The sequence below is a fragment of the Rutilus rutilus genome, assembly GCF_951802725.1.
Source record: "Rutilus rutilus genome assembly, chromosome: 20".
Lineage (NCBI taxonomy): Eukaryota > Metazoa > Chordata > Actinopteri > Cypriniformes > Leuciscidae > Rutilus > Rutilus rutilus.
In genome coordinates, this window is record NC_140225.1 from 11,320,068 (window position 1) to 11,896,783 (window position 576,716).

At 37.8% G+C, this 576,716-nt stretch overlaps 1 protein-coding gene and 1 long non-coding RNA gene across 4 annotated transcripts; one reads left to right on the forward strand and one right to left on the reverse strand.

The window, feature by feature from the left end:
* The first annotated feature begins 6,202 nt into the window (after positions 1 to 6,202).
* nrg3a (neuregulin 3a) lies at positions 6,203 to 334,083 on the forward strand. 2 transcript variants are annotated; one of them, XM_084391956.1, is made up of 9 exons: positions 6,203 to 8,034; positions 214,429 to 214,558; positions 280,556 to 280,629; positions 304,534 to 304,560; positions 313,969 to 314,071; positions 315,373 to 315,499; positions 321,740 to 321,858; positions 324,882 to 325,061; positions 330,880 to 334,083. In XM_084391956.1, exons 1-9 carry the CDS (start codon positions 7,338 to 7,340, stop codon positions 331,445 to 331,447), a joined length of 2,025 nt encoding a protein of 674 aa, XP_084248082.1. In that variant the 5' UTR covers positions 6,203 to 7,337; the 3' UTR covers positions 331,448 to 334,083. The 2 variants fall into 2 exon arrangements, with proteins under 2 accessions (XP_084248082.1, XP_084248083.1); XM_084391957.1 differs by lacking the exon at positions 324,882 to 325,061.
* LOC311280067 lies at positions 294,554 to 295,161 on the reverse strand. 2 transcript variants are annotated; one of them, XR_014625627.1, is made up of 4 exons: positions 295,122 to 295,161; positions 294,867 to 294,931; positions 294,718 to 294,766; positions 294,554 to 294,634 (listed from the first exon to the last, which is right to left on the reverse strand). It is a non-coding gene; the product is annotated as an uncharacterized lncRNA (long non-coding RNA). The 2 variants fall into 2 exon arrangements; XR_014625628.1 differs by having other exon boundaries at positions 294,867 to 295,133.
* Positions 334,084 to 576,716: the final 242,633 nt, after the last annotated feature.

The window sequence follows — 576,716 nt, forward strand, 5'->3', positions numbered from 1 at the left end:
ACCCCCTTCAAATTTTGCTTTTGTGGCACTCCAGTTTACGCCACATAGTTTAATGCGAATATACCACGATTTTGGCTTAATCGCATTAATTTGATAGTAATGCATTTACATGAGGTAAAGTTTAATCGCAATATTGCCAAAATCCCATTATGATCGCATTATGAGGGTGCATGTAAACACACTGAATGATTCGAATTTCATATGTTTTGTTGTTTTTATAAGTTTTTATTGGAAGAAACTTTCAATATATGCAGAAAGTCAATATTTACAGGGTTGACCCTTCTTCATAACTTCCTCAATTTGCTGTGGTATGCTGGATATCAGCTTCTGGACCAAATCCTGACAGATGGCGATTCATTCTTGCCTGATTTAGTGCTTATTTGATGACTTCTGCTTGTCCAGTCGCCGTTTGAGGATTGACCACAGGTTCTCTATGGGATTAAGATCTGAAATTTTAGATCCATGTTGAAGGCAACTCCCCATTGTAATGATCTCCAAGCCACTTCATTATCACTCTTTCCTTGTGACGTGGTGCTCCATCATGCTGGAAAATGCACGGATCATCACCAAATTGCTTCTTGGTAATCGGGAGAAGTTGCTCTTGCTGGGCCTTTTGACACCATTGTTTATTCCTGGAAGTGTTTTTGGGAAGAATTGTAAGAGAGCCCACTCCCTTGGATGAAAAGGGAGGTTCGCAGGGAGTTTGATTGACAGGCGATCTGACCAATCATAATCCGCCATCCGCCGAATCCGCCATTTTTGTCCGACAAAGTATTCAGGAGAGTTAATAGAATAACGTTGGAGGATTTGAACGTGAAAAACAGTGTGTTCTGATGTCTTTCCACGATTAAAACAACATTCCTTCTTATGTTCATTTATGTTTTTTTTATGCTATAAATGAACCAGAAGGAAGAGATGATCAGTTCATGAGCAGCTTTAACTGAGGCTCTACAGCGATCTATCAGACACATTAAAGAGCCTCAAAACGGTATTTATTGTTTAAATTTCGTTAAAAATATTACCAAATTTGTCCTGTCTATCAGCGCGTTGTCAGTATCCTTTCTGCACCGCAATGTATTTTTCACTGCATGAGATCATGGTGGGGCGTGAGAGCGGCGTGGCTTGTCGGACATAGCAACAGTAACTAAAGGGGCGGGTCTTTGCGAACGGTCAATTCCATAGCTGACTTCTCAGGAGGAGACAGTCCTGGCACTCCATGGACACTCTGGGACGTCCTGAAGCCTTCTTGCAGTTGAAAGTTACTTTCTCCCTGAAGGTCTTGATGATCCAGTAAATGGTTCTTTCAGGTGCAATATTCTCTGCAGCAATGTCCTTGCATGTGACGCCATTTTGATACAATGCAATGATGGCTGCATGTCTTTTCTTTGGAGGTAACCATAGCTAACACAAGTACACAATGATTGGATGCGCCTCTTCTGGTCATTTTGTTCCAGGGCCAAAAAACAAAAAGTGTTTTTTGTTTGTTTTAGTTTTTTTATTAAAATGTATATGACCTCTCTGCACAGTAAGCTAGAAACAATGTGTATGAACACCATGACAACTGAAGCAGCAAACTTTGCGAAACACAAAATGTATGGAATTGTAAACACACCCACGCACAAAAAATAAATAAAATAATAATAATAATAAAATGTTATTAAGTGACTTTCAACTGCAGTGTGTGTGTATATATATATATATATATTTACTACCGTTCAAAAGTTTGGGGTCAGTAAGATTTTTTTATGTTTTTAAAAGAAGTAGGCTATCTTCTGCTCACCAAGGCGGCATTTATTTGATAAAAAAACAGTAATATTGTGAAATATTATGACAATTTAAAATAACTGTTTTCTATTTTAATATATTTTAAACTGTCATTTATTCCTGTGATCAAAGCTGAATTTTCAGCATCATTACTCCAGTCTTCAGTGTCACATGATCCTTCAGAAATCATTCTAATATGATGATTTGATGCTCAAGAAACATTTATGATTATTATCAATGTTGAAAACAGTTATTTACATTTTTATTTCATGATGCTATGATGAATAGAAAGTTCAAAAGAACAGCATTTATCTGAAATCTAAAGCTTTTGTAACATTAAACACTACCGTTCAAAAGTTTGGGGTAAGTAAGAATTTTTATTTTATTTTTTGGGGAAAGAAATTAAATCAATACTTTTATTCATCAAGGATGAGTTAAACTGATCAAAAGTTACAGTAAAGACATTTATAATGTTAGAAAATATTCTATTTTAAATAAATGCTGTTCTTTTGAACTTTCTATTCATCATAGCATCATGAAATAAAAATGTAAATAACTGTTTTCAACATTGATAATAATCATAAATGTTTCTTGAGCATCAAATCATCATATTAGAATGATTTCTGAAGGATCATGTGACACTGAAGACTGGAGTAATGATGCTGAAAATTCAGCTTTGATCACAGGAATAAAGTACAGTTTAAATTTTATTAAAATAGAAAAAAGTCATTTTAAATTGTCATAATATTTCACAATATTACTGTGTTTTTTATTTTTTTATTGTTTTTTATCAAATAAATGCAGCCTTGGTGAGCAGAAGATACTTCTTTTAAAAACATAAAAAAATCGTACTGACCCCAAACTTTTTAACGGTAGTGTGTGTGTATATATATATATATATATATATATATATATATATATATTAATAGTTCTTTGAATAGTTCTTTGAATTGTGGGAATTTTTCATATTCTTAATTTTAGTGCTTTCTGCTCGGATGGCACGCATATGTGTTTGTGTTTCTTCGTATTTCCTTCGGACAGGGAGGCATTGGCTTTTAAAGACTCTCAGGAGTGCCTGACAGACAAAGTGCTTTCTCCTCAGTCTTAGGAACAGGACTATGTAGGCGTACGGCTTTGGGTTTTATAACATGGAACAAGAAAGGCTGGAAATGGGGTTTAGTGGAAGGATAAAGTGTAGATGTGTGACATAGTAAGCGAGGGAGATGTAGAGTGTTTGTGTATGTGTGGGCGCACATACTCATATGCATGGAGATGCATGTGGCCCTCGGCAGGAGTGGTCTAATCATTGATTTGATGTGAACTGGCAGTTTGATGCATCCTAAATCAGACAGGTAGAAACACACACATCTCTGTCAGTCATTTAATGAGTAGCATTAGCTTAGAGATACATGCTGGTTGAGAAAACATTCATTTGGAGCTACGCTCACCAGTCAAGCGTGGACTACAGAATAAAGCGTCTTTACTGAGCAGAAGCAAAGCCTTTAGCAGGATAATCTTAAGTGAATATAGTATGTTAGAGCAAGGATGGATAAATAAAATTAGTAAGCTGCTGTCCTGCTTTGATGTTATGTGATCACATTGTACCACACACAGGGTCCAAAATGAACACCCACTAACCGCCCCAAGAAATTTCAATGACAGAGTTTAAATGACAGCTGGCTGAAGGAGGAGAAATATAAAATATAACAAGAAGCACTGCATAATTCTTAGTATGCAAAAAATACACCAATGTTTGTGCTAATTAGCCTTCAGCAGACATTCTAAAGGTCACCTGAGACAAATATTTCGTTAACTTGAAATTACTTCAGAATTTCAAGGTAAGATTTAGATTTACTTTTCACATAAACTTTTCGTCAGTGCGACATTGTGGTTTGAGCTGCATTTTTGTGGTCTGGGTTTAATCATCCAGCTGTGTTAATTGCACAGAAATGTAATATCTGTGTTGCTCAGACCATTCCACACAGATTGTATAGTCATGATGTAAAGTTGTGTAAGTTTCTGTACAGTGTATGTGACAGTTTTGTCACTGTAAGGCAAACACGGAGAACTACAACAGAAAAAGCTAACAGAAAGGGGTAATGATTCTTTCTCGAGGTTGTGAAAGGCGGTCATTATCTTATGCTGTCAGGTTGTACCTAGTGTAATGGATGTATGTATAGTGAAGTCTGATCTCTCTGCAGCTTGTACTGAGTTTATGGCAGTGGTACAAAAATAAATAGTTAAATTATTAAGGGCATCTCATTTCACACCACTTGCAAATGTCATTTAAATATAGATATGTGTAAATGTGTTCACTAAATGGACAAAGGTGTTCTCTCTTTCTTAATTTGCTCAGAACAATGTCAATTCAGTCTGGCATTATTTTCTTTCTTACAAGAAACACAAAAGATGCTAAGCAGAACGCAAAAGCAATTTATTAAGCAAGGAAAATTAAAACCCAGGACTGTGATTAAGGTAGGATGATTAACACTGGAAAGCTTAAAAAAAGTGCAAAATGCACAATACATTTATTATAAAATTAATCTTGTGCTATATTATAATAATCAAACTGGCCGTGTTCGTTTGTCTGCTTAAAATATCCTTTTGTATTTCACAAAAGAAAGAAAATAATATAGGGCTCTGATAATTACTTCTTTTTTTTTTTTTTTTTTGCATTTTTAGTACCTTTAATTTGTAATGCATTTTTGGGATTATTTGCTGGAGGACTTTTTTTCTGTCTCAGATGGATTGGATTTATTGGATGTTAGATCCAGGTCATCTGTGTTGCAACAGTACAATCAGGTGCTTTTTAAAAGTGCACTCTGTGATTTCTACTTAACACACATACTGTAAAGCAATATGTGAGTAGACTTGAAATACTTAAGGTCAAGTTTACTCAGATGAGCTGAAGACTCCTTATAAAATCACTTGAACACCAGAATGCTACATGTTCCAGATGAAGTTGTATATAGGAATACAGGAGTTGAAAATTTCCACTTCCAACCTCAGCAGATTACAGTCAATCACAATTGTATACATTGTGTTGACAAATCATAATGGCCAAGACCATTTCGTTTTTAACTGCCAAGGTAAGATTATATATTAGTTTATAATTATTATATAAGCTATATACGTTACAGTATATAAATATATGTAAGTAATATTTTATGTCTTCTCAGAAATAGGCTTTTACACATTTTCTGGGTTCTGCTGTCAGTATTGCATTTTTTTGGTCATATGTGACTAACATTTGTCTATAGTAGTAGTAGTAGTAGTAGTAGTAGTAGTAGTAATAATAATAATAATAATAATAATAAATGGAATGATGCGTCTCACTCAAGTTGTTGTTGATCGATTTCAGTAACCTGACTGTAAATTGAGACTTTCACTTGTGGAATTAATTATGGCTCATGGGAAATGGCATATTTGTACAGTTGTGTTGGTAACTTAAAAACTTTTGCTTTTGCGGGATGATACATCTGCACCCGCTAGGTGTCAGTATAAGTCCAAGAGGGCTGCCATATCAGCCAGCACAACTTAAACAAGAAAATATGGAGTACACCTTTAAAATGAGTTTGAACCAGCAGAAAACAACCCAGAATCTCTGTTGTCTTTAAATATTAAAGTGTTATCCACTCCATTTAATTACTACGCTTTATTGTTGCACTACAGTCTATTTTAAAAATACCACCCATTAGACACTGCACACAACTCATAATTCTTACCATCCATTAATTGAACTCGTTTTCTCTCCCTCTTCCAGTTCTCACAGTATCTTAGACATGAGGAGGGGCTGGTTGCATGATTGACAGTCCTGAAAGAGAGATGCTGAGACTCACTTTGTTTACAGCAGTCAGTAATCTCTTTTCTGCTAATACTGCAGAGCACTGACACGGATCTCTTTATTTCTTTCCCGTATCTTGTCTTTCTCTCTCTTGCCCTCTGCTTCTCTCATTTTCTATCTCATCCTGCTGTGAATGCTTTCTCAACTCTTGTACTTATCTCTCCTTGTTTCTCCCCTCCCTCTCTCTCTCTGTCTCTCTCTCTCTCTCTCTCTCTCTCTCTCTCTAAAGGGGTGGGGAATGTTCTTGTGAAGAGAGCAGGTGCAGTGCCTCCCCTCTCTCTCTCTCTCTCATCGTGCATCTCTCTCTCTCTCTCTCTCTCCCTTCCTCTTTCCTGGCATCAGCAGTAGGGTAGTGTAGAAGGCTGTCTGTGTATGTGTCTGGCTGCAGTGTCGTAGGCTTGAGCCATGTTAAAATCCCACAGGAGATTAGAGCGGGAACACGCGCTAGTCCGGACTCTTTAGACATGGGAGCCCTAGGAGGGAACAACAGACATGCAAAACAAATACAACCGTAATGAGGAAAGGATGAATGTTGTCTTATGGAAAACCTGCATACTGTCTTTTTTTAACCCTTCTCTTTTTCTTTTTCTGTCCGTCTTCGAACAAGCTCACTCCTCCCTCCCTCCCTCCCTCACTCCCTCCCCTCATCGCGCTGCTCCTCTCTCTCACTCTCTCTCTCTCATTCTCTCTTGCGCGCTCTCAGTGGAGGAATGTAGATAGAGGCTGAGCGTATGCCCACTGCTTTGCACGATATCAGCGGCTCACTCTACGGCAGTGGGTCGCTCATCAGGCACTGTTCAGAACGGATTTGCACTGCTAACGGATTTAATCATCCACCATCTCCTCCAGGACAACTCTGCACATGCCACTGCCTCCTCGACCGGGTTTATTGCTCAGCTTGCACGTACTGGGTTCGTGCTGCAGGTCCCTTGCTCCCTTAAGGATGCTATAATTCATCAGGAGCTTTGCTTGTGGAAAAGGGGACATTATTGCTTCATGGTCAACGGTGAGTCCTCCTGCGTGAGGGAACCAGCTTCCTGGGATATGTATAGCTGACTCAGCGCTCAAATACAAGTCCGATCGAGACCTTGAAAAAGGAATTGGTGTGAATGAAACAGGGAAAATATGAGTCAGTGTTTAACTTTTACTGAACTCCACCTTTAAATATTGCAATGCATGGAGTGATAAGATCAGAGGATAAATCTTACCGTGGTGTCATCTGCAAAAAGAGGGATTTGATAATCTGACGACAGAGAGTGCTGCTGCAACGGCTGGTGCTCGGAGACATGCAGATGATTTCACTCCTCCCTTTCCTTCCACCTTCTTTGCTCGGCACCTTTATTTAACATTTGTACTGTTTTGGTGATCTTGTGGCGAGCTGGAAGTCGTCTGGTCGTTATGGTGGAACTTGACTAAAGGACTGTCTTTTTGCTGGATTCTGCAACCGCTGATATTTCCACCTCCGGAATTCTATTGGGTGTATGTGTTTGTCTGATTGTGAGTGCGTGTATGTGTATTAGTGTGTGGCAGTGTGTGGTTGTGATTTGTCTGCCTTGATGTGTTCATAATTATTTCTGTTCTTTTCTGTTCATAATTATTTGTTCTTGCGGTTGTCTTACTTTCCGTTTTTTTCCAATGTCTGGCACTTCTGGCCAGAATTTCACCTTGTGCTATCCATGTCTGCCGTGCTCTTGGCCTTGGGGTTAACCCTTAGTGTGCCACAGGCGAGATGAGTGACAGCTCGGGAACCGTGAACAACTCGGGGGCTATGGTACTGGAGGAGCCTGATGGGAGAGGCGGCTCCGGTGGACGTGAACAAGCCCAGGCCCCTGTGCGTGGTGGCATTTTAAGGTGTGGGACCTGTGCCCTTTGGCCCCGCCAACAGACCTGGCTCTGTGTGGTTCCGCTTCTCATTGGCTTCATAGGCCTGGGGCTCAGTCTCATGCTGCTGAAATGGATCGTAGTGGGTTCTGTGCGGGACTATGTGCCCACAGACTTGGTGGACGCCAAGGGTATTGGCCAGGACCCCATCTTTCTGTCCAAGCCTAGCACTTTTCCTAAGGGATCTGACACCACCACCACTACAACCACTATTGGTGGTGTCAGCTCGGTCAGTGCCACCGTCACCTCAGTGGTGCAGAGCAGGACTCGAACGGGAACTCCTCCAAACATTCCTCCTAGAGGTAGTGGGGCATCCGGCAGTCAGGTGACACAGAAGAGCCCCTCTACTCGCTTTGTCCCACGTAATCCCACCTTTACGACCACCGTGGTCTCTACCACCACGTCTACTGTCCATACGTCCACATCCAGCCCCTCTCCCTCCAACCCAGCAGTCCTAAACGACTCCACCCAAATGTGGACCAGAGAGCAGTCATCCGAGAGGCATGTGACCACACCTGGTCGAACCCATGTCAGCCGCAAGACACGTAAGTTTGATACTTTATTATCAGTTCTTGCTGGTTTTGCTAGTGCAAGAGCTGTGCAGTTCTACTGCTGTTGGGGAATATTGGTGATCAGACAGTCTTTGTTGACTTGCTTTGCAGATTGCAGTTTTGCATGGTAATGTTAGCACATGTATATTGTGTTAATGACATCCCAGAAGCGAAGCATGACAGACTCGTGGCCGCATACAGTCCTGTCTATCATGTCGCCAGGGAGCGGCAGAAACACTAATGACAAGCAGCGACTCTGGCCACTCCCTGTGTTTCAAAATGTCATATATTGAATCAAGAAATATGAAGAGAATTTCATTGGTATAATAGTGTGAAAAAGGTTTGTTTCTTATTTTATCATTTTTCACTGGCCGCAGCACGTGAAAAAGCTTGTATCAGGATGTCAGTTACTGTAGGGAACCTCAGAATATGGTTTCTTTAGCTCTGCGTTTGCTGATTCTATCTTTATATTTGGTTACTTGAAGAGCTGCGAGCAATGGGTCTAATGATGGAGCTATACATTGCTTAAATTTATAGAATTGACACATTTTAAACAGCACATTTTGTTGTTCATTTGAAAACTAAAGGAGCCTCTGAAAATAAGAAAACTGGATTGTGTGCTGGATTGTGAATGTTACGTCTCAGTGTAATATCAGTGAAATAAAAATTTAATATCGCAGAAATTGATTGCATCATCATGCCTGATTGCTCGCACCTGCTAACAGTATATTTATTACCTGACATCAAGATATGCTATCCATATGTGATTGCACTGTGGGATTATAGTGGCTAAACTGTAGTCATCAGAATGCCCAGATACAGATGCATTCACAATTAATGATCACATTAATTTGCATGCAGTGGACAGCCTGTTCACAGTGACATTTAGGTAGTTTGAATACTTGTCATAAGGATTACAACAACTCTTTTTCCACTGTCAGGCCAAACCATTTTCTTTGCTTAAACCGTTCCATTCTTTGCTGATCCGGGCCAGCCAGCATGGATTTGATTTAATTTTCCACTGTGGTGCTGATAACGGAGCTCTTTAGGATGTAATATAAATGTGCCAGTTGTTGCCTTTGTAACGCAAAAGTTTACAGACAATATAAGATGTAAATTGCAACTGTGTTAATAGAAGATGATTGGATATTTCTTGTAATTTTTTCGTTAATTTGTGTTTATGTCGCTCAAATTGTGCGCTTATCCAGCTACAGAGAAACTGGTAGCCAGGCAAAAGGGAAGTGACAAATCCTTAACTGCGACATCACTATACCCGCTGAACCTTCTACTAGCAAGGTTCAGGGCGGTTAGCCAACTGAGCCGAGAAGTGGTTCATATATAAGTGCTAATAAGACCACCACCCAATGTAAGATTTGTGCCACAGCTACCCTGAACTAAAAGTATTGGTGATCACCAAAATAATTTAATGGTTAATCCACCAGTATGTGTAAGCTCTTTAGTCACAGTTGGCCAAGTCAAAGTTTAGACTTAAATCCTATTGAACAAATTTGAGATTTAGTGGATTAAAAGATAGATCGCACTAAAGTTTCATCAAAAGCAAGTCTCTGGGAACAACTAGAAACTATTTGGAAGTCAATAACAGCACAGATTTATGGCCCTATGATTTCCGCGGTGCGAAACAATTTTTTTTTGTTGATGAATAAATAAAAAGCAGGTAAGTACACTTAAAGTAACTTGTAACGTATTCTTGGACACGTTATTGAAACACAAAATAACCAATAAAGTCTCAAGCATTAAAAAGCAGCCCATACTAATCCTCTTAAGTTCTCTTTATCTGAAAAAATATGCATTTTCATTTATTCATACATGGTTGCAACAACATTTAGGCCAAGTTCAAATAAGTGCCATTGTCTAAATGCTTTTTTGGATGAAATTTCAAAGATGTTCAGTTATTGTGCTTTTAAATAATATGTAGCCTATCTTCCTGACAAAAAAAAAAAAAAAAAAAAAAAAAACCTTTTAAGTTTATTGTTTTGAATAGAGGTTGATGATATCTACAATAATATCCGTTGGTGTAGCTATATTGAAAATGGGTAAAATTCAGTAATTTTAGACATAATATACATAATTCAATAATTTAACCATATAGGGCCTTTAAAATGAAGATTACAAAATAAATATTACGAATTAATTTATTAAGATTGAGAATATAGATGTTGAGATTTTTACAAGAGATGCTTTTACAGTTACAGGCACACAAACTTTGGAAAAATAATGTTTATTATGGGACTCAGGAATGTTTAATTGTGTGTATATTTCTAGTTTCAACATTATTTGTTCTTCTTAAAATGTGCAACCATTGAAAATGTATACCAATTTACTCTTGGGCCTTTAAAATGAAGAAACCAAAAGAAAAGTTTGTTAAGAGTTAGAATCTAAAAGGATATTAAGATTTCTTTGATATGAGTTACAGGTATATCCTACAAACTTTGGTCAACATTTATTTTATTTTTTTTCTGTAATCTGACTCCAAATCTCAGGTGGAGTAAATTACTCAGTAAATATACACCCATCACATTTAATATTATGGCTTTCTACTTCATTGATGTTTGTCTTTCTTCAGAAAAATATAAAATAATAATTGATCTGGGAAAGTTTCTGAAATTTGGTGGATTTTTACACGAAATGACTCAACTGTGTTTATGTCTGAGAACATTTTATACATCTTTTATACATACTTAACTACAGACACTGCAATGACATTGGGGAAAAAATAAAACGGAATTTGGGAAAAACATTAAACTGATTTCATAGTTCCCTAGAGACTGTGGAAAAGTCTGCAACAATGCCAGCAAGATTGCAAGCTGTTGTCAAGGCCAAAGGACACCATACAAAATATATAAAACATATATTTTTGGTTATTATGTGTGAATAAATACTATTTAGTTGTGTGTGTATGTGTGTATATTTCTTTGTAAAAATTCTGGAGAAAAATATTTGTAGATATATATTTTTTTTTTAAGTATAAATGTCAGAAGTAAAAAGTAATGGAGAAATTAATATTTTCTTGTAAATATACAAATATATGCTTAAACAACTTACTGTTGACCCATGCTTTTTCTAGTAATGTAGACCCCCCTCTATTCACAGTAATCAAAAAGAACCTGTGGATTTTAGGAGGTGTCATAAGTCTTTGAACAAGTCCTTATCGTATACTTGGGTTATGCAGTAATTCATTACCATTTCAGTTGTCTGACAGAGGATATCTTAATCCTTTGTGTCCCCTAGCAAGACTTGCCTATACCTTTATCTATAGCACAGAGAAAAAGATAACTAAAACTTTTGTGATCCAAATGCGTTTGAGAGCTCACAGCTGTGGCTTATCTTAAAACTCATTACTGCTCGCCATACTTGATATTACAGCTAGATAAGAACAGATATTTCAGTGATTTTCCAGATGAAGAGACCAATTTGTTTTCCTAGAATAACTGTCCACAAGATTGGCTGATGTGAATTGAGTGGCCTGTGATTTAGTTTAATGAATCTGTTAGTTATGTTTGGTTGAGGACATGGAACTTCTGTTGCTGCTGCCATGGATCTGTTAGCAGCTAATACAATGAGCATAGGTAGTTAGAGATTAATGCAAATTTGCAATGAGTGCTGGAGGCACTTTACGATGAACTAACCATATAAAAGCCATATCTCAATGTGATCGATTATGAAGCCGAATCAATTGTAACATTAAATGAAAACAGCTTTGGTTGAAACTGGCTGACATGATTCCTGGTTCCAACTGAATGCCATTTAATGACCATTGATTCTTCCTTTGTTTTGTAACATCAAGCTGATTGCGAGGATTAGTTCATGTCACCTAGCACACTGTATTGGGCATTTACTCCACTGTCACACATTTGGTCTCAAAATACAAATGAGAGTGGAATCATTTGATGATTCTGACATTAAATCAATGCTGTCTTAAATGACAAAATCATTCAGAATTTATGTTTGAAGATGAGGTGATTTATTTGCCTTGTCTGTCTATTTCCTATTTTAATAGAAAGCCATAAAAGCGCTCCCTTCTAGTACCATTAGAGCTTAATTTCACTGAGACTATTTAAAAAAAAAATGTCACTTTGATTTATCTTTTTACAATTTCCTAAAGGAGGGATGAAGCTTTAAATATTAATGCTTAGAAAGGGAAACATGTTCAATATGTAGAAGAGCATGTGAATAATTGACAAGGGTATGCTGAGAAATTATCAGGGAAAGGGATGAGAAATGTGCAGGGTTTTATAAATAGAGGTGGAGGAGAGGACTATAAAAACAGGCAGTGGTGACTGCTCCGCCCTGTTATGAATGTCTGTGTGGCCGTGCACATTTTACTTTCACTTTCAAATGAGCCTGCAATTGCTTAAAATGGTGTGTTCATTATTATTATTACTAATAAATAAAAAAACACAACAACTAGAAAAACACAACTAACCTTTTGCAGGTTCCCTATTAGCATGGGTTTAAATCCAAAATATTGCAAAATGGGTGCTTTTACATTTCTCTTTGAAACCAAATCTTCCGCCATTGTCTTGTCAGTCAGCTCTGTGATGCCTAAGATTAACTACTCTGACAACATCAGGTAAACCCAGATGCCTAAGACTAGAAATACTAGTATTCAGACCGCATAAGATGCTTAAGAATAATAGCTTCTCTGACTACATCGGTAACCCCAGATGCCTATGCATCATTAGTTATGATTAATTAAAAATCTCATTCCCAGGGTGAACTGTCCATTTATGTTGGTCAATGGCTACGTTTACATGCAACCAAATAACCCGTTAGTAATCGGATTGATGACTCAATCGGACTGAAAAGCCTTCATGTAAGCACCTTAATCGATCTGATTGAGCTCGATCTGAATGAAATTTCTGATCGAGAGAACATGTAAACACTTGATCGATTGAAAACCGAAACTGAAAGGACTGGGCATATGTGCAATGACGTTAAATTGGGTAATGACCCATGACGCACGGAACGAGCTTTTCTTCCTGTTGAATAGTGTCATATAAATGAGTGTCCCGTCATTCTAAAATTCTCCTTTCACTCAGTGTCTGTGAAGTGGAGCAGGACAACTCTTATCCACAGACGGCATTTTTACTGCGTGATAAATATAAGCAGCACGGCACAACAGTTCATATGCTCATTTATTAAAACAAATAAAGGGGAATAGTTAGTATGCGCAAATAGCGGGAAACTCTGTATATTCGTGCAGTGTGCGCATGTCAAAAAACTTATTCCGATTTGAAGCTTGTGGCATATAAACGCAATTAACCCGATCACATGTTTAGCGTTCATGTAAACTACATTCAGATTCATCAATCGGAATCAATTCAGTCTGATTGAAACAAAAGTTGCGCATGTAAACATAGCCATTGATGTTAATGAGCTTGAACCCTTGATCTTTTATTTAGGTGATTTAATAGTGCCATAATTCGATCAAATAGTCTGTTTAACAACCTTCTATTTTTCAAGCTTGCAATGTAACCTTATTTCTTCCAATGATTAAGAGTCTTAATGTTCTAGATATATGGAAATGAATGTCATTAACAGCCATTTGACCACTTTGTTCAAAACTTTTTTCCTTTTTGCAGTTTTAAGTTGAAATTAGCATAAAAAATGTTGACAGCTGACATTTCTGAATGAGGGATGCCTTTTAGAAAATAACAGTAGCGATTATAAACTCCTGAATGCCTAGCAGGATATTTGTGAAGTGCTGAACTCTGGTTCAAATGCAAATCATTTCTGCATTTTCCATTTAGTTACACGCCAAGGAGTGCAAAATTCTTGAATCGTGTGCGGATTAGCACTTTTTTTACCCCAACCCCACCCCACCCCCCCACCCTAGCTCCTTGTTTCTGGAGGTAACAAATACTTATCGCAGGAGAATGGCTTAAATCGTTGGTGATAAAAGATGCATGGGATGTTTATAAGAAAACAATAAGCTGTTCATCAGCTATGCTGGAGGCAAATGTTAAAGGAGGAAGCTTTGTCTTCATTACCACAGGTTTAGTTTCTGTCACAGGGATTGGGCGTCTAGATCAGTCATATAGAGTATCATTACAAGCACGGTTTGGAAATAGATCTTTCATTGATTCCATGAAGATAGAGATACTTGTTTATGACATTGAATTCACAGAGCTCTCAATTAACTAATAGCTGCATTAAGTCTTAATGATGCTTTCTGACACAGACTAATGCTTTTTTTGTGTGCATTCTTCTTATTGCAAAAGTACTTACTCTTGTACTCATCATCTGAATCAGTTTATAATATTAATATTATGCATGCTCTGAAAACAATTATATCATAATTTTGCTTGTCAAGTTATTCCATCTTGCATTTAAGGATGTTTAGATTTTTTTTTTTACATGGAAAAAAAGACAAAACACTTAAAGATTTTTCTTTTCTTTTCTTTTCAGTGTAGCGTTAATTATGTGTGATGTCATTAGCTTTATTCACTGCTTTTTGTTTCTCCCACTTCCCTTTCATTTCTTCTCTTTTGTCTTGTGGTATCCTATGCTTTTGCAGGCCTACTTCGAACCCTTTAAAATCTGTGGACAAATGAATATCAAGTTGCTTTGGCGGGTTGCCTTGGTCACTTGATGGTGTTCAGGCTTTTCAGCCTAATACCACATTGTGACTTTAAAAAGAGCTGACCGGCATGACAAATGAGGACCATAACCCTCAACAAACATTGTACTGAAGCCCAGCCAATCAGAGATCAGGGATAATGTTTTCTCTCAGCCCAAAAATGCAGGCCAGTATAAAGGAGCACAGCCCCACTATCAATCCTGCTTGTTACTGTTGCAGCTTAAAGCCTATTGAATATCCAAGCCAATACAATAGAATGCTGTAGAAAGATCTACCTACCTTACAACCACAATAGTATCATTCTTATTATACTAATACATTAGAAATCAAGAAGTCATGAAGTAGTAGTTGTAGTAGTAGTGAAATACAGAAGTATTATGAGAAGCAAAGGTCCAGGGAGCAGTGTTGGGGGTAACTCATTACAAGTAACGAGTTAAGTAATCAGATTACTTTTTCAATTTACAACAAAATATCTAAGTTACTTTTTCAAATAAGTAACACTACTGTAGTTACTTTTTCACATTTATTGACGGACATCTCTTCTGTCCCCATGTTGAGAGAAATAAAGTGAGGAGGTGTTGTGTGTGCTTTGTAAACATGATGGTTATTTTAGTTCTAGACTAAATGTGAACATGCATTTACTCATCTCACTTGCACGAAACATCCAGTATTCCTCAAAATGAATAAAAACAGTAAAATGCAATCTCAGAATTGTACGCAAAACTTTTATTTTAACTATATTAAATTACACAAATATACTTTATTTATTTAATCTCATTTTATTAACCAATGTCTTTGCTGCTGACCTTCAATTATCTAAGTCAACCATACTAATAAGCAAAAATGACTTAAAATTAGATTTAGAAATAAGAGAGTTGAACTTCCTTCTCCTGTATCCCATTGTTCTTCACTCCAGAACAGCAGAAGCTGAAAGGTTTGTTTGTTTGAGCGGTGCCCTCTACGGTACAGGAGTAAATATGCATTTCCCTCAGCCTGAGGCTTATTCACTTCACTTTTGGTGTGAAAGGGCCTTAACATTTACCAATAATACAACTTTTTTTGTTGTTATTAAAAAAACAAACAAGCAAGACCAGCCCAGGTAAGAAAAAGTTTACGCAAAAGTATTGTAACTCATTACTTTTCATAAAAAGTAACACAATTAGTTACTTTTTTTGTGAGTAATGCAATATTATAATGCATTACTTTTAAAAGTAACTTTCCCCAACACTGCCAGGGAGTACACGCATTTACTAGAAACCGAAAGTCTTGCGGTCATGGAATGACATGGGTGAGCAATTAATGACAGAATTTTTAGTTCAGGGTGAACTAACCTTTTAACATCAATGGAATCTTTCCATTGCACAAAAGGTTCTTTATAGTGGAAAAAGGCTCTTTAGATTATTAAAATGTTCTTTTTCATTAAAATAAGAAAAAAAAAATTTAACGACCTTTCACTGAAAGGTTTTTTGGGGAACTCAAAATGGTGGTTCTATGGCACCAAAAAAAAAAAAAAGATGCTCTGTTGGCATAGTACATTGGCATATATCTGTAATAATTAATTCAAACCATCATGTCCACAAATTAAATAGCTCTTGGGATTAACTTAAAAGAAGGTGATTTACACAATTAGCAAGCCTTTTCTTCTGCAGTGGCTCATAGAATAATTCCTCTGCATATCCATTTCAGTTATTTGCTGTATATGTTTGTGTATGTTTGTGGCTGATTTGCGTTGTCCCCTTTCAGCGCTACCTAAGGGATAAAAGAGTACATCGCACTCCCAGAGTCTGTTATGAGATATTGATTCACATGCGATTGTCTACGAGACTTGTGCCTCTCAGCACTTTGACTGGGATCAGTTTTAGTGTCACAGGTTTGATTGCTCATGCACAGCACTTTTCTCTGTTCCTGGGCTTGTTTTGAGGAGCCACACAGCCCCGTCCTTTGTAAGTGCACTAGATATCACAAGCAATTTCATAATAATTCAATTTCACCCCTGAATTTGGTAGAAAAGCGGCATGAAATTGGATAGGCTTTGTTTTAGGCATTTTCATTTCAAAACGGCCACATTAGCCTATTCAAGCCTTTTCCTAAACTTGCTCGTCCACACTGAAACGTCAAAAAAAAGCTTAAATAATCTTACTGCGCATGTGTAAAAGATGATAAAAACTTACATAGATAATACTGAGAGACTTGACATAATAAAGTTTTCATGCTATCATGTTATTAGCAAAATATTCCACTACTTACTGGTGCGTTATTTACACTCAAAATTATTCCACTGCCCTCAAGTTTTGCCGCAGAACAAAATGTAGTTGTCTTTGCAGATTGTCATCTCCTCTGAATTAATTTTCCATCATCTTTGCAGATTGTACAAAGCAACATTTATTTTTAAAGGTGCTAAATATGTTTCTAGCAGCTAGCGATCAATCTCTATTGTAAATGATCAAGCAAATTCACAGTAGGGCGACAATTTGTGTGAATGATTGTTTTCACCCACGGTTTGTTATGAATTTGAATGTTCATTTATATGCTATTGACAACTTTGACTAAATTTGTTTACGACGCCGACGTTGTTTATGCTCACTGGGAAATGCGAAGCTAACGTTATCTTGCTATTATTGCGTCCTTGTATGGGAGCTATAGTTATAACATCAGGTGGTGAAACGATTTTAAGATAATGTTTCTTTTTTTCTGCATTCTGTTCTGCAATATATAAAACCCTTTATCTAACTTGGCGACATTGCACATTGAATGAAGTATCAGTAAAACTTAACTTTGTTTGTAGTGACTACTTTGACTTTCCTTTATGCCGGAAGGGAGGGGAGGAGGTGGGATGAGGAGGAGGGAGGGTCTAGCTAGCCTCCATTTTGTTTGACAACAGTTCGAATGTCAACAAGAAGTAACGTCTCGCGGAATCGCTTAGAGCACCTTTAAGAACTATGAAAATAACCAGATAACGACATCTATAAGTAGAATATGTGTCACATAACTAAACATGCGTCATCGTTTTTGAATGCTTCTGTTTTCACATTTCAAACTACAATGGCATTTTCAAATGTATCCTTTTGGGAGAGCGTCTTCAAAAAGCTCAGTTTGTACAGGACAAAAATGCAGTCTCCGTTTGGACTGAAGAGAACGTAGAAAAAAAAGAGGCATTTTCAAATCTGGATTAATGAAGACGTAGCCTTAGGATGTTTTCTCGTCATCTCTATTTTGAGTCTCTATTTTCCTCTTTTTCAATGAAGTAGTGTCAACATTCATACTTGGAATATCTCAATGCCTGCTGTACATGATTTGCTCTCCCACACTAGTCTGACAGATGTAGTTTGACTAAATCTGTCAAAGTACAGATTTAGATTCTCCCATTCTAGTTTGACTAAACAAGAATAAAGACTGTGCGAGTTTTAGAGCTGTCTGAATGGTGCAGCTGTAGCAGGGGTAAGTCCTTCTCATAGCCCCGAGGGAATGATCCTACAGCCATGACATGATCCCTTATGCCTGAACTCATTTAGACTGCTAAGAGCATTTTCTTTTTGCTTACCCTCCCTCTCTCCCTTTCTATCTCTCCCCCAAAATGCTGGTTGGTGGCTAATGTGCTCCATGTGCTCTCCATTTAGGTCTCTCTCCCTCACTTTTTCTCTTTTGCCTTCTCCTCATTCTCTCGTGGTTATTGAGGCAGATCTGTCACAGGGACACTGCACCTCAGGACATGGCTTCACATACCGTGACAGCATCCAGCCAACACACTCTCAGCTCAGATGGCAGATTAAAGACATGCACCCACAAACACACACACACACACACACACACACACACACACACACACACACACACACACACACACACACGGATGTCTTACCAAGGTTGATGAATGGTGGAAATGAAGCGAGTGTTTTGCACGGATGTGTGGTCCGAGCTCTCCCACGGTGAGTGTCTGAGTGCGTACGGGGGAGCGGTCAGCGTGGATGCGGACGGTTAGAGGCCATATGCGGCGTCTTCCTTCTCATATCCGTTTGGCATCAGCAGGAGTGAACACATCAGCTCTAGTGCTGCCGTTCTCCCGTTTCAGCCACCTTTCAAACGTTTACTGATGGTTTCCCACTGAGCCTCATGCCTCTGACTCCTCACATACTGTAGATGTGAGTCAGAATCATAAATGACTGCTGTAGGGATCTAATATGCATAATGAAACCAAACAAATTTTTTTTTTTTTTTTATGAACTAAATGCTGATTCCTTCCACAGAGAGTGAAGAATGAAATATATATATATATATATATATATATATATATAGCTTCTCAATTCTGAATCACAGTTTCCGTGTTGGCCTGGAAATGAGAGTTGATGAAATGGTGCCATTGACTGGAAAATGTTCTTAGTGCCATGCGCTCTCTTTAACTGACCTTGTCCGATTTCTTTAGTGGAATGCTTTAGGGATCATCAGCCTAACAGTAATACCGTATTATAAAACCATAAAACTAGATCCCACTGTCTCACTACATTAGCACAAAGTAGGTCTGTCCACCCACTCTGCTACTTTCTTATGGTGACGGGTGAATAGTTTGCCAACGATGAGCCCCATAAGATTCTCTCACTGCCCCATACAATCTCCTCTCCCTCCATGTAGGACACCATTTTAAATTATGCATGTAATATTCTACAGCTTTAAGCTCAGAAACTTTTTTTTTTCTATAGGCGGTGTAAATAATTAATAGTGCAACCACCGAAAGTATCATTCTATCGGTCATTCAAGCCCTATGCAGCAGCTGTTTCACTTGCCAATTGATAACATGTAGAGGACAGCAAAGAGGGGTAATGATAACGGTCATGTTAGGGATAAACTGCAATTTCTGCTCCATTTAGAATGATCAGGTATTCACAATATCGTCAGTGAAAGCTCATGCTTAGGCAGGACTCCTCAGTTCTGACACAAAATGGAGGCAGTGCAGATGAGATGATTGACAGTAGTAGTCGAGGAGCCTTAAGAGAGTCACTGGTTCAGAATGAAGTTCTTTTGTGTCTTACTTTCTGTCAATTTAGAGTAACAGAGATGGTGGTGATAGATCAAAATGACCGTTTGCCTTTGTGTTAAATGAGTAATTCAGAGGTGTGACAGTCTGACATGTCAAAATTCAGTGCTTAGTTCTGAAGAATTTGTGTGTGAATGATCAAAGTTTAGATAATACCATAGTAATACGGTAAACATTTCTGTTGTTTTAAAATGTGATACATAGATCTCCCTTTTTCCAAGATATATATATATATAGAAATGCTATATATATATATATAATATATATATATATATATATATATATATATATATATATATATATATATATATATATATATATATATATATATATATATATATATATATATATATCTTGGAAAAAGGAAGTTGCAAAAAGTATTTAATAAAAGGGGGCAAATAATTGTTCCCAATGTGTTTTGGCGCAAAACACTTATTTTAGTCTTGGAAAGGTTGTCTTTTGCTCTTTCTCCACAGAAAAGTAGTTCACTACATTTTTGGCTGTTGGATCAGTGGTGTATGTACTGACTGAAATCAAAAAGTGATGGAAAAGGAGCATTTATGTGTCTGGTAAATCTATCTCAGTGACAGCGAGGAGACCTGGGACATTTCGCTGAAGTGAGAGAGAGAGAGTGATAGAAATACATATGAAGAGAGAGTTATTACAGATTACAGACTTAATCTTTTATTTATGGAGACAAATTCCAGCAAGCTGTGCAGTGAGTTCTTATGGCACATGCCAATGTGCAAGCATCTGATGAGGACCAGCACCCACCTGACTGGAGATAGATGCTGTCTCGCTCCATTTTTCATTCTGAGACAAGACCTAGATTTTGAAACATCTCTTTTTCACTGCTTTTCCTGCATCTCATCAATTATAATGCATTTCTTAACCCAGATGGTCTGTTCGGAGTCCCAATGGCATTTTAATATCGCAAAAAATGCACTTAAAGTGTTAGTTCACCCCAAAAATGAAATGCATGTCATAATTTATTCACCTTTCATTGTATGGGCAAAAAAAGTTGAAACATTCTTCAATATATCCAAGGTATAACTATCCAAAATAAAAGAGGTTTGGAGCAACATTTGGGTGACCGTTTTCATTTTTGGGGTGAACTATCCCTTTAAAATTGAAGAATTAAGTTGATACTTCATATGTTATTGTTTTAAAATGAATTTCTAAAATCTAAATGTACATTAATACATTATACATTATTGCCCTGGTAAGTCTTACAATGGTAAGTCTTACAAAACATGACTTCATACGAGTTGACCATACCTAACCATAGAGCCCCATCCTAAACCCAACCTCTAAACCTAACCATTATTATAATGGACAAAAACAACAACAATAATAATAATAATAATTATTATTATTATTCTATAGAAAATACAGTTGAGCAGCTTAATATTTTTTTGGGAGAGAGTTATTAATATTTTTATATAGGAAAGTATCACATATTTTATTTATTAATATTCATGATTATTTAATGAGTAGAAAATGCCTTTACTGTCACTTTTGATCAAATGAATGCATTCTTGCTGAATAAAAGTATAATTTTCACACACATAATCCATATATACATATGTATGTATATATGTACCGTTTGCGATGGTAAAAGTTTCACATTTTCATACATTCCAAGTTGTACATCATCTTATGTTTTCACCATCTCCTACAAATTAATTATGAATTGTCACTTTTAGTATGAATGGATCTGTGCTCTGATCTTTCACTGTCTAAGAGCCAAATGATATTAGTTATTACTAGTAAATGGGTCCCTGCTACCTGTGATGTAAAACTGCAGCTGATTTATGATTTTCTATCCTTCTTTTGTTTAACTTCTAGTAACTTCCCTGAGCGCTTTGCACCTTTTTCACCCTCATTAGCGTTAGAGACCCTCAGGCATCCAGTTCCAAACAATTATTAACCTTTAAGGAGAGGCAGGCGCTCAGACCGATGCACAGTGCTCGGATGTGTGAATCACATTATTTTGGGGTTAGTGAGAGGGTGATATACGGCCCTCTATGCAGGCAGCATGCGGCCAGTTATTGGTCTCCCTTGACAGGAGTCAGAAAAGTGTGTGCGAAAGGCATTAAAACACATCAATGGACATTTCTTACCCATATACATGTAGACAATTCAGAATGTCCAATATATTTCTTGTGTAACCCTCTTCAAAGTCCACTGAGTGTGTGTGTGTGTGATGTGTCCATCACATGTGTACCTTTTATCTCAGCAGGGTATTCGGGTGCAGCATCTTGTGCGCGCAAGGCATCATATGATGAAAACGCCTTGTCTAAGTGCTTTTACGACATCAAACATGACAGCCTTTGGTCTGTGTGTGCTTTAATGTGGTATATTTTAGTGACACTTCAAATGTATTCTCATCTGGGATGTATTATAAATATTTTCAAGTTTTTACCATACTTCCCCAAGCATCTTGATGGACGTTAATCCTTTTGCAGCGAGATACTCAGCTAGACGCCGTTGAACATATCCCTGCTCAGGCAACAACTGCTCAATGATGGCCTCAGTCAGAGAGATGAACCTGTCTGTCACAATATACTAGACAGTCATAGATAGACAGCTTTAAGCAGGTTGTAGAAAGTTGTTTGTGTATCAGATATTTCGGCCTTGTCTTGGCCAGCCTTGCCTTCACAGTTTGCTCAGTCTATCTGCGTGTGTGTGTGAGTTTGTTTTTCTTGTGATGGAGTGTACAACCAGGGGCCACAGAGTGATGGATGGTGGAAGAGGACGACAGATCTCTCAGATGGCCGTCCTTTGCCGGTAATGGTGGTGAAATGCGATACCAGGGCAGGAAATGGGGGAATAAGCAGGCTCCAGCCTTAATGCTGACAGAATCAAATGGGCATCGCTTTCACTGAACTCCTCCAAAGGCGTTTTCTGCAGGGTTTCCGCGGAATAGTCTAGCGCTACCTGTTGTGTAATCTATAAATTTTAGCCGTCGGCAGAGCCACTCACCTTTTTCCAGTTTGGCTGCGTGTGGATATCAGTATTTGTTTTAGATGGCCACCCCAAACACCAGCTGTTTGGTGACCCCTCCCCCTGACCTTTATCCAAGCCTGTGATTAGCTGAAGCAGAGGAGATGTTATAAATATGTATGAGGCCAAAACCACTGTGGATTTGCATAATGCCATATCTGCCTGACATTTAGCTTGTTACATAATCGCTAAATGAGTTTTAAAAAATCTCCCCGTTTAGGACTAATAAATCATAATGCAGTGAGTTTTGTGTGTGAATGCTGTTAGTGAAGGGCAGTGTCTGTTTATCTTGCTCTCTATGGCCACGTGGCCTTTGTGGGGTGGCAGATGGGGATGTGGAGTGGAAGGATAGATGAAAAAAGTTTTTCTCTGTGAATTGTTGATAATCTCTATACAGAGAAAGAGAGACCCAGAGAGATGCTAGTGGTGTGTTGTGTAAAGTTGTGTGTGTACTGTGTACATAAGCAAACACTTATGAAGGATTAATGAATGCATTAGTCTCTTTGCCAGACAGACAGCGAAACATGCAAAATGTCCATATGCGTTTGTGTCTGTGTGTGTGTGTGTGTGTGGAGTGTAAAGCTCATGAAAACCACACTAAATGGGAGCAATAAGCTCATGAGATGAGTTGATAAGTGCTTTGAGTACCTACAGCGTTCAGATCCCTGTGCTTGTGTGTGTGTGTGTGTGTGTGTGTGTGTGTGTGTGTGAAGATAAACAAGAAAAATGACACATTAGAAGCTCCCTTTACTGGAGCCTTGTAGTGGTGAATGACTCAATCAGTCATTATTGCTCCGGTTTCATACACGTTTGGTTTGATTGAACGCTCTTTACAAAACAACAGCACATCTTACGGTGGCATAATGCACATATAATTTTAAAGGGATGAGTAGGATAAAAGTTTTTCTTGATCTTTTGAGATTTATTCATTGATTATTGTACTATGAAAATGTTATTTTCAGAACTCAAAACTAATATAATAATAAAATACAATAAAAACATTTATTGATAGTAATATATATTACAGTAATATTACAATTCAATATAACCGTTTTCTATTTTAATATATTTTAATATTCCTTAATATACTCCAGTCTTCAGTGTCAAATGATCATTCAGAAATCATTCAGTCATCAAGAAACATTTCTTGAGCACTAAGAAAAAGTAGCGCTGCTTAATAATTTTGTGGTAACCATGATACATTTATTTTTTCTATTTATTTCAGGATTCGATTTATTTTTTCAGTAAATCTGACCCCAAACATTTGAATGGTTGTATGTGTACATGATCTAATTTAAAATGAGTTTATATACACACATACTGTATGTGTTGTGTTTTTTCCAGTTAAATGGATCATATTATAGGTTTGTGATGCATGTACAAAGCCATTGCAATAAGAAAAACTATAAAAAAAAGAGATCAAGTAAAAAAAAAAAAATCACTTTTTTAAAAATATTATATTATATCCACAACTCAATTTGAAATTGACACCTCCAGCCTCCCACCTCCTCTCTAGTTGTTCAGCCACAAGGCCGGGACTGTTAAATTGCATGGGAAAAACAGTAAATGGCAGCAACTCTCTCTGGCCCAAATCATGCTTTCATGTTCAAAGCGGAGCTGCATATAACTGTGTAAACCATGGGAGGCGAAACAAGACCATTTTCGTACATGGATACATAGACACTCGTATGCCACACACTGATTCTAGTGCTACTGAGCACATTAGCATAGATTTGTCAGTCACAAGCTCTGGGAAAATAAACAATCAAAGCTAATTAATAATTGGTGCAGCAGGTGTGAATTCATGTTTGTGTCATGATGTAATACATCACTTGAGCCACTTGAGCCATTATTAAAATAAACGAATGTCATTGCATTGAATTGATCAACATGTAACAATAACAACATTTGCCTTGACATAAATTTATTGGCTAAAAAATATAATTTGCATTTATTGAAGAAATAAATTCAAATCAACACAACAAAGCATTTTTAATAAAGACAATTAATTAGATGACTGAATTTTTGTTTTGTGTAGAAATGCAAAAAATTGCTATGCAAATACTTTTCTAGCCCAGTGTATCATATGTTTCCAAAATCAGGACCCCCCTGTGTTTTGTCTGAGCCCCTTAAATAATCTGATAGTAACTCAGCTGTCATCACGCAAGTCTGTGACCACATCAGCCCCCTTATAATCTCTGATTATGAATTTTTCTCCATGTTTACTGAAAACAGCATCTGGATGAAGCTACCTTATGTAATTTTAGTCTGAATCCTCCTCTTCACAGTTTATTACATTAAATATTATCTGTCCTTCTTGCCAGTGCACAGTGGCATCGTTACAGCTCTGTTATGGATTTCACTTTTACTTTCGATTTTAATGAACAACACACAAAATAAAATACAAGCAAATGTGGCCCAGTTCCTGATATGGATCCACTGACAAAGTTGATATTTTGATTACATCGGTTTAGATTAACCCCTTCACTGTAAACCTTATGCAGCTCTCTAATGGCCACAATTGTTAATCATTGCTGTGTACAAGTGGTGCTTAACTTACAAATGTGAGAATGAGACAAGGGATGAAAGAGAAAAGGAAACATTTCTGCTAGTCCTTTATCCCCAGTCGTCCTTGAACTACACAAATGTTTTGGGCTTTTGCTTTCCTTTTTTAGGGGGCATCTGCTTTCCAGATTTTCTCAATCATTTTAGCATAGGCATTATTTTGTAATATGCCAAGCATAGATTTTTATTGGATATATTTGTTTGTTTTATTTATTTCTGCTTTTTCCATACAGTATATTTAACTACGCTAACTTCACCTTAAATAGACACATTTAAATAGCAAATACTGCTGTTGCTTTTCCTGGGGTTGTTTGTTGTGCCATAGTTTATAGTACTATAGTTTTATTTTACTGTCTGCCTCCATTTAAACTGAATCACAGGGAACAATAAATACGTAGTTCTTTTGAATACAATCACAAGCAGCATAGATTGGACACTAAAAATAAAGCAGAGGCAAACATTCTGGTTTTACTCTCAATCTCTCCTTTGCATGCGATCAGGAAGAGGTTTCCATCGCCTGCCATTTGACCTCGCGCTGCCTTGTTCTATTATGAGTACCTGAGGAGAGGTCATGGGTCAGGAGCTGCCGGTTATCAGCAGATGTAGCGTGTGAGAAAAATGTCACATCTCTCTCTAGAAAAGGCTCCACCGCATGACAGGAATGGCAGGTTCTGTCTGTCTCTGTTGCCCTTTAAACAAATAACAAAACCATTATCAGTATCCTCTTGTTGTAGAATCAATGTGTGTTATTTACAGTGACTGGTTGATTGAAATCTGATTTAACAAATGCTACAGAAAAGGATTGGCACGTGCAGCCAGTGTGATAAGTCTCTACATCCTTTCTTTTCACACACAGTAAAGCTACTGTATGCTGTAAGTTGTAACCACTTCTTTGGCTTGATTTTCTTACCTAAAGCCTGTGCTACTGATATCTCGTTCTCTGGTTCCACACTTATCATAGGTATTGTTATCTAATTCCAGCCTTATCTTCCTCAACGGAGCACGGCAGGGTACCAGGGAGGTGGGCATATGTTCACAGGGCCACGCGGAAAGACATGTAAATCTAGGCTAAGAGGCTTAGCGCCTGTTCTCTCTCTCGGTTACCATGGAGTTCCCCACAGATAGGTGCCATCATGACTGGCCAAATGCCAAGCATCCTTTTCCATGCTTACTTACCCTTTTAGCCTATCTGTAGTTTCATCAGGCCTAAGGATCTATCTTGTGCAGTGCCAAAGGGTGGTGTATAAGGCATCTAATCATCCCTGATCAGCTTAGTCCCACAACATTAAGAATGAAAACATGAGATTTCACTACATTTTGTGACATTTTTTGCCCTGAATTGTGTGTGTTGCAATTGAGCAATCATAATTATGTCGCACGCAATGTGAGGGCACCTCTGAGTGGCGTTGTGGCACAGAGTGGGCAAGATCTCATTTGCATGTTGTACTCATTTTGTTGAGTAGCATATCTGATGTTTTTGGTTGCTTATTATATATATATATATATATATATATATATATATATATATATATATATATATATATATACTGTATATATGTGTATATATTATATATATATACTGTATATATATATATATACTGTATATATATATATAATTTATTTATTTACAGTTTTCAGTTTTTTTGTTTTTTTGTTTAATTTAGTTCAATTCAAAAAGTAAAGTTTTCATTTTGAAATAAATCAACATTTTATTCATTACATTATAAAAAATTAAAAAATTAAAAATGCTGTTTTTTGATAAGAAATAAGAAATATTTCTTGAGCAGCAAGTTAGCATAGAATGATTTCTGAATAATCATGTGACTTAAGACTGGAGTAATGGCGGATAAAAATTGCTTTACCAGAAATATAAAAATGTATTAAAATGGAATGTTGAATTGTAATATTACTGTAATATAGCAATATTAGTGTTTTTCCATTACTGAAAAAAAAAGTCATTTTAAAATATTTAAATTTAAATATTACAATTAACTTTTTTTCTCTCTCAGTATTGGCTACTCTTTTTACTGTATTTTGATAACAGCTTTGGTGAACATAAGATACTTTTCAGAAATATAAAAATAAACGTATAATAAAATAAACTCTCCCCAAACTTTTGAACTGTGGTATACATTTTTGTGTGTTTTTTTTTTTTTTTTTTGCTATGTTTGTTGTTATGCAATTCTGTGATTCTTGTAAAACTCCTAAACTACAGACGTTGTGTAAATGTGGAGAGTATTTCCATATGCTCTTGGGTACTGCAGGGTTTTGATAAATTTTAAGGCTCTGTGATATTTTTTTGCTGATATTCATCATTTCCTGTCCCACTCTCTGCTGGGAACCACAGCTCACAAATCTCCCAGCGTTCACAGTGGGCAGCCAGGGGGAACATGCCCAAATGTAGAGATTCATGAGGCATAAAACACTTTTCGTGTCACTGCATTACGTTTGGACTGGTCAGGTGAGCAAGTGGGAATGGAGTGCATGACAGCTTATGTTCACTTCAGCATACTGATGCTCTCTACATGAGATTGTACATGCTCTTGTGGAAGGTTTAAATCTGTACCTATACTTTAAACATACATTTGAAGGCCCATCCCTACATATTGTACATTTTTAAACAAGTACTCATAGGCTTAATGTTGGCTCATTGATCGTGATGTTGCTGCGTCATCTACTCATTATGTCTAATGGTGGTTTAAACAATTGATCTGTATGGACCAGGCCCCACGGTTCGGCATGCATGTGATTCGCGGATTAATTGCAAAGTTTAACTACTGTATGTCTGTATATCTGATGTGTATCATTATATTGGATCTGGCCATATTGTCCTCCTCAACCCTGTAAAGTTTGCATGCATTTGCATTTCTGTATCAGTCTATTTGCCAACTATTCCATGTGCTTCGCTTCTGCTACAATCTATTCATCCTGTGTTTGACCTCATAGAGACTCACCAATCAACACTAGTCATTTTCATGCATCTGTCTTGTCCATAAGTAGTTATTAAACTAAAATGCTGTCAGGGAGAGGCAGCATGATTTATATTACTACTTTCTAACACCTCATGCTATAATTATTGGCTGTGCTGACAGTAATAACTTTTCCTGGCTCTCAAAATTCTGAGTAGAACCAAAAAAAAAAAAAAAAAAAAAAAACATTAAGTCCCAGGGTAGGGTTGCACTAGCCATTCGTAGGTTTTTATTTAAATTGGAACATAAAGTCTAGACTAGAGGCTTAGGGCGTTTTCACACCTGAAAGTCCACACCAAGGTTCATGTTTTGATACATTTTATACATTCGGTTAATTTTGGTTTGGTTTCACATTGCAATTATGCGAGCGCACTAAAGAACTTTACATGACATACTTGCGTCCTGTCTTAATCATTTATGTGGGCTACATCTTGACATTGATTGGTTTGTAAACGGACATGCGTCTGACATCAGCATGTTGTCAATTCGGTGGGTAACTTTGACAACAATGAATGAACAGATGCATATCGTTGCAACTATATTGTTATTATTATGGCATTATTACCTGCAGCACCAACTATACACGAGGCTAGTTCAAATTCGCCAAATGAACGTCCTCGTCGTGCGAACATTTTATCGTCGCCGGCAGGAAAGGAGGAGAAGACTGCAAGCAATCCTGTGAGCCCTGGCACCTCTTGGGGAGAGACCAAGGTGAGTGGCAATTTGTTTCCATACTGGCCGTCTGTTTCAAAAGATGAGTTGTCACGGGTGATTTATAATTGTGTCCTTATTTCAATGCATTTCTCCGTGCATAAAAATAGAACAACAACATTTAAAATTTAAAATTAAATATTCATGACAGCCTAGACAGCTGTAGGCCTGCATAATGTCAACATATAGCCTAACAGTTCATTGCAGATTAAATAAATAAAGACATTTGCTTGCTTATTTTGCACAACCTTCTTGCATGTGTTATATATAGCATGAGTTCATCGTTTTTTAATGATTTAATAGGGCCTAAAAATTGGTGAATATTATGGCATTTGTGCTTAGTTTAAAAAAAATCTTTTACAGGAACATCTGGGTCCAGCCACGATGTAATGCTTGGTGGCAGCATGTATGTGACAACTGGAAAGAGAGATTGGCTGCTCAACTTCCGAATGAGAAGAACCACCTTCCATCATCTCTGTGAGAGTCTTCATCAAAGGCTGACTCGACAGGATACAAGATACCGCCAGGCAGTGCCGGTGGAGTTGCGTGTGGGGATATGCTTTGTGGAGGCTGGCCACCAATCTTGAGCTCCGATCTATCTCTCACCTCTTTGGTGTGGCAATACCTACACATACCATCAGCTGCAGAAGTCAGAGAAATAGTCAGAGGATTCAGTGACAGGTGGGCGTTCCCACAGTGTGCAGGAGCTGTGGATGGCACTCCTATTTGCATCATGGCACCACCTCACTACCCAGCTGACCACAACCGCAAAGGCTTCTATTCGGTAATCCTGCAAGGTGTTGTGGACCACAATATGAAGTTTTGGGATGTCAACATCGGCTGGTCTGGGAGGGTTCATGATGCCCACGTGTTTTCAAACTCGTCCCTTTATGAACGAGGGCAGAATGGAACACTATTGCCAGGATTACAAAAAAACATTCAGGGTGTGGAGGTACCTCTTGTGATACTAGGAGATGCCGCGTATCCACTGCTACCATGGCTAATGAAGCCATACCCGGAGGGCAGAGGGATAACACCGGAACAATCTGTTTTCAATCACCGCTTGAGTCAAGCCAGAATGACTGTGGAGAGGGCTTTTGGACGCTTGAAAGGAAGATGGTGCTTACTGAAGCGATGTGATTGTCACGTCACCTTAATCAGTGACATCATCTCCGCCTGCTGTGTCCTTCACAATTTTTGTAAGAGTCACAATGAAGAATACATGAAAAATGCTGCAAGACCAGACCCTGCAGACCGTGTCATTGGTGGTGACAGTGGGGCAAATATTAGGAATGCATTATGTGCTCATTTTTCAAATCTGTAGGGATGGACATTGTTTTGGCACTTTGGCACATTGTTTTGGCACTTGCAGCCTTCTCATTGCATTATTGCTTGTTCTGTCAAGAAACACAATCATTACTGCCTGTTATGTTCTGCAACCGACTACAGTAAATGTATCATTATTTTACTAAAGTTTATTGGTGAAATAGTTGTGTTGATCTTGTTCTGTTCATAATTACATCACACTTCAGTATGTAAGGGAGGGATGACACACTGTTACATTTGGTCAACATTATTATAGAAAAATATATAATACACTTTAAGGAATAAACTTTAGCACCAAAGATATATTGCAGACTCAAACAACAGAGCTGAATAGACAGTAACTCATTAACTAGGAGAATATGGCTCTTTTGCAACACACTTTCTGCATAAATGTTTTTCTTTTTCAGCTCCAAACAGACTTGGCCATATCAAATATAACTCAAGACAGCTATACCGTATAGGTCAAATGAAAAGTAAAACCACAGCATCATAAATACAGCATACAAATTAAAAGTGCTGGATGCTGTTCAGTAAAACAAATTAGACCTGCATAACTGAAAATAAAAAAACGTACAACTTAAAAAAGATCTGCTTCTCCTTACTTGGTTCACCACTATCATTTTGATACAGGACATGTGAGGTCAGATCAAAGGGGTTTGTGGGTTGGGCCTGCAACCCAGTCACCGGGTGCTGGAGGTGGTGGATGATTTTGAGGATTTTGGGGAGCCCAGGATGCTGAATGGTGTAGAGCTTGGTTTTGGTAAGACATGCTTTGTATTAAGGTCTGCATCAAATTCATGAACACAGTATTTGTGGCTGCATGCTCCTCCTGCAGCATCCTGAAGCACCTCTCCTCAGTCTCCTCCTGCATTTTCATTCACTTTTCCAGAGTGGCATTCTCCCTCTCCTGTCTTCTGCGTTGTTGAACTCATCCTGCAGCCTCTTGTACTTCTTCCAGCATCATTGGCCCTCCTCTTTCTGCTACGGTAAGGAGTTGCAGTGTTTGGGCCAGCTTCCTCTTCGTGTCTGGTATTTCCTCCTGTAAAATGAAATCAAATTATGTCGAATTAAAAATGTGTGCACACGTATGATAGCCAGTAGCCTACTACTGGTCTGGCACTAATCTAACGGTACAATAGAATACAAGCCATCATGATGAATAGTTCATTCATTGTTTTCAACGTTTTTATTAGTGTTTTTTTAGCTAGTGTTTTTGAGAGCATATGTTGTAGACTAGGCATGCTGAAAAAAAATATTTGCAGTATGACCGTAGAAATGATAAGCACATGGAAAAACACATGGCTATGCTCAAGTAGGCTAGTTACCAACGTTACACCGTGTCCTAACCAGACGTCATGCGATAATATTCCATCGACGAGTAATTTGTTTATCCAGACTAGACGCGACTGCGAGATGCGTCAAAATCAATCAAAACCCACAGCCAATCAGAACAGCGTGTGGGCGAGCAAGTGCACAGCACCAGACAGTAATCTTGACAGCACTCGCAAGAAAATGTATAAGTAGGCTACATAATCAAATTCACAAATATTTCACCATTTAGACATTATTAAAAATACATAGGCTAAGGCTACTGAGTTACTAAAACAATCTTTGTCAAAGAATACACTTGTTTGTTCACATTTGAACGTTTGTTTAATTTCAAGATCCATGAATTATCCATAGCTGCTTTTACAGCTACAAAGCTGGGAGCACTAACCGATATTCAAAGTCACATTACACACTTTTAACATTAAATAAAGCACATAAAACAGTAGCCTACCTGAGATTATCATTGCCACCCTTTGTGTTTGTTGTTCCAGCCGCGACGTCGCAGAAAAATAGAAACCGTTTCTAAAATAGAATGGTCGCATGTTGCCGTCGCGGGTGGTTAGGTCACAACCGCTGATTAATGTGTAAAAGATACCTTTTATTGTGGGTCGTGTCGCGTGTAGTTAGGACACGGTGTTAGGCTACTCACCAATTTTGGAAGTGTTTCCTGTAGTACTGGACTCACTTGAAGTTGAAGCTGATGGGGAAGACTCCACCGCTTGTTGGACGAGTGCCCAGAATGCTATCCAGGTCGTCATAAAAAGGGCACGTGTCCTTCGCATTTGTCGATGCACCACTTTTTCTCATGGCATCGCGCACCTTTGTATATTGCTGCCACAGTTTCGTTATCTTCAGGTGGCATTGCTCTCCCGTCCTCTCTCTCATCCTCTCCGAAAATACTTGGAAAGTGTCTGCATTTTTGTGCGTTTTTTTCCAGTTGACTTATGTCGTCAGACCATATTTCAATTAAAAACCTTGTCTCCTCCACTCCCCATGTGCTACCACGGCTCATTTTTCCTGTAATCTTCTGTCGTCTTCGGCTACGCGGGAACCACCGGAACTTCCTGTAAATGGTCTGAAAGTCCGAACCATACAGAAAATGCTTTCACACTAGAAATGAATCAAACCTTTGTTCAGTTTGATCTGGACCAAGACTACCTCTTTTCATCAGACCAAATTTCGTCTATTTGGTCCGGGCCGTGGTCCGGGGGAGGTTTCACACCTGTAATTTTGATTCGGATCAAACTGAAAAGTCTGAAAATCCGGACCAAACATGGTAGGTGTGAAAGGGCCCTTAGTAACTACTAGCTAGTTTGTAACTAACTCTGTACATTATTCGGTTGCACCATGTAGCTAGTTGGTCGTAAGCTCTACATAAAGATGACATTTAACATTAATTATCCAATAGCAGCCTTCAAATATGTTAACAGAAGTTGTTTAAATGCTCTGAATTTCAGTTTAGGCCATCCTTAAAAATATTTTGGTTTGCAGTAACAGCAAAAAAAAAGAAAAAAAGGGTCGGTAGGTCGGTCTATATTTTTTTATATATAAAACAAATAATATAAAAAAGTATATATTTTTTCATTTAAAAAAAAAAAATCAGTGTCGGGTGACATTAGGTGACATTTTTCACATTTTTCTAAGGGCTGTTTACACCAGGCCACTTCATGCGTTTTCTCAGATCGGATTGCAATCTGATTTATCAAAACGATTCCATTTACACCTGGTTACATAAGCTAAATGTGTGTTGTTTTTTTGCGGATATAAATCCGATCTTCAATTACCGCTATATGTAGATTTAATGGAGTGCACGTCACCGAAAGCAACAGTTATGACTACATTATTTATCATCAGCTAAAATTTCTGAATCAAAGCCCGCAATAAGAGAAAGCGGAAACAGCCCTGGTAAGATCATTTCGTTTCTTTACATTTAATGATGATGATTGTGTGTTAAGCGTCAGCGACTTACTTTCACTTTGATTTGCGATAGTTTGCACGTTGATGCTCAGCTTCTCATCTGCGGCAATGCGTGTTGCAGTAGCGTCGTCATATCTGACTAAAACATGACATAGGCTATAGCCTATAACACGCTCTCGCATGTTTATTTTTTAATAAACTATATTCAACAACATATAAAAATGAAATAATCTTTAGAGTAAAGCCGCAGCCATCATTACCAAGCGCGAACCATTGACAGTGAATGAAACGAAGCAAACTTAGCTTGCAGCCAGTAGTGTGACATGCGTTAACGGTTAACCAATGGTGTAAACATAATCATAGATGATGCGCCACGGGTTTTTATTTAAAAGAAAGAACGTAGCTTATGTTTGTATGTAGGTCTAGGCAATTTATATTCACAATACTTAATAACTAATATTATTTTATTGCATAAGTATTAGTTGTTTGAAGAGTTAAAAAAAAATCTGTCGGTCTTAACGCAAGTTTACAACCGGCAAGTCGGTCGGACTGAAAGGGAAAAAAAATAAATAATTGGGTCGGTACTAAATTGACAGGGACGGTCGGGTTACGGCAAACAAGAATATTTTTAAGGATGGCCTTATCCTTCATTCTAACTTATTTTGCCTAACGCTAAAAATACTTTTCCATTAAATACAATACTACTTAATCATGGATAACTTAATTGGTATTTTTATATGTAAATAACATTCAGAAACTGTATTTGAAATTTATTTAGGATCAATAACTACTGAAACTAAGACAAATTTTATATGACACGCACTGTTTAGGATGGGTTCATGTTGAAGAGCCACGAACAATGTCATCTTTTTAGATAATGTTCTCTCTTAAAATGTAAGTAAGTGTAAATGTCAGTAAAACAAGAGCTTTCTGCTATTTTATTCTAACCGTTACTCCTGATCGGATAAATATTTAGTTTAGTTGTGCTTCAACTAAGTTTAATGGTGTAACGCAAAAATATTTAGTAGTGCGTAGGTTGTAACTTAGTGCCCATTTATGTCAAAACTAGACTAAGCTGTAACTTGCGCACAGCTGGTGCAACTGGCCCCAGGAGGGCAAACAGCATGCTGCTTTCATTCATGAATTTGGTGAACTTTTCAGAATTGTGATCAATGATGAATTCAGCTTACAAAGGTCTTTGCATTTTATAAATGTACCTGAAACCACACTGTGGAAAGATGTTTGGCCAGTATTGAGTGCTTTATTCAAAGTTCTGTAAAGTCCTCTGGAGGGAGGGTGCATTTGTTCTTAGAAAGCTGAAGCTGTGTCTTTTCCATGAATAGTGAGAGATTAAGAATATGGACTATTTTTCTTCCACATTGTTTGATTATGGTTAATTATACCAAGCCAGACTGTGAGACACAATCTTATTTCAATTTTCATCATAATATTAAAATAAAAGTTAAATTGTGGCATGACTTAGTATGATTATCAAATCGCAAAGGCTGTATAAAAATATGTGCTGCATGCTTCAGAGAGAAGCATGGCACTGCGTTCTGTTATACGTAAGCAGCTCATGATCCGGTATTTTCAGAATGGCTCAGAATCGTTTGGTACGCATTATGCTACTCCACACAATCTCTATCTTTGTATCTACTCTGAGTTCGGGAGTTTATAACGTGCATTTGGGAACGCAACTTGCACAACCATATTCCCAAATGGCAATCATAACAACTAAACAGTTACAATTCAATTATTATAAAAAAAAAGTTTATCTAATTTGATATTCTTTTAGTAATATTTCTTATTTTGTTTGTTTTTATTGTTTTGACTACTACTACTACCAGTACTACTACTACTAATACTAATTATATATATATATATATTATATATATATAGGAAAATTGTGCTGCCCTAAAAACAGGCACATTAAATCTGGTGTTTTTTTGGGGGGGCATTTTAAATTCATATCACAATTTGTTCCCCCTAGATAGTACATCCGATCACCTAATTCAGTGATATTTGTGTGCTGAACTTTAGTTTTTTATTTATGTATTTTTTGACTTGAATAATGCACCTAAAATTACTTGGACATTTTAATGTTACCTGTGGGTGTAGAATTAGGGGAAAATGGAGAATTTTCAAAGTGAACCGTCTTCCTCCAGACACTGTGACTACAATTTCTAGAGGGAAAATAGGACACAGTAAATTTATAATAATGTCTGCAAGGCCAGGCGCTCTCAGACAGAGGTAGCTGTGGGGTGTTTTATTATATGCTTAGGTGTGTGTGTTTATATGAAGGAGATACAAGACTTTCTGTCCTTCTACAAGTACGCTTCAATGGCTGTATGTTTAGTAAGTGTGCTAGTAAGTGTGAGAGAGTGTTTGACAGTGGCCCTCCCTATTAGAGCCACACTGAATCATTCATAAATGTTGCAGTGAATCACTACAGACATCCACCCCCATCTCTTTCTTCCTTTCTCTTTCTTTGTGTCTCTCTGTCAGTCAAGGGAGAGGAACTGGTGTCTGAAGATGTGTCTTGGTCTGCTAGTGCCTCACACCTATTGAAGTATTCATATCATCCTCTGTACAACAACAGCCACCTCCAACCAGTCACAGGGCCTCACAAACCCACAGTAACCAATTAGGGTTCACATCACTCTAGCAGTGCTGTTGGCCAATGGTCCTACGATATCTTGTTCACTCTGACCAATCAGAGGTGTCTGCTCAGCATGGCAACTAATCACACTGCCTGTGTAATGCATGCGGTAACCATGGGATCCATATGACAGTCAGCAATGGTGCAAGAGGTGTCACAAAAGGGCATCATGAGGTTGGTGGGCGGCCCTCATGCCCTAACAAGCGTGAAACATTGTCAATCCTTACCCCAAATATGAAAATCATTCTTAATATTTCCATAGGCTATTGTGACTCATATGTATGTATGTATTCATATCTGTCATGAAGTAGATTTTACAGATTTACAGTAAAGTATCTAAATCAAATGATTTATTTGTTATATATATATATTTTGATTTTATCAGTTTATTATTCTTTTTTTTATATGTATTTGTGATCTGAGTTAAAAAGGAGGTTCTGCTTTCTGAAAATGTAATTAAGTTGTTGCCTGTCTGAACTTGTTTTTGAGAAAATCGAAATATTCTAAACAATTTTGAGACAAAAAAAAAAAAAAAAAATGGTAGATTTATTCAAACATGCACTACCGTTTAAAAGATTCAAGGGTCTGTGATTTTGTAAAATGTTTTTGAAAGTAGTCTGCTCTTTAAAGCTGCATTTAATCAATACAGTAAAAACAGTTGTATTTTAAAATAGTTTTACATTTAAATAACTGTTTAACTTAATTTTAAAGTATTTTCAAATATAAATTATTGTAATGGCAAAGCTGAATTTTCAGCAGCTATTACTCCAGTCTTCAGTGTCACATGATTCTTCAGAATGACTGATTTGGTGTTTAAGAAACGTTATTATTATTATTATTATTATTATTATTATTATTATTATTATTATTATTATCAATAATAATGCTGCTGAATATTTTTGTGGAAACCATGGTCTTTTTTTTTTTCTGGATTCCTTGATGAATAGAAAGTAAAATATATTGTTTTGTTGTAACTTTATACATGTTTTTGTCACATTTAACCAATTTAATGTGTCCTTGCTGAATAAATGTAAAAAAAACCCAAAAAACTTAGACTCCAAACTTTTGAAGGGTTGTTTTAAACAATCAGTTAAGGCATCAATAACTGGTTAAGTAAAAAATACAATTAATTTATAATACATCACATATATTTAATGCTATATTTACTGTTCTCTAAAGTGTTTTCTTCTTCTAGCTAACCAATGAGCTTTGCACATAGAATGATTTTCATGAGGTAAATGTAACATCGAGTGTTCACAAGCTTTTTTATTGACATCTTTTCATGGTTCGAACACTATTTGTGCGATTTAGATGAGAGATGATTGTTTAGGCCAGTGGCATTGAGTCCCATCTGATGTTCATTTATGTTTTTCGTGTTGTAATTTTTTAGTAAAGAGGTGCTCTGATCTGAGGAGAGACATCATGCAGTGCTCTTGTCTGAATGGACAGCTACATGATTCAACACATCACTTTTTTCCCTTATAAATGGGCCTTTGCAACTTACGATTCAGTTTGATGGAGCATGCCACTTTTCTCTCTTGACAGTTTTGTGACACAACAAAACGCCTGTGCTAATGGTGACATCTGACATGATGCTTTAATGAGCTCTTAACTTGAGAACGATTCCTTTTTCATTTGGTCTTGCCCCTTCAGGTGACTTTTACTTCAGGAGGTCATGCATTGATGTCATATATTAAGACACTTGAATTGCTGAAAATCAATGGCATTGGATGGAAATTTTAATGAGGCTAAATTCATCATGCCTTCAGTGTGTGTTGATTTCTAATATGTGATGTTATGTGTGTTTGTTGGTTGCATGTGAAGTTTATAGCAGGACAAACAGGTCAAACAGGAATCGATCTGTACACAAAATTCTCTGTATCATTGTACCGGCTCAACAAAGCAGCAGATGACACATCCCCCATCCACAGATTTTTAATTAGACTCTCTGAAGCATCCAGTCTGGTGTTTTCATGTCCTCTTTTTCTTTTTTCTTCTACTCGCTTCAAATATTGGTATTTCTTATTCTTTCTCTCTCACTCTCATTAGACAGGCGCTAAGTTTACTTACCATCTTTCATAGGTTTGGTTTGTGTTCATATCTTTTCAAATATCCTTTAATTACCAGTGACAGCTTGAAAGTTGTGTTGTGTGTAGAATCTCTTTGCTATGATGTTTTCTCTGAAGCTGCTGCTGTTGGTATATTCATTGATTTTCTTGGGTATTCATGCAACTTTTTTACAGTTTGTTTAAAAGAAGCTTGAAACTCAGCCTTGATTAGACTATAGAAAATGGCCCCTTAAACGCATGATCAAAGTAAAGGTGGAATAAGTGATGGACATCATTATAATCAAAGACTCACTCCACAGAATTCTATTTTAGAGCGTGCACATTTCCTTGAAGTTGAAAATTATGGTTAGTTGTCTTTTATATCTACTTTCCTTTATAACCCTATAATCTAACAGCTTGTGTGCCTCATTTTCTAGGATGACTCATCTAAATCATTAGTGTCAATCAGATTTTTCCATCATTGTCCTTGTTTTTCCATGTGGTTACTGGAGGTCAACATCTCTATAACGTTATACATTAATACAATTGTAATATTAATGGAATCGTATAATTGAATGTTTAATGTTAGTTAAGATTTTTCTGACTTTGAATAGAAATAAATATATTGTTTTAATAAATTGTTAATATTGTCAAATTTAATTTGGCTTTGCTATTTTTGTTAATCTTCCATCGAGCACTGTTAGGGAAAATCTAGTTGGGAAACCCTGCATTTGTGAGCTCCTTGAATCAATTAATAAATACTGTTGATGTTCATGGAATTAGTTTTAAGCCATATACCCTTTCATCTTTTTAATCTCTGGCTAATTATGGCAGCTTCAGCCTTTATCAGCCTTAAGAATTCTTTAAAACTCTAAACCACACAATCCCCTGATGCAGGTGGGGTCTTCTTTATTTCATTATTTTATTAGATTGTTAATGCTATTTTGCTTGCATAAATAGATTCTCTGATTGTTGTGCTCAACATTATAGTTCAGTAGCTTTGCCTTTTTTTTGCAATATTTTAAGCACAGTGTATATGTTGTACATTGTAACACTCAGTTGTGATGTGACTAATTATGTGTCAGACAGTGGCTAAAGGATTAACTGAAATGTGCTGACATGTTCAGGAACTGAATCAAGGAAAATAAATCATGTTAAAGTCCTCATGAATTCAAAATTGATTTTATTTTGGCTTTTAGGATGAATATGTTAGCCATACTGTTATATATAAGCTAGTGTGCTGCAAAAGTATAACTACATTCACATTTAGAAGATATAAGCATTCAAAACTTAATCTCTCACTTCCGCAAATATGGATCAATGATTTTGATGACATCACTCTGCACTTCAGCTTCTCATAAAATTTTCTGTCCAATCAAATGCTCTATGGAATCTAAAGCGCCCCACCCAGTACATCATAAATAGACGTTGAAGCTGCGGCTAAAATCTGTCACTTTTTCACACATTTACTATTTTCTACATGGGCGACGATTCAGACAGTGTAAATATGCTTTCCATTGGGGCAAATGAAGTCTGGTTTCATGTTAGTGTCACGTGAACCGCTGCAGCACACACACAGTCAGCTTAGGTCCAGAGACACGATAGCACAGAGCGGATCATATGCACGAGTCGGCGCATGCCAGAAATATGGGACCCATTTGAATTCTGCACAGAATGCTATAGGCTATTTTAAAGCGATGTGGAGATGATTAGGAGGATTAGAGATTTGAAGGAAACTGGCTTTACCAACCTCAATGGCTCTGGCTGAGCTGTGATATAAGCTAAATATTGGCTATTTTAAAAAAGGGGAGGAGCTGTTCGATATGTCCCACCCTGTCTTCCTGTTTCAGTGGAAATTACGTCAACACACTGAATAATGCATCACATTATAAGGCACTTCAGAGGGGCTTTAAGATGGAAAAAAATAAAGAAGTGAGAGGTTTATAGATATATCAAAACAGGCATGGAAAGACAGTCAAAGGTTAAGGCGATTGAAATAAAAAGGATGACGTTTTTTACTTTTTAATATGATGTTGCATCTATTCTATCGCAGTTTCAGTTTAAGTGTACTTTATAGTCCTCCTCCACCTTATTTTTTAGATTAAAATTATTTTGATTAATTCTAGGGCGACAAAAGTGCCAGGATGTTTTTTTCTCCGTCGCATTTGTGGAGCAGGCTAACCTTCATGAAGAGAGAGTGCAATCTTAGTAAAATGGAAATGTTCATTGAAGGACGTTTTAGCATTCTGCACACTGTTTGCTCTGGAGTCTAGATGAATGAGAGAGGAGAGCAGATGAAATAATAAAAAAGGGTCCACTCTCCAGAAGCGAACACAATGCAATGAATGTGCAATCAGAAGATGGTCAGTATGAAATGGCATTGTCCTTGCAAGATTGCTCTCATTGGGCAAAGTATTGCAATCAATGTCTATCTCTTTGTACCACGCACCACCCTCACGTCTTCCTGAATGAGTCATAAATTCACAAGAGAATGACTTGGCGTTTATCAGGCGGCAACATTACAAATCCTGCTTTTAGTCTGGTTGATCGTGATTATTGCCACGTGCCATCTGCAGAGCATGTAGGCAGGAACATGAGTGATATGGTCCCGCTTGAAGAAAACTTAATGGCATTGAGTGAAATCACCATTTATAGCTGTGCCTTATTAATGTCTAGTGTGAGAATATGATCATCCATAACATTGTTTTATGTTTTATGAACTGTTTTATGAAGTCGATATTCCTGCCAAGTCTTTTGTTGAAAGGGAATATGGCTTGAGTATACAGTCTACGGCCACCTGCACACCTGAGAAGTAAAAAAATTATAGCAACGGCTCCTTTAAGCGTGATACTGGAGACTATTTTTTTTGTCTTCACAATTGGTGTGGGTTCTGGGTGCAGAATAGGATATATGGAATGCATGAGAACTACAGGGAGCACATTGAGAGGTGTAGACACTTGAAGGATTGAGGAATGAATTGAAAATGACAGATTGAACTGAACAAGAATAGGGCAGGCCTCTGCTCCAGTCGGAAGAGACCTGTCCATGGTCTAGGATTGATGCTGGGAATTTCAGATGGGAGAGCTTAGCATGCACAGATGTTCTTGAACGTTCTGGACAAAGAGTGGGAGGTAGAGGTAGGAGGGGTCAGATGACAAAGAGAGAGGCCTTCTGTTGCATTAAAGTGCCAAGAATGTACCAGACACAAGTGATAAACAGATTCCCATGTCCTCTGAAACTTTTCCACTGCTTCCTAGAGGTCTTTGGCCCATTTCCCTCCTTAATCCTTTTCTTTTTGCCCTCCTAAGATAACCCCTTTTTCCTGTATAGTCCAGTTTTCCTTCTCCATGAGTGATTTTCACTGCTGGAGATTCTGATCTCCAGCCCTCTAATATTTTGGAGGCTGCTGGAGGATTGAGTGTGTGTCTCTTGTTGCCTTTAAGTCATGTCAGAATTGCGGTATTTATGAGATGAGCACGCACCAACACCAGCACGTGTCGTAAACACCAGTGGGGATTCTTAGGATTTTCTGTGAGCCTCGACATGACAAATTGGTATTGATCATAAAAAATAGTGAATGCTGACTGTACGGTTGTTTATTCACATTTCATGTTCGCATAAATGAAGAATAGTGAAACTATTTCCTCTCCTCTCCTCTCCTCTCCTCTCCTCTCCTCTCCTCTCCTCTCCTCTCCTCTCCTCTCCTCTCCTCTCCTCTCCTCTCCTCTCCTCTCCTCTCCTCTCCCTTCCCTTTTGGTTTTCCCTTTCCCGTCCCCTTTGCTTTTCTTTCCATCTCCCTTCGCTTTTGCTTTTCCCTTTCCCATCCCCTTTGCTTTTCTTTCCATCTCCCTTCCCTTTTGCTTTTCCCTTTCCCGTCCACTTTGCTTTTCCCTTCCCCTTCCCCTTTGCTTTACCCTCTGTTGAATATGCACACAAAACGTAAATCTGTCTCTCTTCATCCTGTTTTTCCACATGCACTATAATCCTGAGAGTCCTGGCTGCTGTTTGTAATTTGCTATGTATCCACAAGCCTCAGAAAGACATGCTTTGCTCACCCACTGAGAGAAATCTCTTATCTGTTTGCTCTGCATGCTAATCTCTGGCTCCAGAGCTGCGTTTGTGGAAGAGTTTGGCCTTGTCTCTAAATCCTTGCTCCCTCTGTGTCATTCGATCCATTTAAAGAGCACCCCTTGGTAGACTTAAGCAGACGAGACCAGTTCAAAGTATATCAGTCACTCTCAAACCCTGGATTTATACATTTTAGCAAATAGTGATCAACTTCTTGACAACTTAAATGCATGTGAAAGAAGTCTCATAGGGTTAAACTGAGATGTGTCCCCATCTTGGGGAGAATAATAACTCAGCTGGGAGGACATCCACTAGGAGCTGCCCTGTGCTGTTAGAGCTCAGAGTCAAGATCTGTCTGCAGGCTGTGGTGCTGAAACAGTAGGAGGCCTGGAGCTGTCACAGCCCTCCAGTGCTGAAAAGAGCGCTGCAATAGGGAGCTGTCTTCTTCTCTGGTGCTGAAAGAGTGTTGTGATGCTGTCCACATCCTGGGGTGCTGAACCATTGTGACTTACTCTGGGCTACAAAAGAAATGTTTATTTTTATTTTTATTTTATAATGTAATACTACTACTACTACTACTACTACTACTACTACTACTAATAATAATAATAATAATTAGTATTATTATAAATACACATTTTTCTCAATAAATATATGTCTTTCTTTATTGAGAATATAGTTATCTATATGTGAACTAAATATATTTTTTATTAATTTAATTTCGTCACAAGATTAGTTTTCAGGTAACATTTTGATTATGGAGCTGTTTTCTATCAACTTTTCTAATGTTTTGGCAAGGATTGCATTTGGTTACGTGACATTTAAGAGTTTTGTGTTGTTAAGTTAGGTCATATCATTATGTTGTTTGCTTTACACTATGATGAGCAAAATGTATTTTGTGCATGTTGTACATATATGCGTACATGTATGTTTAGCAAATGTACAGGTGCAGCTATGTGCACATTTGTTTGTGCTTGTATGTTTGTATACCCATGACATGATTAAAGAAAGGATTTGCCTGCTCAGTGGGCTGAACTGTGCTCTAAAAGCCAATTACAGTTTAATTTACCCACTGTCACATGTAGTTTTTTCCTCTATATTCTGGGCTGCACTGTTTGGAAAATAGCTGCAGGCATATTGATTGAGAAAAAGAATAAAATAAGTCCCAGAATATTTCATTTGTGGCCCAGGAGGGAATGTGGAGAAAGAGGGGATGCAATGCAGACTTAAATGAGTCCACCCATTGTATATTTATGGCTATACCTTACAATTTCTGGAGATCATTATAACTTCTCTCTCCTCTCTTTTTTTTTATTTAGTTCTGACAGTAACTATGGTTTAATTGCCCCCGGTGACATCTCAATTCTAACATAGCCTCATGCAGTCAGTTCCCATTACTATTGCCCATCCATCAACCCCTATAGAATTGTAATAATGCACTGCTTGTACACCACACTTCCTTCCATTTCTTCCCCATCCATGACTTTTGTTTCTATTGTATCTAGGGCTTTAAAGAGGTCATACCATACATTTGTCATTTGATCTTTTAAAATATATCAATATGACATATCAAAGAAATGTTATTGTTTCTGAGATGACCCTTTTAAATTAAAGTTTTTATAGGATTATATCTGTATAAATCTGATAGCACATTCTAAATCTGCTTTGTGCATTCCATGATTGCGAGATTTAAGTACAGGCGTTGTGAGTTTCAGCTCGAGTCTGACCTCACACTCTGGTGTATCTGTCACTTGATGCTGATGTAAAACTGGATGAGACAGACGCACTCCACAGTTCTTCCAGGAAAACAGATATGACTTGAGACACAGCAAGGCATTTGGAACAGTGGTTAAAAGGAGAAGGGCATCTCCCTGGCCCCACAGAGGCCTGTAATGGTCCATAACTCAGAGTTCTGAGAAGTTTCTCCTCTATAATGAAAAAAACATGTTGGGCAGAGGGTTTCTCTTTAATACAGCCCATTAGTTAGAGCTGGATAGAGGAGAGAGGGAGGGGGGAAAAAAGAAAGAACCCGAGTGCAAGAGAAAGAGGCTGAAACACAGCACAGCCCTCTGAGGGGAAACCACATGGCCTAAAAGTGCATGCGGAGATGTGCTCAGCTCTTGTATAGAGACTATGCTTGTCTAGTAAAAGGTCTGGATAAGTTTCTGTTGTGTACCCTGATATGAAATTCACTGGTGCTGTTAGGCATGTCTCCCACAATTAGGCTACTATCCAGTCGTACTTCACTAGGATCTGCTGCAGTCCCAGTTCTGGTTAATTTAGCATTTCTATGATGATGAATGTAATTAATTTGGGATATTTATCATTTATCACTCAGTGATCATCTTTTTCATGTTCATGTCCATAGAGTGGCTTAAATACATCTCTTCTATGATGATATGATTAACATGTTTTAAATTTATTTCTTAAAAGAGTATACACTGCCATTCAAATATTTGGCCTCGGTAAGAAATAGCCTACTACATAACATTAATATTGTGAAATATTATTACAGTTTTCTATTTTAATATATTTAAAAATGTCATGGGGGAATGATAAACTATGATTAAGGGGTCATTCACACCTGCATTTTCAACTAAAAACGTAACTCTTTTTATAAGTTTTGACCATTCATTTACTTGACAATGGCGTTTTGGGGGCCTGAAAACGCACAATTTAAAAAACGGGTTTCAAAGTGCAAGTTTTTGGAAACAATACCGTTATCGTCTCCGTGTAAACTACAAAAATGTGCATTTGTGAAAACGGTGATGTCATGTGCATGCGTATTATGTGTTCAGTCTATATTCATGTAATGTTTCTTTACAAAGTGACATCGCCAACTACTGGCCTGGCTTGCATAATACATCATTTTTGTCGGTTTCACGGATCCGTGTGAACAGGGATCGTTTTGACAGTGTTGCTGTCTGTATGCGAAAAACGCAAAGGAAAACTTTTCCATTTTTAGTACATTGTTCCGATGAAACTTACCCTTAGGCCCCGTCCACACTACTGCGTTTTCGTTTAAAAACGGAGACCTTTTGCTACGTTTGCACCTACCGTCCACACTAAACGGAGAAGTTTAGAAACGCTGCCGACCCGTTTTTCGTTTTGAATCTCCGGAGGGCGTTTTAGTGTGGACGGGTCAAAACGGAGGACTTTAGAAACGATGACGTAGTAGAGGCTCACGCTCGGATCTGATTGGGTGTCATCAGTCATGGCGTAGGCTATATCTTTTCTAGCAGCTGTTGTGCAAGTAAATTCTGCATTTTACAATGCTAACTGCCTACATGCGCCGGAGGCAAGCTATTATTCGAGCGATCTGTGACAATTCCCGGTAAAATAGTGACAATGTTACAATTCCCGTGTGCAACTGACAATTCCCGATAAAATAGTTTACGTTTGACAATTACCTGTATCGACCGTGTACATGGAGCGTCGGTTTTGGGTAAACCCGGGAAGAACCAGCGCACGGTGGGATAATTTTATCAATGAAGTTGTGTTTACACCGGCTCGCGCATGCCCAGTGTTGGTGAATGGTCACGTGATCCGCATTTCAGTCGTTTTAATGTGGACGGAGATCAATTCTAATACGCAGCTAAAACGCTGGTGTGGACGGAGATCGTATTCGTTTTAATTCTTTTTCGTTTCTAAACGAAAACGCAGTAGTGTGGACGGGGCCTTAGACAAGGGTGTGTTGTTGCTGTTTTTACACTACATGACAGTTTTAGAGATATTAAATCAACTTTATCCTGGGAAACTCTTATTTGTCATTGTTCGAGTACATCCCATTCCCCTTTTCTGACCCAAATCTCTTGTGTGCTGTGCAGGACACCCTGCGTTTCCGTTCAATCTGGAACACAGTGGTTGCGTAGAGTTGGTTATATGATGTGTGTGTTGCGACATTGTGCATTTATTTATCTTTATCCCCATGGGATCCTGAGTCGGTCCATGTGGTTTCTCACAGGGGGCCGTGCTTTGAATGTAACACTCTGGTATTTCTATGTAGGTCAGGCATAGTGTTGTCTACGTGCGTTGTAATTTTTACACTCTCTTGTTAAGTCTAATGTGTGTTTGTGTGAGTCTGATGGTATGCTTTATCTGCTGCTCTCGAAGATGCTAATGAGTGCCCATGAAACTTTAAATACCCTTGACTGATTCAATAATTTAATAATGATCTCTCGGAAGATTCCTCCTACGCACGGCCCATTTGTTTTCTCATTCCAGAGGTGGATAGAAAAAGTGGCCATTTGGAGAGGCTCTGGTCTCTTTGCTGGCACCGTGCTTAAGCAGTTAGTGCTGATGTAGGAAAGCAAACATATTAAAGAGTAAACGTTGTTTTAAACATGTATAGCAGAGCTTCTGAGAACACTTTCCATGGTTTTAATGTCTTACTAATGCATGAATAAATGATTGAATGAAGTGAAAAGTTGAAAGAATAGCTTCTGTTTCACATTCTCCTTGCTTATAGGCAACAGCTATCAGACTCACCATCAATTACTGTCTGTTTTACTTTACTCGTTTCAACTTTCATAAGATTCACAGCAGTTCCCATTGGTTTCAAGGATATTTGGCATAATACGAACACATTTGTTCTACTTTTTCTTCCATTTGTTCATTCATTGGACACATGCACTATGCATACGCATAGCAGTGGGATAGCAATCCAGATTCATGATAGCAAATTACTGCTTTTACATTTTCTTATGCACGCTGACATTTTATCTTATTTCTCAAGTGCAAATGTACTTCACATTCTTTTAGTTCCAATGCTTTGCTCTGTGAACGCATGTGTGGATGCACTGCAGGCTCTCTTCTCTCAAGATTCTTATTCTGCAGATGGCAGTGGTCCAGTCCCTCCTCTTTTTCCACTGGGATGAATGGCCTGCAGCTACCACTCTTAATTAATGATGTGTGAGCCTGAACTACCTGTTCTTGTCTCTCCAGAAGGATCCTAGATAAAAGTATTCAACGTCTAGACTCTATGATGAAAACAATGGCTGCGGTATCTTAGATTGTTTCACTCTGAATCCTCACCCTAACTGTCTTTAAAAAGATTACATTTTATGAATTTCCTCCAGTGATGTTTCCATATAATGATATCAAATCATTACTCCAGTCTCCAGTGTCACATGATCCATCAGATTGATCCATTATTCTAATATGCTGATTTGGTACTCAAGAAACATCTTTTAACATTAATGTTGAAAATAGTTGTCCTGCAATAGGCCTAATTTTGGTAACACTTAGGGTCCAATTCTCACTATTAACTAGTTGCTTATTAACATGCATATTTTAGGATATTGGCTGTTTATTACTACTTATAAATCACATATTAATACCTTATTCTGCATGACCATATTATACATCCCTGAATCTAAACTTAACAACTACCTTACGAACTATTAATAAGCAGTAATTAGGAGTTTATTCAGGCAAAAGTCCTAGTTAATAGTTAGTTAGTGAGAATTGAACCCTAATCTAAAGTGCGACCATTTCATCGTGGAAAACAAAATCCATAGAATTAGTGAATAGAACATATGTATCCCAGCACATGCCAGCTTAGAGACTTAGTCTATTTATTTCTCTGCTTCAAATACTAAGTGATGTTATTTCAAACAAACTATTTTGCACAAACACATCTGTCTCTGATTGTTTCAGTTCAAGCCTATTTTAAATAATGAAAAACCTCCAGGTGTTCCTGGAGCTGATGTCTCTTTCATGGACAGCTGAGGAATCAAATGTTGCGTCCTGTCTGACCTGTATGTGAAAATTGTCTTTTCTTAGGTGTGCTACTTCAGAAAGCATCAGTATTGATGGAATCAGGCTGGAAGGAGATTCAGGTTGTTCGGCATTGATTTTGTCTGATACCGTTCACGCCCGGAGCTTTGCTATACATTTCTACCCTGCATGAGCACTCTTTCTATCTCTCTCTGTCTCTCTCTCTCTCTCTCTCTCTTTTAACAGTTGTATTAAAATAAAACATCTGTGCCTCTTGCTTTTTTTCTTGTCTTTTTCTCACTTTTTACCTTTATTCAATCCTGTTCTTTCTCGGGCTCATCTACGATTTCCTTGTTACCCCCTTCACAATATCTCCAAAATCACCTCTTCCATTCCTCCCTTTATTTGGACCTTGCTTTCTTGTGTTGAGTATTGCTGCTGATTGGTATGCTAAACATTCAGCACTGCAGACTTTGAGAGTCTGTCGCTGGCTGAGGGAACGAAGGTCTGCAATTTGATTGACAGGGTGAGTGGTAATAAATGATGCCGGTACTGGATGGCGAATGAAGCACTGTAAATAAGAAGTGCAACACACAGACACACACACACACACACACACACAGGATCATGGTGGAAGGCAGGTACGAGAGTAGGTAGACAGTACTTGCATTAATGGAGAAGGTTAATAGTACAGAGACTTGGGATGCGTATAGTCAATGAAGTCTCAGGAACCAGACATGGAAATACACTTGCATTAATGCAGGTATTCAATATTAAGCTGTTTTACAGACACACAATCAGCAAATGCTTGCATCATTATTAATCTGCTTGAATTGAAGCCTAACTTCATCTGGATTCAATCAATTTTACTAAATATTCTCTCAATATACAAGGCAAGTATATCTATACTATCATGAATATTAATTGATATATATTATATTATATTATAGCTAGTATTTTCACTATTGGCCGATTGTTTAAAAACAGCCGATGATCAGGGCCGATTATACCGTCAATCAAAAGGGTGTGGAAAAACGTTTCAGGCTGCAACTCGCACTGTGTAAAGAAAATCTCTCGTGTTGAATTTAGAGCAAGAACAACGCATTAACAGCTAAAAACAGCTACATAAAAGCAGGCTCTATTTGACCCTATGAATCACCCGTAGTTCTGCAGTTTTTCCCTGTACTAAACATTATTTGTAGCGCGCCTCTCATCCAATAATCGCGAATAGCTCTGTGCTTTGTTACTTCTAAAAATAATCAAAGTGTCCTTTCAAATTCTGTCAATTTTATCACGAAATTCAAACAATAAATGGTGTTTTGATGCTCTTAAATGTGACGTGACAGATCGCTGTAGTGCCTCAGTTCATGCCCCAGTGCAGAGCACGAGTCTTTTCTTCCACTTTAACACAAATTATATCTAGAAAACCATGCATGAATATCAGAAGGTATGTTGAAAGATACAGTACAACTTACTGAAATCTGTATCATGTCTCGTAATCTCTCAATCAGTGTTTCAACCTTGGAAAGATGTTAATTAAAAAGCTTGTGAACAACGTCACTTAACGTTGTAGTTACCTCAGGAAAGTCGTCCGTTTGTTAGTAAGCTATAAAAAAAGAGAGAGAGGAGCTTATTTACTATTAGTTATATACGTATTTTTGAATACATTTGCCATGAAGACAAGTGCTTATGTAAACTACCTTATATGTGCAACTGAGTTGTATACAAACATTTCAGTTTTTTATTTGGGTGTAATTATTAGATTGCAACCAATATTATAGTGCACCAAATAAGAGGGTTCTCTGTATAGTTTGCAGCATTATTTGGCAGAGATGCCCCATAAGAAAAACCAAACTATTGGTCCATCTCAGTATATATCCCAATATTCAAGCATGCATTGTGATTTATTAGTATTTAATTTTTTTAATTGCACATTTTTACACCATTTTGAGAGGTTTACTCCATTTTTCGATGCGTCAGTCTATGTAGCAAATATTCTGTTGATAAATGTTTATAATGCATTTTAGTTGCAAAAAGTACTGTAGCCTCAGTGCTGAAGCTGCTGTGCAACACTTTGATGTTTATGCATGGAGTGCGAATTCTGTTTTCTTTGAATATGAAATACAGCTTTGGCATGTGGCAATCATTAATCATTAGTTCATATGATGGTGTTCATATTTAGATTCCTAGGTTTTAATGCAAGTGAGCAGGCAATGATTTAGCAGCGCAGTGTTAGTGGGTATGAAGATTTAGTTAGAAATGAACATTTAGGCCTAGTGTCTTGTGCTTAATTCTTAAGAATTCTTAAGGGCATGTTTATATGTTTAGATGTTGTTGGAGGCATTTTTTTCCAATATTTAAAATACCTTTTTGGAGTTCACTGTTAAAATATGATCACACAAATGGAGTACAAATATGTAATGTTTCAATTAATATGAGGTCATAAACAACATACTTTATCAGTTTTAAAGAATCAAAATTATGTTTAAAATAATTTAGAGTGTAGCATTTTGATTACAATTCATGTTGGGTGTGGGTTGAAAGTGAGTGCACTTTGTGGATTGATCTCCCCATCGCTGAACTTGGAGAATGGAGCCCACCTCACATTGATCTAATTGGACAGTGGATGTTAAAAACCATTTGAAGGTTTTTGAGTACCTTACAAATAGCATAAGTGTGTGTTCATTTGCCTGGGGAGCATGTTCACTTCTCTTTTGTATGGCAGCCCTCCAAATCGCCACTCTAATGTCAACCATAATGAGCTCTAAAATCCTGTGGCACCTCCTCAGGTCTGTGTCTGTTTGCATGTGCAGTCGATGTATAGAATTTCCGGCGGTTCTTTATACTTGTTTCTGCTTCCATTTGCCATGAGTATAAATGCTTTGCTCATTCACATATAAAATTACTGATAGTCAGAGCTCTTATAAAGACAAACACATACTGCTAATTAGCAGTCAGCCAAATGTAATTCATCTTTCCTGCTGCATGTGTAATTGTGATTTAACCTTCAGTCTTTAATATAGGCTTCAAAGTTAAAGATTATTTGTCCACACTTTCAGTTTTATTTGTAGTATACGCTTAAGCAATGAGATTCATGATCTTTTATTTCACAAACTCTTAGTCAAATGGTTTGCAAGTGTGTATTATGTGAACTTATGTACAGTACTTGTGGGTGTGTTTGTGTGAATGGTTGATTAATGCTTTTTGATCCTGAGGACATTATTCACAGCTGGAATACTGTCGGGCCAGCCAGGGCTATAAGGGAATGTATGCCAAGGCGTATCTATGTATGTGTGTGAGCAAAAACGCATGTGCCACCCCTACTATTTTTTTTAGGGGTGCTAGCAGAATGTACTGGGAACCTGTTTATTTTAGTCAAGATTGTTGTTATACTAAACTGTAGAAACAATCCATTTTGTCAGAAATATGTGCAGCTACATATGTGATTGCATGAATTTGAATGTTTTAATTTATTTATTCATTCATTTTTTGTTTGTTTGTTTGTTTGATGATTGGTATATCTTCCTCAAAATATAAGTAGCCATTTATGTGGTTATCAAAGTGCCCACAATTCCATCAGTCCAATGGCTTAGAAAGCATATCCTTTTTCCAAAGCCTTTAGGGCTTTTCACCTTTTTGCGTTCTGTTAAGTCCTTCGCTATTTCCTTTAGATTCATCTGCCGCCCACAGGTTTTTCATTGCCATGGGAACTACTGCAACGACCAAAATGAGGCTGACCCTGATTGGTTCATACATCCTCCCAAAACACCCAGTATAAGTCTGGTATTTTATGGATTTGAACTGTTGATCTTAGCGACTAGACAAACATTGTCGTGCCAATCACATGTCCAGAAATCAAAGAAACAGAGGGCAGCCACCCATCTCTGGCTCCATGGCTTTACTCTGTCTCTTTGTGCTACTCTGCTTCCTCCATGCACTCCCTGCATGGATATATCTATCCAGAGTGCTCTTGTGAAAATGTGAAGGTCTGTGGTAGGAAATCGGATCCGCAAATCATCGGACCGAGACTATGAGCTCCATTAGAGGGGAAGAGCTGGTCGTGATTCACTTTGTAAACTCATTAGGGATGTGAACATGGCATACTTTCAATGTTCCTCCGCTCTCTACAAAGATCTTGTATTGTCTATCTAGATGTAATGACAAACCAGGGAGTTGCCACATACCTACCTGTTTATACATCCTTAAAGAGAGCATTTCACTGGCTCGTTTAAGTGGCGATGTTCGTAGGCCTGTGAGTAAAGGCAGGAAAAGCACTTTGCCAAGTGCAAATTGAGGAAACCATCCATTTACCTGCGTGGAATACAAACACAGGTTTCATTGTTTTCTCTGAATGTCTGGTCGACCTCTGACACATACAAGCGCACATGCATGCATAAGCCATCATTTTCCTTTTTTTCCTCTCTCTCTCACTTTGTCTTCTTTTTTTTTGCATAGAATGACCTGCTGTTTCATGCATTAACGCACCACTAAGCTGGCAGTGAGCATGTTAAGCTGCTTTCAGGCAATGCTTAGAGGGACACAGTGCCTTTAACATGGGTGCCATAGAAGTTGGTGCCAAACATCAGGGAGAGGGACAGATAAAGACGCCACAGCTTTGGTGTGATATCTGGATGAGGCTTGTAATGTAGGGGAGAACGGGGCTAGTTGTCACAATGCTTTATCTCAGTAACTAAGGTTCTTAGTCAAAAGTCCTATTACATGAAAGTGTTTTCTCTAGAGGTGGTTTTGTATGTTGGGTTTTAAACATCTATTTCGAAATTAGATCTTAAATTAGAAGCAATTTGTGTGAATTCTGTGTGCAGTGGTCTCCTAGACTCAGTGGCAGGATGAGATAGCTAATTAATTTTTCCCCTATCAAAGTTTGTGCATGCTTTGGTGTGTGTGTGTGCATGTTATATCAGCATAAACATCCTGTTTTAAAGTATTCATAGTGCATGAAGCATGTGCTTGAAAGAGCAGCTTTTTATATTCTCATTATAATTTAAATAGTTTGGCACATATGCAAGCTTTGACTTTACTAGGGTTGGGTATCGTTTGAATTTTAACGATTGCGATTAAGATCTTGCTTATCGATTCCGATTCTTATCAATTCCAATCGATTAAATTCCAATCAGGTAAAGTGTACAAAAATAATAATAAATTGAATAGTGTACTATTCAGTATGAGAGGTCGGTTTTGTGTGCACACGTTCTGGATGTGTGCGCACTACAGAAAACCGCGTGAGCCGCCTTGTGCTTGAATGGTTTAAAATAACTTTTTTCTGTCACGCTTTGGATGTGTGTGCAACGCAGCACTTGAATGGTTTAAAGTCATATTAAAATGCACACAAAGCAATCGGTAAGAGGTATCGAAATTTTAATTCTCAACCATAAACTTTTCTGTGTCGTTTTGCTGGAGATGCTTTGCTGAAGTGCTTTAAGCCGGGGACACACTTAACAACTGTAAGACCAATTATGAATGTAATTTGATACTTACGACCAATGATACCTGCCCAAGCTAAGCTGCCAATGTAATTTCACATGCTATTGGAATTATCGTAAATGCGAGTTTCCTAGTTAAAAATTGGACATGAAAGCCCTCTCAAATCATATTTATGACTGAAAAGCTTGGGGATAATTTTGATACGTTCCTGAGTTGGGTGTGCCATAAACTTTAAACATGATAGAGGGGAGAACGATTGCTTCTGTGATTGGTAGTTTTTTCCATAACAGCTACATCGTCTTGTCATTAAAATAGTGCATATTTACATGAATAATAATTTGAAGGGTATTGTATGTTTTATACACAACAAAAAATAACCTGTGTTTGATGGAAATTCCAGAATAGATAGCTGGTGAATGTTACCAATGAATGGGACCCTAAACTTTGTTTTGACTTTAAAGGTGCATTGCGCAACTTTTCATGTTAAAAATACCCGTTTTCTAACCCATACATGCTTAAACAATTGCCTGATGGGCTGACTGAGCCCTTCTCTGATCACTGCGATTGCCTCTATAATCCTGTACAGTAAAATAAATAAGAGGGATTCGGGTCGGAATCTGAGACTGGGCGTGACGTCATGCGCGTTCACGGCACGCTCATATGTCTGGCAGGTTTGTGATTGTGTATGCGCCGACGCCGCCATTCTCCGTAGAAAATGGATTCTAAGAGACCGGCTTGTAGTTCATTTCAAACACCAACGCAAACTCCACGTAAGATAAAAAAAAAAAGAGAACTTTTGTCTAGTGCAACCAAAAGGTCCAAATTGGAGTCAGACAGGCGTCGGGGTAAGACGAGAGTAAACATAGGGAAGGCTTTCAACAAATGGAGAGATCTCCGGTCTGCTCTAGGGCTCAAACGGGATCCTCAGTTGGCTTTTTTCTTGATAAAAAGGTAAGATATATCCCATTCTCTAATGTCTGATACGGCCAATAATGACAATAAATGACGATCCATAAAATGTGTAATGCTTTAGCGTAAGCTAGATAAATGTACAATCGGAATAGGTTTTACTAACTTACCATTGTCAGTGATCAGGTTCAGAATGATTGTGATATAAAATGCTGATATATAAGTTAGATACTTAGACACAAATTTTGAGCAAATTACTGCTTAATTACGATGTATTGCTATTGGAATATGCTACTTAGCTGATCAATAAAACAGGCTAAACCCCCGCAAATCTTCGGCGGATTAGCCTGTTTGGCTTTTATGGTAACGTCATAGTGCCACTTGATTGTTTATTACCTTGAGACATTTGGGTGTACTTTGTTGACCGACTGTGTATGGTATGGTATCATGATTACAATTTTGAGCTTTTACAAAGTTATAACTTATATTGTTCATGAACGTGTTTCCATAATAATAGTCATAAGTGGATACAGTAAACACATAACACAGTTCAACATGGAGATAGATGGGAATAAAAAACGAAGTTTTCTACTACCCCCATTTTTTCCGTCACACATAAGTGTGTTATTTACTCAATTGCCTTTCCTTTCACATATTTTAAATTACTTGCAGATTTAAAACTTTATTACCTCTGAAGACATTATGATTGTAAACAAAAGATTTGTGCGGCTGATGCTCCTTGGGTTATGACCAGCTTGAGCTCGTGCAAGCGTGCGTGTGCGTGTGGTCCGTGAGCGTGCACACCTCTGGTTGCAGTTTCGCTTGCCGCCAGAGGGGGCGTAGTTCTGCGAAAACTCAGACTCTCGCGCAATGCACCTTTAATATGATTTATCCAATAAATAGGCAAGAATAAACCTAGTGTTCTTAATCTGTTAAACTTAAATTAAACTTGCAATTCTTGTTCTTTCCGACAACAAAGGACTTGAATGCAACAAGCTCGTAATCAAGACTTCAGAAGTGGGAAGTAGGAAATTTCCGATAGCATGTGAAGGCAGCGTTATTATATAAACATATGTTGTTAGTATGGTGCTTTGTTTTGCTTAGATGTTTGCATACGCTGGCTGGAACATGGAGATGTGTCAGTATTGTACTGCAATATTATATTGCAAAGATGCTGTAGACCTCAAAAACATTTTCACTTTGTCTTTGACAGTCAGATACCTCAAAATTATAATTTATCTTATCTACCTGAACGTATTTGCATATTGCCATCCTTTCATCCAGTCAATTTAATTATTTATAGTTATCTATTATCTTTGAGGGTTTCAACGAGTATGAGTGCATCAAATTTTATGTTCCAGACAGTAACTTATGTGACAGTGACATATTTAGGTACCACCAATATGTAGAGCTTGAATAATGCATGATTTTTTCCTGTGAGTAATAGATAAAGGAAGGAAGAGAGAGTAAAAAAAGTGCATTCAGAACAGATTTTAAAGCAAAGCAAACATTTATTTATTTATAATACAACAATAAAATAAATACAATAATGCGACAGAGAATATTGCTCTTCTACCACCAAATAATTATTCATTGTGTCCTTTACATGCTTGATACTCACAAAATAAAATAAAAATTCGACATCTTCAAGGTTTAGTTGTAGAGAAGAGCAGATGGTGGGTCGGGAGCATGAGCGAATCAGAAGAATTTTGTCTGAGCTCCAGTTTAGTGTAGTATGGAAAAGTGAAAAGTGTTCTAGGTGTAGGCCTGTATGAGGACTTTTTTTTTTTTTTTTTGTGGACCCTGCTTTTTGATTCCCCTTGTCTCTGCAATATGCCGATTTATTTTTTGCATTTACTGATTGATGTGTGTGTTTGGGGTGCTAAGTGTTTCTTCATGATGCTGCATAATCAAGGCAGTTTCAAGGAAAGCAAAGCTCATCAGCCTCCTAACGTAACTCTAATATTAACAAGACAGGCTATCAATCATTTTTATCTAGTGCTTCCTGGCTCAGAGGAGACAAAGAGAAGATGATATGGCAGACACATAGATGTCTGAGTAATGGTGTGAAGTATTAATACAATTTAAAATAACTGTTTTCTATTTAAATATATTTTAAAATGTAATTTATCCCTGTGATGGCAAAGCTGAAATTTCAGCATCCATTAATCTGTCACATGATCCCTCAGAATTCATACTAATGTGCTGATTTGGAAACATTTTTAACTATTATCAATGTTGAAAACGGCTATGCTGTTTAGTAATTTCTGGAAACCGTGATTCTTTTCAGGATTCTTTTATGAATAGCTGAAAGCTGAAAAGAAAAGCATTTATTTGAAATAGAAATCTTCTGTAACATTATAGATGTATTTACTGTGTTACTTTACTTTTTAGCAATTTAATGCATCCTTGCTGAATAAAATACTTAATTTCAAAATAAATATTACTGACCCCAAAATTTCTAACTGTAGTGTATACAGTGTGTGTGTGGTCCTGGTAAACACTACTTTGCATTTTTTGGTGTCCTGAAACAGGTTTTTGAAAGTGTAGAAATGCAGAAAGTTTTCTGTGATTAGTAGGTTTAGAGGTAGGGCTAGAGTTAGGAAATATAAGATACAATTTGTACAGTAACGAAATCATGCCTATGAAAAGTGTGTGTTAACCAATGTGCTAACCAAATGTGTGTGTGTGTGTGTGTGTGTGTGTGTGTGTGTGTGTGTGTGTGTGTGTGTGTGTGTGTGTGTGTGTGTGTTTCCATGCAAAATCCATTTGGCTGATAGTGGCCCCTGACGCTTGATGCTGTTCTTAGCAATGTCCATCTGGTTTTGACCGAGAAGTGAGGGAACCATGTTGTTTGAGACCCAACATCCATGCTTCTCAATGGCTGCCAGGCTTTTTGGTCTTGGCTTCCTGGCACACTCCGCCTCAATTGCTGTCCTCTTACATTTGGTCTTGTGGGCCTTGAGAGACACAAAGCAAACTGATGCCCAGGCCTCACATTAGCCGACATTTGAATACTTGGAGGGATGAAAGAGGAGTTTGGCATGTTGTAAAAAGGGAGAAAAAGAATAGGTAAAAGAAAAGTACAGTGAGAAAAATGAGGAAAACAAAAGCTGCTTCTTCTGAGTCATACTGTACCATTCCTAGTGAAGGCCACCTTATTTTCAAGAGATATCTGTGATTAGAGGCCATTTCTTCTGAAAGATAGATGACCCAGCTCTTTTCCCCTCGGCAGTAGCCAGAATGGGCCTCCATTAGAGATGAAATCAATAACATGTATAAATACCGATCTCCTGCTTGTCTGCATGGTTCACATAGACCACCATATGTACACTGCCTGTCTGAGTGAGCTGTGGGAGAATGGCAGCCGGACACTGGCCCATCAGTCAACAGCTACATCAGCAAGTTGACCTTTCCCTTATACCCACTCTCCAATTCCAGCTGCTTTTCACTAATGGAGAGATAGGAGGATGAAGGTGAAAGCGATGTCTCTGTTAAGCATGTCAGAAAACAAATCCCTTTGGTTTTTGGGACCATCATACTGTATAGAAAGATGTTCTGTTTAAAGTTCAACATCTTAACAACATGTCAATGTCTTTGTGTTATTTTTATATCTGTTTTATATATTTATTTCTTTAGATTAATTTACTTTTACATAAACTATTGGTCCAAGTGGAAGAAATATTGCACTAACACAATTTAAGCGGAACATTTTACAATCATTAATATCTGTCATTATTTGCTCGTGGTTACAATCCAATTAGATGTAGGCCTACACATTTTAAGTGTGACATAAGTATTCCATTATTATTATTAATTACATTTTGATGTTTGTTATTTAATTTATGATTCTGTTCTAGAATTAGGAGTTGAATATGTACTGTATTATTGTGAACAGGCCACTCTTTTGTCCACAATAATACTGTTTTTACAATGTAAAACAACTATGGCATATTAAGGTACAGTGAAAATCATTCTATATTAACTAGATACTAGTTTATATTTTTATATGCACATGTGATGCACATAGTGGGTAACTTTGCAATGGTTTTTGAAGTTTTGTAGTCTTAGGATATCCTTTAAAACAGTAGTTCTCAATCAGGGGGCCGGAACCCACTGGGGGACTCTGCAAACTTCCGCAGGAAGACCTACAATTATTTAAAATAATATATTATTTTTGTTAATATATTAAATATATCTAATTTAATTCAAATAATCACACAATTAATTATCTTACCTATATCAACACTCTTAATTTCTGTTAATAATATATCATTAATAAATATTATAGTTATAGTTCTGTTAATATTATTTTGGATAGGGGCCTTCAAATATGGTGCTGGACAGCGAGGGACCTTTGAGTCAAAAAGGTTAAGAGCTACTGGTTTAAATTGTTGAGCATTTAGGTGTCTTTTAGACCTACATTGAGTCCCACCGCTGCAGATAAATCAGACATGTTGTCGGGTCTAAGTGATTAGAAGAGGCGTTGAAGTGCCGGGCTCAGATTTAGCCAATCAAGTGGGTGGTGAAGAGAGGCACAAGCTTATCCGTGTAACGACATCTTGTCTCTGAAAACCACATTCTGACTTTCTGCCAGGTATTTCATGGCTCTCTTCACCGATGAATATCTGTGGTCGCTACGGTGATTCTAGAGACAAAGACGCCTCCGTCCCTCTCCTTAAACATGGTATCTATGGTAACTGCTGGGATCTCACAGCTGTAACAGTGTCACTATTTTCAGAGTTGGTTAATCCGAACAAATGAAAGCATGCTTTGTTTTTTTCTCACTCTCTCTCAGGTAGCGTGTGACTTCAAAATGCATTATGTACCTTTCTGACTAATCGTGGTCCGCTTGTGTCAGCTTCATCTTGTCTAGAGGCTCCGAGGCTGAGAAATGAATGACATTAGCAAAGAAATGGCAGGCCGTGTGTAATGGATAGGTGAGATGTAGATTACAGAGGCCTAATACAATGTCAAGTGCTTGAAAGTGAGACGCAATCGACAAGGTAAGATTTCTTTATAGCATTTCTTTGCCATGGATACAATAAAAAGACCTCAAGAATGAGAATGTATTCCTGCTCTGTTAGTGGGGTAAAGTGGAAATCCCTTGCTTGGGTGCATGTACCTGCATTTGATGAAGCCTGTATCAAAAAGATTGCCTTGAATTGTTCATTACATATTTATCTAAAGATTTTATTTTATTTGATTTCTTTGCTTGCTTGTATGTATTTCGCAGCTTTGTTTACCTGGCCATGGTGCACGGCATCCATGGAACCAGCTAATTCTCTTTTGTAGCTTTACATGAATACTTTCACCCTCTGACCCATCTTCACAAGAAATCAAATTTCAGCATACATCATTATTCATGGTCCGACCTTTGGTTTAATTTTAACACAGCTCTGAAGGGCCTTCTGACACCTCCCGCTGAAGTTTCATCAAATTTGTAAAAGAAAGACATTGATTTTCCAAACACACTCTGAAAGACTGTCTGGAATTGAAAGTCAGTGTTTTCTGTCAACATCTCACAAAACAAAGCCTGCCTCCCTTTTCATTTAACACAAATGTATTGGTTGAAAATCTCTTTACATGAGTTAATTGCGGTGTTGGCGCACATTGAGCGGATGTATTGAGCCAGAAATCACTTGGTGTGTTTCTCTCTCTCTCTCTCTCTCTCTCTCTCTCTCTCTCTCTCTCTCTCTCTCTCTCTCTCTCTCTCTCTCTCTTCCCCTTTTTCGTTCCCTTGATCTTCAGCGTTCGGATTGCTCAGCTGACATGAAACAAATGACTGTGCGTTGAGATCTGGGAGCACAGCTGAGCCACTGTAGATTGATTTAAAGTGAATTGCTTTCATTTCTACACTGACGATACGTCGCTCTTCGTAAACAAACTTCTCTAGAGAGGAAATGAGAAAATTGTAATCAATGCTGGAGTACCCGCAAGCAGACATTCATTCCTTAGGATTAGGGCAGTTAGAAGAAATTAGACCCAGGACAGACATCAGGAGAAATATTTCAGTGGGAAGCAGTTTAGCGGGTCTGCGCTAACGTTTTATTGAATGCCGCTTATTGCCCCTGACTTGAGGTGACGGACACTCCTCGCATGTCTGGCTGAAAGGCCGTTTTTATGTTCGATAAACGTTGGTGCATTCACCCCTGTGGGAGGAAAAGCAGAGCCACACTTGTCTTCCAGAGACAGACCATTACTTCCTCATTGTTTGCTGAGGTTGTGTGTTGTAAATAATGCACACCAGCTTCACTGTTTTACACCAGGTCACCACCACCAACGAGAGCAGAACATCAGCTGTGATAAACCAATGAACCGAGACCAGCTGAAAGTTTTATCTGTGCTGGCATGAACTTGGACATCTTGCCTAAAGTTTGATGGTCAATAAAAACAACAATCTGTTTGACTCAGTTTGACTGTTTTGCCTTGTGCAGGTTGTCAGTCTGAGAGACCAGGTTAAATAATTTAAGACCAGCAAACTATTTTTGGTGGTTTAAGATTTTATTAAATTTTTCCTGCAGGATTCTAAACTATTCTGAGCGTTATACCTCAAATCTAAAACATTGACATTCTGTCCCAAAATTGAGTTTTCTTACTCCACCTTCTCATCGTAATGTTTTGTCTGGCATGGTGGCCTAAACTAACCTCTGAACAGCCCTCTGTCCATAAGGAATGTTATGTCTTCCCATGCCGTAATTTTACCTCCGAGTTTATCACCGGTGACCCCAGCTCAGACGTTACCTAAGGATTCATCTGCTGGCTGCCCGTAAATCAGAAGAGTGCTGGTGTCTACATCCTTATCTCTTGCAACAGTCCTCAGGGGAGGGTCCAAAGGCCGAGAAATAGATTAGCAAGCTGTTCTAAAAGCAATCTCTCCCCACTTCTCGCGATAGTGTCGCCAGCTTCGGTTTGTCTTGGACTCTGGAATGCAATTACAGCAAATTTGGCATTATGTACCTTCTTTATGGTGATAAATACCCAAGATGCTACATGTTAGCTCTAAACAGCCCTTGTGTGCAATAAGTGCTGTCTGGGTTTTATTTTCCTTTGTCTTTTTAGCAGCAGAATTGCACCCCAGCTTCCAATTTACATTTCAATTGCGTTCCATTTGAATGTTTCACAATTGAGCAAATCTGTCATACGCTGCAGAAATAACTAAAGTGGCACCATGAGTATTTAACAGGCAGTATGGCACTTCTCAACAAGTACAGTATAGCCCAGGTCTAGCAGAGCAAGTAATGCGTAGAACTTAGTCAGGGTAGCGCCATGTTTAATTTCTGACAGGAATGAAAACGAGGCTGTGAAGGATAGAAGTAGAATGTGTTCAATGGATTGTACTGTTGTTTAACAACATAGCAATTGTTGGTGGGGTGGAGCTTTCAGTAGACAACCCCCCCCCCCCCCCCCCCCCCACAAAACAGTTTTGAAAAAAGGTGAGTTGTGAAAACCATTGTAAACATTAGGTCCTTCTGACTGAAGTCTATAGTTAATATTTAACGTTGCACTGACCATTGATTTACCATTTGTCTGGTATTTTACTTAATCACATTGAGGCAGAATGAAAATCATTGTACTGAAAGTAATTAATGTATTGTTATAAAATAAAAGGTCAAAAAAGTCAAAGGTGTCACAATCAATAGCCAGATATTCACTGTTTACCTCATACCCTATATATTGTTTTCCTAACTTAGTTACAATTATAGATTCTGATACATACATAAAATAATAAACTTAATGGCCTTGCAAAAGGATGTTTTTGGGCCATAGTGAAGTAGCATTAGCATCATCCAGGACGAATCCATTCCCCTCCAGGTGGACATGTGTCTTTCTGACAAAGCAAGATGCACCAGCAGTGCAGAGCAGTTTGATTAGGAGATAACTTGCTCTGCAATTCAAATCATCTTCCTTCTGGGAAGCAGCAGAAGCATTAATTCAATTCTCTCACCTTTACTTATTAATTCACGTTCAATTTTTGAGCATCTAATGTTTATTGATGCCACATTTTGTGAATCATCACAGAGTAGGAGAATTAAAAAGGGCAAAATTGTAAGACTCATTAAGCACTGATGAAAAATAAAATAAATTGTTTTAAAACAGTACCTTATTTTGCTGTATGGGAATGCAAACAGAGTTAACTTTCTCACTTTGTGCTTTGCAGTATATGCAGATTTATGTTTGCATGTGGCACTGTTGTAGAACATGTTTCCAAAGTTTTGTTTGGCTGAGACAAAAAAAATGATCTCGCAGATACACATATTTTGACCTCATCTTGCCGAGTCTCACCCTCAAATGCCCCGGCAGTCTGGGCTCAAATGAGATTAATACACACAACTAGTTGACATGAGTGGCAGAGGTGAAATGTGAGGCTGTGGATTCACCATTAGGAGTAATTTGTTCAACATTACAGCCATAGGAAGCCGTGGTGCAGATGGGCTTTTAATGGTCATGTGTCAGTCATTATAGAAATGACAGCCCAAAAGTAGGAGTGACTGCTAATTCACATTCTCAATCAAAATGGTTGTATAGACAACAATTAATACTGTTGTGAGCCACTAATGGGCACTTGTCAAACATGAAATGCATAAACTTAGCCCAGTGGCCATCCATCATACAAATGGGATGCGTTTGGGGATTTTTGGGCCTCACTTTGTGTTGTAGACAACTAACATTATTTCAGTAACATGGTTAAAGTGTAAGTTGCAGGTTAACCACCACAGCCAATTAATGTGTACTGTAAATTAAAGTGCTCTATATGTATATATTTAATTATTTCTGTCTTAAAATGCGTTAAAATAACATTTATTGGGGTTTCTTCAAAGGTAGCGTGTTTTTTCAGTTACTGGGTGATGACGTCACAAGAGGAACTCGCAACCCATACTCTGCTAGATTCTTACTGTATTAAGGCTATTTGGAGAACGACTGAGGATGTGGGAAACCATCAAATTCGTTATGGACCACAGCCCTACAATTTTTAACCGGTCAGGCGTGAGAGAGGGGAGCCATGGCACTCAAAGAGTTATTAATGCTTGGTATGAGGAGAATTAGTGGAGGGCTATCCAGGTGTCCTGGTGAGTAACGTTAGCTACGTTAGAGCTAGTCTAGCCTGGTGCAAACTTAACCCGGATAATATAACGGAGCAAGCAAGTCTTTTCAAAATATTGCCGTCATGTAGAATAGCAAGGAGGGACAACGACTGAAGACATTATATACTTACAGTAAGTCAGTCCAAATCAGAGCTGTAGAGATGCACACACTGCACAGGCACCAATCGCTAGTCTCATCGACGCCTCAAACGTCATGTAATACCCTTCCTCAATCCACGCGTTATCAATTTCTCACGATTTAATTAGCGATGTTTATTGTCAGAAAAGAAAAAGAGAGATCGATGTCCCCATCACTGTGTTTGTGTGGGCTATGCCACCCAGTTGAATCAGCAGTGGAGAGTATGTGCAGCCGTGAGGTGAACGCGTTTTGGAGTTTAGTGGAACAGCTCGACCTGCGACCGGCTGATCTGACGTGCCTGACCCCGTTTGTTTCGCGAACAGCGTATTCTCATTTCAGGCAGGATCACGGTCCCCTTGAAGTCAGCACACACGAGTATGTTTACAATGGAGTTATTTTATCCATAATTTTTTTTATCAAATAAAACATACAACCAACTTTTCTGAAGTTATGTAAGGCGAATATAGCTGCTAACGTGCGGTAACTCTACTAGTGAGTTCCTCTTATGACGTCACGCCCCATCTAGTGGAAGGGAGCGGTTAAAACCACTGTTAAAAGTGCCAACTTTTCATATTATATCAGCATTTTGGTATAAAAAACAATGGTGGGCGGTTCTTATCTTTATGTTTAATAAACACATTGCATTACTTCGTGAAAAATTTAACCTGCAACTTACACTTTAACCAACTTGGAAAAATTATGATCAAGAAAGTGTGTTGAACATATTTTGGACAAATACATTTTTAAGAATTTCAAGAATTATATTTAGTTTGTACGATTGATTTGGCAAATAATTAATAACACCGCAGTTAGTATAGACTAGAGCAATATAGTTATTCACCTTCTGTATTTCTTAACTCAAATTTCTGATTGACTGGAAGGAAAAATATTTGAGGAAGATTGCATATTTAAATGTTGTGACCAAGGCAGTTTCAGTGGTTGCTTTCATGTTACAACATAATTTCTGCATGTTTGCAAACAAACCAGAGAACATGTCCACCTTCATCCCATTCACACATTTCCTGCCATAACGACACTGATTTCATGGTCAACAAGTGCTATTGAGGACATGAAAAATCTGCTATTGATTGATACATATTTTTCTCTCTGTGCACTTGAATTTTAGATTAAACAGCAAAGCCTCATTTAGATGGTAATTGTTTTGCATGGCGACATCATGCAATTTCAGCATTTACAGATGCTAGTCAGTGACTTTATTGCTGTCCAAATAGAAAATGTCTGTGTTTTTCTCTCATCACCCAGGAGAAAATTGCCTACTATTTTATGACAAGCGTGTGGTAATTTTGAATGCCTGTTCAAATAGTCATTTATTAGTTTATATGAGGAATGGATGACTTTATCATTTATAAACGACACTGTCCATCATGGCCTCCTAATCATCCCCATATACTGATTGGCTTCATCATTCTCCTCTCCACCAGTAAGCGGGTGTGTGGTGGGCGTTCTGGCGCAATATGGCTGCCGTCGCATCATCCAGGTGGATGCTGCACATTGGTGGTGGTTGAGGAGATTCCCCCTTTCATGTGAAGCGCTATATAAATGTAACAAATTATTATTATTATAAATCTGTTTTGAAAGCTGCTTGGCTGCTGTATTTGGACATTTGGCACAAAGGGCACTTATTTCAGAGAATTTTGAATTGAATATAACAATGCACTGTATGGAATTCAGAATTCTGATCCTGTGATGGTTGAAAGTGATAACTTTTTCAAATTGTGGTGTCTCGTAGCTGTTAACATGGATGCAAATAGTTTAAATTATAGGGTAGCTGTTGTGAAGTAGTATTAGCAAATGGAGACATATTTCGTTTCTGTAGACCACCTTAGTTTTCTGAAATTCTGTTGTTGCATGTGGTTTTCAGCCCCATAAAGAGCTTAACTAACAGTGCTAAATAAAAAAGTAGTTCATATTAAGTGACTTACATTTTAGAAACAATATTGACTCATTTTGCTGTATTTTGCCAAGGAAAATAGTTCCGAACAATGCCGCAGCAGAACACATGAGTTTTAGTGGCGCAATGTTTTACAGATGCTACCCTGGCCTGAATGTGCACTCACATTTACGTTTTCTCAGCCGAAATCCAGTCATTTCATTAGGAATCTACGCAATCTAGAATTTTGTGTGAGTGCGAAAGATTTCACCACACAGATTTCATATTTAAGTCTCGGTCATGTTGACCAACACACCATTATTGCCTGTGAAATTTCAGGAAAATGTTATGTGACACCTTGAGAAACAATTACAGGATTTACAGGCTCATGATATCATGTATCAAATCCCTCTGGCTGTAGCGAGTTCCATTAGATGTCTGCAATTGATAACTTTAAGAACACTGTTTTTCATTCCAACAATCATGGTATTTGACAACCCAAAGCCCACATATAACTGGCCAAGCTTATTGTGTTCCCTTATCAGCAGTAGATCGTGTTGTTGGGGGATTCAGGCAGATTGATTAGATATCTTCAAAACCCACCTGAGATTAGATGTAACAAGTTTCTCTTGGGTGATTTTTGAAGTCTCTGAGATACAGCAGAGACTTTATAAATCCCCAGAAAATTCTGGATTCACCTTGACAGGCAGTATCCAGTGACATTCAGATCTTGTAGAGTGTGCTTTAGTATGGCCCACCATGCCTTCTACAGAAGTGTCAGTAAGGAAGAGAGACCTGTCACACGTGTATGCATGCGCACGCACTCTCACACAATCACTCTCACTCTCACTCTCACTCAATCTCAGTATAGTCCCCCGGGCAGCGCTGCATAGAAATAAACTTCCTGTGCACCACTGCCGAGTAGGAGTGGGAAGTATGCTAGAATGATCACAACATTCCTTATTTCCCTCTTCTTTCAAAATCCTTCCTTCCATTAAATAACAATCTGTTATTGCAGTAGTTATTATTTTAAAAACTAGAATTGATTCAGTCTTTGGGCAACTCAAATAAGCCAACACAAACTAAGCCAGTCATGAGACCAGGGGCGTGGAACACATTTGGGGTAGGGGGGCACATTTGCCGGAATCTAAAATGGAAAAATCTATATTTATAATATATATATATATATAATTATATATATATATATAATAAATCTAAATTTATAATCTAAAATGGAAATAGATTCACATTTAACAGCTATAATAGAATAAAACTGATACAAGCATGGACCTATCATTAAAAAAAAAAAAAAAATCATTCTCGGTTTCAAGGAAATATTAAGGTAAACAGTGAGACAACACATATACACAGTGAGAAGACAGAGAAACTGGTTTAAAGACTAATTTGCTAGGAAGCTATAGTAGGAGTGTGTGCATTTAATGTTATAGAATCGGTCACACACTGGACGAGAAGCGCCAAGACGTGCTATGCCGTGTTGCACCTTGGACAACTCGCTTGTTTTATTTTATTTTATATAATTTTTTTCATTTTTAACTATCTTAACCAGGAAGACTTCCTTGGACTACCAGTTTGACCAGACAGACCATGTCAGTTTACCAGCTAAACCAGCTCCATCACTGACCTTTCCGCAGAGGTATGATGTAAATCAAGCTATAAAAGAAAAATTGTGTGCATATTAACAAGTCGCGTTCATCAAATAATGACTTGTGAATATTATCTATTAGTGCATTTTCTCGATCAAAAAACATCATCTTACTACCACACAATCTTGTGATAGTGAAGGAAGTACAGTGGCTTCCATGCAGGTCTATAGATCCAGCTGGTGCTGTACTCTGTCCTGAAAGCAGTGCTGCCTTTTCAAGAAATAGTCTTTTTGAACTATTTTAAGGCTCTATATGGTGTCTTCGTAAAAATAATATCAACATCACAAGGACTACTAAATAAATGGGCATTTGTAATGGGGTCAATGTTTTTCAACTTTGAAAGGTTGAGTTTTCAGCAGGAAAACACTTACTGAGAGGAAATGCTTTTGTTGCGGAAAGAAACATTTTGGAGAACTACATTTACAGCCATTTATTCTGTATTATTTATGAGTTTTCTTTCCGTTTTTTTATTTCTTTTTATAAGATGAGACAGAAAAAGGGCTATTTGTTCCACAAGATAAACAGGAAATGAAGGATTATCTATCCATCCATCCATCCATCCATCCTATCTATCTATGATAATCTACATAATCTACTTTTTTCCACAATCTGATGGTTTCAGATTATGTGCATAAAGCAGATGAGCAGAGAATGGTAATCTAATTTCAAATTAATTTCAGTTTTTCCTTTTTTTTTTCACAATTTGCTGGGTTACCTGGGGTCTATCAATTTCCTTGGTATTATTGAATTATTAGATGGCAAAATGATGTTATCTCTCCTCCCATGTCTCCCTCAACAAACATTTTAAATGCTTATTTCATCACTCAGGTATATTTAGTCTTGCTTTATACAGTCCAACACATCAAAAACCTTTATGCAAATTGTAGCTCCAAGCTATTTTATTTTCTCCAGTGGATGGTTTGCTTAAATAACTAAATGCAGTAATTACCATATAATTGTTTTTCTACAGATATTTGTTCCCCACTATTAGATGTGTTAAATTGCATTGCTGTTTCAATACTACATTCCTGAATTTGATATTGGGTAAACAAAGAATTGCCTATGTCTGCTGTAATGGTTGTGCTCCAGTCTGTCACTAATGTTAACATTTCATACAGTTAGACATGATGAAGTCCAAACACTCTCAGAAAAAATGGTACAACAGCGGTCACTGGGGCAGTACTCTTCCAAAGTATGCATCCTTCATGAGTAAATAAGGTACAAAATGTGTAACGCCCAAGAGACGGCTGTTGTGCATGCTTTCAATTTGAGATAAAACACATAGAAATAAACAGAAATACCCTGCAAAGTTTGAAGTCATTTTCACGTCCTCCTCAAAGTCTTTGTCCATAAGCGGGCGTTTCTAGAGGATGTGTTCTTGCATTTCATCTGTGCTGTTTTTTAATGTTTTTGGGTGTTTAGGTCTACTAAGGTAGCAACTCTGCATAGCACACAAATAGTGCACCACACGGAAGATAATTGATCTTTTTTTTGAGAGAGTTTGCATGTTGCTAAACCAAATATGTGATACTCTAGTAAGAAAAACAATCGTACCACATACAAAATAGTGCAATGCAAAGGAGACGTTATAATTGATTCCAGTAGAGTTCGTTGTTAGCATGTTGCTAAGCTAAGGATGTGTTTATCTAAAGACATTTACACCAAGACTGATAACGATAACTATATTAGCATCCAAACCAATATAATCGCATACTGCAGTCATCTGCTGCTTTAAATGCTCAAGCTCTTTAAAGTCAGTGGATTTTCATTGTCATTTTTTTTCTTTTATCATTGAGCAGCTGGAGAAATCATTCTGTCGTTCCTCTGTATCATTAGCGTTTACTTATGATGTGGACTTTGCTACTTGTGGTGTGGACTTCGCTATTATCTCGATCATTCAAACTTTATAGTTATTGTTAATTACCGTCATTGATGTCAATGCGACTTAAAACAATCATAGCACACAATTCTTGGGAAAAATTCTACTTTTATTAATTGAACTTTGCCTGTCATCTGTCATCTTGAATTTTTTTTTTTCACTGAGCTCATTGCAGTACATTCAAGCCTTTTCAATAAAGGATACATGCAAACGATGCTAAAATGTGGCTACAATGAGATATAAGGTAGCATAATGAATTCTCTGTTTTGGAACTTTTTGCACTTTGAATGCACATGAGTGCTAACTTTTTGGACAGAGAACAACATAGTTCAACTCAGATTAATCTGGAGGCACTAGCAGGATTAGTATATTTAAATTTGGAGCATATTTAGTGTTTATTAACAATGGTGATTTTTAGATTTAGATTTAGATTGTGTCCTGTGTAAATAGTCTTGGTTCTCAGTCTACATTTAGTATTGTAGATCAGTAGGGTTGAGTTAATAGTTAAACCGCTCCAGTGCCACTCATACACTTAATGGCACATTTATTCTGTACAGTAATCTGAATCCATCTTCAGACTCTGATTAAATATAATTTTCTAGTCAGTACATGGAAACGTCTGCTTTATTCAGGCCTATTCGGTTTAAGATGGCTCCCTGGTAGGGTCTCTGGCTCACCCCCAAATCCATTGCCTTGACAACAGTAACTCGCACCAGTCACATATTGTCTGCCAAAGTAAACTCAAATAAATAAAAGCTACTAGCAGGGACACACCACAGGAGTGTTCCATCTGTGTTTTGTTAATTGATACTCTCAGTTAGTGAGGATTAACAATAGGATGACCACATCCTCTCCACCTTGAGGATGGTCTTGGACCAGTTTCAATAACTCAACTAAATAGTCAGGTTTAGTGTCTGTATGTCTCGCCTGTCTCAGGGCTACTTTGAGTCTCTCTCATAAAGACCCATTTTTATTTCATATAATCTTTGGCACCTCATTACCTCAAAAAGTGTTAACAGTAATGTTCCCTGCGCCTCAATTGAAAGAATCTCATTTCACGCAAGTTTTGTGACTTCCTCTCATTAATGGAGTAGTCTTGAGTACATCCTGGGGGTTTTGTTGTACAATGAAACATGGCCTTTATATTGAAGTGCTGATTGGTTTGTAGGGGATGCTTGTACCTGTCACTCAGACAAATGACTTGTCTCCTCCGAATCAGCCTGATGCGCATTATAGCCCATTCACTGCATCTGATAATGCCCTTGAAACTGCCAGCCATCAGCTTTAATGCGGCGTGCGAAAAACTAGCATGCATTTGAGTGTGTTTGTACGTGTTTGTGTATTATTGTAAATGTTTTTTGGAGGAGTGTGTAGATCTGAACGCTCTTCCAAGTGGGAAGGCTCTGTAGAAAAATATGTTGTGACAAAAACTTTCATGCAGAACCGGTTATCCTGTGCGTGAATCACACCGATGTGACAGATTATGTGAGCTGTAGGTCATGATTAGGCCAACAATCTAATAAACTGTAATCACATGCGAGGAGCTGAAAGAGTCACAGAATCCGTACTGCTGTCATTTATAGACGGGTTTGAGGTCACTGACTGACACGGGGGCTGTTCACCAGTGGGAGATTATGGGAGTCATTTACCTTGAGCTTGACGGTGCCAGTGGTTTAACCTAAAGCCTCCAATCCAATTAGACCCGGATGCTCAGCCTAGATCTGCCACACACAGACCTCTCTGTGACCTACATATAATGGGCTGTGCAGGGTTATGTTCATTTTAAATCTAATGTGATTAAATGCATCTACGGCATACAGGACTGACTGCAGGTGTGTTTGAGCAGTTACCTGCCGTTCTGCATAAGAGAGCATTTACTGGCAGTTACACAGCAGCAGAATGCAGTTGTCAGTCTTTAATAGTTGCTTTCACATACAGTTCGGTTTTAAACAGGGGTAACATTGTTCTGTGGCCTTCTAATATGATGTTCTTTAACTCCGTTAAAGATTGAGGACTTAACACCCGCATTTGTACTTGAGTCGCTCCTGTAAAGCTGACGTTTGAATAGGACAATTAAACATAACACCTATTAGTAAATACAGCTGTCATTCGCAAACATTGTTTCTTGCAACGTTTCAAGGAGTTGTTTTTTATTTAAACTTTTCGATTATTTTTTTGTTTGTTTGTTGTTGTTTTTTTGTTGTTGTTGAAGGTCACATTAAAATTGACTTGGAAACATTTTACAACGCCTTCATATTTTTTTGTGTTACTTTTTAAATAGGCTTTGTTTTACCCTTGTCCCAAAGCCAGACTTAATAATGGAAACTTCCATCATATAAATGTGAATTTTAAAACTGATAATTTTATAACTTTTTTTTTGGTGGGAAAATGATTTATATCAATTTTTTGTAAAATTATGACTGACTCGTCATTCGCTTCACACCAAAAGTGATGCAAAAAAAAAGTTTTCCGTACTTGTTTACAAAAGATACAACCGTTTCAGTGAAAAGAGTTTGATTAAAATAAGCATTTTATGCATAAAAACACCAAGAAAAATCAGCCTATCGCTTTTTTTCTCATTTACAATCAACCTGTAAATATGTCAAATTATGTTAAAAGTTTAAAGTGCATAGAAATTTGAGATGTGGTAGAAATTACTCCAATTGTCATTACTTTCTGTGGGGGAATGTATGTATACAATATACTGTAATATATCTATCTGAAAATAGAGTATATTTTCTGCAAATCCAAAGGGTCAAAAACACAAACAATGGGTCTTTGGATTCACTTTCAAGATCTGTAGGTGATTTACACATTTGTAAATCAAAATGCAAATTGTACTAATTTCGAGTCTTCAAAGTCAGTGCATCTACATAGTCTAAAATGATACATTATATGCAGAGACATTTGTTGTCATGTGTTGTGATGTTCAACATTTTGTGCTATGTGCCTGTAACCCCGCTAACCTTACACCCTGCCTCTTATTTCTTTATTTGTACCTTTTAGACTTTGTTGACCTTTTAAAGAGTGTCTGAAATGTCAGCAGTACATAGACTGTCTGCAATCTCAATGGTGGCATTTCCACAGTTAGATGGTATTGGGGACTGTGCTGTTGCTGGCTATTTCAATTTTAACTGTGTGATTGAGTTTAAGAAAGCTTTTTTCACTCCTTTCTTTTCTCCCCCTCTCCGTCCAACACTCTCCCTATCTTTTCAGATTTTTGGGGAGAAATTAAAAAAGTCCTTTCAATATTTTAGTCCTTGCGTGCAACAATGGATCTAAGCTGTTCATATGGATGAGTAGACCTGAACCCTTCAACCCATGGCTCTAATTTCTCTGAAACTGGACAATTTCTTTGGAAGCAGTAAATGTGAAGGATAGCAGTGTCCATCTGGCGGATATCTGTCAGAGCTTGACATGTTTACATCGAGAGATGATTTTGAGAATCCTGAGTTTGTTTGTCTTTGGACAGTGAAATGTTTGCTTTGGGTAATAAATGATGGAACATTCTAATGGGAGCAGCTGTCAGATAGGATCTTAATGTTGTCAAATACACAGAATTACAAAAGAATCGGATATCAGAATGGTGAATGGAAGCAGCTGTGCGTGAGATGGTTTGGTTGGGGAAAAAGATTTTAGTCAAAGATAAGGCTGGTCCCAAATGTCTGGAGACTGTATTTATGTAGTTTATTTTTCCTTTGGCAACAGGCATACAGTTTATAAAAAAAATGCCTGTAGTAAAGCAACAAAATAAATCCATCTGAAAGAACCTCATGGCTTTTATTTTATTATTTAACAAACCTAATGAGGACAAAATAGTAGTTTATTTATTTGTTGTTTTGTTTACAGAGCCTCTTGTTGTCACAGAGACAGTTGTGATATTTCAGAACAACTAATCCAATAGTTAGTGTCAGGTAAGGGAGATATTTTAGTGTCATTCCATAAAAAAATAGCGTACAACTCTTTTAATTAGAATACTTTAGTCATTAGGTTCTTTAATTATTTTGTCATTTCTGAGCACAGCATGTCTTTTGTCTTTTTTTTGTAAACAGCAAATTATCATATAATATTTAGTACATTACAATATGTGTAAAGTCTGGTTAATATTTGCCATCATTTCAGCCTGTGACAGTGCACTCATTTCTAATGACAGCTCAGAGTCTGTATCATGCAACACCTGTCACAAACCTGCAAGACTTGCTATCTGTAGACCCTGCTAGTGAACTCAACACCTCCTCACTGCTTTTGACAAGTTCCAACTCCCCAATTTATTCCTTCACAAAACCTTCAGCTTGAATAATCTTGTGATATTTCTTAATATAAATAGTCTTGTGAGAAGTGTTTTCTGTGCCACTAGTGGTAACAGGTGAATATGTTTCAATAGTTATGTATATTATTGTTTCATTCAAATATACTTGAGGTAGTATTTTATTTTATTTAATCATTTTAGAAATTGTCAAAATAGCTGAATGAAAAGTGGGAATTTTTAGTGGAATGCCCAGTGAACAAACACACATTTTAATGCATGATGTCCACTAGTTTATTTTTTCACACTTCTTTTTTACACAATTTTCAATTTCACACTTTCACTCTAGTGTGCATTCTAGTAACTAAGTAACTTTGCAACTACAACTTTGTTACACAATTCATTTTCAACTAACTCTCATTAGAGTATAATAGACTGTTAGGGTTAGTAGAATAGTAGAACTTTGTCAGTAGAATGTCAAAATTGGACAATCCCAAAAAAATTACAAAAAAAAAAAAAAAAAAACCTGAATAAATGTATTCCTACATCTTACTGAAAAATAGAAGTAGATATAGAGTTACCTGGTGCTTCACTAATTTTGTCAGCCATGTTGAATTTATGTTGTCATAAAAAAAATACACACATATAAAAATAATATGGTCATATAGAATATTGGCTAAGGGTCACAGATGACTGACCATGTTTTTTTAATTTATTTAACATCGCACACATTCAGATATTTCAATGCATTAATGATGTAGCAGGCAACATGCATTTAGAGTTAAACTGCTGTGAGAGTAATTACTTTGAAATACACCTTTGCATTTAAAGAATAATAATATAATGTTCAATATTGACATGCTTTTGGACTGTTTTGTACAAAATTCACATTTCTATACGAATAACTAGTATACAAGATATAATTTAATCAGTACACCGTACACAGTACACATTGATCTAGAATACATCTTATTTGTGCATGAATTGTTAACAACTGAAAAGGACTATTTTACCATATTTTAAATTGGTTAATGGGGACGATACAGCATAATTCAGTATACCATGAAGCTCTGCTCCCTGTATCCTTTGCTGCTGTTTCTTCCTGCCTTTAAACTTTGATGATTGTTCATACCCAACTGAAGAGACTTTCGCCCCACACACTCATCCCCTGAGATCTGCAAGTCTGTACCACTACTGCTGGTTAAGCTTTTACACCACTTAATGAGATGGAAAGGGGTTGAGAGGGAAAGAGAGAGCCCGGAGACATCGGCTTTCATCAATGGCTTGTTTTACATTTGGAACTATGATGAGCACAGAAAGGCAGGATATAAAATAGTTTGTACATGAATGTAATATTTAGAAAATGGTGGCTATTCTTAGCCCACCAAGACAAGCAGGATTAATATTATTGTAAATAACATTACATTTGCCACGGGCACAAATTTCAGTCACTAATGAGTAGGGGTGTAATGATACATTGTTGTATCGAGATGTCGTAATATCCAAAACTTAGCTTACTGTATTTATAAGACATAATTAACCCAAAAATGTAAATTGTCATCATGTACTCACCCTCATGCCATTTCAAACCTATATGATTTTCATTCAATTTCCAAATACAAATGAAGATTTTTTTTTTTAAGCAACCTGAGAGATTTCTGTCCCTCCATTTAAAAAATCATTCCTTTAAAACTTAAAAGATCCAAAAAATGTCATAAAGGCATCGTAAAAATAATCAGTCTAGTGGTCTAATCCAAATCAAAGTCTTCTGAAGAGACACTATGGCTTTATATGATGAAAAGACTTACAACGACATGCATGCTGTAGTAAACACGGATATTCAGATGCTTGCGTGACGCGTGAAAACAACATGAGTGAGTAAATGGCAATTTAAGCTTTTAGATGAACTAATCATTTACAGATTGGGAATAGTAATTTTGACAAGCTTTCTTGCGATTAGAACTTAGATTGATTGTATTGATCATTTGAAGCGCATATATGCACTGGAACGGCACTCCTAAAAGTGAAAGCACAAACATTGTTTAAATCACCATATCACCAATACATTTAGTATTATGGTTATTCAAAGAGTTTTAGATTATTTATTCGTATATGTATAGTGCATTATAGCGGGAGAGGCGGGACAAAGCGAGCACTGGGAGTCTGTACGTGTGCGTAAATTAAGTTGGCTTGCTTAGTTGGAGACACTTAATATTTTGCAATATTATTGAGAATGAGAACTGAACTAAGCTGGACGATGACATCACTGTTTTCTACAGATCTGCTTTATAACTGAATTGAACTTGTTTCATATTTTATGATCTTCTTTACATAGTTATTGAACAGAACTGAATCAACACTGAACAAACCTCAGTTGAACAAGTGCTATTTTCTTTTTAGAGCTGCTTTAAAGCAGAATTGAACTCCGTTTGCATCATTGGAATCATTATTTTCCTGTTTATCCCTGTGAAGCTGCTTTGACAATCTCTATTGTATAAAACGCTGAAGGTGACTTGACTTGATAGTTTTAAGTGTGGCGTAAGTGTCTAAATACTTTTTGGAGCCACTATAACCAACCTTTTGGTTTCCTTTGACTACCTGATGGTAAAAGCTGATGTTGGATGTGTTGGCATTCAGGTAGTCTCTCGCACACTCATGAATATTCCTGAGGGAGTGACTGGAGGGACTGCTTGTCCAAGGTAAGAGTGACAGGGAGAGGGATTTAGTGCTGACAGGGGCTATTTCGCTGCCACAAACCAGATCAATAAGGATTCAGCTGTCTGCTGTTACTTGTTGGCCATCACACACACTCATGCAAAGAGAGAGTGGAAGAGAGAGATAAAAAAAAAATATATATATATATATTTTTTTTTTTTCTGTTTTGTATTTCTGAGGGTTTTATTCTCCATTGACATTCAACAAGGGTATCTGAACTCTTAGCAAGGCTATCAGAGACTTCCAGAACATACCTGTCAGTGCATGTGTTGCAACTGTATACGTGCCGTCCTGAACCGGAACCCAGCCTGACAAGGTCGCTTGGGTCCATCTGTCATCTAACTATAATTACCAAGTTGCAACCAAAGTATGTTCACTCTCTCATTGTGCCCTTGTCTCTGAAGCAGGTAATAGGTGAGGAAAGAACAGAACAAATGTTCCTCTAATAGATATAGTTTAATAGGCATAGTACCTATAAAACAAATTAAAAAAAATAATTCGGTCATTATTTACTCACTATTTTGTTTCAAATCTGGACTGTTAAGCTAAAAAATAAAATAAAATAAAAACACTGTAAATGTTGTCTATGCGATACATGTGCTGTATTCCAAGGACTCTGAAACCATGCAATATTTAAACATGGAATGTACAAAAAAATTTAATAAAAGTTATTTTATTGGCATCTATGCTTCCATGAACCTTTAACGTTAATAGAACTTTTCCATTTCACAAAAGGTTCTTTGGGTTATATCTTTTTAGTTCTTTTTCAGATTATTTAACATGTTTCTATTAAGAACTGTTCACTGTTCTTTGGGGAACTCAAAATTGTTATTCTATTGCATTTCTAAAACCTTTATTTTTAATGTCAAATGTAATTGATTCTTGTATGATTTGTAACTAGTTACACCAAAAAAAAAAAAAGGCAATAAATGTAATAAATTAATAAAAGGTAATGTATCCACATGCAATTTCCGTAAAGCTGCTTTGAAACGATATGTATTGTATAAAAGCGCTACACAAATAAATGTGAATTGATTAATCATATAATTTTACAAATAAGCTTTCTCTGTTTAAACTAGTCTTTCTAACTTTGCAGTGAAGTTAGTTAGGGCACATATCTTCACCTTGCAGAAAATAGATGCTCACAAACAGAAATAGTGTTTGCTTGTCTTAGGACGTAGCCATAGCAACAATAGGCCGCATGAGCACTTTTCATTAGGTTCATTAATGGATGGTACATAATTATTGCTATTATTTTATACTTTATGGTAGATATCAGTGTCACAAATATATCATAGCCACTTTGTTTATGAAATAAAATGTAATAAACAAAATCTTTTTTATCTTCTTGGAAGTATACTTTGCATACTCATGATATGAATTACTGTTAATGTTACAGTTAGGGTGTTTTTTGAAGTTTAACAGTTCCTGGCCATCTGTTCAGTTTCATTATATAACAAAGAGGAGGTCTCTCTTTGTCGTCTACAGAAGACAGAGCATCTTACAAGTTAATATAATGACACGATAAGTAACTGAAGAATGTTTCGCTGAACTATTACTTCAAATATAAGAGAGACCAGACAGAGTAACTCATCTCTTCATCACTAAAAGGCTAAACATTGACTCGCCCAAATTGTTCAAAGCAAACAACACAAAAGGACAATCTAACCTTCAGCATCTCTTATGATGCAACATTTGAGTTAAATAATGTTCCATGATACAGCTTGGGGTGTCAGATCTCTCATTCAGAGCTCTAAGAGGGAATAGTTAATGACACTGGTTTAACTCTTTCATTACTAGGATAAGCTGTCAATGTGCCCATACAAAAATGATGTCCCGTAATGAGTGTTTCATCATGAATAAATCGTCCTTTTGCATTTATTTCAAAAGAATCTGAGTTCAGTTGATGATTTAATGGATATTACAGATTCCTCTTATGGCAAATACGCTTACACAAAACAAGAGTGGAAGCCAGCAGCTCAGGGAAGATGTTTCAGAAAGGCTTAGGGTTAATGTTTTAGAACTATGGAAAGCCTGTGTATGTGCATGCGTTTGCATCTTTGAACAGATGTGTAATTGAAAGACAGCAGTGAACGTAGTCAGTCCCTCAGACCATTGATCACAGTATGCAAGGTCAATACTATACGCTGTTTGGAGAGAAGCAAAACCAAACCCTATGCTTCACCAGCCCAACGCTGACATATCGATTTGCTCATATAAGACCTGTCCTTTAGTGAGAAGTGTGCTGCTAAGTGTTTGCTGTTACTTCTCTTGAAGGGTGAGCCTAGGATCTGTTGGTAAGAGGCATCACTGTCAGTATAGAGGAGGAAAATAAGCTCTGTTGTGGAAGGATGGTCCCATTTCCCCGTGTTTGCTGAAAATACACACTCCCAGTGCCCTTTGAGCACATGGCTGTGTGTACAAACACATTGTAATCATCTGAAATCTTAAAACCTTGTTTGTACGTTATGGTTTGTACGTTATGTACCTTGTTTGTACGTTATGAAAGCCTGGCTTAGCACTGATTCAAATGTTCAAACTTTCTAAACCTACAAAATTTGTCCCCTAGAAACACTATGGCACTGTATGTACTGTAGATCACAATTATAAAAGAAACACTTTTGCTGGTGTCACTTTTTATATCCTTGCTTTTATTTGACACAGATTAAATGGCGAGAAAAGTCGCAGGTTTTCTGGCAGGTTTTTAGTCTGTTGTTCTTCCCCTCAGCAGTCGCACTTTTCCTTTTCATCTCTTCATAATTCACTTGTTTATATTGCTGTCTGTCTCACCCTGAGCTACTGGCAACCGAGCACATCATATTTCACTCATTACGATATTCCCGCTTTCCCCTCCAAAGGTTATTTTGCTCTTCCCGCAATCACTTCCTCCTCCCACATATTATCTCATTAGCTACATAGAAAAGGGCAAAGGTCATGTGCACCATAACACTTGATTACACCAACTCGGCAAAGTGCTTCATATCTTACTGTCTGTTAGTCTATATGTCTATCTCTCTGTAAGATTAACTACAGTATTTTTCTGTCTGTCTCTGTCTACAGTTTTATACAGGTATTTCAAGTACATTAGGCCTGTATAACCGTTGAACTTAAAAACATATCTAGGGTTTTTAGGCAAGGCAAGGCAAGTTTATTTATATAGCACATTTCATACACAATGGCAATTCAAAGTGCTTTACATAGAAGAAATTAAAATAATAAAAAGAAGTAAGGATAATAAAAAATATATATATTTTATAAAAAAATAAAATACAGTACAGTACAAACAGAGAAGAAAGTCTGTCTAGCTTTGCCTAGTTCCATATTGAAAGCGTGAAGGCTGTCTTTGTAGATGTTATAATGGACTACAAGTTTTGTCCTCCGCCACATGCGCTCTGCTTTTCTGCATTGTCTTTTCATATTTTGCACTGCTGTTGAGTTTCTCCGAGGTGCTTTTTGTCTGCCACTCTTCTTCCTGACTTTAACAGGAGCAATATCGTCAATTACACTTAACTTTTGAGTTAAAAGAATCAAGGAGAAAATCAACAGAGTCTGCAGATATGCTTGGTGTTAAGGATATAGCCTTCATAAATAGTACACTAGTGTTCTCATTTAAGCATCTCTTCTTGACAGACACAGATCAATATATCAAATACATTTTTTTTACACTTTTTTTCTTTCCATTACTGTTTTAAAAATGTAGTCTTGACAGTATTTTTCAGTAACATTTTATACTACAGTATTCACAGCATATTTACATATGTACTGGGACAAATGCTAATGAGCTACATGCACTTACTGTATAATAATTTTTTGGAGCTTGTGTTGGAGGTTTTATAGAACTTTGAAACAGCTCATCAGTTAATTGGTATGCGTAATTAGAATGACACAAGACATTCTTCTGCAGAATACACACATGGCAAGGACATTTGAAGGACTTTTGGCCTGTTTACAAAAAAACATGTTTTTGGGTACCACTACACTGCTTTTTAATGATATTTTTGTGTGCAAACATGTGCAATGTTATATTATTATGCTGCATCTTTTTGCTTTTTCAGCATCTTGTGTTTGTAAGCATAAGAACCTTTTAAGTGTGAACGCCCCTTAAAGTACAATAACTTGATACAAGAGCGTAAGTGATCCAGACCGCAGTGGTGTGTTTGGTCATCAGTAAACCCGAGAGAGTCCGCATTACACCTTTCTTCGTCTCACTCCACCGACTGGTAATAGCTGCCAGCATCAAGTTTGAGACACTGATGCTTACGTATAGAACAGCGGTCAGATCAGCACCCTTACACTCACTGTAAATCTCTTTCCTGAAAAAAATATTTTTTATTTAGTAAATGGCACCACTCCAAATTTTCATGTTTAGTATTGCAGAATTCCTCATTTGCAAGTCGTTTTGGATAAAAGCATTTACAAATGAATAATCATAATTTTAAAAAGGCAAACATAACATTAAAGGCATTGAGAGTTATATTATTGAGAGAATATTGGAAGATATGTTTTCATTAAATAATATTTTTTTTACTTTTATAAGTCTTCATCTCAAGACTCTCATCTCAAGGTTTATTATACTTGAAAAAATATTTTTTCATCCTATGCATTTTTTTTATTTTTGTTTGTTCATAAGAGGTCTTGGAAGCTCATGTACTGATACTAATTTCAGTGGTTTAGGACACATTTCTGTGAACCCACCCATCAGAAGTGGTGTTAAGTTTGTTGTAGGGGTGAAATTGCGGTTTTGATGGAATCTACAGTATTGTTTAAAAGTTTGGAGTCAGAAGGATTTTTTTTTTTTTAAAGCAATTGATTTATATTTCAAATAAATGCTGTTATTTTTAACTTTGTTAATCAAAGAATCCCTAAAACTATTTCCACCATAATATCAAGCAAATATATTTTTAACAAAAAAACATGAACTGTTTTAAACAGGGAAGATGATAATAAAAATGAAAAAAATCTCACCACATCATAGAATGATTTGTGAAGGATAATGTGACACTGAAGACTGGAGTAATGATGCTGAAAATTCAGCTTTGCCATCACACAAATAAATTACATTTTAAACTATATTAAAATGGAAAACACATTTTTAATTGTAAAACAATTTTTACTGTATTGTTGTTGAAATAATGGCAGCCTTAGTTCTAGTCCTTTAATTTATAAAGCACGTTTAAATCAGACGCAAGACTGACCAAAAAAATAAATAAAATTAAAACATTACAAAGAGTGGCATTATTACCATGGTAAAAGCAAATGAGTTTTCAAGAGAGATTCAGAATTATTAATCTTAACTTTATCAGATGACCCAAAAACTATGACCTCGGCCTTGGACTCGACTCTTTTAAACTTTTAATCGCAACTTTTTAGGTTCTGCTATCTGTGTGTAAGAATTAACATTTCAGTTTGCAAGCTTGTGATACATAATTTCTTGTGATTGTGATTTATAGATGCCTCTTAAGATGTTGCTTTTTTGCACTGTAAAGATGGCTCTAGAAAAGCAATTCTTAGCTGAATTTAATTTCCTCCCAACACCGCAGTGACTATGTGGGCGTCCCATGCGCCCATGACTTATATCTATGACTTTTTATTGTCTTCTCAAAACTCACAGAGAGCGTTTGTGACTCCTGTGGCTTGCCGTAACAGCAGAGCATATGTCATTAAAATGAGATTAGGAAAAGCTCTTTGCTTGTTGTGCATTTCGGCTCATTGTTTGAGTACGGCTCTGCCATTCTAATATAACACTGGATAATGCTTCTCCCATTGCTCTCTCGCATTCAGCTGACGGCACACTATTCTGAGGAGGGCATTCTTTTACAAAGAGCTGCTAGGGAAAATGTTGAATGGTGGATGAGATCCAAACACACTGCTGTATCTCATGCTATCCCATCAACGAAATACACACCCACACACCAAAACGACGGGTAAAATGCTTTTTAAGCACCTGGTGAATGAGATCCTACCACACAAAAAGCTCATCTCGCACAATATGCAAACACAACAAAACCTACTTAAGCTCAATCTGTCTGGTTCCAGATGTATGTATAAGCAAGGCTTATCAATCCTTTTTACATCTGGACTGCTCGTGTTCCTCTCACGGTTACACGTGTTCTCCTATGTTTCTTCTCCTTCAGAGGAGCAATTACTGTCAGTACGCCATGCTGGCTCTCTCTGCACCTGTCCTTGCTTCTCCGAAGATTCCCCTCTCCTGATACAAACTTGTGTAATTACCCAGCAAAGGATTCAGGCTCCAGCCTCCACACTGCCACCGCCGCTAGCCTCCTTGCCGCTTCAGTTTTAATTGAATCTCAAGTGCTGATCATGAAAGGTGACTAGTGTTGAAAGCATTAGTGGTCTTCCAGACATATTGTTTCTTTGGAGGGGTGGGGGAGAGAGTCTCTTATTTGGTTTGGTTTTGATGAAGCGTCTTCAATTGTGTAACTCTTAATAAAGATCACTGGGTTGTTAACCATTTTAATTAGTCATTTCAAGTGATTAATATTTGAATTGAACGATTTACCCCTAATAACATGTTTGTACTCTCTGTATGCAGTGAAAACAATGAATGCTTATTACCAGTTAAATGAAGTGTTATTAATTCAAGGTTTACCCTTAGGGCACTGTTTTACTTTATCAATTTAGATACGTTTGACTCGCTTCTTACTTCTCTCTTGATTTTACAATTCAATGTTTTTTTTTTTGTTTTGTTTTTTCAGAGCAGTTAGTTCTGGGTAATTTTTGCACATAAGTGTTATTCCAAAATTACATTTGTTTGTTTGTTTGGTGATAGGGTTAGTGTTTTTTAATAAAAATGTTCTTTCTTCCTTTTTTCTGTCTTTGTTTTTTTCTTACTTTTTATCTTTATTTATTTGATTGATTTAATATACAGTTAGTCAGCTCAATCACTTAGTCACTGAGGTTAAGATTGGGGCGAATTATAGGGTTAGGCTTTAGTATTTGTTGCAGTGTTGTATAGGCTGGCAGCACTGTGATTAAAATTACCAATGAAATATTTATAATTGGCAGCAGGGTGACTTTTGTTGTTTAAAAAAAGTTCACACCACATGCATTTAAATTGCTTGAGATTTAAATAACTAAGGTTTTGGAACACAATATGCATTGTGGTTACATTTATTAACAAATCCACTGACTATCTGAATTGCAGTATTAGTACTTCTCAGTACAACAAAGAGAGACATTACTGTCACGTGATACTGCTTGTACACAAATACACCTGCAAAAAAATCTGTTGACTCAGCACTATGGGGATTTTGTTGCATCAGTATTCAACAGCTTTACAGTGAAATTCCAGAAACCTTTTTGCTAGGCATCATGAGAGATAAAGACAAAGCAGTAAAACATGTCTTCAGTTTGACCTTTTACCTATGCAAACATGAATACATTTAAGCCATAATGATGCCCTCTGAATGAAAGAAACAGTCCAATGACATTCAGGCCTGTGTTTTTCTTGTGACCTTGATTTATGTGTGAAATTTTGTGGCCTTCACTTACCCCATTGACCTCTGGGAGCGTGTTTTCAGTGATTCCATAAGTAATGGCAAATTAAATCTCTTACACAACACTTTAGAATGTGTTGTTGTGTGAGACAGGTACACATAAGTTGCTGTGTGACTAATACACAACTCTGTTCTGCACTGTTGAGGAGAGTCATTCTTTTTGTCCCAGCAGCCATCAAAACATGATGGAATACAAGCAACATACGTTGTCGCAACTGCCGAGTACGTATTCTGCAGCGGGTCAGTATTGGTTTCTATTACAGTACAATCCCTCTCAGTTAATAGAATCATCAGGGTTTCCGCCCAGCTGGACAGAGCTAGTTCATTTCCGGATTGGACATCAGTGTTTGCAAAGTCATTTTATATTAGCTTTCCTCTGAGCGCTGTCGACAGGAAGATTGCAGGAGATTCCTTTCTCAATGTTTGGTTTAGAGGGCAAAACTCCAATGCTAGGTTGTTCCAGTGGATCTGATTTTGTCCTGTGGCACTGGCCTACAAGCTTTAATCTAGGTTTTCCATTACAGCATACAGAATGCCACAGGCTGGTCATATAGCCTGCTTAAAGGAAACCATTGATTTTTTTTTTCTTTTTTTTCTTAATTAAAGATCTGTCTTGATGATGTCTGACATCTTGTGTTGCAGTTCTGGAGCTGCCTGCAAAAATCAGTGTTTTACTACTTTATGAACAATTTAAGACCTCTTTAAAGCAGGCAAATGTGATGGTCATTTTGTTGGGTTGTTTGCTTCTTGCACTGCCCAAAATAATTTTTAGGTAACCTGTATGTAAACTAATGAGAGAAATTTTCATGTGTTTTTCTATTCTCCAACTTTGGCATCTCTTAACACTTTTAAAATATTTGTGTTTTGAACATATTGATCTCTTCATATTCACTGAGTAACTGAGTACTTTAGTAATCTGTTATGCTTTCAGTGTAAAAATTGTGAATCTCACATATTTGTACAGATATGCTTGAAGACAGTGAATCATCAGTGTGATTAGCAAAGATTGGTAACACTTTACAAGCATGTCCATGTTACTGTACATATGCAGTAATGCAAGGCAGAAAGGATAAATGTATACAAAGTTTAAAAAAGTTGCAATCATTTTTCAAATACTTGTAAGATGGATTTTACTGTGTATAGTTGTAGCACACATTATATGATGAGCTGTAGATTAGATTGATTTGTGCTCACCTGCAGTGAGGAACCTCTGTCACTGTCAGTAAACAATGATGAATAGCCTTCCATTTCCTCCTAAAGTGGTTATGATGTTCAAGTGAGTTATTAAGAATAATTTATAATGACTCTCTGGCTTGCTGATAAGTAATTCCTGGACACTAAATGACAGCTGTTAAGATGCCAAATGTGCTTATGGCGTGAAATAAACACATTGGCATTTATATGATACATTTACTGTTTCTTTTGTGAATTCATCTGCAATATATGACTTTCATACTCTCACTTATCCCATTATTGTGCATATAGGCAAAATCATGCAACTCCCCACTCCAAATGAGTGTGAATGAGACGGTTAAAGCCCACAGATGGTTCATGATCTGCACAATGCAACATGACCCCAACATCACAGTCAATCTTCCGAAACACATGAACTCACACACGCCATTGCATTGCCTTTCAGAGTGGAGCCAGTGAACAGATGCTCACTCAGCTGGAATTATGGCTCTTATTGCGGTGAGCTCAGTATTTAACACTGTGGATGATGTCATTGTTGACTCGTTTGACTATACACTGTTCACCAATTACATGTTGCAGATGGGGGATTTCAGACATTTGCAATTGTAGAATTCAATTTGTCAACCTGTCAGTTTATACGTATGTGGGTGGAGAGTCAAAACACGTCTTGGAGAGAGTTTTATTTTATGTAGAAAACTTATACAAAATTAATAATGTGGAGCATGAAACAATAGGGGTGTGATGTCCTTATCATGCCAAGTGATGAGCGGAAGCTGAAAATGAGCTGTTCAGAAGGGTGCTAGGTCCACAGGCACAGAGGCATCATCTTAATGGTGGCCTGGATACGTCAAGCCGTACCTTTGTGGGACTTGTGCAAAGAGATGGGGATCCTAGTTTAGTAAAATGGGATTTAGTACTGCAGTAACATTTTTCCACAAATGATTATGATGAATGAATAGTGTCGACGTATACATGTATACTGCATGAATGTGGATAAAGTTGGACATACTTATACATTCAACTGAAAAAAATATATAAATCTAAAATATAGCCTAAACCATGTTATATAAAAAAAATCTATTTTCTAAAATATACTGTAATAAATGATACAGTATAATATTGTATTATATATGTATTATGCACTTGCTTCTTTGCGAATATTAATTTTGACCATGGTTACTGTGGCATTATTTTTGTCCTTGACTGTAAATAAACTTAAAACTCCTGAATATGTAATTTGGCAAGCCACAGAGCACCTGCATATGTGAGATGACCTCTATCTGAATGCATTTAAGAGCATTTTTATTTATCTCTATATTTATACAAATATTTGTCCATTTCAGTAACCCTTTTGACTCCTCTTACATCTTTTTGTCTATCACACTTTTTCATGTTGGTGGGCCCTGTTGAATCAAACCTTCGGTGTACATTACTGTTGTGTGACCTTGACTGAGCTAACCCAGCTTTATCAGCCTCAGTTAAAAAGAAACAAGAGCACTTTGGATATATCGTGTTCTCTTTCTTTCCTGAGGTGCAGGTGTCTTCCAAGAAATATTCAGCACTTATTGAACGGAAGGATTCCAACTAATGGATATTGCATAGAATCTCTTTCAAGTTAGCTTTTGATGGTCATATCTTGGAGGTATTTTGTAACCTTTTGTGATGGGATGTTTTTTAAAACATATTCTTTAAATACCAGGTCAATCCAAGCCGTTTTGTGGAATTTTTTCTTCTTCTTTCATGTAATCACTATCAGACGGGGGGCCATGTGCATGCATGCAAGACTTTGCATTAATTTTTTTAACCCTTACCGCCACAGAACTAGTATAGTCATTATTCATATGCTCAAAGAGAGGGGAAAATGCAGAAACACATCCACATGTATCAAAGATCCCCCCCCCCCGAATCTTTGACTTACCCTGCATTGCTTTTCTTGCAATACATTCCTTGGCGGCTCATTTAGCATATGGGTTTAGCTTTTCAGTTTTTGCCTCATGTAGTGACAGAGGATCTTGTTTATCTAGTGATAGCCTCACTATTAATGTCTAAAAGGCCATTTCTTCACGAGTCATTTGCCGCTAATGTAGACTAGCAGTAATAAGCTATCTTGGAAGCACCCTTTAATGCGACTTTTTACTGGTCATTCCTGATCCAGATCTGAAGGTACCTGTGGTGACATAGAAGGGATGAGCTCAAAGCCACAAGGTCATATCTATCTATCTATCTATCTATCTATCTATCTATCTATCTATCTATCTATCTATCTATCTATCTATCTATCTATCTATCTATCTATCTATCTATCTATCTATCTATCTATCTATCTATCTATCTATCTATCTATCTATCTATCTATATACAGTACTGTGCACTTAGGGAGTATTTTCACACCAAAAAAAAAAAAAAAGGTTTTAAGCCAGTTATTTATGTCTGTAGTGTGTCAGTAGGGAATATCATTTTACATTTCCAAACATTCCTTTTGCTATTATTTGTAATAATCCCGTGAGATTTTTGTATGCACAAAGGAGCCTGACAACAGCCGGTATGCTCCACACGGAGTTGTGATCTCACCATCATCGAGTCTATCTGTGACAGAAAAATGTAAAATATATACACTCACCTAAAGGATTATTAGGAACACCTGTTCAATTTCTCATTAATGCAATTATCTAATCAACCAATCACATGGCAGTTGCTTCAATGCATTTAGGGGTGTAGTCCTGGTCAAGACAATCTCCTGAACTCCAACCTGAATGTCAGAATGGGAAAGAAAGGTGATTTAAGCAATTTTGAGCGTGGCATGGTTGTTGGTGCCAGACGGGCCGGTCTGAGTATTTCACAATCTGCTCAGTTACTGGGATTTTCACGCACAACCATTTCTAGGGTTTACAAAGAATGGTGTGAAAAGGGAAAAACATCCAGTAAGCGGCAGTCCTGTGGGCGAAAATGCCTTGTTGATGCTAGAGGTCAGAGGAGAATGGGCCGACTGATTCAAGCTGATAGAAGAGCAACTTTGACTGAAATAACCACTCGTTACAACCGAGGTATGCAGCAAAGCATTTGTGAAGCCACAACACGCACAACCTTGAGGCGGATGGGCTACAACAGCAGAAGACCCCACCGGGTACCACTCATCTCCACTACAAATAGGAAAAAGAGGCTACAATTTGCACGAGCTCACCAAAATTGGACAGTTGAAGACTGGAAAAATGTTGCCTGGTCTGATGAGTCTCGATTTCTGTTGAGACATTCAGATGGTGGAGTCAGAATTTGGCGTAAACAGAATGAGAACATGGATCCATCATGCCTTGTTACCACTGTGCAGGCTGGTGGTGGTGGTGTAATGGTGTGGGGGATGTTTTCTTGGCACACTTTAGGCCCCTTAGTGCCAATTGGTCATCGTTTAAATGCCACGGCCTACCTGAGCATTGTTTCTGACCATGTCCATCCCTTTATGACCACCATGTACCCATCCTCTGATGGCTACTTCCAGCAGGATAATGCACCATGTCACAAAGCTCGAATCATTTCAAATTGGTTTCTTGAACATGACAATGAGTTCACTGTACTAAAATGGCCCCCACAGTCACCAGATCTCAACCCAATAGAGCATCTTTGGGATGTGGTGGAACGGGAGCTTCGTGCCCTGGATGTGCATCCCACAAATCTCCATCAACTGCAAGATGCTATCCTATCAATATGGGCCAACATTTCTAAAGAATTATGCTTTGTTGAATCAATGCCACGTAGAATTAAGGCAGTTCTGAAGGCGAAAGGGGGTCAAACACAGTATTAGTATGGTGTTCCTAATAATCCTTTAGGTGAGTGTATATGTGTGTATATATATATATATATATATATATTAGTGATGTATGTTTCGAGACTGGTCTTGGTCTCGAGACCACTTTTACTTTTTCTTGTCACGGCCTTGACGGTCTTTGGTCTTGGTCTTGTCTTGGTCTCGGACCTCTCGGTCTTGTCTAGGTCTCGCTGTCTCAGACCGACATAGTGGTCGGGGATTTAGCAATACAATAGGCTACTACAATATCCACGACGACACAACGTTCGATAATGCAACATTATTATCCGCAACGGAACGGATTGAAGCGCGCGTCCGAGTGAAGACAGTGCGGCGTGTGCGCCCAATACACGAGAAAACACTTTATCCGTGCCACTGATCGCAGCGGCAACGAGCACTTTGATCACTTGATTTAAAAAACACATATCAGTGACATGATGGGTTTTAACTTCATTCAGGAGATTTTGGGTAACTGCACAACTGCACAACTGCACAACTGACAGATGACTTTGAGCGCACCGCCAACGGTGCAAAATGACCAACTTTCGGATCCTGCACAGTGCACTTAAGCCTATAATTTCGTTTTTAAACATTTTATTATGTATTTAAAAGTTGCAGAATGGATTCATTTGGAGACTCCGAAATCGGCAGAGATAGGCAGGCATTTGCTTAGATGAATTTGTGTCTTTGATATCTCTCTCTGTGTGTGTGTGTGTGTTGTTTGATTACAGTATTGTATTTAAGATGGTGTTAGACTAAATAAATGGTCTTTTAAATATCATCTGCATATCTCCGTTTTGTTGACTAAACATTAGGCCTAATCCAAGTTTATAATTGTGTATCTTTAATTTTATGTTACGATTTCATCTACACATTAAGTATAATTTCAATTGGTTACATATTTCTCATTCTTTAGACAGTTGTTGGAGGAGCAAGATGGTGTTGGAGGTGTTAGATGTTTTGTCAGATGAACCAGTCAGTACCAGTCATGTCAGTCCTCAACAGTACACAAAAGTTAAGGGAGTCTCAATCCTCTAATAGTGCAGTAACAGCCGTCATGCAATTGCTACACATAGTTGATCTCACCCTGCAAAAGTAGTTGAAGTAATACCTAATATGTATTGAATGTAAACTGCGGCTGAACCCTAGTATGCTGCTGTTCTTGAATTCATATTGCTTAGCTTCAACACTAGTCTATTTTTTTTTCCTCCGGTCTCGACTTGGTCTCGGTCTTGGTCTCGACTTGGTCTTGGTCTTGACTTGGTCTGTCTTGGTCTTGGTCTTGGTCTTGTCTTGGTCTCGATACCCTCTGGTCTTGGTAGTGTCTTGGTCTCGGTTTAGGCGGTCTTGACTACAAGTCTAATATATATAATATATATATACAGTGAGGAAAATAAGTATTTGAACACCCTGCTATTTTGCAAGTTCTCCCACTTAGAAATCATGGAGGGGTCTGAAATTGTCATTGTAGGTGCATGTCCACTGTGAGAGACATAATCAAAAAAAAAAAAAAATCCAGAAATCACAATGTATGATTTTTTAACTATTTATTTGTATGATACAGCTGCAAATAAGTATTTGAACACCTGAGAAAATCAATGTTAATATTTGGTACAGTAGCCTTTGTTTGCAATTACAGAGGTCAAACGTTTCCTGTAGTTTTTCACCAGGTTTGCACACACTGCAGGAGGGATTTTGGCCCACTCCTCCACACAGATCTTCTCTAAATCAGTCAGGTTTCTGGGCTGTTGCTGAGAAACACGGAGTTTGAGCTCCCTCCAAGGATTCTCTATTGGGTTTAGGTCTGGAGACTGGCTAGGCCACGCCAGAACCTTTATATGCTTCTTACAGAGCCACTCCTTGGTTATCCTGGCTGTGTGCTTCGGGTCATTGTCATGTTGGAAGACCCAGCCTCGACCCATTTTCAATGCTCTAACTGAGGGAAGGAGGTTGTTCCCCAAAATCTCGCAATACATGGCCCCGGTCATCCTCTCCTTAATACAGTGCAGTCGCCCTGTCCCATGTGCAGAAAAACACCCCCAAAGCATGATGCTACCACCCCCATGCTTCACAGTAGGGATGGTGTTCTTGGGATGGTACTCATCATTCTTCTTCCTCCAAACACGTTTAGTGGAATTATGACCAAAAAGTTCTATTTTGGTCTCATCTGACCACATGACTTTCTCCCATGACTCCTCTGGATCATCCAAATGGTCATTGGCAAACTTAAGACGGCCTTGACATGTGCTGGTTTAAGCAGGGGAACCTTCCGTGCCATGCATGATTTCAAACCATGACGTCTTACCAACAGTAACCTTGGAAACGGTGGTCCCAGCTCTTTTCAGGTCATTGACCAGCTCCTCCCGTGTAGTTCTGGGCTGATTTCTCACCTTTCTTAGGATCATTGAGACCCCACGAGATGAGATCTTGCATCAAATTTGTACAATTTTGTCTCTAGTGTCTTTGGACAGCTCTTTGGTCTTGGCCATAGTAGTTGAATTCTTACTGATTGTATGAGGTGGACAGGTGTCTTTATGCAGCTAACGACCTCAAACAGGTGCATCTAATTTAGGATAATAAATGGAGTGGAGGTGGACATTTTAAAGGCAGAATTCTAGCTGATAGACAGGTGTTCAAATACTTATTTGCAGCAGTATCATACAAATAAATAGTTAAAAAATCATATATTGTGATTTCTGGATTTTTTTTTTAGATTATGTCTCTCACAGTGGACATGCACCTACGATGACAATTTCAGACCCCTCCATGATTTCCAAGTGGGAGAACTTGCAAAATAGCAGGGTGTTCAAATACTTATTTTCTTATACAACTATATATATATATATATATATATATATATATATATATATATATATATATATATATATATATATATATATATATATATAGGAAAAAAGGTTGCATGTACTAACTAGTTGTATGTACTAACTACAGTGTACATACTTAAGAAACTAGGTTAGGTTTAGGGATAGGTTCAGGGTTAGTACCTAGTTATTACCCAGTTATTGTAATAACTATAATAAGTGCATGGGGCACATGCACATGGGGAACAGGACTGTAAATTAAAGTGCTACCAATAATAATAATAATAATGGTTTAGTGATTATTCCAACAAGCACAAGGATAAATCACCACTTTTAATGAACAAATCTAAAATTACAGTGCCATGTGAGTCTGTGATGCCAATATGGCTAAAATAAAAATGTGTGAATTAAACATTTTATCTTTATTTTAATTACATCAAGGTTGTAATAAAAAATGTCTGAACAACACAAGGGTCATTTTATTTTCCTTTTATATTCACAGTTTTTTTGTTTTGCATTTATTTTATATTTAGGTTATAATAAAAATATTGTCATGAATTACGAGGCTTTTTGATTTATTTTACTTGAAAATAGAAAATGGTTTTATAAATTATACAAGGCATTTTTACAATAGAAATTATACATTGAATAGTTACATCTAAAAATTGTGTTTTCCTTTGTAATGGCATGCTTCTGGTTCAAGACCCACCCACTTGTTTCTATCCAAATATAGTTACAGAAACTGATAAATTTTTCATTGCAACAGATACATTTACAGATAATGGCTTTGCTGCTCACCCCTAATGTATTGGGCTTCTAAGTATTGAGATGGATGGAGAAATTCGTATTCATTTCCTCAGTGTTCGTTGCTTGTTGTTCAGAAAAAAGATTGCTCAGATGTGACTGTGACAAGTCTACCTGGTCTGCTTGACACCCCATTTGACATGTTCCAGATTGAATCTCACTCCGTGCAGCACTGCCTTTTGCGATTGATTAACATCCCGGCAGCCACACTGCAGTGCTTGCAAAACACTGGAAGCTTGCACCAATATTTGGCCAAATGAATAGGAGTGGGGGGGAGGGGGAGGGGATGATAAAGCATCTATGTAGAGGCTAAAAATAGCACGGTAATAGTTTCCTCATCTATAGTGAGTCATTGTGTGGTGCCTGGGCCTGCCTGACTTCACACGCATAAACTTGCACGCATAGGCTGCACACAAACACCCAAGTTAACTGACTCAGCAAAAACCTGCCATTGTGCTCCTCCACAGTGCAGCTGCCATAAGGCCACTGTTATAAGAGAATGCAGGAGTAATGAAAAGCCGGAATGAAAGAGAGAGAGTACAGTGAAAAAAAAAGAAAAAAAGCCCTTATAGACTGCAAGAAAAGAGTGGCTGTGCAATGACTTTTTAAATTGTTCAACAGCAACATTAGTGGGCCGGTTTACATCAGTCACAATCTGCGTGTTAGAAAGCAGAACAAAAGGTAAAAAACACATTTGGTTTAGCGGTTTAACTGAAATCACACGCCCTAATTGTGCATTTGTTCCCTGATAAGGCCATCTGGGTAATTGCCAGTCCTGCCGGTTATCAAACTCTGTCAATAGCTGATTAACAACTGTAACAAGCCTCTGTTACAAGTTCAAGAGGTTTGCGTGTATGCAGATTTGGCAGCTTTGAGGAGTCCAAAATCCTCTTTGGCCAGTGGCGATACACTAGTCTTTTGCTTTCAAAGGGCAAAGGCCTGATTTCATCAGTGGCTTATCACTATTAGCATTGGAATGAAACTGCATATGTGCCAGTGTGGCTCATATTCAGGGCTGATATAGTCAGTGCTAGCACATCACACTGGATTTTATTACAGTTTATGCGGTGAAAACAAAATGTCTACATGTTTTATACATTTTAAAAACATATTGATGTTTGTTGTAGTGTCATAGTTTTGCGTCATTATCTCTCCAGTGCAATGACTGATGTATAACACTATTTCTAGATTCACAGAGGGACAGTAGATGCTATTAAAATTATCTCAATGCAGGTCATACTTGCATGTATGTTTTACTTGCATGTGTGTTCTTGCACTAACTTAGTGATAGTTCACCCAAAAATGAAAATTACAAAAATGTTTACTAACTTTCATGTTCAAACTCGTATTACTTTTTTTGGTATAACACAAAAAATGTATATGAATGAAGTCAATGGGATCCACAACATTATTTTAAAGGGTTTTGTGTTGCACTGAAGAAAAGATTTGAAAGGACATAAAAGTAAGTGATTTTGGGTGAACTATACCTTTAAATGCCATCATTGGTAGTCATTATACTTGTTTCCAGAATCGTTTCTAGGAACCAGCTGGAGGGGGTGCAAATGTGTGCCCGAACGACCCATTATCACATTAACTAGACAACACTTCATTTTTTTCAAACAATTCACATGTTAAGTACATTTAAGTGACTAGTGTTAGCTTAAGAAAGATGCAGTATACTAATGTTATCAACACTATGGTGATCAGAAATGGGGATCTCCTCTAGTGTCTTATTTTACTGGCAATGTAGAGAAACTAGCAGAATATGCTGGTGTATAAATTATTTAAATTCAAGGGGTTCATGACAACGTTTTAATGAACAGGTTATACCACACATAGTGGCCCTTGTTAGAGGAATGTAAACGCTCTGCTCTTCTGACATTGCAGTCCTCTCCATCTCCTGGAAATTTGCCTGGCCAAAGAGTAACATATTCATATACACAAAGCTTCTGATATAAACATTATGGTTAAGAGAATAAAAACTCTTTTCCAGTTTAAATAAATATTTCTACATTTAGTGTTCTGGAATTTGATTCTAAAACCACAAAGATGGACGAGAAGCTTGCAGAGTGGCAGATAATCTTGAAATTTATCTCCATCACCATTAGCTGTTTCTTAAGCATTCACATGGGCCAATCCGCAGTCTCTATTGAAGGTAGTGGTTATAACAGTGGAATTTGCGTGTGAGCGTTAGGGCTGTGACGTATGGGATTTTTTCTTACCGCGGTGAAGAAGCAACAAATATCGCGGTTTGGCGGTTAACCGACATCCCCCCCCCCCACCAAAAATAATAATAATCACCCGCGGCCGCATCACACACTGCAGACGCGATCAAGACCGCATGTAGCTTGTAAATGACAATGGAAATGAATAATCATAAAGCAGTATTCTTTATTAAAAAAATAAACAAATTAACATTTATATTAAATTGTAAATATTAACAATTAACTATTAATTAGGTAGTCTTAAGGCCAGCGACACACTGGCTGTGTGGTGTGAGTGTGGCGTTTCTGTTGCGTGTCAGTTGCGTGTCTTTTTCTACGTCTTTGCACACCAGAAACAGCGCTGCTGCTGCTAGGTGACATATACGCCTCATTGGTGATATATTCGACATATGGGGAGAGAGTTGTGGAAGGCCTAGGCTACTTAATGTTAAACATAAATATATAGCAGCAAAGACCGCGTCGGCACTCTGCAGTATTGACGGCAAAATAGGCTACAGAATATTTCGTTCTGTATTGACAGGTGCAATATTTGAAAATCGATAATATTTTTTTAATTACATTTATATCTACATTTATGTCAAAACCTTAACTTTCAAACATCAAAATGTAATTTATTAATATGTATTCATGTAAAAATGACATACAAACATCTTTTCCTATTATATTTTGCCAGGAAACGCTTCCAACAGGCTTGCGTGTCGCGTAAAAAATAGGCGTTGGTTCTATTTCTGGCATGCACGCGTTTTCAGCGCGGCTCGTGCCGCAACTGAGAAGCGCGTCTCACGCTCTCAAGCTCTAACCCAGGGGTGTCAAACCGGTTCCACGGAGGGCCTAGTGTATGCAGGTTTTTGGTCTTTCCCTTCAATTAGTGCCCAATTAAGACCTAGACTACCAGGTGAGGGGAGATCTTAGCCAATTAGTGACCTACTCAATCAGTTTGGTTCAAGGTAAAAGAGAAAACCTGCATACACTAGGCCCTCCGTGGAACCGGTTTGACACCCCTGCTCTAACCTGTTAACATGGGAGCCGAAATAAAAACGGACACGCCACGCAGCCAGTGTGTCGCCGACCTAAGGTAGGTGTGCTGCACTTAAGTCCTGCAAACGCCACAGGACGGTTAATTTTTCTAAGATGTGGTCTAGTTATTGGTTAGTGATATTTCCTCACGAGACGGATACTTTTGTGCGCCTTGTCCAAATTCACCGGCTTCCCCTTAATTGTCACCTGCCTCAAAGGCGACACAGTATTTGGCTTAGACACTAGATTCGTGGCTATTTTTTTAATCATTCGGCTAGCGCCGTTAACTGTTATTTCCTATAGCCTACCATATAAGAGAGATCGCTACTTGCAATTAAAATCTAACTCCAACTGTTTACGTTATGCTTGTCTTTTATTCCTGTGTTTGTTTGTATTTAATTGAACATTATCTGTAAACATCACAAAACCTAGAAGTTAATTAATAATAATCAGACACACACAAAAAAATAAATCCCCCATAGGCTATGTTTAACGGACTGTCCCTCGACTCCCTCCCTTGCACAGGAAGCGTTTTTTTTCTGTGATGACCTCACACCGCGGTAGGCATCTCATCAACGCGATATTGCGGTGATGCGGTTATCGTCACACCCCTAGTGAGCGTGTGTTAAATTGTTCACTTTCATTGTAACTTTTATTTGAAATACCCATTTAGCCTACTGTCTAGTCTAAACGGTAGCGGATTCTGATTACAAAGTTTTCATCTCCTTTTAATTTTCAGTATTAAGTAATTAAGTGCAGATTTTTTAGTAATCTCCTGAAGGCCTGCACTCAACTCGCAAATAACTGATTAAAAGTGTAAGTGACATCATCCTCAGTGGTACGGGAGGAAAAAAAATGTACAGAGAAATGTTTATCTCTTAATATTCTTTGACCACGAGAGAACACGCACGGCTTTTCGGATTAAACCTCCTCAATGACGCACATAAATAAACAAAAGGATAAATGCACTTAGAGATATACGCAGATACACACATATATATTTAAAAGGAACAATCTTTCATCAACATGAAATCAATTCATCCAGCTCGGACAAAGGCGTATGCAGAAGACCTTGATTTCAACTTCAAAGATAGTGTAAAAAAATTAAATTGCCCACAGAAGAGGAATTTAAAGGAGAATAAACGAAAGCGAGAGAGAGAGAGAGAGAGAGCAATGCTCTTGCTTAGATGCTGTGCTTGCCAACTCCAACAAATCCTGCTTCCATTATTGTGTCTGTCAAACAGATAAGGACATTTTCAGCTTTCTATGCTTGAGGAACTTGATAAATAAAGAAATATCCCTGAACATGGACATCGGCTTGTTCAAACAGTACTTTATACAGTAGCGTCTCTGTTCAAATGCTAATGCATGCTGGATTCAAAAATAGTCATTCTTGTATATTGGGGAAAAGGCTTGTTGGTGACTGCAGTTTCATTTGCTATTTAGAGACCGTGTTTGCATCAAAATGGCTACTTTGTGGGATTATTGCATTGCTTTTTGATGAAAACGTTTGCATTATTTAGATATGAGGAGCTGAAAATGAAATCGCTTTAGCTAAGCGTTTGCTTGCATAAACATGAAGCCTAGTTTCCCTATAAGGGACTCTTCCCATATTCCCTTTTCGGTAATTCAAACTTTACAACTTTGTCTTGGAAACCAGGATAAATACTGACGAAAACTGCAAGCGCCAGTGTATGCATTTAGATGCTCCCAGAAGTTTATGCCAGGTTTTTGTGAATACGCTGTGATTTAAGACACTTCAACTTTATTTATTATAACTTTTTAAAATTTTAAATAAAGCATGTTAGATGCATGTTAAATGAGAGTTAGATTAGTTAGAGTTTAAACTTAATTATATGTATGCATCATCTTTTGTGTCAATTTCATAAATTTAATCAAATTCAATTATAGAAAATAAGACACAATAGGGCTGTTACCAATCAAATGAAATCAGTATCAACAATATTCATCTTACAAAATATTAAATATTGATATTTAAAATGATTTAAAACAAGAAAAGATACTTTATGTGAAATAATATGTCCGCCAGTAGGTGACTATTAATAAGTGAATCATTCAACCGATTCATTCAAACGGCTGATTCATTCAAGGAAAGAAGCATTTGACTATCTTAATCTATCCTAGTCAACTGATTCGTTCAAAAAGCTGATTCACTCAGTAAGGAAACACCGCCGTGTGTGGCTTTGTTTTGAACTATTTTCGTTGGCGAAATAGAGCAAAACCAGGCAATATGGTGTCTAAAATGTAAGTCACTTAATATTAACTTCTTGTTTATTAAACTTGTATAAAATCAATATCACATTTGTTGTCATGCTGATATTTGGAGAAAAACTGCACTCTTGTGATATTTATTACTAAATGATATAAATAAAGACTAAATCACGCAGTAAAAGCGTGCCCTCTAAATGCGCACCCGCACTAGTTTAAATCTACAAGACTACATCACGTAGAGTATGCATGCACTCTCTGGGTGTGTGTGAGGGATGGGCTATACTCGATAATTTCAAATCGCACATCGTTAAAACAACAATTATGATATTATAGCTGACGATATATATCGCACACCCCTAGCAGAGACTTAAAATATATATAAAATGGTTATCAATTTAAAATATTATTAGGAAAACATATATTAGAGAAAATACATTTTAAATAAAAAAAAAACATACAAAAACATCTGGAATGTTACATAATACATTTCTAAATAAATTTCTAAATACCTCAAGTTTTTAAGTTCAAAGTTAGCGTAGCACCAGGGGACATGGCAAAAAAACATCTGTTCAAACAAAGTAATGCAGTTAATTAATAATGAATTACTTAAAATATGTTGTGTTTAATATTTTATTCAAGAAATTAAGACTGGGTTTATTTTGTGATACTGATTGGCTTACTGTGTTATCCTCTAAATGACGAGGACATGAAAATGCACTGCATTGTAAGATTGAGCATGAAGACAATACTTGAACATGCCATCCCAGAATCCTGCAGTGAGTCAACCTGCTCAAACCCTCTGCTAAGACCAAACCATACTTCAGTTTGTATTCTCACCTCCCTCAGCAAACAGCTTGCTCCATCTCCCTTCTTTCTCACACAAATCCTCTCAAACTGTCCAAACTACAGGAAGCAGATGGTGTTCTCGGTTTTTAGTGGGTGCTTTTCTCTGTCATGTCTCTGCTTCCTCATTAAAGCGATGTGGTTTGATTTATGGTATCGCTGACTGTAAGACTGTCGAGTTTAAGAAAGGATTTTGGGTGATATGTCATGTTGTAAAAGAGGCAGGGCGCCATTTTGTTGCCCCTGTCTGGCATGTTTGGTGCTACAGGGTGGCTTTAGGTATATTGGGATGTCAAGATCGTAAATCACATGCAGTGTGCTTTGGTGGGGTGTAGGAGTTGTCTTAAGTAGCTGAGTGTGAACCATCCCAGCTATCTCCTCACATGCTGATAAGTCTTTATATATATGCACAGTTCTGCCAAGAAAGCATAATTGGAAATTGTGAGCATGCTGGTGTGCATGTTTAAAGGCACACATTCAGACACGCTCTCTCTCCCTGTCTCTCATATAAACTGTAAATTATGCACAGGGATGTTAGTATGCACATGCTGAATGCCAGTTGCCCTTCTTGATAAGAGTGTTTTCACTTACATATTTCTTTTCCTTCAGGTTGATTTATCATCTGTTAACGATTCACATATTGTACATCATGTTCTTGCATAGCCTGGACTTGCGGTATAAGGTCTGGTCCGTATTGCATAGTGTTAGTTCTCCCAAATTTTTAAATTCTGTCATAATTTACTCACCCTCATGTCATTCCAAACCTGTATAATATTCTTCCTTCTGTGAAACACACACGAAGATATTTTGAATAATGTGCACAGACAAACCATTTTGGTTACAATTGACTTGCATTGTATGGAAAAAACGACATAAAGGTGAGAAAATGAAGTCAGAATTAAAGCTTTTAGGCTAACTAAATCCTTTAATCACAGCCTGTTTAACAAACTGCCATCAGGCGGTACAAGAGCATTCAATCCAGAAGAAGCAGATTGAAGAACAGCTTCTACCTGCAGGCCATCAGAACTATTAACACACTTTAATGCAGATTTTACTCCTGTTCATGTACTATGACAGCAATTTTTCTACTGTTTACTCCAGGTTTTTGCACTGCATACTTTGCACACAGACCTTAGGTATCAATTACAGATACTTCATGATCATTTTCCTCTGTTTACAAAGAACATTTGCCCTTTAGAAATGCTCTTCACATACTACACGTACTATTATTTAACACACAAAGCAAACATACATACATACATACAGTACATACATTTTTATTGTGTACAAATTGTCACTGACCTTTCTACTGTATATGTCAAACTTAATCTTAACTTAATTTAACTTAATCTGGCTGGCTGCAAACCACCTTGCTAGACAGGAAGGGGCAATTTGATTGACACCTAAAGCTACCTCAACCACAGTTTTTGTTCTCACATGTGGTTTATTGATAACACAATTATAGACTGCCATGGAAAAAGAGTTTATTTGTTTAAACATGTTGTTCCACTTATGTGGCAAACATTGGAAAACCCAGTGAAAAATTCTTACAAAAGCTTGAACTGTGTCTTACTGCTGCATCCCGACTTTCAATCTCATTAGAACAGCATTTTTTTTTTTTTTTTTTTTTTTTGCCAGTTTTGTGAGCAGCATGCATCAGAAGGTCATCGAACAGACCGTGGGCGTGCCGTCTGAGACTATTTTCATCCTCAGACAACAGTTTTTCTACATTTTTTTTAGTTTTTTGCTTGTGATTTAAATATTTTAATACCGAGGAAAGAGATTTGGCTTAATTCGTTTAGCTTTTTTGGGGGGGTTTGTAAATTTAATGAAGATTAACAGACTGAGGGGTTGAGACGCCCTGCTTTCCTCAAACTCAAATGTGAGTCTGCTTTCAAACATTAGGAGATCTGAAGGATGAAGAAAGGAGGGAGAAAGATCAGAGAGTCTGGTTTGTCTAGTCTAGTTTGAATCTCCTGTGCTATAGTCACATCCCTATCTTTGCTTTTTTTTCTTCTTTTTTTTTTGGTTCTGGTTTTCTCCATCTGTCAAGTTGTGCCCAAGTGTGCAATGTGCACAGAGAAACGTCTGGAGCAATAGTCCATGTGGCTTTAGTTTACGGAAAAAAAAAGAAAAAAAAAGAATTTCCTTAGAGCTGGTAAATAAATGGCCAATTTCTGCCTTCTAATTACCTTTAATGTAAAGTTGCTTATCAGTTATCTATTGGTACTGATAGTTTTAGTGCTCTGACAAAAAAATCTTTGTGTTTGCCAGACTTCTTAATTTTCTATTCATTGGTGTGCAGGTCATAGGAGGCACCCAGCGGTGCATGTGTCTGCCTGGACCTATGGTTCTACAGGCTTTTTCTCTGGCTAGTCTCAGCCTCTGATGTCTGATCAAAGCCTTTTCCTGCTCTTCTCTCCTCTGACTGAATAGGAGCCCCAGGAGTACAAGGCCCACCTGCCTAACAGACTAGAACAGAGAGAGAAGGAGTGATGGATCAAGGAAAACAATGACCAAAAAAAAAAAAAAAAAAGCACACATTTGCGTAGTCACAGTAAAAAAAGAAATGAACAAGTTGGGAGGGAGGATAAAGACACTGCTTCTGTAACGGTTAGTGTAATTAGACTGGTCAGTCTACAGTGGCGCCAATGTCAATCTCACACTCACCCTCATTTCACTCAACCCATAAAATCAAATTATCAGAACTGCACTGTCTGAAATGACATTTACCACACACACTGATAGCCATTATCCTGTCTGTGTACTGCACCATATCACAATAAATGAGCAGGCCTTTTCCCGCTGAATGCTTAGACCAGCAAGAATTTCTAGGCCAGATGGTTAGTCTAGAAGGTTAATGAAAATGGCCATGCTGTTCAAAACATATGTGATGAACCTAGTAGACAATAGAACGGTCTTTTCTGGTTAAGCTGGTTGAAGAAGTTTTGGCACGCAATGCCTGGTGGGCACACCAGCATACAAAACATGCTGTGGCAAACTATGCTGTTTTTTTTTATTCCTTGAGGCATAAACATGAAAGGGGGAGCAAATTGACCACTTGTTTAAAATTTTACGGCATCTGTAAGAATGGATCTGAATATCAAAATCTGAATTTTGAACTTTCTTTTCATCAATGAATGTCCCGTTGTTAATAAATATTTCTTGAGCACCAAATCATGATATCAGAGTGATTTCTGAAGGGTCATGTGACACTGAAGACTGGTGTAATGAGGCTGAAAATTCAGCTTTGCCATCACAGAAATAAATACCATTTTTAAATATATTACAATATATAAGTTATTTTAAATTATAATATTTCACAATATTACTGTCTTTACTGTATTTTTGATCAAAATAAATGCAGCCTTGGTTAGCATAAGAGATTTATTTCAAAAACATAAAAAATCTTAATGTGCCCAAATGGTAGATTAACATTCATCTAGATTAATAAATGCTGTGAAACATTTGTTGTTTATTGTTAGTTCATGATATCAAATACATTAATGTTGAGTACAGAAAAGGGCTTCCTGCTCCAGGTTGTTTCCAAGATGTCCGCTGAGTGGAATAACTTGCTTTGAAGGGACTTTTTTTTTTCCATTGTAAAGTAATTGGATGTATTTTCTGTAAAAAAAAAAAAAAAATCAGCTGTTAGCTGAGAAGCTGCACACAAAACGCTCATGATGTGGAGTTTATAGGTTTATTTACCTGTGTGAAGTGCATCAGAGTGTGACTCGGTGAGTGTGCGTGTGTCAGCCGTACATTGGGGACACTATGTATGCTGGTAGGGTTCTCACACAGCTGCTGATCCATGAAAAGATTAAGTACCTTGGGACACCTGAGCACAGCCACTGCTCAGCATAAACAGGCTCGGATAAACTGAAACACACTCACCCTGTGCCTGTTCACACACATACGTAACACACACCATCTAAGTAAAGCTCTACTCTTATTTACTAATGCCCTTCTTCGCTCTGCTGCTCACAAAAACACACACACAGACTGTAGTTTTGTGTTCGGTATAGACTTTCTGCTTTGTGTTCTCTGCTTGTTTTTAGTGTAATGGTTTTGAGGTTTGTTTATCACTGGAGGTTGTTTCTGTTTGCTCCCTGGTGAGCAGTACTAATTCTCAAACAAACTCCTTTCCCAATTACTGCAGGATCAAGAGACGAGGCCTCACAGGCAGCTGCAACCGCTCTGATCCTGTTCACCAAACAGATTCACATTCACCCTCTTACTCCCAAGATACACAACCCAGGCCTGGACCTAGAAACAAAGCACTTTTACAGATTACTAAGACTCTGCACCCCCAGGAAGGATTTCCAATTGCAATTGCATGCTATTTAAAGTTGTTGTCAAATGTAGTTTTCCTAACCTGACTGCGTTGTTTTTGCGGTTTTGTCCCTGCTGAAAAGACCAGCGTGAACTGCTATGGTTCTATGGCTTGTTAGCTGATGGACCAGTACATACTTTTGACTTACAAAGCTTCAAGATGTTCATCTTTCTGTTGAAGGTGATTGAGCTGGTAAACCCTGCAATGATTTTGGAGTCAGTGGACCTGATTTCTAAGAAAAATACTGAAAAAGGGAAATCTTTAACATGTTTATGTAAAAGTAAACACTGTTCAAGGTGTTTTTGAGATATTTGCATATTGCTGCCCTTTGAAAGGTTAAAAAGCCTGCTGGAGACATTGGTGGATGAACAATTTTAGGATCCATTTTGTAATTCCTGATAAACCAACAATGTACCATAGAGTAACAATAAGGTTTCATTTGTTTAAAGTAGTTATTTAACATGAGCTAAACACATTGTACCACAAAGTACTTCATAATGTTCGGTAATGCTATTTGCAACATTTACAAAAAAAAAAAAAAAAAAAGTTGTAACACTTGCACTCTGAGCTAACACAATGAACATTTTTCTATGAAAATATATTGCTCATTTTGTTTTTGTTAGTTAATGCATTAATGTTAACAAAGGAGACCTTATTGTAAAATGTATGCTAAAAAAAAAAAAAAAAAAAAAACCTTAAACAGAATATGAAATATTTAATTTTACATTCTGTAGTTATATACATGCATATATAAAATTAAAAGACATTAACATACAGACATTTAGATGACATCATTTCTAATCAGGCACTGAATAGAGTACCCATACCAATACACTTTCTTTCAGCCAATAAAATTGCTTTAGGGCCCCTAGGCAGAACTGAATTGTTTGTAAAACCCTCACACTGTACTGGGCACCATCCAAAACTCATTCTGTCACTAATTTTCTATCAATTTAAAATTATAAAATGTGGTTAGGCTCATTTAAGTTTTTAAGTTTCCCCAGAGTACAAGCTGGAAATTGGAGTAGAATCAGCTGTCATCTTAGCTCCCAGTCTCTACATGACCATGTTTAACTCCCTTGCCAGTTCCTGGCATGGATTTGGATGGCTAGGCTGACACTATCTCTCCAAGTATCTGCCATCATTGCAGCCTCACATCAAAGGAGACTGGACTGCCCATGCGCTATCTGCTCCTGTGGGAAAAGAGAGCGATATGGAACCCCTTCTGAGCAAGTGAGAGATCGCTGCACAGCTGCTGTGGACACATCCTCTCTGCTGAGCTGCCCAGGAGCTTGGGACTCTGGACTCTGCTTGTATTTGATAGTGACTCACATGTAGATTAGCTCTGCTGAGGCATGCTGATGGGGGTCTGATGTAGTCTCAAACTCATCTTGTTGCCCTTTGTTACATGCTTAAAGATGTAAACGGGATCATTGCGCAACTTTTACGCGAGATACTGTTGCCATGTGTGCGAGTAGCAGAAACAACCAGGAAGACCAGAATTAACGTTGAAAACGTTTTAATTGAAGAGGTTATAAATGTTGTTACAAAACGCATTATAAATGAAAAGAAAACTAGATAATTCGTGAGCCAAGAAAACAAGAGTGTCGCCAAATAATAAAAACATAATTCCCATAACTATTTAACCCAAAACCTCTAAAACTACCTAGCAAAAGAAAAATGCAGAAACAAAACTGGAATCTTCAGCGTATGCACCGCCTTAAATAAACTATGCTGACTAAATAAAAAGAAATACAATGGGTGGCGATCACTCTCCAACTAACTAGTCAAGTCAATCAAGTCAAGTCAAGTAACCTTCACTTATATAGTGCTTTTAACAATATGGACTGTTTCAAAGCAGCTTTCCAGTGATAATAGGAAATTACTGTAACAGATTGTTTAGGCTTTACAACAGCTCTAGGATAAAGTTATTGTCCAGCTAAAGTTAGTTTTGATCAATTGATTGATTCACTTCTGTTGCGAAGATCATTAGTTATTCATTTAGGGGCCGTTAACACAACCCCGTTCTAACAGGAAAACCCTAACATGCTCCGGCCGCCCATCCACACAGAACAGTGCCTGGTGTCTCAAGAACACACTCCCTGAAATAGGTTCGAAGGCATCTCTGCGGAAACCTCAAAAACGCAAACCCGCGAAAACGCAGATGTCGCGCACATGCGCATTACGTGTTAAGTCCAAAGGTATGTGCGTTTGAATATATATGTGCACAGGCATTTTACAAATCAGAACGGAAACTAACAGAAAACAATGCTATCTACCGTGGTCGTCAAAGGTGGAATCCTATTTATAGAGGCCAACAATCAGTAGAAGACAAACTCAGGAAACACAAACGAAAATTAATCCTAAATGCTCTATGGTTTGGCTAATGCACACAACACACCGCGCTCGAATTAAATGAACTGCATTTAATCCAGCCATCCGTCACTGCACACAATGCATTTAATATGAGTTTCTAGTGATCTAGCTCTGAAACAATGCATTCCATCAGCAGCAACACAATAATAACAAAACCCGAAGGAGTGTTAATCTCTGAACCATCGAATAAGCATTAGCATTAGCATAAGCATAATCATAATCCTAATCATTAGCATTAGGATTAGCATTAACATTAACATTAACATTAACGTGATCTGGGTTTCGACAGACAGCTCAAGGCATGGGTGTTGGCTGAGATCTGGCGCTGAACTGCCTCGCTCCTTGTCAATGGGCCTTTTAAAGGTGATCTAAGTAACTTTTATACCTTAACTGAACAGCTTCGGAGTCATTGGAATGGTTATATTACTTATTTCGGGTTGAATGGTGGTCGTTTCGCACCCCCCTGGTGCCCGTGAGCGGAGAATCCACACTTGCAACTTTGAGCCGGCGGGCCGCTGGCCGCCGCGTCAGGAAGTATCGTGTGATATCAGGTCTCGCGATGTAAACAATTGCTTTACGGCCAAAAATAAATCTGCTAAAATGCTGTCATTATTGCACTCCCTCACGCTGTTCGAAACCGAATGAAGAAGACGTTTTAAAGAATGTCCCATCTGCTTTGATGTCGTTGATCTGCTAGCCTCTGGTGTCTGAGAATCGCCAACGAGTTTTTTCGACAGTGTTGTCAAATATCTATTCCGAAGCTGTGGGGGGAGCTCTAGAGAGAAACCTGCGAGCAAAAAGCGAGAATACAGCGAAGAAATCCCGAAACTACTGAGCCCCGCTTTACACAGAGTGGTGGAATGTCAGTTCTGATATGTAACGTTGTGACGTCACATATCTTATGGGCAGCCAATGATCACATCCTAAGAATAAAGAATAGAAACAAAAACACGAAAGAAAAAGAGAAAAATACACAAACACACGTGGAACGTAACACCCTTTTTCCAACAAAATGGTGCTGGTTGTTGTGCTGGAGCCAGTGTTGTTATCGTTAACAAACTAAAACTACACGTTTAAAAAAAAAAAATGTATTGCAATAAAATAAAACACAAATATTAGTTGAAAAACTTTAACTGAAAATTCTGAAATGTTGCCTTAGCAATTAACAGAAATATGTTTAGTTTGACTAAAATGACTAACTACAGGTGAAACTCGAAAAATTTGAATATCGTGCAAAAGTGATAATTTTGATGATTATGGCTTACAGCTTATGAAAACCCCAAATTCAAAATCTCAGAAAATTTGAATATTACATGAAATAAAAAAAAAATAAAAAAAAGGATTTTAAATACAGAAATGTCGGCCCTCTGAAAAGTATAATCATGCATATGTATATACACTCACCTAAAGGATTATTAGGAACACCTGTTCAATTTCTCATTAATGCAATTATCTAATCAACCAATCACATGGCAGTTGTTTCAGTGCATTTAGGGGTGTGGTCCTGGTCAAGACAATCTCCTGAACTCCAAACTGAATGTCAGAATGGGAAAGAAAGGTGATTTAAGCAATTTTGAGCGTGGCATGGTTGTTGGTGCCAGACGGGCCGGTCTGAGTATTTCACAATCTGCTCAGTTACAGGGATTTTCACGCACAACCATTTCTAGGGTTTACAAAGAATGGTGTGAAAAGGGAAAAACATCCAGTATGCGGCAGTCCTGTGGGCGAAAATGCCTTGTTGATGCTAGAGGTCAGAGGAGAATGGGCCGACTGATTCAAGCTGATAGAAGAGCAACTTTGACTGAAATAACCACTCGTTACAACCGAGGTATGCAGCAAAGCATTTGTGAAGCCACAACACGCACAACATTGAGGCAGATGGGCTACAACAGCAGAAGACCCCACCGGGTACCACTCATCTCCACTACAAATAGGAAAAAGAGGCTACAATTTGCACAAGCTCACCAAAATTGGACAGTTGAAGACTGGAAAAATGTTGCCTGGTCTGATGAGTCTCGATTTCTGTTGAGACATTCAGATGGTAGAGTCAGAATTTGGCGTAAACAGAATGAGAACATGGATCCATCATGCCTTGTTACCACTGTGCAGGCTGGTGGTGGTGGTGTAATGGTGTGGGGGATGTTTTCTTGACACACTTTAGGCCCCTTAGTGCCAATTGGGCATCGTTTAAATGCCACGGCCTACCTGAGCATTGTTTCTGACCATGTCCATCCCTTTATGACCACCATGTACCCATCCTCTGATGGCTACTTCCAGCAGGATAATGCACCATGTCACAAAGCTCGAATCATTTCAAATTGGATTCTTGAACATGACAATGAGTTCACTGTACTAAAATGGCCCCCACAGTCACCAGATCTCAACCCAATAGAGCATCTTTGGGATGTGGTGGAACGGGAGCTTCGTGCCCTGGATGTGCATCCCACAAATCTCCATCAACTGCAAGATGCTATCCTATCAATATGGGCCAACATTCTAAAGAATGCTTTCAGCACCTTGTTGAATCAATGCCACGTAGAATTAAGGCAGTTCTGAAGGCGAAAGGGGGTCAAACACAGTATTAGTATGGTGTTCCTAATAATCCTTTAGGTGAGTGTAGTTATATATACTAAATATATTAGTTTCACCTTTTAATTTGAATTACTGAAATACTCAAACCTTTTGCACGATATTCAAATTTTTCGAGTTTCACCTGTAAAATAAATGTTTGACATATATATAAATAAATGAAAATAATAAAAAGCTGCGCTATCAACATCAGAGCTTTTGTGAAAGCGATCATTAAATTGACCACTAAACTGAATTCCCATTCATATTCCATTCCCGAAGGCCTGACTGCTCCTTGCATCTCTCTCACCTCTCCTCCTCAACCCTGTGGGTAGTTTCACATGATTGCAGCATCTGCTCAAGACACTTGTGGGTTGTGGGGTGTATCTCTCATAGTGAACCAAAATGAGCTATGCCTTAATCATCATTTAAACATTGCTGTTGCAGACGATAGTTATCAGTTCTCTCTTCCTTTCTGATCCTCTGCCCCTTGCCCGCTTCTCGCTCATGCCATCACATTTATGTCACAGTGATTAGGGACAGATTAAAAAGTCATCAGAAAGCAGATGAGGGCTGTAACCAGTTCATCATGGAAGCTTCACCCACCCCATCTCCTGCTGGTGAATGAATGTGTGTTTATAGCTTCGCTGAGATTAACGCTGTAATTAGCATTCAATGCACTAACCAGGTTAAACCCTCTAACTGCCATGCTCACCGGCGCCTTGCTCACATCTGGAAGGCAAGAGAGCAGAAGATATAAGGGTGAGATACAGTAAAGAAGTAGCGGACAATGCATTACACCCACAAAGTGTGATGGTTCATCTCCCTCTAAAATAGTAATGTAAGAATCTTGTTTCACACAAATGAGACACATTTTCATTAGCAGCCTGTGTGCCCTGTCTCGTCTACATGACCAGACTGCAGGGGCGTAGCAACCATTGGAAATGAGGGGAGCAATTTTATAGATTACTAGGTCCCACTTTATATTAAGTGTCTTTAACATTTTATTAAATCATCTGATACAATGCACTTATTATGTACATATTGATTTGTACATTGTATTTAAATCTTAAAAATTATTCTTCACAGGGTAATCTGTGTCTTTGACCACGTCACAGCTGGCGCAGTTGAGCTGAGCCAAAGATGTGAGCAACAGAAAAAAATATATATTTTTTTAGTTTCTTTCCAAATATCTCTTTAGCCCATGAGTGTCTCTGTGAAAATAGGCATTTAAAACTGTATCATGTTTTCGATGTGAGGCTGATGAGATTTGAGTGTGAGCTTTAGAACATTTGGATTGTTCTTTTGCCCAGCCAGGTTGAACGATTCATGTGATTTGTGCATCATGCAGCTTGAATACACTTTATATTTTACTGATATTTTAGAAACATTCAGAAGCCCATCTTTTTGTCTTTCTGTACTATTTTCTCTTCTCTCTTGTTATTGAGAGAGTGGAGAGTAGATTGCTTCTCTTGTGTAAAGACAAATCTGATTATAATTTTCTGAAAATCTTTAATCCAGGGGTTATGCAATTATAATTCTAAGAGGTCTGGTCCCTAAATGATGTCTGAACAATGATAACTTGCACTGTTTCAGGATACAGCATGTTGTATTGATATGAAATAAAATAAGACATGTGCATTTGAGGAATATTAATTGCAGGAACATATAGCATTCCTTGATTCCCGTTCATTGCAGGAGTGATTTCAGCCGTAGGGAATATAAAGAAATGTTCTTGGTTTGGTGTGATGTCACAGGTTCAAATCTGGCTTGAATGCTTTTTAAATCTGTTATTTGCAGCTGAATGTCAATGCATGTATGTGAGCAACAGGGGCACGTTTGATGACATTTTATTTAGTTAATTCATTTGAATGGAGAATGGTCCACAGACGAGTGAATTGTATGTCTAAGGCATCTAAATAGAGTCTAGAATCAGCCAAGGATCATTGTGAATTGATTGGCAGCCACCTTAAAAGTAAGAAATCCTAAATGTTGATTCTCATTTTATTGCGAGCTCTGTCACATTCTCTTTTTGCCAGCAGACTCTCCTCTGTTAGCCGTTTGTTTTAGTTTTTTTACGGGTGATTGCCCAGGGGTTCGAGATTTATCGTGCTCCATGTCAAAATTTCTTGCTTATTGTGACAACTAACCTATGCTACTCCCAAACCATACACACATCACAGTAGCCTGACCAATGTTTCTCTATTTACGGATATGAGGAGACGAGTGGCGTATTTTCGCAATTTCAATATCCATACTTGCCCGATCTAAAATATAAATGCTATAATAGGACAACCATAATGAGTCAGGGTAATACAAAAAAAGTAGGATTGATGATGTATTGACTCATTATTTAGATTTAAAAAAAAGTGTACCTTTAAATTATGGGAATGATTTGTAGACCAATGGAACCGTGGATCACTAATTAGTGGCCTGTGCATTGAACATATAAAAAAATATTTGGCATGCCCCCACAAAAAAAATAAAAAAATAATAATAATTAACCCCTGAAATGATGACTTCTGGTGAATATTGTGGAAACTAATTGATACATTTAAGTATATTTCATACATTATAGCATATTATAATACTTATACAACTTATTAGGCCTATATATTTATAGAATACCAAAGTAGGCCTAATCAATATACAAGACTGAACCACATAGATGTGAAATATAAAGGCTATAATGATCATTTTGCCAACAATGAACCATGGATTTGTTTACTTTATAATACGTTTTATTTTTAACTTAAACAAATACAACATATAACATTCAAAACTCATCGGCTTAGACTGCATTTGAAGAAAAATAAACACAACAGTATTCATTGTCCCTCACGCATTCCAGCCATGGGTAGTCATTTTCCCATTCAATTCTATATTTTTGTGCTCTTTTCTTTTTCGCCGGCTGCTCGGAGGTAGTCATTTTTACATTTCCCGCTGTTGTCACTTGTCGTCATCGTTGCTGCGATACGTGACTCACAATGACTGAAATGACCAATTAAAAGGGCATTCTCTGATGATGTTCCAAGATGTTAAAAACGCTACGCTGATGATGATCATAGACAAACGGGGAGAAATTAGTATCTACCGCAACGTCGGGTTTTTTTTCTTGTCTTCGTTCATAGTCTGACATATATTAGAAGCTAATGTGTCTGTCATGGATTTGCACTGAATTGATTCTCAAAAATACGGAACAAAGTGCGTTCCGTATCAGTTCAATACGGAACAAGACTTTTATGTGTCAAATACGGGACGATTCCGTATTATACGGAACGGTTGGCAACCCTAGTCATAAGGGGCTTTCGTACCAGGAAGTTCTAGGAACTAGCCGCCAGGGTGGTTCCCAAAGAAATAATCGAAACCACACAGCGCTTGCATTCTCTCATTATTTTACGATCTGTCTAACAGTCCTGTCTAATACATTATTAGATAGAATTGTTATACATAGGAAAGTAGACAGTAATGAAAAGTTATTAGCGTATGCCGTGTGGTTGATGTCCAGTGTTGCTAGTTGAGCAGAAATACATAATCATGTTTCGCTTGGTCCCTTCAAAGTTGCTATGGATTTTCTCCTGAGTGTAAAGGTTAAGAGGCCCATCTATCACAGTTTTCCACGTTCGTAGAGTTAAGTTTCTGGAGTCTATTAAATATATAGGCTAGGCTAGGCTATAATCTTTTTTTTTTTTACACTGTCACTGGTAGTTCCTATAGTGCTGGTTTAGACCCTACTCTGAAGTAGGAGCTAAATTCGTTCCTCCAAAAATAGTTCCTAGAACTAAATTCGTTCCTAGTTCCTGCGGTGCGAACACGCCAAAATCCGGGTACTTCCGCCAATAGTTCTAGGAACTACGAAAATGTATGGTCTTCTCTCGCTCTCCCTGCCTCTCTTTTTCCTTGCATTCTCTGTCCATATCTGTCAGTCTGTTCCTCTCTGCCTTTTTTCTTCGGACGCACATCTTCATCATATTCAGTCTCATTTTCATCTTTTGTCTGGCTGTCCTCACAAAATCACTTCTGACCTGCCTCTTCAGCCACAGTGCATGTGTGTGTTAGTGTTTATGTGTGAGCAGTGAGTACTTTGCATTTGTTGTCTTTTTCGATTCCCTCACTTAGGGCTTATTCCGTGGTGTCTTTATATTTGCGGGAATCTGCGGGAATATCTTTAGTTCTCAGAGATTATGCTTTCAGAGCTCAGAAGACATGATATTTCAGATGTTTCTCCTAAAATTCCTTAGTTGAAAAGACACAAATGAGACAATTGTTGTATGATGATGACACAGTTTTGGAAATGAGAACGTAATCATTGCAGACGTTTGGACAGTGATAAATCTGAGAACAGTCTGAATCTTTTCTGAAACTTGAAGAGACGTGAGATGGGTCCATCAAGCAAGACGTCAAGCAAAAGTTGCCATGGGTTATTCGTTTAATCACGTTGCTGTTTGGGAGGAACAGTTCCGATAATAAAGAGATCTCATTTGTGATTTTTCTTAGATCTTTTCAAGCTGAACCTCTTTCCTGCAACATTTCCATACTGAACCCATGTTCAAAAGCAATGTTTGTTTTACATGTACTCAGATCAAACCATTTTAAGCCTACCGTTGATACCAGCAGGCAACACTTTAACATTTTAGTTTAACCCAGTGGTTCAGTAAACCTTTGATTAGTGTGTGTATCTGTAAATGAGGGACAGCTTAGCCGCTTCAATGGATGATTTAATTTACTGCCTAAATTTTGGGTTTGATGCCAAATTTGGTTTTCAGAGGAGCTTAAAGTTTGAATAATATTAACATTAATTATAATCAATAATAATGGCTGTGATTCACAGCTTAATCAAGAACCATTTGACCCCATTAATATAACATTTATATTTAATTTTCCTTCTTTAGGCCCAGATGTTTGAAACTTTTTCTAATATGTCCACCTGATCTAAAAATAAATTGAACCACACAATGTCATACTGTATAACTGAACTTTTAATTCTTTCTTAAACACGATACATGCATGTTTTGCGCATTTTAATGTGATAAATGTAATAATTCTAATGATTTCTTTTCTTTTTCTTTCTTTTTTTTTTGCACTTTCCTCATTGACCACCACTGGACTACTGCTGCTCTTCATAAATGCAGGTAAGTCTCCCTGATTTAATTTACTGTAAAGCACAGTGCCACCTATTTAATAATGTATATCTTGAGCAAAAAGATTTGACTTAAGATTTGTTTTGGGCCTTGTGTGCAGTCCGAGCACGGAGCTGCTGGTAGAGATACAGATACAGTCTTTGCCTTGAGATTAGTTGCTTCAGGTTGTTTTTGTGGGAAATGTGGTTTTCATAGTAACTTGTTTGAAAGAAACTTGTTTTCTGCCAGCATAGAACGTTGAAATGTTAAATATGTTCTTTCCCCTTTCTGCATTTTTCCTCAGCTGCCCTCTTAATGTGTTCGGGCTGCACAGCTGAGATGTTGGCTGACTTTAAAAAATATATATATTCTGCTATAATTAGTTTTTATCACCTAACAAAATGGTAGCTATAGGGTCCTCGTGAATTCAGTGCTGTTGCAAGAAAATACAGGACATATTTTGTTGGCATAATACTAATAGCTTGGCAAAGTCTGTTTTAGGGTGCACAGAGCATTTCAAACTAAAATGTTATGCGTCAAGTTGCATTTGTGCCCAAAACTCCACAGTTATAGCCCCATCCATTTGTTTGGGAATACTGTCTGTTCTCTGCTCAGATTGGCTTTTTTTTCCAGTTTGATCATCTCTGCACTGTATCACTTTGCTAACTTTGGCCTGAGGCTCTGCCATACGCCAACTCCGCAGAGAGAGATATAGAGAGGGAATTGATACATGTCATTTTCAATGACCTTTATTATTCTGGCTAGTGTCATAGTGCTTATTTTCTGTTAATGACAGTTTGGCTGTGGAGCAGGCACTTGGACAAGTGTGCACACTTAGCTACATATGATTGTATAAGTCTGTGTGGGTTACATTTGAATTAATGGCAGTTAGTGTGTGTGTGTGTGTGTGTGTGGTTCAGTTATACCCTACATTATAGGGACAACATATCCCCACAATGATGCCAATATTTTTTGTGTTACCCATGAGGAAATAAGTGATGTTTTTTGAAAATGTGAAAATGCAGAAAGTTTTCTCTGATGGGTAGGTTTAGGTTTAGGGGATAGAATATACAGTTTGTACAGTAGAAAATCCACATGTCTATGGAAAGTCCCCATAACACATGAAAACACAACGGGATTCTTAGGACTCTGATTAATTGAATGTTCAAAAGAACAACATTTAAGAATAAAAAAATTACTGCAATTACTGTTATTTTTGATCAATTTAATTCACCATTGCTGAGTAAAAGGATTACATATATTATTGTCATTATTATTTTTGTAACAGTGCAGTGCATGAACATTAACCCATAATAGTTATTTCTATTATTTACAGCTTATTACCAGCTTGTGTAAATGACAAGATGCACGGCATAATCAAAGGCCAGTTAGTGTTTATCCAAAGACACCAGAAGGGAGGATAATAAACAACACATTTATAATATGTTACACTAATGGCAATATACTTGTGATGTAATGATTCTGAGGTGATGTTTGTCATTATTTTACAATAGTGGCAAGTATGAGCTGATGTGTCAAGAAATGGGAGCTGCAATAAGAACAAATATTGTTTGACTTGCTCTCTGTTTGTTTTGAGAGAGAGAGAGAGAGAGAGAGAGAGAGAGAGAGAGTTGGTACTTTAAAGACATTGTTGAATTTTCTGTCAGTGTCCATTAAAAACACAGTTATTAATCAAGTCAGCATTTCTCTGTACTGTACATTAATCAACTTAGTTCTTCAAGGATCTCAGAACCCAATGGAAAAGTATATGTATATCACCATCATATATCTTTGTGAAATTTCTGCTGCGTTTGTAAGGTAATATCAAAGCAGAAATTGATGGTTTAACAAGGTCTTTGCAGCTAGTCTAACGCTGGAGTCCATCTTTTGGAGCTGTGTCATCCATCTCGGTATAGTGGACCATAGTGGCAGATTCTGGGGGTTTTCGGACAGTATTTTACCGCTTTCAGAATAATTACAGATTAGGACAGACACATATACACAGTCACACAAGGATTGTGACAAGCATGGCCCACCATATACCTGTGGTGATGGATAACTTGTGAGAGAACGTTTTAACAATGCCAATTTTGGTGCAGATTTCTGGAAACCCTCTCTCTCTCTCTCTCTCTCTCTCTCTCTCTCTCTCTCTCTCTCTCTCTCTCTCTCTCTCTCTCTCTCTCTCTCTCTCTCTCTCTCTCTCTCTCTCTCTCTCTCTCTCTCTCTCTCTCTCTGGCTGTAGTGTCAAAGGAGCAGAGAAGCACAGCAGTCAGAAACTTTGTGAGGAGTTTAGACTTACCTTTAACTTTTCCTTGAATGTGAGCTTATCTTCATCTGCATTGACTGCACTGACTTTGAACATATAAGTAGTTCCGTGTGTGATAGTTTGAATCAGATGTTTAAAAGCAATGAACCCGTTCTAGTTAAACAAAGACTAGAACACACAAAAGGCTAAAAAAAACTTTTTAAACACCAAGGAGTTGGATGTATTTGTATATATTGTCATCTGAACCTACATGTTCAGGAACAAGATTTATAAGTCACAAAGAGTGTTGGTGGAAATGTAGGGATCTCTTGTATTTTGAAGAAACCAGAACGGTGTGTTCTACTAAAGTAATCTTTTCTTTTGGGGTTTGCATTGAAAGAACATAGTCACAGGGGATATCCAGAGCATGAGATGAACAGAATGTAAGACATACAGCAAGACAATGATCATGAATACACAAAGGTTCAGGCTGTGTCAGCAAAGTCTATTGTTCTCATTTGGATAAAAGCGTCTGCTAAATGAATAAATGTAAATGTAAATGAAAAACTACTCTGAGACACGGCTTGTAAACTAGTTCAAGCAAGAAATCTCAAAACATTTCAATGACTGGTAGCTGTGTTATGATATATATATATCATAACACAGCTACCAGTCATTGAAATGTTTTGAGATTTTAGACAATCTATGTATACATAGGATGCATTTATTTGATGAAGAAACATTTCTTCTTATCGCAGTTGGACCCGGCAAGACACACCGGGTGAGTAGGGTAAAAAAATAATAGATATCACCAATACACCATACCATACTTATATATATATATATATTACAAGTTTTCTGAATTATGTTTAAAAGGTTAAATGAGGCATTATTTAATTAAAAATAAACTAATTTGCATACATGTTTAGAGCAAAAATCTGAACATTGAATGAAGTCAGGTTCAAAATTCTTATTTTTTGAAAATGTTTTATACATATTAGAGTCAAAGGTTTTAAGGATATTTTGGATATCTCTCTTTATCACTCCAAAAATAAGAAATACTGTCAAAAACAGCCAGAAAAAGTATTCGTCAGAATATAGATAGGAATAAAACTGTAAAGACTGGTTTATGTAAGCGCTGCTAAAGTGGAGATTACTGGCTCAGTGTAGGAGAAAAAACTAATTTTGAGAAACCGGCCTTTAAAGATATATACTGTAATTGAAATCTTAAGACGCAAGTAGATAAAGTGCTGTAAAAGATACTCAAAAGTGTATTTTCGATGTTTTCTTTCCACTAGGCTGAGAATAACACTTAATGGAAAGCCCAAAATCTCTAAATTGACAGATGCATGATGCATTCCTGTTGTGTCTCACCTTAATACTTTTGGTGATATTTTCAGGATTCTTTGATGAATAGAATTTATTTTTTTAGCATTTATTTAAATTTGAAATCTTTTGTAACATTACTGTCACTTTTATTCTATTTAATGCATACTAACTGACCCAAAACATGGTAGAGTATACACTACAGGAAAAACAGTAATACTGTAAAATATTATTGCAATTTCAACTGTTTTCTATTTTAATATATTTTAAAATGTAATTTATTCCTGTGATTGCAAAGCAGTCATTACTTCAGTCTTCAGTGTCACATGATCCTGCAGGAATAATTTTAATATGCTGATTTGGTGCTCAAGAAACATTTATTATTATTATCAATGTTGAAAACTGTTTTTGCTGCTTAATATTTTTGTGGAAACTGTGACACACTTCCATTCAGATGTTTGGGACGAGTAAGATAAAAAAAAAAAAAGTAAATTAAAATAAAACAATAATACTTTATTCAACACGCATTACAATTATCAAAAGTGACAGTAAAGGCGTAATGGGCCTCATTCACCAATATCTTCCTAAGAATTTTCTTAACTTTGTACTTAATAAACTTCCTAAGAAAAGTCTACATCGGATTCATGACGTTCTTAAACAACAGAATTGTTCGCACCTGTGTTCTTAGGATTGATGAATCCCACGTCTTCGTACAAAAGTACAAAAGCCAGTTGTTCCTAATTAGCATAAGAAAACGGCACGCTAATTTCCATATAAGGACATGACACTTCAGGGCCGTGTGCAAGAAAAGTTGGAGAAAGTCCAAAAGACGCACAGACGGTGGTGGTCCACCGATCACCAAACGAAAAAAGAACTTCAGTGAATGTCAGAATCTTCGTAAAAAGTGCGTAAGTGGGTTCAAGAACACATTTCTTCGTAAGAATGGTTGGTGATGGTTTGTAGCATTGATAATAATAATAACCATTATTAATAATTTATTAACAATAATAATTTATTATAATTGAGCACCAAATCAGCATATTAAAATGATTACTGAAGGGTCATGGGACAATGGGACTGAAGCAATGGCCACTGAAAATTCAGCTTTGCCATCACAGGAATAAATTACATTATAAAATAGGTCTTAAAATAAAATGGTTTGATCAAAATAATTGCAGCCTTGCCACCTTTCATTCTTAACAAGCTAATCAAGCCCTGTTTTTTTTTATTTTTCGAAAATTCACTACACTCGGATGTACGTCACAATATGGAAGAAAAGATCTCTCACTGCTTCTGACTTTTAAACATATTCATAATGCATGAACATACCTAAGGTTTTCTGACAGTGCAGTACAGGTTTGATAAGGCTCCCAGGGTCATTCTTACGGTTGAGCCCTGAAAGATATGAATATATTTTTTTTTATCTGCATATGTTTAACCTGACAATCCTTAGTAAAATATAAAGATCAGCCCATAGTACGAGTCAGATTAATGCAGGGCTACTGATGTTTCCCAGTCTTTTGAAGTGCATTAGGACAGGGAAAATAAAGCCCTTTAAGTGTGAACTGAATCAGCAGCATGATCTTTCATGCAGCCCGATCCCCAGTGCGTACGATGGGCAGAGGTTGCAGGAAGGTTTGCAGAGTGCTTTGATGAAAATGTATTACAAAGGCCGTAATCCACAACTGGGTCAAAACTCCTCATTCCGTCTGGCGTCTGCATTATAAATGTTGATCTGCGGCTAGGGTAATCTCTCTCCTAGGTGCCAGGGCTAAATGGCTGCTCAGAGGATATCAGGGCTTAACTTGTCATGGTAGGGGGTGATTGCTATGTTATGGTAAAAGGTGAAAAGGAGGGTAAGGAGGCATTTTGTGTGGTGACTGATTGGTGCTGATGAGCCGCGAGACTCTATGCATGAAGTTATCTGTTGAAGGGGAAGCGAGAGTGTGTTTGGATTTAAAATAAGAAGTGATGAAAGAGGTGTTTGTCAAGGCGCCACATCGTGACTGGAATCCACTCGTGAACTTGTTAGCACTGAACGTTCTGTGTTTGAGGGCATCAGAGGAAGGGGGAAGATCATCTTTGGGTGTGTTAAAATGCAATAACGTCGGGGAACTGCCACCGTGGATTGACAGAATGGCAAGATTGCAGTATAAATAGAGGGTTTTCTCATCCCACTCTCCTATTTTCTGCCTTTGCAGTGACTTCTCTTTATCTTTCCATCTTTTTTCCTCATATCACGTCACATGCCTTTTAAGATTTGTCATCAGTGGCAGATGGAGAAAAGAAGAGGATCTAAAAAAAAGCCGGCATTGGCAAGATAAAGTGACATGCTTTCAAGAAACTTTTGCTATGCCATTCACTCCTTCTCCACTCCATGTGACTGTAACCTTTTAGATTCCTGGGAAGGGAAAAAACGTACTGTATAGAAGGGTATACAAGACGAGAGTGTGTCAGTTTACAGAGACTTTCCAGAAGACTCTCCTCCACCTGTCAAAACCAGAGAAATCTAGTGAAGCTTTTTTTCAGTTTGAGGGAAGGAGATGAGTGTCAGACGAGAGAGAAATCCTGTCGTCCTATTGATCTTGTTCTGTCACGAAACAGCCATCGTCTGAGCGTGGCCATCCTCCCACTCCTTTATCAGAGGTTATAGATATCAGAGAATTAAGCAGCTTAAAAGGCTATAAAAAGTTGTTTATTCTCCAATGCAGCGAGGACGTCAGCCTGCAGGCTAGGAAAAGGAAATGTGGTAAAGGAAGCCATGGAGTGAGTAGGTATACAGTATGTGCACGCCTCTATGATTCCTTCTGTGACTGGATGCAGCTTTCTAAACGTCTCTGGGCTGTTGTGAGTTCCTGGTCTGTTGGACTTCAACTCCACACCGCCAACCTCTCATTCGTCTCGCTGCCGTTCCTGACGGAACCAATTTTGCTCGGCTCACTGGTTCCAGAGCGTGAAAGTGGTTTGGAGGTGGCTCGTGTGCATGAAGGCCCCGGCCGAGCCCCCGAGCTTGAAGTCTCTTCCCTGCAGTTATGACCTCCTTGGTTATAATGGGCCAACTCACTGGCTAACTGGGACGGTTCCTTGTACCTCAGAGTGGCCAGATACTGACTCCACAACTGTAGGAATGTTCAAGCTTCATAATATGGGTGATGTAGAGTTACTCCCCGCCAACAGGATTGTGTGGATTACGGTGCTTAATTGATTCTTGGGACATTTAACTTTCCTGAGTTGCCAAATCCTCCATTCCTGGGTGTAAAATCAACAAACCGGCAGTGTTGGGCAAGCTACTCAGATTGAATTTAGGCAGCCAAGCCAACAACTCTTCTGAAAAAATAAGATGGAAGCTAGTTAGACTACAAGCTGAACGTCAAACATACCTGGATGCATTTATGCTGCTTTTTTAGAAATATGAAATGAATTAAAAATAATTTGCAGTAATTTGATGCTAGGTACTGTATGCGAGAAATGTTGCTGTTTCTATTTACTTAATTACAATAAACTTGAAAAAAAAAAATTCTGTCACAACATTCTATCCATTTAAATTTGTTATATGGAAGTTAATTTCATTATTTTATGTTGTGACTGCATGAGTAATCTTTGTTGACATAACTATCTGGAAAATGGATTTTTAGCTCCCAGCATGCTTTGCATGAGATTGCATTAGTAAAGGCTAAAATTAGGTGTTATTGTATCAGACCTGGTAATGTTTGATGAAGAGTAACTAAAAATAATTAAGTTTAAGTTTAAAACTATAAAAAAACAACAACAACAAAACATACTGAGTCACTGATACAATCTTTTTAATAGAATACACTTCATGTTCTGGTTTCCTTTATTTTCAAGGTCTGAGGTAAAAAAAAAAAAAAAAAAAAAAATTTTTGTTTTTACTATGGCAATAAAGGTCTTGCAAACTGATATTCAAACTCACAATAAACCTTTTTAACAATAAATAAAGCACATACAGTAATTAGTACCTGACATTATCCCGTTTGTTTGTTCTTGTTCCAGATGTGACATTACAGAAATAGAACCCATTTCTAAAATGGACAAAAACTGATATGGAAAAGGATTTTTATCGCATGGATTGGTTAAAACATAGTTTAATTTGTGAACTTCAAACCATTGTAGCATTTACTGAATACATGGTACATAACTTGACAATTCTTCTTTTTAAGTGAGAAATGTCCATTTGCAAAGGTTAGAAAACCATATGTAAAAATAAAGAAGTTAAGGCTCATGTCTCATATATGCTTCTTTTAAATTTGACTTCTCACCCACAGGCCCTTTTTAATGCGTTTTTTTAAGTTTTCAATTGTCTCACCTTATGCAACCTCTAATTGCCTTAAACATAATAATCAGCCATTAAACCTCCAGTGAAATTCATAATCAGTTGAGCTATTGAATCACAATCAAAGTCATTTATCTGAGCAAATCGTCATGTCTGTGAATGCATTCTGAGTATCTGAGTACTATTTATGAGATGGCAAGTTGCGGCAAGATTTATGAATTCATACAGCTTGAACAACTACATTTTGAGCACAAATGTGTTGAATGGCGGTGAACGGTTAATGACATGTTGGTTGGCTCTGTAAACTCCTGAAAATACACAAAATAGTTGATGAGAAATGTTTTGAGCACCAAATCAGCATAAAATAACATTTAAAATATATCACAATAGAAAACAGATATTTTGTTTTTTATATAGAATATTTTATACAGAAATATTTCAGAATATTACTGTTTTTACTGTATTTGAATGGTTGTGTGTGTGTGTGTGTGTGTGCAGGGGCGCTGCTAAGGATTTTGGGCCCCATGAAAAGAATCTTGACAGGGCCCCCAACACAGCTGAGACTTTTTTCATATTAATTTACATAAAATCATGGTTTATGGTATTTTGACTATCATTCTCATATATTTAAGTCAATCAGACATTTGAACTCCATCCCATGTCCACACCCGTAATTTGTCCTCTGTAATACTGCACTACTTCAGTACTGTATAATGTATATACTGTGCATAGCTGTACATGTGTCATATAGTGTATTCACATATATTTATATTTGTATGTATGTACTGTACATATTTGTCAAAAAATGCAACCGTAGAGACCTGGGGCCTCATGTACAAAGCGTGCGTACGCACAGAAAAGTGCCGAAGGCTACGATCATTGTCACGGGCGGTCCACTAACAATTTAGGCCTACTTACAAACCCACCTTTTCTTGTGAAATATTGGGTAACATACTGTCGACCCTTTGCCTCTTTCCAGGGTTTCCCCAGGTTTGATCACCCCAAATTTAAGACTTTTTTAAGACCTTTTTAAGACCACTTTAATGAAAATTAAGACCTACATCGCACCCATTATGCAGTCGTAAAACACCAGATCAAATCCCAATAATGACTATTACTAACAAATGTTTTAATTAAAAATACATTTATTATTAAAAAAACTCATTCAACAACACACTGCAAAGTGATGTTTTTGGTAAATATCAAACATTCATAACAATAAACAGATAAACTAACTTTTCAAATCGTCTTAGTAAAGTTTCTCAGCATTCAAATTGCTTCAACCATTGCTTCAGAGGGCTAGACAGATAGGTAAGAGAGATATAGATAGTAGGGGTGTAACCATAGGCGTCGATTTCGGGGGGGACGGGGGGGACGCGTACGTACCCCCCAGATTTCGTCATGAGTCATTTTGTACCCACCACTTTTAACTTCCGTCCATATTAATTTGACTTTTGGTTCGATTTTTTTGACCGTTTTCAGTGGTTGTGAGGAGCAATATGAGAGAGAAATTTGGTAATCATTGTCTGACCCAACAAAAAAAAACATTATAATATTCATTTTATTTTATTTTCCGTGTTCGCATTTATGAGGGAAAAAACAACGTGTCAGTTCTCGGTTACGGACGTGAATCATACGGTGACGCATTGCTGCCACATACATATTATTTTTTCACCTCAATTATGTCTACTAACGAGATCTTATGTCGTTTTAAAATAACGATGCATTTTAATTGTTTATTAATGATCTAGTCTTTTCTAAATCAGTAGGCTGCCTGCATACTTATCTCCACATCTCCGCTGTAATGTAGCCTAGATGCGCCTTTCATACGGACAGGATCACATAATCAGATGGTAGCTACCGTATTTGCTTTCGATTGGATTTTTTTTCGTTGGTGGACATTTATTTTAGTAACTTTATAGTTATATTTCTCATGTCTGTGAGGCTTGTCTATACACTGTTTGTCAGTTCATTTTTGAGGCGCGCTCCAATTCACAGAGATAATGAAAGCGCGCCCTGTTCGTTTTATTTTATTTTACAAAGGCACACCGTTTTCTTGTTGTTGTGAGTTTACACAAATAAAAGTAGTTGCGACTGATGTATTATTATATTCTGTATGACCAGAAATGGAGTATTTTAAGTTGTTTCCACTGTTGATAGGAAAATGCGAGTGATGGCACCGGCGCCTCCATCCATGTCATAGTGCGCACTCCACACTCCGCACAAACACTTGGATATGCGCTTCATAATAGCAAACATTTATCTAGGTTAACGTTAGAGCGAGCGGCCATGCCAGACGGATAATCCTCTTCATGTTTAACTAATCAAATTCTGTTGCATTTTATTGCGGCAGTTTGAAAAGGGCGGCTGAAACACTTAGCCTATTCAGATAAACGCCCAACGCTGGTGTTTTTCTTTAAACAAATTCGTTTAGGCTTTAAAATAAATATTGTTTATGGGCTAATTAATGCCACAATAATTTATTTATTTTATTTGTTTTGCATTGAATACCATTGAATATTTTCATTGAATGCATTGAATATTTGCACCGCTATGCCATCCTCCCATAGAAAGACACGTTAAGAGCCACCTATTTTCCTTATAATAAAGGGTTTCTATGAAAGGAAAATGCTTAATGTATAATTAAATGCATTGCGTTCATATTCTTTATCACTGAAGCTTTTTCTTTATTATAAGGGTGTATTATTCCATTAAAAGGGACTGTTTATAAGGTGACAATCCGTTATACATCTTGAAGATTTTTGTATTGTATTGTATCTTCTGTTATAAACACGAAGATTGACATTTCGTTAATAAAACAAAATAAAAACACAAGGTGTAAAAAATAAACAACTTAGGCTATGTTCTGTTAGATGTGTTTTGACTACTTTTTGTTTAATTATATCTCTAGTTAATGAAGATATAGCCTATTAACAATCATTCATAATCATGACGAGCGGAGCGGAAAATTCAGAAATGCGCTCTCCACTCACGAGCTCTGATCGGAACAAACCCGAACCTCACTGTCTGCTGAACTTGCGCAGAAACATCAAAATATAACCAGCTTTTTAAAATGGTTTTTAAAACTAAACACTATTTTAGCACAAATTATGAGCTTATTGGCGATTTTTTTATAATTATTGACAAAATTAGAATATAGTAAAAGTTTTTTTTTTTTTTTTTTTACTTTTGGGTGGGCCTGTTGAAAAGTGGGGCCGTGCCTGAGCTACAGGACATCGTCTTCCAAAACATAACCTGCGCGAAAGAGAGAAAAAAATGAATGCGTCATTGTACCCAGCACTTCTGAAAATGCACTTCCGAATGCGTCTCTGTCCCCAGCACATTTCAAACCAAACTGACGCCCATGGGTGTAACGGTTCACAAAATTCACAGTTCGGTTCAATACGATACACAATTGTGTCACGGTTTGGTACGTTTTCGATACAGCAAAAAGAAATAAATGCCAGAGAATTTTTTTTTATTATTATTTTATTTATTAAAACTAACACACTTTGGCCAATGATGGAGCTATAATAGACTCTTCTTAGGAGCATAAACAAAACAGCTCCTTGGAAAAAAATGAAATGTAACCTAATATTGTAGTAGTTATAAAGAAATGTCTATTTTTAGTTCATATTAACATTTGTCAAACAATTGTCATAATGTCAAAATAAAACCAACGTAACGTTACTTGAAAGCCAAACTTCTATGGTTGCAGTTAGTGTTACTACAGTAAATAGTTGGACAGTTGCACTGGATAGTTCATTCATGGCACAATGTTTCTTCCTGGCTTCCATGCGCTGTTTGATCCGATAAAAACGGATAAATGTGAATGTTTCTCACTAGATCTCACAGCGATGTTATTACTTCTGTGACGAATTCAAGTGATTTATTTACTGGATCTCTTAGCGCTGTGTAATAACAGTGTCGCTTCATCATGATCGGCTCGCGCTGCACTGGTCCAAACTGATAAGCGGTCCTTCAACCACACAATAACGAGTAGCCCAGTTTCGTTCCGCTTACATTACGTTTGCACATTTGATGTTGGACAATGTTGTGGTCGCGCCGGCGTCTCTTACATTATGAGCGCGCTTGCCACGCTTTATTTTTTTCTCTTTCCGTTTTTGACTTCCAGATTTTTGAGGCATTTTCACGTCCTCTTCCGTCAAGTTGATATTCTGCGGGTGAAGTCAAGCTGTTTGTGTTGCCTGGATACAATTTGGGCGGACTGAACCATTTTATGATAATCGAGAGGGGGAGAGGGGCCCACGGACGTTTGTGTTTCCTAAACAAATAAAAAAATTTGACACCAGGAAACAGCAAATAGAATAATTTAAAGTTAATAATTTTTACTATCAAATATTTTTTTTTAGCACCACAATTTTATTGGGGGCTTCTCTAGGCCCCCTCTTAGTCATGGGCCCCGAGAATCGTCATCGTTTACCCCCCCTTTACAGCGCCCCAGTGTGTGTGTGTGTGTGTATTTTCAGTATTTTGCTTTTCAACTACACTTATCTTTTCTTGTAAGTATATTTAGAATTTTTCTGGAAACTTAGCTAGAAATACCAACACAATCTCATGGCAATTCGTAACTATTTTGCGTTTTAGTGAATTGGTGGCTAATTCAAATGAATTTGAACAGTCTTCTTACTCCCCAGTGATGGGTATGTTTATGGGTATGTGAGGTTTGGAGGTGGACCATTCACATTGTACAAATTCATATTAAACCGTACAAATTCATATTAAACCGCCACCTCATAATATAGTAACATTTTCCAGTGAGATCAGAAAATAGCCTACTGTCTATGAGATGTTTATCACAGGAGGCGAATCATTTTGTACAGCAGGTGCACATAAGCACATTAGGACTGTAATGAAAATGAGTTTGTTGTGAATTTAGAGTGTTACATATCTTTCTGCCAAAGGCACAGTTGAGCTACAGTATATTGAATGGCAATACCTCAGTGACAGAGGAAGCACTTCTTAGCTGACAAATTAGTCGGCATCAAAGTCTTAATGCATAATATGAGCCGTTTCACATGAAGACAACAAGAAAATGACAATTTTCCCTTAATTCAACAATTGATAGACCAGTACCAAATGCATTAGTCTGCCATACACTAACTGACAGCTGTGTCTTTTTCATCTTATATCAGGGCTTCCTTTGATTGAACACGGCTGAGCTGTTTCACAGTTTGAGATCTCAGCAAAGAGAGAATATTGCTCTGAGGATAGCGCATCCCCTGAAGAGTCCTGTGATGGCGTGCTTATGAGCAGGAGAGTTTGTATGCGTGCGTGTGTTTTTGGGGGGTGAGTTTTAGCATTGCCTTTTATGGTCAGAGATTGAGGCACATCCCCTCACAGGTGTGTATTTACACTTGTGTGTTTACACGTATTTCTGTGAGGAAGAGGAAGAGGAGAGAAAGAAAGGAGATAGAATGAACTATGCAAGTCATGTACAAATAGCTGATCCCTCAAGGTTCGTCCTATTGTCAATGCTTTACAAAAAACTGAATGCATCTTGAGTTTGTGTGTGTGTTCACTGTAGGTTAGTTCTCCGCTACTTTTATGCTTAGAAATGCTACATCAAACATCTCCAAAATAACTCATAGGATGACACAGTCATGCTGGAACAACCATGAGATAAAGGGCATTTATTGTAGAACTGTTTTGTGATTCACCCAGTAACAGGAAGCAAATTAATTCAGAATGGTGACACTGATGTTCTACGCTTTCCTGTAATGCGATAAATTTTTGCACCCCATGTGGCCGCCTGCGCTGGATTTTATGAGCTCTGCTCCAGCATGAGAAGGATTGGGGGGGGGGGGGAATGAAAGAGAAAAAGCTGTGTGTTTGGAGACAGAAAGGTCTCTTGCTGCATCTCATTTGCATATGAAAGTCTCTGGTCTCTGGCAATGCCTTTCCCTGGAGCCCCAGCTGGCAGAAGGGCAGGAGGGGAGCACCTGTGGGGTGGTCTGTTGGATTCCCTCTCCCCTTTTCTCACCTAGTGGTACTAGAAAGCAGCCGTTGAGGGAGGGACTCAAGCTGGGCTTCGAGCCCTCTGAGGTCCACAATGACAGAGTCTAGCTGTCTCTGTTAGCATGAGGGCCAGGGCATGCTGACCTGGGTGGAGTTCATACAGAACTTCTTGTGTACATGTGGCTGTAGTGTACTGTAATTGTGGCTTTCTCACTCACTGAGACCATCTCCATAATAAATACATTTCTGTATTCATGTATGTTGTATCTTTTAAAAAAATATATATAGATATTTTCATTCTTGCCACCCCTGGATGTTAAAGTCTTTCTTTCTTTCTTTCTTTCTTTCTTTCTTTCTTTCTTTCTTTCTTTCTTTCTTTCTTTCTTTCTTTCTTTCTTTCTTTCTTTCTTTCTTTCTTTCTTTCTTTCTTTCTTTCTTTCTTTCGATAATCTATCAGTATCACCACGGGAACCGTTTCACCGTTTGACAAATACTACTGTTGTTTTCACGGAATGTAGTTTTAAGAGGTTTTGTTTTTTTTGTTTTTGTTTTTGGCGCAAATTTAGTTATTTAGACCACAAATAGGCGACATATATATAAACATAATGCATATTTGACAGTTTGCTTAGACGTTTTCGGAGATATCCGCGTTCATGTTGGCCGTTCAGCGCTCGTACCCGCGAGAACAGCTTTATCTCGGCTATACGTTATTAGATATGCTGTCTACTTTCTTTGTATAACAGTTCTGTGAAAAAAAAAGTTTTTTTTAATACAGGAAAGCCTTTAAATGAATTTGCTCTTGAAAAGTTTATGTCCCAAAAACAAATACAGAAATGAGCATGGCATTAGGACGATAAGAGGGATTAAACTACTATCCTTTTAAAAAAAAAAACTTTCTCTGATTTGGGCCTCAGCATAGAGACAGACATATATGTAATTGTATATGTGGTCTACATTTAGGTGCGAGCGATAGCTATCCTTGTTTGACCACCCCCTGTCAAAACATACTAAATAATCTCCTGCCATTTCAACAACTGTTTTGACACAATATACAAATAATGTCACTTCCTAATCTTCTTAGCATCCAGCGCTAACATCATCTCTGCACCCTTTTCTGAGAACCAGTGCCTTTTTCAATGTAAGTCTTTTCTAATCCCATCATCCCTCATACGAAGCATCACATCATTTGACCCTGTGTCATGCCCAGACATGCTCAGCAAACAATAGATAGGAAGCGAGTCATCACTGAAGGCGTTGATATAATGACATCCATATCAGAGACTAATCTGCTTTCGTCCTTGTCCTTATTTAACATGTGCATTGAAGCTCCCACCCTTATTTTATAGGGTACTAATGGCGGGAGCAATAAAGCTAGATTGCACTCATTGTTAGACAGCCTGATAAAGGGGGAAACACACTGATTGCAAGATTATGTGCTTGAATGATGCTTTTCCATCACTGCAAACCAATTTGAAATGATACAAAATGTCTTGGTGAGTTATATAAATGAATAAAGACATCATTGTAATTCTTACAGAGGTCTGACAGGGCATTTGAGGGAATGCATAAGCTCCAAGAAATGTGTGATTTGAAATCAAGTTGGAATACAGCAAATTGGATTTATGTCAGCTCAACTGGACCTGCCTCTCTGAGATTCTCATTGGCATATGCTAAATTTACATTCACGTTACATTTGCAAACCCTGTTTCTTTTCCTCTCTGTCCTTCAGACACACCATCCTCTTTGAAGTCATTATAGGCACCATTTATTCCTTCTGGAGAAAAGGGTTTGCTTTGGGATTAGGCCGGAAATACAAGAGCTCTCAAAATTGCAAGAGGTTGCAGAACAGTAATATTGATTTTAAAAGTATTACTTCCTGTTCTGAGTAGTTAGCAGAGACTAATTGAATCTAGGAAAAGAGGCCAAAATGGCATCTGAAGCACTAGTGTGAGTGTTCCAGAGAGAATCTCTTCAGCTCCACAATTGTGTGCTGACTAAACACTTCAAAACACCACCACTGCGCACTTGTCTTTATATTGCCGTCTGAGACAAATTTTGGAAATTGTAAGATTCATTTTGTCATGGGGCGAAATTGCTAGACTTGGATTGCTTGATGTAACATGCTCAGCTACTTCAGATTAATTGATTTTCCAATAAATCTGCCAGAAATTTTGGGCCGCAATTTTGGCCAGCATGACTGCTGCCCTGACATCTAATGAAGAACCAATAGGAGTGCAGATTACACAGTGTTATAATGTGTGATATGAAATATAAATGACTCAGAACGATAATAAGGTAAAAATACTAAATATAAAAAAATAAAACAAATCAGTTCCATGACCTCTTTTGGATGTGTAGGCATTTATTATGCATATATATATATATGCATTTTGCATATAAGCACTCAGTTGCTCAGCCAACACTGTCAGCTGTGACCAAAGTCTTAGTTAGGATGTGTAATGCACAGTCTGGCATGAAAGAATGTTGATGTACACAGTCTGCTATGGCTTTTTCCCAAGATTTCATTGGGATCAAATCAGACGGTCTGACCAGCAACAAACCCGTCACAGTCAACACCCAAATTTAGTCAGTGGCTCTGAAACAAATGTCCGTCCACTGCTCGCATGCTAGGCTAATTGCAAGTTTGGTTTGTGTCCACTTGTCCATTTGGTTTTTGCTGCAGATAGACACAACACTGGAGCTAAATGAAAGCTGAATACTGGTGCCACAGGTCTGCTGGTAAAACAAACCAGCGGGCTCAAGACTCACAACTCCAGGGCTCCAAACCCATCCATGCATTAGAAAGCCATCTGCCCGCACCATAAACAGATATCACGGGTGCTGCTTATCCCCTCTCTCTTCTCAGCACGTTTCGGTTAGACTCCCCTTAGAGTTCCACGGACTACAGGATGAGTAATATGAAGTGGCAAGCATGTATTCTCTGAATATTGATGTTTCTTGTCCTGGCAATTGTTTATTCCCAGGTGCTGGTCATTTGGAGAGTACTGTCCTTGCTTTGAACTGAGTCGCTCATGTTTCGGCTTCCTGCAGCTCCCCTTTTCATTGCTTGGAGGGCTGATGATGTCTGTTTATTTGGCAGCCCAGGGCCAGGATTATGTTTCAACAGTACACAATGCTGTAATTTCGTTATTGACCGTAAACTGACCTATTCCTTGCTGCCTGTCACTGCGCCCTTTCTCTAATCTCCCATTTCTCTCTACATACTTGATCTCATTCACTAATAATTGCATAATGCTTTTCTCAGAGGTTCTTTGATCATTTTAAATAATAATAATACTTCTAAAATGTATTGTATTATATATCAATATAAATTAAATGTATACATAATAAAAAAAAATAGCTTGATGTTTAAATACTTAATTTGTAATTGTATTATACATATAAGTAATATAAATATATATTTATATAATACATTTTATTTTGTTTTGAATTGAGTTGGTTCTAAATTTAGAGACAATTTAAGTGCAAACTTATTGATGAATCATAATTTCTGCCAAAATGTTTGCATGAATACAAATTGCATGCACAAAGGTTAGTGAACTCTGCTTTCTTTTTTTCCCATGTTTTATCACCCTGTTCTTTATCTCTAGTTCTGATTCTTCTTGTCCTTCTCTAGGCCGCGTGTATTATTCAGTATTTAGATTTTAGTTGATAGCATCAGTGACTTGGGTAGACATGGGTCATTGAGAGTCATCCACATCCCAAGTGCCAAAATATCACAGCAACCCAAGCAAAATGGAGCTGAAAACAAGCCCTGCAGGCAGGCCACGTGATGCTTCAAAAGCAACAGATAAGACCTTTTCATCTTCCCCAGATATTATTGATGGAGAATGAGGGCTCCACCTCACTTTTCAGAAAAAAAGAAAGAAAAAAACATATATATATTGAGACAAAGCTGTGTGATGGTTTGAAGTCATTTGTGCAGAGTCCTTCTGAACTAGAGGGGTTTCCAAATGAGAAAATCGGATGATTGGGCCAAATTTGACTTGCAGCCTCAAGAATAAATCATTCATTTCTAATGGAAGTCAGAGAGTGGTCATGAATATATAAAGAATAGGGCAGAAATCAAATCTCTTTATGAGCACAAAAAACGGTGAATTTCACTCACTGTAATCAAAAGGACTGACAGCGGCCTATTATTTTTAAGATCCAGAGAGATCAGTTTCTAATGAAAAAGCAGTATTAAACACCACAGGGAAAATTAACCTCAGCTTGTTTCATTTTTTGCCCCTCTTATGGGCACTGTGCTGCTGTCACCAGTTTTTAGAGTTCTGCCAATGAGATGAGGAGGCCATGATTCACATGAGGCTTCTACATGCCACAAAGGTATTGTTATGCAGCACTGTCAACAAAGCCTGTTCCATATAGAGGTGTCCACTGTCGATTCTGTATTTTGATCATGCCATTTGTGAATCATGGTTTACCCCATCTGTCCACATACTTTGATGCACTGATAGTTTGTGAACGTGAAAATGAATGCAATCTGTTTTGTACAAAACTGTAGATGGGATCTGTTGATTACATAGAAATTTGCTGACTGGCATGTTGTCAAAATGGCTGCTACGTAAAAAAATAAAAAAATAATAGGAAAATAACTTTCATTTAATTCGAACTTTAACAGAGCATTACAGACAAACATGAAAATCCTTACAGTCTAAATTACAATAATGAATAATGCTATGACAGAGAAACAAAATGCAAAGCAAGAGAATGAATGAATAAATACATAAATAAATACATACAGTACATACAAACATAAATAGGGGTTTAAACAGAAATATAATGATTAAAAATAATCATATACCATCATTTCCTGGCTTTATCCACCTTATTTTATAAAGCGGGAAGCTATTTGTCTTGTCTTAAAGGCATTTTCCTTAAATTAAGAAATAGGACATTTTATATATATATATATTTGTGTCCTGTTTGAATAGTAAATACTCTATGCCTCAAATCATCAGTTCTGCTGTATTGCAGCACCAAAGATGCAGTCATGTGGCAAAATGCAAGTATCTGTACTTATATTGGGTCTGTAAAATATGGTATCAGTGCATCATTGCAAACTACATTGCCCTTTCTCTTTCTGACAGTGTTGAGAGGAGAGATGTCACAGTGTGCATGTGGTTCAGCTGGGTAGTTAAACTGTGCATCACCTGCATTGCAGGGTGAGCTAAAATTAGAATAGTCTTAGGGATGGAGTCGAGAGTGCCTCTTTCATCCCTCACACCTGTCCCAATAACTGCTGTAACTAACCCTCTATCCCTCTATCCCTCTCTCACACACACACAGTCATGAGAGATGAGTGGATGAAAGCGGAAGAGTAAAGGAAACAAATGAATGATATATGAAGCATTCCCTTAATAAGGAGAATGGATGCATGGATGGATAGATGAACGTATGGATGGATGAGCAGATGGATGTGCACGCAGGCCCATGCACATGTAGATAGACAGATACACACAGTTTATACATGGATACAGAACATTGGGTGGACAGATGGTCAAGAAGGAGTTAGACAGAAACAGTTGGTGATTCTGGGATGATTCTGCTTGGGTTCAGTCTGGTTGAAGACTATGTTTGTGTACCTACGTGCATGAAGCTGATCTGTTGTACTGTATCTGTCTGGTTCGTTTCTAATGAGCAATTCTAATATGAGCTCCACCTGCAACATTCTGGAACGCAGATGCATGAAATGGATTGAAAATTGACAGTGGCGCCTAGATATATATGAGAAAATATGCATTGAGTGCATGGAAACACACACACACGTGCACACACATATCTATAGGCCTCAGCTTAGCAATAACTAGCACTTTCCCCAGCAGCCTGCACAAGCTGATAAAACACAACAGCGCCTGCAAGCATATTTTTAGCTGGCTTTATACTCGCAGCCTTCTGTATGTGATGATGACTTTGCTCCAGCAAATGTATCCTGTCATTAATCTCTGTGTTTTGATGCCGCTCAGAAGTTAAAATGGAGTCTCTGCTGTGTGTAAGCATTAGAGGTTCATAAACACCAATGAAGACTGACAGGGTTTTCCATGCATTACAGATGGGGGAGTATTTGGCAACGGTAATATCTTTATCCAAAGAAACAAAGACACAGGCACATCTCACGCCTCATTAACCGTGCAGGTAATGGTGCTCATCATATCCTTCTATGGGAGTTTGGCACTGTAGATCTGAGGAGAATTTAGAGTCCGTCCACATCTTGCTTTCCTTTTATTTTATGCTATTTAGCTGTTCACTCACTTGCCTACTTGATTCCCATAGTATCTTGGTTCACAAATTTGCATAGTTTCTAGAAACTCCTGCTGCTTTTTAATGCTTATGCATTATACATTTGCCTTTGTAATTTTGATGTGCATGTAATCATGAATCTCTAGTAATAATACAGTTTTTCTCGGTTGCTTAAACACGTTTCTTGAAACTATGCCTCGTATTCTCAAAACAGTAAACACAAATCCATAACGTCTCACCCAGTTCCCCAAACATCCTATTTTCAGGTCAAAATGAAGCTCTACACTCAAAACCATTCACTCTTGCTGGAAAAAACAAACTTTGCCCTCAGACAGGACACACAAGCCCTCAAAATCATACACACTACAACAGTGTGGTGCAATAAATTCAAAACAACATTTCCAAAACTGGTAAGTTATGGTGCTTGTGGTTCCCCCCTCACAACGTGATGAACACAAAAGACACAACCAATGGATACATTGGCACATTTGTATTCATTCATGTACTACACAGTACAACACACACACCTGTTTTACTCTTCTTCTTTTTTTACTCTCTCCTCTAAACATTTATTTTATATTTACTTACAGGAAGATGTGTCATCATATGACAGTAAAAGAGCACACACAAACCTTATTCTAATATGGAATTGTATTGGAATGGTAAAGAATGTTGGTACGTGACAGGAGGGCCTCCACTCAAGGAGACAATATGATGAACAAGTCTAAGAATGTTCCACATATGGTTGAAATACCATCATTGGCCTAGAAAGATAACATTCTGGGAGTCAAGACTATAAAGGATGAAGGATGCCCTCCCTTCACTGTCACACTCTGCAACCACTCTGTGTGACTGTACGACTGCTGGCCTTTTCTTACAAGAAAATAAACCTCATCAGACTATTGGAAATGTTTGTCTCTTATTCAGTGATATAATTTTGTTTGCCACCACACCTCCATGAAGGTTCTCGAGGCGACGGTAAAGCGACTCAAATTTGGCCTTACTCGTAGCCCAGCTTCCCTCATAGTCATACCATTGACTAAGAAATGGGCAACTAGAGTGACTTGAATTTCATCTGAGACTGCTTGTCTTCTTGCCCTTGCTCCTCCTCCTTCTTATCCCTCTTCCATCTCTTCCTTCATGTCTTTCTGGATCCATTGTTCCAAAACTCAATAAACTGATTTGGGCCCTTTTATCTATCTATCTATTGAAGGATCTGATTGATGTGTGTTAAATTTTGACTCTTAGTGTTTCCACTTGGGTAATTGTGTGCTAACTGAGCTGAAGCTGTGCTGACTTGAGTGAACAATATTGAACGCTAGTGCTTTCTAAATGACAACACGGTCTAGGCAATGAGAAATGAAGGGATTTGTGTGTAGAGTTTTGCAGTGAAAGTTCAACAAATATGACTCATGTGTCAAAACAGGGAATAGTGTTTATAGTTTAGGGAAATGGGTGTGCTTTTTGATAAATGGCATTATGGTTTTGAAATTTTAGTTCAAAAGCCTGGTTATAGTGTTTAAGCAATTGAGAAAAACTGTAATGGTATCTGTGGCAAGGAAATGAATCCTGCACCCAGTGTTGCCAGATCCCTCTATATAGCTTATTTATGATGTGTTTAAAAACTTTCGCAAGGTGTTTCTTCAGCAATTTATTTTCAATGAACTCTTCTCCAACCAAATGACGTTAATCATTTAGCCTTTGAGTCAGTAGAAGTTAACATAAATTACCTAATTGTCGCCAGAACCCTCTATAAAGCTTATTTATGAGGTATTTAAAAACTTTCGCAAGGTGTTTCTTCAGCAATTTATTTTCAGTAAACTCTTCTCCAACCAAATGACGTTAATCATTTAGCCTTTGAGTCAGTAGAAGTTAACATCAATTAATTATCTTGTAATTAGTGCATTGTCAGTGTCACTCTGCAGTGTTTTTCTTTAATCCAAATCATCTGGACTCTCTCTCTCTCTCACTTTGCTTTTTCTCTGCCACTTCTGTGCTGTATGACAAATGACAGAGTGATACCTGCAGAAATTATCTTTCGGAAAACACTCCCTCAACAGATGAAAAGCTGAATAGTGGGTAGGAGAGGCATGTTTGCAACCTGGAAGTGTTAGAAGCCTCTGAAATGTACAACTCCAATGAGACAAAGGTCTGAATGTTTACAGCGTGTTTTTTTTTTCTTTTAGCCGACACTCATCCATCAGGAAAAGCTGTGTGCTTGGCCATGTAATCTGTGGATTGCACATGTAGATCCAGCCGTGCATGTCTAAGTATGTGTGCGTACATGTGAGTCGCATGATAATGTCTTCAGTGCATGCTGCAGAAACAGTACATGCTCGATTTGGCTCGCTGCTCCATTGCCCAGTAGCCGGTCCTTCTGGTCTAGCTTTTATATAACTAATCATCATTATAAACACTAGCATAAACAGAGACATAAAAACAGCCACGATACTCTACTGCAAAAGTCCAGCTACCTCAATTGCTCACAATGAGTCATCGTGAATTGCAGACACCACAGCGAACAGGAGTGTCTTGAGAGGCGGTGGCACTGACTTTCTTGTTTCCAGAACCTGGGATAGTGTAAGATAAATGGCTCCCTGGTGTCTTTTTGACAGGAAGTTCTCTGTCCTTATCAAAAGCTGTTACCACACCGCTGCCCCATGTCCACACACACGCACACATATACCTGCAAGGGGCAGTGTGCCTGCGGCTTAGTTGTCCTGATTTTGCAGAACAAATGCATTGCGCTGGCAGATTTTGTGCGTTTTAATAACTTGCTGTAAAAGTGACATCTTACTTTTGCTGCACAGAACTGTAGTCACTCTTTATCTCGCTCCTTGTTGGTGTTTATAAAGCATAAAAGCAAAGAGCTGGTAAATGCCAGGCTCTGAGACAGATGGAAGGTCAAGTCTGGCAGGAAATTTGAAAATAGTAAAGGTGAGGAGATTACGGGAATTAATAACAGAGGAGACGTGGTTGGAATTTGTCAACTGTGTTGTTATGTGCGTGACTCCATTAAAGGGAGAATAAACATACAATTGACAATTCATTGACAATTCATGCCATTCATTTACTCACTCTTTCATTTCTTATTTGGAACAGAAAATGAGTTAGTTTGAAGACTCTTCACACTTATCTTTTCCCAGACTGGTCTCATTGTTAATACGTAGGTAGTAATACAAACATGTGCAATATGGACGTATTGACAACATTTAAACGTAAACATTCTGTTTTTACTTTTAAATCAGATCTTTTATATCATAAATATATTTGAATAATTGCCCTTATACCATTTTATAGATACATTTTAGATTCCTTAATCCTACCCCCAAACCCAAATGTAACCATTTTATAGAGGATATAAAAATAATATATAAAACCTAATGTACAGAAATGTGTAGGAAAATGACCATTTTAGTAACAATATAACATTAAAAATGTATTTTGAGCTGCTAATCCCACTCCTACCACGAAACCTACCCATAATAATTTCTTAAAATGATGTACTCTAATAAAGAAAACATAATAGACAAGTGTAATCACAATAATTTATTTATTGCAAAAATGTCAAAAGCAGTAGTAGCCCAAATGATGATGTGTTGCAGTCACAGACAGTCCTCTCTGGTAGTTTTGTATGAGGTGCAGAGCATAATTTAAGTTATTAATAGCTGAAAATGGTATCCCGATCCACTCCGTGAAGGCGCGCACTTCTCATTCAAACGCAAATCAACCGCACGGCATGTCGTCATCTGTGATGAACACTTTTTGTCACTGCCGTAAAACGTGTCGTAAAGCTTCTAGAGGAGTTAATGTTTTAATTTAAAACAAGTGCAGGGTTTGGCATTTACGGTCGCTGCTGAGAATGAAGATGGCACTTCTTTTCCATACAAAATAAGTTAAGATGGCTGTCCAAACCATTATAAGTGTACTCTATAAAACTTTTGTATTGTCTTCCAAAGCAAAAAAAAAATCAACAATAGTGTCCCTCCAGTGAGGTGTTAGCTGGAACCACTGTGACCAGATCTCTGAGTCTGTACTTGATCAGTCCAATCATGAAAAAAAAAAAAAATAATAATCTGAATATTGTATGGAAAAGAAATTTAAGAATCTTCCCATGGATCTACTCAATGTGAGGGTGAGTAAATGATGACAGAATATACATTTTTGGTTGAACTGTCCCCTTAAAACCCACTTTTTAGAACATCAAAAGAGGGAGAAGTGCTGTATGAAAGAATTCCCGCTACCAAATTTCACTATCTTCATCACTGATGAAACTCCCTGTTGTCTAAAACAAGTCATGATGGTTTCGAACTGTGAATAATGGAATGAACTTGCTGGCTCCCTGGTGGAGCCCCCGTCCCAGCATCTGCTGCAGAGACAGTCCTGTCAGGGACACTGTGAGAGCGAGTCAGAGGCAGACGAGAGGGCAGGCCGAGAGAACGACACTTTCATTCCTCTGAGGTTTTGTTAGTGCCTGATGAGAAATTGCACTGGGTGACATTTGAGGGACATGAGGCAATCTGGGACGAGAGAGGGCTCACGCAGGAAGGAGGAGCACACCTTCAGAGGAGATAGGTGTCCACTGAAAGCTAGAATAGGCGGAGAAATGGGCAGAGACACAAAAACCACTGCCCATCCTGCAGAGCAGCTTTTCAGAAGGTTTAAAATGACATGAAGGTGAGTAAATGATGACATCATTTTCATTTTGGGGTGAACTATCCCTTTACACTTTGATACATTCATTAATATTCACATTAAGAGACTAGGAGTAGAATTTGGGTGCTATTAAAACCAGCATTTATGTCATGAAATCGAGCATTTAAATGAACGAAAGATCCTTAACCTCTCTCTTTCTCTCTGTTATTCATTGTTTTAACTTCTCTTGTTCTACACATATTGGGCTTCTTAGGGCACCTGAACAGCGGCCTGAATAAATCATGACAGCACAGTTAAGTACAGAATGATCTCATTAGTCAGTGGGTCATGGCGGTGATAGTGTTCCTGCTGTAATGGGTCAGTGCTTCCCTCAAAGTTATCCATAGCACTTGTTTTTGTCATTGACATGAGCTCTTTGATCCCTCAGTCAGAATCGAGAGCTCAATAGAGCTGTACTCAGTACATTGAGATGAGACATCTAGTGGATCAATGAATGAGTGTTTTTTTTTTTTTAATAAATCTAAATTGTTCAAATCTGAATTCCATAATAGTATCAACATTCATATAATGTGTTAAAGGGATAGTTACCCCCAGAAATAAAATTATTTAATCTTTTACTCACCCATCCAAGCATCCAAAGGCAGTGACATGAAATGACCGAAATACTTGCACTGAACGCTTGCATGAGCAGTAATAGTGTGTTTATTTATGCCAGGCAAAAAACGCTGACTTCTGTGAATGGGGCACAACCTATAGCATGTAAGCCAGTCAATTTTACCACATTAATTTAGTGCCGTTAATTGTATATTTAAAAAAAGTGTTAAATAGTTAACACACATAATCACTCCTGCTGACCCGTATAAGCTACAACAGGGCACACACCTCCCAAACCACACTTACTGTACCTAGAGCTCAGAATGAACAGAATAGAGCAACAGGATGCATTTATTAAAGCTGAGCTATTTTTTAATTGACTTAGCATATCGTTCATATTGTGAAATGTTGATAAAATGTGAGACTTGACCCAACTATAGTATGTATCTTGACATAGAGCAACTATTAAAAAACAGCTCAGCTGTACCTCATGATCATGCACTGTATGTCCTGTAATGACCCATAAATCTCCTTAGAGATTGACAGACTCATTTGTAAAATGGATTGTTGTGGACTATAGACCAGGGATAGATTTATGTTCAATCATATGGGAGTAAAACAGCAGAGCTACTGACGTGTAAATCCACTTTTTGTAATGTCTGTTTAGTGCTTTCCTCTGCCACAATAAATGTAATGTCTTTGAATTATCTTCATTTTGGGGTTTAGAAAATATTGATATCGATTGACAGCCCTAATAATAAGCCTAATTTAAATGAAAAGAATGTACACTAAATCAGCACAGATTATGTGGTTAAACTGTATTCCAGGTGGTTAGTGCATAAGATCCTGGCGCAACTTTTTAATGGATTTACCCTGAAAACTTTTTGTGATTGTGAGGTCTTAAAGGGATAGTTCACCCAAAAAATGAAAATGCTGTCCTCATTTACTCACCCTCATGTTGTTCCAAACCTGTATGATTTCCTTTCTTCTGCTGAACACAAAAGAAGATATTTTAAAGAAGGTTGGTAATTAAACAGTTGCTGGTCCCCATTGACTTCCATAGTATTTTTTTTTTCCTACTATGGAAGTCAATGGGGTCCATCAGTCGTTTGGTTACCGACTTTCTTCAAAATATCTTCTTTTGTGTTCAGCAGAAGAAAGAAAGTCATACAGGTTTGGAACAACATGAGGGTGAGTAAATGAGGACAGCATTTTCATTTTTGGGTGAACTATCTCTTTAATGATCGGCACAGTTACCTCTTCAGATACCTTTGTGACATCCTAACTTCCAAAAACTGTAGTTAAGCAAAAATGTCAACAACACATCCTATATACATATTTCTAGTCAAATTGTCTAAAAAATAACCTAAATGCTCCTCATAAATTATCCACATGGACATTCACTTAAATAATGTATTGTCTACCTGCTTCTCACCAAACCCTGCCTCCTTTGAGTAGATTTGACAATCTACCCATCACCTTTCTGTTGACCCTGATCCATCTATTCCTCTAGATAGATCTCATCTCATTTGTCTGTGACCACTCACCGGACCCACACCCCACACCCCCCACATCTCAGAGACAGAGTAAATTACTCTACGGTGTCTCTACGGTGTCTCTCTGCCACTCAAGACAATTCTGAGAGAACAGTCACTCACCTGTTTCCACTTTAATCAGGAGTGAGCTTTTTCTGAAAGACATTTAACAAAGAAAAGGACAGAGAGAAAAAGAACACACCAGTGACAGTGAGCTGGTTTATCTCTCTTCACTTTTAGATTCAACATCTCTATTTTTAATTAAGATTAAGATTTAATTAAATCGGCTTTACTCTGGTTAATTAAATCTGGCATTTAATTAAAAGTATTATTATTATTATTATTATCATTAATTATTATTATTATTAATAAAGAAACCTGTATATCTGGTTTCCTAATGCTTTAAATGATTATTATTATTATTATTATTATACAAAATCATTTACTTTTTATCCCTTTTGTGAACACTCACCAAACTTTGCATGCATAAATGTTGCCTACAGGCAACATGGTTTGCTTTTGCTGTGAGAATGAGAATGTGAGTGTTATTCCATAAAATAAAAACATGAATTGTCCATTTTGATTTCATGCTGGCTAATAATTTAGCCATTTCTAAAATGCTATTAAACTGTTCTATAAATGTTGTATGACTATCTGATTTGACTATAACAAAATATTTGTTAACTGAAATTGAACAACTGAAAGAGCAAGCGGGTCAGAAAAATATTTTCTTATAAGGGATATAATAGGGCCATTATATCCCTTGCTGAATTTAATTATTATTGTAAGAAACATTGTAAAATAGAAGCATTATAGAGATGAGCTCTCGTTACGCTCACTTAACCTTGTAGAGGTGTTCCAATTATAATGCTGGATTGTAGGTTAGAACCAGAGGCACAAGAGCTTGATGGGAATAAGTAGGCAGCTGGCCTGCATCCTCCAAAGTATCAGCCATCATTCAGACTTCTCAGCTCAAGCAACAGCCAAATGTACTGTGTGAGAACATATGAACGAAAAGTGAGTGACCGAGCCTCTGATGAGGAAGAATCTTGTGTGTGTGTGTGATAGTGTCTTCTACTGTTCCCACACATGTTCACTCTATACCCACTATATGCTCTTTAAGCAGCAGAGAGTTGAAAGAGTCATTACTCATGTTGGTTTAGCAGTATCTCAGGGGTGAAAAGGAGCGTGCACAGAGGAATACTGTGCAGGAAGAGCTTGTGAACCTTCACGCAAGGATGACACATGAGAGAGGGTGCAGTTGGACAAACTGTGGGAGCACATAACCTTAATGTGGGATTGTGTGTGTGTATGTTTGAGAGGGATGTGTAGGAGGCATCTGCAGTGTGTACAGTAGTCGTTCAATGTTTCTTCTGTGAGACTTTATATTGATCTGTGTGCTTCTATACCTATGAAGAGGATGGTTTTAGTCTTGTAGAGAATGGCAAAAGGAGTTCTCTCTCTCTCTCTCTCTCTCTCTCTCTCTCTCTCTCTCTGGTGCATGCTGTGAATTGACCCTTCGCAGGGAGTTTGATTGACAGGCGATCTGACCAATCATAATCCGCCATGCACCTAATCCACCATTTTTGTCAAAGCAGTCAGGAGAGTTAGTAGATTAACGTTGGAGGATTTGAACTTGAAAAACGGAGTGTACTGGCTTGCCCGACATAGCAACAGTTACTAAGTGACGAGTATGCAGGCGTCAGCACTGTCGCTCCGGCATGGGATAAGGTGTGTGACCCAAGCAGGTGTGCCTGTAGAAGACGTGTTACTGGATGTGGCAGAGCGCGTTGGGCATGAGAATATCACCTCACCGTCTCGGATGAACAAGGCCGTAGTGCCTTTCAAGGTTTCTTCAAGCATCTTGGAGACGTTCCCGCAGTTCTTCTGGATTTAGTCTGTGTCAGTTTTTTCTGTTTCTTCATGTAATCACAGACGGACTCGATGATGGTGTCAGACTCCTTGTGCATACACAAATCTCACTGGATTATTACAATTAATGGCAAAAAGAATGTTTGGAAATGTAAACTGATATTTCCTACTGACACACTACAGCAAAATATATAAATAACTGACTTAAAACCTTTTTTTTTGGGGGGGGGGGGGGGGGGGATGTTATATTCTCCTTATATTCTATGGAGATGATAAGGGTAGCCTCTTTAAATGTTAGCGGGGGAGAGACAGGAGCAAGAGAGCAATGGTGGCAGAATTAATTAATATTAAGAAACATACAGATTGTAAAAATGAAGTAGAGTGGTGTAGGTGGTGGGAGGGGAAGAGTGTCTTTAGTCATGGGTCAAATATGGAGTAGCTATTCTTTTTATTTTAATTTTTTTTATTCTAGAATTTGAACTTGAACATTTTGTCAACTGAAGAAATAGAAAAGGGTAGAGTTCTAAGGGTCAAAGGAGAAATAAATGAGTTAAAATTTATTTTCATAAATGTTTATGCTCCAAACAATGGATCAGATCGTGTGGAATTGTTTAGAAAGTTGCAGAGTGCAATACGAAAATGTGATAATGATTCTTGCATAATAATGGGTGGTGATTGGAATTGCACCACAAATTTTCTTTTAGATAGGAACAAAGAGGAGTCTCATTCACCGTCTAGTAATGCTCTTCTTAAAGGGATACTCCACTTTTTTCGGAAATAAGCTCATTTTACATCTCCCCCAGAGTTAAACAGTTGAGTTTTACCGTTTTAGAATCCATTCAGCCGAACTCCGGGTCTGACGGTACCACTTTTAGCATAGCTTAGCACAGATCATTGATTCTGATGAGTCCAGTAGCATTTCTTTCAAAATGACCAAAGAGTTTCAATATTTTTCCTATTTAAAACTTGACTCTTCTGTAGTTAAACCGTGTACTAAGATCGACGAAAAATGAAAAGTTGCGATTTTCTAAGCCTATATGGCTAGGAACTACTCTCATTCCAGCGTAATAATCAAGGAACTGTGCGGCTGTACCATGGGTGCAGCAGGCGTAATGATATGACGCAGCGCCTGAAAATAGTCCCCAGCTCGGTAACTTCTTCCAACGTGACCGGGACTAAGTTTGTCTAACCTATTAGACCTATTTTCAGGCGTTTTTCAAGTTTTTCAAGTTTTAAATAGGAAAAATATTGAAACTCTTTGGTCATTTTGAAAGAAATCCTACTGGACTCATCAGAATCAATGATCTGTGCTAAGCTATGCTAAAAGTGGTACCGTCAGACCCGGAGTTCGGCTGAATGGATTCTAAAACGGTAAAACTCAACTGTTTAACTCTGGGGGAGATGTAAAATGAGCATATTTCCGAAAAAAGTGGAGTATCCCTTTAATATTATTATAGAGTTTGAGTTAATGGATGTGTGAAGAAATATGAATCAGATAATTAGACAGTATACATGGGTTAAAATACTAGACTCTAATGTAACTGGAGCAAGACTAGATAGAATATATATAAGTAAAACAAATATGAATAGAGTATCCAATGCTTACATTGTTCCTAATGGTTTTTCTGATCATCATATTGCAACCATAGATTTTAACATTACTACTTTAGCACGTCCCGGGTTTTATTGCCATTTTAATACTACATTGCTGCAGGATAGGTCTTTTTGTGAAAAATTTGGTGATTTTTGGAAAATGTGGAAATTGAATAAAGGTAATTTTGAAAAAAAAAAAATAACACAATGGGAGGTGGGGAAAACACAGATAAAGTTTTGTTTGTCAGACATTTTCCAACAATACTACTGTGTGTGTTAAAAAGAACATTGAGCAGTTGAAGGATTATTGGTATGGAAAGTGTGATGGATGTAAATGTTTTTGGTGTATCCAATGCTTTAATGAGTAAGAAACTTGAATTAAGATCCATCTTAGAGGAAAGAGCGAAGGGTGCCTTAATTAGAGCAAGAATTTCTTCTATCAAGGATATTGATTCTCCCACTTCTTATTTTTTTAATCTGGAGCGGAAAGTTGCACAACAAAAGCGTATACTTTACCTGCGCAAGGAAAATGGAACACTAACATCAAATTCAACAGAAATGAAGAAAATGGCAATGGATTTTTATGCTGATTTGTGTGGACATATTGACTGTGATACTACGATTAATTTGAATGAACTTTCAGATGCAGTTCAGCAACTTTCCACAGGGCGTGCACCACAAATGGATGGTTTACCTGCTGAATTTTACAAGACTTTGGACTGTTTTAGGTGAAGATTTTTATGAAGTTTGTTGTGAATGTTTTGAAAAAGGCATGTTACCAACTAGATGTCAGAGGGCTGTGATCTCTCTTATACCAAAAAGTGGAGATCTATTTTTTATTTATTTTTTTTTATTGGTGCCCTGTTTCTTTGATGTGCTCGGACTATAAAATATTGGCAAAAGTTTTAGCCAATAGGTTAAAAAAAAATTACATATTGTTGTCAAAGGAGAGCAAACATATTGTATTTCGAGTCACACAATCATGGACAGTCTGTTTTTAATAAGAGATGTTACTGTTCTTTTTTTTATCAATAGATAAAAATCCCAAGTTGCAATTTGCATTAATAGACACATTAATGCAAATTGCAACGTGGGATTTTTATCTATTGATCAGGAGAAAGCTTTTGATCGAGTGGGTCATGAGTACATTTTTAAAGTCTTGGAATCATTTTAGTTCGGGGATTTTTTATTTTTTATTTCATGGATACGTTTGGCGGACAAAGGGGCTTCAATAATGCTTAAGATGGGGAATGGTTTGACTTATCCATTGCCTGTAAAAAGGGGTATTCGACAGGGGTGTCCTCTCTCAGAAATTAATTAAAGGGTTTTATGTTTTCCAGGTGACCCAAGGGAGTCGAGATGTTTTGTGTCAGCTTATGTTGATGATGTAACTATTTTTGTTACTGGGCAAGAAGATATGCAAATACTATGTGAGAGTTTGGATGTTTACGAGAAAGCGTCTTCGGCTAAAGTCAATTGGGAAAAAATAAATGGTTTTATTGTGGGCCAGTGGGAAAATGGTGGGCCACCTCCACTTCCTAGGGGATTGCATTGTGGAAAAGTTTTTTTAGGAGTAGAAAGCTATAGAAAAGGGAACTGGGAGGGTTTGCTGCAGAAGGTGGCTGCTAAGTTGTCTAAAAGGAAATGGCTATCCTACAGGGGTAGAGTTTTGGTTACAAATAACCTGGCTGCCTCCATTTTATGGCACAGACTCAACGTATTAGAGCCACCAGATGGCATTGTTAAAAGCATCCAGAGAAAATTGGAGTTCTTTTGGTCAGGACAGCATCGGAATCCTGTGTCAGCTCTGTATCTTCCATCTCAAAAGGGGAGACAAAGTCTGATTGACATAAGGAGCAGGATCCATACCTTTCGATTACAGGCAGCGCAGAGACTGTTGTACAAGGAGGACATGGAGTGGACAAATGTGGCATGCGCTCTGTTAAGGAGAACATCGAATCTGGGATATGACAACCAGCTGTTTTTACTGAAAGTTAATGAACTGGATTTGAATCATTTGACTTCATTCTACCAATCCATGTTAAAAGTGTGGAATATGACTTTTTGTGGCCAGAGAGATTTTGCGACCACAGGACTGGATAATGGGAGAACCATTGTTTCATAATTCTTTGATACAAACAAACATATTGATACTGTTGTCTTCAAGCAGTGTGAGGAATTGTTTGGTCAGAGCGGGATGTGCAAAGATCGAACATCTAAGGGATGGCAATGGGTGGAAGACGGCAGTTTCAATGTAGCATAAGACAGGAATACGTTCTTTAAGTCTCCTGGATCAGATGTTAGAGGAAGTACGCACAGCGCTGCCTGGAGCCTGCAGAGAAGCATTAGAAATTCCTTCGCAGGGGTGGAGCTACAGTTTTCCATCAAGACGTGTCTCTGCTGCACAGGAAAGTCAGGGTGAAGTCCAGAGTTGGGATCATTTCAAGACATTGGTAAAAAGGCACTATACATTGTGTGTGTTAATGTGTCTCATCAAACTGTTTTGAGAAGAGTTAAAACATGGAGGTGGGCAGAAGTGTTTGGGCCAGACTTGCTGGAGATCTCTGTACAAGCCCCCTATTGAGAAACGTACAGCAGATTTACAGTGGAGACTGATTTATGGTATAATAGCTACAAACAGACACGTGGTGCACCTGAATCCTGAAGTAGGGAGGGAATGTCCTTTTTGCGGGATGGAAGAAACGGTTGAACATTTGTTTATCCAGTGTGGGAGGTTAAGGCTATTTTTTAAGGGTTTGTTTCGAAAGCATTGGTGAGGAATTTTCCTATTAAGTTTTTATTAGTTGTCCAAAGTACACAGTCAGTGAACGAAGAAAAGTGGTTTTGCTAAATTACCTTTTGAAATCAGCCAAGATGGCAATTTGGAGGACACGGACAAATAAGATCTTGGGTACTGGTTCAGTCGATGCAGAAAGAGTTCTGAAAGGGATGGTGGCTGCTCGAATTAAAATTTAGTTTTTAGTGTGAGGTCAGGGAGGATGAAATGTTAGTTTTAAAGATGCAATGAAATGGCTGCAATCTGTATTGATTGAATCATTTTTTTGTTGTTGTTTTTTGGATGTTTTTGATGTTCTCTCTCTCTCTCTCTCTCTCTCACTGCATGGTGTCAAGACATGGCCTATCTGAGATTTTACACATTATTAGATCTGTGTCGCAGAGCAACGGCTCTGTCTAGAAACGTTTACCTTTTGAGCTGAATTGTATAGACAAATCAGTGCCATGGATATTGTATATAGTGTAACCCAGAGGTTTTCTACAGATAATCATCATCCGTCACTTTGACAGGCTGGGTTGTACATTTTCTGTCATGCTCTTATTTTTATCCATTGTTTTCCCCCTCAAAACTAATATAATATACACTACCATTCAAAGGTTTGGGGTCAATACGATTTGTTTGGTGTTTGAGTATTGTATGCTCACCAAGGCTGCATTTATTTTAATAAAAAATACAGTAAAAAACTGAAATATTGTGAAATAGTATTACAATTTAAAATAACTTGTTTGCTATTGTAATATATTTTAAAATGTAATTTATTCATGTGACGACAACTGAATTTTCAGCATCATTGCTCCAGTCTTCAGTGTCACATTATCCTTAAGAATTCATTTTAATACGCTGATTTGCTGCACAAGAAACTTCATCATTGAAATCATTTGATGCAGTGCACTTATAATGTACATACAGTACATGCTTTTAGATTGTACTTATTATAATTACCTGCATGTAATTATATCTGTAATTAATCTATGTGATTACAGCTATAATTGCACTGTTGACCCTTCCCTTCCCACCAACCCTTAAATCTACCCATACCACCAAACCTGTCTCTAAACTTACCCGTATCCCACCTCAATAGTATTTTGCAATACAACATCAACACAATAAGTGCATTGTACTTATTTTTTTATGTAAATACATATTAGATAAAGACACCTAATTTTTACATGTTGCCTTGTTTTTGTGGTTCTTGGGTTTGTTTTATGGACTTTTATTTTGTAGTGTTTTGTTCCCATTGTTCATGTATTCTGTCTTCCTGTGTTTAGTTCCTGTTTCCGGTTTCATTGGCTGCATCCAAATGCTTTAAAAATGCTGCCTTTGGAGGATGCATTCCAAAGTTGGAAGGCATCAAGGCCCGTCTGAATCCAATGTTAGCTTCAGTTCCTGTCTCCTGAGATGCTTCATTTGATTGATTTTTTTTAAAAGGCAGCATAGATGTATCCTTCACTGCCTTTAATACCCCACAATCCTGTGCTTTCCATTCTGGAAAGTTGATGCCGCCTGAAAGTTGTGGTTGGTGATCAATATGTGTGTAAATGTATGTTTTTGACAAATGTTTTTCACTTCTGATATCATTTCTTGAGAGAATTTACTATTGTAGTAAATCAAATATTTGCTATCACCAAAAGTTGCTGTAGATCATTAAACCGTGACGCTGCCTCAGTCAGAAGTCTGTCCAAAATCAGTTTTGTGAGGTAATTTTGTGCACAAACACTGCCTATAAAGGCATTGCCTGGTATAATCTTATGTTATGATTCAGCATATGATACAAACATAATTCAAATCAGAACAATACTGACAGCTGCTGTTTTAAAGTTGGCTTTTTTTGGTTTGGATTTTTGTGATGAGTGGTTGTTAGCCGAAGGACCATTTTATTTTCCAAACAGGTTTTGACTTATTTGGCGATTTGTCTCTAAGGTCTCCAACGATTTTACAGAATGAAAGAAAAGACACAATGAATCATATGAAATATAGTGGAATAGTGTACTGAGGACACAAAGGGAAAAGGGCCACAGCCAATATAACACTGACCAACCTGGCCCTGCAATAACCTGCAAATCTGTTGATGTAAGTACTGTACATCATACCCATCTGGAGTTGTTTTATAGGCAAACAGCAGTTCTTATATTAAGTTGCACAGAGCCTGTTGGGGCATCTTTACCTGCTCCAAGCATTCAGAAAAGTTTAATTAGCTTTCCACGGCAGGACTGCCTGCTGTGTGTATGTAGATACTTCTGCATTAAACTGTGCCCACAGAACCACACACTGAGGCGTCGTACTCTGTACAGAACTGCAAGCCCAGGACCCTGCTGAGAGTCTGGTGAAAAACGTTCGGTTTTCATTTTGCCTTCAAATATTTCATGTTGCTTTGAGAACAAGAATGATAGAGGCTACCTTGAAATAATGCCAAACTTAGCTGATATGGCTCCACAAAAAAAAAAAAAAAAAAAAAAAAGAGGACAAGAAACCATGTATTACATCTCACCCTGCATTAGCTAGTATCTATTAAATATTGTTATTACATTTTAATGATATACATTTATTGACAAAACACACACACTGCTGTTTATTTTTATAATTTTATTTAAATGTTGACAGTGGAGCAAGGGTAATATATGATAATTCATATTTGATAAATATCCCTTCTAAGACTGATCATTTTGTTGTTTTTCATAGAGAAATAAGTCTTGATTATCTGAATAATGGGCATGGCTGCTAAATTAGATAAGTTAATGGTCCTTTCTCTGAGTTTGGTGGAGCGCCTCAGGACAGTCCTTAAGGTCTTGAAAGCGAGAAAGGGAGAAATATGTGTGGCTATTGCCTTGTGATCAGGAGAGCTTCACATACTCTGGGATGTGTGGCTCCTGGCTAGGTGGTGGGATAATATTAATGATTTATGGGTAATTACATTAGGGCGAATGAAAAACAGAACAGACAGTTCAGTGGAGAAAATCACATCAACCCACTCCTCCCTCTCTTCTTATCTCTCTCGCTCTGCTGCTGATCTCTCTCCATGTCTCTATCACTTTTCTCCCTCACTATCTCTATCTCTCTGCTCTCATTCATTCTGCTATCTCTCTCTTTGATCCCGTATTTCCTTGTCTCTCTCTTTCTCTCTTTTTCCCTCTTTCCCTTCAATTCATATTTCTTTCCCTCTCTTTATATCTTTTTATCTTCAACAGATTTTTTCTGGTGTACTTGTAATTCAAATTTGCGTGAGTAAACAGAGGGCATGTGAGTTTCCCATACAGCAGGAGATCCTGTCCCTCATTGTGGATGATTATAAATCTGCCTGTTGTTGTCTTCAGCAATACAGTCTGTTTATATCGTGAGCCGTTTATATTGCAGAGTGGAGATTAGGCTATGCCTGAATTTTTCATCCCTGTCTCTTTTTCTCTCTCTCTGAATAGCGTTTTCTATTGGAATTGAGAGAAAAGATTAGAGTAAATTACACATAATGGGGAGGCCATCAGTAGAACATTTGTTCTGATTAATGACTAAAAAAAGCAAATGGGTGAGAAATATCTCCAAGTCATGCTGCCAGATCAAACTGCGGCACATCCATGTTTACCGCTGAAAAGCAGTCAATCTCTTTTCCCCCACACCAATAGCACTTTATGAATTATGGCAGAGGATATCTCATCACTGTGCAAATTTCGTTGCCTGGCTTCCCTCCAAGTCCTCAATTAGGCTGTGTTGTCCTGCAGCTAGCGGGCCGGCAATACTTAGTCATTGATCAGTGCTTGGATAGATGCCCAGCATGGTGCTATGGTGGAAGTCTGCGAGTGGAGCACGGCTCGATAACTTCCAGTTCCTTATTACTAGATGGACAAAGAGTGTGTTTCAATAGGATTGACAGGATCTTGAGACCTTGCTGTCACATTTACTCCCATGAGGTGTTCAAGGGAATTGCGTTTAGGACATGGGATGTGCATTGGTTTAAGTGGTTTCATTCATGTTGGTCTGTGAATTAACTATCCAATACAGAAAGACAAAATTGGAAAGTTGAGCTCAAATGGAGGACTACAATATTGCTGTGCTTTCCAGTGTCACCATCTGAAAATCTGGTATTTTATTTTACTGGTTAAATCGCCAGAGTTGCCAGTGTGCTTATTTTGACTTTCAGATTTTCCAAGTATTTAATGCTATCCTATCTGATTGAATATTTTGAGATTAATTTATTCATGCTGAAGGTGTGTTTTTTTTATATTTTTTTATTACAAATGCCAAGTTTTAATAACCTGTAAAATAACCTGTAAAATTACTGACGACTTGATGCAAGTACAATTTTCTCTTCATATTTACACATTTATGCCCTGCAGATGTCATTACCAATCCATAATTTTATTACATTAAGACTAAATGTATAACATTCACACTGGTTTCACAGACAGGGCTAAAATTAAGCCAGCAGTAGGCCTTTAATTAGGACATTTAAGTAGCTTTTATAAATGTGCCTTAAAAAAAAAAAAAAAAAAAGAGTGGTGTGCATCTTGAGACAAAACAATGGCAGTGACATATTTTAAGATATGTCAGTTTAAGTTGCTTTCAGTTAAAACAGCTCAAACATGCGTTTTAGTCTGGGACTAGGCTTAAAGGGATAGTTCACCCAAAAATGAAAATGCTGTCATCATTTACTCTTCCTCAAGTTGTTCCAAACCTGTATGACTTTCTTTCTTCTGCAGAACACAAAAGAAGATATTTTGAAGAAAGTCGGTAACCAAACGACTGATGGTCCCCATTGACTTCCATAGTAGAAAAAAAAAAAAAAATACTATGGAAGTCAATGGGGACCAGCAACTGTTTAATTACCAACCTTCTTTAAAATATCTTCTTTTGTGTTCAGAAGCAGAAAGAAAGTCATACAGGTTTGGAACAACTTGAGGAAGAGTAAATGATGACATCATTTTTATTTTTGGGTGAACTATCCCTCTAAGCTTCGTCTGTGAAACCGGGGGGTCAGTGTACTAAACTTAAAATGATACACTCATGACAGAGAGATGTTTCCAATTATCCTAATAAAGATATGCATGACATTTTTAGTGAGAGTATCATACATCATATTGAAATAGTAACACTTGGCTCAGTAGCATCTTTTGCCTTTTTTTCTTTGCTGTGATCACATAAGCATTTGGTGTCTGTGGCTGACTAATACATTGCGTCTGTTTTACAGATAGCGGTGGTGCAGTAACAGTCCTGTTTTACAGCATGATTGACACTTCAGAGGCAAGTCTGATATTTCCGCGCCTCAATTTTCAACCAGACATCACCCTGATGTATTGGGTTGACCTTTCTGCCTGCAAAACTCAAATTGGCTTGCCTTGTCTCCTCGTTCGCATGAGATAAACAAAGTCTTTGTTTTTAGCAACAGCTCATGATGGGAATTTCTGGTCTGGTGTGTTTTTCAGCCTCTGAAAATATTAGGAGAAAGATAATCACTGGCAATATATTCTCACATTACCACAAAATCGCTAAAGCGAGTAACATATTGCACTAGTCGGATTACATGAAATTTACTTGATTTCTTTTCGCAATATATATTTTCAGAGCTGTACAAGTGTGCATTAGTGTTCAGCGTTCTGTAAAGTAATGAGTTGTTGCATAAAATTACAACTATCATGTTGTGTTTGCTCTTAGCATTAGCACTCCCGCTAATCTCCTCTTCATTCAGCTGTCCTGCTTGCACAGTTATTTTCATCATTGGTTTCTCTGTGAAAGAATCAAGGTTTCTTAGAAGGAAAACCTACAAACTCCATTTAATGCAAGTGTTTTCTATGAAAACATACAGAGTCTGTGTATAGGACAATATGTGGGTTATGTGGGTGGAACAATTCACTGCTGTTCTCTATTTCTTTTCTCTACTCTCTATAACTATTGGAGGGATCGACTTATTTTCGAAGTAAGAGCCTTCATTTCACGTAAAAAAAAAACACACAAAAAAACAATAGAAATTCTGTCATCATTTACCTGCATGTCGTTCCAAACCTGTATTGTTTTGGACCCCATTGACTCTTATAGTATGAACAAAAACATTCTTCAAAAAAAATTGTCAGTAAATGATGACAGAATGTTCATGTATGGTGAACTATTCTTTAAACGACATATGAAAGGGACTGAAAGAGTGATAGAGATCGATGTGTATGTGCTAGGCTACTCTTTTGGAGCCACTGTTAAGGGCGGACAGCTGATGGTGTGGATGGAAATGGGGTAGAAACCCAACTTAATGGCTTATCACAAAGGCTATCCCCCGTGACAACTTATTGATGGACTCTATTTGGTCTTAAATGGCAACTCTGCCCCTTTTACTAGGGGGATATTGCGAGACTGGAGAGTGTGGAGAGAGAGAGTGAGGAAAATAGGGGGCAAGGGAAAGAGTGATGAAATGAAGGAGATAAAGATGGAAATGAACCGTGCGGTGGAGATTCTGACCACGCAAGTGTTTCAGAGCCAGGTTGCTCTTATTGCTTCTTCAGAGATATGTTTCTATCCCGTAAAGATTGCTCTCTCTCAAACTGCACGGTCACATACTTATGAACTCCACTCGTCACTGGGGAGAAGGTTTTTTTTATTTTGTTTTTTTTATTTTTTATTAATTTGAAGCCTTCTCTTGGTTTACATCGGGTAATTACCAGTCGCCCTCTAATTAATCCAAAACAATGCTGGGTTAGTGAGCCATGCACACTTAGTCCAGAAATATAAATGAGACCAGCAAAGGTTAACAAGCTGATAGCTCATTAATGTAAAGCCCTATGTTTATTCATGGGCAATAATAGCTGATAATCATAGATAAGGACTTTGATGTGCCATCCACACCGTGAGCTGTTTTGATGCAAATGTTTGCTTGGAGGTTGGTAATTTTAAAAGATTTTTTTTTCAATTGTACAATTAAGACCTGTTGATTTGATATGTTTACCATTAAATTGGCATTTTAAAAGATTTTTACATTATACAGTACACTGTACAAAACAATTTCACTCAGAATATTATAATTGTTTTCTATCATTAATTGTTATATGGAAAACACTATGTTAGCCGTGACTACTGAAAAAAAATAACATTTGTTTTTATGAACTTCACATCATGATTTTGCCTTCTGTTTAACTACCTGTATTACGACATACAAACTGGTGTTAAGTGCAATTTTAAAGTGCAAAGCATGTTGTATACGTGTAACTGTGACTCTATAGGTTTCAGAATTTAAGTTTTGAAGCCACTTCAAGGTCAAATTATAAACGAATGATGGAATCCTAAAAGAAAATGAGTTTGAAAATTCCACCTACGTCAAGACTTTATTCAAAGAAAGTAATTTCCTGCAGCGCTGCACAGTTTGCACTTGGGTTTTCGCCGACCAGTCGGATGGAGCATGTGAGAGACTCTCGGTCTCCTCTGCCCGTCGGCCCTGTAGTCCTGCTAAGCTAGCTCATTAGTATGCGTATGACACGTTAATGAGAGTCTGTTTCCGGGCGACCACACACTAATGCTCATGAATATTTAACCGAGGAACAGGAGGATTATATAGAGGGAGGAAGAGAGAGAAAAAAACTGAACAGAGAGAAAAAAAATCTGAATCTCACTATGCTAGCAATCGTGAGAGGTTTGAGGAGATGAAGTGAAGATGATGCACAAAATAGCAGAAAATAATCAGAAGCTGAAAGAGAGAAATGATATTTTGGAAAAGCTTAAAATGAAATACGTGACTTTGTGCAGGGAATATGAAAATAGATGGTAGTAAAGAGGAATAGAAATAGCAAGTAAAATGAGTGGCAGGGTGTAATCTGGGTAGAGGCCATCAAGGGGCCTATGGAGACCTCAAGGAAACTGCGGGCCAGGCGGCTGGGGACTTTAGATTTTATTAGTAGACCTGAGAGATGGCTTTAGAGGGCTGTCTCCTTCATTTTTTTTTAGATTTTCCACTATAGCCATTCCATTTGGCTTTTCCTCACATGGAGATGGATTGAAACATTTTCACTAATATCCCTGCTGTCTGAAGTTAGAATTAATCTTTACTCTTCCAAAATAAAATCACACCCCTTCTCTATTCTTTCTTTCTTTCTTGGCTTTCAACCTTTCTCACATCTATTGCTACTGCAAATTCTCTCTTTTTCTGCACTTCCATTCACACTTGCTGCTCTCATTCTATAAGCGAGACGTTTTTCAGTCTATCCAGCTGAAGAGTTTGGTGAACTTTTAAACTTTAAGATTGCCGTGCTTTGAACTGAAACTTTAAAATGTTTAGTGGAACTCTGGCACTGATGAAGCCTTTAAAGCTGTGCGTGTTTGTGTTCTGGAAAAAATAAGAATGGAATGCTTAAATTGCAAAGTTCATTTTAATGGTTTGCATATCATTTGAAACAAACTGAACAACACATTTGAATAAAACAAAGAAAGGGATGGAGAATTGCAAGTAAGCAACAATAACACTATGAATTTAGCATTTTTATAAAATGTATGTGTGTGTGTGTATATATGTATACACACACACACACACACACACACACACACACACACACACACACACACACACACACACACATAGTGATTAAGTGATTAAAGCTATTGTAATATACATTTTAACACCATCTTTTTTTGTTGTTTTGTTTTGTTGAGGGCTCAGTCAGCCAGTGATTGTGTCCTCTGCTGGTAGGCTGGTGAAATTACACTTATATGACATAGCAGTTAATGTTCATATATTGAAGATTATGACCTTCTAACGGTGTCTAGCAGCAACTGCTGTTTACAGAAAGATATATGCAGGAGAAGCATAGCTAACCAATATTAGTCACTTGAGATGAAAAAAAATAAAAATCTCAGTACATGTCTTTTACTCTCTGTGTTAATAGCAAACACATCTGAGCTTAAATCAGAACAAGTGCATTTTCTTGTGTGTATAGGCTTAGTAAAGTTGGCAGCGCCGTGTTTCTGAGTTTAAGTTTGTTTATTTGAAGAGGCGTGAGCAGCCTATCTAACTTCAGCTATGTTTTTGCATGTAAATGATTACAAAATAAGATATGTTAAATTAATCTGTGCTAGAATGTATAAATAAATAATAAAGTAATACACTAACTGGATTTCCCAGATAAGTGGATATGAGGATTATTAAAGAAGCTTCTTCTTTTCTAATATGTATTTCAAAGTGCTTGTTTATAGCAATGTTTTCAATGAATTGTAAGCATGTTTTGTAAAAGGATTTAAAGAATGACTGGTCTGACCTAGCTGGCAGGTTTTCTATGTTTTTTTTTTTCACCTTTATCTCACCTTCCTTTCATGCCTTTTACCTCTCCACTCTCTGCATTTTCCCTCTTACGAGTACATTGCTTGTGGCTTAAGTGCATCCAGAACAAGCCTCCTAAAATTGCACATGACATTTTTTTTTATTTGTTTCAAGTTACTTGCTACTGACCTGTTCCTATATGTGTGTAGATTAATGTTGTTATTGGTAAGCACATAATTTACGATGCAATACCAAGATTAAAGCATTTGCAGATAACATTTATACTAATAGCCCCTCTCAAACATTCATTTGAGCTCCATAAATTTGAACAGCCTCTAGTCATAGATTGAGGTGTTGGCACCTTCATGAGAGTCATTAAGTGATTTTTCCATTTAAGCATTAGATGTGTCTGTTTTTGTGCTTCCTCTTTATATTTTTCCCCTTTTTCTTTATCTCTAGTACCCAATATGATACAATCCACCCTCAATACTCACTGTCATCATGAGTGATTTATAGACTGTAATGTTTTATTTTTATTTTATTTTTTCATCTTCTCTGTTGGCCCGGGTCATACCTGGTATTAAGATGCATTTTGGTCGATCGAATCACAAGTAAAGGAGGGATAAAAAAAATAATATATATATATATATCACATTCCCGTTTACACCTGGTGTATTAACCTGTCTCTTTTGTCCACTTTCAACCACTTCTGTCCTGATCTTTGGGGGGAGGGTCTATGGGGAGGTAAATGCATGGCTTTTTCAGATCTTTCGATCTAATGGACAGAATAAGCTTGCTTAATTTACATATGAACGACAGAATTTTTTTTTCCAATATATAAACGAGGCAACTCAGAAGGTATTGTACGTGAATTGGCAGCAAGATAGATCAGACATGATCAGACATCAGATATGTTTATGTAACATACTCATTCAACTAGTACATTTGACTCGAGATGGGGAACAGATACATTTTGATGTGCATAAGACTTTAGGGTGATGTTTAAGAGATGACTTTAGCCCTCAGTGATTGGTCATGCCCGATTAATCTTATGGATAAGGGGGCGGAGCAGACCATTGCTGCATGACAATTGCTGTAACTCATAAGTATTGGCACTATCACAGAGGAAACCCTTTATCACATCAGTATCACAGCAGCAGCATGTGTATGAAGCCATCAGATTACAGGAGCCAGAGCAAAGTAATACAATAGGTTTGAATAAATCCATAAGGAAATTGCACTATTTTAATGTGCATGTTGACATAGGTTAAAAAAGGAGAGTGTGTTTAACGTACAATGTTTAACAAAAAGTTATTCAATTAACTACTAAATGTTTACTAAATTGTCAAAATACAGAAGCTACCTTTTAAAAGTTTGGGGTCAGTAAGATTTTTTTTTTTTTTTTAAGATTAATGAAGATTGACTAAAGATTAATACTACTAAATTGAACATAAGTGACAGTAAAATTGCTTATAATGTTACAAAAGATTCTATTTATTCATCAAAAAATTCACACATTTTCCAGAGCAATATTAAGCAGGACAACTTTTTTTCAACATTGATAATAATAAGAAGAAATGTTTATTGACCATCAAATCAGAAGTAGAATGATTTCTGAAGGATCTTGTGACAACAAATTTAGCTGCTAAATATTCATCTTTGCTATCGCATGGAAAAAATATTGTACATTTTAAAGCATTTTTTTTTCTTTTTTTTTTCTAATTCTAATAGTATTTAATAATGTATTATTATTTTTTTTAATTTAGTTAAAATTATACCTCAGGTAGCGGGTCGTCTTACCTTATTAGTGTCTGCTAAATTTGCAAATGTTTCCATTTATTTCGCTTAATATATTGGATAATGCATTGTCATCCTGTACATGCTAAACTCATTTCTAAATGTTAACATTTAGTAAAAGTTCCTAAATTCAGTATTTGTTGTGACTACAGCAAGTTTGTCTGTAATTGCACTTCACAAGGCACAGTGTAAATACGCTGCTTGTTGGGGGGAAAACACAACACCCTGTTGGGCATATTTAACTGATGATTGAGTTCTTGCACTAGAAATTTAATTTATGTAGAAAGAATAATATCTGAGCCAAAGGCAAAAGCTAAATCTGAGATTTGAATGACAAGTTAATGGTCACAGTTTGTTAAGTACATTTCTTGCAGACTCGCAAATGATGCAGCTCATATTGTCATAGTGTGAGGATACTATAAAAAAAAATACAAAATAAACCTGGGGAGCTTCAGGATTGATTGACATACCGGCTACATGGTGCAGTCAGGCAGTCAGAACATGGAGCGTCATGCTCATTTCGCTGTCTCTGTGAAGGTGGAAAAGAGACACACACATACTTTGTGACTTATCAAGCGCTTCTTACATTGCTGCGACAGGCTCTGACATGTGTCTCTCCACTGAAGCTCATTCAAACTGACCATTACCCTGTCTGCCTCAGCGCCGCAGTCATCACATTTAGCACACATCCCATGCTGATATCCAGCTACTGTATTCTGACTGGCTAAAGTTGGACTTTTCATCTACAATTATAGGTAAGCGAGTAGTCTGCGTGAGCAGAGTGAAAGAGAACATTGCTAATGTAAGGTAACTTCTATGTGAAGACTATTGTTTTGCATCTCTCGTTTTCTAGCAGTGTCCTCATAAACCATGCTTATATTGTAATACACATTTGTGTCCTCATAAACCATATATGCACACACACACACACACACACATTATACTTTGAATCCGAAATGTTCAATCTCACTTCAGATTGTTTACCCCCCGTCTCCCCCTCTCTCACTGTAACATATCTTCACACATGCATGCACTGTTTGGTTTGGTTTCCTCCACCAGTATTAATGAAAAGATGTCTGCTTGTTCTCAGTGGAGCAGTATCCTGGAAAAGACAGCTTGAGCTTTAACAGTGTTGAAGCCACATTTCTAGGACATATAGGACAAACATGCAGGATAAATAAAAGGTTTTTATTCATTTGAGAATGTGAATACGATGTAATGTTTTCCGCAATGAATTTGTCTATATCTGCAGTCCTATAGGGTGTTGCTATGATGTTTTTATTATGTTCTGAGTGTGGTTTCTGGGTGGTTGTTTACTGACCCAAGCCCACTCCCAACATAGATGTTTTGTTACCAGAAAGAGCGCCACTAATCACGTTCTTGTATCCATTTCGTTTTGTGCGACAACTCACAAGATGACTATCCACGCTTACAAAGTAAATAGTGATTATAATAGGAGCATTTATCCTGACACACCGCTAGTTTTGTCGCATCATGACGCTCACTTAAAGTGACACAGTATAACAGCGCTAAGCTCTAAAGAACTTTGCACCGCAATTTATCAAAACATGAGACGACTTCCATGTCATATTTTGTAATAAACAAGGAGGTCTATAATGAAAATATATTTTAACATTCACATTCATCTCAGTTGCAGTTACATTAACCATATACTCTCATAAAAATAAAGGTTCTTTATTTGCATGTGGTTCCATGAAGAACCTTTAATAATCCATGGATCCTTTCCATTCCACAAAAGGTTCTTTATAGCGGAAAAGGTTTCTGTAGCCTTTCGTAACCTTTATTTTTAAGAGTGTGTGAAATATAGTTCTTGTGACTTTGCCATAATGTATATTATGTTACTTTTTTGATAAAATGTCCCTGCACATCATATTCCAGGCAACAAGCTCATCCCTTAGGGAGACCATATAATTATTTTTCATTATATAATACTTGCTAAAATGTGCCTTAGCACTGAAATAGACTATTTTCTAAATGTGCTATTGCGAGTTTTTAGTTGGAGTTGCAGTACTTGATTCAACACTCTTACATTTTCAACAGTGAGATTTGCATTTCAATGTGCCATTTTCTGTATCTCTTGCTTCAGTGAACACCACATAAATATGAAGAACCAAAAACACTGTAAACATATTTTACACCAAAAAGCTCTCAACCATTTAGTCAGCATTGAATCATTGCCCAGAAAAGCGCTGTTAGAAAACGACAGATGCACAATAATAGTCCTCGCATAGTCTGTTCTGTCATCTCATTACTTCTTATGGTCACGACTCAATCCTGTAATTTTCCTTTGTGTCCTTGCAAAGCTAAGCTTCAGCATGACCTGAAAATAGAAATATATATAAGAAAGTGTTGGTTTTTTATATACAATATACATACTCCCACGTCCTTTCAGTTGTCTCTTTCACATTTACTTCCTCCATCCTGTCAGGTAGAGCAGCTGTTCCTAAACATTGCTCGGGTCATATCCCTTCTCCTGCTGAGTGTGTGTATGTTTGTTTTGTTTGAGTGCTTTGAAAGCTGTCATTATGAACTTCCTGGCAGAGTAGAGATAGTCACAGACTAAAAGTGAAGGTTAGCTGCCCGTCCACCTCCTCGTGACTCTGTGTTTACAGAGATTTGAGTTGTTGAACAGAAAAATTATTGAAAGATCTCCAGGGCAAAAAGGGCAGAAAGACCGAACAAGAAACTAGGCTGTGGTTAGGACGGGTGAGCAGGTTTATCTAACAAGCAAACATAAAATTGAAGTCTCTGTTAAATGTCATGTTCTGTCATGAAACGCTAGATGGCGCTGGCTGGTGGGTCCTTAACGCAAGCTGATGATATTTTACAGCGTTAACTACTTGGCACAATCTGATTGGTTCATGTCGCATCTGCAGCCAATGAGGTTGCTGCTCAACATTTAAATGGCTGGTTACTATTCACTATAGCAGTTCTTCTAAAACCCTCCACCTTCCCCAGCTCCACCTGTATATATCTGCTATGGGTAATTGATATATGCTATTTGTGCAGCAGTAGTATGTCTTACATACTCACAACAGCGTATTGGCGTATGCATTGCAGCAATTATATATAACAACAGCATTAATCAACAGCAGCAGCGTAGCAGATCTATTCCGCCAAGACCAAATACATTAACATGAGCCGCTTTCCGACCGGAGGAACCCTTTCACAGTTCCTAGAACTATTGGCTAAAGTACCCGGATGTCGGCGTGTTCGCACCGCAGGAACTAGGAACGATTTTAGTTCTAGGAACTCCATTTGGAGGAACTAATTTAGGTCCTACTTCAGAGTAGGGTCTAAACCAGCACTATAGGAACTACCCGTGACGTTAGTGTACGCTGATTGACCGAACGCACGCGGAACACCAGCACCCGCCATTTTTAAAACAGCTATAATGTAAACACACAGATTATAGCCTATATATTTACTCCAGAAACTAACTATACAAACATGGAAACCAGTGATAGATGGGTCTCTAAACCTTTATGCTGAAGAGAAAATCCAACGCAACTTTGAGGGGACCAAGTCAAACATGATTATGTTTATCTGCCCAGCTAGCAACACTAGACATCAACCACACGGCATAGGCTAATAACCTTTTTTTCATATACTGTCTACTTTCTATAACAGTTCTATCTAATAACATATTAAACAGTACTGTTAGACAGATCGCTAACTAACACAGAGAATGCGAGCATTGTTTGCTCTGGCGTTCTCAGCGCCGCTAAAATAAAGGTCCGTCGCGCCGTCAAAATAAAAGTCACCGTGCTTGCGTCACGCCCTTACCCCTCCTACCAGTTCCTATGGCCACTTGGCCAGTGCGAACGCAAACAGCAAAACCGAGTTTGGGGGAGAGTAGTTCATAGAACTGTTTAGAAGTGGACAGTTCCTATAACTAAGTTCCTGTAACTACTTGGTCGGAAAGCGGCTATTGTCACATCCATTAACATGCTAAAAATCTTCCAAAGGTTGTAATGATAGAAATGTATTTTATTTGCGTTAATATATTTTAAAATGTAATTTATCCCTATAACTGCTAAGCTGAATTTTCATTACTCAAGAAACATTTTTTGTTGCTCAATAAACTTTTCTTAGTATTATTATTATTATCAATATTCAAAATGGTTGTGCTGCTTAATATTTCTGTGAAAAATGTGATAGGATTATTATTATTAATATTATTATTATTATTATTTAGGATTCTTTGATCAATAGAAAGTTCAAAAGAACAGCATTTAATTGAAATATTTCCCAAGATTATAAATGTCTTTATAAATGTATTCGCTCACACTTTATGTTAGGGTCCAATTCTCACTATTAACTATCTATTAACTACAACTTTTGTCTCAATAAACTCCTGATTAGTGCATATTATTACTGTAGTTAGTAAGGTACAGTAGTTGTTAAGTTTGGGTATTGGTGTGGAATATTGTCATGCAGAATAAGGCATTTATGAGCTTTATAAGTACTATTTTCCAGTAATGTGCATGCTAATAAGCAACTAGCCTAGTTAATATTGAGAATTGGACCCTAAACTGAAGTGTTATTTCTTTCTCTATGATTAGCATGTTTTTCATTTCTGAATTAAAGTTTTTGATATTTTGTGATATTTGTTTTATGGAGCCCCTAAAGGGTCATGCTGATGGAAAAAAAAAATATGAGATGGGAGGGAAAATATATTTCAATTTTGCTTTCCTGCTCAAAAGATCATGTATCCCCCCCCCCCCCCCCCCCCCCGATACATGATCTTCACTTGTTGAACATCTGTTGGGGATGTGTGGTGTGTAGTTAAATGGGTGGAAGTATGACGCACATGTTCTTTCTCATTTCAGTAGTTACCACTGTTGTACTCTGAACCGTAGGCTAAACATGTCATTAATGTGATTAACTACACCTACATTTAAAATGCAAGGTTCATTATTCATTAATAAAACATCACTCTCTAAAAACAAACCACGAGAGAATATAATATCCTACGGCTAAAGTGTTTGTTTTGGAAATTGTGTTAGATTGTTGTTTTATTTGCATGAACTCAAACTGACAGTAGGACAAACCCATGACCAGCAGGTGGATGGGATGTCATGGTCTTATTTTGTTGGCTCTGCATTGGATCAGTTCAGTAATCCCATGACCACCCTCTACATGTGAGCAATGTTATAGTTTGCTTAATTAGTTTGCCAAGCTTATGCTATTTCAATGGCTGCTTTGTTGGGGCAGGTCATGCTAAATAAGCAGAATGTGGGCGTCATTATTGCAAATGATCCTTCATGCATACAGAGCTTGTGGCAATTCTCATTCTTAATGACTTGCATTGGTAACAAGCAGACAGTGCTAACTATGGCCTCTCTGGCCTTTGTCGGGCCTAGTGACCCCTTCATTCAAACAAACAATTCCCTGCCGCAGTGCCACGGGACAGTGCTGTAATAATGACAAACACACTCTGGCAATTTGAATCGATTAAACTGCGCTGATGTTTGACGGCCATAAAAGCCATCTAACTGGTGAACCGTGTCTCCATCTTGTTTCGCTCAATCTGTTTCATCTGAGCTAGTGTGCTGAGTGGACGACTGCATTTGTTTGTCGGCTGTCATTGAAACTGATAAGCTCTCAGCATGGGTTATAAAGAGCTCACGCTTTACCTTCATGCTACAATAGCTATACATCTACAGCGGCACGTTTATGCTAGTCAGTGCCCATATCTAAATACGTAATCATGAGAAATTGTGCACTTCACAGCTGTATCCTGATGTTCATGCAGCTTCTTATGGCATGGCTAAAAATACCTAAACAGCACGCAACATTTCAAGGTGATTCTGTCCTGATGTATTGCAATAGCAATAAAAATATGACACCCTTAATTCGGTACATAACCAACTGTATAAACTACTATGACAGCTGTGCAGGGGTCTCCGACAATGGAAGGCCAAAGTAAAAAGCAAATAGGTTTGGAATTTGTATGTATTTATTTATATGCATCTCACATTTATACACTACCATTCAAAAGTTTGAGGTCTATACAGTAAGCCATAATACTGTGAAATAATATTGCATTTTAAAATACTTGCTTTATTAATACATTTTAAAATGTATTTTTTTCCTGTGATGGAAAAGCCAACTTTTCAGCAACCATATGCCAGTCTTCAGTGTCACATGATCATTCAAAAATCATTCTTAAATGCCCTATCTGGTGCTCAGGAAACATTTATTTATATTATCAATTTGAAAACAGGAGTGATGCTTGCTCAATCAGCAGTTGGTGGGAAGAGACACGGTCGTGAGTGTTTTAATCAGTGTAAACGGATTATTCCAGAGCGTTTTTGTTTGTTTTTTGTTGCTATTGTCAATATTCAAATGACTAGTGCTTGCGTGTGATACAGAGCAAAATGACTGGTTGGTGTCTTAGCATTCTGTTTGCTTGCAATACCATTTTTTTATTTTATTTTTGCAAAAATAACAAGACTGCATTTTCTAAATAAATAAATTTACCTGTGTAGAACTCACTGCCACTAGTATTCCGAGTGGTTGCCAGGGAGTTGCTATGTGGTTGCTGAAGTGTTCTGAGCATATTGCCATGTTGTTGCTTGGGTGTTCTGGGTGGATGCTTACTGATAAAAAAAAAGAAGGTCTCTATGATATTTTGTGGGCATTTGCAACAGACCTCTTAAAGGTTGGAATATCTTTGCAGGGATTTTTCTCTTGCCGCCTTTCTCTAGGTAGCAGTATTATCTCCTTGCATGGTCAGCTTAATATGTTTGTGATGCATTTTTTTCAAGATTATTTGATGAATGTAAAGTTAAAAAGAACAGCATTTTTTAAACAGAGAAATCTTTTTGTAACAATGTACATTTACACGTATGATAAATTGAATGCATCCTTGTTCAATTAAATATTAATTGCTTAAAATATATATATCTTAGTTTCCAAATTTCTGAACGGTAGAGTATGCTATCAAGACATCAAGTTTGTCATCCATTTCCACAAGAGGAAAATTGATCTCAAACAATGACTTAATGTAACAGCTAGTCATCTCATCTGGCGTATTCAAGGGAACAACCGTGATGTGAATTTTAGTTTCCTGTGTTTATCAAAAGTGTGATGATGAATACATCTGATGTAAAATGGTGCCGTACTGTGGTGTGATGAAGTCCAGAAAGATTTCAGAAGTGGCCTATACTCAACCTCAAACATGGAGCTAGAAATATTTTGGCATCTTGGATGATGTTTAATTTAGTGATATTGTCTCCTATAATGAGACAGACTGTTGCTGTGCTTTTCACCACTACAATCTCTGATTTCTGTCTTTGTTACAAAATTAAATAGTCATGAGAAGTATGAGAAATAAAGTGATCTGAACTTTGAAGGGACTACTCCCCCCACATTAAAATTCTGTTGTTCCAAACCTCTATGATGTTTTGTTTTCCCCCCATTCAACACAGACATTTTTAAAGATGGCAGACATTTTTGGATCCAAGATGGCGGCGCGAGTACATCGCGAGGCTCGCGGTCTCTCCAGATTCTGTAATTTAGCAGTATTTTTCTTGCTCATTTCGGGTCTGTTCGTCCAGAACAGTTGTGCCTTAACATCGTACACCCAAGGTGAGCTTTTGGATATTGGTTTGCGAATTTCCGACAGTTTTATGGACAACCTTCGACTCCTTCCTGAGATCGCCAGATCACCCGAGGCTATGCACTCTGCCCGGCCGGGCGGAAGTGCTCGCAGGCGCCGGCGAGATCGTAAACAAAGGCGGGGGAAGCGCGGAGGACTAAGAGCTAAGCTAAAGCTAACACCACACCGGCTCTCTTTACCCAGCATTTTCCTTGCCAATGTACGGTCGCTGTTGAACAAAATGGAGGAGATTCGACTCAACATCACATACAGCAAGAGACTTTTGAACTGTAATGTTCTAATTTTCACGGAAACATGGTTAAACAGCGGAATACCGGACAACGCTATTGAGCTTGCGGGACGCCATACATTCCGGGCGGATAGAACATTAGATGGCTCCGGTAAGACCAGAGGTGGTGGATTGTGCATTTACATTAACAAAGCTTGGTGCACAAACTCTGCTATTGTTGGGAGACATTGTTCAGCTAACCTTGAGTTTCTCATGGTTAAATGTAGACCGTTTTATCTACCGCGGGAGTTCACTTCCACTATTATAACTGCAGCCTATATTCCCCCGGATGCTGATGCCAAGTTTGCTATGAAAGAACTTCACGCAGCCATCAGTAAACAACAGACCGTTCACCCGGAAGCTGCGTTTATTGTTGCGGGTGATTTTAATCATTCAAACTTAAAGTCAGTGCTACCGAAATTTCACCAGCATGTTTCCTGTCACACCAGAGGAAACAAAACCTTAGACCATGTTTACACAAACATGGCTGAAGCTTACGTCGCGACACCCCTCCCCCACTTGGGACAGTCAGATCACCTTTCTTTGTTCCTCACCCCCAAATATGCACCTCTGATCAATCGCGTGAAGCCATCAGTGAAGACCATCAAGGTGTGGCCTGCGAGGGCAGATTTCTCACTCCAGGAAAGGTTTCTACACACAGACTGGAGTATGTTTGCTTCTCAAGCCACCAGTGGCTCTCACACGGACATTGACTGCTACACCTCCTCTGTACTGGATTATATTAATACCACCATTGACAGTGTTACAACCCAGAAGCAGATCACCACATACCCAAATCAGAAGCCATGGATGAACAGGGAAGTGCGACTCCTATTGAAGACACGCAATACTGCCTTCAGATCAGGAGATGCACAAGCCTATAGCACATCCAGAGCAAATCTGAAAAGGGGCATCAAAGAGGCCAAGCACTGCTACAAGCTTAAGATAGAGGGACACTTTTCCAACGCTGACCCTCGGCGCATGTGGCAGGGCATTCAGGCCATCAGTGACTACAAACCCTCTCACTCCACCCCCGCAGCCACTGATGTCAACTTCCTGAACGAGCTAAATGACTTTTATGCTCGCTTTGAAAGAGACAACAGAGAAACTGCCACCAAGCTCAAATCCTCAGCTGACCACCCACCGATCACACTCTCCTCCACAGATGTCTGCAATGCACTGAGCAGGATCAGCGCGCACAAGGCTGCTGGACCAGACAACATCCCTGGACGCGTACTCAGGGCATGTGCGGAGCAGCTCGCTGGGGTTTTTACAGACATTTTCAACCTGTCTCTTGCCCAAGCAGCTGTACCAACATGCTTTAAATGCACTTCCATTGTGCCAGTGCCAAAACACTCCAGCCCGAAGTGCCTTAATGACTACCGCCCTGTAGCACTCACACCCATCGTAATGAAGTGCTTTGAGCGGCTGGTCCTGGCACACCTAAAAGACTCTCTACCATCCACATTGGACTCACACCAGTTTGCCTACCGTAGCAATAGGAGCACAGAGGATGCAGTCTCCATGGCACTGCACTCTGTGCTCACACATCTGGACAATAAGAACACTTATGCACGCATGCTGTTTGTTGACTTCAGCTCAGCATTCAACACTGTCATCCCAACTAAGTTAATAGCCAAACTTGGAGACCTGGGCTTCAACACCTCCATGTGCAACTGGATTTTGGACTTCTTGACCAACAGACCCCAGAATGTTCGATCAGGCTCCAACTGCTCCACATCCATCACACTCAACACTGGTGTACCACAGGGCTGTGTGCTAAGCCCGTTCCTCTACTCCCTCTTCACCTCCGACTGCAAGCCTGTGTACGGATCTAATTCCATCGTCAAGTTTGCGGACGACACTACGGTGATTGGTCTCATCAGCAACAACGATGAGACTGCCTATAGGGAGGAGATCAAGCACCTGGCCACATGGTGCACCGAAAATAACCAGCTCCTCAACACCACCAAAACGAAGGAGCTCATCGTGGACTTCAGGAAAGTGTCAAGAGGCACACACGACACCATCCACATCAATGGAATGGCTGTTGAGCGTGTCTCCAGTTTCAAGTTCCTGGGGACCCACATCTCGGCGGACATGACCTGGACAACCAACACCTCCAGCCTGGTCAAGAAGGCTCACCAGCGCCTTTTCTTCCTGAGGACACTGAGGAAGAATCAGCTTTCCTCCACTATCCTGGTGAACTTCTATCGCTGTGCAATAGAAAGCATCCTGACCAACTGTGCTACAGTGTGGTATGGGAGCTGTTCTGTTGCAGAGCGCAAGGCACTGCAGCGGGTGGTGAAAACCGCCCAGCGCATCACTGGGACTCCACTACCTGCCATCGAGCACATCCAGAGGAAACGCTGTCTGCATCGAGCTCGCAGCATCCTTAAGGACTCCTCTCACCCAGCCCACAGACTGTTTTCTCTCCTGCCCTCCGGCAGGCGTTTCAGGTGCCTCCGGACCAGGACCAGCAGACTAAAGAACAGTTTTTTCCCCAGAGCTGTCTCTTTATTAAACTCTAACCCTCATTGATCCCACTCCCCTCATATACTGATTGACTCTCCTCTCCCTCCTCACACCTGCCTCCATTTTGTTATTTGCAATACTATAATGTTCATTTGCACTGCTGACTGTTATTACAGTAACAACTGTTTACATATGCATCTTGCACTACTACCTTGACTGGAATATGCTCAATTTGCACTGCCGACTGTTTATTTACAGTACCGACTGTTTATATATACATTGCAATATCGTACCTTAACTGTAATATGCAATACTTTCCACTGCACTTTCACTCGGATAGCTTCTGTCCAAACTTTATTTGCACTACTTTAAATCCATTGTTATACTGCTCATTAGCCTAACTTATACATATATCTATTTGTTAAATTCTGTTTATAGTAATAGCCATCTGTATATTATGCTCACATTCTGTTTATAGTAACAGCCATCTGTATATATATTCATAGTACATATCTATCTGTAAAATTCTGTTTATAGTAACAGCCATCTGTATATTATATTCAGTACATATCTATCTGTAAACATTCTGTTTATAGTAATAGCCATCTGTATATTATTATATTCAGTACATATCTAGCTGTAAACTCTGTTCACAGTAATAGTTATCTGTATATTATATTCATAGGACAATCTATCTGTAAATTTTTGTTTATAATAGTATTCAACTCTATATTTATTCAGTACATATCCATGTTCTGCACTTATGGAACCACTGTATATCCTGCACTTGCTGCTATTGCACTTCTGGTTAGACCTAAACTGCATTTCGTTGCCTTGTACCTGTACTTGTGTAATGACAATAAAGTTGAATCTAATCTAATCTAATCTAATCTAAAGAGCATTCATCTAGAGCAGGTGTGCCCAATCCTGTTTCTGGAGAGCTACCTTCCTGCAGAATTCAGTGCCAAACCTGCTCCAACACACCTGTCTGTAATTATCAAGTGTTCCTGAAGATCTTATTTAGCTGGTTCATGTCTGATTAGGCTTTGTGCTGAACTTTGCAGGAATGTGGATATCACGGATCATTTACACACAATGGTAGTTTATAGTGACAAGCTGTAAAGCTAAAAAAAAGCAAAAAAATTACCATAAAAGTAGCTCATTTGATATACTCCAAGGTTTCTTAAGCTTCTGTAGAACTGTCTTCATCTTCTCTGCACCTCTCAAATCAAATATGGTGCAAATTTTGGGTGCAAGACATGTGAAAACCATAGCGTTTTATGTTTTTGATGTCCAACCTGTGCTAGATTTCATTTGAGATCTTAAGTGAAGGTGGGCATTATCAGCTTTTTAATTATAAGTTCTCTTTTTTTGGGTGAACAATTCCTTTAAATCCCAAAGGAGAACAAACCTCATCCCATTTCCACCTTAAACGTAAGTGGCACTATATCAAATCAAGTGATTTTGGTGATAAAGATGGTGGCCTTGATGATGGTAATAGAGCATGTAATTGACTTAACGTTCTGTGACACTGACAATGTCCAAATTAGTGCTGTGTGCATGATAGAGTGAAAACCTAGAATTTAAATGGTGTTTAAACTGTGACAACAGTTCAGAGTCAGTGAGAGTAAGTCTTCTTTTTTATTTTAAACTGAACAGAGATCTTAATGTAATGCTCATCAAATGAAGCTGGGTGTTCATTAAAGCATTTAGCTGTCTGACAGTCAGTATGTAATTGTGCTCTCGCAGTCTTTAGTGTTAAGTGCATCAGAACGAACAGTAAACATCAAGTAGGTCTATGCTTATCTGCACAGATATTTAACATTTCATTGGAGGTGTGGCCTGCTCAAAACCATTAAACAATGAATCTCATGTGGATTTTGTGGGTTTGAATCTGGCTCACAACCAAGTCGTCCCATTTCAGTTCCCACTTCCATCATTCCACTTCCACCTACCTGATGTTTACTGACTCATTTTACTTCTGTAAAAGGTAGTTCACTCTGTTCCAACAGAAAACTAATAGTGCTTAAGGCTCATACTTATTATTATTCTTCTGGACAACATTTTGGCTTGCTACTCCTCCCGCAGCTTTTGTCACAGACCCACGAATGAGGCGTCAAAACGTACGGATTATTGAGCAATGGTGTGCTATGACTTTTATAAGAGATTGGGGGTACGATGTTCGCCCCAGGGGCGAAAAAGTGGGCGAAAAAATCCCATGCACTTTGCATTGCAAAAAATTTTGACGGGTCATAGCTCTGAGCGTGGATTTCGCAGAAACGTGCGGTTTACCACATTTGAAGAGGCTGGCAGGATCTGTAAGAACATACCTCACAATGGGGTAAAAGTTGTACCCCTGGGGTCAAGAGCTGCCCAAAGTTGTCCCATAGGCCCATGAAACGCTTGCATAGGGATTTTGTATTGAACATAACTCTGGATCAGAGTGTCATAGAGACAAGGGGGCGGGCTCATTTCAGTCAGACCAATCAGTCTCTCAGGATCATTGTGAAGCTATCAAGCCACGCCCTAGCAACCATTTAGAGCACCATAGCAACAAGTTCTGTAGACTTCCATTGAAAGAGATCAAAGGGATATCTTTGGATAGAAGTGTCATAGAAACACGAGGGTGGTCTCGTTTGACTCAGGGCAGCAAACAGCCAATCATGACTCACCTCAACACCTCCTAGCCCCGCCCTAGCAACCATTGTCGAGCACCTTAGCAACCAAAATCCAAAGAGGGATATCTTCCATTCTGAATGTCACAGAGGCATGGGTGTTGGTTTATATAATTCATACTGACAAGCAGCCTTTGGAGTTTCATCATTGGCAGCTCCCAAGCAACTCCATAGCAACCAAACAGAGTACCCTAGCAACCGTTTTGCAAGACCTATATCTCTGCATCAGAACATCATTATAGAGATGGGGGTTGGCTCTTTTTGACTAAATCATGGTAAATCATACTAGAACGTGGTATATCATTCTAGAAACATGGTAAATCATACTACAATGTGGTAAATCGTGGTAAATCATACTAAAACAGAGTAAATCATGGTAAAATATGGTAAATCATGCTAGAATCATGGTAAACTAGGCTAGAAACATAGTAAATCATGGTAAGCTATGGTAAATCTTAGTAAACTATGGTGAGTCATAGTAAATCATGCTAGCACATGGTAAATCGTGGTAAACTTTAGTACATCATGGTAACTATAGTAAACCATGGTAAACTGGTAAATCATGGTAAACCATGCTAGCAACGTGGTAAATTGTGTTAGCATCATGCTAATCATGCTAGCATCTTCGTAAAAACATATTAACAACATGTTATCAACATGCAAATCATGCTAAACATGTTATCAACATGCAAATCATGCTAATCATGTTAGCAACATGTTAATAATGCTAACATGATGCTAGCATGTTTTAGCATCATGCTAGCATGTTTTTTACCAGATCAAATGGTTATATTTGGATAGAAGTGTCATAGAAACATGAGGGTGGTCTCGTTCAGTGAAGGTGAACAAAAAGAGCCATCATGCCAGCATTATTAGCATGATGCTAACATGATGTGCATGTTGCTAACATTATGATGATAGCAACATGCTAATCATGCTAGCAAACATGCTAATCATGTTAGCATCATGCTGATAATGTTAGCCTCAACATAGTCATCCTATTGGTTTCTTGTTTCAGTATGTGAACACTTATATTTACAACCTCATTGGAAAGACGTGCTTCTACATACATATCTGCAAAACTCCACAAACATGCCTATACATGCAATCAACTGCAGTTTCCAGCTGAAATAAACACTAGAGGTAGTAAAACACCAAAAAATTTTATTCCTTTTCACAGAAATTATGATTACAGGGGCAGATTATCGATTAACAGAAACTTATTTTTGCACGGTTCCTTGCACTATTCTGTTAAGACCTCATAACACACTTAGCATGATTTGTAAACAAATAGAGTTTGGTTTTGTTAACACTATTGGTTAGGTTTAGTGTAGGTGCTGTGTTACTTTCAAATGTGATAAACCATTAACCTTTTAGTGCCTCACCGGTCATTTCATTTTTTTTCATTAAATTTTTATTTTGGTTTGACACAATTATGTTTTAAGCCCCACCCTCAGCCAAACCCACACAAAAAAATAATTTTGTCATTGCAACTTATTCATATATAGACAATGGCTTTGTTGTGCAGTTCTGTTGTTCATTCTTAATCCAACAGCCAATTGTATAGCCTAATATATTTGAAATGTTTGTTGAGGTGGTGTGAACCAGCCTTAATAAGTTAAAGGAGTCATAATGTAGAAATTTCACTTTTCCACGAGAATCAATGTATGTTATGATTGCATAATGATTGTACACTGGCCGGGAAGCCGATATTTAAAAGTGAAGCGTTTGTTTACCTCGGGGTTTGTAAAATAGGCCATGTGCACGCGCACGAAAAAACGAGATTTTGATTTCTTCCCCTTCTTGACGTCAAGACGGGGGAGGATATACCAAATATGGACACCGCAAACCTATGCCGCGGGAAGCCCGCCCCTCTCCCCCTCAGATTCAGTTTAGTTGACTCGAGAAAGATGGAGAAATCGAGTGCACACCTGAGATGCTCTGTGGGTGACTGCCACAAACAACATGCAAATGTGTTTTATCTACCAAAAACGGACGAAACTATCAGGGAACAGTGGATGAAATTCATTTTTAATGACGCTGTCCCAACAACTCTTTCAACTGGCGTATCGTTAGGTGTGTGTGCTAAACATTTTACACCGGAATCTTTTACAAATTTGGGGCAGTATCAGGCGAACTTGGCCTCGAAGCTCCGTTTGGGAAAAGGTGCCATCCCAACCATCAGGGACTTGCCAGAAATTGAAAAGGTAAAACTGTGTTTTTATTGCTCTACTGTGGTTAACAAATAGCAGCTAACTGCTAATGCGGCTATTGTATGTAACGTTACCTTCGAGGTAAACACGGGGAATGGACTCTACGAATGCTAGCCACATCTTTCGACTTTGTTTTACACTAGCAGCTACAGTAGTGACGGTACAGGAGTCCATGCTCAGTGGCTAAAACTGTTTAAATGCAAGTATGAAAACAATATACCACTAGGGATGCACCGAATATTCGGCCACCGAAAATTTTCGGCCGAAAATGGCCCAAAAGTGCATTTTCGGTTTTCGGCCGAAAGACTTTTATCACCGAAACAATACGGCCGAAATGTTGTGATGACGCAAACAGCAGACACCGCGACCTGCACGTGCTTGTCTGAAGCAACATTACATATCTGCGGTGTGGACGTATTTAAATATATCTAAGAGTGACCCACGGACAGCGATTTTCAAAACACAGACATCCCAAGTCTTCCGGAAGTTCCGGGAGTCTCCCGCGTATTGATACCGGCTCCCTAATGCCCGCAAATTAGTTTAAATCTCCCGGAATCGCGAGCGAGCATGAGCGCGCATACGTAGCGCGCGCGGCAGAGAGAGGGAGCGAGAGACCTTTGCGTGTGTGTGCAGAGCAGCCGTCATTTCTCAGAGGTTTACCTGAGCTGTTTATGGTTTTTGCAACTCACGTCCATGAGCATATAACTGCAGATATTATTTTGGGCTATGGCAGTATTGACCTAAAATATCGAAAATAGCTTTCAGTTAGTGGGGCTTCTGTAAGAATGTATCTGGCAATGGTGTATTTTTTCTTTTTTCTTTGGTTGTGATTACAATTTCACTAACAATAAGTACCGTCACATTTATTGAGCTATTGCAGTATTTTGTCTATGTTTTTGTACCGCTTGGAAGTAGTAAAATACATTCCTGCAACCAATCAACGCGCCCCTCATTTGCATTATTATAATGACCGTCCACGACAGCCAAAACATCGCATCAGATCTCGCGAGACAATAATGCCTTTAGAAATAAGGGTCTGAGGGGCTCTGTGTTGATTTTTTTTCCACTTTTCTTTTTTAGAAGTGCCTAAAATACTATAATAGAGCATTTGGGTATCCAAGGTAACACAACATTATGACTCCTTTAATGGAGCATATAGTGACCCAACATGCCATTCAATTCCTATAGATATTTCACAAGTGTTGGCTTTGCACAGCACCTCTGACTCTGCTCACTTGTGATTGTGTGTATGTGGGAGGGTGTCAGGGGTTTAATTTTGCTGTGTGTCTGTGTGTTCTTCAGAGACATTGCTGACAGTTGTGTTTGGAGGCTTAAATTACAGCTGCTGAAGTGAGTTCACAGCAGGAAGGTGGTTCTCAATTTGTTAGATAATGCTCAACACAAGGATTTGGCTTTTTTAAGGGGCTTTTAAAATGATCCCACTGACTCCATGCATATGAAACAAGCAGTAAACAAAACACCACATAAACCTTGACTCTCACTACTGAAATAGAAAACAGTCACACAATGACATGAAGAGGACACTGAAATCACACAGTTAGAGATCATAAAAACTGCAAGTCTACTCGTGCTCGTGAAGTGTATCATTCGCCAACACAATACAGCCGGACAGAAGGAGTGCCAGGCTTCTGCCCTACAATGCATTGATGCATTGATACTGTTCTCAAGCCATTAGAAGACACTCAGCCCATTGAGGAAAGCTTTCATATTGTCCTCATATTTTCCAACCCTTGTCCCACTTCTCCAACACAGATCTACAGGGGCCCTGCCGAAGAGGCCAGACTTTGCATTTAACAAGCCACTCAGCCTGACTTTGTTCTGGAAAAACAGCCACACTTAAGCCATTTTCAGCCCTCTCTCTCTTTTCAGCATGCCTGAATGGGTTCTTTTTCAGGCAATTACCTGGACTGCCTATCTGCTAGCGGTAATGGAGCGGGGTTCTTTGCTGATTAAAACATTGGGCGTTGAGAAGCTGTCAGGTGGTGCATTAAAGATCTCAGTGGGGATGTACTGAATAAGTGTTAAAGGTGTACGCGTGCCTGTGTGCAAGTGGGATGTGTCAAATCTCTCTGGTGCTTTTTTTTTTTTTTTTAAAGGAAAAATAAAAATAAGCGAAATAGGAGCGTGGCTGAAAGACAAAGGAGAGGTTGAGGTTTTTTTAGCTGCTTTTTTCAACACATTTCTGTTTACACAGCCCTTAGTTTACCATTACTTTTCCTTTACTGTCTAGCGTGAAAACTCTTAGTCCAGACCCGTATCAGGCAACTGACAAAATAAGATCGGATTAGATCCATGCATACAAGTGATGTGAAGAAAGAGAGGAAGTGTTTGATTAGGCATATATCAGGAGGAAAATAAGAGAAAAAAATCTGTGGTTGGTTTGAATGGCTACGTATGCATTTCTCAAATCTCTCATGCATACATACTGTACATTCTCGGAGTATGTATAACTGCATTGATACGAACAACATAATTACTTTGACGGCAGATTTGAGAGAAAAATATTCAGCAAAATATATTTTAGATGAAAGTAAATCTATAATTTTGTTAACAATATTGTTAACAATGTGTTTATATTGTGAACAATCGCCTTGAGCTTTCTCACTTATATGGCACAATTTTTCCAATTTAGTGAAAATATTTACTTATTTTATTTATTACTTGTTACTTTGTTACTTATTTTTCTTTTTTGAAAATCCCTGTCTTGATATACAGACCCAGCAGGGTTCAAGATAGTAAACAGCAGTACAATTCAGGAAGTAAGTTGAATATGAGATCCAAAGAAACCAATTTATGAGTGTTTGTGAATGTTGCCTTGGAGATTCCCAGCTTTCAGCCTTCTTAAACCTTCAGCTATAGCCTCTTAATAATGCATGATATCATGACTCCTTCCTGTTTCTCAAGGACAGCTCAGCCATTTTGATTTCACATCACGTTGTTCTGAACATAGTCTAACGACACGCCCATTTATAATGCATATGCAAGATCTATTTAGATACGTCTTAAGAGCTCTGCACTTGTAGACATTTGGCCAAATTAAGAGCATTTTGTATTCTCACTGTACCACTGGCTTTGTCAAATTGTTTGCTCAAGCTTGTATCTGTTGCCACGCTTTGACATGTTTCGAGAGGACCAATGTTTTCTCTCTCTCTCTCTCTCTCTCTCTCTCTCTCTCTCTCTCTCTCTCCTTTGGGGTTTATATTGTGATTTTTAAAGTAAAGAGTATTTTGAGACTGAGTCAGAGGAAATGGGTTGCAGCTTTTTACAGACACAGAAGTGATGGCAGCGATCATCTCAAACCTGACATTGTCTCCTTTGTTCCAGACTGATGTTGTCCAACTAGAACGGATCTGAGTCAGGCACCACAGTCTCTCCTCTTATTTATTCTCTTTAAATAAATAATTTAATAAAAAAAGACCATCCAAAAATAATAAAACCAAGTAAACTGGTAAAGCATCTACTAGTGTGTAATATAATGAAATGTTTACATTTTGCTTGTAAAAAAAAAAAAAAGATAAAAAAAGTACATTTTGAATGTTTGAATGTTGATGTTTTTCCCCCTCGTTGTACAATGGTATTTACGACCAGTGTTTGAGGTAGCGCATTACAAGTAATGCGAGTTATGTAATCAGATTACAAAAAGTAACACAAAAGTAATATATATATGTATGTATGTATGTATGTATGTATGTGTAGTTTCACTGTTTGGAGCTGAGCTATTCAAGCATTCAACAACAATTGGTGAAGCCTATGTAAGCTGCAGCCATACTGTTCAGAAAATTACCCGCTGAGTTAGAGAGGCATTTGAGAGCTTATTCAGCAGGAAAGTCCATTGAAACCATCTACTGTGTGCAGCACACCTCAAATCAAAGTTTTCTGTGTGGATTTGCTGCCTTTTTCAAGGAAATAAAAATGCATAACCACCCAGAGCACTAATCTTGCATCAGTATCAACTGAAACACCAGATTCAGCATTTCACATCACCTCTATTAGACTGCAAATCTGCGTATAATAAATGACAAGATTGCCAAACATTTGAATCTGGGAGTGGAACCGTGTTAAAACACTGCCATGACTAGAAGATATGTATCAGATGTCTCCTGGAAGATTGATGTTTGCCTAGAGTGCCATTTGGACGTGTGTATTTGTTTAAAATACATAGTATCCTCCTTAATGCGTGTGAGTGTTTCTGTGCATGTCACTTGTGGATGCATTAGAGCTAGTATATGCTCAGCTTCATCATGTTATTGTGTTGCTAATGTGTTTATACCTCTGTCATATGAGTTTGACCTCTCTGCTATTAATGCAATTACACTAAATTAATTTTACAAAACATCATAGCAATTTGCCATATTGCAGTGACTCACCAGGTCATAATGCATTATGTTTGAGCTTAGCAGGAAACTTAAGCGTCATCACAGCTGTCATTGAAGGTTATGATTGCAGTTTTTTTTTTTTACTATATTTGTATTTAGGTACTTCATTATAATTTCCCTTTATTTTTGCTCAATGCAGTGCATTTCAACATCTAATTTAGTTTGTGATTTTGACAGGAAGAGAGCATGTGACTAGGACAAATGAAAAGAATCATAATTATGCCATTTATAGTGGGCAGGACGAACCATGCCCTCAACGGAAATCCAGCTTGCAACGAATGGCATCTATATATAGTGCCTATATGGAGGAACAAGCTACCACACACTGACCAACTGCTGTTAATGCCATCTGTGGATGTGTGAGCAAGAGTGTATGTGGGAGAGAGGTTGAGATGCTACAATAAATCCAGACTGAACAAACAAGATTTTGACATAACTCTGCCCTTCTTATTATTCATGCGTTTATTTCACTTCCTTTTTGTTACTGATCAGCTGGTGAGTACTTTGTACAATATATTTTGAACATTCTGTAATATAGTATAGCTAAGTAATAACAAAGTATATCATTACTGAATACAAAGTGTGTAATTTTTAGTATTTAGAAAAAAGCCAAAGGCATTACTGATATATTCTTGGTATATTGCTTGTGTGTTTTGAAGACACTCATAATTTAATGTACTAATAACACAAGTGAAGTACACTACACTTAAATATCACTAATCAAGCATGTAATTAATCCCTCCACAGGCATATATGTAGTGTACTAAGTATACTTGAAGTTGTGCACACTAAATACACTTACATTTATGCTTTACTACAATTTGATTGCAAATGAAATATATTTTGTACAAAATTAGTTGTTCCGAAATAGTACAATTCAAGTTAACTAATCATTAACACACTTGAAATATACGAAAATTAGTCTGGCTGCAAGTATACTTAGCAGGGTTTTGTTTTGTTTTTCACCAAGGCCTTTTTTCTTCCAATGAGCCATGCTGAAAAGCATTGTCTAAAATAAAATTGTATAAAACAATTTTACAAGGTGGCGATCTCGTATGAATTTTAGGAAGAACACATTATGAAGGACCACCTCTAACCCCACCCATAAACCTACCCATCACTGGGGTTTAAACAGATCATATGAAACCATACAAATGAAATCATACGCATTCATACGAATTAGCCAACAATTCAGCAAAAACTAAAATAGTTACAATTGCTGTGAGATTGTGTTGAAAATGCAGATAAATGCACACCTGTGACCATATATTAAATAATAATAATAATACAGCAAGTTGTTCTTATTGCATGAATAAACTCATTGGAAAAATGTGCCTCTAACTAAATTTTTGCACAACTCCAAACCTGTACAAATCACTGCAGTTCCCAGCTGAAATGAACCCTAGAGGCAGAAAAACAACATCTTTTTCACACAAAATTATGATTAAGGGGCAGATTATCGATTAATAAAGACTTCTTTTTGCATGGTGTAATGACATCAGAACACTTTTACCATAGTGCATGCATCATTTGAAAAGTAATACATCTTGACATTTGCATCACATAACCTGCTCCGTATGTGTGGCTTTTCTGATGAAGTAAACTTGACTTGCTCAAAAAGACTTGTTAAAATGGCATGGTTGCTTCAGCAAATGTGTTTTTATCTCACGTTTCGCTTTTGTTAACATTACCAGGTATGTTTAGGTTTTAATGTATATGTTACTTTCAAACGCATTAACCTTTTAGTGCCACTCACCAGACATTTCATTTCTGAATGCTGTGATACGTACTGTTAAACAACCAAGGTAATAAAACCTTTAATAGATTCACATTAATCTTTTTCGGATAAAACTGAACACGCTTTTAGTGGAACTTACCGGACATCTCACTTTGAAAGTGTTGCGAAACGTGAAAGAGGCAGTGTGAAATACTTTTGCAGAAATGTCGTCACAGGTTTTTCCAACGATCCTTGCGGATGTCATTTTAGAGTTATCTAAATAGTTATCTATTTAGGAATATCATGCGTCTTTTCCTTTTGTTATATATTATATGTGTTAGGGACTCCCCTGCTAGCACTGGCTCTGTATGTTTGAGAGGGCACATCCATTCAGTGGTTTGTCCAGGTGGATCTACATGTTTCACTCTCTTAGATCAAACTGTTAATGTCAGTAGCCATCTGCTCTCCCCTTCCCTGTTTTCTCCTTCCATCTGCAGGCCTTTTATCACTTCCTCATTTGGTCAATTCATTATTTGTGGTTTGTTAATCCTCCTTAAAGGGATAGTTCAACCAAAAATGATTCATTTATTCACCCTCAAGTTGTTCCAAAACTGTATGAATTTCTGTCTTCTGCTGAACACATGAATGTCAGTAACCTAACAGTTGATGGGCCCCATTGACTTTCATAGCATATAGTGTCTTCTGTGTAAGGGTGACAGTGGGAAAGAGAGTTTTGGAGGCACATAATAAATGTCATGTGACTTAAAAACAGCACATCATTGGCTACCTTGAGGGCTGCCCTTTTGATTCCCATAGTGCAATATATTGTTTTGTTTTGTCTCAAGGGAATGAGAAGGAAATAATTGTTGCCATATGGCAACGCAGTACAATAAAGGGTTCATTTAAAGTTTGGAAAAGTTAAATGTTCTTGTCAGAAATGTATGTTTGAGAAACTGAAGAGCCAAACAGTTGTGAAATAATAAAAGTGTGTCTCCATGATGGAAGTATCTTTCACTTCTATGAGCAGTTCTGTTTATATTCTGTGATAATTGTCACATTTATTCAGTGAAACCTGACATAACTCTTGCTTTATGTAATAGCTCACCAAATATGATCTATGCTAACAGTTATTAGCATACACAAAGTCATCCAAATAAATATCTGCCTGCCATGAATTTCTTTAATCCCCCCATAAGTCATCACAGAGGTAAATAAACACACAATTCAATAATTCACTCCTTGTGTCTGGGTTTGCATGATAAGAGGTAATTAGGCAGCATATATTTGTGTGTGTTTGTGCCGTGTAATCTCATTTGCATTCATACATAAAGTGTGCACGTAATTTTTTCCAGATAAACGCGTTTGATTGACACCATCTAAAACATAAAAATTTTAAGTAAGTTAAGTTATAAGCGTTGCGGTAGATTTTTCCCTAAACATAACTACGTACCTGGAACCTAATTACCTGCGTCTACAGTCAACACTTCATAAATAAATGTACCTGGGGTGTCTCCAGTCGACACCCAAGCGTCTACAATCGACACTTAATAATCTGGGGCATCTACAATCGACACCCAATAATCTTGATACTCTAGCTCAGGGGTGCCCAACCCTGCTCCTGCCGATCGACTGTCCTGCACAGTTCATCTCCAACCCTAATCAAACACACCTGAAGCAACCAATTAAGGTCTTCAGGATCACTTGAGGATTAAAGGCAGGTGTGTTTGATTAGGGTTGGAGATGAACTTTGCAGGACAGTCGATCGGCAGGAGCAGGATTGGGCACCCCTGCTCTAGCTCTTGCGTCTACAGTCGACAACTGGCCAAGTTCCTTACCCTAACTTGTTCCCCTAACTAGCTTCCTTGCTGCGCAGCAATAATCGACAAACAGACTTCAGCAAATGTCCTTTAAATATTTTAGTCACGGCCGAGGGATCTCAGAGCAGTTCTCCAGAGAATCTCCCAAGAAGAAGCACGGCCGGAGGATTTTAGACAAATTTCATTGAGAATCCCACCAGCGAACACGAATACAACAGTTTTTATAGAATAGGAGAATGGCAAAAATGACATGAAACATTACATAATTTCCCTACAATTTGATTGGTTCTTCATAGACAAGCCCTCTGCTACTAGGTAACCACAAGGTTTCAAGTTTAGACATCTGTCTAGTTTCATTTCCCATATTTGTTATTTTTATTCACACAACCAAACTCACAAGTTTTCATCAAAGGGGAACATACATTTAAAAGCATATGAATGTTGTTCCTTCAAGAAAAACAAATGTTAGTTATGATTAATTAAAAAATCCATCACAGCAGCATGTATGCAGATTTTCTGAAGATTGGTCAGGTTCTACCGCAGAGTTCAATACACAAACAGTCATTTATCAGTAAATGTTGGAGAAACTTTGCCCAGGAAAGACCTTTTAAATGACACGTTTATTTTAAAATATTATCCAGATGGGACTATTAAAAAAATGGAATTTGCACTATGTCTGGATTTCATTATTATCATATTTTTGGCCGTGCTTGATCAAATATTAAGTATATGTAAGTGCAATTATGTTGGTGTTACTGTGTATTATTAATGTGTTACACCCATTTATTCATTTCATCTCATTTACTGCTTCAAATAATCTTTTAGAAATCACATAGAATGGAATGAAACTGTTTAAAAGTCAATTAAGTTTTAAATTTTAAACTGTTAAATACTACTGTTTAAATGTTTGTGGTAATTTTTTTATTTATTTTTTAAAGAAATTAATAGTTTTATTCAGCAATGACACATTAAATTGATCAAAAGTGCCAGAAAAGACATGTATAATATTAGATCATATTTATTTTTCAAATTTCCACAAAAGTTTTGAGTTTCCACAAAAAATATGAAGCAACGCAAATGCATTAACATTGATAATAAGATCAGCATATTAGAATAATTTCTGAAGGATCATGTAGACACTGAAGACTGCAGTAATGGTGCTGAAAATTTGCCATTTTAGGAATACATTTAAAAAATATATATTTTTTTTTACATTTATTCAAATCTAAAATTTATTTTAGGTTAATATATTTTACAGTAATTGTTTTTATCACATTTTTGATCAAAGAAATTTAGCCTTAGTGAAATTCGAGACTTTCAAAAACATAAATCTTACAGATCTCAAACTTTTAAACAATAGTGTTGAACATATTTAATGAATCACGATGTGTGTATATATATATATATATATATATATATATATATATATATAAAACCCTACTGATTCCATTAATTCAATATTATATGAGGCTAAAAGTATATGTAAACATTTGTATGTGAAGTTGTCCATGTGTTGATATTGTATGTATCAATATCTTAAAGCAAAAAAATACTTTACTTACAAAACTAGATCAGTGGTGAGAGAAAGAGGGAGACGGAAGAATACAACTCCTGTTTTAGAACAACTATTGCTGGCATAAATTTGCTCGTAAACAAATTGTCTCTAGCTCTTCCGCCAAATGAATTATTACACTATGACAAGTCTTGGTTCATTAACTGTTATCTGCTTAAAATGACTAATGATGTCTAACACATTGTTCAGAGGACTTTCACCCAAGAGCCTACCCATGTTGGACTGTTTTTTTCCCATACACACTGAAATATTCTGTAGTATAAAGGGGATCTGTCTGTGATTTCTGTGCCACTAGCATCATAAACAGCAAAAATAATGACCCGTCTCAAAAACAATTACCATCTCATTGGTCGGCCAAATGGATAATTCCACCCTAAATTGGTTGAGCTGGTGTTTTTGGTTTGGTGGAGAATCAACCTTTAAATATCTTGTTTACTCTTGAATATTAATCTGTGGGGTTTAACAATGAAAAATTGCACATACCTTTGATTTTTGGGTGTTTTTCAGACATGGTAAGGGCATAGTTCTTGGGAGGAGTGTTATTGTACAGTGATTATGGTTGTTAATTATAGCATATGATTAGATTCAGAACCACACTGTCAACATGCATCCAGATGCTTTCCCTCCCTGTCACACACACACTTTTCTAGCTTGTGAGGTGTTGTTTTCACTTGTGCAACAGATAAATTGGCAGACCGCCCATGAGGAGAGAAAAATGTTTAATTGATGTTTTGATTTGTATGTGCATGTTCCCAATAAGAGAAGAGCTCTGTATATCTGGCAATTAACATAATTTCCTGAAATGCAGCAAGATTCATATTGGCATTTTATCTCCCCCGATTACTTGACTGAGCAAAAGGCAGCACTTGCATATTTATTTCTATTTATATCGAACAACTTTTGACAGGAACTTCTTAGACCTCTGAAAGCAGCAGTTGTATCTGTAGTACTGTTCAAAAGAAATGCATAAATGTCTAAATTATGGATAAATGTCAAGAATTCAATGTTTAAAATATGAATATAATTATGTTGACTTAAATCTGACTGCACATTGTGATGTTTTTTATTTTCAATATGACTGCAAACTTTTAAGCAAAGCCTATGGCAGATGCAACATCACTGGCTGTTGTCAGATTGTGTAATGATTGTGTTAAAATTGTAAAATTACAGTATATCCCAGGTTAATAATTACATTACTTTCACAGTAATGTCACAGTTGGACTTTTCTTATATCTAACTGCACTCTCAGATAATCTACAGTACTTTACTGGCAATTTTAGTCTTTTTACAATTTACAATTGTACTGTAAAAAAATAAATAAAGGTTTTTTTATACAAAAACACAAATAATACTGTAAAGCAAACAATATCATACTGTATTTCTGCGGTGCATATGTACTATGAAGGCACCCAGCATGCAATGCAGCATGAAGAAATTATGCTGTAGGTTTTTTTTGTGTTTTTATACTTGTTGGTTTTATCATGTGTTGCTGAACTTTTTTGGGTCACTGCTTCTGAAATTTTTGGGTCACTTTTAGCAGTTTTGTTGTGTGTGTTTTTTTGCATCACCATTGTTGTGTTTTTTTTTATGTCGAGTATTGATGTCTGTGCATCATTAGGTGATGCTTTTTAAAAATGTTGTGTTGCAAGATGATGTTACATCTTTCAAAGAAGTATCTTAGCAGTTGCTTCATTATTGTGAATGATCCATCAAACAGTTATGAATTTGAAATAAGTTATTGGAAAATCTCCATGCTTAAGTATTGCTAATATAAAATCTTCATAGTCTTGTGAATAGTTTTTCTAACTTAAAATCAGCCAGTTAGCTTATTAGCTTGTCGTCATTTTAACAAACATTTTCATTTGTCACATTTCTGACTTGTCTAGGTCAGAAAATTTGAATATATGAATATACAAGGTTCAAGATCCTAAGCAAATGGAACACAAATCACCATTATGGTGACTTTAAACAATTACAGTGGTAAACAATTGCATTTCTTACAGTGGCATTGTTAAAGACAGCTTGATAATGTGAATTCACAGTAAAACAAGGGCAGTACATTACTGTGATGTCAGCATGATTCTGTTGTTGATTTACAGTAATTTATGAGAAAATTACCCAGCTTGCATTGATTTCACAGTAAATTTCTCTGACTACAGTAATTCCTGGACATTTTTACAGTGTAGGATTGTGGTGAGTGATGACAACTGCTATCAGTCCTTCAGTAAGTTTGTGTCCTTGAAAGATGCATCTGAATGATGGAGATATGTTTGCCATATGCAAATGTGTGCTGCGAGACTTGTAGACTACTGATTTTCAAGCAGTTGCTGATGCTATGCAGTTTTTGTACTCACACCAAAATCCTATTGAATGAATCCTACCGGCTTCTGTTTTAGCACACAGACAGTTGAGAAGTGTCTACACATGTTTATGGCAAGAGAAAGATGGGGATGTGTAACAACATAGTGTCCTTTAAGACCCAGTTCTGGATATACTGTTCATCTCTGCTAACTCACTGATCTTTTATTGGCTACGTTCGCAGGCAAGATGGCTGCCAGAGGCCACCCGATAATCCTGAGAGTGCAAACACAGCAGGATAAACTGCAGCGTTGCATGTGCAAAAACAAACAAACACACCTAGTGTGAAACACCAGAGTAACAGACCATTCTAATCGTCAGATCTTGCCAGATCCTCATGAAAAAGAACAAAGATTGCGTAATAATGTAGTACAACCTCACTTAAACTGACTAATGGAGTTAAGGCTCAGATATTAAATTCTTTGATCTAGAGCTATTAAGTTGATGGTGTATTATGTTAGCTTAGGTTTACAAGTCCCATATTCCATATATATCTGGCACTTTAAATGGATGGGGTACAACAAATGTCGTTTAACCCTGAGAAAATGCTGACTGTAATGCTTAGGAGGTCAAACTAAATTTTATATGAGCTCTTTTGTTGTCCATTTATTTTAAATGAGGTTTGTGCAACCCTATTACTAAAATTTTCATACAGTTTAATAACAATGCTGAGCTTGACGAATACAGTTACTGTAACACTTAAATTAAATGACGTTATTTATTTGTCTTTTTATCATGCTTTAGGTTAAAATGGTGTTATTTCTTGGTTATCATACTTTTAAAGAATGTTGTATTTTTTGGAATGGGGGGGTGGGGGGTGAGGGGGGGTGAGGGGGGATGCACAATTTGGCACTCAGCTAAATTATGTTTTTGGTTATTTACCTTTTGACGCTTGCGATGACACTGGTGTAATTAGAACGTTCAGTGTGTCACACTGAGCTGGACACGAAAGCACTCAGTGCTTGTCATAAATCATAACTGTTCAGTGTTTTCAACCACATAATATTTATTTTAGGTTTGACAAATTCCAATACACAGAAGTGCTAGAAAAAAAATATAGAGTGTAAAATACACACTGATGTGGCTGAAAGTGGCAATAATAATCCTTCTAAACATAATTCAACAACTTGTTATTGCTGCGCAATGTAACATGGCGGCACCCATCGCCCATTATAGATCTACTAACATTATTATTACAAAGGTGTTTATATGGCAAAATACATTGTTACATGCTTTTGAGAATCAGAATATCAGATATTTCACAATATAGTTAACAAGTGATGCTTCACCATGGAAATAATAAGATGATACATTCTAAAAAAAAAAGAAAAAAAAAAAAGGTCGCCTTAAAAAAAGATGGCTGGGGGACAACATTTTATTGAATTTTGCAGTGTTTATTATAAATGATTATCCAAGCACATCAATATTTAAAAAAAAAAAAGAAGGAAAAAAAAGAAAGTGCCCTCATAATCTTTAATCAAAATACATTTCCCTCTTGAAATGACTTTTCTGATGACTTGTTTACTGGCGCGCCTGCCACTCACATGATATCACAGCAATAGCAACAATCCAATGAATTCCCAGTAGACTAAATCAAGTCCCACCCTACATTTATTTTTATTTATTTTTTAGTTCGAGAAGCTGTTTCACTCGCATATGTCACAAAAGGGAAGAAAACACTATCACAACTTCCGTTTCATGCCTTACATGTGAAAGAGTTCAACTTTGTTAATAAAAAGACAATGAATGAAATATTGGCTGAATAAATAGTTAAAGGCTTCCAGGTTCCTTCTCATTGATCACTCTCTGTAAGAGAAAAGAGTAAACAGACGTTAGTGAATGTCTGGGAGATCAAAAACTCAATTGAGGCCCGTTCTTCGTACGTTGCTTAAAACATCCGAGATCAAATGAGACATCCAAGATGATATCATCGTGCTAATCATGATCCGGCTAATTGGGTTCTTCGAACACACCTGTTGTTTATGATTAGTATGGCTGGATTGAGTTATCTGAGATAATTGCGCGTTCATGCGCTGGTTTAAAAGGGGATATGTATCGATAGTAGAAACATTGATCAGCAACGCTGCTATTGGCTGTTCAGCGTGGCCAAAGAGCGCACACAGTTTTTCTCCTCAGCAGAGCAAGAACTAATAGTCAAAGTTTATTCTGAATTTTAATGTTTAATCAAAATGCCAGGGAACACCTCAAAGTCTGCAAAAGCCAGGAAAGAGGGCTGTCAAAAAGTAGCAGACAATTTAAATCCGTTAGAAGTGGCCATGTTAGATGTTTTTATCACGTATTAGCCTATATTTTTGTATTTTAATAATTGCATAATTACTTTGTTCATTGTAAGTTCATGTCATATAAAAGCAACCAAGAAAAAGGCTGAGAAAAAAAAGAAAAAAAAAAGATCTTAGTAGCCTACACTGTAAAATAATTTTTGCTGCATTAAATTAAGGCCATATAGTCATTTCAACTGTTAAATCTTGAGTAATGATGAATTGCTTTGACTTGTGAAAGTGAAAACTGATAAACTAAAAATATTTTGGCATGAGTTATTGATCACATTTTCCCCGAGTTTAGTTCATTGTAATGACATTGTGTTTTCCTCTTTTGTGCACTTTTACATAATACACCAACACTTGTATCTGTTCCCAAGAAAGTGGTGGCTGAAATATGTGCAGTAAGTGGACATTTTCTAACTTTCCAAAGGAAAGAAAGTATAAGACTTAGTAATGTCCATTTGTTTCCATTGCACTGGACAGTGAATAAACCCTCTCAGATAACTGTCATATGGAGGAACTAGCCTACCTGCAAGTGCATAAATAACTTTACTTAATTTATACTTGTATGCTTTATGGCTGCAATATAAGTTGCAGGATTCCACATCTACAGAAGAGTCTACACAGAGGAGACATAGGCCTACAGGTGGGCAGTGTATAGCCAACTTTTCCTTTTTATTTGTTGCATGAGGCATGTGTCTAATACCTCTTGTTGCAGGCACTTGACCACTGGCTTTTCTTTACAAAGAACAATTGAAATAAAACTCAAGGAACTAAGCATATTTGTCTTTTATTAAACATTTAATGAAAGTGTTTTTTTTTTTTTTTTGTAATGTTGTGTAATATGGCACATGCAACAATGTCACTGGCCCTGTCAGGTGTGCAACCCTCAGACTTTTCAGACACTGAAATCTTCCCTTTAGTTAGCCAAAGTTAATTTCATTGTGTGCCCTTGTGTGTCCTGGCTAGAGCTGCATTGTAACTGGTTTGGGTCAGGGAATGGTGTCATAAAACACCTGTCTGCAGGTAGTGATGTATGTCTCGAGACCACTTTTACGTGGTCTCGGTCTTGTCACGGCCTTGACGGTCTTTGGTCTTGGTCTTGTCTTGGTCTCGGACCTCTCGGTCTTGTCTAGGTCTCGCTGTCTCAGACCGACATAGTGGTCGGGGGATTTAGCAATACAATACTACAATATCCACGACGACACAACGTTCGATAATGCAACATTATTATCCGCAACGGAACGGATTGAAGCGCGCGTCCGAGTGAATACAGTTTGGCGTGTGCGCAAGCCACACGAGAAAACACTTTATCCGCGCCACTGATCGCAGCGGCAACGAGCACTTTGATCACTTGGTTTAAAAAACACATATCAGTGACATGATGGGTTTTATGTATTTAAAAGTTGCAGAATGGATTCATTTGGAGACTCCGAAATCGGCAGAGATAGGCAGGCATTTGCTTAGATGAATTTGTGTCTTTGATATCTCCCTGTGTGTGTGTGTGTGTGTGTGTGTGTGTGTGTGTGCATGTGTGTGTTTGATTACAGTATTGTATTTAAGATGGTGTTAGACTAAATAAATGGTCTTTTAAATATCATCTGCATATCTCCGTTTTGTTGACTAAACATTAGGCCTAATCCAAGTTTATAATTGTGTATCTTTAATTTTATGTTACGATTTCATCTACACATTAAGTATAATTTCAATTGGTTACATATTTCTCATTCTTTAGACAGTTGTTGGAGGAGCAAGATGGTGTTGGAGGTGTTAGATGTTTTGTCAGATGAACCAGTCAGTACCAGTCATGTCAGTCCTCAACAGTACACAAAAGTTAAGGGAGTCTCAATCCTCTAATAGTGCAGTAACAGCCGTCATGCAATTGCTACACATAGTTGATCTCACCCTGCAAAAACATTTACAGTGAGCTCACAGTCACACACATGACATGGTCTGTCTCTGTATTGTTCTGCCTGTGTAGTTGAAGTAATACCATCTAATATGTATTGAATGTAAACTGCAGCTGAACCCTAGTATGCTGCTGTTCTTGAATTCATACAAGTTATTGCTTAGCTTCAACACTAGTCTGTTTTTTTTTTTTTCTCCAGTCTCGACTTGGTCTCGGTCTTGGTCTCGTCTTGGTCTGTCTTGGTCTTGGTCTTGGTCTTGGTCTTGGTCTTGGTCTCGATACCCTCTGGTCTTGGTAGTGTCTTGGTCTCGGTTTAGGCGGTCTTGACTACAAGTCTATCTGCAGGCAGGAACATGTCATAATCACCTATGAAAAAATGCAGTTCTGTTAGGATCAGCATAAGTGTATGTAATACAGTGAGCTTGATATTTAATTGTGGAACTTTCCTTACCACTTTCAAATAATATGCATAAATGTGAATCTCTGAAAATTCTTAAGTCATGCACAGATCCTGGCCATTTTTCTTTCACATTTGTGATTATGGAAGATTTTAGTCAACTGCCTTTTTTTATTTGATATAATATTATTAATCTGGAATATTAAGAATCACAATAGTAACTGGGCTGCACATTTACATTGTGAACCCCCTTTCTGTTCACATAATCCCCTTCATTGAGGCCTTGATGGCAGTCTATGGTCTAGCCTATAGTCTATGGTACCAATCACGTTAGTGAAGCCTGAGTGACATACTGTAATCGGCATGGTCATGATTGCATGATCTTCATAAAAAATTGTGATAGCCAAAAAAAAAAAAAAAAAAATGCTTTACAACATTGGGTCTTAAGTGGCTTGGAAATGGCACAAAAAAACCTACAACTGTTTTTTTAAACCTAAAAGCGCCAGGTAAACTCCGAATGACACGACAGACAGCACTTTCCATCAGGTTCTCCGCATCTCCAATAGTGTAAAGGAAAGAGCCACTCGCAAATAATCTTAGGGCAATGCAAACAGTTTGTGCTGTAGTTAAAGCCCGACTCCAACAAGTCGAAAATAAATGTGCGTTTCCAACAAATTAATAATGTAAACGACAATCTCACGAGTCACGAGAAAAAATATATATCTCAGAAAGTGCACTATCGCGCTGCGCTGGACTTCCCGTATCAGCTCCGCTTATAAAGCCGCAATCTAATCCTGTTTACATGAAATAAGCCTGCTCCCGAGCAGGTTTAAGCTTACGGACCTGTTGCTACGACAGCAAGTCCAGGATGAGCTTCGAAGAACCAAACAATCCAAGATCATGCCAAATCGTCAACAATAAAATCCAGCTAACTGAGTTAGTGACGTACGAAGACCGGGCACCCGGTCTGTCTTCACTGGTGTTTATATGGCCCCAGTGATGAGTTGGTCGATGGCCGTCAGGTGTGTGCGTTGATTGCTGGTCAGCTGCTCTGTATGTGTTGCCAGGGGCGACTGATCTCGGGATGAAGGGAGATAGCTGTCAGGTGTGTGTGTTGATTGCTGGTCAGCTGCTCTGTGTGTGTTGCCAGTGGCGACTGATGTCGGAACGGTGGTAGTCCGCCACAATATATATTGCAAATTTATTATTTATCTCTGTTTCTCAAAGTATTTTCTGTAGCTTGTCGAGTGAATACATCCACAGATAAACTATGCTTTTGGCCCTCTTTCTTTGCTCTGTTTTCACACATTCTCTTCTTCTCTTTCATGAGCTTAAAGCAGCTCTCACTTCCAAACCGTCTTGATGCCGGACAGACATGTGAGGGGCTTTGAACATTAGGTGCATGTCTCCATTCTTCCTCCGTGCATTGGTTATGGATGAATGGCTCCTGCGTGAGATGAGCCTCTCTGTTCTGCGGGCTCCACAGGAGCGAACGGCAAATTGAATCAAGGCAAATCTGCTACTGTCAGATCCACATAAGCACAGCAGATTTTCAACCCTGAGGCCCCTAGTTAATAGTATAGCTATTGATTTTCTTCAGTGGAATAAACAGAAAGGGAGGGATCATTTCAGGTGTGTGTGTGTGTGTGTGTGTGTGTGTGTGTGTGTGTGTGTGTGTGTGTGTGCACACGGGTATTAAGATGAGGCAGGAGGTGTGGCAGAGATTAGTGTGCAAGAAAATGTCTTTAACCTGCCAATCAGCTATAAGCGGCTTCCATACTCTCTAAAAATGCACCAAAAACCTTCCAGACCATCTCAATCAACTCCGATCTCTCAGTATACTCAGATTCCCTTCCATCAGTCTCCTTCACTCTCTGACCTCAATATGTCATGCCTGGTATGAAGCTCTCCCTCTCTTCTGCTGGGGAACAGAGAGAGAGAGGGAGAGGGAGAAGGAGAGGGAGAGAGAGGAAGACGAGCATGGCTGCAGCATTAATTAGTGATTGCAAAGATGATGTGAGAAAAATCAGCACTCCAATTATAGACACGAGTGTGTGACATCTGTGCGTTTTATTCTCCATGCTGAAAGAATAATGTCTCGTGTGAGTCAGATGAGGGAGTGTGAGGTAAAGAGAGGACAGAGGGGGAGCAGTTAAAGACAAGGGTGATGGGAGTCACTGTTCTCAGAGTGACGCCCATGATGAGAGATACTGTCATACAGAACAGCTCCTGACACTGAAACTAAGAATCTGTTTTGCTGTCTTGCTCACTGTTCATGCTGCAAAAAGAAAATATTTTAGGTCTTTTTGCCTTGATTTCCAGTAAAAAAAAGAAAACGAAAAAAAAAAAGCCCTAAAACTTATTAATTCTTCCTTCCTGACTTCCTTCCTAACGGACTGACTGAAGCTATGGGTAAATATCCAGAATTTAATGTTTGAAATGTTTCCAATCTTAATCTGACTGTACATTTAATTTAATGTGTTGTGTTGTGTGATAATGTACATCCAGCTTTGTGTTGGGGTCCTGATCACCCTGTCAGGGTTTACTCTGCGATAACAACCGGCTAGGTGTACATTATCTCGCTTATTACACGACTACTTGCCAGATAAGTAAATAAATATAAAAAATGCTCTATTAGCTCTTTAAACGCAAAGATTCCACTGAGAAAGCAGTTGATAGCAAGCGACAAGTTTAAACTAGACAGCCATTTAAAGGATACGGTACAGTCATACCACTTATTACACTGTATTTCACCACATAAATAATTATGGGGATAAGATATATTGATTTGAGATTAAACTGTTTTAAAATCGTATACCTGGTTGTTATCTTATGATCCATTATACAGTGTACAAAACAGTCATTGCAAAATGGCAGCAGGTGCTTTTGTATGAAACAAGAGAGCAAGTCTGCGATACCAGATGACTATTAAATAACTGTACGCAAAATATTGAATTGAGTTTTAACATTTTATTAGCTCACCAAACGCACAACTTCCATCGGGAATAAAAAGTTCATAGTGAGTGTAAAGCAACGACTTCAGTTACCCGGGTGAGCCGTACCTCTGGATGGTGCGATTGACCAATCAGAATCAAGCATTCCACAGAGCCGTGTAATATGTTATATGTTGTTGTGTTGTGTTAAGATGTGTTTTCAGAGAATATATATTGCCTTGCCTTAAGGATGTTTAGGCATTTTTTACTGGTAAAAACACAAAAACGTGAATTGTTTTTAGACAATGGACGGGAAGTGAGAGTGAGAGAAAGAAACAGAGTGTGCCTGGTCACTTCTAAGGCTGGGTCAGAGAGCTGTGAAGGGCGCCAGTCTTTGATGCTCTATTCTGCAGCAAATCAAATGCATATATTCACAGTATACAGAGAGGCCCATGCAAAAATAAAGGCCCCAAACAATATTTTCATATTCATTCAGCACCTGTACCGTCTTTTCAACTGGGTCTCATGTGAGAAGTCATGATGGTGAAATTGCAAGAAATCATACAAAAATGTATGACCCGAACCCAAACCGAACATATAGCGCTGTTTACTCTCCCACTCAGCTGCATTCACACCAGTTTTCTAATGGTCACGTTTAAATCGTTAATCATAGTCTTAAGTACTGAAAGACAATGACTGTAATGAGCAAGGAGACGTCCATTGTCCAGTCATTGATATTTGACCACACTACATTTGACAAACATGTCAGCGCTTTTTATCCTATTTTTTGTACGTGTTTGCAATGCTATGTTTCGAATGAAAAATCACTTTTGAATACTTAATTTTGTTTCTTTATGCGTTGTATACAAGATTGAATTGTTAGACATGCTTGAGTTGGTAATTATGATTATGGTATTCAACAAGTACAAATGCCCTTGCTTGTACTAAGATGTTTACAAATATGACGGCGCTGTAGTTTAATGTGTTGACTCATATTAGCACATCAACAAAACATGGACGTTAACTCCATCATGCAGCCCTTTTGTTATCGGCTAGAAGAGGCAGCATACTTACCACCTTTAGAATATTACATTCCAGTATTTAGGGGTAACAATTTTCAGTTGATGTGATTAATTACATAATTCAAATTTGATAATATTTGTTCATATTTTTTGTATTTCTCAGATTTGTTGTTCTTGTAAAGAAAGAAAACCTAACAGTCTGTACCATATGTTTATGTTTGGGTAATTTTGGTAGGCGTTTTAATTAAAATAAGGGTTTTCAAATGTGTATGAATGTATAAGTAAAAGTTTCTTAGTTTCTGTGACAGGTCATCATTTATTTATTTATTGAATTAATTATTTTGAGCTTTCACTAATTTCACTAATCTTAGTATATGGCCTTGTAGGGCCAGTGCAGATATTCCATTCAAATCTGTTAAAATATATGAAGCCATGGAATCTACATGCATAATTATTCGTGTTTAATTTCGACTGTGTTGTGCTCTAAGGTTACTGTATATGTCAGACTTGTTGAGCTTCAATAATAATTAGTCCACCATACAAAGACTGCTAATTACTACATATCTATTAAAAGACTAATCCAGATTCATATATACATAAATTAGATTAGCCATTAAAAAATACCATTTATTGTTGCTGTTCTTATTTATAACTGGTCCTTTGAACGAGGACACAACCGTACAAACACTTCTTGATTGAAGATATGTTGAATTAGGTCGGTTTACTAATGTGTGAAAGTAATGGAGCTACTGTAAACTTTTGATTAATGTCAGAAATGAAAACTTTAAGCAGTTTTCTGTAAACAAGTGATTAAATAAACAGCTTAAACTCATATTCCTACAGAAACATATATGTTACAACCCTCAACACACATTGACTAAAGTCTAAAATAGTTACTGTAGTATATCATTTCCCTAGCAGTGTCCTTAATCTAAGCCTGCTTAACCTAACCCCTGAAGCTTTTAACTTTCACAGAAAGTAGGCAGGTATTGCTCAAGCAATTTCAAGGTAAACGTCTTATCAAATGAATGAAATGTTTCATCGTAGAATTAATGTATTATCATGCCAACAGTTCAATAAGTGTGGGATGCAGTTCTACTACCAATGTGAAGGATAGACGATGTAAATCGGGGTGTAGCAAAGACAGATTAAAAAAGAGAGAGAGGCAGTCTTGTGGAAAAAACATATTTTACAGAAATGTTGTGACTTTTTTATTTTTTAAGGGATCTTAGTAGTTTGTGCTTTATAGATATCATATTCTGCTAATGGAGCAAGCATTTCAAATGACCATATGGATAGATGCCAATATCTGCATTTGATGTGTGTAAAGGTCATTTAGAAGGTAAGTCAAGTCCTTTTAGAGGATATCAGAGCACCTATTTGAAAAGACATGGATTATTTACACTTGATTATGAATATGTGGGTATATGAAGGTGTGTGTATGTGTGTGTACATAGCCTAGGCCATTTAAAGGGATAGTTCACCCAAAAATGAAAATTCTGTCATAATTTACTTGTTTTAAACCTGTGGGACACAAAATAATTGTTTCATTTTTCCTGAAAACTGGCATGACCCTCACAACATGATTGTGGGGGAATGATAGCAAAATGTTTGGGTGAATTATTTAATGATAGGCTAATAATGCCTATAAATAATTAAAGTATTAAAATAGGATTATCTTTTTTTACCATGTGCGAATGTTATTTTTCTGTCATCAAAATTCTTCTGTTTTTCTGAAATTTTCTGTTATCAAAATTCATTTCACTGTCTCCGTGTTCTTGTTAACATGATTATGTGCTCACATAAACATTATCTGGTGAGTCTGCAGTGTTTGTTCACTTTGTCTTTTGCATCCACTTACAGGCAGAAATATATACAAAATAAACTTGTTGACCGACCTTACCATTGTTTTCCACAGAACTTGTTTACATTTGCGTTCATCTGCTATTCTGATCTATTTCTAGTAATAATGAGAAACTTTCTTGTAAATTATGACTTAACATCTCGCAATAATGAGAAACTTTCTCGTAACAATGACTTAACATCTCGTAATAATGAGGAACTTTCTCATAATAATGACTTAACATCTCATAATAATGAGAAACTTTTTCATAATAATGACTTATTTTCTCGCACATCTACACATGCGCAAAGCAGCGGAGCAGAAGGGAGTCCCACGCTAGCGACATCCGCTGGTCAAAGCCTTGTAAATGCTTCACAGCAAACATGGCACGCTCTGCAGTGAATAACATTAATGATAAATTATCAGTATATGAGACGGGCTTCCATACTAGATTTGTAATATTCATTTGTATTTTTGTGTATGAACAAGCAGCAACACAGAAGGGTGATCCATGGATTTCAAATTGATGGAGGAATGATAAGACAGAAAAACATCTCCTCACTATCCACTAGCTGCCTGTCCCCTCAACACACTGTAAAAAAACACGGTCTCTGCAGACACCACAGGCTCCACAAACGGCAACAAAAACAAACTGGGCTAACCCGCACCACGAAACATAACAAACTGTTCCAGCCAATAACCGACAAGAAGGATTTTGGGGGTGGGGTTTGGGGAGTTAGTGCACGGATGAGGAGGAGGGAGGGTCTAGCTAGCCTCCGTTTTGTTTGACAATACTTTAAACGTCAACAAGTGACGTCACCCAACATCACTTAGAGCACCTTTAAAGAACGCTTCATCTGGAAATCTGTGTACAAACATATTTTCAAGCAGTTTTGTTTTTGCATAAGGGTCCGTTCATACAGAACGCGCTTTTTCATTCCAATGCGCTGCTTTTTCATTTCTTTTCTAGACAAACGCGCACTAGACGGACGTTGCGCTTGCATCTTTTGCAGCGTCTCGCGCATGACACGGCGTTCTAAAATCAAGACCTTGCGTTTTCCCCCTTTCCACTGCCCACTTACAGTATGTGTTAATGTCCCTAAAGTCTAGAGCCCTGCATTTCAGCCCGAGCCCGACGGGCCCCGACTTATTTACGCCCCTAGGGCCGGGCTTCGGGCCAATTTTCACGTCATAGTTCACATGCGGGCCGGGCCTCTGGCTTTTTTTGGGTTATCCTTCTTTTTATATTTTTAGACATTAATTAAAAAAAAATATGAGAAGTTGACGTAGACGATAGAAAAACAAACATAGAAAGACATTTCATAACCTCATAACTTTCATAATCTTACACTGACATATGACGACATGAAAGTCTCACGCACGCACGCACGCACACAGAAGGTTTCCCATCAGCGCGACCCACGATTCACCTCATGTGCAAATAATGGAGAATATTAAGAGAAAAATCGCAGATGGCCAACTTAAAACGCAGCGGGAAGAGTGATAGAAGAGAGGAGGACTGGGTTAAAATCTCCTGTGGGTGCTATTCTTTTTCCACGATGCTCTCTAAGAGACTGTTCTAGCTTTTCGTTTTATTGGGCTTTATTTTCGTTTAACTGTTGGAAACTACTGATGTTTTTCGTTTGACTGGACTTTATTTTCGTTTAACTGTTGGAAACTACTGGAAAAAAGAATGGCCATGTTCTGTGGTGCATTTTTGAGGTAAGATAACCGGCAAGTTGTTTTTGATTTATTTAATTTAATTTGTTTAGATTGTAGGCTGTTGCTCATTTCGTTTGCGAGCGCTGTTGCGAGCAGCCTGAGCCTGCCTCAGTATTTCAAAAATATTGTTTTACTCACTGTGGTTTATTAAACTTACTGTCTGTGTGATATCTGATGCAGAAAAGTTAGTTCATGCATTCATGACCTCGAGACTAGATTACTGTAATGCTTTATTAGCCGGTTGTCCTGTCCTGTCAATTAACAAGCTACAGTTAGTCCAAAATGCCGCCGCTAGAGTTCTTACTAGATCAAGAAAATATGATCATATAACACCGATTTTATCATCACTGCATTGGTTACCTATAAAGTTCCGTATTAATTACAAGGTATTGCTACTGACTTATAAAGCCCTAAACGGCTTAGCTCCAGTCTATTTAACGGATCTTCTATCGCCCTATAATCCATCGCGCTCTTTAAGATCACTAAATTCAAGGCTTTTGGTCATACCTAGGATATCCAGAACCACCAAAGGAGGGAGAGCATTTTCACATTTAGCTCCAAAACTCTGGAATAGCCTTCCTGATAGTGTTCGTTGCTCAGACTCGCTCTCCCAGTTTAAAACTAGATTAAAGTCGCATCTCTTCAGCCAGGCATTCATATAATATTTTTAATCTTACAGTTCAAATTACAATCCGGCCTCTAGTTAATAAACGCCAGAGGAGAACTGGCCCCCGACTGAGCCTGGGTTCTCCCAAGGTTTTTTTTTTCTCCATTGGGTCACCTGATGGAGTTTTAGGACACTATTAGGTCACTTGATGGAGTTTTTCGGTTCCTTGCCACTGTTGCCTTTGGCTTGCTCAGTTGGGGATATTCTGGGGATATCTAATTTGATTTTATCAATAAATTCCACTAGAAACAAAACTTGTTGTATTATTTTAATTTAATACTGTGAAGCTGCTTTGATACAATCTGTATTGTGAAAAGCGCTATACAAATATACTTGACTTGACTTGACTTGACTTGATATGCTTGAAGTGTTTTAGGCTATATCTATGGATTTTATTGTAGCCAAGTAAAGTATTAGCGTTGATTTGAGAGGCTAAACTGATCACATGTTTTACTCGCTGCTTGGTCGTCATTTAAAAAAAAAAATGCTCCAAACATTTGTCTAAATTAACTTAATAAAGAAATGAAAAGAAACATAACTAACAAAACTGACCTATATTAATGGCTGCAAATAGGGCAGGCTGCCGCTGTGTAATAAAAAAAAAAAAAAAAAAAAAAAAAAAACGGGCTCGGGTCGGACTCGGGCTGATAATTCTGTTGAGCTGTCGGACACGGGTCGGTCTAGGGCCTGAGCGTCTCGGGCCAGGGCCGGGCTCGGGCCTAGATTTGAGGCCCGTGCAGGGCTCTACTAAAGTCATAAACATCTTAAAGGTGATTTCTGTATTCATCTTCCAGATAGTTCCATATCCATCTTCCATATATTTTATGAAGATGTTACACGTAAGCTTAACGAATAAATGTAATATTCCAACTTTAATCTGATAGTTTTGTAAGTTCATGTAACAATTTTCATCGTGTGCACAAGCAGGCATCCTTTGTTACCATGGTAACTGCGTCCTGCTTCTGCATTCCACTTTCACACCTTTTCGTGCGCATGGAAAAGTATGGAAGATATACTGATGATTTTTAATTGATGTTATTTAATGATACTTAAATGATATTTAAACAGACTTCCATAGAAATCAGATCTGCTCAATAAGGCAAGATATAATAGTACTTTTTTGTACAATGTGTGTAGAAATGAGACAGAGTACTTTTAGTGTGTGTTTGTGTATTTTTGTTTCTCACATCACAGAGGATTCTCGGCTCTACAAATGACATGCATCCTCAACCCACGAATACATTTAATCAATTTCATCAATATCACGCATGCATGATATATATTTTAGGATGTTCTCCACCTCTTTCCTCTGAAGTTGGAGACCTGGCAGCCCCATGTGAGGGGGTTAATAATAACTCTCAGTGGGGAACACCAACTGTGACCGCCTCCAATTACATCACACAGTACTGTATATGTGTTTGAGTATGTTGCGCACGCAGAAAGAGATTTAGAGATCAAGCTGCAATCAATTTCAATGACTTTTGAAGGGCAGAGGTTAAGTCATAAAAGACAGCACATTCCTGCTATCCATATTTCTTTTGCACACGATTTCCTGTAGCTCAGCATCTCTGTGCATCACAGCCGTACCATCTTTCTTTCGTTCGTTCGTTCATTCATTTATGCATTTGTATATCTCGTAATTATTACTTTATAACATGCAATTGTGAGTTATATAGTTTAGAATAGAAAATTCTTTTAAAATGTTTAATTCTGTGGCGGAAACAAACTTCTATAGTTCCCCTTCTGCTTTCAACTGTATAAAACTTGCCGTCTCTTCTTTGGACACTGTTGTTGTCACAATGTATATACTATTAAACATATTCATACCTATGAAACTTATTTAAACTTCCTATAAAATGCATTACTAAAATGTGTGTAATATATCAAAATATAAGAAGAACTGAAATTATTCTGTTTGTTACAACTCGTGAATGAATCGTGTTGTCACCCTGGGTCACATGACCATAAACGATTAAATTATTTTCTTGAAGTGACCATCTTATGTACCCTTCTCTAACAGACTTCACTTTCATTTGGGACGTCCCAACAAATGGTGCCCGGTTCCTGGCACAAAAGTGCCATTTGGAATTCGCCTTCACTCACTCATTCTGAGGGCCTTTATTCTACATACCTCATGCTTGCTAAAGTTTCTGCATTTTCAGCCTGACAGTTCAACAATACTTCCAAATATGCAATATCACTTCCAGATTTCACTTCTTTTTCAGGCAAAATTGAGTTATGGGTCATGTTTGATCTTTTTTTAGCTTAAACATGGACGTGAATGTAAGGTTTATGAAATTGCATCAGATTAATGACATTAGATTAGATGCATGACAAACATCTCTGATGTCACAGAACTCACCACGCAGCAAACATTTCATGTCCCTACACAGTAGGCATAAATTTGTACCTGTGGCCTGATACGGCACCAGGAAGTGGAGTCTGCTGACTTCGTTTGATCACTTTTGATTTCTCTTTCCTCTTAATTCTCCAAAGAGACTTTTAATTGCTTCATTAACCTTTCTACGGCAGACCATTGGAATTATTTAGAGGTAATTTTTCTCAGGCTTTGCTCACAAAGAGATTTGATGATAGGAATGCTGGGAAAATAAATAGCTTAAATCCCCAGGGGATATGTGGTTTAAAGGGTATGCTGTGTTTGTGCACATTTGAGATGACTCTTTGTGTGTGTGTGTGTGCTTTTTCTTATTTTTCCCCCTTTCTAAACATTTTTCACCCCTCATTTGGCTTTCTCTGTCTCAATTGGCTCCTGTTTTTGCATAGTTTAATGTATATGGAAATAAGTTAAGTATAATTATACTCTGTCTCTATGTCACTCTTCATTTAGCTAACCCATTTTAATCTGTCTGCATTCATGTGTGTTTTAGCATGTGAGCTGTTTGCGTCAATGTGTTCTTTCTTTTTCCATGTGTTAATCAAGGCTCCGCTGTGATAATTATGGAAGTTAGATTGTTATGAAGACAACACACCATTTTGAAACACTTAAACATATTTTTAGCAGTTGGAAAGTGTGTTAATTTGAATTGTAATGATTTCTTTAGGTTTCAAATACGTGATCATCACTGGATGTGTTATACATTTCTAAATTGTCGTGATAACTTGAATTATAATTGTGATAAAATTAGGGGTTTCATAACACTTTAAATAATTAAAGGAACAGTTTGGCTAGTATTCTACAGTACTACAAAATATATTTTTCCATGAAATTGCTGTGTAATTGCTGTTAGACAGAAAAGGAGAGATTAATTGACATCTGTTGCATAATAAACAGTTTTTACTCTCTATTTAAAATAGTGTGCAGAACTTATGTAGAATTCAACTTTGTTGAACAATTTATTTTGAGGACTTTAAGCTGGTCTTACTATTTGACCTACTGTCAACAAAGTCACACCACAATACTGGTGTCCATTTGGACCCGCTCTCCTTTGACACATTATATTTGTTACAGCACTCTGTGCTTCTGTTTTGTCCCCCTATGGATCCCTGTTCAAAAAAGACATCTGTCACAGAGGACATAGGGACTGTTATCAGCTTATAATGGTTATTGACTGCTTGTTATGATTCTAGGCGCAGCTCCGCTCTCTTTAGCCCTGTTTTGTTCTCTGAGCCCTGAACTGCCAGCTGGTACAAAGACAGGCATGCGCTCTTGAGTTCCCTATGGGCTTCCTTTAGGAAAAAAACTCTCTGTAGCTTCTGCACTTAAATCATTCCAGCACCACCATAAAGAAAAGCAGCAGAGGAGAGCTGACGCAACCCACCGTCATATCTCCCAAACACAAAATACACTGTAAAAATTAGTAAAAAAATAAATAAATGCAGCCGTCATTTCTGACCTGATTTAAGTTCATGTACTTCATTATTTTACCTAAATGTCTTGATCTGTCATCATGTGCAGCACTTTGGATGTGGGGACTTTTGATTGATTGGTCACGTTTTTTCTTCTTTTTACAATTTGATTATTTTTACAATTAAAGTCAAAAGAATAAACTTTGCAGTGTAATAGGAAACGGTTTACAATAACACTTGGTACATGAAGCACAGCAAGGGTTATAATCAACTGAACTAACTGATCCTTTTCAAAACAAACTCATCCTGACATCACAAATGTGACAAAATCAATAACAGCTGTGTAAATAACACCGACAAACAGTCAATGTGACTTTTTTTTTTTTTTCTGCCCCACTGCATGTTGGAAAGATAGTGAATGGAACTGAACCACAAAAACATTGTTGTTGTTTAGCCTATTTTTTTCAAAAGTGTATTATTAGAGCACTGCTGTGCTTGCATATCATATTAGAGAGAGAGAGAGAGAGAGAGAGCTTGAATTAACGTTGGCTCTAGATACAAATATTATAGGACATAGCTCTGAAAGATCATTGCTGTAAACAACCCTGAGCGTTTGTGGTGTGTACTGCTCCGGTGTTTTGACGTGCAAATCTCTTTAATCTGTAGAAACGGTAAAATGCCGCAATTATGTCGCGCAGCCGGATGAAATCAAGCCGGGTTCCGGAACCGAACTGTGGTCTGCCATTTGAATACCACTGCCATAATACAGTGGTGTGTCTGTGTTTCTCTGTGTGTGTGTGTGTGTGTCCTATTTTAATACAGGTTCAGTGGTTGAGAATGAGACCGGACACTGAGTGCAGCAGTTTGACAGCACGCTCATTCTTGGAGTTCAGAGGGTGTTTGGGAAAAGTTAGTTAGGGTGAGACAAGTGAGACAAGACAGTGATCATTCAGTGATGGGAAACCCTGTCAAACCATCCTCCAAATCGACTAGAATACTGCAAAACAAGAACACAACAAATGACTTGTTTCCAGAAGAACTTCAGGCTCACTGAACATCTTTTTTAAGGCATGTTGGCAGGAAGTGATGGTACACAGCTGTCGTTCCTAATTCCCCGCCAGCCATGTCCTGTTTCAGGTCTCTGCTTCCTGGGCGCCTTTGTTGTTTTATTCTTTGGTGACTGCTGTCCTTTGCCAGTGTGACGCATAGAAACAGAGGCTCCCTTGTCATAACTAGCAGACAGCATGAATTAAGTGAACCAATGCAGACACACTCCTTACCATTACTTGAAGCATTTATCTTTATTTAGGATGCGTGTTTAATTTTTTCAGATACTGTTGGGAAGGATAGGTGTAATTCTTTATCTGCTCTTGGGATTAGCTTCAGCTCATAATTTAAATTTGAACTTCTGACTAATTTAAGAACTAATTTAAGACTAATTAAGTTTGTTTTGATCACATTTTCTGATAGATTCATAATTCTGTGTAATCAAGCCATTGCATTTAAAGGATTCTGTTTCCCTCACGCAAGAATCAGGCCTCATGAAACTTAGAAAGCTTGAGAGATGTCTGCCTCTATCCAGTCTCTCACACAGAATGAGAGTAGAAAGAAAATCTAATTGAGGAAAAAAATTATTTCATCTCAGTGTTATCAAGAATGAAGCAGCTCATGCTTGAGATTGTTTGTAGTTGTTAAATGGCTTTTCACGTTTAGGGGAAGAGGAGGTTTGGCAGAGGTATTTGGCACTTGCCTCTTGTTTAATAGTTCTGATATAATTTGTTACCTCATTTTGCCCTGACACTGAACTCACTAAGAAAATGAACATAATTAAGGGTCTAGATAACATCTGTATTCTGATTAACCTTGTGATTTAACAAACACTGCCATAGAATCGAGTGCTTTCTTCTGATGTTGTTGTAATGCCATTGTATGACTGTCAGGCCATAAAATATCAATGTAATGGCTTTTATTCTGGACCTTTTAAACGGTACTGTATATAATTTTGAGTGCAGGAACAGAATAAGTGCTAAAGAAATTCTGAAACCTTTCACTCTGCCATGGCTCTCAAATCTTATTCAATTAAATTAAATTCTTGCGCTTTACAGTTTGTCAGTATACACACAATGGCATTTTACATAGCATCAACCCTGGTACAATGCATCTTGACTTGGATATATTGTGAATGTTTGAATGAACATTCATCACTGTATAATGACTTAAAAGTCATTCTGTTCCTCACATAAAGTTATAATGTGAAATCGGAAAACTTGAAATATACCACGAAAGTAGAATGGACTACTTTTACTATACATTTATGGTGTGGACATTATTTCGAAAACAACAGGAAGTCAGAAAATCCCATACGTTTCAATGTTGACACAAGTGTAGTTTAGCAGTGGGTGAACCAATGGAATCCTCCGGAATAAGACCATCAGTGACGTTTTGCTGGTGCAGGATAGAAGGACTGACCTACTTTGCTTTGTATTTGTTTTTACACAAACACCTTCTGAATTTTTAATCACAGCCTACAACCCATTTGTTTTAGGATTTCCTTTTGATCCATAACTTTTATTTCATTGCACTCCATTTGATTTTTCAGTGAATCCAGATTTATCTTGAATTTGTATAGGGAAGGCCATCGGTGCATATCACATTCAAACCAGAGAGATATTAAAATATGTTTTTTGGATGAAAATCCATCTGATAGAGAATCGTAATATTGTACTGCAGGCCTGTTATTGGATTGGTGCTTTTCTGAGAAAAACTAAATCCTTTGAGCTCTTGAGCTCTCTACTGCTCATCCGAGAATGCATCCCATAATGCACTTAAATTGCCTGAACGTTGTTTCCCAATGTTTTTACACATTGGGAAACAACGGTTTTCCTTCAGCAGCAGAGCTTTTTCCTCCCAGTCCTTGTGTTTGCCCGTACAAATCATCATCTAGCACACAACACAGCAAGTACCTCTCCATGTGTCACTTCCTATCCTTAATCAGAAGAGCCCCAGAATGCCTGTCCCACTTTACCCTCGAAAAGAAGGCAGTCCTGGTGCTTACATAACCTGTTAGAAACCGAAATGAATAGAGTGTGAACAGAAAACACATTCTTATTTTCTCAATTTTTCTCTCTCATTGTTCCTTCTTCCATTATCACACACGTTGAGAGACTGAGGTAATAGCAGTAAGTACAGAGCTGTACTTGTCCCAAAAGTAAGAACTTCCTCTTGAGCTTAATTAAGAAATTCACGCTATTGCTCTCATGCGAAGACAGCCAACACAACCATGAGGGGATTCAGGAAGCACTGTGGAGGTGATAAAAATGAAACTCAGTTTCCTCTCAAATTTGTTAGGATGATTTCATCATGTGCCCCTGGCTGACGTCCGCAGACGTCTCGCATGTCGGACACATTGACAGCAGTCATTCTTCCCACGCATGGATGTAAAAACTCTAGCTGCATGTATACGACGGATTCTGTGTACATTTCTATGTGTTTCCAGACTAATAAAGTCCTCTGATTCCTCAACCCAGAGCTTATAGCCCTCCGGAAGGATATGTGCTCAAACAGACAGATTTGTCTGTCATTTTTGATGATGCTTTCGGGAAGGTGAAGAAGTCATTGTGAACGTGTGTTGAAAGATTCCTTAAGGGTGTTGCCTGTTATGAATGGTGACAAGGCCACTGTATTTTGTCCTACCTGGAAATCACAGTGAGATATGCTTTGTGCTGAGAGCAGGAAGAGATAGATTGGTGGAGAGGGATCACAATTGATAGGCTATGCTGTTCTATGTGGCGTCATCTCGCAGCTATATTCCAGGTACGACGTAAGAGGATTTTTAGCAGATTATAGGATGGATTTTTGCTTTTACACAGCTACTGACACTCTGATGTCTTTTAGTCTGATCAAGGCGAGTCTTATACTGTGTGTTTCTCTGGAGAGAAAACTCACAACGGATCAATCTGTAGAAAAAATACCATCAAACGCCCTGAAATATTGATCCTAAAATAAACATCATAGAAACGTCTGGACACTTACCCAGTTCTGAATGGCTGTGTGAAAACAACTAGTGTTCAAACACACTGTGAATGTATGATGCATTACTAATAGTAAAGGCATTTTGTGTGGTTGACTGTTTGTTTGGGAGTAAGTCTCAACCTCAATGTTTGGAAAGAAGTGAATTTTCACCTCCAACTAGGCGTCTGTTTGAATAATCAATGTTGCATTTAGTGAGAGATTCCAGTAAATTGAGTATTGACAGGGTTTCTGAGAACTCGTGAGTCATTACGGTGATATTGAACTTTGAATGATTGCTCATCAACGCATTGTGAGTGAACAAGTGTAAGGTTTTCCGAAATTACAATAAATAAATAATATATGAGTCACTCATATTTGTGAACACACACACACACTACGGTTTAGGTCAGTAATTGAAAAATGGGTCTACTTTTTTTAAATTTTAAAATAAAAGATATTGATGCTTCTATGCAGCAAGGATGCATTATTCCCCCCAAAAATATAAAATAAATAAATACATTTAAAATAAATGCTGTTATTTTGAACTGTTTTCATCAAATAGGCTAATCATGAAAGAAAATAATCACAGTTTTAAAAAAAAAATCGATAATAAGCGATAATAATAAGACATTTTTCTTGAGCACCAAATCAGTATTATGATTTATGAAGGATCATGTGACAATGAAAACTGGAGTAATGGCTGCTGAAAATTTTAACTGTAATAATATCTGACAATATTGTTGGGTTACACTTTATTTCAAAGGTCCACTTTAGACATTCTAATAACTATAAGTAACTTGTCAACTACATGTAAACTTACTCTCACTACAGTATTGGTTGACTCTTAAGATAGGGTTAGGTGTTATGGTTCGGGTAAGTAGAATAAGTTGACGTAGTTGCAAAGTTACTTATAGTAAGTCAAATTTCTATTGAGGGACCATCAAAATAAAGTGTTACCAAATTGCATTAGGCATTAAAAACAATGCTATCCAGGGGGCACAAACAAATTAACGTGACATTGTATTGACTCTTAACAAGGAAAATTGTCTTTTTGGGAGAGTGAAATTACAGCTGGCATACAATTCACTATTTTAACGTTTTGTCTTGATTAACCGTTTGGTGTAATGCACTGGACATTCCCATTATTGGATAGTAGAGAATATTTGATGCTCTCAAAGTGCACTTTATCCAGCAATCTGTGGTTTAATTATCAGGAGTGTTTCCCCTTTAAAAGCTCCCAGTCTCCCAGGCTCACAAAGTGAATTATATGCAGTGCCACCTGTCTCTGTGTGCATAGAGCACATTGTGTGACATTTAGAGAGCACACATCATACTCCAGAGATAGGACATTTTCTTTCAGAGGTGTACAGTTTGGTTTGCTCTTCACTTACAACTGTGTCTATCACAACAGTATCTCAGCATTAGTCACAAACACCACTCACTGCGCTCTTCAAATGAAAGGTGATGTCGTCCTCTTTCAGGGAGGAGATAAATTACGCATTTAGGTTTAGATAAGGGCAACGGGCCTGAGGTCCCAATTCTCACCCACTCCTGAAATACTGGCGGCCAGGATTTCTCTGAATTCGGACACCATTTTGTGTCTAGGTTTGCTTAGTCAGCTCAACAAAGAGTATATTGGTGTGTGAATATGTGCATTTATTCTAATTTGTACCTGGTCTAGTGGGAAAACGTGACTATACATTGTTTTGTGCAATACGTTGCTGCAGTACCAGTAAAGAAACCATTTATTTATTTTATCTACTGCAAAAAAAAAACACCTTCCATTTGCCAAAAGAAATTAAATAAAGGACTGGACTGTGGAAGATTGGAGCCATGTTCTGCAATCCGACGAGTCGAAATTTAACAACCTATATCACTGGATGGTGCCAGGTATGTTCGTAGGAGATGACTGGTGTGTTTTAATACCAAATGCATGCATGGCGCCATTAGGCACGGCAGGGGAAACATTGGTATTGGAGACGCAAGTCTGCAGCAGGTGTTGGAAGGATGTCGGCCCAATACTTGAAGATTCTGCTGAACACAATATAGCCAATCTATGTGGAGAGCAAATGTGTAATTTCCAACATGACAATGATCCCAAACACACTGTGCATGCAACAAAGTTTCCTGCAATGAAAGTGCTTATGCTCAGCATTTTGAAGTCTTTAAGTGGCCTCCTCAGTCCCCTGACCTTAAAGCCATTGAAAACCTTTGGTAAATTATACACCTGAATTGTGATAAGTCATGCAGGTCTTCCAATGAAGCTCAATATTGGGACGAACTTTGCAGGTTTTTTTACCTTAACTGAACAGCTTCGGAGTCATTGGAATGATTAAATGACTGTTTTCGGGTTGAATGGTGGTCTTCTCGCACCCCCCGCCTTTGAGCAGAAAAACCACCCTTGCAACTTTGGGGCGGCGGGCTTCAGCATCAGGAAGTATCACGTGATATCAGGTCTCGCGATGTAACGAATTGCTTTACGGCACTGCACACATACACTATATAAACATGTATACGCTAACCTTCTGTGTATCATACATACCTCAGTGGACATGGCTCTGTGCGTTCGCCGGCTTCTTTGAAAACAAATGCACATGACAGGAGGGAGAAGATGGGAGGGGGGCGAGTCGCCAACGAGTTTTGACGACAGTGTTGTCAAATATCTATTCCGAAGCTGTAGGGGGAGCTCTATTGAGAAACCCGCGAGCAAAAAGCGAGAAACTGCATTACTGCACAAAACTGCATAGCGCTGCTTTAAGCAGGTTTGGAAAAAAAATGTTTTTTATAAATATTTACCCGGAAACTGCAGCGATTTATACCTGGGGTTACATATTTCTGTCTTTGCAAAAATGTATGTTGTCAACCTTTTCTCATGAGAGGTTGTCTAATTCTGTGCTTTATGATGAAAGCCTAGTGTGACAAAGCCAGCAGATAAAATAGACAGAAACGCTGTAAGTGGGACAGAGAGAGAGAGAGAGAGGACTGAAAGGTTGAGGTCCCAACAGCTTTGTTTTCATCCTGGCACCTATAGATGAGTGCTTTATACACTCTCTGGCTTGTCTGTTTGTTAAAGATGCTAATGCTCTTCAGCTGTGGGACTGGAGTTGTGGATATTTACCCCAAATGCTAATCAAGACAGAACATGCTGTTAGAACTGGACCAGGTCCAGGAGAGCATGGCATGGATGGATGAATGGACAGAGAGCGAGTGATAGGGGATAGAATGCATGAAAAGAGGGTTATGTTTAGACTGGATGAACGCCAGCTCTGAGTTCTAGAGAGTTAGAGAAACACAGAGAGAGAGCAGGCATTTGAGATGCACTGTGGAAAAAAAGGGTGTTTTCATAATGCACAGAGAGATCCATTTTCTTGTCCAACAGCAGCTGGACACACAAGACTGTCTGCCCACAAAGAGCTGATGGCTGGAGCTATTGAGATGCCAGCCAAAGTAACATAAGACTCTTTATGTTATAAAAGATCACATTAGCAGTGGCTAATTCTCCTCACATAAGAGTTCTCTCTTTTCAGACGTGCAGACGCTCCACGTGTCATGCAAGACGTTTGTCAGTTTAATCAGCGCGTGTTGAAGTCCTCCGTCACAGCAGAGACTTCGACTGCCATTCCAAACATCTGCAATGCAGCAGTGCACAGCACACACCCGACTCACAGCAGCCATTGTGAGTGAGAGTGTGTGCAGAGGAGATAGACGCCATTTCTAGGCATTGGGTGATGTTAAAGCAATAAGCCACAAGAGGCTTTGCATTACAGTGATTTTATGACGGATAGAGATGTTATTAGCATTGACGCAAAACGTGATAAAATCACCGTAACTCACAGACTCGCGTGGGTTATAGTTTTATTTACAGCCGGCAGCAACAGTATGATAACAGAAACCAATTCTGAACAGTGTACATAATGATCAGAATTATCTGCGATTATACTAGAGTAACTGTAGGTTGTTTGCAGTTTCCAGGCAACATAGCCACTTGACGCACTAATATTAATTAGTGTATTAATATAGATAAAATTTGAATGACCTAGTGCGGTTTTTACAAGGTCATTGTCTCTTACTAAAGATAAAAATAAAATATCGAAAGATGATGATAATAATAATAATAATGATAATATCTTTGCACATCCAATCAATAGTGATATTTTACAATAATATTATATTTATGTTAAATATGATTATGTCACAACTAAGGTGTGAAAAAGAGATTCGAGTCTATATACAATGAGAATGCGAAGAGAACAGGGTTCTTTTTTACTCTCTTAAAAAGTAACTCTTTCTGTTGGCAGTGCAGGATTAGGGGAAAAAATGACAAGTCATTGCTTGGTAATTTTGTAATTTTTGTGCACACTGTTGTGGTTTCAATGTGTTTTTGTTGCTTTTAGCAACAACATGAGATGCATCTATCACATTGTGGTTCAAGTCAAATTCACAAGATTGGTCAAAATAATCACAATATTCTTTTTGGCCAAATCACGTTTGGAGCCATAATTTTTAGGAATATAATGCCCCCCCTCCTCTCTCTCTCTCTCTCTCTCTCTCTCTCTCTCTGTGTTGGTAACATAGCTCTGTATCCTTTGGTTTATCAGCTTTTTCCTGCATGCCGTCCATCGATCGCCTTTACTCCACTGCATGACTGCAATTGATCGGAATATACAGCAGGAAGTGTGCTTCACCACAGGGCTACACGCAGACACGGACACACAGTGATACATATGTACCACACTGGTGGTATTTATGCCTGATAGGATGCTGGGTGCTTAACAGATATTATTGTGAAGATAAATGATGTTGCATAAGAGGAGGGAGTAAAGGAGACTTGCTATCTTTATTGAATAACTCTGAGTGAGGCCGCTATCATCAGTCCTACATCATACTGTGTGCTGATATGTGTATCAGGCTCCTGGGTGTGGCTACAGGTACTATACAAGATAAGGCAGAACATTCATATCTCTGGTAACAGTGAGAGGATCCTTTCACATACTGTAGCAGCTACAATTTATTTATTTTTTGTGTGGGGGTGGGTGGGAGGGGGCTGGGGGGGGGGGGGGGGTGATGTGGTCGGTGTGTGTTTAAAGTAGAAACTGTGATGATCCCCTTGTAAGGAACCCCTTCCTAAAAAATAAAGGCATGCAGCTATACATTTTCTTGTATAAAATCCATAAAATCCCAAAATGTTTTATTATTTTAATTAAATTATTATTCCCAGATATAATAATTAGGCTTTGTACTAAAAAACAATGTTAAATTATTATCAGATTTTTTTTTTATTTTTTTTTTTTTATACATCATGCAGATTTTTTTTCTTCTTACTAATAAAAATGATTTTGTCTATAGAATACCATGGTTATAATTTCTCTAATTTCCATGGTCTTAATTATTATTATCAAATATGTTAATTGTATTTCATTAACAAGTGCATATTAAAATGTCATTTTAGTCATATTTTACAGACCCCCCTAGCGCCCCCTGGTGAGGATAATCTAGATATTATAGAACAAATAGTTTTGTAAGAATATGATTATGAGTGTTTGAGATGGTATTAAAATCTTTTGTGACTTTTGTGATTTAACGTTGGGATTTTGGAAAATCGGAGAACTGCCGGGATCTCTTCTGAAACCAAGAAACGAGAGATTATTATTATTAATTGTTGTTACAAGTACTTTTTTTCCCCTCAGGACAAACATGTGAGGGGCAGGAGACTTCAGCAAGTCTCCATTTAATCTCATTGCTGTCTCAGATAAATAAATAAAAAGTTCTCATTTATGATTTTTCCTTCCTATTAGAAAAATTTTTACCAGATTCCATTGCTTGCTGTATTGTTTTCCACTGAATGCCTCTTCCTCCTGTCACATCCATCATTCCTGACACTTATTCCCAGTGTTTTTTTTTCCTATTGGCCCTGCTCTGTTCTTGCACCTTGCTGCAGACCAGAACATTGTGCTGCAGGGGGACTTGAGGGTCGTTGTAAATGACTGGCCAGAGAAACAAAGCCCTGAGCTTGTCAGCCAACAGAGGGACCACAGGCACCGACCGGCCTGCTGAACTAATGGCGTGGGAGGTGGTCTTCTTTCGGTGACAAGAAATTGCCATTGACCTCTGCATTTAGATGAGAAACAGAGGGAGAGAGATGGGTGTGATAGTAAGACAGACAGAAAGAGATTGTCAGTATTGTCTGACATTTCTTAACAACAAGTGCTCTGTAATGAGGGAATTCAAATCTATGAGGTCAAGGCCAGTGGAGCTTAGCTATTCACTACATCACATCTATGATAAAACAAATTATTGAAGCCTCAGCTTGTAAACTGTGATCTTTTTTTGAAAAGATTTGTATCAGTGAATCTCCGCTGCTGGGTTGCTGAAGCTCCGTCAGAGAATTGACATTTCGCCAGAAATGAGTATTCATAGATAAGCAGCTATTTTGTTGACTTGCTTCTCTGATATCACAAGCTTTTGATGCATTCGTTCAGAACCAGAAGATCTAGTGGCTCAGCTTTACAAAGCACTGGACTGGACACTGAAAGAGACTCATGGATACTAAGTTACATACAAGTTACTTACAGAATACCTTAGCTGTTGTTCAAAGCCTTACACTGCGTTTACACTAGATCTTACAACGATTATGCTTACTATTTTCAATGCTTCAAATGGTGTTCTTGTAACTGGTAAAGATCATAAATGGTTTAAACAAAATTTGCCCCTCACCTGGATAGATATTTGCCCCCTACCTGATTTTGCTGTGCATATGGGCATACTGTTGATTCAAAAATATGATACTTTTCAATGTTATATATATGATACTTTTCAATATATAATGTATAAGTAAAAGCAAGTGTATATTGAAGTTTAGTCTTGTGACAATTTTTGGGGGGTTCAGTTCTAATTTGACATTAAGTAATTTTATTTAAAGGGATACGGTGAGTAAATGATTGAGATTTTTGGAAGACCTATCCCTTTAAGCCATCATTTCAGTGAGACACATAAATCGTCAGCTAACTCTGAGAGTGTTGTCCGCACTGTCTGTCCCCTGTGTGTATTGCTGCTTCTGTGCTAATCGATTCTCTGTGACCTTCACTGTATGTCAAGCCGCCAGGCACTCTGGGGGAATGTCACATCTGAGAGACGGCATCGGTGCTTGGCCCTGGGGAACCCCATCCTTTAACACCCCACACCTGCCTCGGCCCACGGAAACAAACTAAGACAGAGGGGATGTCAGGGTCTGAGTAGATTTCCAATCTCTTAGACACTTGGCCCTATCTCACCTCCTGACAGAGGAAACTGACAGTCTGGAGGAAACCAGCCCCACTGTGAATCTCAAGGAAAGGACTCAGTAATGAGGCTGATGGGCTACTAAGCAGTTATCAATATCATCAGTGTTCTGAAGGATGACTAATAGAGATCTTGTCCACTGCTCAACCCTTTTTGCTTTGAACACAAAGCACAAGCGCTTTGCATTGATTTCGACAGCAGTTTGTCAAAAGGTCTGGCAATGCACCCAGATGCAATTATTGAAAAATATAAAAACATTTCGTTCTATCACCTGGCACCCTGAACGCATGTCAAATTAGCCTCAGAAAACCTGGTGAATATTTTGAAAATTAATGAACATGAATACATCACCCACAGCTGATACTCAGACTAAAGTTATTAGTGACTGCAAAAGAATCTTGCAAAATTAACGTTGATTTTGTTAATTATTTATTTATATATTACAATTATATAAAGAATGCAATTAATCATGCTCTTTGACCCATACACAACTTAATAAGGATTCAATAATAAAATTCAATCTCCAACGTCATTATCTGCAATTAACCAAATATTGATATTTTGTAATCAAATTGTTTAATTGACACATACAAGGATAATTTGAATGAATGCAAACAAACAAGCCGAGTCAAGTTGTACTGTATAGCCAAGTCATTTGTAATGCACTTTTCACATTGTTCAAAGGTTCTTTACAAAAAAAAAAACATGATGCTAATGTTTATAATATCTTGATGCCTTGCATTTAGCAGAACAGAGCTGGGTGATAATATAGTTCTATGACAATATAAAGAATCAAATAGTTAAGATTTGCTGTTTAGTATTGCTTTATACTGCATGCATGTGGATAAAGTTGGATGTATTATACATCCAATTTTAGATATATTTCTAGGAAATATTTAGTTAACATTTGCAACTATAATCAAGCAGTTGAGATTAGCTATATATTGCTTTGTCAATGTACTGTATGCGGGAGAAATTGGACATCCTATATATACAGCTTTATATCTCTGAACAATTTTATAGTTTACATTTTGCAATGGTATAAACAATCAAGCAGTTGAGATTTACTATGTAATATATATATATATAACTTGTTGTGAGTGTACTGTATGTAGGCTATGTGGCTAAGGTTGAATAAACCTACAGTAGTGGTAGGTTGGGTTAATGGATTCTTTATATGGTGATATTGAGAATTATGAAACCTGGACGTTTTTGTTCAAATCAGAGTTAAAATTGTGATCATATCGCCCAACTTTAAGCAGTTTAAATGAGGAGTTAATTGTAATTGAAATTGGACATACTGTAATACTTATACATAACACATAACACATCTTAATATCTTTTCCATATAGAAAATAATTTTGTGTAATTGACCATGTCCTTACATTTTGTTATGTCTTGTTTGTTCATTTTACGTGGCAACCTTTGTCCACCTAACCATTGTCCCTCTCTCAGTTTATGGTCTGTATTCATGGCAAGCATTCAAATGCTTTTTATTTCCAGTTTATTTAAAATTGTTGTCAGTCAAAGCCTCTCAGGCATATTATTAGTTCTGTTTACAGATTTTCAGCAGGTACGCTTGCACACGTGGTGAGGACTGTAATAAGTGCAAGGTTACCTTATTATGTTGGCTTTAGCAAAGTGAACTTGGCATCATTAATCACAATGAAGTCTTTTCCCAAAGAGTAGACTCCTGTATTAATTCTAAGAAGCCAGAGAGAGTGATTACTTCATTGTTATCATCGATCATCTTTCAGTAATGGATCAGGAGCAAACCAAATTCATGCACACTGTACAACAGGCCCTTCCCTGTCAGTTACAACTACATAGTAACAAGGATAAATTTGGTTACTTGTTTCAGAGAGGTATGAGGCCTCTTGCATTATCTGGTGGTTATGTGGTAATCTTTGATATCACTTTTGTTGTGGCCATCTAAGGAGATGTCTTAGATTATAAAGTATTGTGGAAGGGGAAGTGTTGAAAGCTATTGATTTTAATGGTCATGAAATACTCTGCCAAAAGACTTCAGAGCCTCATGTACCACTTCTTGGCAATGCTTAAAATGGTGTAATCTGAATAGAAAGCTGATAGATTGTGTTCAAAAACCTCTAGTAAACTTTTAAATTGCAATGTACTGTAGTCCAATGCCATTATATTCTAAGAACATAAATGTAGGCCTAATAGAGGATCGTTATGCTTGTAAACATTTAAATGATAACAGAATTAGAATTTTTGGGTGAACAAACTCTTCACTCACCCCTCATGTCATTGCAAACCTATATGACTTTCTTTCTTTTGAGACAAAAAAGGTGGGACATTTTAAAGTTTAACTTTGGATAAATAAATAAATAAAAACGCTCTCCTAACCTTTTACTCCCCTAGCTGACATATTTGTCCTCTTAATCTGTTACATGACGTAATTTTCCTTTTCTTCTTTATCCTTCAGCGTCACCAACTCTTCCGCCTTTGAAATCGGAGCATTTCAAACCATGTCAGGAGAAAGACCTGGCCTATTGCCTGAATGACGGGGAGTGCTTTGTCATCGAGACCCTGAGTGGCCCACACAAACACTGCAGGTATGACTGCACTTCCTGTTTATGTATTGGAGGGAAAGGTTTGCTCAAGAAATAAATGCAATCACTATGGATGGGAGGCTCTATACTGTTTCAGAGCAATGACAATTCCATATCCCACTTTCGGAGAGAGTGATCCTTCTGGAAATATGTCAGTAAATCTCTCTCTCTCTCTCTCTCTCTCTCTGTGCGCATGTGCGGGCGTTTGTTGAGTGGAGTGAGTGGTGTGGTGAGTGTGTGGTTTTTTTTGTGCCCGCTGTGGCTTTAAAAATACTTTTTTCTCCCCCTTTTTTGTGTTTTTTGTTTTGTTTGTTTTGTTTGTTTTTGTTGTTTGTTGTGATTAGCAGAGAAACCTAACTGAGCGCCTGCCTAAACCAGTCTTCGTACTGGGAAGCATGGCGACTCAAGGAGTTAATGTTCTCGATTCACTCACGCGGCGCCACGGTGTGAAGGTGGTGGCTGCGGGGAGTGTGGAGGAGTGTAGTGTGGCGGTCGGTGATGTAGTGGGTCATGAATGTGTGTTAGCGGCGTCCAAAATGAATAATTCAATTGTACTGTTCTTAAATACTGTAGAGAAAGCGAATGAAGTCGTTGGAAAGGGAATAAACATACGTGGTTTATTTACTCCAGTATTACCTCTTTCTACTCCCGCTAAAAAAGTCACCATTTCAAATGTACCCCCCTTTATTAAAGATGAGATGTTGATGAAGGAATTGTCACGCTTTGGCAAACTGATTGCTCCTATAAAAAAGATCGCTATAGGATGTAAATCGGGGTTAGTGAAACATGTTGTGTCGTTCAGGCGTTTCACGTACATGATTCTGAACGGAAATAGAACTGATCTTGACGTAAATTTTAAATTTAAAGTGGATGATTTTGATTACACCGTTTTTGTAACTACAGACACGATGAGGTGTTTTGGTTGCGGAAAGTCTGGTCACTTGATCCGCGGGTGTCCGGAAAACAGCGCTCATCATAGTGGGCAGAATGATGGTGAAAAAGGTAACGCTGAGCAGAATGGAGACGGCGAAGTCGCCAGTACTTCCAATGCGCCGAATTCTAGTGGTCCAAAAATAGTGTCTGTAGAAAAAAATGTTGAATCTGAGTTAACTAGACAAAGCGTTGAAATTGATGAAAGAAACGCAAATAAATCCGAAATTGTAACCTGTGAGAGAGTTGAAAGCAACAGTAGTGATTGTGGAGAAGCTCTTGGTAACACACAAACGAGGTTAAATCAGTTTTCTGATACTGAGTCACAAGTGGAGAGTGTAATTCAAAATGAGGATACATTAATGGATATGGATCAGGTTGTTTTTAAAACACCTCTGAAGAGGAAAAAAATTGGCAAGAGCATGGTTTTGAAACAGGTTAGAAAGAATCAAGAAGAGAATAAAGTGGACAATGTAAGCAGTGAGAGTGAGTGCTCTGATTCTAGTGGCTCCGTTTGTTCTCAATCCAGTTGGTCATGTCTTGAATATGGAGTAGATGAGATCAAAAAATTCTTGAAAGTGACCAAAAATATGAGAGGAGTGAAAGTTGATGATTATTTTCCAGATCTCAGAAGACTTCTGGAAAATATTAAGTGTTTAATGAGTGAAGGAAGATTTGCAGATAAAGAAGTATATCGTTTAAAAAAAATCGTTACAAAAATTCAACTCCAATTGAATAATGATGATGAGATGGTTTAGTATTCATGCCCTTATTGGATGTATTGCTCTCTGTGCTGTAGTTTCTTTTTCATTTTTATTTATGAGTGACATTCGCATTGCGTCTTTAAATGTGAATGGGGCTAGAGATTGCAGAAAGAGAGCTCAGATATATGAAGTAGCGAAACAGAATAAAATTGATGTCCTGTTTCTACAGGAGACACATAGTGACGTGAACATTGCTGTTGAATGGGCTAAGGAATGGGGAGGTCTTCTTTTTCTGAGCCATAATACTTCACTCAGTGGAGGAGTTGCAGTTCTGTTTAATAAAAACTTTTCTCCCTCATCTTGTTCAGTAGAGGAGATTGTAAAAGGTAGATTGTTAAAGATAAAAGCTCAATTTGAAGATCATGTTTTTGTTTTCATTTGTGTATATGCACCAACCTCACAGATGGAAAGAATGTTGTTTTTAGATCAATTGAATACAGTAATAGAAAAATGTGATAATGAAGAATTTTTGGTTGTGGGAGGAGATTTTAATTGTGTCGAAAGAAATATAGATAGGAATCATGTAGAACCACATATGGCTTCACGCCGAAAACTGATACAAATGATAGAAGGGAATGAGCTTTGTGATGTATGGAGAAATTTTAATCATGATGTTAAACAATACACATGGACTCATGCTCGTGAAAATGTGTTGTCAATGGCACGATTAGATAGATTTTATGTTTTCAAACATCATCTTAGTTTTTTTGTAAATGGCTCAATTCTTCCAGTAGGTTTCTCTGATCATAGTTTGGTTGTGTGTAGAATGATTGTTAGTTCTGTTAAATTAAGTAGTTCTTATTGGCATTTTAATGTGACATTGTTGTCAGATTTACAGTTTAAAGATGTTTTTAGTTTTTTTTGGGAGTCTTTTAGAGAACAAAAAGATCAATTTCCCTCTTTACAGGAATGGTGGGACATTGGGAAAGTAAATATTAGGCAACTATGTCAACAATATACTCTAAATGTCACAAGAGTTTTAACTCAGTCTATAAAGAAGTTAGAAGAGGAAATTATAGAGATTCAAGTTTTAATTCAAGAAACAGGAAATCAAGACCATTTAGATTCTCTTTTCATGAAAAAATCAGCCTTGTCTGAATTCTATAAAAGAAAGGCACAAGGGGCATTGGTCAGATCACGTTTCCAGGATGTAGGGCAGATGGATGTTCCATCAAAGTTTTTTTTCGGATTAGAAAAAAAGAATGGTCAAAGACGGTATATTCAGAATTTAAGGTCTGAAGCTGGGGTTCTGTTATCAGACCCAGTCGAAATGAGGAAAAGAGCAGTAACATTTTATAAAAATCTTTATAGTTCTGATCATAGGATAGATCAAGATATTGATGGTTGTTTCTTTGAAGATCTGCCAAAATTATCAGAAAGTGCCAATGCAAAACTTAGTGAAGATATAACTTTAATTGAACTGTATGAAGCTCTCCAGAGTACGCAAAACGGGAAAGTTCCAGGGTTAGATGGGATTCCCTTTGAATTCTATAAAGCATACTGGAGCATTATAGGAGAAGACTTGCTTGCAGTTCTTAGTGATAGTTTGGTCTGTGGTTTTTTACCACTTAGTAGTCGGAGAGCAGTTCTTACACTCCTCCCAAAGAAAGGAGATTTGAGTGATATTAAAAATTGGAGACCTGTGTCTTTACTGTGCTCTGACTACAAAATTCTGTCTAAGGTATTGGCGATTAGATTAGGGAAAGTTTTAGATGATATAATTAGTCCTGACCAATCCTATTGTGTGCCTGGAAGATCTATATTTGATAATATTTTTTTAATCCGAGATTTGATGGATTTTTCAAAGATTTGTGGTGTTAATTTTGGCTTGATTTCCATTGATCAGGAAAAGGCATTTGACCGTGTAGAGCATGATTATTTATGGAAGACTCTAGATGCCTTTGGTTTTAATTTGGATTTCAAAGGCTATATTAAAGTATTATATAATGACATTGAGAGTATGTTGAAATTTAATGGTGGCTTGTGTTTTCCTTTTAAAGTTCAGCGTGGAGTGAGGCAAGGTTGTTCATTATCAGGTATGCTCTATACATTGGCAATAGAACCACTTTTGCAAAGATTGAGAAGGGTAATGAAAGGCCTCTCATTGAAGAGATGTGAAAGTACTTTTGTTTTATCAGCTTATGCTGATGATGTTGTTGTAATTGTAAAAGAGCAAAATGATGTGAACCTTTTAATGAAAACTTTGGATGATTTTGAAATGGTATCAGCTGCAAGAGTGAATTGGTCAAAAAGCGAAGCTATTTTGGTGGGAGAGCGGACAACAGTGCCCCCCAAACTCCCTGGTGGTCTGATATGGAAAAAAGATGGGTTAAAGTATTTGGGAGTTTATTTGGGGGACGAGTCTTTTCAATTAAAAAATTGGGAAGGGATGATAGAGAAAATAAAGGGCCGCTTGGATAAATGGAAGTGGATTAAGAAAATATTGTCCTATAGGGGTCGAACCCTTATTATTAATAACCTTGTTGCTTCATCTCTTTGGCATCGACTGACTTGTGTTGACCCACCACTACTCTTTCTTGCCAAGATACAATCGATGTTGATAGACTTCTTCTGGGATAAGATGCACTGGGTGATCCATAACATCTTGTACTTACCAACGGAAGAAGGTGGACAAGAACTTGTGCATCTACAAAGTAGGACAGCAACATTTCGTGCACAGTTTATACAACGTTTCCTGACAGGCCCAGAGTCTGTAAGTTGGAGACCAGTGGCAAGTGCTATTTTAAAAACTGCTGCAGGTATAACTTTGGACAAATCCTTATTTTTATTGGATCCAAAAACTTTAAATGTGGAGAAATTTCCAGTTTTTTATCGGAATCTTTTTAAACTCCAAAGGATGAGCAATCCCACATCATTGTATTGGCTTTTGGAAGAGCCTTTGCTTTATGGTGCAAGACTGGACATTACTAATGCATCTGTGTCACTGACAGAAGCCTTTGTAAAGGCTAAAGTGGTGACTCTTCGTCAATTAATGAGTCTGGCAGGACCAGATTTTGTTGAAGTGGATGCGGTGGCTACACAATTGGGGTTTAGATCCACTCGAGTGGTTGAGAAACTATTACGGAAGTTACAGACTATCCTTACAGTGGAAGAGACCGATTTACTCAAGAAACATTGTGAGGGAGAAATTACTCCCAATGATAAAGATTTTTTTCCAAGGTTGATGGTTTCACCTAATTTAGAGGAGGAAGGTGGAATTTTTCTGGAAGTAGAAAAAGTAGTGGTCATGGACTTTGAAGAAGTGAATGGCAAGAAATTGTATAAGTCATGTGTGAAATGTTTTAATAAAAAAGCATTAAATGGAAAAACTGATACACCTTGGCGAATTGTGTTAGGTTTGGATGATGTTTTTAAGCCAAATTGGAGAACTTTTTACAAGCCACCATTGAATAAGAAAATTGGAGATTTGCAGTGGAGGATTTTACATTGTATTATTGCTGTAAATGCTTTTATATCTGTGTTGAATCCTGATGTAGGTCATGAATGCCCATTTTGCTCACAAAGAGAGACTGTGTTTCATGTTTTTATGAGTTGTTATAGACTTAAACCTTTATTTGAAGGTTTACAAAATTTGTTTAAGTCTTTTGATGAAGATTTTTCAATGCAAGCTTTTATTTTTGGTGTTAAATATACAAAGAGACGACAGAGAGAGTGTCAGTTGTTAAATTTTGTTTTGGGCAAAAGTAAAATGGCAATATACATGAGTCGGAAAGATAAAATTGAAAAAAATCTGGAATTTGATCTGGTGTCTATGTTTGGTGCCATGGTGAAGTCAAGAATTTTGATTGATTTTAGGTTTTATAAAGCTACTTCATGTCTTGCCATGTTTGAGGATGTTTGGTGTTATGGAGGGGCTTTGTGCTCTGTTGTAGATGACAATCTTTATTTTACTCAATTTATGTAATTTATTTTAAATAGTTTGTTTTTAATGTTTTAAAACACTTAATTTGTAATAAAGGTGTTTTCAAATTCAATTCTCTCTCTCTCTCTCTCTCTCTCTCTCTCTCTCTCTCTCTCTCTCTCTCTCTCTCTCTCTCTCTCTCTCTCTCTCTCTCTCTCTCTCTCTCTCTCTCTCTCTCTCTCTCTCCCCCCTCTTCCACATCCTTTTTCTACTCTTGTGTCTTATTGGCCTCCTCTCTGGGACTCTCGCTGTTGCATGAAGCTCTTAGTCATGCTAACGATGACAGCTTTGTCATAGCCTGAGAGCTGTCTAAGGTCCCTTCTCTGCTAATTAAAAGTGGCACTTTGCAGAAGTTCATTAGAGGCTTGTTTTGGATCTGCAGGCTTTTTTTCAAGGTTGAAAATAGGATTCACAAAATGGAGGCAGAGAATTTCTGACACTGATGTGTTCACCTTTTGTACGAAGCATGAGCACAATTTCAAATAGCATTTCCTGGATGTGAGGGTTCACTGCCGTAAGTTTTGCATGAGCAGTCTTTTTTTTCCTCATTTGCCTAATGGAACACGGAGACATTGCATGTTTGGAACTTAAGAGCCAAGAAGAAGCAGAAGCCAAGTGTCCTCATTTTAATCAGTGGTAATTGGTGTTGTTTTAGGTGGCCCATTTATTTGACTGAAGCTAAGCTAGTTCAAATGTTCTGGCTCTGATTAATTCCCAGAACACTCTTCCCTCCCAACTTAAAGCCAAGGACATCCATGCATCTGTCTGTTCCTCAAAGCAAGGTTTTGATGCTCTCAAAGGATCAATTCACTGGAGAATGTGGATTCTATTGAAAGAATAAAGCTACTAAATCCATTTGCATTGCAGCAGTTTTCAGGGCATTTTAATCATCCACAAAAAGCTATACAGTATAGTTTGTGCTGAATGCCACTCTTTGTTGATAATTCAAGTAGTTTGAATGCATGAATGGTTTATGGTTATATAGAACTGAGCTTTTAGCCTTCAAAATGACTGAAACAGGAAGTGACAAGCACTGAGTTGTGCTATAAGATATGTTTGGACTCCTATATCAACAGTATTGAAGCTTTGTGCTACTTTAGATGTTTTTTTCTTGGCTGCCTTTTTCCGACTGCCCTTTTTAGTTGAGTCTTGCACAGTCTGGCAGTGTAGGTTTTTTTTTGGATGTACAGGGCTGCACCAAGAATGCAGTTTATGTAACCCATAATGCAATTTACATTGGATGGTTATGTTGCATTTTACATTTACTGGCTCTCATTGAGCACAAAGCATTATGCTTGAAGTAAGCAACCAGTCACTTTCACTCATCAATTTGCTTAAGTGCTATAAGTGTAAGGGTATCATTGTGCTCAAAGATCTAAAAGCTAAGCTAAGTATCATGTACAGACAGTGTGCTCCAACCATGTATGAGTCTATGGCTCGACTGGCTACCATGGTCCACAATTAACACCCACCAAGCATCAAATTCAAGAAAAAAGTGGCTTTGGTGAGTATGGAACATGGTACTCTGCACTTGGCTAGTAACGTTATAATGAATTTTATTTTGATTTAGATTTTTTTTGGAATCACTACATGTCCTAATGCCCAAGTATAGTGATGGGGACACTATACTGTAACAAGCACCTTCCTTCGGATGAGACGTTAAACCGAGATCCTGACTCTCTGTGGTCATTAAAAATCCCAAGATGTCCTTCATAAAAAGAGTAGGGGTTTAACCCTGGCATCCTGGCCAAATTTGCCCATTGGCCTCGGCCTATCATCGTGGCCTCCTAATCATCCCCATATATATATATATATATATATATATATACTGATTGGCTTCATCACTCTGTGTCCTCTCCACCAATAAGCTGGTGTGTGGTGAGCGTTCTGGCGCAATATGGCTGCTGTCGCATCATCCAGGTGGATGCTGCACATTGGTGGTGGTGGAGGAGATTCCCTCCTTCCATATGTAAAGCGCTTTGAGTGCAGAGAAAAGCGCTAAATGAATGTATTTTTACATTTATAATGTAAAATATAATATATAGTATAATTTTACTTTATAATGAACCTACATCTTTCTAGTTATGCCAAGTTATGTCTAGTTATTTTTGAGGACAATCTGAGGGCCTTGAACTCAAAAAGGTTTAGATCCACTGGTCTAAAAAAACCCATATATATATATATTATGGTCAGACCCTCACTGATGACATTGACAATTCAAATCAAACCGTATTTTATCTTTTAATTTATTGGTTATTACATTTTTTATTACATTTTTTTAATGACGAAAATGTGGCAGAAATTTGGAAGCTAAATTTTGTGTATTGGGTGTAATAGAATATGCTTTAATATTGAAAAATACATAATTTTGTTCACATGTTGTACACTATTGTAGCTCCTCTCTGCCCAGTCTTTCTAAAACCTGTCAATTTCTACAAAGCCCCTCCTTCTGAAATATTTATTTAGTTAGCCTACCTAAACAACATAGACAAAACAGGAGTGTTTGGGGTTAGCCAGAGTTTAGTAGACAGATGGAAAGAGAGAGAGAGTCACTCTCTCTTAAAATAGGAACAAGGTGGCAACCGATAGATGCTGATCACTACGAGGCGAACAACTGATTAAAATATCTGTGTTTATGCATGTTTGATGCAAGATACATGGCAGGTAGAGAATCCCGTTTCCTTTTCTGCACTGAGTAAAACAACCCCTTTGTGTCTGTTGACCTAGATTCATAGGGTGTGTGGATTCTTTGTTGAGCTGCCTCATCTGGTCTATAAACACAATATGCAGGAGGATGTTAGGGCTTACAACAATGTGATTACATAGTGTGCATGGTTGTGCATCATAACCCAGGAACCCACCCATCTGTGTTTTAGCAGTTTCTGGAGCACCTCATGACACAAGTTGCCAAATTCCATATACACTATATAATTCCAAACCCATAAGCACCGAATAGGGGTGTAAAAATGTTAAAAGTACAAAATGGCCCCCTCAAGTGTTAAAGGGATAGTTCACCCAAAAAATGTCACCTCACCCTCATGTCGTTTCAAACCCGTAAGACTTTCGTTCATCTTCGGAACACAAATGGAGAACTTTTTTATGAAATCTGAGAGCTTTCTGTCCCTTCATAGACAGCTATGCAACTGTCACTTTGACTCTTTAATAAGTTCATAAAGAGAATGTAAAACTAATCCATATGAATTAGAAGAGACTTGATCGCTTTATATGATGGGCTTTTATTCACATATAAACTTTGATCAGCGAACATAAACAAGTTCAACCGAACTTTCTTGACTTTCTTAATACACAATAATTAACCTCATTGGTTCTCGCACTTCAAGCGAACATGCTTGAGCTTCCGATTTACCATAACTGATGTGTGCGTGATGTGATGCGAATAAAAGCCTAAATTCAATCTGTTCGTCATATAAAACGATCTTGTCTATCTCCAGATTTTGGACTAAATCGTTCAATTCATATGGATTAGTTTTATGGTTTTACCAGTACAAATCCAAAAAGTGTTATTATACCTAAACCTACCCATAAGTTATCCCTAAAATCAGAGGGAAATGATAGGTGAATAACACTGATGTAGAAGCACCTAACCCTGGCTGTAAGCCTAAACTTGACATAAACTGTAAACTTGTCCCTCAAATCTGATTGGTTCTTGGTCCTTGTAAATTACACTGTCCACTTCTCTCTCTGTGTCAAATTCAGCTTGTGGTCCCTCCCAGAGCATTAGCGGGAGCAGAAAGCCATGCTGTCTGCAGCTGAATTGTTTCTATTGCCTCCGTTTCTTTTCCTGCGGCAATAGTATATTTATGATTCACTGTCTTGTCTTTCTACTTTCTACTTGGAAAATCATAAAAAAGCCTCCTCACCTGGGCTATCACTAAGATTTTAGAGACATAAAAACACAATCTGTCCCACTGTAAAAAAAAAAAAAAAAAATGCAGATGCTGTTGCCAGAAATTTACCAAAAAAAAAAAAAAATGGAACTAACATTCTAGGTTTTACGTATTTAACTTAAATTTACAGAAATAAAACATATTTTATTAACTGATATCATGTAAATATACCAACCTATTGAAGTCAATTTACGTTATTTCACTGTAAATTATACAATGACTTGTTCTTTTTCACTTCCAAAAACTGTACATTTAAAAGTATTTTACTGTAAAATGACATTAAATGTAGCACAACCTTAAAATATTTTAATCAAAATGTATTTGTGTGTGTATATATATATATATATATATATATATATATGTGTATATATATATAATTATTTTCATCATTTCATCATTACCTCATCTTTTGCTGTCAAAACTGACTGCATCCACACAAGCAGCATGCATCTGATAGGTTGCGTGCAGAATCGCGCTACATTACTGCCGTTTTCGACAATGTGCCTTTGTAAAAGTGGGGTTCTAGATGATTTAAGATTCAAAAACATGCCCTAAGTTAGATTTTATTTTTTAACGTTGATAAGTATTAACAGAAAAGAACAACTGGTGTTAAATGGAAGAGATGAAAGAAGATCTCTGAATCAGCCAAGCTGGCACAAAGCCTTACTAAGTCACTGCTTGCTTATCCTATCCTGGAGGTCGGCATTAGATTTCTCCTCCGCTGCTGGGTAGTGTGTAAGATCTTGACTCTTGTTAGTGTTGAGAAGGTAAGCCTCTACTGCCACAACAACACTGCACCAATCCCATCTGTCAGTGTGCTGCCACATGGGGCTGGAACACGGGTTGAGACCTCACCAAAGCCCCCTGCAGCTGAGAGGCCATGTGTACACTGTTAACGGCCTCTGGTCTGAGAGTACTGTTGGGGGTGAGCAAGATTGTGCGATTAATTTCAATAGGCTGTGGTGTTGTACGGTTTTAAATTGGATGTGAATTTTGTGGTTACAGTTTATAGCCTGAAGCTATGATGCAAATATAGGGAGCATTTGCAATGGGTTTTTGTCAGGGGAGGGATTATGAATGCATGCAAAGCAGATTTATTGTCAAATATGCAGACAAACATTGTCTCATGAATAAGCAGAGAGAGAGAGAGAGAAACAGAAATGGATGTATTATTGAGTATGCTTGTGATACTGATTTTATTGTTAAAACATCACAACTCATCATATGAAACAAAATGCCTGCCGCTGAAGTGTGGAATCAATGAGAGGAAAATTCACAAAGATGGAAGCCATTTTCGTGTCTCTATCTTCCAATTTGCAATTCATTGATCCGGAACAGTGAGAGTTGGCGCTCCCCAGACATTATAAAAGGCTTTTCTCTAGTCTTTGGTCCAGTTCACCGACAACTAGCCCATTCTGCTAGATCGAGGAACATTACATATGATAAAGTTGTTATTAACTTGTGAATCAGCACTGAAAAATGGGTCTGATAGGGATGAACAGCAGGAAAAAAACAATGCTAAATGCAACTAACCATACACAAAAGACGATGTTTGTCAACCTCACAGCCCTATAACCTCAGCAGGTGTTTTGCACTGCTTTCCTCTGCTAAATATTCTAAACTGTTTAATACACAAGATTTGCCTTTGAAGATTCTGCCACTTTGGATGAACCAAGATGTTTCTGTGCCAAATCTGAGGCAGAGAAAATCCCCCTCTTATCAGGCCCGACATGACCTTCCCATGCTGAACGAAGCACAACAGTGGGTTTCCATGTGATGCTCATCCACCCATATAATGGAATAAGATAGCAATGATGTGATATCTGCCAAGGTAAAACTTATAACTGTGTAGAAAAAAAAAAGAGTTTCTTTCACTCCACTTCAGAGCACCTCATCTATGAGCAGCTATCCTGGGACTCAATAGGATGCTCTGGCAGGTCAGATTAGAGGGATAGAGAGGAAGAGAGCGTTAGAGAGATCTGCTGTGAAGTGCAAAAGAAAGTAAAATAAATCAGAATTTGTTTCTAGCACATTTTATTGGCAATGTTATTTTCCACGACTGGATAAATGATTGGCATATCTGAACAAGCAGTGACCTGCTATAAAATGAAATGGATAGTTGTACAGTTCCAACTGTACTTTATCCCTTGATATAGTTACAGCCATGACCTGTTCACCATGACCATAACATATTTTTTACATATAGCAACATTCTGTTATGTTGGGGATTATATCATCAATCTATCATTATATTATCAATCTATTGGTAAACGGTGTATCTGTAAGGTCCTGTATTTTCCAGAATTGTATTACTTTTTTCCTTCACTAGATATTTTTTTTTATATTCTTGTGGTGTGACTTTTGTTTATTTTTTTGTATGTACTAATTGATGTACTTATTTATTATGCTCATAAAAGTTGCATGCTGTAGCATAGAGCTGCACGATTAATCGTTAAAAGATCGTGATCTCAATTCAAACAGCCAAGCGATCTTATTCCTAAATGACAGTGATTTGTCGATGTCAATGCCTATTAAACCTTTGACAAGTACGATCACAATGAACATTTAAATCTGCGTTCATGCTGCCGCTGACCCAGAGAGAGCTGTTTTCATGTATAGGTATGAAACTGCTTCACATACCTTTTCAACCACACAGTATCATTATTTCTGTTACAATACTGTAATTCAAATTATCACAAAAGTACTGGGATAAAAGTTTAGTTCGGATATCAACACTGCTATTGCTAGCGAATATAGTGGTCAAAATAGAGGAAATCACCTTGCTTCTAATTCAGATTACATTAATTACAAATTGTTACACCAGTAGGAGGTGACAAGTGACTTAAAACATTTATTTGTCATTGATTTAAGAGATTTGTTCAAAAACGCTGATTCATTCAGTTATTAAACTGCAGCTATTAATATTTTGTCAGAACCTCTAATAAATGATATGGTATTTTGTTTAGCTGTCTACTCACAATTGTGGGAGAATCGTGATCTATAATAAAAACAATGAGCAGATTCGTGCAGCTCTACTATAGCATTTGGGGCCAGATTTACTTGCAGCTTTTTTCGGCTGACCTTTATATATATATATATATATATATATATATATATATATAGTATAGCATGTCAGAATAAAGGGCATTTCTACCAGTGGCGGCTCCAGAGATGTTCTGTTGCAGGTGCTATGGGGATGCTCAACACTTAAGAGAAGGTGCTTTGAATTTTGGGGGGGGGCGTATCATTATGGAGGTCGCATCGGACCACCCTTGGTATACACATGCGTACACGCCCGCATACTCGTTCCGTGACTATAAGCATATACTGTGTGTATATATGTAAAAGTATTCAACGCAAGGGCTATAGACAGGGGCGCAACTACCCAGTGTCAGAGGGGTATGCGGCAACAATTTTGGCAATCATCAATCTGGTGCACTTTGAGAGTTAAAAATTAAAAGCTCCAACCTATATTCAGTATGCAAATTAAACAAAGAAAAATTCAAACCTCTTTTAGTTACAGTGTCAGTCTACATTACACTACTACATAATAATAGTTATAATATTAATCCCATGATAGTAATAGCCATATATTGTAAAACAAATGTACTGAAAAATAAAGGAAACTTTCATAATTAGTTTTGTACTAATTTCTATACTTGAAAGAGTATATTTCTATAGCCTACTTCACATTAAAGATGTGATTGGGCCAGCCCAGTGTCAATCAAGAAAAGATCCAATGGGCCGCTGATCTTCGTGTTTCATAGGGTGTCAGAAAAAAACCTAACGCTGACTTTTTTTAACCAATGCATTACACCGGCACTAACCCATGCGCCGCCAATTAAGCAAAACGAATGGGCCGCCGATGTACGAGTTTTATGACCCTTTAAGACAAAAAAAAAAAAAAAAGTATGAGATGTATCGGCGCAAAAAGCACGTCGGCCCACCGGGAATCTCCCGGTAGTCTCTCTGGCCTGTAGTCTACATGCCTGGACGTCACACTTTAAATCCTACCTGTTGCCTTTCACCATCCACTTATTTAGCTGATGTCGCATCAATTGACATGCCATTTCCTTTTCCCTCTTTCTTTTTCTATTTTTAGTCCCCGACAGGTTTTTTGCTTTATCCATCTTTTTCGACGACAACTCACTACTCGTTCCTGCTCGCTCAGGGCTCACGGCGCCTGCGCCTGCGCCCGCTCGCGATTTTTTTATTATTATTTAATTCCTATTTTTTAACAACATAAAAAAGACTATTCAAACATGACATTAAAATATAAATGACAAATTTCTTGGGGGTGCTGGGCAGGTGCTATGGCTATTATAGGGGGAGCTACAGCACCACCTAGCTCCTCCCTGGAGCCGCCACTGATTTCTACCCTGGTACAGGATGTTGGAATTATGACCATTATGCTTTCTGCATCTGACATGATGCTTTTAAAATTGTTTCTGTATCAGAAACAGCTGGGAAACGCAAACAGGAATGGAAACGGAAAAAGTAAATATTGTTTAGCCAGACAGATAGTGAAGAGCTCTTCAGAAGAGAAAACAATACAAGAAATGGGAAAAGTAAGAGTATATTGGAAAAGAACAGCAGAAAGGGGAAATTGTGAAGAGATTTTGAGATCTTTGGTGAGGACACTGGTGTCTGCGAGGGATGTGGAGGAGAAAAATCTGAGAGATGTGGGAGGGTTGGAAAGACGGTGTGTCGGAAGATAGGAGTGGATAAGAGTTGTTTTGCAAGGATAGAAAGGAAGGACACAAGTGGTGAGAAGAGGCAGTTTAGATGGCAGAGGAGCACTTCTGTTTTTAGAGGGCTCATATTTTGCTCTTGCATGTGAGCGTCTTCTTAACGAGGTTGAAATTGTTGGAAATTGAAGGCACTTGTAATTTCAATCACTCGTGCTGGAGGCTGCATGCACATACACTTGAATCAGAATGTAAATTCTGTTTCATAATTCATTTCAAGCACTTGTCGCATTTCAAACCGCAGCCTTACTCAACCAAAACAACAAAAAAAAATCATTCATTTTCAGTGTCAAATGGAAATGCATGAGGATTTGTGGAAGGGGGAATCTAAAGCCTAAATGAAATGATTTTCTATCTTTTTTTCATTTTCTCTGCTACAGATGCATTACCTCCATCAGCAGTCTCTTTCATACTGTATGTGGTGTTTAGGTATTTCAGTTTCCCCCACAAACTCTATTCATGCAGCGCTGATAAAGTATCTAGTGGAACAATACAAAGAGCAAGAGCCTTGTCCTATAAAGCCTTATTCTCAAGGTCTACATTTTCCTTAAGGACAACCAGTTAACAGCAAACACTTATCATGATAAATGTTAGAGACTTTCATAGCTCTGATGTGAAGTGCAATCTACTTTATGCCGATAGATAAATCATTCCGTTTTCTTATGCATGTCTGTTTCACACAGCAAATGACAGCACAAAGAGAAAGCAGAAAATAAGAGAAAAAAACATTGTGTAGTCAACCTTTGTGCACTTTGTCTCCCAAACTGACAGCTCATTTCACAAGCATACTAGTAATCCAAGCACACCCTAAGGGCTCAGTCATATATATACAGCATCTTAATGAGTAGCATATGAAATTGCATGGAGGCTCAAAGTTGAAGGTATGAATTGAAATGCAAGGGGGTCTTTTATTGTTTACTGTTGTCTTTTTTTTTTTTTTAAACAGCAAATGCAATCCAATAATTGGCAGTAACTACTGTATTTAAATAACAGAACTAAACAAACATAGCATGTTGTACTGTAACATGTCATTAATATATAATATGATATATTCTTTATATTTAACTTGCTACATGTTGAACAACCTGTTCATTCCTGATCCTTCAGGAATCTGATTTCACTGGTTGTGCTGTGTTTTAATTTACTAAAAATAACTGACATATTAGAATCATTGGTTAAGGAGTCATATTATACTGGTTGTGAATACTGTTTATTATATACTAAAACGAACTGACTCGTTGGAATCATTCATCCAAGAATCGAGTTGTATTGATTGTGCTGTATGTTTTTGATTTATAAAAAAAGAACTGACTCATTAAAATCATTTGTTCAGGAGTCAAATTATACAGGCTGCGCAGTCTGCTTATGATTCACTAAAAGAGAACCGAATGATTAGAATCATTCATACAGGTACAGGAATCAAATTACGCTGGTTGTGCTGTGTGTTTCCGATTTACTAAAAATGACTGACTCATTGGAATCATTCATTCAGGAATCGGATTACGCTGGATCTGCTGTATGTTTTTGATTCACTAAAACCATAGTAACGGACTTATAACAGACTTATCCCAAACTTATTAGAATTATTTGGGAGTCGGACCACACTGGTCCTGCTGTAGATATATAGATATATTGTGTGCTGCGACACCACTGGATAAGTATTATAATGGTTAACAGAACCGAACGTTCTCAGTTCCCAAAGTATGACATTACTAGTGTGTTTTGATACATTTCTAACCATTCTCTGAACTCTTTACTCTCTCACAGAGAGCCAAACTGCTGTGGTGGGATCCTTTGATCGTGACCAGCCCTTCTCTAAAGCCCACTTTAGTGAATAATTCTCCCTGATTAAGTCATGATTAGGATCACTCTGTTAATCTAGTCCCCCACACTCGCCCAAGGCAAGAGTTCAGTCAGAATGCAATTTCCTTACCTCTTGAAGTTTCAATTGATTTGTGTTGACTCCATTGTTATTTCTAATTAATATGGTTCAACAAGATAATTGTGTGATTGTATTTAGCTTGCTTTGTCTGATAAATAGCAGGGAATTTTCCATTAACATGCATGCAACCAGTACAATTAAAAGTACAGTTCCTTTTTCCTGCTGTAAAGTGCAGGCCAAATCCACAGATATTGTGTGGCTTTCAGCTTTGCAGAAGGTACTAATGTAACAAATATTGAGCAATAAAATGTAGCCTTTTGGATTGAAAAATGTAAACATATTAAATACTGCTAAACTGCTGACATGCATTAATGTGATTCAAAACTGACCTGGTTGTGCATAAGTGTGGTTGTACATTTTCTGGTATAAAATTCAGTTGTCTTTTTGGTTTAAATGCATGGTGCAACTGCTTACATCCTTACAATTCTTCTGAAACCAGTTTGAGTGTTGAACTTGAGCCTTTTAATACATTAATTTACATCGTTTTGAAATTGTAAAAAAAAAATATATATATATATATTAGGGGTGACCCCGAATAGTCGAAGATTCGATGCTTCGATAGGAGGAGCCTGATTCGACTATCGATCTCACGGTCGAATCTTCGCGGAGGTGTTATGAAATGAGGATCATGCCCCTTTGGCTATATGAGGGCGCTCAATGTCTGATTTCACATAGAACTAGCTTTTATGTCAATACGTTAATATTCAGCCTATTATGATAATGCTGTATATAAAAATGTGCAAAGAAAGAAGCTTTTAATAAATATTTTTTAAGGTCCGTGAATAAATCCAAACACCCCGTGACAGATTTAAGTTTCACTTTCAATCCGTGACCGACAGAGGAGCGTCTTCGCGGCAAGGATTTAAATCTTTAACAATGTCTGGGATAAGAAAATCTAAAGTGTGGATGTACACCATCAGAAAGGATATTCTCCAAGGCTGGATTTAGCATCAGGAAAACCATGATCGCACTTCTGCCGGCCAACGTTAACACGTTTCACGCATAGACTGGGTTTCACGTTAGAATGTATTTTATGCGCGCGCACAATTTGAAAAGACTCCAACGGACACAGTCAGAGTGAAAGACTGGATTTGTTCTCGCGATCAGGTAACGTTATATTAGGGTACAAGTGATTTCAAAACTTTTCAGCCGGTTCTAATTTGATTTTTGGATGCTGTGAACATTTTTAGCTAAAAAGACTGCCTCCAGTTTAGCATTTATTGTTGTTTCTGCAGTTAAAAAGACAAAGTTGAAAATTCTGGCTACTATCGTTATTTTAATAATTTCTTTATTTTTATTTTATTTATTAATCTGTCAGGGTTATTTAATCTAACTATTTGTGGCTTGTGTTTTGAATATATGTTCCCCTGCACTTTAGGCATTTTGCACACATTTGCTCCTCATCTTGCGACTTGATTCTGATTTATTTCATTTTGTATTTTTATTTATTAGAAAGGTATATTCTGTTCTAATTTAATTGAGTAAATTAATTGTTTATTTTTTCGGTGCATCGATGTTGTGCTGTAGGCTGGCCTGCTCGCACATGTAATTTAGCCGATTTAATTTGATTTGCATGTGAAATGCAAATCCTGTCTGCAGTGTGGCCTTTCTGGAGTTATGTTATTTCTTAGTTTTATTGATCCAAAATATTTTTATACATTTTCTTCTATATCTTTGTGTGATTTTCTGTACATCGTTGAAACGTTAAAGCCCCGCCCCCATACACATGATTCGACTATTAGTCGACTATAGGCAAGACATGACGATTCTGATTCGACTATGAAAATCCATAGTCGGGGACAGCCCTAATATATATATATAAATATATATCAAAACCCCTGTTATTTAGACTAAGCTACAAGTAAACTTTGGGTTTGCCCAACCTGTTTGCACAATTCTTATAATTAGTAAACAAGCCACAGTATGCCTAGAAGAGCACATGCAATTTGTTGTGCAAGCAAAGTCTAGAAGTCTAAGTATAGGGTTTGATCATAAAGAGTCACTAACCTACACATTTATTCTTCCTTACTCACATCCACACACATTTACTGTAGTAACACCACTCACATTCGCTGAAACTTGAGAATAGACACGTGGGCTTTACTTACTTCGCAGTCTTACTGCTGTCTGCTTTCACTGACAGGCCAAGAGTGAAAATGAGAGGAAATGGGAAGGCTCATTACACACAAACAACATGAGAATCCTCTCTGTTAATGTGCAAACCAAGTAACATAAACCTTAAGCTGCTATTCTATATGAGGGAAAGGAAAATACAGTTTCTAAGCAAGGCATGCAGCTCTTTCAAGTCAAGAAGTTTGATATGCTAATTGCATGCAAATTAATGCAAATGAACCCTTCATTTTCCCCAAATTCTTATTCTGTTTGTGTAGAACCATGCAAAGGCACAGTGATTCTCTTCTATAAATAACCAAACCAGAGCAAATGAAAAGATAAATAAATAATAATAATATTTATTTTTTATTTTTTATCATTGGCCACCAAAAAAAAAAAAAATCCCCTTCAAACCTTGAGAAATGTTATTTGGCATTAAGAAGAGGGTGGGACACAGTTTTCTGCAACACAGAAATGCAAAAGGAAAAATCCTAAAAAAAGTTTGAAAAAGAATCAGAAGTAGAGGAGTAATGGCAGATGTATCAGGGCTGCAATATTTTGCATGGCTAACCCCGAGCCAAATACAGTGATGAATGTATTAATTTGAGCTATTACTATAAAGGAGTATGTCACAGAAAGGTTAGCCATGTCTGACTCTGCTTGCATCTATCAATCTATTTATAGTTCAGAGCACAAGAATGATATTGATTTTTTGGGAGTCTAGAAGGCATTCGGCATCTACCAATCCTGTCCACTTCTGGGAAGGTGTATTCATATTGTTCCTGCACCATTTAGTTCTGTCACTGTGACTTACTTCAATTATGTAATTGTTATTCTGTCCTACTGGCATATATATCAGTCACAACATTAAAACCACCTGCTTAATATTGAGGAGGCCCCCCTCGATGCTACCCAAGCAGCTCTGATGTGTCAAGGCATGGACCTCTGAATGTGTCCTGTGGTATCTAGCACCAAGACATTAGCAGCAGATCCTTTTTACGGTTATGAGGTGCAGCCTCCATGAATCAGATTTTGTTGGTCCAGCACATCTCATAGATGCTCAATTGGATTGAGATCTGAAGAATTTGGAGGCCAAGGCATCACCTTGAACTCTTTGTCATGTTCTCATTCCTGAGCAGGTGCATTATCCTGCAAAAAAGAGGCCACTGCCATCAGGGACCATCATTGCAATGAAGATGTGTATGTGGTCTGCAACAATGTTTTAGGTAGGTAACGTCCACATGAATGGCAGCCAAAGGTTTCCCAGCAGAACATTACCCAGAACATAAACTGCCTTCGCCAGCCTGCCTTCTTCCCATAGTGCATCCTGCTGCCATCTTTTCCCCAGGTAAACGATGCACACTGCCATCCATATACTGTATATTTTGTTGACTTGCGTACATACATTATCCCAGATGTTTCAAACTATGTTTCAATCCAAATAAATCAGCGATTTTAACCAGTGTAACGGCCCGTGTCATTGCGTCGCCTGTCAATGACGTCATATCCGCGTTACCCTCGATTGGGAACAACAAAGACGCTTAGACATGTTATGTGTTTTATTAGACAGATGAGCAACTGTCTGGATACATTTATCGATTGAAAACTAAAGCTCATTCACGGCGTCATCAAGCTACGCCTTTGTTATTGTTTTGAAAAAGCAAAACCTCTAGCAGCTTAAACGTACACACTGTGGCTTTACGTTTTTCAACAATATGAGCTAAGTAGCTCTTCTTTGTGATTGAACCAGACGGTCTAGTCTTCGCTCCCCATGTGCATCAATAAGCCTTGGGTCCCCATGATCTAGACACCAGTTCACCTGTTGTCCTTCCTTGCACTACTTTTGGAAGGTACTAACCACTGCATACCTAGAACACCCCACAAGACTTGCCGTTTTGGAGAGACTCTGACCCAGCTGTCTAGCCATCACTATTTGGCCCTTGTCAAAAATCGCTCAGATCTTTTTGCATGCCCATTTTTCCTGCTTACAACACATGCCATTTAAGATCTGACCATTCACTTGCTGCTTAGTATATCCCACTGCTTGACAGGTGCAATTGTAACAATTTAATCAATGTTATTCACTTCACCTGTCAGTGGTTTTAATGTTGTGGCTGATCAGTATGTGTATATATTGTAAGCCATTCATACTGTAATATATAAGGTACCTTATATTATAATAATAATATTATATAATGAGATCTTCATGCTTGTCTGTAAGTATTAGGTATCAAAAAGTTTAAAAACTCCTACATCCGACTAGGCTATTCACCACTACACCACAGCTCTGACATTTTTCTTCATTTTTTACATTTTGCATTTTGCATTTTTATATAAATATTTATCCCTTCACTTGAAAGTTCTTCAACTTTCTGCATTCTGATATCAAAAAAAAAAAAAAATTCTCGCAGTAGTAAAATAAATAATGGCTGTTATTAAAGGCAGGGTAGGTAGGATTTATTAAAAATTAAAGATCCAAATTTGTTAAAACTTTCTATATATATCAATACATAATTAAAATGTAAGAACTCTGAAAAAAAGAGTATAAAAATCAAGTGACTCTAGACCGTTTAATCTGTATTAAACACAGCTCATTATTTCGATTCGGGACGAATCAAAGGATTGGCTTAGGCGACTGTCACTCTCTCGCAACCATGGCAACCACCCTTTTGCCACACAGCACCTGCCCACTTGCGCGCGACCGTTTGATTTGAGGAGTGCGAGAGGCACGGAACCTGATCACACCTCCGTCCAGTAGATGGCGGTAATGCACTATGTTTGCAAGCTGCCAATAAAATCTATCGAAGAAGAAGAAGAAGGCACTGAACCTAGGAATACCAAAACAATGGCAGAGAAAGAGCAATCTAAATTTACAGTACCGGCATATGCAGTTAGTGAAGGCAAACCAGGCAAAAAAATGCCCCTTCCCCTCCGCTTGTCTCAGGTAAATAATGCGTCCTCTAGCTCAGCGGTCGGAGTCGCGCGTTCATGTGTTTTGGGGGCGTGGCTTTGGAAGAAGCACAGAAATGAGGGGGTGGAGTGAATGGAAATAATGAGATGTCTTTAAGACAGTCGTGAGAGGTCTACAGACACTCGATTTTGATACTTTCTTTTTCAGAGTACTTACATTTTAATTATGTATTGATATGTACATAAAGTTTAAACAAATTTGAAAAATAAAATTTTTAGACCATTTCTACCTACCCTGCCTTTAATAGCCTGGAGACATCGCAACACATTTATGTATTCTGGGTTCAGGAGATATTTTGCTTTAGTAATGCTTCAACCTGTCAACCGTTAAATGTTTACAGTTAAAAAGTTTTGAAAATCCCCCATGCAGGTGTTTACCTCTCCACTCAACATCCTCTCGCATCATGTCAACATCTCTTAGCGATTCAGTGAGCTGTTGCCAAGGTACCTTGCACCAGAGATGTTTGTTTATTTGCTCCTTTTACTCTGAACCCATTATTTAGCTTGTTGAGAATAAGTGTGCTGACAGACACACTCATACAGACACACTTAGACACACTTTTTCTCCAAGGGGAGTTTATGGTGACACTTTTCAAGGTCATCAGGTTTTAACAGCATATTTCTAAAAGTTTGATAACTTTACGCAATAGCGCAGTATCACTGTTGGGTATATGTCCAATACTGTCTAATAATTCATACTGTGGTGTGATAACATGTTTTCATAATGTGCCTTAGTACTGTAGTAGTTCGGTCCTGAACACTGAACAGATGAATGCTCAAGTGACGTAATAAAACGGGCTTGACCTTTTGAGTCTTGCCATTGCATTTCAATAACAGCAGCAAGCTACATTATAGAATGCGTAAGTGTTCAAAGGACGTAGATAAAGAGAACTTTTAAATGAAATGGAAGGAACTTCACCTGACTCTGATTGGATGAAACCCTCAAAAGGCAAATTAATCATATTTCTTTCATCCTCATGACACTAAGTGTTGATAAGAGCACTGCCCTTTGCAAATATGCAAGCTCTAGTTCTCTGTGCCTATTGCACTTAATAATGGAGCATCAGTTTGAGAGAATCTGAGCAGAGTACCCAGACTGCATGCAATATGCAGGACAATTTGGCATATCTGGAAAGTTCATGAGAGGAAATGAAAGAAGGCTTGAGGCATTCCCATAAATAAAATGTCATGGCAATTGCATATATTTTCAACACAATGACCTGATGATATCTGTGTGAGTACAGCACAATAGCCCTATCTAGTGCTCTTGTATGTGATACGTTTGCATCACTGCTTCCTCTATATTGAAATCACCTTTTATTACTCAGAGAATTGGAAGTAGTTGTGTCCGATTATTGAGATTGTAACTTGCTTCAAATGCAGTCAGAGCCATGATCAAACAGCAGTTAAATTGGAGCTGATAAACGCACATACCGAAGCATAATACCTTTATATAGGGACATGGGTGCAATTGTGTCATTCTTTTTTATTTTGTTTTAGAGGCATCTGTTTTATTGCACACTGAAGAGCTTTTGATGTAGTCCAGGATCTTTTCTGTCTTAACTCAAACTCAAGAATTCATTGCTTGTGAGTAATGGCAAGCATGTCACGCCGCTAGCCTTGGCATCTATCACTGATCCACACCACAAAACCTCTCTATTCATAAACACGACAGGACATCAAGCGTATTCATGAGTCTGATTCACAGAACCTCTCTGTTCTTACCAACACCAACTGTATTCATCTCATTCTAATTCTTTTCTCTACTTCTCCACTTTCTAATGCCATGAAATTGAAATCACTAAAATCCAATTTAACTGTTGCCATGACAATAAAAAGACTGCAAAGAACCAAAAAAAAATCATAAATAGACATTTGCAGGTACGTAAAAGTAAAAAAAAAAAGACGAAAGAGTCAAAAAGGCCTGACCACTGATACAAAGCATCTGTTTTGCATTTTTCTCATTTATTATTAATAATACTTGTTTAGATATAAAATGCTATATTTAATGTTCTTGAGAAGGGTCGAATAGGTAATAAATGAACAATTGATTCATTTTTCCATACTGAAGACAAAAAACACACGGAAAATTAACAATGAACTGTTCAATATTTATTTACTTTTAATGTATAAAAATACATTTATATAAGTCATATACTCATGCTTGAGAGAATGTTTTGATCAAGATGTTTTGTACAGACCTTATGACCCCCATTGTATGCCTTGCTGATACTGTCTGTAGGGCTCCAATACAAACACAAACACAAACACACAAAACACCAAAAAAAAAGAAAAAAGAAAAAAAACATTTCCTCAAGGAAACTGAAAACATTTAAGGTCCCTCCATGCACTGGGAATAAACTATATTATTTTGACCAGTAACACTGCGGGGTAAACATGCATGGCTTGATTCCAGATCTCTTTTTGGAATGAAAGTTGCTAAAACTAGTGACCTTGCACCTGTTCCCGCATGGCAGGCTGGGCTAAGTTATATTTCCACAATCCTGCAGGCCAAGCAGACTGACATAATGGAATTTAAAAGAATCAACAGAGATTTTAAGAGCTCACAGAGGTGGTGCGATAGCCTGCAGACACAGCTGGAAAACAAACACATAGTTTCTCACCTCACATTGAAATATGGCTCATTTCATCTCACTGCCTTCCGCATCTTTCATGACTTTTGTTTTTTCTCGTGGCGTGCACAGGGCACATTGCCATGGATTTCATTGTCTGTAAAAAATGAGGTTACAACAATTTCAACTGTGTGACCCTAAAGAGAGATTCCAATGATAATTCATCACTTATCATCAATATCATCACTTTTTTTGTTGCCAAATAGTCTTCTCATTCGCTCCATGTCTGCAGCCTGTCTAATCCAGGTGAGCATGAGAAATAATATGAGCAAATCAGATAACAAAGACCCAATGAAAAGACACGAAACGGTTTCCTTCTGCTCAGCCAGTGGAATAAGCTTGAAGTGATGAACTCTAAATATGCCTAATTACGCTTCTATTTTCCTCACCCACTCTCCTCTAAAAAGAGAAAATGCGTCACAAGTGGCAACAGTATCTGTTTCTGACATTAAAAATACATCAGTAAAACAGAGCGAAGAACAGTTATGAAATCTCAGGCTCACAGCTTCTGTCTACTTTCTGTCTGTTTGTTGAATGAATGCACCGCTTGCGTATTAAACTGGGGTTAGTGCTTCATACGCTTCTGAAAGAGATCAGTCGCCAGATATGTATTGTCAAGTTAGTGCTGTGAAGCATGTGTTTCCTTGAAGGTTGACCTCATACGATCACTAATTACACACAGAATAGATGAAATACTGCAATGATTAATATATAATGAAGATAATTTAGGAATGTTGTGCAGTACATGTGATGTTTACCCATTGGTAGTACACAAAAGTATACAGGCTCAGTAATTCTACCCTCCAAAAAATGTAAGGCAGTACAGGCTTTATATCTCTCTTGACACATTGTGCTAATGCAACAGTGCAACTGCTGATATAATTTAAAAACCATTAGGGTTTAGCAGAGAAGGACCTTCATCGTTTACAAAATTAAAATTGTCATTATTTACTCAACCTCATGTTGTTCTAAACCTGTATGATTTTCTTTCTTCTGTTTAAGTTAATTGTAACTGAGCCTTTCATCCTGCCAAACATCTCATTTTGTGTTCCACAGAAAGAAAATCATACAGGTTTTGAACAACCAAGACCAGGCCCCACGGTTTGGCATGCTTGTGATTCGTGGTTTGGTTGCAAATTTTAACCACCACAGAGTGAAAGTTGACTATTTGGGTGTGTTTTGTCTTGCCAATTTGCACAGGACACTCCCCGAAACATTCACACACAGAGACCCGTGTTTCAGATAAAACGCAAACACGAAGTTGATTCCTCTTTCGCTTCTCCTTGCTTTTGAATGGACACTTACACCCAAAATGGTGTCAAAATACCGCCTCGACAAGTATTCTCGTAAACACAGTCTGTTAGGTCTTAAGAGAACGTAAACGTTTGAGAAGAAAATTAGATGAGTTTCATTATGGATCCATGCATTAGGTCTTAAAGTGACAGCAACCTATAAATATCTCAATGTCATTACTGTTAATAAACAACAAAGCACAGCTTTAACAAAGATTAATCTATATTTAATACTGTGATCCATAGAGTTAATTTGCATTTAATTATTACATTTCTGTACCTAAATACTAGTTATTTCTTAGTTATATTGTATTTATCTATGCTTGTAATTAGTGTATTTTTCTGATTTTATTACTGACTGTTCAATGTTTGAACTTTTATTATTTAGGCTATTCTTTGCTTTAAAAGTACCAGTAGTTTGTGTAGTTTGTGATTTAATGAATGGAAAGCCATAGAGACAGAGCAATACGTGTCATAATCTGAAAACCGCATCGGGGGTGGGGAAACAATCCAAATGACTTTGCATTGCGAGAGGCTGCCTCCTTGTCATTTCTGACTTATAACAAAAACAAAACAATGTCTAAAAGCTGGTATGTGACAAGATGTACAGCAAACAAGCTAAGAAACCCAGAAATACGTTTTTATAAGCTGTCGACCCCAAAAAAACGAGCGTTTAAGGAAACAAAAGTGGATACAGGCTGGAACGAATGGGTAAATTGTGGGATCCTGACACTCAGTATGCACAAAAAAATACACTACGTGTGCAGTAAACATTTTTTCACTAGTAAGTAAAATATCCACATGTCAGCTTTATATATTATATTTCTGTAAGCTAAGCTATCCTGTCGCCGATTACGTTCCCTCCAGTCGACGTAGTTCTCAGAGTAATATGACACCTTGCGCTTTGTTTCAATTGCCTGTATCCACTTTTGTGTCCTTAAACGCTTGTTTTTTGGGTTTTGAGTTTCCTAGCTTGTTTGCTGTACACATTGTCACATAGCAGCTTTTAGACATTGTTTTGTTTTTTGTTATAAGTCAGAAATGACAATAGATTGTTTAAAAAAAGCTGAACCTATAACTGTCAGTGGGTCAAAAGCAATAGAGCCAAAAATTTACAAATGTGATTATAAAAATTCCTTTGCCAAAATGTAAAATATTCACGAATTTCCATGAGAGTGTGTTGGTAAATTCTTTTTGTGTTGGTAAATGACAGAATTTATTTTTGGGAGAATGATCCCTTTAAGACCATGTCGATAATAACGATTTTTACGATAATAAACGATTTAATGCAAATTCTCAGCTGGCATTGGGAGAATGATTATGAGAGTACAGTAATTATTGGTTAGCCAATGATGCTTTAGAGAGAGAGAGAGAGAGAGCAGGGTGTAATGTGAAATGCTTGCACTGAGCAAGCTGAGCCGTTATGTTATAGCTCTTAATGTATCATTAAATCTTTCTCAGGTTTCACTTTCTCTGTTGGGGGATCATGCTAGACATAACATGGGCAGGGTTGCATTGTATGAGTATGACTTTTTGTCTATATATTTGCTTGTGAAATGTATATGACGTGTCATAACTGGAGGGTTACATTTTGCCAAACAATTAAACTGCTAAATAAATTAATCAGACATTCATGTTTTGTTTGCTAAAGCATGTACTAAAAAATGCAGTCACTCTATTACACGGCTGTGGTTCTGCTTACTGAGTACCGTATTGTCCTGAAACAGCACATAGAGAGTTGTAAGGAGCAGTGAAGAGGGGTTTGCTTGTGTTCATTGCATAGTCTTAAGCTGCTGGACACTGGAAAGCTAAGACTGAAGGTTTTACTGTGGTGACAAAGTAACTTTATTACTCCCTATTAGTGTACAGCATGGAGACTTATGGAGATGTAAAAGGGCAGATCCATGCGGTGCGAGGTAAAGTGAATGACCCGCAATGAATTTAATAAATCTGAACGTCTTTGAGGGATGCTCCACCATCCTTACCTATTAACTTATGTGCCTAAACACCAGTGACTTGAAAGCTAGGGGTTATGCATCTCTTTTCCTGTCTGTTGCATAGTGGGGCTCTTGAGCCCAGCACTGCGCCATGCTGTATCTGTATTTATAGTCACATACATGAGGTTGATAACATTCTTTATAGCTTAATATAAAAACCCATTTCACAACAGATGTCTGTAGGCATAATTACTGTACTACGGCCTTCTAGAAAGATGTGTGGATTTGTGTAATTTGCTCAATAGCTTTCAGGATATTTAATTCTTGTACAACCAGCACCATGTAATTATGACCTCATATACCCATTTATGCACCATTGTTTGTGTCATATTTTTCAGGGACTTATGGGAGCCTGATACTATGTGTCACTAGGTTATTCCATGGGGAATTAATGTAATGAAGAGAGCCGATCTGTAAAAATGGTTTCACAGCAGTATATAAGCTCAAGCTAGCAGTGAGCTATATAGAGCATTCCTGCAGCAGTGCCTGTCAGTGTACAAAAGGAAATAATGTGTTCAAACTTTAAAAGGTGCATCCAATGTCTGGTTATTATTATATATATATTGGACGAGCATTGTATTTAATTTGTATTAATATGTTTTTCTTATACAGAAAAAGACATTTTGCAACATTTTCTCCTCGATTAACTTTCCCTACCTGATCTGACCTTTAAAAATACTTTTGTTGATGTAAGTGTCTTTTTTTTTTGGTTGTTGCATAAAATCAGGTTGTTTAGGGTTTATATGATACCACATTGAGTATATTTTTAAAGTTTACCTAACAACATGTTTGTTAGTTTTATTGTATTTTATTTCTCACTGTCATGGCAACATAGAGGTAGTTGCAGTCAGGCTTTGGATGTAATGCATCAACAAGTCATTGTGTTCCTGTTCATTCTAGAAGATGTGCTTCTTTTGATTGCTTCCCTGCATCTTTTTTTCCCATTTTATGTTTTCTCTCCTACTTTTGCTTCCCTGATTAAATAGCAAATGTGCAGCGGCTTGCTGAGATCACACATTCAAGCCATGGGTTTTCTCTCTTTCTCTTTTCCTCCACTTTGATTTCTGTTTCCTTCATGTCTGTTACACCATGTCCTACAAGATTCTGACGACAAGCAATTTGTTTGTCTAAATGCTGTGCAACATAACAATCACAGCTAATCAGAATGGTGTGGATGAGTACCACAGATGTAGAAATTGTGTCGCTTATCCCGGCCACGGCTGGTTAGGACAAAAAACTCAGATTTACATGGGTGAAATTGTTTTTTCACTTGTCGCTTTGTTGTGTTGCACAAGTTTAGGACATGCCGTTTTCTTTTCCATACCAGAGCTCTTGTGGAACTTTTCAGACTCTTAGTGCCATCATTAATAAAATAAGTTAGTTATATTTCTCTAATTTAACTAGACAGTGTTCCATGAGGTTTGACATTTATTATAACAACACTGGGACTTTTCACTGTTTGTATGAACTGTGTTCATGTTGTTTCAGAGTTGTGCATAGTGCAGCTGTATGATTTTGCCTGGAGCGAAGAGCATTTTTTTTAATAAACATATTTAAGTTTTGGTGATTTCTCTAGCTTCAGGATAGTTCTGAGCGGGGTTTTTCATGCTGGTTAGCGTGGAGCAAATGGAAAACCTGGAGTAGAGCTGGAGCAGTGTTATTGTAATAGTTGCTCAGCGACATACAAATCTTGATTTTTGGATTCTTTCTTTTTAGTTTTTAATATAAACGTGGCAAGAGGCACTGGAACATTCTAACCATATTATCACCTGCCACAATTTGGCTTTGAGCAGAATGTCTTCAATTCTAACAGAGACATGAGAGAAAGAGAAGAGGCAGTTTTTGGATTCTGGTCTTTGGTGTTTCTGTTTTTCATTAGAGAGGTGAAGCACACTTCCTTGACAGAGGATGTAAATAAGAATTCCAGTTGTTCACAAGCCTGATATCATTGTCATGTTGTGTTGCTCACTGGTCTTATGTGTGCAATGTTTTCAGATGTTTTTGGTTTTTAAGACCTGAAAGGTGCAATGAGCTGAAGGAGAGTTCTCCCGAAACTTTTTTAAACCAGATTTGCAGAATGAAGCTACTGAAGTCTTGTCTTTTAAATTATTGCAGAGATCCTCAAAATCGCTGTTCAAGGTACAATAGCTCAAGTCAGTTGCCTGGCAACTGCTTTCATAGATTTGCTACTGATATGACCATTGAGTAGAAGATGAAAAAATTTGTTTTTTAATTTACATTTTTTTTTTAATTTAGGACTAAGTAATGCCCTTGTGCTTTATACATGAGAGCCGTCCTTCTTTTAAAATTCAGACAGCACCAAAATTATAAACATTAATATTAATAATTAGAATAAGGGGCATGACTAAAAGGAGACTTAATTAGAAAGCAAGTTATGATATTCATCATACAGTAATCACAGTCGATGTGATAATCTATCGATATAGTCAATATGAAAATAAAATTGATACTATTTACATGATTTCTTAATGTTCATTCCTGGTCTTGCATGAATGATTCATTGGGGCAAATTGTTCTTAAACAAAAGAAAAAAAGATGCCCTTTTAATCTAAAATCGATATGTATTACAATTGTATAGTGTTGTTAACCAGTAACCAAGTATCTAATTCATATTCGGTTGGCTTCATTCTGTGGGATGCTAATTTTGCAGTATTCAATTTATTTGTAATGTTTTTCTCAGAAGAGCATCACGTTCACATGCGTGCAGGGAATTATGTTGACTTCAAGCATTTATAGTCGTATAAAACTCAAAAACTAGTTTTTAACTTATAGTAATACTAATACATCATCACATAATGTAAATGAATAGGCTACATGCATAATGAGTAAGCCCTGTGTTCATGTGATTTTATGTGTGTTTGTGTATGGGTACACGATAATTTGAGGACACCATGTATTCTGATGACTGGATGAAAGAATAAGAGAGCAAGTCAAGGATAGAGAGTAATTAGCAATTTCCTCGGATGGAAAATGGGAAATCAACCTTGTAATGCAACTCAAAGAAGAATTTATTTTTACTTAAGTTAGACATTACTAACCCTGCTGGACAAAAGCTTGGAAAGTTTGTAAAAATCAAAGCACTGGACCAAATGGGTAAATTATGAAAACTATGGGTTTGTGACAACTGTCCAATACTGTATCCTCACCCCTGGCTCTGTTCTGTCATCTGCTCACTGACTACCAAATTACCTCGTCCTTAATCCATTTGATTATTGGTTTCATTTTAGAGCCTAGTTAATTTTGACTTGAAATGCCCTTAATAGAACTGTGGCCCCTAAGATCCCTCGTCTCAGTAAATAAGCCATTGATCGGCCGGTGAGGGTTTGCTGCCTAAATAAATATGGCTAATGAATAAATGATGAAAGGAAATTGGATGAGAATAAAGAATGACGTTCAGAAAGATTGCTTGTTATTGCTATTTTTTTAAAGGCTGGCCAAATATAGACTGATTTGTCTGTCTCAAGTTTCTACTTTTGCAGTAATCAATATATTTAAAACATATTTGCTTGGAAATATTGTTTTACTTGATAATTTTATAGATTGTTTTTACTAAATCAGAATCACTTTCCATTAGGGTTGGGTACCGAAACCCGGTTCCAATAGGCAACCGGTTCCGACGTAAACGGTAGTAACGAGACTGAATAAGAACGAAACTTTCAGTGCCTGATTTCGGTGCCTGACTTTTTTTACCGCCCCCTATAAAACATCTCGCGGCACGAATGTTCCAATAATAAAACATCTCCAGTTAACCAGCAGAGCATTCATTTCGTTCATTTGTTAAATAAGAGACGATCTAGCGCTGATATGTGTTTTTTAAATCAAGTGATCAAAGTGCTCGTTGCCGCTGCGATCAGTGGCGCTGATACAGTGTTTTCTCTTGTGGCCGCACTGTCTTCACTCGGACGCGCGCTTCAATACGTTGCGGAGACTGTCTATTCGTTCCGGTGAAATCACAAAATATAATGCACACAAACGTGTCCCTGCTTGATATACGACCACTGATGAACATAATCAGTTTAAAAATAAATAAAAAAACCTACGAATGCGGATTAGAACCCAAAACCTTTGACACGCTTGACGAAAGTTCAAGTTCAGCTGCCAGTGTCGTGGTGGACATGGTAAGTCTAGTATTTTAATGCCAACTGCAAATCTTGCATATCAAGTATGAAGTATATCAAGTATATTTATATGAGGTTATAGCCTACTGTGTGCAGACACACACACACACACACAGGTATTATTTTTTTGATAAAGTGTGTGCGGTTTCGTTTTCTTAAGTACCGGTTCAAGAACCGTTTAAGCACCGGAACATTTAAAAAATACAGAGTAGGTACTGGTATCGGATAAAACCCAACCAATACCCAACCCTACTTTCCATCCTGTTAGTCTTTTGAAAAATCCAGTTCTTTAAATTTGCTATGTAATGCAAATAGCGACAGATCTTTTTTTCGGTAAAATGTTAAATGTATTATCGGAAAAAAAAGTAGGGCAGGGACTTGATTCTAGCCATTAGCTGTTGATTAGATAGAGGCAGATCTGAATGCAAGCTTAGAGTTCATTGTAAGAAGGGGTGGGGTTTAAGTGTAGTACATGATTGGAGAAGTCTAGCATACATCACCAGAGAGAAGTCTTGTCATTTCACCAGAAGATCTATTTAGAACATCAATAGGGTGAATTTCCATTTCATGTCAACTTTAATGATAATCATCCTCCAGGAAGTGACATCATTTTGACAATATCATCAGTAAACATCAAGTATTAGCAATGGATAAAATTAATCCTGGGAGGTTTTGTGGTATTAGTAGGCTTGTATCACTTTATAACTCATGGTAGCAAAAAATATCAAAATGAACTTGACTCCATCAGTCCCTCACTACCTAACTTAAGCTCTTTATTTCTATGCTCTAAAGTCTGTATATCCTTTTATTTGTACAAAAACGTCTTTACAATACAAGTTTTTTTTTTTTTTTTTTTACTTTCAAAATACAGCAGGGTTCAAAAGGTGCATAACAAGAATGACCCAGCAAATCGATGAAGATCCTCAGTCATTCAGGTCATTGTAGAATACTAGGCATATTGTTTTAGAAGTGGAAACCGTATCTGAATGCTCCAGAATAAATTCCTTAAGATATTCTTTGGCAGAAAATGAATAAGAGAGGGAAGGTTGCTGCTCTGTCTGTCTTACTCAGACTGTGGAGGGAATTAGAGGCGATTATGTGACTGTAATTGAATCCCTCTGATATGCAGCGTGGCCATTTCAGTTGCAGCCGTGCGATCGATATGCAAGGCTAATTTAATATTCATTTAATCCTCACCCCCACCCCACCTTTCACAAGAGCTTTATCTATATCTACAGTTACACTCTCTACAGTTTTTCTCTCCCTTTTTTCCCTCACACTTCTCCCTTATGGCAAACACAATGTTTTCAATTTAGTGTCATTAAATTATTTCTAAAATAATAATAATAAATAAATAAAAAGTATGAAGATTTAACTAATCATGCCCCTAGCTTGTATGCAAAGGGGCGTGACATTTCCGTCACACGCTTAAGGTTTTTGGGCCAATCACAATGCACTGGATTGCTGGCCCGCTGGCCAATCAGAGCACACCACGCTTTTCAGAACGATGAGCTTTGTAAAAATCAAAAGCGTTTCAGGCGGGGCATAGAGGATCAACAATAATGTACAGTATGTGTAAAATAATGACTTTTTTTTTTAACCTAAAACCGCGTAAACACATTGCATTAAACAAAATACACAAAATAATGTTCTTTTTAGAACCATCATATTAAGCTCACATAGACTGCAAAAAATGTTCCTGTTATATGGATTACTTGAACAACTACTTGCGTTCTCTACTTATTATGGCTCACTCAGACACTAATTTTATGTGTTGTTTAGTCAACTAGGTAGTTACTGCACATTGAAAATATATAGTACATAACCAGAAACTAGTGAGCCGTACTACTTGAAAATGGAAGTGCATCAGGAAGCTCAATGCAAGTAGTCCATTTACAGTGAAAAGACAGCAGCCGTGGTTGCCAGAAATTCAGTAAAATTTATAGTGACCATGTTTTTGGTATTAGTCATATTGGTGCCTTATTACTGCTTACAAAAATAAAAATAAACTAAATTAGTTATATAAAATATAATCATATGTGGCCTTCTTGGAATGTCATTTTACTGATTTTCACTGTAAATTGTGTTAATTCATAATTTTTACTTGTAAAAACCATACATTTGTAGCCTGGATGCCAGCCGAACTTAGCCCCGCGCACAACATTTTTAGGTTGGAAGTTCGGTCTGGACTCGATCCGTTGAGGAGCTATTATGCTCGATCAAAAATTGTTCGGACCAATCAAATTGTCAGGGCGGGCTTTATACGATGATGGACAGATGAGCAACGGTAACGTAATCATCCACGTCATCAACGAGCGCTTGGGTTGAATTCGTTTACAACAAATGACTGCCGCTGGAGAATTGAGATTTCACGAGTTCACACTTACAAATAAGTCAGATAGAATACATGCATATTTGGCGTGCTGTCCAAGGAGAGGGCTCCGGGCTCGGTATTCGGCCCGAACCCAGAGTAGGCTACTCCCCCCGTATTCCAGGCTGTGGAAGAACAAGCCGAGAGTGAGTGGAGGGATGCTGAACTGTCGAGGAATGTTAGGTGAGTTGACAGAGTGAATAAATATATGCTTCCTCTCATGCTGATAGTGTAGACCGTAGACGGTAATTGTTTGATGACAAGTTGATTGGATTGATTATTTGAACGTGCTCCTCCCGAACTTTGTTTATGAAACATCATGTGTAGATTCCGCCATCGCGTCTGTTATAGAAGATATCGACAGCGCATTAATTTTAACCCTCTGGGGACCAAGGTGTTTTTGGAGCCCTTGAGATGTTCTGACATGCCTTGAAATTTGTGCTTTTTTCAGTTATTTATAAACATGTTAATGGCAAAGGTGTAAAATCACTCTATATAGCACAAACAGGGCTACCAAAATATGCGGGCAACGTGTATGTAGATGTTTGTATTTTTAAGAGAATAATGTTTATGCGTGGTTATTGGAAAAAATAAAAATGAAAGTGGCTGAATTAAGACCACAAAACACATATTAAATATGTGTCCACAAGACTTTTGTCTAATTGATGTTGTACCTTTGAGTACTGGCTTCAAAATTATGTGAAAATAGTCTTGCTTTATCGTTCACAAAAAAAAATACATTGATTTAAATGGTGTAAAACAGGTTTTGCTTGGAAAGCCAATATGCGAGGGGGGCGTGAAGGAGTAGTTTACACCTGGGTTGTCCCACCCACTCTGCATAATGACTCTGCATAATTAGCCATTCATTCAGGTGTGACACTGACTGAGCCACAATGCAAGGACAATATATTTAGAAGAATACTTATATTGACCATTTAAGATTTCGCTTACATCTATCTTGTAAATATGTTTAGCTATTTTATTAAAAATGTTACAATTACAACAATAATTACAATTTCAACAATATTTCAAGTGTACAAAAACTTTCTTTGTAAAAAAAAAAAAGAAAGAAAAAAAAGATTATAGGCCTACATTTTATCATATGTATTCATTAGTTTGAATAGCCAACATTGGAACATCTAACATCTTAGTCTATGACTTTATTTTTGACAAAAATAGTGTGACTAACGCCTGACTAACGTTGTTTTATTGAAATATCAGGGCATATAAATGTTAATTTACGTTGCTTATACAAATACATTTGATTTCAACATATTCCAGTCGATTTTTACTCATCTCAGTAGGCTATGGCAAAGCAGTTTATTCTTTCACACACAGACACGCGATTCATATTTAGGCTAAACACTCTTTACAAATATGTACCCTTCATTCATCTCACAGAAACGCGAGTCATATTATAGAAATGCGATTCATCTTTTTGCGGTTTATAGGCCTACACTAACGTTATTCCATAACGTTATTCCACACTTGAGAAAAGAAAACAGCCTACCTCACTCCTCAGCGCGATCTGCTGCTCATATCAGGAGACATTTCTCCTCATCAGCACTGTGGAAACTTTTCTCCATAAAGGCTATAATGTCTCACTCGCGACGCGCTTTGTTTACAACTGATGTGGGGGCGTTTCACAGATCTGAAATGGTTCTCAGAATTTGCATTTGAATAGCGCGCGCTCTCCGGGGAGTGGTCAAATTACTGTGAATCATCTCGTAATGAGGTCGACTGGAGTCGCTCTCTTTGTATACAGATTACAGAAACTAAGAATATTTGTTTTTTATATAAATGACTTCAATTAAAAGCTGCGATCTCAAGCTTTATGCCCGTGGGTCTGTTTGCCTGTTTGACTGAATTTTCGCGGAGTTATAGATCATTTTCGAACGCGTTTCAAACGGGAGTTTACTGACAGAGAGAAGGCAGAAATCGCATCATCTTAATTTTTCTTTATTTGTCAAAAAGCAAAACACTTTATTTTTATTGTGAGTATACAGAAAAAAAATAGAAACTGAACAGGATCGATTGATGTATTACACGAAAATGAAAGATCAAAATTAACAGAGCATTTAGTGTTTATTTTCATTGCTAAAAAAAAAAAACGAGCAAAACGCGTGGGCGCGTTTTTGGTCCCCAGAGGGTTAAAAGAGGAACAGAGAACCGCGATCAAGGCATTTGTCGATCGGAAACATGAATGAAAAACATACGTCACTTACTCCGTTGCTCTGATTGGTTGTAGGTCTATCCAATTGAGTGCAGAGGCATTTTCCTTCCTGGTTCGGTTGAAACACGCCCCATAATCACAGCCCAATGGAGCAGTATCAGACTCACATTCTGACTAGAATCTGAGTATGACGACGTCAGGCGAATACATTTGACAGTTTTACTGTAAAATTGTATAAAATGTGATGTTAAACCATGTTGAAATCCATTAGTTGAAAAGTTTTTCATCATAAAGTAGTTTAAAAAAAAACTTGTTCAGTAATGTATTGAGCATTCTGTCTGTAAAGGTACATTGCAAATTTGTTGTCATTTTTACAGAAAACAAACATGCTACTGTAAAAACCTGTCAATTGGTTAACTGTAAGTTACCTCACAATATAGGTAATACTGTTAGTATCTAAACAATGCAGCATTCACAAAATACATTTCCTGCTTGTGACAAACTAAACAAACAATACGTTGACTTCTACAGTCACGTGTAATTTCTAAATTTGATGCTTTTGTCTGCAATAAAATATTCAATGTCTTTGACTTCAGTCGTGATGATTTGTTTGTTCATTTGTGGTCTCATCTCTCCCCTTCCTGTTTGTCGTCTCCTTTCTGCACAACTCTGTTCTCGCTCTCCTTCTCTCCTTTCTTCTCCATCTCCACACCACCTCCTGTTGTCAGATAGCGGTACTGCTCAGGGATAACATCCACGTGAGAGAAGACTTCCTCCTGTTTTGACATGGCTATTATTCTAATTACACCACCAAAAGGGACAGGCCCTTCTTCAGTCTCGAAGGGATTGAAAGGTCTCTGAGAGCTTTTCCTATGGGTTGAAGCAAACAGAGCACATAAATTTCACATAGTAGTCCTTTTGAAAGCCCTCTTAAAGAAGTCAAAGGCCTCTCTGTCTGTCCTTGCAATTAAAATCAAGCGAAGAAAACAAAGCTTCAATGTCACTAACTTTTTTCCCATAGTGTCAATCTACTCAGATGTGAGCCAAACAGCTGCGCTATGGCCTTGCCACGGTGAAGGGGTGTAAAATACATATTTTATGATCCTGGCTCTTTCTGCAGCTATTATAGTATTGATCTAAGGAGTTTATCAAGTGGACTTTAAAAAGCTCCCCCAGTTGGGAATACGTCTGAGACGACAATGCATTCTTCAGTTTTAGATGAAAGGTATGTAAGATGGTATGTAAGATGGTTTGTTTCCCCTACAAAGAGCTATAATAGATCACTTTTCAAACACACAATGCAATGGAGAACAAATGACCTCAGTCTGCAGCTGCCCCCTGTATGTAAGTGTCCAGTTTGGGTTTTGAAGTGTTTTCGCTCACACTCTTTTCAGACGTTTTGGGGGTTTCGTTCAGCTTACCCTTTAAAATGCTGTTGCCATGTTCTTGACCTTACCCTGAACTCAAGATAAGCTTAATCTCTCTCAGGGAAATAGATTTGACTTCTGTACATTGGACTTGTCACAGTCTTTACTAAAGGTCAGTGAATCGATCATCAAGTAAAAGAGCATGTGACACTCACTGTTGCCTCTCATTCACATTTTTAGGGTTAATAATATCCTTGTGGATTGCTGTCGTTACAATTGTGCCTCCAGATTGATGAATTGTGACCACCGTGGACAAACTTTTTAAAGGACAAGTTCGGTATTTTACACTTAAAGCCCTGTTTACAGATCGTATCTGATGAAATAGAACGGTTAAGATTAAAATTTGGACACATGCTCCTGTCCCGAGAATTTTAGGTTTATTTCGCTTCCCCCCCCACCCCCACAATGGTTGTCTAGGTGCACTGGAACATTCCTTCCTAAAACACATTAAACTTTCGTTTACAAAGACGTGAAACTCACCGAGTGGTCAGGGGTGTTCACTGGTATGCTCACTCAAAAATCGCTGAAAAAGATGCATTCCAACAGGTTTTATCGTAGTTTTTGTCCAACTCCATTGAGTTGTATTGAAAGAGCTGTGTGAGGTACGGTATTACTCCGCCGCTTCTTCTTCTGCTTCTTCTGTGTATTCAATGAAATGCCAGTGGTTTGCTTGCAATTGGCAAAGGTGCATTATCGCCACCAACTGGGCTGGAGTGTCTATTATTCAAGCTCTCAACGGAAGAATCTACGGGTGTGAGACGTTTGGAAAGATAGGTCCACAGTTTTACAACTAATGGTAAAACACCTGTTGGAATGCATCTTTTTCAGCGATTTTTGAGTGAGCATACCAGTGAACACCCCTGACCACTCGGTGAGTTTCACGTCTTTGTAAACGAAAGTTTAATGTGTTTTAGGAAGGAATGTTTCAGTGCACCTAGACAACCATTGTGGGGGTGGGGGGGAAAGCGAAATAAACCTAAAATTCTCGGGACAGCAGCATTTGTCCAAAATTTAATCTTAACCGTTCTATTTCATCAGATACGATCTGTAAACAGGGCTTCAAGTGTAAAATACCGAACTTGTCCTTTAAATTGTATAGGAAATATGGCCAACTAAGCAGTGAAATCACAAATGTGAACAGTAGTGATATGTTGATGTTTGTTTTTACTTGTTGGTCTGTTGAGAGCCACTCTTAACCAGTCAAGTCAAATTGTATTTGTATTTTGCTTTTCACAGTGCAGCCTGTTTCAAAGCAGCTCTACAGAAAGTCACACTGTTATGTCTATTATGCTTTAATACTTTAAAGGGATAGTTCAAAAACTGACTTGTTGTCATCACTTACTCATCTTCAAGTTGTTCCAAGTTGTTTTGTGTTCCAAACACAAAAGAAGATATTTTAAAGAATGTTAGTAATCAATCAGTTGACGGTAGCCATTGACTTTCATAGGAAAAAAGTCAATTGCTACTGTTTACTTTCTGGTTACCAGCAATAAAATATCTTATTTTGTGTTCAACAGATGATAGAAACTCATACAGGTTTGGAACAACATGAGGGTGAGTAAATGATGATGTTTTTTTTTTTTTTTTTTGGGTGAACTATCCCTGATATGGCAACTCGATTGTTTTAACCAGTTTTGCTCAAACTCTGTCCCGGAGCCGATTCTAAAGATGTCATTGCTCATGTGTGCTGCTGTATCCCTACCCTACACGCTACCCTTAACCAAGGTTAACCGTAACCTTAACCAATTTGCTGCATGTGATTTGTGCTGAGTGATATTTGATGATAGTATGATTCTCCGAATTTAGATCATAGCTATATTGTATTTAATTTGTGTAGCAGATACTGTATATTAGTGCCATAGTATCTTGGGAACACACTGGTTTAAATGCAATTGAAGTCATGATGAAACAGATAGCATCTGTCGTTTTCACGGGAAGACATCAAGGTAAAAAATCATTCACACACTTTTTGCCTTTCTGTTACTAATAATATAAAAGCAAACACCTTACTTTTTTTTGCATACTGTTTACTTTCTTTGTCTAACATTTAGGTCAAATAACGTATTAGAAATGACTGTTAAACAGACACCGTAAGCTAATGAAGACAGAGAATGAGAGCACTGTGTGATCAGGGACTGGCGTTCTCAGCGCTGCCCGTCAAAATAAAAGTCCCGCTTTTAACACATCTGCCAATCAGAAAAACGTATGGGCCGATGCCGATATTTTTAAAATGCCAAATACTGGTACTGGAACTGTGGTACTTTATGTCCAGGTTTAAAAATCATGTAAATGTATTAATATTATTGCCTGCCCTAACTTTAAGCCCTTTTTTACTTTTATTTTTGATTTCAAGCATGTAAGTCTCCTGTTTGTATTTCAAACCTTGCTTAATTGTATTGTATTTTTGTGCTTTTTTAAATATAGTCGCCACATATGATAAAGGATAAAAGTATTTTACTGTAATATTGGAAGTATGAAATAGCTTAATTATAAATAATAATTTATAGAATTCAATTAATCTCCTGCCAGAGGTGTGTGTACATTCACTGTTTCACGACTGCTTCAGACTTGGCTCATTTAATCAGATTTGAGACTTTTAGTACTATTAACGATTCTTTCCTCCGAAACACTGAGACTGAGAGAGACATTTAGCTTAACACTTAATTTTAAAAATGCCTCATGCTGAGTCAAATATGACTGCATAAAATGTTTTAATTATTTAGTGTTGAAAGAGACATTGCGCTATAAAAATAATGAAGGCTCCACGAATACAGTCCTCATAAAGCACTGATACAGATATGGGCTCTTTTGCTTTGCAGGCCAGAAAGAAACTAGTTTTATGTGCAGAACAAATATATGAGGGAGAGAAAAGAACAGAGCAGATAGTGAAGGTGGAGGAGTTCTTCACATGACACTAATATGACTCTGCCTTACGGACACATCTCCTTTACTGGCATTTAGGAATTAAAATAGACATTTTCTGCAGTCTCTCTTTTTAAATGCTTTGCTGTCTCCCTCCTTCATCACACTTCATCACTGGACTGTTTGCTGGGGCAGCCTGCTATAAAGTTGCATCACTCTCAGCCATTATACATCAATTTTCAAATCTTCAAGATATATAGCTGAGAATCTTTTTATTGTTTCCCCTTCCCCACCCAATCACAGACAGATTTGCTGACGCCAGAGCATCACATTTTTCCTTGATATGAGCCTCTCATACAATATCAGATTTTGGGAAGTATATTCCACTTCTCTCGGGGCTGATAGCCTGCTCAAGCTTCTGTTTTGCGCCCCTGCCACTTTATCACTGGTGGAGTTATATTTGTTGGAAATTAAAATCTTGGGAAGAAGTAGCATCAGAAAACAGGAAATTAATCTGGAAGAATTCTGATTGTATTCACATCTCTGTTCTGTCTTCAGACTTTTCAGTTATATTGAAAAAAAAAAGCATGAATTGGTATGAGGATGGTGTTGCTATTGGCGCTGTGTAGACTAATCAAATAAATGTATTGAGGCTCTAGCGAAGTTTGTGGTCCTGTTTAAATATTCATGTGCACTTAAACAATATGACACCCGCTGCTGCTCTCTTTTTCTTTTCTTTTTGTCTGATTTGAAAATATCCTTTAGTTTGAATAATTCAGCATTATTTGTCTTGTGAATTGATTTTTAACACCAGTTCTTACATGAAACAAAGTCTTGGAAAACATTCATTGTGTCTGCTGGTGACTCATTGATTGGAGAAAAGGGAACACAAAATGTTCACCTCCCTACTTCCTTCTAATATTATGTATTTTATTATATTTTATTATTAAACAAATCTGTATTCAATTACTCTTACTCACCCTTATATTGCTCCAAAGTCAAACCTGTACAACTTAGTATCTTCTGTGGAAACAAAATAATTTGATCTTGTCTATACAATGAAAGTCTCTGGGGTCCAAAACACTGAAACCCTCTTACTTTCACTGTATGAAAAAAAAAAAAAAGAGACATTTTTGTTTTCCACAAGAGAAAGAAAAGGGAGGCTCTTTCATGCCTTTTGCTGCATTTTTGACAGCCAAATCTTTGGAGCATGTACATTTTTTGAAATGTTTAATGCATATGGATTTATTAAATCATTAAATGAATCCAGTGGGAAACCATTGTTTATGGTTGATTTGAAGCCTTTACTTTGTTCTTTTGGGAAAGCACAACAATGTTTTATCACTGAATTATCCACCAATTTTGCCCTTGATTACATTTCATTGTCTGTTCTAGCATACAGTTTCCTTCCTCAGCACAATCCTTTTGTTGTATTTGTTAGTGCTCAGCCAGGCAGTGAAAGGCAGATGTTCCTGCTGTTTATATATCATAACTATATCTCAAAGCATTACTGGAAGGTGTCAGAGATGTGGCACAGATGTGGTTTTTCCCCTACCCCTTCTGAAACGAAAGGCAAAATCCTTCTATATAAATAAAGAAAGGTTGGAAGGCTAAAAACAACACCTGCTTGAGTCAGCTGACAGCACAGGTGTTTAAAGTGACAGGACTCGTTTAGAGGATTATAGTTTTGTTCTCTGTCTCTGTTTTTACCATCAATAACATTTGATGTAAAAGAGGCAAGTGATCCCACGCCAAAAGTGCGTATGTAGTGTTTGTGTGTGTGTACTGCCCAGTCCCCCAAAAAAGTTGCTGTTTGGATTTAAATATGCAGATACTTAAGTCTATGATTGGATCATTATTGTAATGATTATTATGTTTATTAGGATGCACATCACAACACTTATTTCAATCAAGAGATGCATTTATTTTTGGTCATGATCTTGTATTGACAACGCTCTGTAGAGTCTACTCCAGCACATCCCAAAGACTTTCAATGAATTTAAGCCTGATAAATCTTGGCTTTGTCATCGTGGAATTTGGCCATGACGTGTCTTCCTACATGGTTGTTTGAAAATTGAAAAGCTACACACTCCATCAATTAGGGTTAGAAGAACTGAAACATATAAACAAATAACATGCTAGAAACATGATAATCACTGCAATAATGATCATAGACTCTTAAGCATTTGCCTAGCCTATTTAAATCCAAACAGCAACCTTATTTTTTTTTTTATTTTTTTTTTTTTGGCTGGGCAGTGTATATATATACACTCACCTAAAGGATTATTAGGAACACCATACTAATACTGTGTTTGACCCCCTTTCGCCTTCAGAACTGCCTTAATTCTACGTGGCATTGATTCAACAAGGTGCTGAAAGCATTCTTTAGAAATGTTGGCCCATATTGATAGGATAGCATCTTGCAGTTGATGGAGATTTGTGGGATGCACATCCAGGGCACGAAGCTCCCGTTCCACCACATCCCAAAGATGCTCTATTGGGTTGAGATCTGGTGACTGTGGGGGCCATTTTAGTACAGTGAACTCATTGTCATGTTCAAGAAACCAATTTGAAATGATTCGAGCTTTGTGACATGGTGCATTATCCTGCTGGAAGTAGCCATCAGAGGATGGGTACATGGTGGTCATAAAGGGATGGACATGGTCAGAAACAATGCTCAGGTAGGCCATGGCATTTAAACGATGCCCAATTGGCACTAAGGGGCCTAAAGTGTGCCAAGAAAACATCCCCCACACCATTACACCACCACCACCAGCCTGCACAGTGGTAACAAGGCATGATGGATCCATGTTCTCATTCTGTTTACGCCAAATTCTGACTCTACCATCTGAATGTCTCAACAGAAATCGAGACTCATCAGACCAGGCAACATTTTTCCAGTCTTCAACTGTCCAATTTTGGTGAGCTTGTGCAAATTGTAGCCTCTTTTTCCTATTTGTAGTGGAGATGAGTGGTACCCGGTGGGGTCTTCTGCTGTTGTAGCCCATCCGCCTCAAGGTTGTGCGTGTTGTGGCTTCACAAATGCTTTGCTGCATACCTCGGTTGTAACGAGTGGTTATTTCAGTCAAAGTTGCTCTTCTATCAGCTTGAATCAGTCAGCCCATTCTCCTCTGACCTCTAGCATCAACAAGGCATTTTCGCCCACAGGACTGCCGCATACTGGATGTTTTTCCCTTTTCACACCATTCTTTGTAAACCCTAGAAATGGTTGTGCGTGAAAATCCCAGTCACTGAGCAGATTGTGAAATACTCAGACCGGCCCGTCTGGCACCAACAACCATGCCACGCTCAAAATTGCTTAAATCACCTTTCTTTCCCATTCTGACATTCAGTTTGGAGTTCAGGAGATTGTCTTGACCAGGACCCAACCCCTAAATGCATTGAAGCAACTGCCATGTGATTGGTTGATTAGATAATTGCATTAATGAGAAATTGAACAGGTGTTCCTAATAATCCTTTAGGTGAGTGTATATATAATAAACTTTTAACTATAATCTAATTTGCTCATAATGTCATGAAGGGGCCCCTGCATAGGCTGTGAGCCCACCTGCACATCAATACTGTGGGGGCGTCCCGTGCACCCTGCTTTAGTTTTTGCGCCACAAAATGAGATTTCATGTTTTCCCTTTGGAAGATTCCTCGTGTGGCCTCTCTGTGCACCTCACATATCACATTGTATTTTCTACAGCATCTCGCATGGTTAATGCAACAGTTACCTGTCTTCCTGTAACTATGGCAACAGCAATGTGGGTAATGACTTTAGCATGCTACAAAGGAGCTAATATTTTAGCCTGAGCATTAGCCTGCTTAAGCTGCTTCTCATTACATTACATTAGAATTATCACGCTTAATGAGAGCCTGGGTGCTTCTACAACGCTAATCCACTTTCATGGCATCTCTCCCTGGGTGTCAAGTACTGACAGCTTCCCCTATTTACACGTAAATCAAAACATCAATTAATCCTAGTATTAACAGCCCCCTCTGCAACAATGCTGCCTCTCAGCACACCATCGCAAATCCTCAGTGCGTTAAACCTCCGCAGACGAATGCAAATAAAACCCCTCCCGTGCCCCGAGAGGTCATAGTTATTGGAGAATTTTTTTTGTCTAAATCCTCAATCACTTGCTTGACCAGAGAATTTGCTTTGTGTCTTTATCTCTGCCAATCAGCACAAGGGCTGTGGATTTCCTCTCTGGGACCTCCATTATATTTGCTTTGACTGATTGTTTGGCCTTTACGTGGCTGTTGCTATGACAACAAAGTAACTACAAATCATAATTCTTTTGAGGGGCTTAACCTCACTTTTCTGTCATCTTTACTTTCTGCGCACTTTTTTGTTCACCCAAGGTGAGAAGTAATAGACCACTCTATGTTCTAGTTTTTTTTTTTTTTTTTCAGGGAGGATGCTCTGAGGTGAAAACACAACAGTGAAGTTCTCTGACATGAATGAGCTGTATATATACATAATACAGACAAGCAGAGAATATCCCTGCACTGCTTATTTGCATGTAAATAGATACTTATGCTATGTGCAGTGTTTTAAAGCAGCAAAGAGGATATTTCCAGAGACCCGCGGCACAAAAAAAGCATATGATTCCATGCATGGATGTCATTTATGATGTAATATGATGTATCACTGGGTGTTCACTAACTCTTACATGCATAATGTTATGTCTCTGATTTGGTAATGGGCTTTTATGTGTTGAATCTCATAACTTATGTATTGACAGTTATGTTATACCCTGTAGCTTTTCATCAGATTCTTGTTTTAAATAATCGGATTATTGAGAATAATTTGACTGGTTTGGAAGCCCATTTCCGCTTTAGAGTAATAATTGTCTTTTATTTCTTATATTTGTGATTTATTTCTCCCAATTGACTTTATACCACGTAATGTGACTTAATTTTCTCAAAATTACCTTTTATATTTTTTACTTTGAGATGGAAACTGGCTTCCATAGACTGGTAATCTTTGTGCTATTTCAAAAGGCTTTCTGTAAATTAGCACCGGTACTCTATGTACATAAGGAGAGCCTTTAAAGTTGGCTACCCCAAAAACAAGCCAAATAAAAAGTGTTTACTTCATATTAAATTTAGCTCAAACATGTTATAGACTAAGAAACAATAATACAAAAATGCCTTAGAAAAGAATACAAAAATAAATAATACAAAAAGGCCTAATTTGTTACCATTAGTTAATGCATTACAAAAACCAATAAAAAATAAAATAAAAATAAAATAAACTTTGGATCTTAAATATATAGAATATATTAAATTATAGTAAATATATAGTAAATGTTAAGATTGAAGGGTTAGTTCACCCAAAAATGAAAATTCTGTCATTATTTACTTTACTTACATTATTTACAAACCCGTAAGACCATTGTTCATCTTCGGAACACAAATTAAGATATTTTTGATGAAATCTGAGAGCTCTCTGACCCCTCCATAGACAGCAATTATCTAATGTAAACAAATTAAACTTTAAGTGCTACTGAAACAATACCCTTTTTTAAATAAAGATATAGATCCCTGTGCATGTGGAATGTGCCATTTAAAGCCAATTGGCTCATAAGGATGGTGTCGTCATTTACATCTACAAATCTCATCTGAGTGACCATAGTTGAAGCTGATAAGCACATTATTGGCTATGTAGTGATCTGTGGCCTCTGAGTTCTGCAACTGACATCATTAATGGTGTAGGAGCAGCTCCTTTTCGGATAGGGGACAGTAACAAGATGGTGGACACATTTCTTAAGGCAGATTTGTCGATAGAACACCGGCCATATGGTACAGAGGTTGTTTCCTTGGTAACCAGGTGGCTAGAGCAAAGAGAAAAAGATAGAGCCGGTAGTCCAGTGGCCTGTAAGGACCACAGGAATGTACAGCACACTAATGAAGCCAAGCTTAAATGAAGTGATTTGGTTTACATATTAAGTCAGCTGCTGATGAGAGTCAAATGGAAAAGTGACTGTGCAAAAAGAAATACTAAAAGTAAATGTTTCAGCCCATCTCGGACAATCTTCAGTGCTAATATTTTAACAGCATTAGTCAACAGCATTTACAAATGTCAAGGCACTAGTTACACTAACATACAAATATACAAACACACACACATGTTGGGTTTCCATGTTTTATAGGGCACAGTGATGTTTTAAACTGTACAAACTGTATATTCTACCCCCTACACTAACCCTACCCCTAAACCTAATTTATTCCTGTGATGGCAAAGCTGAATGCATGATCCATTTATATATATATATATATATATATATAGTAATACAGAAACACAAATTGTAGTTAAATCCTAATTAAATATCAATTAAAAAAAACTCCACAAAGAAACATTTTAATTGTTTTCTTCCTACTGTTGTTGTCATGAAACTGCACGAGGAAACAGACAGAGGAGATCCAAAAGCAGGCTTTAATGAAGGATAATCCAGATAACACAACGAATACTCAGGCAGAGGGTCAGAGTCCAGGTAAGCAGTCCAATACAGCAGAAGTACAATACAGGGACAAGGCAAACGGATAACCTAGATACAGGCAAGGTGTCCAGGAAACAGGGATACTCGGACTAGAACAGGATACAAGGTAATTGTACGTACTTGCAGCATGACAGTCTAACAACACTTCACAATGACTGAACTAAAACACAGGGCTTAAATACACAGACAACCAAGCTAAACAAGATAACAAGGGTGTGTGGTAAATAAGAAACACCTGGGAAGACTAATCAACATAACAGGAGACAGCTAAACATGCAAAGACAGGGGAACACATGACAGACAAGAACAAGACAAAACCCACACCGTGACAGTTGTAGTCCAGAGGTTTTTAAAGCTGAATAAAACATTTAATTTGCTTTCACTATTTATTCAGACTACAGACTAAAGCAGTCCAAATGCTGTACAGATATGTACTACAATCCTACAAATGTTTAACTGTGGAATTGCTGAAGACTATAAAAGACTTGGAGGGTCTTAGATCCTTGAGACCCAGCCTCAAAACACTTGGCCTGACTTTCAGTGGGGATTCTGTGGCCTTTCAGAGTGTTTGGCTGGGGCATGTGGGTCCAAAGCCTCCTCCAGTCATCCATTACATTTGAGAAGGGCTGGAAATCCAGCTACAGGGCAGCAATAGAACTCTGAGCTGCTTAGAGAAAACCGAATCTCCTTCTGCTACTTCAGCTGCAAAATGGGCAGTCTGAGATTCTCACTGCTGACAGATACACACAAACACTCACTTAAAATATTGCATGCGGAGCGCCAGCTTGCTGCCAATATCATTTGTCAAAACTTTTACTCCACCATTTGATTCAACCATTACACTTTCATTATACTGTATTTTTCATTAAACTTTTACACCTCGGTTGGAACATATTTTTACACAGATACCAATAAATGCTGCTTTTAAATCTACAATCACCATTACTAGCAGCAGAATCCGGGCAGCTCCATTAGTTCAGCCACTCACATCAATATTGAGCTCATAGTGTTGTGCTCATAAAGGACATTTATAGGTGTTGTGTTATTCACTGTCTGTTGGATAGCTGGTGCGGGAATGGGAAACGGTCATGTAAAGCACTCACGTGATTCTACAGAGCTTTCTCGGACAGAGACTACACTGAAAGGAATCAGGCCATTTATTATTTAATTAAACCTGGCTAAGGTCATGCTCATTAGACAGAAGGTTATTTCAAAGAACAAGTAAAGATGAATCTCCTCTGGGATACAGAAAGGCCAAGGAGAAACCATGAGCAAATGAACCTCGGCAGAGGAATATAATATATTTTTTTCAAGCAGACTTTTGAAGACACGAATGTCAGGTTTAAGAATAAAACAAAAGAATCAGACTGGATGTTCTTTATGTTCTGGGCTGAGAGGGCACATGTCTACCAAGGGCGATTTCATCTTGGTATCAGTCAGGGAGAATAAACATCGGTCAGCACTCTTTTATTAGCTCTGTCTGCTCACCTCAGTCTATTTGAAATGAAAAGGATTTTGACTAAACAGTTGCACAATTACCATAGAGCGCGGTTCTTTCAACCGTGTTTATTTGTTTGAAGGTTGCAGCCTTCATTTTTGCCCTCTGCCTTTCATAGTTCTCAGTGTAATTCCCAAAGCACAGGTGAAACCAGCCTTTCTTTTGATCCTGATGTTAAATCGATGCATGTTCAGCACTTTCTGGAAATGTATATGAAGTCCACTAGTGACAAATGGATCATTGGCTTTTTCTATATGTTGGTCAATCCAATGCCAAAAAAAAAATCTCTCATCCGTCCGGTTTTTGCTTTGTCTTAATGAAGTTTAGAGTGTAGATTCATGTGAAAAAAATAAAGGGGTCTGTATACTTTCCGAATGCACTGTGTATAAGCTACATTTCTTTGTGGTATTCTATACTATATGTATTGTTATTATTAAAGGGATACTCCACTTTTTTTGGAAATAGGCTCATTTTACAACTCCCCCAGAGTTAAACAGTTGAGTCCTACCGTTTTCGAATCCATTCAGCCGAACTCCGGGTCTGGCGGTACCACTTTTAGCATAGCTTAGCATAGATCATTGAATCGGACAGGACCATTAGCATCTCTCTCAAAAAAATGACCAAAGGTTTTTTAAAACTTGACTCTTCTGTAGTTACATCGTGTACTAAGACCGACGGAAAATGAAAAGTTTCGATTTTCTAGGCTGATATGGCTAGGAACTATACTCTCATTCCTGCGTAATAATCAAGAAACTTTGCTGCCGTACCATGAGTCCAGCAGGCGTAATGATATGACGCAGCGCCTGAAAATAGTCCCCAGCTCGGTAACTTCCAACGTGACTGGGACTAAGTTTGTCTAACCTATTAGACCTATTTTGAGGCCGGAGATCGGCTGAATGGATTCGAAAACGGTAAAACTCAACTGTTTAACTCTGGGGGAGTTGTAAAATGAGCCTATTTCCCCAAAAAGTGGAGTATCCCTTTAAATAAAAAAATATTTAAATTGTATTATTATTAAATCTTTATAATTTAGTATGAATAAAGTAAATTATTTTTCTTTAGATTAATACTTCTACTCGTTGTTGTTGTTGTTGTTGTTGTTATCTAAATCACACAGAAATAGTTTTAGTGGCAATGGGCAGCCTTATTTTAAGCTGCTTTTTAATACTGGTCTAAATGTACTTGCTGGCACTTCTCCCAAACAACCTTTACTGTAATATTTCCCGAGCCACTGAAAATGAATACATTTATTGGCAATAAGTCCCAGGCATGCAGTGTAAATTACCTTTTCTACATTTGCAAAAGCTCCTAAAAGGCTTAGATATGAACATATAAACATGTCGAGCTCTTGGAATTGAATTGAATTGAAATGAAAGCAACTGATGGGTAAACAAAGCAAGAACATTTTTTATTTTATTTTATGCTCTTAAAAGTTATATCTCTCTCTGAACTAGCATCTGTATTTATGTGCATTTTACTGAATTACTGCTCTGGAGCACCTGTAAAGACATGGTGCTGCTCCTGCCCATCATGTATGTAAATGAAGATCAGAAAAGTGGTCACAGGTGTGTGAGCATGCGTGTGGGGTCCTGTAAACCCTACCAAATGTCACCACAAAGATAGTTACACCGGTCATTTTTTACTTTGTGGGGACTTTTTTTTTTCATACAGAATGATGTTTTTTGAATATGTAAAAATGCAAGTTTTCTGTAAGGGTCTCTCTCTCTCTCTCTCTCTCTCTCTCTTTCTCTCTCTCTCCCCCTTACACACGTCTACTTGTCCTCTCAAATTCTTTTAATCATGTCAAATCCAGAGCTGGTAAACAGACTGGGTGCTCAAATCTCTAGAGAGACTCCGTCCCAGATACTAGAGCTGCTTTCACTTCTTTATACACAGACACTATCAAATTGTGTAGAGACAGTGTGTACCAAAGTGCAGTCCTCATTGTACACTGCTTAGGATGTGTTAAATCAGCAAAAAAATAAAATCGCATATCTTGTTTTTATCAGCCATTGTGCATGTCCTTGTTCCAGATGTCATCACATGAGCTGCGGTAAATATAAGTGTGAGGCAGTATGTATTTTATTGCATTACCAGTACCAGATGTTCACCGGCTGTTTTAGAGCTGTGATAATGAGCATGGTATCAGCAGAAGGGGAGACTCCTGCCCACTCAAATGGAGTGGATCACCAGCAGCAGACCGCCCACTTCAGGACCAGAGCTATTCCAGATAGCAAACCCCCGCACAGTTGGATCCATCTCGCTGGCGTCCAGTCTAACCTTCTATGTTCATGTCACTGGAGCCGTATTCTCAATTTAAAGCAATTTCTCATGGCTTCCAAGCAAGCGTCTTATGCCATGCTGACGTCTATATGATCCGTTGCAGATATATAGGAAGGCTTATTTACTTCATAGCTAGCAAGAAACCAGTAAGCGTACATAGTAAACACCGAAACCATTTGTGCTTAGAACAAAGTCCTAGTGATGACTTTGATATACTCCAAAAAGAAAAAAAGGTATTACAAAGTTAGAATATGAAATTTTAGGGTCTCGGGATGCTCTCTGTGAAATTAAAATTGATCAAAAATGCTATGACTAAAAGAAAATGTTAAAAAGAGGCATTCAAGATCTAAAACGTCCTTACAAACAGTTTTGAACTAAAAGTTCAAACAAACATCATTTATTTAAAATAAAAATCTTTTGAACCATTTTGAATGCCTTTACTTTTACTTTTGATCAATTTTATGAATCCTTATAATTAAAAGTTTTAATTTCTTTCAGTTTATTTATTTATTTGATGTACTTATTTATTTTACTGACTGGCCAAATTTTGAATGGTATTTCAGAGAATACATCTTGAATCAAGTTTGTTTCTTATCACATTTTCTTCTTCTGTTTTTAAAAGTTATCACTGTGTTATCTGTTATCTTAGATTGCTGCGGTTTTTCTATAAATTAGTTTGTCTTGTGGAACTTAATGTATACGTTTATTCAGTGATATGATTTTGAGTTGAATAATACATTTAGATGTTACCACATGAAGCATTTTTTTTTTTAAGGTTTAATGCATTTAGACATTTTTACTGGAAAAAGGAGTTCACCACACCAAGTGCTACATGGTATTCTTCTGAATGTTCATGATGTCACCCCAAACCTTGCTGTAGTAGGTAGTCCGTTTTCCTGACACACGTGGCAGATGCTGCTGAATCAGGCTTTCAGTGTGAGTGCATTCGGACAGATTGCACTTGATGTTTCAGAAGGGCATTTGCTTCTGATGCTCTTCCTCCATCAGGTATAAAGTCAGACATTTTCCCATCACCTAGAGTCTCGTTCATGCCAACCCTCTCTCTGTTTTTCCGTCAGAGTGGCTTGAGTCTTCATCTCATCAATACACAAGCTGGCACATGAGTTGTGTAAGTTCCTGGATCTAGTTAGGTAATGAGAAATACTCTCTTTTCTCTTTCCCGCTCTCTCACTCTCGCCATAGGCATCTGTCAGTGTTGGAATGAACAGGGACTCATCAGTGGAGTTCTCCCCTCCGAGGCCTGTACTAACATGGCCAGATGGAGCCTGGGCTTACTTGGCACCCGCCAAACAGCACCCAGGCAATATGCAGGGAACTCAAGCATTTTATCCCCCCCACTCTCCTTCTCTTTCTTTGTCTGACACACACACATACTTTTTATTCTCCCACGTATTTCTTTCCCATCCCTCCTTCATCTGTGATGTTGGTTTCTTACACCTCCAAACAGTTGCACAGTTCAGGGGCTTATGTGAACTCATGGGACCCCTGCAAAAAAAAAGAAACAACTTTTGTTGCAACCTTAGCTAGTAGTCACACTGTAAAAAAAAAAAATAATAATAAAAAAAAAAAAATTAATATATATATATATATATATACTGTGTATATATATATATATTGATGGTGTAACACAATGAATTCAAATAAAAATTTTCAAATAAAGCGCCGCCTTCCCGGAATGCTTTGCGGGCGCGTCAAAGTCGTTTGACGTCACCCATAGGAATATAGTGGAGAGCGGCGCGACTGAAGTGTCGCACGGACAAGTGTATCAGCGCCGTCAGGACCGTGTTCAAAATCCTGCCGCGCCATTTACATAGTTTTATATTAAATTGACATTATATTTGTCTCAAATCGTCGTTAATGTATACTGACTTTACCATGTGCTGCAATATACATTTAGTTTTACATTCATTCACAGAAATGAGCTGATTGAATGAAATTTGCGATACCTCGAGTTGTCCTATGTTGTCGCGATAGCCACACATGCCAACCACAGAATTACCACGGCTAGTCTCAACGTAGCAACTAAGCCATGGTAATTTGTTTTAGCAAATGGTGCTAAACTAGCAACTAGGGACATGGACACAGAAAAGTTTACGTTACATCAACACTGGAAATACTCTCTTACCTTGAATATAGATGAAGTTGCACCGAAGAAGCACAGGCCAAAACGGATCGAGCGCGAAGCGACGGTTATTTCAAACGACTGTTGAGAGAAAATTCCAGAACAACTGCGGCCCGAGAGAGAGAGAGAGAAAGCCAACCCTATAACCCAGAACATGGGTTACTCTTTGAAAAATAACCCAGAAACCCAAACAACCCAGGAGTTGGGTCAAAGTAGCTCTATAACCCAGAAAATGGTTACTCTCTGAAAAAAATAACCCATAATTTTAACCCAACACAAATAACCCAGAAAATGGGTTGAAGAAATAACCCAGGAGTTTTTAGTGTGTAGTGTTTGGCGGGAAACTGTTTGGGAAGGAATGTTGCATCCTGTGTATACTGTGCAAACGCTTGAACATGTCTGAGGTGAGACATGCTGATGTTTTTGTGGATGTGTCACTAGGCATTGTTAAGTGCCAGTTTTGCTGCTCATTGCATTTTTTCTTTTGTTTTTAGCACCAGTTTGTTTTTTTGTTTCTTTGTTATATGTATCTTTTTTTTACAGCACAACATTGTAAATAAATGTAAAAAGAAAAAGAAAAAAAAAGGTTTTTTTTACCACTTAATCCACTTATTAGAATGAATTCTGAAAGATCGTTTGACATTGAAGAAATTCAGCTTTATAAGTATTTTAAATTGTGATCATATTTCACAATATGACTGTTTACACTGTATTTTTGATCAAATAAATTCAGCCTTGGCAACGTCTTTCAAAAACATTAACAAATTTTCCAAATCTTAGCCAAACTTTTGAATGGCAGTATACAGTGCATGATGAGACAATAAACCTTGATTATGGTAAGTTGGACTTTATTGAATTTGGCTTGGTTGCAGAAATTGTCTGTGTACAAGCCAAAGCTCATGAAGCAAAGCTTCCCAAACAATTTCTAGTCAGCCCTCACATTTTACTTCACAAACCGGTCACACTTTGATATCATTGAAATGTAAAAGCTACTTCACAAAATGTTTGTAATTTAAAATAAGGATTAATGGCCATGATGGTTTTGGAAAATACCTTGATGCCTCTTGAAAGGGCCCTCGAGTAGTGTGTGATGTTTTTAAGAAACACATAACAGACTGCTTTAATTTTCCACTCTTCTCTTCTCCCCGGATGCCCCCTCCCTCCCTCCCTCCCCCCTCCCTCCCTCCCTCCCCCCTCCCTCCCTCTCCCCCTCTCCTCCCTCTCTCCCTCTCTCCCTCTCCTCCCTCTCTCCCTCTCTCCCTCCCCCTCTCTCTCTCTCTCTCTCTCTTTTTTTTCTCACTTGAAACCCTAAAAACCATGAATTTGCAGTTCTTATTTTAGCAAGGAGCCTCAGATGTTTGTGAGTGGAGTGTATATTTATGTGTGTGTGGGTTTGAACACCTGTAATTAATATCAAACCACAGAGCCAGTCCCGAGGCAGGCTAGAGCAGCTGTGTAAGTGTCTTCTTCTGATGTTCTAATTATTTCACCCTTTTCTCTGGTTTGCACTGTCACCTTAATGAGTTTCCTCACTCTACCTAGAATCAAATTGGGAGTTGAGAATAAGACTTTTGAAAAGCTTTTTCCCCCAGTGGTTAAATGCGTGAGCCTGGAAAAAATCGACATGGAAAAATTATATATATTTTTGATAAATAAAATAAATAATCAAGAAAAAAATATAAATTTACTTAGCTTTTTTTATTACTTGTATTGTGTTTTTTTTGTGTTTTTTATTATTTTTTATTTATTTTATTTTTATTCAAAACATGACTCATGCATCTCAAAGCAGGCTTTCTGTTACAGTATACTCTTGTTTTAAAGATGATCGAAGAGGCATAGCAGCTGTGTTGGATTAATTCTTTTCAAATAGGCCTACACTAAAAAAAAAAAAAAAAAAAAAGTTTTGTGGTTCAGGCCAATTCGCCATTTTCACAGCATTTACTGTGCCATGAATAATTATGAATTGTTTGTCAATTCTTTGCCTGTTTTAGTTGCACAGTTGTTTGTTGACTTGTCATTTCAGGATGAGTTTTCCCTATATTTTAATTAGTGAGTTACCCTAGTTATCTTTAATAGTCACATTGAGTCAAGGTATTTTTTGAGTGTGACTTAGCTCATGAGTATCCATTTGATGATGTTGTTAGATTAAGACAAGAAACACTAGGCTTTCATGACGTGCATTTCTTATTATAAACATAAGATAAAGTGCATGAGGTTTATTGCATAAAATGTTCATAAAATTTGATGCAACTTAAGATATCTGCTTAAAACATAACTTACAACTAATCAATTGATCAAATGTCTGGAAATTGTAAAACGAATAGTCAGTGCATTTTATACATTTAATTTACAATTAAGCAGATGCAAACTGTTGCCACCTTTTTTTATTTGTATTTTGTAGCTATGCACCACATACAATTAGATAGGCCTGTTTATTTTTTAGAAACTGGAGCAGCTAAATAATAATGTTTTTTTTTTTTTATGAATAAATATGATAACTAGCTTAGAATTCTGACTGATTTGTTTGTAATAAAGTCATGTTTTGTGGGAGATGTTTTTGATGACTTTTTTGATGATTATTTTGCTTTACTTGACTTTTGATTTATGTATGACTCCTGTATTAAACATGTTTGAAAACATTTCTATTATAATACACAATTTGGGCTGTAGTTATGACTAAAACACTTTTCACAATGCTGTTCTGTTGCATACAAGCTATTTTAAGCTCATTTCTCCCTACTGCTTGACTTAATGTTCTGCTGAGGCTTCATTTAACAGCTATTGACACTGAGTCATAATTATTCTTGTATAGTATTTGTGTATGCATGTATAATTACAGTAAAATAAAAAGAGATAACAGGAGGGAAACTGTTCAAGTATATTTACACACATCATTGAAAAGGATGCTGAGCATTGCAAATCAATTGGTATTTTTCTTCCTGGCCCAATGTAGAAGTGATCGCCCATTTGAAGTAACCATGTTGGGCTCAGTTGTCCATTAGGGAATTTATGTATATATACATGATTGTGGATTATTATTGTCTTGAATGTTTAATGATAATTGTGTCTTGGAAAGGAAAGTGCTTGTTTTAAAATATTGACCAAATAATATGAATACTTGAATGCATAAAATACATAGAGAGAGAGAGAGATTTAAGCATTTTAATCTTGACATTACAAAGCAACAAGTTACTAAATGTGTATAACCAACAATCTCAGTTTAAATAAAACTGTCAAAGTGTCAAATAAGGCAAGCAAATTAATTATTTACAACCCAATGCATGCTGGGAAGAGGCTGAATGTTTAAATTTGTCAAATCAGTAGGCCCATTTAAAAAAATAACAACATTAATATTTAAGATGAGCTAATAAATATAGCATTTAAATATATATATATATATATATGTTTGTGCAAATGTCCTTTGATGTTGATGTGTTTTAATCATTGAGGCCTGTATTTGGATCATTAGGTCATTCCAACATGATCTCACGGCAATTCGTACGAATTCATACAACGTCACTCGTACGAATTCGTACAATTTTTGCTAAATCGTACATATTTTACGTATGAATTCTTATGAATGACCTACCCCTGACCCCACCCCTACACCTACCCATCACTGGGGTTTAGACAAATTGTACAAATTCGTACGATTTCGTACGAATTAGCCACCTTTTACTCACTCGTACGAATTGGTTGTGAGATAGCGCTGGTCATTCTGATCTGACTACTTGAATCAAATCGATCAAACAATTGCACTAAGGGTCAACACATGATTGACTTGAAACTAAGATTACTACCAACGAGCATGACTTCTTTGAGCATCACTTGAGATTAGAATCAACAAATCCAGATTGATAACATGCACTTGACAAAATGTTTGATAGATGTGGTATTTTGCATGGCACTACTTAAAATAAATAATAGAAAAATCTAATCTGATAAAGAATGCCAGTGGATAGCAATATTTAAAAAAAAAAAGAGAGAGATAAGAGGTCTGGTTATAAATGTGTTTGAATGCTCTGGAGGAGGCTAGGTGATAAGCAGGGAATTTAAATGCTTTGCTTATCAAGCTTTCATTGGTGCTTCATTTTGAAGGGGAGTTTCAACAGTCATATCACACTTGTGGTGGCTTGAGCTCTTGCTTGTATTCAGAACTCATGCTGTGGTCAGGTTATGCTACATGTTGGAGTGAATGTACTATGGCCTCAACAGCCTTGTTTTTCTCCCTGCATGCTGTATACATTGAAAGAATTTATACAGCATCTACAGAGCTGCCAACACTCACGCATTCACCGTGAGACTCACGCGATTGAGACTTTTCACACTCTCTCACGCCACACATCCATTTTCTCACACACAGAAAAATCGCGAAGCAAAGAAAACACAAACCGACAGACTAGACAGAGCAGGTTACTTATGATATGAAAAAAATCTCAGCTCTCACTTGACAGATCCCTAGCGGCACGTGAACAGATTATCTCTACTACCCAATAGTAAATAAACACTAACACTGTTGAAAGATACAGTACAACTTACCGAAATGTATATTCCTCATACATGATATCGGTCAATCAGCGTTTTTCATCCGTGGAAAGGGGTCAATAAAACAGCTGGAGAACAATTATGTCACATAACATTTACCTCAGGAAAGCCATTTAATGACCATAATATGGGCTAGCAGTTGGCTAGAAAATAGAGCTATAGAGATTATTTTGCTAAATATGTGTACTATATTACACATTTATTATATTTTTACTTGACATATTTTATCTTACTTTTACTAAAGTTGTTATTATAATAAGAAAAACTAAAAAAAAGCATTATATTTAATTTCAGTTAGTCTATTTTTAACCTTAAATAATACTACCAGCTGATAGGGCTCTATATGTTTACAGCATTAGGTGAGTTTTTTTTTTCTTTTTCTTGAGACAAATTAACACCTATCTTGTGTACCTAATAGTTATCCAAATGAGTCAATATTAAATCAAATCACAAGAATTTAATTTAATTGAAATTGTGAAATTTGTGTCAAGCAATAATAAAAAAGTAGCTTACCAGAAATTGTACCATGTAAACATTGTAACATGTTGTCACTAAACCTAATAAAATTCAGTTTAGTTGCTAAAATGTTTTGACAATCACAATATACTTATGACAATAACCAGTGACAATTTTTTTGTACATACAACAATTCTTCAAAACATTCTTCAAAATATCTTCTTAAAGACGAAAATCAAGCTTTTAATATTTTTTTTGTATGTCTATGTGGTGTTTTTAATACGCTTTAAGACAAACAGTGTGCACATACATAAGTCAACACCATTGCTGAGTATTTCCTCTTTAAAACTGCAGTGAACCAAAACGCAGTTAGAAATCGCTGGTGTTTCTGACATCACAAACTACCTTGTAACCAATCACGTCAACGTGTGATCGTCAACGAGCGGATCTCTGAGCTTGTGTGAGTGGAAGCGGGCTAATTTGCATATTCATAGAAACGTGTATACTAAATTAAGCAAGTATGTAGTTATTCAAGCTATTTTAAGGCAAGAAGATTTTTTTCAAGAAAAAAAAAAGACGTTTAAATATGTCATTTTGTGTGATACTCACCATGTGCCTACTTTCATGCTTTATGTTTGTAGAGAACTTTCTTTGAGCTTATCCCCTATGGTTACCAAATAAAGAGAAAAAGGAAACATGTCACAACCTCATGTCAGTATGTCATGGCATTTAGCTATTTGTGTTTACGCTGTATTAGAGAGTAAGTTGCTGTAGCTGGGTAGATTTGAGCAAAGCTGCTAAAAAGGCAAGATGAGTGATTTCATTTCTATCGTATGTTCTCTGTTGGATTCCACTGTTGGATCTTTGATTTATGTTGTGGAATAGTCATCTCATTTTATTCGCCTCTCCTCACGTCTGCCGGCAGCCGCTGATATTGCATGTTTAAAGTTAAAAGAACACCTGTCACAGGCTTGAAGCTGATGGCAACATAAACACGAGTGCATGCACAGCTTGTCACGGCAGTCAAGCTGCTAGAAGAGGCCCTTACACTTCTTCAGGAAGGAAAGAGAGGAATTAGCTTTCCATCCATCTCCTCTCGTTTTTCGAAATGAGGTGGTTCACCTGAAGGTGAACATAAGAACTCGAGACAAGTCAAGCTATCTTTTATTTTCAGGTTTGCTGACACCAGAATGTAAATTATTTAAGGAGGCCATGCAGGCTGATAAAAAAAAAAAGAAGCGAGGTCTCAAAGTCGACACACAATCGTGTAGGCCCATGCAAATTATTTGCAGTACACATAAGGCTGGAATACATTATGTGACTTTTAAAGTCTGTACAGATTTTAAAACACTAGGCATCATACACTTGCCTACTATGAAAATGACTGCATAGAAAAAGATTCCAGCGACAAGCAATTTGTCTGTCCACACCAGACGCGACGCGACTACGAGATGCGACAAAATCAATCAAAAATCACAGCCAATCAGAACAGCATGTGGGCAGGCACACGTGGCAAGTGCACGGCACCAGAGATTAATCTTGATGCCATTCGCAAGGAAATGGATAAGTACATAATCAAATTCACATATATTACACCATTTAAACATGATTTAAAATGCATACTGAGTTACTAAAACATTCTTCGTCATAGAATACACATGTTTGTTCAGTTTGGACATTCTTGTTTCCATTTGTTTCATTTCATAACTGGCATAACATAGACTTTAAGGCAAGACAGCATTACTAGCTATTCAATGATAGTTGCTAGTAAAGGTCTTGGGACTGTGCATGTTCTTAATTTTTACGCATTCAATAAACAACTTATAATTACAGGGACATATTATTGAATAATAAATACTTATTTCCACGCAGTTCCTTGCACAACAATAAGTTTTGACCTCCAAACTCTCTTACCATAAACTAATACATTGACATTGACAATTGCGTCACATCACCAGCTCCATATGTGTGGATTTCTAACTGGCTCAGTAGCTCACCTACAGTAGTTCAGCATTGAAAAACGAGTCATGATAAAAGTGTGTATTTATCTCACTTTTGCTTTTTTTAACGTTATCGGTTAGTTTAAGGTAGGGTTTAGTGTTGGTGGTACGTTATTTTCCACCAGACATTTCATTTACCAACTACCATAAAATGTACAACAGCCAATATAATAAAATGTTGACAGACTCTCATTCATCTGTTTTAGGTAAAACAGATCTCGCTTTTGGCGCTACTCACTGAACAATTTACTTTGAAAGTTTTTCGAAAAGTGTAAGAAGCAACTTAATTTTATTTTGCTGAAATGTCGCCACAGACATATATTTCCAGTGATCCTGGGTTTAAAAAGGGGGCCCATTTCCCCAAATCACGTTATGTATCAGTTCTTCAACACATATAATGGATCTTAATTACTTTCTGCTTTTTTCCTGTTATCCTCTAACTTTCATCAACTTCTGAAACTAGACAGCCAACATGAAATCAGACCCTCTCTTGGCAATGATAATAAGTGCTATTCAATCATCTCAGAGACAAAGTTATTGCTGAACCAAGGCGGTCAAGACAAAAAAAAAAAGGCTGAATAATATGGAGAGGGATAATCATTTTACACAGAAATTGAAGAGCAAATATTGTATTATCATAAGTCAATTGCTTAATAAAAGCCCATTTACACTGAGGTATGTAAGTCAATATTCTAATACTTATAATCTGATAGCACAAAGTCAAATATATTAATATAAACTTTTTATGAGTTTCATGCTACCAATTTTAAAAACTACACAGTCTATGCACACACAAAAAACTGACCTATTCATTTTTCTCTCATTCATGTTAACCACACAGAGAAAGGCTAGTGACAGAGAAGCCTGAGATGTTCTTAGAGTCACACTCTTGTCTACATTATACTGCCAGGTTGACCAACTACAGAGAAAATGGCTCTCTGAGAGTACTTCAGAGTACTCCAGAGTACCTGCACCCTCTCACAGTTCTCTTCACTCAATTCAGCAGATCACAGCAGGTGAATGCTAGCCTCTGTGCTAACGATAATGGATACTTCACTACTGCACTGTCAGGCTCATTGGATGATGCAGTGGGGGATCTGTGATAATGATAGTTTTAACAGAACAAGTTGTTGTGATGTCCATAGGTCTTTGCTTGAGTGAAATTTTGGGGTCTGGGGAATGGTTTGGCACTTTAAATATATTTTCACTGCAAATCGATCGCATCTTTTTGCGTGCGTGTTGAAATTGGCCACAGGTATGATCATGTACAAAATGGTCAAAGGTTACAAGAGGGAAATCCATAGTTTCTGCTTTGTTTGAGTGCCAGGAAATTGGCTCTCTTAAATGTCAAATCTTCAATGTAAATCAATGCCCTCCCAGTGCTTTTAAAAGTTTGGTACATAAGCCACTTCGTACTTTGAACAAACACTACCTCACTTTCTGCCTCTTTTAATTAGGTGTCTGTTCTATAATTCAAACTCTCCAAATATTGTCAATTAAGACATATACACAAAGCTTAGTCTAATTTGCTGCTGTAGCCTATGAGTTGCTATTTTGCCGGAGTGCTTCAGATAATCACAAGTTAACCATGCTGATATTCAAGAAAAACAGTGCGATTGCTAGTGTGATATTGCTTTTAAACAACAGTAATATTGAGAAAATTTCCTTTTAGAAGCATTATTTCCAGATATTTTGGAAATATGTGTTTTAAAGCTACGTTTTTAATATAACTTCAACAAAGCAACAGCAGCATCCAATTCCACACTTCCCTGAGCAACACACGGTAGTGTTGACATTTTCCCAAATGAATCAGTGTTTTGAACGTACCGGTCAAGGGCGTGATTCACTGACTCATAAAGACGGTTCCTTGTTTTGTTCCTGACTGAATCAGCATTTTTGAACAAATCGGTTGAATAATTCAATGACTAGCTCAGTTTCTTTCCTGAATGAATTAGCGTGTTTAAACGAATCAGTTGAGAAACTGATTCAAATGACTCGCTTATAAAGAATCACTTGTTGCTGGCATAACAATGTAACCTCCAAAAAGACTTATTAAAATACTGTATATATTGTATTATGGTCAGGTCATTTTGATGCTTGCTGTTGCTCATAGAATTTCAGTGTGGATGATTTGTGGAGTAATTTCTTATGCAGCAAATAAAATATCTTAAAAAATTTCCATATGCACTGAGGTTATTTGCCTCTCTTTGGATAAAATAGAAACAGAACAGCTGTAAACATAACATGATCAAACACAGCAGCTTGATCTAAATCTCAAAACGCCTATGAGAGTAGCATGGAAACATGCTCCAGATCTCATTCCTTTTAATTAAAGGTTCTCATGATAAACTATCAGGTTGCTTTAATTAGTATTTATGCATGTTGCTTCTGTACTGTTGTCTGTTACGTTTCCATTATGAAATTATAAACTCCATAAATGGGTTCACATAGTTCTCTAGTTGTGATAAACATGCTGAAGCCTAATCATTAGCGGTGCATAGTTAAATGTGCATGTTCTTCTCACATTCTGGAAGAATCTGACAGCTGGAGGCTTGGTATTTATATTTATCTGTGCCTGTAAAGCTTAGTTAGAATGATCTACACCTCCTTCCAGCATCCCGCCCCCCTCCCCTATTTGTTCCTGCTAATTAATGGCTGTGGTGCTAATTAAAAGCTGTGCAACACTCAATACATTCTGAGTCCTTGAGAAATATTAACATTTTCATTTGCAGGTCTCAGAGACTAATGAATATTCAATTGCAAAATTTCCAAGGAAAATTATAGGTTTGGGAGGAGCATGAAAGTGACAGAAAGACATATAGGCCTATATTATGCAGTAAAAAAGGATTTCACACTGGGAGTCCTATAACATGACAAGACCCCATGGAGTAAAGAAAAAAGAACAGGACGATAGAAATAAAAGGTTCGACCATAGCCTAGTCAATTCAAAGACGTTGGCATGCTTTGTCGAGAAGCATTTCAATTTTTCATGTTATAATACAAACGAAACACTCTGCCATGGAAGACAATGTGCACGAGAGAAAAGAAAAGCTTTGCATGAAAGAAAGGCCTCCGCTTCAACTGTATGCTGAGCAACAGGAAGCTTCCTACTGCGTTAAACGTGTCATCTTTACACATAAATCAAGCCTGTGAACAAAATGTCTGTGCTGGGCTAGATAAAAGGGGAGAAGCAGCCCAAATGTGGTCTCTTGGGCACAGTTCCACACCTCCACCTCTTTCCATCCACTCCCCACATTTTAATTGCTACTGTTTGCCAATTGCCACAGCTCATACTGTGCCCATAATGACTGTTCCTCACAATGCTGCCATAGCACTTGATCTCTTTTTTAATGATCCTCCTCCTGTAAATTTGTACTGTTCTAGTGTCTTATCTCACAGATCTTTATCAGCTCTGCTTGCCTGTGGACACATTAATTGGGGAGTGATTAATTGACCACAGATACTTCAGGCATGACCTATGTAAAGCGCACAGTCACTGATTTGCACTGCTGATTTGATTACTGACTATATAGCTCCTTGTGTGCAATTAGTGTAAAATCTTTACCGGTGACGTTTATGACAGTTACATTCAATTAGTCGTATGTAGATTTCCACTATAGAGAGAAGGATGATGATTGTTAACATCAGATTGGACTAGGGTGTAAAAATCCTATGACAAAATTTCTCTGTAAATCATTCGGAAAATCATGCCTATGTTAATTGGCATGTTGACAGTTTATGTAAGATTGGTTTTATAGACAATTCACATAGACAATTGTTCTGCTTGTGTTTTAATGAGTCAGTGCTTATTTTTTTGCTGGTACGCTTAAGATTTACAGTTTTGACTGGGAAAAGACAATTATTCAAATGTATTCAGAATTATTCAGTTTCATCAGTTTTCTGTTTTACTTCTGGTAATAAGGAAAAAATCTGAACGATACAGAATGAAAGTCTGCTCCATGAACACAGAAACACATTATTTGTAACAGTGCTTAATTTGTACACGACAAAAAGAAAGACAGTTACACTGAAAATAATTCACTTAGGAGAATTCACGGCTTGGGAAATGTTGTGAAGTATTCAAGTTAGTTAGATTGGGCGATCAGCCAGGACTGGGACTTCTGTGTGTGCAAGTATCCTGACAGACGGTCAAGTCTATGGGGATTAATCCTGCAGGTTACATCGTTACACCAGTGGGTGGTGACAAGTGCCTGTCTTTATGAGTAATTGAATCATTTATTCAACCGATTCATTCACAACACTGATTAATTCTGGAACAATACAAGTGGTTGTCTTTATGAGTGAATAATTCAATTATTAATTCAGCACTGATTCAATCAAGGATAAAACACCACTAAGTACTACTGTTTGTGTTGCAAAGTGTCTACTATGGCTTCATTTGGAACTGTTGTCAATGGCGGAGAAAAAACAGACGAAGAGATTGGCGATATTTTGTCGAAGGGCGTTTTCATACCTTCCTCGTTGGATGGTTTATTTTTGCCTTAGTTTGGATTGTTTCTTCATAAGTGAATACAGCAATAATGCTCGGGTTCACACCAAAGAAATCGGCCTAAGATTACCTGAACGAGGTTGATATTGAAAACGAACTCTGAAGCAGGTCATGTAATAAAAAAAGCAGTTTGAGCCAACGGACTGACAAACCAAGCAGTATCATAATTCATATTGGGAAATATGTTACGCAAAAATCAGCAGTGTCTGATTCTCTGGGTGATTACATTACTTATTATCCCAGTTGAAAATCAAAGAGCACCTATTTCCATTGCTCTTCTCTGAAACATGAGGTGCATTGCAAGAAAGCTGTCCTGATGAAGCCTTTATTCTTGCTATAAATATTACAAGTCCCTGTTTTGGAATAAAGCAAACAATCTACAGGTGTGAAAACACCTAAGATGTTCTTGTTGTTATTATTCGTACTGATTCTTTTTTAGAAGCCACACAAAATACAAAGAGGAAGCTGCTGAGCCACCCAAAGGCGTTATCTTTATTTATGTTTTCTTTTAAAATGTATTGTTTCAGTTGGGAACTTGGGAACATACAGTATAAGCAATATGCAGCATTAAATTGAGTACTTGATCCTCTGTAAAAGGATGAAATGTGCTGTATAGCCAACAAAGGCTTATGTTATCTGTTGAGGCTTGTGCGCATGGCATATGCATATGCTCTGTTTGTGCCATTTAGAGCCAGGGACATTTTTCTTTGTCACATTGCTCTCCTGGCTCAACGAGCTGAAAGCAGGATTAGCCTCCAGTGTCTTTGAAAAGTCAAGAAGTGAGGGAAAAAATGAGGATAAAGTGATGACAGGATGGAGAGAGAGCGAGGAAGAGCGAGAAACACATGGGCAGTTACATGAGCAAGAGAGATGGAGAGAGAGAGAGAGCTAACAGCTTGGCTGGGAGGGACATGGCATGCATATTTCATATATAAAAGACAAGCATTTCATTTCCATATTTAGTGAACACTGAGAAGACTTATTTGAGCAGTCAGGGCTTTGTTGAAATAGAAAATCTGCAAACTCACTGTGCCCATGTATTTCCAAATCAATCTACAGCCATCTGCAACTGATGCGTGACATGGCACGTCTGGATCTCCCATCTGATTTCCCGAAAACCCTAGAACATTTTTCACTGTGATTGGCTTATCTATGTCTAGGAGTTTTATTGTTATGAGATGCACAGGGACCATCCTGGCCCCTGGGAAGTGTTTAATTAGAGTGGAGGGGTGACTTAGTGGTTTAAAATAATATTTCAAGTTCGACACAAGTTAAGGTCAAACAACAATGTTTTAACCACAAAAAATAATTTCCTCAAATCTGGAAATGAAAAAGTTTTAATTTTATTGTATTATTTCTATTTAGCTTTTTATTTTATTTCAGGTCAGCCATTTTAGTATTTCAACTTCCTTTAACTTATTTATTAGTATTGCCAAGACAATATAAAAAAAAAATTCATCTAACATTTGTTTTATTTTATCTCAGCTTTAATTCAAATAACAAACACCATTTTTACTAGTTTTAGTTGTAGTTAACAATAACAACATTGCTTACAATGGAAGTGAATGAGGACTGGATTGTCCTCATTCACTTCCATTGTAAGCAATGTTGTTATTGTTAATAACTACAACTAAAACTAATAAAAATTGTAAAAATCCAATAATTACATAAAAATGTTAAATGTTAAAATACTCACTTGTTTCAATAGTGAAGCCAAAAGGTTGCTGCTTTTATCCCGACAAGGAACAAGCCAAGCACGGCTCTTAACCCCATGGAAACTGTCCCTAAAATACATTGCTTTAGATAAAAATTCTGTTAAATCACTTTTTACTAACTGTGGTTTTCTTTTCTTTTTTTTCAAATCAGATGTAAAGAGGGTTTCCAGGGCATTCGCTGTGACCAGTTCCTGCCCAAGACTGATTCCATCCTGTCTGACCCAAGTGAGTGTTCTTGCATTTTGCTTTAATGAATCAGATTCATGTAAACACTTTTTTTTTTTTTTTTTTACATTTAACAGGAAATCCACATGGATATGTATTATACAACCCTTTTAAATTGTTTTGAAATGAATGTACAGGGTCACTGATGTGAATAGAGAGAAATGGCTATATAACTTTCAGCTTCTAACCCAAATGAATGCTTAACCTCCGTGGACCATAATGCATTTATGCATTCATTTGCCAATAACAACAAGGCTTTGCAGTTTGCAGTCTTACAGACACTGTTGTCATAGAAACCTTGTCATTACCAAAGTGTCATAACATTTTCATATTTTTCTGACAGGAACAGATATCTAGATTTTCCCACCCACTCAGCCAATGGCCGTATATTCACACGCTTCTACCAAACCTGAATGTTTCTTTTCTGAATGAAGTATACCATTTTCTGGCAATAACATTATGTGCTTGCATGCATACAGTACTGTACATTAAGCTTGTGTGTTGGGGGGGGGGGGGGGGGGGGGGTATTACAAAGATACTAATACCAGTCATTTTTGACTTTCCATAGCTTTCCATAGACGTAATTATTTTATACTGTACAAACTATTGTATCCCCCTAACCCTAAACCTACCCATCACAGAAAACTATTCCCACATATCACATGATCATTTATATATCTTGGATAGATGGATGGATGGATAGATTCATAGATTCATAGATTTTATTTGAACTTTATTTCAAATCAGTCTTATAATATGCAGAAATTGAGTTTATAATAGATAGGTTGATAGTACAACACTACATGTTCTCCATTTAAACACAGTGTGAAAATAGAAAGGTGAGATTACTCTAAGAATGGATTGCACCTATTGATATATAGCACATTGCATGGGCTTTCTGCATTTCTTTTAGCTGCCAATTCACTAAAGGGATGAACAGTGCAAATTTGCCCAGAAAATCTGCATGGGACAATTCCTCATCTTTGTAGACACGATTTTAAGGATGTGGAAGATGCAGCAGACAACCACTGACATACTTTACTAGAACTATACATCATCACAACACCACTGCAATCCAATTCCAAAAACCTAATTCGCATACAGTACAAATTTGTGTTGAAAAGAATGACAATGACTTGATTTAAATATTTATGCTGCAGCAACCCCAAGATTGTGGATGTTTTGTGAATAATACACATTTTTTGGGGGGGATGCACACCCAACAAAGTCCTCCCATGCCCTGATACGGCATTGTTCATAAGCATAGCGTTTTGTTCTTGTCTGTTTCTGTTTCTTCTACTTCACTTGAAGGTCAATGAACAAGACTATAATCTTCTGAATGGCACCCTAATGAAGTTTGGCACAGATTTGCACTATAAGTTTGCCAAGTCTTAGCCACTTATCACTTTTGGCACAAGACAAGGAGCCACCTATTGGACATACGAAAAATAGAATTAAGCACAGCAGAGTAACCAATTTCAGACATGTCACAACAGCAAATTGTGAATAATGAGCTTACCACTCAATTCAGACAATAATAGCTCTGTTGGAGGAGAATTTAGCACCCTGTCAAATGGCTATTGTGGAATAAAAGCCACACACATATTTTATGTTGCGCAACTACACAACACATTGATTATACACGTGACCCTCTACATATAGGTCACAAATATACTGTATGATACTACGCCTCTAAAATTTCTGTAATCTCATTGGTATCCCTTCTGTTTAGATGGCACTCTTGCCTGTTTTGATTCACATGATCTCCATCAGAAAAAAGTATACCGGCTTTCAGTGTTTAAAGTTTGAGATGCCAGTAATGGGTTCACTGACAGGACAGGCACACACAGCCAAAGTCTCACCGCCGCTCTTAAAAGCAACATTTACAGAGGACAGGGACATCCAGGGTCACTTTGTCCTTGAGTTAGACGGGCATGGCTTTCATCACACATCTCTCGACCTTATTTCCTTTCCAATGTGTCTCTATCCCTCCAACCTCTGTCTGATAATCTTCAATGGTAAAATTACAACCGTTACAGTACAAAATTAATGTTGTCATCATTTATATATATATATATATATATATATATATACTATTGAAAGTGAATACTTTTACCCAATTGCATTTTGACCTCATTTCAAAGGTCAATGACCATATTCTGAGTTAAATTCAAGTTAAGCTTGACAAAATCTGTGGCTTGTGGTTTTTTACTAGAGAACAGAATTTCAGTTCATCACTCAGTTTGTAAAATAGAACAGGAAATGCATTTATAATGAACTAAAGATCTAAAGGGCAAGAGAGCCAGAGGGTTTGAAAGCAGTATATTTTTGATATTGCAGAGTTATTCATTTTTTAGTTTGTCATATTAAATGTATTGATGTCTAAATTGTCTTTTTAAATTTTTTTTAGGTGGGGCTATTTTTGGTGAAGGAGCTGTAGCAATGTAATATCTTTTGGTAGATTTGGAGTTTAAGAAAAGTTGTGTCCTATCCTTTCCTGGTATCTTTGCGGTGTAGGATAAGGTCAAGTTGTTAGATGCACTCTTCTTCCATCTGCATTCTTCAGACTTTTGCTTATATCCAACCATCCCATGTCTCACAGTGTTATATATATACAGTATATACACCGGTCAAAAGTTTTAGATCGGTAAGATTTTTTGTTTTTTTAAAAGAAGTATCTTCTGCTCACCAAGGCTGCATTTATTTGATTAAAAATGCAAACAAAAACATTCATATTGTGAAATATTATTACAATTTAAAACAGCTGTTTTCTATGTGAATATATAGTAAAGTGTAATTTATTCCTGTGATCAAAGCTGAATTTTCAGCATCATTACTCCAGTCTTCAGTGTCACATGATCCTTCAGAAATCATTCTAATATGATGATTTGATGCTCAAGAAACATTTATGATTATTATCAATGTTGAAAACAGTTTTTATGTTTTTATTTCATGATGCTATGATGAGTAGAAAGTTCAAAAGAACAGCATTTATCTGAAATGGAAAGCTTTTGTAACATTAAACACTACCCTTCAAAAGTTTGGGGTCAGTAAGAATTCAAATTTTATTTTTGGGGGAAATAGATAAAATAAATCAATACTTTTATTCATCAAGGATGAGTAAAACTGATCAAAAGTTACAGTAAAGACATTTATAATGTTAGAAAATATTCTATTTTAAATAAATGTTGTTCTTTTGAACTTTCTATTCATCAAAGAATTTTGGAAAAAAAAAATTGTACACAACTGTTTTCAACATTGGAAATAATAATGAATGTTTTTTGAGCATAAAATCATCATATTAGAATGATTTCTGAAGGATCATGTGACACTGAAGACTGGAGTAATGATGCTGAAAATTCAGCTTTCATCTGAGGAATAAATTACATTTTAAAATATATTAAAATAGAAAACAGTCATTTTAAATTGTCATAATATTTCACAATATTACTTTTTATTATTATTTTTATTATTATTATTTATTGTTTTTTATCAAATAAATGCAGCCTTGGTGAGCAGAAGAGACTTCTTTTAAAAACATAAAAAATCTTACCGATCTAAAACTTTTGACCAGTAGTGTATATATTAATCAAAGCACCTAACCCAGGGTCAAGAAGAACAAATATGCTGAATTATTATAATCAGTTTCTGGATTGCATGAAGATCAAGCAGCCAGAGCCAAACATTTGAAAGGCAAGGCTGCACTCAGAGTGAATTATGAAAGATTCAAAATATATATATATATATATATATTTTTTTTAATGGGAAGACAACGCCAGACACGCTATTTGAAATGCGCGTGCACTGCAGTCTCTGAATATGATTTTTTCATTGTGTTTACAGTCTACAAGATAAAAATCTCTTCTATATTGAACGGATTCTTTTTTGCTGTAGTTAAAGTTAAACTAGGATAACTATCTTGATGTATCTTGATCTTCTATCAGGTCTTGATCCTTTTGATGTAAAGAGACTTGTACACTATAAAGGCACATATACCTTTCTCCCCTTCACAGGTGATAGGACAGGATGAAGGGTTTTCTCTTAAAACATCAGAGATTTTAAGTGAATGTGCATGAGCCATCAGTTGCATTTAAAGTGATAAAAAACACGAGAGCAGACACAATAACCTTGTTTTTATCCTTTCACCCTTCTTAATGATCTTTGTTTCTGAACAATTGCCACACATTACATGTGTTAGTTTCTGCCTTTTGACAAAAATATCCTTTAAATATAATTGATCATTTAAGCACATTTTAATCTGACTGAAATGTCAACTCGTTTTAGTCGAGCGTTATGTTTGTGTTCAGAGCTGTACTGATACTGTGTAATGATACTCCTCTGGCTTAGAAAAGAACTTTCAAATAATCTTTCCCCTTCAAGACTTTTGCACTTTGACGTACTGAGGTTTTCAAAATGTCATTAAAGTCTTACATAAATATTTCTCTCTGACGCCTCATCGTTTGACTTTGTCAGAACAAAAAGCGCATGTGAGTTGATCGGGTGTCTGTTTTCCCTTTCATCATCACACAAGCTAGGCAAGGAGGTAATTGTAGCATTGTTGGGGTGACACGCGAATGGATTGCAATCTCTAGAGCCTTTACGTTACCACTTGGGAAAGTGAAGCACAAACATAGAGGGAAATTTTATATTGATTGCTGCAATTCATCTGTTGAGACCCAGTGCAATTCTGCTTGTTCACACTTGTGAAATGTTTATCCAGGTCTGAGGTAATGCTTCCGGATGGGTCATTTACAATGAGATATAGATTTTGACAGCACGCCTCTTAATGAAGAATACGTAATTCTACTGCAAATTGTCACAGTGTTCTCTACGTTACGGTATCCTTGGAAACCTGCCATGTAGTCAGGGTTACAAAGGCTATTTTTCTTCTTTACGTACTTTGGCTGAAAATAAAATGCATTTAGGGAAGCTAATTCTAAACATGTTGAGCTTCTATTAGCTACCTGCCTGAAGACGGTCATCTTTTTGCATTTTCCTTTGATAACTCAATTTAGCATCCATCTGGCATCAATTCAGGCGAATGTCAGGAGTGCTCAATGCATTTGATTTACAGCAATCATGTACGACATGATTTATGCACTCAGGGTTTAATACACATCACCACTTTGTGCCGTGTACATTTCTATTCTGCTTGATTGACAGCGACCTATTAGCTCTCAATTTCACGCGTCTCTGAAGGGACCTGCTGTTTATTTGTGGAGTTATCTGTTTGTTATTGTTACTTTGAGAGCCTCCTTCTAATTTCAAAGCTTTACAAGACCAGATCCCTCATTTTGGTTGCCCGGATTCCCCGCTGATCACAATGTCTGTTTACTGAAAAGTGAGTCAGTGGTTATTAGCAGTCTCTTTGTGATGATGGCTCTGCCAGAGGCAGCAGGTGAGAGGGGGTAAGTAATTGTCAGACTTGCTGATTAAAGTGGGTTCTCACAGCCTTTGGGCTCCTTATATTTGAATGATTTTGGCTAAAAGAGCTTCTTGTCATTTCAGCCTCTCTGTCTAGATGACAGTGTTATTGGCCTTTTGTAACTTTTCATTTAAAGGGCAAGTCACATGCATGATTACTTATCAAAGACAGTGGCATCATGTTCACTCTCAATTCTCTGTGTAGCAGATTATGTAAATGAGTCGATATAATTTCTCTGTAATCATCAGGAAATGTCACCCACTTGCTATAAGAGGTGGAAATCTTTAGATACCTTGGGATTCGATTCGGTGTCAAATGGACTTATATTTTTCCCATTCAAATGAAAGCTGCTAACCAGTAACAACTTCTCCAAGTATTGCAGGTTCTTGCCGAGTTCTATCAAAATTTCGGTTCAGTGTAAATGAAATGTCACACCAGAGCATCATAATCATCATTGTCAGTCAATGAATGTCTTCTGTGGCTTTGCATGAGAGTGATCTACTTTCGAGCATGTTGTCATGTCCCATGATTGTGATTTGTGTAAATAAAGTATTCCATTTAAAATAAAGAATTAATGACACAGAACATTGTATTTGTTTGTTGCCTTTAAGATGTTAAAGGGATACTCCACTTTTTTTGGAAATAGGCTCATTTTACAACTCCCCCAGAGTTAAACAGTTGAGTTTTACCGTTTTCGAATCCATTCAGCCGAGTTTCTGATATTTAGAAGAATATCAGTAACCAGACAGTTTCTGGTCTCATTGACTTCCATAGTATATATTTTTTCCTACTATGGAAGTCAATGAGACCAGAAACTGTGTGGTTACTGATATTCTTCTAAATATCAGAAACTCGGCTGAATGGATTCGAAAACGGTAAAACTCAACTGTTTAACTCTGGGGGAGTTGTAAAATGAGCCTATTTCCAAAAAAAGTGGAGTATCCCTTTAAAGCTCATTCTGCCTTTCTGCCTGACTGTTTAATTATAACCAGTTCTGTAGCCTATATTAAATGTTGTGGCTCAATCCAGAATTGTATGATGAATCGTTGAATTGATTGAAACTATCACAAAAAGTTTAAAATATCAAGTTCACTTTGCAACTGACACTCTCATCTTGTCTCATCTCATCTGTTCGCGGTTTCACACACGTCTGCGTCTTTTCAGATCTGTTGGTACTGGCAGACATCCTCTTCTCATTTCACAGTGCTGGGCTCTGTCAGTCCCTTAGCCTCCTTAGTGTCTAAACTTTATGAGGCTCTCCTTTAATAATTCTTCCTAAGCCTTTCAATCTCCCCAGCATCCCTTAGTCTGTCAATCAGCCTTGTAGGCATCCTCTCCTCACCTGTATTCGCAAGCCACAAGCACTTCAGAGTTATTAACCATAATGCCCTGGGAGGAACACTGCATCATCCTTACAGTGACAAACAATGGGGAGCTGAGATAGTGCTGACAGGTACAGTCTGTCTGGCAGTTCATAAAAGACTTTTGTAACTCTGATGTAACATGAATAGCAAAGGGAAGGGAGGAGAATAGGACAGTAATTGGTTCTATCCTGCTGGGTCTGTCTACCAGCTGTTTCAGCGTATCCAATGATCATTTCCACGTCAGAGTACTGGACAAACTTTGCCATTACACTTGTAATGGCAGCTGTTATGGCAAGTGTATCTTTGTTTCTGCTTAAAATGATGATAATACTGACCACGAAGTGAGATTAAAGGTCACGGTAGCGCTTCAGCAGAAAATGGTATGCTCGTATGGCTTAAATGGTCGTGATGAAAATTGATATCTTACTGGCTCATTCTATTGCATTTGAAGACACTGAGAGCATCTAATATCCTCGCTCAAACACTTCTGTCAGAGACATACCCTACAGGGATTATATGAAGTTTGAACAAGCTGTACTTGCTTATAACTTTGTTTGCTCACACTGGAGTACAACTTGCATAGCCTGTTTGTTGTATATAACTCAAAGTTTTCTGTGGACAAATTTGTGGTCAAGGCTTTTGAGAGTATCATAGCGTCGAACTAGATACCCTCTATTTTAAACCTGGCCTATTGCTTTCCATAGATTCCTGTGATTCCAAATCATTTTTACTCACCCGTATCCTTGGTATAGATCTGGTTGGGCATGACCTATGAGCCACAGAGAGACTGTTTTGCACTCACTGTAGTCATTATTCATGACTGTCGAGATCCCATGGCCCTGTCTGTTCTCATCCCATACAGCTGTCCAATTTAGACATTGCTTTTTTTCCCTGTCTGTTTCATCCACTGGTATGTCATGAAACTGTCTCAAATGGTTGTGAAAAGATCCTTGAGAGCGATTTTAGACTTAGGCAGCTAAACTGATGAGTCACCCCTATCCAATCTGCCCACTAAGACGTATATTAGTCAATCCTTCGGTGTGTGTGTGTGCGCGCATTTGCCTGCAAAGGCGTTGAAAGATAAAGGCAGATAAAGTGCTGTTTGACATTAGACCCCGATGTTGATTGACAGGAGGGTATTGCAGGAGTCCACCTGTAAAGCTGACTCATCAGTTTTAGTGAACTTTTTATTAGGTCTCTAACTTGAACGTTAATAGGATCTGTTGTTCACACAACTTGTAGATAAAATCCTGACAGCCTTCATGAAATGAAATTAGTGCTGCAGGTGCTTTCTACTTTAGTGTATCTGTTTGGAATTGGATGCAGAAGATGTTTACCAGTAATGGCATTCAATAATCTCTGAAGCTTTCAGCCTTGGGGTCACAACTCCACATGGGCTCACCAGAGATGCTGGGGTCTCAGGAGATTTTTATAAATTGTATTTGTTGTATAATTTAAAAAGATTTTTTTGCAGTAATCTAGAAGTATACTATTCAAAAAGAATGAATTAAATTTAAATCATTTATTTAAAGTCAGCATGAAACAGAATTTTTGTAATGTTTTTGAAAGAATGCTAAATTTATTTGATCAAAAATACAGTAAAAACACAAATATTATGAAATATGGATACAATTTCAAATAGCTGTTTATGTGAATATATATTGTAAAATGTAATTTATTTTAAAATATTTATTTACTGTAAAAAATAAGAATTGTCCATTTTGATTTCATAGTGACATACATTTTTTTTTTTTTTTTTTTGCCAAGGTGCGTGCTTGTGTGTGCGTAGGCCTCGATGCAAAGGTCAAAACACAACACAACACAACATCAAAAAGATGAATATGCATAAGTGTCACTGACTTAACACCCTTAAGCTGTTTTAACCGTTTGCTTGCACTTATTTGTGTGAAGCAGGATTTAGCTATCTTGTTTGCATTTCATTGCAGGACCAAATATTGTTCCAAGCTGGATAGAACAGCAGAGATGGGATGAATGCGCTTTTAATTATTGTGTCAGACATTGACAACCTGCAGCGCGACACACAGCCCTCAATCCTCCCATTAGACAGGATGAGTGCCAATGAAGGGATGCCCAAATGATTTGTTACAGTTACAGAGTAAATAATTATACAATTGGAAAAATGTCTTCTTGTTTTTAACAACACAATTTGCTGTCTGGGAAATCTTAGTGTATAGCTTAATGCTGTGACATGGGTGGGGTGGGGGATTGTACTCATCTTGGAACCTAAGAAATGGGTCTTAGACCTAAAAAAGGATGAGCACCCATTAGAAATACTTCACTAGAATGTGTTTGCATCTGGAGTGAAAAAGCTTTTTTTGTCAGTTTTTACACCTCAATTTCATGAAACACAGTCTTTCACTTTCTCTCCGTTTTTCTGGAGTCACAAAGTCTGTGTGAGATTTGGTGCTATTCTCAGTGAAAGCAGGTTGTGGGTATTGGGTGAACATTGTGTCTGGCCTTTCAGAAGCTTAGTTTAATCTCTGATTTGTAAAGCAGGGTTGCAAAATGCTTTCGCTGTCCAGCTGTGACCGCTCAGCCAGGCCAGCGTGACCATTTCTGAAATGTTTCACTTGTAATTATTGTTTGTATTAGAGAAAAGGGCAAAGAAATCTAACAACATGAGACCTTTTTTTCTTCTTTTTTTTTCCTGTGTTATTTCTGTTATTTGTTAGTTGATTGTGATTGTAAAACTGTACCTGTAGCTATGCTTTTACCAGCAGGCTTTCTTGGTGTGAGAGCTGATTTCATGTCCCAGAAGTCTCATATAATGGACCAAAGTTGGTATAATGGCAGACATTAAATAATGCAAGATATCACAAATCTGAATTGACAGAATCAATTCTGTTGCCATACCCCAATATACTAATATGTATTTCTGTCAGGACCTCTACGATTGGCAATTGCCTACAGTTAGGATTGGCGGTATGGTTCTGTTCTGGGCAAGAACTCCCTAGCACGGATAAGAGCAGGGAGAGCAGCAATAGGGTAAACAAAACAGAACCAACATGAATGTATTGCAGATATCATTAATTCAAGATTTTAAAGTACAACATAATTAGAGAATTTATTCTGATTCAAGGGGAATCAGAATGCCATACTGACTGACGAGAGGAGGAGCTGGGGATGGAGGAGGGTAATTTGCTCCTGAGAAACGCGATAGCTGTTGATAATACTGAAGGAGCTTATATATGTATACAGTGATAGGCGTTGTATTCCTGTAGGTAGACATGGATCAGCTGAGTGTCATCTGATGCAAGCTTGACTAACGTGACCTACCAGAACTGACGCTACGCTTAATATTTAGTTACTGTATTTATCTGAGGCTTTATATGGACAGGACAGGAGTATTGAAAATGCCTTCAGCACAATAGTGCATGATGTTATGCACAAGATGCAGAATTATGAGCAAATAAGACTGTATTACATTTCCAACATTTATGAGAAGGAAGCAGCTTTATGGGATGTGGAGATATTTGATTAGCCTTTATCCATTTTCTGTTAGAGAATGTAGCCCAAGACTGGTTGCCCACTGAAGCTAAGCAGGGTTGAGCCTGGTCAGTACCTGGATGGGAGACCTCCTGGGAAAACTAGGTTGCTGCTGGAAGAGTTGTTAGTGAGGCCAGTAGGGGGTGCTCACCCTGTGGTCTGTGTGGGTTCTAATGCCCCAGTATGATGGGGACACTATACTGTCAAAAAGCATCGTCCTTCTGATGAGATTTTAAACCAAGGTCCTGACTCTCTGTGGTCATTAAAAATCCCAGGATGTCCTGGGTGTAGGATGTAGGATGTAGGTGTTCGGCATTCTGGCTAAATTTGCCCATTGGTCTATCATCTCTGTCTATCATCGTGGCCTCCTAATCATCCCCATATATACTGATTGGCTTCATCACTCTGTCTCCTCTCCACCAGTAAGCAGGTGTGTGGTGAGCGTTCTGGCGCAATATGGCTGCCGTCGCATCATCCAGGTGAATGCTGCACATTGGTGGTGAGCGCTTTGCGCACTGAGAAAAGCACTAAAAATGTCACAAATTATTACGATATTCCCCAAAACGGCAGATATTGAGCATAAAGCGGTATCATAAGATTTGTGTTCTGTTGTCATTCGTTCATAAAAAAATCTAACCTATCAATGCACTTTAAAAATGCCATGTCAGCCTATCATTCTGCATTGTTCGTTGAGCTGTCGTGTCAACCTTCTCCTCCCCTCTGCCACCAGTCTTGCCCCCACTTGTGCTGTGGGGGGTAGGCTATCACGGGATCTGACAGTTAAATGTAATTCTGTCAGCAGAGTTCTATCGGTACGTTATGTGGGAGTCACGTCCAAGAATATAAATTTTTCCTGCATTTACACTGTTCCTGAATCTCTCTGCTAGAACTAAAACCGATCACATTGCTTGCTTTGGAGCTGGAGCCCAACTGGACATCTGGAGTCTGCAGACCGACTTGAAGATATCCATTGCATTTTCCATTAATACTCCACTGTGTAGAGAAGGAGAGGACAGGAGGGAGAGATGAGATAAAGACCAGGAGTGACCTTTGTGTAATGAAATTTCTTGACAGCATGTCGTCTTCATGAGGAAACCCACAATTGATCATGCTTGGGACATTTGTGCATGAGCACACATTAGTAAAACTTAATCATGTTTAAATACTTCTGGAAATTCATTGCAATTCTGCTCACATTTAGTCTGGTTGTAATATTGCAATTTGTATTGTATTATGCACAGTATTATTCGCCACTGATAAATAATCATTAGTCTGTAACATTTTATCTCATGTTAATCTATGCATTGCTGCCTAAGCTTTTATATCTCCAAATCTACAACTAATTAATGTTGGGCTAAAACATTCTGGTTGCGAGGAGCATTGAGTATTCCAGGGATGAACAACTGAATTACTCTGAGACTGCTCAGGGGCTTTCTCTACTTTAGATGTGAATGTAAACTGATTCTATTGCCATGGCAATCTCAAAGCCACCCACTCATATGTGAAGGCTCACATGCACATATGCATCCAAAACTCATCGAGGCGTTGACTCTGATGTTGTTGGTGTAAGTAAATGGGGTTCAGCTGGTCGTTTGTAGCCTCAGGCTCTCGATGGGCAGGGAGTTTATGGTCTCTCATGGGTAAATTTACATCTTTCTTTTCAGATCAGGAGTGCAGAAATGCATTTAGTTTTGTTTTCAAGGTTCTGCAGCTGAAACCGTCTGTCTTTAGATAAAGCATTAACTTTGAACTTGCAATGAACAGTCACTCAGTGTCTCATTAAGCATCATTGAGTTGTATTGCTCAAAGATAAGATTAGATTCTGACACAACCTCTGCATAAATCATACTGAAATCAAATCCAAGAAATGGTTATTTTGTGTTTTGTAGATTCAGAGCTATAATTCATGACTTATTGTACCCTGGAAATCCAGAGTTCTCGCCAGAGCACAAGTTGAATTTGCTCAGCGAGTTTACTCTGGTGTCGAGTAATGATGCTCATTAAATATGCTATTAAATAAATATTAAATATCCGAGCTGCACCAATCACATCGGGTTATCTGATAGGCGGACCAGAGGCGAGCTAAACAGATGACGACAGCGCTGTGACGTCGAAGTTATTGGTAAAGTTGTTTGAAACGGCTTTGGCCGCTACAATGAATGAGTTAGACTTGGCTTTTTATCTAAAAGAGGAACAGAAGATGGCGCTCGAATCGTTCCTTTGCAAGAAGGGTGTTTTTGCTGTTTTGCCGACCGGATACGGCAAGAGTCTAATCTACCAGTTAGCTCTGTACACTGTTAGACTTTTCAAGGGTTTTTTACAGTAACTTACTGGCAACACTGTTGCCAGTAAGTTACTGTAATTAAGAGTTACAGTACCAAACCGTGTTTCAGTTTTGTGTAATACAGTGCATTACTGTAAAAACGAAGCTAATCAGTACAGTGCATTACTGTAAAAACTAAGCTAATCAGTACACTACTGTAATTATTTTTATTTGTACTAAATATAAATTAGATTTGATAATTTTGATATATGATTAATTTTATTTTTATCCTACATAAGTACTACTTTCATACAAACCAATTAGACAAAGTTATCACAAAATACCATTTTTTTATTTAAAACATTTCATATATATCACAAAATAAACATACCAATGCTGGAAATGATGTGTGAAATTTTTACACATTAATGGGTGAGTTTAGAGACAACATTTTTTGTGTTAATTCTAACTCATTCATTGTGTTAATGATTTTAACAAAGTAAATATGTCAGAGAGGTTAGCACAAAGATGTGTAAACGTGTTAAATTAACACATTATGTGATGTCCTTCACTGCAAACATTTTTGAAAACATACATAAAACCATAAACAAAACATTAGCATTTGACTAAATGAATGTAGAGTCATTGGTTGTTTAGCTTATACAAGTATTATAATGAAATATCAACCATTACATTCATAAAACTGCAGAATATAAATACATTTTTAAGCATTCAAAAAGGAAATGTCCAAAACAGGACAAAACACAGTTCTTTTCACAATACAAGACACATAACCCCACCTTAAAAATAATTTCACTTATTTCCAAAAATGTGTTGGATTCATGTGCACTGGTGGCCAAAAGAAGTATTTAAGTGTCGTAATGTTTTTGAATGCTCAAGAAACATTTCTTATTATTATCAATGTCTGACTGTCTACTCCATCTTTTCTACAGCATAGGAGTAAAAGTCATCATCAAAATAATCTTTAAAAAGCCAACACAATGTTTTTGTCCACCTTTGTGAATAAATGAACTTCTCCAAAGATTGGTTCCTGTTCAGAACTTGATTGACAACATCAGAGTGTTCCCTGGTCTGCATGTGTGCCCACAAACACAAATGTACTCAGTCCTTCAGAGGAGATCCCGGTTCCAAAACTATATGAGAGAGAGAGAGAGAGAGAGAGAGAGAGAGAATATTAGTGTCACATTATTTTTAACCTCCTTTTTTGTTAATTTTTATTATTATTTTCACAAAAACTTAAGAATATATATTTGTAAACAGCTTTTGTCAATAAATAGCATACAAAAGAACTAAATTAAATTATGCCAGATTAAATTTTAATACTTACAAATCCTCAATTCTGTCCAAAAATGCTGAGATCCATAGAAAGACCAACTGAAATAGATGATTTTAGCCCATTTCAGCTTGTCTGCAGTGAAGGAGTACCTGTTTGAGACAAATACACAGTAAGATACATGCAAGAAATCACTGTGTGATGATCGTTCTCCTTCCTACAGTAGTTAACCCACCTGTGCGCTGATATTAGGACCGTGGAACTGCAATGGTAGAGTCTTCTGGCTAATAAAATATAAAAATAATGCAAAAATATAAACTTAAGTTGTTTAGAATGCTAGATTTGGTCTGAATGAATTAGTGAGAGTTTTACTGCAGTGCTTACCTGGATACATTTAATCTGGTGAGACTGAACAAAGACAATGGTCCATCTTCTGATTGGTTCATTTGCTGTGTAATAAAGTTAGACATAATGCAAAGGTCACTTATTTGATATAAAGTTAGCCAATTTTATAGAGATTTTATAAGATATTGTAAGCTACCTAGTCTGCACCAGTGGCTCAAAAGCAATTTTCACATAGCGTATGCTAATCATTTCAGCAAACTTATCTCAAAATATATCACAAATGGGCTGGCCTACCTCTGGAATCTGGCGCGAATTGTCGCTTTGTTGCAGTTGCCTTTAAACACAAAAATGGAAGTAAATATTAAATTCCATAAAATAAAAAAAAACTATAATATGGTATAGTTTGCAAACTAATGCTAAAACTATAAAGGTTCTCATCAGTAGGCCAACATTAGGCTATAAACAGAATTTCACATTAGTTTATTCACATTTATTGTTAATGTAAACGCGTTGCTCGTTGGCATATTCGACAATTCAATAATCTAACAAGGTGTGTAAGTTAAAATGAAACGTTAGCTCAGTTTACCATGGTAAAGTTCGTTACCGCCATGTTGACGACGAGTAACGTTAGGCTAACATACGTTAAACTGGGCACAATCCTGTCAACAGCCAGTCTATGGTCAACATACACAGAATGTTTTTTTTTTTTTTTTTACCTTGCTTGCTGATCTCTCTCTCGGTGAAGTGAATTCCGTCTCTTCCCCGGGCCAGACACGAACGTCGCGATCCAACAAAAGACAGACCCCATTACGGTAATGGGGTCTGTCTTTTGTTGGATCGCGACGTTCGTCTGAAATATAACGGCCGCGGCGCATCACTACACTGTCTGGGATTTGTCGTGTCGCGTCAGACAGACATCCAGTGTAGGATGTCTGTCTGACGCGACACGACAAATCCCAGACAGTGTAGTGATGCGCCGCGGCCGTTATATTTCAGACGTAGTCTGATAGCCTACGAGTCCAAGCGCTCGCGCTAGTTCTTACAAGGGATAAACAGGTTTGCATTTAAAGGTCTGGTCGCTTCAATGTGTCCAATATAGACAGCCTCTGGCTGGCTATTATAGCGTTGTAGACACGCGGTGTAAGGCAAAAATTAGGAAATAAAAAGCACGGTGGAATGGTGCCAGCCAGAGAGGCAGTTACGTCAAATACAGTAGTATACAGCAAATTTAAAAAATACAGTAAGTCTCTGTATGTGGTGTTAGACGTCACAGAAAAATCCCATGATGCAATTGGAATCACAGTTATTTACTGTAAAGAGAAATAGCAGTATAATACTGGGGGATTTAAAGTAAATAACTGTAGAAATTACAGAAAAGTCTAACAGTGTAGCTAAGTGTATGGGGCTTGTTGTGATTGGTCGTAGTGTTATCCAATTGCGTGCAGTGAGATTTTCAAATGCATGCTTGGTGTCGCCCCTCGAGCTGGGCGATTTTCATTAGTCGATGCCAGACCATTAATCTTTCAGATTTAGGTCTGGATTTCCAGGCTAGACTTACTGTGCACTGGGAGTCAACCTAGACAGAGAGCTGCCTCAGCTGTTTTTAAAACTCACTTATTCAGTATCTTGACTCAGTGAATGATAACAAACATGGCTACCTATCTTTGTGCTCATTGATATGACAATTTGTTAAAGTAAAACACAAAGGCAACCACAAATTGGTCTGTATCCATTACTTCTTTATGTGTGATTTATTTATTTATACAGGATGTTTATAATTGGACATGCATTCATAAGTTTTAATGTACATCCGTTTCACACATACGCTACCATTTGAAATTTTGGAAAGAAGCCTCTTATGGTAATAAAGGCTGCATTTATTTGATCAAATATACAGTAAAAATGTTAATATTGTGAAATATTATTATAATTTAAAAAGTAATTATTTCATGAGCTGAATTTTCAGCAGCCATTACTCCAGTCTTCAGTGTCACCTGATCCTTCAAAATAACATTTCTTATTATTATCAATGTTTAAAACAGTTCCTTGATATATTATTTTTTTTGTGAAAACCATGATAATTTTTTTCAGAACTCTTTGATGAATATAAATTTTAAAACAACATTGACTTAAAACTCAATTTTATTATAACAATGCAAAAATCTATACTGTTACTTTTGATAATTTTAATGCATCCTTGCTGAATAAAAGTATTAATTTATTAAAGAACATGCTAGTGTCTACATATTGCATTTATTTGAAACATTTTTATATATGTTTATGCATTCTATTTTAAAATTTTTAATGAAAAATCGTTCAGCATTTACTCACCCTCATATCATTCAAAACCAATATGATATTTTCAAGTCTAGAATGTTGGTAACCAAACAGTTTGGTGACCATTCACAAAACAAAACAAATATATATATATATATTTTATGAATATCAGAATATCTTCTTTTCCACCGAGGAAAAAATTTAATTTGGGGGGTGCATTTCCATTTAATATCTTTTTGCATTTTTAATCTTTAAACAAAATCCATTAAGTGATTTGAGTTGTAGTTTTTTCACTGGTTGTAACTCTTAGTATAGGCTACTTAATTCATGATGGTATAATGGCATTATCATTATTATCATCATTATTGAAAACAGAATTAGCCTGTTCAGTTGCACTGGAAATGTCATAAATTTAACAGTGAAGTGTAAAGATCACATAGTTCCAACCAGCCCTCTCATTCACCCATAACACCAAGCAGAACATAGGAGCTCAGGGAGTTTGCTGCCATCTGGCTGATGAAACCTTCCATTCAACATCACTTCACCAGGGAATGACAGTGGAGAAAAGCAGAACACTTCCGACAGAACATCAGAGGAAATGCAGTGATATTCGCTATCCTCCTTGCTTTCCTGCTTTGTATTTTATTCACAGAACGATCTTCCTTTCTCATCCTATGATCTCATTCGATTGTCCCTGTGTGCTTTGCCTCTTTTTATTGTATGCTTGCTGTGTGAGAATGTCTATAATTGCTGTCAATATCAGTTCAGGCAGTTTAGAATAGAGTGGAGAAAAGCATTCTATTTACAGTTTCTTTGCTGTGTGATGCAGGCTAGTGTGAACATGTTAGCTCAGACTTTGAAGATAAGGTTCTTTCTATCTCAAATGACCCCTGTGAGGTGAGAGGGTTCTTTGATGTGCTCAGACCAGCATGGTCAGTATTTAACATGTTTCACAAGTCTTTTTTCTATAAGCACACACGCTGAAACATTTATTGAGCGAGCGAGCATTTGTACTAAACAGGTGATACTCAAGATAATGAAAGCAATAACACCCCATTCAGATGTAAAACTTTATCTGTAATTCTTCTTTTTCATTGTTATATTAAACTAACTTCTGTAGACTTTCTATGTTAGATTTCAAATAGCCATGATGAAATGTGGCGACTCAAAGGCTTAAGTGGTCCGAGCAGCTGTACGCTTAAAATTAAAGGTTACAATTAGAATCGAAAAAGCATTTTACAGCCTGACGTGTCTGTACTATGTGAGTGGTGCATCATGATGTTAGACTAAATCGCTCCCATTATAATCAGTTGTGTTGTTTACACTGGATGCACCCGTTGCTGCGTTTACTGGCACATTATTTTTCCTGTTCGTTCAAAAGTTTAAAGTCTCTTATTCTCACCAAGGCTGCATTTATTTGAGCTTTTTGAACTTTTTTTTTTCGGGATTCTTTTTTTTTGGGGGGGGGGGGGGGGGATTTTTTGATGAATAAAAAGCTTAAAAGAACACTATTTATTTAAAATAGAAATCTTGTGTAACATAGATGGATTTAATGCCACTTTTGTTCATTTTAATGCACCTGGCCTTGCTGAATAATATATATATGTGTATATCCAATTCAACATATTAATATATTTTGTCTTCTGACTGTTATATCAAAGTCAGTATGTGAACTTAAATTAAGTTATATTATGTACAGTATATGCAGTTGTACCATTACTATCATTATAATTTATAATAATTATATTGACCTTTTATACGAATGGATTACTCTTTGACAAAGTAGTATTCATAGTTATTCACAAATGTAATTGCTGAAATGATTGATGTTATTAAACATTCTGAGATTATGTGCAGCTTTAACGCTATATCAACACACTTTGATGCAGTAAATGGTTGCTTCATGTGATTCATAACATGCCATATATAGGAGAACTATTTACACTTTCACATTTTTATTATCTTCTGTAGTTCTTTGGCAAACCATGTGCTGGTGCTTTAAATAACCCAGAAACCAAAACACTGTTCAGTGTCTTTTTTTACTGTCTTTGCTGATGCTTAAAAAAAAAGGGGTGATCAATGCAATAGCTGAGGAGACTATGTTGGCCATCACAGAGTATTTAACGTAAATAATTGAGTTATTGTCATATTCAAGTTACATCTTTAAGGTCCGAGAGTGTCCGTGTATTGCCTGGTACTGGCAATTGAATCCACAGGAAAAATGGAATTCATCTTATTTCTGACTGGAAGATGTCACTAGAGGTGTGTCTGTCTGCTGACAAAATACAAATAAAAAAAAATGACAAGGAAGAAACGAAACACCCTCCTATAGTATTTGAATTAGACGAGGTTGTGTGGGTGGGGGGTGATCTGGGATGTAAGAAGGACACAGTCAAGAACAAGGTTCAAGAACTCTGAAGGACACCATATCTGCTTGATAAAAGCGAGTGATGGGGATGGTAACAAGAAATCCCTGCCCCATCCCCCAGTTCCAAGGCTGATTTGATTTTATGATGAGATGTCAAGTTCTTCATTACCAACCAAAGATCTTGAAAGGTGTCTTGAGATAAAACAATATCATCTTGTGATTGGCAATGTCGCGACCCTTCAGCCAAACCCCTTATCAGCTCCTGCAGACCTAAATACAGGAGGTCATGTTCTCTCTGAAATTGGACTTTACTAGATGTATTTATTTTTAATTGTAACTCTGGTTCTATAGCTCTTAGAATACATAAGATTAAAAGATCCAGCCTTAAAAGATCCAGCCTTAAGTAGTTCTCTCTCTCTCTCTCTCTCTCTCTCTCTCTCTCTCTCTCTCTCTCTCTCTCTCTCTCTCTCTCTCTCTCTCTCTCTCTCTCTATATATATATATATATATATATATAGTATCATTAGGACTGGTTTTCTCTCTATTAGGGCAAAGCAAACAAACTTGCAGACTAATAAAATGGTTGCAGACAAAAAAATTGTCTCATAATTCACGATATTAGTCTGGTGGTATTAGTTTTTATTCTTATTTTGTATAGCATAAGTCTCAGGATTTACAAGGCATTACAAGGCTATCAGGTGCAATTACATTTAGAAAAGGCGAGCACAATCACCCCACTTCACCTTGATAGAGAGACAGATACAGAAAGAGTGTTTAAACTCCTCCATGGTAGGACAGATAAATACATGAAACAGCCTCATTCAGTAGATTAATGTTTCATATAGCCCTTGTCCCTGGTCGACTTCAGGGGACAGTATAGGCACAATTTGAGGCACATTTCTTGTGAAACCTGAGGCCATTTAATAAGTGTTTTTTTCTCAAGGACGATAAGAGAAGCATCAGTAGCCTTCTCCGTCTTCGTCCCTGTCTCAGGGATACAACTCATCTCATCTGAGAAACTGAGCAGTATGTAAAATCAGCTATTGAGAACTGTAATATATGAGCCACTTATGGTAAAACATGACTCTTTACGTTTACTCAAGTGGCTGGGCATTTATTCTGAGTTGCCAGTAACAGAAGGTGTGCAATTAGGGTGTTTGAGTCCTTGGTTGTTTTGAGGGCAGTTTAGAATGAGAAAATGTCCCCAAAGGCTCATAGCTTTAAACAAGCAGCTCCAGACAGGTAGAAGGTCTTATTTTTGGCTCAGTCTGCATGTGTGCGTTTGAATAGGGGAAGTAAATGGGCTTGAAACCCCACAGTCTGCACCTGCCTCACAGTCTGTCTTTGCTTACGTTATGACATAAAGGCACAGTCACTCCAGCCATATCGCTCCCTTACTTTTCCTGGATAGGTCAGAATTGTTGGCCTGGAGCCAATGATGCAAGAAAGCCAAGAAAGTGTTTGTTATGGATGGGAGAGCATCTCACTTGGACCGCTCACAATGTTATGTTATAGAGAGTTGCACTCCTACAGGTTATGTTTATTTCTGTTGTGGATAGGGATGCACCGATGTGAAAATTGTGGCCGATACCGATAACCGATATTAATATTGCTGTTATGGCCGATACCGATATTTACCGATGTCGATATCTCTGTATAGAAAACAAATTTTAATGATTATCAAATAAAGAGCTATTTTCCAAAACACATTTTTTTTACTTTAGAAATGACTGATATTGGGCACCTTTACCTGTGTGCAAAATATGTCACACATACACACATTGCATTGCATATAATGTGTGCTGGTCAACTTGTCTAAAATTAAGAAACCCTTAGAAAACAGTAAAAAAAAAACAAAAAAAACAGGAACATGTGTACAATTAAGATAGGCTACTTCATTTATTATTCCAATATCCAAATATTATTCTAAAAAATACCACAGGGAAAAGGGCTTCTTGTGACTGTCTTTGCGTTTGAACATTGCACATTTTAAACAGGACACGCAGCTGAATAAATGTTAGCCAATACAAACATATTTATAGAAAACAGTTGACAATGAATAGACAGGAGTCCAATAATAGCATAACGAATCACTTATTCTAAAAATAATAACAAGTAGGCTATAAGACGAATCCGACATATGGGCTGTGTTAACAGTAAAACGTCCGTCATTTAACGAATTTTAAAAACATGGATGGATAATACAAAATGCTTTCTGACATTTTGACAGAAAAAAACAAACAAGCAAGAACAAAATTTAAACTTAGCCCGTTTTCATTTTACAATTATCTTCTCTCTCTATGTGCGCGCGTCCGTGTTTGTGAGAGAGAGCTCGCGCAGCACCGGAGCCTACTTTTTTAATCCATAAGTAACGAACGCGATAGTTTTCATACAAACTAAATATGTAACATAATTAGGTAGGCTACTTTAGTTATTATTAACACAATAACACATGAAAAATAGTGCTTTCTGCTTAGCCCGTTTTCATTTTACAATTATCTTCTCTCTCTATGTGCGCGCGTCCGTGTTTGTGAGAGAGAGCTCGCGCAGCACCGGTAGCCTACTTTTTTAATCCATAAGTAACGAACGCGATAGTTTTCATACAAACTAAATATGTAACATAATTAGGTAGGCTACTTTAGTTATTATTAACACAATAACACATGAAGGCTACGTTTCTCAACACTGAGAATGAATAAATAAACGCCTGTTTCTCCACTCGCGCTTATCAGAATCCACAAATCACACGCGCTATCACTTTTGAGAAAAATCAAATTCGAATGGGTAACATATATCAAGCTATATATTCAAATATCTACGAGTCAAAAAACGATCAGTCAAAAATGTGTCATGAGGAGGAAAAAAACATAAGTCGCACTGGACTGCATTAACAATGTTACGGACGTGAGCGCTCTCGGCACTTAAAAACTGCTTTAAAACTTTCACAGAGACCTCAAGCAGAAAGCACAAAGCCTGTCTTTAAATTTAATTTCGTTTTGTATTAATTGTATCTTAATTTTGATCAATGTTTCATCAACGAATTGCATTGGATTTAATAAATAAAAAGTATATATACTAGAAAATATTTAATCAGGACAGAGGCGACGGCGCGTGAACCTGGAGCGCGTCTCATAAATGAACCAAAACCTAATTGTATCTTAATTTTGATCAATGTTTCATCAACGAATTGAATTGGATTTAATAAATAAAAAGTAAATATACTAGAAAATATTTAATCAGGACAGAGGCGACGGCGCGTGAACCTGGAGCTCGTCTCATAAATGAACCGAAACCTACCTGCCTCACAGACCTGAGACATATATAGAAAGCTTGAAACTTCTATTTTTAAACAGAACAATTCAAAATGAAAGAAAACAGACTGTTCTCTGCTTATGTCATCTGTATGAAATGTGTATTTCTCTCACATCAACCTCTTCAGCTTCACACATTAAATATCGGCCTGTTCACATCGGCCATATTTTGACATCGGAACGATACCGATGTGTAAAAAAATGACCATATCGGCCGATATTATATCGGCGGCCGATATATCGTGCACCACTAGTTGTGGATGCTGACAGTTTTTGAGGAGATTCTGAAGGGAATTTGATGAGTTTCTTGGCATTCCCAAACGCAGACTCCCAAGGGCACCAACACACATACATCTTGACTGCAACTACCTTTCCCTTCTAAATTTAACTATGCCATCATTTTCCTGACAGACTTATGTTTCAGGTGGGAGGTATTAAAATATTCACACTTGAAGCAACATTGAAGGGCCTTTTACAATTATCCAAAGTCTCAGACAGTCAAATTAGTCCAATTTGATGACATGCTGAGGAGTAGGAGAAAATGATTTTATCATAAATAGGAAATGAACAAAAATCTTGAAGTCTGACCAAAGAAAGCAGAAATGCTGTCAACACATTCACAGATCCACAAGAGATACAGTCTTATACTCTGACTTCATACTGTTTACTCCACTGCATTAAAGAGAGGCACAAATAAATGTCATACACTCCTAGATCTGCGGCAGAGCATACCTGATGGAGCACAGCTTCTATTCCCTCAGCTCCTGGGAATTCTCTGGCAGAATGAAGATGTATTCCTGAGGTTTGATTTACAGGAGGCATTAGAATATGCTAAATCTCTTTGTTTGGGGCAGAGGCAATAATATCATGAAATCAGTGATCATACCACAACTTAATACATAAAATAGCATCCTAAATATTTTTTAAATCAGTCCCTTACTCCAAAAATCAATTTCTTAAGTATTTTAGTGTTTGTCTTACACGAATATCTAAATATCCTTAAAGTATTTTGCCTAAAGTAAAATTAATATTATAAAGTAAATAATATAAGGTATTACCAAATAATTTTTGGTGTTTATTAGTAGTTGTATAAATTATTGAATTAAGTTAAGTTGTGTTATATTATACTTAAATATTTTGGTTAGATTTACACTTAAATTGATACATTTATACTTAATCATTTATAATAGTTAATTCATACTTAAAAACAATTTGCCAATGTAATAGGGGGAAAAATACAAAATATATGTTATGAAAACAATTCTTATCTTGCATAATTTTACTTCTCAAATTACTTTATATTGTTTTAAAGATAACAGGGGGGAAAAAAGAAAAAGAAACCATATAAATGAATAAAGTAATTTTATTTTTGCAGTGCTGGTGTACCTGCTGGTCCTCATTCTGATCCAAAGCAAAGAAATGCTTCATGAATATCAAGAGGTTGTGAATGAACTGCAGATATTGATCCACAAGTAGAGATGAAAGCAGTTTATGGTAATGTTTTATCTGAAGATGTTGAATGGAAAACTTGCGTAACATTTCAGCCACAGTGTTGCTTCGCATGAGATAAAAATGAGACAAGTTGTTCACTATCGCAAGGCTCTTTCGGATATAGTAACCCACTATAACTGTATTTGCTATGAGAATAGAATGCAAACAACGAGTGTTTCTTACATCTACTTTTTCTCTCTCCTCTTTTTTCTCCCTCCCTCCTCCTTCACTGCTGCCCTCTTCTGTCTTCGCTGGAACAGTGGATCACTTGGGCATTGAGTTCATGGGTAAGAAAAAGAAAGCACTTTCTTATTGGCACAGCGATGAATCATGCTTAGAGAGTTTATATGAGCCGAGGTGGCTGTGTATCTGCTTTGTGCAGTCGTGCTTCTCTTTTTATTGCATGTGTTTGAATGTGAACGTTCCTGTTATCTCTTTTGACTGTGCACTGTATGTGGGCCAAAATGTTGTTTTCCCTTCTTGACTCCTCACAACAAGCAGCTTCTATAAAGATACCCCAGAGTCATCACAAATGCGGTTCACATTTGAGGAGATGTAATATTTGAAGCTTAAGACTGCTTCATTCACGTTTGACAGGACGAGAATTTACCAGATCTTAAAGTTATTTGAACTATCTACCAAAGCGGTGCAGAGACATACAATTAAACTAGTTTAGAATCAAATAATCACCCTGTCCCTGTGCACTTAGTCTAGTGTGTGGTCAGAGATTAGTAACAGAGAGCAAATTATAAATGCACACTGTTGAGATCATAGATGTCAACTAACTGTGCCTTTCATTTGCTCTCAAACTAATCTCTAATGCATTCCACTGCAGAATTCGAATGCTCTTTGGTCTCCTTGGAAACGGCATTGAAATGTTGAAAGGACAGTGACAGGAGACAGTTAGAGTGAATTAATTTTGTTGGCACAGTTTCTGAGATAACAGTCTCAGTGTCTTTACCACATATTTGTGTTTAATAAAATTGTTAGACATTTGACCTCACACATGTAGGCTAAAGTTGAGTTCTGTAAAATAATATGCAATATGTAATATGTATTTTTTTTTGCCCAAATACACAATTATCTGCTTTGCATCACATAACCTAAAATAATTGCTTCAGATTCTGTATTAGCCCATATTAAGTGACATTTCATATGACTTTAATGTGACATAATCTCGTGCCTTAGAGCGAGAAATGTCTATCAGTATTTTGATTATAGAGCTTGGAAGATTCCCAGAGCTGTAGATCGATGGGTGAGTGAGGGTAACGGGCAGATGGATTTTGTTCACGTTGATTTCCAATTTCCATTTTTGAGGCCTATAGCACGCCTCTTCCAAAAGGTCCCTGATTGAGAGTAGCCCCTGGATTTCGATTGTTTTTCCTTTTTTCTTTTCGTCCAACCAAACTCTACAAGATAAATGCACTCACTTCTGTCAGCACACTCGTATACAAGTTGGTCATCAGGTTGTGATTTCATCAGGTTAATTACTGAATTGGTACTTTCGAAGAGCTCAACCAAAGACTTAAGATTTCAAATATGAAATCTATTCGTAAGCTTGGTGAAAAGCTTTGGAGGATTTGATGTTTTCCCATTCAAAAAGATAGGAGCTGCAATTGCATGACAGAAATAGCTGCCCATGGGGCGTATCAAAGATGGCCGCAGAGTGAAATGGCTGGTCTTAAAGGTACTTTGGCTCAACATACTTCTTGAACAAGTGGCCTTTCCTCAACGGCTTGGGTTGAAATTCATTTCATTTTACCCCAAAATAAAAATTCTGTTTTTATTTGTTTCAAACCTATATGACTGTTTTTCTTTTGCAGAACACAAAAGAACATATTTAGAAAAATCAAACTGATAGTTATCTATCTATCTATCTATCTATCTATCTATCTATCTATCTAACTGTCTATCTGTCTGTCTGTCTATATATCCATCCACCTGTCTATCTGTCTGTGCATCTGATTGTCTGTCGAATTCTGAGTTGAACAAAAAGGGGGGCACTCCAGTCTTAGACGTTATGAATATGCACAAATGTAAGCCACAAGACCACATGAAGTGTGTCATTTGAGTCAGGACCTAAGTGTTTTGATTCTGTCATCTTAAAAAGAAGATTGTGAAGGCTGAGACGGTCTTTCATGCATTGCTTTATCTCACACAGCTGTAGGACTCAGCATGACAGCTTGTTTAAGCCTTTGTGTGATGGTTTGATAGTTTCCATGTGCACACTCAGAGCTCAGAATGATACATGTATAGACAGTTTCACTTCCTCTTAGCAGCAACAGCAAAAAGTGGACTACACTGATGAAAGAGTGTAGAGTGATTCCTTCAATCCTTTTTAAGACCACATACTGTGCTTGGCTTTCCCGTTAGTGAGCATGGGGCACATAGAGAAGACAGAAGTAAATGTATAGAATAAAATGGGGATCCTGGAACAATTTGAAAAACAAATGTTTTTTGTTATTTAGAAAAACATAACACATTTTAAAATAATTAAAATAATTCTGACCAGTATTTGCTTAAGTTACTTTTTCTTTTTCTTTTTTCTTTTTTATTAAAAATAAAAGAGCTCTGAACTGACAGTTTGGGATTTTAATACTGTAGACTCTGTGTGTTAAATTAAGAAATCATTTTGCAATTCAGTCATGTGATGTATACAGATGTATGGTCTACACATTTACTGCTTCTGGGTCAGTTCTATGGGGGAATTCATTAAGAATGCTAAACAGAGTGTCCGCGGGGTCTTAAAAAGTATTAAAAGTTGATCAATCAATTTAGAGAAAATGAAGGCCCTTAAAAAGTATTAAAAAGTCTTAAATGCCATTTTCCAAGGTATTAAATTGTGTATCATCTTTTCATTAAATATATTTGTCCAAAGAGGTTGTATGCTAAAGTTTGCCAGAATTTAATCATTGCGTTGGCGAATAGTGGGATTCTGTGTATTTATGGAATCATGCTAGATTTGACATCATCTGTTACTGCGCACACTGACTGACTGCACTGCTGCGTGTCGTGCGTGATAGCGCATGTCTCTCTACGCCCGGTTGTTAAACAACATCACTGTGAAACCACTTATCATACAGTAAGTACGTATACACTCAAGTCAGCATATGGTTATCGTGTCTATATAGTTTCACATTCATGTTAAGAAAAAAAAGAAATAAGAAAAAAAAAAGTTTTCTGTCTCCTAGCCTGACAAGCCAGACCCACATCAAGATGTCAGGTCTGGGAACACACCATTGGCATGGCTCAATCCGAGGGGCGGGATAAACGGTTGTCTTTCAAATTCCCTCTGCACGCAATAGGATAGCGCTACAACCAACCAGAGCGTTTTCCCACCAGCGGAGCTAGTTGATAGATTAAACTTTTCTTCGGCAAAACTCCGAACACATCGTCCTTTTTTAAGAATGACTTAAAATGACTTGTTCTTTTCTCAAAGAAAAGCTTAACTCCAGTTCTTCCAGAGTCATGGTCAAAGCCGTTTCGAAAGACCGCTGTTCGCCAGCAGCAGCAGGAGCAGCAGCTCTACTTTGTAGAGCACGGAATTCACGCGGAACCGTCACAACTCTGCCGTCATTATGTTAAGCCCGCCCACCGACTCTATACACGTTGTGATTGGCCTGACTAGAGTTTGGTTTTTCCAGCTAGACTTGCTAGACGACCCTGGCAACAAACACCACTAACCACTCGGTGAGTTGAACAGTTTTGAAAACGAACGTTAAGGGTTGTTTTAAGGACATGTTTGTGCATGGCCATAGACTCCCATTCTAAAGCGGTCATGGGCAATTCTAAAATAGTCAAAAAGTCGAGACAGGAACCATTGTCAAAATTTCTTTGTCCACCACTCTTGTTCATCCAAAACAAACTACAAAATAGACTCAAAGTGTTAAATACCGGAATTATCCTTTAAGTAGTGGTACAAACAAGGTTAAGTAATGATTCACAGCTGAACTAAAATAACTAATCATATCAGTAACCATGGTAACTAAAGAGTGGCGGGAAAATCAAACAAAGGAACACATGAGACTGATGAAAACAAACTAAAATTCCATGATTAGGAAACAGAATATATACATGACAGAAGTATTATTACAATATAATATAACTGTTTTCTATTTTAATCGATTTTAAAATGTAATTTATTCTTTGTGATGGCAAAGCTGAATTTTCAGCAATCTTCAGTGTCACATGATCCTCATTATAGACAGTAGAGATGCGCGGTTGGCGGTTACAGGTTACAGGTTAACGTTTTCCACTAGAATTTTTACATTAAGACTGCTGGCAGAATTACATTAATTCAAAGCGATGTTTTGAGTATGGTGAATTAACTTTTAGGCCACAATAAAACGCATTTCTAAGTAACATGAACTTAATAATTTTCAACATGAATACAAGTAATTAAGTTGATCCAACATAATGTTTTAAGTTAGGTGAAGAAGTTTTTTGACACAATAAAACACATTTCTAAGTAACATGAACTTAATAATTAAGTTGATCTCTGCAAGAGTTAAGTTGAGCCCTTTTGATTTGATTTGAAGTTGATTACTCTTTTAAACATACATGTAACATTCATCTTTTAATATATTTCCCCTTCAAAACATTTAAATGAACTGTATTACCATTACTGTCCTTTCTAATACAACGTAAAGCATACATTTTCTTAGAAATTAACCTGTGTACTTATCACTTCAAATCAAACATTCAATTGAAATGTATGGTCACTACACTGTCATTGGTCAGGCGCACACTAGGGATGTTGCGGTGACGGATTTTTTCCACCGGTTAATCGACGTGTAAAAAAACGGTAATCCCGGTGTCACCGGGGTTGCGTGTCGGGGATTTCGGGTGGCCGAAAATGCGGACGTGCACACGTCTCAATTTACTTTCACTTTAATTAGCGGCAATTCAGTAGCATTTGTTTGAATTAATCATGGGTTAATTTATTTTATTCTTAATAAAAATACACAAAACAATAAGACACTTGCTTGTATTACACACATCTTTATTGCAAAATGAATAATAACTTAACACACCATGTAAAAACTAAACAAAAGCACTTATGAAACACCTTTAAAGTGCATTTATTAACAAAACGAACCACTGCACACATCGTGCAAGTATCAAACAAGAAATTATATTTTAAAAAATCACTATTCGTTAAATAAAGTGCCTGCCTTTTTCAGCAAAAAAAAAAAAAGAAAAAAAACACACCGCACAACCATCGATTATGAAACGAAAGAACATCAAAAACTTCGTTAAATAAGGTAGCCTACCCGAATAATCACTGGACACTTAAGTGCAAAAAAAAAAAAAACTAATATAAAAATTAAACTCACGTTTGCATTTCTCTTTGAAACCAGATCTTCCGCCATCCTTTGCCAGTTAGCTCGCCTCACTCTCCTCAAATGATAAATGAAATCGGACACCTGCTGCTTTACTGCGGCGCTCGTTCCGCTCACGCTAAATTACGAAGGCACGTAGTCACTAACTGAATTAAGTGCTTTATTACTATAGGCTAAAACTTCAACACGATGGGGACGGTGCCGGTGGTCAAGTGCTATGACCGGTAGGTGGGTTAAACACCGTGTATCACCGGTAACACCGACTATCGCAACAAGCCTAGCGCACACACGCTGTTAATGATATCATTGGCTGTAGAGTGTGACAATCTGTCAATAAAAATCAGCCAACACTTTGATCTCATAAATTGCCTCTGTGAAGTTTGAACACAGAAAACATTTACCTCGGCACACAGACTATACTATCAACACTGCTCAAATTTCAGAGTAAGGACTTCCAGATTTCGGTATTCGGTTACAGTAGGCTATCACCAACAGAATCCTGAGCGAATGCGAATATGTGTAAGCGTAAAATTACTTACCATATTCACCACATTACGCTTCAGCGAGTTTCAGCTGTGGCCCCACTCGTCTGGCCTTGAACATGCGCACGGAAACTGTGCCGTTTACACGTCATCAAATTGTTTGTTTTTTACATTAACAGGACTTAAAATTAAATGAATTTTTGATTAACTGAAAATTTTAAACTCTGAAAAGTCATGATAGTATATTTAATCAATAGGCATAATTTGTGTGTCATCCAAGCTCAATAAAATAACAATTAGGCCTACAAGTAAAAAGTCTGACAGTATCTCAGAACTTGATTTTTTATTTCACAGCAATATATATATTTAAGTAATGACTAAAGGTCCTCTGAATTAGTTGGTTATATGTTCTATCTGTGGGTGCCTTAATGAGAAGCAAGTGTGTGATTATTCACGGTGGGGCTTCTCATACCCCTGCACTGCTTACCATTTTTGAAATAAACTACTAACAATACTATTCAGTTTTTCATTGTACAGAGACATGTTTTAACTTAGGAATTTCAAAAGGATTGATGATATGTGTAAAATTATGTGAGTATAGATATGGGTATAAATTAACATAACACCCCACTTTCACTGCCCATCACTCTCTTCTCTTTAAGAGGATCAATGATGTGTGGAAGAGGATGAGGTAATGTGTAGGAGAGTGCACAAAATAAAGAGAGGATGTGCTAATACATCCCAGCTCCTCTTATCTTTCCTCTTCCCTTTTTATACTTCATCCCATGGTTTCCAGTCACTTTAATTATGTGATGGTGGACATAATGGCATGGGAATAAGTCAATTTGTAAAGCATGACGATGAATTAATAATGAAAGCAGGAGAGAAAAAATGAATAATGCGTGATTGGCTTCACAAGGATTTACACTCTCATTTATTGATTTTTTTCTGCAAGTCAATTGACTTATATGAACCTCTGAACCTTTGCAGATTTTTTTGTATCTTGAGACAGTTTCAAGGGGAGGTGAAGGACCACCCATAGAAATATGAATGAGTAAAATCAATATGAGGGGTTTAGGAAGTCCCACCTTCCAGCAGTGTTGTTTTGAAAACTAAAACTATTAAAAATTGTGGTAGTTAATTGAAATAAAATAGAATATAAATATTAAATGAAAAACTTAAACTTAAAAAACCTTTGCAACTAACTGAAATATTTAAGTTGAAATACTAAAATGACTAAAACTGAAAGTTAAAAAAATAAAGCTGAATAGAAATATTAAAAAACAAACTTATAAAAATATCAAAAACACATAAAATGATAGTTTATTTACCTTAGCCTTGAAAATACAGAGTGGGTGGGGGGATGCCATGATTTGAGCAAAATAACCAAATTTCATGTACATTTTTGTCAGATTTTATTACTGACTTGAAATTATTGAAATACTAACATTATTGAAACAATCTTGACTAATAGTTTTTTGTGTGTGTGTCAAGCTGTACTGGTAAGCCTATTTCTTACATATGAAGTAACTGTCAGAGGACGTTACCAAAATGGCTACGAAGTAAACTGACTTGCCTTAAGGGAGTATAATATTACTTTGGGTGGCCATGATGACTTTAGCCTGGTAAAGTTGGTATGAAATGGAGGTTACAATCTTTTCTTCCTTATATTGTGATGTATATCTCAGTGAAGCGGCTTCTCAAACAAGAAAAAAAAATGTAGACTTGATTTTGTCTGTCTTGCATTGTCTCATGTGAGTGACAGGTTGTCCTCACGCCAGTGAACACATCATCTGATGAGATGAGAAGAGATGAGATGAGATGTTGCCGCAAGACGGAGTAAAGTTATTTTGATTAAAGATTATGAGGGAACATGAATTTTAAAAAAAGATATTCACGCATAAATCATTTATAATAACTTCAATATTCCATGAAAAATAAGAATTGTCCATTTTGAATTCATGGTGACTTTAATTTTAACTGCGAGGTTAACATTTCTTTGACTCTGACCTTGGAAAGCTCATATGATTGTTTTAATTCTAGTCACACTCACACTCATGTAGTCGACACATTCATTACAATGTGAAGTTAGTGGCAGCTCTTGTAGAATGTTGTGTCTGAGTATAATCTGATTGATTGCCTATTAACAGTTGTGAAGACAAGCGTGATTTACTCTTTCATATGAGAAATGACAGCTGATATTTTTCACACTTAATAGTGTCCATTTAGGTTTTAACACTTGTCCTCTGCAATCCATTCCCACAAAAAAAAAAAAAAACTGTCTATTACTCGCCTCTTTTCAATGATTCAGTTGCACGACTTCCTACCAGTTACATTGCAAACTAGCATTTTGTAAAACGAAGCTCCCACTAGAGCAACCAGCCGTGTTTTATTCTCTTATTTATCCTCAGTGCTGCATTTGACACTGTCGATCATAACATACTTCTGGACAGGCTGGAAAACTGGGTGGGGCTTTCTGGGATAGTTCTAAAATGGTTCAGGTCATACTTAGATGGGAGAGGTTATTATGTGAGTATAGGAGATCATAAGTCTGAGTGGACATCCATGGCATGCGGAGTCCCTCAAGGCTCAATTCTTGCGCTACTCCTCTTCAACCTGTATATGCTCCCAATGAGCCAAATAATGAGAAAGAACCAAATTGCTTACCACAGCTATGCAGACGACACACAGATCTACTTAGCCCTATCGCCTAACGATTACAGCCCCATTGACTCCCTGTGCCAATGCATTGATGAAGTCAACAGTTGGATGTGTCAAAACTTTCTTCAGTTAAACAAAGACAAAACTGAAGTCATTACGTTTGGAAACAAATGAAGTTCTCAAGGTGAACGCATACCTTCACTCTAGGGGTCAAACAACTAAACATCAAGTCAGGAATCTTGGTGTGACACTAGAGTCAGACCCTAGTTTCAGTAGTCATGTCAAAGCAATATCTAAATCAGCATATTTTCAACTGAAAAATATTGCAAGAATTAGATGCTTTGTTTCCAGACAAGACTTAGAAAAACTTGTTCATGCTTTCATCACCAGCAGGGTGGATTACACCAGCAGGATGGACTCCTCACTGGCCTTCCCAAAAAGACCAAAAGACAGTTGCAGCTCATACAGAACGCTGCCGCCAGGATTCTGAGCAGAACCAGAAAATATGAACATATCACACCAGTCCTCAGGTCTTTACACTGGCTCCCAGTTAGATTTAGGATTGATTTTAAAGTATTATTACTGGTATATAAATCATTCAATGGCCTAGGACCTCAGTATATTGCAGATATGCTCACTGAATATAAACCCAACAGATCACTCAGATCATTAGGATCATATCAGCTAGAAATACCAAGGGTTCACTCTAAACATGGCGAGTCCGCTTTTAGCTATTATGCGAGCCGTAGCTGGAACCAGCTTCCAGAGGAGATCAAACGTGCTCCTACAGTAGTCACATTCAAATCCAGACTCAAAACACATCTGTTTAGCTATGCATTTACTGAATGAGCACTGTGCCGCTGTTCGTCCGACTGTTTGTACTGTACTGTATTCTATTTTATTTTTCTAAACTGTTTTAATTATTCTTATTTCTTTTTATTATTTTAATTTCTTCTATGTAAAGCACTTTGAATTGCCATTGTGTATGAAATGTGCTATATAAATAAACTTGCCTTGCCTTGCCTTGCCTTATTCCCAGCCACCTCAATTGCAGCAACAAATATTTCTTAATGTGCTGCATTGTTCTTAATGTGACAGTGTTTCCCCTATGCATCTGCATATGTGCTAGGATCTTGCTTTTTGTATAACAGCGAATGTTTTTCTCATGTCTTTTCTTGTTTTCTTGCCCTTGTTTGTTTCGTCCCAACAGAGAGCAAGGAGGTGTACAAAAGACAAGTGATGTCTATCACATGTATTGCCATGGGGATCAGCTTTCTAGGCACCCTCTGCATGGCACTCTACTGTCGGAACAAGTGAGTGGACCTCAGAATTAATCAAAGCTTGAGCTGTTCCCCAGAGCATATCATTTGAAAGAAGGGCACAATATAACAAGCTAGAGTAAAGAGCGACTGCTATGGAACCCAGAAACATAATGACTGGAGTTGGGGACATAATTACTTTCTCATAAAAGCACCCACAGCTCTACTGGCCACCTTTCCAACAGGGATGAATTAAAAAAATGTTGGCCTATGGCATGCTTCGGCCTGCTTTGAATGTGCTGGTGCTGGTGCTACATAGGCAGCTACCTTCTAAGAAAACATCCTAACCATCATAGAACAAAAAAAAAAAAAGTGCCCTTGAATTCAACAGTAGTTTGTTGTTTCTATAGACATATTGTGCAATATTCTAATATACGATTTAATTGCATTTCATTTTTTATTGAATAAAATAAACTCATATATAAATCAAAATGTATTTATTGATTTATAAAAAAAAAAAAAAAAAAAGTATCTTGTCTTGGAAAAACTGCATATATGAGGACGCCTAATTTTTAAAGTGTGGTGTCAAGACATTTTACTAGGTATTCCAAGCTTTAAAATATTTTAACAGAAGTTGTTATTAAAAAAAAATGTTTATCCTTTTCCTGAGTCATGTAAATTCATTGGTTAAAACAAGCTAGGTGGCTAAAAAGCTTGGGCTAGGGGGGCTTCAGATATTATTGTGGACAATGAGCGGCCTTGGAGTCAAAAAGATTGAGAACTACTGCTGTAAAAGTTGCATGTGATGCTGCCTTAGAATTTGGTCAAATTTAGATATCCTATAGGAAACAGAATAATTCAAACTCCTACCTTAAGAACAGCCTTGAGAGAGTGTCTACAATGCTTTAAAATACTGCCTTTTGTAGGCATAAATAGGGAATGTGGGTAATAATAGCCACATTAGACTGAAACTTTGATTGATCTGTTCCATGCGGTTGAGTATATATCCATATTTCACCCATGAGTTGAGTCAAGCAACTGACTTTATCAGCAACCGTAAATAGGAGCTCCTGAAGCAAGAAGGGGTGTGTGTGGAACAGCCCAGCAATTTCAATAAAGCGCATGATACGAGTGAGCGAACTGACAGAAGAAAAATCAAACAATGATGTAGTGACATTTAAGTGCACCAGTAATTATTTTATCTCCCAGGAAAATAACTATGGGCTGTCTTGACTGTCAGAGAATATTCTTACAGATGATGGGTGATGTGTTTGCATGCGAATGAGTCTGCTCATGTGTTTTTGTGTAAATACCCCATATTTCGTATTGTTCTCTAATTATGCTGCCCCCTATAGGAGAAGGAGAGAAAAGCTCCAGGCACACTTGAAAGAGACTCGTAGCCAGAAGAACTACAACCTCAACTCTTCCAGCCTGGCCCGTAAACCCAGCCTTAGGCCCCAGCAAGGCCTGCAGATCCAGAAAGTAAGTTCCTCTGGTCCTTTTTATGACTGGCATCAATTTATGTTTTGTATGAGAATAGTACATGGATATTCTTAAACTGGAATGCATCTACATCTTGCCTTCCATTGTGTCTGTACTAGTGCATTCAGACTTTAAAAGACCCTAGGAAAATTGCTTTTTTGAAAATGCCATTTTCTGTGTTGACGCATTTCCAATTGAAACAGGAAGCTTGGAGGGGACATATCAAAAAGAATTTTCTTTTTTAAGAAAGTATTTTGGGTTTACGGTTTCAGTCTGTCCATTGAGTCTAAATAAGACCCCAAAATGATTCCATTGACTGAGAGAACCTTTAATGGGTAAGTTATTCAGTGCCTGATTACAAAAATCCTAGAAAATCACCTGATGCACTGCATCTGATTCTGAACTAAGTCATTATGGCCATATATGGTTTAGGAATAATAGCTTAAGCTAAAGATTATGAAAGTATACATTTCTTGTTCTTTTTATTTTTTATTTTTTTTATTGGCTTATGTTTTGCAAGATACGTGCTAGCTTAGCTTATCGCTAGCCAGTTAGTTGGCTTGCTTAGCCTAAATCCTGCACAAATGTTTAATCATTACTCAAAACTCACTTCTTTTCTGAATGTTATCATTCTTGAGTTGTGTTCTGTATTCCGTTGTGCCTTATTCTATTCTGCTGTATGCTGCCTTGTCTCTATAATGCTCTTTTACTGTTCTGTATTCTATTACTCTAACCTACTTATTATTTTTGTTTGTTTTGTTTGTCATCATTGTCTACCCTATTGGTGTTATCCTTGTTACATGTACATGTTAAAGTGTCCTTGAGCACTGGAAAGGAGCTATATAAATAAATCGTATTATTAGCATTCTCCCCTAAAAGTGATCGGGCAGACCAAACCGTAAGCTTTGAGGGCTAGTAATACTCACACCGCCTACAATGTCACCAAGGCTCGCCCCAATCTGTTTGACAGGGGCGCTACAGCGGTCAAAAGTATGAATGGCTCATAACTCCTAAACCGTCAGGCATAGGCTCAAGTGTCTTATATCTTTGGAATCCTTGGCTCAAGATGGACACATGCCTCGAATTTGCTCGTCGGTCTGGGAACATTTTCGGGTATTTTGGATTTTGTGAAAAATCTACTTTTGAGAACTAGTCCTAGGTTTTTGGCCCGATTGGAACCAAACATGGAACAAAACATGATTTGCTACTTGCTACTGGCAGGCTGTAGTAGGGGGAGATGGGTTTGAGTAGTGCACGATGGGTTATGAGTATTTTTTTATCCACTCTCACAAAAGAGAGATTATAATAAAATGTCAATACATTCAATGCATTTTTTTTTTTGCATTTAGCTAAAAGACATGAGCCGCTTTTCCACCGTCGGACCGAATGGTTCTAAGTTCGGTAAAGAATGGTTCCAGTTATATTTTGACTTGAGCTTGGTTCAGCACGGCCCGATTACAAACTGTTCTCGGCCTGGAAACCGTGCTGATTGAATGCGTCTCAGGATTGGTCATTTGTCTGTTGCATGGCTGCCAGGTTCTCTGCCAGTTTCTCCAAGTGCGCTATTTGAGTGACGTAAACAAGTTATAATAAAATGAAAAGAAATATCTGATCATCCTCCGCAGCCGCTTTATACATCTCATATGTCTGTAAACTCTTAAGATGAAGAGAGATAAAGCGCAGCTGGTATCGGTGTATCAATACTGAGGAATAGCGGTATTGAACCGTTTGAAATATTTCAGTATATGTATCGAAAACTTTATTTTTTTCGTCAACACTTAAGGAACCTAAAAGATTTGGGGCTGGAGCCCCAGAAACCACCCACTTGCTCTGCCACTGATGTGAGGGCCTTCGAATATTGTCTTGGACAAAGGAGGGTCTTGAAGTCAAAAAGGTTGAGAAGTCACAAAACTCCAAATTTGTTCTCATGGAATCGTTGTATGTAGTCAGGTTCTATCTGATAGTGATCCAATCACTGAAAATACATATTTAATGGGGTTTCTGAGACAAATCCCATCACATCTCTTGCTCATCAGCGGGTAAAACCAAGAACAGCTGACGCTTTACACCACTCAGCTTGTTGTAATGAGGCTCTGTCACAGCTATTCAGGCTAAGTCTCAGAGGACAGCCACACTAATAATGGTAGTCATGCTAGTCCATCACTGAGGGTTTGTGATTACTGCATCATTCTCTGTCTTTCCAGCTCAGAAACGGTGTGCCAGTCCAGTGTCCTAGTGAATGTAGACAGTGCATCCTGTTTTGGTTCATATTTGTCACTTTCTTAATCGCCCCACTAGCCGATCTATCTCTGTGATACAGGCTATTTGCATGGCAAACACAATGGTAATTTGAATGTCACTCAAACCCAGTAAGATGTTTAATTGGTACAGCAGTCGCACAATGTCAGAAGGCATGCAAATGCCAGCCAAAGCAATCAAAACTAAGACAGTGACAAGCACAGGCCTGCTTTTGACACTTTTGTTTTTTCATGACAACCTTTTTGTTCTTGCAGTAATTCTATGAACTGCAGTGAATATAGGATGAAGTGACTTGTCAAACATTTGACACATATCTGAATTAGAGAAACCCCTGGTAGCAATATCTTTGAAACATATAAGATTACCAATGTAAGATATGTTTCCATCACATTTCAATGTCAGCCCTAACCTGTGCCTCATATTTCATATGCACCCCACTCTGTCTGGTGCACCTTTTGCTGAAAGTTCAACCCACAGGCATATTGTAAGGGGTTTTACAGTCAAAGACCCAGAACCAGATATGATGAATGAAGACCCAGAGTCAGAATTATAATAAATTAAAGAAAAGATTTACTAAGGATAGTTTGCAGTTTCATCAGCAGAAGTCAGCTTCAAGACTCACACAGGAGTTCGTAAGCCGCCCGCTTACAGTTACAAAGATCACAGCAATTATAACCTTCACCAAGGTTTAAGCTATACGTCCTTGGTTCAGGTTGAATGATTCTCATTGGCTAAGAAATAGATAAACATAGTAATTTTCCACACATATACAGATTGAAGCATATCTCCATCGATTATGCAGCTGACACTCAGAGCCTGATGTTAGGCAGTCGTGACCTTCCAGTTCTCAGATTTGGGTTGCTGGGCGCCAACATGTCCAGAACAACAACTCAGTCAATCTCCAATAATGCCAGTGGTTCCTTCACCTGCAACCAAAAAGACTAACACACAGACTGACACACAGCTTTTCCAAGGTTGGATTTGGCCAGGCTCTAACTATAAACAGGAGAGTCATCTCAAAACATCAAGATAATGCGTTCTTTCTCTCTAGGAGAGCTACACTTTAGTCTAACTGGAAAGTAAGGTTTTAACTGAGAAAGGTTCCCTTAAACTATAGACTTCAATGACCCCTGTGACTTATAGTCATCAGGGTACCCTAGAAAAACAGATGTATGTATTGACACGTTGAAGACCTTTCTTAACAAAACAAAACATCTTTCCATATTTCATTTCTGGAAGCTGGGCTAAATGAGCAACCACACAATTTTTGATTATTATGGATGTGAAATATACCATTCAAACCGTTGACATGTGGCTAGCATGAGGGTGAGCAAGTAGAGCAATTCACAGCTCTCTAAACCCTGTCACATGTAACTCATTTACTCCAGATATTCCTCTCTGGCATGGCATTTAAAACAATTACCATCTAACTTGGGACACATCATGCAGATTGCACAAGCTCTAGCTATGTCATAATGGCTCAATTAAAACATCCATTATATTAACATCCCCTCCTAACCGTCCTTCTGAGACACCAGCATGTATTCAGCCTAATGCAACTATGTTCAAAGCAGGTGCATCGAAAAGAACAGATATGTTATTTAGACATGTTAACTTCCTATGAGCTCATTATTCCCCATACATCCCATATATTCGCCTGTGTAGCATAACAAAGTCATGCTGTGAGGAACCTGCTCATATAGCTTTGATATGTGCCATCATGATGTCTGAGGTGATCTCTGCTATGCTACTTAGAAATATTTTGTAGAATTTCTTTTTTTACAAGTCTCATTTTCCGCTTATTTGTATTATACACCTCCCAAAATAACATTTCAGTATGTATACATTTGACAGCTAAGCCTCTTCAAGCCTGTTTGTTTACAAGCATTTTCTGGAAATGTAGGTGGCTGTGCTTTGAAAAATGAATCTTCCTGATCAGAAAGATGCTTTCAAAAGATTTCGGACAAAGTCATTTTTTATCGCCTGAACAGGTTCTTTTGAGTGTGGTCAAAGTGCATCTCTACGGAAAAGGAAATTGACTGCTTCAGTAATGATAGGCTTCTAGCTTTTCTAATACTAGTTACCCATGTGATAAAGCGCTGAACTTCAATTCAAAAATGACCATTTACATCTTAGAATGAATCAGCTTTTTCAAACCTGTTGCATGAAATGATTTTTTTTTTAATTTGTAACACTCTGAGTCAAAAAAATAAAATGTATACTATTGCTAGAATATGTTTGGGTTTAAGAAAGAAAAAAAAAATTGAACTGATGTTTTAATTTCATGTTTAACATGTTTCAAGCACTACAGAATGACCATTTTAGCAAACCATATTTTTTACCTTTTCTGAATTTTTGGCTTTTATTTTTCTCTCTGAATTCACATAAATCTCTTATTAGTCAGAATGTCTTCCACCACATCCTCCCACATATTCATTTCTGCTCTTTCTCTGGCTCCCTTTTTCCTTCTGTATACATATTTTTTTCTCTTTATAGCTCCTTCCCACTCACCTAATATTTTCAATAGCACATTCACTGTCTTCATGCGTCTCTTGATCATACAGCTATGCAATTCATATTAACATAGAGAGAAAGATGGTCATAACATAAAGTAGCATAACATAACTGGCTAAAGTAATCATAAACAATTTTTTGTTTTGAATTAAAAGATAAAGTTGTATGTGAGTGTTTTTAAACATATGACTCATTTCAAAATAGATTTTAAACATTTTAAAAATGCCCATGGTATTGTTCGTGGGTTACATTTCACATATGTATTGTCAGCTTACTTCAGCCCAGGTTTGAAAAAAAACAATGTCACACTTGCATATGTCATTTCTTTGTCAAGGCAGTGTCAATATTTCACAGACACAAGATATTTCCTCCAACCTACTGTTATGTCACAAATGAATAAAGTCATGTAGGGTGGGATGTTACATGACACATTCGAATCATAATGTAAAGATGCTCCCGGTCATAATTTGCAGAACGGGAAATAATGAGTTACTACATAATGCACATACACTGCATATTTTTAAGCAATCACAATAAAGTTCCAGTGTTTCTGTAGCTCAAACAGTAGAGCATGGCGCTAGCAATGGCAAAGTCATGAATTGGATTCCCGAGGAATGCTTAACTGATGAAATGCATAGAACACAAGATGCAAAGAGGGCTACTGGGGTATAAAGTCTGCATCGCGGTGCTCTTTGGATGTGGGATAGTTCAATGTGCAAAAAACATGTAGAACAAATATAAAAAGCTTTTATTCATGGCTATAATATTTTAAAAACATTCACATATGTGGACCCACATATTTGTTCACATTTTTATAGTTTTTCTACATTCTCTATGTTTTTCTGCATGAAATGTAAGTCGCTTTGGAAAAAATGTTTGCTAAATGCATAAATGTAAATGAGGAAAGAAAAAGGATGGGGGAAAAACAATATGGTCTCTACTGCCACTGCACATTGTTCCCACAGTTCCATTAGGACATTGCTTGGATTTACATAGTCCTGAAAGTGAAACTCTAGTGCCCTTCTCTGATCCCCTGTCAGCCATCAGTTCTCTTCCTGTACACTCCCTCTCTTCTCTTCCACTCGACACTGTGAAGTGAAGGTTGGGATAGTGGAGGAGATTAAGTATCTCTCTGACATTTAGATCATTGTGTGCATTCTGCCTGAAGCAGAAAAGGGTTTTTATGAGGAATTCTTTCAAGGTGTGAAATTTAAATTAGATTTGTCTGCAGGTTCCATAGAGGTCTGTTGGATTATCTGAACATCAGTGGAAACCGTCCACTGACTCTTTGTCAAAGCCAAGAATCAAGGCATAGAGTAGAGAAGATGACTGAGCTTTCTGGATATATTATCCAACTGGGACTGAAAAAAAATGTATTCATTAAAAGTTTAGGTGACAGTTCATTGAATCGCCCATAGACAACAGCGTAATATTTAACATTTGTCTTGCATATTGTGTCTTTTGCAGTATTATAAACCCCCAAGGTCCTTGCCACCACTTGGAGGCGCTGTTCGGGAGTCCAGTTTCGCTCAAAGCACTGCTGCCTCTACCAATCCACAAGGCACATTGACAGGAAAACACACCAGGTATGATAATAGTGATATTGCTTCTTAAACAATCATCACAGCAAATTCTTAATGTCGTCATAAAACCCTTTTTAAAAATCCTTCTTAAACTGCTCTTTTTGCATATAATAATAATTTAAGACCATGTGCCTCTGTCATAAAGCACTGAAGACAGAAATTAAATTGCATACAATAATGATTGCGGTACATTTACAGAATAGTACAAAAATGTTTATAATAAATATAATAGGCAATACATACATTAATATGCATTTCTGTAATAGCAAAAACATAAGTGGCAACAGTATATGGAGATCAATTTCACTGTGAGGAAATGTAATTTACCACCCAAGTGTTTTTTGTTTTTGTTTTTTATGGTCGGATCTCTGGTGTAATACAATATGGCAGTTTCATGTTTCGTTAACGTTCAGAAGTTTAATGGTCGGTTACATTTTCGAAAAAAGTCTTGTTCACCAAGCTGCATTTTTAGACAGTAAATACAGTAAAAGAAGTAATTGTTACGTATTCCCGGGGTTTGTGTTTGGATTTTTAGGATGCATTCTGCTATGGTTCCTGTGTTTTACTTTCAGTGTTTACCTTGTTTCCTCATAGTTACCCTCATTTATCTCCATAAGCTACTAATCACTTTCACCTGATCCTTGTTCCAGCCTTTATTATCTTGTGTATTTAAACCCCAGTGTTTCCCATGTTCTTTGTCTGGTGTTGTCTCGTTGGTTTCCTCAGTTTTGTTTCTTGTATTCCTTGGTTTTCTTTTTTTTTTTCTGAGTTAGTTTTTTTGTTACATCAATTCTTATTTCTTAGTATATCAATGTTAAAACAGTTGTGCTGCTTAATACTTTTTGTGGAAACTGTGATACATTTGGTTTCAGGATGAGCAGAAAGTTCAAAACAACATGAGTTATTTGAAATAGAAATCTTGTATTACACATTATAAATGTCTTTACTGTCACTTTTGATCCATTTATTGTGTCCTTGCTGAATAAAAGTATTAATTTCTATTTAAAAAAAATCTTACTGACCCCAAACTTTGGAACGCTAACATATGTCTGACATGTGGCTAACTAAGACAAGCTTTACAGAGCTTCCCGTAGGAATTTCCGTGAACAGTGTGATTATCAGTCAAATGTGCTCATAAACGTATTGGATATTATTCTTACATTAGCTAGAATGAATTGTAACATTGCAAAGTATTTTTATCTGCTGTTTTTCATTAAAGAAACTGTTAAATTGCACAGTAACATGATTAAAAAGTGTGGAGACTACAAATCAGAATACAGGCAAATACTTATTACAGTCAAATAATTTATAATTGATAATATTAGTGTGAGTGAACTGAACACATTCGCACATTCTTTAGTTTCTATCAGCACTACAATGACGTGAATCCATAAAATTGCATTTACAACTATCCATATAGTCTGCCACAATAGACTTGCATTGGGAAAGCACAAAAGCTTGTCTGAAAAAACGGACTACAACAATTGCTAAGGTAGGACTGCTCAGAAATGTTTTTCAGACAGCTTAGAGAAGGTCTTTGAAATGGAATTTGTTTGTTGTTTAAGGATTTAATAGATTGTTAGGTTTCATTGAATTCATTCATTCATTAAAAAAAAAAAAATCTGATATGAATGATCTTTTGATTTAAATGATGGTCATCCACACCCAAAGCACGTGCATGGATGAGAGTTCTCGTGTGTCATAGGGTTTTATCGAGGGGTTGGGGTGGTCTTTGATGGCAGAGACAAATCCTTTCAGCCCTGTTTAATCCTCATACTTTCATCAAACTAAACGTTAAGCCCTGATTCCACTCTGTTTTTGTTTGTGGCTCAGTGCACTCTTGCAATCACATATCTAATTTTTTTTTTTTCTATGATGACTTGCAATTTGTTTGCAAACAGCCTTTGCCCCTGTCCCACCCCTCTCCAAATGCTCATGTCTTCAAAGGATCATTACAATGTAACTGATTGCACTTGACTCAGTGTAAGGAAGGACTTAAATATGCAGTGAATTATCTCTCTGTTGGAGACTCATCTCTAAAATCGAGCATGAATTTCTCTTCAGGCTATTTTTTACCAAATAGTCAAATGTGTGCTCCTCACTGCCAGCGGTCTTATAGGTCAATTAATCTCCATGTTAATGTGGCCCCATTCGGTGGAAACGTATGTACAACATCTCCCCGTAGTTTGCTAGCAGTATCACATAAATATCTAATTGGGAACAAGGTGACTCATTGGTTATGTGCTCCGTTTTTTAATGATAGAGGAGATATATCTAGTACATTATTCTCATATATACACATACATATGTGTGTAGACCAAATCCTGAATTCCGAAGTGTTGTTAATTTCCAGTGTCTTTCTCAGCGAGCTTTATACATGTCCTTCTCTGTAAAACATTCAGCACACCAGATGGAGACAGAGAGAAAGTGTGAGTGTAAAGCATTTAACATTAGGACACTATAGACTGGGATAGAAATTCTCTGAGAGAAATAAGATTGAGTATCGCTGCTTTACTTTGTTCTGAGTAAATATATTGTTTTCTTTTGTAAAAACGGGAAAAAAGTGCCATTTATGTACACTAGCTAGTCTACTAGTACACTAGTTTAATCTTCATGTTCTGTTAAGAATTTGTTTTTGCTTGGTTGTTTTATTTGTTTGTTTGCCTCTCCTATCCAGTCATTTTCTTTCTTCGTCTGTCCTATCAAACTTAAAATAAAAATGTAAAATTAAGGCAAAAAACATTACCTTCTAATAATACAAATAATTCAAATAAAATACATAATTTTTTAATAAATATTATTGTTGTTGTTGTTCAATTCTCTTCTGATGCTTTTAATATGTTCATCTGGCTTAGTCAAAGCCCCACATCAAGATATTATTATTTATATCTGAGTAAACATTTACTCTTCAGATTTGATCCGTTTCTCACTGGGGATCAAACTGACTCCAGCAATAACGTGAAATTGAACACAAAAATACAAATAAAGAAATCCGTGAGTGATATGTTTTTTGTTTTATTTTAAAGGAGCGGTTCCCTTTCTCATAGTCCAGATCAGAGTCGTCGTTCTGCTCTTCGGCCTGCATCTCGCAGAACACCACCCATAACCACAGGATGTCTGAATGCCATTGGTGGATCAAGAGATTCTGGTCCTGCCTATCAACATCTAAAGGAAGTAGACAGCTCAGAGAGGGAATCAGTGAGAAGGTTAGTTAGCAACATTAATTTGCTACAGGTCAATGAGCTTAATACTAATTATTTAATGCTTGCGCATAGTCCTGCCCCAATGGATTAAACTCTAGTCCGTGAATCTCTGAGGAATGGGATGCATTAATGCAATGAAAATTGCATGCAAGGATTTTTTTTTTTTTTTGGAGGTAGTGGTGTTCATGTGAGTCAGTTCTGGTAGGTGAAACTTTGTGCCTCTACCAGGACCCCTCTGTCCGTTCCCTCTATCCTCAGATTTATGAGCCAATCTGTAGTTTTAAACAGCAGCTTCTACCACAAAACCCAAGGCAGAGACTATTACACTCACTTTTTGTCATTTTTTTCTGTTTCTCCTACTGCATCTTAGATCTGAATTCAAGAAGTTTTCGATTCATTTAATTGTTTGTTTGTTTTCCTACTAAAATGGAAGGAATGATTTTTTTTTTTTTTTTTTTTTTTTTTCAGCTTTCTTTAGTAATGTTGCTGTTTGAGGTTACAAAGCACAAAAGCCGCTTTCCGACCAAGTAGTTACAGGAACTTAGTTCTAGGAACTGTCCACTTCTAAACAGTTCTATGAACTACTCTCCCCCAAACTCAGTTTTGCTGTTTGCGTTCGCACTGGCCAAGTGGCCATAGGAACTGGTAGGATGGGTAAGGGCGTGACGCAAGCACGGTGACTTTTATTTTGACGGCGCGACGGACCGTTATTTTGGCGGCGCTGAGAACGCCAGAGCAAACAGTGCTCGCATTCTCTGTGTTAGTTAGCGATCTGTCTAACAGTACTGTTTAATATGTTATTAGATAGAACTGTTATAGAAAGTAGACAGTATATGAAAAAAAGGTTATTAGCCTATGCCGTGTGGTTGATGTCCAGTGTTGCTAGCTGGGCAGATAAACATAATCATGTTTGGCTTGGTCCCCTCAAAGTTGCGTTGGATTTTCTCTTCAGCATAAAGGTTTAGAGACCCATCTATCACTGTTTTCCATGTTTGTATAGTTAGTTTCTGGAGTAAATATATAGGCTATAATCTGTGTGTTTACATTCTAGCTGTTTTAAAAATGGCAGGTGCTGGTGTTCCGCGTGCGTTCGGTCAATCTGCGTACACTAACGTCACCGGTAGTTCCTATAGTGCTGGTTTAGACCCTACTCTGAAGTAGGACCTAAATTTGTTCCTCCAAATGGAGTTCCTAGAACTAAAATCGTTCCTAGTTCCTGCGGTGCGAACACGCCGACATCCGGGTACTTTAGCCAATAGTTCTAGGAACTGTGAAAAGGTTCCTCCGGTCGGAAAGCGGCTAAAGTCCACTCCAAAGGGAGTTATTCTCTGTATCAGTAAGCACTGTTTCTGAACTCCCTGAAATGCCTTGATTGTAGTCTTGAGTTTTCTTCCAGAAACGTACATGTCACAATATCCCTCATTTAAATAATTCCCGCCCAGGGCATATGCAAAATAGAGGTGTGAGGCCTGGTTGAGTTGCATTAGCAGTGTGTTTTGCCATGTCCAGGAGGTTATGGGAAGGGCTGTGACATTTCCAAAACACACAAATTGGTTAACCAAATACAACACGCTGATCCAGCAGACCAATCAGATCACATTGAGTTTTTCGGAGGGAGGGGCTTCTTAGAGACAGGAACTGAAGAGAGCATTACAGACAGATTAGTGTTGCAGAGGTGCTGCAACAATGTAAAATATGTGAAAAATACGTTTTTTTTGTGTGTGTGTGTTTTTTGTGTGTGTTTTTTTTACATTCAAGCATGAAAACTTATTCTAGTAGACCCCAAAACCAAAATCAAGAGTTTGTGAAAGGGCATAATACTGTAGGTCATCTTTAAAAAATCTATATACAGTTTGTTTCTGCCTTAGCTTTTCAGCAGCATTCAACCCCCAATACAAACTCTCATGTATGATGTTGCCACTTGTGGGCAGTGCCCTGTCTCTCTCAGGCAAGAGAGGTCCCATGACTGGTGGTATGTCACTGGCAAGCTTTACTTTTTATTGTATGGCAAAATACATTTACCCAGAGTGTATCTTTAATGGCTTTGTGTATGTGCCATAAAGCCTGTTTTATAACTGCTCCCAAGTTTTCAGTGGTGATCGTATGCTTTTGTCTCCATGCCGACTGCGAGAGCAACACGCGGGCTTATCTGAGCTCTATTATTGAAGTTCTGTATGCAGGCATGACTCACTGAGACAGGAGGGCACTGGGGAGTGCTGTCTTTTCTAGGAGCAGCGCAGCTAATAAAAACCACACTGTCATGGCCAATTAAACAGCCAGTGATATATCAATGGAATGGGCAGTCCTGGATAAGTTTGCTAGAATGGTCCAGTCATCAACCCGCACACACTATAGGCTATCCTGGCCCAGCTAGTCCTCGTGTTCTATACAGGAAGGCTTTGCAGTGCGGAAGACACCACCTCCCTTAAAATCTCCAACGGGGTCTAAGCACTGACCTATTTCCAGCCTTCCAGCCTGCAAAAGAATATTTCTCTGCCGGAGAGAGCTCCGTTACCATAGAGACAGGCTGGGATACGGGACAGGAAAGAGAAGGAGAGAGCGGGAGCGAGACAGGAGAGGAGAGGAGTGACAGAAAAAATGGAGAGAGAGAGAGAGAGAGAGACAGAGATAGAACTGTTTTGCATATGACAGCAGAAAAAAAAATTGGCCGTCTCATTCCTTCCGTCCCAGAAAGCTTGCTGTTATCTCGCTAGAATGGCTTACGTAGGGAAGAGATTTCTCATAGTGTTATTGTTCTCAGTATTTTTAGATCGAAAGGTACCTGTCAACCCCCCTCTGGGTCGTCTGGATTCCCTCGAGCTGGGTACTTTAGCAAGTATATAGACAACATTTATAATTGCTAACTCATACTAAGTCCCACCGTTTTGTATAAAACAATTCAGATATTTCCCAGAGTGTGGTTTACCTCCTATTGATAAAGTCAGTATCTAAAGCCTGACCTCATCAGCTGTGTATTTGTCTTACAGTGAGTGTTTGCTTATTAAAGTGTTTTCAGTGAGAGGCTTTCAAAGAGCTTCATTATACAAGACCTCAAAGCATGCCCTGAATGTATTTCACTACAGTGACACCTTTTCCTTTTCAGCCTAATTTATTTCATGCAGGTATTTGAAACTGTTACATGATATGATGAGAACAACAGCATTGCAGGAAATAAGGTTATAAATCATAATTTGCACTGAGCAGCATGACAGTGTCACCTACTAACCCTCAAAAGTGATGTTTCCTCCTTGCTTACACTGTAATAATTAAAATAGCTGGAAATGATCTGTCTATCCGTGAGATACAGAGAGTGAGTGTAACTTACATGTATATAAGCAGACCACCAACAGTCTCCTTTACAATCGGGCAAGCTCTAATCTGATTTGCTGACTGTGGTTAAGGACAGGGTTTTCTTTGTTTCTTGCTTTAAAGAGATAAATAATTGGAATTTGCTAGGTTTGTGGCATCAGACCATTGAAATATATTTAGTTTCATTTAAGAGACTTAGAAAGTATTCTGCTTTGTTTTCTGAGTTAAAGGAACACGCCGACTTTTTGGGACTTTAGCTTATTCACCGTATCCCCCAGAGTTAGATAAGTCCATACATACCATGCGTGCCATAACTTTGTCTGACGCACCCACCGCTAGCCTAGCTTAGCACAAAGCTAGCATACTGCTCCCAATAAGTGACAAAATAACGCCAACATTTTCCTATTTACTTGTTGTGATTTGTATAGTCACAGCGTGTACAAATAACAAGGTCACTTGAGACACAGCCATCTTCTAACCGTATACATACTGGGAACTATATTCTCAGAAGGTGAAGCACTGCTACTTGGGCGGAGTGATTTACTCCAACTCTGAACGAACTCTCTGCTCCTCACCACGGGGCTTCTCAGGCGCTGCGAGCAAATCACTCCGCCCAAGTAGCAGTGAAGTATATTTCATTAAACATTTTTATTAAACATAGACCTTTATTTAAATTTTGCGATGAAGTCATTTTTGCCGTGTGCACCTTCACACTCGTGCGTACGCAGCGAGTATATACCAATCTATTAGTTTTGGATGTAAATAAACATTTAAATCACAAATCTATACATATTTTCTGCTGTTTTTCTGGAAAGGTGAGGATTGGAGAAACTTTGCTCTAAATGACAGGCAGGCAGGCTCTTCCTCTCTGTAAGCAGAATAAGATGCAGTGTGAACCAGACCTTTTGTCGTCTAGTCAAAGCTATATATGATATATGCGACTAGAGGAGAGATGTGCTCAGCAGAAAATAGCAGAAGGAGCTTCATTAAAAGCACGTGAAATTCTAGTCTTGTTCAAAAGAGCTGTCTTTTCTGTTGATATTTCTGTAAATGATCACATTAAATCAAATCATGATCTTTAATCTTAAGAAAAATCTCACAAACTCAGGCTAAATCCATGCATCCTTAACTGTTTTCAAGTCTTGATATTTCAGGCCTGCTGGAATACTTGGCATTTCTGTCATATCTTCTGTTTCATAGAAAATAGAATCAGACAATTTGCCTCCCCTTGATTGAGGCTTAACTCTGACTCGGTCATTATCAGAAAAAGAAGTGCTTGTTAAATATTGATGCTGTGAAAAAAGCCATTCTTTGTCAGGGATTATGAATTATTACACAAAGATAATGAATCAGGGGAACAATACCGATTGCTCCTAAATTGAGAGATTAGTTTACCAAAGGTCTGGTTGGATGGAACTTCTGCTTTCATCCCTTTTAAAAGAATTTTGCTTTCAAATCGTCAGAAGATTAACTTAAGAATGACTGCCACGGGGAGCAGCAAGTTCTGAATCAGGAAACCAGCTAAAGCCCAGCTGAACTAAACGATTATGAGTCAGAGAAGACACTGGGCTACCAGCCAGCCAGATTGAATGTTGAATATCTAATAAACTGAGATACCTGAATGTGTAGTATTTTGTATTTATTTATTCCAGCAACACTTAATAGCTTAAACCTTTTTTTTTTTTTATGCAGCTCATTAAGTCATTTATTATGTCAGACATTAAATTACAAATAATGTCTGCTGTGATGACAGGGTCAATTTCAGATTTTTTTTATTGAAATACATTCTTGTATCCCACCTTAATATGCAGAGAATAATAAGTAAGCAACACTGACTCAACCAATGGTGCGAGTTTGGGGCGGGACTGTTTGTTTGACTGACTAATGGCAAAGGCTGCATATACCAAGACGCTTCACTTGTATTACTATGAATGGGAGAAAATTCACCATGCAATATTGCAGAATAAATCTCGCCTTCTAAATAAGAGAGCCAATTTGGAAAGTCATTGCGCCTCTGCAGCTGCTGTTAAAAGCTCCAGTTCCCATTGAAATAGTTAGTGTCCTGAGCTTCATGCAATGCATTGACTGGACCAACTTTGAAAATACACTATTTTAATGTTATTTGACCGAAAGAAACATTTATTCAAGTCATTTTGGTGCTGGATTTGAAATATTTAAATGTGAAATCGGCAAGCAGTTTTTGAGATTTCAGTATTTCCCCGTTCAAGTAGATAAGAGTTGGTCTTGCATGCCTAAAATAGCTGCCTGGAGATGTTTCAAATATGGCCAAGTTCAGGAATCTGTTTGAACCAGTCATTATTTTTGCAATTGTGTTTGTTGATGCTACAGGCGTGGAAATCACACACTTTAGCTTTATTTGGCCTTTAGAATATGTATCAATTCTTACGATTCAACAAACACTCCTAAGAAACCTCATTTTTGGCACTCTAATTATATATACACAATCCTCTCTTTTCCTAAATCACGCTGTCGTCTTTTCCTCTGTCTGCAGGAACATCTCCGGCCCAGGTAATGACCTACATCAGGATTCCTTTTACAATATGCAAGCCTCACAATCCTCAAAATCTTGGAGCAGCCACTTAGACCACAGGTGCGCTAGGAGCCTCAGGTCGGGCGGCCCTAGCCAAAGTCCTCCTGCTCCCTACCGACCCTGCTCTATCCCAATCATCCCCTCCGTCCACTCCTACCAGGATGAGGTCTCCTGTATGCAAACCGTCCCTACTGATGGCAGCAGCCGTGCTAGTCCTCTGGAAAGCAAAGCAAATGCTTCAGCTGTCAATCAACAGTCCAACGTAACGGTCTCCAACCGAGCGGCTGTTAGACGGGAGGAAGTGGCCTCGCTACTGGATGAGGCTCAGGAACAGCTCAGAGCGCTAGCACATGCCCAGAGGAAACAGGAGGACATCAGTAGCTTCGTCCCTCAGGGGGCCAAAGAGACTGTGTGCATCCTTTTAGCAAATGGTGGTGGACAAGGGGGAGTGGCCTCTTTTGGGCCCACGGAGACTCACTTAGTGAACCCGAGAGACACACACAAAGATGCCACAAAGCCTGGCCAATGAGAAGGGGTTGACAGGACTAACCACAAACGTCTTGGGGCTTCAGAACGCTCTGCCAAAATACCACTGAAACCTACCGTTGAATTTCTGAGGACCTGCAGTGGGTAGAAGCGTGGGAGAGTGGCAGTCTAGAACATGTGAAAAGATAATTTATTTATATGCATTTATTTAAGGAGAAACTTCTACTTAGAAAAAAGAAACCAAATAGTCTGTCATCTCCATGGTGTTTTTAACTGTATAAAATATACATAAATATATATAAATGGATATAAATATATGAATTCAAACTGGTGACCAAGTACAAAAAAAGGAATATGGGAATGAGAAACTTTCTTTTGTAATGTATCAGCTCCACATCCTTAAAGACTTGATGCTCGGTGGTTTAAAAAAAAAGAATAATTTAAAAACACAAATGAGTTTTTTTCACTCGTTTCACTCATTTACAGTCAAGCTAAGCTTGTCCGACACACAATCTTGTGTTTTGCACCTGCAGCAGCTGTGTTTACTATCACCGTCCCGTCACTGTCCTTTACCCTGCCAAGGAATATGGCTCCATCTGCCTTTGAAAACAGTGGAACATGGATTACAATTGGACTTAACTTCTAAACGCTAATCGTATCCAGGCATGAGGTAACTGATAGTTAAGCACTGCCTCCAAGACATCGATTGGAAGAATTTGGTGTGTCTGTCCGTTTGTGGAGCAATCTGCATTTTGTTTTCTGTGCCTCGGTGCGTTCACTTCTTCATATTGATTCGGATATGAGTAAGGATAAGCTAACGGAACAGAGCACATCGTACAGCACACCACCTGAGATGCACAAACAGACTGTCGACGCCTCTCTGGATGGACCGAGGATATTCCTGCACGGGATAGGGGGTGGGGAGGGGAGGGGGCGGTCTCGGCCCACACAAGGAGCTTCAGTGTTGTTGTTTTTTCGTTCTTATGGAATTATCTGCTGCTTTTTGAGAAGGTGGGTGGGAGCAGCGGTCACTATGTGTGTGAGTCTGTATGCTACCTTTGGATTGGGACATAATATTTGTGTGAATTAACAACCAAATGTGGTAAGAAAGAAAAATTAACAATGAATCTTTAGTTAAGCTGTTTCTTTGTTTCCAATCTTTTTTTTTGTTTTAATGCGTTTTTTTTCTGACCCCCCCAATTCACACAATTGTGCATGTTGATGGTATTGTTTTGCAGAATCAAGCCATGATAGTTTATGATTAACAGAAATGCCCCACAAAGAGAAAATTGCATTATGAATGACATGCATTTGCTGATTTCAACCCAAATCCTGGTATAAAAACACAAGTGGTCTGCTGAGTTTTATAGATCAGTCTTAGTAGACCTGTGCTCAATGACGGCATTATGTTGAATTGACTTTTTTGTGTGCTGTTGTTCCTCATGAAGCATTTATTTAAGACCGCCAACTGTAGTTTGGTTTTAAGAACTTTGTTTTTAATGCATGTTGCCTTTGTCCTTCTTCTGAAATTGTGTCTACCATGCCAGACATAACTCAAGGCCAAAATGAAATGAAACCTATCTCCTGGTAAAAGAAAGCAAAGTAAAGGTTAGCCTGTGGCAGAATGAGCTGTAAGGGCAGGCCGATAAGACTTTCACTTGATCTTGTAAAACCTTTCCCTGGCGAAAGGACAGACCTCATCCAGTGAATTGAAGTCTGGATGGCATGTCTTTCAAACACTATACATGCCAAAACACCACCAGCAACATGTAATCATGCAGCAGAAGTAATGTAACAATATTACTATATGGGAAAGACAGGATAGAATTAGATATTAAAACTATACTATTTCTTTATCAGACAAATTACATTTTTATGACATCTTTTATAATGGAAAATGTCAAGTTGTAACTTTTAATGGTTTATTACAATCCTAGGATTAGATATGAGTTGATATTCAGATCAAATTCCCAAGTTCCCAAGTTGTTTTTTCTGTTTTTCTTTTTCTTTTTAAACAATTAAAATATTATGTTTTTTTAGTATGAACATTCATGATTGGTGTTTTTTTATTTATGTATGCATGTCTTTTTATCCGTCTCTTTTTATGGGCATAGGTTACCAGAAACTTCACACATGCAACAAAGTGATCTTCACACATTGCTAAGTGATCTATAAAACTGCAGACTAATTCATTTCCAGGGCATAGCAGCAGATATATAAACTGTCCTCCATCTGTTACAGCTATTAATGTTCATTTTCAATTGAAATGGTGTGGGAAAGGTTTCATTTGAGCTGGACCATATTTTGCACACTAGTGCTTAAGTATATTCAATTATATTTTTGCACAGTAATTACAATGTATGGTACTTTATGCTGTCATTATTCCAGAATGCAAGGTATGTGATTGATGAATTAATTTCTGGCGACAGTATATTGCAAGACATGTTTTGACAGTATATGAAACCTGCAACTGTACAAGAAGGTGTAACACGAGCACAACCGAAACTTCATGGTTCTGTATTACAGCCCCTTGACGTACTTTAATGTGCAATTTCAAAACCGAGAAATTAAATTTCAGCTAATTCTTGTATGTGAAAAACTGCATTATTGCCCTCCTGATTGAAATAGCTTTCTTTTCATTTAGTTATTTTTTATTTTTTCAATAAAGATGAATCTTCAGTGTTGAATAATTTTAGAACGAGTGCTTTCTTTTTTTTTTTTTACTAAATCATAAATTATTATTATTAATATAAATCCAAAAACATTAGGTTTATTAAAACAACAGATTACATATACCTATGCTTTTTATGATTGTTTATACAGTAGTAATATATTTATTATTTATATCTTTTATCTTTATATTTATTTAGTTCAGCCAGATGATCAGTCAGTATGTCTTCCACTGGCTGTGCAATGTGGAAGGAGCAGGATTCCTTTTCAACAGCCTTGAACAGTCCATGAAGTGTTGGATAATACGGTATTATTAAACACTTCATGGACTGTTCAAGGCTGTTGAAAAGAAAATACAGGTACATGTTTCAGATTGTAATCACTCTTTGCATCGATTGTGACTGACTCTCACAACTCCCTCAGACAGCAGCATGGACCCTCTCAATATTAGAGGGTACCAGACCTTTGGTGTATTGAGAGGGTCCATGCTGCTGTCTGAGGGAGTTGTGAGAGTCAGTCACAATCGATGCAAAGAGTGATTACAGTCTGAAACATGTAACTGCCGTGAAGGTCAAGCAGTGACTACCATCAAAGAAAATCCTTAGTGTAGCAGCTGAAGAAACCACAAAGGGTTGACATGAGTATAACCTTGTTGTTAGGTGTTTCAGAATTTATTTCCTGGCTGAATAATAAAAAACGCACTTGTCACTCCCAGAAGTTGCATAGCAGCCAGCCAAACAGACTGGAACTGCCATTTTTCTTTAGTCAAGTCAAGGCAAATTAGATTATTATTTTTATTTTAAATAAATAAAAATGTTGTATATAAAAATATATATATATTTTTATGTATATATATATATATATATAATATGTCCTTTAAGCATATTTTATGAGTGTATATATATATTTCATTTATGAAGTATTATCAGTATTGTGTAAGTTACTCTAAAAACTAATTAATTACTAGCTACTATTTACTCTCTAGAAAGTATTGGATTGCTTCTAATTTCATGCTAAGTCCCTATCAACGTCAGCCAGTCGAACAATAGAAGGGCAGATACGAAACTGCACTTTTAATAATACAACTGCATAAATTATTCTTGAACTGACCAAAGTGTTTAAAGGGAGAAGGTTACATTCAAAAACATATATTTTAACATTAGATAATACATTTCGATGTTATTTTATATAGATTTGAAGTCTATATCTTTGCCATTACAATAAGAAGTAACTGTAATTATTTTACATAAAAAATTAAGAGTAATCCCTTACTTTACCTTTTCAAGGTAAAAGTACTTAAATTACAGTAATTAGATTACTTAGTAATATCACACAACACTGAGTATTATACAATATAGTAATTAAAGCAATATAGCAATACAGCACATTACTGAATTACTGAAACGCACACAAAATTTCTTCCAAATATTTACATACATTTCCACTGTGAAGACTGCAACAGGTTGCCTTTGAAGCTGCTCACACAGAGTTCAATATTCATAATTTATATTATGCATAAAAAACAAGGAGAGTTGTTTATCTCCAACAAAGTTTGTATTGGAGGAAGATCTAAATTTTGTAAGTTGTTATTTGTGGAGATCAGAATTACTTAAAGCTTATAGGCACAAACACTCTGTTGTTGTCCACTAGTTTCTTATTTTATCATTAGCTATCATTTTGTTTTCATGCTAATTAGGGGTGTGTCCTGAGTTAGCTATAGCTACTCTGCATATTAAATACTATAACCACCCTGTCCTCCTGCATCTTCTAAACTTTACTGAGTAGCCTAATGCATTCAAATATGTATCGCAACCCAGGTGATAGGCCTAATTGTGATTAGTTCATTTGTGAATTAAAAAATGATAATAATAATTAGATATGTTATGTGGTCCTACTATGAATCCTTCTTTCCACCCTTATTGAACTGGGTAAACAGAAGTGTCAAGCTATCACAAAAAGCATCCGCTTTATTTCTATACCAACTATAGTTCCACCATTGTAGCCTACTTCCAAAGGGATCAGAACTCAAACCCCCTTTTAAACCAAACCACTTAGTAAAGTCATCAGTCATGGTTCGCTCTCATAGCTTCTCCCATCACTCTTTTGCAGATGATATTAAATTAGTTTTCTCTATTCCACCCTCTGACAACCAGATACCCTTATGAATCACTGCATGTCTGGCAAGCATTTCTGCCCGGATAAACACATCATCTGAAGCCCAATTGATCAAAAACCAAGTTGTTGTTCATCCTGGCCAAGAACCACCCTTGCCAAGAACTCAACATCTCACCCACAAGGAAAGCCAAAAATATTGGTGTCATACTGGACAACGGCCTATAATCAAAAATACTCTCCTTTTCAGCAGTAATTGATTCTCACTAGGTTGTATTTTGCACAGGAAGCACTTCTCTAGCAGGTTCTAAAACACATGCTTGTCGTCTGTTGATCTCGGTGGTCTCAAATGTGATACAAAAGTACTTTTGTAAGTCGCTTTGGATAAACGAAATGGATAAATGAAATAAACGAAATGCCTTAAATGTAACTGGTATATTTCCTCAACATGTTAAAAAGATCAAGTGATACACTAGCTCCAATGGCTTATAAACTGTTGGGGAAAGTTACTTATAAAAGTAATTTATGCTTAGTATGGTGGAATAGGACCATTGAAAGTCAACAGCAAAGACACTGATTAATGAAATAAGATTAAATACGTAAAGTATATGTATTTAACATTTAATTATTGCAGTTTTGCATAATATTCTGAGTTTGCATATGTTTTATTCATTTTGAGAAATACTGAATCTGTTTTGTGCAAGTGAGATGAGTAAATGCATGCTCATATTTAGTCTAGAACTACAATAAGCATCATGTTTACACAGCGCACACAACACCTCTGCACTTGCTCCCGATGTCTCTCAACATGGGGACAAGAGAGGTCTCAGTCAAAAAATGGGAAAACAAAGTAACTTGTGTTACTTATTTGAAAAATTTAAAAGCAATGCGTTACTTTACTCGTCACTTGAAAAAAGTAATCTGAATACGTAGCTCACGTTACTTGTAATGTGTTACCCCCAATACTGCTTATAGAATACATTATACTGAACTTCCCTGCAAATAAATGAAGTGCAATAGTGTGCTTTATTTGTGCTTAATTACTGTTTAGGTGTAATCTATTGTACTTCTGCAGACATTTTGCACAAAAATTGAAAAATCTCAATACGTTGTGACTTTCTGATTGTTCATTTTTAATTGAACATTCTTATTTTTGTTGATAACTGGGTTTCAAAAATTCACCCTGGAACAACTCATACAAACATTTAATTGAATTAGTCAATTATAAGTTTTATTGCGTGTTTATTATGTAACTTTGGCTTCTTAATTATGTTTATAACAGACAGGCCAAGTTTCTCCTCAGAGCAATATAAAGAATGATAAAAAGAAGAGGTTTTACAAAGAACTGTTTATCACTACATATTGACAATATAACTGAAAAATGTAAGATTGATGTGGCTTCAGTGCATGACATTTTGTGTATAATACTGTTTTTCACTGCAGCTGCATGTATAAATTACCCTGGTAGTGTCTAAGACTGCATGATCTGAAGCATTTGAACTCTTACGTGATCTTGTGTTACAAGATCTTTTTTTTTTTTTTTTTATTAAAAACAATAACTTGTTACTGAAGTCATCATGATGTCACATTGATTTTACATGTTTTGTTTTTTACATTTCAGAAGCTTGACACAACGTGCTCATGCTGCAGAATAAATGGATGCATTAAAGGCACAATACTGCAATTCTCTGAACTAGTACAGTACATGAATAATGCATTGTTATTTCAGATAAAGTACAAACTTCCAAGCAGGCCTGTTTTTAATGTCTCTGAAAGCTTAAAAAGTTTTAAGTTCTTCAAAGATTTTCTAGCATTTAAATACAGTATGTTCAGTAATTTCTATTTACAGGTGAACTATGTAATTTCTGTGCGACTAGAGGCATCAAACAAAATAACTGCAAAAATAATTACTGTTTTCAAACAAAATTGCTTCCCCTTACATTTAGTTATTTAAGAAATATAGATTTTTGGCAGAGGGAGCCTTGGATTATTTTTGGCCAGGGCTGCCAACTGTTAAGCATTCAGCGTGAAACTCACGTAATATACACTGTTCTCACGCCACATATCCATTTTCTCACGCAGTGAAAAAAACAAGCAGAGAGGACACTGACAATGTGCCGACAGACAAGACAGAGCAGGAAACAAACCGCTTTTATGTGCACGTGAACCAACCATCTCCTCTTAACTAGTTATAGCACGAAATAAACATCAGAGAGGCTATGTTGAAAGATACAGTGCATCTTACTGAAATGTATTGTCATGTTATCCCTCAATCAGTGTTTCATCTGCGGAAAGACATCAAAACAGCTTGTAAATAATGTCATGTAACCAGTCACGTTTCAAAAGCGGCCACTCAACTGAGACTGCATGCCCTGCTCTGGGTAATTGAAGCTCTGAGACTGGCAAGAGCAGCTTCCAAATCCTCAGTACTCATCCTGCTGGATCTGTCTGCTGCGTTTGACACAGTTAACCACCAGATCCTTCTGTCAATCCTAAAGACGAAGGGCATCTCGGGAACCGCACTCCAATGGTTCAAGTCATACCTCTCAGGTAGGTCCTTCAGGGTGTCGTGGAGGGGTGAGGTGAGGTGTCTAAGGCGCAATACCTAGCTACTGGTACCTCAGGGCTCAGTGCTTGGACCACTTCTCTTCTCCATCTACATGACATCACTAGGATCTGTCATTCAGAAACATGGCTTTTCCTATCACTGCTACGCTGATGACACACAACTCTATCTCTCATTCCAGCCTGATGATCCGACGGCAGCTGCTCGCATCTCAGCCTGCCTGACAGACATTTCTGGCTGGTTGAAGGACCACCACCTTCAACTAAACCTTGCGAAGACGGAGGTGCTTGTGGTCCCGGCCAAACCAACACTTCTTCACAACTTCTCCATTCAGCTGGGTTCATCAACCATCATCAAGGTCAGCCAGGAACCTTGGAGTTGTGATTGATGATCAATTGAACTTCACAGACCACATTGCTAGAACTGCCCACTCCTGCAGATTTGCCTTGTACAACATTAGGAGGATCAGGCCCTTCCTATCAGAACATGCTACACAACTCCTTGTCCAAGCGCTAGTTTTATCCAGACTGGACTATTGTAATGCTCTCCTGGCTGGTCTTCCAACTTGCACGGTCAAACCTCTGCAACTGATCCAGAATGCTGCAGCAAGAGTGGTCTTTAACGAGCCGAAGAGAGCACACGTCACTCCTCTCCTCACTAAATTGCCAGTTGCCGCTCGCATCAAATTCAAGTCACTGACTTTTGCCTACAGAACAACCACTGGCTCTGCTCCCCTTTTACCTAAACTCTTTACTTCAGACCTACGTGCCATCCAGAAACTTGTGCTCTGCAAGTGAACGTCGTCTTGTGGTGCCATCTCAAAGAGGCACAAAATCTCTTTTTCTCTGACCTTTACCTTGACTGTTCCCTGCTGGTGGAATTATCTGCCCCACTCAACTCGGGCTGCTGAGTCCGTAGCCATTTTCAAGAAACGGCTGAAGACGCATCTTTTTCGGCAACACTTGATCCATCACCTTTCTCTTCTATTCTATATCTATTTATAAAAAAATAAAAAAACACTTAAATATTGTTGTCCTATTGTTAGTTTAACTGCTTCTATTGTTCTCATTTGTAAGTCGCTTTGGATAAAAGCGTCTGCTAAATGAATAAATGTAAATGTAATGTTACATTAACCTCAGGAAAACCATTCAATGACCATAGAATATTTAGCTAGAAAAATTATCTTTAGAGAGGAGTATTTTGCAAAATATATGGACTATATTACATATTCATTCTATTTTTACTCGAATAGCATTTCAGTATATATACTGTATATATAACTTTATTTTTTATATAATGTTAAATATTCCGATCCATTCCTCCAATATAATTTTCACTCCAAGCTGAACTCAAAAGTTATTTATTATCATATAACAGTGTTCAAATGAATATAAAATGTAAAAAGCAACCGATCTGCATCTTCACAACAGCTCAATAACTACCTGGTGATAATAACACCCTTTAGCCTTGACTATATTCACAATATAATTATTTGATTCGCCGCTTATTCATACAGCATTATAATCAATTTGATCCAATAAAATATAATAAAAACATTTGAGAGCAAATGAGAATTGTTATTTAAAGAAAATCTGACAGTTGGGTAGCAAATAAAAGAGTTTAAACTCTCAATACACTTGTATATTTAATACATTTTACATCTGAATATTTCATACCTGCAAAACATGAGAGAAAGGTTGCTTCACAACTCAGCAGTAATTGTAGAAGCACAGTTTCACTAACTTTACTTGCAAGCTCTCAGAATAATGAGAATACGTCATTTAAAGTAACTGCATTTACAGAAATCACCAGAGACATAACCATAGTTTCTAGTCTTATCTTCCATCACTTCCATTATTCGTCTCGTGTCTCAATGCCTGTCGGCGGTCTATGGGTGTAAATCAAGTTTGCATTCTCCTTTATGAATAACATTGAATCACCACAGCATCTGTGATGCAAATGAGCCTGCAGATTCATAAAGTGTCATATGTAAATATCAGCATGGTTAAATGGTCATAAATCCACTGCAGCAGTTTCAAAATGTATGGTCAATTGGGATTGTGCGTGCAATTGCTTCTTTGAAGGTGCTGATAGACAGATGTCCAGAAGGATTACTTTAGTGGATTTTTTTTAAGGATCATCACTTGATTTTGCATGTCATTTGTGTTTCTGAGTGTGCTTAGCTTTCTGTTTTGGTATATGTGACTGGTTTCTTTAGTTTGATTTTGAATAGAGCATTTTTTTTATGTTATCAGTGTCTAATTTCCATCCATCCATCCATCCATACACACATATACACATATATACACATACACACTGATCAAAATTATAAACACAACACTTTTGTTTTTGCCCCCATTTTTCATGAGCTGAACTCAAAGATCTAAGACTTTTTCTATGTACACAAAAGGCCTATATCTCTCAAATATTGTTCACAAACCTGTCTAAATCTGTGTTAGTGAGCACTTTTCCTTTGCCGAGATTATCCATCCACCTCACAGGTGTGGAATATCAAGATGCTGATTAGACAGCAGGATTATTGCACAGGTGTGCCTTAGGCTGGCCACAATAAAAGGCCACTCTAAAATGTGCAGTTTTACTGTATTGGGGGGGTCCCCCCGGACTGTTGGTCGACTCCTCTTCAATGGCTGTGCGATGTTGTTGGATATTGTCAGGACCTGGAACACGCTGTCGTATACGCCGATCCAGAGCATCCTAAACATGCTCAATGGGTGACATGTCCGATGAGTATGCTGGCCTGGAGTATGCAAGAACTGGGATGTTTTCAGCTTCCAGGAATTGTGTACAGATCCTTGCAACATGGGGCCGTGCATTATCATGCTGCAACATGAGGTGATGGTCGTGGATGAATGGCACAACAATGGGCCTCAGGATCTCGTCACAGTATCTCCGTGCATTCAAAAATGCCATCAATAAAATGCACTTGTGTTCGTTGTCCATAACATACGCCTGCCCATACCATAACCCCACCACCACCATGGGCCACTCGAACCACAACATTGACATCAGCAAACCGCTCACCCACACGACGCCATACACACTGTCTGCCATCTGCCCTATACAGTGAAAATCGGGATTCATCCGTGAAGAGAACGCCTCTCCAAAGTGCCAGACGCCATCGAATGTGAGCATTTGCCCACTCAAGTCGGTTACGACGACGAACTGCAGTCAGGTCGAGACCCCGATGAGGACGACGAGCATGCAGATGAGCTTCCCTGAGACGGTTTCTGACAGTTTGTGCAGAAATTCTTTGGTTATGCAAACCGATTGTTGCAGCAGCTGTCCGGGTGGCTGGTCTCAGACGATCTTGGAGGTCTGTGGTTGTGAGGCCGGTTGGATGTACTGGCAAATTCTCTGAAAGGCCTTTGGAGCTGCTGCAACAATCGGTTTGCATAACCAAAGAATTTCTGTACAAACTGTCAGAAACCGTCTCAGGGAAGCTCATCTGCATGCTCGTCGTCCTCATCGGGGTCTCGACCTGACTGCAGTTCGTCGTCGTAACCAACTTGAGTGGGCAAATTTTTCAAGAAAAATCCTACTTGCTCATCCAAAAACAAACTCCAGCATATTCAGTTGTCAGACACGGATTCTACGGTCAGATAAAACTTAAAAAGTGCCCCATGCCCAAGGTTAAATATGCCGCTGGATCTTTAAAATATGCTAATTCTATTCTGTGTGTGGATGGAACCTAACCAGCATCAATTTGATAAATATTAGGACCTCATAGTGTCAGAAATATTGGGGGAACAGAATCCGACGGCAAACAAACCAGCTGTCAGAATCCGTTCCCCCACTCCCATAATGAGAGGTGTTGATGTAATGGCTTAAAAAATGCTCATTCTATTTTGAGTGTGGATGGAGCTTAACTGGCATTAGTTTAAAGAATATTTTTTTGCTTTTTATTATAATAAGACAGTATAGGATCAAGAAAGTTGTACGAGACGGGACTTGAACTCGCCCAAAGCTCAAAAATGATGAATGTCTGTGCACTGTCCACTAGGCTAATGAGGCTAGTTTTTAGTTTCTATGTAATACATATTAGAACCTCATTGTGTAAGAAACATAGGGGGAACAGAATCCGACAGCAAATTGTTCAGCTGTCGAAATCCGTTCCCCCACTCCCATAATGAGAAGTGTTGATGTAAGGGTTTAAAAAATGCTGATTCTCTTTTGTGTGTGGATGGAGCTTAACTGGCATCAGTTTAAAGAATATTTTTTTGCTTTTTATTATGATAAGACAGTATAGAATCAAGAAAGTTGGACGAGCCGGGACTTGAACCTGGGTCGCCCAAAGCTCAAAAATAATGAATGTCTGTGCACTGTCCACTAGGCTAATAAGGATAGTTTTTAGTTTTTATGTAATACATATTAGAACCTCATTGTGTAAGAAACATAGGGGGAACAGAATCCGACGGCAAATTGTTCAGCTCTCGAAATCCGTTCCCCCACCCCAATGATGAGAGATGTTGATGTATTGGCTTAAAATATGCTTATTCTATTCTGTGTGTGGATGGAGCTTAACCAGCATCAATTTGATAAATATTAGAACCTCAGTGAGTCAGAAATATGGGGGGAACAGAATCCAACGGCAAACAAACCAGCTGTCAGAATCCGTTCCCCCACTCCCATTATGAGAGGTGTTGATGTAATGGCTTAAAAAATGCTCATTCTATTTTGCGTGTGGATGGAGCTTAACTGGCATTAGTTTAAAGAATATTTTTTTGCTTTTTATTATGATAAGACAGTATAGGATCAAGAAAGTTGTACGAGACGGGACTTGAACTCGCCCAAAGCTCAAAAATAATGAATGTCTGTGCACTGTCCACTAGGCTAATGAGGCTAGTTTTTAGTGTCTATGTAATACATATTAGAAGCTCATTGTGTAAGAAACATAGGGGGAACAGAATCCGACAGCAAATTGTTCAGCTGTCGAAATCCGTTCCCCCCATTATGAGAGGTGTTGATGTAATGGCTTAAAAAATGCTGATTCTATTTTGTGTGTGGATGGAGCTTAACTTGCAACAGTTTAAAGAATATATTTTTTGCCTTTTATTATGATAGGAAAGTATAGTATCAAGAAAGTTCGACGACCCTGGACTTGACCTCGGGTTGCCCAAAGCTAAAAAAAATATTGTCAGGGTACTGACAACTAGGCTACTGAGACTAGTAACTTCCTTCAATTTGTTAAATATTAGAACCTTATTGTGTAAGAAACATAGGGGGAACGGAATCCGACGGCAAATAGTTCAGCTGTCGAAATCCGTTCCCCCACTTCCATTATGAGAGGTGTTGATGTAATGGCTTAAAAAATGCTGATTCTATTTTTGTGAGTGTATGGAGCTTAAACAGCATCAGTTTGATAAATATAAGAACCTCAGTGTGTCAGAAATATGGGGGGAACAGAATCCGACGGCAAAAAGAAAAACAGTTGTCAGAATCCGTTCCCCCACTCCCATTATGAGAGGTGTTGATGTAATGGCTTAAAAAATGCTGATTCTATTTTGTGTGTGGATGGAGCTTAACTTGCAACAGTTTAAAGAATATATTTTTTGCCTTTTATTATGATAGGAAAGTATAGTATCAAGAAAGTTCGATGACCCGGGACTTGAACTCGGGTCGCCCCAAAGCTAAAAAAAAATATTGTCAGGGGACTGACCACTAGGCTATTGAGGCTAACAAAATGCTACAATATAATAAATATTAGAACCTTATTGTGTAAGAAACATAGGGGGAACGGAATCCGACGGCAAAAAAACAGCTGTCGGAATCCGTTCCCCCCATTATGAGAGGTGTTGATGTAATGGCTTAAAAAATGCTGATTCTATTTTGTGTGTGGATGGAGCTTAACTTGCAACAGTTTAAAGAATATATTTTTTGCCTTTTATTATGATAGGACAGTATAGTATCAAGAAAGTTCGATGACCCGGGACTTGAACTCGGGTCGCCCCAAAGCTAAAAAAAAATATTGTCAGGGGACTGACCACTAGGCTATTGAGGCTAACAAAATGCTACAATTTAATAAATATTAGAACCTTATTGTGTAAGAAACATAGGGGGAACGGAATCCGACGGCAAAAAAACAGCTGTCGGAATCCGTTCCCCCCATTATGAGAGGTGTTGATGTAATGGCTTAAAAAATGCTGATTCTATTTTGTGTGTGGATGGAGCTTAACTTGCAACAGTTTAAAGAATATATTTTTTGCCTTTTATTATGATAGGAAAGTATAGTATCAAGAAAGTTCGATGACCCGGGACTTGAACTCGGGTCGCCCCAAAGCTAAAAAAAAATATTGTCAGGGGACTGACCACTACGCTATTGAGGCTAACAAAATGCTACAATATAATAAATATTAGAACCTTATTGTGTAAGAAACATAGGGGGAACGGAATCCGACGGCAAAAAAACAGCTGTCGGAATCCGTTCCCCCCATTATGAGAGGTGTTGATGTAATGGCTTAAAAAATGCTGATTCTATTTTGTGTGTGGATGGAGCTTAACTTGCAACAGTTTAAAGAATATATTTTTTGCCTTTTATTATGATAGGAAAGTATAGTATCAAGAAAGTTCGATGACCCGGGACTTGAACTCGGGTCGCCCCAAAGCTAAAAAAAAATATTGTCAGGGGACTGACCACTAGGCTATTGAGGCTAACAAAATGCTACAATATAATAAATATTAGAACCTTATTGTGTAAGAAACACAGGGGGAACGGAATCCGACGGCAAAAAAACAGCTGTCGGAATCCGTTCCCCCCATTATGAGGTGTTGATGTAATGGCTTAAAAAATGCTGATTCTATTTGTGTGTGGATGGAGCTTAACTTGCAACAGTTTAAATAATATATTTTTTGCCTTTTATTATGATAGGAAAGTATAGTATCAAGAAAGTTCGATGACCCGGGACTTGAACTCGGGTTGCCCCAAAGCTAAAAAAAATATTGTCAGGGGACTGACCACTAGGCTATTGAGGCTAACAAAATGCTACAATTTAATAAATATTAGAACCTTATTGTGTAAGAAACATAGGGGGAACGGAATCCGACGGCAAAAAAACAGCTGTCGGAATCCGTTCCCCACATTATGAGAGGTGTTGATGTAATGGCTTAAAAAATGCTGATTCTATTTTGTGTGTGGATGGAGCTTAACTTGCAACAGTTTAAAGAATATATTTTTTGCCTTTTATTATGATAGGAAAGTATAGTATCAAGAAAGTTCGATGACCCGGGACTTGAACTCGGGTCGCCCCAAAGATAAAAAAAAACATTGTTAGGGGACTGACCACTAGGCTATTGAGGCTAACAAAATTCTATAATTGAATAAATATTAGAACCTTATTGTGTAAGAAACATAGGGAGAACGGAATCCGACGGCAAAAAAACAGCTGTCGGAATCCGTTCCCCCATTATGAGAGGTGTTGATGTAATGACTTAAAAAATGCTGATTCTATTTTGTGTGTGGATGGAGCCTAACTTGCAACAGTTTAAAGAATATATTTTTTGCCTTTTATTATGATAGGAAAGTATAGTATCAAGAAAGTTCGATGACCCGGGACTTGAACTCGGGTTGCCCAAAGCTAAAAAAAATATTGTCAGGGTACTGACAACTAGGCTACTGAGACTAGTAACTTCCTTCAATTTGTTAAATATTAGAACCTTATTGTGTAAGAAACATAGGGGGAACGGAATCCGACGGCAAATAGTTCAGCTGTCGAAATCCATTCCCCCACTCCCATTATGAGAGGTGTTGATGTAATGACTTAAAAAAATGCTGATTCTATTTTGTGTGTGGATGGAGCTTAACTTGCAACAGTTTAAAGAATATATTTTTTGCCTTTTATTATGATAGGAAAGTATAGTATCAAGAAAGTTCGATGACCCGGGACTTGAACTCGGGTCGCCCCAAAGCTAAAAAAAAAATATTGTCAGGGGACTGACCACTAGGCTATAGAGGCTAACAAAATGCTACAATTTAATAAATATTAGAACCTTATTGTGTAAGAAACATAGGGGGAACGGAATCCGACGGCAAAAAAACAGCTGACGGAATCCGTTCCCCCACTCCCATTATGAGAGGTGTTGATGTAATGACTTAAAAAATGCTGATTCTATTTTGTGTGTGGATGGAGCTTAACTTGCAACAGTTTAAAGAATATATTTTTTGCCTTTTATTATGATAGGAAAGTATAGTATCAAGAAAGTTCGATGACCCGGGACTTGAACTCGGGTCGCCCCAAAGCTAAAAAAAAATATTGTCAGGGGACTGACCACTAGGCTATTGAGGCTAACAAAATGCTACAATATAATAAATATTAGAACCTTATTGTGTAAGAAACATAGGGGGAACGGAATCCGACGGCAAAACAACAGCTGTCGGAATCCGTTCCCCCCATTATGAGAGGTGTTGATGTAATGGCTTAAAAAATGCTGATTCTATTTTGTGTGTGGATGGAGCTTAACTTGCAACAGTTTAAAGAATATATTTTTTGCCTTTTATTATGATAGGACAGTATAGTATCAAGAAAGTTCGATGACCCGGGACTTGAACTCGGGTCGCCCCAAAGCTAAAAAAAAATATTGTCAGGGGACTGACCACTAGGCTATTGAGGCTAACAACATGCTACAATTTAATAAATATTAGAACCTTATTGTGTAAGAAACATAGGGGGAACGGAATCCGACGGCAAAAAAACAGCTGTCGGAATCCGTTCCCCCCATTATGAGAGGTGTTGATGTAATGGCTTAAAAAATGCTGATTCTATTTTGTGTGTGGATGGAGCTTAACTTGCAACAGTTTAAAGAATATATTTTTTGCCTTTTATTATGATAGGAAAGTATAGTATCAAGAAAGTTCGATGACCCGGGACTTGAACTCGGGTTGCCCCAAAGCTAAAAAAAAATATTGTCAGGGGACTGACCACTAGGCTATTGAGGCTAACAAAATGCTACAATATAATAAATATTAGAACCTTATTGTGTAAGAAACATAGGGGGAACGGAATCCGACGGCAAAAAAACAGCTGTCGGAATCCGTTCCCCCCATTATGAGAGGTGTTGATGTAATGGCTTAAAAAATGCTGATTCTATTTTGTGTGTGGATGGAGCTTAACTTGCAACAGTTTAAAGAATATATTTTTTGCCTTTTATTATGATAGGAAAGTATAGTATCAAGAAAGTTCGATGACCCGGGACTTGAACTCGGGTCGCCCCAAAGCTAAAAAAAAATATTGTCAGGGGACTGACCACTACGCTATTGAGGCTAACAAAATGCTACAATATAATAAATATTAGAACCTTATTGTGTAAGAAACATAGGGGGAACGGAATCCGACGGCAAAAAAACAGCTGTCGGAATCCGTTCCCCCCATTATGAGAGGTGTTGATGTAATGGCTTAAAAAATGCTGATTCTATTTTGTGTGTGGATGGAGCTTAACTTGCAACAGTTTAAAGAATATATTTTTTGCCTTTTATTATGATAGGAAAGTATAGTATCAAGAAAGTTCGATGACCCGGGACTTGAACTCGGGTCGCCCCAAAGCTAAAAAAAAATATTGTCAGGGGACTGACCACTAGGCTATTGAGGCTAACAAAATGCTACAATATAATAAATATTAGAACCTTATTGTGTAAGAAACACAGGGGGAACGGAATCCGACGGCAAAAAAACAGCTGTCGGAATCCGTTCCCCCCATTATGAGGTGTTGATGTAATGGCTTAAAAAATGCTGATTCTATTTGTGTGTGGATGGAGCTTAACTTGCAACAGTTTAAATAATATATTTTTTGCCTTTTATTATGATAGGAAAGTATAGTATCAAGAAAGTTCGATGACCCGGGACTTGAACTCGGGTTGCCCCAAAGCTAAAAAAAATATTGTCAGGGGACTGACCACTAGGCTATTGAGGCTAACAAAATGCTACAATTTAATAAATATTAGAACCTTATTGTGTAAGAAACATAGGGGGAACGGAATCCGACGGCAAAAAAACAGCTGTCGGAATCCGTTCCCCACATTATGAGAGGTGTTGATGTAATGGCTTAAAAAATGCTGATTCTATTTTGTGTGTGGATGGAGCTTAACTTGCAACAGTTTAAAGAATACATTTTTTGCCTTTTATTATGATAGGAAAGTATAGTATCAAGAAAGTTCGATGACCCGGGACTTGAACTCGGGTCGCCCCAAAGATAAAAAAAAACATTGTTAGGGGACTGACCACTAGGCTATTGAGGCTAACAAAATTCTATAATTGAATAAATATTAGAACCTTATTGTGTAAGAAACATAGGGAGAACGGAATCCGACGGCAAAAAAACAGCTGTCGGAATCCGTTCCCCCATTATGAGAGGTGTTGATGTAATGACTTAAAAAATGCTGATTCTATTTTGTGTGTGGATGGAGCCTAACTTGCAACAGTTTAAAGAATATATTTTTTGCCTTTTATTATGATAGGAAAGTATAGTATCAAGAAAGTTCGATGACCCGGGACTTGAACTCGGGTTGCCCAAAGCTAAAAAAAATATTGTCAGGGTACTGACAACTAGGCTACTGAGACTAGTAACTTCCTTCAATTTGTTAAATATTAGAACCTTATTGTGTAAGAAACATAGGGGGAACGGAATCCGACGGCAAATAGTTCAGCTGTCGAAATCCATTCCCCCACTCCCATTATGAGAGGTGTTGATGTAATGACTTAAAAAAATGCTGATTCTATTTTGTGTGTGGATGGAGCTTAACTTGCAACAGTTTAAAGAATATATTTTTTGCCTTTTATTATGATAGGAAAGTATAGTATCAAGAAAGTTCGATGACCCGGGACTTGAACTCGGGTCGCCCCAAAGCTAAAAAAAAAATATTGTCAGGGGACTGACCACTAGGCTATAGAGGCTAACAAAATGCTACAATTTAATAAATATTAGAACCTTATTGTGTAAGAAACATAGGGGGAACGGAATCCGACGGCAAAAAAACAGCTGACGGAATCCGTTCCCCCACTCCCATTATGAGAGGTGTTGATGTAATGACTTAAAAAATGCTGATTCTATTTTGTGTGTGGATGGAGCTTAACTTGCAACAGTTTAAAGAATATATTTTTTGCCTTTTATTATGATAGGAAAGTATAGTATCAAGAAAGTTCGATGACCCGGGACTTGAACTCGGGTCGCCCCAAAGCTAAAAAAAAATATTGTCAGGGGACTGACCACTAGGCTATTGAGGCTAACAAAATGCTACAATATAATAAATATTAGAACCTTATTGTGTAAGAAACATAGGGGGAACGGAATCCGACGGCAAAACAACAGCTGTCGGAATCCGTTCCCCCCATTATGAGAGGTGTTGATGTAATGGCTTAAAAAATGCTGATTCTATTTTGTGTGTGGATGGAGCTTAACTTGCAACAGTTTAAAGAATATATTTTTTGCCTTTTATTATGATAGGACAGTATAGTATCAAGAAAGTTCGATGACCCGGGACTTGAACTCGGGTCGCCCCAAAGCTAAAAAAAAATATTGTCAGGGGACTGACCACTAGGCTATTGAGGCTAACAACATGCTACAATTTAATAAATATTAGAACCTTATTGTGTAAGAAACATAGGGGGAACGGAATCCGACGGCAAAAAAACAGCTGTCGGAATCCGTTCCCCCCATTATGAGAGGTGTTGATGTAATGGCTTAAAAAATGCTGATTCTATTTTGTGTGTGGATGGAGCTTAACTTGCAACAGTTTAAAGAATATATTTTTTGCCTTTTATTATGATAGGAAAGTATAGTATCAAGAAAGTTCGATGACCCGGGACTTGAACTCGGGTTGCCCCAAAGCTAAAAAAAAATATTGTCAGGGGACTGACCACTAGGCTATTGAGGCTAACAAAATGCTACAATATAATAAATATTAGAACCTTATTGTGTAAGAAACATAGGGGGAACGGAATCCGACGGCAAAAAAACAGCTGTCGGAATCCGTTCCCCCCATTATGAGAGGTGTTGATGTAATGGCTTAAAAAATGCTGATTCTATTTTGTGTGTGGATGGAGCTTAACTTGCAACAGTTTAAAGAATATATTTTTTGCCTTTTATTATGATAGGACAGTATAGTATCAAGAAAGTTCGATGACCCGGGACTTGAACTCGGGTCGCCCCAAAGCTAAAAAAAAATATTGTCAGGGGACTGACCACTAGGCTATTGAGGCTATCAAAAGGCTATAATTTAATAAATATTAGAACCTTATTGTGTAAGAAACATAGGGGGAACGGAATCCGACGGCAAAAAAACAGCTGTCGGAATCCGTTCCCCCCATTATGAGAGGTGTTGATGTAATGACTTAAAAAATGCTGATTCTATTTTGTGTGTGGATGGAGCTTAACTTGCAACAGTTTAAAGAATATATTTTTTGCCTTTTATTATGATAGGAAAGTATAGTATCAAGAAAGTTCGATGACCCGGGACTTGAACTCGGGTCGCCCCAAAGCTAAAAAAAAAATATTGTCAGGGGACTGACCACTAGGCTATAGAGGCTAACAAAATGCTACAATTTAATAAATATTAGAACCTTATTGTATAAGAAACATAGGGGGAACGGAATCCGACGGCAAAAAAACAGCTGTCGGAATCCGTTCCCCCCATTATGAGAGGTGTTGATGTAATGACTTAAATAATGCTGATTCTATTTTGTGTGTGGATGGAGCTTAACTTGCATCAGTTTAAAGAATATATTTTTTGCCTTTTATTATGATAGGAAAGTATAGTATCAAGAAAGTTCGACGACCCTGGACTTGAACTCGGGTTGCCCAAAGCTAAAAAAAATATTGTCAGGGTACTGACAACTAGGCTATTGAGACTAGTAACTTCCTTCAATTCGTTAAATATTAGAACCTTATTGTGTAAGAAACATAGGGGGAACGGAATCCGACGGCAAATAGTTCAGCTGTCGAAATCCGTTCCCCCACTCCCATTATGAGAGGTGTTGATGTAATGGCTTAAAAAATGCTGATTCTATTTTTGTGAGTGTATGGAGCTTAAACAGCATCAGTTTGATAAATATAAGAACCTCAGTGTGTCAGAAATATGGGGGGAACAGAATCCGACGGCAAAAAGAAAAACAGTTGTTAGAATCCGTTCCCCCACTCCCATTATGAGAGGTGTTGATGTAATGGCTTAAAAAATGCTGATTCTATTTTGTGTGTGGATGGAGCTTAACTTGCAACAGTTTAAAGAATATATTTTTTGCCTTTTATTATGATAGGAAAGTATAGTATCAAGAAAGTTCGATGACCCGGGACTTGAACTCGGGTCGCCCCAAAGCTAAAAAAAATATTGTCAGGGGACTGACCACTAGGCTATTGAGGCTATGAAAAGGCTATAATTTAATAAATATTAGAACCTTATTGTGTAAGAAACATAGGGGGAACGGAATCCGACGGCAAAAAAACAGCTGTCGGAATCTGTTCCCCCCATTATGAGAGGTGTTGATGTAATGACTTAAATAATGCTGATTCTATTTTGTGTGTGGATGGAGCTTAACTTGCATCAGTTTAAAGAATATATTTTTTGCCTTTTATTATGATAGGAAAGTATAGTATCAAGAAAGTTCGACGACCCTGGACTTGAACTCGGGTTGCCCAAAGCTAAAAAAAATATTGTCAGGGTACTGACAACTAGGCTATTGAGACTAGTAACTTCCTTCAATTCGTTAAATATTAGAACCTTATTGTGTAAGAAACATAGGGGGAACGGAATCCGACGGCAAATAGTTCAGCTGTCGAAATCCGTTCCCCCACTCCCATTATGAGAGGTGTTGATGTAATGGCTTAAAAAATGCTGATTCTATTTTTGTGAGTGTATGTTGCTTAAACAGCATCAGTTTGATAAATATAAGAACCTCAGTGTGTCAGAAATATGGGGGGAACAGAATCCGACGGCAAAAAGAAAAACAGTTGTCAGAATCCGTTCCCCCACTCCCATTATGAGAGGTGTTGATGTAATGGCTTAAAAAAATGCTGATTCTATTTTGTGTGTGGATGGAGCTTAACTTGCAACAGTTTAAAGAATATATTTTTTGCCTTTTATTATGATAGGAAAGTATAGTATCAAGAAAGTTCGATGACCCGGGACTTGAACTCGGGTCGCCCCAAAGCTAAAAAAAAATATTGTCAGGGGACTGACCACTAGGCTATTGAGGCTAACAAAATGCTATAATTTAATAAATATTAGAACCTTATTGTGTAAGAAACATAGGGGGAACGGAATCCGACGGCAAAAAAACAGCTGTCGGAATCCGTTCCCCCCATTATGAGAGGTGTTGATGTAATGGCTTAAAAAATGCTGATTCTATTTTGTGTGTGGATGGAGCTTAACTTGCAACAGTTTAAAGAATATATTTTTGCCTTTTATTATGATAGGAAAGTATCAAGAAAGTTCGATGACCCGGGACTTGAACTCGGGTCGCCCCAAAGCTAAAAAAAAATATTGTCAGGGGACTGACCACTAGGCTATTGAGGCTAACAAAATGCTACAATATAATAAATATTAGAACCTTATTGTGTAAGAAACATAGAGGGAACGGAATCCGACGGCAAAAAAACAGCTGTCGGAATCCGTTCCCCCCATTATGAGAGGTGTTGATGTAATGGCTTAAAAAATGCTGATTCTATTTTGTGTGTGGATGGAGCTTAACTTGCAACAGTTTAAAGAATATATTTTTTGCCTTTTATTATGATAGGAAAGTATAGTATCAAGAAAGTTCGATGACCCGGGACTTGAACTCGGGTCGCCCCAAAGCTAAAAAAAATATTGTCAGGGGACTGACCACTAGGCTATTGAGGCTAACAAAATGCTACAATTTAATAAATATTAGAACCTTATTGTGTAAGAAACATAGGGGGAACGGAATCCGACGGCAAATAGTTCAGCTGTCGAAATCCATTCCCCCACTCCCATTATGAGAGGTGTTGATGTAATGGCTTAAAAAATGCTGATTCTATTTTTGTGAGTGTATGGAGCTTAAACAGCATCAGTTTGATAAATATAAGAACCTCAGTGTGTCAGAAATATGGGGGGAACAGAATCCGACGGCAAAAAGAAAAACAGTTGTCAGAATCCGTTCCCCCACTCCCATTATGAGAGGTGTTGATGTAATGGCTTAAAAAAATGCTGATTCTATTTTGTGTGTGGATGGAGCTTAACTTGCAACAGTTTAAAGAATATATTTTTTGCCTTTTATTATGATAGGAAAGTATAGTATCAAGAAAGTTCGATGACCCGGGACTTGAACTCGGGTCGCCCCAAAGCTAAAAAAAAATATTGTCAGGGGACTGACCACTAGGCTATTGAGGCTAACAAAATGCTACAATATAATAAATATTAGAACCTTATTGTGTAAGAAACACAGGGGGAACGGAATCCGACGGCAAAAAAACAGCTGTCGGAATCCGTTCCCCCCATTATGAGAGGTGTTGATGTAATGGCTTAAAAAATGCTGATTCTATTTTGTGTGTGGATGGAGCTTAACTTGCAACAGTTTAAAGAATATATTTTTTGCCTTTTATTATGATAGGAAAGTATAGTATCAAGAAAGTTCGATGACCCGGGACTTGAACTCGGGTCGCCCCAAAGCTAAAAAAAATATTGTCAGGGGACTGACCACTAGGCTATTGAGGCTAACAAAATGCTACAATTTAATAAATATTAGAACCTTATTGTGTAAGAAACATAGGGGGAACGGAATCCGACGGCAAAAAAACAGCTGTCGGAATCCGTTCCCCCCATTATGAGAGGTGTTGATGTAATGGCTTAAAAAATGCTGATTCTATTTTGTGTGTGGATGGAGCTTAACTTGCAACAGTTTAAAGAATATATTTTTTGCCTTTTATTATGATAGGAAAGTATAGTATCAAGAAAGTTCGATGACCCGGGACTTGAACTCGGGTCGCCCCAAAGATAAAAAAAAACATTGTCAGGGGACTGACCACTAGGCTATTGAGGCTAACAAAATTCTATAATTGAATAAATATTAGAACCTTATTGTGTAAGAAACATAGGGGGACCGGAATCCGACGGCAAAAAAACAGCTGTCGGAATCCGTTCCCCCCATTATGAGAGGTGTTGATGTAATGACTTAAAAAATGCTGATTCTATTTTGTGTTTGGATGGAGCTTAACTTGCAACAGTTTAAAGAATATATTTTTTGCCTTTTATTATGATAGGCAAGTATAGTATCAAGAAAGTTCGACGACCCTGGACTTGAACTCGGGTTGCCCAAAGCTAAAATAAATATTGTCAGGGTACTGACAACTAGACTACTGACACAAGTAACTTCCTTCAATTTGTTAAATATTAGAACCTTATTGTGTAAGAAACATAGGGGGAACGGAATCCGACGGCAAATAGTTCAGCTGTCGAAATCCGTTCCCCCACTCCCATTATGAGAGGTGTTGATGTAATGGCTTAAAAAATGCTGATTCTATTTTTGTGAGTGTATGGAGCTTAAACAGCATCAGTTTGATAAATATAAGAACCTCAGTGTGTCAGAAATATGGGGGGAACAGAATCCGACGGCAAAAAGAAAAACAGTTGTCAGAATCCGTTCCCCCACTCCCATTATGAGAGGTGTTGATGTAATGGCTTAAAAAATGCTGATTCTATTTTGTGTGTGGATGGAGCTTAACTTGCAACAGTTTAAAGAATATACTTTTTGCCTTTTATTATGATAGGAAAGTATAGTATCAAGAAAGTTCGATGACCCGGGACTTGAACTCGGGTCGCCCCAAAGCTAAAAAAAAATATTGTCAGGGGACTGACCACTAGGCTATTGAGGCTAACAAAATGCTACAATTTAATAAATATTAGAACCTTATTGTGTAAGAAACATAGGGGGAACGGAATCCGACGGCAAAAAAACAGCTGTCGGAATCCGTTCCCCCCATTATGAGAGGTGTTGATGTAATGGCTTAAAAAATGCTGATTCTATTTTGTGTGTGGATGGAGCTTAACTTGCAACAGTTTAAAGAATATATTTTTTGCCTTTTATTATGATAGGAAAGTATAGTATCAAGAAAGTTCGATGACCCGGGACTTGAACTCGGGTCGCCCCAAAGCTAAAAAAAAATATTGTCAAGGGACTGACCACTAGGCTATTGAGGCTAACAAAATGCTACAATTTAATAAATATTAGAACCTTATTGTGTAAGAAACATAGGGGGAACGGAATCCGACGGCAAAAAAACAGCTGTCGGAATCCGTTCCCCCCATTATGAGAGGTGTTGATGTAATGGCTTAAAAAATGCTGATTCTATTTTGTGTGTGGATGGAGCTTAACTTGCAACAGTTTAAAGAATATATTTTTTGCCTTTTATTATGATAGGAAAGTATAGTATCAAGAAAGTTCGATGACCCGGGACTTGAACTCGGGTTGCCCCAAAGCTAAAAAAAAATATTGTCAGGGGACTGACCACTAGGCTATTGAGGCTAACAAAATGCTACAATATAATAAATATTAGAACCTTATTGTGTAAGAAACATAGGGGGAACGGAATCCGACGGCAAAAAAACAGCTGTCGGAATCCGTTCCCCCCATTATGAGAGGTGTTGATGTAATGGCTTAAAAAATGCTGATTCTATTTTGTGTGTGGATGGAGCTTAACTTGCAACAGTTTAAAGAATATATTTTTTGCCTTTTATTATGATAGGACAGTATAGTATCAAGAAAGTTCGATGACCCGGGACTTGAACTCGGGTCGCCCCAAAGCTAAAAAAAAATATTGTCAGGGGACTGACCACTAGGCTATTGAGGCTATCAAAAGGCTATAATTTAATAAATATTAGAACCTTATTGTGTAAGAAACATAGGGGGAACGGAATCCGACGGCAAAAAAACAGCTGTCGGAATCCGTTCCCCCCATTATGAGAGGTGTTGATGTAATGACTTAAAAAATGCTGATTCTATTTTGTGTGTGGATGGAGCTTAACTTGCAACAGTTTAAAGAATATATTTTTTGCCTTTTATTATGATAGGAAAGTATAGTATCAAGAAAGTTCGATGACCCGGGACTTGAACTCGGGTCGCCCCAAAGCTAAAAAAAAAATATTGTCAGGGGACTGACCACTAGGCTATAGAGGCTAACAAAATGCTACAATTTAATAAATATTAGAACCTTATTGTATAAGAAACATAGGGGGAACGGAATCCGACGGCAAAAAAACAGCTGTCGGAATCCGTTCCCCCCATTATGAGAGGTGTTGATGTAATGACTTAAATAATGCTGATTCTATTTTGTGTGTGGATGGAGCTTAACTTGCATCAGTTTAAAGAATATATTTTTTGCCTTTTATTATGATAGGAAAGTATAGTATCAAGAAAGTTCGACGACCCTGGACTTGAACTCGGGTTGCCCAAAGCTAAAAAAAATATTGTCAGGGTACTGACAACTAGGCTATTGAGACTAGTAACTTCCTTCAATTCGTTAAATATTAGAACCTTATTGTGTAAGAAACATAGGGGGAACGGAATCCGACGGCAAATAGTTCAGCTGTCGAAATCCGTTCCCCCACTCCCATTATGAGAGGTGTTGATGTAATGGCTTAAAAAATGCTGATTCTATTTTTGTGAGTGTATGGAGCTTAAACAGCATCAGTTTGATAAATATAAGAACCTCAGTGTGTCAGAAATATGGGGGGAACAGAATCCGACGGCAAAAAGAAAAACAGTTGTTAGAATCCGTTCCCCCACTCCCATTATGAGAGGTGTTGATGTAATGGCTTAAAAAATGCTGATTCTATTTTGTGTGTGGATGGAGCTTAACTTGCAACAGTTTAAAGAATATATTTTTTGCCTTTTATTATGATAGGAAAGTATAGTATCAAGAAAGTTCGATGACCCGGGACTTGAACTCGGGTCGCCCCAAAGCTAAAAAAAATATTGTCAGGGGACTGACCACTAGGCTATTGAGGCTATGAAAAGGCTATAATTTAATAAATATTAGAACCTTATTGTGTAAGAAACATAGGGGGAACGGAATCCGACGGCAAAAAAACAGCTGTCGGAATCTGTTCCCCCCATTATGAGAGGTGTTGATGTAATGACTTAAATAATGCTGATTCTATTTTGTGTGTGGATGGAGCTTAACTTGCATCAGTTTAAAGAATATATTTTTTGCCTTTTATTATGATAGGAAAGTATAGTATCAAGAAAGTTCGACGACCCTGGACTTGAACTCGGGTTGCCCAAAGCTAAAAAAAATATTGTCAGGGTACTGACAACTAGGCTATTGAGACTAGTAACTTCCTTCAATTCGTTAAATATTAGAACCTTATTGTGTAAGAAACATAGGGGGAACGGAATCCGACGGCAAATAGTTCAGCTGTCGAAATCCGTTCCCCCACTCCCATTATGAGAGGTGTTGATGTAATGGCTTAAAAAATGCTGATTCTATTTTTGTGAGTGTATGTTGCTTAAACAGCATCAGTTTGATAAATATAAGAACCTCAGTGTGTCAGAAATATGGGGGGAACAGAATCCGACGGCAAAAAGAAAAACAGTTGTCAGAATCCGTTCCCCCACTCCCATTATGAGAGGTGTTGATGTAATGGCTTAAAAAAATGCTGATTCTATTTTGTGTGTGGATGGAGCTTAACTTGCAACAGTTTAAAGAATATATTTTTTGCCTTTTATTATGATAGGAAAGTATAGTATCAAGAAAGTTCGATGACCCGGGACTTGAACTCGGGTCGCCCCAAAGCTAAAAAAAAATATTGTCAGGGGACTGACCACTAGGCTATTGAGGCTAACAAAATGCTATAATTTAATAAATATTAGAACCTTATTGTGTAAGAAACATAGGGGGAACGGAATCCGACGGCAAAAAAACAGCTGTCGGAATCCGTTCCCCCCATTATGAGAGGTGTTGATGTAATGGCTTAAAAAATGCTGATTCTATTTTGTGTGTGGATGGAGCTTAACTTGCAACAGTTTAAAGAATATATTTTTGCCTTTTATTATGATAGGAAAGTATCAAGAAAGTTCGATGACCCGGGACTTGAACTCGGGTCGCCCCAAAGCTAAAAAAAAATATTGTCAGGGGACTGACCACTAGGCTATTGAGGCTAACAAAATGCTACAATATAATAAATATTAGAACCTTATTGTGTAAGAAACATAGAGGGAACGGAATCCGACGGCAAAAAAACAGCTGTCGGAATCCGTTCCCCCCATTATGAGAGGTGTTGATGTAATGGCTTAAAAAATGCTGATTCTATTTTGTGTGTGGATGGAGCTTAACTTGCAACAGTTTAAAGAATATATTTTTTGCCTTTTATTATGATAGGAAAGTATAGTATCAAGAAAGTTCGATGACCCGGGACTTGAACTCGGGTCGCCCCAAAGCTAAAAAAAATATTGTCAGGGGACTGACCACTAGGCTATTGAGGCTAACAAAATGCTACAATTTAATAAATATTAGAACCTTATTGTGTAAGAAACATAGGGGGAACGGAATCCGACGGCAAATAGTTCAGCTGTCGAAATCCATTCCCCCACTCCCATTATGAGAGGTGTTGATGTAATGGCTTAAAAAATGCTGATTCTATTTTTGTGAGTGTATGGAGCTTAAACAGCATCAGTTTGATAAATATAAGAACCTCAGTGTGTCAGAAATATGGGGGGAACAGAATCCGACGGCAAAAAGAAAAACAGTTGTCAGAATCCGTTCCCCCACTCCCATTATGAGAGGTGTTGATGTAATGGCTTAAAAAAATGCTGATTCTATTTTGTGTGTGGATGGAGCTTAACTTGCAACAGTTTAAAGAATATATTTTTTGCCTTTTATTATGATAGGAAAGTATAGTATCAAGAAAGTTCGATGACCCGGGACTTGAACTCGGGTCGCCCCAAAGCTAAAAAAAAATATTGTCAGGGGACTGACCACTAGGCTATTGAGGCTAACAAAATGCTACAATATAATAAATATTAGAACCTTATTGTGTAAGAAACACAGGGGGAACGGAATCCGACGGCAAAAAAACAGCTGTCGGAATCCGTTCCCCCCATTATGAGAGGTGTTGATGTAATGGCTTAAAAAATGCTGATTCTATTTTGTGTGTGGATGGAGCTTAACTTGCAACAGTTTAAAGAATATATTTTTTGCCTTTTATTATGATAGGAAAGTATAGTATCAAGAAAGTTCGATGACCCGGGACTTGAACTCGGGTCGCCCCAAAGCTAAAAAAAATATTGTCAGGGGACTGACCACTAGGCTATTGAGGCTAACAAAATGCTACAATTTAATAAATATTAGAACCTTATTGTGTAAGAAACATAGGGGGAACGGAATCCGACGGCAAAAAAACAGCTGTCGGAATCCGTTCCCCCCATTATGAGAGGTGTTGATGTAATGGCTTAAAAAATGCTGATTCTATTTTGTGTGTGGATGGAGCTTAACTTGCAACAGTTTAAAGAATATATTTTTTGCCTTTTATTATGATAGGAAAGTATAGTATCAAGAAAGTTCGATGACCCGGGACTTGAACTCGGGTCGCCCCAAAGATAAAAAAAAACATTGTCAGGGGACTGACCACTAGGCTATTGAGGCTAACAAAATTCTATAATTGAATAAATATTAGAACCTTATTGTGTAAGAAACATAGGGGGACCGGAATCCGACGGCAAAAAAACAGCTGTCGGAATCCGTTCCCCCCATTATGAGAGGTGTTGATGTAATGACTTAAAAAATGCTGATTCTATTTTGTGTTTGGATGGAGCTTAACTTGCAACAGTTTAAAGAATATATTTTTTGCCTTTTATTATGATAGGCAAGTATAGTATCAAGAAAGTTCGACGACCCTGGACTTGAACTCGGGTTGCCCAAAGCTAAAATAAATATTGTCAGGGTACTGACAACTAGACTACTGACACAAGTAACTTCCTTCAATTTGTTAAATATTAGAACCTTATTGTGTAAGAAACATAGGGGGAACGGAATCCGACGGCAAATAGTTCAGCTGTCGAAATCCGTTCCCCCACTCCCATTATGAGAGGTGTTGATGTAATGGCTTAAAAAATGCTGATTCTATTTTTGTGAGTGTATGGAGCTTAAACAGCATCAGTTTGATAAATATAAGAACCTCAGTGTGTCAGAAATATGGGGGGAACAGAATCCGACGGCAAAAAGAAAAACAGTTGTCAGAATCCGTTCCCCCACTCCCATTATGAGAGGTGTTGATGTAATGGCTTAAAAAATGCTGATTCTATTTTGTGTGTGGATGGAGCTTAACTTGCAACAGTTTAAAGAATATACTTTTTGCCTTTTATTATGATAGGAAAGTATAGTATCAAGAAAGTTCGATGACCCGGGACTTGAACTCGGGTCGCCCCAAAGCTAAAAAAAAATATTGTCAGGGGACTGACCACTAGGCTATTGAGGCTAACAAAATGCTACAATTTAATAAATATTAGAACCTTATTGTGTAAGAAACATAGGGGGAACGGAATCCGACGGCAAAAAAACAGCTGTCGGAATCCGTTCCCCCCATTATGAGAGGTGTTGATGTAATGGCTTAAAAAATGCTGATTCTATTTTGTGTGTGGATGGAGCTTAACTTGCAACAGTTTAAAGAATATATTTTTTGCCTTTTATTATGATAGGAAAGTATAGTATCAAGAAAGTTCGATGACCCGGGACTTGAACTCGGGTCGCCCCAAAGCTAAAAAAAAATATTGTCAAGGGACTGACCACTAGGCTATTGAGGCTAACAAAATGCTACAATTTAATAAATATTAGAACCTTATTGTGTAAGAAACATAGGGGGAACGGAATCCGACGGCAAAAAAACAGCTGTCGGAATCCGTTCCCCCCATTATGAGAGGTGTTGATGTAATGGCTTAAAAAATGCTGATTCTATTTTGTGTGTGGATGGAGCTTAACTTGCAACAGTTTAAAGAATATATTTTTTGCCTTTTATTATGATAGGAAAGTATAGTATCAAGAAAGTTCGATGACCCGGGACTTGAACTCGGGTTGCCCCAAAGCTAAAAAAAAATATTGTCAGGGGACTGACCACTAGGCTATTGAGGCTAACAAAATGCTACAATATAATAAATATTAGAACCTTATTGTGTAAGAAACATAGGGGGAACGGAATCCGACGGCAAAAAAACAGCTGTCGGAATCCGTTCCCCCCATTATGAGAGGTGTTGATGTAATGGCTTAAAAAATGCTGATTCTATTTTGTGTGTGGATGGAGCTTAACTTGCAACAGTTTAAAGAATATATTTTTTGCCTTTTATTATGATAGGACAGTATAGTATCAAGAAAGTTCGATGACCCGGGACTTGAACTCGGGTCGCCCCAAAGCTAAAAAAAAATATTGTCAGGGGACTGACCACTAGGCTATTGAGGCTATCAAAAGGCTATAATTTAATAAATATTAGAACCTTATTGTGTAAGAAACATAGGGGGAACGGAATCCGACGGCAAAAAAACAGCTGTCGGAATCCGTTCCCCCCATTATGAGAGGTGTTGATGTAATGACTTAAAAAATGCTGATTCTATTTTGTGTGTGGATGGAGCTTAACTTGCAACAGTTTAAAGAATATATTTTTTGCCTTTTATTATGATAGGAAAGTATAGTATCAAGAAAGTTCGATGACCCGGGACTTGAACTCGGGTCGCCCCAAAGCTAAAAAAAAAATATTGTCAGGGGACTGACCACTAGGCTATAGAGGCTAACAAAATGCTACAATTTAATAAATATTAGAACCTTATTGTATAAGAAACATAGGGGGAACGGAATCCGACGGCAAAAAAACAGCTGTCGGAATCCGTTCCCCCCATTATGAGAGGTGTTGATGTAATGACTTAAATAATGCTGATTCTATTTTGTGTGTGGATGGAGCTTAACTTGCATCAGTTTAAAGAATATATTTTTTGCCTTTTATTATGATAGGAAAGTATAGTATCAAGAAAGTTCGACGACCCTGGACTTGAACTCGGGTTGCCCAAAGCTAAAAAAAATATTGTCAGGGTACTGACAACTAGGCTATTGAGACTAGTAACTTCCTTCAATTCGTTAAATATTAGAACCTTATTGTGTAAGAAACATAGGGGGAACGGAATCCGACGGCAAATAGTTCAGCTGTCGAAATCCGTTCCCCCACTCCCATTATGAGAGGTGTTGATGTAATGGCTTAAAAAATGCTGATTCTATTTTTGTGAGTGTATGGAGCTTAAACAGCATCAGTTTGATAAATATAAGAACCTCAGTGTGTCAGAAATATGGGGGGAACAGAATCCGACGGCAAAAAGAAAAACAGTTGTTAGAATCCGTTCCCCCACTCCCATTATGAGAGGTGTTGATGTAATGGCTTAAAAAATGCTGATTCTATTTTGTGTGTGGATGGAGCTTAACTTGCAACAGTTTAAAGAATATATTTTTTGCCTTTTATTATGATAGGAAAGTATAGTATCAAGAAAGTTCGATGACCCGGGACTTGAACTCGGGTCGCCCCAAAGCTAAAAAAAATATTGTCAGGGGACTGACCACTAGGCTATTGAGGCTATGAAAAGGCTATAATTTAATAAATATTAGAACCTTATTGTGTAAGAAACATAGGGGGAACGGAATCCGACGGCAAAAAAACAGCTGTCGGAATCTGTTCCCCCCATTATGAGAGGTGTTGATGTAATGACTTAAATAATGCTGATTCTATTTTGTGTGTGGATGGAGCTTAACTTGCATCAGTTTAAAGAATATATTTTTTGCCTTTTATTATGATAGGAAAGTATAGTATCAAGAAAGTTCGACGACCCTGGACTTGAACTCGGGTTGCCCAAAGCTAAAAAAAATATTGTCAGGGTACTGACAACTAGGCTATTGAGACTAGTAACTTCCTTCAATTCGTTAAATATTAGAACCTTATTGTGTAAGAAACATAGGGGGAACGGAATCCGACGGCAAATAGTTCAGCTGTCGAAATCCGTTCCCCCACTCCCATTATGAGAGGTGTTGATGTAATGGCTTAAAAAATGCTGATTCTATTTTTGTGAGTGTATGTTGCTTAAACAGCATCAGTTTGATAAATATAAGAACCTCAGTGTGTCAGAAATATGGGGGGAACAGAATCCGACGGCAAAAAGAAAAACAGTTGTCAGAATCCGTTCCCCCACTCCCATTATGAGAGGTGTTGATGTAATGGCTTAAAAAAATGCTGATTCTATTTTGTGTGTGGATGGAGCTTAACTTGCAACAGTTTAAAGAATATATTTTTTGCCTTTTATTATGATAGGAAAGTATAGTATCAAGAAAGTTCGATGACCCGGGACTTGAACTCGGGTCGCCCCAAAGCTAAAAAAAAATATTGTCAGGGGACTGACCACTAGGCTATTGAGGCTAACAAAATGCTATAATTTAATAAATATTAGAACCTTATTGTGTAAGAAACATAGGGGGAACGGAATCCGACGGCAAAAAAACAGCTGTCGGAATCCGTTCCCCCCATTATGAGAGGTGTTGATGTAATGGCTTAAAAAATGCTGATTCTATTTTGTGTGTGGATGGAGCTTAACTTGCAACAGTTTAAAGAATATATTTTTGCCTTTTATTATGATAGGAAAGTATCAAGAAAGTTCGATGACCCGGGACTTGAACTCGGGTCGCCCCAAAGCTAAAAAAAAATATTGTCAGGGGACTGACCACTAGGCTATTGAGGCTAACAAAATGCTACAATATAATAAATATTAGAACCTTATTGTGTAAGAAACATAGAGGGAACGGAATCCGACGGCAAAAAAACAGCTGTCGGAATCCGTTCCCCCCATTATGAGAGGTGTTGATGTAATGGCTTAAAAAATGCTGATTCTATTTTGTGTGTGGATGGAGCTTAACTTGCAACAGTTTAAAGAATATATTTTTTGCCTTTTATTATGATAGGAAAGTATAGTATCAAGAAAGTTCGATGACCCGGGACTTGAACTCGGGTCGCCCCAAAGCTAAAAAAAATATTGTCAGGGGACTGACCACTAGGCTATTGAGGCTAACAAAATGCTACAATTTAATAAATATTAGAACCTTATTGTGTAAGAAACATAGGGGGAACGGAATCCGACGGCAAATAGTTCAGCTGTCGAAATCCATTCCCCCACTCCCATTATGAGAGGTGTTGATGTAATGGCTTAAAAAATGCTGATTCTATTTTTGTGAGTGTATGGAGCTTAAACAGCATCAGTTTGATAAATATAAGAACCTCAGTGTGTCAGAAATATGGGGGGAACAGAATCCGACGGCAAAAAGAAAAACAGTTGTCAGAATCCGTTCCCCCACTCCCATTATGAGAGGTGTTGATGTAATGGCTTAAAAAAATGCTGATTCTATTTTGTGTGTGGATGGAGCTTAACTTGCAACAGTTTAAAGAATATATTTTTTGCCTTTTATTATGATAGGAAAGTATAGTATCAAGAAAGTTCGATGACCCGGGACTTGAACTCGGGTCGCCCCAAAGCTAAAAAAAAATATTGTCAGGGGACTGACCACTAGGCTATTGAGGCTAACAAAATGCTACAATATAATAAATATTAGAACCTTATTGTGTAAGAAACACAGGGGGAACGGAATCCGACGGCAAAAAAACAGCTGTCGGAATCCGTTCCCCCCATTATGAGAGGTGTTGATGTAATGGCTTAAAAAATGCTGATTCTATTTTGTGTGTGGATGGAGCTTAACTTGCAACAGTTTAAAGAATATATTTTTTGCCTTTTATTATGATAGGAAAGTATAGTATCAAGAAAGTTCGATGACCCGGGACTTGAACTCGGGTCGCCCCAAAGCTAAAAAAAATATTGTCAGGGGACTGACCACTAGGCTATTGAGGCTAACAAAATGCTACAATTTAATAAATATTAGAACCTTATTGTGTAAGAAACATAGGGGGAACGGAATCCGACGGCAAAAAAACAGCTGTCGGAATCCGTTCCCCCCATTATGAGAGGTGTTGATGTAATGGCTTAAAAAATGCTGATTCTATTTTGTGTGTGGATGGAGCTTAACTTGCAACAGTTTAAAGAATATATTTTTTGCCTTTTATTATGATAGGAAAGTATAGTATCAAGAAAGTTCGATGACCCGGGACTTGAACTCGGGTCGCCCCAAAGATAAAAAAAAACATTGTCAGGGGACTGACCACTAGGCTATTGAGGCTAACAAAATTCTATAATTGAATAAATATTAGAACCTTATTGTGTAAGAAACATAGGGGGACCGGAATCCGACGGCAAAAAAACAGCTGTCGGAATCCGTTCCCCCCATTATGAGAGGTGTTGATGTAATGACTTAAAAAATGCTGATTCTATTTTGTGTTTGGATGGAGCTTAACTTGCAACAGTTTAAAGAATATATTTTTTGCCTTTTATTATGATAGGCAAGTATAGTATCAAGAAAGTTCGACGACCCTGGACTTGAACTCGGGTTGCCCAAAGCTAAAATAAATATTGTCAGGGTACTGACAACTAGACTACTGACACAAGTAACTTCCTTCAATTTGTTAAATATTAGAACCTTATTGTGTAAGAAACATAGGGGGAACGGAATCCGACGGCAAATAGTTCAGCTGTCGAAATCCGTTCCCCCACTCCCATTATGAGAGGTGTTGATGTAATGGCTTAAAAAATGCTGATTCTATTTTTGTGAGTGTATGGAGCTTAAACAGCATCAGTTTGATAAATATAAGAACCTCAGTGTGTCAGAAATATGGGGGGAACAGAATCCGACGGCAAAAAGAAAAACAGTTGTCAGAATCCGTTCCCCCACTCCCATTATGAGAGGTGTTGATGTAATGGCTTAAAAAATGCTGATTCTATTTTGTGTGTGGATGGAGCTTAACTTGCAACAGTTTAACCCTCATGTGGTGTTCGGGTCATTTTGACCCGGAGAAGATTTTCTTTTTCCTGAAAATACTAGTTAATGTTATCGCTTTGGACTGAAACTTAGTGACTTTTTTCACAAATGGTATAACTTCTTCTGAAATGTTTTGTGACAATTTTCTTAATTTTTTAGGGGGGGTTTTGTCACTTTGTCACACTTGTGGTGTTCCCGGTCAAAAATGACCGGCCTATAAAAAATAGCTTATAAATCACTCATTATACCATATTTTCACCCAATCTTGGATTCAATCTTTTTGTCAACTTGTTCTCTTTCAATTAGGACTGGTTTTATATTTCTGTTTGCATCTGATTAATCATGGGCCTCATTTATCTGAGAGTAGGCATCTCATTTTTTAAGTAAAAAACAAATAATTTATGAGTAAATTTGGAAATATGAAAAAAAAATATGAAAAAAATGGCTACTGTTGATCACACTAGTCTACTCTAATATTTCACCAGGAATTTTGTTTTGAAACTTTTGTTTTGTAAAAAATATGGCACATAGTCACACTTGTGGTGTTCCCGGTCAAAAATGACCGGCCTATAAAAAATAGCTTATAAATCACTCGTTATGCAATATTATCACCCAATCTTGGATTCAATCTTTTTGTCCACTTATTCTCTTTCAATTAGGACTGGTTTTATATTTCTATTTGCATCTGATTAATCGTAGGCCTCATTTATTTGAGAGTAGGCATCTAAATTTTTGAGTAAAAAAAAACATTATTTTTTAATAATTTTGGAAAAATAAAAATAAAATCTGAAGAAAATTGGCACTGTTGATCACACTAGTCTACTTTAATTTTTCACCAGGAATTTTGTTTTGAAAAACTTTTATTTTGTACAATATGGCACAGAGTTACACTTGTGGTGTTCCACTGGGCCATTGAGGGCCATTGTGGGCCATTAGCCGCGTTTCCACTGTCGGGCCAGGGCCGGGCCGTGCTAGTGCGTGCCAGGGCCAGTCGCGTTTCCACTGTCACTTCCGGGGCTTGATCGGGGCTTACTCGGGGCCAACGGCCAGGATTTCTGGCCCGTCGAATACCTTGGGCCAGCTCGGGCTAGAGGAGTGGTTACCAACAGAGGAGGAGTTTACCGTTGGGAGACGGCAGCGCCGGATGATTCTGTCAGCATTAAAGACTTAAAAATAAAATAATTTAAATCGCGTTCATGTTTGAATGCCTTCTGTTTGTGATGCAAAAGACTATGCGCGCTAGCCGTTACCATAGTAAACATAGTAAACGCTTGAAGATACGCATAGTAAAAAAAAACAACATAGCGAACGCTTGAAGAAATCAGACCAATCTTAAAGGCTATCACAGTCATGTTTTTATTTTATCTGTCATAGCCTACGTCTCGTCTCTTTAAAACGGACTATCAAAAAATAAAGTAACTTTTTTTTCGGGAGCTTCCTCTGTTTCTCTGACTGAAAATATCTGTATGGGAGTCGAGAGAGTGCTAAAGCTCCTCAGGTCGTATGGCATATATTTGTAGAAATTATAATTTTGTCTAAATGTGATGTAAATATGTCCTGTAACTAAGTTACCAGATAAAGAAACAGACGCGACTGAAAAAGTAAGTGTGTCCTCTTTCTTTTGTGAAATAGACCTAACGGTAATTTATTTCTGCGTGACTAATGTGCAATTTTTACATAATTTTTACATAAATTAATTCATTATGATCAATGTATCACTTTTTATTGTAAACCTGTGGTAAAACATCGATGCTTGGGTTTTAAATATTCAAGTAGCTGCTAAACAAACAAACAAAAAAGCTAGCAAACGGCCGCTTTTATCGTGTTTGTTTTCAACGCTGTTTCCAGTGATTTCTGATTAGTTTTCTGATAAAACTTCCATTTGTTGGTGAAATGATGGGTTAGTGTGACGTTGTCCCAGAGAGGCGTGTTACGGGCGTGTTTTAGTGAAGCGTTGGGGAGCTCCTGGCCCGACAGTGGAAACGCATGCCCGGTGCTATTGGCCCGAGGCTATTAGCCCGGCACGGCCCGTTTAAAGCCCTGGCCCGGCCCTGGCCCGACAGTGGAAACACGGCTATTGTTTCAATGGGCCATTGAAAGTGAATGGGAGAGACCAATGCATCCAATGAATGGAACAACACAAAATATGTATCATTTTAAAGCTTAGAATCTCAGCTTTTTAATGCATCTAATCACTTTGATCAACTCCTAACGACTGCTGAGTTATCACTCTAAAACTGAGTGTACCCCCTGCAAGCTATAAATAAATAAGTTTTACAAGAAATAAATAATCATAATATTTTTCAAAACTATTACCTTGATCAACTTAAAATAGGTGTCATTTGAAAGCTGAGTTTGAAATTTACAATGAATGTAGCCAATTTGATAAACTTCTAAGTAGTGCCGAGTTATTTGCTGATAATTAGAAGAAAAAAAAATCATAATTTATAAACTACTTTTTTGTATTATATTCAGCAATATGTCAAATACATCATACAGCTCAGATAGTCCTGTGTCATATGTCATTTGAAAGGTCTCAATGAGTAGAATACAACAAGCATAATTGTTTCAGGCTTTTTACTAAACTTGAGCTAGGTTTTTCTAAAAGAAGCCCTTCAAGAGACCCATGTGTAAACCATGTATGGATTCTGAATTTTAGACACATTTCCGCTCGTAACTTCATGAAACATGCTCCGATTGTGGAAAATGACACATCATTATTTACAGCAGATGCTTACAATTAAAATGAGTCCATACTCAACATAATCCATCACTCAGAACTAAAGATATTCCTCATGGAGTTCTAACACAAAAAAATACCACAGACGCACAGACTCACGTAGCCAATCAAGGTAGCTTAGACTTGGCCTTTTTACTCGTATCTTCATGAAACATACATCGATCATGAAAAATGGCACATCGTTATTTACAGCAGGAGCTCACGATTAAAAAGAGCCCAAACTCACTATAATCTATCACTCAGATCTAAAGATATTCCTCATGGACTTCTAACACATGTCTCTCCCATTCACTTTCAATGGCCAACTGAAACAATGGCCCTCAATGGCCCAGTGGAACACCACAAGAGTAACTCTGTGCCATTTTGTACAAAATAAAAGTTTTTCAAAACAAAATTCCTTGTGAAACATTAAAGTAGACTAGTGTGATCAACAGTGCCAATTTTCTTCAGATTTTATTTAATTTTTCCAAAATTATTCAAAAATGTTTTGTTTTTTACTCAAAAAATTAGATGCCTACTATCAAATAAATGAGGCCTATGAATAATCAGATGCAAATATAAATATAAAACCAGTCCTAATTGAAAGAGAACAAGTGGACAAAAAGATTGAATCCAAGATTGGGTGAAAATATGGTATAATGAGTGATTTATAAGCTATTTTTTATAGGCCGGTCATTTTTGACCGGGAACACCACAAGTGTGACTATGTGCCATATTTTTTACAAAACAAAAGTTTCAAAACAAAATTCCTGGTGAAACATTAGAGTAGACTAGTGTGATCAACAATACCAATTTTCTTCAGATTTTATTTAATATTTCCAAAATTAAAAAATTTAAAAAAAAAATTTACTCAAAAAATGAAATGCCTACTCTCAAATAAATGAGGCCTATGAATAATCAGATGCAAATATAAATATAAAACCAGTCCTAATTGAAAGAGAACAAGTGGACAAAAAGATTGAATCCAAGATTGGGTGAAAATATGGTATAATGAGTGATTTATAAGCTATTTTTTATAGGCCGGTCATTTTTGACCGGGAACACCACAGGTGTTAGAGGGTTTTGAACACCACATGAGGGTTAAAGAATATACTTTTTGCCTTTTATTATGATAGGAAAGTATAGTATCAAGAAAGTTCGATGACCCGGGACTTGAACTCGGGTCGCCCCAAAGCTAAAAAAAAATATTGTCAGGGGACTGACCACTAGGCTATTGAGGCTAACAAAATGCTACAATTTAATAAATATTAGAACCTTATTGTGTAAGAAACATAGGGGGAACGGAATCCGACGGCAAAAAAACAGCTGTCGGAATCCGTTCCCCCCATTATGAGAGGTGTTGATGTAATGGCTTAAAAAATGCTGATTCTATTTTGTGTGTGGATGGAGCTTAACTTGCAACAGTTTAAAGAATATATTTTTTGCCTTTTATTATGATAGGAAAGTATAGTATCAAGAAAGTTCGATGACCCGGGACTTGAACTCGGGTCGCCCCAAAGCTAAAAAAAAATATTGTCAAGGGACTGACCACTAGGCTATTGAGGCTAACAAAATGCTACAATTTAATAAATATTAGAACCTTATTGTGTAAGAAACATAGGGGGAACGGAATCCGACGGCAAAAAAACAGCTGTCGGAATCCGTTCCCCCCATTATGAGAGGTGTTGATGTAATGGCTTAAAAAATGCTGATTCTATTTTGTGTGTGGATGGAGCTTAACTTGCAACAGTTTAAAGAATATATTTTTTGCCTTTTATTATGATAGGAAAGTATAGTATCAAGAAAGTTCGATGACCCGGGACTTGAACTCGGGTTGCCCCAAAGCTAAAAAAAAATATTGTCAGGGGACTGACCACTAGGCTATTGAGGCTAACAAAATGCTACAATATAATAAATATTAGAACCTTATTGTGTAAGAAACATAGGGGGAACGGAATCCGACGGCAAAAAAACAGCTGTCGGAATCCGTTCCCCCCATTATGAGAGGTGTTGATGTAATGGCTTAAAAAATGCTGATTCTATTTTGTGTGTGGATGGAGCTTAACTTGCAACAGTTTAAAGAATATATTTTTTGCCTTTTATTATGATAGGACAGTATAGTATCAAGAAAGTTCGATGACCCGGGACTTGAACTCGGGTCGCCCCAAAGCTAAAAAAAAATATTGTCAGGGGACTGACCACTAGGCTATTGAGGCTATCAAAAGGCTATAATTTAATAAATATTAGAACCTTATTGTGTAAGAAACATAGGGGGAACGGAATCCGACGGCAAAAAAACAGCTGTCGGAATCCGTTCCCCCCATTATGAGAGGTGTTGATGTAATGACTTAAAAAATGCTGATTCTATTTTGTGTGTGGATGGAGCTTAACTTGCAACAGTTTAAAGAATATATTTTTTGCCTTTTATTATGATAGGAAAGTATAGTATCAAGAAAGTTCGATGACCCGGGACTTGAACTCGGGTCGCCCCAAAGCTAAAAAAAAAATATTGTCAGGGGACTGACCACTAGGCTATAGAGGCTAACAAAATGCTACAATTTAATAAATATTAGAACCTTATTGTATAAGAAACATAGGGGGAACGGAATCCGACGGCAAAAAAACAGCTGTCGGAATCCGTTCCCCCCATTATGAGAGGTGTTGATGTAATGACTTAAATAATGCTGATTCTATTTTGTGTGTGGATGGAGCTTAACTTGCATCAGTTTAAAGAATATATTTTTTGCCTTTTATTATGATAGGAAAGTATAGTATCAAGAAAGTTCGACGACCCTGGACTTGAACTCGGGTTGCCCAAAGCTAAAAAAAATATTGTCAGGGTACTGACAACTAGGCTATTGAGACTAGTAACTTCCTTCAATTCGTTAAATATTAGAACCTTATTGTGTAAGAAACATAGGGGGAACGGAATCCGACGGCAAATAGTTCAGCTGTCGAAATCCGTTCCCCCACTCCCATTATGAGAGGTGTTGATGTAATGGCTTAAAAAATGCTGATTCTATTTTTGTGAGTGTATGGAGCTTAAACAGCATCAGTTTGATAAATATAAGAACCTCAGTGTGTCAGAAATATGGGGGGAACAGAATCCGACGGCAAAAAGAAAAACAGTTGTTAGAATCCGTTCCCCCACTCCCATTATGAGAGGTGTTGATGTAATGGCTTAAAAAATGCTGATTCTATTTTGTGTGTGGATGGAGCTTAACTTGCAACAGTTTAAAGAATATATTTTTTGCCTTTTATTATGATAGGAAAGTATAGTATCAAGAAAGTTCGATGACCCGGGACTTGAACTCGGGTCGCCCCAAAGCTAAAAAAAATATTGTCAGGGGACTGACCACTAGGCTATTGAGGCTATGAAAAGGCTATAATTTAATAAATATTAGAACCTTATTGTGTAAGAAACATAGGGGGAACGGAATCCGACGGCAAAAAAACAGCTGTCGGAATCTGTTCCCCCCATTATGAGAGGTGTTGATGTAATGACTTAAATAATGCTGATTCTATTTTGTGTGTGGATGGAGCTTAACTTGCATCAGTTTAAAGAATATATTTTTTGCCTTTTATTATGATAGGAAAGTATAGTATCAAGAAAGTTCGACGACCCTGGACTTGAACTCGGGTTGCCCAAAGCTAAAAAAAATATTGTCAGGGTACTGACAACTAGGCTATTGAGACTAGTAACTTCCTTCAATTCGTTAAATATTAGAACCTTATTGTGTAAGAAACATAGGGGGAACGGAATCCGACGGCAAATAGTTCAGCTGTCGAAATCCGTTCCCCCACTCCCATTATGAGAGGTGTTGATGTAATGGCTTAAAAAATGCTGATTCTATTTTTGTGAGTGTATGTTGCTTAAACAGCATCAGTTTGATAAATATAAGAACCTCAGTGTGTCAGAAATATGGGGGGAACAGAATCCGACGGCAAAAAGAAAAACAGTTGTCAGAATCCGTTCCCCCACTCCCATTATGAGAGGTGTTGATGTAATGGCTTAAAAAAATGCTGATTCTATTTTGTGTGTGGATGGAGCTTAACTTGCAACAGTTTAAAGAATATATTTTTTGCCTTTTATTATGATAGGAAAGTATAGTATCAAGAAAGTTCGATGACCCGGGACTTGAACTCGGGTCGCCCCAAAGCTAAAAAAAAATATTGTCAGGGGACTGACCACTAGGCTATTGAGGCTAACAAAATGCTATAATTTAATAAATATTAGAACCTTATTGTGTAAGAAACATAGGGGGAACGGAATCCGACGGCAAAAAAACAGCTGTCGGAATCCGTTCCCCCCATTATGAGAGGTGTTGATGTAATGGCTTAAAAAATGCTGATTCTATTTTGTGTGTGGATGGAGCTTAACTTGCAACAGTTTAAAGAATATATTTTTGCCTTTTATTATGATAGGAAAGTATCAAGAAAGTTCGATGACCCGGGACTTGAACTCGGGTCGCCCCAAAGCTAAAAAAAAATATTGTCAGGGGACTGACCACTAGGCTATTGAGGCTAACAAAATGCTACAATATAATAAATATTAGAACCTTATTGTGTAAGAAACATAGAGGGAACGGAATCCGACGGCAAAAAAACAGCTGTCGGAATCCGTTCCCCCCATTATGAGAGGTGTTGATGTAATGGCTTAAAAAATGCTGATTCTATTTTGTGTGTGGATGGAGCTTAACTTGCAACAGTTTAAAGAATATATTTTTTGCCTTTTATTATGATAGGAAAGTATAGTATCAAGAAAGTTCGATGACCCGGGACTTGAACTCGGGTCGCCCCAAAGCTAAAAAAAATATTGTCAGGGGACTGACCACTAGGCTATTGAGGCTAACAAAATGCTACAATTTAATAAATATTAGAACCTTATTGTGTAAGAAACATAGGGGGAACGGAATCCGACGGCAAATAGTTCAGCTGTCGAAATCCATTCCCCCACTCCCATTATGAGAGGTGTTGATGTAATGGCTTAAAAAATGCTGATTCTATTTTTGTGAGTGTATGGAGCTTAAACAGCATCAGTTTGATAAATATAAGAACCTCAGTGTGTCAGAAATATGGGGGGAACAGAATCCGACGGCAAAAAGAAAAACAGTTGTCAGAATCCGTTCCCCCACTCCCATTATGAGAGGTGTTGATGTAATGGCTTAAAAAAATGCTGATTCTATTTTGTGTGTGGATGGAGCTTAACTTGCAACAGTTTAAAGAATATATTTTTTGCCTTTTATTATGATAGGAAAGTATAGTATCAAGAAAGTTCGATGACCCGGGACTTGAACTCGGGTCGCCCCAAAGCTAAAAAAAAATATTGTCAGGGGACTGACCACTAGGCTATTGAGGCTAACAAAATGCTACAATATAATAAATATTAGAACCTTATTGTGTAAGAAACACAGGGGGAACGGAATCCGACGGCAAAAAAACAGCTGTCGGAATCCGTTCCCCCCATTATGAGAGGTGTTGATGTAATGGCTTAAAAAATGCTGATTCTATTTTGTGTGTGGATGGAGCTTAACTTGCAACAGTTTAAAGAATATATTTTTTGCCTTTTATTATGATAGGAAAGTATAGTATCAAGAAAGTTCGATGACCCGGGACTTGAACTCGGGTCGCCCCAAAGCTAAAAAAAATATTGTCAGGGGACTGACCACTAGGCTATTGAGGCTAACAAAATGCTACAATTTAATAAATATTAGAACCTTATTGTGTAAGAAACATAGGGGGAACGGAATCCGACGGCAAAAAAACAGCTGTCGGAATCCGTTCCCCCCATTATGAGAGGTGTTGATGTAATGGCTTAAAAAATGCTGATTCTATTTTGTGTGTGGATGGAGCTTAACTTGCAACAGTTTAAAGAATATATTTTTTGCCTTTTATTATGATAGGAAAGTATAGTATCAAGAAAGTTCGATGACCCGGGACTTGAACTCGGGTCGCCCCAAAGATAAAAAAAAACATTGTCAGGGGACTGACCACTAGGCTATTGAGGCTAACAAAATTCTATAATTGAATAAATATTAGAACCTTATTGTGTAAGAAACATAGGGGGACCGGAATCCGACGGCAAAAAAACAGCTGTCGGAATCCGTTCCCCCCATTATGAGAGGTGTTGATGTAATGACTTAAAAAATGCTGATTCTATTTTGTGTTTGGATGGAGCTTAACTTGCAACAGTTTAAAGAATATATTTTTTGCCTTTTATTATGATAGGCAAGTATAGTATCAAGAAAGTTCGACGACCCTGGACTTGAACTCGGGTTGCCCAAAGCTAAAATAAATATTGTCAGGGTACTGACAACTAGACTACTGACACAAGTAACTTCCTTCAATTTGTTAAATATTAGAACCTTATTGTGTAAGAAACATAGGGGGAACGGAATCCGACGGCAAATAGTTCAGCTGTCGAAATCCGTTCCCCCACTCCCATTATGAGAGGTGTTGATGTAATGGCTTAAAAAATGCTGATTCTATTTTTGTGAGTGTATGGAGCTTAAACAGCATCAGTTTGATAAATATAAGAACCTCAGTGTGTCAGAAATATGGGGGGAACAGAATCCGACGGCAAAAAGAAAAACAGTTGTCAGAATCCGTTCCCCCACTCCCATTATGAGAGGTGTTGATGTAATGGCTTAAAAAATGCTGATTCTATTTTGTGTGTGGATGGAGCTTAACTTGCAACAGTTTAAAGAATATATTTTTTGCCTTTTATTATGATAGGAAAGTATAGTATCAAGAATGTTCGATGACCCGGGACTTGAACTCGGGTCGCCCCAAAGCTAAAAAAAAATATTGTCAGGGGACTGACCACTAGGCTATTGAGGCTATTGAAAGGCTATAATTTAATAAATATTAGAACCTTATTGTGTAAGAAACAGGGGGAACGGAATCCGACGGCAAAAAAACAGCTGTCGGAATCCGTTCCCCCCATTATGAGAGGTGTTGATGTAATGGCTTAAAAAATGCTGATTCTATTTTGTGTGTGGATGGAGCTTAACTTGCAACAGTTTAAAGAATATATTTTTTGCCTTTTATTATGATAGGAAAGTATAGTATCAAGAAAGTTCGATGACCCGGGACTTGAACTCGGGTCGCCCCAAAGCTAAAAAAAATATTGTCAGGGGACTGACCACTAGGCTATTGAGGGTAACAAAATGCTACAATTTAATAAATATTAGAACCTTATTGTGTAAGAAACATAGGGGGAACGGAATCCGACGGCAAAAAAACAGCTGTCGGAATCCGTTCCCCCACTCCCATTATGAGAGGTGTTGATGTAATGACTTAAAAAATGCTGATTCTATTTTGTGTGTGGATGGAGCTTAACTTGCAACAGTTTAAAGAATATATTTTTTGCCTTTTATTATGATAGGAAAGTATAGTATCAAGAAAGTTCGACGACCCTGGACTTGAACTCGGGTTGCCCAAAGCTAAAAAAAATATTGTCAGGGTACTGACAACTAGGCTATTGAGACTAGTAACTTCCTTCAATTCGTTAAATATTAGAACCTTATTGTGTAAGAAACATAGGGGGAACGGAATCCGACGGCAAATAGTTCAGCTGTCGAAATCCGTTCCCCCACTCCCATTATGAGAGGTGTTGATGTAATGGCTTAAAAAATGCTGATTCTATTTTTGTGAGTGTATGGAGCTTAAACAGCATCAGTTTGATAAATATAAGAACCTCAGTGTGTCAGAAATATGGGGGGAACAGAATCCGACGGCAAAAAGAAAAACAGTTGTCAGAATCCGTTCCCCCACTCCCATTATGAGAGGTGTTGATGTAATGGCCTTTTATTATGATAGGAAAGTATAGTATCAAGAAAGTTCGATGACCCGGGACTTGAACTCGGGTCGCCCCAAAGCTAAAAAAAAATATTGTCAGGGGACTGACCACTAGGCTATTGAGGCTAACAAAATGCTACAATTTAATAAATATTAGAACCTTATTGTGTAAGAAACATAGGGGGAACGGAATCCGACGGCAAAAAACAGCTGTCGGAATCCGTTCCCCCCATTATGAGAGGTGTTGATGTAATGGCTTAAAAAATGCTGATTCTATTTTGTGTGTGGATGGAGCTTAACTTGCAACAGTTTAAAGAATATATTTTTTGCCTTTTATTATGATAGGAAAGTATAGTATCAAGAAAGTTCGATGACCCGGGACTTGAACTCGGGTCGCCCCAAAGCTAAAAAAAAATATTGTCAGGGGACTGACCACTAGGCTATTGAGGCTAACAAAATGCTACAATTTAATAAATATTAGAACCTTATTGTGTAAGAAACATAGGGGGAACGGAATCCGACGGCAAAAAACAGCTGTCGGAATCCGTTCCCCCCATTATGAGAGGTGTTGATGTAATGGCTTAAAAAATGCTGATTCTATTTTGTGTGTGGATGGAGCTTAACTTGCAACAATTTAAAGAATATATTTTTTGCCTTTTATTATGATAGGAAAGTATAGTATCAAGAAAGTTCGATGACCCGGGACTTGAACTCGGGTCGCCCCAAAGCTAAAAAAAAATATTGTTAGGGGACTGACCACTAGGCTATTGAGGCTAACAAAATGCTACAATTTAATAAATATTAGAACCTTATTGTGTAAGAAACATAGGGGGAACGGAATCCGACGGCAACAAAACAGCTGTCGGAATCCGTTCCCCCCATTATGAGAGGTGTTGATGTAATGGCTTAAAAAATGCTGATTCTATTTTGTGTGTGGATGGAGCTTAACTTGCAACAGTTTAAAGAATATATTTTTTGCCTTTTATTATGATAGGAAAGTATAGAATCAAGAAAGTTCGATGACCCGGGACTTGAACTCGGGTCGCCCCAAAGCTAAAAAAAAATATTGTCAGGGGACTGACCACTAGGCTATTGAGGCTAACAAAATGCTACAATTTAATAAATATTAGAACCTTATTGTGTAAGAAACATAGGGGGAACGGAATCCGACGGCAACAAAACAGCTGTCGGAATCCGTTCCCCCCATTATGAGAGGTGTTGATGTAATGGCTTAAAAAATGCTGATTCTATTTTGTGTGTGGATGGAGCTTAACTTGCAACAGTTTAAAGAATATATTTTTTGCCTTTTATTATGATAGGAAAGTATAGTATCAAGAAAGTTCGATGACCCGGGACTTGAACTCGGGTCGCCCCAAAGCTAAAAAAAAATATTGTCAGGGGACTGACCACTAGGCTATTGAGGCTAACAAAATGCTACAATTTAATAAATATTAGAACCTTATTGTGTAAGAAACATAGGGGGAACGGAATCCGACGGCAACAAAACAGCTGTCGGAATCCGTTCCCCCCATTATGAGAGGTGTTGATGTAATGGCTTAAAATATGCTGATTCTATTTTGTGTGTGGATGGAGCTTAACTTGCAACAGTTTAAAGAATATATTTTTTGCCTTTTATTATGATAGGAAAGTATAGTATCAAGAAAGTTCGATGACCCGGGACTTGAACTCGGGTCGCCCCAAAGCTAAAAAAAAATATTGTCAGGGGACTGACCACTAGGCTATTGAGGCTATAAAAAAGGCTATAATTTAATAAATATTAGAACCTTATTGTGTAAGAAACATAGGGGGAACGGAATCCGACGGCAAAAAAACAGCTGTCGGAATCCGTTCCCCCCATTATGAGAGGTGTTGATGTAATGGCTTAAAAAATGCTGATTCTATTTTGTGTGTGGATGGAGCTTAACTTGCAACAGTTTAAAGAATATGTTTTTTGCCTTTTATTATGATAGGAAAGTATAGTATCAAGAAAGTTCGATGACCCGGGACTTGAACTCGGGTCGCCCCAAAGCTGAAAAAAAATATTGTCAGGGGACTGACCACTAGGCTATTGAGGCTAACAAAATGCTACAATTTAATAAATATTAGAACCTTATTGTGTAAGAAAAATAGGGGGAACGGAATCCGGCGGCAAAAAAAACAGCTGTCGGAATCCGTTCCCCCCATTATGAGAGGTGTTGATGTAATGGCTTAAAAAATGCTGATTCTATTTTGTGTGTGGATGGAGCTTAACTTGCAACAGTCTAAAGAATATATTTTTTGCCTTTTATTATGATAGGAAAGTATAGTATCAAGAAAGTTCGACGACCCTGGACTTGAACTCGGGTTGCCCAAAGCTAAAAAAAATATTGTCAGGGTACTGACAACTAGGCTATTGAGACTAGTAACTTTCTTCAATTTGTTAAATATTAGAACCTTATTGTGTAAGAAACATAGGGGGAACGGAATCCGACGGCAAATAGTTCAGCTGTCGAAATCCGTTCCCCCACTCCCATTATGAGAGGTGTTGATGTAATGGCTTAAAAAATGCTGATTCTATTTTTGTGAGTGTATGGAGCTTAAACAGCATCAGTTTGATAAATATAAGAACCTCAGTGTGTCAGAAATATGGGGGGAACAGAATCCGACGGCAAAAAGAAAAACAGTTGTCAGAATCCGTTCCCCCACTCCCATTATGAGAGGTGTTAATGGCTTAAAAAAAATGCTGATTCTATTTTGTGTGTGGATGGAGCTTAACTTGCAACAGTTTAAAGAATATATTTTTTGCCTTTTATTATGATAGGAAAGTATAGTATCAAGAAAGTTCGATGACCCGGGACTTGAACTCGGGTCGCCCCAAAGCTGAAAAAAAAAATTGTCAGGGGACTGACCACTAGGCTATTGAGGCTAACAAAATGCTACAATTTAATAAATATTAGAACCTTATTGTGTAAGAAAAATAGGGGGAACGGAATCCGACGGCAAAAAAAACAGCTGTCGGAATCCGTTCCCCCCATTATGAGAGGTGTTGATGTAATGGCTTAAATAATGCTGATTCTATTTTTGTGAGTGTATGGAGCTTAAACAGCATCAGTTTGATAAATATAAGAACCTCAGTGTGTCAGAAATATGGGGGGAACAGAATCCGACGGCAAAAAGAAAAACAGTTGTCAGAATCCGTTCCCCCACTCCCATTATGAGAGGTGTTGATGTAATGGCTTAAAAAATGCTGATTCTATTTTGTGTGTGGATGGAGCTTAACTTGCAACAGTTTAAAGAATATATTTTTTGCCTTTTATTATGATAGGAAAGTATAGTATCAAGAAAGTTCGATGACCCGGGACTTGAACTCGGGTCGCCCCAAAGCTAAAAAAAAATATTGTCAGGGGACTGACCACTAGGCTATTGAGGCTATCGAAAGGCTATAATTTAATAAATATTAGAACCTTATTGTGTAAGAAACATAGGGGGAACGGAATCCGACGGCAAAAAAACAGCTGTCGGAATCCGTTCCCCCCATTATGAGAGGTGTTGATGTAATGGCTTAAAAATGCTGATTCTATTTTGTGTGTGGATGGAGCTTAACTTGCAACAGTTTAAAGAATATATTTTTTGCCTTTTATTATGATAGGAAAGTATAGTATCAAGAAAGTTCGATGACCCGGGACTTGAACTCGGGTCGCCCCAAAGCTAAAAAAAAATATTGTCAGGGGACTGACCACTAGGCTATTGAGGCTATCAAAAGGCTATAATTTAATAAATATTAGAACCTTATTGTGTAAGAAACATAGGGGGAACGGAATCCGACGGCACAAAAACAGCTGTCGGAATCCGTTCCCCCCATTATGAGAGGTGTTGATGTAATGGCTTAAAAAATGCTGATTCTATTTTGTGTGTGGATGGAGCTTAACTTGCAACAGTTTAAAGAATATGTTTTTTGCCTTTTATTATGATAGGAAAGTATAGTATCAAGAAAGTTCGATGACCCGGGACTTGAACTCGGGTCGCCCCAAAGCTGAAAAAAAATATTGTCAGGGGACTGACCACTAGGCTATTGAGGCTAACAAAATGCTACAATTTAATAAATATTAGAACCTTATTGTGTAAGAAAAATAGGGGGAACGGAATCCGACGGCAAAAAAAACAGCTGTCGGAATCCGTTCCCCCCATTATGAGAGGTGTTGATGTAATGGCTTAAAAAATGCTGATTCTATTTTGTGTGTGGATGGAGCTTAACTTGCAACAGTTTAAAGAATATATTTTTTGCCTTTTATTATGATAGGAAAGTATAGTATCAAGAAAGTTCGATGACCCGGGACTTGAACTCGGGTCGCCCCAAAGCTAAAAAAAAATATTGTCAGGGGACTGACCACTAGGCTATTGAGGCTAACAAAATGCTACAATTTAATAAATATTAGAACCTTATTGTGTAAGAAACATAGGGGGAACGGAATCCGACGGCAAAAAAAAAGCTGTCGGAATCCGTTCCCCCTATTATGAGAGGTGTTGATGTAATGGCTTAAATAATGCTGATTCTATTTTGTGTGTGGATGGAGCTTAACTTGCAACAGTTTAAAGAATATATTTTTTGCCTTTTATTATGATAGGAAAGTATAGTATCAAGAAAGTTCGATGACCCGGGACTTGAACTCGGGTCGCCCCAAAGCTAAAAAAAAATATTGTCAGGGGACTGACCACTAAGCTATTGAGGCTAACAAAATGCTACAATTTAATAAATATTAGAACCTTATTGTGTAAGAAACATAGGGGGAACGGAATCCGACGGCAACAAAACAGCTGTTGGAATCCGTTCCCCCCATTATGAGAGGTGTTGATGTAATGGCTTAAAAAATGCTGATTCTATTTTGTGTGTGGATGGAGCATAACTTGCAACAGTTTAAAGAATATATTTTTTGCCTTTTATTATGATAGGAAAGTATAGTATCAAGAAAGTTCGATGACCCGGGACTTGAACTCGGGTCGCCCCAAAGCTAAAAAAAAATATTATCAGGGGACTGACCACTAGGCTATTGAGGCTAACAAAATGCTACAATATAATAAATATTAGAACCTTATTGTGTAAGAAACATAGGGGGAACGGAATCCGACGGCAAAAAAACAGCTGTCGGAATCCGTTCCCCCCATTATGAGAGGTGTTGATGTATTGGCTTAAAAAATGCTGATTCTATTTTGTGTGTGGATGGAGCTTAACTTGCAACAGTTTAAAGAATATATTTTTTGCCTTTTATTATGATAGGAAAGTATAGTATCAAGAAAGTTCGATGACCCGGGACTTGAACTCGGGTCGCCCCAAAGCTAAAAAAAATATTGTCAGGGGACTGACCACTAGGCTATTGAGGCTAACAAAATGCTACAATTTAATAAATATTAGAACCTTATTGTGTAAGAAACATAGGGGGAACGGAATCCGACGGCAAAAAAACAGCTGTCGGAATCCGTTCCCCCACTCCCATTATGAGAGGTGTTGATGTAATGACTTAAAAAATGCTGATTCTATTTTGTGTGTGGATGGAGCTTAACTTGCAACAGTTTAAAGAATATATTTTTTGCCTTTTATTATGATAGGAAAGTATAGTATCAAGAAAGTTCGACGACCCTGGACTTGAACTCGGGTTGCCCAAAGCTAAAAAAAATATTGTCAGGGTACTGACAACTAGGCTATTGAGACTAGTAACTTCCTTCAATTCGTTAAATATTAGAACCTTATTGTGTAAGAAACATAGGGGGAACGGAATCCGACGGCAAATAGTTCAACTGTCGAAATCCGTTCCCCCACTCCCATTATGAGAGGTGTTGATGTAATGGCTTAAAAAATGCTGATTCTATTTTTGTGAGTGTATGGAGCTTAAACAGCATCAGTTTGATAAATATAAGAACCTCAGTGTGTCAGAAATATGGGGGGAACAGAATCCGACGGCAAAAAGAAAAACAGTTGTCAGAATCCGTTCCCCCACTCCCATTATGAGAGGTGTTGATGTAATGGCTTAAAAAATGCTGATTCTATTTTGTGTGTGGAGGGAGCTTAACTTGCAACAATTTAAAGAATATATTTTTTGCCTTTTATTATGATAGGAAAGTATAGTATCAAGAAAGTTCGATGACCCGGGACTTGAACTCGGGTCGCCCCAAAGCTAAAAAAAAATATTGTCAGGGGACTGACCACTAGGCTATTGAGGCTAACAAAATGCTACAATTTAATAAATATTAGAACCTTATTGTGTAAGAAACATAGGGGGAACGGAATCCGACGGCAAAAAACCAGCTGTCGGAATCCGTTCCCCCCATTATGAGAGGTGTTGATGTAATGGCTTAAAAAATGCTGATTCTATTTTGTGTGTGGATGGAGCTTAACTTGCAACAGTTTAAAGAATATATTTTTTGCCTTTTATTATGATAGGAAAGTATAGTATCAAGAAAGTTCGATGACCCGGGACTAGAACTCGGGTCGCCCCAAAGCTAAAAAAAAATATTGTCAGGGGACTGACCACTAGGCTATTGAGGAAAGATCCAAGATGGCGGCGCGAGTACATCGCGAGGCTCGCGGTCTCTCCAGATTCTGTAATTTAGCAGTATTTTTCTTGCTCATTTCGGGTCTGTTCGTCCAGAACAGTTGTGCCTTAACATCGTACACCCAAGGTGAGCTTTTGGATATTGGTTTGCGAATTTCCGACAGTTTTATGGACAACCTTCGACTCCTTCCTGAGATCGCCAGATCACCCGAGGCTATGCACTCTGCCCGGCCGGGCGGAAGTGCTCGCAGGCGCCGGCGAGATCGTAAACAAAGGCGGGGGAAGCGCGGAGGACTAAGAGCTAAGCTAAAGCTAACACCACACCGGCTCTCTTTACCCAGCATTTTCCTTGCCAATGTACGGTCGCTGTTGAACAAAATGGAGGAGATTCGACTCAACATCACATACAGCAAGAGACTTTTGAACTGTAATGTTCTAATTTTCACGGAAACATGGTTAAACAGCGGAATACCGGACAACGCTATTGAGCTAGCGGGACGCCATACATTCCGGGCGGATAGAACATTAGATGGCTCCGGTAAGACCAGAGGTGGTGGATTGTGCATTTACATTAACAAAGCTTGGTGCACAAACTCTGCTATTGTTGGGAGACATTGTTCAGCTAACCTTGAGTTTCTCATGGTTAAATGTAGACCGTTTTATCTACCGCGGGAGTTCACTTCCACTATTATAACTGCAGCCTATATTCCCCCGGATGCTGATGCCAAGTTTGCTATGAAAGAACTTCACGCAGCCATCAGTAAACAACAGACCGTTCACCCGGAAGCTGCGTTTATTGTTGCGGGTGATTTTAATCATTCAAACTTAAAGTCAGTGCTACCGAAATTTCACCAGCATGTTTCCTGTCACACCAGAGGAAACAAAACCCTAGACCATGTTTACACAAACATGGCTGAAGCTTACGTCGCGACACCCCTCCCCCACTTGGGACAGTCAGATCACCTTTCTTTGTTCCTCACCCCCAAATATGCACCTCTGATCAATCGCGTGAAGCCATCAGTGAAGACCATCAAGGTGTGGCCTGCGGGGGCAGATTTCTCACTCCAGGAAAGGTTTCTACACACAGACTGGAGTATGTTTGCTTCTCAAGCCACCAGTGGCTCTCACACGGACATTGACTGCTACACCTCCTCTGTACTGGATTATATTAATACCACCATTGACAGTGTTACAACCCAGAAGCAGATCACCACATACCCAAATCAGAAGCCATGGATGAACAGGGAAGTGCGACTCCTATTGAAGACACGCAATACTGCCTTCAGATCAGGAGATGCACAAGCCTATAGCACATCCAGAGCAAATCTGAAAAGGGGCATCAAAGAGGCCAAGCACTGCTACAAGCTTAAGATAGAGGGACACTTTTCCAACGCTGACCCTCGGCGCATGTGGCAGGGCATTCAGGCCATCAGTGACTACAAACCCTCTCACTCCACCCCCGCAGCCACTGATGTCAACTTCCTGAACGAGCTAAATGACTTTTATGCTCGCTTTGAAAGAGACAACAGAGAAACTGCCACCAAGCTCAAATCCTCAGCTGACCACCCACCGATCACACTCTCCTCCACAGATGTCTGCAATGCACTGAGCAGGATCAGCGCGCACAAGGCTGCTGGACCAGACAACATCCCTGGACGCGTACTCAGGGCATGTGCGGAGCAGCTCGCTGGGGTTTTTACAGACATTTTCAACCTGTCTCTTGCCCAAGCAGCTGTACCAACATGCTTTAAATGCACTTCCATTGTGCCAGTGCCAAAACACTCCAGCCCGAAGTGCCTTAATGACTACCGCCCTGTAGCACTCACACCCATCGTAATGAAGTGCTTTGAGCGGCTGGTCCTGGCACACCTAAAAGACTCTCTACCATCCACACTGGACTCACACCAGTTTGCCTACCGTAGCAATAGGAGCACAGAGGATGCAGTCTCCATGGCACTGCACTCTGTGCTCACACATCTGGACAATAAGAACACTTATGCACGCATGCTGTTTGTTGACTTCAGCTCAGCATTCAACACTGTCATCCCAACTAAGTTAATAGCCAAACTTGGAGACCTGGGCTTCAACACCTCCATGTGCAACTGGATTTTGGACTTCTTGACCAACAGACCCCAGAATGTTCGATCAGGCTCCAACTGCTCCACATCCATCACACTCAACACTGGTGTACCACAGGGCTGTGTGCTAAGCCCGTTCCTCTACTCCCTCTTCACCTCCGACTGCAAGCCTGTGTACGGATCTAATTCCATCGTCAAGTTTGCGGACGACACTACGGTGATTGGTCTCATCAGCAACAACGATGAGACTGCCTATAGGGAGGAGATCAAGCACCTGGCCACATGGTGCACCGAAAATAACCAGCTCCTCAACACCACCAAAACGAAGGAGCTCATCGTGGACTTCAGGAAAGTGTCAAGAGGCACACACGACACCATCCACATCAATGGAATGGCTGTTGAGCGTGTCTCCAGTTTCAAGTTCCTGGGGATCCACATCTCGGCGGACATGACCTGGACAACCAACACCTCCAGCCTGGTCAAGAAGGCTCACCAGCGCCTTTTCTTCCTGAGGACACTGAGGAAGAATCAGCTTTCCTCCACTATCCTGGTGAACTTCTATCGCTGTGCAATAGAAAGCATCCTGACCAACTGTGCTACAGTGTGGTATGGGAGCTGTTCTGTTGCAGAGCGCAAGGCACTGCAGCGGGTGGTGAAAACCGCCCAGCGCATCACTGGGACTCCACTACCTGCCATCGAGCACATCCAGAGGAAACGCTGTCTGCATCGAGCTCGCAGCATCCTTAAGGACTCCTCTCACCCAGCCCACAGACTGTTTTCTCTCCTGCCCTCCGGCAGGCGTTTCAGGTGCCTCCGGACCAGGACCAGCAGACTAAAGAACAGTTTTTTCCCCAGAGCTGTCTCTTTATTAAACTCTAACCCTCATTGATCCCACTCCCCTCATATACTGATTGACTCTCCTCTCCCTCCTCACACCTGCCTCCATTTTGTTATTGCAATACTATAATGTTCATTTGCACTGCTGACTGTTATTACAGTAACAACTGTTTACATATGCATCTTGCACTACTACCTTGACTGGAATATGCTCAATTTGCACTGCCGACTGTTTATTTACAGTACCGACTGTTTATATATACATTGCAATATCGTACCTTAACTGTAATATGCAATTACTTTCCACTGCACTTTCACTCGGATAGCTTCTGTCCAAACTTTATTTGCACTACTTTAAATCCATTGTTATACTGCTCATTAGCCTAACTTATACATATATCTATTTGTTAAATTCTGTTTATAGTAATAGCCATCTGTATATTATGCTCACATTCTGTTTATAGTAACAGCCATCTGTATATATATTCATAGTACATATCTATCTGTAAAATTCTGTTTATAGTAACAGCCATCTGTATATTATATTCAGTACATATCTATCTGTAAACATTCTGTTTATAGTAATAGCCATCTGTATATTATTATATTCAGTACATATCTAGCTGTAAACTCTGTTCACAGTAATAGTTATCTGTATATTATATTCATAGGACAATCTATCTGTAAATTTTTGTTTATAATAGTATTCAACTCTATATTTATTCAGTACATATCCATGTTCTGCACTTATGGAACCACTGTATATCCTGCACTTGCTGCTATTGCACTTCTGGTTAGACCTAAACTGCATTTCGTTGCCTTGTACCTGTACTTGTGTAATGACAATAAAGTTGAATCTAATCTAATCTAATCTAAAGGATAACAAAATGCTACAATTTAATAAATATTAGAACCTTATTGTGTAAGAAACATAGGGGGAACGGAATCCGACGGCAACAAAACAGCTGTCGGAATCCGTTCCCCCCATTATGAGAGGTGTTGATGTAATGGCTTAAAAAATGCTGATTCTATTTTGTGTGTGGATGGAGCTTAACTTGCAACAGTTTAAAGAATATATTTTTTGCCTTTTATTATGATAGGAAAGTATAGTATCAAGAAAGTTCGATGACCCGGGACTTGAACTCGGGTCGCCCCAAAGCTAAAAAAAAACATTGTCAGGGGACTGACCACTAGGCTATTGAGGCTAACAAAATGCTACAATTTAATAAATATTAGAACCTTATTGTGTAAGAAACATAGGGGGAACGGAATCCGACGGCAACAAAACAGCTGTCGGAATCCGTTCCCCCCATTATGAGAGGTGTTGATGTAATGGCTTAAAAAATGCTGATTCTATTTTGTGTGTGGATGGAGCTTAACTTGCAACAGTTTAAATAATATATTTTTTGCCTTTTATTATGATAGGAAAGTATAGTATCAAGAAAGTTCGATGACCCGGGACTTGAACTCGGGTCGCCCCAAAGCTAAAAAAAAATATTGTCAGGGGACTGACCACTAGGCTATTGAGGCTAACAAAATGCTACAATTTAATAAATATTAGAACCTTATTGTGTAAGAAACATAGGGGGAACGGAATCCGACGGCAAAAAAAAAGCTGTCGGAATCCGTTCCCCCTATTATGAGAGGTGTTGATGTAATGGCTTAAATAATGCTGATTCTATTTTGTGTGTGGATGGAGCTTAACTTGCAACAGTTTAAAGAATATATTTTTTGCCTTTTATTATGATAGGAAAGTATAGTATCAAGAAAGTTCGATGACCCGGGACTTGAACTCGGGTCGCCCCAAAGCTAAAAAAAAATATTGTCAGGGGACTGACCACTAAGCTATTGAGGCTAACAAAATGCTACAATTTAATAAATATTAGAACCTTATTGTGTAAGAAACATAGGGGGAACGGAATCCGACGGCAACAAAACAGCTGTCGGAATCCGTTCCCCCCATTATGAGAGGTGTTGATGTAATGGCTTAAAAAATGCTGATTCTATTTTGTGTGTGGATGGAGCTTAACTTGCAACAGTTTAAAGAATATATTTTTAGCCTTTTATTATGATAGGAAAGTATAGTATCAAGAAAGTTCGATGACCCGGGACTTGAACTCGGGTCGCCCCAAAGATAAAAAAAAATATTGTCAGGGTACTGACAACTAGGCTATTGAGACTAGTAACTTCCTTCAATTCGTTAAATATTAGAACCTTATTGTGTAAGAAACATAGGGGGAACGGAATCCGACGGCAAATAGTTCAGCTGTCGAAATCCGTTCCCCCACTCCCATTATGAGAGGTGTTGATGTAATGGCTTAAAAAATGCTGATTCTATTTTTGTGAGTGTATGGAGCTTAAACAGCATCAGTTTGATAAATATAAGAACCTCAGTGTGTCAGAAATATGGGGGGAACAGAATCCGACGGCAAAAAGAAAAACCGTTGTCAGAATCCGTTCCCCCACTCCCATTATGAGAGGTGTTGATGTAATGGCTTAAAAAATGCTGATTCTATTTTGTGTGTGGATGGAGCTTAACTTGCAACAGTTTAAAGAATATATTTTTTGCCTTTTATTATGATAGGAAAGTATAGTATCAAGAAAGTTCGATGACCCGGGACATGAACTCGGGTCGCCCCAAAGCTAAAAAAAAATATTGTCAGGGGACTGACCACTAGGCTATTGAGGCTATCGAAAGGCTATAATTTAATAAATATTAGAACCTTATTGTGTAAGAAACATAGGGGGAACGGAATCCGACTGCAAAAAACAGCTATCGGAATCCGTTCCCCCCATTATGAGAGGTGTTGATGTAATGGCTTAAAAAATGCTGATTCTATTTTGTGTGTGGAGGGAGCTTAACTTGCAACAATTTAAAGAATATATTTTTTGCCTTTTATTATGATAGGAAAGTATAGTATCAAGAAAGTTCGATGACCCGGGACTTGAACTCGGGTCGCCCCAAAGCTAAAAAAAAATATTATCAGGGGACTGACCACTAGGCTATTGAGGCTAACAAAATGCTACAATTTAATAAATATTAGAACCTTATTGTCTAAGAAACATAGGGGGAACGGAATCCGACGGCAATAAACCAGCTGTCGGAATCCGTTCCCCCCATTATGAGAGGTGTTGATGTAATGGCTTAAAAAATGCTGATTCTATTTTGTGTGTGGATGGAGCTTAACTTGCAACAGTTTAAAGAATATATTTTTTGCCTTTTATTATGATAGGAAAGTATAGTATCAAGAAAGTTCGATGACCCTGGACTTGAACTCGGGTCGCCCCAAAGCTAAAAAAAACATTGTCAGGGGACTGACCACTAGGCTATTGAGTCTAACAAAATGCTATAATTTAATAAATATTAGAACCTTATTGTGTAAGAAACATAGGGGGAACGGAATCCGACGGCAAAAAAACAGCTGTCGGAATCCGTTCCCCCCATTATGAGAGGTGTTGATGTAATGGCTTAAAAAATGCTGATTCTATTTTGTGTGTGGATGGAGCTTAACTTGCAACAGTTTAAAGAATATGTTTTTTGCCTTTTATTATGATAGGAAAGTATAGTATCAAGAAAGTTCGATGACCCGGGACTTGAACTCGGGTCGCCCCAAAGCTGAAAAAAAATATTGTCAGGGGACTGACCACTAGGCTATTGAGGCTAACAAAATGCTACAATTTAATAAATATTAGAACCTTATTGTGTAAGAAAAATAGGGGGAACGGAATCCGACGGCAAAAAAAACAGCTGTCGGAATCCGTTCCCCCCATTATGAGAGGTGTTGATGTAATGGCTTAAAAAATGCTGATTCTATTTTGTGTGTGGATGGAGCTTAACTTGCAACAGTTTAAAGAATATATTTTTTGCCTTTTATTATGATAGGAAAGTATAGTATCAAGAAAGTTCGACGACCCTGGACTTGAACTCGGGTTGCCCAAAGCTAAAAAAAATATTGTCAGGGTACTGACAACTAGGCTATTGAGACTAGTAACTTTCTTCAATTTGTTAAATATTAGAACCTTATTGTGTAAGAAACATAGGGGGAACGGAATCTGACGGCAAATAGTTCAGCTGTCGAAATCCGTTCCCCCACTCCCATTATGAGAGGTGTTGATGTAATGGCTTAAAAAATGCTGATTCTATTTTTGTGAGTGTATGGAGCTTAAACAGCATCAGTTTGATAAATATAAGAACCTCAGTGAGTCAGAAATATGGGGGGAACAGAATCCGACGGCAAAAAGAAAAACAGTTGTCAGAATCCGTTCCCCCACTCCCATTATGAGAGGTGTTAATGGCTTAAAAAAAATGCTGATTCTATTTTGTGTGTGGATGGAGCTTAACTTGCAACAGTTTAAAGAATATATTTTTTGCCTTTTATTATGATAGGAAAGTATAGTATCAAGAAAGTTCGATGACCCGGGACTTGAACTCGGGTCGCCCCAAAGCTAAAAAAAAATATTGTCAGGGGACTGACCACTAAGCTATTGAGGCTAACAAAACGCTACAATTTAATAAATATTAGAACCTTATTGTGTAAGAAACATAGAGGGAACGGAATCCGACGGCAACAAAACAGCTGTCGGAATCCGTTCCCCCCATTATGAGAGGTGTTGATGTAATGGCTTAAAAAATGCTGATTCTATTTTGTGTGTGGATGGAGCTTAACTTGCAACAGTTTAAAGAATATATTTTTTGCCTTTTATTATGATAGGAAAGTATAGTATCAAGAAAGTTCGATGACCCGGGACTTGAACTCGGGTCGCCCCAAAGCTAAAAAAAAATATTGTCAGGGGACTGACCACTAGGCTATTGAGGCTAACAAAATGCTACAATATAATAAATATTAGAACCTTATTGTGTAAGAAACATAGGGGGAACGGAATCCGACGGCAAAAAAACAGCTGTCGGAATCCGTTCCCCCCATTATGAGAGGTGTTGATGTAATGGCTTAAAAATGCTGATTCTATTTTGTGTGTGGATGGAGCTTAACTTGCAACAGTTTAAAGAATATGTTTTTTGCCTTTTATTATGATAGGAAAGTATAGTATCAAGAAAGTTCGATGACCCGGGACTTGAACTCGGGTCGCCCCAAAGCTGAAAAAAAATATTGTCAGGGGACTGACCACTAGGCTATTGAGGCTAACAAAATGCTACAATTTAATAAATATTAGAACCTTATTGTGTAAGAAAAATAGGGGGAACGGAATCCGACGGCAAAAAAAACAGCTGTCGGAATCCGTTCCCCCCATTATGAGAGGTGTTGATGTAATGGCTTAAATAATGCTGATTCTATTTTTGTGAGTGTATGGAGCTTAAACAGCATCAGTTTGATAAATATAAGAACCTCAGTGTGTCAGAAATATGGGGGGAACAGAATCCGACGGCAAAAAGAAAAACAGTTGTCAGAATCCGTTCCCCCACTCCCATTATGAGAGGTGTTGATGTAATGGCTTAAAAAATGCTGATTCTATTTTGTGTGTGGATGGAGCTTAACTTGCAACAGTTTAAAGAATATATTTTTTGCCTTTTATTATGATAGGAAAGTATAGTATCAAGAAAGTTCGATGACCCGGGACTTGAACTCGGGTCGCCCCAAAGCTAAAAAAAAATATTGTCAGGGGACTGACCACTAGGCTATTGAGGCTAACAAAATGCTACAATTTAATAAATATTAGAACCTTATTGTGTAAGAAACATAGGGGGAACGGAATCCGACGGCAAAAAAAAAGCTGTCGGAATCCGTTCCCCCTATTATGAGAGGTGTTGATGTAATGGCTTAAATAATGCTGATTCTATTTTGTGTGTGGATGGAGCTTAACTTGCAACAGTTTAAAGAATATATTTTTTGCCTTTTATTATGATAGGAAAGTATAGTATCAAGAAAGTTCGACGACCCTGGACTTGAACTCGGGTTGCCCAAAGCTAAAAAAAATATTGTCAGGGTACTGACAACTAGGCTATTGAGACTAGTAACTTTCTTTAATTTGTTAAATATTAGAACCTTATTGTGTAAGAAACATAGGGGGAACGGAATCTGACGGCAAATAGTTCAGCTGTCGAAATCCGTTCCCCCACTCCCATTATGAGAGGTGTTGATGTAATGGCTTAAAAAATGCTGATTCTATTTTTGTGAGTGTATGGAGCTTAAACAGCATCAGTTTGATAAATATAAGAACCTCAGTGTGTCAGAAATATGGGGGGAACAGAATCCGACGGCAAAAAGAAAAACAGTTGTCAGAATCCGTTCCCCCACTCCCATTATGAGAGGTGTTAATGGCTTAAAAAAAATGCTGATTCTATTTTGTGTGTGGATGGAGCTTAACTTGCAACAGTTTAAAGAATATATTTTTTGCCTTTTATTATGATAGGAAAGTATAGTATCAAGAAAGTTCGATGACCCGGGACTTGAACTCGGGTCGCCCCAAAGCTAAAAAAAAATATTGTCAGGGGACTGACCACTAGGCTATTGAGGATAACAAAATGCTACAATTTAATAAATATTAGAACCTTATTGTGTAAGAAACATAGGGGGAACGGAATCCGACGGCAAAAAAACAGCTGTCGGAATCCGTTCCCCCCATTATGAGAGGTGTTGATGTAATGGCTTAAAAAATGCTGATTCTATTTTGTGTGTGGATGGAGCTTAACTTGCAACAGTTTAAAGAATATATTTTTTGCCTTTTATTATGATAGGAAAGTATAGTATCAAGAAAGTTCGATGACCCTGGACTTGAACTCGGGTCGCCCCAAAGCTAAAAAAAACATTGTCAGGGGACTGACCACTAGGCTATTGAGTCTAACAAAATGCTATAATTTAATAAATATTAGAACCTTATTGTGTAAGAAACATAGGGGGAACGGAATCCGACGGCAAAAAAACAGCTGTCGGAATCCGTTCCCCCCATTATGAGAGGTGTTGATGTAATGGCTTAAAAAATGCTGATTCTATTTTGTGTGTGGATGGAGCTTAACTTGCAACAGTTTAAAGTATATGTTTTTTGCCTTTTATTATGATAGGAAAGTATAGTATCAAGAAAGTTCGATGACCCGGGACTTGAACTCGGGTCGCCCCAAAGCTGAAAAAAAATATTGTCAGGGGACTGACCACTAGGCTATTGAGGCTAACAAAATGCTACAATTTAATAAATATTAGAACCTTATTGTGTAAGAAAAATAGGGGGAACGGAATCCGACGGCAAAAAAAACAGCTGTCGGAATCCGTTCCCCCCATTATGAGAGGTGTTGATGTAATGGCTTAAAAAATGCTGATTCTATTTTGTGTGTGGATGGAGCTTAACTTGCAACAGTTTAAAGAATATATTTTTTGCCTTTTATTATGATAGGAAAGTATAGTATCAAGAAAGTTCGACGACCCTGGACTTGAACTCGGGTTGCCCAAAGCTAAAAAAAATATTGTCAGGGTACTGACAACTAGGCTATTGAGACTAGTAACTTTCTTTAATTTGTTAAATATTAGAACCTTATTGTGTAAGAAACATAGGGGGAACGGAATCTGACGGCAAATAGTTCAGCTGTCGAAATCCGTTCCCCCACTCCCATTATGAGAGGTGTTGATGTAATGGCTTAAAAAATGCTGATTCTATTTTTGTGAGTGTATGGAGCTTAAACAGCATCAGTTTGATAAATATAAGAACCTCAGTGTGTCAGAAATATGGGGGGAACAGAATCCGACGGAAAAAAGAAAAACAGTTGTCAGAATCCGTTCCCCCACTCCCATTATGAGAGGTGTTAATGGCTTAAAAAAAATGCTGATTCTATTTTGTGTGTGGATGGAGCTTAACTTGCAACAGTTTAAAGAATATATTTTTTGCCTTTTATTATGATAGGAAAGTATAGTATCAAGAAAGTTCGATGACCCGGGACTTGAACTCGGGTCGCCCCAAAGCTGAAAAAAAATATTGTCAGGGGACTGACCACTAAGCTATTGAGGCTAACAAAGCGCTACAATTTAATAAATATTAGAACCTTATTGTGTAAGAAACATAGAGGGAACGGAATCCGACGGCAACAAAACAGCTGTCGGAATCCGTTCCCCCCATTATGAGAGGTGTTGATGTAATGGCTTAAAAAATGCTGATTCTATTTTGTGTGTGGATGGAGCTTAACTTGCAACAGTTTAAAGAATATATTTTTTGCCTTTTATTATGATAGGAAAGTATAGTATCAAGAAAGTTCGATGACCCGGGACTTGAACTCGGGTCGCCCCAAAGCTAAAAAAAAATATTGTCAGGGGACTGACCACTAAGCTATTGAGGCTAACAAAATGCTACAATTTAATAAATATTAGAACCTTATTGTGTAAGAAACATAGGGGGAACGGAATCCGACGGCAACAAAACAGCTGTCGGAATCCGTTCCCCCCATTATGAGAGGTGTTGATGTAATGGCTTAAAAAATGCTGATTCTATTTTGTGTGTGGATGGAGCTTAACTTGCAACAGTTTAAAGAATATATTTTTAGCCTTTTATTATGATAGGAAAGTATAGTATCAAGAAAGTTCGATGACCCCGGACTTGAACTCGGGTCGCCCCAAAGCTAAAAAAAAATATTGTCAGGGTACTGACAACTAGGCTATTGAGACTAGTAACTTCCTTCAATTCGTTAAATATTAGAACCTTATTGTGTAAGAAACATAGGGGGAACGTAATCCGACGGCAAATAGTTCAGCTGTCGAAATCCGTTCCCCCACTCCCATTATGAGAGGTGTTGATGTAATGGCTTAAAAAATGCTGATTCTATTTTTGTGAGTGTATGGAGCTTAAACAGCATCAGTTTGATAAATATAAGAACCTCAGTGTGTCAGAAATATGGGGGGAACAGAATCCGACGGCAAAAAGAAAAACAGTTGTCAGAATCCGTTCCCCCACTCCCATTATGAGAGGTGTTGATGTAATGGCTTAAAAAAAATGCTGATTCTATTTTGTGTGTGGATGGAGCTTAACTTGCAACAGTTTAAAGAATATATTTTTTGCCTTTTATTATGATAGGAAAGTATAGTATCAAGAAAGTTCGATGACCCGGGACTTGAACTCGGGTCGCCCCAAAGCTGAAAAAAAATATTGTCAGGGGACTGACCACTAAGCTATTGAGGCTAACAAAACACTACAATTTAATAAATATTAGAACCTTATTGTGTAAGAAACATAGAGGGAACGGAATCCGACGGCAACAAAACAGCTGTCGGAATCCATTCCCCCCATTATGAGAGGTGTTGATGTAATGGCTTAAAAAATGCTGATTCTATTTTGTGTGTGGATGGAGCTTAACTTGCAACAGTTTAAAGAATATATTTTTTGCCTTTTATTATGATAGGAAAGTATAGTATCAAGAAAGTTCGATGACCCGGGACTTGAACTCGGGTCGCCCCAAAGCTAAAAAAAAATATTGTCAGGGGACTGACCACTAAGCTATTGAGGCTAACAAAATGCTACAATTTAATAAATATTAGAACCTTATTGTGTAAGAAACATAGGGGGAACGGAATCCGACGGCAACAAAACAGCTGTCGGAATCCGTTCCCCCCATTATGAGAGGTGTTGATGTAATGGCTTAAAAAATGCTGATTCTATTTTGTGTGTGGATGGAGCTTAACTTGCAACAGTTTAAAGAATATATTTTTAGCCTTTTATTATGATAGGAAAGTATAGTATCAAGAAAGTTCGATGACCCGGGACTTGAACTCGGGTCGCCCCAAAGCTAAAAAAAAATATTGTCAGGGTACTGACAACTAGGCTATTGAGACTAGTAACTTCCTTCAATTCGTTAAATATTAGAACCTTATTGTGTAAGAAACATAGGGGGAACGGAATCCGACGGCAAATAGTTCAGCTGTCGAAATCCGTTCCCCCACTCCCATTATGAGAGGTGTTGATGTAATGGCTTAAAAAATGCTGATTCTATTTTTGTGAGTGTATGGAGCTTAAACAGCATCAGTTTGATAAATATAAGAACCTCAGTGTGTCAGAAATATGGGGGGAACAGAATCCGACGGCAAAAAGAAAAACAGTTGTCAGAATCCGTTCCCCCACTCCCATTATGAGAGGTGTTGATGTAATGGCTTAAAAAATGCTGATTCTATTTTGTGTGTGGATGGAGCTTAACTTGCAACAGTTTAAAGAATATATTTTTTGCCTTTTATTATGATAGGAAAGTATAGTATAAGAAAGTTCGATGACCCGGGACTTGAACTCGGGTCGCCCCAAAGCTAAAAAAAAATATTGTCAGGGGACTGACCACTAGGCTATTGAGGCTATCGAAAGGCTATAATTTAATAAATATTAGAACCTTATTGTGTAAGAAACATAGGGGGAACGGAATCCGACGGCAAAAAACAGCTATCGGAATCCGTTCCCCCCATTATGAGAGGTGTTGATGTAATGGCTTAAAAAATGCTGATTCTATTTTGTGTGTGGAGGGAGCTTAACTTGCAACAATTTAAAGAATATATTTTTTGCCTTTTATTATGATAGGAAAGTATAGTATCAAGAAAGTTCGATGACCCGGGACTTGAACTCGGGTCGCCCCAAAGCTAAAAAAAAATATTGTCAGGGGACTGACCACTAGGCTATTGAGGCTAACAAAATGCTACAATTTAATAAATATTAGAACCTTATTGTGTAAGAAACATAGGGGGAACGGAATCCGACGGCAATAAACCAGCTGTCGGAATCCGTTCCCCCCATTATGAGAGGTGTTGATGTAATGGCTTAAAAAATGCTGATTCTATTTTGTGTGTGGATGGAGCTTAACTTGCAACAGTTTAAAGAATATATTTTTTGCCTTTTATTATGATAGGAAAGTATAGTATCAAGAAAGTTCGATGACCCGGGACTAGAACTCGGGTCGCCCCAAAGCTAAAAAAAAATATTGTCAGGGGACTGACCACTAGGCTATTGAGGATAACAAAATGCTACAATTTAATAAATATTAGAACCTTATTGTGTAAGAAACATAGGGGGAACGGAATCCGACGGCAAAAAAACAGCTGTCGGAATCCGTTCCCCCCATTATGAGAGGTGTTGATGTAATGGCTTAAAAAATGCTGATTCTATTTTGTGTGTGGATGGAGCTTAACTTGCAACAGTTTAAAGAATATATTTTTTGCCTTTTATTATGATAGGAAAGTATAGTATCAAGAAAGTTCGATGACCCTGGACTTGAACTCGGGTCGCCCCAAAGCTAAAAAAAACATTGTCAGGGGACTGACCACTAGGCTATTGAGTCTAACAAAATGCTATAATTTAATAAATATTAGAACCTTATTGTGTAAGAAACATAGAGGGAACGGAATCCGACGGCAAAAAAACAGCTGTCGGAATCCGTTCCCCCCATTATGAGAGGTGTTGATGTAATGGCTTAAAAAATGCTGATTCTATTTTGTGTGTGGATGGAGCTTAACTTGCAACAGTTTAAAGAATATATTTTTTGCCTTTTATTATGATAGGAAAGTATAGTATCAAGAAAGTTCGATGACCCGGGACTAGAACTCGGGTCGCCCCAAAGCTAAAAAAAAATATTGTCAGGGGACTGACCACTAGGCTATTGAGTCTAACAAAATGCTATAATTTAATAAATATTAGAACCTTATTGTGTAAGAAACATAGGGGGAACGGAATCCGACGGCAAAAAAACAGCTGTCGGAATCCGTTCCCCCCATTATGAGAGGTGTTGATGTAATGGCTTAAAAAATGCTGATTCTATTTTGTGTGTGGATGGAGCTTAACTTGCAACAGTTTAAAGTATATGTTTTTTGCCTTTTATTATGATAGGAAAGTATAGTATCAAGAAAGTTCGATGACCCGGGACTTGAACTCGGGTCGCCCCAAAGCTGAAAAAAAATATTGTCAGGGGACTGACCACTAGGCTATTGAGGCTAACGAAATGCTACAATTTAATAAATATTAGAACCTTATTGTGTAAGAAAAATAGGGGGAACGGAATCCGACGGCAAAAAAAACAGCTGTCGGAATCCGTTCCCCCCATTATGAGAGGTGTTGATGTAATGGCTTAAAAAATGCTGATTCTATTTTGTGTGTGGATGGAGCTTAACTTGCAACAGTTTAAAGAATATATTTTTTGCCTTTTATTATGATAGGAAAGTATAGTATCAAGAAAGTTCGACGACCCTGGACTTGAACTCGGGTTGCCCAAAGCTAAAAAAAATATTGTCAGGGTACTGACAACTAGGCTATTGAGACTAGTAACTTTCTTTAATTTGTTAAATATTAGAACCTTATTGTGTAAGAAACATAGGGGGAACGGAATCTGACGGCAAATAGTTCAGCTGTCGAAATCCGTTCCCCCACTCCCATTATGAGAGGTGTTGATGTAATGGCTTAAAAAATGCTGATTCTATTTTTGTGAGTGTATGGAGCTTAAACAGCATCAGTTTGATAAATATAAGAACCTCAGTGTGTCAGAAATATGGGGGGAACAGAATCCGACGGCAAAAAGAAAAACAGTTGTCAGAATCCGTTCCCCCACTCCCATTATGAGAGGTGTTAATGGCTTAAAAAAAATGCTGATTCTATTTTGTGTGTGGATGGAGCTTAACTTGCAACAGTTTAAAGAATATATTTTTTGCCTTTTATTATGATAGGAAAGTATAGTATCAAGAAAGTTCGATGACCCGGGACTTGAACTCGGGTCGCCCCAAAGCTGAAAAAAAATATTGTCAGGGGACTGACCACTAGGCTATTGAGGCTAACAAAATGCTACAATTTAATAAATATTAGAACCTTATTGTGTAAGAAACATAGGGGGAACGGAATCCGACTGCAAAAAAAAAGCTGTCGGAATCCGTTCCCCCTATTATGAGAGGTGTTGATGTAATGGCTTAAAAAATGCTGATTCTATTTTGTGTGTGGATGGAGCTTAACTTGCAACAGTTTAAAGAATATATTTTTTGCCTTTTATTATGATAGGAAAGTATAGTATCAAGAAAGTTCGATGACCCGGGACTAGAACTCGGGTCGCCCCAAAGCTAAAAAAAAATATTGTCAGGGGACTGACCACTAGGCTATTGAGGCTAACAAAATGCTACAATTTAATAAATATTAGAACCTTATTGTGTAAGAAACATAGGGGGAACGGAATCCGACGGCAAAAAAACAGCTGTCGGAATCCGTTCCCCCCATTATGAGAGGTGTTGATGTAATGGCTTAAAAAATGCTGATTCTATTTTGTGTGTGGATGGAGCTTAACTTGCAACAGTTTAAAGAATATATTTTTTGCCTTTTATTATGATAGGAAAGTATAGTATCAAGAAAGTTCGATGACCCGGGACTAGAACTCGGGTCGCCCCAAAGCTAAAAAAAAATATTGTCAGGGGACTGACCACTAGGCTATTGAGGATAACAAAATGCTACAATTTAATAAATATTAGAACCTTATTGTGTAAGAAACATAGGGGGAACGGAATCCGACGGCAAAAAAACAGCTGTCGGAATCCGTTCCCCCCATTATGAGAGGTGTTGATGTAATGGCTTAAAAAATGCTGATTCTATTTTGTGTGTGGATGGAGCTTAACTTGCAACAGTTTAAAGAATATATTTTTTGCCTTTTATTATGATAGGAAAGTATAGTATCAAGAAAGTTCGATGACCCTGGACTTGAACTCGGGTCGCCCCAAAGCTAAAAAAAACATTGTCAGGGGACTGACCACTAGGCTATTGAGTCTAACAAAATGCTATAATTTAATAAATATTAGAACCTTATTGTGTAAGAAACATAGGGGGAACGGAATCCGACGGCAAAAAAACAGCTGTCGGAATCCGTTCCCCCCATTATGAGAGGTGTTGATGTAATGGCTTAAAAAATGCTGATTCTATTTTGTGTGTGGATGGAGCTTAACTTGCAACAGTTTAAAGTATATGTTTTTTGCCTTTTATTATGATAGGAAAGTATAGTATCAAGAAAGTTCGATGACCCGGGACTTGAACTCGGGTCGCCCCAAAGCTGAAAAAAAATATTGTCAGGGGACTGACCACTAGGCTATTGAGGCTAACAAAATGCTACAATTTAATAAATATTAGAACCTTATTGTGTAAGAAAAATAGGGGGAACGGAATCCGACGGCAAAAAAAACAGCTGTCGGAATCCGTTCCCCCCATTATGAGAGGTGTTGATGTAATGGCTTAAAAAATGCTGATTCTATTTTGTGTGTGGATGGAGCCTAACTTGCAACAGTTTAAAGAATATATTTTTTGCCTTTTATTATGATAGGAAAGTATAGTATCAAGAAAGTTCGACGACCCTGGACTTGAACTCGGGTTGCCCAAAGCTAAAAAAAATATTGTCAGGGAACTGACAACTAGGCTATTGAGACTAGTAACTTTCTTCAATTTGTTAAATATTAGAACCTTATTGTGTAAGAAACATAGGGGGAACGGAATCCGACGGCAAATAGTTCAGCTGTCGAAATCCGTTCCCCCACTCCCATTATGAGAGGTGTTGATGTAATGGCTTAAAAAATGCTGATTCTATTTTTGTGAGTGTATGGAGCTTAAACAGCATCAGTTTGATAAATATAAGAACCTCAGTGTGTCAGAAATATGGGGGGAACAGAATCCGACGGCAAAAAGAAAAACAGTTGTCAGAATCCGTTCCCCCACTCCCATTATGAGAGGTGTTAATGGCTTAAAAAAAATGCTGATTCTATTTTGTGTGTGGATGGAGCTTAACTTGCAACAGTTTAAAGAATATATTTTTTGCCTTTTATTATGATAGGAAAGTATAGTATCAAGAAAGTTCGATGACCCGGGACTTGAACTCGGGTCGCCCCAAAGCTGAAAAAAAATATTGTCAGGGGACTGACCACTAGGCTATTGAGGCTAACAAAATGCTACAATTTAATAAATATTAGAACCTTATTGTGTAAGAAAAATAGGGGGAACGGAATCCGACGGCAAAAAAAACAGCTGTCGGAATCCGTTCCCCCCATTATGAGAGGTGTTGATGTAATGGCTTAAATAATGCTGATTCTATTTTTGTGAGTGTATGGAGCTTAAACAGCATCAGTTTGATAAATATAAGAACCTCAGTGTGTCAGAAATATGGGGGGAACAGAATCCGACGGCAAAAAGAAAAACAGTTGTCAGAATCCGTTCCCCCACTCCCATTATGAGAGGTGTTGATGTAATGGCTTAAAAAATGCTGATTCTATTTTGTGTGTGGATGGAGCTTAACTTGCAACAGTTTAAAGAATATATTTTTTGCCTTTTATTATGATAGGAAAGTATAGTATCAAGAAAGTTCGATGACCCGGGACTTGAACTCGGGTCGCCCCAAAGCTAAAAAAAAATATTGTCAGGGGACTGACCACTAGGCTATTGAGGCTATTGAAAGGCTATAATTTAATAAATATTAGAACCTTATTGTGTAAGAAACATAGGGGGAACGGAATCCGACGGCAAAAAGACAGCTGTCAGAATCCGTTCCCCCCATTATGAGAGGTGTTGATGTAATGGCTTAAAAAATGCTGATTCTATTTTGTGTGTGGATGGAGCTTAACTTGCAACAGTTTAAAGAATATATTTTTTGCCTTTTATTATGATAGGAAAGTATAGTATCAAGAAAGTTCGATGACCCGGGACTTGAACTCGGGTCGCCCCAAAGCTAAAAAAAAATATTGTCAGGGGACTGACCACTAGGCTATTGAGGCCATCAAAAGGCTATAATTTAATACATATTAGAACCTTATTGTGTAAGAAACATAGGGGGAACGGAATCCGACGGCAAAAAACAGCTGTCGGAATCCGTTCCCCCCATTATGAGAGGTGTTGATGTAATGGCTTAAAAAATGCTGATTCTATTTTGTGTGTGGATGGAGCTTAACTTGCAACAGTTTAAAGAATATATTTTTTGCCTTTTATTATGATAGGACAGTATAGTATCAAGAAAGTTCGATGACCCGGGACTTGAACTCGGGTCGCCCCAAAGCTAAAAAAAAATATTGTCAGGGGACTGACCACTAGGCTATTGAGGCTAACAAAATGCTACAATTTAATAAATATTAGAACCTTATTGTGTAAGAAACATAGGGGGAACGGAATCCGACGGCAAAAAAACAGCTGTCGGAATCCGTTCCCCCCATTATGAGAGGTGTTGATGTAATGGCTTAAATAATGCTGATTCTATTTTGTGTGTGGATGGAGCTTAACTTGCAACAGTTTAAAGAATATATTTTTTGCCTTTTATTATGATAGGAAAGTATAGTATCAAGAAAGTTCGATGACCCGGGACTTGAACTCGGGTCGCCCCAAAGCTAAAAAAAAATATTGCCAGGGGACTGACCACTAAGCTATTGAGGCTAACAAAATGCTACAATTTAATAAATATTAGAACCTTATTGTGTAAGAAAAATAGGGGGAACGGAATCCGACGGCAAAAAAAACAGCTGTCGGAATCCGTTCCCCCCATTATGAGAGGTGTTGATGTAATGGCTTAAATAATGCTGATTCTATTTTTGTGAGTGTATGGAGCTTAAACAGCATCAGTTTGATAAATATAAGAACCTCAGTGTGTCAGAAATATGGGGGGAACAGAATCCGACGGCAAAAAGAAAAACAGTTGTCAGAATCCGTTCCCCCACTCCCATTATGAGAGGTGTTGATGTAATGGCTTAAAAAATGCTGATTCTATTTTGTGTGTGGATGGAGCTTAACTTGCAACAGTTTAAAGAATATATTTTTTGCCTTTTATTATGATAGGAAAGTATAGTATCAAGAAAGTTCGATGACCCGGGACTTGAACTCGGGTCGCCCCAAAGCTAAAAAAAAATATTGTCAGGGGACTGACCACTAGGCTATTGAGGCTATTGAAAGTCTATAATTTAATAAATATTAGAACCTTATTGTGTAAGAAACATAGGGGGAACGGAATCCGACGGCAAAAAAACAGCTGTCGGAATCCGTTCCCCCCATTATGAGAGGTGTTGATGTAATGGCTTAAAAAATGCTGATTCTATTTTGTGTGTGGATGGAGCTTAACTTGCAACAGTTTAAAGAATATATTTTTTGCCTTTTATTATGATAGGAAAGTATAGTATCAAGAAAGTTCGATGACCCGGGACTTGAACTCGGGTCGCCCCAAAGCTAAAAAAAAATATTGTCAGGGGACTGACCACTAGGCTATTGAGGCTAACAAAATTCTACAATTTAATAAATATTAGAACCTTATTGTGTAAGAAACATAGGGGGAACGGAATCCGACGGCAAAAAACAGCTGTCGGAATCCGTTCCCCCCATTATGAGAGGTGTTGATGTAATGGCTTAAAAAATGCTGATTCTATTTTGTGTGTGGATGGAGCTTAACTTGCAACAGTTTAAAGAATATATTTTTTGCCTTTTATTATGATAGGACAGTATAGTATCAAGAAAGTTCGATGACCCGGGACTTGAACTCGGGTCGCCCCAAAGCTAAAAAAAAATATTGTCAGGGGACTGACCACTAGGCTATTGAGGCTAACAAAATGCTACAATTTAATAAATATTAGAACCTTATTGTGTAAGAAACATAGGGGGAACGGAATCCGACGGCAAAAAAACAGCTGTCGGAATCCGTTCCCCCCATTATGAGAGGTGTTGATGTAATGGCTTAAATAATGCTGATTCTATTTTGTGTGTGGATGGAGCTTAACTTGCAACAGTTTAAATAATATATTTTTTGCCTTTTATTATGATAGGAAAGTATAGTATCAAGAAAGTTCGATGACCCGGGACTTGAACTCGGGTCGCCCCAAAGCTAAAAAAAAATATTGCCAGGGGACTGACCACTAAGCTATTGAGGCTAACAAAATGCTACAATTTAATAAATATTAGAACCTTATTGTGTAAGAAACATAGGGGGAACGGAATCCGACGGCAACAAAACAGCTGTCGGAATCCGTTCCCCCCATTATGAGAGGTGTTGATGTAATGGCTTAAAATATGCTGATTCTATTTTGTGTGTGGATGGAGCTTAACTTGCAACAGTTTAAAGAATATTTTTTTTGCCTTTTATTATGATAGGAAAGTATAGTATCAAGAAAGTTCGATGACCCGGGACTTGAACTCGGGTCGCCCCAAAGCTAAAAAAAAATATTGTCAGGGGACTGACCACTAGGCTATTGAGGCTATAAAAAAGGCTATAATTTAATAAATATTAGAACCTTATTGTGTAAGAAACATAGGGGGAACGGAATCCGACGGCAAAAAAACAGCTGTCGGAATCCGTTCCCCCCATTATGAGAGGTGTTGATGTAATGGCTTAAAAAATGCTGATTCTATTTTGTGTGTGGATGGAGCTTAACTTGCAACAGTTTAAAGAATATGTTTTTTGCCTTTTATTATGAAAGGAAAGTATAGTATCAAGAAAGTTCGATGACCCGGGACTTGAACTCGGGTCGCCCCAAAGCTGAAAAAAAATATTGTCAGGGGACTGACCACTAGGCTATTGAGGCTAACAAAATGCTACAATTTAATAAATATTAGAACCTTATTGTGTAAGAAAAATAGGGGGAACGGAATCCGACGGCAAAAAAAACAGCTGTCGGAATCCGTTCCCCCCATTATGAGAGGTGTTGATGTAATGGCTTAAAAAATGCTGATTCTATTTTGTGTGTGGATGGAGCTTAACTTGCAACAGTTTAAAGAATATATTTTTTGCCTTTTATTATGATAGGAAAGTATAGTATCAAGAAAGTTCGATGACCCGGGACTTGAACTCGGGTCGCCCCAAAGCTAAAAAAAAATATTGCCAGGGGACTGACCACTAAGCTATTGAGGCTAACAAAATGCTACAATTTAATAAATATTAGAACCTTATTGTGTAAGAAACATAGGGGGAACGGAATCCGACGGCAACAAAACAGCTGTCGGAATCCGTTCCCCCCATTATGAGAGGTGTTGATGTAATGGCTTAAAATATGCTGATTCTATTTTGTGTGTGGATGGAGCTTAACTTGCAACAGTTTAAAGAATATATTTTTTGCCTTTTATTATGATAGGAAAGTATAGTATCAAGAAAGTTCGATGACCCGGGACTTGAACTCGGGTCGCCCCAAAGCTAAAAAAAAATATTGTCAGGGGACTGACCACTAGGCTATTGAGGCTATAAAAAAGGCTATAATTTAATAAATATTAGAACCTTATTGTGTAAGAAACATAGGGGGAACGGAATCCGACGGCAAAAAAACAGCTGTCGGAATCCGTTCCCCCCATTATGAGAGGTGTTGATGTAATGGCTTAAAAAATGCTGATTCTATTTTGTGTGTGGATGGAGCTTAACTTGCAACAGTTTAAAGAATATGTTTTTTGCCTTTTATTATGAAAGGAAAGTATAGTATCAAGAAAGTTCGATGACCCGGGACTTGAACTCGGGTCGCCCCAAAGCTGAAAAAAAATATTGTCAGGGGACTGACCACTAGGCTATTGAGGCTAACAAAATGCTACAATTTAATAAATATTAGAACCTTATTGTGTAAGAAAAATAGGGGGAACGGAATCCGACGGCAAAAAAAACAGCTGTCGGAATCCGTTCCCCCCATTATGAGAGGTGTTGATGTAATGGCTTAAAAAATGCTGATTCTATTTTGTGTGTGGATGGAGCTTAACTTGCAACAGTTTAAAGAATATATTTTTTGCCTTTTATTATGATAGGAAAGTATAGTATCAAGAAAGTTCGACGACCCTGGACTTGAACTCGGGTTGCCCAAAGCTAAAAAAAATATTGTCAGGGAACTGACAACTAGGCTATTGAGACTAGTAACTTTCTTCAATTTGTTAAATATTAGAACCTTATTGTGTAAGAAACATAGGGGGAACGGAATCCGACGGCAAATAGTTCAGCTGTCGAAATCCGTTCCCCCACTCCCATTATGAGAGGTGTTGATGTAATGGCTTAAAAAATGCTGATTCTATTTTTGTGAGTGTATGGAGCTTAAACAGCATCAGTTTGATAAATATAAGAACCTCAGTGTGTCAGAAATATGGGGGGAACAGAATCCGACGGCAAAAAGAAAAACAGTTGTCAGAATCCGTTCCCCCACTCCCATTATGAGAGGTGTTAATGGCTTAAAAAAAATGCTGATTCTATTTTGTGTGTGGATGGAGCTTAACTTGCAACAGTTTAAAGAATATATTTTTTGCCTTTTATTATGATAGGAAAGTATAGTATCAAGAAAGTTCGATGACCCGGGACTTGAACTCGGGTCGCCCCAAAGCTGAAAAAAAATATTGTCAGGGGACTGACCACTAGGCTATTGAGGCTAACAAAATGCTACAATTTAATAAATATTAGAACCTTATTGTGTAAGAAAAATAGGGGGAACGGAATCCGACGGCAAAAAAAACAGCTGTCGGAATCCGTTCCCCCCATTATGAGAGGTGTTGATGTAATGGCTTAAATAATGCTGATTCTATTTTTGTGAGTGTATGGAGCTTAAACAGCATCAGTTTGATAAATATAAGAACCTCAGTGTGTCAGAAATATGGGGGGAACAGAATCCGACGGCAAAAAGAAAAACAGTTGTCAGAATCCGTTCCCCCACTCCCATTATGAGAGGTGTTGATGTAATGGCTTAAAAAATGCTGATTCTATTTTGTGTGTGGATGGAGCTTAACTTGCAACAGTTTAAAGAATATATTTTTTGCCTTTTATTATGATAGGAAAGTATAGTATCAAGAAAGTTCGATGACCCGGGACTTGAACTCGGGTCGCCCCAAAGCTAAAAAAAAATATTGTCAGGGGACTGACCACTAGGCTATTGAGGCTATCGAAAGGCTATAATTTAATAAATATTAGAACCTTATTGTGTAAGAAACATAGGGGGAACGGAATCCGACGGCAAAAAGACAGCTGTCAGAATCCGTTCCCCCCATTATGAGAGGTGTTGATGTAATGGCTTAAAAAATGCTGATTCTATTTTGTGTGTGGATGGAGCTTAACTTGCAACAGTTTAAAGAATATATTTTTTGCCTTTTATTATGATAGGAAAGTATAGTATCAAGAAAGTTCGATGACCCGGGACTTGAACTCGGGTCGCCCCAAAGCTAAAAAAAAATATTGTCAGGGGACTGACCACTAGGCTATTGAGGCCATCAAAAGGCTATAATTTAATAAATATTAGAACCTTATTGTGTAAGAAACATAGGGGGAACGGAATCCGACGGCAAAAAACAGCTGTCGGAATCCGTTCCCCCCATTATGAGAGGTGTTGATGTAATGGCTTAAAAAATGCTGATTCTATTTTGTGTGTGGATGGAGCTTAACTTGCAACAGTTTAAAGAATATATTTTTTGCCTTTTATTATGATAGGACAGTATAGTATCAAGAAAGTTCGATGACCCGGGACTTGAACTCGGGTCGCCCCAAAGCTAAAAAAAAATATTGTCAGGGGACTGACCACTAGGCTATTGAGGCTAACAAAATGCTACAATTTAATAAATATTAGAACCTTATTGTGTAAGAAACATAGGGGGAACGGAATCCGACGGCAAAAAAACAGCTGTCGGAATCCGTTCCCCCCATTATGAGAGGTGTTGATGTAATGGCTTAAATAATGCTGATTCTATTTTGTGTGTGGATGGAGCTTAACTTGCAACAGTTTAAAGAATATATTTTTTGCCTTTTATTATGATAGGAAAGTATAGTATCAAGAAAGTTCGATGACCCGGGACTTGAACTCGGGTCGCCCCAAAGCTAAAAAAAAATATTGCCAGGGGACTGACCACTAAGCTATTGAGGCTAACAAAATGCTACAATTTAATAAATATTAGAACCTTATTGTGTAAGAAACATAGGGGGAACGGAATCCGACGGCAACAAAACAGCTGTCGGAATCCGTTCCCCCCATTATGAGAGGTGTTGATGTAATGGCTTAAAATATGCTGATTCTATTTTGTGTGTGGATGGAGCTTAACTTGCAACAGTTTAAAGAATATATTTTTTGCCTTTTATTATGATAGGAAAGTATAGTATCAAGAAAGTTCGATGACCCGGGACTTGAACTCGGGTCGCCCCAAAGCTAAAAAAAAATATTGTCAGGGGACTGACCACTAGGCTATTGAGGCTATAAAAAAGGCTATAATTTAATAAATATTAGAACCTTATTGTGTAAGAAACATAGGGGGAACGGAATCCGACGGCAAAAAAACAGCTGTCGGAATCCGTTCCCCCCATTATGAGAGGTGTTGATGTAATGGCTTAAAAAATGCTGATTCTATTTTGTGTGTGGATGGAGCTAAACTTGCAACAGTTTAAAGAATATGTTTTTTGCCTTTTATTATGAAAGGAAAGTATAGTATCAAGAAAGTTCGATGACCCGGGACTTGAACTCGGGTCGCCCCAAAGCTGAAAAAAAATATTGTCAGGGGACTGACCACTAGCCTATTGAGGCTAACAAAATGCTACAATTTAATAAATATTAGAACCTTATTGTGTAAGAAAAATAGGGGGAACGGAATCCGACGGCAAAAAAAACAGCTGTCGGAATCCGTTCCCCCCATTATGAGAGGTGTTGATGTAATGGCTTAAAAAATGCTGATTCTATTTTGTGTGTGGATGGAGCTTAACTTGCAACAGTTTAAAGAATATATTTTTTGCCTTTTATTATGATAGGAAAGTATAGTATCAAGAAAGTTCGACGACCCTGGACTTGAACTCGGGTTGCCCAAAGCTAAAAAAAATATTGTCAGGGTACTGACAACTAGGCTATTGAGACTAGTAACTTTCTTCAATTTGTTAAATATTAGAACCTTATTGTGTAAGAAACATAGGGGGAACGGAATCCGACGGCAAATAGTTCAGCTGTCGAAATCCGTTCCCCCACTCCCATTATGAGAGGTGTTGATGTAATGGCTTAAAAAATGCTGATTCTATTTTTGTGAGTGTATGGAGCTTAAACAGCATCAGTTTGATAAATATAAGAACCTCAGTGTGTCAGAAATATGGGGGGAACAGAATCCGACGGCAAAAAGAAAAACAGTTGTCAGAATCCGTTCCCCCACTCCCATTATGAGAGGTGTTAATGGCTTAAAAAAAATGCTGATTCTATTTTGTGTGTGGATGGAGCTTAACTTGCAACAGTTTAAAGAATATATTTTTTGCCTTTTATTATGATAGGAAAGTATAGTATCAAGAAAGTTCGATGACCCGGGACTTGAACTCGGGTCGCCCCAAAGCTGAAAAAAAATATTGTCAGGGGACTGACCACTAGGCTATTGAGGCTAACAAAATGCTACAATTTAATAAATATTAGAACCTTATTGTGTAAGAAAAATAGGGGGAACGGAATCCGACGGCAAAAAAAACAGCTGTCGGAATCCGTTCCCCCCATTATGAGAGGTGTTGATGTAATGGCTTAAATAATGCTGATTCTATTTTTGTGAGTGTATGGAGCTTAAACAGCATCAGTTTGATAAATATAAGAACCTCAGTGTGTCAGAAATATGGGGGGAACAGAATCCGACGGCAAAAAGAAAAACAGTTGTCAGAATCCGTTCCCCCACTCCCATTATGAGAGGTGTTGATGTAATGGCTTAAAAAATGCTGATTCTATTTTGTGTGTGGATGGAGCTTAACTTGCAACAGTTTAAAGAATATATTTTTTGCCTTTTATTATGATAGGAAAGTATAGTATCAAGAAAGTTCGATGACCCGGGACTTGAACTCGGGTCGCCCCAAAGCTAAAAAAAAATATTGTCAGGGGACTGACCACTAGGCTATTGAGGCTATTGAAAGGCTATAATTTAATAAATATTAGAACCTTATTGTGTAAGAAACATAGGGGGAACGGAATCCGACGGCAAAAAAACAGCTGTCGGAATCCGTTCCCCCCATTATGAGAGGTGTTGATGTAATGGCTTAAAAAATGCTGATTCTATTTTGTGTGTGGATGGAGCTTAACTTGCAACAGTTTAAAGAATATATTTTTTGCCTTTTATTATGATAGGAAAGTATAGTATCAAGAAAGTTCGATGACCCGGGACTTGAACTCGGGTCGCCCCAAAGCTAAAAAAAAATATTGTCAGGGGACTGACCACTAGGCTATTGAGGCCATCAAAAGGCTATAATTTAATAAATATTAGAACCTTATTGTGTAAGAAACATAGGGGGAACGGAATCCGACGGCACAAAAACAGCTGTCGGAATCCGTTCCCCCCATTATGAGAGGTGTTGATGTAATGGCTTAAAAAATGCTGATTCTATTTTGTGTGTGGATGGAGCTTAACTTGCAACAGTTTAAAGAATATATTTTTTGCCTTTTATTATGATAGGAAAGTATAGTATCAAGAAAGTTCGATGACCCGGGACTTGAACTCGGGTCGCCCCAAAGCTAAAAAAAAATATTGTCAGGGGACTGACCACTAAGCTATTGAGGCTAACAAAATGCTACAATTTAATAAATATTAGAACCTTATTGTGTAAGAAACATAGGGGGAACGGAATCCGACGGCAACAAAACAGCTGTCGGAATCCGTTCCCCCCATTATGAGAGGTGTTGATGTAATGGCTTAAAAAATGCTGATTCTATTTTGTGTGTGGATGGAGCTTAACTTGCAACAGTTTAAAGAATATATTTTTTGCCTTTTATTATGATAGGAAAGTATAGTATCAAGAAAGTTCGATGACCCGGGACTTGAACTCGGGTCGCCCCAAAGCTAAAAAAAATATTGTCAGGGGACTGACCACTAGGCTATTGAGGGTAACAAAATGCTACAATTTAATAAATATTAGAACCTTATTGTGTAAGAAACATAGGGGGAACGGAATCCGACGGCAAAAAAACAGCTGTCGGAATCCGTTCCCCCACTCCCATTATGAGAGGTGTTGATGTAATGACTTAAAAAATGCTGATTCTATTTTGTGTGTGGATGGAGCTTAACTTGCAACAGTTTAAAGAATATATTTTTTGCCTTTTATTATGATAGGAAAGTATAGTATCAAGAAAGTTCGACGACCCTGGACTTGAACTCGGGTTGCCCAAAGCTAAAAAAAATATTGTCAGGGTACTGACAACTAGGCTATTGAGACTAGTAACTTCCTTCAATTCGTTAAATATTAGAACCTTATTGTGTAAGAAACATAGGGGGAACGGAATCCGACGGCAAATAGTTCAGCTGTCGAAATCCGTTCCCCCACTCCCATTATGAGAGGTGTTGATGTAATGGCTTAAAAAATGCTGATTCTATTTTTGTGAGTGTATGGAGCTTAAACAGCATCAGTTTGATAAATATAAGAACCTCAGTGTGTCAGAAATATGGGGGGAACAGAATCCGACGGCAAAAAGAAAAACAGTTGTCAGAATCCGTTCCCCCACTCCCATTATGAGAGGTGTTGATGTAATGGCCTTTTATTATGATAGGAAAGTATAGTATCAAGAAAGTTCGATGACCCGGGACTTGAACTCGGGTCGCCCCAAAGCTAAAAAAAAATATTGTCAGGGGACTGACCACTAGGCTATTGAGGCTAACAAAATGCTACAATTTAATAAATATTAGAACCTTATTGTGTAAGAAACATAGGGGGAACGGAATCCGACGGCAAAAAACAGCTGTCGGAATCCGTTCCCCCCATTATGAGAGGTGTTGATGTAATGGCTTAAAAAATGCTGATTCTATTTTGTGTGTGGATGGAGCTTAACTTGCAACAATTTAAAGAATATATTTTTTGCCTTTTATTATGATAGGAAAGTATAGTATCAAGAAAGTTCGATGACCCGGGACTTGAACTCGGGTCGCCCCAAAGCTAAAAAAAAATATTGTCAGGGGACTGACCACTAGGCTATTGAGGCTAACAAAATGCTACAATTTAATAAATATTAGAACCTTATTGTGTAAGAAACATAGGGGGAACGGAATCCGACGGCAAAAAAACAGCTGTCGGAATCCGTTCCCCCCATTATGAGAGGTGTTGATGTAATGGCTTAAATAATGCTGATTCTATTTTGTGTGTGGATGGAGCTTAACTTGCAACAGTTTAAAGAATATATTTTTTGCCTTTTATTATGATAGGAAAGTATAGTATCAAGAAAGTTCGATGACTCGGGACTTGAACTCGGGTCGCCCCAAAGCTAAAAAAAAATATTGTCAGGGGACTGACCACTAGGCTATTGAGGCTAACAAAATGCTACAATTTAATAAATATTAGAACCTTATTGTGTAAGAAACATAGGGGGAACGGAATCCGACGGCAACAAAACAGCTGTCGGAATCCGTTCCCCCCATTATGAGAGGTGTTGATGTAATGGCTTAAAAAATGCTGATTCTATTTTGTGTGTGGATGGAGCTTAACTTGCAACAGTTTAAAGAATATATTTTTTGCCTTTTATTATGATAGGAAAGTATAGTATCAAGAAAGTTCGATGACCCGGGACTTGAACTCGGGTCGCCCCAAAGCTAAAAAAAAATATTGTCAGGGGACTGACCACTAGGCTATTGAGGCTAACAAAATGCTACAATTTAATAAATATTAGAACCTTATTGTGTAAGAAACATAGGGGGAACGGAATCCGACGGCAAAAAACAGCTGTCGGAATCCGTTCCCCCCATTATGAGAGGTGTTGATGTAATGGCTTAAAAAATGCTGATTCTATTTTGTGTGTGGATGGAGCTTAACTTGCAACAATTTAAAGAATATATTTTTTGCCTTTTATTATGATAGGAAAGTATAGTATCAAGAAAGTTCGATGACCCGGGACTTGAACTCGGGTCGCCCCAAAGCTAAAAAAAAATATTGTCAGGGGACTGACCACTAGGCCATTGAGGCTAACAAAATGCTACAATTTAATAAATATTAGAACCTTATTGTGTAAGAAACATAGGGGGAACGGAATCCGACGGCAAAAAAACAGCTGTCGGAATCCGTTCCCCCCATTATGAGAGGTGTTGATGTAATGGCTTAAATAATGCTGATTCTATTTTGTGTGTGGATGGAGCTTAACTTGCAACAGTTTAAAGAATATATTTTTTGCCTTTTATTATGATAGGAAAGTATAGTATCAAGAAAGTTCGATGACCCGGGACTTGAACTCGGGTCGCCCCAAAGCTAAAAAAAAATATTGTCAGGGGACTGACCACTAGGCTATTGAGGCTAACAAAATGCTACAATTTAATAAATATTAGAACCTTATTGTGTAAGAAACATAGGGGGAACGGAATCCGACGGCAACAAAACAGCTGTCGGAATCCGTTCCCCCCATTATGAGAGGTGTTGATGTAATGGCTTAAAAAATAATGATTCTATTTTGTGTGTGGATGGAGCTTAACTTGCAACAGTTTAAAGAATATATTTTTTGCCTTTTATTATGATAGGAAAGTATAGTATCAAGAAAGTTCGATGACCCGGGACTTGAACTCGGGTCGCCCCAAAGCTAAAAAAAAATATTGTCAGGGGACTGACCACTAGGCTATTGAGGCAAACAGAATTCTACAATTTAATAAATATTAGAACCTTATTGTGTAAGAAACATAGGGGGAACGGAATCCGACGGCAACAAAACAGCTGTCGGAATCCGTTCCCCCCATTATGAGAGGTGTTGATGTAATGGCTTAAAATATGCTGATTCTATTTTGTGTGTGGATGGAGCTTAACTTGCAACAGTTTAAAGAATATATTTTTTGCCTTTTATTATGATAGGAAAGTATAGTATCAAGAAAGTTCGATGACCCGGGACTTGAACTCGGGTCGCCCCAAAGCTAAAAAAAAATATTGTCAGGGGACTGACCACTAGGCTATTGAGGCTATAAAAAAGGCTATAATTTAATAAATATTAGAACCTTATTGTGTAAGAAACATAGGGGGAACGGAATCCGACGGCAAAAAAACAGCTGTCGGAATCCGTTCCCCCCATTATGAGAGGTGTTGATGTAATGGCTTAAAAAATGCTGATTCTATTTTGTGTGTGGATGGAGCTTAACTTGCAACAGTTTAAAGAATATGTTTTTTGCCTTTTATTATGAAAGGAAAGTATAGTATCAAGAAAGTTCGATGACCCGGGACTTGAACTCGGGTCGCCCCAAAGCTGAAAAAAAATATTGTCAGGGGACTGACCACTAGGCTATTGAGGCTAACAAAATGCTACAATTTAATAAATATTAGAACCTTATTGTGTAAGAAAAATAGGGGGAACGGAATCCGACGGCAAAAAAAACAGCTGTCGGAATCCGTTCCCCCCATTATGAGAGGTGTTGATGTAATGGCTTAAAAAATGCTGATTCTATTTTGTGTGTGGATGGAGCTTAACTTGCAACAGTTTAAAGAATATATTTTTTGCCTTTTATTATGATAGGAAAGTATAGTATCAAGAAAGTTCGACGACCCTGGACTTGAACTCGGGTTGCCCAAAGCTAAAAAAAATATTGTCAGGGTACTGACAACTAGGCTATTGAGACTAGTAACTTTCTTCAATTTGTTAAATATTAGAACCTTATTGTGTAAGAAACATAGGGGGAACGGAATCCGACGGCAAATAGTTCAGCTGTCGAAATCCGTTCCCCCACTCCCATTATGAGAGGTGTTGATGTAATGGCTTAAAAAATGCTGATTCTATTTTTGTGAGTGTATGGAGCTTAAACAGCATCAGTTTGATAAATATAAGAACCTCAGTGTGTCAGAAATATGGGGGGAACAGAATCCGACGGCAAAAAGAAAAACAGTTGTCAGAATCCGTTCCCCCACTCCCATTATGAGAGGTGTTAATGGCTTAAAAAAAATGCTGATTCTATTTTGTGTGTGGATGGAGCTTAACTTGCAACAGTTTAAAGAATATATTTTTTGCCTTTTATTATGATAGGAAAGTATAGTATCAAGAAAGTTCGATGACCCGGGACTTGAACTCGGGTCGCCCCAAAGCTGAAAAAAAATATTGTCAGGGGACTGACCACTAGGCTATTGAGGCTAACAAAATGCTACAATTTAATAAATATTAGAACCTTATTGTGTAAGAAAAATAGGGGGAACGGAATCCGACGGCAAAAAAAACAGCTGTCGGAATCCGTTCCCCCCATTATGAGAGGTGTTGATGTAATGGCTTAAATAATGCTGATTCTATTTTTGTGAGTGTATGGAGCTTAAACAGCATCAGTTTGATAAATATAAGAACCTCAGTGTGTCAGAAATATGGGGGGAACAGAATCCGACGGCAAAAAGAAAAACAGTTGTCAGAATCCGTTCCCCCACTCCCATTATGAGAGGTGTTGATGTAATGGCTTAAAAAATGCTGATTCTATTTTGTGTGTGGATGGAGCTTAACTTGCAACAGTTTAAAGAATATATTTTTTGCCTTTTATTATGATAGGAAAGTATAGTATCAAGAATGTTCGATGACCCGGGACTTGAACTCGGGTCGCCCCAAAGCTAAAAAAAAATATTGTCAGGGGACTGACCACTAGGCTATTGAGGCTATTGAAAGGCTATAATTTAATAAATATTAGAACCTTATTGTGTAAGAAACATAGGGGGAACGGAATCCGACGGCAAAAAAACAGCTGTCGGAATCCGTTCCCCCCATTATGAGAGGTGTTGATGTAATGGCTTAAAAAATGCTGATTCTATTTTGTGTGTGGATGGAGCTTAACTTGCAACAGTTTAAAGAATATATTTTTTGCCTTTTATTATGATAGGAAAGTATAGTATCAAGAAAGTTCGATGACCCGGGACTTGAACTCGGGTCGCCCCAAAGCTAAAAAAAATATTGTCAGGGGACTGACCACTAGGCTATTGAGGGTAACAAAATGCTACAATTTAATAAATATTAGAACCTTATTGTGTAAGAAACATAGGGGGAACGGAATCCGACGGCAAAAAAACAGCTGTCGGAATCCGTTCCCCCACTCCCATTATGAGAGGTGTTGATGTAATGACTTAAAAAATGCTGATTCTATTTTGTGTGTGGATGGAGCTTAACTTGCAACAGTTTAAAGAATATATTTTTTGCCTTTTATTATGATAGGAAAGTATAGTATCAAGAAAGTTCGACGACCCTGGACTTGAACTCGGGTTGCCCAAAGCTAAAAAAAATATTGTCAGGGTACTGACAACTAGGCTATTGAGACTAGTAACTTCCTTCAATTCGTTAAATATTAGAACCTTATTGTGTAAGAAACATAGGGGGAACGGAATCCGACGGCAAATAGTTCAGCTGTCGAAATCCGTTCCCCCACTCCCATTATGAGAGGTGTTGATGTAATGGCTTAAAAAATGCTGATTCTATTTTTGTGAGTGTATGGAGCTTAAACAGCATCAGTTTGATAAATATAAGAACCTCAGTGTGTCAGAAATATGGGGGGAACAGAATCCGACGGCAAAAAGAAAAACAGTTGTCAGAATCCGTTCCCCCACTCCCATTATGAGAGGTGTTGATGTAATGGCCTTTTATTATGATAGGAAAGTATAGTATCAAGAAAGTTCGATGACCCGGGACTTGAACTCGGGTCGCCCCAAAGCTAAAAAAAAATATTGTCAGGGGACTGACCACTAGGCTATTGAGGCTAACAAAATGCTACAATTTAATAAATATTAGAACCTTATTGTGTAAGAAACATAGGGGGAACGGAATCCGACGGCAAAAAACAGCTGTCGGAATCCATTCCCCCCATTATGAGAGGTGTTGATGTAATGGCTTAAAAAATGCTGATTCTATTTTGTGTGTGGATGGAGCTTAACTTGCAACAGTTTAAAGAATATATTTTTTGCCTTTTATTATGATAGGAAAGTATAGTATCAAGAAAGTTCGATGACCCGGGACTTGAACTCGGGTCGCCCCAAAGCTAAAAAAAAATATTGTCAGGGGACTGACCACTAGGCTATTGAGGCTAACAAAATGCTACAATTTAATAAATATTAGAACCTTATTGTGTAAGAAACATAGGGGGAACGGAATCCGACGGCAAAAAACAGCTGTCGGAATCCGTTCCCCCCATTATGAGAGGTGTTGATGTAATGGCTTAAAAAATGCTGATTCTATTTTGTGTGTGGATGGAGCTTAACTTGCAACAATTTAAAGAATATATTTTTTGCCTTTTATTATGATAGGAAAGTATAGTATCAAGAAAGTTCGATGACCCGGGACTTGAACTCGGGTCGCCCCAAAGCTAAAAAAAAATATTGTTAGGGGACTGACCACTAGGCTATTGAGGCTAACAAAATGCTACAATTTAATAAATATTAGAACCTTATTGTGTAAGAAACATAGGGGGAACGGAATCCGACGGCAACAAAACAGCTGTCGGAATCCGTTCCCCCCATTATGAGAGGTGTTGATGTAATGGCTTAAAAAATGCTGATTCTATTTTGTGTGTGGATGGAGCTTAACTTGCAACAGTTTAAAGAATATATTTTTTGCCTTTTATTATGATAGGAAAGTATAGAATCAAGAAAGTTCGATGACCCGGGACTTGAACTCGGGTCGCCCCAAAGCTAAAAAAAAATATTGTCAGGGGACTGACCACTAGGCTATTGAGGCTAACAAAATGCTACAATTTAATAAATATTAGAACCTTATTGTGTAAGAAACATAGGGGGAACGGAATCCGACGGCAACAAAACAGCTGTCGGAATCCGTTCCCCCCATTATGAGAGGTGTTGATGTAATGGCTTAAAAAATGCTGATTCTATTTTGTGTGTGGATGGAGCTTAACTTGCAACAGTTTAAAGAATATATTTTTTGCCTTTTATTATGATAGGAAAGTATAGTATCAAGAAAGTTCGATGACCCGGGACTTGAACTCGGGTCGCCCCAAAGCTAAAAAAAAATATTGTCAGGGGACTGACCACTAGGCTATTGAGGCTAACAAAATGCTACAATTTAATAAATATTAGAACCTTATTGTGTAAGAAACATAGGGGGAACGGAATCCGACGGCAACAAAACAGCTGTCGGAATCCGTTCCCCCCATTATGAGAGGTGTTGATGTAATGGCTTAAAATATGCTGATTCTATTTTGTGTGTGGATGGAGCTTAACTTGCAACAGTTTAAAGAATATATTTTTTGCCTTTTATTATGATAGGAAAGTATAGTATCAAGAAAGTTCGATGACCCGGGACTTGAACTCGGGTCGCCCCAAAGCTAAAAAAAAATATTGTCAGGGGACTGACCACTAGGCTATTGAGGCTATAAAAAAGGCTATAATTTAATAAATATTAGAACCTTATTGTGTAAGAAACATAGGGGGAACGGAATCCGACGGCAAAAAAACAGCTGTCGGAATCCGTTCCCCCCATTATGAGAGGTGTTGATGTAATGGCTTAAAAAATGCTGATTCTATTTTGTGTGTGGATGGAGCTTAACTTGCAACAGTTTAAAGAATATGTTTTTTGCCTTTTATTATGATAGGAAAGTATAGTATCAAGAAAGTTCGATGACCCGGGACTTGAACTCGGGTCGCCCCAAAGCTGAAAAAAAATATTGTCAGGGGACTGACCACTAGGCTATTGAGGCTAACAAAATGCTACAATTTAATAAATATTAGAACCTTATTGTGTAAGAAAAATAGGGGGAACGGAATCCGGCGGCAAAAAAAAACAGCTGTCGGAATCCGTTCCCCCCATTATGAGAGGTGTTGATGTAATGGCTTAAAAAATGCTGATTCTATTTTGTGTGTGGATGGAGCTTAACTTGCAACAGTCTAAAGAATATATTTTTTGCCTTTTATTATGATAGGAAAGTATAGTATCAAGAAAGTTCGACGACCCTGGACTTGAACTCGGGTTGCCCAAAGCTAAAAAAAATATTGTCAGGGTACTGACAACTAGGCTATTGAGACTAGTAACTTTCTTCAATTTGTTAAATATTAGAACCTTATTGTGTAAGAAACATAGGGGGAACGGAATCCGACGGCAAATAGTTCAGCTGTCGAAATCCGTTCCCCCACTCCCATTATGAGAGGTGTTGATGTAATGGCTTAAAAAATGCTGATTCTATTTTTGTGAGTGTATGGAGCTTAAACAGCATCAGTTTGATAAATATAAGAACCTCAGTGTGTCAGAAATATGGGGGGAACAGAATCCGACGGCAAAAAGAAAAACAGTTGTCAGAATCCGTTCCCCCACTCCCATTATGAGAGGTGTTAATGGCTTAAAAAAAATGCTGATTCTATTTTGTGTGTGGATGGAGCTTAACTTGCAACAGTTTAAAGAATATATTTTTTGCCTTTTATTATGATAGGAAAGTATAGTATCAAGAAAGTTCGATGACCCGGGACTTGAACTCGGGTCGCCCCAAAGCTGAAAAAAAAAATTGTCAGGGGACTGACCACTAGGCTATTGAGGCTAACAAAATGCTACAATTTAATAAATATTAGAACCTTATTGTGTAAGAAAAATAGGGGGAACGGAATCCGACGGCAAAAAAAACAGCTGTCGGAATCCGTTCCCCCCATTATGAGAGGTGTTGATGTAATGGCTTAAATAATGCTGATTCTATTTTTGTGAGTGTATGGAGCTTAAACAGCATCAGTTTGATAAATATAAGAACCTCAGTGTGTCAGAAATATGGGGGGAACAGAATCCGACGGCAAAAAGAAAAACAGTTGTCAGAATCCGTTCCCCCACTCCCATTATGAGAGGTGTTGATGTAATGGCTTAAAAAATGCTGATTCTATTTTGTGTGTGGATGGAGCTTAACTTGCAACAGTTTAAAGAATATATTTTTTGCCTTTTATTATGATAGGAAAGTATAGTATCAAGAAAGTTCGATGACCCGGGACTTGAACTCGGGTCGCCCCAAAGCTAAAAAAAAATATTGTCAGGGGACTGACCACTAGGCTATTGAGGCTATCGAAAGGCTATAATTTAATAAATATTAGAACCTTATTGTGTAAGAAACATAGGGGGAACGGAATCCGACGGCAAAAAAACAGCTGTCGGAATCCGTTCCCCCCATTATGAGAGGTGTTGATGTAATGGCTTAAAAAATGCTGATTCTATTTTGTGTGTGGATGGAGCTTAACTTGCAACAGTTTAAAGAATATATTTTTTGCCTTTTATTATGATAGGAAAGTATAGTATCAAGAAAGTTCGATGACCCGGGACTTGAACTCGGGTCGCCCCAAAGCTAAAAAAAAATATTGTCAGGGGACTGACCACTAGGCTATTGAGGCTATCAAAAGGCTATAATTTAATAAATATTAGAACCTTATTGTGTAAGAAACATAGGGGGAACGGAATCCGACGGCACAAAAACAGCTGTCGGAATCCGTTCCCCCCATTATGAGAGGTGTTGATGTAATGGCTTAAAAAATGCTGATTCTATTTTGTGTGTGGATGGAGCTTAACTTGCAACAGTTTAAAGAATATGTTTTTTGCCTTTTATTATGATAGGAAAGTATAGTATCAAGAAAGTTCGATGACCCGGGACTTGAACTCGGGTCGCCCCAAAGCTGAAAAAAAATATTGTCAGGGGACTGACCACTAGGCTATTGAGGCTAACAAAATGCTACAATTTAATAAATATTAGAACCTTATTGTGTAAGAAAAATAGGGGGAACGGAATCCGACGGCAAAAAAAACAGCTGTCGGAATCCGTTCCCCCCATTATGAGAGGTGTTGATGTAATGGCTTAAAAAATGCTGATTCTATTTTGTGTGTGGATGGAGCTTAACTTGCAACAGTTTAAAGAATATATTTTTTGCCTTTTATTATGATAGGAAAGTATAGTATCAAGAAAGTTCGATGACCCGGGACTTGAACTCGGGTCGCCCCAAAGCTAAAAAAAAATATTGTCAGGGGACTGACCACTAGGCTATTGAGGCTAACAAAATGCTACAATTTAATAAATATTAGAACCTTATTGTGTAAGAAACATAGGGGGAACGGAATCCGACGGCAAAAAAAAAGCTGTCGGAATCCGTTCCCCCTATTATGAGAGGTGTTGATGTAATGGCTTAAATAATGCTGATTCTATTTTGTGTGTGGATGGAGCTTAACTTGCAACAGTTTAAAGAATATATTTTTTGCCTTTTATTATGATAGGAAAGTATAGTATCAAGAAAGTTCGATGACCCGGGACTTGAACTCGGGTCGCCCCAAAGCTAAAAAAAAATATTGTCAGGGGACTGACCACTAAGCTATTGAGGCTAACAAAATGCTACAATTTAATAAATATTAGAACCTTATTGTGTAAGAAAAATAGGGGGAACGGAATCCGACGGCAAAAAAAACAGCTGTCGGAATCCGTTCCCCCCATTATGAGAGGTGTTGATGTAATGGCTTAAAAAATGCTGATTCTATTTTGTGTGTGGATGGAGCTTAACTTGCAACAGTTTAAAGAATATATTTTTTGCCTTTTATTATGATAGGAAAGTATAGTATCAAGAAAGTTCGATGACCCGGGACTTGAACTCGGGTCGCCCCAAAGCTAAAAAAAAATATTGTCAGGGGACTGACCACTAGGCTATTGAGGCTAACAAAATGCTACAATTTAATAAATATTAGAACCTTATTGTGTAAGAAACATAGGGGGAACGGAATCCGACGGCAAAAAAAAAGCTGTCGGAATCCGTTCCCCCTATTATGAGAGGTGTTGATGTAATGGCTTAAATAATGCTGATTCTATTTTGTGTGTGGATGGAGCTTAACTTGCAACAGTTTAAAGAATATATTTTTTGCCTTTTATTATGATAGGAAAGTATAGTATCAAGAAAGTTCGATGACCCGGGACTTGAACTCGGGTCGCCCCAAAGCTAAAAAAAAATATTGTCAGGGGACTGACCACTAAGCTATTGAGGCTAACAAAATGCTACAATTTAATAAATATTAGAACCTTATTGTGTAAGAAACATAGGGGGAACGGAATCCGACGGCAACAAAACAGCTGTTGGAATCCGTTCCCCCCATTATGAGAGGTGTTGATGTAATGGCTTAAAAAATGCTGATTCTATTTTGTGTGTGGATGGAGCATAACTTGCAACAGTTTAAAGAATATATTTTTTGCCTTTTATTATGATAGGAAAGTATAGTATCAAGAAAGTTCGATGACCCGGGACTTGAACTCGGGTCGCCCCAAAGCTAAAAAAAAATATTATCAGGGGACTGACCACTAGGCTATTGAGGCTAACAAAATGCTACAATATAATAAATATTAGAACCTTATTGTGTAAGAAACATAGGGGGAACGGAATCCGACGGCAAAAAAACAGCTGTCGGAATCCGTTCCCCCCATTATGAGAGGTGTTGATGTATTGGCTTAAAAAATGCTGATTCTATTTTGTGTGTGGATGGAGCTTAACTTGCAACAGTTTAAAGAATATATTTTTTGCCTTTTATTATGATAGGAAAGTATAGTATCAAGAAAGTTCGATGACCCGGGACTTGAACTCGGGTCGCCCCAAAGCTAAAAAAAATATTGTCAGGGGACTGACCACTAGGCTATTGAGGCTAACAAAATGCTACAATTTAATAAATATTAGAACCTTATTGTGTAAGAAACATAGGGGGAACGGAATCCGACGGCAAAAAAACAGCTGTCGGAATCCGTTCCCCCACTCCCATTATGAGAGGTGTTGATGTAATGACTTAAAAAATGCTGATTCTATTTTGTGTGTGGATGGAGCTTAACTTGCAACAGTTTAAAGAATATATTTTTTGCCTTTTATTATGATAGGAAAGTATAGTATCAAGAAAGTTCGACGACCCTGGACTTGAACTCGGGTTGCCCAAAGCTAAAAAAAATATTGTCAGGGTACTGACAACTAGGCTATTGAGACTAGTAACTTCCTTCAATTCGTTAAATATTAGAACCTTATTGTGTAAGAAACATAGGGGGAACGGAATCCGACGGCAAATAGTTCAACTGTCGAAATCCGTTCCCCCACTCCCATTATGAGAGGTGTTGATGTAATGGCTTAAAAAATGCTGATTCTATTTTTGTGAGTGTATGGAGCTTAAACAGCATCAGTTTGATAAATATAAGAACCTCAGTGTGTCAGAAATATGGGGGGAACAGAATCCGACGGCAAAAAGAAAAACAGTTGTCAGAATCCGTTCCCCCACTCCCATTATGAGAGGTGTTGATGTAATGGCTTAAAAAATGCTGATTCTATTTTGTGTGTGGAGGGAGCTTAACTTGCAACAATTTAAAGAATATATTTTTTGCCTTTTATTATGATAGGAAAGTATAGTATCAAGAAAGTTCGATGACCCGGGACTTGAACTCGGGTCGCCCCAAAGCTAAAAAAAAATATTGTCAGGGGACTGACCACTAGGCTATTGAGGCTAACAAAATGCTACAATTTAATAAATATTAGAACCTTATTGTGTAAGAAACATAGGGGGAACGGAATCCGACGGCAAAAAACCAGCTGTCGGAATCCGTTCCCCCCATTATGAGAGGTGTTGATGTAATGGCTTAAAAAATGCTGATTCTATTTTGTGTGTGGATGGAGCTTAACTTGCAACAGTTTAAAGAATATATTTTTTGCCTTTTATTATGATAGGAAAGTATAGTATCAAGAAAGTTCGATGACCCGGGACTAGAACTCGGGTCGCCCCAAAGCTAAAAAAAAATATTGTCAGGGGACTGACCACTAGGCTATTGAGGAAAGATCCAAGATGGCGGCGCGAGTACATCGCGAGGCTCGCGGTCTCTCCAGATTCTGTAATTTAGCAGTATTTTTCTTGCTCATTTCGGGTCTGTTCGTCCAGAACAGTTGTGCCTTAACATCGTACACCCAAGGTGAGCTTTTGGATATTGGTTTGCGAATTTCCGACAGTTTTATGGACAACCTTCGACTCCTTCCTGAGATCGCCAGATCACCCGAGGCTATGCACTCTGCCCGGCCGGGCGGAAGTGCTCGCAGGCGCCGGCGAGATCGTAAACAAAGGCGGGGGAAGCGCGGAGGACTAAGAGCTAAGCTAAAGCTAACACCACACCGGCTCTCTTTACCCAGCATTTTCCTTGCCAATGTACGGTCGCTGTTGAACAAAATGGAGGAGATTCGACTCAACATCACATACAGCAAGAGACTTTTGAACTGTAATGTTCTAATTTTCACGGAAACATGGTTAAACAGCGGAATACCGGACAACGCTATTGAGCTAGCGGGACGCCATACATTCCGGGCGGATAGAACATTAGATGGCTCCGGTAAGACCAGAGGTGGTGGATTGTGCATTTACATTAACAAAGCTTGGTGCACAAACTCTGCTATTGTTGGGAGACATTGTTCAGCTAACCTTGAGTTTCTCATGGTTAAATGTAGACCGTTTTATCTACCGCGGGAGTTCACTTCCACTATTATAACTGCAGCCTATATTCCCCCGGATGCTGATGCCAAGTTTGCTATGAAAGAACTTCACGCAGCCATCAGTAAACAACAGACCGTTCACCCGGAAGCTGCGTTTATTGTTGCGGGTGATTTTAATCATTCAAACTTAAAGTCAGTGCTACCGAAATTTCACCAGCATGTTTCCTGTCACACCAGAGGAAACAAAACCCTAGACCATGTTTACACAAACATGGCTGAAGCTTACGTCGCGACACCCCTCCCCCACTTGGGACAGTCAGATCACCTTTCTTTGTTCCTCACCCCCAAATATGCACCTCTGATCAATCGCGTGAAGCCATCAGTGAAGACCATCAAGGTGTGGCCTGCGGGGGCAGATTTCTCACTCCAGGAAAGGTTTCTACACACAGACTGGAGTATGTTTGCTTCTCAAGCCACCAGTGGCTCTCACACGGACATTGACTGCTACACCTCCTCTGTACTGGATTATATTAATACCACCATTGACAGTGTTACAACCCAGAAGCAGATCACCACATACCCAAATCAGAAGCCATGGATGAACAGGGAAGTGCGACTCCTATTGAAGACACGCAATACTGCCTTCAGATCAGGAGATGCACAAGCCTATAGCACATCCAGAGCAAATCTGAAAAGGGGCATCAAAGAGGCCAAGCACTGCTACAAGCTTAAGATAGAGGGACACTTTTCCAACGCTGACCCTCGGCGCATGTGGCAGGGCATTCAGGCCATCAGTGACTACAAACCCTCTCACTCCACCCCCGCAGCCACTGATGTCAACTTCCTGAACGAGCTAAATGACTTTTATGCTCGCTTTGAAAGAGACAACAGAGAAACTGCCACCAAGCTCAAATCCTCAGCTGACCACCCACCGATCACACTCTCCTCCACAGATGTCTGCAATGCACTGAGCAGGATCAGCGCGCACAAGGCTGCTGGACCAGACAACATCCCTGGACGCGTACTCAGGGCATGTGCGGAGCAGCTCGCTGGGGTTTTTACAGACATTTTCAACCTGTCTCTTGCCCAAGCAGCTGTACCAACATGCTTTAAATGCACTTCCATTGTGCCAGTGCCAAAACACTCCAGCCCGAAGTGCCTTAATGACTACCGCCCTGTAGCACTCACACCCATCGTAATGAAGTGCTTTGAGCGGCTGGTCCTGGCACACCTAAAAGACTCTCTACCATCCACACTGGACTCACACCAGTTTGCCTACCGTAGCAATAGGAGCACAGAGGATGCAGTCTCCATGGCACTGCACTCTGTGCTCACACATCTGGACAATAAGAACACTTATGCACGCATGCTGTTTGTTGACTTCAGCTCAGCATTCAACACTGTCATCCCAACTAAGTTAATAGCCAAACTTGGAGACCTGGGCTTCAACACCTCCATGTGCAACTGGATTTTGGACTTCTTGACCAACAGACCCCAGAATGTTCGATCAGGCTCCAACTGCTCCACATCCATCACACTCAACACTGGTGTACCACAGGGCTGTGTGCTAAGCCCGTTCCTCTACTCCCTCTTCACCTCCGACTGCAAGCCTGTGTACGGATCTAATTCCATCGTCAAGTTTGCGGACGACACTACGGTGATTGGTCTCATCAGCAACAACGATGAGACTGCCTATAGGGAGGAGATCAAGCACCTGGCCACATGGTGCACCGAAAATAACCAGCTCCTCAACACCACCAAAACGAAGGAGCTCATCGTGGACTTCAGGAAAGTGTCAAGAGGCACACACGACACCATCCACATCAATGGAATGGCTGTTGAGCGTGTCTCCAGTTTCAAGTTCCTGGGGATCCACATCTCGGCGGACATGACCTGGACAACCAACACCTCCAGCCTGGTCAAGAAGGCTCACCAGCGCCTTTTCTTCCTGAGGACACTGAGGAAGAATCAGCTTTCCTCCACTATCCTGGTGAACTTCTATCGCTGTGCAATAGAAAGCATCCTGACCAACTGTGCTACAGTGTGGTATGGGAGCTGTTCTGTTGCAGAGCGCAAGGCACTGCAGCGGGTGGTGAAAACCGCCCAGCGCATCACTGGGACTCCACTACCTGCCATCGAGCACATCCAGAGGAAACGCTGTCTGCATCGAGCTCGCAGCATCCTTAAGGACTCCTCTCACCCAGCCCACAGACTGTTTTCTCTCCTGCCCTCCGGCAGGCGTTTCAGGTGCCTCCGGACCAGGACCAGCAGACTAAAGAACAGTTTTTTCCCCAGAGCTGTCTCTTTATTAAACTCTAACCCTCATTGATCCCACTCCCCTCATATACTGATTGACTCTCCTCTCCCTCCTCACACCTGCCTCCATTTTGTTATTGCAATACTATAATGTTCATTTGCACTGCTGACTGTTATTACAGTAACAACTGTTTACATATGCATCTTGCACTACTACCTTGACTGGAATATGCTCAATTTGCACTGCCGACTGTTTATTTACAGTACCGACTGTTTATATATACATTGCAATATCGTACCTTAACTGTAATATGCAATTACTTTCCACTGCACTTTCACTCGGATAGCTTCTGTCCAAACTTTATTTGCACTACTTTAAATCCATTGTTATACTGCTCATTAGCCTAACTTATACATATATCTATTTGTTAAATTCTGTTTATAGTAATAGCCATCTGTATATTATGCTCACATTCTGTTTATAGTAACAGCCATCTGTATATATATTCATAGTACATATCTATCTGTAAAATTCTGTTTATAGTAACAGCCATCTGTATATTATATTCAGTACATATCTATCTGTAAACATTCTGTTTATAGTAATAGCCATCTGTATATTATTATATTCAGTACATATCTAGCTGTAAACTCTGTTCACAGTAATAGTTATCTGTATATTATATTCATAGGACAATCTATCTGTAAATTTTTGTTTATAATAGTATTCAACTCTATATTTATTCAGTACATATCCATGTTCTGCACTTATGGAACCACTGTATATCCTGCACTTGCTGCTATTGCACTTCTGGTTAGACCTAAACTGCATTTCGTTGCCTTGTACCTGTACTTGTGTAATGACAATAAAGTTGAATCTAATCTAATCTAATCTAAAGGATAACAAAATGCTACAATTTAATAAATATTAGAACCTTATTGTGTAAGAAACATAGGGGGAACGGAATCCGACGGCAACAAAACAGCTGTCGGAATCCGTTCCCCCCATTATGAGAGGTGTTGATGTAATGGCTTAAAAAATGCTGATTCTATTTTGTGTGTGGATGGAGCTTAACTTGCAACAGTTTAAAGAATATATTTTTTGCCTTTTATTATGATAGGAAAGTATAGTATCAAGAAAGTTCGATGACCCGGGACTTGAACTCGGGTCGCCCCAAAGCTAAAAAAAAATATTGTCAGGGGACTGACCACTAGGCTATTGAGGCTAACAAAATGCTACAATTTAATAAATATTAGAACCTTATTGTGTAAGAAACATAGGGGGAACGGAATCCGACGGCAACAAAACAGCTGTCGGAATCCGTTCCCCCCATTATGAGAGGTGTTGATGTAATGGCTTAAAAAATGCTGATTCTATTTTGTGTGTGGATGGAGCTTAACTTGCAACAGTTTAAATAATATATTTTTTGCCTTTTATTATGATAGGAAAGTATAGTATCAAGAAAGTTCGACGACCCGGGACTTGAACTCGGGTCGCCCCAAAGCTAAAAAAAAATATTGTCAGGGGACTGACCACTAGGCTATTGAGGCTAACAAAATGCTACAATTTAATAAATATTAGAACCTTATTGTGTAAGAAACATAGGGGGAACGGAATCCGACGGCAAAAAAAAAGCTGTCGGAATCCGTTCCCCCTATTATGAGAGGTGTTGATGTAATGGCTTAAATAATGCTGATTCTATTTTGTGTGTGGATGGAGCTTAACTTGCAACAGTTTAAAGAATATATTTTTTGCCTTTTATTATGATAGGAAAGTATAGTATCAAGAAAGTTCGATGACCCGGGACTTGAACTCGGGTCGCCCCAAAGCTAAAAAAAAATATTGTCAGGGGACTGACCACTAAGCTATTGAGGCTAACAAAATGCTACAATTTAATAAATATTAGAACCTTATTGTGTAAGAAACATAGGGGGAACGGAATCCGACGGCAACAAAACAGCTGTCGGAATCCGTTCCCCCCATTATGAGAGGTGTTGATGTAATGGCTTAAAAAATGCTGATTCTATTTTGTGTGTGGATGGAGCTTAACTTGCAACAGTTTAAAGAATATATTTTTAGCCTTTTATTATGATAGGAAAGTATAGTATCAAGAAAGTTCGATGACCCGGGACTTGAACTCGGGTCGCCCCAAAGATAAAAAAAAATATTGTCAGGGTACTGACAACTAGGCTATTGAGACTAGTAACTTCCTTCAATTCGTTAAATATTAGAACCTTATTGTGTAAGAAACATAGGGGGAACGGAATCCGACGGCAAATAGTTCAGCTGTCGAAATCCGTTCCCCCACTCCCATTATGAGAGGTGTTGATGTAATGGCTTAAAAAATGCTGATTCTATTTTTGTGAGTGTATGGAGCTTAAACAGCATCAGTTTGATAAATATAAGAACCTCAGTGTGTCAGAAATATGGGGGGAACAGAATCCGACGGCAAAAAGAAAAACCGTTGTCAGAATCCGTTCCCCCACTCCCATTATGAGAGGTGTTGATGTAATGGCTTAAAAAATGCTGATTCTATTTTGTGTGTGGATGGAGCTTAACTTGCAACAGTTTAAAGAATATATTTTTTGCCTTTTATTATGATAGGAAAGTATAGTATCAAGAAAGTTCGATGACCCGGGACATGAACTCGGGTCGCCCCAAAGCTAAAAAAAAATATTGTCAGGGGACTGACCACTAGGCTATTGAGGCTATCGAAAGGCTATAATTTAATAAATATTAGAACCTTATTGTGTAAGAAACATAGGGGGAACGGAATCCGACTGCAAAAAACAGCTATCGGAATCCGTTCCCCCCATTATGAGAGGTGTTGATGTAATGGCTTAAAAAATGCTGATTCTATTTTGTGTGTGGAGGGAGCTTAACTTGCAACAATTTAAAGAATATATTTTTTGCCTTTTATTATGATAGGAAAGTATAGTATCAAGAAAGTTCGATGACCCGGGACTTGAACTCGGGTCGCCCCAAAGCTAAAAAAAAATATTATCAGGGGACTGACCACTAGGCTATTGAGGCTAACAAAATGCTACAATTTAATACATATTAGAACCTTATTGTCTAAGAAACATAGGGGGAACGGAATCCGACGGCAATAAACCAGCTGTCGGAATCCGTTCCCCCCATTATGAGAGGTGTTGATGTAATGGCTTAAAAAATGCTGATTCTATTTTGTGTGTGGATGGAGCTTAACTTGCAACAGTTTAAAGAATATATTTTTTGCCTTTTATTATGATAGGAAAGTATAGTATCAAGAAAGTTCGATGACCCGGGACTAGAACTCGGGTCGCCCCAAAGCTAAAAAAAAATATTGTCAGGGGACTGACCACTAGGCTATTGAGGATAACAAAATGCTACAATTTAATAAATATTAGAACCTTATTGTGTAAGAAACATAGGGGGAACGGAATCCGACGGCAAAAAAACAGCTGTCGGAATCCGTTCCCCCCATTATGAGAGGTGTTGATGTAATGGCTTAAAAAATGCTGATTCTATTTTGTGTGTGGATGGAGCTTAACTTGCAACAGTTTAAAGAATATATTTTTTGCCTTTTATTATGATAGGAAAGTATAGTATCAAGAAAGTTCGATGACCCTGGACTTGAACTCGGGTCGCCCCAAAGCTAAAAAAAACATTGTCAGGGGACTGACCACTAGGCTATTGAGTCTAACAAAATGCTATAATTTAATAAATATTAGAACCTTATTGTGTAAGAAACATAGGGGGAACGGAATCCGACGGCAAAAAAACAGCTGTCGGAATCCGTTCCCCCCATTATGAGAGGTGTTGATGTAATGGCTTAAAAAATGCTGATTCTATTTTGTGTGTGGATGGAGCTTAACTTGCAACAGTTTAAAGAATATGTTTTTTGCCTTTTATTATGATAGGAAAGTATAGTATCAAGAAAGTTCGATGACCCGGGACTTGAACTCGGGTCGCCCCAAAGCTGAAAAAAAATATTGTCAGGGGACTGACCACTAGGCTATTGAGGCTAACAAAATGCTACAATTTAATAAATATTAGAACCTTATTGTGTAAGAAAAATAGGGGGAACGGAATCCGACGGCAAAAAAAACAGCTGTCGGAATCCGTTCCCCCCATTATGAGAGGTGTTGATGTAATGGCTTAAAAAATGCTGATTCTATTTTGTGTGTGGATGGAGCTTAACTTGCAACAGTTTAAAGAATATATTTTTTGCCTTTTATTATGATAGGAAAGTATAGTATCAAGAAAGTTCGACGACCCTGGACTTGAACTCGGGTTGCCCAAAGCTAAAAAAAATATTGTCAGGGTACTGACAACTAGGCTATTGAGACTAGCAACTTTCTTCAATTTGTTAAATATTAGAACCTTATTGTGTAAGAAACATAGGGGGAACGGAATCTGACGGCAAATAGTTCAGCTGTCGAAATCCGTTCCCCCACTCCCATTATGAGAGGTGTTGATGTAATGGCTTAAAAAATGCTGATTCTATTTTTGTGAGTGTATGGAGCTTAAACAGCATCAGTTTGATAAATATAAGAACCTCAGTGAGTCAGAAATATGGGGGGAACAGAATCCGACGGCAAAAAGAAAAACAGTTGTCAGAATCCGTTCCCCCACTCCCATTATGAGAGGTGTTAATGGCTTAAAAAAAATGCTGATTCTATTTTGTGTGTGGATGGAGCTTAACTTGCAACAGTTTAAAGAATATATTTTTTGCCTTTTATTATGATAGGAAAGTATAGTATCAAGAAAGTTCGATGACCCGGGACTTGAACTCGGGTCGCCCCAAAGCTAAAAAAAAATATTGTCAGGGGACTGACCACTAAGCTATTGAGGCTAACAAAACGCTACAATTTAATAAATATTAGAACCTTATTGTGTAAGAAACATAGAGGGAACGGAATCCGACGGCAACAAAACAGCTGTCGGAATCCGTTCCCCCCATTATGAGAGGTGTTGATGTAATGGCTTAAAAAATGCTGATTCTATTTTGTGTGTGGATGGAGCTTAACTTGCAACAGTTTAAAGAATATATTTTTTGCCTTTTATTATGATAGGAAAGTATAGTATCAAGAAAGTTCGATGACCCGGGACTTGAACTCGGGTCGCCCCAAAGCTAAAAAAAAATATTGTCAGGGGACTGACCACTAGGCTATTGAGGCTAACAAAATGCTACAATATAATAAATATTAGAACCTTATTGTGTAAGAAACATAGGGGGAACGGAATCCGACGGCAAAAAAACAGCTGTCGGAATCCGTTCCCCCCATTATGAGAGGTGTTGATGTAATGGCTTAAAAATGCTGATTCTATTTTGTGTGTGGATGGAGCTTAACTTGCAACAGTTTAAAGAATATGTTTTTTGCCTTTTATTATGATAGGAAAGTATAGTATCAAGAAAGTTCGATGACCCGGGACTTGAACTCGGGTCGCCCCAAAGCTGAAAAAAAATATTGTCAGGGGACTGACCACTAGGCTATTGAGGCTAACAAAATGCTACAATTTAATAAATATTAGAACCTTATTGTGTAAGAAAAATAGGGGGAACGGAATCCGACGGCAAAAAAAACAGCTGTCGGAATCCGTTCCCCCCATTATGAGAGGTGTTGATGTAATGGCTTAAATAATGCTGATTCTATTTTTGTGAGTGTATGGAGCTTAAACAGCATCAGTTTGATAAATATAAGAACCTCAGTGTGTCAGAAATATGGGGGGAACAGAATCCGACGGCAAAAAGAAAAACAGTTGTCAGAATCCGTTCCCCCACTCCCATTATGAGAGGTGTTGATGTAATGGCTTAAAAAATGCTGATTCTATTTTGTGTGTGGATGGAGCTTAACTTGCAACAGTTTAAAGAATATATTTTTTGCCTTTTATTATGATAGGAAAGTATAGTATCAAGAAAGTTCGATGACCCGGGACTTGAACTCGGGTCGCCCCAAAGCTAAAAAAAAATATTGTCAGGGGACTGACCACTAGGCTATTGAGGCTAACAAAATGCTACAATTTAATAAATATTAGAACCTTATTGTGTAAGAAACATAGGGGGAACGGAATCCGACGGCAAAAAAAAAGCTGTCGGAATCCGTTCCCCCTATTATGAGAGGTGTTGATGTAATGGCTTAAATAATGCTGATTCTATTTTGTGTGTGGATGGAGCTTAACTTGCAACAGTTTAAAGAATATATTTTTTGCCTTTTATTATGATAGGAAAGTATAGTATCAAGAAAGTTCGACGACCCTGGACTTGAACTCGGGTTGCCCAAAGCTAAAAAAAATATTGTCAGGGTACTGACAACTAGGCTATTGAGACTAGTAACTTTCTTTAATTTGTTAAATATTAGAACCTTATTGTGTAAGAAACATAGGGGGAACGGAATCTGACGGCAAATAGTTCAGCTGTCGAAATCCGTTCCCCCACTCCCATTATGAGAGGTGTTGATGTAATGGCTTAAAAAATGCTGATTCTATTTTTGTGAGTGTATGGAGCTTAAACAGCATCAGTTTGATAAATATAAGAACCTCAGTGTGTCAGAAATATGGGGGGAACAGAATCCGACGGCAAAAAGAAAAACAGTTGTCAGAATCCGTTCCCCCACTCCCATTATGAGAGGTGTTAATGGCTTAAAAAAAATGCTGATTCTATTTTGTGTGTGGATGGAGCTTAACTTGCAACAGTTTAAAGAATATATTTTTTGCCTTTTATTATGATAGGAAAGTATAGTATCAAGAAAGTTCGATGACCCGGGACTTGAACTCGGGTCGCCCCAAAGCTGAAAAAAAATATTGTCAGGGGACTGACCACTAGGCTATTGAGGCTAACAAAATGCTACAATTTAATAAATATTAGAACCTTATTGTGTAAGAAACATAGGGGGAACGGAATCCGACTGCAAAAAAAAAGCTGTCGGAATCCGTTCCCCCTATTATGAGAGGTGTTGATGTAATGGCTTAAAAAATGCTGATTCTATTTTGTGTGTGGATGGAGCTTAACTTGCAACAGTTTAAAGAATATATTTTTTGCCTTTTATTATGATAGGAAAGTATAGTATCAAGAAAGTTCGATGACCCGGGACTAGAACTCGGGTCGCCCCAAAGCTAAAAAAAAATATTGTCAGGGGACTGACCACTAGGCTATTGAGGATAACAAAATGCTACAATTTAATAAATATTAGAACCTTATTGTGTAAGAAACATAGGGGGAACGGAATCCGACGGCAAAAAAACAGCTGTCGGAATCCGTTCCCCCCATTATGAGAGGTGTTGATGTAATGGCTTAAAAAATGCTGATTCTATTTTGTGTGTGGATGGAGCTTAACTTGCAACAGTTTAAAGAATATATTTTTTGCCTTTTATTATGATAGGAAAGTATAGTATCAAGAAAGTTCGATGACCCGGGACTAGAACTCGGGTCGCCCCAAAGCTAAAAAAAAATATTGTCAGGGGACTGACCACTAGGCTATTGAGGATAACAAAATGCTACAATTTAATAAATATTAGAACCTTATTGTGTAAGAAACATAGGGGGAACGGAATCCGACGGCAAAAAAACAGCTGTCGGAATCCGTTCCCCCCATTATGAGAGGTGTTGATGTAATGGCTTAAAAAATGCTGATTCTATTTTGTGTGTGGATGGAGCTTAACTTGCAACAGTTTAAAGAATATATTTTTTGCCTTTTATTATGATAGGAAAGTATAGTATCAAGAAAGTTCGATGACCCTGGACTTGAACTCGGGTCGCCCCAAAGCTAAAAAAAACATTGTCAGGGGACTGACCACTAGGCTATTGAGTCTAACAAAATGCTATAATTTAATAAATATTAGAACCTTATTGTGTAAGAAACATAGGGGGAACGGAATCCGACGGCAAAAAAACAGCTGTCGGAATCCGTTCCCCCCATTATGAGAGGTGTTGATGTAATGGCTTAAAAAATGCTGATTCTATTTTGTGTGTGGATGGAGCTTAACTTGCAACAGTTTAAAGTATATGTTTTTTGCCTTTTATTATGATAGGAAAGTATAGTATCAAGAAAGTTCGATGACCCGGGACTTGAACTCGGGTCGCCCCAAAGCTGAAAAAAAATATTGTCAGGGGACTGACCACTAGGCTATTGAGGCTAACAAAATGCTACAATTTAATAAATATTAGAACCTTATTGTGTAAGAAAAATAGGGGGAACGGAATCCGACGGCAAAAAAAACAGCTGTCGGAATCCGTTCCCCCCATTATGAGAGGTGTTGATGTAATGGCTTAAAAAATGCTGATTCTATTTTGTGTGTGGATGGAGCTTAACTTGCAACAGTTTAAAGAATATATTTTTTGCCTTTTATTATGATAGGAAAGTATAGTATCAAGAAAGTTCGACGACCCTGGACTTGAACTCGGGTTGCCCAAAGCTAAAAAAAATATTGTCAGGGTACTGACAACTAGGCTATTGAGACTAGTAACTTTCTTTAATTTGTTAAATATTAGAACCTTATTGTGTAAGAAACATAGGGGGAACGGAATCTGACGGCAAATAGTTCAGCTGTCGAAATCCGTTCCCCCACTCCCATTATGAGAGGTGTTGATGTAATGGCTTAAAAAATGCTGATTCTATTTTTGTGAGTGTATGGAGCTTAAACAGCATCAGTTTGATAAATATAAGAACCTCAGTGTGTCAGAAATATGGGGGGAACAGAATCCGACGGAAAAAAGAAAAACAGTTGTCAGAATCCGTTCCCCCACTCCCATTATGAGAGGTGTTAATGGCTTAAAAAAAATGCTGATTCTATTTTGTGTGTGGATGGAGCTTAACTTGCAACAGTTTAAAGAATATATTTTTTGCCTTTTATTATGATAGGAAAGTATAGTATCAAGAAAGTTCGATGACCCGGGACTTGAACTCGGGTCGCCCCAAAGCTGAAAAAAAATATTGTCAGGGGACTGACCACTAAGCTATTGAGGCTAACAAAGCGCTACAATTTAATAAATATTAGAACCTTATTGTGTAAGAAACATAGAGGGAACGGAATCCGACGGCAACAAAACAGCTGTCGGAATCCGTTCCCCCCATTATGAGAGGTGTTGATGTAATGGCTTAAAAAATGCTGATTCTATTTTGTGTGTGGATGGAGCTTAACTTGCAACAGTTTAAAGAATATATTTTTTGCCTTTTATTATGATAGGAAAGTATAGTATCAAGAAAGTTCGATGACCCGGGACTTGAACTCGGGTCGCCCCAAAGCTAAAAAAAAATATTGTCAGGGGACTGACCACTAAGCTATTGAGGCTAACAAAATGCTACAATTTAATAAATATTAGAACCTTATTGTGTAAGAAACATAGGGGGAACGGAATCCGACGGCAACAAAACAGCTGTCGGAATCCGTTCCCCCCATTATGAGAGGTGTTGATGTAATGGCTTAAAAAATGCTGATTCTATTTTGTGTGTGGATGGAGCTTAACTTGCAACAGTTTAAAGAATATATTTTTAGCCTTTTATTATGATAGGAAAGTATAGTATCAAGAAAGTTCGATGACCCCGGACTTGAACTCGGGTCGCCCCAAAGCTAAAAAAAAATATTGTCAGGGTACTGACAACTAGGCTATTGAGACTAGTAACTTCCTTCAATTCGTTAAATATTAGAACCTTATTGTGTAAGAAACATAGGGGGAACGTAATCCGACGGCAAATAGTTCAGCTGTCGAAATCCGTTCCCCCACTCCCATTATGAGAGGTGTTGATGTAATGGCTTAAAAAATGCTGATTCTATTTTTGTGAGTGTATGGAGCTTAAACAGCATCAGTTTGATAAATATAAGAACCTCAGTGTGTCAGAAATATGGGGGGAACAGAATCCGACGGCAAAAAGAAAAACAGTTGTCAGAATCCGTTCCCCCACTCCCATTATGAGAGGTGTTGATGTAATGGCTTAAAAAATGCTGATTCTATTTTGTGTGTGGATGGAGCTTAACTTGCAACAGTTTAAAGAATATATTTTTTGCCTTTTATTATGATAGGAAAGTATAGTATCAAGAAAGTTCGATGACCCGGGACATGAACTCGGGTCGCCCCAAAGCTAAAAAAAAATATTGTCAGGGGACTGACCACTAGGCTATTGAGGCTATCGAAAGGCTATAATTTAATAAATATTAGAACCTTATTGTGTAAGAAACATAGGGGGAACGGAATCCGACTGCAAAAAACAGCTATCGGAATCCGTTCCCCCCATTATGAGAGGTGTTGATGTAATGGCTTAAAAAATGCTGATTCTATTTTGTGTGTGGAGGGAGCTTAACTTGCAACAATTTAAAGAATATATTTTTTGCCTTTTATTATGATAGGAAAGTATAGTATCAAGAAAGTTCGATGACCCGGGACTTGAACTCGGGTCGCCCCAAAGCTAAAAAAAAATATTATCAGGGGACTGACCACTAGGCTATTGAGGCTAACAAAATGCTACAATTTAATAAATATTAGAACCTTATTGTCTAAGAAACATAGGGGGAACGGAATCCGACGGCAATAAACCAGCTGTCGGAATCCGTTCCCCCCATTATGAGAGGTGTTGATGTAATGGCTTAAAAAATGCTGATTCTATTTTGTGTGTGGATGGAGCTTAACTTGCAACAGTTTAAAGAATATATTTTTTGCCTTTTATTATGATAGGAAAGTATAGTATCAAGAAAGTTCGATGACCCGGGACTAGAACTCGGGTCGCCCCAAAGCTAAAAAAAAATATTGTCAGGGGACTGACCACTAGGCTATTGAGGATAACAAAATGCTATAATTTAATAAATATTAGAACCTTATTGTGTAAGAAACATAGGGGGAACGGAATCCGACGGCAAAAAAACAGCTGTCGGAATCCGTTCCCCCCATTATGAGAGGTGTTGATGTAATGGCTTAAAAAATGCTGATTCTATTTTGTGTGTGGATGGAGCTTAACTTGCAACAGTTTAAAGAATATGTTTTTTGCCTTTTATTATGATAGGAAAGTATAGTATCAAGAAAGTTCGATGACCCGGGACTTGAACTCGGGTCGCCCCAAAGCTGAAAAAAAATATTGTCAGGGGACTGACCACTAGGCTATTGAGGCTAACAAAATGCTACAATTTAATAAATATTAGAACCTTATTGTGTAAGAAAAATAGGGGGAACGGAATCCGACGGCAAAAAAACAGCTGTCGGAATCCGTTCCCCCCATTATGAGAGGTGTTGATGTAATGGCTTAAAAAATGCTGATTCTATTTTGTGTGTGGATGGAGCTTAACTTGCAACAGTTTAAAGAATATGTTTTTTGCCTTTTATTATGATAGGAAAGTATAGTATCAAGAAAGTTCGATGACCCGGGACTTGAACTCGGGTCGCCCCAAAGCTGAAAAAAAATATTGTCAGGGGACTGACCACTAGGCTATTGAGGCTAACAAAATGCTACAATTTAATAAATATTAGAACCTTATTGTGTAAGAAAAATAGGGGGAACGGAATCCGACGGCAAAAAAAACAGCTGTCGGAATCCGTTCCCCCCATTATGAGAGGTGTTGATGTAATGGCTTAAAAAATGCTGATTCTATTTTGTGTGTGGATGGAGCTTAACTTGCAACAGTTTAAAGAATATATTTTTTGCCTTTTATTATGATAGGAAAGTATAGTATCAAGAAAGTTCGACGACCCTGGACTTGAACTCGGGTTGCCCAAAGCTAAAAAAAATATTGTCAGGGTACTGACAACTAGGCTATTGAGACTAGCAACTTTCTTCAATTTGTTAAATATTAGAACCTTATTGTGTAAGAAACATAGGGGGAACGGAATCTGACGGCAAATAGTTCAGCTGTCGAAATCCGTTCCCCCACTCCCATTATGAGAGGTGTTGATGTAATGGCTTAAAAAATGCTGATTCTATTTTTGTGAGTGTATGGAGCTTAAACAGCATCAGTTTGATAAATATAAGAACCTCAGTGAGTCAGAAATATGGGGGGAACAGAATCCGACGGCAAAAAGAAAAACAGTTGTCAGAATCCGTTCCCCCACTCCCATTATGAGAGGTGTTAATGGCTTAAAAAAAATGCTGATTCTATTTTGTGTGTGGATGGAGCTTAACTTGCAACAGTTTAAAGAATATATTTTTTGCCTTTTATTATGATAGGAAAGTATAGTATCAAGAAAGTTCGATGACCCGGGACTTGAACTCGGGTCGCCCCAAAGCTAAAAAAAAATATTGTCAGGGGACTGACCACTAAGCTATTGAGGCTAACAAAACGCTACAATTTAATAAATATTAGAACCTTATTGTGTAAGAAACATAGAGGGAACGGAATCCGACGGCAACAAAACAGCTGTCGGAATCCGTTCCCCCCATTATGAGAGGTGTTGATGTAATGGCTTAAAAAATGCTGATTCTATTTTGTGTGTGGATGGAGCTTAACTTGCAACAGTTTAAAGAATATATTTTTTGCCTTTTATTATGATAGGAAAGTATAGTATCAAGAAAGTTCGATGACCCGGGACTTGAACTCGGGTCGCCCCAAAGCTAAAAAAAAATATTGTCAGGGGACTGACCACTAGGCTATTGAGGCTAACAAAATGCTACAATATAATAAATATTAGAACCTTATTGTGTAAGAAACATAGGGGGAACGGAATCCGACGGCAAAAAAACAGCTGTCGGAATCCGTTCCCCCCATTATGAGAGGTGTTGATGTAATGGCTTAAAAATGCTGATTCTATTTTGTGTGTGGATGGAGCTTAACTTGCAACAGTTTAAAGAATATGTTTTTTGCCTTTTATTATGATAGGAAAGTATAGTATCAAGAAAGTTCGATGACCCGGGACTTGAACTCGGGTCGCCCCAAAGCTGAAAAAAAATATTGTCAGGGGACTGACCACTAGGCTATTGAGGCTAACAAAATGCTACAATTTAATAAATATTAGAACCTTATTGTGTAAGAAAAATAGGGGGAACGGAATCCGACGGCAAAAAAAACAGCTGTCGGAATCCGTTCCCGCCATTATGAGAGGTGTTGATGTAATGGCTTAAATAATGCTGATTCTATTTTTGTGAGTGTATGGAGCTTAAACAGCATCAGTTTGATAAATATAAGAACCTCAGTGTGTCAGAAATATGGGGGGAACAGAATCCGACGGCAAAAAGAAAAACAGTTGTCAGAATCCGTTCCCCCACTCCCATTATGAGAGGTGTTGATGTAATGGCTTAAAAAATGCTGATTCTATTTTGTGTGTGGATGGAGCTTAACTTGCAACAGTTTAAAGAATATATTTTTTGCCTTTTATTATGATAGGAAAGTATAGTATCAAGAAAGTTCGATGACCCGGGACTTGAACTCGGGTCGCCCCAAAGCTAAAAAAAAATATTGTCAGGGGACTGACCACTAGGCTATTGAGGCTAACAAAATGCTACAATTTAATAAATATTAGAACCTTATTGTGTAAGAAACATAGGGGGAACGGAATCCGACGGCAAAAAAAAAGCTGTCGGAATCCGTTCCCCCTATTATGAGAGGTGTTGATGTAATGGCTTAAATAATGCTGATTCTATTTTGTGTGTGGATGGAGCTTAACTTGCAACAGTTTAAAGAATATATTTTTTGCCTTTTATTATGATAGGAAAGTATAGTATCAAGAAAGTTCGACGACCCTGGACTTGAACTCGGGTTGCCCAAAGCTAAAAAAAATATTGTCAGGGTACTGACAACTAGGCTATTGAGACTAGTAACTTTCTTTAATTTGTTAAATATTAGAACCTTATTGTGTAAGAAACATAGGGGGAACGGAATCTGACGGCAAATAGTTCAGCTGTCGAAATCCGTTCCCCCACTCCCATTATGAGAGGTGTTGATGTAATGGCTTAAAAAATGCTGATTCTATTTTTGTGAGTGTATGGAGCTTAAACAGCATCAGTTTGATAAATATAAGAACCTCAGTGTGTCAGAAATATGTGGGGAACAGAATCCGACGGCAAAAAGAAAAACAGTTGTCAGAATCCGTTCCCCCACTCCCATTATGAGAGGTGTTAATGGCTTAAAAAAAATGCTGATTCTATTTTGTGTGTGGATGGAGCTTAACTTGCAACAGTTTAAAGAATATATTTTTTGCCTTTTATTATGATAGGAAAGTATAGTATCAAGAAAGTTCGATGACCCGGGACTTGAACTCGGGTCGCCCCAAAGCTGAAAAAAAATATTGTCAGGGGACTGACCACTAGGCTATTGAGGCTAACAAAATGCTACAATTTAATAAATATTAGAACCTTATTGTGTAAGAAACATAGGGGGAACGGAATCCGACTGCAAAAAAAAAGCTGTCGGAATCCGTTCCCCCTATTATGAGAGGTGTTGATGTAATGGCTTAAAAAATGCTGATTCTATTTTGTGTGTGGATGGAGCTTAACTTGCAACAGTTTAAAGAATATATTTTTTGCCTTTTATTATGATAGGAAAGTATAGTATCAAGAAAGTTCGATGACCCGGGACTAGAACTCGGGTCGCCCCAAAGCTAAAAAAAAATATTGTCAGGGGACTGACCACTAGGCTATTGAGAATAACAAAATGCTACAATTTAATAAATATTAGAACCTTATTGTGTAAGAAACATAGGGGGAACGGAATCCGACGGCAAAAAAACAGCTGTCGGAATCCGTTCCCCCCATTATGAGAGGTGTTGATGTAATGGCTTAAAAAATGCTGATTCTATTTTGTGTGTGGATGGAGCTTAACTTGCAACAGTTTAAAGAATATATTTTTTGCCTTTTATTATGATAGGAAAGTATAGTATCAAGAAAGTTCGATGACCCGGGACTAGAACTCGGGTCGCCCCAAAGCTAAAAAAAAATATTGTCAGGGGACTGACCACTAGGCTATTGAGGATAACAAAATGCTACAATTTAATAAATATTAGAACCTTATTGTGTAAGAAACATAGGGGGAACGGAATCCGACGGCAAAAAAACAGCTGTCGGAATCCGTTCCCCCCATTATGAGAGGTGTTGATGTAATGGCTTAAAAAATGCTGATTCTATTTTGTGTGTGGATGGAGCTTAACTTGCAACAGTTTAAAGAATATATTTTTTGCCTTTTATTATGATAGGAAAGTATAGTATCAAGAAAGTTCGATGACCCTGGACTTGAACTCGGGTCGCCCCAAAGCTAAAAAAAACATTGTCAGGGGACTGACCACTAGGCTATTGAGTCTAACAAAATGCTATAATTTAATAAATATTAGAACCTTATTGTGTAAGAAACATAGGGGGAACGGAATCCGACGGCAAAAAAACAGCTGTCGGAATCCGTTCCCCCCATTATGAGAGGTGTTGATGTAATGGCTTAAAAAATGCTGATTCTATTTTGTGTGTGGATGGAGCTTAACTTGCAACAGTTTAAAGTATATGTTTTTTGCCTTTTATTATGATAGGAAAGTATAGTATCAAGAAAGTTCGATGACCCGGGACTTGAACTCGGGTCGCCCCAAAGCTGAAAAAAAATATTGTCAGGGGACTGACCACTAGGCTATTGAGGCTAACAAAATGCTACAATTTAATAAATATTAGAACCTTATTGTGTAAGAAAAATAGGGGGAACGGAATCCGACGGCAAAAAAAACAGCTGTCGGAATCCGTTCCCCCCATTATGAGAGGTGTTGATGTAATGGCTTAAAAAATGCTGATTCTATTTTGTGTGTGGATGGAGCTTAACTTGCAACAGTTTAAAGAATATATTTTTTGCCTTTTATTATGATAGGAAAGTATAGTATCAAGAAAGTTCGATGACCCGGGACTTGAACTCGGGTCGCCCCAAAGCTGAAAAAAAATATTGTCAGGGGACTGACCACTAAGCTATTGAGGCTAACAAAGCGCTACAATTTAATAAATATTAGAACCTTATTGTGTAAGAAACATAGAGGGAACGGAATCCGACGGCAACAAAACAGCTGTCGGAATCCGTTCCCCCCATTATGAGAGGTGTTGATGTAATGGCTTAAAAAATGCTGATTCTATTTTGTGTGTGGATGGAGCTTAACTTGCAACAGTTTAAAGAATATATTTTTTGCCTTTTATTATGATAGGAAAGTATAGTATCAAGAAAGTTCGATGACCCGGGACTTGAACTCGGGTCGCCCCAAAGCTAAAAAAAAATATTGTCAGGGGACTGACCACTAAGCTATTGAGGCTAACAAAATGCTACAATTTAATAAATATTAGAACCTTATTGTGTAAGAAACATAGGGGGAACGGAATCCGACGGCAACAAAACAGCTGTCGGAATCCGTTCCCCCCATTATGAGAGGTGTTGATGTAATGGCTTAAAAAATGCTGATTCTATTTTGTGTGTGGATGGAGCTTAACTTGCAACAGTTTAAAGAATATATTTTTAGCCTTTTATTATGATAGGAAAGTATAGTATCAAGAAAGTTCGATGACCCCGGACTTGAACTCGGGTCGCCCCAAAGCTAAAAAAAAATATTGTCAGGGTACTGACAACTAGGCTATTGAGACTAGTAACTTCCTTCAATTCGTTAAATATTAGAACCTTATTGTGTAAGAAACATAGGGGGAACGTAATCCGACGGCAAATAGTTCAGCTGTCGAAATCCGTTCCCCCACTCCCATTATGAGAGGTGTTGATGTAATGGCTTAAAAAATGCTGATTCTATTTTTGTGAGTGTATGGAGCTTAAACAGCATCAGTTTGATAAATATAAGAACCTCAGTGTGTCAGAAATATGGGGGGAACAGAATCCGACGGCAAAAAGAAAAACAGTTGTCAGAATCCGTTCCCCCACTCCCATTATGAGAGGTGTTGATGTAATGGCTTAAAAAATGCTGATTCTATTTTGTGTGTGGATGGAGCTTAACTTGCAACAGTTTAAAGAATATATTTTTAGCCTTTTATTATGATAGGAAAGTATAGTATCAAGAAAGTTCGATGACCCCGGACTTGAACTCGGGTCGCCCCAAAGCTAAAAAAAAATATTGTCAGGGTACTGACAACTAGGCTATTGAGACTAGTAACTTCCTTCAATTCGTTAAATATTAGAACCTTATTGTGTAAGAAACATAGGGGGAACGTAATCCGACGGCAAATAGTTCAGCTGTCGAAATCCGTTCCCCCACTCCCATTATGAGAGGTGTTGATGTAATGGCTTAAAAAATGCTGATTCTATTTTTGTGAGTGTATGGAGCTTAAACAGCATCAGTTTGATAAATATAAGAACCTCAGTGTGTCAGAAATATGGGGGGAACAGAATCCGACGGCAAAAAGAAAAACAGTTGTCAGAATCCGTTCCCCCACTCCCATTATGAGAGGTGTTGATGTAATGGCTTAAAAAATGCTGATTCTATTTTGTGTGTGGATGGAGCTTAACTTGCAACAGTTTAAAGAATATATTTTTTGCCTTTTATTATGATAGGAAAGTATAGTATCAAGAAAGTTCGATGACCCGGGACATGAACTCGGGTCGCCCCAAAGCTAAAAAAAAATATTGTCAGGGGACTGACCACTAGGCTATTGAGGCTATCGAAAGGCTATAATTTAATAAATATTAGAACCTTATTGTGTAAGAAACATAGGGGGAACGGAATCCGACTGCAAAAAACAGCTATCGGAATCCGTTCCCCCCATTATGAGAGGTGTTGATGTAATGGCTTAAAAAATGCTGATTCTATTTTGTGTGTGGAGGGAGCTTAACTTGCAACAATTTAAAGAATATATTTTTTGCCTTTTATTATGATAGGAAAGTATAGTATCAAGAAAGTTCGATGACCCGGGACTTGAACTCGGGTCGCCCCAAAGCTAAAAAAAAATATTATCAGGGGACTGACCACTAGGCTATTGAGGCTAACAAAATGCTACAATTTAATAAATATTAGAACCTTATTGTCTAAGAAACATAGGGGGAACGGAATCCGACGGCAATAAACCAGCTGTCGGAATCCGTTCCCCCCATTATGAGAGGTGTTGATGTAATGGCTTAAAAAATGCTGATTCTATTTTGTGTGTGGATGGAGCTTAACTTGCAACAGTTTAAAGAATATATTTTTTGCCTTTTATTATGATAGGAAAGTATAGTATCAAGAAAGTTCGATGACCCGGGACTAGAACTCGGGTCGCCCCAAAGCTAAAAAAAAATATTGTCAGGGGACTGACCACTAGGCTATTGAGGATAACAAAATGCTATAATTTAATAAATATTAGAACCTTATTGTGTAAGAAACATAGGGGGAACGGAATCCGACGGCAAAAAAACAGCTGTCGGAATCCGTTCCCCCCATTATGAGAGGTGTTGATGTAATGGCTTAAAAAATGCTGATTCTATTTTGTGTGTGGATGGAGCTTAACTTGCAACAGTTTAAAGAATATGTTTTTTGCCTTTTATTATGATAGGAAAGTATAGTATCAAGAAAGTTCGATGACCCGGGACTTGAACTCGGGTCGCCCCAAAGCTGAAAAAAAATATTGTCAGGGGACTGACCACTAGGCTATTGAGGCTAACAAAATGCTACAATTTAATAAATATTAGAACCTTATTGTGTAAGAAAAATAGGGGGAACGGAATCCGACGGCAAAAAAAACAGCTGTCGGAATCCGTTCCCCCCATTATGAGAGGTGTTGATGTAATGGCTTAAAAAATGCTGATTCTATTTTGTGTGTGGATGGAGCTTAACTTGCAACAGTTTAAAGAATATATTTTTTGCCTTTTATTATGATAGGAAAGTATAGTATCAAGAAAGTTCGACGACCCTGGACTTGAACTCGGGTTGCCCAAAGCTAAAAAAAATATTGTCAGGGTACTGACAACTAGGCTATTGAGACTAGCAACTTTCTTCAATTTGTTAAATATTAGAACCTTATTGTGTAAGAAACATAGGGGGAACGGAATCTGACGGCAAATAGTTCAGCTGTCGAAATCCGTTCCCCCACTCCCATTATGAGAGGTGTTGATGTAATGGCTTAAAAAATGCTGATTCTATTTTTGTGAGTGTATGGAGCTTAAACAGCATCAGTTTGATAAATATAAGAACCTCAGTGAGTCAGAAATATGGGGGGAACAGAATCCGACGGCAAAAAGAAAAACAGTTGTCAGAATCCGTTCCCCCACTCCCATTATGAGAGGTGTTAATGGCTTAAAAAAAATGCTGATTCTATTTTGTGTGTGGATGGAGCTTAACTTGCAACAGTTTAAAGAATATATTTTTTGCCTTTTATTATGATAGGAAAGTATAGTATCAAGAAAGTTCGATGACCCGGGACTTGAACTCGGGTCGCCCCAAAGCTAAAAAAAAATATTGTCAGGGGACTGACCACTAAGCTATTGAGGCTAACAAAACGCTACAATTTAATAAATATTAGAACCTTATTGTGTAAGAAACATAGAGGGAACGGAATCCGACGGCAACAAAACAGCTGTCGGAATCCGTTCCCCCCATTATGAGAGGTGTTGATGTAATGGCTTAAAAAATGCTGATTCTATTTTGTGTGTGGATGGAGCTTAACTTGCAACAGTTTAAAGAATATATTTTTTGCCTTTTATTATGATAGGAAAGTATAGTATCAAGAAAGTTCGATGACCCGGGACTTGAACTCGGGTCGCCCCAAAGCTAAAAAAAAATATTGTCAGGGGACTGACCACTAGGCTATTGAGGCTAACAAAATGCTACAATATAATAAATATTAGAACCTTATTGTGTAAGAAACATAGGGGGAACGGAATCCGACGGCAAAAAAACAGCTGTCGGAATCCGTTCCCCCCATTATGAGAGGTGTTGATGTAATGGCTTAAAAATGCTGATTCTATTTTGTGTGTGGATGGAGCTTAACTTGCAACAGTTTAAAGAATATGTTTTTTGCCTTTTATTATGATAGGAAAGTATAGTATCAAGAAAGTTCGATGACCCGGGACTTGAACTCGGGTCGCCCCAAAGCTGAAAAAAAATATTGTCAGGGGACTGACCACTAGGCTATTGAGGCTAACAAAATGCTACAATTTAATAAATATTAGAACCTTATTGTGTAAGAAAAATAGGGGGAACGGAATCCGACGGCAAAAAAAACAGCTGTCGGAATCCGTTCCCCCCATTATGAGAGGTGTTGATGTAATGGCTTAAATAATGCTGATTCTATTTTTGTGAGTGTATGGAGCTTAAACAGCATCAGTTTGATAAATATAAGAACCTCAGTGTGTCAGAAATATGGGGGGAACAGAATCCGACGGCAAAAAGAAAAACAGTTGTCAGAATCCGTTCCCCCACTCCCATTATGAGAGGTGTTGATGTAATGGCTTAAAAAATGCTGATTCTATTTTGTGTGTGGATGGAGCTTAACTTGCAACAGTTTAAAGAATATATTTTTTGCCTTTTATTATGATAGGAAAGTATAGTATCAAGAAAGTTCGATGACCCGGGACTTGAACTCGGGTCGCCCCAAAGCTAAAAAAAAATATTGTCAGGGGACTGACCACTAGGCTATTGAGGCTAACAAAATGCTACAATTTAATAAATATTAGAACCTTATTGTGTAAGAAACATAGGGGGAACGGAATCCGACGGCAAAAAAAAAGCTGTCGGAATCCGTTCCCCCTATTATGAGAGGTGTTGATGTAATGGCTTAAATAATGCTGATTCTATTTTGTGTGTGGATGGAGCTTAACTTGCAACAGTTTAAAGAATATATTTTTTGCCTTTTATTATGATAGGAAAGTATAGTATCAAGAAAGTTCGACGACCCTGGACTTGAACTCGGGTTGCCCAAAGCTAAAAAAAATATTGTCAGGGTACTGACAACTAGGCTATTGAGACTAGTAACTTTCTTTAATTTGTTAAATATTAGAACCTTATTGTGTAAGAAACATAGGGGGAACGGAATCTGACGGCAAATAGTTCAGCTGTCGAAATCCGTTCCCCCACTCCCATTATGAGAGGTGTTGATGTAATGGCTTAAAAAATGCTGATTCTATTTTTGTGAGTGTATGGAGCTTAAACAGCATCAGTTTGATAAATATAAGAACCTCAGTGTGTCAGAAATATGGGGGGAACAGAATCCGACGGCAAAAAGAAAAACAGTTGTCAGAATCCGTTCCCCCACTCCCATTATGAGAGGTGTTAATGGCTTAAAAAAAATGCTGATTCTATTTTGTGTGTGGATGGAGCTTAACTTGCAACAGTTTAAAGAATATATTTTTTGCCTTTTATTATGATAGGAAAGTATAGTATCAAGAAAGTTCGATGACCCGGGACTTGAACTCGGGTCGCCCCAAAGCTGAAAAAAAATATTGTCAGGGGACTGACCACTAGGCTATTGAGGCTAACAAAATGCTACAATTTAATAAATATTAGAACCTTATTGTGTAAGAAACATAGGGGGAACGGAATCCGACTGCAAAAAAAAAGCTGTCGGAATCCGTTCCCCCTATTATGAGAGGTGTTGATGTAATGGCTTAAAAAATGCTGATTCTATTTTGTGTGTGGATGGAGCTTAACTTGCAACAGTTTAAAGAATATATTTTTTGCCTTTTATTATGATAGGAAAGTATAGTATCAAGAAAGTTCGATGACCCGGGACTAGAACTCGGGTCGCCCCAAAGCTAAAAAAAAATATTGTCAGGGGACTGACCACTAGGCTATTGAGGATAACAAAATGCTACAATTTAATAAATATTAGAACCTTATTGTGTAAGAAACATAGGGGGAACGGAATCCGACGGCAAAAAAACAGCTGTCGGAATCCGTTCCCCCCATTATGAGAGGTGTTGATGTAATGGCTTAAAAAATGCTGATTCTATTTTGTGTGTGGATGGAGCTTAACTTGCAACAGTTTAAAGAATATATTTTTTGCCTTTTATTATGATAGGAAAGTATAGTATCAAGAAAGTTCGATGACCCGGGACTAGAACTCGGGTCGCCCCAAAGCTAAAAAAAAATATTGTCAGGGGACTGACCACTAGGCTATTGAGGATAACAAAATGCTACAATTTAATAAATATTAGAACCTTATTGTGTAAGAAACATAGGGGGAACGGAATCCGACGGCAAAAAAACAGCTGTCGGAATCCGTTCCCCCCATTATGAGAGGTGTTGATGTAATGGCTTAAAAAATGCTGATTCTATTTTGTGTGTGGATGGAGCTTAACTTGCAACAGTTTAAAGTATATGTTTTTTGCCTTTTATTATGATAGGAAAGTATAGTATCAAGAAAGTTCGATGACCCGGGACTTGAACTCGGGTCGCCCCAAAGCTGAAAAAAAATATTGTCAGGGGACTGACCACTAGGCTATTGAGGCTAACAAAATGCTACAATTTAATAAATATTAGAACCTTATTGTGTAAGAAAAATAGGGGGAACGGAATCCGACGGCAAAAAAAACAGCTGTCGGAATCCGTTCCCCCCATTATGAGAGGTGTTGATGTAATGGCTTAAAAAATGCTGATTCTATTTTGTGTGTGGATGGAGCTTAACTTGCAACAGTTTAAAGAATATATTTTTTGCCTTTTATTATGATAGGAAAGTATAGTATCAAGAAAGTTCGACGACCCTGGACTTGAACTCGGGTTGCCCAAAGCTAAAAAAAATATTGTCAGGGTACTGACAACTAGGCTATTGAGACTAGTAACTTTCTTTAATTTGTTAAATATTAGAACCTTATTGTGTAAGAAACATAGGGGGAACGGAATCTGACGGCAAATAGTTCAGCTGTCGAAATCCGTTCCCCCACTCCCATTATGAGAGGTGTTGATGTAATGGCTTAAAAAATGCTGATTCTATTTTTGTGAGTGTATGGAGCTTAAACAGCATCAGTTTGATAAATATAAGAACCTCAGTGTGTCAGAAATATGGGGGGAACAGAATCCGACGGAAAAAAGAAAAACAGTTGTCAGAATCCGTTCCCCCACTCCCATTATGAGAGGTGTTAATGGCTTAAAAAAAATGCTGATTCTATTTTGTGTGTGGATGGAGCTTAACTTGCAACAGTTTAAAGAATATATTTTTTGCCTTTTATTATGATAGGAAAGTATAGTATCAAGAAAGTTCGATGACCCGGGACTTGAACTCGGGTCGCCCCAAAGCTGAAAAAAAATATTGTCAGGGGACTGACCACTAAGCTATTGAGGCTAACAAAGCGCTACAATTTAATAAATATTAGAACCTTATTGTGTAAGAAACATAGAGGGAACGGAATCCGACGGCAACAAAACAGCTGTCGGAATCCGTTCCCCCCATTATGAGAGGTGTTGATGTAATGGCTTAAAAAATGCTGATTCTATTTTGTGTGTGGATGGAGCTTAACTTGCAACAGTTTAAAGAATATATTTTTTGCCTTTTATTATGATAGGAAAGTATAGTATCAAGAAAGTTCGATGACCCGGGACTTGAACTCGGGTCGCCCCAAAGCTAAAAAAAAATATTGTCAGGGGACTGACCACTAAGCTATTGAGGCTAACAAAATGCTACAATTTAATAAATATTAGAACCTTATTGTGTAAGAAACATAGGGGGAACGGAATCCGACGGCAACAAAACAGCTGTCGGAATCCGTTCCCCCCATTATGAGAGGTGTTGATGTAATGGCTTAAAAAATGCTGATTCTATTTTGTGTGTGGATGGAGCTTAACTTGCAACAGTTTAAAGAATATATTTTTAGCCTTTTATTATGATAGGAAAGTATAGTATCAAGAAAGTTCGATGACCCCGGACTTGAACTCGGGTCGCCCCAAAGCTAAAAAAAAATATTGTCAGGGTACTGACAACTAGGCTATTGAGACTAGTAACTTCCTTCAATTCGTTAAATATTAGAACCTTATTGTGTAAGAAACATAGGGGGAACGTAATCCGACGGCAAATAGTTCAGCTGTCGAAATCCGTTCCCCCACTCCCATTATGAGAGGTGTTGATGTAATGGCTTAAAAAATGCTGATTCTATTTTTGTGAGTGTATGGAGCTTAAACAGCATCAGTTTGATAAATATAAGAACCTCAGTGTGTCAGAAATATGGGGGGAACAGAATCCGACGGCAAAAAGAAAAACAGTTGTCAGAATCCGTTCCCCCACTCCCATTATGAGAGGTGTTGATGTAATGGCTTAAAAAATGCTGATTCTATTTTGTGTGTGGATGGAGCTTAACTTGCAACAGTTTAAAGAATATATTTTTTGCCTTTTATTATGATAGGAAAGTATAGTATCAAGAAAGTTCGATGACCCGGGACATGAACTCGGGTCGCCCCAAAGCTAAAAAAAAATATTGTCAGGGGACTGACCACTAGGCTATTGAGGCTATCGAAAGGCTATAATTTAATAAATATTAGAACCTTATTGTGTAAGAAACATAGGGGGAACGGAATCCGACTGCAAAAAACAGCTATCGGAATCCGTTCCCCCCATTATGAGAGGTGTTGATGTAATGGCTTAAAAAATGCTGATTCTATTTTGTGTGTGGAGGGAGCTTAACTTGCAACAATTTAAAGAATATATTTTTTGCCTTTTATTATGATAGGAAAGTATAGTATCAAGAAAGTTCGATGACCCGGGACTTGAACTCGGGTCGCCCCAAAGCTAAAAAAAAATATTATCAGGGGACTGACCACTAGGCTATTGAGGCTAACAAAATGCTACAATTTAATAAATATTAGAACCTTATTGTCTAAGAAACATAGGGGGAACGGAATCCGACGGCAATAAACCAGCTGTCGGAATCCGTTCCCCCCATTATGAGAGGTGTTGATGTAATGGCTTAAAAAATGCTGATTCTATTTTGTGTGTGGATGGAGCTTAACTTGCAACAGTTTAAAGAATATATTTTTTGCCTTTTATTATGATAGGAAAGTATAGTATCAAGAAAGTTCGATGACCCGGGACTAGAACTCGGGTCGCCCCAAAGCTAAAAAAAAATATTGTCAGGGGACTGACCACTAGGCTATTGAGGATAACAAAATGCTACAATTTAATAAATATTAGAACCTTATTGTGTAAGAAACATAGGGGGAACGGAATCCGACGGCAAAAAAACAGCTGTCGGAATCCGTTCCCCCCATTATGAGAGGTGTTGATGTAATGGCTTAAAAAATGCTGATTCTATTTTGTGTGTGGATGGAGCTTAACTTGCAACAGTTTAAAGAATATATTTTTTGCCTTTTATTATGATAGGAAAGTATAGTATCAAGAAAGTTCGATGACCCTGGACTTGAACTCGGGTCGCCCCAAAGCTAAAAAAAACATTGTCAGGGGACTGACCACTAGGCTATTGAGTCTAACAAAATGCTATAATTTAATAAATATTAGAACCTTATTGTGTAAGAAACATAGGGGGAACGGAATCCGACGGCAAAAAAACAGCTGTCGGAATCCGTTCCCCCCATTATGAGAGGTGTTGATGTAATGGCTTAAAAAATGCTGATTCTATTTTGTGTGTGGATGGAGCTTAACTTGCAACAGTTTAAAGAATATGTTTTTTGCCTTTTATTATGATAGGAAAGTATAGTATCAAGAAAGTTCGATGACCCGGGACTTGAACTCGGGTCGCCCCAAAGCTGAAAAAAAATATTGTCAGGGGACTGACCACTAGGCTATTGAGGCTAACAAAATGCTACAATTTAATAAATATTAGAACCTTATTGTGTAAGAAAAATAGGGGGAACGGAATCCGACGGCAAAAAAAACAGCTGTCGGAATCCGTTCCCCCCATTATGAGAGGTGTTGATGTAATGGCTTAAAAAATGCTGATTCTATTTTGTGTGTGGATGGAGCTTAACTTGCAACAGTTTAAAGAATATATTTTTTGCCTTTTATTATGATAGGAAAGTATAGTATCAAGAAAGTTCGACGACCCTGGACTTGAACTCGGGTTGCCCAAAGCTAAAAAAAATATTGTCAGGGTACTGACAACTAGGCTATTGAGACTAGTAACTTTCTTCAATTTGTTAAATATTAGAACCTTATTGTGTAAGAAACATAGGGGGAACGGAATCTGACGGCAAATAGTTCAGCTGTCGAAATCCGTTCCCCCACTCCCATTATGAGAGGTGTTGATGTAATGGCTTAAAAAATGCTGATTCTATTTTTGTGAGTGTATGGAGCTTAAACAGCATCAGTTTGATAAATATAAGAACCTCAGTGAGTCAGAAATATGGGGGGAACAGAATCCGACGGCAAAAAGAAAAACAGTTGTCAGAATCCGTTCCCCCACTCCCATTATGAGAGGTGTTAATGGCTTAAAAAAAATGCTGATTCTATTTTGTGTGTGGATGGAGCTTAACTTGCAACAGTTTAAAGAATATATTTTTTGCCTTTTATTATGATAGGAAAGTATAGTATCAAGAAAGTTCGATGACCCGGGACTTGAACTCGGGTCGCCCCAAAGCTAAAAAAAAATATTGTCAGGGGACTGACCACTAAGCTATTGAGGCTAACAAAACGCTACAATTTAATAAATATTAGAACCTTATTGTGTAAGAAACATAGAGGGAACGGAATCCGACGGCAACAAAACAGCTGTCGGAATCCGTTCCCCCCATTATGAGAGGTGTTGATGTAATGGCTTAAAAAATGCTGATTCTATTTTGTGTGTGGATGGAGCTTAACTTGCAACAGTTTAAAGAATATATTTTTTGCCTTTTATTATGATAGGAAAGTATAGTATCAAGAAAGTTCGATGACCCGGGACTTGAACTCGGGTCGCCCCAAAGCTAAAAAAAAATATTGTCAGGGGACTGACCACTAGGCTATTGAGGCTAACAAAATGCTACAATATAATAAATATTAGAACCTTATTGTGTAAGAAACATAGGGGGAACGGAATCCGACGGCAAAAAAACAGCTGTCGGAATCCGTTCCCCCCATTATGAGAGGTGTTGATGTAATGGCTTAAAAATGCTGATTCTATTTTGTGTGTGGATGGAGCTTAACTTGCAACAGTTTAAAGAATATGTTTTTTGCCTTTTATTATGATAGGAAAGTATAGTATCAAGAAAGTTCGATGACCCGGGACTTGAACTCGGGTCGCCCCAAAGCTGAAAAAAAATATTGTCAGGGGACTGACCACTAGGCTATTGAGGCTAACAAAATGCTACAATTTAATAAATATTAGAACCTTATTGTGTAAGAAAAATAGGGGGAACGGAATCCGACGGCAAAAAAAACAGCTGTCGGAATCCGTTCCCCCCATTATGAGAGGTGTTGATGTAATGGCTTAAATAATGCTGATTCTATTTTTGTGAGTGTATGGAGCTTAAACAGCATCAGTTTGATAAATATAAGAACCTCAGTGTGTCAGAAATATGGGGGGAACAGAATCCGACGGCAAAAAGAAAAACAGTTGTCAGAATCCGTTCCCCCACTCCCATTATGAGAGGTGTTGATGTAATGGCTTAAAAAATGCTGATTCTATTTTGTGTGTGGATGGAGCTTAACTTGCAACAGTTTAAAGAATATATTTTTTGCCTTTTATTATGATAGGAAAGTATAGTATCAAGAAAGTTCGATGACCCGGGACTTGAACTCGGGTCGCCCCAAAGCTAAAAAAAAATATTGTCAGGGGACTGACCACTAGGCTATTGAGGCTAACAAAATGCTACAATTTAATAAATATTAGAACCTTATTGTGTAAGAAACATAGGGGGAACGGAATCCGACGGCAAAAAAAAAGCTGTCGGAATCCGTTCCCCCTATTATGAGAGGTGTTGATGTAATGGCTTAAATAATGCTGATTCTATTTTGTGTGTGGATGGAGCTTAACTTGCAACAGTTTAAAGAATATATTTTTTGCCTTTTATTATGATAGGAAAGTATAGTATCAAGAAAGTTCGACGACCCTGGACTTGAACTCGGGTTGCCCAAAGCTAAAAAAAATATTGTCAGGGTACTGACAACTAGGCTATTGAGACTAGTAACTTTCTTTAATTTGTTAAATATTAGAACCTTATTGTGTAAGAAACATAGGGGGAACGGAATCTGACGGCAAATAGTTCAGCTGTCGAAATCCGTTCCCCCACTCCCATTATGAGAGGTGTTGATGTAATGGCTTAAAAAATGCTGATTCTATTTTTGTGAGTGTATGGAGCTTAAACAGCATCAGTTTGATAAATATAAGAACCTCAGTGTGTCAGAAATATGGGGGGAACAGAATCCGACGGCAAAAAGAAAAACAGTTGTCAGAATCCGTTCCCCCACTCCCATTATGAGAGGTGTTAATGGCTTAAAAAAAATGCTGATTCTATTTTGTGTGTGGATGGAGCTTAACTTGCAACAGTTTAAAGAATATATTTTTTGCCTTTTATTATGATAGGAAAGTATAGTATCAAGAAAGTTCGATGACCCGGGACTTGAACTCGGGTCGCCCCAAAGCTGAAAAAAAATATTGTCAGGGGACTGACCACTAGGCTATTGAGGCTAACAAAATGCTACAATTTAATAAATATTAGAACCTTATTGTGTAAGAAACATAGGGGGAACGGAATCCGACTGCAAAAAAAAAGCTGTCGGAATCCGTTCCCCCTATTATGAGAGGTGTTGATGTAATGGCTTAAAAAATGCTGATTCTATTTTGTGTGTGGATGGAGCTTAACTTGCAACAGTTTAAAGAATATATTTTTTGCCTTTTATTATGATAGGAAAGTATAGTATCAAGAAAGTTCGATGACCCGGGACTAGAACTCGGGTCGCCCCAAAGCTAAAAAAAAATATTGTCAGGGGACTGACCACTAGGCTATTGAGGATAACAAAATGCTACAATTTAATAAATATTAGAACCTTATTGTGTAAGAAACATAGGGGGAACGGAATCCGACGGCAAAAAAACAGCTGTCGGAATCCGTTCCCCCCATTATGAGAGGTGTTGATGTAATGGCTTAAAAAATGCTGATTCTATTTTGTGTGTGGATGGAGCTTAACTTGCAACAGTTTAAAGAATATATTTTTTGCCTTTTATTATGATAGGAAAGTATAGTATCAAGAAAGTTCGATGACCCGGGACTAGAACTCGGGTCGCCCCAAAGCTAAAAAAAAATATTGTCAGGGGACTGACCACTAGGCTATTGAGGATAACAAAATGCTACAATTTAATAAATATTAGAACCTTATTGTGTAAGAAACATAGGGGGAACGGAATCCGACGGCAAAAAAACAGCTGTCGGAATCCGTTCCCCCCATTATGAGAGGTGTTGATGTAATGGCTTAAAAAATGCTGATTCTATTTTGTGTGTGGATGGAGCTTAACTTGCAACAGTTTAAAGAATATATTTTTTGCCTTTTATTATGATAGGAAAGTATAGTATCAAGAAAGTTCGATGACCCTGGACTTGAACTCGGGTCGCCCCAAAGCTAAAAAAAACATTGTCAGGGGACTGACCACTAGGCTATTGAGTCTAACAAAATGCTATAATTTAATAAATATTAGAACCTTATTGTGTAAGAAACATAGGGGGAACGGAATCCGACGGCAAAAAAACAGCTGTCGGAATCCGTTCCCCCCATTATGAGAGGTGTTGATGTAATGGCTTAAAAAATGCTGATTCTATTTTGTGTGTGGATGGAGCTTAACTTGCAACAGTTTAAAGTATATGTTTTTTGCCTTTTATTATGATAGGAAAGTATAGTATCAAGAAAGTTCGATGACCCGGGACTTGAACTCGGGTCGCCCCAAAGCTGAAAAAAAATATTGTCAGGGAACTGACCACTAGGCTATTGAGGCTAACAAAATGCTACAATTTAATAAATATTAGAACCTTATTGTGTAAGAAAAATAGGGGGAACGGAATCCGACGGCAAAAAAAACAGCTGTCGGAATCCGTTCCCCCCATTATGAGAGGTGTTGATGTAATGGCTTAAAAAATGCTGATTCTATTTTGTGTGTGGATGGAGCTTAACTTGCAACAGTTTAAAGAATATATTTTTTGCCTTTTATTATGATAGGAAAGTATAGTATCAAGAAAGTTCGACGACCCTGGACTTGAACTCGGGTTGCCCAAAGCTAAAAAAAATATTGTCAGGGTACTGACAACTAGGCTATTGAGACTAGTAACTTTCTTTAATTTGTTAAATATTAGAACCTTATTGTGTAAGAAACATAGGGGGAACGGAATCTGACGGCAAATAGTTCAGCTGTCGAAATCCGTTCCCCCACTCCCATTATGAGAGGTGTTGATGTAATGGCTTAAAAAATGCTGATTCTATTTTTGTGAGTGTATGGAGCTTAAACAGCATCAGTTTGATAAATATAAGAACCTCAGTGTGTCAGAAATATGGGGGGAACAGAATCCGACGGAAAAAAGAAAAACAGTTGTCAGAATCCGTTCCCCCACTCCCATTATGAGAGGTGTTAATGGCTTAAAAAAAATGCTGATTCTATTTTGTGTGTGGATGGAGCTTAACTTGCAACAGTTTAAAGAATATATTTTTTGCCTTTTATTATGATAGGAAAGTATAGTATCAAGAAAGTTCGATGACCCGGGACTTGAACTCGGGTCGCCCCAAAGCTGAAAAAAAATATTGTCAGGGGACTGACCACTAAGCTATTGAGGCTAACAAAGCGCTACAATTTAATAAATATTAGAACCTTATTGTGTAAGAAACATAGAGGGAACGGAATCCGACGGCAACAAAACAGCTGTCGGAATCCGTTCCCCCCATTATGAGAGGTGTTGATGTAATGGCTTAAAAAATGCTGATTCTATTTTGTGTGTGGATGGAGCTTAACTTGCAACAGTTTAAAGAATATATTTTTTGCCTTTTATTATGATAGGAAAGTATAGTATCAAGAAAGTTCGATGACCCGGGACTTGAACTCGGGTCGCCCCAAAGCTAAAAAAAAATATTGTCAGGGGACTGACCACTAAGCTATTGAGGCTAACAAAATGCTACAATTTAATAAATATTAGAACCTTATTGTGTAAGAAACATAGGGGGAACGGAATCCGACGGCAACAAAACAGCTGTCGGAATCCGTTCCCCCCATTATGAGAGGTGTTGATGTAATGGCTTAAAAAATGCTGATTCTATTTTGTGTGTGGATGGAGCTTAACTTGCAACAGTTTAAATAATATATTTTTAGCCTTTTATTATGATAGGAAAGTATAGTATCAAGAAAGTTCGATGACCCCGGACTTGAACTCGGGTCGCCCCAAAGCTAAAAAAAAATATTGTCAGGGTACTGACAACTAGGCTATTGAGACTAGTAACTTCCTTCAATTCGTTAAATATTAGAACCTTATTGTGTAAGAAACATAGGGGGAACGTAATCCGACGGCAAATAGTTCAGCTGTCGAAATCCGTTCCCCCACTCCCATTATGAGAGGTGTTGATGTAATGGCTTAAAAAATGCTGATTCTATTTTTGTGAGTGTATGGAGCTTAAACAGCATCAGTTTGATAAATATAAGAACCTCAGTGTGTCAGAAATATGGGGGGAACAGAATCCGACGGCAAAAAGAAAAACAGTTGTCAGAATCCGTTCCCCCACTCCCATTATGAGAGGTGTTAATGGCTTAAAAAAAATGCTGATTCTATTTTGTGTGTGGATGGAGCTTAACTTGCAACAGTTTAAAGAATATATTTTTTGCCTTTTATTATGATAGGAAAGTATAGTATCAAGAAAGTTCGATGACCCGGGACTTGAACTCGGGTCGCCCCAAAGCTGAAAAAAAATATTGTCAGGGGACTGACCACTAAGCTATTGAGGCTAACAAAACACTACAATTTAATAAATATTAGAACCTTATTGTGTAAGAAACATAGAGGGAACGGAATCCGACGGCAACAAAACAGCTGTCGGAATCCATTCCCCCCATTATGAGAGGTGTTGATGTAATGGCTTAAAAAATGCTGATTCTATTTTGTGTGTGGATGGAGCTTAACTTGCAACAGTTTAAAGAATATATTTTTTGCCTTTTATTATGATAGGAAAGTATAGTATCAAGAAAGTTCGATGACCCGGGACTTGAACTCGGGTCGCCCCAAAGCTAAAAAAAAATATTGTCAGGGGACTGACCACTAAGCTATTGAGGCTAACAAAATGCTACAATTTAATAAATATTAGAACCTTATTGTGTAAGAAACATAGGGGGAACGGAATCCGACGGCAACAAAACAGCTGTCGGAATCCGTTCCCCCCATTATGAGAGGTGTTGATGTAATGGCTTAAAAAATGCTGATTCTATTTTGTGTGTGGATGGAGCTTAACTTGCAACAGTTTAAAGAATATATTTTTAGCCTTTTATTATGATAGGAAAGTATAGTATCAAGAAAGTTCGATGACCCGGGACTTGAACTCGGGTCGCCCCAAAGCTAAAAAAAAATATTGTCAGGGTACTGACAACTAGGCTATTGAGACTAGTAACTTCCTTCAATTCGTTAAATATTAGAACCTTATTGTGTAAGAAACATAGGGGGAACGGAATCCGACGGCAAATAGTTCAGCTGTCGAAATCCGTTCCCCCACTCCCATTATGAGAGGTGTTGATGTAATGGCTTAAAAAATGCTGATTCTATTTTTGTGAGTGTATGGAGCTTAAACAGCATCAGTTTGATAAATATAAGAACCTCAGTGTGTCAGAAATATGGGGGGAACAGAATCCGACGGCAAAAAGAAAAACAGTTGTCAGAATCCGTTCCCCCACTCCCATTATGAGAGGTGTTGATGTAATGGCTTAAAAAATGCTGATTCTATTTTTTGTGTGGATGGAGCTTAACTTGCAACAGTTTAAAGAATATATTTTTTGCCTTTTATTATGATAGGAAAGTATAGTATAAGAAAGTTCGATGACCCGGGACTTGAACTCGGGTCGCCCCAAAGCTAAAAAAAAATATTGTCAGGGGACTGACCACTAGGCTATTGAGGCTATCGAAAGGCTATAATTTAATAAATATTAGAACCTTATTGTGTAAGAAACATAGGGGGAACGGAATCCGACGGCAAAAAACAGCTATCGGAATCCGTTCCCCCCATTATGAGAGGTGTTGATGTAATGGCTTAAAAAATGCTGATTCTATTTTGTGTGTGGAGGGAGCTTAACTTGCAACAATTTAAAGAATATATTTTTTGCCTTTTATTATGATAGGAAAGTATAGTATCAAGAAAGTTCGATGACCCGGGACTAGAACTCGGGTCGCCCCAAAGCTAAAAAAAAATATTGTCAGGGGACTGACCACTAGGCTATTGAGGATAACAAAATGCTACAATTTAATAAATATTAGAACCTTATTGTGTAAGAAACATAGGGGGAACGGAATCCGACGGCAAAAAAACAGCTGTCGGAATCCGTTCCCCCCATTATGAGAGGTGTTGATGTAATGGCTTAAAAAATGCTGATTCTATTTTGTGTGTGGATGGAGCTTAACTTGCAACAGTTTAAAGAATATATTTTTTGCCTTTTATTATGATAGGAAAGTATAGTATCAAGAAAGTTCGATGACCCTGGACTTGAACTCGGGTCGCCCCAAAGCTAAAAAAAACATTGTCAGGGGACTGACCACTAGGCTATTGAGTCTAACAAAATGCTATAATTTAATAAATATTAGAACCTTATTGTGTAAGAAACATAGGGGGAACGGAATCCGACGGCAAAAAAACAGCTGTCGGAATCCGTTCCCCCCATTATGAGAGGTGTTGATGTAATGGCTTAAAAAATGCTGATTCTATTTTGTGTGTGGATGGAGCTTAACTTGCAACAGTTTAAAGTATATGTTTTTTGCCTTTTATTATGATAGGAAAGTATAGTATCAAGAAAGTTCGATGACCCGGGACTTGAACTCGGGTCGCCCCAAAGCTGAAAAAAAATATTGTCAGGGGACTGACCACTAAGCTATTGAGGCTAACAAAACGCTACAATTTAATAAATATTAGAACCTTATTGTGTAAGAAACATAGAGGGAACGGAATCCGACGGCAACAAAACAGCTGTCGGAATCCGTTCCCCCCATTATGAGAGGTGTTGATGTAATGGCTTAAAAAATGCTGATTCTATTTTGTGTGTGGATGGAGCTTAACTTGCAACAGTTTAAAGAATATATTTTTTGCCTTTTATTATGATAGGAAAGTATAGTATCAAGAAAGTTCGATGACCCGGGACTAGAACTCGGGTCGCCCCAAAGCTAAAAAAAAATATTGTCAGGGGACTGACCACTAGGCTATTGAGTCTAACAAAATGCTATAATTTAATAAATATTAGAACCTTATTGTGTAAGAAACATAGGGGGAACGGAATCCGACGGCAAAAAAACAGCTGTCGGAATCCGTTCCCCCCATTATGAGAGGTGTTGATGTAATGGCTTAAAAAATGCTGATTCTATTTTGTGTGTGGATGGAGCTTAACTTGCAACAGTTTAAAGTATATGTTTTTTGCCTTTTATTATGATAGGAAAGTATAGTATCAAGAAAGTTCGATGACCCGGGACTTGAACTCGGGTCGCCCCAAAGCTGAAAAAAAATATTGTCAGGGGACTGACCACTAGGCTATTGAGGCTAACAAAATGCTACAATTTAATAAATATTAGAACCTTATTGTGTAAGAAAAATAGGGGGAACGGAATCCGACGGCAAAAAAAACAGCTGTCGGAATCCGTTCCCCCCATTATGAGAGGTGTTGATGTAATGGCTTAAAAAATGCTGATTCTATTTTGTGTGTGGATGGAGCTTAACTTGCAACAGTTTAAAGAATATATTTTTTGCCTTTTATTATGATAGGAAAGTATAGTATCAAGAAAGTTCGACGACCCTGGACTTGAACTCGGGTTGCCCAAAGCTAAAAATAATATTGTCAGGGTACTGACAACTAGGCTATTGAGACTAGTAACTTTCTTTAATTTGTTAAATATTAGAACCTTATTGTGTAAGAAACATAGGGGGAACGGAATCTGACGGCAAATAGTTCAGCTGTCGAAATCCGTTCCCCCACTCCCATTATGAGAGGTGTTGATGTAATGGCTTAAAAAATGCTGATTCTATTTTTGTGAGTGTATGGAGCTTAAACAGCATCAGTTTGATAAATATAAGAACCTCAGTGTGTCAGAAATATGGGGGGAACAGAATCCGACGGCAAAAAGAAAAACAGTTGTCAGAATCCGTTCCCCCACTCCCATTATGAGAGGTGTTAATGGCTTAAAAAAAATGCTGATTCTATTTTGTGTGTGGATGGAGCTTAACTTGCAACAGTTTAAAGAATATATTTTTTGCCTTTTATTATGATAGGAAAGTATAGTATCAAGAAAGTTCGATGACCCGGGACTTGAACTCGGGTCGCCCCAAAGCTGAAAAAAAATATTGTCAGGGGACTGACCACTAGGCTATTGAGGCTAACAAAATGCTACAATTTAATAAATATTAGAACCTTATTGTGTAAGAAACATAGGGGGAACGGAATCCGACTGCAAAAAAAAAGCTGTCGGAATCCGTTCCCCCTATTATGAGAGGTGTTGATGTAATGGCTTAAAAAATGCTGATTCTATTTTGTGTGTGGATGGAGCTTAACTTGCAACAGTTTAAAGAATATATTTTTTGCCTTTTATTATGATAGGAAAGTATAGTATCAAGAAAGTTCGATGACCCGGGACTAGAACTCGGGTCGCCCCAAAGCTAAAAAAAAATATTGTCAGGGGACTGACCACTAGGCTATTGAGGCTAACAAAATGCTACAATTTAATAAATATTAGAACCTTATTGTGTAAGAAACATAGGGGGAACGGAATCCGACGGCAAAAAAACAGCTGTCGGAATCCGTTCCCCCCATTATGAGAGGTGTTGATGTAATGGCTTAAAAAATGCTGATTCTATTTTGTGTGTGGATGGAGCTTAACTTGCAACAGTTTAAAGAATATATTTTTTGCCTTTTATTATGATAGGAAAGTATAGTATCAAGAAAGTTCGATGACCCGGGACTAGAACTCGGGTCGCCCCAAAGCTAAAAAAAACATTGTCAGGGGACTGACCACTAGGCTATTGAGTCTAACAAAATGCTATAATTTAATAAATATTAGAACCTTATTGTGTAAGAAACATAGGGGGAACGGAATCCGACGGCAAAAAAACAGCTGTCGGAATCCGTTCCCCCCATTATGAGAGGTGTTGATGTAATGGCTTAAAAAATGCTGATTCTATTTTGTGTGTGGATGGAGCTTAACTTGCAACAGTTTAAAGTATATGTTTTTTGCCTTTTATTATGATAGGAAAGTATAGTATCAAGAAAGTTCGATGACCCGGGACTTGAACTCGGGTCGCCCCAAAGCTGAAAAAAAATATTGTCAGGGGACTGACCACTAGGCTATTGAGGCTAACAAAATGCTACAATTTAATAAATATTAGAACCTTATTGTGTAAGAAAAATAGGGGGAACGGAATCCGACGGCAAAAAAAACAGCTGTCGGAATCCGTTCCCCCCATTATGAGAGGTGTTGATGTAATGGCTTAAAAAATGCTGATTCTATTTTGTGTGTGGATGGAGCTTAACTTGCAACAGTTTAAAGAATATATTTTTTGCCTTTTATTATGATAGGAAAGTATAGTATCAAGAAAGTTCGACGACCCTGGACTTGAACTCGGGTTGCCCAAAGCTAAAAAAAATATTGTCAGGGGACTGACCACTAGGCTATTGAGGCTAACAAAATGCTACAATTTAATAAATATTAGAACCTTATTGTGTAAGAAACATAGGGGGAACGGAATCTGACGGCAAATAGTTCAGCTGTCGAAATCCGTTCCCCCACTCCCATTATGAGAGGTGTTGATGTAATGGCTTAAAAAATGCTGATTCTATTTTTGTGAGTGTATGGAGCTTAAACAGCATCAGTTTGATAAATATAAGAACCTCAGTGTGTCAGAAATATGGGGGGAACAGAATCCGACGGCAAAAAGAAAAACAGTTGTCAGAATCCGTTCCCCCACTCCCATTATGAGAGGTGTTAATGGCTTAAAAAAAATGCTGATTCTATTTTGTGTGTGGATGGAGCTTAACTTGCAACAGTTTAAAGAATATATTTTTTGCCTTTTATTATGATAGGAAAGTATAGTATCAAGAAAGTTCGATGACCCGGGACTTGAACTCGGGTCGCCCCAAAGCTGAAAAAAAATATTGTCAGGGGACTGACCACTAAGCTATTGAGGCTAACAAAACGCTACAATTTAATAAATATTAGAACCTTATTGTGTAAGAAACATAGAGGGAACGGAATCCGACGGCAACAAAACAGCTGTCGGAATCCGTTCCCCCCATTATGAGAGGTGTTGATGTAATGGCTTAAAAAATGCTGATTCTATTTTGTGTGTGGATGGAGCTTAACTTGCAACAGTTTAAAGAATATATTTTTTGCCTTTTATTATGATAGGAAAGTATAGTATCAAGAAAGTTCGATGACCCGGGACTTGAACTCGGGTCGCCCCAAAGCTAAAAAAAAATATTGTCAGGGGACTGACCACTAAGCTATTGAGGCTAACAAAATGCTACAATTTAATAAATATTAGAACCTTATTGTGTAAGAAACATAGGGGGAACGGAATCCGACGGCAACAAAACAGCTGTCGGAATCCGTTCCCCCCATTATGAGAGGTGTTGATGTAATGGCTTAAAAAATGCTGATTCTATTTTGTGTGTGGATGGAGCTTAACTTGCAACAGTTTAAAGAATATATTTTTAGCCTTTTATTATGATAGGAAAGTATAGTATCAAGAAAGTTCGATGACCCGGGACTTGAACTCGGGTCGCCCCAAAGCTAAAAAAAAATATTGTCAGGGTACTGACAACTAGGCTATTGAGACTAGTAACTTCCTTCAATTCGTTAAATATTAGAACCTTATTGTGTAAGAAACATAGGGGGAACGGAATCCGACGGCAAATAGTTCAGCTGTCGAAATCCGTTCCCCCACTCCCATTATGAGAGGTGTTGATGTAATGGCTTAAAAAATGCTGATTCTATTTTTGTGAGTGTATGGAGCTTAAACAGCATCAGTTTGATAAATATAAGAACCTCAGTGTGTCAGAAATATGGGGGGAACAGAATCCGACGGCAAAAAGAAAAACAGTTGTCAGAATCCGTTCCCCCACTCCCATTATGAGAGGTGTTGATGTAATGGCTTAAAAATGCTGATTCTATTTTGTGTGTGGATGGAGCTTAACTTGCAACAGTTTAAAGAATATATTTTTTGCCTTTTATTATGATAGGAAAGTATAGTATAAGAAAGTTCGATGACCCGGGACTTGAACTCGGGTCGCCCCAAAGCTAAAAAAAAATATTGTCAGGGGACTGACCACTAGGCTATTGAGGCTATCGAAAGGCTACAATTTAATAAATATTAGAACCTTATTGTGTAAGAAACATAGGGGGAACGGAATCCGACGGCAAAAAAACAGCTGTCGGAATCCGTTCCCCCCATTATGAGAGGTGTTGATGTAATGGCTTAAAAAATGCTGATTCTATTTTGTGTGTGGATGGAGCTTAACTTGCAACAGTTTAAAGAATATATTTTTTGCCTTTTATTATGATAGGAAAGTATAGTATCAAGAAAGTTCGATGACCCGGGACTTGAACTCGGGTTGCCCAAAGCTGAAAAATAATATTGTCAGGGGACTGACCACTAGGCTTTTGAGGCTAACAAAATGCTACAATTTAATAAATATTAGAACCTTATTGTGTAAGAAACATAGGGGGAACGGAATCCGACGGCAAAAAACAGCTGTCGGAATCCGTTCCCCCATTATGAGAGGTGTTGATGTAATGGCTTAAAAAATGCTGATTCTATTTTGTGTGTGGATGGAGCTTAACTTGCAACAATTTAAAGAATATATTTTTTGCCTTTTATTATGATAGGAAAGTATAGTATCAAGAAAGTTCGATGACCCGGGACTTGAACTCGGGTCGCCCCAAAGCTAAAAAAAAATATTGTCAGGGGACTGACCACTAGGCTATTGAGGCTAACAAAATGCTACAATTTAATAAATATTAGAACCTTATTGTATAAGAAACATAGGGGGAACGGAATCCGACGGCAAAAAAACAGCTGTCGGAATCCGTTCCCCCCATTATGAGAGGTGTTGATGTAATGGCTTAAATAATGCTGATTCTATTTTGTGTGTGGATGGAGCTTAACTTGCAACAGTTTAAAGAATATATTTTTTGCCTTTTATTATCATAGGAAAGTATAGTATCAAGAAAGTTCGATGACCCGGGACTTGAACTCGGGTCGCCCCAAAGCTAAAAAAAAATATTGTCAGGGGACTGACCACTAGGCTATTGAGGCTAACAAAATGCTACAATTTAATAAATATTAGAACCTTATTGTGTAAGAAACATAGGGGGAACGGAATCCGACGGCAACAAAACAGCTGTCGGAATCCGTTCCCCCCATTATGAGAGGTGTTGATGTAATGGCTTAAAAAATGCTGATTCTATTTTGTGTGTGGATGGAGCTTAACTTGCAACAGTTTAAAGTATATGTTTTTTGCCTTTTATTATGATAGGAAAGTATAGTATCAAGAAAGTTCGATGACCCGGGACTTGAACTCGGGTCGCCCCAAAGCTGAAAAAAAATATTGTCAGGGGACTGACCACTAGGCTATTGAGGCTAACAAAATGCTACAATTTAATAAATATTAGAACCTTATTGTGTAAGAAAAATAGGGGGAACGGAATCCGACGGCAAAAAAAACAGCTGTCGGAATCCGTTCCCCCCATTATGAGAGGTGTTGATGTAATGGCTTAAAAAATGCTGATTCTATTTTGTGTGTGGATGGAGCTTAACTTGCAACAGTTTAAAGAATATATTTTTTGCCTTTTATTATGATAGGAAAGTATAGTATCAAGAAAGTTCGACGACCCTGGACTTGAACTCGGGTTGCCCAAAGCTAAAAAAAATATTGTCAGGGTACTGACAACTAGGCTATTGAGACTAGTAACTTTCTTTAATTTGTTAAATATTAGAACCTTATTGTGTAAGAAACATAGGGGGAACGGAATCTGACGGCAAATAGTTCAGCTGTCGAAATCCGTTCCCCCACTCCCATTATGAGAGGTGTTGATGTAATGGCTTAAAAAATGCTGATTCTATTTTTGTGAGTGTATGGAGCTTAAACAGCATCAGTTTGATAAATATAAGAACCTCAGTGTGTCAGAAATATGGGGGGAACAGAATCCGACGGCAAAAAGAAAAACAGTTGTCAGAATCCGTTCCCCCACTCCCATTATGAGAGGTGTTAATGGCTTAAAAAAAATGCTGATTCTATTTTGTGTGTGGATGGAGCTTAACTTGCAACAGTTTAAAGAATATATTTTTTGCCTTTTATTATGATAGGAAAGTATAGTATCAAGAAAGTTCGATGACCCGGGACTTGAACTCGGGTCGCCCCAAAGCTGAAAAAAAATATTGTCAGGGGACTGACCACTAGGCTATTGAGGCTAACAAAATGCTACAATTTAATAAATATTAGAACCTTATTGTGTAAGAAACATAGGGGGAACGGAATCCGACTGCAAAAAAAAAGCTGTCGGAATCCGTTCCCCCTATTATGAGAGGTGTTGATGTAATGGCTTAAAAAATGCTGATTCTATTTTGTGTGTGGATGGAGCTTAACTTGCAACAGTTTAAAGAATATATTTTTTGCCTTTTATTATGATAGGAAAGTATAGTATCAAGAAAGTTCGATGACCCGGGACTAGAACTCGGGTCGCCCCAAAGCTAAAAAAAAATATTGTCAGGGGACTGACCACTAGGCTATTGAGGCTAACAAAATGCTACAATTTAATAAATATTAGAACCTTATTGTGTAAGAAACATAGGGGGAACGGAATCCGACGGCAAAAAAACAGCTGTCGGAATCCGTTCCCCCCATTATGAGAGGTGTTGATGTAATGGCTTAAAAAATGCTGATTCTATTTTGTGTGTGGATGGAGCTTAACTTGCAACAGTTTAAAGAATATATTTTTTGCCTTTTATTATGATAGGAAAGTATAGTATCAAGAAAGTTCGATGACCCGGGACTAGAACTCGGGTCGCCCCAAAGCTAAAAAAAAATATTGTCAGGGGACTGACCACTAGGCTATTGAGGATAACAAAATGCTACAATTTAATAAATATTAGAACCTTATTGTGTAAGAAACATAGGGGGAACGGAATCCGACGGCAAAAAAACAGCTGTCGGAATCCGTTCCCCCCATTATGAGAGGTGTTGATGTAATGGCTTAAAAAATGCTGATTCTATTTTGTGTGTGGATGGAGCTTAACTTGCAACAGTTTAAAGAATATATTTTTTGCCTTTTATTATGATAGGAAAGTATAGTATCAAGAAAGTTCGATGACCCTGGACTTGAACTCGGGTCGCCCCAAAGCTAAAAAAAACATTGTCAGGGGACTGACCACTAGGCTATTGAGTCTAACAAAATGCTATAATTTAATAAATATTAGAACCTTATTGTGTAAGAAACATAGGGGGAACGGAATCCGACGGCAAAAAAACAGCTGTCGGAATCCGTTCCCCCCATTATGAGAGGTGTTGATGTAATGGCTTAAAAAATGCTGATTCTATTTTGTGTGTGGATGGAGCTTAACTTGCAACAGTTTAAAGTATATGTTTTTTGCCTTTTATTATGATAGGAAAGTATAGTATCAAGAAAGTTCGATGACCCGGGACTTGAACTCGGGTCGCCCCAAAGCTGAAAAAAAATATTGTCAGGGGACTGACCACTAGGCTATTGAGGCTAACAAAATGCTACAATTTAATAAATATTAGAACCTTATTGTGTAAGAAAAATAGGGGGAACGGAATCCGACGGCAAAAAAAACAGCTGTCGGAATCCGTTCCCCCCATTATGAGAGGTGTTGATGTAATGGCTTAAAAAATGCTGATTCTATTTTGTGTGTGGATGGAGCTTAACTTGCAACAGTTTAAAGAATATATTTTTTGCCTTTTATTATGATAGGAAAGTATAGTATCAAGAAAGTTCGACGACCCTGGACTTGAACTCGGGTTGCCCAAAGCTAAAAAAAATATTGTCAGGGTACTGACAACTAGGCTATTGAGACTAGTAACTTTCTTTAATTTGTTAAATATTAGAACCTTATTGTGTAAGAAACATAGGGGGAACGGAATCTGACGGCAAATAGTTCAGCTGTCGAAATCCGTTCCCCCACTCCCATTATGAGAGGTGTTGATGTAATGGCTTAAAAAATGCTGATTCTATTTTTGTGAGTGTATGGAGCTTAAACAGCATCAGTTTGATAAATATAAGAACCTCAGTGTGTCAGAAATATGGGGGGAACAGAATCCGACGGCAAAAAGAAAAACAGTTGTCAGAATCCGTTCCCCCACTCCCATTATGAGAGGTGTTAATGGCTTAAAAAAAATGCTGATTCTATTTTGTGTGTGGATGGAGCTTAACTTGCAACAGTTTAAAGAATATATTTTTTGCCTTTTATTATGATAGGAAAGTATAGTATCAAGAAAGTTCGATGACCCGGGACTTGAACTCGGGTCGCCCCAAAGCTAAAAAAAAATATTGTCAGGGGACTGACCACTAAGCTATTGAGGCTAACAAAATGCTACAATTTAATAAATATTAGAACCTTATTGTGTAAGAAACATAGGGGGAACGGAATCCGACGGCAACAAAACAGCTGTCGGAATCCGTTCCCCCCATTATGAGAGGTGTTGATGTAATGGCTTAAAAAATGCTGATTCTATTTTGTGTGTGGATGGAGCTTAACTTGCAACAGTTTAAAGAATATATTTTTAGCCTTTTATTATGATAGGAAAGTATAGTATCAAGAAAGTTCGATGACCCGGGACTTGAACTCGGGTCGCCCCAAAGCTAAAAAAAAATATTGTCAGGGTACTGACAACTAGGCTATTGAGACTAGTAACTTCCTTCAATTCGTTAAATATTAGAACCTTATTGTGTAAGAAACATAGGGGGAACGTAATCCGACGGCAAATAGTTCAGCTGTCGAAATCCGTTCCCCCACTCCCATTATGAGAGGTGTTGATGTAATGGCTTAAAAAATGCTGATTCTATTTTTGTGAGTGTATGGAGCTTAAACAGCATCAGTTTGATAAATATAAGAACCTCAGTGTGTCAGAAATATGGGGGGAACAGAATCCGACGGCAAAAAGAAAAACAGTTGTCAGAATCCGTTCCCCCACTCCCATTATGAGAGGTGTTAATGGCTTAAAAAAAATGCTGATTCTATTTTGTGTGTGGATGGAGCTTAACTTGCAACAGTTTAAAGAATATATTTTTTGCCTTTTATTATGATAGGAAAGTATAGTATCAAGAAAGTTCGATGACCCGGGACTTGAACTCGGGTCGCCCCAAAGCTGAAAAAAAATATTGTCAGGGGACTGACCACTAAGCTATTGAGGCTAACAAAACGCTACAATTTAATAAATATTAGAACCTTATTGTGTAAGAAACATAGAGGGAACGGAATCCGACGGCAACAAAACAGCTGTCGGAATCCGTTCCCCCCATTATGAGAGGTGTTGATGTAATGGCTTAAAAAATGCTGATTCTATTTTGTGTGTGGATGGAGCTTAACTTGCAACAGTTTAAAGAATATATTTTTTGCCTTTTATTATGATAGGAAAGTATAGTATCAAGAAAGTTCGATGACCCGGGACTTGAACTCGGGTCGCCCCAAAGCTAAAAAAAAATATTGTCAGGGGACTGACCACTAAGCTATTGAGGCTAACAAAATGCTACAATTTAATAAATATTAGAACCTTATTGTGTAAGAAACATAGGGGGAACGGAATCCGACGGCAACAAAACAGCTGTCGGAATCCGTTCCCCCCATTATGAGAGGTGTTGATGTAATGGCTTAAAAAATGCTGATTCTATTTTGTGTGTGGATGGAGCTTAACTTGCAACAGTTTAAAGAATATATTTTTAGCCTTTTATTATGATAGGAAAGTATAGTATCAAGAAAGTTCGATGACCCGGGACTTGAACTCGGGTCGCCCCAAAGCTAAAAAAAAATATTGTCAGGGTACTGACAACTAGGCTATTGAGACTAGTAACTTCCTTCAATTCGTTAAATATTAGAACCTTATTGTGTAAGAAACATAGGGGGAACGGAATCCGACGGCAAATAGTTCAGCTGTCGAAATCCGTTCCCCCACTCCCATTATGAGAGGTGTTGATGTAATGGCTTAAAAAATGCTGATTCTATTTTTGTGAGTGTATGGAGCTTAAACAGCATCAGTTTGATAAATATAAGAACCTCAGTGTGTCAGAAATATGGGGGGAACAGAATCCGACGGCAAAAAGAAAAACAGTTGTCAGAATCCGTTCCCCCACTCCCATTATGAGAGGTGTTGATGTAATGGCTTAAAAAATGCTGATTCTATTTTGTGTGTGGATGGAGCTTAACTTGCAACAGTTTAAAGAATATATTTTTTGCCTTTTATTATGATAGGAAAGTATAGTATAAGAAAGTTCGATGACCCGGGACTTGAACTCGGGTCGCCCCAAAGCTAAAAAAAAATATTGTCAGGGGACTGACCACTAGGCTATTGAGGCTATCGAAAGGCTACAATTTAATAAATATTAGAACCTTATTGTGTAAGAAACATAGGGGGAACGGAATCCGACGGCAACAAAACAGCTGTCGGAATCCGTTCCCCCCATTATGAGAGGTGTTGATGTAATGGCTTAAAAAATGCTGATTCTATTTTGTGTGTGGATGGAGCTTAACTTGCAACAGTTTAAAGAATATATTTTTTGCCTTTTATTATGATAGGAAAGTATAGTATCAAGAAAGTTCGATGACCCGGGACTTGAACTCGGGTTGCCCAAAGCTGAAAAATAATATTGTCAGGGGACTGACCACTAGGCTTTTGAGGCTAACAAAATGCTACAATTTAATAAATATTAGAACCTTATTGTGTAAGAAACATAGGGGGAACGGAATCCGACGGCAAAAAACAGCTGTCGGAATCCGTTCCCCCATTATGAGAGGTGTTGATGTAATGGCTTAAAAAATGCTGATTCTATTTTGTGTGTGGATGGAGCTTAACTTGCAACAATTTAAAGAATATATTTTTTGCCTTTTATTATGATAGGAAAGTATAGTATCAAGAAAGTTCGATGACCCGGGACTTGAACTCGGGTCGCCCCAAAGCTAAAAAAAAATATTGTCAGGGGACTGACCACTAGGCTATTGAGGCTAACAAAATGCTACAATTTAATAAATATTAGAACCTTATTGTATAAGAAACATAGGGGGAACGGAATCCGACGGCAAAAAAACAGCTGTCGGAATCCGTTCCCCCCATTATGAGAGGTGTTGATGTAATGGCTTAAATAATGCTGATTCTATTTTGTGTGTGGATGGAGCTTAACTTGCAACAGTTTAAAGAATATATTTTTTGCCTTTTATTATCATAGGAAAGTATAGTATCAAGAAAGTTCGATGACCCGGGACTTGAACTCGGGTCGCCCCAAAGCTAAAAAAAAATATTGTCAGGGGACTGACCACTAGGCTATTGAGGCTAACAAAATGCTACAATTTAATAAATATTAGAACCTTATTGTGTAAGAAACATAGGGGGAACGGAATCCGACGGCAACAAAACAGCTGTCGGAATCCGTTCCCCCCATTATGAGAGGTGTTGATGTAATGGCTTAAAAAATGCTGATTCTATTTTGTGTGTGGATGGAGCTTAACTTGCAACAGTTTAAAGAATATATTTTTTGCCTTTTATTATGATAGGAAAGTATAGTATCAAGAAAGTTCGATGACCCGGGACTTGAACTCGGGTCGCCCCAAAGCTGAAAAAAAATATTATCAGGGGACTGACCACTAGGCTATTGAGGATAACAAAATGCTACAATTTAATAAATATTAGAACCTTTTTGTGTAAGAAAAATAGGGGGAACGGAATCCGACGGCAAAAAAACAGCTGTCGGAATCCGTTCCCCCCATTATGAGAGGTGTTGATGTAATGGCTTAAAAAATGCTGATTCTATTTTGTGTGTGGATGGAGCTTAACTTGCAACAGTTTAAAGAATATATTTTTTGCCTTTTATTATGATAGGAAAGTATAGTATCAAGAAAGTTCGATGACCCGGGACTTGAACTCGGGTTGCCCAAAGCTAAAAAAAATATTGTCAGGGTACTGACAACTAGGCTATTGAGACTAATAACTTCCTTCAATTCGTTAAATATTAGAACCTTATTGTGTAAGAAACATAGGGGGAACGGAATCCGACGGCAAATAGTTCAGCTGTCGAAATCCGTTCATCCACTCCCATTATGAGAGGTGTTGATGTAATGGCTTAAAAAATGCTGATTCTATTTTTGTGAGTGTATGGAGCTTAAACAGCATCAGTTTGATAAATATAAGAACCTCAGTGTGTCAGAAATATGGGGGGAACAGAATCCGACGGCAAAAAGAAAAACAGTTGTCAGAATCCGTTGCCCCACTCCCATTATGAGAGGTGTTGATGTAATGGCTTAAAAAATGCTGATTCTATTTTGTGTGTGGATGGAGCTTAACTTGCAACAGTTTAAAGAATATATTTTTAGCCTTTTATTATGATAGGAAAGTATAGTATCAAGAAAGTTCGATGACCCGGGACTTGAACTCGGGTCGCCCCAAAGCTAAAAAAAAATATTGTCAGGGTACTGACAACTAGGCTATTGAGACTAGTAACTTCCTTCAATTCGTTAAATATTAGAACCTTATTGTGTAAGAAACATAGGGGGAACGGAATCCGACGGCAAATAGTTCAGCTGTCGAAATCCGTTCCCCCACTCCCATTATGAGAGGTGTTGATGTAATGGCTTAAAAAATGCTGATTCTATTTTTGTGAGTGTATGGAGCTTAAACAGCATCAGTTTGATAAATATAAGAACCTCAGTGTGTCAGAAATATGGGGGGAACAGAATCCGACGGCAAAAAGAAAAACAGTTGTCAGAATCCGTTCCCCCACTCCCATTATGAGAGGTGTTGATGTAATGGCTTAAAAAATGCTGATTCTATTTTGTGTGTGGATGGAGCTTAACTTGCAACAGTTTAAAGAATATATTTTTTGCCTTTTATTATGATAGGAAAGTATAGTATCAAGAAAGTTCGATGACCCGGGACTTGAACTCGGGTCGCCCCAAAGCTGAAAAAAAATATTGTCAGGGGACTGACCACTAGGCTATTGAGGCTAACAAAATGCTACAATTTAATAAATATTAGAACCTTATTGTGTAAGAAAAATAGGGGGAACGGAATCCGACGGCAAAAAAAACAGCTGTCGGAATCCGTTCCCCCCATTATGAGAGGTGTTGATGTAATGGCTTAAAAAATGCTGATTCTATTTTGTGTGTGGATGGAGCTTAACTTGCAACAGTTTAAAGAATATATTTTTTGCCTTTTATTATGATAGGAAAGTATAGTATCAAGAAAGTTCGACGACCCTGGACTTGAACTCGGGTTGCCCAAAGCTAAAAAAAATATTGTCAGGGTTCTGACAACTAGGCTATTGAGACTAGTAACTTTCTTCAATTTGTTAAATATTAGAACCTTATTGTGTAAGAAACATAGGGGGAACGGAATCTGACGGCAAATAGTTCAGCTGTCGAAATCCGTTCCCCCACTCCCATTATGAGAGGTGTTGATGTAATGGCTTAAAAAATGCTGATTCTATTTTTGTGAGTGTATGGAGCTTAAACAGCATCAGTTTGATAAATATAAGAACCTCAGTGTGTCAGAAATATGGGGGGAACAGAATCCGACGGCAAAAAGAAAAACAGTTGTCAGAATCCGTTCCCCCACTCCCATTATGAGAGGTGTTAATGGCTTAAAAAAAATGCTGATTCTATTTTGTGTGTGGATGGAGCTTAACTTGCAACAGTTTAAAGAATATATTTTTTGCCTTTTATTATGATAGGAAAGTATAGTATCAAGAAAGTTCGATGACCCGGGACTTGAACTCGGGTCGCCCCAAAGCTGAAAAAAAATATTGTCAGGGGACTGACCACTAGGCTATTGAGGCTAACAAAATGCTACAATTTAATAAATATTAGAACCTTATTGTGTAAGAAAAATAGGGGGAACGGTATCCGACGGCAAAAAAAACAGCTGTCGGAATCCGTTCCCCCCATTATGAGAGGTGTTGATGTAATGGCTTAAAAAATGCTGATTCTATTTTGTGTGTGGATGGAGCTTAACTTGCAACAGTTTAAAGAATATATTTTTTGCCTTTTATTATGATAGGAAAGTATAGTATCAAGAAAGTTCGATGACCCGGGACTTGAACTCGGGTCGCCCCAAAGCTAAAAAAAAATATTGTCAGGGGACTGACCACTAGGCTATTGAGGCTAACAAAATGCTACAATTTAATAAATATTAGAACCTTATTGTGTAAGAAACATAGGGGGAACGGAATCCGACTGCAAAAAAAAAGCTGTCGGAATCCGTTCCCCCTATTATGAGAGGTGTTGATGTAATGGCTTAAATAATGCTGATTCTATTTTGTGTGTGGATGGAGCTTAACTTGCAACAGTTTAAAGAATATATTTTTTGCCTTTTATTATGATAGGAAAGTATAGTATCAAGAAAGTTCGATGACCCGGGACTTGAACTCGGGTCGCCCCAAAGCTAAAAAAAAATATTGTCAGGGGACTGACCACTAAGCTATTGAGGCTAACAAAACGCTACAATTTAATAAATATTAGAACCTTATTGTGTAAGAAACATAGAGGGAACGGAATCCGACGGCAACAAAACAGCTGTCGGAATCCGTTCCCCCCATTATGAGAGGTGTTGATGTAATGGCTTAAAAAATGCTGATTCTATTTTGTGTGTGGATGGAGCTTAACTTGCAACAGTTTAAAGAATATATTTTTTGCCTTTTATTATGATAGGAAAGTATAGTATCAAGAAAGTTCGATGACCCGGGACTTGAACTCGGGTCGCCCCAAAGCTAAAAAAAAATATTGTCAGGGGACTGACCACTAGGCTATTGAGGCAAACAAAATGCTACAATATAATAAATATTAGAACCTTATTGTGTAAGAAACATAGGGGGAACGGAATCCGACGGCAAAAAAACAGCTGTCGGAATCCGTTCCCCCCATTATGAGAGGTGTTGATGTAATGGCTTAAAAAATGCTGATTCTATTTTGTGTGTGGATGGAGCTTAACTTGCAACAGTTTAAAGAATATATTTTTTGCCTTTTATTATGATAGGAAAGTATAGTATCAAGAAAGTTCGATGACCCGGGACTTGAACTCGGGTCGCCCCAAAGCTAAAAAAAATATTGTCAGGGGACTGACCACTAGGCTATTGAGGGTAACAAAATGCTACAATTTAATAAATATTAGAACCTTATTGTGTAAGAAACATAGGGGGAACGGAATCCGACGGCAAAAAAACAGCTGTCGGAATCCGTTCCCCCACTCCCAATATGAGAGGTGTTGATGTAATGACTTAAAAAAATGCTGATTCTATTTTGTGTGTGAATGGAGCTTAACTTGCAACAGTTTAAAGAATATATTTTTTGCCTTTTATTATGATAGGAAAGTATAGTATCAAGAAAGTTCGACGACCCTGGACTTGAACTCGGGTTGCCCAAAGCTAAAAAAAATATTGTCAGGGTACTGACAACTAGGCTATTGAGACTAGTAACTTCCTTGAAATCGTTAAATATTATAACCTTATTGTGTAAGAAACATAGGGGGAACGGAATCCGACGGCAAATAGTTGAGCTGTCGAAATCCGTTCCCCCACTCCCATTATGAGAGGTGTTGATGTAATGGCTTAAAAAATGCTGATTCTATTTTTGTGAGTGTATGGTGCTTAAACAGCATCAATTTGATAAATATAAGAACCTCAGTGTGTCAGAAATATGGGGGGAACAGAATCCGACGGCAAAAATAAAAACAGTTGTCAGAATCCGTTCCCCCACTCCCATTATGAGAGGTGTTGATGTAATGGCTTAAAAAATGCTGATTCTATTTTGTGTGTGGATGGAGCTTAACTTGCAACAGTTTAAAGAATATATTTTTTGCCTTTTATTATGATAGGAAAGTATAGTATCAAGAAAGTTCGATGACCCGGGACTTGAACTCGGGTCGCCCCAAAGCTAAAAAAAAATATTGTCAGGGGACTGACCACTAGGCTATTGAGGCTAACAAAATGCTACAATTTAATAAATATTAGAACCTTATTGTGTAAGAAACATAGGGGGAGCGGAATCCGACGGCAAAAAACAGCTATCGGAATCCGTTCCCCCCATTATGAGAGGTGTTGATGTAATGGCTTAAAAAATGCTGATTCTATTTTGTGTGTGGAGGGAGCTTAACTTGCAACAATTTAAAGAATATATTTTTTGCCTTTTATTATGATAGGAAAGTATAGTATCAAGAAAGTTCCATGACCCGGGACTTGAACTCGGGTCGCCCCAAAGCTAAAAAAAAATATTGTCAGGGGACTGACCACTAGACTATTGAGGCTAACAAAATGCTATAATTTAATAAATATTAGAACCTTATTGTGTAAGAAACATAGGGGGAACGGAATCCGACGGCAAAAAAACAGCTGTCGGAATCCGTTCCCCCACTCCCATTATGAGAGGTGTTGATGTAATGACTTAAAAAATGCTGATTCTATTTTGTGTGTGGATGGAGCTTAACTTGCAACAGTTTAAAGAATATATTTTTTGCCTTTTATTATGATAGGAAAGTATAGTATCAAGAAAGTTCGACGACCCTGGACTTGAACTCGGGTTGCCCAAAGCTAAAAAAAATATTGTCAGGGTACTGACAACTAGGCTATTGAGACTAGTAACTTCCTTCAATTTGTTAAATATTAGAACCTTATTGTGTAAGAAACATAGGGGGAACGGAATCCGACGGCAAATAGTTCAGCTGTCGAAATCCGTTCCCCCACTCCCATTATGAGAGGTGTTGATGTAATGGCTTAAAAAATGCTGATTCTATTTTTGTGAGTGTATGGAGCTTAAACAGCATCAGTTTGATAAATATAAGAACCTCAGTGTGTCAGAAATATGGGGGGAACAGAATCCGACGGCAAAAAGAAAAACAGTTGTCAGAATCCGTTCCCCCACTCCCATTATGAGAGGTGTTAATGGCTTAAAAAAATGCTGATTCTATTTTGTGTGTGGATGGAGCTTAACTTGCAACAGTTTAAAGAATATATTTTTTGCCTTTTATTATGATAGGAAAGTATAGTATCAAGAAAGTTCGATGACCCGGGACTTGAACTCGGGTCGCCCCAAAGCTAAAAAAAAATATTGTCAGGGGACTGACCACTAGGCTATTGAGGCTAACAAAATAATACAATTTAATAAATATTAGAACCTTATTGTGTCAGAAACATAGGGGGAACGGAATCCGACGGCAAAAAACAGCTGTCGGAATCCGTTCCCCCCATTATGAGAGGTGTTGATGTAATGGCTTAAAAAATGCTGATTCTATTTTGTGTGTGGATGGAGCTTAACTTGCAACAATTTAAAGAATATATTTTTTGCCTTTTATTATGATAGGAAAGTATAGTATCAAGAAAGTTCGATGACCCGGGACTTGAACTCGGGTCGCCCCAAAGCTAAAAAAAAATATTGTCAGGGGACTGACCACTAGGCTATTGAGGCTAACAAAATGCTACAATTTAATAAATATTAGAACCTTATTGTGTAAGAAACATAGGGGGAACGGAATCCGACGGCAAAAAAACAGCTGTCGGAATCCGTTCCCCCCATTATGAGAGGTGTTGATGTAATGGCTTAAATAATGCTGATTCTATGTTGTGTGTGGATGGAGCTTAACTTGCAACAGTTTAAAGAATATATTTTTTGCCTTTTATTATGATAGGAAAGTATAGTATCAAGAAAGTTCGATGACCCGGGACTTGAACTCGGGTCGCCCCAAAGCTAAAAAAAAAAATTGTCAGGGGACTGACCACTAGGCTATTGAGGCTAACAAAATAATACAATTTAATAAATATTAGAACCTTATTGTGTAAGCAACATAGGGGGAACGGAATCCGACGGCAAAAAACAGCTGTCGGAATCCGTTCCCCCCATTATGAGAGGTGTTGATGTAATGGCTTAAATAATGCTGATTCTATTTTGTGTGTGGATGGAGCTTAACTTGCAACAGTTTAAAGAATATATTTTTTGCCTTTTATTATGATAGGAAAGTATAGTATCAAGAAAGTTCGATGACCCGGGACTTGAACTCGGGTCGCCCCAAAAGCTGAAAAAAAAAATTGTCAGGGGACTGACCACTAGGCTATTGAGGCTAACAAAATGCTGCAATTTAATAAATATTAGAACCTTATTGTGTAAGAAAAATAGGGGGAACGGAATCCGACGGCAAAAAAACAGCTGTCGGAATCCGTTCCCCCCATTATGAGAGGTGTTGATGTAATGGCTTAAAAAATGCTGATTCTATTTTGTGTGTGGATGGAGCTTAACTTGCAACAGTTTAAAGAATATATTTTTTGCCTTTTATTATGATAGGAAAGTATAGTATCAAGAAAGTTCGACGACCCTGGACTTGAACTCTGGTTGCCCAAAGCTAAAAAAAATTTTGTCAGGGTACTGACAACTTGGCTATTGAGACTAGTAACTTTCTTCAATTTGTTAAATATTAGAACCTTATTGTGTAAGAAACATAGGGGGAACGGAATCCGACGGCAAATAGTTCAGCTGTCGAAATCCGTTCCCCCACTCCCATTATGAGAGGTGTTGATGTAATGGCTTAAAAAATGCTGATTCTATTTTTGTGAGTGTATGGAGCTTAAACAGCATCAGTTTGATAAATATAAGAACCTCAGTGTGTCAGAAATATGGGGGGAACAGAATCCGACGGCAAAAAGAAAAACAGTTGTCAGAATCCGTTCCCCCACTCCCATTATGAGAGGTGTTAATGGCTTAAAAAAAATGCTGATTCTATTTTGTGTGTGGATGGAGCTTAACTTGCAACAGTTTAAAGAATATATTTTTTGCCTTTTATTATGATAGGAAAGTATAGTATCAAGAAAGTTCGATGACCCGGGACTTGAACTCGGGTCGCCCCAAAGCTAAAAAAAAAAATTGTCAGGGGACTGACCACTAGGCTATTGAGGCTAACAAAATGCTACAATATAATAAATATTAGAACCTTATTGTGTAAGAAACATAGGGGGAACGGAATCCGACGGCAAAAAAACAGCTGTCGGAATCCGTTCCCCCCATTATGAGAAGTGTTGATGTAATGGCTTAAAAAATGCTGATTCTATTTTGTGTGTGGATGGAGCTTAACTTGCAACAGTTTAAAGAATATATTTTTTGCCTTTTATTATAATAGGAAAGTATAGTATCAAGAAAGTTCGATGACCCGGGACTTGAACTCGGGTCGCCCCAAAGCTAAAAAAAAATATTGTCAGGGGACTGACCACTAGGCTATTGAGGCTAACAAAATGCTGCAATTTAATAAATATTAGAACCTTATTGTGTAAGAAACATAGGGGGAACGGAATCCGACGGCAAAAAAACAGCTGTCGGAATCCGTTCCCCCCATTATGAGAGGTGTTGATGTAATGGCTTAAAAAATGCTGATTCTATTTTGTGTGTGGATGGAGCTTAACTTGCAACAGTTTAAAGAATATATGTTTTGCCTTTTATTATGATAGGAAAGTATAGTATCAAGAAAGTTCGATGACCCGGGACTTGAACTCGGGGCGCCCCAAAGCTAAAAAAAAATATTGTCAGGGGACTGACCACTAGGCTATTGAGGCTAACAAAATGCTATAATTTAATAAATATTAGAACCTTATTGTGTAAGAAACATAGGGGGAACGGAATCTGACGGCAATAAAACAGCTGTCGGAATCCGTTCCCCCACTCCCATTATGAGAGGTGTTGATGTAATGACTTAAAAAATGCTGATTCTATTTTGTGTGTGGATGGAGCTTAACTTGCAACAGTTTAAAGAATATATTTTTTGCCTTTTATTATGATAGGAAAGTATAGTATCAAGAAAGTTCGACGACCCTGGACTTGAACTCGGGTTGCCCAAAGCTAAAAAAAATATTGTCAGGGTACTGACAACTAGGCTATTGAGACTAGTAACTTACTTCAATTTGTTAAATATTAGAACCTTATTGTGTAAGAAACATAGGGGGAACGGAATCCGACGGCAAAAAGAAAAACAGTTGTCAGAATCCGTTCCCCCACTCCCATTATGAGAGGTGTTGATGTAATGGCTTAAAAAATGCTGATTCTATTTTGTGTGTGGATGGAGCTTAACTTGCAACAGTTTAAAGAATATATTTTTTGCCTTTTATTATGATAGGAAAGTATAGTATCAAGAAAGTTCGATGACCCGGGACTTGAACTCGGGTCGCCCCAAAGCTAAAAAAAAATATTGTCAGGGGACTGACCACTTGGCTATTGAGGCTAACAAAATGCTACAATTTAATAAATATTAGAACCTTATTGTGTAAGAAACATAGGGGGAACGGAATCCGACGGCAAAAAAACAGCTGTCGGAATCCGTTCCCCCCATTATGAGAGGTGTTGATGTAATGGCTTAAAAAATGCTGATTCTATTTTGTGTGTGGATGGAGCTTAACTTGCAACAGTTTAAAGAATATATTTTTTGCCTTTTATTATGATAGGAAAGTATAGTATCAAGAAAGTTCGATGAGCCGGGACTTGAACTCGGGTCGCCCCAAAGCTAAAAAAAATATTGTCAGGGGACTGACCACTAGGCTATTGAGGCTAACAAAATGCTACAATTTAATAAATATTAGAACCTTATTGTGTAAGAAACATAGGGGGAACGGAATCCGACGGCAAAAAAACAGCTGTCGGAATCCGTTCCCCCCATTATGAGAGGTGTTGATGTAATGGCTTAAAAAATGCTGATTCTATTTTGTGTGTGGATGGAGCTTAACTTGCAACAGTTTAAAGAATATATTTTTTGCCTTTTATTATGATAGGAAAGTATAGTATCAAGAAAGTTCGATGACCCGGGACTTGAACTCGGGTCGCCCCAAAGCTAAAAAAAAATATTGTCAGGGGACTGACCACTAGGCTATTGAGGCTAACAAAATGCTACAATTTAATAAATATTAGAACCTTATTGTGTAAGAAACATAGGGGGAACGGAATCCGACGGCAAAAAACAGCTATCGGAATCCGTTCCCCCCATTATGAGAGGTGTTGATGTAATGGCTTAAAAAATGCTGATTCTATTTTGTGTGTGGAGGGAGCTTAACTTGCAACAATTTAAAGAATATATTTTTTGCCTTTTATTATGATAGGAAAGTATAGTATCAAGAAAGTTCCATGACCCGGGACTTGAACTCGGGTCGCCCCAAAGCTAAAAAAAAATATTGTCAGGGGACTGACCACTAGACTATTGAGGCTAACAAAATGCTATAATTTAATAAATATTAGAACCTTATTGTGTAAGAAACATAGGGGGAACGGAATCCGACGGCAAAAAAACAGCTGTCGGAATCCGTTCCCCCACTCCCATTATGAGAGGTGTTGATGTAATGACTTAAAAAATGCTGATTCTATTTTGTGTGTGGATGGAGCTTAACTTGCAACAGTTTAAAGAATATATTTTTTGCCTTTTATTATGATAGGAAAGTATAGTATCAAGAAAGTTCGACGACCCTGGACTTGAACTCGGGTTGCCCAAAGCTAAAAAAAATATTGTCAGGGTACTGACAACTAGGCTATTGAGACTAGTAACTTCCTTCAATTTGTTAAATATTAGAACCTTATTGTGTAAGAAACATAGGGGGAACGGAATCCGACGGCAAATAGTTCAGCTGTCGAAATCCGTTCCCCCACTCCCATTATGAGAGGTGTTGATGTAATGGCTTAAAAAATGCTGATTCTATTTTTGTGAGTGTATGGAGCTTAAACAGCATCAGTTTGATAAATATAAGAACCTCAGTGTGTCAGAAATATGGGGGGAACAGAATCCGACGGCAAAAAGAAAAACAGTTGTCAGAATCCGTTCCTCCACTCCCATTATGAGAGGTGTTAATGGCTTAAAAAAATGCTGATTCTATTTTGTGTGTGGATGGAGCTTAACTTGCAACAGTTTAAAGAATATATTTTTTGCCTTTTATTATGATAGGAAAGTATAGTATCAAGAAAGTTCGATGACCCGGGACTTGAACTCGGGTCGCCCCAAAGCTAAAAAAAAATATTGTCAGGGGACTGACCACTAGGCTATTGAGGCTAACAAAATGCTACAATTTAATAAATATTAGAACCTTATTGTGTAAGAAACATAGGGGGAACGGAATCCGACGGCAAAAAAACAGCTGTCGGAATCCGTTCCCCCCATTATGAGAGGTGTTGATGTAATGGCTTAAATAATGCTGATTCTATGTTGTGTGTGGATGGAGCTTAACTTGCAACAGTTTAAAGAATATATTTTTTGCCTTTTATTATGATAGGAAAGTATAGTATCAAGAAAGTTCGATGACCCGGGACTTGAACTCGGGTCGCCCCAAAGCTAAAAAAAAAAATTGTCAGGGGACTGACCACTAGGCTATTGAGGCTAACAAAATAAATACAATTTAATAAATATTAGAACCTTATTGTGTAAGAAACATAGGGGGAACGGAATCCGACGGCAAAAAACAGCTGTCGGAATCCGTTCCCCCCATTATGAGAGGTGTTGATGTAATGGCTTAAATAATGCTGATTCTATTTTGTGTGTGGATGGAGCTTAACTTGCAACAGTTTAAAGAATATATTTTTTGCCTTTTATTATGATAGGAAAGTATAGTATCAAGAAAGTTCGATGACCCGGGACTTGAACTCGGGTCGCCCCAAAAGCTGAAAAAAAAAATTGTCAGGGGACTGACCACTAGGCTATTGAGGCTAACAAAATGCTGCAATTTAATAAATATTAGAACCTTATTGTGTAAGAAAAATAGGGGGAACGGAATCCGACGGCAAAAAAACAGCTGTCGGAATCCGTTCCCCCCATTATGAGAGGTGTTGATGTAATGGCTTAAAAAATGCTGATTCTATTTTGTGTGTGGATGGAGCTTAACTTGCAACAGTTTAAAGAATATATTTTTTGCCTTTTATTATGATAGGAAAGTATAGTATCAAGAAAGTTCGACGACCCTGGACTTGAACTCTGGTTGCCCAAAGCTAAAAAATTTTTTGTCAGGGTACTGACAACTTGGCTATTGAGACTAGTAACTTTCTTCAATTTGTTAAATATTAGAACCTTATTGTGTAAGAAACATAGGGGGAACGGAATCCGACGGCAAATAGTTCAGCTGTCGAAATCCGTTCCCCCACTCCCATTATGAGAGGTGTTGATGTAATGGCTTAAAAAATGCTGATTCTATTTTTGTGAGTGTATGGAGCTTAAACAGCATCAGTTTGATAAATATAAGAACCTCAGTGTGTCAGAAATATGGGGGGAACAGAATCCGACGGCAAAAAGAAAAACAGTTGTCAGAATCCGTTCCCCCACTCCCATTATGAGAGGTGTTAATGGCTTAAAAAAAATGCTGATTCTATTTTGTGTGTGGATGGAGCTTAACTTGCAACAGTTTAAAGAATATATTTTTTGCCTTTTATTATGATAGGAAAGTATAGTATCAAGAAAGTTCGATGACCCGGGACTTGAACTCGGGTCGCCCCAAAGCTAAAAAAAAAAATTGTCAGGGGACTGACCACTAGGCTATTGAGGCTAACAAAATGCTACAATATAATAAATATTAGAACCTTATTGTGTAAGAAACATAGGGGGAACGGAATCCGACGGCAAAAAAACAGCTGTCGGAATCCGTTCCCCCCATTATGAGAAGTGTTGATGTAATGGCTTAAAAAATGCTGATTCTATTTTGTGTGTGGATGGAGCTTAACTTGCAACAGTTTAAAGAATATATTTTTTGCCTTTTATTATAATAGGAAAGTATAGTATCAAGAAAGTTCGATGACCCGGGACTTGAACTCGGGTCGCCCCAAAGCTGAAAAAAAATATTGTCAGGGGACTGACCACTAGGCTATTGAGGCTCACAAAATGCTGCAATTTAATAAATATTAGAACCTTATTGTGTAAGAAACATAGGGGGAACGGAATCCGACGGCAAAAAAACAGCTGTCGGAATCCGTTCCCCCCATTATGAGAGGTGTTGATGTAATGGCTTAAAAAATGCTGATTCTATTTTGTGTGTGGATGGAGCTTAACTTGCAACAGTTTAAAGAATATATGTTTTGCCTTTTATTATGATAGGAAAGTATAGTATCAAGAAAGTTCGATGACCCGGGACTTGAACTCGGGGCGCCCCAAAGCTAAAAAAAAATATTGTCAGGGGACTGACCACTAGGCTATTGAGGCTAACAAAATGCTATAATTTAATAAATATTAGAACCTTATTGTGTAAGAAACATAGGGGGAACGGAATCTGACGGCAATAAAACAGCTGTCGGAATCCGTTCCCCCACTCCCATTATGAGAGGTGTTGATGTAATGACTTAAAAAATGCTGATTCTATTTTGTGTGTGGATGGAGCTTAACTTGCAACAGTTTAAAGAATATATTTTTTGCCTTTTATTATGATAGGAAAGTATAGTATCAAGAAAGTTCGACGACCCTGGACTTGAACTCGGGTTGCCCAAAGCTAAAAAAAATATTGTCAGGGTACTGACAACTAGGCTATTGAGACTAGTAACTTACTTCAATTTGTTAAATATTAGAACCTTATTGTGTAAGAAACATAGGGGGAACGGAATCCGACGGCAAAAAGAAAAACAGTTGTCAGAATCCGTTCCCCCACTCCCATTATGAGAGGTGTTGATGTAATGGCTTAAAAAATGCTGATTCTATTTTGTGTGTGGATGGAGCTTAACTTGCAACAGTTTAAAGAATATATTTTTTGCCTTTTATTATGATAGGAAAGTATAGTATCAAGAAAGTTCGATGACCCGGGACTTGAACTCGGGTCGCCCCAAAGCTAAAAAAAAATATTGTCAGGGGACTGACCACTTGGCTATTGAGGCTAACAAAATGCTACAATTTAATAAATATTAGAACCTTATTGTGTAAGAAACATAGGGGGAACGGAATCCGACGGCAAAAAAACAGCTGTCGGAATCCGTTCCCCCCATTATGAGAGGTGTTGATGTAATGGCTTAAAAAATGCTGATTCTATTTTGTGTGTGGATGGAGCTTAACTTGCAACAGTTTAAAGAATATATTTTTTGCCTTTTATTATGATAGGAAAGTATAGTATCAAGAAAGTTCGATGAGCCGGGACTTGAACTCGGGTCGCCCCAAAGCTAAAAAAAAATATTGTCAGGGGACTGACCACTAGGCTATTGAGGCTAACAAAATGCTACAATTTAATAAATATTAGAACCTTATTGTGTAAGAAACATAGGGGGAACGGAATCCGACGGCAAAAAAACAGCTGTCGGAATCCGTTCCCCCCATTATGAGAGGTGTTGATGTAATGGCTTAAAAAATGCTGATTCTATTTTGTGTGTGGATGGAGCTTAACTTGCAACAGTTTAAAGAATATATTTTTTGCCTTTTATTATGATAGGAAAGTATAGTATCAAGAAAGTTCGATGACCCGGGACTTGAACTCGGGTCGCCCCAAAGCTAAAAAAAAATATTGTCAGGGGACTGACCACTAGGCTATTGAGGCTAACAAAATGCTACAATTTAATAAATATTAGAACCTTATTGTGTAAGAAACATAGGGGGAACGGAATCCGACGGCAAAAAACAGCTATCGGAATCCGTTCCCCCCATTATGAGAGGTGTTGATGTAATGGCTTAAAAAATGCTGATTCTATTTTGTGTGTGGAGGGAGCTTAACTTGCAACAATTTAAAGAATATATTTTTTGCCTTTTATTATGATAGGAAAGTATAGTATCAAGAAAGTTCCATGACCCGGGACTTGAACTCGGGTCGCCCCAAAGCTAAAAAAAAATATTGTCAGGGGACTGACCACTAGACTATTGAGGCTAACAAAATGCTATAATTTAATAAATATTAGAACCTTATTGTGTAAGAAACATAGGGGGAACGGAATCCGACGGCAAAAAAACAGCTGTCGGAATCCGTTCCCCCACTCCCATTATGAGAGGTGTTGATGTAATGACTTAAAAAATGCTGATTCTATTTTGTGTGTGGATGGAGCTTAACTTGCAACAGTTTAAAGAATATATTTTTTGCCTTTTATTATGATAGGAAAGTATAGTATCAAGAAAGTTCGACGACCCTGGACTTGAACTCGGGTTGCCCAAAGCTAAAAAAAATATTGTCAGGGTACTGACAACTAGGCTATTGAGACTAGTAACTTCCTTCAATTTGTTAAATATTAGAACCTTATTGTGTAAGAAACATAGGGGGAACGGAATCCGACGGCAAATAGTTCAGCTGTCGAAATCCGTTCCCCCACTCCCATTATGAGAGGTGTTGATGTAATGGCTTAAAAAATGCTGATTCTATTTTTGTGAGTGTATGGAGCTTAAACAGCATCAGTTTGATAAATATAAGAACCTCAGTGTGTCAGAAATATGGGGGGAACAGAATCCGACGGCAAAAAGAAAAACAGTTGTCAGAATCCGTTCCCCCACTCCCATTATGAGAGGTGTTAATGGCTTAAAAAAATGCTGATTCTATTTTGTGTGTGGATGGAGCTTAACTTGCAACAGTTTAAAGAATATATTTTTTGCCTTTTATTATGATAGGAAAGTATAGTATCAAGAAAGTTCGATGACCCGGGACTTGAACTCGGGTCGCCCCAAAGCTAAAAAAAAATATTGTCAGGGGACTGACCACTAGGCTATTGAGGCTAACAAAATAATACAATTTAATAAATATTAGAACCTTATTGTGTCAGAAACATAGGGGGAACGGAATCCGACGGCAAAAAACAGCTGTCGGAATCCGTTCCCCCCATTATGAGAGGTGTTGATGTAATGGCTTAAAAAATGCTGATTCTATTTTGTGTGTGGATGGAGCTTAACTTGCAACAATTTAAAGAATATATTTTTTGCCTTTTATTATGATAGGAAAGTATAGTATCAAGAAAGTTCGATGACCCGGGACTTGAACTCGGGTCGCCCCAAAGCTAAAAAAAAATATTGTCAGGGGACTGACCACTAGGCTATTGAGGCTAACAAAATGCTACAATTTAATAAATATTAGAACCTTATTGTGTAAGAAACATAGGGGGAACGGAATCCGACGGCAAAAAAACAGCTGTCGGAATCCGTTCCCCCCATTATGAGAGGTGTTGATGTAATGGCTTAAATAATGCTGATTCTATGTTGTGTGTGGATGGAGCTTAACTTGCAACAGTTTAAAGAATATATTTTTTGCCTTTTATTATGATAGGAAAGTATAGTATCAAGAAAGTTCGATGACCCGGGACTTGAACTCGGGTCGCCCCAAAGCTAAAAAAAAAAATTGTCAGGGGACTGACCACTAGGCTATTGAGGCTAACAAAATAATACAATTTAATAAATATTAGAACCTTATTGTGTAAGAAACATAGGGGGAACGGAATCCGACGGCAAAAAACAGCTGTCGGAATCCGTTCCCCCCATTATGAGAGGTGTTGATGTAATGGCTTAAATCATGCTGATTCTATTTTGTGTGTGGATGGAGCTTAACTTGCAACAGTTTAAAGAATATATTTTTTGCCTTTTATTATGATAGGAAAGTATAGTATCAAGAAAGTTCGATGACCCGGGACTTGAACTCGGGTCGCCCCAAAAGCTGAAAAAAAAAATTGTCAGGGGACTGACCACTAGGCTATTGAGGCTAACAAAATGCTGCAATTTAATAAATATTAGAACCTTATTGTGTAAGAAAAATAGGGGGAACGGAATCCGACGGCAAAAAAACAGCTGTCGGAATCCGTTCCCCCCATTATGAGAGGTGTTGATGTAATGGCTTAAAAAATGCTGATTCTATTTTGTGTGTGGATGGAGCTTAACTTGCAACAGTTTAAAGAATATATTTTTTGCCTTTTATTATGATAGGAAAGTATAGTATCAAGAAAGTTCGACGACCCTGGACTTGAACTCTGGTTGCCCAAAGCTAAAAAAAATTTTGTCAGGGTACTGACAACTTGGCTATTGAGACTAGTAACTTTCTTCAATTTGTTAAATATTAGAACCTTATTGTGTAAGAAACATAGGGGGAACGGAATCCGACGGCAAATAGTTCAGCTGTCGAAATCCGTTCCCCCACTCCCATTATGAGAGGTGTTGATGTAATGGCTTAAAAAATGCTGATTCTATTTTTGTGAGTGTATGGAGCTTAAACAGCATCAGTTTGATAAATATAAGAACCTCAGTGTGTCAGAAATATGGGGGGAACAGAATCCGACGGCAAAAAGAAAAACAGTTGTCAGAATCCGTTCCCCCACTCCCATTATGAGAGGTGTTAATGGCTTAAAAAAAATGCTGATTCTATTTTGTGTGTGGATGGAGCTTAACTTGCAACAGTTTAAAGAATATATTTTTTGCCTTTTATTATGATAGGAAAGTATAGTATCAAGAAAGTTCGATGACCCGGGACTTGAACTCGGGTCGCCCCAAAGCTAAAAAAAAAAATTGTCAGGGGACTGACCACTAGGCTATTGAGGCTAACAAAATGCTACAATATAATAAATATTAGAACCTTATTGTGTAAGAAACATAGGGGGAACGGAATCCGACGGCAAAAAAACAGCTGTCGGAATCCGTTCCCCCCATTATGAGAAGTGTTGATGTAATGGCTTAAAAAATGCTGATTCTATTTTGTGTGTGGATGGAGCTTAACTTGCAACAGTTTAAAGAATATATTTTTTGCCTTTTATTATAATAGGAAAGTATAGTATCAAGAAAGTTCGATGACCCGGGACTTGAACTCGGGTCGCCCCAAAGCTAAAAAAAAATATTGTCAGGGGACTGACCACTAGGCTATTGAGGCTAACAAAATGCTGCAATTTAATAAATATTAGAACCTTATTGTGTAAGAAACATAGGGGGAACGGAATCCGACGGCAAAAAAACAGCTGTCGGAATCCGTTCCCCCCATTATGAGAGGTGTTGATGTAATGGCTTAAAAAATGCTGATTCTATTTTGTGTGTGGATGGAGCTTAACTTGCAACAGTTTAAAGAATATATGTTTTGCCTTTTATTATGATAGGAAAGTATAGTATCAAGAAAGTTCGATGACCCGGGACTTGAACTCGGGGCGCCCCAAAGCTAAAAAAAAATATTGTCAGGGGACTGACCACTAGGCTATTGAGGCTAACAAAATGCTATAATTTAATAAATATTAGAACCTTATTGTGTAAGAAACATAGGGGGAACGGAATCTGACGGCAATAAAACAGCTGTCGGAATCCGTTCCCCCACTCCCATTATGAGAGGTGTTGATGTAATGACTTAAAAAATGCTGATTCTATTTTGTGTGTGGATGGAGCTTAACTTGCAACAGTTTAAAGAATATATTTTTTGCCTTTTATTATGATAGGAAAGTATAGTATCAAGAAAGTTCGACGACCCTGGACTTGAACTCGGGTTGCCCAAAGCTAAAAAAAATATTGTCAGGGTACTGACAACTAGGCTATTGAGACTAGTAACTTACTTCAATTTGTTAAATATTAGAACCTTATTGTGTAAGAAACATAGGGGGAACGGAATCCGACGGCAAAAAGAAAAACAGTTGTCAGAATCCGTTCCCCCACTCCCATTATGAGAGGTGTTGATGTAATGGCTTAAAAAATGCTGATTCTATTTTGTGTGTGGATGGAGCTTAACTTGCAACAGTTTAAAGAATATATTTTTTGCCTTTTATTATGATAGGAAAGTATAGTATCAAGAAAGTTCGATGACCCGGGACTTGAACTCGGGTCGCCCCAAAGCTAAAAAAAAATATTGTCAGGGGACTGACCACTTGGCTATTGAGGCTAACAAAATGCTACAATTTAATAAATATTAGAACCTTATTGTGTAAGAAACATAGGGGGAACGGAATCCGACGGCAAAAAAACAGCTGTCGGAATCCGTTCCCCCCATTATGAGAGGTGTTGATGTAATGGCTTAAAAAATGCTGATTCTATTTTGTGTGTGGATGGAGCTTAACTTGCAACAGTTTAAAGAATATATTTTTTGCCTTTTATTATGATAGGAAAGTATAGTATCAAGAAAGTTCGATGAGCCGGGACTTGAACTCGGGTCGCCCCAAAGCTAAAAAAAATATTGTCAGGGGACTGACCACTAGGCTATTGAGGCTAACAAAATGCTACAATTTAATAAATATTAGAACCTTATTGTGTAAGAAACATAGGGGGAACGGAATCCGACGGCAAAAAAACAGCTGTCGGAATCCGTTCCCCCCATTATGAGAGGTGTTGATGTAATGGCTTAAAAAATGCTGATTCTATTTTGTGTGTGGATGGAGCTTAACTTGCAACAGTTTAAAGAATATATTTTTTGCCTTTTATTATGATAGGAAAGTATAGTATCAAGAAAGTTCGATGACCCGGGACTTGAACTCGGGTCGCCCCAAAGCTAAAAAAAAATATTGTCAGGGGACTGACCACTAGGCTATTGAGGCTAACAAAATGCTACAATTTAATAAATATTAGAACCTTATTGTGTAAGAAACATAGGGGGAACGGAATCCGACGGCAAAAAACAGCTATCGGAATCCGTTCCCCCCATTATGAGAGGTGTTGATGTAATGGCTTAAAAAATGCTGATTCTATTTTGTGTGTGGAGGGAGCTTAACTTGCAACAATTTAAAGAATATATTTTTTGCCTTTTATTATGTTAGGAAAGTATAGTATCAAGAAAGTTCCATGACCCGGGACTTGAACTCGGGTCGCCCCAAAGCTAAAAAAAAATATTGTCAGGGGACTGACCACTAGACTATTGAGGCTAACAAAATGCTATAATTTAATAAATATTAGAACCTTATTGTGTAAGAAACATAGGGGGAACGGAATCCGACGGCAAAAAAACAGCTGTCGGAATCCGTTCCCCCACTCCCATTATGAGAGGTGTTGATGTAATGACTTAAAAAATGCTGATTCTATTTTGTGTGTGGATGGAGCTTAACTTGCAACAGTTTAAAGAATATATTTTTTGCCTTTTATTATGATAGGAAAGTATAGTATCAAGAAAGTTCGACGACCCTGGACTTGAACTCGGGTTGCCCAAAGCTAAAAAAAATATTGTCAGGGTACTGACAACTAGGCTATTGAGACTAGTAACTTCCTTCAATTTGTTAAATATTAGAACCTTATTGTGTAAGAAACATAGGGGGAACGGAATCCGACGGCAAATAGTTCAGCTGTCGAAATCCGTTCCCCCACTCCCATTATGAGAGGTGTTGATGTAATGGCTTAAAAAATGCTGATTCTATTTTTGTGAGTGTATGGAGCTTAAACAGCATCAGTTTGATAAATATAAGAACCTCAGTGTGTCAGAAATATGGGGGGAACAGAATCCGACGGCAAAAAGAAAAACAGTTGTCAGAATCCGTTCCTCCACTCCCATTATGAGAGGTGTTAATGGCTTAAAAAAATGCTGATTCTATTTTGTGTGTGGATGGAGCTTAACTTGCAACAGTTTAAAGAATATATTTTTTGCCTTTTATTATGATAGGAAAGTATAGTATCAAGAAAGTTCGATGACCCGGGACTTGAACTCGGGTCGCCCCAAAGCTAAAAAAAAATATTGTCAGGGGACTGACCACTAGGCTATTGAGGCTAACAAAATGCTACAATTTAATAAATATTAGAACCTTATTGTGTAAGAAACATAGGGGGAACGGAATCCGACGGCAAAAAAACAGCTGTCGGAATCCGTTCCCCCCATTATGAGAGGTGTTGATGTAATGGCTTAAATAATGCTGATTCTATGTTGTGTGTGGATGGAGCTTAACTTGCAACAGTTTAAAGAATATATTTTTTGCCTTTTATTATGATAGGAAAGTATAGTATCAAGAAAGTTCGATGACCCGGGACTTGAACTCGGGTCGCCCCAAAGCTAAAAAAAAAAATTGTCAGGGGACTGACCACTAGGCTATTGAGGCTAACAAAATAATACAATTTAATAAATATTAGAACCTTATTGTGTAAGAAACATAGGGGGAACGGAATCCGACGGCAAAAAACAGCTGTCGGAATCCGTTCCCCCCATTATGAGAGGTGTTGATGTAATGGCTTAAATAATGCTGATTCTATTTTGTGTGTGGATGGAGCTTAACTTGCAACAGTTTAAAGAATATATTTTTTGCCTTTTATTATGATAGGAAAGTATAGTATCAAGAAAGTTCGATGACCCGGGACTTGAACTCGGGTCGCCCCAAAAGCTGAAAAAAAAAATTGTCAGGGGACTGACCACTAGGCTATTGAGGCTAACAAAATGCTGCAATTTAATAAATATTAGAACCTTATTGTGTAAGAAAAATAGGGGGAACGGAATCCGACGGCAAAAAAACAGCTGTCGGAATCCGTTCCCCCCATTATGAGAGGTGTTGATGTAATGGCTTAAAAAATGCTGATTCTATTTTGTGTGTGGATGGAGCTTAACTTGCAACAGTTTAAAGAATATATTTTTTGCCTTTTATTATGATAGGAAAGTATAGTATCAAGAAAGTTCGACGACCCTGGACTTGAACTCTGGTTGCCCAAAGCTAAAAAAAATTTTGTCAGGGTACTGACAACTTGGCTATTGAGACTAGTAACTTTCTTCAATTTGTTAAATATTAGAACCTTATTGTGTAAGAAACATAGGGGGAACGGAATCCGACGGCAAATAGTTCAGCTGTCGAAATCCGTTCCCCCACTCCCATTATGAGAGGTGTTGATGTAATGGCTTAAAAAATGCTGATTCTATTTTTGTGAGTGTATGGAGCTTAAACAGCATCAGTTTGATAAATATAAGAACCTCAGTGTGTCAGAAATATGGGGGGAACAGAATCCGACGGCAAAAAGAAAAACAGTTGTCAGAATCCGTTCCCCCACTCCCATTATGAGAGGTGTTAATGGCTTAAAAAAAATGCTGATTCTATTTTGTGTGTGGATGGAGCTTAACTTGCAACAGTTTAAAGAATATATTTTTTGCCTTTTATTATAATAGGAAAGTATAGTATCAAGAAAGTTCGATGACCCGGGACTTGAACTCGGGTCGCCCCAAAGCTAAAAAAAAATATTGTCAGGGGACTGACCACTAGGCTATTGAGGCTCACAAAATGCTGCAATTTAATAAATATTAGAACCTTATTGTGTAAGAAACATAGGGGGAACGGAATCCGACGGCAAAAAAACAGCTGTCGGAATCCGTTCCCCCCATTATGAGAGGTGTTGATGTAATGGCTTAAAAAATGCTGATTCTATTTTGTGTGTGGATGGAGCTTAACTTGCAACAGTTTAAAGAATATATGTTTTGCCTTTTATTATGATAGGAAAGTATAGTATCAAGAAAGTTCGATGACCCGGGACTTGAACTCGGGGCGCCCCAAAGCTAAAAAAAAATATTGTCAGGGGACTGACCACTAGGCTATTGAGGCTAACAAAATGCTATAATTTAATAAATATTAGAACCTTATTGTGTAAGAAACATAGGGGGAACGGAATCTGACGGCAATAAAACAGCTGTCGGAATCCGTTCCCCCACTCCCATTATGAGAGGTGTTGATGTAATGACTTAAAAAATGCTGATTCTATTTTGTGTGTGGATGGAGCTTAACTTGCAACAGTTTAAAGAATATATTTTTTGCCTTTTATTATGATAGGAAAGTATAGTATCAAGAAAGTTCGACGACCCTGGACTTGAACTCGGGTTGCCCAAAGCTAAAAAAAATATTGTCAGGGTACTGACAACTAGGCTATTGAGACTAGTAACTTACTTCAATTTGTTAAATATTAGAACCTTATTGTGTAAGAAACATAGGGGGAACGGAATCCGACGGCAAAAAGAAAAACAGTTGTCAGAATCCGTTCCCCCACTCCCATTATGAGAGGTGTTGATGTAATGGCTTAAAAAATGCTGATTCTATTTTGTGTGTGGATGGAGCTTAACTTGCAACAGTTTAAAGAATATATTTTTTGCCTTTTATTATGATAGGAAAGTATAGTATCAAGAAAGTTCCATGACCCGGGACTTGAACTCGGGTCGCCCCAAAGCTAAAAAAAAATATTGTCAGGGGACTGACCACTTGGCTATTGAGGCTAACAAAATGCTACAATTTAATAAATATTAGAACCTTATTGTGTAAGAAACATAGGGGGAACGGAATCCGACGGCAAAAAAACAGCTGTCGGAATCCGTTCCCCCCATTATGAGAGGTGTTGATGTAATGGCTTAAAAAATGCTGATTCTATTTTGTGTGTGGATGGAGCTTAACTTGCAACAGTTTAAAGAATATATTTTTTGCCTTTTATTATGATAGGAAAGTATAGTATCAAGAAAGTTCGATGAGCCGGGACTTGAACTCGGGTCGCCCCAAAGCTAAAAAAAAATATTGTCAGGGGACTGACCACTAGGCTATTGAGGCTAACAAAATGCTACAATTTAATAAATATTAGAACCTTATTGTGTAAGAAACATAGGGGGAACGGAATCCGACGGCAAAAAAACAGCTGTCGGAATCCGTTCCCCCCATTATGAGAGGTGTTGATGTAATGGCTTAAAAAATGCTGATTCTATTTTGTGTGTGGATGGAGCTTAACTTGCAACAGTTTAAAGAATATATTTTTTGCCTTTTATTATGATAGGAAAGTATAGTATCAAGAAAGTTCGATGACCCGGGACTTGAACTCGGGTCGCCCCAAAGCTAAAAAAAAATATTGTCAGGGGACTGACCACTAGGCTATTGAGGCTAACAAAATGCTACAATTTAATAAATATTAGAACCTTATTGTGTAAGAAACATAGGGGGAACGGAATCCGACGGCAAAAAACAGCTATCGGAATCCGTTCCCCCCATTATGAGAGGTGTTGATGTAATGGCTTAAAAAATGCTGATTCTATTTTGTGTGTGGAGGGAGCTTAACTTGCAACAATTTAAAGAATATATTTTTTGCCTTTTATTATGATAGGAAAGTATAGTATCAAGAAAGTTCCATGACCCGGGACTTGAACTCGGGTCGCCCCAAAGCTAAAAAAAAATATTGTCAGGGGACTGACCACTAGACTATTGAGGCTAACAAAATGCTATAATTTAATAAATATTAGAACCTTATTGTGTAAGAAACATAGGGGGAACGGAATCCGACGGCAAAAAAACAGCTGTCGGAATCCGTTCCCCCACTCCCATTATGAGAGGTGTTGATGTAATGACTTAAAAAATGCTGATTCTATTTTGTGTGTGGATGGAGCTTAACTTGCAACAGTTTAAAGAATATATTTTTTGCCTTTTATTATGATAGGAAAGTATAGTATCAAGAAAGTTCGACGACCCTGGACTTGAACTCGGGTTGCCCAAAGCTAAAAAAAATATTGTCAGGGTACTGACAACTAGGCTATTGAGACTAGTAACTTCCTTCAATTTGTTAAATATTAGAACCTTATTGTGTAAGAAACATAGGGGGAACGGAATCCGACGGCAAATAGTTCAGCTGTCGAAATCCGTTCCCCCACTCCCATTATGAGAGGTGTTGATGTAATGGCTTAAAAAATGCTGATTCTATTTTTGTGAGTGTATGGAGCTTAAACAGCATCAGTTTGATAAATATAAGAACCTCAGTGTGTCAGAAATATGGGGGGAACAGAATCCGACGGCAAAAAGAAAAACAGTTGTCAGAATCCGTTCCCCCACTCCCATTATGAGAGGTGTTAATGGCTTAAAAAAATGCTGATTCTATTTTGTGTGTGGATGGAGCTTAACTTGCAACAGTTTAAAGAATATATTTTTTGCCTTTTATTATGATAGGAAAGTATAGTATCAAGAAAGTTCGATGACCCGGGACTTGAACTCGGGTCGCCCCAAAGCTAAAAAAAAATATTGTCAGGGGACTGACCACTAGGCTATTGAGGCTAACAAAATGCTACAATTTAATAAATATTAGAACCTTATTGTGTCAGAAACATAGGGGGAACGGAATCCGACGGCAAAAAACAGCTGTCGGAATCCGTTCCCCCCATTATGAGAGGTGTTGATGTAATGGCTTAAAAAATGCTGATTCTATTTTGTGTGTGGATGGAGCTTAACTTGCAACAATTTAAAGAATATATTTTTTGCCTTTTATTATGATAGGAAAGTATAGTATCAAGAAAGTTCGATGACCCGGGACTTGAACTCGGGTCGCCCCAAAGCTAAAAAAAAATATTGTCAGGGGACTGACCACTAGGCTATTGGGGCTAACAAAATGCTACAATTTAATAAATATTAGAACCTTATTGTGTAAGAAACATAGGGGGAACGGAATCCGACGGCAAAAAAACAGCTGTCGGAATCCGTTCCCCCCATTATGAGAGGTGTTGATGTAATGGCTTAAATAATGCTGATTCTATGTTGTGTGTGGATGGAGCTTAACTTGCAACAGTTTAAAGAATATATTTTTTGCCTTTTATTATGATAGGAAAGTATAGTATCAAGAAAGTTCGATGACCCGGGACTTGAACTCGGGTCGCCCCAAAGCTAAAAAAAAAAATTGTCAGGGGACTGACCACTAGGCTATTGAGGCTAACAAAATAATACAATTTAATAAATATTAGAACCTTATTGTGTAAGAAACATAGGGGGAACGGAATCCGACGGCAAAAAACAGCTGTCGGAATCCGTTCCCCCCATTATGAGAGGTGTTGATGTAATGGCTTAAATAATGCTGATTCTATTTTGTGTGTGGATGGAGCTTAACTTGCAACAGTTTAAAGAATATATTTTTTGCCTTTTATTATGATAGGAAAGTATAGTATCAAGAAAGTTCGATGACCCGGGACTTGAACTCGGGTCGCCCCAAAAGCTGAAAAAAAAAATTGTCAGGGGACTGACCACTAGGCTATTGAGGCTAACAAAATGCTGCAATTTAATAAATATTAGAACCTTATTGTGTAAGAAAAATAGGGGGAACGGAATCCGACGGCAAAAAAACAGCTGTCGGAATCCGTTCCCCCCATTATGAGAGGTGTTGATGTAATGGCTTAAAAAATGCTGATTCTATTTTGTGTGTGGATGGAGCTTAACTTGCAACAGTTTAAAGAATATATTTTTTGCCTTTTATTATGATAGGAAAGTATAGTATCAAGAAAGTTCGACGACCCTGGACTTGAACTCTGGTTGCCCAAAGCTAAAAAAAATTTTGTCAGGGTACTGACAACTTGGCTATTGAGACTAGTAACTTTCTTCAATTTGTTAAATATTAGAACCTTATTGTGTAAGAAACATAGGGGGAACGGAATCCGACGGCAAATAGTTCAGCTGTCGAAATCCGTTCCCCCACTCCCATTATGAGAGGTGTTGATGTAATGGCTTAAAAAATGCTGATTCTATTTTTGTGAGTGTATGGAGCTTAAACAGCATCAGTTTGATAAATATAAGAACCTCAGTGTGTCAGAAATATGGGGGGAACAGAATCCGACGGCAAAAAGAAAAACAGTTGTCAGAATCCGTTCCCCCACTCCCATTATGAGAGGTGTTAATGGCTTAAAAAAAATGCTGATTCTATTTTGTGTGTGGATGGAGCTTAACTTGCAACAGTTTAAAGAATATATTTTTTGCCTTTTATTATGATAGGAAAGTATAGTATCAAGAAAGTTCGATGACCCGGGACTTGAACTCGGGTCGCCCCAAAGCTAAAAAAAAAAATTGTCAGGGGACTGACCACTAGGCTATTGAGGCTAACAAAATGCTACAATATAATAAATATTAGAACCTTATTGTGTAAGAAACATAGGGGGAACGGAATCCGACGGCAAAAAAACAGCTGTCGGAATCCGTTCCCCCCATTATGAGAAGTGTTGATGTAATGGCTTAAAAAATGCTGATTCTATTTTGTGTGTGGATGGAGCTTAACTTGCAACAGTTTAAAGAATATATTTTTTGCCTTTTATTATAATAGGAAAGTATAGTATCAAGAAAGTTCGATGACCCGGGACTTGAACTCGGGTCGCCCCAAAGCTAAAAAAAAATATTGTCAGGGGACTGACCACTAGGCTATTGAGGCTCACAAAATGCTGCAATTTAATAAATATTAGAACCTTATTGTGTAAGAAACATAGGGGGAACGGAATCCGACGGCAAAAAAACAGCTGTCGGAATCCGTTCCCCCCATTATGAGAGGTGTTGATGTAATGGCTTAAAAAATGCTGATTCTATTTTGTGTGTGGATGGAGCTTAACTTGCAACAGTTTAAAGAATATATGTTTTGCCTTTTATTATGATAGGAAAGTATAGTATCAAGAAAGTTCGATGACCCGGGACTTGAACTCGGGGCGCCCCAAAGCTAAAAAAAAATATTGTCAGGGGACTGACCACTAGGCTATTGAGGCTAACAAAATGCTATAATTTAATAAATATTAGAACCTTATTGTGTAAGAAACATAGGGGGAACGGAATCTGACGGCAATAAAACAGCTGTCGGAATCCGTTCCCCCACTCCCATTATGAGAGGTGTTGATGTAATGACTTAAAAAATGCTGATTCTATTTTGTGTGTGGATGGAGCTTAACTTGCAACAGTTTAAAGAATATATTTTTTGCCTTTTATTATGATAGGAAAGTATAGTATCAAGAAAGTTCGACGACCCTGGACTTGAACTCGGGTTGCCCAAAGCTAAAAAAAATATTGTCAGGGTACTGACAACTAGGCTATTGAGACTAGTAACTTACTTCAATTTGTTAAATATTAGAACCTTATTGTGTAAGAAACATAGGGGGAACGGAATCCGACGGCAAAAAGAAAAACAGTTGTCAGAATCCGTTCCCCCACTCCCATTATGAGAGGTGTTGATGTAATGGCTTAAAAAATGCTGATTCTATTTTGTGTGTGGATGGAGCTTAACTTGCAACAGTTTAAAGAATATATTTTTTGCCTTTTATTATGATAGGAAAGTATAGTATCAAGAAAGTTCGATGACCCGGGACTTGAACTCGGGTCGCCCCAAAGCTAAAAAAAAATATTGTCAGGGGACTGACCACTTGGCTATTGAGGCTAACAAAATGCTACAATTTAATAAATATTAGAACCTTATTGTGTAAGAAACATAGGGGGAACGGAATCCGACGGCAAAAAAACAGCTGTCGGAATCCGTTCCCCCCATTATGAGAGGTGTTGATGTAATGGCTTAAAAAATGCTGATTCTATTTTGTGTGTGGATGGAGCTTAACTTGCAACAGTTTAAAGAATATATTTTTTGCCTTTTATTATGATAGGAAAGTATAGTATCAAGAAAGTTCGATGAGCCGGGACTTGAACTCGGGTCGCCCCAAAGCTAAAAAAAAATATTGTCAGGGGACTGACCACTAGGCTATTGAGGCTAACAAAATGCTACAATTTAATAAATATTAGAACCTTATTGTGTAAGAAACATAGGGGGAACGGAATCCGACGGCAAAAAAACAGCTGTCGGAATCCGTTCCCCCCATTATGAGAGGTGTTGATGTAATGGCTTAAAAAATGCTGATTCTATTTTGTGTGTGGATGGAGCTTAACTTGCAACAGTTTAAAGAATATATTTTTTGCCTTTTATTATGATAGGAAAGTATAGTATCAAGAAAGTTCGATGACCCGGGACTTGAACTCGGGTCGCCCCAAAGCTAAAAAAAAATATTGTCAGGGGACTGACCACTAGGCTATTGAGGCTAACAAAATGCTACAATTTAATAAATATTAGAACCTTATTGTGTAAGAAACATAGGGGGAACGGAATCCGACGGCAAAAAACAGCTATCGGAATCCGTTCCCCCCATTATGAGAGGTGTTGATGTAATGGCTTAAAAAATGCTGATTCTATTTTGTGTGTGGAGGGAGCTTAACTTGCAACAATTTAAAGAATATATTTTTTGCCTTTTATTATGATAGGAAAGTATAGTATCAAGAAAGTTCCATGACCCGGGACTTGAACTCGGGTCGCCCCAAAGCTAAAAAAAAATATTGTCAGGGGACTGACCACTAGACTATTGAGGCTAACAAAATGCTATAATTTAATAAATATTAGAACCTTATTGTGTAAGAAACATAGGGGGAACGGAATCCGACGGCAAAAAAACAGCTGTCGGAATCCGTTCCCCCACTCCCATTATGAGAGGTGTTGATGTAATGACTTAAAAAATGCTGATTCTATTTTGTGTGTGGATGGAGCTTAACTTGCAACAGTTTAAAGAATATATTTTTTGCCTTTTATTATGATAGGAAAGTATAGTATCAAGAAAGTTCGACGACCCTGGACTTGAACTCGGGTTGCCCAAAGCTAAAAAAAATATTGTCAGGGTACTGACAACTAGGCTATTGAGACTAGTAACTTCCTTCAATTTGTTAAATATTAGAACCTTATTGTGTAAGAAACATAGGGGGAACGGAATCCGACGGCAAATAGTTCAGCTGTCGAAATCCGTTCCCCCACTCCCATTATGAGAGGTGTTGATGTAATGGCTTAAAAAATGCTGATTCTATTTTTGTGAGTGTATGGAGCTTAAACAGCATCAGTTTGATAAATATAAGAACCTCAGTGTGTCAGAAATATGGGGGGAACAGAATCCGACGGCAAAAAGAAAAACAGTTGTCAGAATCCGTTCCCCCACTCCCATTATGAGAGGTGTTAATGGCTTAAAAAAATGCTGATTCTATTTTGTGTGTGGATGGAGCTTAACTTGCAACAGTTTAAAGAATATATTTTTTGCCTTTTATTATGATAGGAAAGTATAGTATCAAGAAAGTTCGATGACCCGGGACTTGAACTCGGGTCGCCCCAAAGCTAAAAAAAAATATTGTCAGGGGACTGACCACTAGGCTATTGAGGCTAACAAAATAATACAATTTAATAAATATTAGAACCTTATTGTGTCAGAAACATAGGGGGAACGGAATCCGACGGCAAAAAACAGCTGTCGGAATCCGTTCCCCCCATTATGAGAGGTGTTGATGTAATGGCTTAAAAAATGCTGATTCTATTTTGTGTGTGGATGGAGCTTAACTTGCAACAATTTAAAGAATATATTTTTTGCCTTTTATTATGATAGGAAAGTATAGTATCAAGAAAGTTCGATGACCCGGGACTTGAACTCGGGTCGCCCCAAAGCTAAAAAAAAATATTGTCAGGGGACTGACCACTAGGCTATTGAGGCTAACAAAATGCTGCAATTTAATAAATATTAGAACCTTATTGTGTAAGAAACATAGGGGGAACGGAATCCGACGGCAAAAAAACAGCTGTCGGAATCCGTTCCCCCCATTATGAGAGGTGTTGATGTAATGGCTTAAATAATGCTGATTCTATGTTGTGTGTGGATGGAGCTTAACTTGCAACAGTTTAAAGAATATATTTTTTGCCTTTTATTATGATAGGAAAGTATAGTATCAAGAAAGTTCGATGACCCGGGACTTGAACTCGGGTCGCCCCAAAGCTAAAAATAAAAATTGTCAGGGGACTGACCACTAGGCTATTGAGGCTAACAAAATAATACAATTTAATAAATATTAGAACCTTATTGTGTAAGAAACATAGGGGGAACGGAATCCGACGGCAAAAAACAGCTGTCGGAATCCGTTCCCCCCATTATGAGAGGTGTTGATGTAATGGCTTAAATAATGCTGATTCTATTTTGTGTGTGGATGGAGCTTAACTTGCAACAGTTTAAAGAATATATTTTTTGCCTTTTATTATGATAGGAAAGTATAGTATCAAGAAAGTTCGATGACCCGGGACTTGAACTCGGGTCGCCCCAAAAGCTGAAAAAAAAAATTGTCAGGGGACTGACCACTAGGCTATTGAGGCTAACAAAATGCTGCAATTTAATAAATATTAGAACCTTATTGTGTAAGAAAAATAGGGGGAACGGAATCCGACGGCAAAAAAACAGCTGTCGGAATCCGTTCCCCCCATTATGAGAGGTGTTGATGTAATGGCTTAAAAAATGCTGATTCTATTTTGTGTGTGGATGGAGCTTAACTTGCAACAGTTTAAAGAATATATTTTTTGCCTTTTATTATGATAGGAAAGTATAGTATCAAGAAAGTTCGACGACCCTGGACTTGAACTCTGGTTGCCCAAAGCTAAAAAAAATTTTGTCAGGGTACTGACAACTTGGCTATTGAGACTAGTAACTTTCTTCAATTTGTTAAATATTAGAACCTTATTGTGTAAGAAACATAGGGGGAACGGAATCCGACGGCAAATAGTTCAGCTGTCGAAATCCGTTCCCCCACTCCCATTATGAGAGGTGTTGATGTAATGGCTTAAAAAATGCTGATTCTATTTTTGTGAGTGTATGGAGCTTAAACAGCATCAGTTTGATAAATATAAGAACCTCAGTGTGTCAGAAATATGGGGGGAACAGAATCCGACGGCAAAAAGAAAAACAGTTGTCAGAATCCGTTCCCCCACTCCCATTATGAGAGGTGTTAATGGCTTAAAAAAAATGCTGATTCTATTTTGTGTGTGGATGGAGCTTAACTTGCAACAGTTTAAAGAATATATTTTTTGCCTTTTATTATAATAGGAAAGTATAGTATCAAGAAAGTTCGATGACCCGGGACTTGAACTCGGGTCGCCCCAAAGCTAAAAAAAAATATTGTCAGGGGACTGACCACTAGGCTATTGAGGCTAACAAAATGCTGCAATTTAATAAATATTAGAACCTTATTGTGTAAGAAACATAGGGGGAACGGAATCCGACGGCAAAAAAACAGCTGTCGGAATCCGTTCCCCCCATTATGAGAGGTGTTGATGTAATGGCTTAAAAAATGCTGATTCTATTTTGTGTGTGGATGGAGCTTAACTTGCAACAGTTTAAAGAATATATGTTTTGCCTTTTATTATGATAGGAAAGTATAGTATCAAGAAAGTTCGATGACCCGGGACTTGAACTCGGGGCGCCCCAAAGCTAAAAAAAAATATTGTCAGGGGACTGACCACTAGGCTATTGAGGCTAACAAAATGCTATAATTTAATAAATATTAGAACCTTATTGTGTAAGAAACATAGGGGGAACGGAATCTGACGGCAATAAAACAGCTGTCGGAATCCGTTCCCCCACTCCCATTATGAGAGGTGTTGATGTAATGACTTAAAAAATGCTGATTCTATTTTGTGTGTGGATGGAGCTTAACTTGCAACAGTTTAAAGAATATATTTTTTGCCTTTTATTATGATAGGAAAGTATAGTATCAAGAAAGTTCGACGACCCTGGACTTGAACTCGGGTTGCCCAAAGCTAAAAAAAATATTGTCAGGGTACTGACAACTAGGCTATTGAGACTAGTAACTTACTTCAATTTGTTAAATATTAGAACCTTATTGTGTAAGAAACATAGGGGGAACGGAATCCGACGGCAAAAAGAAAAACAGTTGTCAGAATCCGTTCCCCCACTCCCATTATGAGAGGTGTTGATGTAATGGCTTAAAAAATGCTGATTCTATTTTGTGTGTGGATGGAGCTTAACTTGCAACAGTTTAAAGAATATATTTTTTGCCTTTTATTATGATAGGAAAGTATAGTATCAAGAAAGTTCGATGACCCGGGACTTGAACTCGGGTCGCCCCAAAGCTAAAAAAAAATATTGTCAGGGGACTGACCACTTGGCTATTGAGGCTAACAAAATGCTACAATTTAATAAATATTAGAACCTTATTGTGTAAGAAACATAGGGGGAACGGAATCCGACGGCAAAAAACAGCTGTCGGAATCCGTTCCCCCCATTATGAGAGGTGTTGATGTAATGGCTTAAAAAATGCTGATTCTATTTTGTGTGTGGAGGGAGCTTAACTTGCAACAATTTAAAGAATATATTTTTTGCCTTTTATTATGTTAGGAAAGTATAGTATCAAGAAAGTTCCATGACCCGGGACTTGAACTCGGGTCGCCCCAAAGCTAAAAAAAAATATTGTCAGGGGACTGACCACTAGACTATTGAGGCTAACAAAATGCTATAATTTAATAAATATTAGAACCTTATTGTGTAAGAAACATAGGGGGAACGGAATCCGACGGCAAAAAAACAGCTGTCGGAATCCGTTCCCCCACTCCCATTATGAGAGGTGTTGATGTAATGACTTAAAAAATGCTGATTCTATTTTGTGTGTGGATGGAGCTTAACTTGCAACAGTTTAAAGAATATATTTTTTGCCTTTTATTATGATAGGAAAGTATAGTATCAAGAAAGTTCGACGACCCTGGACTTGAACTCGGGTTGCCCAAAGCTAAAAAAAATATTGTCAGGGTACTGACAACTAGGCTATTGAGACTAGTAACTTCCTTCAATTTGTTAAATATTAGAACCTTATTGTGTAAGAAACATAGGGGGAACGGAATCCGACGGCAAATAGTTCAGCTGTCGAAATCCGTTCCCCCACTCCCATTATGAGAGGTGTTGATGTAATGGCTTAAAAAATGCTGATTCTATTTTTGTGAGTGTATGGAGCTTAAACAGCATCAGTTTGATAAATATAAGAACCTCAGTGTGTCAGAAATATGGGGGGAACAGAATCCGACGGCAAAAAGAAAAACAGTTGTCAGAATCCGTTCCTCCACTCCCATTATGAGAGGTGTTAATGGCTTAAAAAAATGCTGATTCTATTTTGTGTGTGGATGGAGCTTAACTTGCAACAGTTTAAAGAATATATTTTTTGCCTTTTATTATGATAGGAAAGTATAGTATCAAGAAAGTTCGATGACCCGGGACTTGAACTCGGGTCGCCCCAAAGCTAAAAAAAAATATTGTCAGGGGACTGACCACTAGGCTATTGAGGCTAACAAAATGCTACAATTTAATAAATATTAGAACCTTATTGTGTAAGAAACATAGGGGGAACGGAATCCGACGGCAAAAAAACAGCTGTCGGAATCCGTTCCCCCCATTATGAGAGGTGTTGATGTAATGGCTTAAATAATGCTGATTCTATGTTGTGTGTGGATGGAGCTTAACTTGCAACAGTTTAAAGAATATATTTTTTGCCTTTTATTATGATAGGAAAGTATAGTATCAAGAAAGTTCGATGACCCGGGACTTGAACTCGGGTCGCCCCAAAGCTAAAAAAAAAAATTGTCAGGGGACTGACCACTAGGCTATTGAGGCTAACAAAATAATACAATTTAATAAATATTAGAACCTTATTGTGTAAGAAACATAGGGGGAACGGAATCCGACGGCAAAAAACAGCTGTCGGAATCCGTTCCCCCCATTATGAGAGGTGTTGATGTAATGGCTTAAATAATGCTGATTCTATTTTGTGTGTGGATGGAGCTTAACTTGCAACAGTTTAAAGAATATATTTTTTGCCTTTTATTATGATAGGAAAGTATAGTATCAAGAAAGTTCGATGACCCGGGACTTGAACTCGGGTCGCCCCAAAAGCTGAAAAAAAAAATTGTCAGGGGACTGACCACTAGGCTATTGAGGCTAACAAAATGCTGCAATTTAATAAATATTAGAACCTTATTGTGTAAGAAAAATAGGGGGAACGGAATCCGACGGCAAAAAAACAGCTGTCGGAATCCGTTCCCCCCATTATGAGAGGTGTTGATGTAATGGCTTAAAAAATGCTGATTCTATTTTGTGTGTGGATGGAGCTTAACTTGCAACAGTTTAAAGAATATATTTTTTGCCTTTTATTATGATAGGAAAGTATAGTATCAAGAAAGTTCGACGACCCTGGACTTGAACTCTGGTTGCCCAAAGCTAAAAAAAATTTTGTCAGGGTACTGACAACTTGGCTATTGAGACTAGTAACTTTCTTCAATTTGTTAAATATTAGAACCTTATTGTGTAAGAAACATAGGGGGAACGGAATCCGACGGCAAATAGTTCAGCTGTCGAAATCCGTTCCCCCACTCCCATTATGAGAGGTGTTGATGTAATGGCTTAAAAAATGCTGATTCTATTTTTGTGAGTGTATGGAGCTTAAACAGCATCAGTTTGATAAATATAAGAACCTCAGTGTGTCAGAAATATGGGGGGAACAGAATCCGACGGCAAAAAGAAAAACAGTTGTCAGAATCCGTTCCCCCACTCCCATTATGAGAGGTGTTAATGGCTTAAAAAAAATGCTGATTCTATTTTGTGTGTGGATGGAGCTTAACTTGCAACAGTTTAAAGAATATATTTTTTGCCTTTTATTATGATAGGAAAGTATAGTATCAAGAAAGTTCGATGACCCGGGACTTGAACTCGGGTCGCCCCAAAGCTAAAAAAAAAAATTGTCAGGGGACTGACCACTAGGCTATTGAGGCTAACAAAATGCTACAATATAATAAATATTAGAACCTTATTGTGTAAGAAACATAGGGGGAACGGAATCCGACGGCAAAAAAACAGCTGTCGGAATCCGTTCCCCCCATTATGAGAAGTGTTGATGTAATGGCTTAAAAAATGCTGATTCTATTTTGTGTGTGGATGGAGCTTAACTTGCAACAGTTTAAAGAATATATTTTTTGCCTTTTATTATAATAGGAAAGTATAGTATCAAGAAAGTTCGATGACCCGGGACTTGAACTCGGGTCGCCCCAAAGCTAAAAAAAAATATTGTCAGGGGACTGACCACTAGGCTATTGAGGCTCACAAAATGCTGCAATTTAATAAATATTAGAACCTTATTGTGTAAGAAACATAGGGGGAACGGAATCCGACGGCAAAAAAACAGCTGTCGGAATCCGTTCCCCCCATTATGAGAGGTGTTGATGTAATGGCTTAAAAAATGCTGATTCTATTTTGTGTGTGGATGGAGCTTAACTTGCAACAGTTTAAAGAATATATGTTTTGCCTTTTATTATGATAGGAAAGTATAGTATCAAGAAAGTTCGATGACCCGGGACTTGAACTCGGGGCGCCCCAAAGCTAAAAAAAAATATTGTCAGGGGACTGACCACTAGGCTATTGAGGCTAACAAAATGCTATAATTTAATAAATATTAGAACCTTATTGTGTAAGAAACATAGGGGGAACGGAATCTGACGGCAATAAAACAGCTGTCGGAATCCGTTCCCCCACTCCCATTATGAGAGGTGTTGATGTAATGACTTAAAAAATGCTGATTCTATTTTGTGTGTGGATGGAGCTTAACTTGCAACAGTTTAAAGAATATATTTTTTGCCTTTTATTATGATAGGAAAGTATAGTATCAAGAAAGTTCGACGACCCTGGACTTGAACTCGGGTTGCCCAAAGCTAAAAAAAATATTGTCAGGGTACTGACAACTAGGCTATTGAGACTAGTAACTTAGTTCAATTTGTTAAATATTAGAACCTTATTGTGTAAGAAACATAGGGGGAACGGAATCCGACGGCAAAAAGAAAAACAGTTGTCAGAATCCGTTCCCCCACTCCCATTATGAGAGGTGTTGATGTAATGGCTTAAAAAATGCTGATTCTATTTTGTGTGTGGATGGAGCTTAACTTGCAACAGTTTAAAGAATATATTTTTTGCCTTTTATTATGATAGGAAAGTATAGTATCAAGAAAGTTCGATGACCCGGGACTTGAACTCGGGTCGCCCCAAAGCTAAAAAAAAATATTGTCAGGGGACTGACCACTTGGCTATTGAGGCTAACAAAATGCTACAATTTAATAAATATTAGAACCTTATTGTGTAAGAAACATAGGGGGAACGGAATCCGACGGCAAAAAAACAGCTGTCGGAATCCGTTCCCCCCATTATGAGAGGTGTTGATGTAATGGCTTAAAAAATGCTGATTCTATTTTGTGTGTGGATGGAGCTTAACTTGCAACAGTTTAAAGAATATATTTTTTGCCTTTTATTATGATAGGAAAGTATAGTATCAAGAAAGTTCGATGAGCCGGGACTTGAACTCGGGTCGCCCCAAAGCTAAAAAAAAATATTGTCAGGGGACTGACCACTAGGCTATTGAGGCTAACAAAATGCTACAATTTAATAAATATTAGAACCTTATTGTGTAAGAAACATAGGGGGAACGGAATCCGACGGCAAAAAAACAGCTGTCGGAATCCGTTCCCCCCATTATGAGAGGTGTTGATGTAATGGCTTAAAAAATGCTGATTCTATTTTGTGTGTGGATGGAGCTTAACTTGCAACAGTTTAAAGAATATATTTTTTGCCTTTTATTATGATAGGAAAGTATAGTATCAAGAAAGTTCGATGACCCGGGACTTGAACTCGGGTCGCCCCAAAGCTAAAAAAAAATATTGTCAGGGGACTGACCACTAGGCTATTGAGGCTAACAAAATGCTACAATTTAATAAATATTAGAACCTTATTGTGTAAGAAACATAGGGGGAACGGAATCCGACGGCAAAAAACAGCTATCGGAATCCGTTCCCCCCATTATGAGAGGTGTTGATGTAATGGCTTAAAAAATGCTGATTCTATTTTGTGTGTGGAGGGAGCTTAACTTGCAACAATTTAAAGAATATATTTTTTGCCTTTTATTATGATAGGAAAGTATAGTATCAAGAAAGTTCCATGACCCGGGACTTGAACTCGGGTCGCCCCAAAGCTAAAAAAAAATATTGTCAGGGGACTGACCACTAGACTATTGAGGCTAACAAAATGCTATAATTTAATAAATATTAGAACCTTATTGTGTAAGAAACATAGGGGGAACGGAATCCGACGGCAAAAAAACAGCTGTCGGAATCCGTTCCCCCACTCCCATTATGAGAGGTGTTGATGTAATGACTTAAAAAATGCTGATTCTATTTTGTGTGTGGATGGAGCTTAACTTGCAACAGTTTAAAGAATATATTTTTTGCCTTTTATTATGATAGGAAAGTATAGTATCAAGAAAGTTCGACGACCCTGGACTTGAACTCGGGTTGCCCAAAGCTAAAAAAAATATTGTCAGGGTACTGACAACTAGGCTATTGAGACTAGTAACTTCCTTCAATTTGTTAAATATTAGAACCTTATTGTGTAAGAAACATAGGGGGAACGGAATCCGACGGCAAATAGTTCAGCTGTCGAAATCCGTTCCCCCACTCCCATTATGAGAGGTGTTGATGTAATGGCTTAAAAAATGCTGATTCTATTTTTGTGAGTGTATGGAGCTTAAACAGCATCAGTTTGATAAATATAAGAACCTCAGTGTGTCAGAAATATGGGGGGAACAGAATCCGACGGCAAAAAGAAAAACAGTTGTCAGAATCCGTTCCCCCACTCCCATTATGAGAGGTGTTAATGGCTTAAAAAAATGCTGATTCTATTTTGTGTGTGGATGGAGCTTAACTTGCAACAGTTTAAAGAATATATTTTTTGCCTTTTATTATGATAGGAAAGTATAGTATCAAGAAAGTTCGATGACCCGGGACTTGAACTCGGGTCGCCCCAAAGCTAAAAAAAAATATTGTCAGGGGACTGACCACTAGGCTATTGAGGCTAACAAAATAATACAATTTAATAAATATTAGAACCTTATTGTGTCAGAAACATAGGGGGAACGGAATCCGACGGCAAAAAACAGCTGTCGGAATCCGTTCCCCCCATTATGAGAGGTGTTGATGTAATGGCTTAAAAAATGCTGATTCTATTTTGTGTGTGGATGGAGCTTAACTTGCAACAATTTAAAGAATATATTTTTTGCCTTTTATTATGATAGGAAAGTATAGTATCAAGAAAGTTCGATGACCCGGGACTTGAACTCGGGTCGCCCCAAAGCTAAAAAAAAATATTGTCAGGGGACTGACCACTAGGCTATTGAGGCTAACAAAATGCTACAATTTAATAAATATTAGAACCTTATTGTGTAAGAAACATAGGGGGAACGGAATCCGACGGCAAAAAAACAGCTGTCGGAATCCGTTCCCCCCATTATGAGAGGTGTTGATGTAATGGCTTAAATAATGCTGATTCTATGTTGTGTGTGGATGGAGCTTAACTTGCAACAGTTTAAAGAATATATTTTTTGCCTTTTATTATGATAGGAAAGTATAGTATCAAGAAAGTTCGATGACCCGGGACTTGAACTCGGGTCGCCCCAAAGCTAAAAAAAAAAATTGTCAGGGGACTGACCACTAGGCTATTGAGGCTAACAAAATAATACAATTTAATAAATATTAGAACCTTATTGTGTAAGAAACATAGGGGGAACGGAATCCGACGGCAAAAAACAGCTGTCGGAATCCGTTCCCCCCATTATGAGAGGTGTTGATGTAATGGCTTAAATAATGCTGATTCTATTTTGTGTGTGGATGGAGCTTAACTTGCAACAGTTTAAAGAATATATTTTTTGCCTTTTATTATGATAGGAAAGTATAGTATCAAGAAAGTTCGATGACCCGGGACTTGAACTCGGGTCGCCCCAAAAGCTGAAAAAAAAAATTGTCAGGGGACTGACCACTAGGCTATTGAGGCTAACAAAATGCTGCAATTTAATAAATATTAGAACCTTATTGTGTAAGAAAAATAGGGGGAACGGAATCCGACGGCAAAAAAACAGCTGTCGGAATCCGTTCCCCCCATTATGAGAGGTGTTGATGTAATGGCTTAAAAAATGCTGATTCTATTTTGTGTGTGGATGGAGCTTAACTTGCAACAGTTTAAAGAATATATTTTTTGCCTTTTATTATGATAGGAAAGTATAGTATCAAGAAAGTTCGACGACCCTGGACTTGAACTCTGGTTGCCCAAAGCTAAAAAAAATTTTGTCAGGGTACTGACAACTTGGCTATTGAGACTAGTAACTTTCTTCAATTTGTTAAATATTAGAACCTTATTGTGTAAGAAACATAGGGGGAACGGAATCCGACGGCAAATAGTTCAGCTGTCGAAATCCGTTCCCCCACTCCCATTATGAGAGGTGTTGATGTAATGGCTTAAAAAATGCTGATTCTATTTTTGTGAGTGTATGGAGCTTAAACAGCATCAGTTTGATAAATATAAGAACCTCAGTGTGTCAGAAATATGGGGGGAACAGAATCCGACGGCAAAAAGAAAAACAGTTGTCAGAATCCGTTCCCCCACTCCCATTATGAGAGGTGTTAATGGCTTAAAAAAAATGCTGATTCTATTTTGTGTGTGGATGGAGCTTAACTTGCAACAGTTTAAAGAATATATTTTTTGCCTTTTATTATGATAGGAAAGTATAGTATCAAGAAAGTTCGATGACCCGGGACTTGAAATCGGGTCGCCCCAAAGCTAAAAAAAAAAATTGTCAGGGGACTGACCACTAGGCTATTGAGGCTAACAAAATGCTACAATATAATAAATATTAGAACCTTATTGTGTAAGAAACATAGGGGGAACGGAATCCGACGGCAAAAAAACAGCTGTCGGAATCCGTTCCCCCCATTATGAGAAGTGTTGATGTAATGGCTTAAAAAATGCTGATTCTATTTTGTGTGTGGATGGAGCTTAACTTGCAACAGTTTAAAGAATATATTTTTTGCCTTTTATTATAATAGGAAAGTATAGTATCAAGAAAGTTCGATGACCCGGGACTTGAACTCGGGTCGCCCCAAAGCTAAAAAAAAATATTGTCAGGGGACTGACCACTAGGCTATTGAGGCTAACAAAATGCTGCAATTTAATAAATATTAGAACCTTATTGTGTAAGAAACATAGGGGGAACGGAATCCGACGGCAAAAAAACAGCTGTCGGAATCCGTTCCCCCCATTATGAGAGGTGTTGATGTAATGGCTTAAAAAATGCTGATTCTATTTTGTGTGTGGATGGAGCTTAACTTGCAACAGTTTAAAGAATATATGTTTTGCCTTTTATTATGATAGGAAAGTATAGTATCAAGAAAGTTCGATGACCCGGGACTTGAACTCGGGGCGCCCCAAAGCTAAAAAAAAATATTGTCAGGGGACTGACCACTAGGCTATTGAGGCTAACAAAATGCTATAATTTAATAAATATTAGAACCTTATTGTGTAAGAAACATAGGGGGAACGGAATCTGACGGCAATAAAACAGCTGTCGGAATCCGTTCCCCCACTCCCATTATGAGAGGTGTTGATGTAATGACTTAAAAAATGCTGATTCTATTTTGTGTGTGGATGGAGCTTAACTTGCAACAGTTTAAAGAATATATTTTTTGCCTTTTATTATGATAGGAAAGTATAGTATCAAGAAAGTTCGACGACCCTGGACTTGAACTCGGGTTGCCCAAAGCTAAAAAAAATATTGTCAGGGTACTGACAACTAGGCTATTGAGACTAGTAACTTACTTCAATTTGTTAAATATTAGAACCTTATTGTGTAAGAAACATAGGGGGAACGGAATCCGACGGCAAAAAGAAAAACAGTTGTCAGAATCCGTTCCCCCACTCCCATTATGAGAGGTGTTGATGTAATGGCTTAAAAAATGCTGATTCTATTTTGTGTGTGGATGGAGCTTAACTTGCAACAGTTTAAAGAATATATTTTTTGCCTTTTATTATGATAGGAAAGTATAGTATCAAGAAAGTTCGATGACCCGGGACTTGAACTCGGGTCGCCCCAAAGCTAAAAAAAAATATTGTCAGGGGACTGACCACTTGGCTATTGAGGCTAACAAAATGCTACAATTTAATAAATATTAGAACCTTATTGTGTAAGAAACATAGGGGGAACGGAATCCGACGGCAAAAAAACAGCTGTCGGAATCCGTTCCCCCCATTATGAGAGGTGTTGATGTAATGGCTTAAAAAATGCTGATTCTATTTTGTGTGTGGATGGAGCTTAACTTGCAACAGTTTAAAGAATATATTTTTTGCCTTTTATTATGATAGGAAAGTATAGTATCAAGAAAGTTCGATGAGCCGGGACTTGAACTCGGGTCGCCCCAAAGCTAAAAAAAATATTGTCAGGGGACTGACCACTAGGCTATTGAGGCTAACAAAATGCTACAATTTAATAAATATTAGAACCTTATTGTGTAAGAAACATAGGGGGAACGGAATCCGACGGCAAAAAAACAGCTGTCGGAATCCGTTCCCCCCATTATGAGAGGTGTTGATGTAATGGCTTAAAAAATGCTGATTCTATTTTGTGTGTGGATGGAGCTTAACTTGCAACAGTTTAAAGAATATATTTTTTGCCTTTTATTATGATAGGAAAGTATAGTATCAAGAAAGTTCGATGACCCGGGACTTGAACTCGGGTCGCCCCAAAGCTAAAAAAAAATATTGTCAGGGGACTGACCACTAGGCTATTGAGGCTAACAAAATGCTACAATTTAATAAATATTAGAACCTTATTGTGTAAGAAACATAGGGGGAACGGAATCCGACGGCAAAAAACAGCTATCGGAATCCGTTCCCCCCATTATGAGAGGTGTTGATGTAATGGCTTAAAAAATGCTGATTCTATTTTGTGTGTGGAGGGAGCTTAACTTGCAACAATTTAAAGAATATATTTTTTGCCTTTTATTATGATAGGAAAGTATAGTATCAAGAAAGTTCCATGACCCGGGACTTGAACTCGGGTCGCCCCAAAGCTAAAAAAAAATATTGTCAGGGGACTGACCACTAGACTATTGAGGCTAACAAAATGCTATAATTTAATAAATATTAGAACCTTATTGTGTAAGAAACATAGGGGGAACGGAATCCGACGGCAAAAAAACAGCTGTCGGAATCCGTTCCCCCACTCCCATTATGAGAGGTGTTGATGTAATGACTTAAAAAATGCTGATTCTATTTTGTGTGTGGATGGAGCTTAACTTGCAACAGTTTAAAGAATATATTTTTTGCCTTTTATTATGATAGGAAAGTATAGTATCAAGAAAGTTCGACGACCCTGGACTTGAACTCGGGTTGCCCAAAGCTAAAAAAAATATTGTCAGGGTACTGACAACTAGGCTATTGAGACTAGTAACTTCCTTCAATTTGTTAAATATTAGAACCTTATTGTGTAAGAAACATAGGGGGAACGGAATCCGACGGCAAATAGTTCAGCTGTCGAAATCCGTTCCCCCACTCCCATTATGAGAGGTGTTGATGTAATGGCTTAAAAAATGCTGATTCTATTTTTGTGAGTGTATGGAGCTTAAACAGCATCAGTTTGATAAATATAAGAACCTCAGTGTGTCAGAAATATGGGGGGAACAGAATCCGACGGCAAAAAGAAAAACAGTTGTCAGAATCCGTTCCTCCACTCCCATTATGAGAGGTGTTAATGGCTTAAAAAAATGCTGATTCTATTTTGTGTGTGGATGGAGCTTAAGTTGCAACAGTTTAAAGAATATATTTTTTGCCTTTTATTATGATAGGAAAGTATAGTATCAAGAAAGTTCGATGACCCGGGACTTGAACTCGGGTCGCCCCAAAGCTAAAAAAAAATATTGTCAGGGGACTGACCACTAGGCTATTGAGGCTAACAAAATGCTACAATTTAATAAATATTAGAACCTTATTGTGTAAGAAACATAGGGGGAACGGAATCCGACGGCAAAAAAACAGCTGTCGGAATCCGTTCCCCCCATTATGAGAGGTGTTGATGTAATGGCTTAAATAATGCTGATTCTATGTTGTGTGTGGATGGAGCTTAACTTGCAACAGTTTAAAGAATATATTTTTTGCCTTTTATTATGATAGGAAAGTATAGTATCAAGAAAGTTCGATGACCCGGGACTTGAACTCGGGTCGCCCCAAAGCTAAAAAAAAAAATTGTCAGGGGACTGACCACTAGGCTATTGAGGCTAACAAAATAATACAATTTAATAAATATTAGAACCTTATTGTGTAAGAAACATAGGGGGAACGGAATCCGACGGCAAAAAACAGCTGTCGGAATCCGTTCCCCCCATTATGAGAGGTGTTGATGTAATGGCTTAAATAATGCTGATTCTATTTTGTGTGTGGATGGAGCTTAACTTGCAACAGTTTAAAGAATATATTTTTTGCCTTTTATTATGATAGGAAAGTATAGTATCAAGAAAGTTCGATGACCCGGGACTTGAACTCGGGTCGCCCCAAAAGCTGAAAAAAAAAATTGTCAGGGGACTGACCACTAGGCTATTGAGGCTAACAAAATGCTGCAATTTAATAAATATTAGAACCTTATTGTGTAAGAAAAATAGGGGGAACGGAATCCGACGGCAAAAAAACAGCTGTCGGAATCCGTTCCCCCCATTATGAGAGGTGTTGATGTAATGGCTTAAAAAATGCTGATTCTATTTTGTGTGTGGATGGAGCTTAACTTGCAACAGTTTAAAGAATATATTTTTTGCCTTTTATTATGATAGGAAAGTATAGTATCAAGAAAGTTCGACGACCCTGGACTTGAACTCGGGTTGCCCAAAGCTAAAAAAAATATTGTCAGGGTACTGACAACTAGGCTATTGAGACTAGTAACTTCCTTCAATTTGTTAAATATTAGAACCTTATTGTGTAAGAAACATAGGGGGAACGGAATCCGACGGCAAATAGTTCAGCTGTCGAAATCCGTTCCCCCACTCCCATTATGAGAGGTGTTGATGTAATGGCTTAAAAAATGCTGATTCTATTTTTGTGAGTGTATGGAGCTTAAACAGCATCAGTTTGATAAATATAAGAACCTCAGTGTGTCAGAAATATGGGGGGAACAGAATCCGACGGCAAAAAGAAAAACAGTTGTCAGAATCCGTTCCCCCACTCCCATTATGAGAGGTGTTAATGGCTTAAAAAAATGCTGATTCTATTTTGTGTGTGGATGGAGCTTAACTTGCAACAGTTTAAAGAATATATTTTTTGCCTTTTATTATGATAGGAAAGTATAGTATCAAGAAAGTTCGATGACCCGGGACTTGAACTCGGGTCGCCCCAAAGCTAAAAAAAAATATTGTCAGGGGACTGACCACTAGGCTATTGAGGCTAACAAAATAATACAATTTAATAAATATTAGAACCTTATTGTGTCAGAAACATAGGGGGAACGGAATCCGACGGCAAAAAACAGCTGTCGGAATCCGTTCCCCCCATTATGAGAGGTGTTGATGTAATGGCTTAAAAAATGCTGATTCTATTTTGTGTGTGGATGGAGCTTAACTTGCAACAATTTAAAGAATATATTTTTTGCCTTTTATTATGATAGGAAAGTATAGTATCAAGAAAGTTCGATGACCCGGGACTTGAACTCGGGTCGCCCCAAAGCTAAAAAAAAATATTGTCAGGGGACTGACCACTAGGCTATTGAGGCTAACAAAATGCTACAATTTAATAAATATTAGAACCTTATTGTGTAAGAAACATAGGGGGAACGGAATCCGACGGCAAAAAAACAGCTGTCGGAATCCGTTCCCCCCATTATGAGAGGTGTTGATGTAATGGCTTAAATAATGCTGATTCTATGTTGTGTGTGGATGGAGCTTAACTTGCAACAGTTTAAAGAATATATTTTTTGCCTTTTATTATGATAGGAAAGTATAGTATCAAGAAAGTTCGATGACCCGGGACTTGAACTCGGGTCGCCCCAAAGCTAAAAAAAAAAATTGTCAGGGGACTGACCACTAGGCTATTGAGGCTAACAAAATAATACAATTTAATAAATATTAGAACCTTATTGTGTAAGAAACATAGGGGGAACGGAATCCGACGGCAAAAAACAGCTGTCGGAATCCGTTCCCCCCATTATGAGAGGTGTTGATGTAATGGCTTAAATAATGCTGATTCTATTTTGTGTGTGGATGGAGCTTAACTTGCAACAGTTTAAAGAATATATTTTTTGCCTTTTATTATGATAGGAAAGTATAGTATCAAGAAAGTTCGATGACCCGGGACTTGAACTCGGGTCGCCCCAAAAGCTGAAAAAAAAAATTGTCAGGGGACTGACCACTAGGCTATTGAGGCTAACAAAATGCTGCAATTTAATAAATATTAGAACCTTATTGTGTAAGAAAAATAGGGGGAACGGAATCCGACGGCAAAAAAACAGCTGTCGGAATCCGTTCCCCCCATTATGAGAGGTGTTGATGTAATGGCTTAAAAAATGCTGATTCTATTTTGTGTGTGGATGGAGCTTAACTTGCAACAGTTTAAAGAATATATTTTTTGCCTTTTATTATGATAGGAAAGTATAGTATCAAGAAAGTTCGACGACCCTGGACTTGAACTCTGGTTGCCCAAAGCTAAAAAAAATTTTGTCAGGGTACTGACAACTTGGCTATTGAGACTAGTAACTTTCTTCAATTTGTTAAATATTAGAACCTTATTGTGTAAGAAACATAGGGGGAACGGAATCCGACGGCAAATAGTTCAGCTGTCGAAATCCGTTCCCCCACTCCCATTATGAGAGGTGTTGATGTAATGGCTTAAAAAATGCTGATTCTATTTTTGTGAGTGTATGGAGCTTAAACAGCATCAGTTTGATAAATATAAGAACCTCAGTGTGTCAGAAATATGGGGGGAACAGAATCCGACGGCAAAAAGAAAAACAGTTGTCAGAATCCGTTCCCCCACTCCCATTATGAGAGGTGTTAATGGCTTAAAAAAAATGCTGATTCTATTTTGTGTGTGGATGGAGCTTAACTTGCAACAGTTTAAAGAATATATTTTTTGCCTTTTATTATGATAGGAAAGTATAGTATCAAGAAAGTTCGATGACCCGGGACTTGAAATCGGGTCGCCCCAAAGCTAAAAAAAAAAATTGTCAGGGGACTGACCACTAGGCTATTGAGGCTAACAAAATGCTACAATATAATAAATATTAGAACCTTATTGTGTAAGAAACATAGGGGGAACGGAATCCGACGGCAAAAAAACAGCTGTCGGAATCCGTTCCCCCCATTATGAGAAGTGTTGATGTAATGGCTTAAAAAATGCTGATTCTATTTTGTGTGTGGATGGAGCTTAACTTGCAACAGTTTAAAGAATATATTTTTTGCCTTTTATTATAATAGGAAAGTATAGTATCAAGAAAGTTCGATGACCCGGGACTTGAACTCGGGTCGCCCCAAAGCTAAAAAAAAATATTGTCAGGGGACTGACCACTAGGCTATTGAGGCTAACAAAATGCTGCAATTTAATAAATATTAGAACCTTATTGTGTAAGAAACATAGGGGGAACGGAATCCGACGGCAAAAAAACAGCTGTCGGAATCCGTTCCCCCCATTATGAGAGGTGTTGATGTAATGGCTTAAAAAATGCTGATTCTATTTTGTGTGTGGATGGAGCTTAACTTGCAACAGTTTAAAGAATATATGTTTTGCCTTTTATTATGATAGGAAAGTATAGTATCAAGAAAGTTCGATGACCCGGGACTTGAACTCGGGGCGCCCCAAAGCTAAAAAAAAATATTGTCAGGGGACTGACCACTAGGCTATTGAGGCTAACAAAATGCTATAATTTAATAAATATTAGAACCTTATTGTGTAAGAAACATAGGGGGAACGGAATCTGACGGCAATAAAACAGCTGTCGGAATCCGTTCCCCCACTCCCATTATGAGAGGTGTTGATGTAATGACTTAAAAAATGCTGATTCTATTTTGTGTGTGGATGGAGCTTAACTTGCAACAGTTTAAAGAATATATTTTTTGCCTTTTATTATGATAGGAAAGTATAGTATCAAGAAAGTTCGACGACCCTGGACTTGAACTCGGGTTGCCCAAAGCTAAAAAAAATATTGTCAGGGTACTGACAACTAGGCTATTGAGACTAGTAACTTACTTCAATTTGTTAAATATTAGAACCTTATTGTGTAAGAAACATAGGGGGAACGGAATCCGACGGCAAAAAGAAAAACAGTTGTCAGAATCCGTTCCCCCACTCCCATTATGAGAGGTGTTGATGTAATGGCTTAAAAAATGCTGATTCTATTTTGTGTGTGGATGGAGCTTAACTTGCAACAGTTTAAAGAATATATTTTTTGCCTTTTATTATGATAGGAAAGTATAGTATCAAGAAAGTTCGATGACCCGGGACTTGAACTCGGGTCGCCCCAAAGCTAAAAAAAAATATTGTCAGGGGACTGACCACTTGGCTATTGAGGCTAACAAAATGCTACAATTTAATAAATATTAGAACCTTATTGTGTAAGAAACATAGGGGGAACGGAATCCGACGGCAAAAAAACAGCTGTCGGAATCCGTTCCCCCCATTATGAGAGGTGTTGATGTAATGGCTTAAAAAATGCTGATTCTATTTTGTGTGTGGATGGAGCTTAACTTGCAACAGTTTAAAGAATATATTTTTTGCCTTTTATTATGATAGGAAAGTATAGTATCAAGAAAGTTCGATGAGCCGGGACTTGAACTCGGGTCGCCCCAAAGCTAAAAAAAATATTGTCAGGGGACTGACCACTAGGCTATTGAGGCTAACAAAATGCTACAATTTAATAAATATTAGAACCTTATTGTGTAAGAAACATAGGGGGAACGGAATCCGACGGCAAAAAAACAGCTGTCGGAATCCGTTCCCCCCATTATGAGAGGTGTTGATGTAATGGCTTAAAAAATGCTGATTCTATTTTGTGTGTGGATGGAGCTTAACTTGCAACAGTTTAAAGAATATATTTTTTGCCTTTTATTATGATAGGAAAGTATAGTATCAAGAAAGTTCGATGACCCGGGACTTGAACTCGGGTCGCCCCAAAGCTAAAAAAAAATATTGTCAGGGGACTGACCACTAGGCTATTGAGGCTAACAAAATGCTACAATTTAATAAATATTAGAACCTTATTGTGTAAGAAACATAGGGGGAACGGAATCCGACGGCAAAAAACAGCTATCGGAATCCGTTCCCCCCATTATGAGAGGTGTTGATGTAATGGCTTAAAAAATGCTGATTCTATTTTGTGTGTGGAGGGAGCTTAACTTGCAACAATTTAAAGAATATATTTTTTGCCTTTTATTATGATAGGAAAGTATAGTATCAAGAAAGTTCCATGACCCGGGACTTGAACTCGGGTCGCCCCAAAGCTAAAAAAAAATATTGTCAGGGGACTGACCACTAGACTATTGAGGCTAACAAAATGCTATAATTTAATAAATATTAGAACCTTATTGTGTAAGAAACATAGGGGGAACGGAATCCGACGGCAAAAAAACAGCTGTCGGAATCCGTTCCCCCACTCCCATTATGAGAGGTGTTGATGTAATGACTTAAAAAATGCTGATTCTATTTTGTGTGTGGATGGAGCTTAACTTGCAACAGTTTAAAGAATATATTTTTTGCCTTTTATTATGATAGGAAAGTATAGTATCAAGAAAGTTCGACGACCCTGGACTTGAACTCGGGTTGCCCAAAGCTAAAAAAAATATTGTCAGGGTACTGACAACTAGGCTATTGAGACTAGTAACTTCCTTCAATTTGTTAAATATTAGAACCTTATTGTGTAAGAAACATAGGGGGAACGGAATCCGACGGCAAATAGTTCAGCTGTCGAAATCCGTTCCCCCACTCCCATTATGAGAGGTGTTGATGTAATGGCTTAAAAAATGCTGATTCTATTTTTGTGAGTGTATGGAGCTTAAACAGCATCAGTTTGATAAATATAAGAACCTCAGTGTGTCAGAAATATGGGGGGAACAGAATCCGACGGCAAAAAGAAAAACAGTTGTCAGAATCCGTTCCTCCACTCCCATTATGAGAGGTGTTAATGGCTTAAAAAAATGCTGATTCTATTTTGTGTGTGGATGGAGCTTAAGTTGCAACAGTTTAAAGAATATATTTTTTGCCTTTTATTATGATAGGAAAGTATAGTATCAAGAAAGTTCGATGACCCGGGACTTGAACTCGGGTCGCCCCAAAGCTAAAAAAAAATATTGTCAGGGGACTGACCACTAGGCTATTGAGGCTAACAAAATGCTACAATTTAATAAATATTAGAACCTTATTGTGTAAGAAACATAGGGGGAACGGAATCCGACGGCAAAAAAACAGCTGTCGGAATCCGTTCCCCCCATTATGAGAGGTGTTGATGTAATGGCTTAAATAATGCTGATTCTATGTTGTGTGTGGATGGAGCTTAACTTGCAACAGTTTAAAGAATATATTTTTTGCCTTTTATTATGATAGGAAAGTATAGTATCAAGAAAGTTCGATGACCCGGGACTTGAACTCGGGTCGCCCCAAAGCTAAAAAAAAAAATTGTCAGGGGACTGACCACTAGGCTATTGAGGCTAACAAAATAATACAATTTAATAAATATTAGAACCTTATTGTGTAAGAAACATAGGGGGAACGGAATCCGACGGCAAAAAACAGCTGTCGGAATCCGTTCCCCCCATTATGAGAGGTGTTGATGTAATGGCTTAAATAATGCTGATTCTATTTTGTGTGTGGATGGAGCTTAACTTGCAACAGTTTAAAGAATATATTTTTTGCCTTTTATTATGATAGGAAAGTATAGTATCAAGAAAGTTCGATGACCCGGGACTTGAACTCGGGTCGCCCCAAAAGCTGAAAAAAAAAATTGTCAGGGGACTGACCACTAGGCTATTGAGGCTAACAAAATGCTGCAATTTAATAAATATTAGAACCTTATTGTGTAAGAAAAATAGGGGGAACGGAATCCGACGGCAAAAAAACAGCTGTCGGAATCCGTTCCCCCCATTATGAGAGGTGTTGATGTAATGGCTTAAAAAATGCTGATTCTATTTTGTGTGTGGATGGAGCTTAACTTGCAACAGTTTAAAGAATATATTTTTTGCCTTTTATTATGATAGGAAAGTATAGTATCAAGAAAGTTCGACGACCCTGGACTTGAACTCTGGTTGCCCAAAGCTAAAAAAAAATTTGTCAGGGTACTGACAACTTGGCTATTGAGACTAGTAACTTTCTTCAATTTGTTAAATATTAGAACCTTATTGTGTAAGAAACATAGGGGGAACGGAATCCGACGGCAAATAGTTCAGCTGTCGAAATCCGTTCCCCCACTCCCATTATGAGAGGTGTTGATGTAATGGCTTAAAAAATGCTGATTCTATTTTTGTGAGTGTATGGAGCTTAAACAGCATCAGTTTGATAAATATAAGAACCTCAGTGTGTCAGAAATATGGGGGGAACAGAATCCGACGGCAAAAAGAAAAACAGTTGTCAGAATCCGTTCCCCCACTCCCATTATGAGAGGTGTTAATGGCTTAAAAAAAATGCTGATTCTATTTTGTGTGTGGATGGAGCTTAACTTGCAACAGTTTAAAGAATATATTTTTTGCCTTTTATTATGATAGGAAAGTATAGTATCAAGAAAGTTCGATGACCCGGGACTTGAACTCGGGTCGCCCCAAAGCTAAAAAAAAAAATTGTCAGGGGACTGACCACTAGGCTATTGAGGCTAACAAAATGCTACAATATAATAAATATTAGAACCTTATTGTGTAAGAAACATAGGGGGAACGGAATCCGACGGCAAAAAAACAGCTGTCGGAATCCGTTCCCCCCATTATGAGAAGTGTTGATGTAATGGCTTAAAAAATGCTGATTCTATTTTGTGTGTGGATGGAGCTTAACTTGCAACAGTTTAAAGAATATATTTTTTGCCTTTTATTATAATAGGAAAGTATAGTATCAAGAAAGTTCGATGACCCGGGACTTGAACTCGGGTCGCCCCAAAGCTAAAAAAAAATATTGTCAGGGGACTGACCACTAGGCTATTGAGGCTCACAAAATGCTGCAATTTAATAAATATTAGAACCTTATTGTGTAAGAAACATAGGGGGAACGGAATCCGACGGCAAAAAAACAGCTGTCGGAATCCGTTCCCCCCATTATGAGAGGTGTTGATGTAATGGCTTAAAAAATGCTGATTCTATTTTGTGTGTGGATGGAGCTTAACTTGCAACAGTTTAAAGAATATATGTTTTGCCTTTTATTATGATAGGAAAGTATAGTATCAAGAAAGTTCGATGACCCGGGACTTGAACTCGGGGCGCCCCAAAGCTAAAAAAAAATATTGTCAGGGGACTGACCACTAGGCTATTGAGGCTAACAAAATGCTATAATTTAATAAATATTAGAACCTTATTGTGTAAGAAACATAGGGGGAACGGAATCTGACGGCAATAAAACAGCTGTCGGAATCCGTTCCCCCACTCCCATTATGAGAGGTGTTGATGTAATGACTTAAAAAATGCTGATTCTATTTTGTGTGTGGATGGAGCTTAACTTGCAACAGTTTAAAGAATATATTTTTTGCCTTTTATTATGATAGGAAAGTATAGTATCAAGAAAGTTCGACGACCCTGGACTTGAACTCGGGTTGCCCAAAGCTAAAAAAAATATTGTCAGGGTACTGACAACTAGGCTATTGAGACTAGTAACTTACTTCAATTTGTTAAATATTAGAACCTTATTGTGTAAGAAACATAGGGGGAACGGAATCCGACGGCAAAAAGAAAAACAGTTGTCAGAATCCGTTCCCCCACTCCCATTATGAGAGGTGTTGATGTAATGGCTTAAAAAATGCTGATTCTATTTTGTGTGTGGATGGAGCTTAACTTGCAACAGTTTAAAGAATATATTTTTTGCCTTTTATTATGATAGGAAAGTATAGTATCAAGAAAGTTCGATGACCCGGGACTTGAACTCGGGTCGCCCCAAAGCTAAAAAAAAATATTGTCAGGGGACTGACCACTTGGCTATTGAGGCTAACAAAATGCTACAATTTAATAAATATTAGAACCTTATTGTGTAAGAAACATAGGGGGAACGGAATCCGACGGCAAAAAAACAGCTGTCGGAATCCGTTCCCCCCATTATGAGAGGTGTTGATGTAATGGCTTAAAAAATGCTGATTCTATTTTGTGTGTGGATGGAGCTTAACTTGCAACAGTTTAAAGAATATATTTTTTGCCTTTTATTATGATAGGAAAGTATAGTATCAAGAAAGTTCGATGAGCCGGGACTTGAACTCGGGTCGCCCCAAAGCTAAAAAAAAATATTGTCAGGGGACTGACCACTAGGCTATTGAGGCTAACAAAATGCTACAATTTAATAAATATTAGAACCTTATTGTGTAAGAAACATAGGGGGAACGGAATCCGACGGCAAAAAAACAGCTGTCGGAATCCGTTCCCCCCATTATGAGAGGTGTTGATGTAATGGCTTAAAAAATGCTGATTCTATTTTGTGTGTGGATGGAGCTTAACTTGCAACAGTTTAAAGAATATATTTTTTGCCTTTTATTATGATAGGAAAGTATAGTATCAAGAAAGTTCGATGACCCGGGACTTGAACTCGGGTCGCCCCAAAGCTAAAAAAAATATGGTCAGGGGACTGACCACTAGGCTATTGAGGCTAACAAAATGCTACAATTTAATAAATATTAGAACCTTATTGTGTAAGAAACATAGGGGGAACGGAATCCGACGGCAAAAAACAGCTATCGGAATCCGTTCCCCCCATTATGAGAGGTGTTGATGTAATGGCTTAAAAAATGCTGATTCTATTTTGTGTGTGGAGGGAGCTTAACTTGCAACAATTTAAAGAATATATTTTTTGCCTTTTATTATGATAGGAAAGTATAGTATCAAGAAAGTTCCATGACCCGGGACTTGAACTCGGGTCGCCCCAAAGCTAAAAAAAAATATTGTCAGGGGACTGACCACTAGACTATTGAGGCTAACAAAATGCTATAATTTAATAAATATTAGAACCTTATTGTGTAAGAAACATAGGGGGAACGGAATCCGACGGCAAAAAAACAGCTGTCGGAATCCGTTCCCCCACTCCCATTATGAGAGGTGTTGATGTAATGACTTAAAAAATGCTGATTCTATTTTGTGTGTGGATGGAGCTTAACTTGCAACAGTTTAAAGAATATATTTTTTGCCTTTTATTATGATAGGAAAGTATAGTATCAAGAAAGTTCGACGACCCTGGACTTGAACTCGGGTTGCCCAAAGCTAAAAAAAATATTGTCAGGGTACTGACAACTAGGCTATTGAGACTAGTAACTTCCTTCAATTTGTTAAATATTAGAACCTTATTGTGTAAGAAACATAGGGGGAACGGAATCCGACGGCAAATAGTTCAGCTGTCGAAATCCGTTCCCCCACTCCCATTATGAGAGGTGTTGATGTAATGGCTTAAAAAATGCTGATTCTATTTTTGTGAGTGTATGGAGCTTAAACAGCATCAGTTTGATAAATATAAGAACCTCAGTGTGTCAGAAATATGGGGGGAACAGAATCCGACGGCAAAAAGAAAAACAGTTGTCAGAATCCGTTCCTCCACTCCCATTATGAGAGGTGTTAATGGCTTAAAAAAATGCTGATTCTATTTTGTGTGTGGATGGAGCTTAACTTGCAACAGTTTAAAGAATATATTTTTTGCCTTTTATTATGATAGGAAAGTATAGTATCAAGAAAGTTCGATGACCCGGGACTTGAACTCGGGTCGCCCCAAAGCTAAAAAAAAATATTGTCAGGGGACTGACCACTAGGCTATTGAGGCTAACAAAATAATACAATTTAATAAATATTAGAACCTTATTGTGTCAGAAACATAGGGGGAACGGAATCCGACGGCAAAAAACAGCTGTCGGAATCCGTTCCCCCCATTATGAGAGGTGTTGATGTAATGGCTTAAAAAATGCTGATTCTATTTTGTGTGTGGATGGAGCTTAACTTGCAACAATTTAAAGAATATATTTTTTGCCTTTTATTATGATAGGAAAGTATAGTATCAAGAAAGTTCGATGACCCGGGACTTGAACTCGGGTCGCCCCAAAGCTAAAAAAAAATATTGTCAGGGGACTGACCACTAGGCTATTGAGGCTAACAAAATGCTACAATTTAATAAATATTAGAACCTTATTGTGTAAGAAACATAGGGGGAACGGAATCCGACGGCAAAAAAACAGCTGTCGGAATCCGTTCCCCCCATTATGAGAGGTGTTGATGTAATGGCTTAAATAATGCTGATTCTATGTTGTGTGTGGATGGAGCTTAACTTGCAACAGTTTAAAGAATATATTTTTTGCCTTTTATTATGATAGGAAAGTATAGTATCAAGAAAGTTCGATGACCCGGGACTTGAACTCGGGTCGCCCCAAAGCTAAAAAAAAAAATTGTCAGGGGACTGACCACTAGGCTATTGAGGCTAACAAAATAATACAATTTAATAAATATTAGAACCTTATTGTGTAAGAAACATAGGGGGAACGGAATCCGACGGCAAAAAACAGCTGTCGGAATCCGTTCCCCCCATTATGAGAGGTGTTGATGTAATGGCTTAAATAATGCTGATTCTATTTTGTGTGTGGATGGAGCTTAACTTGCAACAGTTTAAAGAATATATTTTTTGCCTTTTATTATGATAGGAAAGTATAGTATCAAGAAAGTTCGATGACCCGGGACTTGAACTCGGGTCGCCCCAAAAGCTGAAAAAAAAAATTGTCAGGGGACTGACCACTAGGCTATTGAGGCTAACAAAATGCTGCAATTTAATAAATATTAGAACCTTATTGTGTAAGAAAAATAGGGGGAACGGAATCCGACGGCAATAAAACAGCTGTCGGAATCCGTTCCCCCCATTATGAGAGGTGTTGATGTAATGGCTTAAAAAATGCTGATTCTATTTTGTGTGTGGATGGAGCTTAACTTGCAACAGTTTAAAGAATATATTTTTTGCCTTTTATTATGATAGGAAAGTATAGTATCAAGAAAGTTCGACGACCCTGGACTTGAACTCTGGTTGCCCAAAGCTAAAAAAAAATTTGTCAGGGTACTGACAACTAGGCTATTGAGACTAGTAACTTTCTTCCATTTGTTAAATATTAGAACCTTATTGTGTAAGAAACATAGGGGGAACGGAATCCGACGGCAAATAGTTCAGCTGTCGAAATCCGTTCCCCCACTCCCATTATGAGAGGTGTTGATGTAATGGCTTAAAAAATGCTGATTCTATTTTTGTGAGTGTATGGAGCTTAAACAGCATCAGTTTGATAAATATAAGAACCTCAGTGTGTCAGAAATATGGGGGGAACAGAATCCGACGGCAAAAAGAAAAACAGTTGTCAGAATCCGTTCCCCCACTCCCATTATGAGAGGTGTTAATGGCTTAAAAAAAATGCTGATTCTATTTTGTGTGTGGATGGAGCTTAACTTGCAACAGTTTAAAGAATATATTTTTTGCCTTTTATTATGATAGGAAAGTATAGTATCAAGAAAGTTCGATGACCCGGGACTTGAACTCGGGTCGCCCCAAAGCTAAAAAAAAAAATTGTCAGGGGACTGTCCACTAGGCTATTGAGGCTAACAAAATGCTACAATATAATAAATATTAGAACCTTATTGTGTAAGAAACATAGGGGGAACGGAATCCGACGGCAAAAAAACAGCTGTCGGAATCCGTTCCCCCCATTATGAGAAGTGTTGATGTAATGGCTTAAAAAATGCTGATTCTATTTTGTGTGTGGATGGAGCTTAACTTGCAACAGTTTAAAGAATATATTTTTTGCCTTTTATTATGATAGGAAAGTATAGTATCAAGAAAGTTCGATGACCCGGGACTTGAACTCGGGTCGCCCCAAAGCTAAAAAAAAATATTGTCAGGGGACTGACCACTAGGCTATTGAGGCTAACAAAATGCTGCAATTTAATAAATATTAGAACCTTATTGTGTAAGAAACATAGGGGGAACGGAATCCGACGGCAAAAAAACAGCTGTCGGAATCCGTTCCCCCCATTATGAGAGGTGTTGATGTAATGGCTTAAAAAATGCTGATTCTATTTTGTGTGTGGATGGAGCTTAACTTGCAACAGTTTAAAGAATATATTTTTTGCCTTTTATTATGATAGGAAAGTATAGTATCAAGAAAGTTCGATGACCCGGGACTTGAACTCGGGTCGCCCCAAAGATAAAAAAAAACATTGTCAGGGGACTGACCAGTAGGCTGAGGCTAACAAAATTCTATAATTGAATAAATATTAGAACCTTATTGTGTAAGAAACATAGGGGGAACGGAATCCGACGGCAAAAAAACAGCTGTCGGAATCCGTTCCCCCCATTATGAGAGGTGTTGATGTAATGGCTTAAAAAATGCTGATTCTATTTTTGTGAGTGTATGGAGCTTAAACAGCATCAGTTTGATAAATATAAGAACCTCAGTGTGTCAGAAATATGGGGGGAACAGAATCCGACGGTAAAAAGAAAAACAGTTGTCAGAATCCGTTCCCCCACTCCCATTATGAGAGGTGTTGATGTAATGGCTTAAAAAATGCTGATTCTATTTTGTGTGTGGATGGAGCTTAACTTGCAACAGTTTAAAGAATATATGTTTTGCCTTTTATTATGATAGGAAAGTATAGTATCAAGAAAGTTCGATGACCCGGGACTTGAACTCGGGGCGCCCCAAAGCTAAAAAAAAATATTGTCAGGGGACTGACCACTAGGCTATTGAGGCTAACAAAATGCTATAATTTAATAAATATTAGAACCTTATTGTGTAAGAAACATAGGGGGAACGGAATCTGACGGCAATAAAACAGCTGTCGGAATCCGTTCCCCCACTCCCATTATGAGAGGTGTTGATGTAATGACTTAAAAAATGCTGATTCTATTTTGTGTGTGGATGGAGCTTAACTTGCAACAGTTTAAAGAATATATTTTTTGCCTTTTATTATGATAGGAAAGTATAGTATCAAGAAAGTTCGACGACCCTGGACTTGAACTCGGGTTGCCCAAAGCTAAAAAAAATATTGTCAGGGTACTGACAACTAGGCTATTGAGACTAGTAACTTACTTCAATTTGTTAAATATTAGAACCTTATTGTGTAAGAAACATAGGGGGAACGGAATCCGACGGCAAAAAGAAAAACAGTTGTCAGAATCCGTTCCCCCACTCCCATTATGAGAGGTGTTGATGTAATGGCTTAAAAAATGCTGATTCTATTTTGTGTGTGGATGGAGCTTAACTTGCAACAGTTTAAAGAATATATTTTTTGCCTTTTATTATGATAGGAAAGTATAGTATCAAGAAAGTTCGATGACCCGGGACTTGAACTCGGGTCGCCCCAAAGCTAAAAAAAAATATTGTCAGGGGACTGACCACTTGGCTATTGAGGCTAACAAAATGCTACAATTTAATAAATATTAGAACCTTATTGTGTAAGAAACATAGGGGGAACGGAATCCGACGGCAAAAAGAAAAACAGTTGTCAGAATCCGTTCCCCCACTCCCATTATGAGAGGTGTTGATGTAATGGCTTAAAAAATGCTGATTCTATTTTGTGTGTGGATGGAGCTTAACTTGCAACAGTTTAAAGAATATATTTTTTGCCTTTTATTATGATAGGAAAGTATAGTATCAAGAAAGTTCGATGACCTGGGACTTGAACTCGGGTCGCCCCAAAGCTAAAAAAAAAAATTGTCAGGGGACTGACCACTAGGCTATTGAGGCTAACAAAATAATACAATTTAATAAATATTAGAACCTTATTGTGTAAGAAACATAGGGGGAACGGAATCCGACGGCAAAAAACAGCTGTCGGAATCCGTTCCCCCCATTATGAGAGGTGTTGATGTAATGGCTTAAAAAATGCTGATTCTATTTTGTGTGTGGATGGAGCTTAACTTGCAACAATTTAAAGAATATATTTTTTGCCTTTTATTATGATAGGAAAGTATAGTATCAAGAAAGTTCGATGACCCGGGACTTGAACTCGGGTCGCCCCAAAGCTAAAAAAAAATATTGTCAGGGGACTGACCACTAGGCTATTGAGGCTAACAAAATGCTACAATTTAATAAATATTAGAACCTTATTGTGTAAGAAACATAGGGGGAACGGAATCCGACGGCAAAAAAACAGCTGTCGGAATCCGTTCCCCCCATTATGAGAGGTGTTGATGTAATGGCTTAAATAATGCTGATTCTATGTTGTGTGTGGATGGAGCTTAACTTGCAACAGTTTAAAGAATATATTTTTTGCCTTTTATTATGATAGGAAAGTATAGTATCAAGAAAGTTCGATGACCCGGGACTTGAACTCGGGTCGCCCCAAAGCTAAAAAAAAAAATTGTCAGGTGACTGACCACTAGGCTATTGAGGCTAACAAAATAATACAATTTAATACATATTAGAACCTTATTGTGTAAGAAACATAGGGGGAACGGAATCCGACGGCAAAAAACAGCTGTCGGAATCCGTTCCCCCCATTATGAGAGGTGTTGATGTAATGGCTTAAATAATGCTGATTCTATTTTGTGTGTGGATGGAGCTTAACTTGCAACAGTTTAAAGAATATATTTTTTGCCTTTTATTATGATAGGAAAGTATAGTATCAAGAAAGTTCGATGACCCGGGACTTGAACTCGGGTCGCCCCAAAAGCTGAAAAAAAAAATTGTCAGGGGACTGACCACTAGGCTATTGAGGCTAACAAAATGCTGCAATTTAATAAATATTAGAACCTTATTGTGTAAGAAAAATAGGGGGAACGGAATCCGACGGCAATAAAACAGCTGTCGGAATCCGTTCCCCCCATTATGAGAGGTGTTGATGTAATGGCTTAAAAAATGCTGATTCTATTTTGTGTGTGGATGGAGCTTAACTTGCAACAGTTTAAAGAATATATTTTTTGCCTTTTATTATGATAGGAAAGTATAGTATCAAGAAAGTTCGACGACCCTGGACTTGAACTCTGGTTGCCCAAAGCTAAAAAAAATTTTGTCAGGGTACTGACAACTAGGCTATTGAGACTAGTAACTTTCTTCAATTTGTTAAATATTAGAAGCTTATTGTGTAAGAAACATAGGGGGAACGGAATCCGACGGCAAATAGTTCAGCTGTCGAAATCCGTTCCCCCACTCCCATTATGAGAGGTGTTGATGTAATGGCTTAAAAAATGCTGATTCTATTTTTGTGAGTGTATGGAGCTTAAACAGCATCAGTTTGATAAATATAAGAACCTCAGTGTGTCAGAAATATGGGGGGAACAGAATCCGACGGCAAAAAGAAAAACAGTTGTCAGAATCCGTTCCCCCACTCCCATTATGAGAGGTGTTAATGGCTTAAAAAAAATGCTGATTCTATTTTGTGTGTGGATGGAGCTTAACTTGCAACAGTTTAAAGAATATATTTTTTGCCTTTTATTATGATAGGAAAGTATAGTATCAAGAAAGTTCGATGACCCGGGACTTGAACTCGGGTCGCCCCAAAGCTAAAAAAAAAAATTGTCAGGGGACTGACCACTAGGCTATTGAGGCTAACAAAATGCTACAATATAATAAATATTAGAACCTTATTGTGTAAGAAACATAGGGGGAACGGAATCCGACGGCAAAAAAACAGCTGTCGGAATCCGTTCCCCCCATTATGAGAAGTGTTGATGTAATGGCTTAAAAAATGCTGATTCTATTTTGTGTGTGGATGGAGCTTAACTTGCAACAGTTTAAAGAATATATTTTTTGCCTTTTATTATGATAGGAAAGTATAGTATCAAGAAAGTTCGATGACCCGGGACTTGAACTCGGGTCACCCCAAAGCTAAAAAAAAATATTGTCAGGGGACTGACCACTAGGCTATTGAGGCTAACAAAATGCTGCAATTTAATAAATATTAGAACCTTATTGTGTAAGAAACATAGGGGGAACGGAATCCGACGGCAAAAAAACAGCTGTCGGAATCCGTTCCCCCCATTATGAGAGGTGTTGATGTAATGGCTTAAAAAATGCTGATTCTATTTTGTGTGTGGATGGAGCTTAACTTGCAACAGTTTAAAGAATATATGTTTTGCCTTTTATTATGATAGGAAAGTATAGTATCAAGAAAGTTCGATGACCCGGGACTTGAACTCGGGGCGCCCCAAAGCTAAAAAAAAATATTGTCAGGGGACTGACCACTAGGCTATTGAGGCTAACAAAATGCTATAATTTAATAAATATTAGAACCTTATTGTGTAAGAAACATAGGGGGAACGGAATCTGACGGCAATAAAACAGCTGTCGGAATCCGTTCCCCCACTCCCATTATGAGAGGTGTTGATGTAATGACTTAAAAAATGCTGATTCTATTTTGTGTGTGGATGGAGCTTAACTTGCAACAGTTTAAAGAATATATTTTTTGCCTTTTATTATGATAGGAAAGTATAGTATCAAGAAAGTTCGACGACCCTGGACTTGAACTCGGGTTGCCCAAAGCTAAAAAAAATATTGTCAGGGTACTGACAACTAGGCTATTGAGACTAGTAACTTACTTCAATTTGTTAAATATTAGAACCTTATTGTGTAAGAAACATAGGGGGAACGGAATCCGACGGCAAAAAGAAAAACAGTTGTCAGAATCCGTTCCCCCACTCCCATTATGAGAGGTGTTGATGTAATGGCTTAAAAAATGCTGATTCTATTTTGTGTGTGGATGGAGCTTAACTTGCAACAGTTTAAAGAATATATTTTTTGCCTTTTATTATGATAGGAAAGTATAGTATCAAGAAAGTTCGATGACCCGGGACTTGAACTCGGGTCGCCCCAAAGCTAAAAAAAAATATTGTCAGGGGACTGACCACTAGGCTATTGAGGCTAACAAAATAATACAATATAATAAATATTAGAACCTTATTGTGTCAGAAACATAGGGGGAACGGAATCCGACGGCAAAAAACAGCTGTCGGAATCCGTTCCCCCCATTATGAGAGGTGTTGATGTAATGGCTTAAAAAATGCTGATTCTATTTTGTGTGTGGATGGAGCTTAACTTGCAACAATTTAAAGAATATATTTTTTGCCTTTTATTATGATAGGAAAGTATAGTATCAAGAAAGTTCGATGACCCGGGACTTGAACTCGGGTCGCCCCAAAGCTAAAAAAAAATATTGTCAGGGGACTGACCACTAGGCTATTGAGGCTAACAAAATGCTACAATTTAATAAATATTAGAACCTTATTGTGTAAGAAACATAGGGGGAACGGAATCCGACGGCAAAAAAACAGCTGTCGGAATCCGTTCCCCCCATTATGAGAGGTGTTGATGTAATGGCTTAAATAATGCTGATTCTATGTTGTGTGTGGATGGAGCTTAACTTGCAACAGTTTAAAGAATATATTTTTTGCCTTTTATTATGATAGGAAAGTATAGTATCAAGAAAGTTCGATGACCCGGGACTTGAACTCGGGTCGCCCCAAAGCTAAAAAAAAAAATTGTCAGGGGACTGACCACTAGGCTATTGAGGCTAACAAAATAATACAATTTAATAAATATTAGAACCTTATTGTGTAAGAAACATAGGGGGAACGGAATCCGACGGCAAAAAACAGCTGTCGGAATCCGTTCCCCCCATTATGAGAGGTGTTGATGTAATGGCTTAAATAATGCTGATTCTATTTTGTGTGTGGATGGAGCTTAACTTGCAACAGTTTAAAGAATATATTTTTTGCCTTTTATTATGATAGGAAAGTATAGTATCAAGAAAGTTCGATGACCCGGGACTTGAACTCGGGTCGCCCCAAAAGCTGAAAAAAAAAATTGTCAGGGGACTGACCACTAGGCTATTGAGGCTAACAAAATGCTGCAATTTAATAAATATTAGAACCTTATTGTGTAAGAAAAATAGGGGGAACGGAATCCGACGGCAATAAAACAGCTGTCGGAATCCGTTCCCCCCATTATGAGAGGTGTTGATGTAATGGCTTAAAAAATGCTGATTCTATTTTGTGTGTGGATGGAGCTTAACTTGCAACAGTTTAAAGAATATATTTTTTGCCTTTTATTATGATAGGAAAGTATAGTATCAAGAAAGTTCGACGACCCTGGACTTGAACTCTGGTTGCCCAAAGCTAAAAAAAAATTTGTCAGGGTACTGACAACTAGGCTATTGAGACTAGTAACTTTCTTCAATTTGTTAAATATTAGAACCTTATTGTGTAAGAAACATAGGGGGAACGGAATCCGACGGCAAATAGTTCAGCTGTCGAAATCCGTTCCCCCACTCCCATTATGAGAGGTGTTGATGTAATGGCTTAAAAAATGCTGATTCTATTTTTGTGAGTGTATGGAGCTTAAACAGCATCAGTTTGATAAATATAAGAACCTCAGTGTGTCAGAAATATGGGGGGAACAGAATCCGACGGCAAAAAGAAAAACAGTTGTCAGAATCCGTTCCCCCACTCCCATTATGAGAGGTGTTAATGGCTTAAAAAAAATGCTGATTCTATTTTGTGTGTGGATGGAGCTTAACTTGCAACAGTTTAAAGAATATATTTTTTGCCTTTTATTATGATAGGAAAGTATAGTATCAAGAAAGTTCGATGACCCGGGACTTGAACTCGGGTCGCCCCAAAGCTAAAAAAAAAAATTGTCAGGGGACTGTCCACTAGGCTATTGAGGCTAACAAAATGCTACAATATAATAAATATTAGAACCTTATTGTGTAAGAAACATAGGGGGAACGGAATCCGACGGCAAAAAAACAGCTGTCGGAATCCGTTCCCCCCATTATGAGAAGTGTTGATGTAATGGCTTAAAAAATGCTGATTCTATTTTGTGTGTGGATGGAGCTTAACTTGCAACAGTTTAAAGAATATATTTTTTGCCTTTTATTATGATAGGAAAGTATAGTATCAAGAAAGTTCGATGACCCGGGACTTGAACTCGGGTCGCCCCAAAGCTAAAAAAAAATATTGTCAGGGGACTGACCACTAGGCTATTGAGGCTAACAAAATGCTGCAATTTAATAAATATTAGAACCTTATTGTGTAAGAAACATAGGGGGAACGGAATCCGACGGCAAAAAAACAGCTGTCGGAATCCGTTCCCCCCATTATGAGAGGTGTTGATGTAATGGCTTAAAAAATGCTGATTCTATTTTGTGTGTGGATGGAGCTTAACTTGCAACAGTTTAAAGAATATATTTTTTGCCTTTTATTATGATAGGAAAGTATAGTATCAAGAAAGTTCGATGACCCGGGACTTGAACTCGGGTCGCCCCAAAGATAAAAAAAAACATTGTCAGGGGACTGACCAGTAGGCTGAGGCTAACAAAATTCTATAATTGAATAAATATTAGAACCTTATTGTGTAAGAAACATAGGGGGAACGGAATCCGACGGCAAAAAAACAGCTGTCGGAATCCGTTCCCCCCATTATGAGAGGTGTTGATGTAATGGCTTAAAAAATGCTGATTCTATTTTTGTGAGTGTATGGAGCTTAAACAGCATCAGTTTGATAAATATAAGAACCTCAGTGTGTCAGAAATATGGGGGGAACAGAATCCGACGGTAAAAAGAAAAACAGTTGTCAGAATCCGTTCCCCCACTCCCATTATGAGAGGTGTTGATGTAATGGCTTAAAAAATGCTGATTCTATTTTGTGTGTGGATGGAGCTTAACTTGCAACAGTTTAAAGAATATATGTTTTGCCTTTTATTATGATAGGAAAGTATAGTATCAAGAAAGTTCGATGACCCGGGACTTGAACTCGGGGCGCCCCAAAGCTAAAAAAAAATATTGTCAGGGGACTGACCACTAGGCTATTGAGGCTAACAAAATGCTATAATTTAATAAATATTAGAACCTTATTGTGTAAGAAACATAGGGGGAACGGAATCTGACGGCAATAAAACAGCTGTCGGAATCCGTTCCCCCACTCCCATTATGAGAGGTGTTGATGTAATGACTTAAAAAATGCTGATTCTATTTTGTGTGTGGATGGAGCTTAACTTGCAACAGTTTAAAGAATATATTTTTTGCCTTTTATTATGATAGGAAAGTATAGTATCAAGAAAGTTCGACGACCCTGGACTTGAACTCGGGTTGCCCAAAGCTAAAAAAAATATTGTCAGGGTACTGACAACTAGGCTATTGAGACTAGTAACTTACTTCAATTTGTTAAATATTAGAACCTTATTGTGTAAGAAACATAGGGGGAACGGAATCCGACGGCAAAAAGAAAAACAGTTGTCAGAATCCGTTCCCCCACTCCCATTATGAGAGGTGTTGATGTAATGGCTTAAAAAATGCTGATTCTATTTTGTGTGTGGATGGAGCTTAACTTGCAACAGTTTAAAGAATATATTTTTTGCCTTTTATTATGATAGGAAAGTATAGTATCAAGAAAGTTCGATGACCCGGGACTTGAACTCGGGTCGCCCCAAAGCTAAAAAAAAATATTGTCAGGGGACTGACCACTTGGCTATTGAGGCTAACAAAATGCTACAATTTAATAAATATTAGAACCTTATTGTGTAAGAAACATAGGGGGAACGGAATCCGACGGCAAAAAGAAAAACAGTTGTCAGAATCCGTTCCCCCACTCCCATTATGAGAGGTGTTGATGTAATGGCTTAAAAAATGCTGATTCTATTTTGTGTGTGGATGGAGCTTAACTTGCAACAGTTTAAAGAATATATTTTTTGCCTTTTATTATGATAGGAAAGTATAGTATCAAGAAAGTTCGATGACCCGGGACTTGAACTCGGGTCGCCCCAAAGCTAAAAAAAAATATTGTCAGGGGACTGACCACTTGGCTATTGAGGCTAACAAAATGCTACAATTTAATAAATATTAGAACCTTATTGTGTAAGAAACATAGGGGGAACGGAATCCGACGGCAAAAAGAAAAACAGTTGTCAGAATCCGTTCCCCCACTCCCATTATGAGAGGTGTTGATGTAATGGCTTAAAAAATGCTGATTCTATTTTGTGTGTGGATGGAGCTTAACTTGCAACAGTTTAAAGAATATATTTTTTGCCTTTTATTATGATAGGAAAGTATAGTATCAAGAAAGTTCGATGACCCGGGACTTGAACTCGGGTCGCCCCAAAGCTAAAAAAAAATATTGTCAGGGGACTGACCACTAGGCTATTGAGGCTAACAAAATAATACAATTTAATAAATATTAGAACCTTATTGTGTAAGAAACATAGGGGGAACGGAATCCGACGGCAAAAAACAGCTGTCGGAATCCGTTCCCCCCATTATGAGAGGTGTTGATGTAATGGCTTAAAAAATGCTGATTCTATTTTGTGTGTGGATGGAGCTTAACTTGCAACAATTTAAAGAATATATTTTTTGCCTTTTATTATGATAGGAAAGTATAGTATCAAGAAAGTTCGATGACCCGGGACTTGAACTCGGGTCGCCCCAAAGCTAAAAAAAAATATTGTCAGGGGACTGACCACTAGGCTATTGAGGCTAACAAAATGCTACAATTTAATAAATATTAGAACCTTATTGTGTAAGAAACATAGGGGGAACGGAATCCGACGGCAAAAAAACAGCTGTCGGAATCCGTTCCCCCCATTATGAGAGGTGTTGATGTAATGGCTTAAATAATGCTGATTCTATGTTGTGTGTGGATGGAGCTTAACTTGCAACAGTTTAAAGAATATATTTTTTGCCTTTTATTATGATAGGAAAGTATAGTATCAAGAAAGTTCGATGACCCGGGACTTGAACTCGGGTCGCCCCAAAGCTAAAAAAAAAAATTGTCAGGTGACTGACCACTAGGCTATTGAGGCTAACAAAATAATACAATTTAATACATATTAGAACCTTATTGTGTAAGAAACATAGGGGGAACGGAATCCGACGGCAAAAAACAGCTGTCGGAATCCGTTCCCCCCATTATGAGAGGTGTTGATGTAATGGCTTAAATAATGCTGATTCTATTTTGTGTGTGGATGGAGCTTAACTTGCAACAGTTTAAAGAATATATTTTTTGCCTTTTATTATGATAGGAAAGTATAGTATCAAGAAAGTTCGATGACCCGGGACTTGAACTCGGGTCGCCCCAAAGCTAAAAAAAAAAATTGTCAGGGGACTGACCACTAGGCTATTGAGGCTAACAAAATGCTACAATATAATAAATATTAGAACCTTATTGTGTAAGAAACATAGGGGGAACGGAATCCGACGGCAAAAAAACAGCTGTCGGAATCCGTTCCCCCCATTATGAGAAGTGTTGATGTAATGGCTTAAAAAATGCTGATTCTATTTTGTGTGTGGATGGAGCTTAACTTGCAACAGTTTAAAGAATATATTTTTTGCCTTTTATTATGATAGGAAAGTATAGTATCAAGAAAGTTCGATGACCCGGGACTTGAACTCGGGTCACCCCAAAGCTAAAAAAAAATATTGTCAGGGGACTGACCACTAGGCTATTGAGGCTAACAAAATGCTGCAATTTAATAAATATTAGAACCTTATTGTGTAAGAAACATAGGGGGAACGGAATCCGACGGCAAAAAAACAGCTGTCGGAATCCGTTCCCCCCATTATGAGAGGTGTTGATGTAATGGCTTAAAAAATGCTGATTCTATTTTGTGTGTGGATGGAGCTTAACTTGCAACAGTTTAAAGAATATATGTTTTGCCTTTTATTATGATAGGAAAGTATAGTATCAAGAAAGTTCGATGACCCGGGACTTGAACTCGGGGCGCCCCAAAGCTAAAAAAAAATATTGTCAGGGGACTGACCACTAGGCTATTGAGGCTAACAAAATGCTATAATTTAATAAATATTAGAACCTTATTGTGTAAGAAACATAGGGGGAACGGAATCTGACGGCAATAAAACAGCTGTCGGAATCCGTTCCCCCACTCCCATTATGAGAGGTGTTGATGTAATGACTTAAAAAATGCTGATTCTATTTTGTGTGTGGATGGAGCTTAACTTGCAACAGTTTAAAGAATATATTTTTTGCCTTTTATTATGATAGGAAAGTATAGTATCAAGAAAGTTCGACGACCCTGGACTTGAACTCGGGTTGCCCAAAGCTAAAAAAAATATTGTCAGGGTACTGACAACTAGGCTATTGAGACTAGTAACTTACTTCAATTTGTTAAATATTAGAACCTTATTGTGTAAGAAACATAGGGGGAACGGAATCCGACGGCAAAAAGAAAAACAGTTGTCAGAATCCGTTCCCCCACTCCCATTATGAGAGGTGTTGATGTAATGGCTTAAAAAATGCTGATTCTATTTTGTGTGTGGATGGAGCTTAACTTGCAACAGTTTAAAGAATATATTTTTTGCCTTTTATTATGATAGGAAAGTATAGTATCAAGAAAGTTCGATGACCCGGGACTTGAACTCGGGTCGCCCCAAAGCTAAAAAAAAAAATTGTCAGGGGACTGACCACTAGGCTATTGAGGCTAACAAAATAATACAATTTAATAAATATTAGAACCTTATTGTGTAAGAAACATAGGGGGAACGGAATCCGACGGCAAAAAACAGCTGTCGGAATCCGTTCCCCCCATTATGAGAGGTGTTGATGTAATGGCTTAAAAAATGCTGATTCTATTTTGTGTGTGGATGGAGCTTAACTTGCAACAATTTAAAGAATATATTTTTTACCTTTTATTATGATAGGAAAGTATAGTATCAAGAAAGTTCGATGACCCGGGACTTGAACTCGGGTCGCCCCAAAGCTAAAAAAAAATATTGTCAGGGGACTGACCACTAGGCTATTGAGGCTAACAAAATGCTACAATTTAATAAATATTAGAACCTTATTGTGTAAGAAACATAGGGGGAACGGAATCCGACGGCAAAAAAACAGCTGTCGGAATCCGTTCCCCCCATTATGAGAGGTGTTGATGTAATGGCTTAAAAAATGCTGATTCTATTTTTGTGAGTGTATGGAGCTTAAACAGCATCAGTTTGATAAATATAAGAACCTCAGTGTGTCAGAAATATGGGGGGAACAGAATCCGACGGCAAAAAGAAAAACAGTTGTCAGAATCCGTTCCCCCACTCCCATTATGAGAGGTGTTGATGTAATGGCTTAAAAAATGCTGATTCTATTTTGTGTGTGGATGGAGCTTAACTTGCAACAGTTTAAAGAATATATTTTTTGCCTTTTATTATGATAGGAAAGTATAGTATCAAGAAAGTTCGATGACCCGGGACTTGAACTCGGGTCGCCCCAAAGCTAAAAAAAAAAATTGTCAGGGGACTGACCACTAGGCTATTGAGGCTAACAAAATAATACAATTTAATAAATATTAGAACCTTATTGTGTAAGAAACATAGGGGGAACGGAATCCGACGGCAAAAAACAGCTGTCGGAATCCGTTCCCCCCATTATGAGAGGTGTTGATGTAATGGCTTAAAAAATGCTGATTCTATTTTGTGTGTGGATGGAGCTTAACTTGCAACAATTTAAAGAATATATTTTTTACCTTTTATTATGATAGGAAAGTATAGTATCAAGAAAGTTCGATGACCCGGGACTTGAACTCGGGTCGCCCCAAAGCTAAAAAAAAATATTGTCAGGGGACTGACCACTAGGCTATTGAGGCTAACAAAATGCTACAATTTAATAAATATTAGAACCTTATTGTGTAAGAAACATAGGGGGAACGGAATCCGACGGCAAAAAAACAGCTGTCGGAATCCGTTCCCCCCATTATGAGAGGTGTTGATGTAATGGCTTAAAAAATGCTGATTCTATTTTTGTGAGTGTATGGAGCTTAAACAGCATCAGTTTGATAAATATAAGAACCTCAGTGTGTCAGAAATATGGGGGGAACAGAATCCGACGGCAAAAAGAAAAACAGTTGTCAGAATCCGTTCCCCCACTCCCATTATGAGAGGTGTTGATGTGATGGCTTAAAAAATGCTGATTCTATTTTGTGTGTGGATGGAGCTTAACTTGCAACAGTTTAAAGAATATATTTTTTGCCTTTTATTATGATAGGAAAGTATAGTATCAAGAAAGTTCGATGACCCGGGACTTGAACTCGGGTCGCCCCAAAGCTAAAAAAAAAATTGTCAGGGGACTGACCACTAGGCTATTGAGGCTAACAAAATGCTACAATTTAATAAATATTAGAACCTTATTGTGTAAGAAACATAGGGGGAACGGAATCCGACGGCAAAAAAACAGCTGTCGGAATCCGTTCCCCCCATTATGAGAGGTGTTGATGTAATGGCTTAAAAATTGCTGATTCTATTTTGTGTGTGGATGGAGCTTAACTTGCAACAGTTTAAAGAATATATTTTTTGCCTTTTATTATGATAGGAAAGTATAGTATCAAGAAAGTTCGATGACCCGGGACTTGAACTCGGGTCGCCCCAAAGCTAAAAAAAAATATTGTCAGGGTACTGACCACTAGGCTATTGAGGCTAACAAAATGTTACAATTTAATAAATATTAGAACCTTATTGTGTAAGAAACATAGGGGGAACGGAATCCGACGGCAAAAAAACAGCTGTCGGAATCCGTTCCCCCCATTATGAGAGGTGTTGATGTAATGGCTTAAAAAATGCTGATTCTATTTTGTGTGTGGATGGAGCTTAACTTGCAACAGTTTAAAGAATATATTTTTTGCCTTTTATTATGATAGGAAAGTATAGTATCAAGAAAGTTCGACGACCCTGGACTTGAACTCGGGTTGCCCAAAGCTAAAAAAAATATTGTCAGGGTACTGACAACTAGGCTATTGAGACTAGTAACTTTCTTCAATTTGTTAAATATTATAACCTTATTGTGTAAGAAACATAGGGGGAACGGAATCCGACGGCAAATAGTTCAGCTGTCGAAATCCGTTCCCTCACTCCCATTATGAGAGGTGTTGATGTAATGGCTTAAAAAATGCTGATTCTATTTTTGTGAGTGTATGGAGCTTAAACAGCATCAGTTTGATAAATATAAGAACCTCAGTGTGTCAGAAATATGGGGGGAACAGAATCCGACGGCAAAAAGAAAAACAGTTGTCAGAATCCGTTCCCCCACTCCCATTATGAGAGGTGTTAATGGCTTAAAAAAAATGCTGATTCTATTTTGTGTGTGGATGGAGCTTAACTTGCAACAGTTTAAAGAATATATTTTTTGCCTTTTATTATGATAGGAAAGTATAGTATCAAGAAAGTTCGATGACCCGGGACTTGAACTCGGGTCGCCCCAAAGCTAAAAAAAAATATTGTCAGGGGACTGACCACTAAGCTATTGAGGCTAACAAAATGCTACAATTTAATAAATATTAGAACCTTATTGTGTAAGAAACATAGGGGGAACGGAATCCGACGGCAAAAAAACAGCTGTCGGAATCCGTTCCCCCACTCCCATTATGAGAGGTGTTGATGTAATGACTTAAAAAATGCTGATTCTATTTTGTGTGTGGATGGAGCTTAACTTGCATCAGTTTAAAGAATATATTTTTTGCCTTTTATTATGATAGGAAAGTATAGTATCAAGAAAGTTCGACGACCCTGGACTTGAACTCGGGTTGCCCAAAGCTAAAAAAAAATATTGTCAGGGTACTGACAACTAGGCTATTGAGACTAGTAACTTCTTTCAATTTGTTAAATATTAGAACCTTATTGAGTAAGAAACATAGGGGGAACGGAATCCGACGGCAAATAGTTCAGCTGTCGAAATCCGTTCCCCACTCCCATTATGAGAGGTGTTGATGTAATGGCTTAAAAAATGCTGATTCTATTTTTGTGAGTGTATGGAGCTTAAACAGCATCAGTTTGATAAATATAAGAACCTCAGTGTGTCAGAAATATGGGGGGAACAGAATCCGACGGCAAAAAGAAAAACAGTTGTCAGAATCCGTTCCCCCACTCCCATTATGAGAGGTGTTGATGTAATGGCTTAAAAAATGCTGATTCTATTTTGTGTGTGGATGGAGCTTAACTTGCAACAGTTTAAAGAATATATTTTTTGCCTTTTATTATGATAGGAAAGTATAGTATCAAGAAAGTTCGATGACCCGGGACTTGAACTCGGGTCGCCCCAAAGCTAAAAAAAAATATTGTCAGGGGACTGACCACTAGGCTATTGAGGCTAACAAAATGCTATAATTTAATAAATATTAGAACCTTATTGTATAAGAAACATAGGGGGAACGGAATCCGACGGCAAAAAAACAGCTGTCGGAATCCGTTCCCCCACTCCCATTATGAGAGGTGTTGATGTAATGACTTAAAAAATGCTGATTCTATTTTGTGTGTGGATGGAGCTTAACTTGCAACAGTTTAAAGAATATATTTTTTGCCTTTTATTATGATAGGAAAGTATAGTATCAAGAAAGTTCGATGACCCGGGACTTGAACTCGGGTCGCCCCAAAGCTAAAAAAAAATATTGTCAGGGGACTGACCACTAGGCTATTGAGGCTAACAAAATGCTACAATTTAATAAATATTAGAACCTTATTGTGTAAGAAACATAGGGGGAACGGAATCCGACGGCAAATTGTTCAGCTCTCGAAATCCATTCCCCCACTCCCATTATGAGAGGTGTTGATGTAATGGCTTAAAAAATGCTGATTCTATTTTTGTGAGTGTATGGAGTTTAAACAGCATCAATTTGATAAATATAAGAACCTCAGTGTGTAAGAAATATGGGGCGAACAGAATCCGACTTCAAACAAACCAGCTGTCGGAATCCGTTCCCCCACTTCCATTATGAGAGGTGTTGATGTAATGGCTTAAAAAAATGCTGATTCTATTTTGTGTGTGGATGGAGCTTAACTGGCATCAGTTTAATGTTGTGGGCCTGTATTTTTGCTGGAGGCCCTGGACATTTTGTTCAGATACATGTAGCGTTTATACGTCCACGTATAAATATCATTAATTATTTTTCATAACGGATAATGAATAATAATTAATATTTTAATTATTTTCAGAATTTACCGTAGCAGAATCAATAGTATGATCATTTTATCAGTTCATCCAATGAACAGAAAGCATAAACAATTATTAACTCTAGGAAATATAATATCTTCCTGGCCAAGAAAGTATAATCTCCAGCTAACAGTAAATTAAGTTCAAGACGATAAATTCATAAGCAGATAACACAAGTAACTTCTCTTTTCAAATACAAACAATACTTTATTGATTATATACTAACACATAAAACTAATATCTAACACAAACACACGCATACACATTCATACGAGTTGCAGAAAGAAAGAGAGAGAGAGGAGAGAGTGAGTTTTAAGAGATGAGATGATGAAATCCCAAGTTTCTATGCACTAATAAGACACAACCTGAATGAACCATCAAACCTTAATTTAACCCTTCTATCGTTTTAAGACAGGTTATTAAACGTATCAATACACCAGTTCAGCTTTCAGTCTGGAGGTACTTGCTTGTACTTTGCATTCCTTTTTGGGAATTCCCTTTGTTGCGTAAAAGGGGGTTTCCCGGTCCGTTCGTTGGCTGGTCTCCTCGTGCCTGATGCCTGCAGCGGCCAGTCACGTGGTGTGCTGGAGCTGCTGAATGAAAAGTCTTTGAAGTTGAAAGCGTGCGTTGCAGCCGTGAATCGTTGACCGAAACTTTGCCGCAAAACTTTACTTAAAACCGAAACTTTCAATCGGAAAAGAAATGATGACTCAGAAATGAAAGGAAATTGAGAAGAGAGTATAGGCTAGTAAGATGGCTTGGATAAAGCTGTTGAACCCGTTCTTCTGATCTTAATTTGGGTTCCTTCTGCTCCGTCTGTTACATGGTTACTGGTCTGGTTTAGATCTTCATCTTTTTCTGCCCATCTTTGTTCTGCCTTTGTTGAGAGAGTTCTTCTAAAACTTCGTTTGGGTCTTAAGACTTTAAACTCAAAGTTCGTCCAACCTCCAGGATGAGTTCTGGCCAATTAGACACTGGCTAAATTTAGGAGGTGGCGTTCTTTTCAGTTCTGATCGTAAATCATGCTTATCTGTGCTCTCCTTACTAACAGAGAGAACAGAGGCCACAGTTTAGACATTGTCAGTATTATAAGAATACGGAACATTTTGCACAGATTTCAATCAAGCCATCTTCTGAATCACGAGCATATGATAATACTGATATGAAACACAACACACTTTCATTCAAACATCTAACAGTTATAACCATTAAATGACTTACATGGGATTTAAACTTATTAAAACATGCACATAAGTGACAGAAACAAATACAGGATTATGTAGTTGCATGATGTTTGATTAAAAGTCCATCGAGAATTGTTTTGGGATGATTTTATGTATTTTTATGAATCAAAGTCTCAGTCTCTTTGGTTTGAAAAAATTTTACACCCTGAGGTCATTCAGAGGTCCTAAGAAGAAGGGGGTCTGGAATGTTGTGGGGGTTCAGCAACATCTGCTGGTATCGATCCGTCTTGCCACCTATCAAAGTTGACCAATAAAAGTCGTTGGTCCGCAGACTTTCTGGAGACTGTGAATGATTCATGGCTCTGGGTTGGGTAATTTGAATCTGGAATGTGAGGACTCTTGTGTGAGACCTTTGTCTCTGTCTTTCTCTTAACCAATCAGTATTTTGGCAACAAAGCTAGCACTGACCAGTTATTTCGTTAGTTGCTGGGGGCTCTTTAATTAGTCAGACCGGTGATGCCGGACCCGATGGCAAGATTGATGACGATCATGAGACGTTCTGAACAAATCTTCCCCCCTTCATTTGCGAGAAGCGGAGAGTTTGCATTAATTTTCTGGAAGACGATTAGTCTGTGTTTGGTTCATTCTCGTAGTTGTTACATACATGGCATCTTGGATTCATGGTTATCAAATACCAGCCTCTGCTAGAAATCGTGGTGAGATCTTCCATCAGGACAACGATCCAAAACAACCATCAAAATCAACACAAAAATGTGTCACTGAGCACAAAATTAAGCTTCTGCCATGACCATCCCAGTCCCCTGACCTAAACCCTATAGAAAATGAGTGGGGTGAACTGAAGAGGAGAGGCACCAACATGGATCTGGGAATCTGAAGGATCTGGAGAGATTCTGTACGGAGGAATGATCTCTTGTCAGGTGTTCTCCAAACTCTTCAGGCATTATAGGAGAAAACTCAGAGCAGTTATCTTGGCAAAAGGAGGTTGCAAAATGTATTTAATAAAAGGGTGCAAACTTGTTCTGGAATAAAGCATTTATTTCATAATTTGATTTAGGCTACCCCCCACTGGCAATTCTTTTACTTCAATGAAAGGTTAGATTTTTGCGAATTATTTGAATGAAAGATTAAACGGATAAACAATGCAGATTTATTTTTACAGCCATCTTTGATCATATTTACCATTAATTCTGTTTCAAGTTCGCTCGGGCCACATGCTCTTCTGTCCGTGTGTGGTGTTGTGTTCTGTGCAGCACGCAGTTCATGTTTACATCGGCCGCGTGCTTTCATGCTATGTTTTGTCTTGTGCTGTGTAGCACGCAGCTTGTGTTTTTCACTGGCTGAGTGCTTTCTTGTCAAGTTTTGTGTGACCATGCGGCTTATGTTTTGTGTGAGAACATGGCTTGTGATTGTTTTCACTGGCCATGTGCTTATGTTTTTGTCATGTTTGGTGTGAGCACATGGCTTGTCATGTGTTTCCTTGTGCCATGTGCTCTCCTGTCTATTGTCTTTACTCTGCCCATCTTGTTACCTGATTATTGGTTAATTTGCCCCACCTGTCCTCCCTCGTTACCTGCCTTGTTTGCTCCCTATTTATTATCCTTGTGTTTGCAGTCCTGGGGCTCGTTCTTCGTACGTCGCTAACTCAGTTAGCTGGATTTGATTGTTGACGATTTGGCATGATCTTGGATTGTTTGGTTCGACGCTCATCCTGGACTTGCTGTCATAGCAACAGGTGCGCAATCTTAAACCTGCTCGGGAGCAGGCTTATTTCATGTAAACAGGATTAGACTGCGGCTCATAAACGGAGATGATACGGGAAGTCCAGCGCAGCGCGATAGTGCACTTTCTGATATTTTTTTTCCTCGTGACTCGTGAGATTGTCGTTTACATTATTAATTTGTTGGAAACGCACATTTATTTTCGACTTGTCGGAGTCACTACAGCACAAACTGTACCCTAAGATTAATTGCGAGTGGCTCTTTCCTTTACACTATTGGAGATGCGGAGAACTTGATGGAAAGTGCTGTTTGTCGTGTCATTCGGAGTTTACCTGCCGCTTTTAGGTTTAAAAAACAGTTTTAGTTTTTTTTTTTTTTTTTTGTGGCATTTCCAAGCCACTGAAGACCCAATGTAAATCAGTTTTTTTAAGCAGCTTTTTATTTTTTTTATTTATTAGACTATAGCCTACTATTTATTAGACTATTTAAATATTTTTTTATGAAGATCATGCGATCATGACCATGCTGATTACAGTATGTCACTCAGGCTTATAGGCTAGACTGCCATCAAGGCCTCAATGAAGGGGATTATGTGAACAGAAAGGGGGTTCACAATGTAAATGTGCAGCCCAGTTACTATTGTGATTCTTAATATTCCAGATATTATTCCTAATAATATTATATCAAATAAAAAAAAGGCAGTTGACTAAAATCTTCCATATCACAAATGTGAAAGCAAAATGGTCAGGATCTGTGTATGACTTAAGAATTTGCAGAGATTCACATTTATGCACATTATTTGAAAGTGGTAAGGAAAGTTCCACAATTAAATATCAAGCTCACTGTATTACATACACTTATGCTGATCCTAACAGAACTGCATTTCTTCATAGGTGATTATGACATGTTCGATCCTGCCTGCAGACAGGTGTTTTAAGACCCCATTCCCTGACCCAAACCAGTTACAATGCAGCTCTAGCCAGGACAAGGGCACACAATGAAATGAACTTTGGCTAACTAAAGGGAAGATGTCAGTGTCTGAAAAGTCTGAGGGTTGCACACCTGACAGGGCCTGTGACATTGTTGCATTTGCATGTGCCATATTACACAACACTGCCAAAAAAAAAAAAATACACTTTTCATTAAATGTTTAATAAAAGACAAATATGCTTAGTTCCTTGAGTTTTATTTCAATTGTTCTTTGTAAAGAAAAGCCAGTGGTCAAGTGCCTGCAACAAGAGATATTAGACACATGCCTCATGCAACAAATAAAAAGGAAAAGTTGGCTATCCACTGGCCACCTGTAGGCCTATGTCTCCTCTGTCTGTGCAGACTCTTCTGTAGGCCTTTCTGTAGATGTGGAATCCTGCAACTTATATTGCAGCCATAAAGCATACAAGTATAAATGAAGTAAAGTTATTTATGCACTTGCAGGTAGGCTAGTTCCTCCATATGACAGTTATCTGAGAGGGTTTATTCACTGTCCAGTGCAATGGAAACAAATGGACATTACAAAGTCTTATACTTTCTTTCCTTTGGAAAGTTAGAAAATGTCCACTTAAGTTAACAAGTGTTGGTGTATTATGTAAAAGTGCACAAAAGAGGAAAACACAATGTCATTACAATGAACTACACTTGGGAAAAATGTGATCAATAACTCTTTTTGAACTCTTCTTCAATACATATTTTTACATTAACATAAGTTTATCAGTTTTTACTTCCACAAGTCAAAGCAATTCATCATTACTCAAGATTTAACAGCTGAAATGACTATATGGCCTTAATTTAATGCAGCAAAAATACAGTGTAGGCTACTAAGATCTTTTTTTTTCTCAGCCTTTTTCTTGATTGCTTTTATAAACAGACAACCATTTATTTAACAGTGCCTTTCATAAAAGAGACTATAATATAACTAAAAATTACCATTAGAATATTTTTGTACTTCACTTTTATTTGTTCCCATATTCTAGTGTGGTGACTCTGACATTACAATGAACAAAGTAATTATGCAATTATTAAAATACAAAAATATAGGCTAATAAGTGATAAAAACATCTAACATGGCCACTTCTAACGGATTTAAATTGTCTGCTACTTTTTGCCAGCCCTCTCTCCTGGCTTTTGCAGACTTTGAGGTGTTCCCTGGCGTTTTGATTAAAACATTAAAATTCCGAATAAACTTCGACTATTAGTTCTTGCTCTGCTGAGGAGAAAAAACATAGATATAATATGAGAAAAACTGTGCGCGCTCTTTGGCCACGCTGAGCAGCCAATGGCAGCGTTGCTGATCAATGTTTCCACTATCGATACATATCCCCTTTTAAGCCAGCGCGTGAACGCGCAGTTATCTCAGATAACTCAATCCAGCGATACTAATCCTATCCGGCAAGTGTGTTCGAAGAACTCAATTAGCCGGATTATGATTAGCACGATGAAATCATCTTGGATGTGTCATTTGATCTCGGATGTAATAAGCAACGTACGAAGAACGAGCCCCTGGGGCCCATTCTTCGTACGTTGCTTAAAACATCCGAGATCAAATGAGACATCCAAGATGATATCATCGTGCTACTCATGATCTGGCTAACTCGGTTCTTCGAACACACTTGCCGGATATGATTAGTATAGCTGGATTGAGTCATCTGAGATAATTGCGCGTTCATGCGCTGGTTAAAAGGGGATATGTATCGATAGTAGAAACATTGATCAGCAACGCTGCTATTGGCTGTTCAGCGTGGGCGTGGCCAAAGAGCGCGCTCAGTTTTTCTCCTCAGCAGAGCAAGAACTTATAGTCAAAGTTTATTCGGAATGTTAATGTTTAATTAAAACGCCAGGGAACACCTCAAAGTCTGCAAAAGCAGGAGAGAGGGCTGGCAAAAAGTAGCAGACAATGTAAATCCGTTAGAAGTGGCCATGTTAGATGTTTTTATCACTTATTAGCCTATATTTTTGTATTTTAATAATTGCATAATTACTTTGTTCATTGTAATGTCAGAGTCACCACACTAGAACATGGGAACAAATAAAAGTGAAGTACAAAAATATTCTACATTATGGTAATTTTTAGTTATATAGTCTCTTTTATAAAAGGCACTGTTAAATAAATGGTTGTCTGATTATAAAAGCAACCAATAAAAAGGCTGAGGAAAAAAAAGAAAAGATCTTAGTAGCCTACACTGTAAAATAATTTTTGCTGCATTAAATTAAGGCCGTATAGTCATTTCAACTGTTAAATCTTGAGTAATGATGAATTGCTTTGACTTGTGAAAGTGAAAACTGATAAACTTATGTTAATGTAAAAATATGAACACTTGTATCTGTTCCCAAGAAAGTGGTGGCTGAAATATGTGCAGTAAGTGGACATTTTCTAACTTTCCAAAATAAATAAAGTATAAGACTTTGTAATGTCCATTTGTTTCCATTGCACTAGACAGTGAATAAACCCTCTCAGATAACTGTCATATGGAGGAACTAGCCTACCTGCAAGTGCATAAATAACTTTACTTAATTTGTACTTGTATGCTTTATGGCTCCAATATAAGTTGCAGGATTCCACATCTACAGAAAGGCCTACAGAAGAGTCTGCACAGACAGAGGAGACATAGGCCTACAGGTGGGCAGTGTAGAGCCAACTTTTCCTTTTTATTTGTTGCATGAGGCATGTGTCTAATATCTCTTGTTGCAGGCACTTGACCACTGGCTTTTCTTTACAAAGAACAACTGAAATAAAACTCAAGGAACTAAGCATATTTGTATTTTATTAAACATTTAATGAAAAGTGTGTTTTTTTGGCAATGTTGTGTAATATGGCACATGCAACAATGTCACAGGCCCTGTCAGGTGTGCAACCCTCAGACTTTTCAGACACTGAAATCTTCCCTTTAGTTAGCCAAAGTTCATTTCATTGTGTGCCCTTGTCCTGGCTAGAGCTGCATTGTAACTGGTTTGGGTCAGGGAATGGGGTCATAAAACACCTGTCTGCAGGCAGGAACATGTCATAATCACCTATGAGAAAATGCAGTTCTGTTAGGATCAGCATAAGTGTATGAGATTGCTATTTAATTGTGGAACTTTTCTTACCACTTTCAAATAATGTGCATAAATGTGAATCTCTGAAAATGCTTAAGTCATGCACAGATCCTGGACATTTTGCTTTCACATTTGTGATATGGGAGATTTTAGTCAATTGCCTTTTTTTTTTTTTATATATAATATTACTAATCTGGAATATTAAGAATCACAATAGTAACTGGGCTGCACATTTACATTGTGAACCCTCTTTCGGTTCACATAATCCCCTTCATTGAGGCCTTGATGGCAGTCTATAGCCTATATAGTCTACCAATCACGTTAGTGAAGCCTGAGTGACATATAGGCCTACTGTAATCGGCATGGTCATGATTGCATGATCTTCATAAATTATGATAGCCTAAAAAAAAGAAAAAAGAAAAAAGGCTTTAAAAAAATGCTTTACAACATTGGGTCTTCAGTGGCTTGGAAATGCCAAAAAAAAAAAAACCTAAAACTGTTTTTTAAACCAAAAAGCGCCAGGTAAACTCCGAATGACACGACAGACAGCACTTTCCATCAGGTTCTCCGCATCTCCAATAGTGTAAAGGAAAGAGCCACTTGCAAATAATCTTAGGGCAATGCAAACAGTTTGTGCTGTAGTTAAAGCCCGACTCCGACAAGTCGAAAATAAATGTGCGTTTCCAACAAATTAATAATGTAAACGACAATCTCACGAGTCACGAGAAAAAAAATATATATCAGAAAGTGCACTATCGCGCTGCGCTGGACTTCCCGTATCAGCTCCGCTTATAAAGCCGCAGTCTAATCCTGATAACATGAAATAAGCCTGCTCCCGAGCAGGTTTAAGATTGCGCACCTGTTGCTATGACAGCAAGTCCAGGATGAGCGTCGAAGAACCAAACAATCCAAGATCATGCCAAATCGTCAACAATCAAATCCAGCTAACTGAGTTAGCGACGTACGAAGAACGGGCCCCTGTGCCAGATAGTTGTTGTATGTGCTTCATGTTTCCCTGAGTCTTGTCTCAGTTTAACTTTTTGTATTAATAAAAAGCCCATCATCTCTGCAAAATTGAGTCCTCGCCTCATCCCTTCACCCCAATGCTGACATTTTCCACAAGGGACAGTTCACCTAAAAATGTTTATTTAGCCGTTATATTGTGTCTTTCTAAAATTAAAATGAAATTTGCTGAAGTTTTATTTTTAGTAAAGTTATGTGTATATTTTCTCAAACACGTGTTTCCTCATTTGTGATGTCTGCTTCCAGCCCATAGCATTTTTCATTACATCCCCACTTGCCCAAGGGACTTGAAAACAGGGATTAAGAAAAGATGAAAGGCATCTTTACCAGTACAGTTCTATGATTTATTCAGATCAGCTCAGCTCCACACTGCTGCTTGTTTAGCACAGAATAATGAGGAATGTGGTCAAACACTGTTTTAATTGGAGCGTTAAATAAATGAGTGTTTCAGACTTTATACAGATGTTTGACTGTATGCAAGATTAGCCAAGAAATGTAATTTTGCTGAAATCATTCCCTAAAAAGCACAACGAGGATACATTAAAAAAGAACTTCAATGATGCAGTGCCGTCCTATTCCTTGGGGAATATTCCTTAATAATGGATTGCTCCTTGTCTCATTGCTTTAAAATTATTTTAGGGGTGGTATCAGTTTCACTTAACAGTGGCAGTTTAATATCAAAAACATGTCTCTAAAGTGTCCAAACTGCATTATTGGTAGAACTATGGGATGTGGAGAAAATGAATGGCTCTTCTGCATAGTTGCGTTTTTTTTAAACATAAGGCGCACTCTGTGTGTGTGTGTGTGTGTGTGTGTGTGTGTGTGTGTGTGTGTGTGTGTGTGTGTGTGTGTGTGTGTGTGTGTGTGTGTGTGTGTGTGTGTGTGTGTGTGTGTGTGTGTGTGTGCGCGTGCGCGCGTGCGTGCGTGCACATGTGTGCTCAGCTTCCAGATCGATTACAGCTGTTGATGCTGACAAATGATGGTAATTTTCTAACTGTCTCTGAACCATTATAGTGGTGATTATTTCCACAGTGTGGTCACCACTATAGAAACTACTGCTTGATGGTGAAGGTACAATATCACTGAAATCAAATTGATGTTGCCTTTCGGTGAAATTTATATGACACCAGCCAGGGAATGCTTACGGTGTTTTGTTTTTTTGTTGTTGTTTTTTGGGGGGGGGGGTTTGGTAAAAGACAGATAAACCACATCTGCATATCCATATACTGCATATTTTATCAGTGATATATTACAGGGATAGTTCACCCAAAAATGTAAATTCTTACATAATTTACTCACCCTCAAGTAGTTCCAAAGCTGTATGAATTTCTCTCTTCTTTTGAACAAAATAACAAATATTTTGAAGAATGTCGGTAACCAAACAGTTGATGGGCCCCATTGACTAAAAATGGAAGGCAATGGGGCCCGTTTGGTTACCAACAATCTTCAAAATATCTTAGTAATAAAATACTTAATGTGGCCTTTTGTAATTTAATTACATTTTTAATTAAAATTATGCTTATACTGGAGTACAGAGGCCAGAATCTATAGACATTAGACATTCATTGTCTTTACTAGTCTCTTGCTCAGCATTGAAGTAAATACTACTTTATCATTGTTCTAAAGTAATGAACAAATAAAAACAGTATAGACATCATCAAGAATTATATCATCAAAAATGTCTTGTTATAGCGGCTTCCCCTAAAGCCCTTCAGCTTCCACTGCACAGTGTGTGGTGATAGCAGGTTTGCTTTTGATAGCTTTTGATCTCTGAACACCAGAGTAGCTGTAGTGGGCATTAAGATGGCTACTCTAAAATGAAGTGTTTTAAAGTGTTTCAGAGGTGAGTGCTTTACTGATCAACTGATTTTCACACTGAACGATTGGTAGACAAGGCACAATAAATATTAATAAAATGTATATTTAATAAAAAAATCAGTAACACTTTAGATTAGGGAACACTGTTCACTATTAAAGGGATAGTTCACCCAAAAATTAAATTTCTGTCATCATTTATTCACCCTCAAGTAGTTCCAAACCTGTATGAATTTCTTTCTTCTGTTGAACACAAAAAGAAGTTGGTGTTGGAGAAGTTGGTTACCAGCATTCTTCAAAATATCTTCTTTTTGTGTTCAACAGAATGTTTGGAACAATTCGAGGGTGAGTAAATGATGACAGAATTTTCATTTCTGGGTGAACTATCCCTTTAACTAGTTGCTTATTAGCATACATATTTCTAGCATATTGGCTGTTTATTAGTACTTATAAAGCACATATTAATGCTTTACTCTGCATGACCATATTCTACATTCCTTAACCCTACCCCATACATAAACATAACCACTACAACAACTACCTTACTTACTATCAATAAGCAGTAAGTGTTACCACATGTAAGTGTAACAATAAGTGTTACCAAAAAAATATTTTCCATGTTTTATTTTCTTATTATTATAATTTTAATTAAAATAAATAATAATAATAATAATAATATAAAAACTTTTAATTTGCCTAAATTCTTTTTCACACAATGTATTATATAAATACAGATTGACTTAATCTAGTTTTATGTTATGTAAATTTGGCAACAAATTTTTTACACAAATGCTTATGGGATAATCATACTAAGTATGCACCCTCCTCAAATCAGTTTAATAAATTATTCATAATAATCATTATGCAATAATTATAAAAAATAGTAATTATTACAACTGTTATTTTCATATAGTATATCATATTAATCATCGTCTCTTTTTCTGTGGTAGCTGAAAGGTTTTCCTGTCGGTGCTTAAGAACCTGATTCCTGAGGATATCTTTTATTTAAGAGCATCCTCCTCACCTCAGTTCCCATGGAACTGGATCTGAGTTTAGTACAGTACTAGTACTTTGTTTTTTACACTGTGTGATGTGATGTGAGTTGTCACCATAGTGACAGAACAAGTAAGACCCACCCACCACAGCCCAGCTTCATTACCTATACATTCTCTGGGTTGGCCTCATGCAGATGGTGCAGATGAAGAAATGGTGGTACGGAATCTATTTTCTGTGAGGGATGGTTGCGTTTTCCTGCAGAGTTAAGTGGTATTGGTGGTCATCAGTACATTGATGAAAAGATGACATTCACTTGTTGATTTTGTCAGGAGTAACACCTACTGAAATGAACACAGTTTGTATGGAGATGAGTTAGCTGAGATGAAGAAGGATATAGCACTCTCATCTCATTAGTCTTCCTGAAGTATAGACATCCTTAGGGTGCTCCGAGCTTTCCATATTTAAAGATTAAGAACAAAAGCACAATGCTTTTACTAAAGTCATACTGGTACCAGAATTCATGTTAAAGTGAATGAAATCCATGCCCACTGTTCCCTTCACCTCAAACTGCAAAGCACATTCACTGCCTGAGGCAGAGCATTTTATTTTCTATTGCTGCTTTAGTCACTGGAGGCCTTGCAAGGAACCCTGGGTAACTTCTGGAAGCTTTCAACGCGAGTCAAATCAGGTACAAACACCACAATAAAGAGGTTTAGAGGGGATCATTGTGAGTAGTGACCTAAGTAAGTATTAGATGCAATGCTTACATCAGGAGCCCCTTTTAAGAAGTGCTCTAAGAAATAACTATAAAGTATTCCGTTTCTGCAAACAGCATTATAAATTATTGAAAACATGTTACCTTTACCACTGTGGAAATAAATTAAAATAAATAGTGTGGAACATTTTTTATTGAGCTGAATATCAAGTGTGCTCTATGTGAAAATAGCCATTTTCAGCTTCTCGCTCTCATACGATGAGTAGCTATAAAAAAAGAAGTGATCTTGTGTTCAGCCATATTCTGCAATGCAATGATCGTATGCTCATATATGATGAACTTAAGACTCTTTGTGCTACCATCATGAAGACTATTGTGCTACCATAATATGAGAAAGCATGTGTGAACTGAGATCTCTTGTTTTACTTAATATAGTTTAAGATACACAATAGTGGCATATATGAAATACAATGACCACCTTGATTGGAGTAAATGGAAAACTGTATTTAAGGCTGTCAGAGACAACATTCTGGGGTTGTTCTGCAGACCAATTCGGCTTTTAGCTTTCCTGTAGCTCAAACAGTAGAGTGTTGGCGCTTGCAACGCCAAGGTCATGGTTTCGATTCCCAGGGAAAGCAAGAACTGATAAGAATGTAAATGTGTAACTTGAAATGCAATGTAAGTTGCTTTGGATAAATGTAATAATAATAAAGTCTTATATAATAAAGATACTAAAAATCATCTGCCATCCAGACTTTGAGATAGATTTTTTCACAGAAGCCACAACAGCTGGAATTTAAATAAGCTGTGCTTATTCCAAATGTGGCAATACATGCATAAACACACTTGAATTTGATACTTTTAGATGTCCTTTAATGTACCCGCATGTGTTCAGTCCCTCATGGTGAACCAGGACCCCTTTACTTGTTTCCTGCCCTTCCTTCTGTTTGTGTTGGAGCTGAAGGGTGAGAGATACAGAGAAACCCTATTAAACCATATGGAGTGGTAAGTTGTTGACATAATGGGGTGTGACAGACCATGAGCTCTGCTGTGATCTCAGGTCACCACATAGGTGTGGAGACATCTGTGGATGATACACAGACACTCTGGTCAGCTAAACACAGTCATTTCCATCAGCTGCCGAGTGAATTATGCCAAAAAGGTGCAAAGGTGGGACTTATATACAGTATATAACACACTAGGACTGCATTTCATGGATGTTTGAAAAGTGTGCCGTCTTATTTCAGTATTCAAGTCAAACAGTTAACTTTTTGAAAACACTTTAAAAAAAAAATGAAAATGAAAATGAAAATGAAGATACTACCTTATCTCAGAGATGGTGTCACAAATCTGTCCTCTACTAGGTCTTAACCACATGTTGTTTCTAAACCACAATACAAATATAAAAAAGTAGAAATTTGAGAAGAAAAAGAAGAAAGAGTTTTTGCCCCCCAAAAATAGCAGTTTTTTATACACACACAATAGTATTGTATTCTATTTCAATTAATGCTGTATCTTTGAACTTTCTATTCATCATAAAAAAAAAAAATAATAATAATAATTTTGTATCACGGTTTTCACAAAAAGGCAGAACAGCTATTTTCAACATTGATAATAACAAATGTTTCTTGAGCACCAAATCAGCATATTATAATGATTTCTGAAAGATTGTATGACACAGGAATAAATAACATTTTAAAATACATTAAAATATTATTTTTTATGTAAAATTGTACAAATATTTCAAGGTATATTTCTGTTTTGAAGTATTCCTTAAAAACAGGAATACTGTGAAATATTTGTACAATTTTAAATAAAAATTTATATTTTAATATATTTTAAAATGTTAAATCAGTAGCACTTTATTTTGCAATCATGTTCCCTATGTACTGTACATACTATGTACCTATTATAATAGTAATGACAGTAACTCGGTAATAACTAGGTTAAATGGTACGGTAATGCAAGGTAAATCTAACCTTAACCCATTTAGCTATATTACCCAGTGCTTTCTTAGGTAAGTACACTGTAAGTACATGTATTTTTGATCAAATAAACGCAGTCTTTGTGCATGAGCATAAAAGATTTCTTTCAAAAACATGAGATAACCATTATACTGACCCCAAATTCTTTGAATAGTAGTATATATTCCTGATGCATAGTTCAGAAATGTAATATTAGGATTTTACACAACCATTGATTTATACAGTATATATTCAATTAAATCAGTGTTTGTGTTAATTTATGAATTCTAAATAGAGCTCATACAGAGCAATTTACTGACAAACCATTTATCAATCTCAGTATTTGTCTGTGTGTAACAGTTGAGTGACAGTAAAACAATAAGCTATTAAAAAGCCTTTTTAACGTATTTTTTAAAAACACATTCATCTTCACAGACCGTCTTTGCAGACAATACCCATTTACGGTCAATTTATATGTTCAGCAAATATCTTTTTCATTTTTTATAGGCCCACAGAGAGTTCAGTGCGCTGGTCCTCAGTCAACAATGCAATCAAACTCCACACATTCTGCCTGTCAGAGCTCTTCTCCCTGTGTAACCAAATCTTCGGGGAGGTAATCTCACCTTCAGTTTCACTTTTTTTATTTATTACTTTGTACTTTTTTCCTGTGTTCTCAAATCCCTGAGCGAACTGTCACAAATTTGAAGCAAGTCTGGAAAACACATCGAAATTATCGGAGAGATTCAGAAACAAAAATGTGTGACAGAGTGGAAAATGCATGTCTACTGTGTAAGAAAATCAACTGGTCTGCTTTTCTGAAAGAAGATACAGTCGCGTGACATACAGTGGAAGTGAAGATCTACACAGTTTTTCAGAATGAGAATAAATATCAGATATAAAACACTATAATACAACATGACATAGACTTAACTGAATGGGATGACAAATTCAGAAAATGTTGAATTAATAATCATATGCAGGGCACAGTTGAATTGCATTGTTTGTTTGAACAGATAACAAATGGTGAGCCAATGAATTCAGCATGGCTTGGATGCCAGTCACAGAGTTTAGTTTTCCAACCACCCCCTTACTCCTCTCCATGAAAACCACACGGGTTACTATAGCAACACAGCCTCACTCAAAGGCTTTTTTGACTATTCAGACTTGATGTCAGGGTTATTTTGATTGTGTGTAGACCCTTAAAAGCAAAACCCAATGCCAATCAGACCAGAAAACAAGAGATTTGTTGAAGCACAGGTATGCTAAAACTGATCAAAACATGATAATGAGGTTAATGTACCAAAGTGCTGATTTATACAGATTTCACAGTATGCACTACCACCCTAATCTCATCAGTATGTAAGGTTCACACATTTTTGTATGTGTTGATAGATACTGAAACATGCATATGGATGGGTGCACTTTATTTTACAGTACCTGCACTATACTTACAGTGTACTTACCCACAAAAGTAGTGTAATGTAACTACATTGGTTAAGTTAAGCTTTAGGGGTAGGTTCAGGGTTAGTACCTAGTTAGTGTCATTATACAATAAGTACATATTATGTTAATTCGAAACAGGGGTGCGTTTCCCAAAAGCATCGCTAGCCAACTATGTTCGCAAGTTCCGTCGTTATCAGCATAGTTCAACGAGTCAGTGTTTCCCGAAACCGTCATTCCAACTAACATTCGCAAACAGCATTGAAAAGTTGTGTGGTTGGAACGACGGCTCTCGACCTGTGGTTAGAAGCATAGTTTCTAGTTTGCATGACATGTGGACTCAAAAAATCCTTATTTTGAGCAAAATAAGCAAGCTGACATTCAGTACAACCTGTGTCTTTAATTTAGAATATATATAAATGTCATTTACGCCTTTTAGTTTGTCAAGAGATTTAAAGCCCCATTTTTGAAGACTGCGCATGTACGAACGTGCTCGACTATGTAAGAACGAGCCTATGATAGAATCTGAAAATAAAGCAAAATAACTGAGAAAAATTTGAAATAGTTCTCAGATGGCATGTCTGTAATTTATATCAAAACATCTAGCGTTAATTCGATCTCAAACAGTTTCTTTAAAGGGGTGGTATAATGTCCTTTTCACAAGATGTAAAATAAGTCTCTGATGTCCCCAGAGTGTGTGTGTTAAGTTTTAGCTCAAAATACCCCACAGATATTTTTCTATACGTTAAAATTGTCACTTTTTGAGGGTGAGCAAAAACGCACCGTTTTTGTGTCTGTCACTTTAAATGCAAATGAGCTGCTGCTCCCAGCACAGGGGGCGGAGCTATAACAGCTTGTGTCCTGAAAATTGTAAAAACGTTTAGCCTTTTATTTTCAAACCAGAGTCAGACAAAGATGGAGAGACTCATTTCTGACTGGTAAGTTGATGAATTTATGTAGCTTATGTGTAGACATCTTCTAGTCATTGATTAGCATATTTTGTCATGATAATCTATAAATCACATTCCCGGGGGTGGGGTTTATGTAAATTTTAGTGTTGGTGATGTCACTAACCCGGAAGGAAAGTTGTGTAGTCCCTACCAGCCGTTTGTTGTAGTCCTTAAAAACGATTTCTTTAAAAGAAAATATCCCCCTTTGGTTTGAACTTTGAACTTTGTGACTTTTCAGATGTTGTTTATGCTCAAACAGTAACATTACACACTACTTAAAGTTTAAAAAAGTGAAATCATAATCAACCACCCCTTTAAAAGAAGTTATTACTCCACCACGTGCGTGACGTCATAAACCAACATGGTTGAACTATGCGACAGTATGGTTTCGGGAAACAGTCATGGCTAGCAAGTTGATTTCTTCAACGATGCATCATACTATGGTAGTAAAGCAGCGAGTTACATCGTTGTATGGGAAACGCACCCCTGGACTGTGAAATAAAGTGCTACCTATGGATGTATTAAAAGCATCTAAAAGATGCATCTAAAACTCTAAATATAAAAAGTATTTACATATACACAGCTTTGAAAACAAAAATCTTTATAAATCTATTATATTGTATTTCCTTTTATTTAGTATGAATATATTTGTATTGATACATTTTACTATTAAAGATATTAGAACAGAAAATGATATGGATTATAGTGCATTTGTCATTTTATTTTTATAGCCACAGCTGTCCAATGTCAAACAAAATAAAAAAATGAAATCGTGAAATCATTTTTATTCATTTTAACATTTTAAAGTTTATGCTGAGTAAATTGATAGAATCCTTCAAAACGAATTGAATATGGCATGAGAAATCACAAAAACAAAATGAAGAGAAATGAAGTAAATGTGTTACAAAATGTGTATTTAATTCATCTCATTGATTACATATAATAAAATCAACCTACTAATTCCATGAATTCTATTCTATATTCTATTTCACTAATTCCATGAACTCTAAAAGTTTTCATTTATACATATCTAAAAACATTTAAATTTACATTTATACTTATCTAAAGTTGTTTATATGAAAAATGCTATAGTTTAAATTATGTAAATTATTTAACAATGTTTCTTCTTTGCAAAATTTAGTGCTGAAACCACACTTTACATTCACATATCACTGTAAAGCCTAATAAAATTTTAAGGTAAGGTAAATTTAAGGTAATCCGTTACATCATTTTTTAAGTTAACTTGAAATTCAAAGTTTAAATAAGCAGAACTGGCAGCTTTTTATTTTGTACTCAGACAATTTAATTGCTCTTAACTTAAAATATTTGAGTAAACTAATTCATACATTTATCTTAAAATAATCATGTAATCTCAACTTAATTTTAGTAGTGGAAACTTGGCTATAGCTTTAACATATTTCTGTTCTCAAACTAAGATCTCTCTTTTTCAAACTTTTTTTAAAAGTTAGTATAGCCTTATACTTTACAGAAGAATCTTAAAAGGACTCCTAAATTGTTATTTGTGTCTTCATTTTTGTGCATATAAACTTTACACAAATGTTGTATAAAGTTAAATATAACTTATATCAAGTTAGGTCAACTAATATCAAGTTCTCTGATGCGGATCTCTGAAACACTGAACAGCGTCCTACGGTGCTAATGTTAAGTAAAACTCACAAGCCATCTGTGCCTGCATGTGAAAAAAAAATATATATATTCCACTGCTTGTTAACAGGGAAAGAAAATGTGGTTCTTGTCCACTTTCAGTGGGAGACTGTGCCAGATGGGAGTGGACATGTTTTGTTTTCTTCAGCTGTCACTTTGAGAAATAGCTCCGTGCTATCAATTTTTATTCAGAGAGGATTTGGAGCTGGCACACTGGTGATTTCTCATACAGTTCTTCAGCTGTTCCACCTTCTCAGTTAAGGCTGCAGGCAGGTGCAGACAGGTGTGCAATCTCCAGGGGGCATGGAGGTGCATCACTGTGTTTAAACTGCTTTGGCTGATAAACATTTATTATCCATTTATTATCTATTATTGTGTGTTTAGAGGTGCTAATATGGAAGACTACAGACTTGCACTTGGGTGTTAAGTGCTTTCTGAGAAACATAGTTGAAGTTCATGTAAGAAAATGTACAGTATGTATCTGAATGATCTTAAATGTGACCCTTAAATCAATATTGAATATAACATTCTAGAACCTTGCCACTGTTATATCATCATATAATAGCTATATTAGTACCTATGGGAATGAAAATATTTGATTGACAAAGGTTCTAGTACAAGTTCGTATCTGATGGATTCAGATTAGCGATGTTAGCCACTGATATTTGGTCACACTGGTAGTCAGTGCTGGATTGAATATCTTTAATATTCCCTACAACCAAAATAAATGAAGATAATTAATTGCAAGTTCAATGTCATGTCTTTCTGACATGGAGACCCCCTGCGAAATGCAACATTTTATGCAACTTATGCTTACTGGAAAAATTGTGCCCCTAGATTCCAAAAATACCACCATACTGCACATACAAATCACTGCAGCTTCCAACTGAAATTAATAAATTGATGGCCCTGACATTCAGATTGAAGTTGAGGGGTGACCGTGCCTTTTCAATTGCTGGGCCGAAACTGTGTAATAGTCTTCCGGTTTCCCTCAGATTAGTCTCTTCAGAATCTGAATTTAAATCCAAGTTAAAAACTTATCTTTTTACCCAGGCTTATAACTGTCCCTAGAGCAGGGGTATTCAATTAAAGTTCCAAAGAGGTCCGGTCTCTATATTTTCTTCCTAGCAGAGGTCTGGACAATACTTTCTTTGGAACAGTTATACATTTCCATTGAGGTAGCCACAGTACTTTGTAAAATAAAATAAATAAATAAATAAACACTCAAAATAGTCATCAAAGATGAGATTCTAGGCCCACAGAGACAAAGCAGTGATGTCTAAGAATTATTACCAAAAATTTCCCAAAAAAAGTAAATATTTCTCCTAACTGGATATGAATATAAAAAGGTTAGATCAGATGTTTTAACAGGCTATTTTTATTCACCTACGTGTCGGCACATAGAAGGCCTTGGGGCTGAGAAAACATACAACATATTTTTAATCTGTAGAAACGGTAAAATGGCACAATTATGTCCAGCATTCCGGATAGAACCGGTCGGAGTAACACTGCCCTAGAGTATAAGAATCCATCACTCATCAGTGTTTTTGATACTCTCCTCCTTCTTGCGCCATTGCGATCAAAACTGTTTATATTTCATTCTGTCTTTTTAGCAAGGTTTTTTACAGGCACAGTGAAATTAGGTTCACAGTGAATTAGTGGTTCACTGTTGTATTTATTGTGCTTTAAAAATACATTTTGATTTGATTTGATTTGAACTGGCAGCTAAAGCATTTATTCCTTCTCACACAAATTGTGATTACAGGGGCAGATTATCGGTTAATAAAGATTTATTTTTACACATTTCCTTCTATGTTATGACCTAAAATTCTTTTACCATGGTGCAGGATTTGTAAACTAATACATTTTGACATTTGCATCACATAAGCTCAATATGTACATTGTAAACTTACTCAGTAGCTCACTTACAGCACTGCACTTGTTCTGCGGAGTGCTTGGGTAAGACACTTGTTGAAGCAAGATAAAATTACGTGGTTGCTTCAGCAAATGTGTTTTATGCATGTTTGATTTTGTTAACACTATCAGTTAGGTTTAGTGTAGGGTTTAGTGTAGGCATTATTATTTTCAAACGCGATAGAGCATTAACTTTTAGTGCCACGTTGCATACAACAACCAACGTAATAAAACATTGCCATAATATATATAAATAATTTGGATAAAACTGAACAAGCTTTTAGCACCACTCACTAGACATTTCACTTTAAAAATGTTGCAAAATGTGGAAGAAGCAAGCAACATAATGTCATGTTACAGAAATGTTGCCACGGGCATGTGGTAAGCCTTGGTTGGCAAATTTGAATATCCAATTCTGGCCCATTGTGATAAATTAATAATCCTCTGATAACCAATATGACACCCTAATTTTTATTAATAATAAGCTATTTTACTTGTTGTACAGTATAACATCAGAGTATTTGCTTTTGGATGTAACATATTTGAAAGGTATTTTCGTTTGTCCTGTTTTAGTCTTTAAATCAGTCAAAAGGCAAATTTTGTCATGTTCACAACCACTGTTATGATTGATACTACAAAGCTACGGTGCCACACGTCATGTATTCTGTCAAATCAGTGACTAGCTATTACTTCAACTCAACTTTGCCAGCCACAGTATACCTCTGTTGAACTGAGAACAAGAGCAAAAAAACATCTCTTGATGCCCTTCATTTACTAGTCACACTGTGGCCAGGGCCAAAAAAAAAGACTGCATGGGTCAATTATTTTTGCTAGCAGAAAGGTAGGCTATATATTTTCACTCTTCCTCTCATCCCCATCTCCTATTAAATGCACAAGCATTGTTTTCTTGTTGAAGAAATGACTATCCATCTGAGAGTGTTTGTCATCAGTCATCACTTATGTACCCAAAGCACAAATTGGGAATGGAGAGTGTTCACATGCCCAATCACTTTTACAGGGTCAGATAAAGACTAAAGACGTACCCTTATTTACAATACAGTCTTGTTTACAATATATATTTTAGTAGTCTTGGTTCTGGAAGTATCTTCCCTATTAATTTTCTCCAAAGGAATTTTGAAATCCAAAATAAAAGAGTTTTAAGCCATGAACAAAACCACCTTCCTCTGATTAATCACACTACAAACTTTGTTTTGAAGCAAAAATAAACTTGAAATTAAAATACAAAACAAATTTTTACTTCCAGAACCCAAAAGTTGTGCTTTGTTGTCTTATTTGATCTGCTAAAATGTTAGCCATGCCTTCCAATATAAGCACTATAAATAACACAGTAAACTGTGCTGCTCATTTTCATAAAACTGTTTCATTTTTCATTCAATAACATCTCCACTAGCCTTTATGAGGCAGAGTTCATAAAATCATAAACTGTGTGGCACTCAGAGTCAAGATTTAACTCAGTTTATGAGTAAAGTGGCCTATCTATCAACCATTTAGCTCTCGATTAGGTCAAAATATGGAACATCAATTTTGAAAATATGTGTATATACAGATATATTAGAGGTTTGCCAAAAAAGCCACACTAAGGCTGCTATAAAAGAAAAATCTCAAGGAATGTTTGTCATGACTGTCCTTTCAAATTGTTGCCAAGAAAATGACTGCACTTAGATTTAAATTTGAATTTCAGTTTAAATTTAGATTTAAGCCAAAGCTCATTCCAAATCCAGTCATTCAACTGTCCCGCTTGAGTGACAGTCAGACAATCTTTTTTTTTTTTCACTATGCAGTTCTGCATTGTTGTTTTGGATGTCACAGTAATATCTCTCCAGGTGGAGGGAAATCTCATAAGCAGTGAATGCATCTGCATTCTTAGGTTTGAAGAAGAGAGGAAAAGAGACAGGCAGAAGCAGAGAGAAACAGCAGAAATATGAGCAGAAAGGTCCCAAGGAGACATGAGATTATTATTAAGTCTTCTGTCCAGATCATGTCAACACTTTCAAGCATAAATTTGCAAAGTGTTATGAAGTGTCAGTTTCTTTATTAAATATTCTTATTCTTCATAACAGAGGCAATAAAAATACAGCTGACACCCAAATTTAGTTTTTGTTTCAGTAGGAATCCTAAGATAAAGATTTTATTTTCTTTACAAAGTTTTATCTCTATGGTGCAATTTAAGGACCATTGAGGTTGTAATGTGGCATTTGTTGGCATTGTATGAAATTCTATCAAAATAAAACATGCTCTTGACAAAGGTGCCACAATAAAGCTGCTATCGAAATGACCTCAAGCTAAGCCACTGAATCAATATTGAAGCAAAGGGAAGTCAGTAAAGAAATCAATAGTTCTCTATGGGGAGAAATATGTTCTTGCTAGATCCACCAGTGCATGGATGAAAGTAGACTTGTGGCAGCCTCAACATGTGACAAGTACAGAGCTGAAACCATGCTAATAAACATGATGAGTTAACAAAGTCAAAAGTGTCATCCTGAAGGAAAATGGTTACACACAGTGAAGATGCTAAAGTCTCTTTAGTAGTAATTAGCTACAGCATGTGGTTTTAGTGGTTTAATTGTACCAGATAAACACTTGTTCTCAAATTAATTAAATCACATAACCTGGTAATTATATAATGTAAAATATATTGCCTGATTAATTAGCTTTATTAATGCTGTTTGGTAACTTGTAGTGTAACTAGGAACTTTTTTAAAAGGTTGCTAAAAGCTATTCATAGGACATCTATATATAAAAATAAATCTCACTGAACTCCCTAGACAGATAAATGCCCTGCTGAATTACCTTAATTATGAGACAGTGACAGCTTCCAGTTCACACTCACACTATAAAAAATCTCAGTTGTTTATTTCTTATTATTACTTCCGTTGTATCACACACTTCACTTTGATTCTCCTTTTGTTCTTACAGAATTAAATAAATGAGTTTAACTCCCTGTCTATTGTCATAAATCTGAATTTAAAGTGTATAGATGAGCCCCACCTTGAGATATCCACTGTCATCTTATTCCACCATGCACTCCAACTGTTTCATTTCCCATCATTTATTCATTCATTTTATTTTTGAGAATAAGGCACTTGAAGAAGTGTCATCAATACAGAGATTGTATCTCTTTCTTGAAACATGGCAGGCTGTCAGGAGCTTTATGAATGTTGCGGTATCTAAACGCCTAGACATTGATGAAATGGCCGTATGGTTCAGTCATTGATCCCCAGTCGTTGTAACTTGCTTTAGATTAATGACACCATAGCCATGGGAGGACCCCATCTGCATGCCATTTCCATCTTGATGGGACTGCGGCATGACGCTGCATTACTACCTACACGTGAGCTCGTAGGCAGCATCTTTTACTCAACGGATGGCGGCAGCGATGCATCAAATGCGCTGGAAACGACTGGAAAGGTTCAAAACATGTTTTTTCAAGTGCTCTATTCAAAAGCTTTTACTGGGGTAATCTTTGGTAAAGTTAATTAAAAGTTTACAGATGCTCATGATGAGAAACTAATGGAATGAAAGAATAAACCATAGGATTATGCTTTTCTTTTGAATGGAATTACATGCAAGAGCATTAATCCATAAGAGCATTATACCACCTCAACAAAATTTAGCAGAGCTGATAATTAATTAAACATAGTTAAAGATTAGTTTTATAAATGAACAATACTATTGTAAAAATTGTGTAGGTTTGCATGAAGATTAAAAAAATAAATAAGATATTGTAAAAAATAAAAACTAGATTTTTGGGATGTTGGTAGGAAAGACATAAGAACCAGCTGATGAAAGGGGGAATTTCAGGTGGTTCATAAAGGCTATGCAGTCTTATATTAATTGTTTTCATTCTTCAGATTGCTGCCCACGCCACTTTGCAGAAGATGTTCCCAACAATTATATCACAGTCTGAACCTCAAGGCTCACATTGGCATTGTTATCCTGAGGGGCTCATCATTTTAATGACACACCCTTCAGCCCCCAAAGGGCCTCTGCAAAATGCTTAAGGCTGAGGAGATTGAATGGAAGAGGGCAGGATCTGCTCAGACCCAAGACACAATAGATCTCAGAAATCATAAGTTAAGTTATTACGACTTGAGGAGAAATTTGAAGATTGGAAAGGTCAACCGAATAATATGCAACAGAATTTTTCACCTGTGTCCCTTTGAAAAGATTGAAAAGCACTTCTATTATACACCTATATCCTATTTTGAGCCCTTTCAATCTTATTACTTTTTCCAAAGATCTGAAATAGTGTTGTGGCAACTCCTTGTAAAATATAAGACTGACGACAGAAAAGAAAGAATGAAATAGAAGATAAGATAAGATAGGAGTCTATGACTGAAATCATGCATATGTTATCATTTCTTAAACAAGAGTAATATAGTAGAGTAGAGCATGCAGGAGTCGCTAAAACAGGGGCCGCTAGGTTTGCGGAAAATGTCAGAAAAATTGTTTCATTAGTCAAAAATCATGAGATTATTCACAATTATTATATTCCATTGATAGTTATGAATTATTGAACTACTGTTCAAAAAGTTTTTTATTATCGATGTTGAAAACCATTGTGCTGCTTAATATTTTTATGTAAACCGTCATTCCCTATCAGTCAGTCATGTTCAACGTTATGTCGACAGACTGACATAGTGGGATCTCACTTGGGAGCCCAATCACCTTGAAGTGATAACAAAACAAGCCAATGGACATTGGCGAGTGAGATTTGCATGGCAAGCCACTCCCCCGGACATACTGGTATATAAGCTTGCATGCAACTCAACTCACAGTACAAGTCCTCCCTTTGGACTGTCCCTGTCACCCCGCGTTCTTCACAAAAGTCACAGAGGCTGCTCTTGCCCCGCTAAGGGAAGTGGGTGTTTGCATTCTCAACTTTCTAGCTCACTCTCGAGATTTGTTGTGCAAATACAGGGACCTGGAGCTCACCTGGAGCCATCTGGGGCTGCGGGTCAAAAGGGAAAAGAGCAAACTATCCCCTGTGCAGAGTGTCTTTTTTCTCTGTATGAAGTTGGACTCTGTCAACATGATGGCGCGTATCACGAACGAGCGGACATTTTAACTCATGTAACACAGTAACAAGTAACTTATGGGGCCCTATTTTAACGATCTGAAACGCAAGTGTCAAAGCGCAAAGCGCAAGTAACTTTGTGGGCGGGTCTTGGCGCTGTTGCTATTTTCCCGGCGGGATAAATGACTCTTGCGCCAGGCGCAAATCTAAAATGGGTTGGTCTGAAGTAGCTTCTTTATTCATAGATGTGGTTTGGGCGTAACGTGAAATAAACCAATCAGAGCGTCAGCTCACATTCCCTTTAAGAGCAGGCGCGCTTGTTCTAAAGCGGATTCCTATAATAACGGCGGATTTGCCAGGCGCGCGCCAGGAGCGGTTCACAGCCGAGGAGAGCAACACTCTCGTCAGGGACGTTGGGGATGGAGAAACCCACCCAAATTAACTTCGGTTAAAAAGGCGTATGATAATTTGGGTAAATGTGTAAGCTAGATGTAGCCTATGCTTTTATAATAAATTGTCTATCTATCTATCTATCTATCTATCTATCTATCTATCTATCTATCTATCTATCTATCTATCGTAATAATGTATGATTTGCAAAAATGAAAACTGCTGCTTCTGTGTAGATGAGAGAGTGTATGCGCGTTGTGCACACGCTACATTGATTATGGCCAAGCATGCGCCCTTAAAATAGCATATGAATAACATGCGCAACGCGCCACTGACTTTAAACAGTTTTTTCCTGGTTAGTGGCGCAATTGTTTTCTAAACCTGCAAAATAGCACGAAGGAACGTTTGCGCCGAAACACGCCTCCTTTTTTGCGCTGAACCGCCCAGGGAGCGCAAGTTCTTTCCCTAGTTTAGCGACGTGCTTCTGTGGAGGGAAAAGCGCGCTTTGCGCGGGTGCAAAATAGGAATGATACATGCGTCAGTGTACAAAGTCAATTGCGCTGGGTGCAAGATAGGGCCCATGGTTACACTGGACCGGATATGTGCCCAAACTTCCCACCACTCCTTTCCGGGACCAGGTGGTGAACTTGCAAGCGCTGTCCCTGGAAGAGGCAGAACCAGCCCTCACAGAGCGGCTCACAGCTGGGCGACACCTAATAACATCATTCTACAATCTCCTGGTGGAGCCGGTTTCTTCCAATGTGCTATTTTGCTATCCAGGTGAGTTCCCTGCCTGGTGAACCCTGGATAAAGTTTCCTCCAAGCATCCTTCGGGCACAGGCCGACGACAGGCCCAGTACTCGATATGCATGCCCAGTCAGCCCTGGGCTTGGGTCACTTTCGGGCCCTATACCTTCTATACATTACTTTAAATAGAACAAAATGATACATACACAAGCTATGTATTAGAGCTGCACAATTCTGGATAAACTGAGAATAAAAATAGAGATTACAATTCTGAACAAACAACTAAACAAAATAACAATTTATGTTAATTGCTGAAGTCTATTAAAAATGTTTAATTAATCTGAATTAAAAAAAAAAAAAAAAAAACTTGGGTTTGAATGAATGATTCAATTCCTCAATCAAATACACTTGTTTCATAGATGAAACAGCATTTTTGAACGAATCTCCTGAATGAACGATTCAATGACAAATGTTTTTTTTAAAGTCATTTGTCGCCATCTGGTGGCGTAACAATATAATCGATCCAATCGTTATTTGACGTGCAAACAAAGCTACTTTCAAAAGGTGACTGGTACCGTAGAGTAGACAGTGTTACATGTTAAAAAAACGTAACAATGTATTTATATGACCACTGATTGAAGCTTGAAAAAGTTTTTTCCAATAAATAAATAATGATTAAAAAAAGTTCAAAGTGATCATGTGTTTATTGCGATGCACAAATGTCTTGGTCAGAATGAGAATAAAACACTTATTTACCTGGAAAACATATTGAAAAACAAACAAATACCTTGTAAGGTTGCAATCATAACAAATCATTTGTATTACATATAAATAGCTAAATCTATGAGTATAAATCTTTTTAAAAAACTGTTCTTGGTAAGTGCTGACATATTGTATACATCTCCAGTATACATATAGGCAGTGTTAGGCTGACTTTGACCTACTACTTTTGTCTACTACATCACATAAATTACAATCTTAGAGTATAATATATATAACAAAATTAAATAAGCATTTTCTCATTACCATGGCATTTTAAAGATCATTAGATGTAATTTAGTACTCTAGCAATATAAGATAGCAATTATGTCGGCGGCGATGGCCTCGTGGTCAGCGCGCCGACATATAGCGCCGTTGCGCTCGGGCGGCCTGAGTTCGAGTCCCGGCTCGTGGACCTTTCCCGATCCCATCCCCCACCTCGCTTCCTGTCAACTCTATACTGTCCTGTCATGATAAAAGGCAAAAATCACCAAAAAATATAAGATAGCAATTATAATATAGGAAGTGCCTTCAATTGCAAGAATATAGCAAAATAACTCATTGAACAAAGTGCACGATAAATTGTGTGTGTGTGTAGTATGTAAGCGAGTAGGTGAGTGTTGTAGTGAAAAATCTAAACTATGCACATAAATTAGAAATGTACAGTCAATAAAATAAAATACAAATAGTACACTTTCATATCTTAAGAAAGCATGACATCAACAACAGAATCCAGAGGCTGATCATTTAAAACAACAACAGGCAAGGTAGAGAAAGAGAGAGAAAGGTAATCAGGTTATGACTTCATGTTTGTCATCTCATTTTAAAGATATTAACATAAGTCTGAGAGCGACATCCACGTTTGGGAAGATGGTCTGTAGTTTTCTTTTTTTAATGCACAAAAGAAGTTCCCTAGCAGATGATGGCTCATCATGGCAGATTAATTCTTTGAACTGGATGATTTCTTCGTAAAATTCATTTTCCAGGTCAGTGTGGTATCTCTTCTGTAGATCTGCTGCTTTTTTACGCAGATGTTCTGCAGAGAGGGTAGATATGTTGTTCAAGAAACCAAAAGTGCTGTTGAGGTCATTATAGGACTGAAAACAGCGATCAAGTTCAGCCAGCAGCCTATCCATCACAACTAGAAACACACCAGATGAGAACCGTTCTGAACGGAAGTGAACCTCAGGTGTTGCAGACTCACCCACATGAGTCTTGCGTTTTCTTTGTCTTTGTGTGTCTTGTTTGTATGTTTCTGAAACGGTGGGAGACATCGCTTTTGCTTGGTCTTCGAACACATCAAATTCATCTCTCAAACCAACAATATATTCCCGCAGTGACCTCACCAAATCAACAGCATTGCACAGGTCCAGATCCACAGCTTGAAGTGCAACACTTGTCCCATGAAAGCGTTGGAGAACATAATTCCACTAGTGCAAAGAAAAGCAGTCTCAAGCCTGTTAATTTTTTTATGCAGTGACCAAGCATCATTTTGTGTTGTCGGGTTCTGTTTGCTGTCTTCTGCAATGTTCATCAGTGACTCTTGAATATTGGCATAATTTCTGCACAGTGCCTTGGTGGCCTGTGCATGCGCAGCCCACCTGGTGTCAGAGAGAGATTTTAGTGTCTCAATGCGGTGGTTTTCATTAGGCTGCAAACCTGCAGTTACCACCTTCCATCTAGCTGTGGATTTCGAGCAGAAGTTGAACAAAGAAAATCGGCGGTCTCTGTGCAGCAGTTTACACTATTAACTCCAGCCAGATTAAGCGTGTGCGCGGCGCACGGCACCCACTCTACTAGTGGATTAATGTCTTTGATGTGAGCTTGCAGCCCGTTGTACACCCCTGACATGTTTGCGGCATTATCATAGCACTGTCCACGGCAGTTACTGATATCTATGTCCATCTCATGTAAAACTGTGAGCACTGCATCACAGAGTGCCTTCCCTGTGTGGCTAGATATAGGGAGAAATTTTAAGAATCGCTCTTCTACGAGGCCCTCGGGTGAAACATACCTTATGATAAATCTAAGCTGATCAATGTGCGTCATGTCGGGAGTTGAATCAATGCAAATGGAAAAGTACTTTGTCACTTTCACTTCAGCAATTATTTCAGAAAGCACTCTATTACTCATTAACTCGATAAATTCGTTGCATGTTTTTGATGAGAGATATGAGGGGGTTCCTACCCCAGCATTGCCATACATCTGTATGTGTGATTTCAAGAATGGGTCGAATTCACTGATCAGTTCCAGGATTCCCATGTAATTCCCATTGTCAGCTTGACCAAATATTTCACTGGAGCCTCGGAAAGCCAATCCACGCTCTGACAGACATTTTACAACTGCAACCACTCTTTGCAAAACTTCACTCCAATAATTGCATTGCGACTCGAACTGCTTTTTAAGTTGAGAATCTATAACTCCATCAGCTGCTGCTCTGTTGATGTAATTAAACATAGCCTTTCTATGACTGTCACTATTCTCGTGCTCGGCAATGTGTCTGGTAGCATGTTTCCAGTCATTATAGCCAGCCTCAAAAAGGGATTGACCGTCACCCTCGCCAAAAAGTCGGCAAGCAAAACAAAATACACAACCGGTGGATGGTGAGTAGAGCAACCATTCTCTGGGCAAGTACTCACCATTCAAATGCTTGCGTTTGAAATGAGTTTTAGAAAACAGTCTCTTCTGATGTTTGTAGTGGCGTTCAGAAGCCTTGACATTAGCATCCTTATTTTGAACGGACTCCGGACCTTTTCGCGCCCAATAAGCACGCACGCTTTCATCAATTTTACCCCAGCGAGCAGGATCAGTGGATAAAGAATCTGTAGTTGGACATTGTTCGGTCGCTGTTTCTGACTGAAGAGATGATGATTCATTGATGGGCTGCCCTGCTCGTGAATTCAAATCGTCTCCAACCGTTTCTTCCAGCGGGTTCGGGTTGTCGTCCTCTGGATTCTCCGCTTGCACATCAGGCTGTGGTGTCATGGGTGTAAAAAATCCAGTAATCCTTTTATTTTTACTGAGAACTTCCTTTTTGCGTTGCTGTCTTTCATTCTTTAGTTTTCTTTTAAGCGCGCCACTCTGATACCGTTTATCCGCCATTACATCACTGTCTAATGCAGACAGGTTTTTTCAACGGCAGTTAACGAGGCACTACGTAACTGCCAATGACCAATCAGCAAACCTCAAGATGACTGACATTTAATTTAGCTAATTAAATTACATTTTTCATTGCAGGGCAGGGCAAGGTAACAATGCTAGACCAATCAACAAACTTTAAATGAAAAATTAAATGACTGACATATTTTTGAAAAAATCAAACGTAAACGGGCGGGGCCCCCTATTGGGCGGGGCCCATGGGCTTGAGCCCAGTCAAGCCCAATGGTAAGTCCGGCCTTGCCAGTCAGTCAGCTCCTGCACTGGGCTAGATGCCCCATATGTTGTGATTCCCCCCTGGTAATCTCATGTGTATTCTTGCTCGGTACGATTTCCCTGTCGGTAAACCCGTGTCTTTCCCGGCAGATTCCACTCTGCATTGTCTTTGCATTGGAAATGAATCCATCCGTATCTAGGCAAGACATGCCGCAGAGATCTTTCATATGTAACACTTGCCATGCAAATCTCACTCGCCAATGTCCATTGGCTTGTTTTGTTACCACTTGAAGGTGATTGGGCTCCAAAGTGAGACACAATGTCAGTCTGTCAAAGTTTTTTTTTTTTTTAAGGATTCTTTGATGAATTTTATTGAATACAGCATTAATTTAAAATAGGAATCTTTTGTAACATTATAAATGTCTTTACTGTCACTTTTGATACATTTAATGCATACATTTAAAATTAAAATTACATTTTTTAAACTACTTTCTCCTGACTTTTGTCACTGCAATATTCTCTGTAATTGTTTCTAAAACTGTAGAAAATTATTTATTGTAACAAGTGCTATATAAATAAATTTGAATTGAATTGAAAAAACTTATCTTAGGTTTTGTAAGGGTGGATTTCCTGCAGTGGTTCAAGCTGCAAGACTTGCCGAATGACTAAAGAAATGTTATTAGCAAAATGGTAGAAAACTGCACATTTCTTGTATGTTCCACCCACTGCCACTTAAACCAATGACGGAAATAAGCGCAGTTACAATAGCTTAATATTTGTGGGAGAGCGTTGCTATAGAGAGTGACGATATTGTATTGCAATATGTAGCACTTCAAAGTCAATACCAAATCAAAACTAGTTAGCACATTAGTTGTAATTGAAAAGGTTTAATGACAAAATATGGTTATGGTTACACTTAAAATAGTTACAAAATAGATGTATGAGATGATGATAACTTACCCAGCATGTAAAATGTTACCAGAGAGAGAGAGAGAGAGAGAAAGAAAAGAGGAGGCAAAAGGAGAGAGCCCCAAGAATAAGAAGAGAGCCCCAAGAAAGGGACCCAGAGAAGAAGAGAGCCAGAGCATCAAAAAGACAGAGCAACAGTTTCAATCTTCTTTTATCCTTTCCTTGACCATGTGACTAAAACCCAGATGTGAGACATTCAAACTGTCCAATCAGATCATTACACTTCCCCCACCATACTAAAGGTGTGACAATTCATCGACCCCCAAAGTACAAACATTTTGGCCTACAGGCCTAGATCACTATCAGAAACCTCTGTGCCTTTAAGAACTCCAAATGGTCCTTGTGGTAGAAAGAGGGGGTGGAAAAACAGTCAAGATTATTTTCAATTCTACAGTTTATACACCAATAGTGCAAAATAAAATACAAAATAAATATATACAACAATACTAAAGCCAATTAAATAAATTTGCAAGCAACACTTTTCTTCTCACACAGTATAACCTTTATAAATGACTTATTTTTTCATATTTGGAGGTCCTTGGCATCAAGTTTGAAAACCTGAATAGAGTGCAGTCATATTTATGTTTGTAGACCTACAATTAGAATGTATCACTAAATCATTAATCTGTTAGTCTCAGCAATTACAGGGGCACTCATTTCTTTTAACAAAGCTGGATCAGTTGTCTCAGTAGTTACACTCACATTTTTGTTTCTGAAAGGTTCTGTTTAAAATCAACGGTAACTTAGATAATTATAGACTATAAGACTATAGAGTCCATGATGCACAAACGGGCTCACAGCACAATTCTGACACAATGAAATCAATAAATAAAAGTGAGAAGAAAGCTGTGAACGTTTCTGTAATCAGGGGTGCTAGCCACTGCTAATGAAGTGTGTTGAAGCCTGTGTGCATTATTGTAAATGAAAGGCATGATATTCATGGCAACTCTTTGCTAATTTGTAAATAGCAGCGGGTGTTTGGCCTGCACCTATTGGCATGTGGTTAGCAGCTCTGTGCATTTTCCCGTATGTCCTGTGTCAATACACTTGATGCGCACATGCACCCACGTGCACACACAAATCAATACACTCTCTTCTCTGCTATACTGTATGCTTTCAAGCATACTAAGCTATGATTAAATTCAAACATACCATTGCTCACAGGGCTGTTCAATGATTCATGCATGCTACAAATGGATAAACAGCTAAATTGCCTCTGAAAACAAGACAAACATGCATGCACTATGATTTGCCACATGCAATTTGTAAGGAATGCGCTGGTGAATAATATGCTGACACACTCTCAGCAGGTTCCTGAATGTCGGGCACAGCAGGAGCCTGACAGTCTCAAACAATGAGACTTCCTTCTGTGTGATACTCAAGCTACCATATATATCTCCCCTCATATCCAATCCAAATAAAGCAGCCAATGTCTTATTCCCACTACATCATCTGCTTCAATAGGAAACAGGATATAACCCTCTCAGCACAGTGGAAATTGGTCTAATCTATTC

Excerpts from the sequence above, each read along its gene's own strand:
- nrg3a (XM_084391956.1), top strand. The coding sequence starts at position 7,338 with ATGAGTGACAGCTCGGGAACCGTGAACAACTCGGGGGCTATGGTACTG. Across the intron at positions 314,072-315,372 it reads GCACTCTACTGTCGGAACAA|GAGAAGGAGAGAAAAGCTCC; the intron begins GTGAGTGGACCT and ends TGCCCCCTATAG. Across the intron at positions 315,500-321,739 it reads AAGGCCTGCAGATCCAGAAA|TATTATAAACCCCCAAGGTC; the intron begins GTAAGTTCCTCT and ends TGTCTTTTGCAG.